Source organism: Zootoca vivipara, chromosome 15 (genome assembly GCF_963506605.1).
Source record: "Zootoca vivipara chromosome 15, rZooViv1.1, whole genome shotgun sequence".
Taxonomy (NCBI): Eukaryota; Metazoa; Chordata; class Lepidosauria; order Squamata; family Lacertidae; genus Zootoca; species Zootoca vivipara.
In genome coordinates, this window is record NC_083290.1 from 12236136 (window position 1) to 12677383 (window position 441248).

Genomic DNA, 441248 nt, shown 5'->3' on the forward strand with positions numbered 1-441248 from the left:
TGCATGGTGTTGATTGGCTAGCCCTTGTGTCAGTCATGAAGCCACCTACCCACCCCATATCATCTCAGAGCATTACGATGGTAATAAAACACAAAGCAGATATTTGAGCAAACTTGGAGGAACTTGGGGGGTGGGGGAAGACGCAGACAGCCCTATTGGCGCATGGGAAAAGTGACCAGTGGGAGCAGAGGCTCTGTGAGACTTATTACAGGAGCAAAGTCACGGGGATCAGGAGAAGTCATCGCACATAGCAGGAGCATCTCAGACCCTTGTGATGTCACAAGAGAAGCCCCTGGTGATGTCACAGGGGAGAGCCCTGGAGATGGAGGTTAATTGGGGAAATGGAGCAGAGGAGGATAAACCCCCACACCCAGGTTTCTATGCTATAATTTGCAGCCAACTCCTACAAAGCTGAAGCTTGCAAGCTGTGTGCAGTCTTAATATGTTGTTGTTGCTGCTGCTGCTGCTGCTGCTGCTGCTGCTGCTGCTGCTGTGACTCTTGCCTGCCTGGCAATTCAAGCCCTCCACCTGCCCCCTGGAGGGTGGCCGAGCAAACCTAGAGACTTCAGGTCAGACCTGGAGGTCTGGCAACCCTAATTAGCTCCTTGTTGTTGTTGTTGTTGTCGTTTAGTCGTGTCCGACTCTTCCTGACCCCATAGACCAGAGCATGCCAGGCACTCCTGTCTTCCACTGCCTCCCGCAGTTTGGTCAGACTCATGTTGGTGGCTTTGAGAACACTGTCCAACCATCTCGTCCTCTGTCGTCCCCTTCTCCTTGTGCCCTCCATCTTTCCCAACATCAGGGTCTTTTCCAGGGAGTCTTCTCTTCTCATGAGGTGGCCAAAGTATTGGAGCCTCAGCTTCACGATCTGTCCTTCCAGTGAGCACTCTGGGCTGATTTCCTTCAGAATGGATAGGTTTGATCTTCTTGCAGTCCATGGGACTCTCAAGAGTCTCCTCCAGCACCATAATTCAAAAGCATCAATTCTTCGGCGATCAGCCTTCTTTATGGTCCAGCTCTCACTTCCATACATCACTAATGGGAAAACCATAGCTTTAACTATACGCACCTTTGTCGGCAAGGTGATGTTTAAGATGCTGTCTAGGTTTGTCATTGCTTTTCTCCCAAGAAGCAGGCGTCTTTTAGCTCCTATTTGTATCAAAGGCAGATTTAGGGCTGTGTGACCGGTTGCCCCACACAGGGCTCCCAGGTGAGGGGGCGCCTTTCCTACTGTTTCCCAAAGCCTACTAAGTAATTGCTTTAAGAAGGAGGCGTGAGGGCTCTGACAGTGTCCTGGAGTCCTCCCTTCTCCTTCCCTGTAAGTACTTGGCCAGCTTTGGGAAGGGGCTGGGGTGGATATATAGGACCCTGCCAGAAGCTCATGGCTCCTTCCCAGAGCCCAGTGCCTCGCTTACCTGATTTTGGGAAGGCAGCATGAGGGCTGGGGGTGGACATCAAATTTCAGCCTTGCACAGGGCGCATAGCTGCCAAGTTTTCCCTTTTCTCGTGAGGAAGCCTATTCAGCATAAGGGAAAATCCCTTTTAAAAAGGGATAACTTGGCAGCTATGACAGGGCGCCATATGACCAAGGTCCGCCCCTGTTTGTATGAAGTGTAAAACTTCTGCCCACACACTTCCAGGCATTTCTTTGCTTAAGGACTAGGAACTTGAGTAACAGTTGTTTTCTAAAGCAGTGGTTTGAGCACAACGCCACCCGCTCAGTGCCACTGAGACTCTTGGGCTTGCCATCGGAAGGTTGGCGGTTCAAATCCAGGCAATGGAGTGAGCCAGAACTGAGCTGGATGACCCAGCGGTCTGAACTTGGTATAAAAGCCTCTTCCGACAATCTTCAAGAGCTAGTGTGGTGTAGTGGTTAAGAGCGGTAGACTCCTAATCTGGTGAACCGGGTTCGCGTCTCTGCTCCTCCACATGCAGCTGCTGGGTGACCTTGGGCTAGTCACACTTCTCTGAAGTCTCTCAGCCTCACTCACCTCACAGAGTGTTTGTTGTGGGGAAAACAAAAAATAATAATAAAAAATTCCTTCCAGTAGCACTTTAGAGACCAACTAAGTTTGTCATAGGTGTGAGCTTTCGTGTGCATGCACACTTCTTCAGATAGGAAGGGAAAGGAGATTGTGAGCCGCTTTGAGACTCCTTAGGGTAGTGATAAAGCAGGATATCAAATCCAAACTCCTCTTCTTCTGCTGCTGTGTCCCAGCTCCTGCCAACCTAGCAGTTCGAAGGCACACCAGTGCAAGTAAATAAATAGGTACCGCTACGGCGGGAAAGTAAACAGCGTTTCCGTGCGCTCTGGCACTCGTCACATTGTGCCAGAAGCAGTTTAGTCATGCTGGCCACATGACCCGGAAAGCTGTCTGTGGACAAACGCCGGCTCCCTTGGCCTGAAAAGCGAGCTGAGCGCCGCAACCCCATAGTCGTCTTTGACTGGACTTAACTGTCCGGGGGTCCTTTACCTTTTTTAAAGCAAGCAAGCCATGGTTTTCCTCATGCTGCATTCTGCACCTGATACTAGAATCAGCACATCAGAAAACACTCTTTGTGTGCTCCTCCAAAGTGCCTGGGGGACCCAGCTGGCACTGTGGGTTAAACCACAGAGTCTAGGGCTTGCTGATTAGAAGGTCGGCAGTTCAAATCCCTGCAACGGGGTGAGCTCCCGTTGCTCGGTCCCAGCTCCTGCCAACCTAGCAGTTCGAAAGCACCTCAAGTGCAAGTAGATAAATAGGGACCGCTCCGGCGGGAAGGTAAACGGCTTTTCTGTGTGCTGCTCTGGTTCGCTAGAAGCAGCTTTGTCATGCTGGCCGCATGACCCGGAAGCTGTCTGCGGACAAACGCTGGCTCCCTCGGCCTATAGAGCGAGATGAGCGCCGCAACCCCAGAGTCGGACACGGCTGGACCTGATGGTCAGGGGCCCCCTTTACCAAAGTGCCTGGAAGGGAAGGGCAATCCTGGTTGCAATTCCTTGACCATAAGCCCTGTTGAACACAGTGGGGCTTTCTTCTGAGTAAAACATGCATGCAATCGCAAAGACTGACAGTCCAAAGAAAGGCATCTTTCCGGATCCAAATAGGGCTGTGCTAAAATATTTATGCACACCCTAAATAATAGATTGGGCAGCGGCAAAAAAAGAGAGACATCTCATTTTATGTATGTCTTTGCTGTCATGTTTCATTTTTAGCACTGGTGCAGGCACAATAGTTTACTGAATGTAACAACTACACCCCCATCTGAAGCAAAACAATCATCCCCCCCCCCCGCTCCTTTTTTAGTGTCCATCTTTCCAGCTTTTGTTATTCCTCATCCTAAAGGGAAGAACCACACAGCTGGGTCCAGATGCTCAATCGGTCAACGTCAGCATTTGTCTCGCGTCTTATTTGTGGGCACCTCTGCAGTCAAACTCTCCAGATCATCTGCTCCATTTTGCATTAGGCTGACCCACTTTCCGGCTGTTCGCTAATAACGTTTGGTGTGCAGAAGGGGGTCCCCATCGCTCAGTCTTGCTAATGCAAAGCATGCACACAGAAAAAGGGGCCCAGGCCTCACACACTCCCAGGGGACTCTCACATCACCTAGAAACCTGCTTGGCAGGGGGTTGGACTGGATAGCCCTTGTGGTCTCTTCCAACTCTATGATTCTATAATAAAAAACCTCCAAATTTGGTACAGAGGAGTCCTAAGACGGAGGTGAGGCAACTCCAGGTGCCCAGGGTCAGTATTGCTCTCTGTGAGACCTCACCAACCTGGTGCAAAAAAAATCACACACTCAAGAGGTAGATCATTATGAGCCCAGGAATCTGTTTTGAGTATTAGAACTGGGTGGAACTGTCAGTCCTTCTGCACTAAAATCCACTGCTGGTTACCCCAGGCATTCTTCATTCCAGAGGCTTACCAGAATGACACCTCCACCTCCGCAAATTTGTCACTTTTGTACACAATTTTGCCTAATTTACACACTTTTGCAAAGTCATTTCCCGTAAAAGAACACATTTTTCTGTTATTTTCATGGATGTATGCATTTAAACACATGTGCATCTCCCCCCCCCCCGGGCCGTGCATTTCCTGACTGGAGAACTGCCTTGTGAAATTCAGAGAAATAAAAAATTTCAACGGGTTGCTGTATTTCAGCAAATTGGACGAGTTTGCCTTTCAACGTGAAATGAGTTCAATTTATTGCTCCCTGCCAGTTCACAATCAGCTGCCCTGCCCTGCCCTGCGGTTCTGTTGAAATCCCCCTCCCCACCCCTAGTGCCATTTAGCTGGAGAGGGAGAGGAAATGGAATGGAGTATCACAGATGGGGTCACGAAGAGTCGGACACGACTAAACAACAACAACAACATCACAGATGGGGGCAAGACTGGCTGCTGGAACCCTGAGCACTCCATGCTACGACATTTGGCTGCAGCGCCCACCCTGGTGTGAGCTTATCAAAAGGACCAGCTACCGAATTCTCCTCACTTACCCCATGCTGGGCCATAACTCCTCCTTTACATCAGTTCTCTCCCCACCCACACCTTTAAGCCTCCACAAATGTTTTTAAAATCACTTGGTCTGTGATTATGCCATTCCTGAGGGTTGCAAAAATAATCCCCCCCCCAATTCATCGCACTGAACCTCTCAGGGTTCCTTTCAAAAACTGCGCCTTAATGAAACCATGTAGGTTTGTTCCTACACAGCAGACTCCCGGTGGTTTCCTAATAGCCAAGTTGCTCCTACATTAGCTCCTTTTGTCCTCACGGTCTGATTATGCCTGCTAAGACATTACAGCAATTTTTAAAAGCAGGTTTGATGCCTCTGTGGGGAAAAGAGAGAGAAAGAGCAAAAACACTCCTGAGCGCCACCAAAATGAACAGCTCTCTGCATGACACTGAAAGGCAAAGGCATTTCAAAGGGAGGGAAAAAGAAAGTGTTCTCATCAAGCGTGTAGCAGGTTTCAGGAGCAGTGCAACCCCACAAAGTCTCTGGAAGCAAATAAAGTAAGGTGTCAGTATTTTGACATTTGAAGGGGGGGGGGGCGAGATATAGACTGGTCGGGAGACTTCCAGTAGAGTTCAGGCTTCTAAGCTCAGTTCTCTGTCTAGTTGGGGCAAACATTATTGCTTGTCTAGGGAGACTGGATATTTTCAATATGTGGGACTGAAGACATGCACATCACCAAAGAAGAGAGACAGGGAGAAAATGCATTAACCCCCCCCCAAAAAAAAATAGATGACAAAGGATGCCGTTCTATAGGCATGGAATTTGCACGAGTTGGTTTAAATAAATAGATGCACATTAAAACAAATTTCTCTCTCTTTGTGAGAACTGGACCATAAAGAAGGCTGACCGCCGAAGAATTGATGCTTTTGAATTATGGTGCTGGAGGAGACTCTTGAGAGTCCCATGGACTGCAAGAAGATCAAACCTATCCATTCTTAAGGAAATCAGCCCTGAGTGCTCACTGGAAGGACAGATCGTGAAGCTGAGGCTCCAATACTTTGGCCACCTCATGAAAAGAGAAGACTCCCTGGAAAAGACCCTGATGTTGGGAAAGATGGAGGGCACAAGGAGAAGGGGACGACAGAGGACGAGATGGTTGGACAGTGTTCTCGAAGCTACGAACATGAGTTTGACCAAACTGCGGGAGGCAGTGCAAGACAGGAGTGCCTGGCGTGCTATGGTCCATGGGGTCACAAAGAGTCGGACACGACTAAACGACTAAACAACAACAACAAAACAAATTGCCTATTGAATTGTGAATAGCCTTCCAAGGATTTTGGGGTATTTTTAACTGAAAAGCAGCCTCGGAGGCTGGATTCAGTTGAAGAAAAGCAACGTGGAAGGAAATGCTTCAACTGTTACTTTCCAACCGTTGCTAATTTTTGCATCTTTCCCCATATACAAAGAAGGGCCGTATGGAGAATGGGATTGTTATTAAAAAATAATAATTTTCCAAATGGAACAGGGAAGAACAGGTCAGCAGTGGGAGTTTAATTGCAAAAAAGGGGGCAGTGGGGAAAGGGTCAAGTGTACCATCTCTCCATGCTGCTTCTCAATTCAAACTGGCAGGTTTCAGAGGTCCCATCTTCCCCACCACCACCCCAGGTGGCATCCCTAACAGGTGGCTATCTAACCTCTGCTTAAAAACCTTTGAGGAAGGAGAGTCCACCACCTTCCAAGGGAGTCCACCCCACTGTCTAACAGCTCTTACTGATGTTTAGTCAGAATCTCCTTTCCTGTAACTTGAAGTCATTAGTTTGAGTCCTACCCTCTAGAGCAGGAGAAAACAAGCTTGCTCGATCTTCCATGTGACAGCCCTTTAGAGATTTGAAGATGGCTAGCCTATCAGAGACATCACCTTGCCGACCAAGGTCAGTATAGTTAAAGCTATGGTTTTCCCAGTAGTGATGTATGGAAGTGAGAGCTAGACCATAAAGAAGGCTGATCGCCGAAGAATTGATGCTTTTGAATTATGGTGAGCTGGAGGAGACTCTTGAGAATCCCATGAACTGCAAGAAGATCAAACCTATCCATTCTTAAGGAAATCAGCCCTGAGTGCTCACTGGAAGGACAGATCCTGAAGCTGAGGCTCCAAGGAGGGCACAAGGAGAAGGGGACGACAGAGGACGAGATGGTTGGACAGTGTTCTTGAAGCTACCAATGTGAGTCTGACCAAACTGTGGGAGGCAGTGGAAGACAGGAGTGCCTGGCATGCTCTGGTCCATGGGGTCACGAAGAGTCGGACACGAGTAAACGACTAAACAACAACAAAAGCCTATCTCCTCTCAGCCTATCTCCTCTCGGCCTCCTCTTTTCCAGGCTGAACCTACCCAGCTCCCTCAACTGTTCCTCATAAGGCTTTGTTTCCAGACCCTTAAGCATCTTGGTCTGCCCTCCATATAAATGGAAGAAACAAATGATTTGTCTACCAGGAGGTATCCTCTGAGAAGGTTAGATCTGTGCCTTTAAACAGAGCACCATGTGCCATTTTTCCATCTAAGCCCAGCTGCCAGTTCTGATCACACAGAGCATTTCTTGAAAGAGAAACACTTTCCAGTAATCTCGCTAACCGTCACACCTTTTCTGGCATATACAGGTCACTTTTAGGTAGCAGTTCAGTCTGCCAAGGTCTTTCTCATTCATGCAGTGGGATAGATAGTTGTCATTACCGCCTTCCTGGTGGCTGCCAGCATCTACTGAAAGAAGACTAACAAATGTGTATTTATTACCTGCTCCACAAGCTAATCGCAGAGAAAAGACCTAGGTGACCTTAAGCACACACACAAGGGTTGCAGAAATACCCATTTGCAGATAGCTGTGGACGGCCCATCTTGGACAGAGCAGAGAGAAGGACCCAAATTATCTCGTCAGTTGCTTTGATGTCTTCCTTTCCCTGAAGCCAAGTTCCATCACTGGAGCAGTTATTGGCAAGACTCCTGGGGATTTTAGGAAGAGGTCCAATTAAGTGGCAGCAGAGTATGTTCACCGTCACAGAGCTGAATTCATACCCTTCCTCTCTTTATCCTTGCCCACTCTGCTGCCTGCTCTGCACCACCTTTCAGACTGCAACCTCCTTGGGGCAGGGACCTGCCCTCTTGTTCTAACTCTGAATAGCGTAAAGAGGATGGCATCAATGGTACGGTCACCTCCAAGGCAGAGATGAGAAGAGCCCATCGTTTTGGGGGAGGGGTGGGAAACAACCCACCTCGTCTGTGGAGCCGAAGGCAAGCGGATTCATGCAGTTAATTAATTGCCAATTGATGTTTACATAGCGGCAGGGATAATATCGACAAAAATATTTATTGCAGTGCGAAGACCACTCCGTGCAAAGAGCAATAGATTTCAAGAACAAATATAAATATGGATTAAATAGCTGGAGATTGGGTTAAAAACAGTGGATTAACCTCAGGCACCTCAAGCTGTAGTCAGAGATAAAAGATTGACAGCACTCCTGAAAGATGTTCCGTTCTAGTTTAGCAGATCACCCAAGAGGGAGGAGGAACAGAAACTGAGCACACCACCAGAAACACTTTGCTGTCTGTCTGTCTTATTATAGAATCATAGAATTGTATGGTCATCTAGTCCAACCCCCTGCAATGTAGGAATCTCAGCTATCCAACCTCTGCTTTAAAACCTCCAAGGAAGGAGAGTCCACCACCTCTTGTGGGAGTCTGTGCCACAGCCGAACAGCTCGTACTGTCAGAAAGTTTTTTCCAAATGTTTAGTCAGAATATCCTTGCTTGTAACTTGGGATCCATTGGCATGGGTCCCAGCTTCCAGAGCAGGAGAAAACAAGCTTGCTCTGTCTTCTATGTGACAGGCCTTTTAGATATATGCAGATGGCCATCATATCTCATCTCAATCTACTCTTTTCCAGGCTAAAGATACCCAGCTCCCTCAACTGTTCCTCATCAGGCTTGGTTTCCAGACCCTTGATCATGTTGGCCTCCCTCCTCTGCACACATTCCAGCTTGTTTGTATCCTTCTTAAATTGTGGTACCCAGAACTGTTGAGATTTCCATTCCACCTTAAGGGCAGGCATGGGACTGGTGCTTGTCACACGTCTGCATGCTGGAAACGTCCGTTCCTGTATAGCTTTTGCTTTTGCTTTGGACACAAAGGGGGATCAGACATGTTTCTCTTTGCTGCTGCATCACACTGTTGACTCATGTTAAGCTTGTGGTCCGCTAAGACCCCAATATCTTTTTCACATGTACTATAGTGATACCTTGCAAGATGAAATTAATTTGTTCCACAAGTCATTTCATATTGCGAAAATTTCATCTTGCGAAGCGCGGTTTCCCATAGGAATGCATTGAAATTTAATTACAGTGGTACCTCGCAAGACGAATGCCCTGCAAGATGAATTTTTTGCAAGACGAATGCGTCTTGCGATCTGGTGGTGACTTGCAAGACAAATTCGTTTTGTGAAAAATTTGTCTTGCAAATCACAGTTTCCCATAGGAATGCATTGAAATTTAATTAATGCGTTCCTTTGGGCAAAAAAATAAATTTCAATGCATTCCTATGGGAAACCGCGATTCGCAAGACGAATTTTTCGCAAAACGAATTGACTCGCGGAACGAATTAAATTCGTCTTGCAAGGCACCACTGTAATGCGTTCCTATGGGCAAAAAAAAAAGCTCTCCTTTCAATGACATGGTGCCATAGCAAAGCAGCTTAAGGCGCAATCCAGCGCTCACAAACCCCGACTCACCCGCCGAGCCCAGGAGCAGCCACAGCAGCCACATTGCCCCCAAGTGCCACGGCCGCTCCGGAAGTTTTAAGGATCTGGGGAGGGGGAAGCAGGAGGGCCAGGGAGAGGCTCCCTCCCTCCTTCCCCAGCAGCCGGACCCTCGCGCCCAACCAGACAGACAGCCCGTTTGCACGCAGGCAGGCAGGCTGTCTGGTTGGCCTCTCCCGTTCACGCGCTCTCCCGTTCGCGCGCTCTCCCGTTCACGCTCTCCCGTGCACCCAGCCAAGAAGGAGCTCCACTCCCTTGGGGTTCTGCTGCTGCTCGGCTGCCGGTTCGAGCTGCTCGGCAGCCGTTTCGGTGCGGCATCGCCAATTGCCATGTCCCTGCGGAAGCCGGGCAATGGCGGCGGCAGAAGCATGAGGCAGGCGGGCTCCCCGGAGGAGGCTCGGTCTCCTTGATGGGCCATCCCTGGACTTTCTCCTGCTTGCGGCGCCCCTGCCCTGCTTCGTCTTGCGAAGTTTTCTATGGCGCGGCCATAGAAACTCGCACGTCTTGCGAGTCTGCAAAAAAAATCGCAAAACGTTTTCGTCTTGTGATTTTTTCATTGCGTGAGGCGTTCGTCTAGCGAGGTACCACTGTACTGGCAAGCCAGGTGCCCCCCATCTTATACTGGTGCAGCTGGTCATTCCTGCCTGTTAAGTATCATCGTTTAATTGATGCTGGAATTGGAATGGCTATGTGTATTGCTGAAAGGTTTAACACTGGAATACTGCCTAAGTGTAGAAACCTAGCCATAGGTCAGGAAGGTAGAGCAGCCTACCATAACCTGGTGCCCTGCAGATGTGCTGGACTACAACTCCCTTGTAGGAAGAGGTGCCTTTTACCCATTGGAAGGGGTTGGGCAGAAGGCAGGGAGGCCAACTGTAGGTGGCGCCAGAGTCAATGACAAGCAGGGCCAATTAGAAGACTGAGAGGTGATATGATAGCCATCTTCAAATACCTGAATGGCTGTCACATAGAAGATAGAGCAAGCTTGTTTTCTGCTGCTGCAGAGGCAAGGACCCAAACCATTGGATTCAAGAAAGGAGATTCTGACTAAACATTAGAAAGAAACGTCCTATGTTAAGAGCTGCTTAGCAGTGGAACAGGTTCCCACAGAAGGTGGTGGACTCTCTTTCAATGGAGGTTTTTGTTTTTGTTTTTAAAAATGATTTTTATTTGATTTTACAAGTGTAGAATTATGAGAAGACAAAATACATATCCATTTTTAGATACAGGTAGGTAGCCGTGTTGGTCTGGATCGAAGTAAAATAAAAAAATTCCTTCAGTAGCACCTTAAAGACCAACTAAGTTTTTATTTTGGTATGAGCTTTCGTGTGCATGCACACTTCTTCAGAAGTGTGAAGTTCTGAAGAAGTGTGCATGCACACGAAAGCTCATACCAAAATAAAAACTTAGTTGGTCTTTAAGGTGCTACTGAAGGAATTTTTTTATTTTACATCCATTTTTAGAGATTTCTCTGAATCTCCAGACTTCCCACCCTCCCATTTATGGGTCCTATTGCCAACCTTTTCAACTGCCTATGATTTCATAATCCATATTTTATAACTCCCCATATTGTCCACGATATCTGCTACATTACAAGTGTTATTAAAATCCTGCTAATGTTTTCATACCTGCTTACAGTAGTCTCTGGGGTTGTGGCGCTCATCTCGCTCTATAGGCCGAGGGAGCCGGTGTTTGTCCGCAGACAGCTTCCAGGTCATGTGGCAAGCATGACTTAAGCCGCTTCTGGCGAACCAGAGCAGCGCACGGAAACGCCGTTTACCTTCCCACCGGAGCGGTACCTATTTATCTACTTGTACTTTGACGTGCTTTCGAACTGCTAGGTTGGCAGGAGCAGGGACCAAACAACAGGAGCTCACCCCGGTGCGGGGATTCAAACCGCCAACCTTCAGATTGGCAAGCCCTAGCCTCTTACATACAAAGGCAGGAAGGTGGGAACTTGCTGGAGGCAGACTGTGGTTGGGGGGACAGTGCCCTATTTAATGGACCAACCTCCACTGTCTACAGCAGGCATTCCCAAACTGCAGCCCTCCAGATGTTTTGGCCTACAACTCCCATGATCCCTAGCTAACAGGACCAGTGGTCAGGGATTATGGGAAGTGTAGTCCAAAACATGTGGAGGGCCGAAGTTTGGGGGTGCCTGGTCTACAAGGTATCAGGTTGGGGAAGGGTTCCCTTGACATCTCCTCACCCCGCTCTAAGAAGCATGGATGGGAGATATGGTTTTTTTTAACACAGAACCTGAAGCACGCAAGGAATTAGCCCAAGTGGCAGGATGAAATACGATCTGGGCTTCATTCCTATAGATAGCCTGGCACACAAGGGGCAGAACGTGTGTGTAAGGGTTTAGTAATTGCCTGGGAAGATGGCATTCTGCCAAGCTCACTTCGGTCGGTCGTCTCCAGGCATTCTGAGTGCTGCACTGCATAGCTGAGGAATGGAATCCTGATTGGTGCTGGGAGGCCGATCTATACTAAGGTGCTGTAAACACAAGCAAATGGAGAGTGGTCCACAGGGCATTATGCTTATTTTGTAGATGTTCCCGGCCCAATTGCTGGTGGCACATTAATACGGGGGGGGGGGGGCGGTTGCAAAATGTTAATTAAAAGCAAACAAACCTCAGGGGGTTGCATCCAATTGCTTGGGGCGGGGAGCAGAGGACGATGCAACTCGAAAGGCTGCCAGGAACAACAAACGAGGGATGGGTAGAGTCAATCTGTTGCCAGCCCAAGCCAATTTCACATGTACTTCACTCCTAAGTCCATCCCATTTTTGGCATCAACATATTTAAAGCAGGGACGCAGGTGGCGCTCTAAACCACAGAGCCTAGGGCTTGCCGATCAGAAGGTCGGTGGTTCGAATCCCCACAACGGGTGAGCTCCCGTTGCTCGGTCCCAGCTTCTGCTTACCTAGCAGCTCGAAAACACGTCAAAGTGCAAGTAGATAAATAGGTACCACTCTTGCAGGAAGGTAAACGGCGTTTCCGTGCGCTGCTCTAGTTCGCCAGAAGTGGCTTAGTCATGCTGGCCACATGACCTGGAAGCTGTCTGTGGACAAACACCAGCTCCCTCGGCCTATAGAGGGAGATGAGTACGCAACCCCAGAGTCAGCCGCGACTGGACCTTATGGTCAGGGGTAAAGGTAAAGGGACTCCTGAACATAAATAAAGTGCTCATCTCACTTTATTGGCCGAGGGAGCCGGTGTACAGCTTCTGGGTCATGTGGCCAGCATGACTAAGCCGCTTCTGGCAAACCAGAGCAGCACATGGAAACGCCGTTTACCTTACGGTCAGGGGTATCTTTACCTTTATATTTAAATAGTATCTCTCAACATAGGATTTTAAAAAACAAATATGTTGGTAAAACAATGTCTGGAGGGCCACAGCTTCCTCTTTCATGGGGACAGTTTTGGCTCTGGGTAGGGAGTTCCAGTTTCAGAATTTAGGAGCCACCACTGAAAAGGCTCTCCTACGAGATACCTGGATAAATGCTTTCTCTCAAGATATTAGGGGATGGGGAGTCTCGGGAAAAGGGTGTGCTTCTAATTTAAGAAAGAACTGCTTCCTGGTTTACTGATCAAAAAGCCTTTTAGCTGATTAATCTGACTGACTAAATGAGAGCCCCCTGATAACCCAAAGGAAGGGAACCCATATGGGGAAGATGCCAGAGCCTTGTAAGCAGAAGCTCCCAGGTTCAAATCCCAGCCTCTCCAGGTAGGACTGAGAAAGATTTCCTGCCTGAAAACCCTAGAGAGCTGCTGCCAGTCAGGGTAGACAATACTGAGCCGGATGGACCAAAGGTCTGAGCTGGGATGAGGCAGCTTCCTGCACTCCTGTGCAGAGCATGTTTATCCTGGGATGGGCACCATATTGCTAAATGTGACTCTCTTGAACGCGGCTGGCAAACACTGTCTGCAAGCATTTAAGGGCCCGTGGTCGAGCTATTTGGGAAGAAGGAATGGCAAGATAATTGAAATCTTCACCTGTTCTGGCGCAGCTATTAAGCAACCCCGCAGGGAGCTCCTTTAATTAGCCTCGCCGCAGTACCTAATTCAGTGGAGACCCTCAACGAGCTTCTTAATCAGGTCTCCACAAACAACACAGAGTCACGGCACTCTTCTGGGAAAGCTCCTGCCTGACTTTATCCTTTCCAGGCACAGAAGGCAACGTGCTTTCGACCCAAATGTGGTTGCAAGCTCAGCTGTTTCCCACTGCTGTCCCGGTGGCTCTTCTCTGCCTCGGCCCAGTGAGAGGCACAGCAAGATGGGGACATGTTGTGAGTACAAGAGTTGCCTCGGCCCAGTATACCTGAAGGAGCGTCTCCACCCCCATCGTTCTGCCCGGACACTGAGGTCCAGCTCCAAGGAGGGCCTTCTGGCGGTTCCCTCACTGCGAGAAGTGAGGTTACAGGGAACTAGGCAGAGGGCCTTCTTGGTAGTGGCTCCCGCCTTGTGGAACGCCCTCCCATCAGATGTCAAGGAAATAATAATGTCAAGGAAAAAACAACTACCTGACTTTTAGAAGAAATTTGAAGGGAGCCCTGTTTAGGGAAGTTTTTGATGTGATATTGTGTTTTTAATATTCTGTTGGGAGCCGCCCAGAATGGCTGGGGAGGCCTGGCCAGATGGACGGGATATAAGTTGTTGTTGTTGTTGTTGTTGGAGGCTGGACAGCTCTTCTGGCACCTCCTCTGTGGTCCTGGGGGCACGGAGTCAGGGACACCAGCTAGAGTGGCAGAAGGGGCTTCAGCACCCTCAATATTTTTAGACACGGGGCTGAGCCCCTAGAATATTGGGAGTGGGAGGTGTGGGGGGCAATTTTCACACTCCTTGCTCCCGCCGGAGCAGCTTCCAGGAAGGTGCTCTGGAGATCCTCAAAGGGATGCCCGCACGTCCCGCCAGGCCTGGTCGGATTTGGGGGAGGCTTTGTGTGTGTGATGTCATGCATGTGTGAGGGTGCCCCCACCAATGTTGGGCTCAACTTGGCGCACCTGCAGGGAGTATAGAGTTTGCAATGAGGTGAGCATTCCTTCTACACCCACTAGCTCCATTGTCGCCCGCTCTCCTGCTCTCCGCCCCTGGGTCAGAACTGACCTGGGAGCAGAGCTGCGGCCGGGCACAAGGGCCTCGGCCCAGCGCAGCTCCTCCTTCTGCCAGAGCCAGACTCCGATGAAGGAGCTGTTCATGGGGGCGCCTGGTTGTGCCCCTCAAAAAATTGCACCCAGAGCCATGGCCCCCCAGCCCCCCCCAAACTATGCCACTAGGTAAAGGTAAAGGGGCCCCTGACCATCAGGTCCAGTCGTGTCCGACTCTGGGGTTGCGGCGCTCATCTCGCTCTATAGGCCGAGGGAGCCGGCGTTTGTCCGCAGACAGCTTCCAGGTCATGTGGCCAGCATGACAACGCCGCTTCTGGCGAACCAGAGCAGCGCACAGAAACGCCGTTTACCTTCCCACCAGAGCGGTCCCTATTTATCTACTTGCACTTTGATGTGCTTTCGAACTGCTAGGTGGGCAGGAGCTGGGACCGAGCAACGGGAGCTCACCTCGTTGCAGGTATTCGAACTGCCGACCTTCTGATCAGCAAGCCCTAGACCCTGTGGTTTAACCCACAGCACCACCTGGGTCCCTAAGTGAAGTTAATTCACTAAGTGAAGTTAATTCAGAACCCACTGAGCTGCTTCACGGTTGTACCTCCCCCTGAAGTTCCCCATTTAAAGTTTTTTTTCCATTCTTCTGCAAACCTCAGGTTTCCCTCTAGCCTCCTGACAGGCAGTGCCAAGTCAGCTGCTTAAGGAACGGCACTGGAGATGAATCAGACTGAAAGCCAGTGTGGTTTAGTAGTTGGAGTGTTGGAGTAAGGCCCCAAGGGACCCGGGTTCCAATCCCCACTCAGCCATGAAGCTCACTGAATAACCTCAGGCCAGCCACTCCCTCTCAGCCTCACCCACCTCACAGGGTTGTTGTGAGGATAGGATGGGGAGGTCTTATGTGCGCACCTTGAGCTCCTTGGAGTAAAGGTGGGCTATAAATGCAATGTTACCTTATTGAGATCTGACCCAGCTAGTTCCTTACGGAATTTGAGTAGAACAGGAATGTCCAAAGTCTGTTTCGGGGGCCTAATGTGGCCCGCCGGTCGGTTTAATCCGGCCCCTGTGGCAGTCTATCTCCTTGGGTAAAATCCCTAAAAATGCTCAACAACTTCAATCCTAAAACAGGGGGGGGGGAAGGTCAACAACTTTGGTCGGCCCTCAGGCATGTTCACTTCATCAAATCTGGCCCTCTTTGGAAAAAGTTTGGGCACCCCTGGAGTAGAGAAAAGGCAGAAGAAATGAATTTTCATGTTAATCCGCGGCAATTTTTTCGCTCTTGTTAATCTCGGATCCAATAAATGGATCTTCTAGTGTCAGATGGGCAAGGGAATAAGAATAAGAATAATACTCGGCCTCACTTTAGTTGGGCTAGCTGCCTGACAGTTTAAACCAGATGTGGGGAACTTTTGGCCCTTTAGGCTGTGCACATTTAAAGCACATCTCCTCCCAGCTTGCAAAGGATTCCTGGGAACTGTAGTTCATTCAGGGGGCTGGGAATTGTACTTCTGTGAGGGGTAAACAACAGTTCCCAGATTTTGAGGAGGCGACTGTGTTAAATGATTGGCGTGACTGAAGCTGCAGATGAATTTCCAGGCACCTTGCACCCACCTTGCTGTGATTTACCAACACCAAAAAAGAGAGAGGAGAATACAGTTTGCAGGGGGAAGGAGAGAGCTGGGCCCGTTTGCAGATATCTCATGAAACAGCTGCCCCTCTGCACTTTTGTGTCACAGCTTAGTGCAACACGCACCAATTTGGAGGATTTCCTTTTGACCGACTGATCTCCTGTCAGCCTTCCAAATGGGAGGATTTTACCTGGATCTGCCAGGGTCGCTCCAGGTCAGGGGCAGTGATTTGGGCAGAGGCAAGCAAGCAGATTAAAGGCAAAAATGAGGTGTGTGTGTGTGTGTGTGTGTTGAGGATCCCATTTTGCTCAGCTAAAGAGAGCTCTCAGGAAAAGGTGCTGCCGGATATCAAAAATACTCATGTTGTGCGTAAGTGCAATGCAGAAGGTAACGCGGGGAAACAGCCAGTCTTCTTTCACAAAGAGGGTCTCCGTGGGACAACCGCTTCACTCCTGAGCCTCAGGACAGGATGAACCAATGGTCTTACTCAGTGTAAGGCAGCTTCCTAATGAAGTGTAGGTGGGCTAACACGAGGCAAGACACAGCGATAACAGCAAGACCCTTTCTTGAACTACAGTATACCTCATGTTACGTTTGCTTCATGTTACGTTTTTTCAGGTTGCGTCCCGCGGCGACCCAGAAGTACCGGAAAGGGTTACTTCCGGATTTCACCGCTCCCGCTTGCGCAGTAGTGCTAAATTGCGCTTCCCGCATGCGCACAAGCGCCAAATCACACCAAGCACCTGCACAGATACGGCGCTTCAGGTTGCGGCCGTTTCACGTTGAGAATGGGCCTCCAAAACGGGTCCCGTTCGCAACCAGAGGTACCACTGTACATAACTGGGAAACAGGGGCAAAGCAACTGCTTATATACATTCCTGAAAGCCTGGGCTACTCCCACTCCCACCGTGATTGGCTGTCTAAACTTCCAAGCTGAGAATCACGACTCAAGAGTTCAAGGGCCAATGGCAGAGGCCCAAATCCTGACATGTTCTGTGACTGGACATCATGTATCGAATCAGAACATAGGAGCTCAGAATCCTTAGTCCAGACTCAAGCTCAGGCAAACACAGACCACTGAATACATAACACCTAATATGTAATAAATCCATTGAATCAGGCAGAAATTTGTGTATTAGGTAGGAATCAGGTAGAAGAAGAAGAAGAGTTTGGATTTGATATCCCGCTTTATCACTACCCGAAGGAGTCTCAAAGCAGCTAACATTCTCCTTTCCCTTCCTCCCCCACAACAAACACTCTGTGAGGTGAGTGGGGCTGAGAGACTTCAAAGAAGTGTGACTAGCCCAAGGTCACCCAGCAGCTGCATGTGGAGGAGCAGAGACACGAACCCGGTTCCCCAGATTACGAGTCTACCACTCTTAACCACTACACCACACTGGCTCTGGTAGAAATTCAGTTCTCATTTGAAGGGGGAAGATATAAAATTCTCACTTTTCAGAGCACTACGTGAACCAAAGCACAACTATTCTTTGACATTCACACTCACCCAATTTTTGCAATTCACTACCCAATGTTGGTTGCATATACTGTATCCAGTGGGGAGTGTACATAAAAATGAATACAGTCAAACATTGAGTTGCGTTTGCTTCACGTTGCTTTTTTTCTGGTTATGAATGTGGCACCCCCGGAATGTGTTTACTTCCGGGTTCGCCGCTTCGTGCATGCACAGGAGCAATCTACGCACTTCACGCATGCGCAGGAGCGCTCTATCACTGCACGTGCAGAAGCGGCGCTCTACTTACGGACTTTTCGGGGTGCGAACCTGACACCCTAGAATGGATAGTGTCCGTAAGTAGAGGTACCACTGTAGATCAGGCATAGGCAAACTCAGCCCTCCAGATGTTTTGGGACTACAATTCCCATCATCCCTAGCTAACAGGACCAGTGGTCATGGATGATGGGAATTGTAGTCCCAAAACATCTGGAGGGCCGAGTTTGCCTATGCCTGGCATAGATTCATGAAATTAACATGGAAAACTGTGGGGAACTTGCTTGCAAAAATGTTTAGATCAGTCAAAACTGCATGCAGGAATGTATTGGGAGAAATGCAAACTATAATGCTGGGAAAATTTCACGGGGACTTTTTAAAATTAAAAAAACCACACACACAAACTGATGCAGAAATGTGAGGAACTGGACTTAAAGGTGAAAAAACAAGAAACCGAAACTGACGCCATTCATCCCTAGTCCATACAAGATAGGACCAGGGTTCACAGAAGAGTTTTTGCCAAAGGGGCAATGAGGAAAGGTCATAGTTTTGTCACGTTGTAAATGCAGCTGAGACGCGATGTCAAATTTGGGCAGCAATGGAACGTGAGGAGTCTAAGGGAAAACCAACAAGTTGGACCGAGGATTCGTCTAGCTTGGCACTTTCTAAGCTTCTCAAGTTGGAGATTAATTCTACTGGAAGTGGCTAGAAGGGATCCTTACGGTTCTTTGCTAATCTCTCCAAGGTGTTGGGCAAATGGCTGCCCCAGGCGTTTGCACCCAAGCTCTGCTCAACTCAAAGCCCCCAGGGTTGAACCTGGAAACTTCTCTTTTTTTTTTAAAATATATTTTTATTAATTTTCCAATTAAAACCAATTATATCACATTCATTATTTCAAATTATACACATATATATCAATCAAACCGAATATTATGCCAAATCATCTAAAAAAAATTTTTGGGTTCCCATGCTTCAAGAAATTGGGGATTCCTCGCAACCGTCCACTGCCGTCTTTTTTCTAAAGTTCAAATCGTCTCTCCAAGTTCATAATAATCCGAATCTTTCCCTGAACCTGGAAACTTCTCTGCGCAATGCATGCGCTTGGCTCCTGAAACACGTCCCACCGCCCCCACCCCTAGAAGGAGCTGCCATATACCACGTAAATTTGGACGCGAGGCTGGCATGTCTTACTTCCACTGGTTATGTTTTCTGAAGGAAGTTGCCACTTGAACAGCTCAGCTATGTTCCTGGCTCCTGGAGCCACCAGATTCCTTGGCAGCTTCGGAGACAGTGATGGCGGCTGGCCATGTGATTTGCAGCCCACTTTGAATGTCACGCTCCAAAGTCAGTCCCAGAAGCTTTCCCCCGCCCCTCACCAGATGGAGGGTGCGTTGATAACTGTTCATGCCTCTTCTTTCCTGATGAGAGCGTGTTTGCGAAGGGGAGGAGGCAGCTCTAGGACACAGGAAGCTCCCCTTGGACTTCTCCTTCATCCCGGACGTAGCTGATGTTTTCTGTGCCTGCAAAACCCCAAGATCCCATGTTAGGAAAGACATCACTTTGAGAAAGGTCTAAGCTGTTGTTTCTTAAAACGGGTGGGCAGGGGTGGAGGAATGGGGGGTGTGGTGGGTGCTGTCTGCCCCGGGTATCACCACTGAGGGCGGTGACAATATGCTGGGCGGCACTCACCGCAGGGCCTGCAGTGCACCTGAGCCATGCGTGTCTCCCGGGAAAGACGCAGTGGCTTGGGTGCGTGCAGGCTCCAAGCTGCCCAAACGGTCCGCCCGCTGCCTTCCCCCCAGCTGTAGGGTGGCTGAGTGGGAGGAGGCACGCAGACTCCGGAGGCCCCACAGTGTGCCCCGCTCCATGCGCCTGAGCGGCTTCCTCTATCGCTGGGGATGGAGCACCTTCAACCCCAGAGCTGCTGCTGAACCACAACCTCCCATCCTCCTCCCTGGCCACTGGCAATCCTGACTGGGGCTTGAAAACCCTCCAAGTGTCCCTATTTTCCAGGGACGGTCCCGGATTTACAGAAGCCCAGTTTCTGATTTGATCCCAGAATGTCCCGCTTTTCCTTAAGTAAAGGTAAAGGGACCCCTCACCGTTAGGTCCAGTTGCGGACAACTCTGGGGTTGCGGCACTCATCTCGCTCTATTGGCCGAGGAAGCCGGCATACAGCTTCCAGGTCATGTGGCCACCATGACTAAGCCGCTTCTGGTGAACCGCTTCTGGTGAAACGCCGTTTACCTTCCTGCTGGAGTGGTACCTATTTATCTACTTGCACTGTGTGCTTTTGAACTGCTAGGTTGGGGGGAGCTCACCCCGTCGCGGGGATTCAAACCGCCGACCTTCTGATCAGCAAGCCCTAGATGCCACCCACATCCCCGCTTTTCCTTAGGACATCCCTATTTTCATGGGAGAAATGTTGGAGGGTATGGAGTTATGTGACCCCCCCCCCCCGAGCCAAGGAGATAAGTAACTATACAACTTTTAGAATATATCTGAAGGTAGCCCTGTATAGGGAAACTTTTTTAAAAAAATTAATTAAGTAGGAAGCCGCACAGAGTGGCTGGGGCAACCCTGTCAGATGGGTGAGGTATAAATAATAAAATTATTATTAGTATTATTATGGAATAGGATGTCCCTATTACCATCATCAGAGAACTGTTGGAGGGTATGGGCTTATGGGGTTCTGCATCTTGGAGGGCACCAGGTTCCTCATCCTTGCTTTAAAACCTATTCTCTTTGGAAGCGTTCATGAAAAGGCTGCTTTAACTCCTTTCCTGGAATGCTTTCGATATATTCCGAACACACTTTTCAACAGGCGTTTTAGAGAGGAGAATGTCCTCCTGGGGATTCCCAAAACTGCTTGATAAGGAGAGCGCCAGAAGCTGGTGGGTTTCGTTCACACTACGGTTGTCAAATTAGCATCTCCTAGCGAGAAAGCTAATATTATCTCCTGCTACTTCTGCTGCAAGGGGGCTGCTCTGCTCAGATCTTCTAGAGAAGAAATGTAAGGAGACCCCTGCTGGATCAGGCCAACGGCCCATCTAGTCCAGCATCCCATCCCTTCAGTGGCCAACCACATGCCTGTGGGAAGCCCGCAAGCAGGATTCGAACACAAGAGCACCCTCCCCTTCTGTGGTTTCCAACAACTGGTATACAGAAGCATACTGCCTCCAAAGCTGGAGGCCAGGGATGCCAACTGTTAGGGGCCGACTGGGGTTCCCCAATATATTTGGGAGGGGGCTGAGGCCCGCAATGTCAAAAAAATCAGGGAGCGGAGCTGAGCACTGATTGGCAGGCCCTGGCTGGTGGCAGTGGCAGGAGGAGGAGCCTCCAGCCATTGAAGCCATGCTGCTGCTGTGCTTGGCTCCAACCCCTGGCTCCTCTCAACATCCTGATTTTGCATGCATGACTTCACATGTAGTGCCACCGCCCCCCGCAAACACCCTTGCAATCTGGTGCCTCTGGTGGAAGTTGAACATAGCCCTCAGGTTTAGTAGGCCGTGACAGCTTTATCTTCCATGAATCTGTGTACAACAGAGGACAACAAGGGGGGGATGAAGAGGCCATGGAGCGGGGCCCTCCCGCTGAAGCCCCGCAACTCCGAGCCAGGACCCTCCGTTGAGACTCTTGCTTGGGAAGTCTGGCAGCCGCTCCCTTCCTTGGCTCAGGGTGAGGAGATGGGGCCTTCATTTGCCTGGGGAGGCCATTTTTCCACCTGAGGAGAGGAGGTGGCACAGACTCAGCTGCCAGTGAAGGAGCAGCATCAGACCTTGTCTCTGAGACAACAGCAGCGCATCAAGAGTCAGAAGTAAACCCAACCCCCACGAAGGAGCCTTTGGGAACCTTTTTCTTCTTTATATTACTGCCAGCAGGTGGAGACTCATTTGCTATAACTGCTGGAAACTCTGCGAGTAAAATATTTGCTTATTTGCAAAGCTAGGTGTCTGTGATTTATTCTAGCCTAAGTAGTTTTGTGGGGAATGCTTGTTTAAAGGTGGATGAGGGCAGATGGGAAGCCAACCAAGTTTTAATGTGCTTGGTAGCAATCACCATTGTGCTAACTATGCTATGAGACAGTAAAACTCTCTCCTCGAAACCTCTTTATTCAACACGCACAAGTTAAGGTCAGGGGTTGTCTGTAGGGCATGCATGCATTTGAGTAGCTGGACAATCTCTGTTTAAAAGCATGATGGGCCGGGAGGGCTGATTCTCGGAACAACTTCACACTCCTGTGCAGTCTCAGCTCCCAGCTTCTGATCTGTATCCCTGGCCTTGTCCCTGAACCTTGAAGCTCCTCTCCTTGTGCTTTGATCCTTGCTGCAGCTCTGGGCTTTTCCTGCTCTTCATCCTGCACTGGAATAAAGCTTGGCTACTTGACATGCAAGAAAGGGCACTTGCCATCATTCTTGGGCTGGGACAGGTGTAGCTTAAAACAGTCGTCCAAATCCTTTCCTCTACATCTTGTGCCTTAATCTGCACCATCAGACCCACAGGGGGCTTGAAACCACATAACGCTGGACTTATATTTATTAGAACGTCCCAGGCTTTCCTCCTATGAGCCGCAGGAATGGCAGTGGTGCAAAGCAGGTGGGTGACCTCAAAAGACAAGACCATTTAATAATGTTCGGCAAACTACAGTTCCCATGGTAGGAGTTGGGTATATTTAGCCTGGAAAAGAGAAGACTGAGAGAAGATACAATAGCCATCTTCAAATATCTCAAGGGGTATCGCATGGAGGATGGAGCAAGCTTGTTCTCTCCTCTGGAGGGTAGGACTCGAACCAATGGCTTCCAGCTACAAGGAAGGAAATGCTGATTTAACATCAGGAAGAACTTTCTGACAGTCAGAGCTGTTTGACAGTGGAAAGGTCTGCCCCGGGACAGAGGTGGAGGAAGCTGCTCGGGAGCCTGGGGGCGGCATACCCAGGGACGGGGCAAGCCGCCCATATGGGCAGGGCCTCCGGAGTCTGCCTGCCTCCTCCCACTCAGCCACCCTACAGCTGTGAGGGGGGAGGAGGCAGCGGGCAGACCATTTGGGCAGCGTGGAGCCTGCGTGTGCCCAAGCCACCGTGTCTTTCCCAGGAGAGATGTGTGGCTTGGGCGCACTGCAGGCCCCACGGTGAGTGCCGCCCGGCATTTTGTGACCCCCCCTCAGTTGTGACACCTGGGGCGGCCCGCACCCCCCTTCCTCCGCACCCCCCTTCCTGCCCCAAGAGGTTAGAATCCTAGAGTTGGAAGAGACCACAAGGGCCATCCAGTCCAACCCCCTGCCAAGCAGGAAACACCATCAAAGCATTCCTGACAGATGGCTGTCAAGCCTCTGCTTAAAGACCTCCAAAGGAGGAGACTCCACCACACTCCTTGGTAGCAAATTCCACTGCCCAACAGCTCTTACTGTCAGGAAGTTCTTCCTAATGTTTAGGTGGAATCTTCTTTCTTGTAGTTTGAATCCATTGCTCCGTGTCCGCTTCTCTGGAGCAGCAGAAAACAACCTTTCTCCCTCCTCTATGACATCCTTTTATATATTTGAACATGGCTATCATATCACCCCTTAACCTTCTCTTCTGCAGGCTAAACATACCCAACTCCCTAAGCTGTTCCTCATAAGGCATCGTTTCCAGGCCTTTGACCATTTTGGTTGCCCTCCTCTGGACACATTCCAGCTTGTCAGTATCCTTCTTGAACTGTGGTGCCCAGAACTGGACACAGTACTCCAGGAGAGGTCTGATCGGAGCAGAATACAGTGGTACTATTACTTCCCTTGATCTAGATGCTATACTCCTATTGATGCAACCCAGAATTGCATTGGCTTTTTTAGCTGCTGCATCACACTGTTGACTCATGTCAAGTTTGTGGCTTACCAAGACTCTTTTCACATGTACTGCTCTCAAGCCAGGTGTCTCCCATCCTGTATTTGTGCCTGTCTTTCTTTTTTGCCCAAGTGTAGTACTTTACATTTCTCCTTGTTAAAATTCATCTTGTTTGCTTTGACCCAGTTGTCTAATCTATTAAGGTCATTTTGAAGTGTGATCCTGTCCTCTGGGGTATTAGCCACCCCTCCCAATTTGGTGTCATCTGCAAACTTGCTCAGGATGCCTTCAAGCCCATCATCCACGTCATTGATAAAGATGTTGAATAAGACTGGGCTGTTAGGTTTAACATCAGGCTGTAAGGTTGTTAAGACTCTCCTTCCTTGCAGGTGTTTAAGCAGAGGTTGGGTGGCCATCGGTCATGGATGCCTTAGCTGAGCTTCCTGCATTGCAGGGGGTTGGACTGGATGGCCCTTGAGGCCCCTTCCAACTCTACTATTCTATGACTCGATGGTTCAGGTGGAAAGGTCGGACTGGCAAAGAATGATGGTCAAAGCCAGGGCGATGCTCACAGTACAGATGCGCTGAGCCCAAGAGTCAAAGTTACCTTTGACTGGCGGTGGGGGTGGGGGTTCAGCTTCCAGCCGATCTTCTTTGATGCGGAGGGCGGTCAGGAGGAAGCAGCCTCCCCCAAGAGCACCGACAAAGCAGCATAAGACAAAGCTGTACTGCAGGCTCCGGAAGGACGCGAGGAAGGAAGAAGCTCCTGCCTGTCGCTTCTGGATTTCACCGGAGATCTGGAGGGGGAACATGATTTTTTACTCTGCTTATTGCATTTATACCCGACCCTCTTCCTCTAAGGAGCTCAAGGTGGCATCCATGGTTTCCCCCCTCCCCATTTAATCCCCACAGCAACCCTGGCAGGTAAGGCTAGGTCAGGAGGCAGTGACCGCCCCCCTGCCAGCTCACTAATAATAATAATAATAATAATAATAATAATAATAATAATAATAATAATTTTTTATTTTTACTCGGCCCATCTGGCTGGGTTTCCCCAGTCACTCTGGGCGGCTTCCAACAAAGATTTAAAATACATTAAAATGTCACACATTAAAAACTTCCCTGAACAGGGCTGCCTTCAGATATCTTCTAAATGTAAGGTAGTTATTTATTTCTTTGACATCTGATGGGAGGGCGGTCCACAGGGCGGGTGCCACCACTGAGAAGGCCCTCTGCCTGGTTTCCTGCAGCTTTGCTTCTCACAGTGAGGGAACCACCAGAAGGCCCTAGGCGCTGGACCTCAGTGTCCGAGCAGAACGATGGGGGTGGAAACGCTCCTTCAGGTATACAGTGGTACCTCAGTTTACAAACACAATTGATTCCGGAAGTCTGTACTTAACCCGAACCGTACTTAACCTGAAGCGTACTTAACCTGAAGCAAACTTTCCCATTGAAAGTAATGGAAAGTGGATTAATCCGTTCCAGACGGGACCGCAGAGTACTTAAACTGAAAAAACTCAAACCGAGGTGTACTTAAACTGAGGTATGAATGTACTGGGCTGAGGCCGTTTAGGGCTTTAAAGGTCAACACCAACACTTTGAATTGTGCTCGGAAACGTACTGGGAGCCAATGTATATATGGTCCAGGACCGGTGTTATATGGTCTCAGCGGCCGCTCCCAGTCACCAGTCTAGCTGCCGCATTCTGGATTAGTTGTAGTTTCCGGGTCACCTTCAAAGGTAGCCCCACATAGAGCGTGTTGCAGTAGTCCAAGCGGGATATAACATGCACCACTCTGGCGAGACAGTCCGCGGGCAGGTAGGGTCTCAACCTGCGTAGCAGATGGAGCTGGTAGACAGCTGCCCTCAGTGAGCTTCATGACCAATTGGGGGATTTAAACCCCGTTCAGTTTGTCCGTGTTGCTTTTTCTGGTTGCTTTTGGACTTGACCTCAGCCTGCCCTAAACCTTCCTGGGCCCTAACACAGATGAAGCAAAAACTCTGGGGTGCATAAACTGATGCATTTGACGGCCTGAATGGTGCCAGCCCTCTGGTGGCCAAAGCTGGGACTTTAGTTCTTCCAAGACTAGGAAATAGGTAAATATGTCATTTTCTCTCATTTTCCCCCGCCCTAGGGTCAGTTCTCCACATTTCACTTTGCAAATTTACCGTATTTATTTTTTAAGAAAGTTCTCATGAAAATTCATTGACATTTTAGTGCAGATTTTTGCTAATATACATATGCTTCTGTGCAATTTTGCCTAAGCTGCACATTTTCTCTAATGTAATGCATATTTGTCTGCTATCTTCAAAAATATGTTCATTTTTATGCACACTCAACCTCATTATATGCCCATGAATTGGCCAGAGAACTGATTGGCAAAATTAAGTCTAGCCTAAGTATTTTTGTGGGGGATGTTTGTTTAAAGGAGAATTTCTAATTTTGAAGTATAGAAGAATTGTGTTTCCGAAAGTGCAAATTAGGGAGGTTTCCTTTAAATGCAAACAGTACTGAATTTCTCCCCGTAACCCTATTCAAGACCATTTGGTTCTTGAGGGACCAACAGGAGCCTGGCTGGCTGTGTAAAACTCACTTTGTTTTACTTTGATCTGAGTAAATTGGCTAATATATTAGCAGTGGTGCAGGTGGTCTTGGACCTCTGATGGCTTTCCTACATCTGGTCATTTGGTCTTCATCCACTTAGCTCTCTTCCTGACCAGCTGACCATCTTTCGACCGCCTATCTGCCTCTGGTCCTAGGTTGGTTCCCTTATCTGGTGCCTGATTTCCTGCCTGTCTCGGATTATGCCTTCTGCCTCTGGCCCATTTGAACATTGCCAGGATCAGGAACCAACTTCAACCTGCCATGAAATTAAGCCCCAAGCTCAACACCTATTCACTCACAGTGCAAAGAGTTTCTATGTACTTGTAAAATGAGATCACTTTGTACCGTTTCCCACCAAGAAGTCGGGGGGGGGGGGACTTCAGCCCACCCCCACCTCTAAAGCTGCCCATATAACTTACGATTCCAATGAGATAGGGGCTTCCGGCATCACCAAACAAATGACTGACAAAAATCTGTACAGACAGTGCGGTGGATTGGCATGTTGGTTTCACGACATACTGAAAAGTCAAAGGGAAAGTAGGTCAAGGTAAGTAGAAAGTAGGAAAGACCAGCTAGATGTGCTTGGACTATCAGGAGGAAGCCAGCAGTAAATCACACTGTTCAAGTCAGAGTTAACTCTTTATCAGCAAAACCACATTTGATGCAGGAGTGTCAGGCCTAATGAGCACAGCAATTCATCTCCGGCAGGTCTTGCCCCTGTGAAGCAGTTGTTGAGACTGAAGGTCCTCACCTCCACACACAGCTGCCTAGGTCCTCTCCTCTCCAGGGCTTTTCCCAAGCAATCAGAGACTGTGCCTACATGAAGCCAACCTCTCCTCCACCCTTTTCATGCCTCTTCTGGTTCTGTGAAACAGGAGGGGAGCCTGTCACAGCAGGAGGGGGAGCCACCTGTGACTCTGCGCCAACCTGACTCCTCTTGGCCTCTCTCTTCTTCTGCTTCAGCTACTGCCTCTGATTCTGGACTTCTCTCTGCCGCAGACTCTTCCTGCTCACTCAGCCCTGTTGCCTCTTCAGTGTCCAACACCTCCTCCCTCTTTCTCCCTCTGACCACCCATTGTCGCCCCACCACCAGTCCCCGAGTTCTGAGCCTTCTTCCCTTGGGGGTTCCCCAGCTGGCCCTCCAACATTTCCAGGCTGTAACACCTACATAAGGAAGCAGGGTGTGATTGCCATATTAGTGCTTCTAACGTGGGCCTTGCCTTCCTAGCAACATACGGCTGGTACCTGGATTGCTAGCAGATATGCCAGTCCTACCACAGAGACGAACAACACAATTTCCTGGGTGTGCCTGGCTTTGCACTGCAAATGCCTGAAAGGGAGAGACCCCTTCCGGATGGTGTTCAAGGAGGGTGGCCACACATCCAAGTCTACAAGGACAGTCCTCTAGCCAAAGACATCCTCTTTGGCTGCAACCCAGCACACACTTTCCTGGGAGCAAGCCCCACCCAACACAGAAGGACTTGGCAGCAGGATAATATTCATGGGATTGCATGTTAAGTCATTTCACATTAACTTGAAAAATGCCCCGCTCTCCCCCCGCCTCCCCGTGTGACTCGTCTCTGCTACGTTTCTGGCTATGGACCTGAAGGGATGTGAAGGTAGAAAATAGAGAGAGCAGAGATCTAAGAATAGGTGTATTAGGTTATCAGCAAAATCAATATGACAGAAAAAGACAACTGAACTCACCAACAGTATGTCAGTCACAATGGCCCAGTTTAAGGATAAAAGAAATTCTCCAAGGGCAATAAAAATCTGAAATAGGAAAAAAGCACAAAGAGAGAGAGGCAGAGTTGACAGGGCATTGGAAATGAGCAAATGCACACACAGAAAGACCAAATAGAGGCCAAATACTACTCTCCATCCTTTTAACGGTTCATGTTTTGGGTACCAGCAACCCTTACACGATCCCACCTTCCCACCTTCCCACCAATGAGCTGAGGGCGGTGTTACCAATGTTGGGTTTCAGCCAAGAGAAATTAGGAACATGGGAAGCTCCTTCATTTTGCCAACAAGAGCTGGCAAAGGGTATAGATTTGCTCGTAAACCGGCTTGCAGGAGCTTGTGAACAAGGAAGTGCCCAAGTGACAGTAGCAGCTACTACAGGCTCCAACAGCTGCTACAGCCAACTATGGGAAGCCTCCCTCTCAGGGTTCCAACCTGCTTTGCTGGTACAATTTGACCACTTAAAACAAAAAGCACTTAGCTTTCAGGGTGCAGATTTACCCAGTGCAATGACCAAAAATTAAATACTAAATAGGGTATATTGATGAGTATGCTAGAGGCCCCTGGCACCCTGTCCAGGTTTCCCTGGTGATATTGCCTGCCCACATATATGAAATTCAGAAAGCTTTGTCTCGGTTTCTGCAATATTTCAATCTTTAAATCTTGAGGACTAGAAACCTTTCCAAGCCAGCATCTCTGCTATGAATGCCCCAATTCCCCCATAGGCAAGGTTGTCTTTGAGGAGGGGCCACCCGCTAAGGCAAAACCCCTCTTGCCACATACTTGCCACTTACATATGTAGCTATAATGCTTTCCTGAGCCAGCATGATCGCCAGATACATGGATGGAGATGAAGCCAGCAAGCCCACAGCACAGATCAGAGGGTCAGCCATTGCGTTGGTCTTCTTGAATCGTCTGGCAGCTTCTGCTCCAACTAGGACTCCAAAGATGCCAGTTGCAATAGTTATTCCTCCAAATATCTGGCTGGTGGACAGGAAAAAATATGTGTGTGTTTTAAAGACCACAGCAGGTTATATAACCTTATAAACATTGGCTCTGTCGATTGGCTGACTATTTTATTACTGTATCATTGTTATTACATGACTGGGTCTTTGTGCTTTGACCATGCTGTGGCAGGCAGAAATTACTTATTTTTATTATTAAATATGCCTACTACCCTATACCCATAAGGACGCGGGTGGCGCTGTGGTCTAAACCACTGAGCCTAGGGCTTGCCGATCAGAAGGTTGGCAGTTTGAATCTCCGCGACGGGGTGAGCTCCTGTTGCTCAGTCCCAGCTCCTGCCCACCTAGCAGTTCTAAAACATGTCAAAGTGCAAGTAGATAAATAGGTACCACTCTGGCGGGAAGGTAAACAGTGTTTCCGTGCGCTGCTCTGGTGGCCACTTAAGTGGCTTAAGTCATGCTGGCCACATAACCTGGAAGCTGTCTGCGGACAAATGCCGGCTCCCTCGGCCTATAGAGCGAGATGAGCGCATAACTTCAGAGTCATCCGCGACTGGACCTAACGGTCAGGGGTACCTTTACCTTTACCTTTACCTTTACCCTATACCCATAGATCTCAGGGTGGTTCACAAACCAAACAGGTGTGATATTTCTGCAATGCTTCATCCGTGCCACAACCTTCTGTTGTTGTGTACACACACACACACACACACACACACACACAGAGAGAGAGAGAGAGAGAGAGAGAGAGAGAGAGAGAGAGAGAGAGAGAGAGAGAATCTCTCCTATGGAGCGTTCCCCATGCCCTCCGTTTGCTTCTCCCAAAGGAAGCTTGTCTCACCTGTTGGAGGTATCACACGACCCTTCCTTTTGGCAGGGAGGGACAGCATCATGGATAAGCTGAGCTCTGGAAAGGAACACTGGCATCCAGAACCCCAGAGCTCCGACGATGAAGGACATGGCTGTCACCCCGAGCGAGGACCACAAGAAACTCCAGCTGAAAGTGGGTGGGGGTGGAATAAGAAACCTATTTAAATAGTTTCCTTGGTGTCTTGGGTTTTGGCTTGTCATTGCTCTCCAAATCAGGGGGCAGGAAAACCTCAGGCCTGGGGGGCAAATGCAGCCCTTGAGGCCTTTCTATCAGGCCCTCAGGATTTCATTAAGCCAAACCTCCCCTCCCCAGGCCACAGCCTTAGCTTGCCGCATTCCGCAATTTCCTGGAGTGCTTCTGGCTGACTAAACTGTGATAATAGCCCTTGCTCGTCAGGGTGAATGGAGAGGTGCACAGATAGCTCGGTCGGCAGAGCATGAGACCCTTGTTCTCAGAGTCATGCGTTCTGCCCCCACATTGGGCAAAATATTCCTGCATTGCAGGGGGTTGGACTGGATGACCCATGTGGTCCCCTCTACAATTTGTGATCTATGTGTAGACACCCCTGGCCTTTACATTGTTGGAATACAGCTGACTGTAAAAAGGCAAGGGTGACACCTGTTGTTCCATTGGAGGCTGCCCCACCAACCTCCATCTGCCCTCAGTCAGCCCCCACCTGCCTGCCTTCTTCCTTATAACCTGCCCAGCAGGTGGGCCCAGGCTCCCACCTTTCTCCTCCTCCTCCTCCACCTCAGTGTTGCCCCTTTTAGAACTCAGCAGGGAGGAGGATAGGGTAAAACTAGAACTAGCTGCTTTTGCCTGTCATGGGCTCTGGCGCCACCTACTGTTGGGCTCCTTGACTTCTGTCCTACCAGCAGCTGCTGTGTTGCTCTGCTGAATTCTGGCCTTTGGCTCCACCCACTCTTGCCTTTGGCTCTGCCCACCATCAGCCTGTGGCCCCCAGAAGGCTGCTTGCAAAGTGATGTGGCCCCTAGGCTGAAAAACACCCCTCCCAGATGCCAGACAGTATACTCTATGCATCTTTTAATTAAGGAGAAGGAAGACAAGGTGATGTTCGATAGCTCTGGGGGTTAGCCAGCTTGTTCACCAGAGCATTCTGGGTAATCAGGGAATTTTTAATTCTTAGAGTGCCTTTCTACGTTGATGAAAGCCATCTGCAACCCACAGAAATGACAAAATGTTAGCATTTCACAAGCCTGAAATTTCTGTACCTACACCATAAACGAGCATTTTACATGATAGCCAAGTACGGCACACAGTAAGGTAATTAAGCATCCAGGGGTCTTTTACCTTCCAGAACAGACAATGTTCGCTACCTGACTTGGCCCTGAGCATGAAATGTTCAAAGGATGCCTAGAGAAGATTTCTCCAAGTCAACATCGCCCTCTACTGGATCCAGCTCAACTTGCAGCACCTTCAAGATGCACGGATTTGTCAAAATATACAGTACAGTGGTACCTCGCAAGACGAAAATAATTTGTTCTATGAGGCGTTTCATATTGCGAAAATTCCGTCTTGCGAAGCGCGGTTTCCCATAGGAATGCATTGAAATTTAATTAATGCATTCCTATGCGCAAAAAAAAAAAGCGCAAAAAAAGGCGGCGACTCACCCGCCACAGCGGGAAGTTTTTAAGGCTCTGGGAAGGGGGAAGCAGGCCAGGGGTCTCCTCCCGCCACAGCCTCCGCTCCTTCAGGTGCTGCCGCTGTTGCCGCCAAGGGCCACCTGGCGAGTACCGCTGCTGCTCCTGCCGGATCGCCAAGGGAGAGAAGCGGCCCGTGCTTGCCCGCCAGCCCGCCAGCCCGCCAGGGAGGAGCCGCGGAGGCCACCATGACCGCTGAGGGGGGCAAGGCCGGAGCCGTGGAGGCCTCCATGACCGCCGAGGAGGGCAAGGCCGAAGTACCGCGCCGCCGCAGGAGGCAGAAGCGGCGGCCGCGGACGTCACCCCCGGCCACAACGGCGGAGTCCTCAAGGTAAGCGGCGGCGGCTTCCTTTCCCCTCCCGTCGCTGTCACCGTCAGAATCCGAACTGAGGCCTCCCCTGGAGCGCAGGATGGCGAGGCTACTGTTCTTTGTCTTGCGAAGCACGGCCATAGACGATTTCGTTTTGCGAGTCTTCAAAAAATAATAATCGCAAAATGCTTTCGTCTTGTGATTTTTTCATTGCGCAAGGCGTTCGTCTTGCGAGGTACCACTGTATAAGGTTTGGGGGCCTTGAGCCTGGTCTTCATCAGGGGCACAGTGTTGTCCTCAGATGGCAGATAGAATTTATATATGCATATTATACTACCTAAGGTTAAAAGCTGCGCTTCCAAGCAAAGGGTTGGCATTCCATACAGGCACTGAAAATTCAAATTATAATGATTCTTACTTTTTGCAAAGCGAAGAAATGTCCTTGAGCCAAGTTGAATCCCCTCTGACTTTGTCAGCTGTGGGCTCCGCAGCTCCATGCCGGGATGATTCAGGAACCAAGAAAATGAGGAAAGCCAAGCCTACAGCTCCCATACAAGGGGTGACCTACAGAGAACGGAACAGTGGCTGATGTTGCAGGAAAAGGGCTTTCAACAAAAACCATGATTAAAGCGGCAACACTCTGATGCTCAATCGGGGGAGTTATGGGCAGTGGGTTATTGGGCTGTTGTTTTTGTTTTGATTATGCATTTTGTGATTTTATATTTCGATTTTATTCTGCGAACCGCCCTGAGACCTCCGGGTATAGGGCGGTATATAAATTCTATTAATAATAATTGAGGCAGAAAAGATGGAGTTCCTATAAGCTCTTGCCAATCATTTTTTAAAGCAGGCCCTTGGTTTTAGCATTGCAGACCTCAAGGCACTGTCTTCTGCTTCAAACAGTTTCTGCCTCTTCTTGAGACAGGATAATGGTGGGCTGAGGCTAGCAGTCAGATTTGTTCAGATGGATGAAACTCCCTTGATAAAACGCAGAGCCGAAGAACCCCACCATTTTGCCCCCCAAAAGGGGGGTCTGTCCAGAAAAGACTCACCCTGAACCCCCAGTTCCAGTGGCCAGTAGCCGACGCCATTCCAGATGTCAAGATGTAACCGAGCCCACTGCAAGAGAAAGGAAACGCACAGTTTTTATCTGACTGCTTCGAACCACTGAGCATGACGAGGGGACAGACTGAGCACCAGTTTGGTTGCCAGGTCACCAGCCTAGATAGAAGCTCTTCATGGGAGGGGCTACAGCTCAGTATTAGAGCGCACATCTCCCATGCCAGTGGTCCAGACCTCCAGCCTATTTTCCAGGGACAATCCCGGATTTACAGAAGCCACCCCGGTTTCTGATTTGACCCTGGAGTGTGACGCTTTTCCATAGGACGTCCCTATTTTCAGCGGAGAAATTTTGGAGGGTTTGGAGTTACGCACCCTTGAGCCAAGTAGATAAGTAACTATGCAACCTTTAGAAGTAGGGTTGCCAGACTCAGTAGAGGACAGGACTTCTGTGCCTTTAATTGTCCTGCTCTCTTCTGAGTCTGGAAACCTTAAAGAGAAACCAGCAGACCCTTTGCTTGGAAATTAAACCAAGGGTCTGCTGGTTTCTCTTTAAGGTTTCCAGACTCAGAAGAGAGCAGGACAATTAAAGGCACAGAAGTCCTGTCCTCTATTGAGTCTGGCAACCCTATTTAGAAGACATCTGAAGGCAGCCCTCGATAGGGAAGTTTTTTTAATGCTTCATGTTTCTTTATGTTTTAATATATGATGGAAGCTGCCCAGAGTGGCTGAGGCAACTCAGTCAGACGGGCGGGGTATAAATAATAAAATGATGATGATGATGATGATGATGATGATGATGATAGAATAGGACAGGCATCCCCAAACTTTAGTCCTCCAGATGTTTTGGACTACAATTCCCATCTTCCCCGACCACTGGTCCAGTTAGCTAGGGATCATGGGAGTTGTAGCCAAAACATCTGGAGGGCTGCAGTTTGGGGATGCCTGGAATAGGATGACCCTATTTTCATGTTGGAGCTTCGGTGGTCACTTCTTAGCCTCTCCAGTTAAAGAAGTTTAGAGTCTCTGCAGTTCCTAAATAAAACATGGCTTCCAATTGTGGCCAATGACTGATCCTCTTCAAACAACAATCAGAACCAATCAAGAGTCTAGATAGAATGTGGCCATGGATGCAGCTGTCTTGCTGAGAAGTTAAGCAGGTCCAGGTATGGCCAGTGCATGGATGAAAGGCCACCTAGATAAGCTGCATGCCTGACACATGGAGTTCCGTGAGGAAAGGAAAGAGGGATATCCATGTAGTAAGTGGGACCTGCAACAAAGTGTTGCAGTGGGGACTGCTGTTGTTCCGGATTCCCATTCCACCCAACCTGGTTTTCTGTGTCCCCTCTCAAACCGCCCCCCCCAAAAAAAACAGTCAGCATGGGGCTGTTTGAGAGGTTCTCTCCCAATGCACCTCTAGACCTTTCTTCAATGTTCGAAACTCCCATTGTTCTAGGGGCATTTTGCAACAGGGAATTTCATCAGCGCAAGACGTTTCTGAGCTCCGGGTGTAGTACTGTGCCTAAGATTTCAGATTAAAACTGCAGAGTGGAAGGAAAGGAGGACCTTTTTCTGCCTCCCCACTTCCAGCTACTCTCTTAAGACTGGATAAGAGACCCTTTTAAGAATATTGGGGGTGGGTGGGCAAGGGAAGGACTAGAGTCTCTAGACCATGTTAAAAATGAGCATAATATTTTAGCTGCAGTTCATTCATTTTCAGCTTTTTATTCTTGTTGTAAAAAAAGCGCACATAGACATTCCTTTGTTGCGTCCATAACCTGGGTTTGAGGTGCCATTTAGCTCCTCGCTTTCATATCTCTGTTTCTAACACTGCCTTTCTTCCCATAAATATTTTTTTTGCAGTTCTACATGTCTCAAATTCCCTGAATCCTGCAGGTAATTCCTCCCAGGTGGTTTTGAGTACAAAATGATTGGCACTTTCAGTTTGATCATCAGAAATGCAAGGATGGAGGGGCGGGTGGCCTATCCCCCCCTGCCAAAAGGAAAATGAAGAGGCTCCAACCAGAACGTCTTTTGCCCCTGTTTCTCCCCTTCCCCACTGCCCGCTAGCCTCCCAGCTTGTCTCGAAGAACAAAGATCTACCTTCCAACTGGTATGAAGATATAGAAGAGTGAAAGCATGCACGTCCTGCGGTCTTTCTCAAAGAGGTCAGCGATGATGGTGGGCGCGATAGTGGAGTAACTGGCGGTGCCAGCACCCACCAGTCCCCGCGAAATGAAGAACAGCCAGGGCATCTTGAGGAAGGGGAAGAGATGTGCAAGATATTGAAAAGGGCACACATTAAATAGCACCTTCTAGCACTCGGCACAGCCTTTGTTTATTTTAATTTATCCTCGTGTCCCTTCAGAAGAAGCTCATGCCGAGCAGAAGACAAGACATAAAAAGATACACAAATTTCCCTGTCTTTACCCTCTTTTCTGTCTTATAGACTGTAGCCCACCATCCTGTCCAGGCAAATTATTATAACATAAAGCCTGCACCTTTATTGCCCAGAATATCGAGTTTCTCTGGGCAGTTCCCTTCGTTCTAAATTGGGTAAAGGTAAAGGGACCCCTGACCGTTAGGTCCAGTCGCTGACAACTCTGGGGTTGCGGCGCTCATCTCGCGTTATTGGCCGAGGGAGCCAGCGTACAGCTTCCGGGTCATGTGGCCAGCATGACAAAGCCGCTTCTGGCAAACCAGAGCAGCGCACGGAAACGCCGTTTACCTTCCCACCGGAGCGGTACCTATTTATCTACTTGCACTTTGACGTGCTTTCGAACTGCTAGGTGGGCAGGAGCTGGGACCGAGCAACGGGAGCTCACCCCGTCGCGGGGATTCGAACCGCCGACCTTCTGATCGGCAAGCCCTAGGCTCTGTGGTTTAGACCACAGAGCCACAGCCTAGGTAAAATTGAGTATTGAGTTGTTCTCCTAGCCAGTGCTTTTTCCCAGCCGGAGCATGTAGGAGTGCAGTTCCAGCAGCTCTCAGGTGAGCTCCATTGCGGGCCAGCGCTCCCCCCACTGCCTTTTTGCCTTTATGTACGACTGAGAAGCCCAAAATGTACATTTCAAGTCAAAACAGAAGTTGGTCAGCTTGTGGAAGTCTACACTTTTTTTGAAAGACCTATGACTCCAGCTAACTCCTACCGGTAGCTGTGATTGGTCAAGCTACAGGGCAGAGCCAATTATTATTTCCTTCTCTTCGATCCGTCTCCAGTGTAGTGGCAGGGGGCTTTAAGCTTTCCAGCCAGGCCTCTACTGTTGCACGTGCGCGTGTTTGCACGAGGGCCCTTCCAAGCTGCCCTAGACACCTGCCAGAATCTAAGAGAATGAGGGCGGAGGGAGGAGGCACATTTATTTGACCTATACCAAAACCAGGGTTAACCCCCAAACCAGCTAGGGAGACAGCTGGCTGTAGTTTTTTGCACCTCCGCAATCAGCAAATGGGGCTGTTATCAAACTGGCATCTGTTCAGGGCTGCCCTAAGTCGTCTGGCGTCTTATTGTAACAACTTCACGGTGAATTCCGGCACCTATTTTTCTTGGGGGGTAAAGCACTGCTCCTACAGCTACAGTGGTGCCTCGCTTAACGAATGCCCTGCTTAAAGAAATTTCCGCTTAACGAAAGGATTTTTCGAGCGGAGGTTACTTCGCTAGACGAATGCGTTTTACGAAAAATTCGTCTAGCGAATCGCGGTTTCCCATAGGAATGCATTGAAATTCAATTAATGCGTTCCTATGGGCAAAAAAAAATTCCAAAAAAATTCAATGCATTCCTATGGGATTCGCTAGACGAATTTTTCGCTATAAGAAAAGACCCGTGGAACGAATTAATTTCGTCTAGCGAGGCACCACTGTAATTTTTAAAATATGTTTCCCCACCCCCACCCCTTCGCATTTGTAATAGATGAGCCTCTGCTCATTGAACCAGCTTTGGATTTGCTGAATGTTCAAACGCCACTATACCAATCCCAAAATGGAACATCTATTCACACAGACAAACCCCCACCCCCACCCCCACAAAACCAAATAATTGACACTTACCCATTCAGGGATGAATGAGCTGGCGAGGGTTACGCCTGACCAGAGGATTACCCCAGCACTCAGGATGATTTTGCGGTTGTATCTGTCACCGAGATATCCAAAAAGAGGGGCCGCCACCAAGAAACAGATAATAAAAACTGTTGTGGAAAGAAGCAAGAAGAGTGTTCAGTGTTGACAGCTGTGTGGGAATTCACCAGGGCTTCCATTTCAGTGTGTTTATCACATTATTTCAGTTTTCTTCAATTCATGGAATCTTAAGAGTTGGAAGGGACCGCAAGGGTCGAACCAGCTCCAGTGCAGGAATCTTTTGCCCAGTGTGGGACTCGAACCCATGATCCTGAGATTAAGAGTCTCATGCTCTACTAACTGAGCTATCCCAGTGTCCACCTCATCCTTCTACCAAAGATCTCAGATTTGTCATAAACACACACATTTTTGTCCTCCTAACAACCCTGTGAGGTAGGCTAGACTGAGACAGACTGGTCTAGGGTCTGCTAGTAAACCCCATGGGAACTGTGGGTTTAGATCTTGGCTATATTCAAGGTGAATTTAGAAAGACAGAAGCCTGTTTTAAGAACCTTTGCTTTGGTTAAAAGCATAAAAGCCCCCTGCCGGATCTGACCGGAGGCCAACCTAACCTAGTACCCTGTTTCCTCATGGTGGCCAGATATGAGGGCCACAGAATTCAGCATAGTGCCTGGGCCTAAACTGAACTTTTCCACAAAGAGGGGCTGAAGAAATGAGCAATCAGAGGTGAGGAATGGTAAAGTTCTAGGCTTTATTTATTAGATGGCTCAGGACCTCAAGGACGCCTCTCCCCAAAGAAACCAATCCTCAAACTTTAATCATCAACAGAGGCCCTTCTTTGTGTGCCTCCTCCGTGAGAGATCCAGAGGGTGGCAACACCAGAACGGGCCTTTTCGGTGGTGGCTCCCCATTTGTAGAGTATTTTCCCCAGGGAGGCTCACCTGGCACCGTCATTACATGTCTTTAGGCCCCAGGCAAAAACATTCCTCTTTACCCAGGCCTTTGGCCGTTAAATAATCCATGTCCTCGTTAAAGCTGTGGGAGGGAGCTGTTTTTATGATTATTTTATTATTATGCTTTTTAAAATTATTTTATGATTGTGCTCTGTAAATGTGTTCTTAATGTTGTACACCGCCCTGGGATCTCTTGATAAAGGGTGGTATAACAATAACAACAAACAACAAATAAAAAAATAAAAATAAACGAGCCAGGTTTGAATGGAATGAACTTGAGAGTTCTGAGGAACTCACACATCGATGTGCTGATCTTCTAACAAGAAACAGATAACCTGTGGCCTGTTGTCTTTGTCCATGAAGTTTTCTTGGCAAAATACTGGAGTCCCAGTAGTGATGTATGGAAGTGAGAGCTGGACCATAAAGAAGGCTGATCGCCGAAGAATTGATGCTTTTGAATTATGGTGCTGGAGGAGACACTTGAGAGTCCCATGGACTGCAAGAAGGTCAAACCTATCCATTCTGAAGGAAATCAGCCCACTGGAAGGACAGATCCTGAGGCTGAGGCTCCAATACTTTGGCCACCTCATGAGAAGAGAGAACTCCCTGGAAAAGACCCTGATGTTGGGAAAGATTGAGGGCACTAGGAGAAGGGGACGACAGAGGATGAGATGGTTGGACAGTGTTCTCGAAGCTACGAACATGAGTTTGACCAAACTGCGGGAGGCAGTGGAAGACAGGAGTGCCTGGCGTGCTCTGGTCCATGGGGTCATGAAGAGTCGGACATGACTAAACGACTAAACAACAACAACAACAAAGCGTGGCCTCTGCACCAGGGGGCTGGAAAACAGCCAGTCTAACACCAATTTTTAAAAAGAAGTCTGTGTGACCAGGCAGAATCCAGGAAATTACAGGCCGGTTCCAAGTTCCGCTCCAGATTAATTGGTGGAAGACACTGTTAGAAATAAAACAACCAAGTATATAGAATAACAAGCATAGCTGAAGTTATGTCTTACTAACCTTGAACTGGCCCAAAACAGAGGTGCGCCTGTGGTTTGAAACACAACAGGGGAACCCCCCTCTCATTTTTTAAGCCCTATGATAGAATATGGACAACCCTTGCCACCGGCAAGACCTATTCATGCAAACATAAAATCCATTTTGAAAGCAATTTTTGGCTTCGCCTTCACAAAGCTGCAGCAAAACTGTAACTTAACGTCCTCAGATACCTTATGTGATTGATTGATTGATTGATTGATTGTTGTTGTTGTTAAAGTCCCTGTACTGAAGAAAACTAGCATGTCCGGACAGTCTTGGTTTCATTCTTGGCATGCTCGTTTTCTATATACAGTGATGTGTTTATTTATTTGAATGTGAAGCAGATCTTTATTTTAGTTTTAAGAAACAGAGACCAGAAGGCAAAGGAAACATGAGAGGATTGTGTTACAACAGACGGGTCATTTGGGAAGGTTGCCTGCACAGGTCTGTCAAAATGCCACAATTTCACAGGGGGGCAGATATGAAAACACAGGATGTGGTGTTGGGTGCGAAATTTAGCTTCCTGAGAAGCGTTAACCTATAGACAAATTTTCATTTGTATGGGTTTTGCATAGCACAAAATTCCAGTATTCTCAGAACACTATTTTGAATTTCTTTCTAGAAGGCTGCCTTACACAGAGTCAGACCATTGGTCCATCTATCTCTATACTGTCTGCAATGGTTGGCAGTTGCTCCCCAGGGACTGAAACTGGAGTCTCTCCTCGCCCTTGTTACATCCTCGACATCATTACATCCATCCACCCCACCCTGTATTCATTGCTGTTTCCTTTCTGCTGCAGTTCGTCTTCTGACAAAAATGGCACTATTTGTCTCACCGTCCGCTGTGGTGAAATTATGCAACTTGCGTAATTTATATACCGTAATTAATTATGTCGATCCACTTCATTCATTTCAATGCAATGCAAATGCAGTAGTGGCCGGGGGGGGGGGAGGTGTAGATAATTGATTGTTGTCAGGGGGACTCCCTACAGGGAGCCTCCCCCCCCCCGTCATCCTGACCAGCACTTCAAGCAGCGAGTCGGGAGGAGGGAATGAGGAATGGAGCGGATTGGAGAGAGGGCTCAGTGAGGTGTCTGAGCCCTGGCAACGCTATGGGGGACAGAGTGTGCAGGAAGGACTCAGAGATGTGTCAGAGCCCTGGCACTGCTCTGGTCAAGGGTCAGGAGATGAGGGACTCAGTGAGATGTCAGGGCCCCACACGTAGGGCGAAGGGGCGGCGTTTTGGGGTGCCCAGGCTTTTATGCTGGCTGAAAAGCAGGTGGCAGCCATTGCCGGGTTCTGAATCGGACTAGGCGGTCATGTTCTCTGTTATCTCTGCACTGTAAATAGTATGCACAATAAAACTCTTAAAGACAGTGCGGACTGGAGCGTCTTTACTCGAGAGTAGCCGCAACAACCCCCTGACAGCTATGATCATACGCGAACTGAATGCAACAAAAGAGAATACCATTGCATTAACATGGTTTTACCTGTGTGTAACAAGCCTGCGCTGCTGTCTCGTAGTTTGAAGTAGGTCTGTACGTGTTGAAGCACCCCTGTAACAAAGCAAAAATCCATGGTAACCACAATGTTACAGCGGTAGGATTAATTTTGACTTCTTAAAGTTTGTTCGTTATCCCACCCTGCATTTTATCCTTTGAGTTAGGTTAGAGTAGCCTGAGTTCTCCCATGACTGGGTAAAATCCAAGTCTGCTCCTATGACATGATAGTCTCCGTCCCCTTGCCCCAGCTTGTGGGATGGAGAAGCAGAGGTTTAGCAAAGGAGTGCTGCTTTGATCTAGCCGCTCAGGTTATGCAAAGCTGCCTTTACTACTCGTTGTTTTGCTTGCAGAGAAGCAGGGATCACCCATCTCACTTTGCTTTTTACTTGAGCTCTTATGAAGCTTAAATCTGTTGATAACCTAACAAGGGAAACCCTCTGAGAATCAGTGTCCTGCTCTTCGTTGACATTTAGATCGGGCATCCCCAAACTCTGCCCTCCGGATGTTTTGGGACTACAATTCCCATCATCCCTGACCACTGGTCCTGTTAGCTAGGGATCATGGGAGTTGTAGTCCCAAAACATCGGGGGGGGGGCCCGAGTTTGGGGGTGCCTGATTTAGATGGAAGAGGCTATACAACCAAAGGGTAGAAAAGGAAAGGAGCCTGCCTTTCCATTTCGCAGAATTGGCAAGCCCAAAATAGCATTAATTCTTTGTTGGGGACATCAGAGGTTTGTGAACTTTTGGTTTAAACATACAAGCCCCTTGGATATGGGCATGGGGCAGGACTCTGGAAATCTAGGACAAAACATGGAGGGCAACAGGCATGGTCTGGCATGTCATACCGAAGGGGATCTGTGGCTGTGTACGACTATGCCTTTAATGCACATTGGAAGCACATTTCCCTCTCAAAGAATTCTGGGCTTGTAGCTCACCCCTCACAGAGCTCCAGCTCTTATCATTTTGTTGCATTTTAAGAACATAAGAAGAACCTCTGCTGGATCAGGCCAATGACCCCATCTAGTCCAGCATCCTGTTCTCACAGTGGCCAACCAGGTTCTTGTGGGAAACCCGTAAGCAGGATTCAAACACAAGAGCCCATCTCCCCTCCTGTGGTTTCCAGCAACGGGTATTCAGAAGCATTGCTGCCTCCCGGTGTGGGAGCAGAGCCATTGTGGCTCGCAGACGTCTTATCCTCCTTTAATCCTCTTTTAAAGCCACCAGGTTGGTGGTCCTCACTGCTTCCTGCAGGAGCAAGTTCCATCGTTCAATTACACACCGCATGAAGAAGTGCTTTCTTTCAACACTCAGATTCGTTGGAGGCCCACAAGTTCATAGCTGCCAAGTTATCCCTTTTTTAAAGGGATTTTCCCTTATGCTGAATAGGCTTCCTCGCGAGAAAAGGGAAAACTTGGCAGCTATGCACAAGTTCCCATATCTATGGTGTAAGGGAGAAAAACCTTCCTCTTTCCACTCTCTCCATGCCAGGCGTAATTATCTAAACTTCTATCACGTCACCTCTTGCTTGCCTTCTCTCTAGACTAAATAGTCCAAAACGCTGTCATATTTCCTTGTGGGGGGAGACTGATACCCTCCAACATTTCTCTGACGGAAATAGGAACATCCTATTCCATCAAAAGAATTGGTGCTTTTGAATTATGGTGCTGGAGGAGACTCTTGAGAGTCCCATAGACTGCAAGAAGATCAAACCTATCCATTCTGAAGGAAATCAGCCCTGAGTGCTCACTGGAAGGACAGATCCTGAAGCTGAGGCTCCAATACTTTGGCCACCTCATGAGAAGAGAATACTTCCTGGAAAAGACCCTGATGTTGGGAAAGATGGAGAGCACAAGGAGAAGGGGACGACAGAGGATGAGATGGTTGGACAGTGTTCTCGAAGGCACCAACATGAGTCTGACCAAACTGCGGGAGGCAGTGGAAGACTGGCATGCTCTGGTCCATGGGGTCACGAAGAGTCGGACACGACTAAACGATTAAACAATTCCATCATCACCACCACCATTTTCTTATTTATACCCTGCCCATCGGCTTGGGTTGCTCCAGCCACTCTGGGTGGCTTCCAAAATATATAAAAACATAATAAAACTATACAGATATTCTTCTAAAGGTTGCATAGTTGCTAATCTCCTTGGCTCTGGGGGAGTCACATAACTCCGTACCCTCCAACATTTATCCAATGAAAATAGGGACGTCCTAAGGAAAAGCAGGACATCAAATCAGAAACTGGGACGGCTTCTGTAAATCCGGGACTGTCCCTGGAAAATATGGACACTTGGAGGGTCTGGAGACTGTTTAAAAAATAGTGCTGTTAAAAATATTTATTATTATTATTATTATTATTATTAATTCAACTTATACACCACCCTATATCCGAAGGTCTCACGGCAGTTCCCAACAAGACCACAACATATAAAATCAAACCAAAAGCAGTAACCCAATAACACCCCCCCCCAAAAAAAGCCACATTCTAAAAGGGTGCTGCATGTCAATAAGACCAACCAAAGGCCTGGTTAAAAATGAACGTTTTTGCCTGGCGCCTAAAGGTGTATAATGAAGGCGCCAGGCGAACTTCCCTGGGGAGAGCTTTCCACAGATGGGGAGCCACTGCAGAGAAGGCCCTGTTCTTGTGTTGCCACTCTCCGGACACAGCTATCTCTCAGGGAATGGACCCCAGAAAAGAGGGGAGTCATCTTACCTGGGACAAGAAACCAGTCCATGTAATTCACCAGGTTAAGGTAGCACAGCACTGCAACGGCGACAATAGACCTTCTGGCCGTGGGACTCCTGGCTCCCTGGTCGTCTTCGCCGAATTCAATGAATCCATAACCCTTCAAGGCTATGGGAGACTGAGGGGGCAGTCCAGGGGCCACCAGCTCATTCATGGCCCTGGACCAACTCTGCTAATCAAAGGACGGGCAGGATGTGAAGCCGATTTCGAGCTCCTTCTTTATGAGGAACTTCACTCTGCACGGTCATTTCCTGCAAAAAAAAAAAAAAAAAAAAGCCACTTGTTAAGCCGGCCACAAAAGCTCTGAGCTTCCCCCTCTCAAGAAGGTTGCACATTTGCAGAGAAAAGCCAGGTCTCTTCTCCCACACGACAGCAGAAAACCACTTGACCTTGTAAGGCAAGAGGAGAGGGAAATGTGTGCAGGGTTAATTCAAGACAATATCCTCTCTTTCTTTCTTTCTTTTTTGGATTGGGAGTCCACCTCCGTGGTGCAACCAGAGGTGGCAGAGAAATTTGATCCGGTTTTGAAACGCTACCTAATTTGAAGTTCCCCAAACGATAAATGAGCCTGCTTTAAATGTATACTGCAGATGGGGACATAAAGCTGAAAAGGCCCTCCGATGTCATCTAGTCCACCCCCTGCCGATGCAGGGCATTTGCTGCTTCGGCATCCCTGAGAAGTGCCCACTCAGCCCCTGCTTTGAAATTTTTAACAAATGGAGAGTCCACCTCCTTCCAAGGGGGTCTGTCCCACTGCCAACAGCTTATGACAGCAGGGAGTTTTTTTCCTGATGTTTCATCAAAATTTCAATCCTTGTGTCTCTGAAAATCCATCTTTTTCTTTGACATGCGGACGAAATAACAGCAGCCTTCATCTTCACTGATGGACTCGTAATTTAGGAGGCCAAATGTCAGTTTCCTATCTACGTAAATCCACTGCCCTAACCTGGAATTCAACCCAGAATAAACTCTTATATTCCATTTGTTTCAACAGGACTTAAGCATGCATCAATGTAGTAGTAGTAGTATAAGACGATTAAAGGGGATTTTTTTAATTAAAAAAGCTACTTTTCATTCAAATATATTCATCCCACCAACTCTTCCTTGTAAGAATGCAAAAAAACAAAACAAAAAAACATAAGAAAGGTTATGCTGGATCAGGCCAGTGTCCCATCGAGTCCAGCAATCTGTTCTCACAGTGACCAACCAGATGCCTGGGAAGCTCACAAGCAGGATTCGAACACAAGAGCCCTCTCCCCTCCTGAGGTTTCCAGCAATTGGTATTCAGAATCACTGTTACCTCTGACTGAGGAGGCAAAGCATAGCCATCCTCCAGAAATTTGTCTAATCCTTTTTTAAAGCCACTCAAGTCGACTTCCTGCGGAAGTGAGTTCCATAGTTCAACTTGTGCCTCTTAGGGAAACAGCATGGGGCAGACTGCCCTGAATCAGCTTCGGCTTGTAATAATAATAATAATTTAATTATTTATTATTTATACCCTGCCCATCTGGCTGGGTTTCCCCAGCCACTCTGGGCGGCTTCCAACAGAAATATTAAAATACCCTAATTTCTTAAAGATTAAAAGCTTCCCTAAACAGGACTGCCTTCAGATGTCTTCTAAAAGTCTGGTAGTTATTTTTCTTTTTGACATCTGGTGAGAGGGCATTCCACAGGGCGGGTGCCACTACCGAGAAGGCCCTCTGCCTGGTTCCCTGTAACTTGGCTTCTTGCAGCGAGGGAACCGCCAGAAGGCCCTCGGTACTGGACCTCAGTGTCCGGGCAGAGCGATGGAGGTGGAGACGCTCCTTCAGGTATACTGGACCGAGGCCGTTGAGGGCTTTAAAGGTCAGCACCAACACTTTGAACTGTGCTCGGAAACGTACTGGGAGCCAATGCAGGTCTTTCAAGACCGGTGTTATGTGGTCTCGGCGGCTGCTCCCAGTCACCAGTCTAGCTGCCGCATTCTGGATTAGTTGTAGTTTCCAGGTCACCTTCAAAGGTAGCCCCACATAGAGCGCATTGTGGTAGTACAAGCGAGAGATAACTAGAGCATGCAGCACTCTGGCAAGACAGTCTGCGGGCAGGTAGGGTCTCAGCCTGCGTACCAGATGGAGCTGATAAGCAGCTGCCCTGGATACAGAATTAACCTGCGCCTCCATGGACAGCTGTGAGTCCAAAATGACTCCCAGGCTGCGCACCTGGTCCTTCAGGGGCACAGTTACCTCATTCAGGACCAGGGAGTCCCCCACACCTGCTGGCCTCCTGTCCCCCACAAACAGTACTTCTGTCTTGTCAGGATTCAACCTCAATCTGTTAGCCGCCATCCAACCTCCAACCGCCTCCAGGCACTCACACAGGACATTCACTGCCTTCACTGGTTCTGATTTGAAAGAGAGATAGAGCTGGGGTAGAGAGGTGTAGCTGCTTAATGCCCCAAACTGCAGGCAAGGAGGGAAGAGGAGAGTGCAGGAGGGAAGGTTTGTGAAGCAAGCTTCCTGACTCAAACCGCCAAAAAGGTTGGCTAACAGTGCTGTGCAAAGGTAGGGATGTTGCTGCTTCCCCAGTGACGTGAATGCCAAACTGGAAGTTAGAGGAGAAGATCTGAAAAGACAGAACACTCTTTATCGGTTCTGACCCCACCTGATCATGCTAAGGACTGGCACCATTTGATGGCGTCAGGTGCGCTGGATCCAGCTGATATTTCATGACTTGTCATTCAGTGGGGTGGGGTGGGGTTCACTCTGGGTGCAGCTAAGTCTGAAAGGTTCTTTGGGTCTGCTGGAATGCCACAGGGAGAGTTCTGTTGGAAGCCGGTGTTTGGATACTCCACCAATGGTTCAGAATGTAAAGAGGAAACTGAGAGGAGATAGGGTAGTGTTATAAGAATTTTGAGGTCATATCTATATATATATAATAATTGTTCATAAAACATGTACATGAATGTACAGGCACATGTCTGAAGCAGCACAGGAAGACAGGCCTTTCTGACACCATTTTGACTCTCTCTCTGACCAGGTGTTCCTCTGCAAGGAAGAAGTGGGGTGGGGGGAACCTTCTCATTGTCTCAGGAATTAAAGTGATAATCCCTGGCATCCTGATACCTGACTGCCAGACAAAAGGGTGTGATTAACTTGGCTGGGAAACAGGGAAATGTAAATATCTCTCAATTTTGTTGATTAGGTTTTGGGGGGCAGGGGGCAGGGTCCAGACTGCTCAGATTACTGCCACCAGACCTCCCCTTTCATGATGTACCTATGATGAATCTAGGGAGGGGGGTCTTGGGCTACACCCCTTCTGTGACATATGGATGATGCTTCTGGGGGGTGGGCTGAAACCAATTTCAAATTTCTTTTTAAGGGCAAGACATCTTTGTTTGGGGTTCCTTCCTTGTTCTCCTGTGTGAGAGGAAGGACCCTGTTGCAACAGCAAAAATAAAAGTGCCTTGCTTCGTACGTCCTGGTTTGGTCTCTGTTATTTGGTGGGCAGGAGACGCTTAAATTCGTCTGCTTGCCTGGATCCTTGAGCTCTCCCTGGGTCAAGATCCATTTCTCTGGGTTCATAGGAACCAGCTTAAATTTTACAACAATTTGGCGACCACTTCGGGGACCCAGTTTTGCCTTGAGCTCCGGGTTCACTGAGGAAGGGGAGCCCAGCGCGCCCTTGCCTCTTTTGCAGGGGGGTAAACCAACCTCAGGACCCGAGGCACTTGGTAGTAATTGAGAGTCCAAGCGGGACCCCCAGGACGAAGCAACGTTTAAAGGGACAAGGCTGTTTTTTTTTCAGGAACCAGTTGGAAGCTGGAGACAACGGGATTCGACTGAAAGGATCGGTCGTGAGTATTAAAAGGGGACACCTTGGGTGAGCTAAGAACCACAGCAACTAAAAATCTATTTCTCCACTTGGACTATCCTTTTCTACTCTCCTCTTTGGACCTTAGTTGCAGCAAGGCTGCCAGGCACAGTTACAAGGTAGAACTGAGGTCCAGGGCAACAGTCTTTACGTTAAACGCAGAGCTCAGAAAGACTGTCCCAGCTCCCTTCTGCCAAACTGAGCAGAAGTCTGAGCAAACTGTCGCTTTTCTACCAATCTGGGAATCTGGCTATCCCAGCTCTGTTTCCTATTCCTCTGCTCTTAATCTTCGGGTGAAGACGCCCCCCTGCCATGGCGACCTTTGTTAGGTATGACCCATGACCAGAGATTGCAAGTGCGCCCGTTCCTTTCCTACTACTCTGTATCTCTGTATTCCTCAGTTCCGACCTGACATTGCGTAGGCAAGCGTTCAGTAGGATATGAGTCTAGTGTGTAAGAGGCAGGGAAGTTGCTGTGGAACCCTCAGGCAATTGATGACCAGTGGGAGGGTTCCAATAGGGTTTTAGCTGCACCAGGCCGCCTAGTAGTTAGTGCACGCGAACGGCAGGCAGGAACACCACTAGGACGTGGGGGTGAGTCATAGACTCGGGAAGTTAAGAGTGTCCAGGAACAGGGTCGGGGACCCGAACTGCAGTATAAAAAGGCTTAAGTAAAATGGGTGCAACCCACTCTAAGGAATTCCTTTCCCAGACTCCCAACCGAGGCAAAGCACAACTGAGGCTTGGCTCCGGTAAGGACTTTGAGGATGAAAGTCCACTCCAATTCGTTCTCTTAAATTGGCACGAAATCCCCGGGGCGGACAAGCTTGAAGGGAACCAATTGCAAAAACTTTGTAAGAAAAAAACACTGGGTCCGCTTTACTATGGACCACCCAGATGAGGGGAAATGGCTACCAGGAGGTTCCTTTAACATACAGTGAATCTCCGCTTTAAAATTAACCCTGGTGAACTCTGAATGAGAAAAGTTTTGTGAGGAATCCTACAAAGTATGTTATGGTATAAAATTATATATGTTTGCATGTTACATGTTGTCTGTGTTGTCTGTGAAGTGTATGTGCGTCTGATCCTTGTGTCTGCTATAGTTCATTGTTCCCCTTAAAGTAAATGAGAGATATAATCCAGGTTTAGGAAATTAGGGGTTTGTGTAAAATTTGGCCATGACACCCACAGACTGCCTTTTTTAAAGCATGCATAGTTTAAAATAATATAATAATAAGGCAAGCTTGCTTAAATAATCTTATGTAAGGGCTTGATCAACCCAAAAACAATGGCAAATATTTAAAAGAGTGGAGGTAGTGTGTAAAGGTTTGTTTTAAAGAGGCTGTAGAAGGCCATTTTTTCCTCTCCAAAAGTAAAAAGAGGGGGCAGGATGAAGGAAAATAAGAGTAGTAAGTTTGAAAATGCTTGCTCAATGCTTTGAAAATATTTTGAAACTTGAAAATGTTCACTTCATGAGGTGTGCAAATGTTTGTTATTGAGAGAGGCTCTAAAAGGGAGTCTTCCTCCAAGTGACTAGAGGAATATTGACTAAAGGAAAATTGAACAGCTATTCCTATAAAGGTGAATTGTTTGTCAAAAGTAGAGCTTCCTTAGCCAGGAATTGTCTATCTGAGTCTAGTTTTAACTTCAATTGTGTTGGGCTCCTGATATCACCTCTTAAGGAAAAAAACTCATCTGCTAAAGGGTTCTATATAAAGTTGGTATTTTCATTCAAATCTTGTGAATCCTGTATCTTAGAGGGTTAGACTAAATGACCTCAGGGTCCCTTCTAACCCCCATTTTAGAGCTATGTGAAAGGCAATGTGTCTGATGTGGTGATGGGTTGAAATTCAGCCCAGCTCTGCTTTCTGGCAAGGAAAGATTATTGGTTTTCAGAGTTGGAACAAGAGTGTAATTGTTGTTTTTGTGGAGTGATTATATAAGTTTTTATCACTTTCTCTATTAAGGGTTAAAGTTTAAGCACATATGAAAGTCTTGAACATTTCCCAATCTTTCTCTAGAGAGTAAAAGTGGGGTGTATGTGCATACCTACCCCTTTCTGTACAGAAAGGGGGAGCGGGAAGGGAAAAGGGAGATTGTAACCTTGAAAATGTTTGTTTGTGAACTCACAATATTTAAGGTCTGTGTCACAAGGGAGCCATGTGCTCTGTATGTAATGTTTCACCATGTGACTATGGAATATGGTGTTCCTTCTAGGGAAATGTTATTAAAAGTAGAGGATCCATAGCCAGCAAATGTCTATCTGAGTCACTTTAACCTTGATTCAAATGGACAGAATGGTTTTAGTAAGGAAGTAAATTCCCTCTTAAACTGTTTATCCAATCTTAAGGTTTGCTAAAGGCTTCTATATAACGTTGGTACTTTTAATCTTCCCCTTCCTTATTTTTCCCTTAGTACACACATGTGCTTCCGTGATAGGGCATAGCCTGTGTTTCCTTCCCAGTCAGGCGTCTGTACTCAAATGTATGTGTATCCTAAGGGCAGTGATAGTGTTGAGATCCCCATATTTCAGAAGGGGTGGACTAGATTACTCAAGATCCCTTCCAACCCTTTCCAAACTTGCAAAAAGGAGGGAGAGAAAATGTGTTTGTAAGCACTGAAAAGTGAGTTTCTGTGTAAAATCTAACCCTATTTTAAAATCTACTCTTTCCCCTTCCCTTCCTTTATTCAGATGGTAATTTTGTCAAGAGGTGCAGCACTTTAAAAAATGGTACAATAGTCTGCCGAATCATGAACTCTGTACATGCACAGAGGCTATGTCAGCTTGAAGAGGAAAATAGAGGAGAAAAATGAGGTTTTAACTAAGGGGCGAAAAGGTTATAATCTGCTCATGAAATATTATTCAAATTTCTTAATGTAAAGCTTTGAACCACTGAGGGAAAACAACCTCATGTGTGTTACTGGTCCATCAAGGTTAAGTGGTTGCCAAGTTCCAAAAATCTTAACATGCCAGATTCTTTCCACAGGTATAAATAGCAGAGTACTACTATAAGTCTGTCTCTTGAGTAGTTTATAAATTAATTAAGAGGTTCAAGGTTATGCTTTGCACATGAAACTTAAATTTAAATTTCCTTATGTAAAAATAAATAGATAAAGAACCATTGAGAACCATCAACTGTTTAGAAGCTGCCAATTCCAGTTCAACATGCAAAACTCTGTACATTTTAGGAACATTTCCTGACTGATTTTCACATGAAATAATTTTCCCTTTCCAGCAGAATACTGAGATTCAGGGTGTGGAGAAATTCTTTCAGAACCTTAATGCAAAATTATCTCCCAATGGGGGGGGGGACGCCACCTAAACAAGCCCCTCCACACTTGGAAATTCATAGAAAATTGCTGTCTACCAGTTGACAGACTATGCAAACAAAAGGCTCCATTTCTTTCCTAGCAGGTACTCAGGATGGATACTTATCTCTCATTTGCATTTCACCCCGAAGCATTACCCTATGTTAATATAACCCTCCCTTTTCTAATGTAGCAATGATTGAGTGTTTTGCCAATTCTTTTCTTCCACAGCAAAAAAAAAAAAAAAAAAAAAGTGAGGAGTGAGGAGATACAAACAGTAATTTCATTTCTCTTTGGCGCTTCTCTTTAGCTTATAAATAATCTGCTTCCATTTATTATATCAGTTTTTCCATTATGTCTATGAAATTATTCTAACAATAACCAGGTAAAAATTGTTGTGTGAGTGGTAATCTAAATTTTATTTTGTTTTATTTTTGTATCTTTTTTTTTTTTGTATTTCTACTTTTTCTTTCTGTACATACAAATGTAGCATCTAAGTCATTCTTTCCTGTAAATAATAATAATAATAATCCCTTTCAAACAAGATACATGAACCTCAAAGAGAATTCAGAACCACATAAGGAAAATGTTAATAACTTATCGATTGTGTCCTAATTAACAAAATTTTTGTCCTTTGTTTCCTCCACAGCCAAACTAGGTGAAGTAAATTAAACTGACTGAGTAGACAATAACAGCAGTAATTAAATAACTATGATCTTATATTATTTGCAGCTCCCCAAGAAGAAATTTCTAGAATATTCTCCCCTTTCTTGACTATTTATCACTATTATTTTTTAACTAATTATATCTTCAGGCCCCAACCCCCTGCAGGCCTATTTTCAAAAGGATGTTTTACAGGAAACCAAATTGACATTTTATCTCTTTGATCACAACCTAAGAAGGAGGACCTAGAAAGCTATAACGTTTCAGCAAGGTTTAGAAGTGCTGTTATAGAAGTACTGTTAACTTCCTCCCAGTGACTCGAAGGCAGACAAGAAAACCCCCTTGTTGGAGATACATGCAAAAGCAGCAAGAATTATCTCAAGTTCACCTGATTGCCTCAAGATATACAAATGGCGTATAATTAATAATTTGAAGGTTTTGTGCATTATGTGTTATATAGGAATACTGAAATGTGTCAAATGACTTTGGGACAAAGGGGGAAAGTGAATTGCAAGGACATTCTCTCTCCTTGACCTCAAGACTCTGTGCCCTAGGATTTAAAAGCAGCCGGAATTGTCTCAAGATCATGATGGCCTCAAGACATACAACTGATATATAATTATTAGGTCTTATGTTGCGTGATATTCGACAGAAACATTGAACTATGTCTGACAGTATGTTATTTCCACAAGGAGGGGGAGGTGAACCAATTTTGTGTTTAATTGTTGGGTTGTTTTTTTTTAAAAAAAATGTATAGTGTCCCAATGTTTTTTTTTTGTATTATTGCCATGCATTGTATGCCTTTTAAAGGATCAGGATATTGCATAGTTCAGTATTTAGATTAGATCAACTTATGACCACATTTTCTTGTCCCACCTGGCACTCTGCAGTGTGCCAACCTTCTCTACACATTTTTTAAATTTGTTTTTACTCATTTTACCAAGAATAAGCTCCAAGATCCATGAAACACCAGATAAATGAAGGTATTTATGTCTTGATTTAACAGGAATGATCCCTTTTAGAGTTAAATTTGACTAATTTGGACATGTTTTATGGGGCTGTATAAATTTTAATTTGGCTTCAGTTCTAATTGGGCAAGTGTATCCAAGGTGCAAGTAGCTTTCTTCCTTTAAGAGCAACTGGGCAACTCCCTACAGTGCAAGGCCAGAGCCTATAATAAAGGCCCATAGAAAGCCCAAGGCAAAGGCATCTCTCTCATGACATGTCCAAACCTGTGGCAGCTATGGTGAGTGCCAGGCGACATGGTCAATATGAAAGCCCTAAGGGGATTCACCAGGGATTGTTGCTGTTGTGCCACGTTGGAGGTGTGCAACCAGAGGAGAGCTAGCTTTTGACACCTGAGAACACACAAAAGGGTAAACAAGCAAACTGCACTTTCCAGTCAATATTGGTGGACCATCCTGTTAAGTGTAATACATAGACCATTTTTGAGAAATGCTTCTCCCAAAGTACTAAAACAACACATCTGGTTATTCTTTTGTGGGGCAACAATTTTTAAGAAAAATTATAGCCCCAAATGGGGAATTGTTATAAGAATTTTGAGGTCATATCTATATATATATAATAATTGTTCATAAAACATGTACATGAATGTACAGGCACATGTCTGAAGCAGCACAGGAAGACAGGCCTTTCTGACACCATTTTGACTCTCTCTCTGACCAGGTGTTCCTCTGCAAGGAAGAAGTGGGGTGGGGGGAACCTTCTCATTGTCTCAGGAATTAAAGTGATAATCCCTGGCATCCTGATACCTGACTGCCAGACAAAAGGGTGTGATTAACTTGGCTGGGAAACAGGGAAATGTAAATATCTCTCAATTTTGTTGATTAGGTTTTGGGGGGCAGGGGGCAGGGTCCAGACTGCTCAGATTACTGCCACCAGACCTCCCCTTTCATGATGTACCTATGATGAATCTAGGGAGGGGGGGTCTTGGGCTACACCCCTTCTGTGACATATGGATGATGCTTCTGGGGGGTGGGCTGAAACCAATTTCAAATTTCTTTTTAAGGGCAAGACATCTTTGTTTGGGGTTCCTTCCTTGTTCTCCTGTGTGAGAGGAAGGACCCTGTTGCAACAGCAAAAATAAAAGTGCCTTGCTTCGTACGTCCTGGTTTGGTCTCTGTTATTTGGTGGGCAGGAGACGCTTAAATTCGTCTGCTTGCCTGGATCCTTGAGCTCTCCCTGGGTCAAGATCCATTTCTCTGGGTTCATAGGAACCAGCTTAAATTTTACAACAATTGCCATCTTCAGATATCTTAAGGGCTGTCACAGGGAGGAGGGAGCAAGCTTGTTTCTTGGAGGGCAGGATTCAAACCAACGCGTTCAAGTTACAAGAAAGGAGATTCCAACTAAATGTCAGGGAAGAACTTTCTGATAATGAGAGCTGTTCAAAGGTGGAACAGACTCCATCGGGAGGTGGTGGGTTTCTAAGCAGACGTTGGATGGCCATCTGTCATGGATGCTTCAGTTGAGATTCCTGCATTGCAGGGGGTTTGCCTATGCCTGGTCTAGAAGCTTACCCACCCAGAGTTCATGTTTCCTTTGGAAATGACAATAACTAAAGCAGTTGGAGTTCTTGATTGGAGCGCACACAGAAAATTTGTAGGAGGGCAAGAACTCTGGCCACAGAGGTAAAATGGTGCTGGATTAATAGTTCAAATGATTCAAATTTTTTTTCAAAAAGTCTCTTTGGATAGATTTATTTCTTGAGGTTTATACACCAGGTGAAGTTTATACATCAGGACAGGGCCCTGTTTCGAAAATTCTTCTTCAGCAAATAGTCTTAGAGTCAATGTGTACTGGTAGTTTCGAGTTCCATCTATCCAAAGAGACTTTTTGGAGAAAAAATTGAATCAATTGAACTATTAATCCAGCACTTTTTTACCTCTGCAGCCAGAGTTCTTGCCCTTCTACAAATTTTCTTTTTGTCTTTTGGAAATGAGGCACAGCAGAGACCATGGGGTCTTTATGATATATGGTTTATCTACACATATATACAACCTGAACCTGCAATGGGTGGGCTCACAGCATTAACACTCCAAGAGGTTCTTGCTTCTCCCGTGGCCACAGTATTGGATGCCAGCAGAAATCAGCCATGGCTCTTTCCCTCCTACCGGTATCTGCAATCGTTTTTGAGTCCATTATACAACAGGCCACTAGGTGTCACTAGATTGTTTTGAGAAGAAGAAAAGTCTCTTGTATCATTAAAAACAAACAAAAAACAAAAAACCAGTTGCAGTCTACAAATATATTTGATTTAAAACTATTTGGGCACAGTATGCATCTTTATTCTTCCACTCCCCCACTTTTCATTGCATTAACTCAGAAATTTAGGAACAAATGCATAAAAAGTTCAAAAAATACTATGACATCTTAGGGACTAGCGGAATGAGAATCCCATAAGGTATCACTGCTAAGTACTGCTTTCATCGGGCATGTGGCCCACGAAGGCAGTGGAGGTGTAGGGAATCCCCTAATAGTAACTGCCCCGCTTTCATTAACATAGCTCTAAAACTCTGAATATTCACCAGCCATGCGAAGCGCTGTCAACATTTCCATGCAACTGACAGTTTCCTCATTTTGCATACCGGGTGTTGACTGGGAGCCCACGCAGAACCACATAAAAGCCACAGTAAGTGGAAGTGCTGTGAAATTTCAGGCTCCTCAGTCGTACATGGCCAACAACCCTTGCATAAATAACCACTGAACAGGCTTAACCACATATTTCTGGAAAACCCATCTAGACTGGAGGGGTCTTGCGGGTATATTCTGCAGCACATCACTGACCCAATAATGATGCGTTAGTGGAGATTTTTTACTGCACCATCCACGTATCATTCTGAGCTTTTAGTTGCTCTGTGATTTTCCCCAAATATTAGGCCAAATTCACACTACCACTATAAACATCCATGGCTAACCCAAAAGAATTCTGGGAGCTGTCGTTTGTGATACGTTGGTGCTGAGCATTGTTAGGGGACCCCATATTCCTCTCACTGAGCTACAATTTCCAGGGTGGTTTTACAATCAATCCCCATTTGAAGGGAGCTTTGGAAAATGCAGTTCTCCAAGGGAGATTATAGGGCTTCCCCCAACAACTCTCTGCACCTTTTTAACTGTGGGATGCAAAGGATTAAGTGCAGTCAAGTCACAACAATCCCTAGAGAGTCCACTTGGAGGACTGTGGAGGAACACATGACTAGCTTGTTTTCCTGTTCCTCCACATGCAAATGAGTTGGGGAAGCGGCAGATAAATTCACTAGCGAGAAGCCATTTCCCTCTCTTGGTCCAGACCTCTTGGACTACACACATCTAAGAAGCAACATCTTAGTGAGTCTCCCTCTAGGCTTCCAGCCCAGAGAGAGATGAGATGGAGTCTCACTTCCTATAAGTGAACTTCACATGTATATATCACTTTTTACCTAAGCAAGTCTACCTCTTGAGTGTGCTGTACCTCGAGATGCTTGTAAGTAAACATCTTTGATACTTTTAAGAGCATTGTGTCGTGTCTTTTCTTTTAAGATGGAAAAAGGGGGAAATACCTGGAAGATACACTTTATTTTACAGCCTTAAATCAAGCCTGCGCAAACGCTTTTCTGCTGTGTATTTTGCAAAAGGGGAATGTTTTTACTCTGCTAAAATTTGGTGCTTGCTAGCGCAAGCGGGGATAGGATATATTAAACAATATCTCCTCATCCACATCCCTGAACATTCCCACATTAACAAGGCACAGCTCCCAACCATTTAAAGTGGTTTCATCATGCTTTAAATGTACAGTGCAAAAGTGGCATTGTTCCCATTGCGGGGGCACTCTTGCGTTATCGTGCAACAAAAGTAGGACCAAAAAATACCCCAACCCTGGGAGATTTGGGGTGTGAAAAGTTACCAGATTTCAGCAGGAAACTACATGGCAGGCACTGATTGGAATTTTGCAGGGCCAAGTAGGATTGAAAGGAGGGTCGCATATTGCACAAATTGAAAAGACACCTGTGATGGGCCAGGAACTCCACATTCCTGAAAAGCATGCCAGAGCACCATATTTGGTTTTACATGAAGGTCCCTCTACAACTTGTTTCTTGGGGTGTATTAGCTAGATGGGAATGGGTAATTACCGTGTTTCCCCTTTTTTAATACGTAGTCAGAAAGTAAGCCATGGCAGCATTTTTTAGCATTAGTGAAACATAAGACACCCCCCGAAAATAAGGCATACCTCCATGCCGTGTAGAACGAGACCGTCGAGCGCCCCAGCCAGCCAGTGGGACCCAGCCAGCCAGAGGGGCCTGGAACCGGCTGCTGCTGCAGCAGCGAACGCCTGGAGCGCCCGCGCCAGCAGCCTGGCCTCTCTTTTTTTTGCCTGCCCGAGGCAGCCTGCCGCCCCGCCACCGGAACCGGCGGCTGCAGAGCAGAGCGCTCCGCAGCGCCGGGCAGAGCGCAGTGGCTTGGCCTCTTTTTTTTCCTTTTTTGCCTGCCGCCCCGCCACCGAAACCGGCAGCTGCAGAGCGGAGCGCTCCGCAGCGCCGAGCGCTCGGAACGCCCTGCAGCGCCAGGCGGAGGGCAGCGGCCTGGCCTCTTTAATCTTTTTTTTTGCCGGCCACCCCGCCACCGGAACCGGCGGCTGCAGAGCGAAGCGCTCCGCAGCGCCGAGCACTTGGAGCACCCTGCAGCGCTGGAGGGAGCGGAGCGGCCTGGCCTCTTCTTCTTCCTTTTTTTTGCCTGCCACCTCGCCACCGGAACCGGCCTGCTGCCTTGGTGCTTGGAACCGGCTGCTGCAGCAGCACCGCACAGAGCGCCCAGCAGCACCCCGAGCCAGCTGCCTGGCCCCTCCGAGGAGGCCTTAAGGTACAAGACATCCCCTGAAAATAAGACACCGTGGGGTTTTTTGAGTAAAAAAAAGAATAAGACGGTGTCTTAAAAAGGGGGAAACACGGTACTTCCTACTAGGTTTCATAAATGTAACTTTTGCACTGTCCAAAATGGGGAAGTTTAAATTGACCAGGCTCCTTTTAAATTAAAGATAATAATACAGGCATTCGGTGGAGATGTATGCTGGACTGAATAGCTCTTTTTTAAAACAAGAAACTGTGCTATAAACATGTCTAGTTTGGTCCAGAGATACCCAACAGCATATAATATAACACAATATTGCATTTATTTATTTATTTATTTATTTATTTATTGCATTTATTTATCTAGGGGTCTTAGTGGAACACAAGCTTAAAACGAGTCAACTGTGATGCAGCAGCAAAAAAGGCTAATGTAATTCTAGGGTGAACCAACGGAAGTATAGTGTCCAGATCTTGGGTACCACTCTAACCTGCCTTGGTCAGACCCCACCTGTAGTCCTGAGCCCAGTTCTGGGCAGCCCAATTCAAGAAGGATATGGAGAAACTGGAAGGCGTACAGAGGAGGGCAACCTTGACGATCAAGGGTCAGGAAACCAAGCCTTATGAGGAACAGTTGAAGAAGCTGGGTATGTTTAGCCTGAAAAAAGAGGAGACTGGAGGGAGATATGATAGCCATCTTCAAATATCTTAAGGGCTGTCACGTGGAAGATGGAGCAAGTTTGTTTTCTCCTGCTCTGGATAGCAGGACTCAAACCAAGGTCATGGCCTCTCATTCATGCATAGCTGCCAAGTTATCCCTTTTTTAAAGGGATTTTCCCTTATGCTGAATAGGCTTCCTCGCGAGAAAAGGGAAAACTTGGCAGCTATGCATTCATGGGAGGTTTTAAAGCAGAGGTTGGATGGCCATCTGCCATGGATGCTTTAGTTGAGATTCCTGCATTGCAGGGGCTTGCACTAGATGGCCCCTGGGGTCCCTTCCAACTCTCATGAGTCTATTTATGACTATATTTATAGTCTGCTTCTCCCACAAGCAGCTCAAGATAGTTTGCATGGTCCTTCCCCCATTTTATCCTTAAAACAACCATCCTGCAAGGTAGATTGGGTCCTCCCTAACCAGAGGGCACGTGTTGTGGTGTGACCTGGCAACCAGACACTGTGTTGTGGGTGGGAACATTTGGGTGGCCACAACACCCTATTGGAGGTCCCTCGATGCTGGGTGCAATCAGACCAATGGGATGCCAGCAAATTAGTATCGAGGGACCTCTATTTAAGCCCTGTACGTGTCCCTGAGCTTCTTCTTTGGGGCCAGTGCATCGGAACACCTGCCCACCTCTCCCTATATTTAGGGCTTGCACGCATGACATTGCTATGCCGTCATGTGTCGTCTGTCGTTGGGACAGGGGCACGGCAGGAATTTTCCCCACTTGGCAGATTGGCTGGTGCCATTTGGGTTTCGCCCGCCGCGTAGCAAATCGTCACAACTTGTAAGGTTGCGGATAGGCTCTGGTTCAGGTGATGGGGGTGGCAGAGCGGTCTGGCCATCCCTATGCGATGGGTATTCTATTAAAGGAATCCAGGGACTCTTGGATGGTCTTCCCTGAGAGGGGGTGTGCCCGGAGCCAGAATCCAGTGGGGCATCTGGCTGGTGGACTGGTTTGACCCCGCCTTCCACTATGCCGGGTATTTACCCAAGGCTGACCTATGGTGTGCCCTGGGTCAGCGCTGCCTGCAAGGGTGCAGGGAGCTAGTCGAACCAGAGCCTATGCAACCACTCACTTGATTGTAATCAATAAAGTTGTGGCCTAAATTCTGCCAAAAACCAAACCTAACATTTGAGTCTTGTCTGAATTTATTTGGGGAAGGTTAAAGGGTCTACACACGCAACTTAGACAGAGATGGTGACTGGCCCAAGGTCCCCCAGCGAGCTTCTTGGCTGAGTGGGGATGTGAACTCTGGTCTCCTGGGTCCTTGTCCAACACTCAAACCACAGCACCTGGCTCTTGGGTGGGCCCCACTTGTATCTGCTATCCAAACATACAAGCTGAGTATCGACTGAGCTCATCTGCGACACCTCATCAGTATCCACAAAAGCAAGCACTGATGTTTCCGCTCCCCTTCTGCCCCCCCCCCATCCTGTTTCTTGTGAGCTGGCTGCAGAACCTCCAGTGACTTCTCTGCTACATCCCTGCTCCCAAATATTTCTCTCCAAACCTTGCCCAAGCCTGCAGGGAAAGGTCTATCATCAAGTATGGAATCACCTTCAGGCAAGCCCCCCCGATGGACAGCCAGTGCCCCATTAAAGAAACATGTTTACCTTCTAGCTACACCGAGATTTAGTTATTTACCCACATGCCACAATAGCGTTCTGTCCAAAGCCATTGTGTAACATGATGACTGATTCCATAACCTTGGAAGGGATTTCCAGATTCTGTTGCAATGTCAATATGAGAGTTTCCTCCCCGCAATGACAAAACCGCCTCTTGTTTATTCTCTCCACTCCAGGGCGAAAGGTGGGTCATAAGATAGAAATGTTCCAAGCTCCTCAAGGCTAAACTAATCATTAAGAGGAGAAGACAGAGAATGAGTGTCTAGAGGAGGAATACAGTGGTACCTTGGTTCTCAAAGGCCTTGGTTCTCAAACGCTTTGGTTCTCAAACTCCAGAAACCCAGAAGTAAGTGTTCCGGTTTTCAAACGTTTTCCGGAAGCCGAACATCTGATGCAGCTATCGGCTATTGTTTCCTGGGCACCTGCACCAACCAGAAGCTGTGCCTTGGTTTTTGATCATTTCGGAAGTCAAATGGATTTCTGGAACAGATTAAGTTTGGCACTTTTATTTTTGCTATTTATTTTGCGTTTTTGTGGTTTTTTCGGTTAATTTGTTTTTTTGTGACTGTGTGGAACCCAGTTCAGCTACTGATTGATTGATTGTGTGACTGCGAAAATGGATAAAAGCCCCCCATCCAAACAATGACTATCATCAGTGCAGGTAAGAAAATAATAATAATCTTAATTTTTATCATCTACAATACTGTCTTTTTTTTATAGTACAGTACATTGATTATCGCTTTCATTTTATGGATCAGTGGTCTTGTTAGATAGTAAAATCCATGTTAAATTGCTATTTTAGGCGTTGTTTTTAAAAGTCTGGAACGAATTAATTCATTTTGCATTACTTTCTATGGGAAAGTTACAGGTAGGTAGCCGTGTTGGTCTGACGTAGTCGAAACAAAATAAAAAAAATCATTCCAGCAGCACCTTAGAGACCAACTAAGTTTGTCATAGGTATGAGCTTTCGTGTGCAGGCACACTTCTTCATATACGTAGGTATCTGAAGAAGTGTGCATGCACACGAAAGCTCATACCTATGACAAAATTAGTTGGTCTCTAAGGTGCTGCTGGAATGAATTTTTTTATTTTGTTTTCTATGGGAAAGTGCGCCTTGATTTTGGAATGGACTTCCAGAATGGATTAAGTTTGAGAACCAAGGTACCACTGTACAGTCTTTTTCCTACCTGCCAGCTTAATCTACTCAGGCCAGAGAGCAGCACCAAAAGATGTACATTTTTTGGTCCCACGCTCTGGCGAGAGTCAGTTGGCTCCCACCAGAGCACGGGACCTAAAGGTGTGTGTTTTGGGTGCCGCGCTCTCACCTTCTGCTTGCGTACCATTCCTTCCTCTTCCTCCCCCCCGGAAGCCGCACTGGCTTCTGGAAGTACAGAAGAGATATGTGGACAAAGGGAGGCAGGCAAAGGTGCATAAGTGTCCCATCAGTGGGATGGTATGGGCAGAGTGGGGAGCCCCAAGGGAGGGAGGAGGGAGCCGAGAGCTGAAAGGGGGCGGGGCTGAGTGAGATGGGCAGGGGTTCCATCAAGGTCATGTCCCAACTTGCTTCACTGGGGCATGGGAAGATATGGCCTGCCAATAAATATATGGCACGTGTCTTCTGTTTTGAATGCCTGCTGAAAACCTTCCTACTCCATCAGGCAATTCAGAACACATCTGTCCATAATAGATACCCGATTTCAGAAAAACCAAATGTATAGGACTAGGCGGTGAAGCTTTCCTTTAATGAAGTCCAGTTGCAAAGCAAGCTGGCTCCCCCTTTCTCACCCCGCTTAACAAAGAACCAGACAACAGACTGAGAAGTAAGTTTAAAGTATTATTTACTTACAGTCATGCGTTAATTTTCAGCAGCAGCAGCAGCAGCAAAATAAATGCAGGCAAAAGACTTCTATCTACAGTATAGGCAGCCTCAGGCATATGCCTGATGCTGGAGCAGTTGGATCTGCGTGTGCTCCCATTGCTGGTGGTGGAAGAGAAAAGAGAGAGCAGGAAGGAACAGAAAAACTACTTCGATTCCTCCTGCCCAAGAGAGGAGGGGAAATGACATCACATAAAATCCGCTCTAGCAATTACATCTTTGGGTCTGCCTATCAGCAATGTGGCTCTGTAGTCTTCTCCCTTCCCATGCTAACCCGCAATAATATGCATTGTTAGATTTGACTGCAAATCCATAGCTGCCAAGTTATCCCTTTTTTACAGGGATTTTCCCTCATGCTGAATAGGCTTCCTCGCGAGAAAAGGGAAAACTTGGCAGCTATGCAAATCTCCTACATTGGTCAAAGGGGTGTGTGTTGGACCTTCCTAATTCCTAAAGGCCTTGAGGCCTTGAGTACAGTGGTACCTCAGGTTACAAACGCTTCAGGTTACAAACTCCGCTAACCCAGAAATAGTACCTCAGGTTAAGAACTTTGCTTCAGGGTGAGAACAGAAATCGCGCACTAGGCCCCATTAGCTAAAGTGGTGCTTCTCTGAAGTCTCTCAGCCCCACTCACCTCACAGAGTGTTTGTTGTGGGGGAGGAAGGGAAAGGAGAATGTTAGCCGCTTTGAGACTCCTTCGGGTAGTGATAAAGCGGGATATCAAATCCAAACTCCTCCTCCTCCTCCTCCTCCTCCTCCTCCTCCTCCTCCTCCTCCTCCTCCTCTTCTTCTTCTTCTTCAGGTTAAAAACAGTTTCAGTTAAGAACGGACCTCTGGAACGAATTAAGTTCTTAACCAGAGGTACCACTGTATATCCATACCTTCTGTGAGGTCCCTGGTTGAAGCCTCCCTAATAAGTGGATCTGAATGGGGTCTCATGATGATTACATACAGATGCCTGTGCTTTTGACACCTTATGGGATGACAGGGTTTCTTTTTCTCTCCTTTTTTTTACTAGTTTCAAGCTCTTCTCTCCCACCCACCCACCCACCCACCCACCCAAAACCAGGATCCCACAGCTGTTATCAATATGAGGGGTGCAGCGTGACCAAAAGCAGAGAGTTCGCTTGTGTGGGAAAGGAGAGAAACTGACTTGTCACTCGTAAGCTGTCTCTCTTCTTTCCATCTGCCAGACAGCAAACAATCCCAAATGTTCAACAAGATGGAAAGTACAAACGGGTAACTATGACGAGGGTGATGGTTTGCAGGTATTGGCATTCCCCGGATGCAGACCGCATGGCTAGAGCACGGGGACTTCGTATTCTTCATTCCTGATATTAGGTGTGACACTCGGATCGTGCTGGGCAGATTCTGAAGGAGCCGTTGCTTTGCGGAGAGCAGGTGCTTTGTGTACAGAAGGTTTTTGCCTCCTCAGTAGCTCCGCGGAAAAGAACAGCAGGGAGCGAGGCTTGAAAAGAGCTGTGCTTGACTTCTCGGGCAACCGCTGCCAGTCAGAACAGATACTTCGGGGTCAAGAGGTTCTGCTGCTGAAACCTTCCTGAAAGAAAGCAGGAACTGTTCAAGAGCGAGGCCATTGGAAACAAATGGCACCTTATAAGAACACAGGAAACTGCCTGGTATTGACTCGGGAGGAAGAACGCACAGCGATATGGTTCGTTGGCAACGGGGCATCAACAACAAGAAGTCAATTTTCAGAACTTGGGTCTTTTTGTTGTTTACGCAATACAATACTGCGTGATTCAGATCAGTATCGTCTACACTGACTGGCAGAACTCTCAAAGGTTTCAGGCAGCGACTCTCTCCCAGCCCTGCCTAGAGATGCCAGGGATTGAACCTGGGACCTTCTGCATGCAAAGCAGATACTCTGCCCCCTCTCCCCAGTGAATCATGTGTGTTCCATATGCCTTGTGTGAGCAAGTACTTTCTTTTGTCTCATGGAACTTTCGCCCATTTATTTCACCAGGAAGCCTTGAATTCTAATCTTGGTGGAGTTTCTAGGCCGGAGGAGACAATTGCTTTTAAAGGGGGGGGGTTTAAAACCCCGCAGTGGTTAACAAGCTCGGATCCTTTCTGGCATTAAAATGTATACGTCAGATGCACGCTCTTTCTTCAAAGTTCAGTTCCACCTAATTCTTCCTCCACGTTTTGCTGCTATGTTTAATTAAAGGTAGCTTTACCTGTTTACAGTATATGTTCACCATTCAGCTTATTTCCCCCTGCTTCTAAACCAGGCATCCCCAAACTGCGGCCCTCCAGTTGTTTTGGCCTACAACTCCCATGATCCCTAGCTAACAGGACCAGTGGTCGGGGAAGATGGGAATTGTAGTCCAAAACATCTGGAGGGCCGAAGTTTGGGGGTGCCTGTTCTAAACAAGGAAACTTGGTTTGGGGCAGGGGGAGTTGGAAAATAGCTCTAGGGGTTGCAGAGAGATTTTGATGATGAGATGGAGACTAGCCAATCAGTGCTACCCACCTCCAGTAATTGCTGCAACCTTGTACATGTCTTTATTTTCAAAGGACAGCATACAGAAAAAAATATTGAATGCAATGAGACTGCACAACCCAAGGCCAGCCCTATCATGAGTCACATTGGGGCGCTTGTTATCTTGGGCAGCAGTTTGGAAAGGCAGTGTGATAAGATATACATTCCAAGTACTGTATACAAATCAGTTCAATCTATACAATCCATTTCACCATACATTCTTACTAGAATACATAAGACTTCCCGTCACCCCCTGTGTGTTTACGATTTCTATTATCAGTTGTACTTATAATTATTACTTTGTTCTTTTTATGTTATCTTATAATTTCTTACGCCTTTTCACATCTCTTTACCTTATTTTTTTGTTGTTGTTATTTTACATAGAAGTCATTCAAACGCTACCATAGATGCCACGCCACTATTGTATTTTTCTAAATATTTCTTAAACATGTCCATAGCTGCCAAGTTATCCCTTTTTTTAAAGGGAAATTCCCTTATGCTGAATAGGCTTCCTCGTGAGAAAAGGGAAAACTTGGCAGCTATGCATGTCCCATTTTTGAATAAATCTCTGCTTTGTATTGCCCCTCATCTTGTTTGTCATTTGTGCCATTTTGGCGTAGTCTAGTAATTTATTCTGCCAATCTAATTTTGTTGGAACCCTCTCCCCGTTCCAGTTCATTGCAATCAGCATTCTTGCAGCAGCAGTTGCGTACAAGAAAATTTCTTTTCCATTCTTTTCCATTCACTGCTGCCTTCCCACAGCCCACCAGAACTAGTGTCCCCCCTTGCCAGCTGCTCCAATGTCACTCAAGCTCGTTACTGGAAGCAGACCGCCTGGGCACTTTGGCAAAGTTGCAGCTGCCAGCCATTCAGGTTGCATGGCACCCCAAAATGCACATTTTGGGGTGCTGTGCAAGAATGCTGCCCCCCAAAAGTACAGTGATCTTGTGTGCCCCCCACAAATGCATATTTTGGTCCCATGCCCGCCAAAAGTAGAGTCTGAAATCACGCAAGACTGAAGTGGCCATTTTGGCCACTGTCCCCTTGCGAGAAAAAAACGGGATGTTCCATTTTTTTCCTGGGGCAGTTGACACATATGGCAATCCACAGAGTGACTTAGCAGCCAACCAGAGAATTCTTGGAACATCTTATGTTAAATCTTAAAACGCTGGTCCAGGCAGGAAGGGGAGTGAAATATACTCGGAGTCGAGAGTGAATTTCATGCTCTTTATTCAGCTTGTAGTAGCAAAAGAAGAATGGCTCTTTCCCCAAAACGTCTGCTATATATACATTATTTACACAATGGGCCTTGCGTGATTGGCTACTTCAGGGCTGCTCCTGTAGGCCAATCAGGTTGCGGATTCAATTCCGCCAGGAGCCTGATTAGCTGCTCCTGCAGGCCAATCAGGTTGCTGACTCGCTTCATCCAGGAGCCTGATTGGCTGCTCCTGCAGGCTAATCAGGTTGCTGATTCACTTCCACCTGGAGCTGGATTGGGTGGCTCCTGCAGACCAATCAGACTGCTGCATTCTGGATCCTATTGTTCTAGGATTCAGCTCAGTACATAACAGGGAGGCAGTTTCCCATCCTCACAAGGACCAGCCAATCAGCTGCAAACAGGAAGAAGCGCTTGCTCCCAATAAGGCCGATCGTGCCCAGAAGGTTGTACAGTGCTACCTCGACTTACGAATGACTCGACTTACAAATGTTTCGACTTACGAACGGAGCTCCGTCCGCCATCTTGGATGCGGTTTAGATAGGATTTTTTCGGCTTACGAATTTTTAGATAGGGTTGCTTCGACTTACGAATTTTTTCTCCCAATGCATTCCTATGGGATTCGACTTACGAATTTTTTCGACTTACGGATGTCCGTTCGGAACGCATTAAATTCGTAAGTCGAGGTACCACTGTTCATCCAGACAATGCATTCATATCTCAATCCAGGGATGTACCACAGAGCAACCGCAGGTTCCCCCAGAAAAGGCTGGCAGGGGGAAAAAAGAGGCATGAAAATTGCTGCTTTGAACCCACTTGCAAAAATATAAGTAAATAAGCCAATAATGATTCGAGAGAACCGGTGGTGACAGTAATAGCCCTCTTTTGTTTTTTAAATGCTGCTTGTTTTCCCCAGGCTCCTCACTCATAGCAGAAGAGAGACTCACTCCCAATTACAGTCTCCAAAGGTTGCGCAGTCAGCCGCTGTTCCGAGCAAGGAGTTGATGGAATTGCTGTGAAGTTTGGCTTGGCGCTCAGAAATTAAAAGCACAGCAGCTCTTGAGGTTACGTCTCCACAGGAGAAATTTAGGGTGATATATTGCAGCAAGTTAGTACAGCCAACACTTTCGGTGGTCCCTTTCGATGTCTGTGGCCAGTTGAAATTTGCATTTTGCCCCACCGCCCTCTCTCTTTCTTACTTTATTGACTGACGGACTGGTTGCATTTATATCCCACCTTTTTCTCCGAGGAGTCCCAAGTGGCATATGTGGTTCTCGTACCCTCCAAGTGTCCCTATTTTTCAGGGACAGTCTCAGAATTACAAAAGCCATCCTGGCTTCTGATTTGGAATGTCCCTATTTCCCTTGCCATTACCACCACCACACTGAGCTTGGGGAGGAGGAAGAGCTGGCGCTTGTCCCGAGTGACGTTGGCAGCAGCGGTGGTGGCTGCGAGGGAGCACCCCATTGCCTCTTTCTGGCCTCTTCATGCCTTCATCATGGTCCCTCTGTGGCCGCCGCTGCTGCTGCTGCCACCCTCCTCCTTAGGGCAGCTCATAGTGGCTACTGGAAAGCAGGCAGCCTTACACTGCAATTCTAAGCATTTTTACTCAGAACTAAGCCCCACTGAGTTCAATAGGATTTACTCTCTGGTATGTTCCTGATCATTCTCGTTAGAGGTAGGTAGCCGTGTTGGTCTGACGCAGTCAAAATAAAAATAAAAAATCCTTCCAGTAGCACCTTAGAGACCAACTAAGTTTGTCATAGGTATGAGCTTTCGTGTGCATGCACACTTCTTCAGATACACTGAAACAGAAGTAACCAGACCCTTATGTATAGTCAGAGGGTGGTGGGGGTGATGGGAATGGGTGATGGGCTGATAGGAATGGTAAACCTGTTGATGACTGTTAAAGACTGTTAATGACTGCAATTGGTCTCGTTGTTGTTGTTGTTGTTGTTGTTGTTGTTGTTGTTGTTGTTGTTGTTGCTGCTGCTGCTGCTGCTGCTGCTACTCTCCTCCTCCTCCTCCTCCTTTTTCTTATTGTTATTTCCTGCCTTTTTTCCTGACAGCAACTCAAGGCAGCTAAAATTCAGAGGGAGAGGGTGGTGCTGTGGTCTAAACCACTGAGCCTCTTGGGCTTGCTGATCAGAAGGTTGGCAGTTTTAATCCCCTTTATGGGGTGAGCTCCCGTTGCTCTGTCCTAGCTCCTGCCAACCTAGCAGTTCGAAGGCACACCAGTGCAAATAGATAAATAGGTAGCGCTGTGGCAGGAAGGTAAATGGCATTTCCGTGTGCTCTGGTTTCCGTTGCGCCAGATTTGGTTTAGTCATGCTGGCTTCATGACCTGGAAAGCTGTCCGTGGAAAAAACGCCAGCTCCCTAGGCCTGAAAGTGAGATGAGTGCTGCAACCCCATAGTCACCTTTGACTGGACTTAACCGTCTAGGGGTCCTTTACCTTTTTTTACAGCCAAAATTTTATTTCATTCCCCTTATCTGTTGAAGGCGTTGTACATTATCCTGTCCCTCGCATATTTTTTCTTTTTTCTTTACAACGTTCCTGTGAGGTAGGTTAGGCAGAGAAGAAGAAGAAGAAGAAGAAGAAGAAGAAGAAGAAGAAGAAGAAGAAGAAGAAGAAGAAGAAGAAGAAGAGGAGGAGGAGGAGTTTGGATTTGATATCCCGCTTTATCACTACCCTAAGGAGTCTCAAAGTGGCTAACCTTCTCCTTTGCCTTCCTCCCCCACAACAAACACTCTGTGAGGTGAGTCAGGCTGAGAGACTTCAAAGATGACAGGTGTGTACATGTGTAAGATGTCTATGTGTACGACGAGATCAAACGGGGGAGAATCTTCCTGATGCAGAATAGGATGTCCCTATTTTCATCAGAGAAATGTACTAGGTCAGGGGTAAGGCATACTTTTTGCCCCACGGGCCCAGATTTTATCTCCCCCACCCAATGGGCCAATTTTGGCAGGTGGACCGGGCATCTCACCCCTCAATCCTCTGATTTCATTCTGGTGTCAGCTGGCTGGTAGGTAGTTGATCCCACCCACCTGTCAAAAGCTGAGCTGCTGGGGTGAGGTGGGGTTCTGCTTTGCCAGTGCCTTCTGCACAGGAAACCCCTGTGATCCTCTGTTGAACTACCAACATCCACCATCCCTGGACCCTGACAATTGGCGATGCTGCCCGGGGCTGGTGGCAGTCCAACAACTGATCTAGAAGCATATGATGAGCTACAGCAGCTCCATTAATGTGTGACCCCAGAATTCTGGATCCAAAACGAATGGTAAAGTTTAGTGCTAGTTTTGTGCTGTGGACCCCATGTTTTGTGCTGTCCCCCCAAACTGACACAGCAAATCGGGGTCACAAGTTAACGCCAAAAATGTGGACGGCACCACATTGAGCCGCATAAAGGTATCCGAAGAAGTGTGCATGCACACGAAAGCTCATACTAATGACAAACTTAGTTGGTCTCTAAGGTGCTGCTGGAAGGAATTTTTTTTTATTTTGTTTCGACTACGTCAGACCAACACGGCTACCTACCTGTAGTCAAAAAAATCCAACCTTGTCCAATGGAGTGCCAAAATATTGTGCTAGTTTGATGCAGCAGCCTTGGGTGAAGCTAAGCAGGTTTGGAGCTAGTCAGGGTCTGGATGGGGAACTGTGTGGGAACTTCATGCATGTGGAGATGGACAGGAGGTAGATTAAGGTCTCTGGGCGGGGGGGGGGGGGGGGATCTGCATTTGAATTGGTGGTGAAACTCAATGGTTTAACAAGAGCATCAGCAAAGAGGATGTTAAAGGGCTGCAGTTCAATTGCATGGCACCTGATTTGCAGGCAGAAGGTTTAACATCCCCCCCATCTCCAGTTAGTGCTGGGAATGTCTGAAACCCTGCCAGTCAGTGTGTAGACAAGGCTAAAGATGGATCAGTGAAGGATCTGACTCAGTGCAAGGCTGCTTCCTAGCTGATCTATTTACTAGGACAAACATTTTCCCCTGCATACAATAACAAACACACTTTCAAATTGGCAGCCTACAGAGACAGTGTGTTCCTTGAATTCCTTATAGACATCCAAGAATACTTTGCATATGATCTGGCACCTTTTACGCAATTCCCTGCATTTATCCCATTAAGTACAATTTTTTTAAGAGGCGCAGTGTTGAGCAGCAGGCGCACGCAGCCTTCCAGTGCTTGCAAAACAGTTGGCGTCGCCGAGAGAAACGGGTATGGGATGTGCATTGAAATGATATGCATGGGATTAGATGTCTTTCTTCGTCTTCCTCTGGGGAGATCTCCCCGGCAGAGATTACTGGAAAGAAAACACTGACTTGGCTGCAGTCCAGAAAGCTTGCCAATGAACTCATGCCTCTGCCTTCCAGATGATTCAGACTTCTGCATTCCACCTTGGTAACACACCAATGTCTGCAGACGCCAATAAAAGGTAATAAAAGGTTCCTGCCCATGACAAACGAACGTTTGCCAGGCCGATCCAAATCTTGAAATCCAGAGTCCATGATGAAAGCAGCCATGCATCTGCACATGGTTCACAGAATAACTGTCTGTGCTTACCAGACACAAACTCAGCTTTCTGGTAAACCCTTGTCTGTGTTTCTGCGTCTGAGGAGAAAATGCTTTGTTGAAATTTTGTGCAGTTGTTAGGGGTCTCGCTCTTGGGGGTTCAACTCCCTCCCTAGAAATCGAATCGCAGCATGATGCAAGCGCCTAGCAAGTATGTCTCAAACCCCTGATAACCTAGCATGGGGCAAAGTGGTCAAACCTGCTCACTCTCCCTCTTTCTGAAGAAGTGTGCATGCACACGAAAGCTCATACCTATGACAAACTTAGTTGGTCTCTACAGTGCTACTGGAAGGAATTTTTTTATTATTTTTTTGTTTCTCCCTCTTTCTAATAATTCATATCCTTCCCTTCCATTCTGTCAATGTTCAGGGCTTATTAATTAACAACTAACAAATTAAATATAACAAACATTTAAATATGGGATGCGGGTGGCGCTGTGGGTTAAACCACAGAGCCTAGGGCTTGCCAATCAGGCAGTTCGAATCCCCGCAATAGGGTGAGTTCCCGTTGCCCGGTCCCAGCTCCTGCCAACCTAGCAGTTCGAAAGCACGTCAAAGTGCAAGTAGATAAATAGGTACCGCTCCAGCGGGAAGGTAAACAGCGTTTCCGTGCACTGCTCTGGTTTGCCAGAAGCGGCTTAGTCGTGCTGGCCACATGACCTGGAAGCTGTACGCCGGCTCCCTCGGCCAATAACGCGAGATGAGAGCCGCAACCCCAGAGTTGTCTCCAACTGGACCTAATGATCAGGGGTCCCTTCACCTTTAACAAATTAAATACATGTATTCATTCATTCATTCATTCATTTAGCACTCTGCCTCTCTTCTTCCAAGGAGCACAGAGTGCTGCTTTAGCCTCACAACGGCCCTGTAAGGTAGGCTAGGCTCACCTGTAAATGACCTGTAAGCTTCATTTCATTGGGGACCTGAACCTTCCGTTTCCAATGTCCAAATCAGACAGGATTGGCCACAAAGGAGGGGGGCCGGGTTATCCATTTCAAAACAGTTCCTTCGCTTAAAATACTGCACGATGAAGCAGCACGATCTGGAGGTTTATCAAAGGGGCTCCTGAGAAAACAGAGGAGCAAAGCCACCAGACGAATTGCCTGGAGAAATTCAGTCACCAAATATAGCCAAGAGAAGCCATGTGTTCTCCCCCCCCCCAAAGGGTTTCTCAGATCATAACAACTACAGACGCTGGGAGGTGAAGAGAATACACATGAGCCCAACAGTGTGATCCGTTGTAGGGAGATATATCCAAAATGGAGCAAGGCGTCAGGTCAGAGGGATGTTAGATACTACACAAGCAGGGACCTGCAACAAAATTTTGCAGTGTGTGGAGTGCTCCTGTTTTGGGGTTTCAGGAAGCTAGCCACTCATGCTGCTTTCCAGAACACTGCATCCCGTTCTGTCCCCTCACTCCCCCCTCGAGTCAGCCAGTATTCTGTCCACTCAGCATGCTCAGTCCTTATGGGGCTGTTTTGATTCCGCCACAAGGGTTTCCCCTCCCATGTTTGTACAGTGGTACCTCGGGTTAAGAACTTAATTTGTTCTGGAGGTCCATTCTTAACCGGAAACTGTTCTTAACCTGAGATGCCACTTTAGCTAATGGGGCCTCCCGCTGCCGCCGCACGGTTTCTGTTCTCATCCTGAAGCAAAGTTCTTAACCCGAGGTACTATTTCTGGGTTAGCGGAGTCTGTAACCTGAAGCGTCTGTACCCTCAAGTGTCTGTAACCCGAGGTACCACTGTATATGTGGGTTTCCCCCCCCCCCCTGGAGCCAGAGTCAGGAGTAGGTTCACAAGAAAAAAAACACTGGTATCAGTGAATTTACTCTTTATAATAATAATAATTTTTTATTTATACCCCACCCTCCCCAGTTGAAACCGGGCTCAGGGCGGCTGACACCAGTAAAATTACAATAAGACATAAAGAAAGAAAACCAATTAGTTAAAATACAGGTTAAAAAAACAATTTACATTTAAAATTTTAAATGCAGCCTCATTTTTAAAAAGGCCCAAGTCAAAAACCATAAGGGAGGAAAACATAGGGGTCAGACTGAGTCCAGGCCAAAAGCCAGGCGGAACAGCTCCGTCTTGCAGGCCCTGCGGAAAGATGTCAAATCCCGCAGGGCCCTAGTCTCCTGTGAGAGAGCGTTCCACCAAGTTGGGGCCAATACTGAAAAGGCCCTATTTATTGAAAACAACAACACTAAAGCAGCAGGCCTAGTGATCCCAGCAAATCTTCCCAGTAGGTCTTGCCCCAATGAGGCGATGGTAAGGACCCTCTAAAGCTCCTCCTCCCTCAGGTCCTCCCTCAGCAGCCTAAGACTTCATCATCTTGTCTTTCATTGCTCCACCCTCTTCATTTCTCTGCATGTTCTGTGAGACCAGAGGGGAGGGGAGCGTACAGGCTTCTCCTCTCCCATTTTTATCCTCCCGACAACCCTGCGAGGGTTGTGACTGGCCCAAGGTGCTGTAAAACGGAGCGGCTGAGAAGACTGCTCTAGAGCAACTCTTGCCCATCTGGCGCCCTGCAGAGATTTTGGACTATAACTCCCATCAGCGCCAGCCATTACAATCCGAAACATGCACACAAACACCAAGGCAATGTGCAGTACACAGCCTGGCACTGAATTGCAGACAACCTATTGTTAGACAGCTGGGGCTTTGGGTATAGCCACCTCCCACAACTGGGCACCCTCCAGGTGTTTTGAACTACAGCTCCCATTGGCTGCAGCCAGCTCAAATCATCCCTGGTCTGAGCAGGCTCCCTGTTCCTTAATTGGAAGTGTATTCCTCTCCCCCTGAGCTGCTCTTTGGCACCTGGCTCTGTTTGGCAGATCTTAGGGTTTCATTATAAAGACAAAGTAGATCCAGCAAACCACCTGGTGCAATGTGTCAACGAGCTCTTAGGCTGCCGCCCACCACCTGCTGGCTGCCAGGCTAGGCTGAGGGGACAACCCCAGCAAGAGAACCTGGATCAAGTCAGCATAGACCATATCGCAAGTCAGTTTTAGTGGGGGATAAGGCCATCGTAGCCTGGTGAAATTGAGATTGGTCCCTGGAGATCCAGTTTGGTGACTGGATTGAAAGAGTGGGCTGGGTGGGGGAGCCCAGCCGTGACCCTGCTGAGACAGAGAAGTCGTGGCTGTCTGGCCACAGAATGTCCAGGATTTATTTATAAATCAGAAGGGCATGGCAAGCAGCCAGTGAGTCCTACTAGACCCTGCCGTGGGAGAGGAAGGCAGCAGGAGAGACCCCACTTTCTCCAGACCTCGAGTGGTGGCTGAAATGCAGGTGGTTTCGACACCCGCATTCAAATGGTACCTCGGGCCAGATTCCAGCTCAGATAAGGAAGGGTACATTGTTGCTGTCAACAGATGACCTTATGATATTGCACAGTATGGCTCGGATACTGGAGCATTGCATGTAACCTTCAGTACCCAGAACTGTGATCAAGCTTTCTATTAATAGCATTGTCAGAGGTGTGTGTGCTCAGGCAGATTGATGGCTGGCAAAAACATTTTTTTATTTTTTATTTTTAAGAGTGATTTAAGTGCTCGTCCTAGCATGTTCGAAGAGTTAAGGCTTCCCTTTACACTTGCCACCGGGCTACAAAACTCTTTAGAGTGGTTATGTAGCCTAGTGGCTAAATGAGCCATCGTGTACTTACCTAGAATCATAGAATCGTAGAGTTGGAAGAGACCACAAGGGCCATCCAGTCCAACCCCCTGCTGAGCAGGAAACACCATCAAAGCATTCTTGACATATGCCTGTCAAGCCTCTGCTTAAAGACCTCCAAAGAAGGAGACTCCACCACACTCCTTGGTAGCAAATTCCACTGCCGAACAGCTCTTACTGTCAGGAAGTTCTTCCTAATGTTTAGGTGGAATCTTCTTTCTTGTAGTTTGAATCCATTGCTCCGTGTCCGTTTCTCTGGTGCAGCAGAAAACAACCTTTCACCCTCCTCTATATGACATCCCTTTATATATTTGAACATGGCTATCATATCACCTCTTAACCTTCTCTTCTCCAGGCTAAACATACCCAGCTCCCTAAGCCGTTCCTCATAAGGCATCGTTTCCAGGCCTTTGACCATTTTGGTTGCCCTCTTCTGGACACGTTCCAGCTTGTCAGTATCCTTCTTGAACTGTGGTGCCCAGAACTGGACACAGTACTCCAGGTGAGGTCTTACCTCACCTTACCTGATGTAAGGTTCAGAGGATCTGGCTTCTCAGATCTGGTACCTCATCAGAGGAAGAGCAGGTCCCTCAAGCAGGTCTTCACACCATCACAGACCTGGAGGAACCACTTGATCTAGACCAGGCATAGGCAAACTCGGCCCTCCAGATTCCCATCATCCCTGACCACTGGTCCTGTTAAACTAGGGGTGATGGGAGATGTAGTCCCAAAAACATATGGAGGCCTGAGTTTGCCTAAGCCTGATCTAGACATCCCCACTTCAGCAGTGGGGCTCTCCACAGCAGTCGCCTTGGTTTCTTGCCTGCTCTTGGACACCCTCATCACTCCTAGGGCCACTGGAGCAGAAGAGATGGTGAGAGAGTCAGGAATTTCAGAGTCCAGGCAGAAGTCTCTGCCTGACAGTACATGAAGCCACTTGGGAACTTTGGACTGGGTACCCGCCATACCTTCAAATACAGTCATACCTCGGTTTAAGTACGCCTCAGTTTGAGTATTTTCAGTTTAAGTACTCCACAGACCTGTCTGGAACGGATTAATCCACTTTCCAGTACTTTCAATGGGAAAGTTCGCTTCAGGTTAAGTACACTTCAGGTTGAGTACTCCGCGGACCCGTCTGGAACGGATTAATCCACTTTCCGTTACTTTCAATGGGAAAGTTCGCTTCAGGTTAAGTACGCTTCAGGTTAAGTACGGACTTTCGGAACCAATTACACTCATACCTTGGGTTAAGTACGTTTCAGGCTGAATACTCCGTGGACCTGTCTGGAACCGATTAATCCACTTTCCGTTACTTTCAATGGGAAAGTTCGCTTCAAGTTAAGTACGTTTCAGGTTAAGTACAGACTTTCGGAACCAATTGTGTTTGTAAACCGAGGTACCACTGTAACATTACTTCCCCCAAAGAAACCTGGCGGTTTGTTAAACATGTTGGAAATTGTAGCTCTGCACACGGCAAGCGACAGTTGCCATGATTCTTTGGGGAAGCTGTGTGCTTTAAATGTATGTGTGGGGATATTGCTTTTGTTTGTTACTGCAATATGCATTTTTGGTGTGTTTTTTTATATTGTAAACCGCCATGTGTTCCACAGATGGCAAGGGTGGCGTAGAAATTAAGTACATAAAATAATCAACTGTGGTTGGCCTGCGTCCATTATTGCTAATAAATTCCTAACTCAGTCTAACCTGGCTTTCATCCAAAAATCTTAGCTAATGGATCTTCCATATTGCATTACTCACTTGCCCCAGTCGCTCCCATTTTAAACACAGTACACACCTGCCTCACCCCGACTGCCACCCTCCTCTGCCCCCACTTCATATGCTGTTATCATTCTGTTGGGGGTGGTAGGGTTTTTGTGTGGTGGGGCAGGAGAGGGAGACTAAGAAAAAAGCACATACAAAATTCTATTATCTCCGTATTTATATAAATGACATGATTTATGGAGTTTTCCTCTGAGTTAGAATTCATTAATGACGGCTCAGGTTCAGTTCAGAACATCAAAATTCTCCCAGCGCTCACTTTGCTGAATTAGTTAGGTCAGGGGCTGCCAACCTCTTTGGGCCAGGGGGCACATTTTGAATTTTGAGTGTGAGCTGTGGGCACACGTCACAAAATGGCTGCCATGAGGGTAAAGCCTGTAGTAAGGGTGTGCCATAACCACAAAATTAGAGCAAGCACTCATTGCTGCTTCCCCTTGCCCTGGACAACCTCAGACTTGCCATAGTCAGCCAGTGGTGTCCTGCCAGTCCTGATTGTGGAGATCACACAATATTGATTCTTACCCACCCCCCTGGAACACACACAATTATGCTGTTGCTGCATAATAACAACTGGGAGTATCCCCCAGTACCAGGAAAATATACAACAGGCATCCCCAAACTGCGGCCCTCCAGATGTTTTTGCCTACAACTCCCATGATCCCTAGCTAACAGGACCAGTGGTCAGGGATGATGGAGATTGTAGTCCAAAACATCTGGAGGGCCGAAGTTTGGGGATGCCTGATATACAAGGTGTCCAAACCACACTCACATGCATTCACACAGATTAGGCACACACACACTCTCTCAGTCAATCAGTCATATACGAACTCTCTCTCTCTCTCTCTCTCTCTCTCTCTCTCTCTCTCTCTCTCTCTCGCACACACACACACACACACACAGAGAGAGAGAGACCACATGTACATCTCTCTTCCCGTGGGAATGTTCAGAATTTTGGGGGCGGGACAGATTTTGTGTTTGTGCACATGAAACATTCCCGGGAGGTGGCAGAGGGTAGAGCAGGCTAATTCCTCACACAGACTTATATAAAATTTGCTTGTGTTGATTTAAACGTACCAATGCAAATGTCAAAATCATTGTTGTCATTTCAATGGAAATGACATAGAGGAGAAGCCTGGGACCAGATCCCCACTGGGCTTGCTTAGTCAGCTGCCTTAGTGCTAGCTGCTGATGTGCATTTTCAGTATGCCTCCATCCTCTCCCTACATAGGCTTCTTTGGACACATCCACACCATGCATTTATTTTTAATTATTATTTTTATTTTAAGCAGATGCTGTTTACGTGCAATCTGATGTGCACGGCACATACATAAAACAAATGACCAGGTATATACGGTAAGCACACAACTTACAATAGGGCTACATTTCAGAGATCGCGCCTAAAGCCAAAATCGCACATAGTCAAAACCCATTGGGTTCAATGGCGGGAGAGGTTGCCAAAGCTATTTTCCTGGAACCCTGACACCTTTCCAATTTTTAAAATATTATTTTGCCACATGCATAAAGCTGAATGCACACAAGTTAAATGAGTGTAAATTGCGGACTTACTGTAAATGAACGCTAAGCATCCGTTTAAACCACATGGCTTCCCTCAAAGGAGCCTGGGAGCTGCAGTTTGTTAAGGGTGGTGAGAACTACCCTTAGAGTTCATTTATGTCTTTGAATCTATTTATTAAACAGGGCAGCTCAGGCATGCCTTTCTGCTCCACAACCATGAAGATTTTACTCTTAAGTGGTGCGGACACAGCTTGGTAGGAGTTGCCAGGTTGCAACTCAGATCACACAAAGATTTGTATGTGAATGAGGTGGTGAGAGGATGGGAGTCAAGGGAAACAGCCTCCATGGTTGTAGGCTGTAGTTTAGCAACTTGACGGCCGTGAAGCTCTTGGGGAGATCATTCTCTCACTAAGTGCAACCTACCCTGCACGGCTGTTGTGAAGCTGCGAAGAATGCCGAGCAACTACAAACGGCAGGAGTCTGAGGTCCCAACTCTGGAATTTACTGAATAAAAACACATTAAGATGCCCCGTGCAGGAGCAAGAGTATGTTTCTTTCATTATGAGAGAGAATCCCCGCACTGCAGGGATTAGGGCAAAAGGTTGCTGCTGCAGACGTTGCTGTTTGAGTCCTGTTACCTCCCTTTCTAGAACCTTCTACAAAATTTAAAACTCTCCAAGGATTAGCCCCCAAATCTGCTTTCAGTTGCACATGCTTTTTAATCGTGCATTTCCCAAGTCCAAAACTGCAATACTGTTTACTCACCACTGTGCCAATAGGCAGGAGGTTTGAGGCTAGCAGTTGCTATCTTCCTTTTCTGCTGGTGCTTTTGTGCTTTTACTGGCAGCCAGGCAGGCAGAAATTCCACAGTGTAGCTCTCACCTGTGAAAATTACTGCCTGTTAAAGTCTCTCTCTCTCACACACACAAAACAGAATAAAAACCCTTTAACAATGTGTCAGGAAGGAAGGCGAGAGCTTGGTGTTTCTCAGTTATAAACAAACAAAAATCATGGGATGTTGCGAATGCTGTTTAAGACCAGTTTTTTTTTATACTATCCCACAAAGCACCATGAAAAAGGTTTTTAAAAGTGTTATGAAAAATGTACCCCAAAATGCGTTGCCTTTTAAGAAGGACAGACGCGGGTCGGAAGCTCCAAAATTTGCACTAAGTTCAGCTCCGCCGGGAAAATGACAGAGACCACACGATGCTGTCAGGAAAAACAAACTGATCCCTTTATTGCAGAATGCAAAGCTACAGCTGTAGGGTCCCTGCCTCTGGAAAGAAGGAAGGAACCCCGGGAAATGGTGAAGTCCCCCTATATACCCTCCTGTTCATGCATGGAAATCTCTGGACTAGGAGGGAGGGGGAGACAAGGGCGACGGGTGGGAGATCGGATTAGCTGGGTGCGGAGATGACTTCTCCTTTCAGATGGAGAGATGTCAATCTCTCTTCTCCTGTCGTTGATGGCACTCCCCTTTGTTTTGACAGGTGGGCAATCCTTCGAGATGGGTGCAGAGGTGGGGCAGTTCCTGGCGATTTCCATGGGGTGGAAGTCCGCCCGGCAGTGTTTTCCTCCAGGCCATGGAAGGGTGGGCTACGTTGAGGATGGCAATTTATTTGAATAAAGTTGTTCCAGCTAATCCCTCTATTGTCCGTGTGTCCTTGAATGGGTATAGGGTGGTAGTAGGGCAAGGTTCAGGTGGGTTGGGATCATACAGGGTTCATACAGAAAATATACCTGGAAAACATACCTAATGCAGGGATTTCTAATTAAAAGGTAGCAGTCCTGACATATACAGTTCTAAGATATAAAACAGCAATTCTAATACAGAGGCAGCGGATAGAGATTTCATGGTAAGAGAACATATAATAGGCTGTATTATTAACTTGAGTAGAAAAGTTTAACTTTGGATTTGGGCGGTTTCCCCCCCCCCTTCTTCTGGAAACATTGTTTTGTTCTGGGCGGAGGGGAGGTGGAGAGGGGAAATGTGTGAGTTTATGCTAACTGTTGTGCATATGCAGATCCTTAAGCCTTCCTTCAGGCAGGGTCGAGTCCTAGCTGGAGGGGTGGGGAGACAGGGAAGATGGCATTGAACAGGATTCTGGGTATTGCAGCTGTCAAATTCTGTCACCCCTCTCTGTTCATTAATAATGGTGTCCTGCAAACCCCCCCCCCCAATATGATTTTATAACAAAAGCCATCATATGAATAAATAAATTAAATAAAACAATTACAAAACAAGGAAATCTTGGGCCTTAAGCTCAGCAACGGTAGGAGTTCACTGAAATGTCTATATCGCTGGTTATTGTGAAGAAAAGACCCTTTTGTTAGATTATGAATAGATATAACGTTTATATAATTGTATTTAATCTAAGATTCTACCATTTCAATAATGTAGCCTACCACTGCCTCTGTCTTGTCTGACCTATGACCTGATTATATGAAGTATTTGCTTTCTTTTCTAATATGCTCTGCGTTGTTAATACTCGTTTATGAAATTAAAATTAATTTAAAAATTTTTTTAAAGGCAGCAATTACAGAAAACTATTAATAAAACACACAACCCGTGAGATTTGAAAGTCACAATTTGTGTATTACAATTTTGGTCCACACACGAATTTATACAACATTTAAAATACATGTTTGTTAAAATTGTGTGCGTGCTCTGTGTGGAGTTGGAGTATCAAATTCTCTCTCTCTCCCCCCCCCCCCATTTTGACAAACTTTTAGGGTTAGCAAAGTCAGTCAGGACGGCTCTTGCCCTTCCCAAGATGGCGCCGAGTTTACTGAATTACCCCCCCTCCCCGCAAATCCTCCCTACTCTCTACACAGCGCCGCTTGTCTCCCTCCCACCCTTCGACCTTCCAAACATGGCGTGCGCCTCCCTCGCTCCTTTGTAGGCGGACCATCGAGAGAGAAAGAAAAGGAGGCGAAAGAGCGAGAGAAGGCGCCTGCGCGGAAAGAAGAGCGAGTAGTGCGCCTGCGCGCCGCGGCGCCCGAGTGCAGTGAAATTCCGTGAAGAGGGGAGGGGGGCCTGGGAAAGAGAGAGAGAGAGAGAAAGGAAAGATTTTTCCTTTTTTTTAAAAAAAAGGAAGAGGGAAAGAAGAGAAAAGCGGCAGAAGCTGAGGGGAAGGTTTCAGTGAGGGAGAGAGAGAAAAACGCGGGGCTGGCCGGACCCCTCCTCTTCCGCCACGCGTCGCCCGCCACCGCCTCAGAATCTCCTCAGGAGCGGCAGCGGCTGCTCCCCTCCCCCTCGCCCCCTTCCTCCCCCCTCGCCCCCTTCTAACCCCCGGACGAGGGACGCGAGGCGGCGCCGCTGAGAGGACGGGAAGGCCCCCGGCGGCGGCGGCGGGGTCGGCTGGAGCGAGGAGGGGCGAGCGCTAGCCGGCTGGCTCTAGCCCGGCAAGAGGAGGAGGAGGAGGAGGAGCACGCCGTCGCCTCCACAGCGGCCGCCCCAGCCTCCCCTCCCCGGACACCGGCGGGGAGAATGACGGAGCTCCAGTCCGCGCTGTTACTGCGGAGACAGCTGGCAGGTCGGTCCGTCCGTCGCTCGCTCGCTCGGGGCAAAACACACCACAGCGCAGGCCCGTCTCTCCCTGCCCCCCTCGGACCTGGCCGGCCTGGGATTGCTGAGGGGAGGCGGTGGGAGGAAGTGGAGTTGGGGGAGGGGTGGTGTGAAACGTGGTCGGAGGGCGCTCGTTTGGGTAGGGGGGGAGAGCTAAAAGTAGGGGGTGAGGCAGGGGTAAGGAACGTGGGACTCGAAGGGGAGGAAAGTTCCCCGAAAAGGGGGCACTAGGTTAAAGTGGCGAGGAGGGGTGGGGGGGCTTTGGTGTTTTGGGGAAGGGGGAGAAGGTAAGAAGCGGGATGGGAGTGTTGAGGTAGGGTGGAAGTGAAGTGGGGCACCTGAATATTGGAGGGTAGGTAGGGGGCTCTAGGTGGGCTTTCCCCCACCCCTTGCTGGGTGATCTGCCATCAAGTGCTCTGGGTGAAGGTTTCTGGTGACTTCTTGTCAGCTGCCTTGGAAGGTTTTTATATTCTGAAAGGTGGGCTATATGGAATTGTAGTAAGTGGATGGTAAGTGGTGATAAATGGGTGCTAAGTAACTAGGAGGAGTGTGGGGATCACTGGGCAGGGGTGGAAAGGGCTCCATGTAGTTTAGTTAGAGGTGGGGGAAGCCTTACTTAAGCCATCTGAGTAGGGAGTGCTGAGGTGAGTAAAAAAGGTGGCTGATCTGGAACCAGGGAGGTGGGGTTAGATTGTGCGATAGAGGCCATGGGCTCTGACACAGCAAGTAGGGTGTAAAAGCAACTTAGGGAGTGCGTGGGTAAGTGGGTGAGGTTGTGGGGGGGGCAGGATAATAGGGTTGAGGTAGGTGGGGGCAATCTTTGTGCATGGAAAGAGGAGTTTGAAAGTACAAAAGAAGGATTTTACTGGGTTTCAAATATTCCTGCTCTCCAGTCTCTAGTACAGAAACTGGCAAAGAACTGGATGTGAACAGATAGCTAGGCACCATGAGGGGAAAGATAGGAGGCGTGATAAAGGGCTGGGAGATGGTAAGCCGGCTATGTAGGGCAGCTGGAGTTAAAACAAGGAGGAGTGGCTTGGAAGTGTGCTGGGAGGGAGTACAGGGGTGGGGAGACCTGAGTGAGTTGGAGAAGGGGCATGAGAAGTGCTAGAAGGATCTTGGCGATCAGTTGGAGTGGTAAGTTTGGGTAGTAAGTTGAGAGTTAATGGGAACAGGCTGGCAAACAGTAGCTAAGGAGACTTTAAGTGACGCAAACTTTGGGTAGCTGTAAAGTTTGGTGGGGATGGCCTGAGAGCTCTGAGTGAGACTTGGAAATGAAGGAAGAGTAAGCAGGCTAAGGCGGGTTAAGTAAGGGCTGAAAGTGCCTACCGTAGGTGAAGTGGGGGGAAGCTGGAAAGGAGGAACAAGCTGATGTTCGAGGATAGACAAGGTTCTTTATGTGAGTGATAGGTGAGTTATTGAACAGATGGAACTGAGAGCAAGGTGTGGCTTGTGTAGCATGGATGTTTGGGGTGCAAAATGGTGATGGAAGATGAAGAGGTGACAAACAGAAGGGGACATAAAGTGTGTGTAGAGTGCAGAAGGAAAGATTAGAATCACAACTGGAGAAACAGACCCTGGTTAGTTGTGAAGATGAGTACCATTATTTGGAGGTGGAACCTTACCGGTAGCTGTTGAGTTTAAAGCATTAATAGTTGAACTCTGGTCATGCCTGAGGAACTGAAAATGTAACCAGCCGTGTTGCTTTTTCAGTGGTACTGTACGAAAGTGACATCCCCATAACTAACAGGCACCTTGTGTGAAGGGAGGTCAACCGTACTTTTAATTTGGTTTATTAAAGAATGCTTTGGGGGGCTACATTGATTTCTTTTGTCCTCCTTTCCCTCCCTCCTGTTTCTCCATGAGTGTTGCCATGTGAAGGACTGGAAACTGGAGAGGAGGAACAGGTTGAAGTTTGAGGATTGTTTATGTGAGTGATAGAGGAGTTACTGGACTGCTGGAATTGGGAGCAAGTTGTGTCTTCTGTAACGGGTGGACAGGAATCTATAGATTCCTGCTCAGTCTATAGGATTAGATTGTACATTGCCTATTTTGAACAAAGCAGGGTAAGGTTGACATTTGTAGATTATTATATTGGGGTGGAATTTCAGGGGAATTAATGTTTTAAATCCAGTGCTTTTAAAAAAATGTTTAGGGGCACTCTCATTTTTACTCAAGAAAATCACCATTTTATAGTTCAAATCGAGGAAAATAAATACAGTAAATGGACAAAAGTACAAAGATTCACAAAACGTTTAGGGGTATGCATACCCCTGCATTCCCCCCCCCAGAAAAAAGCACTTGTTTAAATCCATAATAGAGAGCTATCATAGTCCTCAGCGCGCGCGCGCACACACACACACACACACACACACACACACACACAATATTGCTGACACTACTGCCAGAGCTGTTCCTTTATAACCCCTTCTGCATACTTAGGTGATCATTGTCTCAAAGCTGTTTTTTTCAGAAGTGGCAGAATATGGGTAGTGAACTTTTGGATCAGAAGTGACTAGATCTGAAGCTTGGGGATAAAATTTGTGAAGGATTGTAACCTAACTTTATGGGGTTTGGGGGACTGGAAAGGATGTTGTTGGAAAGACTGGCTGCTTCCTTCACTTATCTAATTTGCTTCCACAACTTGCTTCCATAACTACTCCCCTCCCCCTTCCTTTGTCCCTAGCCTTGCTTTGCTAATGCTCTAGCTACTGATTCAGAGCTTGTCCTGTCCCAGCGGCCATGCACATAGGTTTCCTGAGTGGTTAGACATGCAGTGTAGCCCCATGTGCTACTCATTGCCAGACCGAAAGAGAAATGAGGCAACAGTGGCTGCAGTCCTGGGTATAGAAAACAGCATGTGTCACTGCTCTTCCTTACCCTCCTCCTCCCAACTCCTGTTTTCATGCTTCCTTGTAGCCTCTCTGACTCCTCCTGTGAGAATGAAGTCGTTCTCCCTATACAGATTCACCAGTCCTTTGATTAAGGTGTTTGTCAAACCTAACAGCCTCCTCTTCCCTTGTGTAAAAATACTTACTGCAGATTACAATACAAAATCAGATATACGGAGTTTGATATATTAAACAGCGAGGCCCTGGATTAAGAGTATCAGAAGGGGTGTACAAAGGGAAGTAAAGAGATTGCTGCAGCAGTATAAAAAAAGCCTATTAAATGCCAATGGAAGGTTAAAGTTACTAAAAGCAATGCAGGGTGTCTTATAAAACTGCCTTTAATCTTAAATGCAAGGCAAGTAAATACCTAGGTTTGTTTGCTTTGGCTCTATCAAATAGCACCATACTGCCTCTCAAATATGCTAGTACAGCAGCTAAATACAAATGTTACATTATTTTAATTGTTGTGTAAAGTACTATGTCAACTGTCAAATGCCTTTTGTAGCAATGCGAAAGTAGGTATTTTTTATTTTGTATCTTGTATGTTATCCTGTATATCTGCATGGAAAAGCCAGAGTATCAAACTCCACAACATGAAGTAAGAACAAGAAGATACTAGTATGAAGTGCCCCTAATACGAACTCTGAGTTGTGACTGCAACACACATCATTGGTGCACTAATAACCCCAAAGGAGTGGGGGAGGATAGAAGGGACAGTTAAGGATTCAATTTTTCTGTTAACATAATATTTATATTTTGAATATTTTTTCCCTTGGAACACCAATTAGAAACTGTAGTGTTAAGCAATATATGTAAATAGTTGAAATAAATAACATAATATTAAAATGCTGGGTTGATGGCAGAAAGATGAAGAAATTAATGTAGCTTGGTATTAGGTAGAGAATTTTTTAAAGGATGGTGTAAATAGGGTTTTTATTAATATAAACAGAGCTGTAAGGCATTCCTCCCTCTGTAATCCACATCATGAGTTTCTTATGAAAATCTACATGCAAAGCTTGAAATTAGCCAGGCGCCAAGTGCATTTTGCAGCTTATAAAAATGAAAGTATTGGTAGAAGTAGCAGCAGCAGCAGCAAACTTCATGGGGCAACCGTAGCTCAGATTCAAGGTGCTATTTGGTGATTAGATTGTATACTGTATCTGGGTTTCTAATACATGCAATCAAACCACATGTCTAATTCCCTGCCCTGGATAGGATGGCTGTACTTTTAATTTGTGGAATGGCTATAACTCAGTAGCAGAGTACCTACTGTGCATGTATGTTGAATGTTCTAGTTCCAACTCCTGGCATCTCCGGTTAAAAGGATCTTTGTGAGTTGGGCTTGCCCTTCTGCCTAAGGCAGGCATGTCAAACCTGCGGCCCTCCAGATGTTTTGGACTACAATTCCCATCTTCCCCAACCACTGGTCCTGCTAGCTAGGGATCATGGGAGTTGTAGGCCAAAACATCTGGAGGGCCGCAGGTTTGACATGCCTGGCCTAAGGTCTAGGTAGGACTTTACAGAGCTAACTCTGTAAAAGGCACCTTCATATGCTCATAATCCTTTAAGGTTTTTTTTATAGTGCAGAAACAATCTCAAATGCTTACATCCTGATCCGGTTCTAATAACATGTAAAGATTGAGTGATATTGCATCGGGATGTGACTGCACAACCCATTGGAAGTAATGCAGTGTGAATAGGCAGCACAGTTTTTAGAGAGATGACCTTCTGAGGTAGTGTTAGCTAAACTTCTATTCTGTCCCATGGCCATATTATACCTGTTCTGTACTGGATGCACTATTTGCCAGTGTATTTTTGCATCCAGTTATCTTTGAAGCACTGAATTACTTGGGGTCAAGTTATTTGAAGGATCACCTGCACTTGGACCTCAAGATTGGCAGCAGAGGCTCATGGGGCCACTGGTAAGGTCCATCAGGCTGGTGGGCACAAAATACAAGGCCTTTTCAGTGGTGGCTCTAGCATTGTGAAATTTCTTATGAGAGGAGCACTGTTGACTGCTTTTAAATGGGTCAAAGGATTAGTGGTTTAACTCAGCTTTTAATTGAATAATGGTGCTAGTTTATACTGTTAAGTTGTATAGTAATTATATTGGATGCTGCTACAGGTAATGGCTGATTTGCATGGGGGTTACATTCCTGACTCCCATGCACGTCAGCAGAGCATGCATTAGCCCATTACTCCCCCTTTTCTGGCCACTTCTGGGTTGCCATGATGCATTCATGCACGGTCACTTGTCAGTTGGACACAGGTGAATCGATCGTTGCTTGTATTTTATTGATACTCTGCAGTGAAGTAGCTTACCTTTTGCTTTGTGTATTCACCTTTTAAAATTGTGTTACAATTTTATTTGTGAATGTCAGAGAGAGAGAGAGAGAGAGAGAGAGAAGGATGGCATTTACTTTTGCATGTATATCCAACTGGCACTTGCAGTTTCTACTCCAGCAAGTGATATGGTTGCAGAACCTTGTGCTTCTTACCAGGATTGGGGCACTGGTATAATGCCATGACAAACAGGATTCTACATTTTTGCTCTGCATGCTGCCCTCTGACAAGTGTAAAGATCCCAGCCTTTGATCTGGGAATCCCAGCCTTTGATCCTTGGAAATAATCCCACCTGTTGTGCAGTGATCCCTGCTCTCTTTTCAGTACCAAGGCTCCACAGAAGGCTGTTTCTTGCCAGTGCTAAACCAAACAGACACCCCCACCCGCCCCCGTTTCCGGAGCTGGAAAGGATGGTGTGGGCTTCTTTAGACACTAAGCTGCTGAGCCACCTGGGACACTTGGGCACCACTTGTTTAAACAAGCAAGTCCAGATCCAAACTCAAATGAAGGATTGTCCCATACTTTGTGCAAAAGTGTGAGGCCAGGGACCAGTGGATGGTCAGGTCCTGGTGATCCAAATATTTGATCTGGCTTCCAGGGCCAGCCAAAAGTTGTGGACCCTTGATGATATAATGCTATTCATAATGCTAAGTTAATGTGGATATGACAAAAGATAAAATTCCCAAGATAGATCTCAGGGTATGTGGATCAGAACTCCTTTGAAGTGAGTATAAGAACACATTATATGTGTCCATATCAATATGTGTTTAGTTAGGATCTGGTAGACGTAGATACATATTCCAGACAATGCTTAAAAAAAAACCTGCCAAAAACCTCACAGGGCTCTGTTCAAATTATGTTCTGTGTCAGAATCTCTGCAAAGTGGTAAAACTTCCTCTTGATGAAAGAACTCCCCTCGCAAAAGACTGATCAGGAAATTCAGACTCTGTGTTTCCTAGGTCTGGCTGCTCCAAGAGGGTTACTCCCTTGTGCTGCTTATGTTCCCACCCCTCTCCTGTTCACTGGCACTTGTGTTCCACTTTCAGCTGTTCTAATCTTTAAACAGTCAGAATGTTAGCAAGTTGTATTACTGTCCACTTCTGTCACACATATATCAGCTGTGTTATTAGGCACTTAACTTCTTGAGAGCTGGCCATTTTAGTCTGTTGCCGGGGGGGGGGGCATCTTGTGACACCTGAAAGGCTTAACAAGTTTCTTGTGGCAGCTTATGCCACAATAAATCTACTAATCATTGAGTGCCACAAGATTCAGATTTATTGTAGACAACTACTTGGGATACATGGTGTTCTCTCCCCTTGGAATGGTGTTTACTAAGGTAACCATTGCAAGAGCTGAGAAACTCAAGCATACATTTGAGGGTGCCATTGATCCCCATTAAGTAGCTATGCCTTAAGCAGTATAATTCCTACAGTTTGGACAGCCAGCCAGGTGACTTAAAAGGATGCAGAAGCTATGCATAGTTAACACCTTTTGGGTTACTGAGTCTGATGTTGCCTTGGTAGTGATGTAGTATTAAAATTAACTTCTTACTCCAGTAGCTTAGTGCTACCATTACACTGTATGAGTAAGATACCTGTAGGTTCACTAACCAGAAAGCTGCATCAATACATGCCATACTATGGATATCCTTTGCATATGGCACTTTTTTCCTCAAAAGAAAAAGAGCAGTGTGTTTCAAAAGCAAGTTCCTTGCTTTAATAGTACTTCACATGATAATTTTCTTTGAAGGAGAAAAATCTGGATCTTCTTATGTAAAGCTTACAGTTGAAAAACCCTGTCCATGGTGAAACTTCACCATGAAAGTTTCTCAGACTGTTGGACTTGGGGGAAAACAGGGCATTGAATCTCACATTAGGAAGATTTTGGGTAACTTTGAAATGAAACTGTTAGCAGACAATGTCTTGAGTGGGTTTACATTAATTTCTATGGAGAGCTGTCGCTTACAGTGGGCCAACTTCCATGCATCAGGTGAATGCTTTCTCTCCATTTCTTCTACTCTCTTTCCTGCCCCTTCCTAGCTGGCGTGTGAAGTACTTTGCAACTGTGAAATAAAGAGCTTGGACAGCACAGTTTGGAAATGCAACTGAACAGAACAGCAGATTCTAGAACAGCACAATTTTTTTTAAAGATAAATATTTGTGCACTTTATAGAACCTGTATTTCTACTGTTCTAAGTTGTGCTGCTCTACTGTGTGGTCAGATAGAATGCTTTACTTAAAGCTACATTATGCTTACCGTGTTTCTCATATTATAAGACATGTCTTATATTTCGGGGTATGGCTTATATTCCTTGAATGCTTAAAAATCCTGCTATGGCTTATTTTATGGGTATGTCTTAAAATATGAGAAACAGGGTAGTATCACCAGGTTTCTTAACAGTGGGAAAATTGATACTTAAGACATTTCTAAATTTGCAGATGTAGTTTTTTGAAAGTCTTGTTAGTCTTCTGTTAAGTAAAGTCCTTTTCAACAAAGTGAAATGTGTGAATTGAATGCAAATGGTGTATTAATGGAGATTAGGGAGGCCAAGAGAAATTATTACTGAACATGTGGCTGTAACATTCTATGATGAAATGCTGTGTTGTGTGATAAGAAGTGTGTGTGTGTGTGTCACAGATAGAATGAGAGAGACCAGGTGGTGGGCCCTATGAGCTCAGAGGGCTTACCACATCTTTTCAAAGACCTCTGGTTGGGTGGCTCATTTACTGTACTGTGTGGTAAGAACTCTGAGCGTGCATTGCCCATCTGCTGATCTCCACTCATTGTGGAGAGATAAGTGGATAAGTGGAAGGAATGCCTCAGTGAGCAGCACAGAATGCACAGTTACAGCATAAACTGAAAGGTCCCCCTATGGAGTGCACTGGCTAGTGTGGCTATTCCATACTTTGTGATCTGGCATTTGGAAAGAGACCAGGCATATTAGAAGTGGGTAGAGCACAGCTGGGAGGAGGGTAAGTGGGGGGTTTGGAATGAGAGACCAGATAGAGGCTGCATGCTGCACCTGGTCTACAGACCAGTACATATTGGTGGAATGGATATATTTGTATGAGACCTACTAGTTACAGTCACAATCTAGAGTGTTGGCTTGTTTGTCTAGCTGATTATTTTACTTAAAGCAACAAGGTATGTGAACTGTTAAAGGCTTCTTTTTTCTTAGTTATGAAGCAATGACATTGTAAACTATCAAATGTTTAAAATAGTGCAATGCGTAGAATAACTGTGTGATTGATATTCATGCAACTTGCAGTTCTTAGTTTCTTGTCCTGGAACTGCAAGAATAGACCAGCTACAGACTGGATGAAATAACATGCAGCAAACTATACAAGAGAGGCAATCTTTAAATGCTTTGTAAACTATGTTGTGGGGGGAGGGACTGGACCCTGCCCCCTACAGGGATGAGGAGCAAAGAACTGACTCTTGCCTTTATGTCAGATGACAGAATTAATGATGCAATTAAAAGAAGCAGTCTCTTAGATTGTGGTGTTCTTGGCTCTACTGAATATTTGACTAGTTAATTCTTTATTGGTTTCCCATCTTTAGTGACATCCCCTTGAAGTGTCTTTTCCACTTCATTCATTCATAACCACCCTCTGATCCATCCTAAAACATTTGTTCTTTACAGTAACTTTGAACTCCATCTTAGCAGAAGTGTGAGGTTAGCTTCTTCACAGCTGTATGGATGGTTATTCAAATACACCTGAGCTCAGTTCTTTTTCCTTGGTTCTTTTGAGTTTTGAATGCTCCAGGAGGTACAGTAGGTATCTACCTATTTTTCTGCCAGTAGGAGAATACTTTTCTTCCATTAGCCATATGATCTCTTGTGGTCTCCTAAAATTCTTTCTCCTTGGGATACATGTATTTCCAGCCCAGGTTTGACTACAAGGAAAATGTTAGTATGTTCAAGCTATGGTAATCCAAATGATAAACCAGTCTTTCCAATGAGAAGAGTTAAAGCATCAGAATATTTTGCTTTTGAGGTTCTTGGTTCAAGAGAACTGTTTGCTCTTCCAAGCATATCTTTGCACCAGTAATGTAGCCTCATGTATGGAAATCCTGTGTGGTTCATTATGTGAAGCTCTTGAGTAGCACTGTTCAGCATCAATTCCAGTTGAATATGGCACACAAACAAGAATTTGCAGATGTGATCACAATTAGGCAAGGCAACATCTCACTTGATGCCTTCAGACCTCCCATTCTTAGGCTGTAGAAATTGTAAATGCAGCTAAAGCTTTGAACAGATGCTTTAAGACCTTTAAAGCACAGTAAATCACTTCAGTGATGAGAGCAGCTTACTGTCGGGACTATTTGGCTTTTATAAATCCGCATGCGCAGAATACTGCACAAGGCAGATCTAGTCTCTGGCATCAAACCTAGATTTGTAAGAATTTCAGCCTTCATGCTTCAGAAAAACCCAAACAAACAGATTTTATTTTGGATATGTACTTTTCCTATTACAAAGGCAGTGCATGCAAAAGGCTGCAGCATTCAGAATCTGAAACTTTTACAGTATTGGACGCTGCTTTATAACATCTGATCACTGATCCTTGTTGTCCCTTCACCTTTCGTTATCATACTGTTTTTTGCTGGAACTGAATTCTGCAAAGCTATATATTTCATCTAGGGCAAAACCTAAAATCTCATTGTTTTGTGTTTTTGGTTTTGTTTTGTTTTTTGCATAGGATATGAATTGCCCTATATTAGATACAAAATTGCAATGAATTGTATCCAATGTTAGTAATATTTAGAGTAGACCCATTGAACTTAATGGACTTTATTAACATAGGTCCATTAATTTCAATGAGTCTACTTGGAGTTGAGCTTAGTTGGACACAACCTAATAAATCTCAAAAGCCTCAGGAATTGATTTTCAGCAATAATATCCATCATCAGTACCTAAAGCTAATCTTTATATAGAAGCAGCTGGGTCCAAAATACTGGGAATGAAACTAGCTACAGTTGTGAACTGTTTTACATCAATTTGAAAAGGCAAACTTTTTGACTAATCAGCATTAGAAGAATATACAGGTTCTGATTCAGAAATGTGGCCACTTTTTGTATTTTGGGGGGCGGGGGGGCAACCAAAGGTGGCTCAGTGTAAACAAACTTTGTATTTTTTTTTACATGTGCACAAATCTAAGGAAGGTGACAAGTCCAAATATGAAGTGATTAAATCAGGCATAGGCAAACTCAGCCCTCCAGATGTTTTGAGACTACAATTACCATCATTCCTTGTTAGCTAGGGATGATGGGAGTTGTAGTCCCAAAACATCTGGAGGGCTGAGTTTGCCTATGCCTGGATTAAATACTGTCAATTTGAATTTGAGTGTCAATTCCTATTGGACCATTGTGAAACAAAAGGTTGTGATAATAATCCACTTAAATTCCATTATAAATGAAAAATTATAAATATTTATGTGCCCAATTCAATATGATTGTAGTTTTTTTCTGAACATTATTACTGGGTTATCCTGCTTGAGTTTTATTGCCTTAGTAATAGTTGCCTTTTTAAAAACTATTTTAGCTAAACTGTTTTTTACTGAATTTTATTAGGCAACCTGGTAATTTTATTAAACATACAAGTTCCCGTGGCAGAATAGAAGCTACTGTTGTTCCAAAGACTCGTACTAGCAATTGTGCTGTGTAACTTTTCTTTTTGTTTAAGTTCTTGAACTTGGTGGGTATTATATGGTAGGGGACACAATAAATAGACTTGATTTCTCTATGTTCACCTTTCTTGTCATAGTTACAGGTAGGTCTGACGTAGTCGAAACAAAATAAAATTTTGTTTATTTATTTTGTTGTCATAATTCCTGCTTAAACGTTGCATGTTCTCTGAGCACTGGACAAAATAAAGTATTGTAAGGCTTTCCAAGGAAGTAAAAATGTCATGAAGAAATAAAGGTTTGCCTTAGCAGCTTTTGACACTGTTTCTGTGCATTCTTCATGTATGTCCTGACTAGAAAGCAGCAGCAAACCGTTCATGCTTGATGCAAGAAAGAGACATGTTTCATTAGTCGGTCTCAGTGACAAGTTTGCACCATTTGCATTAGTGACCATGTCTCCATAGACTTTCACAGTACATGCTCAATTCATACCTCTTTTTGAAATAGAGGGCAGTGATACAGAAGTGGAAGAAGTATTGGAGTGGCAGAAGGGTGTCCCATACTGTTAAGTTTAGCTTGTGGGAAAGATAAACAAGCAGGCCTGTGCTGAGCCAAGTGTAAAATAAAACAACTGCAATTTGTGAGAGTACAGAGTGTTGGCAAGCCTGAGCTGAGGTGTCAGAGCTGTTTTACAACTGCTGCTATTGGCATAGCTGCCAAGTTCTCCCTTTTTTTAAGGGAAATTCCCTTGTGCTGAATAGGCTTCCTCGCGAGAAAAGGGAAAACTTGGCAGCTATGGCTATTGGTGGTTAGACCATACTGAAAAAACAGGAAAGAGAAGCTAAGCTTAGTGAGTAAATGGTCTTGTTGATTTAAATAGCTGTTCCTCCACAGTGAATCCCTTTTGTTTTGGAAACTGATTGATTGATGTTCATTTAGGTTATCTTCTCAGTTTAAGAGGTCATAAGGTAATCCAGGCAGTCAGGATATTTACTCTTTGGAATTCTTGAGTTCTCTTGTCTGTAGAACCACTTACTATCTAATGAGCTTACTTCCTCCCACCAAAACTTGCAGCTAGCCTAATCACTTGTGTACTAGAGTATGATCAGTTTTGGACTTATGACAACATTTTGCTTGCTCCCTAGAGAGTTCAGCCAAAAATATATATGCATGAATGGATGCTTTCATATGTTACAGTATGGTGTCTGTGCATGCACATGCAAAATACACAAGCCACTGCATAATTCTGAAAGGACTACTGTTGTTCAAGGTGTCAACGTACAGCAGTGATTTAGAGTGGTCTCCCAGTATGCTGGCTATAAATGGATTTTGAATGACCCATGTACGTAGCCAAACTAAATTGATTCTAATATCTGTTTTGTACTTAAAAGGGCACAATGAAATATGGTGCAACTGAAAGCAGGAAAATGGCTTCTGTTTGTTCCATGAACCTGTTATAGTTCTGCTGCAAATATTGGAACCCTAAAAAAGCTCATCCAATTCCTTAAATGAGGTCTTTTTGAAACCAAGGGTCATATTCACACTTCAGGGTTGCATGGCAGATATGGGTGTGAGCAAAGTTTGTGTGGTTAGACTACACGCACAGGAACACATTCTCTCCCCATAACTTATTTGAAGGTGGGGTGACTCAGTGCCTTTACTTCACTCATCAAATAATTACCCTGATGTCCAGGGTTGGGGACAATTTCCATTCTCATCAAGGTGCTGGGTTCTGCCTGTGTCTACTTTACTTTTTTAAAAATTGCTGATGCTGCCAGAATTTATGGTGTCTTGGATGGCCAGAAAAAATGGCTTGGGGCCAGATAAGATAGCAACTACATCCTAAATTCAAGGGAAAGGCTGTAGCTCGGAAGAATAGATGCCTTAGAAGCAGAAGATCCCAGGTTTCATCCCTGGTGTTTCCAAGTATGGCTGGGAAAGACTCATGCTAAAAACTTTGGAGAGCTATTGTTCAGTCAGTGTAGACCAGGGGTCAGCAAACTTTTTCAGCAGGGGCCCGGTCCACTGTCCCTCAGACCTTGTGGGGGGCCGAACTATAAGCCATGCCCTCCCACAACTCTCCCCTCCCTTCTCCACAGCACCGGACGAGCCCTGGTGGCTGCTTACCTATGTCTTGCGAGCAGCAGGGGCTGGCGGCGTCACAATGAGCGGCGCGCAAAAGGGCTCCGGGGAGGGGCTGCTTAAAATGGCGGCTGCTCAAGCGCTGCTGCTGGCACCAACAAAGCCCAGCCCACTTCCTCCTCTAGGCGGGGCAGGGAGAAGCCAGGAGGAGGGAGGGAGGGAGGGAGGAGTTGTTGCCGCCGCTGCTGTGTGAGGGAAAGGGAAAGGACGTGTGTGCTGGCGATCCACGCGGTGATTCCCAGACCTTCCGCTGGCCGGATCCAGAAGGCTGTTGGTCCTGATCCGGCCCGCGTGCCCAGTTCTTCCTGTTTTATGCTTACTGTTTTGAAAAGCTTTACTTTTTTATTCATGCTGTTTGGTTTGAAGACTTTGCCACAGCTAGTTATGAATTTATAGACAAAACTTCTAATGTTGTAAATGGTGTATCTGGCACCAAAAAGTACTGTAGCACAAAGGGTGCAGAATGTTGAAGGGACAATCTTATTTATTTAAATTCCATTTATTTGTTGCTTCCCATAAAATATATTGAAGCAATTTCACATTCTTCAGAAACTTTAAAAGTGTTTAAGCTACTTCCACTCTATACTACAGTTTTAAAACTTTGGTTCTGTAACCGTACACTGGCATTATGCAATGGGTTCTGGCTTCCAATTTTTGTGTTACAGGTAAGAATAACTTGTATGGCCACTTGTTCTTAATGGAAAACTTAATCCTTTCTGAAACAGGTGTACAGTTGTCTAATCTCTTACAAAGCTGTAGTTCTTCATCTTCCTAAATCAGCCTACCTGGCAAGTAAGCATTACTGTAGTACAGTATGTCAAATATGGATCAGTTTAACATTGTTGCTCATGTAGATCCAAATAGCTGCACCCCAATCCAGCTTTTTTGCAGCTTGATTCCTTTACTTTTCAGTGGCCCTCATCTGATAACTGATGACTCTCATCTGATAACTGATGGTTCAGCATCACTACTGAATTTCCTCAGCTCGAACATAGCTGGCTTGCTGATGATCTCCAGCTTATCTACAGTGTATCATTAAACACAAAGTACATGTTTACTGTGATAAATGTTTTGGGATGCTTTTATGGGGAGCAATTAATTAAATGGAGGGACATGGTTACTACTTGTATAACTTAGTGCTTAAGTAATAAGGGGCTTTATTGGTAAAAAATAAATTGAAATAATACGCTAAGTTATACCCGATACTAGTAATTCTGTAGATCTTGTTTAATAGCAATTATAATATTCATTATAAAGATAAATGGAAGCAGCACTTTCAAGACAGAAGTCTGGAATTATTAATTTTTTAATGGAGCCACCTTTTTGATAGCTACAAGCTATAGTGAAAAGTGGTAAGACAGCCTTCCAATGTCATTGGACACCTTCGAAGTCTTGGAAAAAGAGGTGATGGTAGGCACTGACATTGCAATAAAGAGGAGATTTTAAACATTGGTGGAAATGTGGGAATGCAAATATTCTTGTGTCTGTAGTTGCCAGTGTCTTGAGACAGATCTATAGATATGACGTTAAAGCTGTTTGCATAGTAGAATTAGGTAACAAAATGTTCTAGATCAGTGGTTCCCAGTTGGTGGCCCACAGACACCAGGGGTCTGCGTAACCAACCCAGGGGGTCATTTGGACCATTCACATAACAAAACTACCATAGAGATATCAAAATTTGCAAAAGTAGGCAGTCTGTGCCTTGGCTTTTGAAAAACAAGGATCCACAGTACTTTCTGACCCCTGAAAAACAGGGGTCCCAATTACGGTAGCTAATTGGGAACCACTGAAGTTCTCACTAAAGCTTATCTTCTCTTCCTTGAATAGGATGTTCCTTGAGTTGTTGAGGCCTCAGTGGACAGATGGTATCAACTGCTGCTGGGTTTTGGAACTCTCTATAAAGAACGTTGTTGGAGGTGCTGAGAATATAGTGATGTAAAAAGGACCTTTCCTCAGCATTCTTGTTGCTTTATTGCCTTGCAAAGCCTACAGTGGACAGAGGGGAACAGCCCTCTTGCAACCATGTTACTGAGCACTGGGTCTGGATTAACGCAGAACGTTAGCGTCCAAAGAAATCAGAATACTGTACCAGTAGGTAGTATACGACTTTGAATGTTGCAATACCGGTAGTTTAGTTCACAGGGGACAATACAGTACTAGAATACTGATCTAAGCTTTGGTTACAAATTCAAGGAATGAGGAAGCAAAGCTGTGTACTGCTGTGTAGGAGTTTTGTTGGTTTATAATGATAAGGTGTTTAACCTGTTATGGATGGGGCTGGACTCGCCTGAAAGGTCAGGTGCACAGCTCTAAGGTTCTAACTCGGGCTTCCTCAAACTTGGCCCTCCAGATGTTTTTGGCCTACAACTCCTATGATCCCTTGCTAGCAGGACCAGTGGTCAGGGATGATGGGAATTGTAGTCTCAAAACATCTGGAGGGCCAGGTTTGAGGAAGCCTGTCCTAGCTGCATTGTTGCCATTGGAGCCCCAGTGGAGGCCTTACTGATGCTGTGCATCTTTTACAAGCCTAGGTTGGTGCAGAAGTTGTAGCCTTTCCTAAGCAGGGATAGTTTAGGCATGGTTTCTGGTAACCTCCCATTTGGATTGTTGCAGTGTGTTATGTGGGGCTTTCTTTTGAGTATTGATCCAAAACTGAAGTTAGTATAAAATAAAGCAACTGGATTGCTAACTAGGACCACATATTGCTTTCAACAGCATTAAATGAGCCTTGCTGATAGCTGCATTGTTTCCAAATCTAGTTCAGGGTGTTGGTGTCAAATTTCAAACCATTGGGGCTTAATAGGAAAGTACATTAGACCCACAACTTACATGGGGGTTACATTCCAGGTATTGAGTCTAAAGCCAAAATCACTTATAGTCAAAACTCATTGGGTTCAATGGTGGGTGGGATTGCCAAAATCATTTTTCATGGAGCCCTGCACCTTTTCCTATATTTCCTAGGTGCCTCCACTATGAAGTTGAATGCCACATTTTCAGTTGTTGGCTGATTTTAATTTAATTTAAATTATTTTTAATCATTTAAGTATTTATAACCTGCTCTTCATTGGATATTTTCAATTCCAGAGCAGGGAACAATAACAACAACAATATAGAAATATATGGATAAAATAATAAAAATTACAGAACCCATAAAAGCAAGTTCAGTAAATAACAAAACAGCAGCTCCATCATAAAGCAAACAAAGCTAAAGTCCAATAAGGACAAAAATTAAAATTTTCTATGTAAACAAAGAATACAGGCAAATCAGCAGACTGAAACAACCAAATGATCTTAGCAACAGTTTCCACCCCATCTCTCATCAGCACTGTGCTTTTCTATTGTTTTATAGGTGATGGTTTATTGGTATACTTTTCTATATAATAATAAATCTCCCTGAAATCAATAGTTGTAGGTATTGGTTTTCTCAGCTTATATTTATAGCACTTAAAAACTAGGTGCTGCATAAAACATATAGACAGGCCCTGTTGAATTGACAATTTAAGTTAGACACAGCACCAGAAAAAAAGTTGAACAGTTGATGAGATAATTGATCTAAGGTGGTGGATTCTCCTTCATTGGAGGTTTTTAAACAGAGGTTGGATGGCCATCTGTCAGGGATTATTTAGTTGCAAGTCCTGCACGGAAGAGGGTTGAACTAGATGCCCCTATGTGTCCTTCAAACTCTATTGTTGTTGTTAAATTTATTTATACCCTGCCTTTTTCCTTGATGGACTCAAGGCGGCTTACAGTTCTATGATTCTATTAGCTTCCACATTTACAAGCTAATTTACTATTCAGGAAAGCCCTGACTTCTTTGTTTCTTTGGTGTTCAGAGTGCTGTGGCAGACCGGTTCCTTTGAAATGGCAGGCTGCAACCGCCCATGGAAGTTGAAAAGTCGAGATACCATACATAGTTGCTCCTTTAGCCATAGGGCTCTTCCTGCTTAGTCATTTTTGTTGACTTGTACTGATTTGATTCACTTGGATTTTGTATAGAGGGCTCTCTCATTGTAAACCAGTGATGGAGTGCTGCTTGCTCATATCAGCTTTGAACTAAAGCCATATCCCAGCCACAGTTTTCTTTTTGGTTTATAACCCTGGACTTGGTTGTGGAAGTTATTGTAAACCCAAATTGTGCTATGAACTGGATTGCTGATCCATGGCACAGTCAAAACTGTTTACTTGGTTTTTTAAATTCTTGGCACTGCCATCTTGGTGTACAAAATTGAAGCACTGTTGGAGTAGAATGAGTCAGATTTCCATTTCAGGCCATAACCTTGTCACAAGAGGACAACACAGAAGGGAAGGTCTTGAGATGTACTTTACAGTGGCATTTCAGTACAACAGACTTTGTGCTTAGTTCAAAACACTGCATTAAAGATAGAGTAACTTCAAAAGTCCGCAACTTTACTGTAGAAAAACCAAAGGAGCCAAGGGATTAAAGCTGTTGCTAAATACAAGAGTGCTGTCTCCCTCTGTAGGTCACTCTTAACCAGTTGAAAAACAAAAAATGGAGCATAACTAGGGAAATGCTTTATGCAAACTAACATGTTTCTTCTGTTTGCTAACCTTAGTGGAGATGCACATACAGTGTACCTCTACTTACGAATTTAATGCGTTCCGAACACACATTTGTAAGTCGAAAAAAATTGTAAGTCGAATCCCATAGGAATGCATTGGGAGAAAAAATTCGTAAGTCGAAGCAACCCTATCTAAAAATTCGTAAGTAGAAAAAATCCTATCTAAACCACATCCAAGATGGCGGACGGAGCTCCATTTGTAAGTAGAAAAATTCGTAAGTAGAGTTATTTGTAAGTAGAGGTACCACTGTAGTTCTTCCTCTGTGGTTCGGACCATGTGCATTGCATCAGTTTTTGTTGTTCTTTAGTTGTCTTAGTCTTGTTAGACTCTCCGTGACCCCATGGTAGTTACTAATTTTTTTCAAACTGAAACACAGTTGTGGCATCTGGTTAAGTCCACAGCCTACTCTGCTTTTGCCCTTTACCGCAACTGTGTCAAATTATGTCATCCTGCAAACCTTGAATCAAGCTTCCTGTGCAACCTGTTTAAAAGATTTGCGATAAAACAATTGGCTGTTCCTACTATGGGTAGATTTTGTGTTCGCTACTAGGGGGCAACACTTTAAGAGAGCCAGTGTGGTGTAGTGGTTAAGAGTGGTAAACTCGTAATCTGGGGAACCGGGTTCGCGTCTCCGCTCCTCCACATGCAGCTGCTGGGTGACCTTGGGCTAGTCACACTTCTCTGAAGTCTCTCAGCCCACTCACCTCACAGGGTGTCTGTTGTGGGGGAGGAAGGGAAAGGAGAATGTTAGCCACTTTGAGACTCCTTCGGGTAATGATAAAGCGGGATATCAAATCCAAACTCCTCCTCCTCCTCCTCCTCCTCTTCTTCTTCTAAAGTGTATTGAAATGAGACAGTTGAATTTTATCAGTGTATGAAAAAGTAAGGCTTGGAAGAGTGTTGGAACATAATTCAACTCTTGCTGTGCCTTCTGCAAATCACCAGGGACAGATAGAATGTTGATCAGGATGTAAGACAAATTGGGAAGTCTCCAGTTCGGATTACTGTATATCAAGGCACTTTTTTCCAGCTTCCAACTCTCCAGTACAGTACTACTGACTTACCTTATAGGGTGGCTCCTAAGGATTCCAATGTGATACACAGGAAGTACTTTAAAGGCTCACAAGCTATATACCCTAGGTATATTAATGACATCCACAGTCATATTGACCTTTTAGATAATGTAATGTGTGCATTTCTGTTTGTTTCTAGTATCTGGGGCTTGTGACCATCTACTATAGAGCAGCCAATGTGGTGACTACTAGATATGGTTGAACTAAAACTTTGATTATCTCTTCCCATTGACTGTGATGGGAGTTCTAGTCCCATCAACATCTGGAAGATACTGCTTTGGCTGCTCCTGGCCTGTAGTCTTAATTTTTTTTTAAAAAAATTTTTTGCTCCTGTCCAAGCATATTTCGATCCTTAGCATGCCCATACTTTCAGTTAAACTTTCTTCCAAGTATTTGAATGTACCGTAAGATTGGGAAGTTAGATTGCAACAGAGTTGAGGTTTGAATTTATCAGAAGACTATGCTTACACTAACAAAACCTTAGGAATATTTCTATAAATGTTTGAAGACACTGCAGGTGCCAATTATGGGAAATAATTATTGTTGACTTCAGTTCATTGGTGATTTCTTAGCAACAACCACAAATCCACAACCATACCTCAGACTACCTGAATGAAGTTTGGGAACCCCTGATCTAGGGTATGCAGTGCAGTTGAACAGGCTTCTTAAAATTGCTTGCACTTCAAAAAAGATGTGTAAAATAAAGTAAATTCTATACCAGAGTTTTCCAAGCTGTGTGTCACATTAGTGTGTCGGCTGCAGTGTATAGGTGTGTTGTGCAAATGCTCCCCATGCTCAGTGGTAGAGCTTCATGCCCACAGGGGCGTGGTGCGCATCCTGGGGGCATGGGACGCCGGCCACTGTCCGCAGGGGCGCGGCATGAATCCTGGGGCGTGGTGCGCCGCCTGAGGGGGCGTGGCGCCCAGCACAGGCGTGGAGGCGCTGCGATGGCACCCCACCAGGACCGCGCTACTGGGGGTGGTGCGCTCCCCCGTACTCCTCTTCCTCCGCCACTGCCCACACACCTCCTGGGGCTGGAAAGGGGTTAGTTTAACCTCTGGTTTGCTAATAAAGCTGAATTACTGTGTCGCAATATGATGCGAATAAAAAGTGTGACTAAAAAGTGTGTCAACAACATTAAAAGTTTGGAAAACTTTGTTCTATACCCATTACTTGTGGGTGAATGGTAACTGGTTGTCTAGGCCTCACAAAGAGTTTAATAGCTTCTTATTTAAGAAATACATGTCCACCCTTTGACTTTTCAAAAGTCCTCAAGGGGGTTGACAGAGAAATGAATTAAAAACCCATAAAAACAGCATTAAAAATCATAAAATGAAGTGGGAAGCTGTTAATAAAAGCAACAAACTACCATAATAAAACAACAAGTACACGATAAAATAAAGGGATTTTAAATGCAAGGGAATAGGATCCAGTTTGACACTCTTGTTACCTTGGCAGATACTTGGTGAAATATTGAGGGATTAATGTGACAGTTTAGGCACTACCACAAAAAAGGCTTGCTCTCACTAGCTGGGGACATGGAGAAGGGCCTTTGAAGCTGACCTTGGTTGCCTGGCAGGTTCACGTGGTTACTAGTGCTCTTATGCAGGTCACAAGCAATTTAGGCTGCTCTCAGTCAACGCCTGGAAAGCAACTGGGATCTGGATTTCTTCTTCACACAAATGATTTAATGGATAGCCTATAACCTTGATTTATTTGTATCTTAATAAAGCAATATTTTTTTTCGTGTGTTAACACATTTTTAGACCAACTTACAGCCTAAGTAAATAATGACAAACTGAAGTTGGTCAGGTTTGGTATGAGTGTTCTGCATTATAAAAGACACCAATTTTTTGCCCATGGGAAGGAACTAGAGATGTGAAGTCCCAGAATAAGCAGAGGGGGTAATTTTTCCCTTGCCCCTAGCCTTCACGTATCATGGGGCAACTAGCTTGTACAGGTGATCATAGCAGGCTTTTTGGCTGAATAACAAGGTAAAATACTTTAAACTATGTTTTATTGGAATTTAAAGTAGGTTGTAGCATAATTAGATAGCCATTCTTTCAGGGAAGAAGAATCTAGCCACAAGTCAGCTTGGAGGCTCACAGCGGAGTAGGACCATATGGCTAGGAATGAGCAACTTGGTTTCTCTGAAATGGCTTTATGTGTTGGGCATTTGGTATATCACTGAATATAAGTTTTGTGTTTATGAGATAAAGAGCACTTGGATAAGCTCTGAAAGTTATTTGTTTGCTCGTTGCAAATGAAGCACAAGACATGTATATTACCTCTTCTATAACAGTATATATATTTTTTCTCTTTTGAACAGAGCTCAACAAAAACCCAGTGGAAGGATTTTCAGCAGGTTTAATAGATGACAATGATTTATATCGATGGGAAGTTCTTATTATTGGTCCACCAGATACACTGTAGTAAGTATCCCTAGCTGTTTAACTAAAATACCTGCTTGCTTAAGCACCTAATATTTTGATAACTACAGTAGCTTCTTCTGCCCTCTCAAGACTGATTTGATATGGGGCGGGGAATTAAATATTGGTATAAAATGTATGTATTTGAAATCTGAGTTATCCTGAGTTACAGTAATTCTATGCTAAGTCTAACGGGGATAATTTGTAATATTGTGTTTGTAAGAAGTAAAACCAGCTACCTGTTTCAGTCTCCAAGTAGATAATATTCTGTCTCCTTGCAGGGCACAAGGACAGACTTGCACTATGAATAACTGATTGAAAGCAAAACTATAACAAGACCTAGATACAAACTTCCCCTTAAGGCTTTGGAGGGAGTGAAGGATAAATGTTTTGAACAGGGCAAGCTTTTCTCTTTTTTTGGTTCATGAAGTTTGAGACCTAAATAAATTATCTTCTTTTATCACTTGAACTAAAGTGTACACATATAAAACAGACATTTTCCCAAAACAAAACACTTCAGTATCCAGCAAGTACCAATAAACAAAGCTCAGGACCAGAGCAAAGGTCTTGACAACAACAATAGCATGGCAGCTGGCTAACATAATATTATTCTAATTTTGGGTCTCGTATAGAAGACAGTTGCCATTACCATATTCCGCAGGTGGAAGTACTGTACTTAAGGCATCATAAGGTAGATTGAGCTGGCAATCTTAAACACACTTATTATGAAGTAAGCTGTGTTGAGCACAGTGAGATTTACTTCTGAGTAAACATGCCTAGGATTGCACTGTCAGTTTGCAAGTAAAAACTGGACATGCACTATGATGTATGAGGCTTGGGGACTTCCATTGCAAGATGATGATATCTGCTCATTGTTTGAGAGTATCTACTTGTCCTACACTGGAATCAAGAGTTGTTTGACAGGGCAAGTGGGTTGTGCTCCTCCTGTTGTTTGGAGGCAGGAAACACTGAAGCTTGCATCATTTACACACTACTCTATGTATAAATTGCTGGGAGACATCCCTAGGACCTTAAGGCATATAATGCAGTAACTTTGCTAGAGCTAAGCAGGTATTGGGACTGGCCAGTGCTTGATGGGAGACTGCTTGGTGGGTTACCCTTGCCATTCGCTTGAGTTCATAGAAGGAAAGTGGAACATCATAAATGCCCATTCTCCCATGCAGAGTAGGTGGTGGTACAACCAGCAAAATAGAGCCCCTCCTGAGGATCTTGGGGACCATATTGTATGCTCTGATCTGAATAATTTGGTTTGCTTAGGGTGGTTTTTGTTCCATCTTTGGCTACAAAAACAGGGCCTTAAAGCTATAAATGTAAATTCTCAAGGAAAAATTCTGAGGAATTATGTGTTTATGACCATTTGTGAAATAGAAGGTGGCAGATGAATCACTTTCTGCTTGTTGGCATATTAATTGTAATAAATGCTGAGTATACAAATGGCAAGGCCTGGAAAAATATATGGTGTCTGGTAGCATGGGCACCTAGAAAGAAGTGTGATAGTGTTGCCTAGGAAATTAAAATATTTCTCTAGTTGTGCTCTTGATGTAAAAGAGAGCCAGAAAAATAAGGCTACTTTCTTGAACAGGTGCTAGCTGCAAATGGCATTGATTATGTGAAACTGCATGTCTTGCCACTATTCCTATTTAATATGTTGAAGTTCAGGCATCTGTCCTAGTGTTAACACCTGCGTCATACAAAACGCCATTTTAGGCACAGAGCCAACAAGTTGGCTCATTCATTAAATAGATAGGGTGGTGAAACGACCATGTGGATCTGCAACACTTACTTTGGAACAAATGTTTGCCAGTCCTGTAACCACAGAAACCTGAAAGCTTTTTTAAAATTCCCCTTTAGTGAAAGTTTCAATCTGTGTATGGTATTTTCCAAGATGTTCAGATGTCTTCTCTTCTAGTGGGTGTTCAAATCCATACCCACAAGATGGTTCCATGTCCCCTTCTCTTTCTGCTTTTCCTCTTCTACCTTAGGAATATCTATCATAATTTATTGTGCTTTAGCTAAACTACAATTCCAAAGATTGGGACAGGTGGGAGGCAGGGGATAGAGTTGTACTGTAGACGTGCTCCTCCCGTCTTTCTACCCCCATCCCAATCTTTTTATTATTGTTGTTGTGCTTTGTTAATGCCAACATACCCCTAACAACAAAAGAGCAAAGTAAAGTAGAACAAATAGCTGAGGGTTGTGAGTAATCATTTTAAAAATTTGCCTTTTCAGTTGATAGGGCTCATATAAAGAAAATATTGTTACATTCAGGTAGACTTAAGAGTTCATTATAGACTTGCCATATAGCAGTGTTAGCATATAATTTCTGTAATCTATTATACATAGCTAGTTCATGTACGGCAAGTAAAGATGGGTCTTACTTCTATTGGTGCATTGGTGGACTGTGTCTACTTTTCCTCTGTCAGTGTTTCTTTAAAGAAAACATGGCACAGTACCACCCGGACCATGATTTATTTGTGGTTACAAACACATTAGTTGGACTAGTGGTTTGAGTACCACCTCATCAGTTCAGTGAAGGGCGAAAGCAGAAAAGGCAATACAGTACATAGCAATCTGTAAAATCCACCCGATGGTCATATGAAAGACTTTACTCTTGGTACATGTAGATTGGAGTGTCACTTTCTTTAAGTTATACTGTTTGCATGTAACACTGAGCAAAATGGATTGTAGGCAGATAAACTTAAGGCCTAAGCTTAAGCATGTGTAATTGTAAGCGAATTCCATTTAAAAATCAGTGAGACTTACTTCAATTGGCTTTGCCACACATGACACTTAAGTCTGATTTTTAAACTAGCAAACCCTAGGCTAAATGCATTATGGTTCTCTAGTACTTCCTCTTGAAATTGTAGACTTGACCATTGAGCCATTCACTAAAGAGAAGTAGGAAGAAGTTTAAGGAATTGATTAAATAAGTTTTCTCAAATACAGTGGTACCTCATGTTACAGACACTTCAGGTTACAGACACTTCAGGTTACAGACTCCGCTAACCCAGAAATAGTACCTCGGGTTAAGAACTTTGCTTCAGGATGAGAATAGAAATCGTGTGGCGGTGGTGCGGCAGCAGCGGGAGGCCCCATTAGCTAAAGTGGGTTAAAAACAGTTTCAGGTTAAGAACAGACCTCTGGAACGAATTAAGTTCTTAACCTGAGGTACCACTGTAGTGGGTTGGACCCCAACATTGACCTCTGGCTACTTTCAGGTGGGCCACAGCCTGCACAGTGTCTCCTTGCTTGCCTACCTTGCCCTATAGCCATGTCATAGCCTTTTGGTTGGACCAGTGCTGGCGCCAGTGATTCCTTGGATGCTGAGTAAAAGTGGCTGGACTACAGAGAAGTGGGTGTAGGAAGGTATCCCTCTTCTGAGTGAAAAGGGCCAGATGAGGTGCTCAAAGAAATTAGAAAGTGAGATAAAGGGGTATTTTTTGTTAATAATAAATAAATAAAACTGGGAATAGAAAAGAAAGTTGTTGAAGGAAATAGTGAATGTGAAATGACCATGGAGGAGAGATGTAAGAAACCTGAAGCAGGGTTTTTTTTGGGGGGGGGACAGGAGGTAGAACAAAGTACAGATTGAATGTGAAAGGAGACTGGAAGAAATAGTTACAGGACATGGGTAAAATACTTTTGAGGTTCTGCTGAAGTTTTATTCTGGAGGATGCACTGTGTGTAGATTGCTAACAAAACAAAAAAGAATTTTTATCGGGGGTAATAATTATTTGTTCTATGTTACTTGATGTATTGCATTCATCAACTTTTGCAATAACCTTTACTGACTCAAAAATGGCAAATATCTGTACTGCTGAAGACATTTTTATTATTCTGTACCTAGATATTATTCTTGAAAATAAATAAAATTATACAAAAATTACTTTTGAGTGGCAAGTGCATAGAGGTTGGGGAAAATATGAAAGAGAGTCATCTTCACAATACACTGGTTTAGCAGATTTTCCCTAAAATGAGGAGAGTGAGTCACAATACCTCCAGAGCAAATGTCCATTCTTGGCTTGAGGAAAGGGTAAGCTTTAGGACTCCTTGCCCCAAGGAAAACACTGTGGCAAAGAATTGAGAAATTTCCAGAGTTTGATTAAATATTGGTAATTGCCAACTGATAGTGCCAAATTCTGCCTTCATCTTCAACCATTTTGGCTCTGATGCACCACCACTGTTTTCTGACTGGTGAGCCTCAGAATTTTTCAGTTGTTTCAAGTGAACTCTGGGTGTAGAAAGTTTGAGAACCCCTGGAATAAATAATAATCCTGAGATATATTCTGGGAAATTGATGCTGAAGCCCCAGAATAGGCATTACTGGGGGAAATACACATCTCGCTCAATCATTTAATAAATAACCATTCCTAGTAATGCTCCAAAGTATTGTACTAGGATCTGATGACTGCTTAAATTCAAAGCAATGGTGAACTTAAATCACTTGAAACTTCTAAATGCTGTGACTGAAAATTCTCCTTTTTTTTCAGTGAAGGCGGCGTCTTCAAAGCTCACCTTACTTTCCCAAAGGACTATCCACTCAGGCCGCCAAAAATGAAGTTTATCACCGAAATATGGCATCCAAATGGTAAGACGCTGATGTCATGTGTAAAGTGTGGTGTTTTGTCTTGCATCTGGAATGAATATGAACTAAGTTGAGAGCCCCAATTTTGGATAATGGGAAATTATTAGGAAGGAATGTACATATTTGGGTTCAGGAAAAAATACTTTTGCTGGTGTCTGTGTCTTTCCTTTAACTGTAGGTATGATTTATTGGCCATGGGTGATATACAACATAAACTACCTCTCAAGATTGTTGTGAAAATACATGCACACCATCTTTAGCTCCTTGGAGGAAATGTGGGATATAAATGCAGCAATAAAATTATTAAAATATTGGTTAGGTATCATCCATGTGACAGTTGGGTACACTGCGCGCATAAAGTCTAATCTAGAAAATGAGGTATTTTAAATTTAAAGTGTGGAAACTGGAATTTTAAGCCTCATTTGACTCTGGATAACTTAAAGTTTCCTTGGATTATTTAGTTCTCATTTATTAAAATAATTCATATTTTATGCCTTTCATTTTGAAAAGAAATTCACAAACAAAACAACTAAATATCACTACAAAACAACTACAGTGGTGCCTCGCTTAACGAATGCCCTGCTTAACGAAATTTCCACTTAACGAAAGGATTTTTTGAGCGGAGCTTGCCTCGCTAGACGAATGCATTTTACGAAAAATTCATCTAGCGAATCGCGGTTTCCCATAGGAATGCATTGAAATTCAATTAATGCGTTCTATGGGCAAAAAAAATTTCAAAAAAAATTCAATGCATCCCTATGGGATTCGCTAGACGAATTTTTCGCTATAAGAAAAGACCCGTGGAACGAATTAATTTCGTCTAGCGAGGCACCACTGTAAGTAAAACCAAGTTAAAATGTCAGCCACAAAAGCCAGGAGTGCCAGGGGGCAGTATTTCTGGTCAGAGAAATGCCGTGAGTACATTTTCAATTTTCAGTGGAAACTTTGAGATCGTCCCACAAGGTAGATGCCACAATGGAAAAAACTGTTCTCCTCTCCACTATAAGACATACACCTGCACACTGTGAAACAATGAATAGGGCCTCCTTCACAGATCACTGGGACCTGTTTTAGTATTAGCCCGTTCCCCATTTTAAAAATGGAAATAATTGTGTATTGGATTACACAACAGTTGCTATAGTCAACTAATGGCATACTTCTACTGGTGTATTTTGAAGATAAAGATAATTAGCAGTGGTGAATTGCAGTTTCCAGGGTAGCTGGTGGATCCATATATTGTGAATGTAAGCAGAGCCCTACTGGATTGGACTAAAAGGCCATCTGTTTCTACTTGCCCTTCCCGAGAGCCAGACAGATGCTTCCACAAACAGGGCATGAACATCATTAATAAGTCTATCCTCCCCTATCTTAACATTCATCACCACATCTTTGGGCAGCAAATTCCATATATTAACTAGTTGTGAATCCTACTGTCAGTCTACTGAATCTTGCTCACTATTAACACTTGTACTCCATGTTTCAGGGGTGTAGTGAGGCGCCGCGACATCCGGGGCAGCAAATTGCCATGCACCCAGGGGCGCGGTGTCGCATGCGTCGTTATGTAGCGCCGAATCCAGCGTGTGCACAGTCAGCATGGGGTCACAGTGACATCACCGTGACCCCGTGCTGACTGCGCACGTGCTAGATCCGGTGCTTGCGCAGTCCGATTGGGGTGCCGCTGGCCTCCACAGAGCACCACTTGCACACGGCGACCCGTTAAGGGGTGCTGCACGAGAGTGGCACCCTGTAAGAGCCGCCAAGCGCGTGCGGAACACCGTGGAGCCGCCGCATGTCAGCGGCACCCCGAACGGACTGCGCATTTACGGGCGGAGGTGAGGGGCGGGCCAGGAAGGCCAAGTGTCTGTCACCCCCCAGGGCGTCGCTCGGGGCAGACCGCCCCCCCGCTTACTCCGCCCCTGCCATGTTTCTGACAAATATTCATATTAATGTTATCCTTAATAGTTGGCTGGAATTGATGGCCATAGCAGAGGACAAAACTCCAGCAGCCTCACCATTTTGCTTTTCACTGTTATCTGAAGACAGGACTTCTGCTACATTGTTAAGGCTCTGAAATTCTATTTTTCTTCTTCTTCTTGGTAGTTGATAAAAATGGTGATGTCTGTATTTCCATCCTTCATGAGCCTGGTGAAGACAAATATGGCTATGAGAAACCTGAAGAACGCTGGCTTCCCATCCATACTGTGGAAACCATAATGATTAGTGTAATTTCTATGCTGGCAGATCCCAACGGTGACTCTCCTGCTAACGTTGATGCAGCGGTATGACTTACAGCTTGTAAATAAATCTCTTCCCAGTGTTGTTGTTGAAATACCATGGAATGGTTTCACAGCACGCAGCTTTATCCCCTTAAGATGACTTTTTAGTAATAAAAGGGACAGGAGTTGAACAAAAGTAATGTGGTCATGGTATAATTTCAAGTGTAATAGGAGTTTCTCCCTATTTTGCTGTCCATATTCAGAGGCGACCAGCATCTCTGGATTTTTTTAATAAGAAAAAAGTATTACAAATATTTGCTTAACTGTGTGAACAAGCCCTCAATGACAGGCATGTATGTAGTAAATACACTTACAGTGGTACCTCATGTTGCATAACCTCCAGGTTACAGAATCTTCGGGTTACGGCCACAGCAAACCCAGAAGTGGGTTTGCTGCTCACACGTGCACAGAAGCACTCTGAAGCGCCACACGCGTGTGCAGAAACGGTCCTCCCGTTGCGAAATGTTTGGGATATGGCCAGGCCTCTGGAATGGATCCCGTTCGTAACCAGAGGTACCACTGTATTACATGATAGTTGTCCAATTGGTTATTTATATGTACCTACCACATGCAGGGGGGGCGCTGTGGTCTAAACCCCTGAGCCTAGGGCTTGCCGATCAGAAGGTCGGAGGTTCAAATCCCTGCAATGGGGTGAGCTCCCATTGCTCGGTCCCAGCTCCTGCCAGCCTAGCAGTTCAAAAGCTCGTCAAAGTGCAAGTAGATAAATAGGTACTGCCCCGGTGGGAAGGTAAACAGTGTTTCCATGTGCTGCTCTGGTTTCGCCAGAAGTGGCTTAGTCATGCTGGCCACATGACCCGGAAAAACTGTCTGCGGACAAACGTCAGCTCCCTCGGCCAGTAAAGCGAGATGAGCATCGCAACCCCAGAGTTGTTCGCGACTGGACTTAACTGTCAGGGGTCCTTTACCTTCACCCTTTCCTGCTTATCTTGTGTGCTCAGGTTGAGAAGAGCTCCTACTTGATTGATACACCACCACATATAGTGGAGTATCACTTCTGTTTAGGTTCTTTGTCTTAGAAAGAGCTGCATACCTTTAAACCTCTGACTGAACTTATACAAGCATGGAATATGGTATCTAATTTTCCATGACTTTGGAGTGTTTCCTGGTACTGCCAAATTGGACTTGAAAATGTAGTGTGTGGCCTTGTGAATTCCTGAAATAGAAGGAAGTGTTTCAGGAACTGTGGTTTCAATATTCTGCTTTGATCCTGGTATGTCTTGATAAGTGGAAAGAGCAGGATGATTGATTATGCAGATCTAATTAACTTACTCAAGATGCAGGATTTGATTCTTCTAGCTTAGAATACATATAACCCTGATTCAGGCTTCAGAATGGATGGCTTGTATACTTTCAAAGATCAATGGAAAAATTCTCCTTTTAAAAAACAAAACTGAATCCCACATAGCACTTGCTATGACACCACCCATCAAGCTACCAATTAAAACTCTTGTTTTAATGACGGACGTTTCATATTTAAATTACAAATGTTGGTTACTTTTATTGCCAAGTATTTTATAGCACTCTTCATGGGTTTTAGAGGAGCTGAAAAATTAATGAAGTTACTTGTGGTGGGTTGAAGAATCATTTGAAATCTGGATTTTAATTTACAGAAAGAATGGAGGGAAGATAGAAATGGAGAATTCAAAAGGAAAGTTGCCCGCTGTGTAAGAAAAAGCCAAGAGACTGCTTTTGAGTGACACTTAATTCAGCAGCTAGTAGCTTCACTTTTTTTCAGGGTAAGTAGGGTAAAAAAATGTTATGAAAAATTCCATTTTGCATTGGAAAATCCAGAAGGTGGTTGTTACATGTTGAATGCTCAAGGCAGTGAGGTAAGTATTCATGTTCTACAAGTGTGTATTTCCTCTCTCTCTCTCGCTTCTGAATTTATGCAGCAGATAAGATTTTGTTTTCCTTTATTGCTAGGAGATAGTTCTTTAATGTTCAGACCAGATTATTTTGTTATATTTATATATTGTAGTATTTTCATATTTTACACACACACACACACACACACACACACACACACACACACACACACACCCCAATTCTCCTACTCCAGTCACAAAAGGCTCCTAAAACTGAAATTAGTTTACAACATTATAAAACATTAAAACAATTTAAAACAGTTATGAAAAATAATCAAAAGATGATAAAAACCAGTTGTGGCTGAAAAGAAAACACATGTAACTTCCACATGACTTGATAGCCTTGGCTAAACAAACATGTTTTAAACATTGCATATAGCCCTGGGGTTTTGGTATACATGATAGAACACTGTCCATTGCCCCAGTCCCTGAAAAATCCAAGCAAGGGCCCAAGTGGTATAGTTTGCTGTGCGAACCCAGTCTAAATCCCTGCTCAGCAACAGAAGCTACTGGGGTAACCTGCCTCCTGTGCTGTGGAAATAATGGGTGTTGTGGGAGAGGACCATGTATTGTCACACTTCCCTTCCTTGGAGGGAAGAGTGGGATTTAAAAAAATTGCAGCTCCACAAGCTCTGGCTGGGTGTACAAGGAGCAGAACCAGACGATGCTATGGCTTAGGTATTGGATCCCAAACCTGGGGCCTCTACCTGTTTCAGAAGTTGTTTAAAAGAGAAATAAATGTCAAAGACTAGCCCAAGTACTTGGACATAGTTACAAAACCCGAGAATAGGACAGGCTTCTAGCTTTTTGTTTCCTCAAAGACAAAGTACTGGTGTTGGGGGCTCGGTGAACAGGTGGGGAACACTAAGCAGCACTGGACACTACTGATACCTCCATGCAACACCTGCTTATAAGTAAAGTTATAACTCTTATCCCGTCCCTGCCCCCAGCAAAGAAAGTAGTAGTTGTGTCTGGAAAATGTCAGCTTTTCAGCAGAAGCCTATTTGCCTAATATAAACTCCAGTAGTACACTCCAAAGCTAAGCCATCCTGCATGAGTGGAACATGTTTTGCATAATAATTTGTGCCAGAGTTGGTAAAACATTAGTCTCTGTTGCTTGTATGTGTCTCTGTAGCACTTGTGGTTACTGCTGATGGTAATCCTGCAACTGATGATTTCCAAAGAATCTTGGTGTTGCCAGCTGAAAACTAAACATGCAACTTTTAATGTATGTATATGAGAAGTAGCTGTTTTTGGTAACTAGGCTTCTGCTTGTCTGTGTTGGCACATATGCCTCTCACCCCAGTGGTTGAATTTTGCACTTGGGCTTTATTAAATGTTGAGTTAGTCCCCTTTCAAGAAACCCTCAAACACTCCATTGGGTATGGGGTGGTCATGTGGGTACAGCCTTAACAGGACACTCATATCTCTAATTTTGGGTTTGGGGGTTGCTTCTCAGTTATGCAATCAGTGAGAAACTTATTGGGCAGTAAGCCTTCCAAATGCAGGGATATCTTAGCTGAGTTGTGTGGCCTGTACAAAAAAGCAATCCCACCCATTGCACTTTGTAGAGGACTACTGCATGTGCCATATAAATGCTTGTGACTTTTGCCTGTATTGAATGTTTTACTGCAGGCAGATTTCCTCTCTGCAGCTGGCATGTTATTGCCACTGACGGTTTGAGTTGCCAAACTACCATTTTGACACAGTATATTGTACTGCTACTCCCACTATTGATACTTTTGGGATGCTTAATTTTAGTAGCTGCTGAGGGGAAAAAGAAACCCTACTAGTATTGTAGCTGAGTTGGTTTGACAACTAAGGTTATAGTGCTCTTGTTCTCAGCAAGTAAGCCCTGAAGCTCTGGTACTTCAGCTCCCATTGCTCTTGCTGTAAATAAGTAAGATGCCTTTAATTGGGCAACAACCTGCCCAAAGTATACAAACTTGTAAGTTTCACAGAAATATTTAATGAGAATAATGGGAAGTAGCACCTAAAGGACACTGACGTAAAGAACAGACTCTCCTACACACTCAGTTGGTAGATGGAGCAATCTTTTTGAGTGAGCTGTTCCTGTCAGAAGTGGCTAAAAACATGTGTGGCTGATTACAACTTTGCTGAAAACACAGGTTTTTCAGTGATGTGTGTAGGTCTTTTGTAACACTTGATGTGCCCCTCAACATGTTTGTTTTTTAAATGGGGCTTGCAGAAGATCAAACCATAGTTTTTAGTTTAGGAAATGGCAGTTAAAGTTCATCTGAATATCTGTAAAATATTTAAGTACAGAAGATGCTCAGTGTGTTAGTATTCTAGTAGTGCGCTCCCTGTAGGACTGGCCTCCAGAAAGCAACCCTAGAACAAACCGAACTGGGGCTCTGAACAGCAGTTCAGATGCTGGTACTGGGAGTTCTCATATCAGCCTATCTTGGAAGCACTTGCTACAGAGAACTTTCTTTTTCGGTCTGCTGCAGCCTGTCATTTGATGATGCCGTGAAGACTAGATCTAGTTTGGCTGATGGTTCTTTGTTCTTGCCTTTGTAGGTCTCCAATTGAGGAACATGGCACTGTTTTTCCTGCACTCTATCCACCTAATGCTGGACTTCTGTTTATACCAAGTTGGCAGACACTGGCTGGAACTGGGCTGCAATAAAACATGCCAGTTATTAATGCTGACAAAGAGCCTAACAAGTGCCAACAAGGATTTGCGCATTTTGAAAACTAATGGAACTGCTTTAACCTTCAGGAAGAATTGTAAAGATGTGTACATAGCACAACATGATCCGGATAATATATACTGTTCATGTACATCCACAAATACACATTGTACCAAATAATGCTGTCTTGTAGTTAGAATAAGAATCGTGTAAATTCTAAAGATTTTTAGCAGGTTTTCCATTTTTCTCTTCTCTCCCCCCCCCCTGGTTTTCCCTATGAGTCTTTAAAATTTCTCGTGAAGCATGTCAGTCTAAAACAAATTAGGATTTAAAAATTCCGTTTTAACCTTTTCTTTTCAGCCATTGAAGATTCATTAAAATCTCTCACTTTAATAAAGTTTAATGCCTTTGTAATGCTGTCCCTTCCCCCTCACCTTTTTTTTCAGATTACATAAATACAACACAGATCTATTACTTGATTCTAATGATGACTTGAGCACTGTCATCAGGAGGTGCAGTTCCTTCCCTTGCGTTATGACCCAGCTGTGCTCATCTCTTGGCTTGGATGTAGCAATAAGATTTTACAGCTGTGGAGCACCCTTGAGCCTGTTATCTTTCCCAAAAGGGTTGAGAGCATTTGTTTTGGAAGTGGTCAGCTAAGTATGTTAGCCCAATATAGGATGAACTGCTTTCTTTTGATTTCTTGCCTGGTTTGAAGTTGGATAAATAAAAGCATGCAGAGCTGTAGGCTTTCAAGTGAGTTCTGGTTTTGCTATCAAATGCTATTTCCCTTTCCCTCTTCTTCCTCTTTCCCCCCTTTATATTTCTTTGCCTTTTGATCTCCTGCAGGTTTTCCTCACTTAATGTATAAAGACAAATTGCGATGTATATTTTCATGTAACTTGATTTTGGAATTCTGTCACCTTCTGTAGTGAGTTCTTCCAAAATATAAATTTTTCCAATAGCTTGGTGTCAAGTTGGCTGTTATGCAGTATAAAAAATGAGAGCACATTTTTCTTTTTTTTTTAAAAAAATATTTTTATTAATTTTCCAATTAAAACCAATTATATCACATTCAATATTTCAAATTATACACATATATATATCAATCAAACCGAATGTTATGCCAAATCATCTAAATAATTTATTTTTGGGTTCCCATGCTTCAAGAAATTGGGAATTCCTCGCAACTGTCCACTGCCGTCTTATTTCTAAAGTTCAAATCGTCCTCCAAGCTCATAATATTCCAAATCTTCCCCTTACAGTCACCTAGATGTTTTCCACTTTCATCCGATTGTTCCAGCTGCTGAGATAAATGTCAAACGAAGTTTCACAGATGTTCTTTCTCCTGTGCGAGTTAATCAGTCCAGCCTCCCCATAAATCTTCTTAGTGGAGCTCCCTGTTGCGACGGAGTAGCAGCGCCATCTTAAAAGACTCAAATCACTTTCATTTTCTCTCATAGCCATGAAGATTTACGATTTATTTATCTTTATAGAATTTACAGCTTTTTCAGGCAGGAGACCCAAACATCCAACCATGAACTCTTGGTAAATTAATGGATCTCCTTGCCCTATAGCTGAACTTAGCTTCAGGTCGCTGCTCCAATTTAAAGTGCGTCACAGCTCATAAATCCTCCGAACGCGTCCAGAACTCCTTCCGTCTGACTAGGGGGGGGCTTTTCTCATCGGCAACTTCACATCTTTAAGAAATATGCTCAGTAACAACAGCTATAAAGTTCAACTCACACAGTCTTTTGCTTCTCTTTCACTCCAAACAAGCCAGGACATCGCGTCCGGGAAGATACGAGGCAACAATATGAAGAAAAAATAAAAACTTGCTTCCCTTATCGCTCCGTCCCCATCAATCCTTCTTCCAGATGCCGTACATTCTTTGACTCCTCTCGCTCAGCAGCATAAAATTCTCAGCAGTAAACAGCGCTTCTTCCCCTCCTTCTGAAGTATGTCCATAGATTTAAGCCTAATTATCTTCTTTAACCATGGAAATCCCCGCCATGCAGATTAGCGTCCGGGAGTCCTGGCCGTCGTAAGTGCTCAGCCCAAGCTCCCCCCACTCCAAAAACAGTCGGAGTGGGTCTGGGGGCATCGCGGGCCAGCGGCCCCTCTCCGTAACCCCCGGAGAGGGTAGGGGGTTGCCATTTACTCCCCTAGCAACCGCCAAATTCCTTACGAAGGTCAGAGAGATGGAAAACAGGTCCGCCATTCCTGCAGGCGGAAACCGGAACATTTTTCAGAGAGCATTAAGCATGATGATGTTGGTAGCCAATGGACAACAACTGCTTGAGACTTCATCAAAAGGTGACTCATATTCTTGGAAACTGACTTCTAAGGAGTTCAGTGAACCTCCATGGAAAGTGACTGTAACCTGATAATGCAGAAGACAGAAAAAATGCATTGAATTTTGCTTTGGTTGAAATCCTGAGTGATTGTTCCTTTGGAAATTAACTGTTCACATAAGCCAAAGTTGGACAAGTATAATATTCAACTGTAGACTCAGGGTATTTCTAGACTGGGGATTAATTCGCAAACAGGTCATAGGCAACCATGGCTCTTTTATTTACCAGGTTTTTCCTGGGGAGTGTAAATGGGGAAGGAAATGTGGCCTGGTATTTTGATGCTAACTTTGTGTGCATCAATTTACAATTTTAAAAGCATGCCTGAGGAGCACTGATTCCACAATCAACACCCATCCAGCAACACCCTTTGATATGAAGGAGAAAGAAAATGACCATACTGATGGAGGGGGTGTGTGGCACCATTGCAGAGGCCCTTCTTAATGGCAAAACTCCTTGCAACAATGGCCTTACGTTCTGGGTCAGTGTAATCTCTCCTCATTTCAGGCATTTAATCTTGCAATGTTATATTCACTGTAGGGTTTAGTTGTAGGCTTCTTTGGTTGGTCTTTTCGTTCTGCAGCAATTTGTATCTGCTGTTTACAGCAGTGCTTCAAAGGAGTGGCTGGAGGCAAATTGCTTGCTTTAATTCTGATCCACAAAGGAATAGCAGCAGCCTCCCTATGGTATAATGTGGGGGCAGGTGGCACTTAGGCTGAGTTACATGACACAAACGATAAAGTGCACACAGGTCCCTAGTAGTGCTGCATCATGCATTTGCCCCTGCAGTTCTTGACAAAACATACTAACAGCTCTCATTTTACAGTGGCAGTACAGCCTCTAATGCCATGTAAATATCCTTCTGGTAGAAGGAAACATTCGTTAACATAGCAGAGGGACTGAGTTGAATGGGTCTTCTGTGGCTTTTTTGTTGAATGCAGTTAATTGCATTGGGTTTGAATGGATGGACCCAAACTAATTCTGTGCTATGCGTTTGTAAAGCAACCTTTAAGCAGAAGCACTCTTATAAGCAATGGGCCAGACCTGCCTGCTTTCAGGGCTACCATTCCAAACAAAAGGAATTATGGGGAAGGGGGGCAACATATGGTAGGTTTCAGAGAGGAAAATAGTGTACCAGTTATGAATGCCAGGGGAATCACCATTGGTACCTGCCAATTAGAAGAAACAACAATTAAATCCTGAAATAGAGGTAGGGAGTTCTTGCCTTTGGATTTTCTTTAAAAGCAGCAATGTTTTGTCCCATTTGTTCTGGGTACATGCAGCAGGATAAAGTTACTTTAAGCCGCCATGAATTAGAAATGGTACTTAATTAAGTGCTCTCTCTTTTTAGCCAGACAGATGTATTTGCTGCTTCTGAGCTGTTTAGTACCCAGACACAATAGCTGGATTTAGACAATTGCTCAAACAAGAACCAAATTTGTTTGGCTCCTGCTGAGGTGGGGGGAGGAGACTCCTTGCCAGCCAGCTGGCTAGCATTTGTGCTCTTCTGCTTGCGTAAGACATTTGGGGGAGGGGGTTGTCTTACATTTTGGCCATCTATTCCATAATTAAAATATGAAGGGAAATATCCCAGTGTTTCTAGGGCAGCTATTGTGATCTAAAAGGCGGCCAGCTGGATGCGGAATAATAAGGTCTCCCAACTTGCGTCTACACAAAGCATTCACTTATTTGTCCCTTGAACACAAACTGCACTGCAGTGATGGCAGTTTGAGAGGGAGGAGAATTTCGCATCACCTTGGGTGAAGCAGGGCTGAGCAGAGAACCCAGCTGGATTGTGGGAAAGCTTTGACTTTTCCATTGGAAGTGAGCAGGGGAGGGGAGCTAGGAGAGAGCAGGAATCTTAACTCTTTTGTCTGTTCTAAAGGATCCAGAACAGTTTGGCAGGGGGTTTCTGGTGGATATTTCCTACTTCAAATTAAACCACAACTTTTTTAATAAGCTGTCAAAACTTTTAAGGCTAAAATCTAATTGATCATTGTGTTATATGAAGTTACAACATTATTTGTGCTTGCTTTTATAACAAGTTGTGTCCTGGCTACTGCTGGCATTAGACTTACTCTTGGGTTCTGAACACATCTGCTTAAATCTGTGTTGTGGTTGATTGCAAGTGCTTACACTATTGCACCATTTAAAGGACTACTGTGGAAGACTTCCTGTTACTGGTCGGTTGGTGACCAGGGGAAAGAAAACGGCTAATGCAGCAGTTTGACCACACACACACACACACACACACAGAGAGAGAGAGAGAGAGAGAGAGAGAGAGAGAGAGAGAGAGAGAGAGAGTCTCTTGAGACAGATGCATGCCAGCAAGCAGACAACTGCATGCTTTTTTCTTTTGTTGGAAATAAGCTTGGTTTCTCCTTCCAACTTCACCCCTAGAACAGTTATTCAGAAATGAGAATGTCTCTTCTATTCTTCCTTCGGGGCCTGATACAGATGGCTGTTAAGAGTGCAGTTCTTGGGATATTAACCAGCTTGTTTAAAAGGGTTATCTTGCCTTGTGGAGGTTTACAGGTCACTGCACAAACTGCAGGAAAGGCTGACCTGTCTCTATTAAGAAAGGTATATTGGTGGGCATACCGGTAGGAGGCAAGATGTCAACTGGATCCAAGGTTCAGTAGAAATGTCTCTTCCAGTCCTGACTTTTGTTCATTTGTATCTACATTTCCATTGCTTGTCTTACTAAAAGTATGAATAGTAAAAAAAAAAAAGCTTGAAGGGTTTTAGCTCAGTGGGAGAGCATCTGCTTTGCATGCAGAAAATGCTTCAGTGTTTCTCCAAAAATAAGCCATACCCCAAAATAAGCCACACCCCAAAATATGCCACACTCCAAAAATAAGCCATATCCTGAAAAATAAGCCAGTGATAGGCTTATTAAGTGATACTTAATAAAAAAAAAAGACATCCCCTGAAAATAAGCCACCGTGTGGGTTTGTTTTTTTTGAAAAATAAATATAAGACGGTGTCTTATTTTTGGAGAAATACGGTGGGTTCAATTCCTGGCATCGCCAGGTAAGGCTAGGAAGAAGTCCTGTCTGAAACAAAAGAACCAATCAGTGTGAACAATACTGAGAAATGGACCATTAAATCGCCTCTGTATAAGGCAGCTTCCTGAGTTCTTAGGAATGTCATGGGTAAAGGTAAAGGGACCCCTGACCGTTAGGTCCAGTCGCGGACGACTCTGGAGTTGCGGTGCTCATCTCACTTTACTGGCTGAGGGAGCCGGCGTACAGCTTCTGGGTCATGTGGTCAGCATGACTAGGCCGCTTCTGGCAACCAGAGCAGCACAAGGAAATGCCGTTTACCTTCCCGCCTATTTATCTACTTGCACTTCATGCTTTCGAACTGCTACGTTGGCAGGAGCAGGGACTGAGCAACGGGAGCTCACTCCGTCTCAGGGATTCGAACTGCCAACCTTTTGATCGGCAAGTCCTAGGCTTTGTGGTTTAACCCACAGCGCCACCCAGGAATGTCATAGATCACTTCAATTTACAATTTTAAAAGCAGTACCTAAATATGCATGCAGACCATAGGGATTATGATTTTGAGTATTGCACTACAAGAAAATGTCTTCAGCATACCTAAAGACCTGTCAAATTTCCTCAGGGAGTGTCGCCACTGAAAAGCCCTATCCCTTGTATTTGTAAATTTAATTTTGGTGTCAGATATCTGCTCCTCCACAGGCAATCATGGGGCTTTGGTAGGTGGTTGTTATTATTATTATACTTTATTAAATTTGTATACTGCCCTATACCCGCAGGTCTCAGGCCAGTTCACACCAGTGTAAAAGTGGTGGAGAATGTGTGCTTGTACAAATATTGGACTTCAGTTCCCATCATTCATGAGAATGTAAATAATTTTTTGTACTCTTGACTTAAGGGTAGTTAACACGGCACATTTCATTCTCTTTTTTGCATTGGATGTAGCTGGGGTATACAGCAAACTTCTGGGAGGAGCTTTTTCATCACTGGCTACTATGGAAGTATGCGCAGGAATTATTCTACTGTACTGAAATACTAAAATGTGAATACATGCTCTGGCGGATTGAACAAACAAGACCAATAGTGGGTCCAATGGTAAAGAAGGCTGTTTCTGCATGCGCTGTAGAAGTAAGTGAGGGGCAGATTAGGCTTGTCAACCTGGGAAGGTAACCTATCTAGGAGAAGGAAAACTGATCCTAAAACTCCACTGTCTTGCACAACATCTTCAGAAGAAGAAAAGGCTAAGGAGTGAACCCTGCAGAAATCCGGAGTGGACTTCCTAAGACGGTTGCATGGCACTTTGTATGCCTCCTTCCGGCAACTCCTGCCAAGCTGGTGCCAAAACATATTGCTCTGCTTTCCTTTGGACCACATCAGTGAGGCTGAGGGGTGGGGTTTGTCATCTGGGCAACCCAGGACCTCTGTTCACACTGCTCTGGCTTGCGTCCCAGGGAGGTTGCTTTGGTGCTGCTAATACAGCGGTTTGACCTCCAAAGGCACACTCCATCTGTCTCTTGAGTCAGACAGATGCCAACAACAACAACTACCGTGTTTCTCCTAAAATAAGACGGTCCTCAAAAATAAGCCATGTCAGGCTTTTAATTAGTAGAATAAATATAAGACATCCCCCGAAAATAAGCCGGGGGTGGGAGCCGCTTCGGGGAGCGCAGCGCAGCGCGAAGAGCCTGGTGAGAGGCAGCTGCGGCTGCAGGTGAAGCCCGGGATCTGCGTGGGCGACTGGGGGCGAACGCACTGAGCGCTGCGGCGGTAGCGAAGAGGCGCCCGATCAGCTGAGAAGCGGGCTGATCGGGCGCTTCTTCGCCACCGCCGCAGCGCTCAGTGCGTTCGCCCCCAGTTGCCCACGCAGATCCCGGGCTTCACCTGCAGCCGCAGCTGCCTCTCACCGGGCTCTTCGTGCTGCCGCTTCGGGGAGCACAGTGCAGCGCGAAGAGCACTCTTCTGGTGCTCTTGTGCGTGCGTGCGCGCGAGGGAGAAGTCCCCTTTTCCTTATGCAGGTGCAGCAGCAGGAGGTTACCCCCGCGAGGTGGGCAGTCTGTGCTCTGCACACACACACACACACCGTTTCGCCTCGCTCCGTCTCTCCCCCCTCCGCAAAGACACCAAAAAAAAAAGACATCCCCTGAAAATAAGCCGTGGTGTGTTTTTTGGGAGGAAAAATAAATATAAGACGTGTCTTATTTTAGGAGAAACACGGTAATAGAATTCAATGGGATGCTACAAAGAATGCTACTATTATTCCTTCCCAATCTGGAAAATGTTAGGATTGGATAGCATATTGGATATCTAGACAGCTCTTGGCACAATCAAACAAATTTTAGGTAGCCATGGTGTCCACTAGGAAAACTGAAAATGCAGTAGTAGCATCATACTTCCTGTGAGGACTAACAATCCTCACAGAACTTGGGTTTGCTCTTTTTCGATCTTACTTTGGTCCTAATGTAAAGTTCTACTGCAGTGTTGCTTTTGGATTTTGGTAAATGCCACAGAGGCCCAAGCCTGTAATAAGAGACATAATGAGTAGTGTAGTCTATATGCCTACACAGGAGTAAGCTCCATGGAGTTCGGTGGGACTTATTCTCGGGTACATAACAGGATTGCAGTGTTTATTATAAACCCATTTTCTTCCAGATTTTGTACTACTACAAAGGAGTGGAGATGAATGTTCTAACACTTGTTCTAATTTTTATTTTTCTCCATCACTATTACTGTTATTGACACACAACTTACAAGTTTACACAAAAGATTTTCTGCCCCACCCCCCAAGTTGTACAGGACAGGGAGAAGCTGAATTTAATTCTCTCACACACACATGACATGTGAAGACTTGGGTCTATTTATATGCAAATTTTATTCTATTTCTAAAACCAATACAAAGTTACTTTAAAAATGGAGGCCAACAGCAACATTAACTCCACCAAGGATTCAGGGCTCCCTGCATGTCAGGTCTGTGGTGGCTTGAAGACTCCTCCTTGCAGGGCTTCTCTCACATCACTCCCAAGATCTTCTGCTTTCTGTTGCTCGGGGCCTTTCTTTGGGACTATCTACCTTCTTGTGCTTCTCACACTGCATTACTCTCTGTTCTTTCGTGTCCCTGTCTCTGGCTGTCTGGAGACCTAACTCTCGCATGCTCCTACTTAGTCTCCCATTCATGTTGTGCCCAGCTTGCATGTTTGTGCCCAGATGTGCTACTCCAGGTCTGCTGACTTGCATTGGCATGTCGTTCATACATTGGGTCTTCCTTCTCCACTTTGATCCTGCTTTTAGGAGGAGAGTCTGCAAGTTGTTCCTCTTTCACCCATTTTTGGTGCTCTCTTTTCTTTTTCTTCTTCTTCTTGCATTTCTCTTTTTTGTGTTTCTTTACTACCACCTCACTGTCTTTGGGGGACTCTGGTGAACTTGGAGCACATCCTCTTTCTCGGAGAGCTTTTGTCACATCATCAATATCCTCGGAGTCTTTCGGTGGGCGGTAGTTAGCCACATGGTCCACACGAATTGTCCTTCCTTTAATCTTTATTCCATTAAAATTATCAACTGCAAGAATGGTGCTACGCTGATCTTCATAGCAAATGAAACAGAAACCTTTGGATTTCCCTGTCTTCTTATCACGCACCAGATTTATGTTCACAATTTCCCCATACTGTGAAAACACACAAAGAATGTCGCCTTCCGTCAGCTCATAGGGAAGACCACCCACAAACATCCAGGCACTGTCACTGTACTCCGCATGCCAGGAGACCTTATCTTGTACACCAAGCTGTGCCTCACGCTCATTCAGCTCATTGATCAGCTTCACTTTGGTTAGTGGATTCATGCTGGTTCTCTTCGTCTACTGTGTGTGCAAAAAGAAAAAAAAGTCTTTTTAAAACACTCATAAAAATTTACTGACCTTTCAAAAGCCCTGTTAGGTAGCAAATGCATTTACCTGCAAAATAAAAAAATACCTTCAGTAGCACCTTAAAGACCAACTAAGTTTTTATTTTGGTATGAGCTTTCGTGTGCATGCACACTTCTTCAGCTCATACCAAAATAAAAACTTAGTTGGTCTTTAAGGTGCTACTGAAGGAATTTTTTTATTTTGCTTCGACTCAGACCAACACGGCTACCTACCTGCAGTTATACACTTCTGTTATGGCAGCGGAGTGGCCATGTGTTCTAATTTACGGAAGACAGTCTTCTCTTTTCTCTTATTATTTATTGCATACCCCTCAACCCAAGGTCCCTGGGTAGGTTGCAACACAATCCTGTATTAATATTAAAGCACAATATTTAAAAGGGATTGAAGTGTCGGACTAAAGCCTGGAAGGCCACAGTTCAAATCCCAGCTAGGCTAGGAAGCTCACACTTGGGTGGCTTTGGGCCAGTCCCTGCCCCTCGACCTACCTCACAGGGTTGGTGTGTTGAGGTTAAAAATGAGGGCGCGGGAGAACCACGGACGCCACCCTAGAGTTAAATACATAAAAAATATGCTCAGAGAGGCACTTTTGCCATGGCCTCGCTTTTAAAAGCAAGACAAGACTTCCTCTCCGGGTAGAGGCGGTGGTACTCTGCACGTGCTCAGAGGCACATCGCCCTCGGGGCGGGGAAGGAAGACCTCGGGAAAGAACGCGCGGTGTAAAACTGTTCCTTCAAATCCCGAAATCGGTCCTCCTCCTGCAGCTTCTTCCCAGCGGCCATAACGTCAGCCGAAACAGGAAGGCTGCGCGGCTACTGCGCGTGCGCGCCCCGCCTCCTTTTCTCTCCTCCCTCCCCGACCCACCCCGCTCTATCTCGCCCCTCCTCCTCCCGCTCTCACTTCAGATCTCGCGAGAGCTCCGAGGCAGCGGCCCAGCGCCAACATGGCGGAAGGTATGCGCGATGCGGGCGGCGGCAATGCCTGCTGCACCTTGAGGAACGGGAGGGTTTCCCCCACCACCACCTCAGGCGGTTTTTCTGTGGGGCGGAGCGCTTAGTTAACAGTGGTTTTGGTGCTGTTGGGTTGGTGCGGGGGAGGGGAGATTGAAACCTGCTTGGAGGGCAGGGTGGGGGGAGTGTTTGGGCGTGCCTCGTTTATTTGTGTTAGTATTTTATTTACCTCTATTCCCCGCTGAGGAGATCGAGGCAGGATAGGTGGACCTTCTCCCCACCCCCGCCTTATATCCTCACAAGAACCCTGGGAGGTAGGCGAGGCCATAGTGGTGCAGCGGTTAGAGAGAACGTGGACCAGGACTTGGGAAAGACCTGGGTTCAAATTCTACCCCGCCATCCAACGCCTCCAACTCGGCCAAGTGACCTTGAGGGCAGGTCGCAGCCCCTCAGCCTGACCTACCTTGCAGGGTTTGTTTCATAGGCACCATAAAATTTATACACCATTTGATTTTAAAACACACACACACACATCAAAGCAGTGTACAAAAGATGAAATACTAAAATATAGAAAAATTCACAACCCTGCCTTCAAACATACAAAAGTTAACTGAAGCAGATTAAAATTTTCTCTGCTTTCTGGGTAGACTTTTAGCAGGTGCAAAAAAAAGAGTATGGTGAAGGCGCCTGCTTGTTCTCAATAGGCAGGGAGTTCCAAAGTGCACTAAAGGATTGAGCTCTTACAAATACGGAACGGGTATTATGTGGCATCTGTAAGTACTGCCGATTGCGCTGATCAAAGCCGGTGAGTGGGTGCACATCTGATAAAGTAAACTTGTGCTGAGTTGTTAAGGGCTTCATATGCCCATACTGTAGTAGCACCTTGAACTTGGCTCAGTAGCAAATCGGCAACTAGTGCAGAGCTCTGCTCGCCGGTGTTATGGGTTGATGATGCCTTCCTCCTGTCAGCAATCATGCTGCAGCATTCTGCACTAACTGCAACTTCTGGAGCAGGAGCACATTGCAGTAATCCAGTCTTGAAGTAATCAATGCATGGACTACTGTGGCAAGGCAAGGGTTGTGAGGAGGCCACCTGGGAGTGAGTGTTACTGGGCCCTGGGTGGGCTGTTGTATGTTTGTATGCAGTGGGGCGTGAGAGGCTCCTTTCCAACAACTCTTTCTGCTTGGTGAGTTATGTAGAAGCTTATGTGTGGAAGTAGAAGACTATCTTCCTAGATAGGAGGTGTTTCTTTGAAATGGGGGAGTCATAGTGGCACCACTCCACCCCCTGTATGCATGCTTGTACCCACCCACCCACTTAGGAATAGAGTCTGCCCTATACCACGTCACACCATTGGTCTTTCTGCACTGACTGGCGGCATTCTGATACCTAATGCTTTTAATTGAATCTAGGACTCCACTGAGTTACATGTGGGCAAATCCACACCATAGATTTAAACTGCATTCAGCAAACACTTAAAGCACAAAACCTCCACCCTCCAAACAATCATGGGAACTGTGGTTTACCCCTCACAGATTTACAGATCACAGTTCCTTATGAAACTATATTTTCCAGGATTCTTTGGGTAAATATATGTGATTTAAATGTGCTCTGGGTGTGTTTTTAATGTATGGTGCAGATCTGCCAGTCTCTCCCTCTGTAGTTGCGTATTGCCTACCAGTAGTAGCTCTCTTAAGAGTCCAGTGGAAAATGTCATGGATTGAACCTGGCACCTTCTGCATGCAAATTCTGTACTTATGACCCTTCCCATATCTCAGCTGCTTAGAACTCAGCTTGTTGCCTTGATTGTTAGTACTGTATCCCCTAACCAAGCTTCAATAAGGCATACATTGTTTCCTGCACCTATTTCTTTTCAAACCCGCAACAGCACAGCAGCTTTAAGACACTTTAGTAACTCTTCTGAACTTTTTGTAAAGGATTACAAAAATCACCTCCATAGTATTCTCTGTGTATTCATGTTGCTTTTCTGTAACGTGTCTCTGCCCCAAGGAGAGTGCAGTCATTGTTGTTATTTATACAGTACCATCAGTGTGTATGGCACTTCACAGAGAAGGCTGCCCAAGAACTGAAGTGGTACTAGATCCCACCCAAAGCTGGGATCTACTTACTTAGTAATAGTAGTCATGGTCCACAGGGTCCTCAGTGTGCATGCTATTTTACAGAGGCAAAACAAGGCAGGGGAAGGTTCCTGCTGGAAGAGATTTGTTGTGTTATGCATAGCACAGTCTGTGCATGGTGCTTTATAGAATTACAGCAAGACAACAGGTCTCTGCCTGAAGCAGCTTACAGTGTAAAAGTCTAGAGGTGGTGTGGAGGATGGAGGCGGAGGCAGGCTGAAGCCAAGGTTAACAGTGGGGAGGAATGCGCAATAGGTTTACTTGTATCTATGTGAACTTCATTTCACTAGGAGATAAGAACTAAGGAATTTTGTGAAAGCGTCCATAAAAAGATAGCCTTTGATGAGGAATATGAACAAAAGCAATTTAAAAGCAAACAGAAGTTTATTCAGTTGTTTCTTTTGCTGAAGAGGGGAAAAGGAGGGATCCTAGAATTGTAGAGTTGCACGGGACCACAAGGGTAATCTAGTCCAACCCCCCCCCAAAAAAATGCAGGAATATTTTTGCTGAACCTGTGGCTGAAACCCACAATCCATCTCAAGGATGTTTCCTTGAGCATTGGGTTTATGTGTGTGTTAGGGAGGAACCTTGAATGTATTTGTTACCAGAAAAATATAGCAGAAAATGTATGTTGAGTTTGTATTACTTTTTCTTGAAGGAGCTTGGGGTGGCATACATACTTATCCCTTCTCACCTCCTATTTTCCTCACTGCAAATCTCTGAAGCAGGTTAGGTTGAGAAACAGTGGCAGGTTCAAGTTTGTCTGGTTAATTTCATGCCTGACTTGGGATTTTGGCCCAGCTCTTTCCATTCTTGGAAGGTTTCAGTAACATCAGTGAGTCTTCATTGGTAGTAAATGCACTTATAATAGGGTGTTGAGTTGCATGAAGCAACCTAGGTTGCAGTGCTAAACAACTCCAGCCCCTAGTACTTTTTTGTAAATATGTTTAAGATTGCAGCTCATATCATATTTTCATGGGGTCCTGTTTAAGGCAGATTTACAGACATGAAGTCTGATTTAGTTCAGTGGGGCTTCTCCCTAGTTGTGTGTGTAGGATTGTGACATTAGATTTAGAAAGGACTAGCTACCAAGTAGGGACGCACAGAGCCTAGGGCTTGCTGATCAGAAGGTTGGCGGTTCGAATCCCCGCGACGGGGTGAGCTCCCATTGCTCGGTCCCAGCTCCTGCCAGCCTAGCAGTTCAAAAGCACGTCAAAGTGCAAGTAGATAAATAGGTACCGCTACAGCGGGAAGGTAAACAGTGTTTCCGTGCACTGCTCTGGTTCGCCAGAAGCGGCTTTGTCATGCTGGCCACATGACCTGGAAGCTGTACGGCGGCTCCCTCGGCCAATAAGGCAAGATGAGCACGCAACCCCAGAGTCGGTCACAACTGGACCTAATGGTCAGGGGTCCCTTTACCTTTACCTTTACCTTTAGCTACCAAGTAAGTGACCATAAGATTGCACCCATACCTAAATGCTAGTCTCACTGCAATCGAGCTGTTCAATTGCATATCCAAGAACATTATTATTTTTATTAAATTCTAAAAGAGAAAAGAGACCAATTCTTCATAAGTCCTTCCCAAGCCATTGCCCTTTCTGCTCTATTCAAGATGAAAGGGAAATTTCAGATATGTGCAAAAACAAGAGCCCACCTACATGCTTTTGTTTTTGTTGTCACTTTGAGGAATGGAGCATGCGTCACCTGCCTCTCTCCTTCCGTCAAGCGGGCGGCTCCCAGCAGGCAGTGCTTCCTCCACCCATTGCCCTTTCATCAGGGTGGGAGGCTGCAAGGAATGCAGGGTGGGGTCAAGGAGCAATGGAGCTGAAGATAATCTGGGGGTCAGATGGGAGTACACCCTGGACTGGATCTGGCCAACAGGCCAGCAGTTCTTTGCCTGTGCTCTAAAGTGGCTTTAGAGTTATTGTCTGGATCCAAGGCAGCCCTTGCCAACAGCTTTGCCGGCTGGAGTTAACGGGAGCTGCCTCCCAAAACCTCTGAAGAGTTCCAGGTTGGCTAAGGTTGATCTAAGAAAACTCACTTTTTAATCCTGCATAGGCCATGATTCCTCTGGCAACTTTAGGCAGAACCCACCTAAGTGTAAGTAAACTTTGCAGCTGAAATAATGACAGATGTGACTTGGTGACTTGGATTTTTTAAACAGTACTGAAAATTGTGAAATACCTACATGTGATGATCTGGCAGATTTTACTGACTTCCTCTCACAGCCAGAGATCCGTCGACGCAGTTTAATTTCTTAGAAAGTTTTCTTGGGAGAACAGAAGAACCCAGATCTTCATAATGAAGAGATCTGCTTTTGAGGTTTCTTTCCCCTCAGATTTCTGAAGTGTTTGTCTTTGGTTGGTTTGCCCTCTGTGCCCTAGGTGAGCAAATGGTAGTAGATAAATAATCACAACAAAGTGTGGGTGGGCAAGTTTTTCCAAAGTAAATAGGACTTGGCTTAATGGTCAAAGTTGTGAGGCACTGTTGTGCAACAATTTGGACTACTGCCCTCTTAAAGAAGTTACTTAGTTTATTGAGTAAATTGGTTGAATATGAATAACCGTGCACATGAATGAGCAGTTCTGAAGAAAAAGCATATACTTCCCTGTTTTTAGATAATAGATATGTTACAGTAGTTAAGAGACATTCTCGCTTGTGTTGGAGAAGAGATAAGTCCTCTGGTAAAAACATTAGCCATTTGCACCAGCTATATTCAAAATAAGGCTTCAGTTCTTTAGTTGATCGAGCCATTAAAACATACTTTTTAAAGTTAAACGGGTTGTTTTAACATTTCATCCTTAGTCTGTGTCACTGAAGAACTGTATGTGTCATCTTTGAATATCAACCAGGCTGGAAAAATCCCATCTGGATGTCTAGAGATCTCTTGCAAAAGCCCTCAGATAGAAGGAGATAAACTTTAGCATTGCCCTAATAGTTGCAGTCAAGCTAATGATTTAGACCTGCCTTCTCCCACTTGTTAGCTAGAATCATAGAATCGTAGAGTTGGAAGAGACCACAAGGGCCATCCAGTCCAACCCCCTGCCGAGCAGGAAGCACCATCAAAGCATTCTTGACATATGCCTGTCAAGCCTCTGCTTAAAGACCTCCAAAGAAGGAGACTCCACCACATTCCTTGGTAGCAAATTCCACTGCCGAACAGCTCTTACTGTCAGGAAGTTCTTCCTAATGTTTAGGTGGAATCTTCTTGTAGTTTGAATCCATTGCTCCGTGTCCGCTTCTCTGGAGCAGCAGAAAACAACCTTTCTCCCTCCTCTATATGACATCCTTTTATATATTTGAACATGGCTATCATATCACCCCTTAACCTTTTCTCAAGGCTAAACATACCCAGCTCCCTAAGCCGTTCCTCATAAGGCATCGTTTCCAGGCCTTTGACCATTTTTGTTGCCCTCTAATTAGCTAATTAGTTGGTTTCTATTAGAAGCAACCACAACCTGCTCTGAAGATATCCATAGACACTGAATGCTCTGCTGCAGATGAAAGCATTCCATGCAATGCCTAGCTATGCATTATTCAGTGAAAGTTCCCTGATCAATACTGCTACCCTTCACTACCTCAAAGTGATGGTGTTTGATTTTCTTGTAAAGCTTTTGGCTTTCTTAACCATGAAAGGTAAATTCTTTATAGAATCATAGAATTGTAGAGTTGGAAGGTACCCTGAGAATCAACCCCCTGCAACGCAGAAATATGCAGCTGTCCTATATAGGGATAGAAGCTGCAACCTTGGCATTATCAGCACCCCCACTCTAAGCAACTGAGCTATCCAGGTTCAGAATATCTGGATAATATAGTGGCAGTAATCAGATTGCAAGACTTCATTCTCTTTTTTTCAGTCCAAACTGAAGGACCCCTGGGAAGAGTTGCGGTCGAGTTTGCTTGGCTCATTTGGTTTGTTGCAACTATTCATATTCTGCCTTTCAGGAAATGTATCCTTTCAAGGTTGCTGAGAATTAACATTGAACTGCATTAAAACATGCACACACAATAAACAGCATGAAACTAAATGATTTGATTGTGGCCAAGTGCAGTAGTTAATATGGAAGGCAGCTGTTCCAGCATGAGCTTAAGGACCATGCATGGAGTCCCTACTTACCAGTATGTATTGAATGGGGAGTCCCTGCCCATGTGCATCCTTTGTAGAGTTCTTTTCACTGTTAAACATACCTTAGATCCTGAGATCTAAGGAGACATCATGGAGGGGCTGGTCAAACCAGGACAGGGTGCAGGGATTGCCACCCTGGGGAGTGGGTGCAGAGTCCAGAGTGGCATACTGGGAGGCAGTACTACTGGAACACCCCCTTCCTGCCCAGGATCCAACTCCTCTTCGATAACTGACTATTGGAGCATCTCCTTTCATGGCCCTGACGCAGTCTGTTCCAAAACCCTGGGCCCCTTCCCAGGGCCGTTTGCAGGCAGCTCCTCCAGCTGCGCCCCCCCCTTCCAACCAGCCCCTCCATGATGGCTCTTTGGGACTCATGACACACAGTTCTCAACTGCTCAGCAAGCCTTTCTTGCACACCTGGTTCCCTGCTCTAGGTATAAACCTGGATTCTGGTGTAACTTTTAAAATTGCAGTTGCCTTTAAAATATTGGTAATCTCCTTCCTAAGAATAAATGCTTGGTATGGATTAAGTATACTACCAGAGTCTTGGACTAGATTCGTAAGGATTGTGTTAGATGATTCAGAATTTCTTTGTTAACGCGCACCTACTTTGCGATGTCAGTTCTTTATATCTACAGCCAGTGTAAAATGTGAATGGTGATCTTAGCCAAGCCTTGATGCATGTGTTAGCAGGGTATCAAAGCACATTTAATTCCACATATCTGGCTTTTTAGCAAATCTTGCTGGCTGGTACTTAATGGAAACAATGAGTCATTCTTGGTGAATTTGACAGCATAAAGGTCAATGAAGGAAGCCTCTTTAATGCCATCAGATGCAGTGTATTGATACAATAACTTAGCATACACCTCCCCCACTATGAGGATTGTTGGGGTGCATCCTATAGCCTCAGACTTCCTTTATCATTGCTCATTCTGAAGGGTATCAAGTATAAAAGCCAGGACGTTCCTTAGGCTTCCTACCTGAGATCCCCAGAGATACCAGGGAAACTGTTTGGGTCTATTTAGGGACAAATTGTGATGGCAGCATAACTGAGCTGTATGAAGTTATGGGTGGCATAGAGAAAGTGGATAGAGAGGGGTTTCCCCTCTGTCTCCCATAATACTGGATCCCAGGCTCATCCGGTGAAGTGAACGTTGGAAGAATCGAGATAGACAAAAGGAGGTGCGTCTTTTCACTGCACACTGTTGCACTATGGAATTCGCTCTCACAAGGCGTGGCTGCCAGCTCAGATGGCTTTAAAATGGTGTTAAGTCAAATTTATGGGGAGGATCAAGACTATCAATGGCTGCTAGTCATGGTGGTTATATATTGCCTCCAGTATCATTGTTCATATACCGTACCTCTGAATACCAGTTGTTGGGGAATATTCCTGGGAGACTGCTGTTCCACACATGTCCTGCTTGTGTCTGTGAGAATGTGATGCTGAATCAGATGCATCGCTGGTCTGAGCCAGCAGGACCCCTATGTTCTTGGAGCAGCCTTCCCTATCCTTGGGTCCCCAAATGATGTTAGACCGCATTTCCCATAATCCTTAACCATTGGCCATGCTGACTGAGGATGATGCAGGCTGTAGTCCAGAAACATCTAAGGCAGGCATCCCCAAACTCGGCCCTCCAGCTGTTTTGGGACTACAATTCCCATCATCCCTGACCACTGATCCTGTTATCTAGGAATGGTGGGAGTTGTAGTCCCAAAACAGCTGGAGGGTCGAGTTTGGGGATGCCTGATCTAAGGGCTCAAAATTGGGGGATTTTGTATGCAGAGTGTGTCCTCTACCATTTAGCTTTGACCAGTTTTTAAAAATCCTTTTGCTCTTAACTTACCTGAGGCCACAACAAGCCAGAGTTCCAGTGTTTCCAAAATGTATTGAAGTTTAGACTTGGGCAAATCTCTTTGTCAAAGTATGTCTTAAGAGTGAAGCTCTTAAAATTGATTTTAGTCCAATTAGGGATTAGGATTGGTCACTCCAGGGAATGCATTTCTGGGATTTTTAGAATCTGAAAGACTGACACCAACAAAAATGTGCCTATTCTTTGCTGTGCTGGCCTTGTTCCTTTTCACCAGGGGTGGGTGGAGGTGGAGATTTGTATTGCCAGCGCAAGGTAGGAAGGAATCTTCGCACCAGACAGGAGTATCATTGGCATAGTTCTTTCTGGAGTTTCTGCTTTTGGAAATGTATTTGTTTGTGGGATGGGAGCAGCAGGTGGATCCTCTGCTGCTGCTTTAGTGCTCAATAGCTCTGTGATGTTTAGCAGCGTGACTACTGTAGAACTCTGCATCTTCAGAAATCCTTGCCTGTTATTGTCCTCACCTTTTATCTCAAGGCTTATACACACAAAACCTTTTTTTTAATAGCCCAGCATCTTTTTAAAATTGGGTGCCGCAGAGAGAATGTGCTGATGAACAATCATACAGTGAAATGACTAATGGTGCAATCGTGCATTCTTAGAAAGCTCCTCTGTGTTTGATGGAATCAAAATGAATGTTTGTCACAAACTAATTCCCAACAGAACTGCATGCAAACGGACAATCTTGAGGGCATCTCCCAGTTTGGTTACCCTCCAGTTGTTGGTGGTGTGGTACCCTCCAGTTGTTGTTGGACTACAATTCTGATCATTCCTGACCACTTGCTGTGCTGGCTAGGGCTCATGGGAGTTGGAGTCCACAACTTCTAGAGGGCACTGCATTGGCTATGCTGGCTCTGTGCCTTTGAAGCTGTCTTGTACTGAGCCAGACAATTGGTCCTTCTAGGCCAATACCGTCTGCTTGGACTGCCAAGGGTCTTCTCAGGCCTGGTACATGAGGCAGAGATTGACCATAGACCCTTTTGGTTGCAAAGCATGTGCTACACCACTCAGCTATTTATACAAATAAAGTGTTTCTACCCCACTCTTTAGCTTACAAAAAAAACCACACCAGTAGTTCCTTCCCTTCAGACTTAATATCTAGGAGACATGAACACGATTAAAAAAGGATGAGGAGGGATGAGTAAAGAGGCAGGGAGGCAAACTTAGACACCAATCTTACAGATCTTATAACAGCCAGCTGGGACTGAAGCAGTTCATGAAGCCTATTAGAATGACTGCCGCTGTGTGAGTTGAGGGAGAGCCAAAGGCAGCTGGTCTCGTCATAGAGATGATGGAAGGGGCCTGCTTCCCTCCTCTCCCTGTGTTCTGCAGCCTGATGGAGTGGCTGCTGGGAGGTGCCAGTCGGCTTTTGCTCCTTTCCGATTTACATTTTGAATTTTGTTCCGTTGTCTTTGCAGAAGAGGTGGCCAAACTGGAAAAACATTTGATGCTTCTCCGTCAGGAATACGTCAAGTTGCAGAAGAAGCTGACTGAGACGGAGAGGAAATGCACTCTCTTGGCCGCTCAGTCTAACAAGGAGAGTGCCAGCGACTCCTTCATCAGTCGGCTGCTTGCCATCGTAGCAGAGTTGTATGAGCAGGAGCAATACAGGTAAACGTGTGGTGGTGAAGACAGAACCATGGGCTGGGTTCTGCTGCTGTGTCAATCAGAACTTAAGTTATGGCCCCATCTGCCAAGTCATGGTTTGAATCCGGCCTCTGCCTTTTAAAGATTTCATCAGATTAGCCATTTGTGCCTCAGCCTTGTTTTGCAACCATAACTGCTATAAATTTGTACCCAAATCAGCTTAACTTCCTTTCCGTTTTTTGTATCCATTACCAATTCTTCACTTCCACCAACACCCTTTCAGCGTTTACCGGGTACAGTCTCTTCTGAAATGCTGTGCCTCTTTTTCCTATCTCTTAAATAGTTAAAACACCTTTAGAGGACGCTTGCCCATGCAGGCATATTGTTCACACACGTAACATGGAAGCCATTAGATTGCTTCTGAACATAGGAAAAAACAGAGTTCCAAGATCTTATACTGGGTGAAATGCAGTCTAATCTAATCTTTCAAAAGGCAGAAGCTCATCCTCCAACTTGACAGAATGGAAGCAAGGAGTTTCCTGTGTTTTCCTGCAGGGTAAAGTTAGAAACAAACTCTTTTGCTCGTGTCAAAATAATTGATTCCAGGCCAAGCATGTATTTGTGGAGGATTGAGAGTTGCAGTTAATGGCCCTTGTAAAGACAGTGTTGCTTTAAAGTATTGCTGCTCACTTAATACATAAATGCAGCATATTTTGCTGGGAAACCAAGCCAGACAAATGTACTTTGCTTTTGCTTTTTTTGCTTTTTTGCTTTTTGCTTTTTTGAAGTTTGAAGTTAAATATTTATCTTGGACAAATACACTTTTGCTTTGCTTCCTAAGCACGTCCTATTCTTCAAAACGGGAACTTAACGCTGTTTTGGTGTCCAGTGTTTTTTTGCAAAGAGAAAGGGGACACACCCTAGAACTTGTTGCTCATAACTTTTCAGCTAGTGTGCAAGACCAGATTTCTTAATTCACAAACCTCTTCCTTGGAACTAAGCTGTGTGTGTTTCATGTTTGCTGAAATGCAGAGATCATTGTTCTGCATTATGCAGTGGAGGTGGTAGTGGTAAAATCACTTAAAGACTTTAAATATAGTCTTTAAGGCCTACGGGTTGAAATTGGCCAGGCAAATACTTAAGAGGGCCTAAGCAGGGCCTAGCGAACAGTCTCAATTGCTGGACTGCCTATGAACCTTGATGCTCCATTACTCCATGGCAGAAGAAATGTGGGTTATAAATATATACCGGTATATAAATATGTTGCTGCCAATGCTGCTTGATAGACCTATCAGCCATCACCTGTGAATTGGTCTAATCCCTAATTGCCCTGTGGGATAACTCAATTGGGTGGAGCATGAGTCTCTTTAAATCTTAGGGTCATGGGTTCAAGCCCGATGTTGCGCAAAATATTTTTGCACTGCAGTGAGTTGGAATGGATGATCCTCGTGGTCCCTTCCAACTCTATGATTATATATCTATATCTATATATCATAGAATTGTAGAATGTATATGTGTGGGTGGCTGTCTATTCGGTGAGAGAAAAGATATAGAAAATGCTATGAAAGCTTGCCTCCTGTCACACTACATTATATGTATTACATAAAGACTATATAGGGTTTGGACTGGATATCAATTGAAATTCATTCAATTTATTGAGAAAAAATAATATGCAAGTTAGTATTGTTGTTGTTTTTAATTACCGTATTTACTGTAGATGTAACATAGAAGCTTGCATCAATGCCATAGAGTATTTGTTGTGTTTGTGAGGGGGTCTATTTTGCAACCTTCATCAACCTGATGCCCTCCAGATATTTTGGACTACAGCTCCCATCAGCCCCAGCAGCATACAACTGTTGACGAGGGCTCATGGATAATATATTGTTAGGATATTTGTTTAGTATGCATAGAAGCTAACCTGGAGATTATGGGTATGATTGTTTTGTTTGGCTGTATTTTGTTTTCTATTTCAGCCACTTAAACAGGAATACTTGAGTGTATAACAATGTGCAATTACCGTATTGGCCCAAATATAAGCCACACTCCCCCCCCCCCCCAATTTCAACTGTGAAAAGTTAAAGTGCAGCTTAAATTCGTGACCTTACAAAAATTGGCTTTTACGATATCGCTGCTGAAACAGACATATGGTAAAACGGAACGGGTGTGAGTGCCTGCGGAATTTTAAGGGAACAGCTTATATTTCTGTATTCTCCCCCCCCCCCCCGAATTTTAAAGGTGTGGTGCGGCTTACATTCGGACCAATATGGTATCAATGCATTCATTCTTAAAATACCATTCATGTACATGTATCAACCACTAATGCCTTTTTTAAAGCCATCTGAGCCAGTGCCCATCACTTTGACAGTGAGTTTAAATTTCCATATGATTAAAATAATAATTCCGAAGCAAAAGGCACAGCTTTTTTCTAAGATGATTCTTACATTTGTGGCAGTTATTTAAGGGGTGCCATTCCTTCCTATGTGGTGGTGTTTGCCATTTCTGGTTCTTTCTTTTCTTTTATTTTTACTTCTCCTAAATACATACATTTTTTTTAAAAAAAATGGGTGCCTGTTTAATTGGCAGCATCCTTTTAGCCTCTCAAAAATTATTTTTAAAAATCTGATTAGACACATGGTGTTAAATTACCTAATTTATCTCCCCACGTCTGCTCTACAGCATTAATAAATATATAAATTTATGTCGTATTCCCCCGTCACATTACCCATTCACCCTACCCCCAGTCTTGCTTTAAACAACCTTCAAATGGCTGTGGGCAAGCGGGCAAATCCTTTAGATATGAACCTTTTAATTGTTACCAGCACTGCCCAAACGTAAGGGGTGGATCAGAGCTGCTTCCCCGTTTGTGTGTGTGTGTGTTTTATAAATAAATAAAAAATACAAAAGGTGCAGACATGCAGCCACAGCTGGCCTGAGATGCAGCCTTGATGGTGTTAGAAAGACCAGGCCCATGGTGGGTGCAACACTGAGAGAAGAGGAGATGTCGGTCTAATTCTGCTAACATTTTTCTTCTCAGATGAGCGTTTTGCCCCTTAATCGCGTGCCTGGGAATAGCAAACAAGCCTAACTCGGTTAGCTTCCCTCCTTGTTTGTGCATAGCCAGCATTTTCCTATCCCGTTCACAAAGCGTGCAGACTGCCTGCTTCTTTCTGGAGGTTTCTTTGTGGCTGTTTGGGACCATGAGAAGCCTGCAAAAGTGCTGTGGGTAATCCACATATTGCCACTGCTCTCCCTTTCTCCTCCTGAGTTTCCTTGCTGCTGTGCAGAAGTTTGCAAAGTCATCTAAGCGCAGGTGTGTGTGTGTGTTTGTCTTGTGTTTCTCCAGTGACCTGAAGATAAAGGTTGGAGACAAGCGCATCAGCGCTCACAAATTTGTATTGGCAGCTCGCAGCGAGACTTGGAGCCTGGCCAACCTGGTGTCTACGGAGGAGCTGGATCTGTCAGGTTGGTTTCTGATTGGCTGGGGTGTGTGAGAGAGAGATGCTTTCATTGGCTTTGGACGAGCAGTGAAAAGATGAAAGGCCCCTTTGGTAGAGGAGGTTGCAGTCTTATCATTCAGGAGGTGCTCCGCCCACAGAAAGAGGCACTTGATCCATTAATTATGAAGCCTTTGTCTCCAGAACATGCTAATGGGCCTTTGAGAGCTCTGTGTTTAATGCTAGTTAAATCAGTAGCCCGTCCCACTTTCATTTTAATGATGTGGATGTTAAGTGTGGTGGCCTGTTCATCTTACAGAGCTCAGAGCTGGGAGACAAAGCTGTCTGAAACGGCCCGGTTATTCCTTTTGTTTTGAGGGTTGCTGTGTCAGAGTGGCCTGTGTAGCAATTCCATGTAAGGCAACTGTTGAGACGCCAGCCTTTTATCTTTAGTGAAATTAGCTCTTTAATCAGTTGGGCGCCTCTTTCTCTTCCTTTCTCTCCTTCCCTCCCATGCATATACCTTCCCTAAAAACCTGCGGCGATGGAGACAGAGAAAGAGAGAGGAAATTATGGGCAGAGATGTTGATTCTAAACAAGCAATTATATTGCCAAGTTAGGTTTGCATTATAGAATGAGCTGTGTTAAAAAGAGAGCCTTATAGATCACTTTATTTTTAAAGGCAGGCCCTGCCCTCGGGCTTACGATAACACAAAAGGAAAAATGGATTCAGTGGGAGGAGGAAATAAGCAAGCCCAGGCATTATTTCTTTGTAGTTGCAGGATCTTCTGATGACCCGCTGGGATAGAAAGCAGTTCAGGGGAGAGGAGGCACCCAAAGTTCCTGGTCTCTCAGCCAGGCTAATGAATTGAGTTACTTTCTTCCTCTGCTGCAGCCTGATGTAGTGGCTGCTGCCAGGTGGCAGGAGATTGTAGGAGGAACCTGGCTTCTCAGCAGAGCTGGTGGCGGTGTCTCCACATCTCTTCTCTCTCCTCCACCTCTGCCACTGTAGTGGCTCTGCTGTCAGGTGACAGACTTCCACTATGGGACACCCATGCTAGTGTATTAAGATGACTTTCACTGGTAATGTGGGGTAGAAAGAGAATAAAACAGTTGCTCTGTTTTTTCCATGGAAAGGGTTTCGATGTCTAAAAGTGCATGGTTTCATAACATGATGATTGCATGCAACACTAGTCCAGTTGAAACTGCCTGGCCTTGCATTCGGAGGGCAGAAGGTGGGTTGTGTTGTGTCCTCTTCTGGATCTTGGGGGGGGGGGGGCGCAGAATGAAATAAGTGGGAACGACATAAACTGCTCCAGTGATGGTGTAGTTTTATCATCCAGCCCAGGGTCATGCTGGCAGAATAAGAGGGTCCAGAATGCCCACTCTGGCATCAATGAGACATGGATGGAGGACCTTTCTGCAGCCTCACATAGGAGCTATAGGGATCCTGATTTCCCTCTGAGGGCAGACTTCTCTCTCTTGGAGAGGGAGATCCCGTTAATCTTAAGCCACCTGTCAGGTCTTAAAATGCTTACAAGTTTAAGTCCAAGGAAAGCTTTTTAGTACAGTCGTACCTTGGTTTTCGATCTCGAACATTTTGGCTCCCAAACGCCTCAATCATGGAAGTGACTGTTCCAGATTGGGAACTATTTTTGGAAGCTGAACATCCGATGGGGCTTCCGATTGGCTGCAGGAGCTTCCTGCAGCCAATCAGAAGCTGCACTTTGGTTGTGGAAGTCGAATGGACTTCTGGAATGGATTCCGTTCGACTTCCAAAGTACGACTGTAGTTTGAATATAACATTTAAACTGTACTAATGTGCTTCGTTGAATTCCCTCCCCGCAATCAATTGGTTCAGTTCAGCTGCTTCTGGGCATTGGGAAAAGATTGTGTCCAACATATATTGCAAACCAGATATGAAATCAGACATGCTAAACCGGATACTAATTTATATAGGGCATTGGAAATTGGGGGGTGGGTTATATATTCTGCTGAACTCTACCTTGGGCTGTTGTTTTTTAGCTGCTTTTTATTTGTATATTTTGGTTTATAAACTGCTCTAGGAGTTTTACTGCGGGGTTTATTTAACAAATTGGGCCAGGAGGAGGAATAGCTGAAAATGACCTCTTCTTCTTCCCCCCCTCCCCGAAAAGGTGCCTTTTATCTTTGGAGAGAGACCAGTTGGAGATCACCCATTTTAAAGTAATTCTCTCACCCATTTTAGATTATTTTATCTCTCCCTCTCTCCAAGAAGCTTAAAGGTGGTATTCATGGCTTTACCTAGCCCTCTTTTACCTTGCAATGAGTTTGTGAGGTAGGTTAGGCTGAGAGTGGTTGACTGGCCCAAGCTGAACTTCATGGCGGTGGACAGGATTTGAACCCTGTCTCCCTTTTGGCCCCATGCCTCACATTTTAAGCACCGTGAAAACAGGGAGTGGAGGTGAAAGTAGAATACTTTGGTGTCAAGCATTTTCCAAAGTTGAAATGTGGGGCTGGGGGAAGAAGAACGCTCGGGCTGCCACCTGCTCTTGACTATGTTTTAGTTGTGGGTTGGTGGGGCGTTGAAGCCGTCCAGGCTTCCCCACATAATTGACGTCTTGCCTCTTACAACTCTGGCTGCATCTTGGAAAACAGCTTCTAATATTAGTGCTCCCGCCAGCTCCTCTTTCTAGGGGGTGAGCAGGCAGCCAACACCCTTTTTGCAGCAGAGCTATAAATACCACCTTTACTAGTTCCTGAGATCGGGGGTGGGTGGTATGCCACCCCACCTAGCACTCACAGCAGCAGTGCGATGCTGCACTTCTTTACCACAGTGAGGGAAATGCCAGTAAACCCCCACCCCTCCCCATTGTAAGTACAGAAACAAGCTAACGTCAGGAGCATGGGTACTAGGCAAACTTAGGCCCAGGGGCCGGATCCGGCCCAATCACCTTCTCAATCCGACCCGCGGACGGTCTGGGAATCAGCATGTTTTTACATGAGTAGAATGTGTGCTTTTTAAAAAATGCATCTCTGGGTTGTTTGTGGGGCATAGGAATTTGTTTTTTTCTTTCTTTCTTCAAAATATAGTTCGGCTCCCACAAGGTCTGAGGGACAGTGGACCGGCCCCCTGCTGAAAAAGTTTGCTGACCCCTGGTCTTGAGTATAAGAAGTGTGGTTGCTGGTGCATAAGTACATAGTGTGCAGTTTCTTTGGGGGGGGGTTAGTTTTGTTTTTTAAAAAGTATTGTTAAAGTGCATGCTGGGTCTGGAGCCCGGCATGCTGATGGTCCTCTAAAGGCCAAATCATAATCCCCTTCATGCTCTTCCAACAGATGCTGACCCAGACGTGACAACGGCGATGTTGCGTTGGATCTATACAGATGAGCTGGAGCTGAGAGAAGATGACGTGTTCCTGACCGAGCTGATGAAACTGGCAAACAGGTTTCAGCTGCAGCTCCTCAGGGAAAGGCAAGCCTCTGAATGAGCTGTTGCGTCTGTTTCTTAATTAACCAGGCTATTTGTCCTAACTCAAGTGATTGGGGTTCCCCCCCCCCTGTGGATCCCTCTGGGAACCAGCTTTGAATTCAAAGATGGGCACTCTCAGAAATGCAGCTGTAGGGGTTCTTGGAAGCTCCTCAAGCCGGGACTGTTTTAGAGCTTGGCAAATCACATCCAAGCAATTAAGGAAAACCAAAAGGGGAATGATTCTCTTTAAAGGAGAACCAAACCCACATTTCTTTAAACTGTGCAGGGCAAGAAGCAAGGTTTAATCCTTCCCCAAAACTCCCCTCGCACTACAGCAGCTGTGATCAGGACCAATGATGGGATCTCTTTCCTTTGGAGAGAACTGCTGAGGATGCTTTGGGTCAGCCTTCCTGGTGACCTCCAGATGTTCTGGGCTCATTGGTGAAGGTTGGTTTAGAATAGATAAAGGTTGTCCTATTGCATGCATGGGTTAGAAGGCCCTCTTGATGCTTCCTCCAGTAAATGATGGAAATCTCGCCAGGTTCTTCATCAACCGTATACATTTGAACTGACTTTGTAGTAACGAACGTGACTGTAGTGACACGGAGAATCTCTTCTGCTCTGGGATCTTGTGTGCTCCTATTAATTTATCCCATTTGTGTGTGCAAATGAACTTGGCTTTACTATATGTATCGCATCTGCCTACTTCTGGCAGTATGGGCAAGGCAACATTCCAGGAACGTGTTAATAGATTATAATGCTAAGATATTATTTGAATCAGGTATTACACTGGCCGTGGCAAAGTTTCTTTTGGAGGTTATAAGAAACACAGATCATTATGCCCTAGATCAGGCATCCCCAAACTGCGGCCCTTCAGATGTTTTGGCCTACAATTCCCATGATCCCTAGCTAACAGGACTAGTGGTCGGGGAAGATGGGAATTGTAGTCCAAAACATCTGGAGGGCCGAAGTTTGGGGGTGCCTGCCCTAGATAAAACAAAATGACTGCCTTGGTTCTACCATCTTGTCTGTTTGGTTGTTTTAACTGTATCTAATTTTGAAAATTTTATGTTTTATGGGTCTTTGGACCACAATAAAGTATTGATGACGATACAGTGGTACCTCTACTTACTAATTTAATGCGTTCCGAACGCACATTCGCAAGTTGAAAAAATTTGTAAGTCGAATCCCATAGGAATTCATTGGGAGAAAAAAATTGCAACCCTATCTAAAAATTCGTAAGTAGAAAAAATCCTATCTAAACCGCATCCAAGATGGCGGACGGAGCTCCATTCGTAAGTAGAAACATTCGTAAGTAGAGTTATTTGTAAGTAGAGGTACCACTGTACTTGAATCAGGACATTATTTACAACAGGGTGATGGTGTTAGCAGCACAAGCAGAAGTCTTGCCTCTCTCATTCAACTGGATGCCTGGTAGCTTAATGGCAGAATGCCTCCTGTGAATGTCTTGCAGGGTGTTAGGCTTTTAGCCAAGAATATTAATCTTAACTTCAGAAGTCTTCAAGTGCAGGACAGGCAGTTTCTTGGGAGCTGAAGGCTACTCCTTGAACACTGATTTGCTCTGAATGTGGAAGAAACCATAGTTTCCTGGTTTGGATGCAGTGGGAAACTGTGGTTAAGGGACTCGGGCACCCTTCAGTTGCTGCTCAGCAAGGAGCGAAGGGATGACACACGCCACTTGTTCTGCAGTTTAATTAGCTGAGATAGTTATGTCCGATGTGGGCCAAGATCTTTCAAAGAACTTCATCAGTTTTACTAATACTTTATAAAGCAGGTCTGTGTTCATACTTTTTAGCAACTGAGATAAGTCTTTTGATGCTGACAATGAAAATTATCTCCTAGTAAATCCCCCTTTTGCTAACCCCTGGCTCTTTCCCTGTCTGTCTTGGTAGGTGTGAAAAAGGAGTCATGTCACTTGTGAACGTCAGAAACTGCATCCGCTTCTATCAAACAGCTGAGGAGCTGAACGCCAGCACTTTGATGAACTACTGTGCAGAGATAATTGCTAGTCATTGGGTAAGTGCCGAGAGAGGAGTATGGGGTGCTTCAAGAGGTCAAATGAGGATATGTGTTTTTTAATTTTAAAATGCAGCATTTACTCTGTTTCCAAGGCAAAGATTTCTGTAAAATTTGAAACTATACTGAGAATCCCTCACATTCTGTTTTGCAGCTGCTTTGGGCTGTACCAGGTACAGCAGGGGAATTGCGTGTTCGGAGGTTGGCCCCATGAAACAACAAGTGCCACCTCGCATGTAGAAAGCTAGCATGTTGGAGAGAAGAATTTTAGCCCAGCGTTCTCTCTGCCTTGTTAGCTTCCCACTTGCAAATAGGTTTTTTGTTTTCATTTGGTCTGCAGTTTGGTATATGCATCTGCTTAAAATGGGATGTCTTGGCATTGACAGCAGAACTGATGCCTGTACTGAAAACAGGTGGTTTCTGCTCTGTAATTATTGAATCATAGCTCAGTTCCAAAGAGTGTTCCCCCCCCCCCCACACACACACCCGTGGAAACATTTTGCAGCGTGGGAGAAAAAGTGCCTCATTAAAGATCATCAGCCTATGTTACATGTGTGGATAAATAATCTCACAGGTTGAGACAACAAAATGTTGGAGGATGTTCCTGGTACAATGATTCATGCCCATGGGAGAGCCTTGTGTTCAAAGCTAAGATACGGAAGGAGCATGCTTATACCACCCAGAGCAATAAAACGTGTGGGGAACTGCCACGTGTTATTGGCATCCAGCTCCCATCATCCCTGACCATTGGCCATGTTGGCTGGGGCTTATGGGAATTGTAATACAAAGCGCCAGGTTGGTGACGGCTGGTCTAAGCAGCTTGCAGTAATTCATACAGCACCCATCTTGCAGTAGTGTAGCACAGCTTCAAAGCCAGCTTTCTGCATTCCTTGTGCTGCCCACTCGTACATTTCTTTAAACACACACACACACAGAATTTGTAAAGTAAAAATAAATTATAAAACAAACAGGAACAAACATAGTACACTAATCAAAACAAAACATAGACCCACAAACTCTAGTTTGCAATGAAAACAAGAGACTTGGAAATCATTTTACAGATGCACAGAAACACATGTGCTGCTCTTGCCGCGTCATTTATAGGTTTCAAGCCAGAAACCAATAAATGCTTGGGAATTGTATCCAGCCACATAGACTTTTGAGAGGCAGGTGGGAAAATCTGACCACATACAATCAAATGTACTTTGCAGCTTGACTCCCCCCAAAAATCTGTTTTCCCCATACACTTCTAAAAGCACAGGTGCATGTAGAAATGGCTGGTAATTTTTAATGCTTGCTCTATGTTGTTTATTTATTTATTTATTTATTTGTTAAGATGTAAGCCCAAGGGTAGGGAGTGTTGTTTAAATTTCATGTAAGCTGCTCTGGGAACCTTTCTGACAAGGAAAAGGTACAAATGCTATAAATAAACAGCATTGGAGAAATGACTGAAGCTTTGGGGGTGGGGGGTGGGGCTAAGGTTGGAGCCAAGAATCATGACTTTATTGATTAATTACTCCCCCCCCCCTTCCAGGATGATTTGAGGAAAGAAGACTTTAGCAGTATGAGTGCTCAGCTATTGTATAAAATGATCAAATCCAAAACAGAGTTTCCTTTGCACAAAGCTATTAAAGTGGAGAGAGAAGACGTCGTTTTCCTGTATCTTATTGAAATGGATTCGCAGGTATGCAGAGATCTTCCCCTAAATTTGCAGTAGGATAGAATATTGGAGATATCTCTCGATATGTTCCCTCTGCATCTTAAGAAAGCAGAATATACTTTAGCATCTGAAATGAGTTTTAAAAAACAAACACCTTCACTAGTTTGCAATTACAGTTCTCCCCCCGCCCCTTAATATCACTAATAAAACCTTTCTCTTCGAGATGATGGTTGCTTCCCCCACAACCTCCACTGTCTTTTCTTTTCTTTTAACTGTCCATAAGCCTGCCTTATAAATTATTATTTATAGAATGTAAATTATTCTATTTAGTCAGGTCGGCCTTAGTTCTTGAGCCTCGGACTTGCGTCATGCTTTGTCACTGATCATGGCCTCTCCTAAGCTTCTCTGCCGGCCTGTGTGGCTCCTTAGTGAGCGGCATTAAATGTAGAATAAACACAAGAATCTTCATTTTTTTTATCTGCTGCTTTTGCTATCACGCTGTGCGGTGCCTGACTTCTAATTTCCCTGCAGCTGCCTGGGAAGCTAAATGAAGTAGATCACAACGGAGATCTTGCTTTAGATCTGGCACTTTCTCGAAGGCTGGAAAGCATTGCAACCACCCTGGTTAATCACAAGGCAGATGTGGACATGGTGGACAAGAAAGGCTGGAGCTTGTTGCATAAAGCTATTCAGAGGGGTAAGAATAAACTGTGTTTGTAAAATATATAGTTCACTTTCCAGCTAAGAATTCATTCTGCACATTCCTGGCAAAAACACCTCATAGAATCATAGAGTTGGCAGGGACCTTGAGGGTCACCTAATCCAAGCCCCTGTAACACAGGAATCTCAGATTTCATAGGTGATAGCATTTAAATGTGTAGATCAGGGGTAGGGAACCTCAGGCCCCTTGGAAACAAATACTAGTCTCCAGGCCTCACTGTCATCAGTAAACGAATGGATGGAAGATACGTACATACAAACTTGCAACACATGAACAAGTCACCTACAACCGTAGGCTTGCCATGGCAAATTTAAGGATATTTGGAATTCATTTTTATAAACAGTGTATTGAGTTAAGTTTAGGTTAACTGCAATAACAATCATGTACGGTAATGTTTATAGTTTTTTGTTCTTTACACGGGTGCTATTTTTTTCTATTCACATCTTATTTTACCTTGCACACTTGAAATTTTATACTTCCTATATTTCAGTAAAGAATGTATTATAAATAGATATATATATAAACAAATCATCATTAAAACAACCACCTTATATAAAACGCTATTAACAAAACATCTTAAAAAGTAGACTGAACAGCACAACCGCAAGAGAAGTCATAAAATTCACAAAGCATTACAGCACTTGTAACCCACAAAAACAATATTCGCAACATTAACCAAAAACAAACCAAGGACGTCTTCCCAGCAAATGCCCCCACCCACCTGTTTTGCATGTCCACAGCAAACAGTAGGTTGTGTGTAAGCATGTATCTCCAACTTGAGAGAAAGATCTCCGCAGGCTAGAAATGCCTTCTATCCTGGGCCATCTTGCATGATCAAGTTAGAGAGTCGTTGAACTGATGTTGGACATAACACAGCAGCTTAGCTTAGCTTTAGGAAAAAAAACCTCCAAAAGTCTGGGAAAGCATGTGGTGTGTTTGGTGGTTCTGAAGTTTTCAGTGCAAGAAAAGGGATCCTTTTGAGGTTTTGTACAGTCAGACAGGAATTGGTTGCCATGGCAGTGATATGCAGAGAGCAAAGGAACAGAGCAGTAGCATCTTGAATTACATCTTTCTCTGGTGAGAGAAAGTGGGGCTTGTTGCCTTGCCCTTCTTTATTAGCAATTCAAGCCGATGGCCAGCAATTTCTGTTCTTCCCTTGGGCTAAATACTTGTAGAAAATAAACTTCATCTAAATGCATAATAGGAAAATTATAGTCCTCTGCAAGGTATGAGTAACCCATGAAGATAAACCTCTTTCCAGATCACTTAATACCAGCTGTAGTCAAGATCAGAGGGTTTTTGGCTGGCTAGCCAAAAATCATGTTCACCCTTGATTGTGTCCCTCTCCCCCCCCCCCGGGATTGGCTGTGATGAGCCTGCGAGGTGTGTCAACTTTGTGTGGTGGTGGAAGCAAACCTTTCCCCTCCATTCCCAGCCCTGAGCTGAGTAGCTAGAGGGACTTTTCCATGGTGCTTTGAGCTTCAGAGTATCTCCAAAAGCAGCAGGACACCTTCCTTCATTCTGAGAATCAGTTTGAGGTTTGGGAGAACCTTTATAACTCCTCCCAGTTCAGGAGAAGGGCAAGGTATTTCACCAGAATTGTAAACCCCCTTGGTCCCTAGTTGCGAAAGTGCAGGTTTAAGGGCCTCCTACGTTGCAGGAGATTTCTTTCCAAGCTGGAATGCAACTGACAACAGTCTACCTTGTCAACAGTTGAAAATGCTGCCAGAGCAGGATTAGGGTCTTGGCCCATCTTACGGGTTCTAGGCTCCACTGTACAGATCTTGCAAGCTCTTTAAGCAATGTCACTTCATCTGGCTCAGATCCTCTTGTTAATGGCAGAAGCGTAATTACGAAATGCCAAAAACATTAAGGAAATCTTTGGATCTACCTTCACTGTGCTGGAATGGGTGCTCTGTGCTCCCCAGCACCGCTTCCAGTTACAGGCAGCTTGCTTGTGAAAAGCAGCAGAATGATTGGGGGGGGATTTTTTGGTGGCATGGCCAACCCGTTGCCATCACTTAATGCCTGTGCTGGATGTGTGCTGATGGGTGGGTGTGATGCTTTCTTAGCACGAGAGAGCAAGGGCTTCAGCTTTGGTCTCCATGATTGGAGGCGCCTGAAGATGCATCACCCTGCGACACTTAATGGCAGGCATCCCCAAACTGCAGCCCTTCAGATGTTTTGGCCTACAACTCCCATGATCCCTAGCTAACAGGACCAGTGGTCAGGGATGATGGGAATTGTAACATCTGGAGGGCCGAGGTTTTGGGGTGCCTGCTTAATGGGAAAGTTCAGGTGTACAACTGGTGCCTGCCGAGCCCTCGTGATCCACATGCACCTGCAACTCCATCTCCCTCCTTCCCTTCCTTTTTACCCCATCCCATCCTTTCTTGGCCATTCCATGGGATGTTTGTGGAACCTGTACAGGCTGCGCTTTGCATAACAGCAAAATCCAGTGAAAAGAAATAGGACTGCTACTTTCTCAGGGCAACCATTTCTGGTGTTTCACCATTTAGGACAATAAGCACTAAACTGTGTGAATTGACATGTCACGTGGATGCATCAGAAGTTTTGAGGGTTTTTAAAAATCTGTTTTTATATATAGTTCCTGGTGGTCTCCCATTTAAGAGACCGACCTGGTCCAGGCCTACTGAGTTTTAGCTGTATTGCAACTCCAGATACAGTGGTACCTCTACTTACGAATGTTTCTACTTATGAACGGAGCTCCGTCCGCCATCTTGGATGCGGTTTAGATAGGATTTTTTCTACATATGAATTTTTAGATAGGGTTGCTTCGACTTACGAATTTTTTCTCCCAATGCATTCCTATGGGATTCAAGTTACAATTTTTTTCAACTTACGAATGTGCGTTCGGAATGCATTAAATTCGTAAGTAGAGGTACCAGTGTACTCCCAAATATGCCTGCTTCTCGACTCTCTTTTAAGCAGCTTATTTTCCATTCTCCTCCCCCTCCCCCTCCCCCTTCTAAGCAGTCACTTAGAAGAGAGAGGCATCCAGCAACTTTTTTGTGTGTCATTTGTACTTTCTTCAGAACTCTCAATAAGCAGAACAAACACAGTGAACCAAACATGTAGCCCAGGCACTTGCTGAATAGATCTTGCTTTATCTTCTTACTTGAGTGTGCTGTGGTGATGAGAGTGTTGGACTAGGATTTTGGATTCCAGGCTTCAGATTCCCACTTGCCCATGAAGCTAACCTTGTGCCAGTCACTGCCTCTTAGCAGGGTTGTTGTAGAGATGAAATGGGGCAGGGAGAAGTCACCTTGAGCTCATAATGTTAATAAAGTTAACACACCTAAAATAGAGACCACTAATCCTCTTTCCACCAAAAGCCTGCATCTGGGTCTTTTTTTTATAAGCAAACCTATTCCTTTTCTACAGATACAAGGAATATTCTGCTGTTTACACTTTTTTTTACTGATGTGGCAAATGGGGAAGGAATGTTAGGGAGGGTTTGATGCAAGGCTCTCTTTGGAGCGAGCGCTTTTAAGAAATCCTGCTACCTGACTTCTGCTCTTTCCTTGTCATTCCCCAAAGGAGATAAATTTGCTGCTAGCTTCCTTGTTAAAAACGGTGCCCGGGTGAATGCTGCAACCTTGGGAGACCAAGAGACTCCCTTGCACCTCGTGGCCTCCTACAGCCCCAAGAAGCACAAGCCAGACATCATGGCAGAGATGGCGCAGATTTCAGAGTCCCTCTTGAAGGCAGGAGCCAATCCAAACATGCAGGACAGCAAAGGAAGGTGACTATTGGGTGGCGTTGTGTTTGTATGTTTCCTTGACCTATTGCTTGAAATGTTGATCTGGACATCTGAAGATGCTTTATGCAGAATTGGAAAATTGGTCCATCAAACCCTTGTGTTGCTTACTCTGGCTGGCAGAGGTACCAGTGATAAAAACTGCAACCTTTGCATGCAAAAGCATGTACAGTGGTACCTCTGGATGTGAACGGGATCCGTTCCGGAGCCCCGTACAAATCCAGAGCAGTACTTAATCTGAAGTGTCAAATCTGCGCATGCTCCCCATGTGATTCGGCGCATCTGCACATGACGTCAGTCTGTGTGAATCGCCTGTTACTTCCGGGTTTGGCGCCTACATAACCCGTGTTGTACGCAACCTGCAGCATTCGTATCTAGAGATATGACTGTATGTTATTGATGGGATTCTGGTGCCAGGGTAAAATGTATCTGTTATTCTAGGCATCCAGTGACTGAAATTTGGGCTGTTCAATGTCTTAGAAGGTGTTGAACCAGCGGGCGGGGAGAGATGCCAGGTGGCCTGCCGGTGGTAATTCAGATCCATCCATCCGTAGGAAGTGCAGCAGGGTTAAAAACACTGGGGTCCTGAGACTCAGGAACCAAGAGGACAAAAACTTTTTAAAAAGAATGGGATATTTTTTTTAATTTATCTAGGGGACTACTGCAAGCAGATGGAAACATTAGCAGGATTTGAAACTCACTTGCAATGTAACAAATACTATGGATATTATGGATTGATTTAAAATATAGAATATGGAATAATATGCAGTTGTAAATGCTGACAGTAGGACCCATGGAGGGGATGGGGTGGGAAGTCTCAGGATTCAGAGTAATCTCTGTATATGGATATGCATTTGGAATGTTATAAATTTATATTTGTAAAATCAAATATAAACAATTTCAAAAAATAAATATCTGCACCCCGTTAAGTCTGTCACTGAAAATAGGTGAAACCTGCTGACGGGTACAGAAGTAAATCTAAAACCGACTGCCTGAGTGCTCAGTAATAGCTGTTAATAATTAAAATGGATGTTGGTCTCCGGTGTAAATAAGACAAAAGCAGGTAGAGCCAGTTGAGGGAGGAGTCTAGTGTCACATGCTCCAAGAAGTTGCCAAAGTACAAAAGAGATCTTGCTCCTTGACCTTCGGAAGACCTTGTGCCCTAGTTCAACTGACCCCTTTCTCTCTCTTTTTGCACCCCTAGGACTCCACTGCATGCCTCCATCGTTGTGAGAAACGACCAAGTATTCAGCCAGCTGCTCCAGTGCAAGCAGTAAGTATGTGCAAACTGGATTAATACAATAATCTATCTGGATGGTGCTCTTAATAGGAGAAACCATGTCATTGTCAAGTTTTGGGTACCTTAGGAGACCATCTGGGAACGATGGCATTTTCCTGAATTTCAGGCAGAGTTTTCCTAAAGGCTGCTCTTCCCTTCGTACCTGGTGACTTGTCTGGCAGTTCTTGTCTGTGGAATTGTGTGTTTCTTATCACCGTTCTGTTTTGCAACAGACACTTGGGTGGGTCTTCTTGATAGGGCAGGGAGGTGGCTGGAACGGTGAGCTTGGGGAAGTGGCTCAGTGGTGGCAGAATGGAAGTGTTTCTGTAATAAAATGTCTCGGCTGATTCAAATTCAAGTTGCAAAACCTCCCAGTAAATAAAAAGCTGCCAGTGAGTGTGGGCAAATGTCAATCGGGAGAAAAAGAATGCTAGTTGATGTCAGGGCGCCTGGGTGCTTCGCACGAGTAAAAGCTCCAAAAAAGCTGGTTTTTCAGAGTTTTATTATATACATATGTACATGTCAGAGCTACCAGAGTCCATGACCGTTCAGTCCGAGTCAGAATCCGGAAGTGCCGCTCGGCAGGACTTTACTCCAGCATAGCATCCTTGGTGCCCTAAATCTCCTCTTCTGTTCCTGGCGCTTCCCCCCCCCCCTGTGTAGCTGGAGGGATGGAGGGACTACATTCCCCTCCCTTCCTGAGCTGCTCAGTTGCTTCTCCCCCAGAACCTCCCCTTCCTTGGTGTTACGCTCTGATGCCAACCCACTGTGCTCTTGTCTGTGCAGCCAGGCTCTCCACTGACCCCTGGTGGTGGTCCCCTGACATTTGACTAGGTAGGCAGAATTTTTTTAAAAAAATGGATGTTGAAGGCACAATAAACAAGACAGGTGAAATTGTGTCTCCTGAGAACAAAGTCCCGACTTGAAATTGTTTGTGGGGCATAATCGGACGTTGTTGTCATTGCCAGGCTCGATTTGGAACTGAAGGATCATGAAGGAAGCACTGCTTTGTGGCTTGCTGTTCAGTATATCACGGTGTCTTCTGACCCGTCCGTCAACCCCTTTGAGGATGTCCCGGTGGAAAACGGCACTTCATTTGATGAGAACAGCTTTGCGGCCAGGCTCATCCAGCGGGGCAGCAATACGGACGCTCCCGACACAGCGACTGGTGAGAGAGATTGTGTCGTCCCAGTGACTCAGTCCCTAAGAAAGCAATTGAGAAATCAGATAGAAGACAAGCCAAAGGAAGAAAAAGGCAACAGCAGAGCTGAAACTTTAAAGCGAGAAACCTTTTGGTTTGCTTTAGCACAGAGGGCAATGAAAAGAGGGTGCAGTGAGAGGGGTGTGTGGCCTGCATGTTTCAGATAGCTAACTTTTTTTGTGAATTGAGCAAAAAGACACTGGAGTCTCTTGAGGAAACAAAATTCCAGCTGTTGTACATCAGGGGAGGACAAATCAAAAGGGCCTTGAGTGGCACTGTCCCAGTTGTGAAACATCCTATTTCTGGAGGCATGGGTGTTTGGGGGTTCATGGTTTGATGGAAATTTACTTGGGTTTGTTTTTCTTCTTCTAGTTTTTGGTGGCGATGGTTAGGCTTAAGTGTGTTTTATGTTATAGTATGGATTTTGAGGTTTTATTGTTGGTATTGCTGATATAGTATGGTTTTTTATACTGTGGCTTTATTATTGATGTTGCTGATGTTTTCCTGTAACCTCAATTGTGTTCTGTGATTTTTAATAATGTGTGTGTGTGGGACGCGGGTGGCCCTGTGGTCTAAACCACAGAGCCCTAGGGCTTGCTGATCAGAAGGTTGGTGGTTTGAATCCCCACGACTGGGTGAGCTCCCATTGTTCAGTCCCTGCTCCTGCTAACCTACCGGTAGCAGTTCAAAAGCATGTCAAAGTGCAAGTAGATAAATAGGTACCGCTGCAGCAGGAGCGTAAACAGCGTTTCCGTGCGCTACTCTGGTTCGGCAGAAGCAGCTTAGTCATGCTGGCCACATGACCCGAAAGCTGTATGCCAGCTCCCTCGCCCAGTAAAGCGAGATGAGCACCGCAACCCCAGAGTCGTCCGCGACTGGACCTAATGGTCGGGGTCCCTTTACCTGTGTGTGTGAGAAAGAGAGAGCGAGATAGGGAGGGAATCGCTTTGAGGTCACTTGTGACAAAAAGTGGTAAATAAGCAGACTTAATAATAAGGAAGTCAGTAATAAGTCACGTCAGTTCAGTTGTGCCCTCCCCTCCAGTGTCCTGGCTTAGAATGCAAGTGACGGCTGGAATTTCAGCTCCTGTTCTAACTGCTTTTTCTTTCTCTCTCCCCTGGCTGCCCATAGGAAACTGCTTGCTGCAAAGAGCAGCAGGGGCAGAAAACGAGGCTGCCGCTCTGTTCCTGGCAACTCACGGGGCCAAAGTTAACCACCGGAATAAAGCGGTAGGTGAAGAGAAGGGAATGCCGAATGAAATAGAATTCTGCTCAGACACTCCTTATATCTCTTTGGTGCATGGAGGGAAATTAACAGCAAGCCCGTAAGTGCTTACTGTAGAGTGCAAGTATTAAAATGCGGATAGATTGGACCATTTCGTATTTTACTGTGATGAGATGGAGAAAGGGTGTGTGTGTTAGGCCTGGGCGATGTATCGATACATCGCCCAGGGCCAGTTTGAGAGCCAGCATGCAATGGCACCTTCAACTGGCAGTATATTGCGGGGGGGGGGGGGGGCTTGCCTGCACCTGACTCCCTCTGCAACCAGTGGCTGACGCACAGAAGGAGGAACAAGCAGCATTGGCCCTGGCCCCATGGGGTGTCAGGGTGAAATCGCAGCTGATCCTGCCGAGGGAGTTTCACCCCAGCGCCTTGTGAGGCCGGGGTCGATGCAGCTTGTTCCTCCCTCCGCTTTTCAACATTGCAATGTATTGCTATATCTCAATGTTTGGCTGGTGATATATCTCGATGTTGAAAAGCTGACATCACCCAGCCTTAGTCTGTGTCTTTGGATGCCCATGCTTCATCTACTGGTCCTCTTTCCGCTCTGAAAAGGTGATCCGTTCATCAGGAGAGCCTCACTTGAGTTGATTCTCCCACTGCCCATTTTCCCATGGAGAGACGGGTGGCTTGGGAGAAGAAAGGTGATGGCGGCAACTTCATGCAACTCTGGCGGTCCACCCATGATTGCAACCCACATCTAAGCATTAGATGAAGAGGCTAGTTAGATCTGTTTCTCCTTAGCGTTAATCGGGGGTGACTTTTGAAGAAACCCAAGGGTTCAGTTATTGGGCTGATTTTACTGCCAAGGTGCCCCCGTGGCTTGTATCCAGCCAAGTTCTCCTCTTGAGTAGACCCATTGAATGTTAATCATGCCCGTTTATATCAGTGGATCTACTCGGAGTAGGACAAGCATTGGAAACAACCCATTTTATATTTTATATAAAATCTGATATTGGCTTACCATTGTGTTAACTGTACATTGCTGAATTGCTCCCATTTCTCCCTTGTAACTGGAAGCCATTGGTTTGAGCTGGGAGCAGCAAACAATGCAAATCAGTCCTCATGGTTTGTTTCTCTCCGAACAAACCAACATTTTGAGGTTTGTTTAATAAACCTGTGGAATTGAAAAGAAGCACACTCTGGTCTCTGCCGCTGGGCAGCTGCATCTCCTGCCTTCCAGGGAGACAATCATGGCAAGGAGGCAGGAGAACAATATGGCCACATCTGTTGGCCAGAGAAGGAGAAGGTGCAAGCAGCTGGTTTGCCCCCTGCTTGAGAAAGCACTCTCTGCACCAGCTGTCAGTTACTTTAAACTGGAAAGCTGATCGTTAAGTCTAGGCTCACTTGGACATTTTACTGCCTGCCTCCCAGGAAGAGCATCACGGCAAGAGGCAGACCAAACCTGGCCTCATCCATCAGCCAGTGAAGGAGCAGCTGCTCCCCTGTTTGATTTCCTCTTCCCTCCCCATTCTTTTTCCTTTTATATTGTGTCTCTTAGATTGAGAACCTGCAGGCAGGCCCTGTCTTCTAGCATATATACAGTGTTTATTCTAGCATATATACAGCGTTTAGACAATTGAGGAGCCTCAAATGTGTTGACTGTCATGCACTGAGCTCTGGGGGCGCTGCTTTTAAAGTCCAGTTTCCTCTCTTTCTTGAAATCGATTGTCTTTTAAGTTTTCCAAATTCTCCTTTCCATAAAGGGGGAAACCCCGCTGCACACAGCTTGCCGGCATGGCCTAGCCAACCTCACGGCAGAGTTGCTGCAGCAAGGAGCAAATCCTAATATCCAGACGGAGAAAGCCGTGCCTGCCCAGAAGGGGACAGCGACGCCCAGCACAGCAGATAACGTCAGCCTGCAAACTCCTCTTCACATGGCAATAGCTTATAACCACCCGGATGTGGTGTCCGTCATACTGGAGCAAAAAGGTAAGCCTTCTGCGGGGAACTGCCAGTCGGGAGGGGGTGGAACTGGAGGGAACAGGAGCAGAAAAGCGGATGAATGAACCATCAAAAAGAGTCTGTTGGATCAGGCCAGTGGCCCATCTAGTCCAGCATCCTGTTCTCACAGTGGTGAACAAGATGCAGCTGTGGGAAGCCCACAAGTAGGACCCAAGCACAAGGGCACTCTCGCCGCATCCCATTGGCTTCCATCAACTGGCATTCAGAGTCATTACTGCCTCCAACTATAGAAGGGTAAACTACAGAGCTCAGAACTCTTCAAGGGGTGGGAAATGTTTTTTAAAGGTATAGTGCGTATGCAGCCTGGTATCTTCAAAGGAAACAGGATTAAGGTAACAGGAGCTGTTTATCAGCTCCATCTGGTACGCAGGCTGAGACCCTACCTGCCCGCGGACTGTCTCGCCAGAGTGGTGCATGCTCTAGTTATCTCTCGCTTGGACTACTGCAATGTGCTCTATGTGGGGCTACCTTTGAAGGTGACCCGGAAACTACAATTAATCCAGAATGCGACAGCTAGACTGGTGACTGGGAGCAGCCGCCGAGACCACATAAAACCAGTCTTGAAAGACCTACATTGGCTCCCAGTACGATTCTGAGCACAATTCAAAGTGTTGGTGCTGACCTTTAAAGCCCTAAACGGCCTCGGTCCAGTATACCTGAAGGAGCGTCTCCACCTCCATCGCTCTGCACAGACACTGAGGTCCAGTGCTGAGGGCCTTCTGGTGGTTCCCTCATTGCGAGAAGCCAAGTTACAGGGAACCATGCAGAGGGCCTTCTCGGTAGTGGCACCCGCCCTGTGGAACGCCCTCCCACCAGATGTCAAAGAGAAAAACAACTACCAGACTTTTAGAGGACACCTGAAGGCAGTCCTGTTTAGGGAAGCTTTTAATGTTTAAGAAATTAGTGTGTTCTAATATTTCTGTTGGAAGCCGCCCAGAGTGGCTGGGGAAACCCAGCCAGATGGGCAGGGTATAAATAATAATAATAATAATTATTATTATTATTATTACGTCAGGCTTAAAAGAAAATTTGTCATTTTCTCTTCTAGCAAATGCGCTACATGCTACCAACAACCTGCAGATCATTCCTGACTTCAGTCTCAAAGACTCCAGAGACCAAACAGTCCTGGGATTAGCCTTATGGACAGGTAAGCACCAAAAGATGGATGGTCTGAAATTTTAGGAGCATGTGGGCAGAGGGTGGCCTCACCTCCAATAAATAATAGAAGAAACCTTTTTTAAAAAAATCAGAAAAAAATAAGGATTGTATTCAGCCAACAGTTGACGCTTTAAAATTCCATTAACTCAGTCATGACTGATAAGTCCATTGAGTTCAGTGGGTTTTCTCAGAGTATAGTTGAACCCCAAGGGAGTAATCCAGCCAGAGATCTTGAAATCCCACTGCTTTCAAAAGGGAGAGAGATTTAAGTGTGTTCCATTTCTCCTATTGAAATCACTTGGACTTTATAAAAAGTGCTATGACTTTCCATCCACTTGTCTGTAGTGAGTATGGGGGAAATTGAAGCCTCTTTCAAATAATGCTGAGTAGCTAGTTGATCCCATGCCTCATCCTGTGCAGGCCATATATGCTCCACTTGTACATCGTAGTACAGACTATTGACTGCAAATCCCATCATTCCAATCCCCACTGGCTGGTGGGGATTGGAAGCCCAACAGCCCCTGGAAAGCCACAGGTTGGGCTTTCGTGTTTTTTTTAAAAAAAAACACCAGCAACTGCTTACGTGCTGGATTAGCAAAGATGGTGGCGTCGGCAGTGGAACCCTTCATAGTTGTTCTTGTAAACAAATCTGCTCCCATGTTTCAACATAGCGCAAACTAACAGGCCTCCGACCGCAGGCGGCTAGAAAGCCGTGTTTGTCTGACAGAAGTGCATCTGGCAGCGCAATATGTGAGCCCTTTAATCTGGCATATTTGTACCTAAACAAATGATGTGTCTAAAGCTGCTGGGAGGAGTAAAGTTCAAACTCCAACTTGCCTGCAAATCCCTGAAAACCTTAACCTCTCGCAGTATCTTGACAAGAGAAAAATGGGGAATACAGCTGAATTTACATGGCTTCATACTCTAGCTATGGGAGCACAGTCTCAGGATTGCAGGCCAGCTCCCAGGACTGCAGTTTGAAAGTTCATCTGTATAGAGTAGCCTTCCCCAGATGTTGAGCACCACTTCTAAACATATGGAAGTCACCAGGTTGGGGGAGTCCTATTGTCAAATGCCGTAACATGTGAAGTGTCCCAGAGTAAGGATTTATTTATTTTTGAGTGCTTCTGTCCCACTTTTCTAAAAGACAATGAAAGCTACGAACAATGCATTTACACCCCACCTTTTTTTCAAGGAGCTCAAGGGTTACACCTTATCATTTCCCCCCACCACCACCATTTTATCCTCATAGCAACCCAGTGAAGTAGGTTAGGCTGAGAGCAACTGGCCCCCAGGCCCCCAGCGAGCTTCATGGCTGAGTGAGGATTTGAACCCTGGTCTCTCGTGCCTTATTTGATGGTCCAAAATTGGGGGGCGGGGAGCTTCTACAGGCAGTCATGAGCTCCTTGAAGGAAAGGAAGGGTAGAAATGTAATGGATAAATTGCACTTCCCCCCCCTCCTCCCCCTGGCAGGAATGCACACTATTGCCGCTCAGCTGCTTGGCTCTGGGGCCTCCATCAATGACACGATGTCAGACGGGCAGACTCTGCTGCACATGGCAATACAGAGGCAGGACAGCAAGAGCGCCCTCTTCCTCCTGGAGCACCAAGCAGATATCAGTGTCAGGTAATAAGGCCTTGGTTGCACTTGCAAAGTTGTGCGAGAGTCTTAGCCCAGAGGCAGGCCCGGTGCCACCACAAGGCACACTCGGGCAAATGAATTGGCGCTGTCTTGGGCTGAGCAGGTTGATTCTTCTCTTCCCACACCCTCGTGCCTCAAAGGGCATCAGCGGGTTCTGCTGGTGGGTGGAGGTTGACACCACAGAGAACCAAGGATGATAACAGAAAATGCCACCTGAATTATCTTGGCACCATAAGGATGGGATCTTCGTTTATGTTCTATTATAGTTATGAGATGGCAACTTGTTTCTGTATGGTGCTTTCAAAAGAACCTCAAAGAAAATAAGGTGTACCGCAGACTCACTTGTGTCCTAGCTGATTAGTTCAGGGATGAGGAATCTTTGGCTCTTGATAAAGGTTTATCTTTCGGTACCGTTTTGAGCCTTTGTCGTCTCTTTTGTTCCTTCTGCAATTTTTAAAACGGTACTTCCCTCCCCCAATCTGTTGGTGATGCAGCGCCTATGGCTATCTGCCTGCGTATAGCACAATGTGCTTGTTTTCAGGACTCAGGATGGTGAGACGGCCCTCCAGCTGGCCATCAAAAACCAGCTTCCTCTTGTGGTCGATGCGATCTGTACTCGGGGGGCAGACATGTCTGTGCCAGACGACAGAGGGAACCCTCCGCTCTGGCTCGCTCTGGAAAACAACCTGGAAGATATTGCTTCAACTCTGGTAAGAGCGGTAACGGCTGCAGTCTCTTTCTTTTTTCTTCTTCCATCAGACGTTTGAATCCTTTTCACAGTCATCATCACTCTTCTCTAACCAATCAACTTGGAAATGTTTCTGTACAAAATGCATGCATTCATTGGGAATAATGAAACTAGGGAGAAACTGAAAAAGGTGGCTTTGCTGTGCGAGGTGAAACCTAGGGAGAAGTCTGAGACGGATCTGCATTGCAGGCTTGGTTGTGGCTGGTGTTGAGAGCCTCAGACCTTACAGGTGAAACTCGGAAAATTAGAATATCGTCGAAAAGTGCATTTATTTCAGTAACGCAACTTAAAAGGTGAAACCAATATATGAGATAGATGCATGACATGCAAAGCAAGATATGCCAAGCCTTTATTTGTTGTAATTGTAATTATTTGTCATTAGGCAGGTCAATTATAAATGACATGTAATTAATGAAATGTAATAGTGATGTTTATTTTTGTATTATTGTAACTATTTGTTTTATTACTGTAGAATTTCCAAAAGAAAGCATTTGTAAAAATTAAAAGAAAAAGAAAAAGTTGCATTACTGAAATAAATGCACTTTTCGATGATATTCTAATTTTCTGAGTTTCACCTGTATTTTCTCTCCCGCTCTCTTTAATGCATGATGTTTCATGACAGTGTTGCGAGCTGCTTCCCCCCTGCTCACAGTCACTTCACTGGTTGCAGAATCAAAAAAACGGCAATTGGATCTGGTTTGAGTATCCCTGGGGCAGACATTCCCAACCTAGAGTCCTCCAAAACATGTGGAGCGCAGCAGGTTGGGAAAGACCGGCCTAGATGTCATGAGTGGGAGAGAGGGAGGCAACGAGAGGCAGGGGTGTTGTATTCAACTATCAGCGACAACAGCTTGAGAGTAGCTTCCGCCTTCCTGGCTGAGCTTTTCCTGTAGCCTCTGTTCCACCAAAGGGGATTTTAAAAACAAGGTATCCTCAGCGAGTTCTGCCAGTTGCATGATGCAGTCTTCTTTCTCCTCATCCGAGTTCGTTCAGTGATTTTGTAACAGGTTGCACTATTTTGAGTGCATTGTTAAATTTATATATTTGAAAAGAGGGCGGGGGAGTGTAAAATGTTTTAAAGCAGGCAAGGTTCCTAAAACCAGATAGAAAAATGTGACACGGAAAATCACATCGGGACTCCAGTACAATATTGGGAAGGGCAGGTTGGTCACACACTCTGCTGAAACCCCTAATAGCTTACTGGAGAGACTGAACACACACTGTTCATTTAACAGGTTGAGCAGCCTACGCACCTTCAGTTTGCGTGCACAACTCTCCCACAGTTCTCATATTTTAGTTTCTGTGCATGCAAAGGATTTTAAAGTCTCATCACTAGTAATCTGGAGCACCGTTCCTATTGAAATCAGGGAGGCTCCTACAATTCTGATACTCCGTCCCCTGCTGAAACCATGTCTGTTGGCAGGGTGCCTTTTTGGGGGGGGGAATTCATTTGATTCATTGCTGGTTATCTTGTTCTGTATTTTGTTATTTTATAATTTCACTGTGTTTCAATGATTTTTAATGGGATAACACGGTCAGTTACCTGCTGAAACCTTTTTGGGTGTGCAGAGTGAGCAGTGTTTAAACTAGTCGATCTTAGAGAGTGGACTTCTTGCAATCACACAAAGAGAGGTAGGTTAGAAAATAATAAAAGCTGCTCATCATAGAAAATAATGTAATTTGCGATAGAAAAGTTTCTACTTCCATACGAATCTAGATAAGAACAAGGCAGCCATGCTTTCTCCTTGGTTCTCTCAGAGGATAATTAAAGATGACCTCTCACCTTGAGGTTCAAGTGAGAAAGGTATGAGGAGGAGGAAATTGTAAGCAGGATGCAACCTGAGAATATCAGTCTAACCTAAAAGCGATAGAGCTAGGGACCTCCAGATTCCCAGACTATCCATGTATCTTTAACCTTTATCTGCCTTAGCCCATGAAAACCCCATTTTTTAAGATAATTCATTTTATTCCCCTTCTGGTTGTTCTGTATTTTACGATTTTATAATTCTATGGTGTGGATATTGCTACACACCACAATGACTATTTTTTAATGACTTCCAGGTTTATAGATAGATGCTCTTATAAATTAAACTAGAATAACAAAGGCAAGCCATGTAGTTAAAAAGAGCTTTGGTAATCAGTTGTCTTTAATAGGCTCTTCAGCAACGAACAGACTGTAGAAACAGAAGCCCTCGCTGCCACTAACTGCCTGTGTAAGAAAAGCAGAAAAAGAAGTGCCAAATCATTAACTTCATCCCAGAAATGGCTTACTCCTTCTGTTTTGTTGTTAATATCATCTGCTTTATAATGTGCATTATTTTCAAGTCTGTTTTTTTCTTTAGTTCTTTTTAGTTCTAGTAAAAAATAACTGTATTTTGCTGTACAATTAGCTGTTTTCTAAAAGAGAAAAAAAAATAACCAAAGAGCTTTGATTTCTGTTGCCCTTGGGAAGCCAGTCTTTGAATTTCTCCATGTTGTTGTTGTTGTTGTTGTTGTTTATTGAATTTATATACTACCCTATACCCAGAGGTCTCGGGGCAGTTCACAGAACAAAATCAAAATCAAATGTTTTAAATTAAGAACCCAAACATTAAGCACCACTGTGCTACCTTCCCCCCCTTGAGCATCTCTTCTCTGCCTGCAGGTGAGACACGGTTGCGATGCTACGTGTTGGGGTCCAGGACCGGGAGGCTGCTCACAGACTCTGCTGCACAGGGCCATCGACGAGAACAGCGAACAGATCTCCTGCTTCCTTATCCGCAGGTCAGGAACAAATCTGTTGTCCAAACTGCTTGAGCCAACAGTTAAGGCTTTGTAAACCATTAGGCCATTGACTTGGTGGGATATTGAAAACAATGCCTTTCCTTCCCCATCAGCCAACCTGTTGGCAAGCTGCTGTGTGTGGACCCAGTGGGCCAAATATATTTTGGAAGGGGGTGCAGCTTAGGAGAGATTGCCTTATTTGCGTGCAGAATGTCCCAGACTAAATCCCTTGCATCTCCAAGGACTCCCTCCATTGGGATTTTCCAGCAGAGGTTGCATGGCCATCTGCCATGGATGCTTTAGCTGAGATTCCTGCATGGCAGGGGGTTGGATTGGATGACCCTTGGGGTCCCTTCCAACTCTACGATTCTACGAGTCTTTGATTCCAGGAAGGGCTGGGAAGGCCCCTGCCAAAAATACTGTTTGTTGGTGTAAACATGAACCAGTGGTTTGATAAGGCCATAATCTATATCCTCCTTTCCATTAATCCTTTACTCACAACCTGGAAACCTGCTCTCTTTTTAGGGAAAGGGCTTGGAATGCGTGAAATCCATGCAGAAAGCGCCACGTTCTGACTCTACATAGGACCCTTGGGAAAGGACCCATGACTGAAATCCTAGACCAGGGTTTCCCAAATGGGGGTCCCCAGCTGTTGTTGGACTACAACTCCCATCATCCTTATGTAACAGGACCAGTGGTCAGGGATGATGGGAACTGTAGTCCAAAAAAAACCAAAACAAACCACACGTTTGGGAAATCCTGCCCTCGAGAGTTGCTGCCAGTCATTGTAGGCAGCCCTGAGCTTTAGGCAGCTTATTGGTCCAACTCTGTGCAAGGCAGCTTCCAGGGAATCCTTACCGTGCTTCCAGTTGTCAAGGCTGATGGTAGCACTGCTGCTTCCTTCTCAGTGGCTGCGACGTCAACAGCCCAAGGCAGCCTGGGGCCAATGGCGAGGGGGATGAGGAAGCCCGCGATGGACAGACGCCCTTGCACTTGGCAGCTTGTTGGGGCCTTGAAGAAACTGTGCAGTGCCTTCTAGAGTTTGGAGCCAATGTAAATGCACAGGTACGAAACAGAAAAAGCCTCGTAGGCCTTTCTTGCGCCACTCATGTCCTCCCGACCTTTGCACGCGTTGCATGCTTGTTTCATGCTACTGGCTAATCCAGCCTGTGTTTGCAGGATGCGGAAGGGAGGACGCCCATCCACGTTGCCATTATCAACCAGCACGGTGTCATTATCCAGCTGATGATCTCGCACCCGGAAATCCAGCTCGGCATACGGGACCGGCAAGGCATGACCCCTTTCGCCTGCGCCATGACGTACAAGAACAACAAGGCGGCAGAGGCGATCCTGAAGCGGGAACCGGGAGCGGCCGAGCAGGTACAGGACCCCCCTCATACATGCTCTTGTGCCGTAATCAATAAATCCCCTTTGACTTCCCTCCTCCCCTTTTGTGGATCCTTATGCCAACATTTTTCTCCCGCGTATCCCCTCTAAACTTGGACGTTCATGTGTGGCATCCATAGACTGGGGGTGGTCAGCCTGTGGCCCTGAAATGTGGTTGGACTCTGACATCTCTCGGCCCCAGGCAGCATCTCCAATGGTCAGAGATGATTGGAGGTACAATTTAAGAACACCTGGAGTGCAAGTGGTTCCCAATCCCAGCTGTAAACTGCTATTGTAAGAAATAAGGAGCTGGCCATTGGTTTGAGTCCTACCCTCCTGCTCTGGAGGGTAGGAATCAAACCAATGGCTTCCAGTTACAAGAAAGGAGATTCTGACTTAACCTCAGGAAGAACTTTCTGACAGTCAGAGCTATTTGGCAGTGGAACGGTCTGACCCGGGAGGTTGTGGACTCTCCTTCCTTGGAGGTTTTTAGCAGAGGTTGGATGGCCATCTGTCATGGATGGTTTAGCTGAGATTCCTGAAGTGCAGCGGATTGGACTAAATGACCCTTGGGTACCTTCCAGCTCTCTGATTCTATGACCAATTTTCAAATCGGCCCACTGACCAATGGGCATTTTGCAGTTCTTGTTAAGAGTCGTCTCAGGGTGTGTCAGAAACCAGGGGTGGTCTTTCAAACTAGGTTTCACTCTGATCAGATGCGTTGAAATTCACAACCGTGACTAATTATGGTTTTGCCACTGCCATAGGTGGACAACAAAGGCCGGAATTTCCTCCACGTGGCTGTTCAGGGTTCCGATATCGAGAGTGTGCTCTTCTTGATCAGTGTCCAGGCAAACGTCAATTCCAGGGTGCAGGACGCCTCCAAGCTAACTCCATTGCATCTTGCCGTGCAGGCTGGTTCTGAAATCATTGTGCGTAACCTGGTACGTGTTGTGGAAAGTGGCGTCTGAAATCTGCCGTTTTCATCATGGCTGGGACAGGGGTGTAAGGAAGAATAAAATGCATCCGATTGTCCTAGGAACTTCTGTAAAAAGGTCCCAGGAGATAACGTATTTTTTCGTGTATAAGATTAGCTTTTTAAAAAAACCAAAAATTTAGGTTTAAAATTGGGGCTCATCTTATACATGGGTAGTGCTGGGGGGTGTTTTTTTTTAATTTGGAGTCCCCCCAAATATACATTGGTCCGTCGGAAAAATACAGTAACTGGCAACCGGTGTAGCAGCTGTTTGAGGACAGGAGTTATATTTTCAACCGGCCTATAGGTGGCTGCCATATATAATCCACTAGATTAGACCCTGAGAAACTCCTCCTTCCTTGTGTTCTCCTCACAACAGCTGCTTGCAGGCGCCAAAGTCAACGAGCTGAACAAGCACCGCCAGACAGCCCTCCATCTGGCTGCCCAGCAAGAGCTTCCCACCATTTGCTCGGTTCTCCTGGAGAATGGAGTGGACTTTGCAGCCGTGGATGAAAACGGGAACAATGGTAACTCTGCTTTTGATGTCCAAAGATGGGTGGATTTGATCTTTTTTGCTTGTTTCCTGGCAAAATTGTTAGCTCCAGCTTGCTCCTCCCCCTTTCTCCTAGCTGTTGTTGGGAAAGGATTTCCTGGGCCAGAGAACAGGCACCTTGGTACTGTTGCAGATCCCTTTCAGGATTCTTTTGAGGCTGGGAGAAGCGTTCGTGGTGGCACTACAGTGTTATTTCCAGCTAGGCCTCCCTCAGCAGGGCCTAGAGTAGGAATGGAGCCCTTCAGATGTTGTTGGACTGTGACTCCTGCCATCTTATTCTGGCTGGGGCTGATGGGAGTTGGAGCTGATTCCCTGTCCACGTTCTGTCTGCTGCATTTGTGTAGAAACATCTGTAGCGAATGGCATCGGCTTCAGAACCGTTTCCTTAGTATTTTAGCTTTCCTTATACTGTAAAGAGGAACTACCAAGTTTCTAGGTGCCAAGCTTTTTAAAAAAAAAAAATAATTTTTATTAAAAAAATTCAACTTAAACATTTATCATATCCTCATAACACATACAATTAACCAGAAACAGGTAAAAATGGCACGAAAAAGAAAAAGAAGAAAAAAGGGGGGGGAATCAATCTTATCCATTATTCCTTAACATAGGTTCGACCTCCCTGTCCCTCCCTTCCCGAGTCCATTTTAAACACAACTTCAGCAGTTTTCCCATTTAACAAATTCCTCTTATATCACAATCTAAATTATAACATAGTTAATTAATTTCACATCCTATAGAGTTCTCTTAAAGAAAGAAGAAGAAAAAAAAAGAAGATATTCAGTCTATAAATACCCCTTAGCCCTAGGTGCCAAGCTTATGGAGGGATGTTGGAAACGGGAAAGTGCTCTGTGCTTGCTGAAATCTGAGAAGGCGGGCAAGAGTACCCATAAGGAATAAAAGTGAGGAGAGGCCATAGAATCGTAGAAATTGTAGAGTTGGAAGGGACCCAATGGGTCACGGAGTCCTGCAGTGCAGGATTCACAGCTAAATAAATGCAAGCAGGCCACAGTGTGCAGAATAAACTATGCAATGCAAAATGAATATCATGCTAATCTGCAAAATGCATACAGGTTGCATTATTCCTGCTGGACTCTTTTTGTGTAGAGTCCTCTCTTTAAAATGATTTTTTTAAAAAATAGCAAAAAAAAAAGGACCTACGGACAGTATTAAACTAACCTGTCCTGCCACCGCAAGGATTACCACAGGAGGGATTTACACCTTTCTAACCATCTGCCCCTCAGATCTGCTCTGGAGCGTTTAGGGAACCTCTAGAACAGATTGGGGGGGCATGTGGGGGGGGCATTCCATTGCGCAAGGTGAAATTCTTGCACAGATGGAAATCTGGTTTAATGCGACCTGGTTTTTATTTTTGTTTTTGCATGATTTGAATGCAGCGTTTGGTTTTAAGTGGCATGGAAGGTGGCTACAGATCTTCCAGTGTGGTGTAGTGCAGTGTTTCCCAACCAGTGTGCCTCCAGATGTTTTGGGACTACAACTCCCATCATCCCTAGCTAGCAAGACCAGTGGTCAGGAATGATGGGAGTTGTAGTCCCAAAACATCTGGAGGCACACTGGTTGAGAAACACTGGTGTAGTGGTTAAGAGCAGTAGACTCGTAATCTGGAGAACCGGGTTCGTGTCTTCGCTCCTCCACATGCAGCTGCTGGGTGACCTTGGGCTAGTCACACTTCTCTGAAGTCTCTCAGCCCCACTCACCTCACAGAGTGTTCCTTGTGGGGAAGGAAGGGAAAGGAGAATGTTGGCCGCTTTGAGACTCCTTAGGGTAGTGATAAAGCAGGATATCAAATTCAAACTCCTCCTCCTCCTCCTCCTCTTCTTCTTCTTCCCCCCTCCTTTTCCTTTGACTCATGTATTCCATCTCTCTCTGTCTCTCCCTTCTCAGCCTTGCACCTGGCGGTGATGCAGGGACGTCTAACTAACATCCGTGCCCTCCTGACAGAGTGCACTGTGGACGCAGAAGCTTTTAACCTCAGGTAAATGTAACGGCCGCCTTTGCTGGGAAAAGGGACTTTGAGCATCTCTGTACTATTTTTCTCTCTCATTCAGTAGCCGGGGGGGGGGGGTTCTCCTCCCGCTTGCTTCATTCAGGGGAAGGGCTGTGCAAGGGATTTCTTGGTAATTTTGCAGTATTGGCAGGATGTTCCGTTCCCTCTCCTGGTCTTGTCTTAGAGCAGAACTTAGACCCAGCTTCGTAAATAGTTATTTGGTGGCAACAGCGAGCACTAGCAGTGGGCCATAGGAGCTTCAGAAAGCTCCCCTTTTGCTGCAAAAGTAACCCTGCAGTGGGGAACAGAGGACTTCTTGCCCTGCGCCATGGCTTTTGTCCTGCGTGACTTCCTCTCTTCTCCTTGTCAGGGGTCAGTCCCCGATGCACATCCTGGGGCAATACGGGAAGGACAATGCAGCAGCCATCTTTGACCTCTTCCTAGAATGTATGCCGGAGTATCCTCTCGACAAGCCAGACGCTGAAGGGAACACCGGTAAGCCTCGGCCGATGGGTTTGGCTAAAAAAGCCATGCAACTGCCACCATCAAAGTAGCCTCTCAAAGTCCTTTTGCATGTGTCTTGCTGTCCTGGACTAGCTGGATGCAGAGGAGTAGTGGAATGAGTCCCCAAGGGGAGAAGGCCCAGGGTCAGGGGTTTGGTGTTGGAACCATGATGAGTGGTCAGAGGGAGAAGATGGGAACAGACAAGGAGGAGGAGGAGGTGTCAGAAGCTGAAGAGGCAACAGGGCTTAGTGAGCAGGGAGAAGCTGTGGCAGAGCGCAGTCCAGAAGTGGAAGCTGGGGGTGGGGGAGAGAAGAGGCAGAGATGAATCAGGCTGCAGAAGAAGCCAGGAGGTCTCCGCCTCCTGCTGCGACCAGTTCCATCCCACTTGATCTCCCAGAACCAGAAGAGGGATGAAGAGGGCAGAGCAAACTCAGACAAGGCGAAGAAGTCTCAGATTTCAAAGGAAGGACCTAGGAGGGGAGGAGCCTTAGAGAGCGGTGGGAAGGTGGGGACATTGAGTCCTCACAACTGTCTCATTGGGGCAAGACCTGCTGGGAAGAGTTGCCTAGCCTCCTGAGTTAACTTCACTGACGCCACGTGATTTATTGCCGACCTGCTCCTGGCGCTTCCTGTGGAATTTTGCTTGCCTGGGTGCAGGACAATTGGCACTTCCAGGACTGGCTAAGCAGAGACACGGATAATGAAATGTCCCCCCCCCTTCTCTTCCCAGTGCTTCTCTTGGCCTACATGAAGGGAAACGCCAACTTGTGCCGGGCCATTGTGAGAGCTGGTGCTCGCCTGGGCGTCAACAACAACCAAGGCGTCAACATCTTCAACTATCAAGTTGCGACCAAACAGCTTCTCTTCCGGCTGCTGGGTAAGTGCCCTTGAGCCCTGCTGCTTCTTTGCCATGCATCAGGTGGGCTGAAAGAGGCCTTTTAGGCAAAGCTTGCAGGGAGGGAGAGGCAGGAAGCCACCTCAGTCTGAGGGCCACATTAAGTTAGACCAAATCTTTACTAGTGAGATGATCTACTAGTGGAATTATTTGAAGGAGGGCAGCCTTACTGGGGCCACATGCCAGGGGTGGGTGTGGCCAGAGGCCAAAGTGGGCAAGACAACAAATGCAAGTTTTCCCTTTGCCCTGTAAACTAGTTTCCACACACACACTTCTCTGTCTTCTCTGCCCAGGCAGGCAAGCAAATCAAATACTTTATTGCGGCCATTGAATTAATTCCATTCATGTAAATCCTATCCCTATAAATATTATAAATTACAATTACAAGGTAAGAACAACATATCACTTAGCTCATCTGGTCACCACTATAAATCAAACACTTGGACGAAATATCATTAATCATAAAGTAACCCATTTTTCCTCTTATAGGATAGAACTGCAACCAGGTATCTAGCTACAAGGAGTGATCTACTCGGATCATTATCCTGTAGCAGATATATTAGCTGGAATTCCGAAGTCTTATCCAAAGTTTCTGATATTAAGGGGGATAAAAAACTGGTCTGAGAGACCATGTGCAAGGGGCAACAGAATAATATATGATGAAGGGATTCTATGGATCTGTTGTCACATGCACACAGAACTGAACTCTGGCCTTTCGAGAACCTATTATTCACAACATTGGAAGGAAAGACATTAAATCTTGCCTTAATAAAGCCAAATCTATGGGTCGCGACTGATAGGGATGACCCAGGCAAGCAAAAGGCACGCTCAGAGCTTAAGCTCTTGAGGGGGCTGCACAAATGGGGTGAGATGTGGAGGGTGAGATGTCTAGTGTGTCTGGCAGGCAGCCGTACCCGTGTCTGAATTCAGGGCTTGGCCAGGTCACAAGCCACGGTGGCAAAGGCTGCCGAGGAGCCTCTTGCATTTAATTCTTTCTTGCGCAGACATGCTGTCCAAAGAACCCCCCTGGTGTGACGGCTCCAATTGCTACGAATGCAGCGCCAAGTTTGGGGTCACGACAAGGAAGCACCACTGGTAAGGGGCGGCCTTTTCGGATTGATCCACCACTTGGACGCAGCTTTGATTTGTTTTGTGGGTAGTTCCGCTCAGAACCTGCCGCCACCCTTGGAAGGCTGCCTGGGCTGAAGGCATAGTTCCCTCCAGAGGAGGCAAAAAGTCGCCTCTCACCTCTTTCTAGACTGGGCCAGGGGGAAGGGGAGGAGCTCCGCACGCAGTGGGAGAGTGTTTTCAATACGCACCATTTGGGGCATGTGCTACCTGGCCAGGTAGCTTAACTATAACTTTTAATCCTGGTTTGGACCACCACCAAAGTGCTTGAAGCAGGTTGGAAGACCAAGGAAGGAGAGCTCTTGGAGCTCTTACAGGCTCTTCCCTCCTTCCTGCTCCTCTTGGGATTTGGTAAGCCCAAGGGTGGGGAGCTTGTGGCCATGCCAATGCTGTTGGGCTACAACCCTCGTGGTCTCTGACTGTTGGCCATGCTGGCTGGGGCAGATGGGAGTTGGGAGTCTTACCTGGAAGTCACCAGGTTCCCCCATCCCTTTTGATAGCACTGTACTGAACTGAAGAGCTGCTTTTGATGAAGGGACTGCAAGCTTTTTAAATTCTGGGCAGCCCAGCTCCCATCCCAGGCCACAAGCTGCTTTATGAATCAGCAGGGCAGGGGGGGTCTATCTGCTAGGTGGGGCACAGGACACAATGCCAGCTTTCAGAGCAAGCACCTGATAAATGGTGGCAAAGGGGTAGGATCCTCTGAAGGCACAGCAACAACAACCCGCCCCCCTTTCTCTTTCTAAACTTCCTCAGAAACTGGGAAGCAAATGAGAGGCTGCTTGTTAAGCACAGCTAGGCAGTAAAGAGCACGGCTGAAATTTTCTTTCCTCTCTCGCAGCCGGCACTGTGGGCGCCTTCTCTGCCACAAGTGCTCAACCAAGGAGATCCCCATCATCAAATTCGACTTGAACAAGCCTGTCCGGGTCTGCAACATCTGCTTTGACGTCTTGACTCTGGGCGGAGTTTCCTAGTCCCCCTGCGCAAAGGAGAGTGACTCCCGGGCCACACCCCTCCTTCCTCCTTGCGAACCGCCTATCACAGGGATGTGGGTTGCCCGGGGGGGGGGCACCTGTTTTGTCTTCCTGTTAACGGCCGAGACTGATTGACTTAAGGGACCACACAAACACTATATTCCAGTATAAATGGGTTTTGTACGAATGTTAACGCTAGAAAACTGGATTGGGAACAACTTGGAACTCTTGCAAAGTTGGTGCGAGAACAAATGTGAACTGAGTGAGAGGGCCCTCTCCTTACTCTGGGCAGGGCAGAGAAAATGAAATTTTTTGCATTTGTGGATCATGTAACATAGCAGGCCTGTGCAAATGGCCACCGAGCTGTTTCGAAGCCCAATCACATTGTGGGGTGCGGGAGGGGTGGGTGTTTGAATATTGGGAGCACTTAACAAATTCCTGGGTAACTCTGTGTGATGACCAACCCCTCTTGTTACCTTCCTGGAGAGAAGGTTCTGGTTCCCTCACTGGCTTTTGTCCTAAAATGGGCAACTGTGCTATGCACAGTCAGTGTTCCCTTCCAGAAGAAGCTGCTGTCTTCAAAACAGGGTTTTGTCGTTTAAATGCATTTGCTGAAGAATTCCTTTGTGTGGCCTTACGACAGAAGCTTTACAGTTTCTCCTGCTTCAACAAGAGCTGCAACGGGTGCTGTCAGAACGTTGATTTCTTCCCTTCCCAATCTGCTCTCTTCCATGTTAAAAATAAAGATTAAAAAATAGGCAGGAGGAGGAGGAGGAAAGACAGAAAGAGAAAGCGAGCTTTGTTACCAAATCAAAGGCTCCTGGAAGGGAGGGAAAGCTGCCGGCTGGCCCTTTCGGCACATATCAATAACTTTGCAAATAGTCATATGTTTACAGCAGTTTTCGCCAAGCTGGTGCCCACCAGATGTTCTGGGCTCCCATCAGCCCCAGCCAACACGAGTCCAGATCATCCGAAGGGCAGCAGCTGGGCAAAGGCTGGTTTACAGCGATGTTGGAAGGAAGGTCCAGAGGTTTGGACTGGCTCGGCGTTGGGGAACACAGTGTAGGAGCTAGCACAGAGCATCTGGATTCGGCAAGTTGCTTTGATGGACGGGGTGGGACAAGGCAGGGGTGACGGTGGCACAGAGCCTGATGTGAGGGTGATGATTCAGTGGGAGCTGATCGCAAAGGCAGCCGTGTCCTAGCTGCACCTCTGCTGGCCACCCGGACTTCCCAGCTGTCGTGTTTCCCCCCCGAGGCCTTCTCCATTTAAGATGCTGTTAGTGACTTGGCCCTTTTGAGGAGCTCTGTCTCCAAGCTGCGCTCGCCGAGATCACTGCAGGTCTAATGCTAGGCCAGTATCACCTGGCCTTAACTGGGTTTTTTTTTTACACACACCCTTTTCTCCACGACAGCTAACTTTGTTCATTGGGTCCCTGCAAAAGCAGGCCCTGACGCTGAAGAGGCTGTTTGGGTGTGACTGATACAGCAAGCAAGAAGACTGAGCCTCACGTGCTCGGACATAAAGCTCTTTGCCTTCTTAGAAACACAACAAAGTTCTGGGAGGTGGACGTGGCAAAGTCTTCTGTCGCTGCTCCAGAACGAATCGGTTGGGATGTGAGTCTCTTAACCTCAGTAACCACTACTTTTTCAGTCTGTGTGTACATATATATATATATATAAGGGGGAGAGGAAAATATCATTTATAACGTCTGATCTCATTTTCTTCCCCTCTTCCCCCCCCCCTAGAATACTAATGTGTCATCCCCTACTTACATATGTTCGTGTGTAAAAAGAGCTGAAAAACCACAGTGCTACTTTTTTATAGGATATAACAGCTTTATATGTTCTGTAAAATCCTGGGCTATGTGCAGTAAAAGACAACTTGCCGGGGGGGGGGGGAATCTATGAAGATTGACGCATACATTTCAAGTGGGGTTAGCCCTTCTGACCTCTGTCAGGGGAAGAACTGGAACTGCAACCCTCTTCAATTATGTGTGGGTTTACTGTGTTTTCCACACCCATCACCTTGTGGGGAGAATTCCTGCTCGTCTCTGCTCTCCTCTTCCTGCCCCCAGCCCTCTGCTCCAAAATAATCTGTCTCAACACCTTCTTGACCTGCCTTTGTCTCTCTGCCCCCTGAGGAGTAAGTCATTTAAGAAGGGGTGCCCTTTTCACAAAAGGCTTGTTCCAGAGGACCCCCAGGGAGGAAAAAAAGCAGTGAGACAGTAGCATTTCACCTGGGAAACGGTCTCTTGACACGATGGGTGGTCTCTCCAAGGCCAGTTTAACACTGCACAGGTGCCACGGTCATGCACCGTGAATCCGATCCTCTGTTCAAAGTTCCCCTTTCTAGATTCACAGGCATTTCTCTGAACTGGCATCGTGTGTGTGACTAACCCCCCCAAAAAAGCAGAGTAGCACCCCTTCCGGGTTGTTAGCATTTGAGCAAATGATCCACTGCAAAAGCTGCACGTGCACACAGCCCCACACAGCCTGGGAATTGAGAATGGTTTTTTTTTTCCAGGATGGCGGTGCATTTTTGGGTTCTAGGTGGACTTCGTCGGGTTGCACAAAACTAATCACTGTAAAGCACTTTTAATAAAAGCTTTTAAGCCTGAGTCTGCATGACTGGCCCGAAGATTGTGTTACCAGGGGAGAAATCCACCATAGCCCATGAATTGGCTGGAAGAGGCTGCAGCAGGAATGATTTCTCCTAGCCTAAGCCTCCTTGTTTCAAACTCCCTTGCAGAGAGAGAAATGGATCTTCAGATCAGAGAGGATTCCAACGTCCACCAAATCTCATGCTGCTGTAGCTTGCACTATAATTTGATCAGTTGACTTGCTGTGAAATGGAACCCTAAAGATTTTGCTGGGGCTTCTGAGTTTGAAATTCTGATCTGTATTTCCCAGTTCGACAAGTGAGATGAACTTTTATTACCCGTTCTTGTGGAAGGCTTACTTCCTGTGGAAGGCCTGTTACGCCCTGTCTTGGGACTTAAAAACACAATCCCTGTTAGACGTCTGTTTTGTGCTCTGAAGATGCATTAACAAAAATGTGAGGATTGTATACAGCTGGGGCTGAGGAGTTCTAGGAGAGCTCCAAATCGACTCCCAGCAATGGGCTTCCTTTAGTCTATGCCTGCCCCCCAGCTAGAGCAGGTGTTTGAAACTCGAGGGCATCTGCAGGGTTTGGGGGGCTGGCACTCCAGAAACATTTCTAGAGTTCTGGTGATAGCTGCCTCTTTGTTAGACCTTCGCAGAGCAAACACGACTTGCTGGTTTTTCAGACCTACAAGGCTTCCCATCTCGAGAATGCAGGAAATCCAAACGCCTTCCAAAGCAATCCATAATGACCAAAGCAGAGTTGGGGAGTGTGTGCATTGAGGATGCAGAAGGGAGAATGCCTGTTCTTAGCGCAACCCACGGCTGTTTTCCCTGTCCTCCTTTCCCCTCCGTTCTGCATTTTAGGCAGAGGTGTTGAATGTGACTTGCACTGTGAACTCAGTAGAAGGAAAACCCTTCACTTTTGGTCAGTACCCTTCCAAGTTGTCTTTAAAAAAATTAAAAAATAAATTCTGGTGCCTGATCATGGGGAATTTGCCTTTTTGTAAAGTAACACAACTAACGTTGCTGAAAGATGACTCGTGAGATGTCACCCACACAAGATGATATTCTGTCAAAGTCCCTTGGCTGCTGTGCTCCCTGGCTTTCTATTGGGGATTGGGAGGTGGGGAAGAGGCCCAAGTTTTGGGCAACAGACTTCCATTCTTCTAAAAGGTCTCTGTGAACTCCTCTGTTTTCATCCTGCAAAGCTCATCATCCACTAAGCCAAATGCACTCTCTCTCCTCCCGGGTTTTTTGCACAAGGAAATTGAGCAACAACAGGAAGTTCACTTCGCTCCCAGGCTCATGGGGCCTTAGATGATGCCTGTATCGACATGAGTTGCCACATTCCATTGAAATGTGCTTGTCTGGCAAACCCAGCTGTGCTCAGTCATGAGGCTGGCCTCTTGACCCTTAACCAGCAGGGATCACCTGTGCAGGCCAACTCACACCTTATTTTCTTTTTTAGAAGGCAGAAAATCCAAGGGGCTGCTGCTCAGGATACCCACCCATCCAAAACACGACTTCTCTAAAACCTATCTTGGGAGTAGAGATTTGGTCTAATTTAACATTTTTGTTGTCTAGCAAGTTGCTTTATTTAGCAGGATATTAATCAAGGGCTAGTTTTTGTCTTGGAAAAAGGGGTAACGGAATGCAATAGTGTTGCCTGTACAATGGGCATGCATTTCGAACTGAATGTTGAGGAATCTTCCTCTGACCGCCATGCAAACAGCAGCTGAGGTTTTCCACCAGTCTGCTGAACTCACTTCAGAGAGCAGGCAAGGGAATGCTCCTTCATATACAAAACAAAGTGCCCTAGCAAGGCAGGGAGGTTAATTGTAGTCTAGCCTTATTCCCAACTTGCTCTGTGCAGGGATTTATTTTTCTTTCGTATATAGGTCAGCAGTCATATCATACAAGCCCAAATCTGACTGAAGTGGTACAGCACCCCCACCGCAGGTTAGCTGACCACTGCAGCTGCTGTCCTACGGTAAGAACAGAGAGCACTCAACTCTAGAATGGACACTTCTATAATCTCTTTGTCCCTCCTGGAAGCTGCCTGGAGTTACTGCAGTAAACCAACACTTTTTGCATGTGAAGATAATAGTTGAAGGTAATGGGCCTGTGTGGGCTGGCTAAGAAAGGATCTGAGTCTTTGGGAAATCACTGGTTTTTATTATTACTTTGCAGCATTTCCTCAAGTCTTTGTAAAGCAATGTATTTTTTCAATATTTATATGCCTGTGTAATTTCTTGTAATAAAGAAACCTAATTGAATTTGATGGTGTGCATGTGTTCATTAGTTGCAGAAATGCCACCCGGTGGGAGGATTTAATAGTGCTGAGGATCGCAAGATGATGCCACCTTATAATTGCTTCTTTTTGTGTGGGGTTAAAGTGATTGATCTGCACTGCCCTCCAACATGGCACAGGGCAGCAAATGATCCTTGAGCGTCAGGTTCTAAACTATGGTTAACACAAACCATAGTTTATCGTGATGTACGAATTATGCTCCCCTGCAAGGAAAGAGTGGGCTTATCGAAAGCTCTATCTGCTCGCTAGTGGTTCAGATAATTAGAGATGAGCAGTTAAATTTTGCTAAAGAGGTTGGGGGTGGGGGAAAGAAGGGGGAAATATCTGTGTGGAGTTAGAACCTGCACCACGACTTCATTGTCTCACCAAGAAGACACTGGTTTAGAGCTGCTTTCCTGCAGTTCAGCAGACAGTTTCAGCAGACACAGCAATAGCCACAGTTTCACCAAACCACAGTTTACAAAGCCATTTCGGAGTACGATACTGAATTCTGTTTTGCTGATAATTTGCAAACACCGTGCCCAACCACAAGTAAGGTATGTGTGTGTGAGAGAGAGAGAAAGAGGGAGGAGATAGAGATGGCTCAGTCTTTTAGAGCACACCAGTCAGCCAGCGGGTGACACCCTTCATATTCCCGCAGGTTAGGGTTGTCCAGGTCACCTCTGTCACTCATCTGGGTGGACTGTGACTGCTCAGAAGGCAACCCCTCTGTATTCACGCAGACGCACTGGCTGTGGCTGGAGCCGGGCTCGTACAGCTTCCTCGGGACTCCGATCCAGTCTCTGTCAACTCCACCGCTGCAAATACACGGGAGCAGCAAATTACTTATTTATTTCTGCCTTTTCCCCAGAAATGGGACTCAAGGCAGCTCGCCAAAATTAAAGCAAACACGGATAAAATACACAGAAAGGTAAATAAATTATTAAAAAATTGAAACCACGAAGAAACAAAAATGGAAGTAATAACAGGTTATACTTGACTACAGATCCACTACCATTTGGATACATTAAAGAAAATGTACTAAAAGAGGACAGGGAATTAGTACTACATCTCTTGACTGCTGCCAGAGTTATTTGTCAAAATTGGAGGGAAAATGACAACATCTATTAAAGAATGGACAACTAAAATGTGGAACTTAGTATGCATGGTTAAAGGGAACTTAGTATGCATGGTTAAAGGCTACCTATATGGTCAAAACCAGAGAAAGGTGGACAGCAAGAAATGGAGAAATGGTCTGTTTATAATGTAATGCAGCAATAAGATCCGGGATAATGTAAATCTATGATACTTGGAACGTTGTAATATTGATCTGTTATGCTTCATTTTGGTATGGAAATTTGTCTTGCTGTGTTTAGTTCTAGATATCCCCTTTTGATTTGGCTGTTATATTTTGTTACGTTACATGTATATATGAATGTATGTATTTTCTAGGTCCCAGAACTACGTCTCTGGTGAGTCACCACAGACTCAGCCAGCCGCCATTTTGCCACCCTTCCCAAACCGTACCTCTGCTTTGAACACCAGACCCGACTTCCCCCGGTCGAGCTCCATTCCGAATTGCACGGCGGAAACCGCTTTTTTCTCTCATTCTCCTGGGTCTGTAGCCGCTGCCCTTCCTCAATGAGAGCTTGCGCCTGCGCTAGAGCCTTAGTGGGTGATCCATCCTCATCATAGAACCTCCCAGCCACTTTCCCTGTTCCAGGAATGGAAAGAACACACCATCATCCCACGCTCCTCCATAAAGCAGCTCCATCAAAGGATCTCACCAGCCTCTCCCTCAACTCATAGTCCTTCCCCTTGCCAGGAGTCTTCCAATTCAAAAGATTCTTGCATTGCAGATGGCCCTTGTGGTCCCTTCCACCGCTACAATTCTATGATTATATGAAATCCAAGCGCGGAAGGTTCCACCATCTAGCCCACATCCACAACATGCCTTTAAAGTACTCTTATCCCACTTTAGCAGTCACAGCTTCCTCCCACCCCCATAGAATTCTGGGAGCTGTAGTTTGTTAAATGTGCCGAGAGGTGTTCCGAAGGCCTGTTCTTAACCTGAAACTGTTCTTAACTTGAAGCACCACTTTAGCTAATGGGGCCTCCTGCTGCCGCCGGAGCACGATTTCTGTTCTTATCCTGAAGCAAAGTTCTTAACCTGAGGTACTATTTCTGGGTTAGCGGAGTCTGTAACCTGAAGCGTTTGTAACCAGAGGTACCACTGTAACTATAGGCACCTGGTAAGGTAAAGGTAAAGGGCCCCCTGACCATCCGACTCTGGGGTTGCGGCGCTCATCTTGCTCTATAGGCTGAGGGAGCCGGCGTTTGTCCGCAGACAGCTTCCAGGTTATGTGGCCAGCATGACAAAGCTGCTTCTGGCAAACCAGAGCAGCACATGGAAACGCCATTTACCTTCCCGCCGGAGCGGTCCCTATTTATCTACTTGCACTTTGACGTGCTTTCGAACTGCTAGGTTGGCAGGAGCTGGGACCGAGCAATGGGAGTTCACCCCGTTGCAGGGATTCGAACCGCCGACCTTCTGATCAGCAAGCCCTAGACTCTGTGGTTTAACCCACAGTACCACCTGGGTCCCTAGGCACCTGGTACATAATAATAATAATAATAATAATAATAATAATAATAATAATAATAATAATATAGTAAGCAAGTTCCCCGTCCAGAAAATAAGTTGTATGGAATATTAATGTGATTAATATGATTCCCACCCCCCTATTCTATGCTATAATGCAGACGTGTTCAAAGTCCATTTCGGGGGCCTAATCCAGCCCGCTGGTCAGTTTAATCTGGCCCCTGTGGCAGTTTATTTCCTGGGTTAAAATCCTAAAAAAATACTCAACAACTTTGGTCGGCCCTCACGGCCCTTCACTTCATCAAATCTTTGAAAAAAGTTTGGACACCACTGCAATGTATTTCTGTATTTTTCTCCCCGATGCAAGTCACTTGGAGACCCTTTGTGTAGCAAGTGACTAATAAGTTTAATAACTAATAATAATACTTGAGAAACTGACACACAAGTTTCAGCTGAGCCTGGTCCAATGCAAAAATAATTCTTTTTTGGCTGTATTACATGGTTTCATTATTTTTACAGGCATGGAGGAACCTCCACTTGATGCATTTATTTGCCTGTGCATTTTATAGGGAAGGGGAAAGATTAAAAAATAACGATAATGGTCTTAATCCACCTCACACACACACTGCCGTTCACTCTGACACACATGTTGCTGCTATTGCTAGAACGGTTAGAGAGGAGAGGAACCAAAATGGGGCTGGTGATTCCCTCAACGCTGCCAATTGATCACATACCAATAAGCACATAATTCTTGCTGTAGAAGGAGAGCCAGTTATGGATGGCCAGCATTTGTAACGGCGATAGTCCCGAAATGTCATCCACCAGTCCTGCTGGGGTGAAGTCGCCTGATGCAAAAGCTCTAGAGGCATCCTTTCCTGGCAAAAGAACATTGCAAATGTTTTAATCATAATTATTCTAACAGTGAACAGGTAAAACAAGGAAATTATTACAGGACAAGCCCACAAGATGTGGCAGGAATTTGGGAGAGATGTCTCTGGAATGCCCTCCCTTGTGAGGTCCACCTGTCTCCATCATCATCATCATTATGTGTGTATGTAAAAAAAAATTTCCAACTGTTTCCACAATAACCTTCAAATCTAATACATTTTTTCATAAATAGACTTTCCACCTTCATCTCCACAGTGTTCTTATTCAAACTCTTTCTTCTATCATAAAAAAAATCTCTATTACAATTGTTTTACCTCCCCCCCGTTTTATCTCAAATCCTGCCCGTGATTTCATTTGACTGTAATATATATACTTTTTTAATAGTCCACAAAAGGCCTGCATTCTCAGTCTCTGTCATTATTTAAACTTTCAAGGGGAATCAGAAAATATGCCTGTTTGCCCAGGCATTTGATGACCAAAGAATACAGTACTGTTCCTGGCAAACCCATGATCATAGGATGGAAAAATGGCTTTAACTGTACAGGTAATTGGTTTTTAACTGGTTTTGCTTTGCTATTATTATTTTTTTAATTGCAGGTCTGTTTGCCGCCCTGGGCTCCTTGGGGAGGAAGGGTGAGGGACATAAATCATACAATTGTGAAGTCGGAAGGGACCCTGTGGATCATCTATAGTCCAACCCCCTGCAATGCAGGAATATGCAGTTATCCATATGGGGATCGATCCTGTGACCTTGGCATTCTCAGCACCGCACTCTAACCAACTGAGCTATGCTGGTGAGTAACAAAGTCCAGTCTAACTGTGCACACCTATTTGCATGTCCAGCACCCAACACACCTTCCAGTATGCAAAAGAAGCAGAGATGACTACAGCTGTTTTGGGACTACAACTCCCATCATCCCTAGCTAACAGGACCAGTGGTCAGGGATGATGGGAATTGTGGTCCCAAAACACCTGGAGGGCCAAGTTTGGCCATGCCTGACTATGCTCAATATACCAACCTGTAAAAGATTTTGGGGTGGTTTTTTTTTTGGGGGGGGGTGTTCAGAGGGGGCTTAAACAGGTACCTGAAAAGAAGCTGTAAGCGCCCCCTGGCCCATAATGCTTGCGCCCTCGTTGCACATCAAAGACCTGCCCCAGCACAGCCAGGTAAAGCCCAGCGCTCTCCTCCGTCCCGGTGTAGCGGCTCAGATCGTCGGCGCTCAGGACCAGCTCAGCATCACGGTTCGGCCACAGCCACGAGCGGGGATCGAACCCGCGACCCAAAAGCCAGGCGGCTGCCCAGCCCAGAACCAAGGCAGCGAGCGCCCCTCGCAGCATGAGGGAGGCGTGGATTGGAAAGCTTCAAGTGGGAGGAGCTGAGGCTTGCCAGAGCTCAAGATGACGCGAGTGGAGCAACGGAGGGGATCACGTGGGCTCCCTGGAAGCTCATTCATTGGCTGTTGCTTTCAGGGTTTATAGACAAGCTTTTTTTTATGACAACGCGACCCCGTGTCTGTTCGGCCATAGAGACAAAAATAGTAGAGTAACACAGAAATCCAAAACGTCAAATCGTCGTCGTCCCCTTCATTCTGAGGCACAAAGACAGGTTGCCTCTAGAAAGCAATGGAGAAATTCAAAGTTTCTGCTGTTGCTGCGATTGGGCATCACCTCTTGGGGAACAGGGAAAACGAAAACAAAAGGTGGCTCTTTCCAATCTGAGTGTGCGTGTCTCTGTGTATGAAAAGTTGATTTTCTTGGGAGTTCAATTTTGAAAAGTGATGCAAAAAATGATATGCAGCCTCACAACTTTGAAAATCTTAGCAAATCTGGGCGTGCATGACCGCGTTTGTGGTTTTCTCCTTGCCCTCGTGTTCTTCCAATCTTGGCTTTAAGGAAGTTGGGAGATCTGCCCTTGAAATGTGCAATATTTTGGTTTGGCAAAGTAGAAATTCATTGGAGGGCAGTTGGTTCCACCCCACCCCCAGGAAGCTGCGGAGCTCAGTAGGCCCACCTTCTATCCACTGGGTTTTTGGGTTTATATCTTATGTATGATATACAGATATGACTGAAACAGGAGGGGGAGCTATGATGGACTCTCCTCCATAGTGAGAATGCATGGCCCTTATACAGTTCTTCACAGAAGAGGGCTTCCCAGTTAACACTGGGAGAGGTTATTTTTAACTGTGGCAATGCCACAAGTTTGCAGAATTCCCCACCCTCATGACAGCTGCTTTTTTGCTGAACTGTCAAAGCCTTTTTTTCTGCAGTAGCTTGATCTGAGAAATCAATGTTTCAACAAAGGAAAAGATCCCTGAGGAGATTCTGAAATCCTTTGCTTGTTTACTGGGGTCCACCTGTGAGGGAAATGATTTTGCTGGTGGTCCAAATGTGTCCAAATGTGCACAAATATTCAGAGCCTGTTGGGAGAAGTTGTGTGCTAGTTAATGGTTTGTTGAGCTTACTGATCACAAGTATTTCTTATAGGTTTCACAGTATCAGAACTGTGGAGTTGGAAGAGACCCCAAAAACCCATCTTTCAAAGCCTTCTGCCATGTAGGAATTGCAGCCGAAGAATTCCTGACCTCCGTTTAAAAACCTCCAATGAAGAGGAGTCCACCACTTTCCAAGGTAGGCCATTCCTCTGTCGAACAGCTCCTACCATCAGAAAGTTGTTCCTAACGTTTAGTCGAGAATCTCCTTCCTTGTAAATTGAATCCACTGGTTTAGGACATACTCTCTGGAGCAGTAGAAAACAAGCTTGCTCCTTTGTCCATGGGACAGCCCTTCCTATATTTTGAATATAATTACTATGTCACCTCTGAGTCTTCTTTTCTCCACGCTAAACATACCCAACTCCCTCAACCATTCCTCATGAAGTTTATTAACTCTCTCTTCCCGCCCCTCTTTTTTTTTCCTTGTTACACCAAAATCTTAGGCTGCTCTGAAGCTTCAGCCACTCAGTCTGAGGCAAAAACCTCCTTTAACAGGGCAGTCTAGGCTCCTGGGACTAGGGTGAACCCCCCCACCCCAATTTCCCAGTCCCCATTTGCATAGGTTATAAGTTTGGGAGTGCATTTTAAAGAACATGACAAACATGAAGCATCCATCCATTATTTAAAATGTCTGACATTTTATTATATTTTACATTCTGCTTGAAGCTGCCCAGAGTAGCTTATTATTATTACTATCTGGGGTACATTTATTTTTGACAGGTGAGCCAGAATGGCCCAAATCATAGCATTTTAGTGAGTGTGTACTTTCTGGACAGTGAAGGAAACATGTGGCCGGGTATCTAGAAGGAAAAGATTGCAGTTGAATTTACCATCTGTGCCTTTGGGTCTTCATTCCTTCCTCTCCCTTTTCCTGAAAAAGAAACCATTCTCTCCCCTCATTTTGCTTATACTGTATCTCTTTGCCATTTTAAATTCATTCTCTTCCCTCCTCTTTGTCGCCTTGCCTGCACTCCTAATTTGAAATCCACATCTCTTGCCTTCAAGTCCTGCCTCTGGGGTGACCAGAAGTATCTGCTTTGTTTTTGTGGGGAAACAGGATTCTGGGCTAAAGGGGTATTAGTTCCCATAGTGTTTACAAAGCTATTGTACTACCAACCTTACTAAATGCTTATGAAACATGGACCACTTATAAACGCCATCTCCAACTCCTCGAAAGAGTCCATCAACGGTGTCTCCGAAAACTTTTACACATCACTTGGGAAGACAGGCGAACTAATATCAGTGTACCGGAAGAAGCAAAGATTACCAGTGTTGAGGCAATGATTCTTCAACATCAACTTCGTTGGACTGGTCATGTTGTGCGGATGCCTGATGATCGTCTTCCAAAGCAACTACTCTATTCTGAACATTAAAATGGAAAGCATGACGCTCATGGTCAACAAAAGAGGTTTAAAGACTGTCTCAAGGCAAATCTAAAAGAATGTAGTATAAACACTGACAACTGGTAAACACTGGCCTGCGAGCGCTCCAGCTAGAGAACAGCCTTTACCAAAGGTCTCATGGGCTTTGAAGACACTCGATTTCAGGACGCAAGGGAGAAACGTGCTAAGAGGAAGGCACGCTTGGCAAATCCACACACACCATGATCAACTCCCGCCCGGAACCCAATGTCCCCACTGTTGAAGGACATGTGGATCCAGAATTGGCCTCCACAGTCACTTATGGACCCATTGTTGTTTACGGAAGACAACCTTACTCGGCTACGAGTGATCGCCAAAGAGAGAAGAGAAGAGTTCTCATAGTAAGGGGCTTGTGAGTCCTCTGCTCAAGCTGCTGTTGGGCTCCCACTCCCATTAGCCCCAGCCAGCACTGCAGGGTTGATGGGAGCTGGAGGCCAAAAACATCTAGAGCAAATTCTTAGCTCAAGGTCACCCAGTGAACACCACAGATTTAAACCTGTGACTTGGCCAATACTCTTCCCATTGCTATACTGTACATCCAAATTTTCTCTTCCATTAAAAAGTAATAAATTTACATTGCTGCTGCTGAGTGCATTTGACACCCTTTCCCCCACTCCTCTTGCGATTAAATGAGACATTTGTTTTTATTGGAGAATTTTCGAGAGTGCCCTGGCATTCAGGAGGGTCATTCGTTAACTAGATCTAAGTCACTTATAACCCAGGACACAAACGTGCCGAGTGCAGAGCTCCAGCTTGGTCTCTCGAGACGAAACTCCCATTGTCTCCAGGATCCTGGAAAGGGAAGTTTAGAGAAGAAGCAATCAGGGGTCAGCTGGAAGCACAATCCAAAATCACAAACAAACTTATTTTACCAGTTTATAACCCGCTTCAGCACCTGAGGCCATCATGTACAATAAGAGAAAAAGGAGCTAAAATACAACTTCTGACAACAATGAAAACATTTCTACTGATGCACAGTTGTCTCCAAGCGTAACCACTCAGGTGCCTGTGTTACCTAATATATTCCTACTCTGAATATGTAAGCTGCATTTTTCTCTATCATTAGGGATGCTGCAGTATCACGGAGGTAGGAGCTTTGTGATTAGTTATTGATAAAAGGGTAAAAGCAGCCAAACTGCTTTAAAGTGGCTGACACCAGATCATGTGGCAATGAGTTCCAACGGTTCCAAAGACACCACTGGGGGGGGGTAGATATTATTAAGGGCATGCATGGACAAAGTTTCCAAAAAAAAAAAGGTGCCGGGGGGGGGGGAGGTCAACCTCATCTGGATGACACAGTCTCTTTCTTATGCCGCTCAGATGCCTTAGCTGTGATATAGAGATAGAATTAATACCTGAAATTTGGAAAGCTTTTTTAAAAAAACGACAGGTCCTTGGCCAAGAACAACCTGTAAATTTGAATATGAGTAAATATATACAAATAGAAAACAGGCGTTACTCGGTGGAAAACACTTTTTTTCCTTTACCTTTGTTCAGTGTTTTGGATGAGAGATTTTGCTGCCTCAGGCTGGGCTTTTAGAAAAGTCTGGTATGAAGAGAATGACTGGATGTATCCCATCAGGTCAGCGACACTCATTGGAAGTTTATCAAGAATATCCGTGATCCTGAAAGAAACAGACACATTAGAGAAGAGAGTGGCTGTGTAGGAAATTCTGTTGACCGTATTCAGCATCCAGAACTACAGAAGAATGATCCTATCCCTGCTGAATCCAACAATTTTTAGAGTTTTAATTTCTATTTCTTCTTCTGTAGTTCAAGTGTAGAAGTAGTTTTAAACTACTTAGAATACACTCTGGCACAAAAACAGTATATAAATTGATGCTGTTAACCATCATAACAATAGTAATATATTGCATTGTTATGTTTTCTCTACATATCTAACTATAAAATATTCCAGCTATGCTACATCACATTTCTGCTTTATCATTATTATTATTTTAACAATAATCACATTTTGTATTTATCGAATTCAATTTTTTCAGATTAAACCCCTTACGGGTTTTCGATTGAATAAGTAGTCTGTATCTGTATCTGTATCAAGAAAGAGACAGTGCTTTTTTCTTTTAAAAAATGTTTAGGGGTGCTCTCATTTTGACTCAAGAAAATCACCATTTTATAGTTCAAATCAGGAAAAATAAATACAGTAAATGGACAAAAGTAAAAAGATTTACAAAATGTTTAGGGGTATGCGTACCCCTGTGTCATCTATCTATCTATCTATCTACCTACCTACCTACCTACCTACCTACACACATATGTTTAAGATAATAGTAAGATAAGAAATGGGAAACTACGCAGAGAACTTGCATTATTGGCCAACATCTAGATAGGATAAATAAATATATCAGCATTGAGAAACCTCCCATCATATCAACCTATAGCACAAGGTCTGTGTTGGAGGGGATGTATGTGTGTGTATTGATGCATGTTTGCATGTGAGAAGGGATGTAATGTAGGTGTTTCTTGCTTGGCAGGGGGTTGGACCGGATGGCCTTTGTGGTCTCTTTCAACTCTGATTCTAGGTGCAAAAGGGGAGGTGTAGGGGTGTGGGTGTGCTTTGGGTCACCCAGATTTGGCATTAAGCCCCCCAACCACTTCCCCCTCAAAGAACTCAGCCCATGGGGGAAATTACACTTGTCCCACTCTTGAATTAAAGAAATCAAACTGTCAGTTTTTCTCTCTGCTAAAGATCTGCAAACATGCTTCAGCCTTTCTTCCAACCACCCCTTGATCATTTCAGGTGCCCCTTTTCTGCACTAAAGTTCTCAGCAGCTGGACTCGGGTCGGCTGAGGTCGCAAGCAGCAATCCTATAGATCCATTTACCTGGGAGGAAGGCCCGCTGAATGGCAACAGGACTTACTCCTGCGTAAACATGCATAGGATTGCTGTTTCACAACAGCCAATAGCTGGGTTACTTCAGACAATCTGGTATAGTCAACTCACCTCTCCTTGTCCTGAAACGGCAGGGAATCAAATATTGCTTTGTAGTCGTCCGTAACAAATTTGATCTTTTCGTTTGAATATGGAGAAATCTGGCCTAGAACCTGTGAAGCCAAAAAGGAAAGCTGAAAGGTCCTGGAACAATTGCACACTAGTTATCGACCAGTGAGCAACAACCCTTTCTTCTCTCTCCTTTAATGTGGCATCTCCCCAGGTGTAAATAACTTTCACGCTAAACTTAATAACACAAAGAGCCCCCCTGGAGCTGAGCAATGGTCCATCTAGCCTCCCGACAATGTCCAATCAGATGCTTCTGGGAAGTCCACAAGGAGGGCTTGAAGTGAATAGTCCCTGCCCCATTGATGCTGGTATTTGGTGGCATAAGTTCACCTGCTAAGACCAACATATCCTCCTCTGTGTAGTCGTTCAGTTTCATTACACATTCAGCCCCTACTTTTGTCTGTCCTGAACCAACTTCCTATCCATTTTACTGCATAATTCCAAATTCTAGTATTCCAAGAGTGGGGGGGATGGACTCTTTCCTCTCCCCTCTCTCCGTCTCTTTCCCCACACTTTTAAGACCTCTACCACTTGGGTGTTCTATCCATCAAAGTCTTCAAACACCTTTGCTCACTAAAGTGTGGAATAGTCCTAGTGATTCAGCCAGCCAGCCATGCATTATACTCCATTTCAATGCCCCTCCCACCCAGTTTTCCACACAGCTCTTTGTAAGTTCCCTCCCTCCTCACATAGTTCCCCCCCCCACACACACACACAATTTTAAAAATACTTCTGCAAAACTTGAGGTTTTCTACAAGCTTGCTGATAACTTCCCTCTTGTGTGTGGGTTCCGGCTGTTCCGGCTACATAGACATTGCCATGCATCCCCTGAAGGCTGGAAATAGAAGGCATGATAATGTCCAGAGCGCAAAACTCAACAAACTTTCTCCCAATCCCTGCTCAGGCTTCCATCCCTCCCACAACGATGGCTCCCTTAGGAAGACTGTGCCATTGGTCTCACCTCCCGGAAGATTTCTGTGAGCTTTTCCGAACAGTCCTTGTAGTGCAACCGCATGTCGAGGGTGTTGGTACTCAAGGCCACACAGCCGGACGGCTTGAGAAGCCGGTCCACTTCCTTCATGAAGCGGGGAATGTCAAACCAGTGGGCAGCAGTGAAGGCCGTGAGGAGGTCCACGGAGCAGTCCTCAAAGGGGAGCTCTTCCGCAGGGCACACGCTGGGCAGGCGAAGGGCAAAGTGGCTGTTAACTGCTATGTCTCGCTCACTCAGGTCATCAAAATGGCTGTGGAGGTTTGCGGCGTCTGCCTGCTAAACCACCTCGTCATGAATCCACAACTTATTAGGAAGAAGTTTTTAGAAAACAGTGTTCTCTCCATTCTTGAAGTTGCTGAGTACAGTATTTGCTCTCCCCTTTTTTTAAACCTCCCTTTATGCAGAGATTTTGAGAAAGGATATATTACAAATCTTAAGAATCACGAATCCTGTAGATTGTTTATATTAGCGAGATTTAATATGTTTCCCTCTATGATGGTAAAAGGAAGGTTTTTAGGTCTTCCAAAATCTGAACTTTTCTGTAAATGTAGTAAGAACGAACTTGATACATTGATAGGACCATATCTTCTTCTCCTGCAATCACGGCATTAATGCTAGAAGGCGATTGTTAAATGCTTTACAAATGGATACATCAACCTCTACATTACCAACTATTCAAATATTTTTATCGGACAGTAACGACAAAATCACTTTAATAGTGGCTGAGTTTTTATGCTCAGTCCATGCAGAAAGACTAAGCCACTATAAAGAGGATATGGGGATCTTAATCAAATAGTAATGTGGAACTGATATGTTGTTTCAATTAACATATATTTTACCTCGTTGAGTTTATAATTTAAATATTTTATTTACAATGTCTGTTCTGAAATTGTCGGGTCTGTTATGCCTAATAAAGGTTATTGAATTGGAATCCACAACAAAAGCTCTGCTCTCTATGGCGGCTGTTCTGCCAGAGCCAAATTTGTGCTCACCACCAAGGTTCGAAATTAGCCAGGCATATATTGCACCTGGCTATTAGCCATTTGCCACCAAGTTTCGATGCCTTGGCACCAGGAGGGTGGCTGGAACCTCGTACCATCTGGAGGTGTGTGCCTGGGGATCCTAGGACCTTGATTGTTTTCACACACTAATATCCTGTCCTGTGGAATTCTATCCGTTATATTCTATCTGCACAATCAGAATGAATTTCAAGAACTGAAATGCTTTCTCTGTGCAGACTGAGCAGGAGCAGTGAACAACATTATAGTTCATTGTTGTTGCTGGTCTTCACTTACCCCACTCCTCTGCCCTGGTCATAGTTGTGAAGAATATTCTTACGTTTAGGGAAGTTTTTAATGTTTGATTCTATTTTTAATATTCTGTTGGGAGCAGCCCAGAATGGCTGGGGAAACCCAGTCAGATGGGCGGGATATAAATAATAATAAATTATTATTATTATTATTATTATTATTATTATTATTATTAGTTATGCACGGTGCGTGTCACCATTAAGAAAAAGAAGTCGGAATATATATAGGCATTTCAGAGGATTCTAACACTGCTGCTTCATTCGTTCTGTGCTCACTTAACAAAAGCATAAAGCGACATGAGGCAATAGAAGCATATTTTCCGAGCCAGAGAAAAAATAGAGCCATTTGGTTCTCATATCTAGAGTCCAGAGTCCACTTCTGGGTGCTTTGAAGAGGAGGACTTACACAGTAAGGTGTGACCTTGCAAGAAATATTTAAAATTGCGGATAAAAACAGTGAAAAGCAATTAATAACATTGCGTGCCGCAGAGACCCAGAAATTGCTTTTCACTGTTTTTATCAGCAATTTAAAATATTTCTTGCAAACTGCTTGGAGATGTTGCTGCAGTCAAGTGGTATATACATCTTGTTAAATATACACATCTGCCAAGTCTACCCTTACTTACAGGTAGGAGACATTTGGAGGGTGGGCAGTTCGCTTGGCCTCCTCGATCTGAGCTTCGCTTACGTCTGTCCCGACGACCTTCTCAAAGCGCTTCGCCAGCAGGTGACTGCTCTGGCCTGTGCCACATCCCACGTCCACTGCCATATGAAGGGAGGTCACCTTCTGAGGGAAGGCAGCAGCACATCTTGAGAAGTACAGCATCAATTCACTTACAAGGCCACATCCTTCTCTATTCTAAACCAGCCATGACCTGGTACACACACCCGTCTCTGCCATTGGCTGGGCTACTGTGATGTCACAGAACATTCAAGGGCATTCCAATTGTTCTGGGTAAAGTCCCCTGCCCCTAGCAGCTCACAATCTGTGCATTTAGGTAAAGGATGGGGTTGTAAACCTCTTCGGTGGAAGAAAATGACAGGAGCCGGTGAGGATTACACAGTAGGAGGCAATGTGGGATAAGATTCAAGCCCAGCTCTTCCTCTTGCAGGCAAACAAGGCAAGCATCTTAGCTAGCAAATCTCCAGAAGTATGGTATTTTCACAACACTAGCAAGCTTAATCTTTGCCTGAAAAAATGGTTGGAACACTTTGGCCTTTCATCTTGCCAAATGCTTTTGGCCACTATTTTTCTTTTCCAGTGACTAATATGCCTTAAACTTTGCAATGGAAATGTATCCATCTTTTACCCACCACAGCGTCTTCTTACTTTCAAGAAAGCGTGAAACCTTACAAAGGGAGGGAATTATTTGGAGCTTGGCTTTTTATTTACTTAATGCTAAGAGCTCGGAGGCTCCGCCTAAGGTAAGAAAAATAATGTTTTGTTCTGGAATTAGAAACCTCTGCCCTTGCTCAGGATCATGGAGAGGCTTTTTTCATACATAGAATTGTAAGACTGGAAGGGACAGCAAATGGTCATCTAGTCCAACCCCCTGCAATGCAGGAATCACAGCTCATTTAAAAACAACAACAACTTAGCTCAGTTTTAAAAATGGTTTTAATAATACGAACCAAGAGAGCAAGAGACACCCTTTGAAAGGGTGTTTTGATATTTCATGTCTCACTGTGTTTTAATTTATAGAATAGAATAATTTATTGGCCAAGTATCAACCATACTTGGAATTTTGCTTTGACTACATTGTGATGTAAATAAAAAACATACCTCAGGCGAACAGTATTCCCCTCACAATACAACAGCACAGCAAAAAGACCCCATACCACCAACTGGCCTCCCTTCCGCTCACAACTACAGAGTCAACATTTTGATGGCTCAAGGAAAAAAAGCTATTCCTGTGCCTAGACGTTTTTGTATATAGAGCCCTGTACCGACCTCCAGATGGGAGTAAATCAAACAAGTGATGACCAGGATGCGAAGGGTCTACTCTACAGAAATTCTCTCTGCTCTTTCTGACTCGAGCGACGTAAAGTATCTCTATTGGAAGCAAACTTATAGGAAGCCACCCAGAGTGGCTGGGGTAACCTAGTCAGATGGGCAGAATATAAATTTGTTGTTGTTGTTATTAATAATTATTATTATTATTATTAGTTCCTTCCCTCCTGAAGACAACTCATATACAACTTTTATCGGTTAACAGCTTCAAGGCATGGACTCTTTGATTTTCAAGATGTGTCTGTTTGGAGAGAAGGATCCTTAGTGTTTTCAGTTTCACAAAAAGGTACCCGATACCAAGTCTTTCCCAGCCCCACCTGCCAACACTGGGGACTGAAGCTGGGACCTTTCCTCAACCTCAGCCCTCCAGATGTTTTTGGCCTACAACTCCCATGATCCCTAGCTAGCAGGACCAGTGGTCAGGGATGCTGGGAATTGTAGTCTCGAAACATCAGGAGGGCCGAGGTTGAGGAAGCCTGTCCTATGCTAAGCAAGTACCCTCTCACTTAGCCACCATCCTACCTCGTGGCCCATCGAGCTCTCCTGCCAACACTGACCGGCAGCAGCTCTGCAGCCTCTCGGGCAGGAGGTGCTGCTTGCTTGCTTGCTTGCTTGCTTGCATGCATGCCCGCTCTCTCCCGAGCCCCCCCTCACTTTTTTACCTTTTTCTCCAGGTAGGAGAGGATCACACCTTGGAGGTTCTCCGGGGGTGGGAACCTGTATTTCTGGTAGACAGAAGCATGATCTTTGCCCGCAAATAAATGAGCGGCCATCTCGCCCGGAGAGAAGCAGCTTTCCCCGTCCGCTCTCTGGTTTTTTAATCCGCGAAGGGTTAGCTTCGCTCTTGCAAACTTTGGAACAGAAATCAGGAAAAAGGCTGCTCCCCGCCCCCGCCCGCTTTGCAGGACGTTGTAAAAACCCGGAACTGAGCTAACCGGAACGGACCCTTTACCAATAAATGCGATTTAAAGGTAAAGGGACCCCTGACCATTAGGTCCAGTCGTGACCGACTCTGGGGTTGCGCGCTCATCTCGCATTATTGGCCGAGGGAGCCGGCGTACAGCTTCCAGGTCATGTGGCCAGCATGACAAAGCCGCTTCTGGCAAACCAGAGCAGCACATGGAAATGCCGTTTACCTTCCCACTATAGCGGTTCCTATTTATCTACTTGCATTTGGGTCACCCTAAATGAAAGGCTTTGCAGGAAAAGGCACCTGGGGAAGAGTACTTTAGAAAACGACCTTCCAGCACGCCATGTTGGATGACGAAACGCGCGTGAGAGAGAGAGAAACAGAGAAATAAAAGGAAGGAAATGAATGAATGAATGGGAGGCAGGGATGAAGAGATCGACCTGTGGCATTGCAGACAGCTGGAAAGATGTGCAGCTGCTGGACTTATTTATTGCACTTTATTCACCAAGGAACTCAAGGTGATGTACATGGTTCTCCCTCTCTTCATTTTATCCTCACAACAACCCTGTGAGGTAGGGTTAGGTTTATGCTCCATCATTTAGTAAGAAACAAGCCAGCTCCCTCTCCAATGACCTCCACAGGGGTGGCGGAGCGGGGAGAGGATTAAAGTTGCTCCCCCTTGAATGCAGCTCCCCGTTGAATACAACAGAAAATACTGTTTATTTTTTAACAGTAAGTTTCTAGCATTTAATAGACGCGAGGCAAAAATGTGCAGCAGCGGGCTATCCTGATCATTTGTTTCAGTGAAAAACTTGCCTGCTCCCTCTTTTCAGATATGTACGATTGTTTGTTTGGAATATTTACTTTGCGGCGAGGGGGATGGAATCTTGCTCGGGCTCCCGCATCCTTCCATTCCTGGAGTTGCACAGCGATGATTGACAGGTAATTCCCATAGAGATGGAAAAAGAGTAGAGTCACACAATCCAGCTCTTTGCAGGCAGAAGTTCCTGGTTCCTTTTCCATTTATTTTTGTGCCCTTCAGAACCCAACACAACACATTTCAACATTCTCAAATTCCCACACTTTCCTTCCAGCTACACAGTGAATAGCAACGAAGCAATCGGTTTTTCCACCATCAGCTTGTATGCCTTTTCTATGCCGGAGCGGTGCTTGATCAGCCAGCCTAACCCCGCCCTGGTCTTGTGTGTGATTGCTACAAGGTTTAACCAATCAGCGTTAGCCTGCATGGAAAACGGGGGTGGGTGGGCTTTGCAGTTGCCCAGGAGAACTAGCCAGTCAGTGCTGAGCACAGCTGGCTGGTACTTGAAGATGGAGTTCACTTTGCAAATCTGCGCATCTGTTCCAAATACAGAACCACATCCGCACCACACCTTTAAAGCACTGTGAAGCCCCTTTAAATCCCCCCAAGGAATTTTGGGAGCTGCAGTTTGTTAAGGCTGCTGAGAATCGCAAGGAGAACTATAGTTTCCGAATGGCTTAAACAATAAGTCCCTATTTACAGGGAACTCCGAGAATTGTAGTTTTCCTTCTGAGGGAAGGGCCCAGAGCATGTGCTTTGCATGCAGAAGGTCCCAGATTCAATCCACAACATCTCCAGACAGGGCTGAGAGAGACCCCACTGCCTGAAACTCGCTGCCAGTCAGAGTAGACAATACTGAGCTAAATGGCCTGATGGTCTGAGTTGGCATAAAACAGCTTCAAACCATGGGCGTAGGCAGGGGGGGCAGGAGGGGGCAGCTGCCCCCCCCTAGAACCAAAAAATTATTGTATTTTACAGACCATAACCAACACTTTTCCCCTCCAAAAACTGAAGTGGAAAGGGCTTTGCTTTAGCGAGAGCAGCTCTCCACTTGCTGGGGGGGGGAACACAGCTGTAACAAAAACACATCAAATAAATAAAGCAAAGTGGCTACCGGTACTTAAGCAGTTAAGACAATGGAGCAGAAAATCCCTTCAGGCAAGGTTTGATAGCTGACCAATTCACCCTATTGTTCTTCAGTGGTAGAGGTTAATGAGCATTCAGGGATCGCATTAAGAGTTCTATTGGCGATTTAATGAGGGTGCATTGACTAAGGTGGCTCTGCAAGGCTAAAAGGAAATGAATAAGAAAAGGGGGGGCTGTAGCTTTTGATAGACACAGTGATGTTTATAAAAAGCAGAGGTGTTCCAGTCTGCCCCTCCTCCTGCATCTGTATACTGTAAATCAGGGGTGGCCACCTCCCAATAGACTCTGATCTACTCACAGAGTTAAAAACTGGGAGTGATCTACCCCCTTTTGGGGGGTTCAGGTCAAAGCTGTTGAGTTTTTTTAAGGAAGGGAAGCCCTGTTTTTTTGAGTTTAGGTCAAACTTGTTGAGCTTCTTTTAGGAGGAAGGGAGGCCCATTTTTGTTTAGGGCTTCAGGTCATAGTTCAGCTTTTTTTAGGGAGGAGGAAAATTTTGGGTGAGCTTTTTTTAGGGGTGCCAGTGATCTAGCAGTGATCTACCACAGACATCCAGTGATCTACTGGTAGATCACAGTCTACCTGTTGGACGTGCCTGCTGTAAATCAAGCAGAGAGAAAGCTGCTTGCAAGGCTCCTGTACAGGCGTACCAGTATCTTCCTCTTGCTGCAGAGTTCCAGCATCACAGCGTCACCCAGAGGCACCCACAAATGTGAGTTATCCCTCTCTCTATTTCTTCCTTCCTTCCCTCCCTCTTCCGTCCTTAATAAAATACAGGGGGGGGGGCCAGATAAGCCCCACATAGAAAGCCCATCAACATGGGGGGGGTGACTCTTTAAAATACAGTATTTACCAGTAATTGGGGGGGGGCACCTAGGCCTCTAGGAGTTGGCTGCTATGCCTAGGACAATTGAAGAAAGCAGATTGATGCATATGCTATGGTAATATATCAATAGAATCATGGAATTGTAGTCGGAAGGGACCACAAGGGTCATCTAGTCCAACCCCCTGCAATGCAGGATCTTTTTCCCAAGGTGGGGCTTGAACCCACGACATGGTTGAAATATTATGCTGATATGCAGCAACACCTCAGAGCTGTCGTGACTGCGGCCGTGCCTTACCTCGCCCTCGTCCGCCCTGCCACCCCCTCTCGCCTGCCCGACCCTCCCGTCCTCTTACTGCAGAGTTCCAGCATCACAGCATCACCCAGAGGCACCCACAAATATGAGTTATCCCTCTCTCTATTTCTTCCTTCCTTCCCTCCCTCTTCCATCCTTAATAAAATACGGGGGGTGGGGCAGAAAAGCCCCACATAGAAAGCCCATCAACATGGGGGGGGTGACTCTTTAAAATACAGTACAGTCGTACCTCGGGTTGCGAACACCTCGGGTTACGAACAACCCGGGTTACGAACTTCGCAAACCCGGAAGTATTTTCGCCGTGCGCACGTGCGCAGAAGCGCCACACGCCTTTGCGCAAAGCGCAAAAATAGCGGAAATAGCGCTTTGCGCATGCGCAAAGCGGCGGTTCGGGCCCTTGTCGGGTTACAAACTTTTCGGGTTACGAACTGCGACCCGGAACGGATCGCGTTCGTAACCCGAGGTACCACTGTATTTACCAGTAATGGGGGGGGGGAGATGCACCTAGGCCTCCAGGAGTTGGCTGCTATGCCTAGGAGTAGGACAATTCAAGGAAGCAGAATGATGCATATGCTATGGCTATATATCAATAGAATCATAGAATTGTAGTCGGAAGGGACCACAACGGTCATCTAGTCCAACCCCCTGCAATGCAGGAATTTTTTCCTAAGGTGGGGCTTGAACCCACAACATGGTTGAAATATTATGCTGATATGCAGCAACGCCTTGGAGCCGTCGTGTCTGCGGCCGTGCCTCGCCCTCGCCCTCGCCCGCCCTGTCACCCCCTCTCGCCTGCCCAACCCTCCCGTCCTCTCCAGCCAAGCAGGGTAGCCGCCGATGCTGCCAGCCCCAGAAGCACAAGGTGGCCGCCGCCGCCGCCACGATATCATCAGGCCAGCTGGCCCTGTAGCCCCGCCCACATTCCCACTTCGGGGCCCCGCCCCTTAACGACCATGGCTTGCGCCCACCCCCCACCCCTAGTTTTGATCCTGGCTACGCCCCTGCTTCAAACCACAAAAAATGGCTTTAAATAAAAGAAAATCCACAAGTATAGCTTAACAGGTTCCATTTTATTTTCCCAAGAGGCATGCTGCTTTTGTTGAGTATTGCTGCATTTTCAGGAAATTTAGTCCGCCACCAGCCATGCTCATGAAGGGACTGCCAGACATTGCTGGACTTCAACTCCCATTATTCCTGACAATGGGCCAGGCTGGCTGGGGCTGATGGGAGCTGTAGTCCAGCAACACCTGGAGGGCCACAGGGTTGCACGCTCAATCTAATAATGATCATTACAGTATTAAGCTTTACAGTCCGTCCCATTTTAGCTGCTATTTTAAATTAATATTTGGGAAAAGGGGTTGCCTTTGTGCATTAATGGAAAGGTATATCTGTGCAGTCTTCAGTTCGTGTACTGTATATGCATTTCTCTTACAACTGAAATTCAATTCCACTCTATAGTTTTATTCATGATTGACTGATTGATTCATGTAGAAATTTACGGGCTGGTTTTGGCCAAACGGACCTCACCAAAACAACGAACAACCATTTTTATTTTATTTTTAAACAATTAAAATAATGTAGTTGAAAATGAGCAGCACAAGAACACAGTCAATTTAAAACCAGCAGCTGTGGGCACACAAATTAAGCAATACTGAGGGCCTGTTCTCATCGACCTCCAAAGGGAAGGAAATGACTCGCTGGACCTTCGGAGAGAAGGAGTTCCAGATTCTGGGCTCCACCACAGAGAAGGCCCTGAGTTGTGTGCATTTGCTAGATGAGTAGCAGTCAAATCTTCAGGCCAGTGACCTGGATTTTTAAAAAATATATCAAAAATTGGGACCTAGCTTTCTGAATTTCAGATAATAATTTAATCTATATACCACAGCTAAGGCACCTGAGCTATATAAGAAAGTGTGTGTGGTGTCATCCAGACAAGGTCGATCTCCCTGGCACCTTTCTTTTGAGAATGAGCATGCTTACATACACACACCATTGAGTTTTGGTGTAGTTTTATTGATCATTTGGCTTTGTGCTGGCTTTACACTATTTTTTGTGCCTCTGCAGCTTCTGTATTGATTGATTTAAGGATATACCATATTTTTCCATGTACAAGACTGTATTTTTTCCCTATTTTTTCAAGTTTTGAATTGGGGGGGGGGAGGTTCCGTCTTATACATGGATAATGCATATGGGGGATTTCTTTATTTGGAGTCCCAAAAAATAGAGGTTGTGTTATACACAGAAAAATACAGTCTGTGTTTGTGTGTGTGTGTACTTTCCAAATTAAAAAAAAAATTCCAAAAAGATTTGCCTATTAAAATAAAGTGTACCTCAACTGTAACAGAATAAATTAGCGTGCACACACAAAGACACACACAAACACACACACAAACACACCTCACAGCTTCTAAAGAACAATTGGTGCTGATAATGCCAAGGTTCAATCCCCATATGGCCCAGCTGCATATTCCTGCATTGCAGGGGTTGGGCTAGAATAGATGATCCTCAGGATCCCTTCCAACGCTATGATTCTATTATTCTAATTCATGTATGAAACATAGCTCATTTAAAACTTGTAGAAAACATCTGAAGGCAGCACTGTTCAGGGAAGGTTCTTAATATCTGACATTTTATTATTTTGTATCTTTTGCTGGAAGCCGCCCAGAGTGATTGGGAAAACCCAGCCAGATGGACGGGGCATAAACATTATTATTATTGTTATTATTATTATTATTATTATTATTATTATTATTATTATTATTATTATTATTAAAAATGAACGATCTCCACAGCTGAATGACAAAGCCTCTTCAAAAGCTACCTGTCACAGAGAGTTGTGTAATTGTATCTTGGTGCTCTTAATTTGTGAACAACCCCAGGAGACATAGTTAATGGGGTGGGTGGGTTATATAAATGCCATAAATAAATTTGTTATGTTTATGGTGTGTGTTTGTGTGTGAAATCCCTGGAGCAGGAGGAAAGAGCTCCTCCCCCCCCCCCCCGCAGATGGAAATCTCTCCCCCATAAAGAGACCGCATTGCAAAGTGATGTTGGTGCCCTTGCATTGCAAAGTGCAAAGTGACCGCATTGCAAAGTGATGTTCCTTAGGCACCCTTGCAGTTTAACACGTGGTTTGCCCTTAAGCGCCAGAATTCCCAAAAAGTGTATTCTGCACATGCTCAGATGCAGCCCCCCCCTCTCTTCTTACCCCAGGGGCAGAGAGAAGACTCTTCATGGCAAAGAATTCTGGGGCTCATCCATTCTCAAGTTCAACCTCAAACTGGGAGAAGAAATGATAAGATAGTTGTGGGAAGGAACTTGTGGGATGAAAGCATCCTTTTTCTGTTCTTTTTTAAACTTCCCAAATATAGCCTTGTTAGCTGCCCTCTGTTCATCCTGCTGTTGATCATTCTCCTCCTGCTTTTAGGGATTTAAACTGCAGAGATTAAGCCATCATCCCTCTGATGTTCCTGTGCTGATATTCTCTCTCTCTCTCTCTCTCTCTCTCTCTCTCTCTCTCTCTCTCTCTCTCTCTCTCTCTCTCTCTCTCTGCAAGGGCACATCTAATAAAAAGATGAGAGGCTGTTCAAAAATTCTCTTTAATAAGCAGCGCAGTGGGTCTCTGACAGTCGTCTCCCGCCGGATGCGTGTTTTACCAGGTACATGAAATTGGTGTTCATCACCACAGTGGCAGAGGTCTGGGACATGATGTCCGCAGGTTTTATGCAGGCTGCATGGACTAAGGCGGTTACAGCGCTGATTCCACAAAATGCTCTTTGCTTGTTCATGTACTCATTTTAAATCTTTTGTGGGGTCCACTTTGACAAATGCTCTCAGAAGAGTTACGTTAAAAATGCTCTTTGAACAATTAAAGACCATAAGAAAAAGCATCCAGGATTTGCCAGCCTCCGCACACACCTTGAGCTGGAATAGCAAGAGGCATTGTCTGGGGAGATTCTCAAGGGCCACATAGAGAGGGCTGGAGGGCCAAGTTCAGTCAGAGAATCAGAGAATTGTAAAGTTGGAAGGGACCCCAAGGAACATCTAGTCCAACCCCCTGCAATGCAGGAATGTGCAGCTGTCCCATACGGGATCGAACCTGCAACATGCTCTAACCAGCTGAGGACTCAGCTACACTCGTCAATTACTGCATTGACACAAATATAAGCCGCACCTTTAAAACTGGAGGGGGGGAGGGAAAAAACCCCAAATATAAACCACTCCATTCCTCACTGCTCCTGGCTGCATACTGTAAGGTCACGAATATAATTTTTCACTGTCAGAATTTTGGGGGGAAGTGAGGCTTATATTCAGGCCAAGATGTATATTTTTATAACTGCGTTATAAAAATGCAGCACCAGATGGCACTGTGATCCATCGCCAAGGGGATTTTGCATTGAGAGCTTTTCTTCTATAACATGGTTTTTTTTATCAGTGTAGAATAGATTCAACCTGAGTCCTTGGGCCTGAGGCTCCACATTCCTAGCCTAGATGGTAAACCACCCTTATAACACCATGAGCCATGTATCGGGAAGGGGTTCATGCCATAGAGTAAGCTGTCCTGTCAGGCTTAGCAAGGTCAGCTCTTGTTTCTCCAGCCTACCTGAGAAGTTCAACATGTGAGGGGGGATTGCTGAAGCTCAGACCGCATGGCTCTCACAAGCCAATATTGAGCTCCTATGACAATAACTTATGAACTTTCACCCCTGTAACAAAGCCACGTTTTACTGCCAGTGCAACTTTTTCTGAATGCTGTATGGAGAAGCACATTACTCTGACCTTTGGTGAGTTTGTAAGTAAACCATTTTTAACTTACCAAATGTGAGTTCTTTTCCTATGCTGGAGGACGAGGCAAAATTTGGAACTTGCTTTGAAGGGCATAGTTTAAAGCTCTAACAACTTATATTTCCACGCTTTACTTTGCTGAATGTTTCATGACTTTAAATATCTGCTGGGGGTCCTCTCACCAAAGAGTACTTGCTCCAAACTTGGATCTTGGCATTCAGGAATTTTCCTTTTTATATACCTATTTTTTTCTTCCTTGAGCCGACTCTCTGTATGTTTAGCTTCACTGGTATATGCCTTTCCATTTGCAATTCACCCCATATTTGGAACGCGTTAGGTGGCTCCAGAGCTGCTTTGCAAGAAGTGCGGATTTTGGGGGGCTGTGTGCATTTGGTGGGCTTGCCTTTAAATGCTGACTTAATCCCTTTTCTTCCCCCCTGCCTGCTTGCTTCTAACGCTAGTATATTATTTAAGGTGGTGGGGGGGGGCACACACTCTCGCTTTTTCTGCTAAGGCCCTGAGTGCTACTGATGTGAGTCACAGATGACAGCAGGTGAGCAGAAGCGTATGTGAAAATACTCACCCTGCCCTGAATCAAATCCCTCAACAAATGGTGGAAGGGTCCTCCCTCCCTCTTCCTCTTTCTGCTTCATTCTCCAGGCTCCGCTCCGTTCCGTTTCGTGACCTCCTCTTTCGTAGGAAGCGAGCAATTTAAACCAGCCTTTGAGGCTGGCAGGGGGACCTTTTGTTGAGAAGCAGCAGACAAAAGCAACCTCCCCCTGGTTACCTTAATTCCAGGCTGCCATTACCAGGCATTCCTGCTTTTCGGTGGCAGTCAAAAGGAGTTTGCCACAGGAGTCAGGATGTGGGACAGCTACAGGCTGAATGGTTGCAGAAGCAGGGAAGGATACGCACCCTTGCCTGCCGCTGCTGCCAGAGTCCTTTAAACACAGACCCAGAGTGGGTGGATGACACTCGCAATTATGTGTAATGGATTCTTAGCGGATGAGCTGGCACTCCTCGGACAGGGTGCACAGGCTCCTAGCTTTCCCCTTTCACCAGGGAGAGTGTCTGGATTTTTTGGCTCCTGACGGTGGGGAATCGCTGCCTCTTGATTTTGGATGGAGTCTGAAAGCTCAAAGCACATGGGCAGTTAGAAGGCAGATGAGTTTCTGGATAAGATCTGCAGAGCCCTCCTGCCTACCACGAAACCATGCAAAAATGGAGCCAAGTGCTTTATGCCCATTTAGAGGGGGGAAAACTGCACGTTTTTGTATTGCTGGCTCTTAATTTATTTTGGTGCAGCCCAAACCCAGCCTGAACCATTGGAGACTAAGCTGTAACGGAATCGCAGGCAGATGGGTGGGTGTCCCCGGATGTGCATGGCATATGGAAAGCGTGGAAACATAGGTTGTTAAACCTTTAAAATACTCCCCTTCAAAGTTGTTTCCATACTTCCCCTTTTCTCTTAACATGGGAAGACAGCACATGTTTGGTAAGTTAAAAAATGGTTTACTTACAAACTCTTCAAAGGTAAGATTCATGTGCTTTTCCATGTAGCAGTCAGAAAACACAGGCAGTAAAACGTAGGTTGCTAAAATGTTGAAGGCTTCTAAATTATTTGTATAGAAACATAATGATGGCTTGTGTAAGGAGGAGGTCTGAGCTTGGAGCAACCAGCTCAGAACGCCTTACTCACAGGAGTTCCCATGGTGGAATGGGAGAACAAAGAGCTCCAAATTTATTGGAAATGAAGGAGAACATTGCTCAAATGGACCAAAAGTTCATTTAGACCAGTAATCTACTTCCACAGAAGCCAAACCAGAGAAGCCACAGAAGATGAACAAGAGGGCACCTGAAAACCTTGATCTGCTTTTAGGTCACCTCTGATTTTAATTATTATTTGAAATAGCTGTTTAAACTGATAATCTTTTTTTTAAACTGCTTTGAGGGTTGTTGTTGTTTTTAAAGTCCAGCAACATACAAATTTTATGAAATAAAATTTAAAGTGTGTGCGTGCGATGGAATTCCATCGGCTGGAGCGAAGATGGAATTTGGGGTGAATGCCAAAAGCCTTGCAGATGACAAGTGTCGTATTGAGAGAAATCCCCTTGTGTCGCTGTTTCCATCTGGGGCACAAAAGTCCATTGACTTCCACGTCATCTGATGACCAGAATTTTAAAAATAGAAAGAAAAACAGCTAAAAATAGTGCTGGGAGGATCTTGGCAGCAGAGTAGTGCTCGGAAAGAAAAACACCCTGCGATGTGCCCACTTTCAGCTGAAACATTCAGACCCACGAAAGCTTTCGTGGTGCTGGCACAGAAAGATGGAGGCTTATTTCCCGTGACCCTTCCTCTCTGCTCTTCCTGGCCCTCCTGGATTAGTTCCTTGCAGTGCCAAAAACACAGGGCGAGGTGGGAATCATCACTTTCTAGGTTTGCCTTTCCCTCCATCTTAATCCTCTAAAAGCCATTCCTTTGCCCGGCATCTGCAGCAGGGCTTAGCTAAGGCTGCTTCCCCACAGCCTTACGCTGGTTCCTCGCAAGCAGGATCCGAGCACAAGAGCCCTCTCCCCTCCTGCGGTTTCCAGCAACTGGTATTCAGAAGTATGGCTGCCTCCAACTGCAGACACAGAGCAGAGCCATCCTGGCTAGTAGCCATCAACAGCCGTCTCTTCTATAATTCTGTCTAATCCTCTTCTAAAGCCATCTAGGTTGGGGACCATCACTGCTTCCTGCAGCAGGGAGTTCCATAGTTGGGCTGCCTGAATAAGTACTTTCTTTTCTCTGTCCTGAATCTCCCAACATGCAGCTTCACTAGATGTCTGCGAGTTCTAGTGTTAGGAGGGAAGAAAAACTTCTCTCTCTCCGCTTTCTCCATGCCATGTATCCTATATAATAAAGTCCCTGTGTCCCTGTGTCCCTGTGTCCGCACTAATGCGCATGTGCCCCACGGACACAGGGACTGGACGGAGAGGCGGGACGTACACACGCGTGCACTCTCTCCCCCCTCTCAACCGTCTGCCTCCCATTCCCCTGCGGCGGCGGACCAAGATGGCAGCATCGGGCTCCGGGGCCGCCGCAGCGGGAGCCCGGTCCGGCTCCCGCCACCGTGGGCCCAGAGCCCGATGCCGCCATCTTGGTCCGCCTCCTCCTCCTCCTGACAACCCTACCTGGCCCGTGGGAGGAGCGGCAGGGCCGCGGCCTTCCCTCCCTCTCTGCGCTCGGCCACGGGACACGACAGGAGAGCGCTTTGTTTAATTGCGTTCCCGGCGTGCCCCGCGGCCGAGCACAGAAAGGGAGGGAAGGCCGCGGCCCCGTCGCACCTCTAGCGCCCGTTTTCTTAACGGGCTGAATGAGACTAGTGATTTTATAAACTTCTATCCCGTCTATTTTTTATTTTTTATTTATTAAATTTGCATACTGCCCCTCAGACGTCGATCTCAGGGCAGTTCACAGCCCCTCACTTGCTTTTTAAACTAAGACATCCCCAAACGCTGCCGTCTTTCTTCATAAGGGAGTGGCTCGATCCATCTGATCATTTGGGTGGCACTTTCCTGACTCTGCAATATCCTTTTTGGGCTGAGGTGACCAGAACTGCGCACGGTGTTCCAATTGCAGTCGTACCATAGGTTTGCTTTATTTGCCAATTCCTTTCCTAATGATCCCTGGCATGGAATTTGCCTTTTTCAGGGCCGCTGCAACCTGGGTTGACATCTTCACCAAGGCAGGCGAAAGAACTAGGAAATGTTTTCTGGCCTTCCCGCCCCCTCTCCAACACAACAACACAACACAACACACACTTCCAATGCAAGGCACTAATAGGCCAGAGGCAGTAACAGGAGAAGGGGAGGGAAAACCAAAAGCTTGTGTGAGGGAAGAGGCAAGTGGGATGGATCTGAAAATAGGCAGTGAGTCTAAACAAAGCAGCATGCCATATTCCTTGGGGGCTCTCACTTAATCCTGCTGGCATTCAATCAGTGCCCTGAGCTGCTGATGGGCTCTGAGGAAAGAAGAGGAGCTGCTGATTTTACATTACCTGCTGCCTTGTAGAACTGCAATAACTTAAGTGGGACTGCGGCGCTGGTGAAGATGACGCGAAAAAGACAGGGTGGTTTTGCGGAAGGCGACCCTGGGCAAGCCCGAGCGCTTCCTTTTATTGACAGGCATTTTGACAGTTAATGATTATGCTGATAGCGTAACTTTCCACCAATGACAGCAATCTGACTCCATACAAGGCAATGCTTTCCTGTGCACGTCACTTTCGGCAGCACCCCAAAACTTTCCCGCATGGTCTCCATTGCATATGTGCTGTTTCTCATGCACTCTGTCCGTGCTCCTGTCACATGCCTACTCTCCAAATGCCCTCCTTGACCAACTCACGACCCTCTCAGTAGTTTTCCAGGACCCCATAGTTCTCTTCTGACTTGCCTCTCCTTGTCCGGTCCCGATCTGTCAAATCCTGCTGCCCTGTAATGTCCCATTGATCCCTCCTGTTGATACGTGTTTCCTATCTTGACATTTAGCGTGGCTTGCCAGCACTACACTGTTATGGTTTATTCCTGCGCTTCGACAGGTTGACGCGGCATGCCGACATCACCCTGATATTGCTGCTACATGGGACCTTGCTAGCTTATACTAAAGGTCCACCTGGCCCAGCATTTATATTTCTGGGAAGCCCACCAAAATGGTGTGTCTCAGAGGTGGGGAACCTCTAGTCCAGGGTTTCCCAAACTTGGGCCTCCAGCTGTTTTGGGGCTACAACTCCCATCCTCCCTAGCTAGCAGGACCAGTGCTCAGGAATGATGGGAATCGTAGTCTGAGAACAGGTGGAGGCCCAAGTTTGGGAAACCCTGCTCTAGTCCATGAACCAAATTTGGCCTGCTAGGGGTTCAAATTGGGCCTGGGAGGCTGTTTTCCCCAAACCGTGCCCAATTGCCTCACACACGGTGAGGGGCAGGTAGTGATGCAGATACACAACCAGAAGCCTGAAAGACAGCTCCGCGTTCAATGATTAGGTAAAGGTAAAAGGACCCCTGACCATTGGGTCCAGTCATGGACGACTCTGGGGTTGCAGCGCTCATCTCGCGTTTTTGGCCGAGGGAGTCGGCGTACAGCTTCCAGGTCATGTGGCCAGCATGACAAAACCGCTTCTGGAGAACCAGAGCAGCACACGGAAACACCGTTTACCTTCCCGCTGGAGTGGTACCTATTTATCTACTTGCACTTTGACGTGCTTTCGAACTGCTAGGTTGGCAGGAGCTGGGACCAAGTAACGGGGATTCGAACTGCCGACCTTCTGATCAGCAAGCCCTAGGCTCAGTGGTTTAACCCACAGCACCATCCTTGTCCCTTTTGTTTAATGATTAATTGAGTGTAATTAATTGGGTGTAGCTAAAGGGCACTGAAATGCATTACGCGGTTATTTTTTTTAGCTACCAGCAGGTGGAGCTGTTGCTCCTCATGACTCAGTTTTAAGGAATGTTCTATGGAAAGGAACAGTGGTCCTGCCCTGGGTGGGCCAAAAGGATTAAGACATTTGATGCTGGATTGCTTGCCTTGATCATGGATCTAAAGGTCCCTGTCATGTACCGTAATAAATTCACATGTACTACAATATTTCCAATCTTTGTTATTCGAAAATGCTGATTGTGTAAATAGGGAGCCTGAGTAGCGTTGCTGCTGGACAGGATTATGCTAATAAATGAATGTTAACACTAGGCAGATGCAGTTTTTAGCAGTGGGTTGACATGTGTTTTGACAGCTGGAAATGCCAATTTTAGCATATTACAGTCCAGGCGCAACACTTTGGTAACAGACTCTAGACAGGGAGGCTCTAACTGTCCCGGGTGACCAGATGTAGAAGGGAGGCGCTGTGGCTCAGTAGCAGAGACGCAGCAGCTTCCCGGCTTGGTATCTCTAGAAGCTAAAAGGATCAGGAAGCAGGGCTGGGGAAGACCTGTCTTAGCATGAGAACGGATGCTAGTCCCAGGAACAGGCAGATCAGGATCTGTTATTTTGGGCAGAGACGCTTGTGCCACGGTAGTCCATCCTCTCGTAACTTCCAGATTTGATTACTGCAACATGCGCTATGTGGGGGGGCTGCCCTTGTAGACACCTTGGAAACTTCAACTGTTTTCCTTTTTGTAAATCGACCTAAGAATAAAATTAGATGTAATCAGGATTAAGGGGTTTTTCTCAGGACAGCAGAGAGCATGTGTTGTGTGTCCCATTGTTGTGGTGGTTTTGGTACTCATCCTTCTTCTGGTGGGAAATGGTGGATCGGGGAGGAGGGCAAGTTGGTGAGGGGGGGAGAAATGTCCCTATTTTCATCTGAGGATTGTTGGAGGGTAGGGCATTCTCTCTGGCAGCCCACAAGTTGCAGAATTCCACCCCATACAGGCGCGTTTGGCTTCTTCGCTATACAGGTTTGGGCGAATGCTGAAATCACATCTTTTTATCCTGATGTTTGAGCCTTGCGCTGTGTGTTTTCAGGACCTACTCCATTATCTGTGATTGTGATCTGTTTTAACTTTTTATGTTAAGTTGTTGTAACCAGTGCTTTTTTTTCCTGGGGGGTGCGCAGGGGTACGCATACCCCTAAACATTTTGTGAATCTAATTTTGGCCTTATTGAGGCGCAGTATTTCAATTTGAGTAGGAAAATGAGAGTACCCCTAAACATTTTTTTTAAAGCACTGGTTGTAACCCACCCTGACACCTGCTGGTGAAGGGCAATTTAATCTAATAAAATAATAATAATAATAATAATAATAATAATAATAATAATAATAATACAGTGGAACCTCGGTTTACGAACACCTCGGTTTACGAATTTTCGGTTTACGAACGCCGCGGACCCATCTGGAACGCATTAATTCACTTTCAATTACTTTCAATGGGAAAGTTCGCTTCAGTTTATGAGCGCTTCAGTTTATGAACAGACTTCTGGAACCAATTACACCCATGCTTCGGGTTAAGTACGCTTCAGGTTGAGTACTCCGTGGACCCATCTGGAACGGAATCCACTTTCCATTACTTTCAATGGGAAAGTTCGCTTCAGTTTATGAACGCTTCAGTTTATGAACAGACTTCCGGAACCAATTGTGTTCATAAACCAAGGTACCACTGTAATACTAATAATACTTCCTGTCTGCTGGATGATGGAAGAGGACATGCTTCTGAATGCAAGTTCCTTCCTCAGCATCTCCAGGTAGGAGTTAGGTTCCTGTCTGAAACTGGAGAAATTACTGTACTTTAATTGTTGGACTTTAGTTCCCATCAACCCTAGTCAGCACATCTGATAGTCAGGGCATCATGTTGTCTGGTGTAAGTAATTAGCTCCACCCTTTGAGAAACTATTTTGCCCCCTTGCTTCCATTGGCGGCAGATCTTAGGAGTTCTAGTAAAACCGCGATGGAGATTTTGCAACCCAGAGGTGTGGACAGACTTGGAACATATGATACTGACTTGGGCCAGACAGTGGTTCAACTTGGCTAAGGGAGCTTCTCGAAAGCAGACAGGTGGTGTTCTATTTACTGACCACAACGGGGAAATTTCAACTGCAAGCTGGTGAGGAAAAAAATGCTGCGAAGGACTGAAAGTCCCCTTTTCTATGCACCTCTTTGAAGAAACAGGAAGTGTCTTCCTTTCTTGGCATGTTGGCACCCTTAAGTAAAGAGCTGGGCCACAATCCAGAGAACCGGATCAGGACTTTCCCATGCAGCCACAGCAGGAAACCCACATGACCATGTTTCAAAAAGCAGTTTGCTGGATGGCGCATTTCATTGAAATTTATTTTGTTTGTTTGTTTTCATAAAATTTATGCGCCTGTTGATTGTAAAGAACCTCAAACAGGTTTACAAACGGTAAAATTACTGTCAAAAACAATTATTTGAAACATTTTAAAAACCTGCGATGAACTTAAAAACAGATTAAAACACATGTCAAGTTTCCACATTTCTGGGTAGGCTTGCCTAAGCAAAGATGCTTTTAGCAGGGGCAAAAAGAGTAAGGGGAAGAGGTCTGCCTGCTGTGAATAGGCAGGGAGTTCCACAGTGTACTAAAAGATTGATTTCTTACAAACTCAGAATATTATGTGGCACATGTAATTCTGCCAGTTTCACAGATTGAAGCAGTCAGGTGGGCATATATGAGGTAAGGTGATCTTGAGAGTAAACTCATGCGCTTGCTTTCTCTCCAGTTGGGTACATATTGTCACCTGTATGCTCTTAAATTAGGAATGAGAAACCTCTGGCCCTACAAGTGTTGGCAGACTTGCTTTGAAGTAAACAGCCTGTGCAGGTGCTGATTTTAAACTCCCAAGTATGTTTGTTTTAATTTATAAAAGTAGTGGGTTGTATCCAACTAAGTTCAACCCAGAGTGGTTTCACTGAAACTGATAGATCTAAGTTAGTTATGCCCATTAACTTCAATGGGTTAATTTGAGTAGAAACGCCATGGGATACAACCTTTTGTTTTTTATTCGTGATTCAAGGGTATCCAAATGAGGAAGTGTTCTATTGTAAACATGCCTGGCACAATTTGGCACAATTGCCTTGATCAAGGGCTTATTCGCATATTTCTCTCTGCAAACTTGATCAAGAAATCTCTGTTGCAAAGAAATAGGTGAATTAGCCTTTGGTAAAGGCCATTGTGCCATCTTTGAGACGCGTTGCTCTTTCTTGCACTATGCCTTTCTGTGTTGCCTGGTTTTTTTGTTTTTTTTTGTGTGTGTGTTACCTTTTTAATTCATGAACATTTCCAAGGAGGTAGCCTCTAATGAGTGGTCTATGAAAAATAATGCCGCATTTGCACTAACCAGGCAGTGAGTGAATGGGTACTAAATGTTAGAAAATCTAAACTGTTTGGCTTCGTGATGATTTGACCTTCTATTGCACTGTTTAATTGAATATGTTGTTGTTGTTGTTGTTGTTGTTGTTGTTGTTGTTGTTGTTGTTGTCTGCTTGAAAACTTCCCTGGAATGGAAATGTGAGCAAGTTATGAAAAACACAATGCCTGCTGCTGCTGATCAAGCTGCTGTGAAATAAGTTTGTAATCCTCCTTACCCTGGTTCCCCAGCAGTTCTCTGAGCCTTCCGTCTTTTCCAAAAGTGTCTGCTCTTTGCTAAGGAAACAGCTCTACAAGGAGAATCCTTCCTTCCTGAGGCTAAGTTGTTAATAATTAAATGACAGGTGACTTTTATCTATAAGGGACATTCCTTCTGTTGTTGTTGTTGTTGTTGTTGTTTAGTCATTTAGTTGTGTCCGACTCTTCGTGACCCCATGGACCATAGCACGCCAGGCACTCCTGTCTTCCACTGCCTCCCACAGTTTGGTCAGACTTATGTTGGTGGCTTCGAGAACACTGTCCAACCATCTCGTCTTCTGTCGTCCCCTTCTCCTTGTGCCCTCCATCTTTCCCAACATCAGGGTCTTTTCCAAGGAGTCATCTCTTCTCATGAGGTGGCCAAAGTATTGGAGCCTCAGCTTCACGATCTGTCCTTCCAGTGAGCCCTCAGGGCTGATTTCCTTCAGAATGGATAGGTTTGATCTTCTTGCAGTCCATGGGATTCTCAAGAGTCTCCTCCAGCACCATAATTCAAAAACATAAATTCTTCGGCGATCAGCCTTCTTTATGGTCCAGCTCTCACTTCCATACATCACTACTGGGAAAACCATAGTTTTAACTATACAGACCTTTGTCAGCAAGGTGATGTCTTCTTTTTAAGATGCTGTCTAGGTGTGCCATTGCTTTTCTCCCAAGAAGCAGGCATCTTTTAATTTAGTGACTGCTGTCACCATCTGCAGTGATCATGGAACCCAAGAAGGTAAAATCTCTCACTGCCTCCATTTCTTCCCCTTCTATTTGCCAGGAGGTGATGGGACCAGTGGCCATGATCTTAGTTTGTTTGATGTTGAGCTTCAGACCATATTTTGTGCTCTCCTCTTTCACCCTCATTAAAAGGTTCTTTAATTCCTCCTCACTTTCTGCCATCAAGGTTGTGTCATCGGCATATCTGAGGTTGTTGATATTTCTTCCGGCAATCTTAATTCCGGCTTGGGATTCATCCAGTCCAGCCATTCCTTCTCCCCTGCTCTTAATCCTGGGATTCTCTTTGTGGGCAGCTGAATGGTTCAAGTCCCTGCATTGTAAAAATATCAATTAAGCATTGTATGTGAAGCCCAAATCCACCGAGGGCTACTCTGCACCTGACTGAATGTGTACTAAATGTTAGCAAATCCATTTAAATAATGCAGATAGCGTCAAGAATTTTTATTTTTCAAATACTCAGCTCCCAGTTTGAACGGCTGGGTGCGGTGGGGAACATAAGAGAGCGCCTGCTGGATCAGGCCAACCGTATTCTGTTCTCAGAGATGCCTATGGAAAGCCTGTAAACAGAACCTGGATGTATCAGCAATCTCCTCTCCCCACCTGTGATTCCCAGCAACTGGTATTCAGAAGCACAGAACATAATAATCATGGTTGGTTCTTGGTTGCTGCTGATAAACCTTCCATAATCCTCTTTTAAAGCTGTCCACTTTGGCGGCCGTCACTGCCTCCTGCCGCAGAGCGTTCCATAGTTGTAACAATGTCCTGCTTGAAGAAGACTTTTATTTTACCTTTGGCTTCCTTGGATGTCCCCGCGCTCTAGTGTTATGAGAGTAAGGAAAAACAAAACACTTCTCATCTTTTTTGCACGTTGTGAATAATTTGGCTGCTTTTATTTTTTATTTTTTTTTATTTTATTAAATATTTCCTTGATTTACTCGCGCTTTCTGCAAACGAAAAATCCCCCAAATGCAGCGACCTTTTCTCAAAGGGCTGTTGCTCTTTCCCCGTGATCATGTTTTGATCCTTTTCCTCCAGCTCTACACTGTTCCCCCCTTTTTTTTTCCTTGAAAAAGATGCGTAACCGGGATTCATTGCGAGCCCCCGCAGGTTGCACTGAAAATCCAATCTCGGAGCTAATTTTCAAAAGCTGAATTGGGAGAGTTAAAGAGGTCCTGTTGACAGCTGGCAAGCCGGCCGGCCAGTCCTAGCTGAAGCTGCTTTGCTGGCCACGCCCCCGTCCTTTCCCTTGCGCTCGCCGATTGGTGGAAGGATGGAAACCCGGGCAGGCGCGCGCCCTTCCTATGCTCCATATATAGAGAGAAGCGTAGGGTTCAATAGAAATGTGAGCCTTTTTTTCTGGTTTATTTTCTCCTTCTTTCGGTCGGATTTGCAGTCTGGATTTGCGATTTTTCTCTACTGCTGTGCTAAACGCAGGACGTCAGCCAGCATCGGTTGGCTGTGAAAAGCCCGAACTGATTTCTTTCCCCCCGCTTCCCATGATTTTGGCTTAATAATGGCCAAAAGGAGCTCTTTGTTCATTCGAATAGTGGAAGGCAAAAATCTACCAGCCAAAGACATGTGAGTAAAACAAACAAGCAAGCCAAGCTTTCCTTCCTCATTAACCACCGCTTGTAGTTGTAGTTGTTTGTTATTTGATCTGTTATTTATCAAACCCCAGTTCTTTGTTGCTGACGAAGCTAGTGGCGGTGTGTTTGTGATCCTCTGTGTGCTTTTTTACTTAGAGAAGTTCTACTGATCGCAATGTTTCTTGGTAAGTGTGTGCAAGATTGCAGGCGTCCAGTTGCATCCAACTGAAACCTACTCGGAGTAGACCCACTGAAATTAATAGACCTATGTATGTCCATTAATTCCAGTGTGCTGTGAGTGTGACTAATGCTGGATACAGCCCCTTCCCTCTTGCAGATCAACACCATACATTTAAAGCACATCTGTTGCACATTCAAAGCACATAACATTCCCCAATGGATTTTGGGAACTGTAATTTGTTAAGGGCGCTGCTGGGAATTGTAGCTCTGGGAGGGGGCAGCTACAGTTCTCCGGATTCTTAGGAGGAATCCATGTGTTTTAAATGTGTGTTGATTTTGCTGCAAATGTATGGTGTAGGTCTGCCCTTTGCCTCTCTATTGTATGTTAGCGTCTGTAGCTTATTTTTCAAAAATTGTGAAATAAGTTTCTCTTTCTCAGTTGGTCAGCTGGTGTTTAAAAATATATTGTAGGAGCTTTCCTGCTTCCTCTTTTGGGGCTGAAAAACAAAATCTGTACACTCTGATTCTAGGGACAAGGTTTGTGCCCCCCACCCCACCCCACCCGAAAATCTAGCTTTGCCTTCCCCAGTCTGGTGCCTTCCTTATGTTGTGCCACCCAAAACATCTGGAAGGCACCTGGTATGTGACAGCAGATCTAGCCTGAAGAGGCTTACTTATTACCATTTAATTAAAACACAAGCTTGATTGTCAGCCCCCAGCCAACACCTTGTCCTCATTTCAAGGACGTTAATTTCTTTCTGTGAGACCACAAAAACGCCACTAACTGCATGTTTTCCTATTCTGTAACAATAATAAATCAATTTTGATGAAGAGGCACATCCTATCTCCCACAAACACAGTTGCGTTCCCACACCCACTCCACCCCGTCTGCCAAGCCAGCCTCATCTACATGGCCAAATATGTTCATAACATTCTTGTTTATTTTTTATTTGCTGTCAGACTCTGAATTGTTATAGATTCCGGAGGGGTAGTTGTATCAGTCAGCGGCAGCAAAGCCGGCAATGAGTCCGTGGCTCTTTTGAATGGCTCATAATGGCATAAGCTGCTTCTCTGCCTGATGATGCCACAGACAAGAGTTATTACAGGGACGTTTCTGAAGCAATTCCCAGTCTCTGCATGGAAGTTGGGTTTAAGACGTAAACTCCATTGGCATGACAAAAGGACAGCACAACATTCAATGCACCTAAAAATAGAAAAATGGCCTGATCGCTGTTAAAACGTATTTCCCTCCCTCGCTCTCTCTTTCTCAAATCGGGGCTTAAATTGTGCCAGATTTCATGCCAAAGCTTAGGCTCTGGAATCTGTTTCGACACCGGAGCTAAGAGCCGCTGTCACCTCTCTTTAGAAATCCTTAATCCAGCACTGTGCAGGATAAACATGATTCTGATGAAATAAGAGTGGAGAAGAAATAGGAAGCAGATAAAAAAATCTGCCTGGCCATAGGGGGTCAAACACTGCAAACTCTTAATTGATTTGTATTACAGCAAGATCCACATTTGCCTATCACTTTGAAATCCACCCTGAAATGTTTTCTTTCTGTCCTTTCCCAGGCATTTTTCTAAGATATTCCTCTGAAGGAAAAATATTGCATTGGGACTGACCTGCCAGGATGTTGTAGAAAAGATGGGCATTCTGTTAAATGACAGGAGTAGAAATTTTTTTAATGAAAATGCGGTTTTTAATACCAAGGGCAGAATGCATGGACTTGTTTCACTTTATTCCTGCAACAATCCTGTGAAGTATGTTAGTAGATAAAAGGTAAAGGACCCCTGACAGTTAAGTCCAGTTGCAGATGACTCTGGGGTTGCGGCGCTCATCTCGCTTTACTGGCCGAGAGAGCTGACGTTTGTCCGCAGACAGTTTTTCCGGGTCATGGGGCCAGCATGACTAAGCCGCTTCTGGCGAACCAGAGCAGCGCACAGAAACGCCGTTTGCCTTCCCGCTGGAGCGGTACCTATTTATCTACTTGCCCTTTATGTGCTTTCGAACTGCTAGGTTGGCAGGAGCTGGGACAGAGCAACGGGAGCTCACCCGCAAGGATTCGAACTGCCGACCTTCTGATCGGCAAGCCCTAGGCTCTGTGGTTTAGACCACAGCGCCACCCACGTCCCGTTAGTAGGACCAGTTAACTAAATATCTTTGCAGGGGTCTTATTGAAAGTGTCCTGGGTCCCATAACTACTATGGTTTCTCTTGCCCTTCTGAGATGCTTGCCTCACTTGGAATGACTGACTGCCAATGGTTTAAAAGAACCCCTTAAAAGAATCAAAATGGAAATGGGCTTCACAAATACCGTAAATCAACCTCGCTGACCACTGTTGAACTAGTAAAGAACTTGGCAAGAGTGCTTCTGAGAGTACAAAGGACTTCATCCAGGCATCCCCAGACTTCGGCCCTCCAGATGTTTTGGACTACAATTCCCATCTTCTCCGACCACTGGTCCTGTTAGCTAGGGATCATGGGAGTTGTAGGCCAAAACATCTGGAGGGCCGCAGTTTGGGGATTCCTGACTTAATCTATCTCTTTCAATCATTTCTCAGTTCTCTTTAGAGCAGTCCTGTAAGATGGCCATGGATTACCCCCAAAGTTCAGGTTTTGGCAACTAGGGGGGCAGAAAGAAGAAGGGTTGCCTAAGACCTGCTATTCCTTGCATGGTTATTCAGCAGAGAGCTTGCTGTTCAACAAGGCGAGCCTATTTTTAGGTTTTCAGTGATTTACGGCCAAGTTCTGAAGTAAGGTCTTGAATGTGAAGGCTTCTAAAAACTCCCAGAAAGCAGGTTCCTGATGTGTATAGTCAATGCTTTTTTCCCCTGGGGGGTACGCAGAGGCACACATACCCCTAAACATTTTGTGAATCTATGTTTGGCCTCATTGAGGGACAGTAATTCAATATGAGTAGGAAAATGAGAGTACCCCTAAACATTTTTTTAGGGAAAAAAGCACTGCATATAGTAACTTGTACATAAACTGTATGTGCGTAAGATCTGCATGTATAACCATGCACAAGTAATGCGCAAGAGAACCTTGCTTTTTGAAGTGTGTCCAGTCACACACAGAATTTGTTTGCACAAAGGCTTCATGCTTTACGTGTAAAGGGGGGGCAGTTTGCACTAGGTCTCTGCTCTCTCTGTGTGCTATATGTATACATCATGCACATACAACTCTCAATGTGTACCCCATCATTTGATGATATTTTTGCCACATACATTTAAAGCACTGGCTCACCACTTTAAGCTGTCATGTCTTCCCCCAAAGAATTATGGGAGCTGTAGTTTATTAACGGTACTGAGAGCTGTTAGGAGACCCATATATTCCCCTCCCATAGCTACAATGCCAGAGTGGTTTAGCAGCCATTTCTTCTTTGCAGGAACCTCCAAAACTTGTTGCTCTGTCAGAGTGAATAGAGTCCTCCTCCTAGACATGAATTGTGTGAATGTGGCCTTGGTCCTTTATGGAAGGCATTGATATCTAGAAGCTAAATCTTCTAAAGAAAGCATTGCAATACAATTTAAAAAAAACCTCTATGCAGATATTTGCAAGGACAGTATGGAGAGGAACAAGAAAACTCATTTATCGTTGCCCCCCTCCAGGCAAAATATCCTTTGATGCAAACTTTCTGAAATCTCTGAACTTAAGCTCCCTTCTGACAAAGTTTTGTAGTTTCCTTTGCTTGCGGGCTTGGCTTGCAATTATAATGTGTTTTTGATCCAAAACAAAATGGGTTACTTCCTATACCTTAAGAGGCAGGTGGTTGGTGCAGAACGTTCCTTTCCCCCCTTCACAATTGCAGCCAGCTCTTAAGTGTGCTTGCCTCCGAGGTGGCCTAGATTTGCTGACCACATTGTGTTGTTCAAACCTTTCCTTATCATACTGATCTTCACCCAAGTGAAGGGAAACATTGTGGGGGAAATGGCTTTGCCCCCCCCCCTAGAGAGACTTGGGCCACATTCACACTATATATTTAAACCATTATCAAACCAGTCATGGCTTTCCCAAAGAATCTGGGGAGGGTTCCGAGAGCTGTTAGGAGACCCCAATCCCACATTTAAAGGGGCAGGGGAAGGCCAGACAAAACAGGAGATGGGGAGGATGCTGTGTGGGTCCGCCGACATTAATGGGAGGGAGACAGGCAGGTGCAAAACGACATTTTGTTCTTTGTGTGTGGACAAGCCCAGATTTCTCATGTGCAAGGTCTCTGGTTCCGGCGCATAGTGTTGGCAATCATTTATTTAGATCCTTCTGTTTGCTGATGAAATAAGAAACAAGTCGAAAGGGTAGAAGGCCTTCCTTCTCTCCTCTCTTGGCTTCTCCCGCCCGCCCGCCCGCCCCTTTGCCCCCCAGTTCATGAATGCCCCAGGTCAACTCCCTGCATTGTAGTCTTCTGTGACAGCTGAAAAGGCTAGCCCCGCTAATATATTAAAATGAGAACTTTTCTCTGGAAATGTCATGGTGCCCTGTGAACTGGACGAGAGCCCGGGCAACCCCCAGCTATTATTGGGGCCCCTCCCAGATCCACTAAGCCTTTTCATCTTCTTCTCTGCCCTCTATCACTGAGGCCTACAGAGCTGAGGTGGGGAAGCCGTAAGGAGCCAGTGTTTATATTCAAGCAGGGCAGAGCGGTACAGCCTTTCCAGGAGGGTACCACTTCAGACTGTAGGGGTGTGTGGTTGATAAATTGCATTTATACCCCACCCTTTCCTCCAAGGCGGCTTAGAATCGTAGAGTTGGAAGGGACCCCGAGGGTCATTTAGTCCAACCCACTGCAATGCAGCTAAAGCATCCGTAACAGATGGCCATCCAACCTCTGCTGAAAAACCTCCAAGGAAGGAGAGTCCACCACCTTCCGAGGGAGTCTGTTCCACTGTCGGACACCTCTTACCGCCAGAAAGTTCTTCCTGGTTCGTGTAATTTGAATCCATTAGATCGAGCAGGGGAAAAACAAGCTTGCTCCACATTCCATGTGGCAGCCCTTTGAGATATTTGAAGATGGTGTACACCAGGCATCCCCAAACTACGGCCCTCCAGATGTTTTGGCCTACAACTCCCATGATCCCTAGCTAACAGGACCAGTGGTCAGGGATGATGGGAATTGTAGTCCAAAACATCTGGAGGGCCGAAGTTTGGGGATGCCTGGTGTACACGGTTCTCCTCCTGCTCCTTTAATCCCCACAACAACCCTGTGTGGTAGGTGAAGCTGAGAGGCAGCGACTAGCCTCCAAGGTCACCCAGTGAGCGAGCTCCCAGGTGCTATTCTGACATGCTAGCTCAGGCAGAGGCAAGCTCTGGCCCTCCAGCTGTTTTGGGACTACAATTCCCATCATCCCTGACCACTGGTCCTGTTAGCTAGGGATGATGGGAGTTGTAGTCCAACAACAGCTGGAGGGCCGAGTTTGCCTATGCCTGTGCTAACTACTATACCACGCTGGCTCCCTTGGGCCAGGGCGGTGGGGGAAATCCATTTTGGAGGTTAGGAAGTTCGTCTCTGGTACCAGAAAGGGGGCAACTTCCCTCCGCAAACCAAATAGATGGATTTCCTTTGGGATCACAACAGGAGAAGGGAAAGGTTCGATTCTGCCCCACCCATCTGCACTTGCTCTGACCCTATTACTTATGTGGGTTAAACCACAGAGCCTAGGGCTTGCTGATCAGAAGGTTGGCGGTTCAAATCCCCACGATGGGGTGAGCTCCCGTTGCTTGGTCCCAGCTCCTGCCAACCTAGCAGTTCGAAAGCACGTCAAAAATGCAAGTAGATAAATAGGAACCGCTACAGCGGGAAGGTAAACGGCGTTTCCATGTGCTGCTCTGGTTTGCCAGAAGCGGCTTTGTCATGCTGACCACATGACCTGGAAGCTATATGCCGGCTCCCTCAGCCAATAATGCGAGATGAGCGCGCAACCCCAGAGTTGGTCACGACGGGCCTAATGGTCAGGGGTCCCTTTACTGCAGTTATGCTTTAAAAACAATCTCCCCCCGCTCCAACCCTGCACTCAGTGGTGGCTGGTCTCTAAGTAGGACAGAAGGCAGAGTCAACTCCAACTGGTTGTAAGCAAGAAGTCAGACAGGTGGGGGCAGGTTGAGGGCAGGCCAAGGTTGGTGGGACACTGGCTTATTTGCCCTCACGGACCAGCCTTCGCTACCTGTGCCGTTAGATGCATCTTGTGTGGAAAACCACTCTATGCTCAGTCAGTGGGTTTGAGCCCCACATTGGGCAAACGATTCCTGCATTGCAGGGGGTTGGACTAGATGATGCCCGTGGTCCCTTCCAACTCTGATTCTATGAGGCTAGAATAGGGTTTTGCAGCAACTGTGGGCCCCATTTGGAAGGTGAGAGGAGATAAGGAAACAAGGAGGGGGTTGCTGAGGTAGGGGAACGGCCCAGGGAGCAGTGGAAGGTTGGAAATCACAGTGACGTATCACCCTTGGTGTATTTATGTGACCATCTAACTTATTTTAAAAAAATTAAACTGCAGTTATGCACCTAATCCTCTTGAAATGTTATAGTCGGCTTACAGCTAGTCCTAATAGAAATAGATTGCAGCCTCAGGAGAGATGCACTTTGACAGCCCTTAATTTGCATACGTAACTCAAGACAACAAATACATGCATGCAAAACTATTGCATGCAGGCCTGGTCTGCGGGCTTCGTTCTTTCATGACTGCCATGTTTACAAAACAAAACCTCAGCAGGTTGAAGTGTGATGGTGATGATGATTGATTGATTACCTGCCCTTCACCCTAAGATCCCAGGGTGAGTTACAACAATTTAAACTTCCCTATTAAAGGCAGTTTACAAGAAGTTGCAATCACAGGAATGGGGTGGGACCAGAAAAATATATATTGTGTGTCAAAGGCCAGGGCAAAAAGGTCTATCTTCCTGGACTGTACCACCTTTTGACCAGAACATCCTTGACAGTGAAACCTTTATTTCCTCGCCTGCTGTCTTAATTGCATTGGTTGGTTTTATTGTGGGATTGTTTTTAGCTAATAATAATAATAATGGATGCTACAGACTAACCTCCTTCCTGTCATGGTGATATTTTATGTTCAGGAAGTACTGTGTTTTGAAAAGGATTTCTGCCACTTCATGTAATGTTGGGGTTTTTTGTTTCTTTTTTAAAGGTTAACTGTAATCTGTCAAAAAGTTGGCATGAGTTTGCAAAGCTTGTTAAAAAAAGTACTGTACTGTGTTTTGAGTGGGAGGGGATTATCATTCTTCCTTTCAGGATTAGGCACACTGAAAGCTCTCTTTCAATGTCCAACTCTTGGTCCACCTAGCTCAATACTGTCCATCCCAGTGGTGGGAAGCCTGTGTCCCTCCAGATCTTGTTAGGCTCGCCAAGTCCCATCATAGGATTGTAGAGCTGGAAGGAATCACAGCTAAAGCATTCATGGCAGATGGCCATCGAACCTCTCCTTACAAATCTTCAACGAAGGAGAGTCCATCACCTTCCGAGGGAGTCTGTTCCACTGCCGAACAGCTTGTACCATCAGAAAGCTCTTCCTAATGTTTAGCTGGAATCTCCTTTCTTGTCATTTGATTCCATTGGCTCGGGTCCTGTCTTCTAGAGCTTCAGAACAAGCTTGCTCCATCTTCTACGTGACAGTCCTTTGTAGGTATTTGAAGATGGCCCTCATACCACCTCTCAGTCTTCTCTTCTCCAGGCTAAACATCCCCAACTCCTTCTACTGTTCCTCATCAGGCTTGGTTTCCAGACCCTTGATCATCTTGGCTGCCCTCCTTGGCGCATGTTCCAGCATCCTTCTTAAATTGTGGTGCCCAGAATTGGATACAGTATTCCAGGTGTGGTCTGACCAAGGCAGAATACAGCAGGACTATTATTACTTCCCTTGATCTGGACACTATGCTTCTGTTGATGCAGCCTAGAATTGCATTAGCTTCCCCCTCCTGCTACATAACATTGCTGACTCAGGGCTTTTCCACACTTTGCCCTGCTCTTTCCAGGCACAGGTCCACACTTAAAAGCTCCAGGTCCATGCAGCTTGCTTGTTTTCTGTCCTGAGCTTTCCCCAAGAAAATCCGCTCTTTAGTGCTCAATCACAGCAAACATCAGTTCAGGTTTTCTGCGGACTGCTGCTTGCTCTCACTGAGCTTTAAAGAGTGAGGTTTTGCGGGGAAAGCTCTGGAGCTAAAAAGGGGGGTGGTATTCGGTTGGCTACAGAGCTTTAAAGTCTGGTAAAGGTAAACGCGGGTGGCGCTGTGGGTCAAACGACAGAGCCTAGGGCTTGCCAATCAGAAGGTTGGCGGTTTGAATCCCCGTGACGGGGTGAGCTCCCATTGCTCGGTCCCAGCTCCTGCCCACCTAGCAGTTCGAAAGCATGTCAAAGTGCAAGTAGATAAATAGGTACCGCTACAGCGGGAAGGTAAACAGCGTTTCAGTGTGCTGCTCTGGTTCGCCAGAAGCTGCTTTGTCATGCTGGCCACATGGCCTGAAAGCTGAACGCCGGCTCCCTCGGCCAATAATGGGAAATGAGTGCCACAACCCCAAAGTCGGTCACGACTGGACCTAATGGTCAGGGGTCCCTTTACCTTTAAAGGGACCTCTGACCATTAGGTCCAGTTGCGGATGCTCATCTTGCTTTACTGGCCAAGGGAGCCGGCATACAGCTTCCAGGTCATGTGGCCAGCATGACTAAGCCACCCGCGTCCATTAAAAGTCTGGTAAGGTGAAGGTAAAGTCTGGACTGTGCTTAGAAAGGGTGGAGGGAAAAGCAAGTGTGGATAAGCCCTCAGTCCCAGTTAGCATGACCTTTAAGGATGAGAGATGCCAAACCTGGAACCTTTTGCATGCAAGGCTGGGGTACATCAGGCTAAGTTCCAAAACAGTTGCAAACAATGGAGCGCTGCATACCTTCGACATTATGGAAGGACTGATGAAGCCCCAAACCCACAACACATTTTCTAGTGCTGAGCCTGCTAAAGCTAGGATGAGAAATTGGCTCGGAGCCCTGGTCTCCACTATAAAGCCATCCCTGTGAAAATCCTGCTCTAGAGCAGGCAGCCCAAACTGTGGTCCTCTCATGGGGTCTGGTGGGAAGTCTGGGAAGGACAGGCTGTGAATGGTGGAGCTCAGTGGCTGCTCTGTCCTTCTGAGAATTTGTGATTCACCTGCAAGGTGAGCACGAGAGAGGAGGCACTTGAAAAGACTAGGAAGGATTAGGAGCATGAAAGATTGAGAAGGAGGAAGTGGATAAATAACATGGATGAAGGAAGCAATAAAAGTAAAATTGAAAATCTGGCATGCAGTGCATTGTAACCACTGCAACAGGAAGAAAAATCATGATGTGGTCTGTAATTTTTAAGCAGTCGATGGGTGGGTTGCGGGAAGCTTGAGTAATATACGTACCAAGACAGTTCCCTGCCCCAAGCGGTTTACAATCTGTGCAGTTAGGTATTGAGTAGGGTGCCAGCAACTTGACTTCAGTGAAACAAGACGAGATTCAATCCCAGCTTGCTATGCTGCAGTCAGACCAAGAGGACTCGAATCATAGCTAGCATACGTATGTATTTTGCGGCATTTCTAAACTTTATTTTGTGCCTTTACGGGAAAATATGGTTGAAACATTTTGGCCTGTTCTCTTTCTACTCCACACATTGTGTACTTTTTACATACCCACTAAAGTTTCCTTGTTCTGGTGACTAATATTCCCCTTTGAAAAACAAAACAAAGAGCTTAACAGCAACATATTATAGAGGGTCTCTCACCCCTCCCCACTTCCCCCTGCCAGTGTACCTTTTACTGGAAGGCTCTCTGGGTAATTGGAAACCTTGCGGATCTGTCAACAAAGCATAAAACCTTACAGAGGGAGGAAATGATTTTTGAGTGTGACCTTTTAAAGCTGTTTATTCAATGCTAACAACCCGGAGACCTCCAGAAGAAAAACATGTTTTGTTATGGGCTGAGGAAGTTCTTAGTCTGTACTCGGGATTGGGGAGAAGGAAAAAGGTGTACTGTATTAAATATATCTTTCTGATGAACAAATTACATAGAGATCCTCTGTTGCAAGCTTCTTTCCCTCTGAAGGCTCATAGCTGCTTTCATTTTTTAATCTTTTTCTAATAGCATTTAAGACCGTCATCACATTCCTTCCCTGACTCAATTTTCTTCAAATGTTTTGTAAGATACCCTCATGCTCTATACAGCACCATGCTCAGAAATCTTTAAGAAGGACATTGCCTTAAGCGAAGTTCTTCGAAGGGTTGTATAATCAAAGCATCCATACTATTAAACCCTTAATTATGTTTATTTGGAATGAAAGTCCCTTTGAATGCAGTAGAACTTACCATTGGGGGGGCAGGTGTCGTATTTGCAGATTGCAGCCAGCATATGGACTAGAATCTTGGATATCTTTCAAAATGAAAATTGGGAGCTTCAAGATATTCTGCTAAGCTGGGGATGGAACTATGGTTTGTTCCATATTTAAGTAAGTAGGTCCTACCGGTACATCAGTTGACTTGATGAAACTGGCAAAGATTAGGGTTGGTACTAACTGGGGGACAGTTTGGTTGGTGGGAGATCGAATGTCTGTAGCAAGTTTTCTCACAAAGCTTTCTGAGTCCTCACTTTCTCTGTGTATGGAAGTGCTCTGTGAGAGAATGTTCTTGGGTAGAGGCCAATCTTCTTTGTGGTCCATTGGAGGAAAATCTTGAACCAGGAGCAGACCAGTTAAAAGCCTCAGCCAAAAATAGTTTTTGTGTGTATATATTTTATGGTAAAAGAATGCATGCAACAGAAATAAGATTTAAAACAAGGGCCCATCAAAACATAAATGTGAGCACACTCAAATAGTACAAAGGGCAGATTTGTTTTGACATCAAATCTTCACTGGTGGCCAAAATTATGACCAGATAGTAGGTGGGGGTGGAAAGTTTAAAATAGTACCTCAGGAGAATCTTATTGTGGCTAAATCTTTATTCTGACACTCACCCTTAGGCTTAAAAACAAAACAAAACACCCTTCATTTCTATAATGGGATCAAACTTCATCAGGATACAGGATGTTTGAACCCTACCTTAAAAAATGGTAACACAAAAATGCAAAGGAGAACGTTAAATGCAAACCTTTTAAAATAAATATATGCAGGTTTGGCCTTTAGTCTCACTCCTGAGTAGGAATGAGGGAGAAAATCGATTTATTTCACATCTAAAGTTAAATATATCAAATTTGCACTTCCCAAAGCAACATGAGAACCAAAATACAGCCATCCATCAAAATTAGCACACATCCAAATTTTGTAATGCAGTTGCTGAACAAAAGAACGTTTACAAAAACCCACATATTAGGGGAGGGGCATGGGCATAAAAATCAATATATTGGTGAAAATAATGTCTGAAACTGCATTTCATTAGAAGGAACTGCAGGCCAAAATGTGTTAATTAGGATGTATTCACGCTAAAACACTGAAGGAGTTTACATTCTGCCACCTACAGAGCCAATGGGAGCGTTGCTAAGTGTTTTAAAGTGGCATTCAGGCCCTATGAAAGAATCCTCCTGTCTTTTGCAGCCCTCTCCCCACCATGCTCTTAAAATTTCATAGAATCATAGAATTTTAGAGTTGGAAGGGACCCCAAAGCTCATCTAGTCCAACCCGCTACAACCCTCTTTTTGTCCAATGTGGGTCTCGAACCCACGACCCTGATATTAAAAGTCTCATACCGGTGGAACTGTTTATCCCACTGACTTGGCAATAACAGCCAGCAGCCAAATGGTTAAATGCAGAACTCAGTACAGTAGTTGTAAATGCAGCTCCTGAGATATCTCTATTTCCCCCATCTCACAGGGCACCCTTTTTTCATATTTAATGGCTGTTTATTTTTCGGCCTTTAGCTTGCAAATGATTAACGAAGGCCAAGGCTGGGAGCTGAAAATAGGATAATTCAGGTGTGCATTCCATTATTTGGTCTCCTGCTGTACAGTGCCTCAAGCTGCGCTGATTAATGAAGAGTAGAGGAAGGAATCCATTTATGGCACCATCTTGGGCTCTAGCTCGGCCAGGTGTGGTCTCCCAATGTCATATGCTCTGCCTAAATGCACGTTGCAAGGAAACAAAGCAAAAAGCAAAAAACACCCAGCATGAGGGCTAGCACCCTGCGGCATTCAAGGCTACTGATCACCCAAACTGAACGTACGATCAAATGTTGCACCCCCTGGGCTCACCTGCCCATCTGACTCTTATCTAGGCATGGCAGGGTGCAATAAATTTTGCATGCAGCACCCTTGAGACATGAAGGCCACATTCTTTTGCAATCAAGCGGTGTATACATTTTTATGAAATATAATACATATTTGTGGCCTCACTCCCTCGCTGCTTTCCTGGGGGGAGAGGCAAGGGCCTGTTCTAAAAGCTGTAGAATGGAGAGCTATTCTGCAGGCTTTGCATATCTCCCACTATCTTCGAGTCGGCCAGTATCCCATGGCCACAGAGCATGGTTTAGTCTTTATTGGTCTGGTTTTGAGATTCCCCCCCCCATTCCTCCTCCCCTTTAAAATTGCATTTGTGCAAGCTTTGAGGTTTCGCCAGTCCTGCCAATATCTCCACATTGTGCATGGTTTCTGTTTTGGCTACATGGCACTCAGACTGTGAGCACTGGAAATGGAAGGATTGGGTTGTTATGCAGAGTGGCTGTAGCCTGTGACTCTCCCTTGCAAGAAAGAAGGCAGGCAGATAGATAGATAGGGGTTGGCTGAAATTGGCATGTCAGTGCCCCCTTGCCCCTAATGGACCAGCTTACATTGCTCTATCTTCTGCATGAAAAGATGTTTGAAGATGGCTATCATTCCTCCCCTTAATTTATTCTAAAACAGGCATCCCCAAACTTCGGCCCTCCAGATGTTTTGGACTACAATTCCCATCTTCCCCGATCACTGGTCCTGTTGGCTAGGGATCATGGGAGTTGTAGGTCAAAACATCTGGAGGGCCTGTTCTAAAACATGCTCAGCTCTTTCAACCATTCTTTATAGTGGAGAGCTTTCAGATGCACATAAGAAGCTGTTGTTGTTGTTGTTGTCATCCTCATCATCATGTCTCTAGTCAGACCATTGTCCATTGAGCCAAGCATTGTCCCCGTTACCTGCCTAATCATTATTCTTTCTGTCCCCTACTGCAATTTTTTTGGGGGTGTGGAGAAGAAAAGCTGATGTAAAAAGCTATTTGGAAAGAGAAGGGTTAAAATGCCAGTAGATTCCTAGAGAGGAAACACGACCCATAGAGAAAGAGATGGCTAGAGAAGCCCTTCCCTAACCTTGTATACAGTATTTGATATTTTTTTTTGGACTCAACTCCCATCAAGGCTCTGGTGATCAGAGTCGATGGGAACTGTAGTCCAAAAATCTAAATCTACACGCAATAGCAGCACAACAGGCCATCTAGACCTGAGGAAATTGCACAGCTATTCCATTTGAGCTTTTAAAAAGTTGGTGTTTCTAAGCTTGGGGGTAGGAGAAGAGTTTAAACTGGAGAAGGAAAAAAAAATTACCGGTGGGATGTTTCATTCACAGTATGAGATGCCTCATTTTAGAAAGTGAGCAACACATGGTTTTTCCACAGGGAATACTAATCACGGAAGCAGGCTGTTTCTAGATCTCTCACTGACTGTCATGGTTGCTCTCTGCACACAGTCCAGTTTGCCACATGTTAAAAATGTGACCTTCAGAATTGAACAGATCTGGCCCAACCATTGTGGAATAAAGTGGAACTACAGTATTACAGTCATACCTCGGTTTAAGTATGCTTCAGTTTGAGTACTTTCAGTTTAAGTACTCCACAGATCTGTCTGGAACGGATTAATCCACTTTCCATTACTTTCAATGGGAAAATTCGCTTCAGGTTAAGTATGTTTCAGGTTAAGTGCAGACTTCCGGAACCAACTGTGTACTTAAACAGAGGTACCACTGTACTACTAGCCACGATCTGGACCAGGCACCCCCAAACTTTGGCCCCCAGATGTTTTGGACTACAATTCCCATCTTCCCCAACCACTGGTCCTGTTAGCTGGGGATCATGGGAGTTGTAGGCCAAAACATCTGGAGGGCCGCAGTTTGGGGGTGCCTGATTTGGACCCTGCTCTTTTTTTGTGACTGCTACTGAAGATTGCATTAGATCTGTCAGCAGTTGCATCACGGTGCCTGCTCATCTTCTGATTGACTTAAAGCATCTTACTTTGGGTGGCAGGAAGGAAGTGACAAGGCAAGATGACCTCCTCTACACTGGGAGAAACTTCTAGAAGCCAAGCGGAGGAGCCTGAAATAGGCAACACACCCACCCACACTCTGAGCAAACTGACACTTGCCATTTCTTTTAACAGAACCATAGATTTGTGGCTGCCCAGGCTCTTGTCGAGGTCTTCCTCATGGCCATATGTCCTGTTGTGCCTTAGCTGCAGAAATGGCCCTCATGGAGCCTTGTTCCCATGGAGGCTGTTTGCTTGCCTCGCAGAGGAAATGAAGTCCCGCCAGCCTCAGCCACTTAATGAACCTTTCCCGTATCTAGCGAGTGCCCAGCAGATGGCCAAGCGAATAACTCGGGAGAGGCAATTCCAAAGTCTCTAATTTGATGGCACCTTTCTTATTGACTTACTCTCTGCTTCTGCGCTCAAAGCCTTTGCTCTTTTTAACAGTGTGCATGTTAAGATCTCAGCCACTGTTGTGCTTGATCTCCTGCAGAAGGCTGCCACTGCTTTGAAACAGGTGTCTGCAAGGAAGAAGGAGCAGAAGCTCACATTTCCCCAGTAAGTCAGGGGTGAGGAATTTCAGGCCCGAATGCAGGACTTCAAGGCCTTCCCAGATTTGTTGTTGTTTAGTCGTTTAGTTGTGTCCGACTCTTCGTGACCCCATGGACCAGAGCACGCCAGGCACTCCTGTCTTCCACTGCCTCCCGCAGTTTGGTCAGACTCATGTTGGTGGCTTCGAGAACACTGTCCAACCATCTCGTCCTCTGTCGTCCCCTTCTCCTTGTGCCCTCCATCTTTCCCAACATCAGGGTCTTTTCCAGGAAGTCTTCTCTTCTCATGAGGGGGCCAAAGTATTGGAGCCTCAGCTTCAGGATCTGTCCTTCCAGTGAGCACTCAGGGCTGATTTCCCAGATTAGTCCCAGGGAATTGTAGCTCCGTGAAGGGAATAGTCTCCTACGAACTCTGCACTGTTAACAAACCACAGCTCCCATCATTGTTTGAGGGGAAGACATGATTATTCAAAGTAGTGTTTGTTAGGAGAAATTTTCCTGAAACTGCTGAAGAATTTTCATCAGGATTCTTAGAAAGAAAATCCGCAAGTTGGCTGCAGAAATGTGGAGAATTGAATTAAAGTGAGAAACGGAGAAAACTGAAATTAACAGATCTTCCCATCCTTAATCCACGATAACTTCATAAAATGTGTAAACGAAAGGACTGCACACCCACTGGTACTTTGCAAACAAAGCTGTTTGTTTGCTATTCAGCCTTGCAGCCTGCAATGTGATTGCAGGATGACTTGAGGCACGTGCAGAATGCTGTCTCTCTTACCTTGTGCACCCAAGGCAGCGACTATCCAAGCAGGCTTGAGACCTGGGCATCTCCCTCTCGTTTTAGAAATCTGATGGTGAGAAACACTATCGGAGCAAGAGGCTCATTTGACCTTCAGTTGAGACCTGGCAGATTGAGCAGGAAGGGCCCAAGGGGGCAGTCAGTGAAGCGACTGGAAGGAGGTTAGGTCACAGGTCCCCAAACATCCATTCTCTCAGTTCTATAAATACATGGTTTGGTCACTCACTGCATAAGCCTTGGAAAAGGCCTCTTTCTCGACACTTCGGCATTCTCTGAAATCTCTTGTTCAGAAGCCTTTCAACTGGAATGTCTCCAAAGAAAAACAGAGGGTTGGAAGGTCTGGGAACCCACGCCCTGTGAGGAGCATTTGAAAAAGAAAAGCTGAGTGTGTTTAGCGGTATTGTTGAAGGAGGTTTTGTTATTTGCATTTATATCGCACCTTTCCTCCAAAGGGGCATTGTGGTTCTCCCCCCCCCCCTCCGTTTTGTCCTTCCAACAACCCTGCGAGGTAGATTAGGCTGAGAGACTGTGACAGGCCCAAGGTCACCTAGCGAGTTTTACAGCGTGGATGGTAAGAACATCTGCGTCTGGCTCTTAGCATCCAGAAGAATGGCAGGGTCCAGCTGCACCCGACAATTTGGCAGGGTGGCATGTCCATTGCAGGGGAAGCTCTGTGCTTTCTGATAGGAAAGGGGTTTGGTCTTTTGCTGCCCGTGTCTCCTAAGTCACTTTGGGGTTAATTTGGGAGAGACAAAATAGCTTCAGGATTGCTCTCCTGTACTATTTCAGGCGGTGTACTATTTCAACGTGGGTGGCGCTGTGGGTTAAACCACAGAGCCTAGAGGGCTTGCCAATCAGAAGGTCGGCAGTTCATCAAAGTGCAAGTAGATAAATAGATACTGCTACAGCGGGAAGATACTGCTACTGCTACATCCCAATTCCAAAGAAGGGCAGTGCCAAAGAATGCTCCAACTACCGCACAATTGCGCTCATTTCACACGCTAGCAAGGTTATGCTTAAAATTCTACAAGGCAGGCTTAGGCAGTATGTGGACCGAGAACTCCCAGAAGTGCAAGCTGGATTTCGAAAGGGCAGAGGAACCAGAGACCAAATAGCAAACATGCGCTGGATTATGGAGAAAGCTAGAGAGTTCCAGAAAAACGTCTACTTCTGCTTCATTGACTATGCAAAAGCCTTTGACTGTGTCGACCACAGCAAACTATGGCAAGTTCTTAAAGAAATGGGAGTGCCTGATCACCTCATCTGTCTCCTGAGAAATCTCTATGTGGGACAAGAAGCTACAGTTAGAACTGGATATGGAACAACTGATTGGTTCAAAATTGGGAAAGGAGTACGACAAGGTTGTATATTGTCTCCCTGCTTATTTAACTTATATGCAGAATTCATCATGCGAAAGGCTGGACTAGATGAATCCCAAGCCGGAATTAAGATTGCCGGAAGAAATATCAACAACCTCAGATATGCTGATGACACAACCTTGATGGCAGAAAGCGAGGAGGAATTAAAGAACCTTTTAATGAGGGTGAAAGAGGAGAGCGCAAAATATGGTCTGAAGCTCAACATCAAAAAAACCAAGATCATGGCCACCGGTCCCATCACCTCCTGGCAAATAGAAGGGGAAGAAATGGAGGCAGTGAGAGATTTTACTTTCTTGGGCTCCTTGATCACTGCAGATGGTGACAGCAGTCACGAAATTAAAAGACGCCTGCTTCTTGGGAGAAAAGCAATGACAAACCTAGACAGCATCTTAAAAAGCAGAGACATCACCTTGCCGTCAAAGGTCCGTATAGTTAAAGCTATGGTTTTCCCAGTAGTGATGTATGGAAGTGAGAGCTGGACCATAAAGAAGGCTGATCGCTTTTGAATTATGGTGCTGGAGGAGACTCTTGAGAGTCCCATGGACTGCAAGAAGATCAAACCTATCAATTCTTAAGGAAATCAGCCCTGAGTGCACCCTGGAAGGACAGATCGTGAAGCTGAGGCTCCAATACTTTGGCCACCTCATGAGAAGAGAAGAATCCTTGGAAAAGACCCTGATGTTGGGAAAGATTGAGGGCACTAGGAGAAGGGGATGACAGAGGACAAGATGGTTGGACAGTGTTCTCGAAGCTACGAACATGAGTTTGACTAAACTGCGGGAGGCAGTGCAAGACAGGAGTGCCTGGCGTGCTATGGTCCATGGGGTCACGAAGAGTCGGACACGACTAAACGACTAAACAACAACAACACAGCGGGAAGGTAAACGGCGTTTCCGTGTGCTGCTCTGGTTCGCCAGAAGCGGCTTAGTCATGCTGGCCACATGACCTGGAATCTGTATGCCGGCTCCCTTGGCCAATAACGCGAGATGAGCGCCGCAACCCCAGAGTCGGTCACAACTGGACCTAATGGTCAGGGGTCCCTTGACCTTGACCTTTACTATTTCAGGCACATGGTTTATATACTTATGTGTTTGCCTTGTACATTTTATGAACATTTATTCGATATTTGAGACCTTAGAATTCTTTATAACAGCTATTAGCCCACTTGCAGCCAGGGAATTGTGGGAAAGGCGCTGGGCTCTGAATCTCCGCACTGGTTTTAAACAGCTAGTTGTGTTTCCGAAGAGCAGTGCTAGTGAGAAACCCAGCCGCCTGCCATGTTAATTTGATCAGGGGCAAGTTAAGCCCTGCCAGCGAGAGCCAGAGTTTGTCTCACACACAGCCTTCACACACACACAGCCCATGGAAGTCTTCCATCTTTGCAAGCCTATATCGACACCCTGCCTTTGCAGCAGCGCATCCCTCAAAGAACCCAGAGAGAACTGTTCTTAAGGGTGCTGGGAACTATACTTCTGTAAGGAGCAAACTACAGTTCCCATTATTCTTGGGGGGGGGGGTAGGGGAGGAATGTTATTTAAATATATGGGGGGGGGTGTGCAGCCGTAGTTGGGATATTTCATGCACATTTCTGTGCTGTCCCACATAGTTAGCAAGCGGCCTCAGCCTGTACACAGAGAACAGTGTTTGCAGGCGCCTTTGGTGGTTTTAATATCTCTCAGCAGCCCATCAAAACAATCTGAGAATTACTGCCTTGGGCATTGCCACTGTTCCAAAATAAGGGTGGCACCTTATCTACCCTTCCTAGTACTTGTCACCCAAAAGGAAAACAAGCGCATGCTAATTCAGCCTTCAGTTTGTTGCTTTTTTAATATCCATTTGGTTTCTTTTCCCTTCCTCTTCCTTTGTGCACATGCTTTTCCTGGAAGCCAAGTGTCTTGTTTGCCTCTGTGGTCTTTTTTTCACAGCCAGGATTCCTTTCTGGTTTTTACGTTTGAGCCAAGACGTTTAGAAGGGTCAGAGTTGCACTTAGGCTGTGTACATACTACTGTTTCCTCTGGCTCCAGTGAGCTCCCACTGCTGGTATGTGAAACTGAGGACACATAGATTTAACCGCAATCTATATGTATTGTCTAGCTTCTTAAGAAATGTATAGAATATTTGGGAAAACCCGGACGTATGTCGACCCATCACAAGCCCTGCTGCCATTCTGCCTCACGTTAAATTCCTAAAGCTTTCAGATCCCATCCCATGCAACCAGTAAGCTCACTTTTCACCTTCCCAACTCCATTTCTTCATTCACATCCAGTATTGTGATCTGGCACTACAAATCCTCCAATGGGAGCTGCGTGATGACAGCCTTCCATTTTTATGTATATAGGAAGATATGCAAAATATATTTAAGATCACTACTTAAACATAACTTACACACACAGTGCAATGCGAACAATTGTTTTATTTATTGCCCTCCACAAATAGGATCGTTATGCTTAAACAGCAACAGTGCTTTTTGCCTGGCATCTAAAGGTGTATAATGAAGGCACCAGGTGAACCTTCCTGGGCAGAGGATTCAAAAAACGGGGAGCCGCTGCAGAAAAAGCCTTTTTCTTGTGTTGCTGCCATCCAGACCTCTCATGGAGGAGGCACACGAAGGAAGGCCTCAGATGATGATCTCAGTGTTTGGTTAGGTTCATATGGATTTACAAGCTTTAATGCTTCCAAATTTAATACCTATTTCGCGATAATTTTTTTAAACTCAAGCTTTCCAGTGCTGTGTGGTAGCTATTATCCTACTTTAATTAAGCTCACTTGGGTCAACATCTTATAGTTCATTTCCTGCAGCCTGATCACAGTAATAACTTGGGGATGATATTTATTTAAGGTGAAAATGAGTCAACAGAGAGAAACTTCGCTAAGCCTAGAAAATCCACAGTAAACCTTTCGGATTTAGCTGCAACCTGCTATGTAATGGAAAGCAATGTTCCAAGTGTCCTTGCAACCACTGGGCAGGTGAGCAACCAGGTCATGGGTGTATCCGGGGGGGGGCAGGGAGGGGCGGTTGCCCCCCCCCAAATCAATAAAAAATACATGGCAAACTGAGGTTCGCCCCCAACAAATTGCCTGGCCCCCCACCCCCGCCCTAACAAAAATCCTGGCTACATCCTTGGGCTCTCAAATTAACTTGCATAGTTTTTCTTTTTTGGGGGGGGATGCATAAAAATGGAGGGTGGCCCATAAGGGTGAATTGAGGTCTGCTCTACCAACTTAAGCATGCCCCCACCTGCCTGCCTTATTTATATCTGGTCCAAGACTTGGGACCGGACATTGGATTCCTTTCTTGGTGTTGCCTCTGTAGAACACAACTACCGGTAGGAGGAGGATGGGAACAAACTAGATATAGTGGCCTCTGGGCCTGTCCATACCTCTGCTTAACGTAGATTGCCTCCTGACTCCTTTAATTCTCCTGTGTCCATGTGTTGTCGTGGAATAAATGAATGAAAATGAGTTTTATTCTTAGGGAAGGTATGGTGAGGGTCACCTTGACTGCGTTAAGACCGATTCTGTGAACAAAGAGGTTTAAAGGAGGCCCAAGGAGGACCCCTTTGCAGAACTGTTTCTGCATGTTTTACATCCCGAGACAAAGCAAATGTTGGACTCAGAAGCTTGACTCCCAAAGAGGCTCTTTTCCTGGCTAATGTTACAATTAAATACTGTAATGCGTTAGAAATAGATTGTTAAGCCTTGAATTTAGAGGTGACCCGAGATAACAAGAAGGAATAGCAGGTGATAGTTTAAGAACTAGTACTCTTGCTCAAATGCTTCATGAATATTATAAAACACACACCCCTCTTGTAAAAACTGCTAATTTGAATGGACATGGGATGTATGTTATTGTTGGGGTACTTGTTTTACATGTTTAGGAGCAAACAGGGGAAGCCTGTAAACTGCAATTTCTTAACCAATAGGAATAGTAGTAGGGGTATTCGAACGGTCTTAGGGTATAAATTATCTGTGATGTGAGCTGGAATGTGCAATCCCCTCTTTCCAGCATGAGCTGGGGGGGGGGGTTCTTTGCCCACAGTACTGTGTTGACCAACAATTAATCTGCTTATGCTTTGAAAGACTCCTCCTTTCAAAGAGAAAATTGAATCCCTCTGGGAGAGATCCCTGGGACAAATTTGTCCAACTATCGTTCACCTCCGTCTGCTGCTGTTCCACAGTTTTTTCCTGCCTTAAATCCAGAGATGTCAACACTGACAACTGGGAAACCCTGGCCTGCGAGCGCTCCAGTTGGAGAACAGCCTTTACCAAAGGTGTCATGGGCTTTGAAGAAACTCTTATCTCGGGACGCAAGGGAGAAACGTGCTAAGAGGAAGGCACGCTTGGCAAATCCACAGCGTGATCACCTCCCGCCTGGAAACCAATGGCCCCACTGTGGAAGGACCTGTGGATCCAGAATTGGCCTCCACAGTCACGTACGGACCCATTGTTAAAACCGTGTTTATAGAAGACAATCTTAACTTGGCTACGAGTGATCGCCAAAGAAGAAGAAGATGCTTTGACAATCCAAATAGGAGAAAAGCGACATTGATCGCATAGGGAATGTCCGGATAATAGGGAAGAGAAATCTGGAGGCTGGGGGACTTTGTGTTGGGAGGAAAACAGAGCTTTGGACATTTCTTTTCCACCAAATTTAATACAGGGAGAAAGAGGTCTGCAATGGCACCTCCTTAGTCCACAACTTCATGCCAGAGTGTCGTCCCTCCTAAATGACCAGAAGCGTGTGTGCTTGCGTGGGCGCCTGTGTAATGATATGGGATTAAAGCATTAGTTGGCTAATTGCACCGATTAAAGCCTACAACTGCTTCCCGCCCCTGGCAGAATGTTGTGAGGCAGGATGTGGTGGTGGAGGTGCTGGAAATCTCTCTAATGTAGAAGGAGGCCGTAACTCAGTGACAGAACGTCCCCTGTTCCATCCTCTGCGTCTCCAGGTAGGGCTGAGACCCAGGCAAGCCGCTGCCAGTCAGGGCAAACAAAACTGAGCAAGATGAAACCTTTTCCAGATCTGTGAGGACTAGAATCTTGCAAAAGGTCTTAGGGCTGAATCCCTGGCGTTTCCCAGGTAAGGTTGGGAGAGACCCATGCGGGAGACAGTGCCAGTGGTCTGACTCTGCATTAGGCACCATCTTGTGGTGTGTTCTGGGGGTAATTTGTATCATGCTACAGCCGTGGAGACTCTTTATTTGTAATTTTCTCTCTCTCCTTTTGTCCAGTACAGGCAGCAGCGACCCTTACTGCATTGTGAAAATTGACAATGAAGCCATTATCAGGTAAGAGGTGAACATTAGAATACCCACTTCTCTCCCCCCCCCCCCCGCAAATCAGAGGAAACAGGCCAAAATCTGGAATTAATCCAAACATACTTCTCATGAGTTACCCCTTGCATTTCAGATTGTGTACGATAACACCACCCTTTTCCTTTTAAGCACCGGGTCCTCTCCCCTTCCTCCCACCAGGACAGCCACTGTGTGGAAAACTTTGTTTCCTTTCTGGGGCGAAGAATACGAAGTCCACCTCCCCCCCACCTTCCACTGCGTGTCGTTCTATGTCATGGACGAAGATGCACTCAGGTATGACGTCAATTCCTGTGGGGATGGGGCTCTCCCTCCTGGCGCTGCATTTACGCAGCAGGTGATTGTGGACTGCATCCTTCTCGTGCACGCAAGCTTTGTGGAGTGTCCTCACAGCACCCATCCTCATAAAAATGCCATCTGTATCCCCTCCCCCAATTTAACGTGCATTTACCCTTTCGGCAGAAATTTCAATAAGTTCAAAATAAATAAATATATGTGGAAGTGATCTGGAAATCACAGTGGAAATCTGGAAAACACAGTGCCCTCACACCTTAAAAGCTGCAGTGGTAAACCTTTCTTAAGTTTTCTTTTCTGTAAATAAATAAATGAATGAATGAAGAAATGTGCTACTGCTAAGTTTGGGTCTGCTGACACCTCCCTGTTGTGTGTGGCTGGTGCCATTTCTGAGATTTTTTTTTATTTATTCATAAAAATATTTATCACTGTTTATTTAAAATAATATTTTATTAAATAATACTTTTATTAGTTTTCAATTACAATACAATAATTGCAATAATCAAACAATAGCCTCATTATACCAATGCCAAATTATAATGCAATTACTAATCCCAATCATTCAGATGCCAAATTATATAATTTAGGTGGCCTCCCGCGTGCTAGAATTGATGGTTTGATGATTTACTTTATTTAAAATAATAATAATCAGAGCGGTTTACACCATTTGTACATAAAACCATGCAATAAAGACCATATATTAAAAAAAACCTTAAAAGTAACTATTGTGGAAAGATGTATTCTTAATGGCCTGCATAAGCCTGATGGAATAGAAAAGCTTTCAGCAGGTATTTGAAAGTCGAAACAGAAAGCGCCTGCTGAATCTCTATTGGCAGAGGGTTCTACATTACTGAGCGGGTGACAGTACAGCATCCCTGACAGATGGGCCAGCTGGCCAAGCCTGGATATGTACCTTTTGCTACCTGAGGTGAAGGACAAGATTGTAGCCCTGCCCCCATAACATAAGATGGTATCCCCACCCAACCTCAACAGAATCTGAACTGGTTGCCCATTGAAACATGAATATCACAAGATCTCCCACTTTATTTGCGGAGTTCAGGGGAATGCCACTCCCATCATCTGAAGCAGGCACATCACTCTGCCTAGGGCAGGGACCGGCCCCACACTCTTATGAATTATGTGCAGGGAAGTAGAACCCAAGGCAGCCTCTTCCACTGCCAAGCAGTTCTTTCTTTTATCATTTGGAGATAACATTCTGGGGAAATTTGTTAAAATGTGTCTGTTCCTAGTGCTAAAAGGAAAAGGAGTAGCATTGGGAGAGGGTTTCTCAGGTGGGTCGCCAGGAAAGGTTGTTGCATCAAATGTCCTCAGGTGATACTGTGGGTTTCAATGTGAGAAAATCTCCCTCTCTCACCTCCAATCCAGATCAATAAAACCTGAAATGCCCCAGGCTTATACTCTCTGGTTTCTTGGACATCCCGTTTACCTTAGATTTTTTTTGTTTTCCTTTCTTGTGCCAGCCGAGACGACGTCATCGGGAAGGTCTGCATCACCCAAAGCCTGTTGGCTGAGCACCCAAAAGGTGAGGTTAGTTCCTCTGTTGGGAGAGGTAAATAATTTTGAATGAGTAAATTGAACAAATTTGGTGCACCAAAAAGTTGATACCTGGAGATTGAGTCCTTCCCAAGAAACTAAAGTAGGTGAACCTCCCATTTCTTTACCATTTTCTTTGCCTTTCCCCCTTATTCTTAGTAAACAGATAACAAATTTGGCAACGAATTGTAATAATATCACATTCATTTTTTTAAACAGTGCTTCTGGCCATACAAGTAGTCCCTTTAAACACATGCGACGGTTACCTGAGCCTTGAGATGCATGTGATCTCTGCACAACCCAGTCTTGACTGTGCTGTGCAAACTCTCATCCTGTCACTGCTGCTCATGATCAGCTATAGAGCGAGGGGAGGGGAATGTGCAAATTAAATTAAATGTAGATATTCCTGTTTTGCACAATTTATTCCAAACACAGACTATAGGAGTGAGGGGGTCCCCTAGCAGAATCCTCTGCTATTTATCCATGTAGATTCCAGATTCAGCTGCTTCTCTTTCCAATCCACATAGAGTCCCATTTTTTGTGTTATCCTTGTGGGTCTGAACCCAGAACAGGTTTGAGGGCAGCAGTCAAGAACTGGATCCTATCTGGATCTCCTGCTTACACCCACTCCCATCTCCTTATCTGCTTTCCTAAAGGTAAAGGGACCCCTGACCATTAGGTCCAGTCGTGACCGACTCTGGGGTTGTGGTGCTCATCTCGCATTATTGGCCGAGGGAGCCGGTGCACAGCTTCCAGGTCATGTGGCCAGCATGACTAAGCCGCTTCTGGCCAACCAGAGCAGCACACGGAAACTCCATTTACCTTCCTGCTTGGAGCGGTACCTATTTATCTACTTGCACTTTGATGTGCTTTCGAACTGCTAGGTTGGCAGGAGCTGGGACCAAGCAACGGGAGCTCACCCCATCGTGGGGATTCAAACCGCCGACCACCTGATCGGCAAGCCCTAGGCTCTGTGGTTTAACCCACAGCACCACCCGCTCCTTTTGCTCCTTCCTAGACAGGAGCAAAAGAGAGGATGTGATCTGCTTGGTCAAGGATCAAGGGATGTCTTGGGAGGCCCAGTGACTCATCTTTAGGATGGAGGCGGACAGAGAGATTGCGTCTGAGAAAAGAATCCCCCTCTCTTGACCTTTGGGGTGGTTTATACCCAGTAACTTAGATCAGCGTTTCTCAACCGCTGTTCCGCGGCACACTAGTTCCGCGGCACACTAGAGACGCTGGCTGGTGTGCCGCGACGTGCGGCGACGAGAAGGGTGATTTGCATTGTCACGTGCCTGGCGGCCGCCAATACCAACCACTGACCCGCCGGAAAGCAATATTTGGCAAGTGTTTCTTACAGTCATAATTATAATATAGGGCGGCACAGAGTTAATTTTTTAAACTTTTTTAATGGTGGTGTGCCTCGTGATTTTTTTCACGGAACAAGTGTGCCGTGGCCCAAAAAAGGTTGAGAAACACTGACTTAGATGCTTTCCCAAGATTCAGGGGTGATGTTTGCTTTCTTGGCTTTAGGCCTGGGTTCAGGAGTCTCCTGTAGAACAAATCCCTGAGCTGGCTGTGTGAATATTACAATGTTTTCATGTGGTTTTGTGGGTCAGCTATGGAGGTTATTCATCTCTCAAGAAGACAGCAGACCCGCCAACATCTCACAGAGCACACTTGGAATGCCACAGTTCTTTGTGAGTTGCTCCACTATAGTTTTTATTATTATTATTTGTTGCAGGTATTCATATACCGTTTTTCATCAAACGAGATTGCAAATCCATTTATGAGGAAATCAGACAACAGAATTAAACAGTGGAGTATATCAGCCTTTGACAGCCTAGTTTCCTCTAGAGTCTAGAGGTTTTAGACTACTGGTCCCATTTTTTATTTTGTTTTTCTCTCATGGCATTTAGGTTAAAAAAGAAGAAGCAGATATTCTATACATTGCGTTGCAGGCTGGCAATGAAGAATTGAATCCAATGCTTCTTTGATGAAAATAGGAATGTCTTATTCCATAATCACCATCCTTTTATTAATTAAACCCAAGCCATCTGATTGGGTTGCCCCAGCCAATCTGGGTGGCTTCCAACATATATAAAAACATAATTAAAAAATTCCTTCCAGTAGCACCTTAGAGACCAACTAAGTTTGTCATTGGTACGAGCTTTTGTGTGTATGCACACTTCTTCAGATTTCATGCATGCGCACGAAAGCTCATACCAATGACAAACTCAGTTGGTCTCTAAGGTGCTACAGGAAGGAATTTTTTTAATATGTTTTAATATATGTTGGAATTTTTTTATTTTGTTTAGACTACGGCAGACCAACACGGCTACCTACCTGTAACCAGAAATATAAAAACATAATAAAGCATATACAGGGCTGCCTTCATAGGTCTTCCAAAGGTTGTATAGTGCTGGATTTACATGTAAGCTAAACAAGCTATAGATTAGGGGGAAAGAAACTGGATGTACATTTCCAAAATATAAGATGAAAAAATAAAATAAAACCTATATATAGCAACAGTGTTTTGTGTTGTGCAGGCTCCTATGCTGTAAGCAATGGGCCCCGCCTGCTCCCTAAAATATCACTGGTTTGCTCATTTCTATATATAGGGTGCCTACATTCTGCATGGACTGGTTGCATGACAAAGTAGCTTTAGATACCTATTAGGTCCATAGATTATTACCATACAGTGGTACCTTGGGTTAATAACTTAATTCGTTCTGGAGGTCTGTTCTTAACCTGAGGTACCACTTTAGCTAATGGGGCCTCCCACTGCCGCCGCACAATTTCTGTACTCATCCTGAAGCAAAGTTCTTAACCCGAGGTACTATTTCTGGGTTAGCGGAGTCTGTAACCCGAAGCATCTGTAACCTGAAGCGTCTGTAACCCGAGGTACCACTGTATAGCATATATTCAACACAAAAAACAGTGACAAATTGTTGTTGACAAAGGACAGCTGGACATATAAAGGGCCCTGTTACCTTCAGTAGCTTAGGGCCTCATCAAACCTAAATCCGGCCCTGGGTGGCAAGAGGACTAAGAGCTAAGGAAGACTCAAGAGTCAGAACAAAATGTCAAGAAAGTGTTTAACAGTCTCCAGCTGTGTACACACTCCTGTTTAATCTGCATCCAGTGTGCTCCCACTGCTGGTTTGGGAAGCGGTGAACACATAATGTTAGCCAATATCCATATCTCTCCTGTTGCTTCTTAGGAAATATATATATATTTATTTTGGTCAATAGCTAGTAGAGTTCGTAGGAAATATTTTACATTCTATTTTTGTGTTGTGAACTAACCTGAGATCTATGGATGAAGGGCGGTATACAGCAATTTTTAAATAAAAAAAGGAGTATAAACACCGACAACTGGGAAACACTGGCCTGCGAGCGTTACAATTGGAGAACAGCCTTTACCAAAGGCGTCGTGGACTTTGAAGATGCTTGAACGCAGGACAGAAGGGAGAAACGTGCTAAGAGGAAGGCACGCTTGGCAAACCCTCACCGTGACCAACTCCCACCCGGAAACCTATGTCCCCACTGTGGAAGGATGTGTGGATCCAGAATTGGCCCCCACAGTCACTTACGGACTCACTGTTAAAACCATGTTCATGGAAGACAATCTTGCTTGGCTACGAGTGATTGCCAGAGAAGAAGACAGATTTTTAAAAGTAAAAAATAAAATATTGTTTTATGGTGCGGTTTTCAACGGAACTGAGAAAAATAACAAGCTATCTGTGCTTCCAGCTGGTAATGTGCACTCAGCCTTCATGACATTTGTGGTCCTTTCCAGCCCTAGGATTCTGTGATCTTGTTTGACCCTGTGCCATCCCTGTGAGGGCAGGGCACGGTTGCCCCTGGGTTGAAAATCCTGTGCTTCCTTCTCCCTGTCTCTGTTCCCAGGCTACAATGGCTGGCTGAACCTCACTGAAATTGACCCAGATGAGGAAGTTCAGGGGGAAATCCATCTCCAGATTGAGATCGTTGACAGCGGTGCCGTGAGAAAGCTGCGCTGCACTGTGTTCGATGCCAGGTAAGGCTGCGCTTAGCCAGAGATAAGGTCGCAGGGCAAGGGTATGCAACCTCCCCTCCCCTATGACCTTATGCCATTGTTGTAAAAATTTTGCAGAGCTACACGGCCCTAGAATTAAGTGGATCCTCGACCCAGGAAGAGTCCAGGTATCCTGGCAAGCAGACAAAGTTTAAGCGTCTCCTGCCCACCAAATAACAGAGACCAAACCAGGACGTGCGAAGCAAGGCACTTTTATTTTTGCTGTTGCAACAGGGTCCTTCCTCTCACACAGGAGAACAAGGAAGGAACCCCAAACAAAGATGTCTTGTCCTTAAAAAGAGATTTGAAATTGGTTTCAGCCCACCCCCCAGAAGCATCATCCATATGTCACAGAAGGGGTGTAGCCCAAGACCCCTCTCCCTAGATTCATCATAGGTACATCATGAAAGGGGAGGTCTGGTGGCAGTAATCTGAGCATCCTGGACCCTGCCCCCTGCCCCCAAAACCTAATCAACAAAATTGAGAGATATTTACATTTCCCTGTTTCCCAGCCAAGTTAATCACACCCTTTTGTCTGGCAGTCAGGTATCAGGATGCCAGGGATTATCACTTTAATTCCTGAGACAATGAGAAGGTTCCCCCCCACCCCACTTCTTCCTTGCAGAGGAACACCTGGTCAGAGAGAGTCAAAATGGTGTCAGTCAGGCCTGTTTTCCTGTGCTGCTTCAGACATGTTTCTGTACATTCATGTACATGTTTTATGAACAATTATTATATATATATATATGACCTCAAAATTCTTATAACACCATCCAGCCCTCCGTCTGATTTTAAAATGCTTCCACAAGCTGTAAAGCCCAGACCCTCTGGCTGGAGCAATCTGTTCCTCTTCCGCCACAAAGACTCCTCGGAACTAATCCAGGGTGTAATAAATCTTCCATCCTGGGGCTAATCTGTTACACACCACATATGAGAAAAAGAACCTTCTTTCTCTTTACATCCCAGGGTTCATTGCTGGAGCTCATTTGCTTTGAATGTGTGGTGTTTGCACAGTCTGAGTCAGGCCACCAGCCCTTGCAACTCAGTCTTGCCTACAGCAGTCGTCTTGGGTTTCTGTCCTGGCTCCCAGGTCTATTCAGAGATGCTGCAGATTGGACCTGGGGCCTTCTAGATGCAGAGCATGCACTCTGCCACTGAGCTACTCTGCGTGGAGACTGTCCCTCCCCCCTCGTCTTCTCAGCGGGCCATGGAGGATCAAGCCAAGCCCTTTGTCAGGGAACGTTCTGAGCCCTCTCTAATTGCAAGAACCCTTAATCATGGGGGATTGGCTGACTGAAGGAATGAGCTGTTTTGTTCCTTTAAGAAGAACAGAGGGAACACAGGGCAGCGATGCTGGGTCAGATAGGCAGCCCTTCCAGCTAATAATAATAATAATAATAATTTATTATTTATTATTTATACTCTGCCCATCTGGCTGGGTTTCCCCAGCCACTCTGGGCGGCTTCCAACAGAATATTAAAATACAATAATCTATTAAACATTAAAAACTTCCCTAAACGGGGCTGCCTTCAGATGTCTTCTAAAAGTCTGGTAGTTGTTTTTCTCTACCAGACATCTGGTGGGAGGGCGTTCCACAGGGCGGGTGCCACTACCGAGAAGGCCCTCTGCCTGGTTCCCTGTAACTTGGCTTCTCGCAGCGAGGGAACCGCCAGGAGGACCTCGGCGCTGGACCTCAGTGTCCGGGCAGAATGATGGGGGTGGAGACGCTTCCTTCAGGTATACTGGGCCGAGGCCGTTTAGGGCTTTAAAGGTCAGCACCAACACTTTGAATTGTGCTCATAAATGTACTGGGAGCCAATGTAGGTCTTTCAAGACCGGTGTTACGTGGTCTCGGCAGTTGCTCCTACTCACCAGTCCAGCTGCCGCATTCTGGATTGGTTGTAGTTTCCAGGTCACCTTCAAAGGTAGCCCCACATAAAGCATTGCGGTAGTCCAAGCGAGAGATAACCAGAGCATGCTCCACTCTGGCGAGACAGTTTGCGGGCAGGTAGGGTCTCAGCCTGCATACCAGATGGATAATAAATAATAAAATAATAATAAATCGTTAATAACAAAAATGATGAATGATTTCGGTTCATAGCACTTGTGAAAGTGCTTCCCATAAATTTTCTTGCTCTAGAGCTGGCGCAGTACAGCAGCTAAGAGACTGAGCCCCCACAGGGATTTTAATTTAGTCAATTTTTTGACTGCATTTTATTTTAGTCAATTTTATGTTGGCAGTATATTTTATATTACAGATTTCCCATAGAATACATAATCATTTTTTTTATCGACTTCCCATCCCATTTTCTTTGGTGGTTTTCCTCCCTCATTCTTCCCCTTTGCTGCACCCTATCTTTCTTCTTTTATATCATAACCACAATACAATAATCTCTCATTCTTTCTGTTGCTCATAGTTTGAATTGTGCTCGCGAATTCATCATACTATAATATTTCTTCAAACAGTCTGAAAAAGGCTTCCATTCCTCTTTAAAGCAATCATCGTTCTCTAATTTTAGCTGTTAAATTTTGTAGATTCAGCCTAATCCATTGCTTATCCATTCTTCTTTAGTGGGAAGTTCTTCTTTTCATTTCTGTGCATAAAGAATCATAGCTGCTGTAGTTGCATACATAAACAACCTAATCATCTTTTATGAGGACTTCTGTCCTTATAATCCCTAGATACGTTAGTCGATTTTTAAAAAGTCTATATCCCACCTTTGCTCAAAGGGGCTCAAGGCATCGTGCGTGGCTCTCCCTCTCTCCCTGTTGCCCTCACAACAACCCTGTAGGGTAGGCTAGGCTGAGAGACTGTGACTAAACCAAGGTTTACCCGGTGAGCATCATTACTGAGTAGGGATTTGAATTCTTCCAGGCAGCTTTTGGCAAATGAGCCTCTCTCTCCTGGCCTCAGTCCCCTTCCCTGTTTGCAAAATGGGGAATAATGCTGATGTACCTTACAGGGTTGTTTTTGCTTTTATTTAAATCTGCCTTCTGACAAGTCAGACCTATGGGTCTAACAGACCCATCCAGCCCAGATTGTCCATTCATTGACTGCTAGCGGCTGTCCGGGATCCCCAACTGGGGAATGAATCGGGGATCTTCTGCATGCAAAGCTCTGTTGTAATAGAAATGTAGAATCCACTTTCGCCAGGGTGCTCACTTGCATTAAAAATCAGAGGGGGCGGGCAGGGAAACCAACCAACATATTTGCATAGCTGGTATGAAACAGCGCAGTAGGATTTATGGGTTTGTGGTGGCACAGCAAAGATGAGACAGGAGGCAAAGTTCAGGCTTGCGAGGGTGTAGCTGGGAATGCCTGATCATTGCTGCTGTGCAAGCAACAGGATCTGGCGATGTGAGTCAGAGATGCATTATTATAAAGCAATAAACTCTCCCAATTTTCCTTCCTTTACTGCCTCACGGTATCCACCAGTTCTCTGCTGGAAATAATCCTTTCATTAAAATGAAACCCTCAAACTCGGTGGGAGAAAAACATTGGACGTTCAAAAGGAAGCCTGTGCAGAGTGATGCTGTGTTTGAATACTGGGCCCCTGGAAGAGAGTGCAAAGCCATATGCTGAGGGCTAGTGGGGGTGTTGTTGTTTGGTCGTGTCGGACTCTTCGTGACCCCATGGACCAGAGCACGCCAGCCATTCCTGTCTTCCACTGCCTCCTGCAGTTTGGTCAGACTCATGTTGGTAGCTTCGAGAACACTGTCCAACCATCTTGTCCTCTGTCGTCCCCTTCTCCTTGTGCCCTCCATCTTTCCCAACATCAGGGTCTTTTCCAGGGAGTCTTCTCTTTTCATGAGGTGGCCAAAGTATTGCAGCCTCAGCTTCAGGATTTGTCCTTCCAGTGAGCACTCAGGGCTGAATTCCTTAAGAATGGATAGGTTTGATCTACTTGCAGTCCATGGGACTCTCAAGAGTCTCCTCCAGCACCATAATTCAGAAGCATCAATTCTTTGGCAATCAGCCTTCTTTATGGTCCAGCTCTCGCTTCCATACATCACTGCTGGGAAAGTGGGGGTTTTAAGGGATGATAATACTACAGAAGGATGTTAGAAAACAGCAACACAAGCCATTTGACGGAAAGAGAAAACGTGGGGAGAAATTTACGGGAGCCATGACAGTGTGACGGAGATTGTGACGCCATGTGCCATCGAAGAGACTCTTACTTTTTTGTTCGTTCTTTGTTTACGTGCTTTCTTCTGAGCCTCAGATCTAAAAGTGCCCAAATTTGCTCATTCTTCAGCTTGCTGTATAGCCTTCTCTGTTTCTCTTATGTAAATTAAGTAACCGAGGTTGTGAATAAGGTTACAAGTAATAGGCCAAGCCAAGGCATTTTGCAGAAGGAAATCGCAACCCCACCCTCAAATAAAGGCAGGCTGTGTACATACACACCATATATTTAAAGCACATACACACCCTTGCAAAAAATTATCGGAATGGTAGTTTGCTGGGAATTTCAGGGGTAAACTACAGTTCCCAGAGTTCTATTCTTCGGGGTGGGAGATGTTCTTTAAATGCTCCTGTCAGTTTGGGTTTCTCTGTTCCTCAGTTTTTCAGTCTTAACTTCAGTTTGCAACATTTCCACGTCAGTCTGTGGAATGTTTTTCCCCAGTCCTCACAAAAAATCATAAGCATTTTAATGCACATTCCTCCTAATATACACATGTATGGATTTTGCCTAATACACCCATATTTTTTGCAAGCAGTGTCCAATAAACAGTCCAGGATGTGTGCCTGGGTTAATTATCCCTTCACATATGCTGATTCCAGGGGATGAACAGTGGTTATCCCCCATCTTGAACACACATGAGTTTAGCTGTTAACCTAACGGAGGGTTTCAAAAAGTGAAAATTCACACACATTTGTTGAGCTTTTTGTGGGAGGGCAAAGTCGTTCAACTTTTTTTTTGTAGGGGGCAAAGTTGTTCAGCTTTTTTTCCTGCAAAATCTCCCAAAACAATCTGAAATTTTTGATCTCTATTTTTAAGGAATTTTGCCAAAAAAACCTACCACTTCTGACATGGGTTGCCCCGGACATTTTAACCGATTTTTGGAAATTCCGCCTTGGAGCTACCGTGTTTCTCCTAAAATAAGACACGTCTTATATTTATTTTTCCTCCAAAAAAACACACCACGGCTTATTTTCTGGTGATGTCTTATTTTTTTGAGCGGGAGCTGGCAACAGCATGCTGCGCCGAGCCCCGACCTGTTGAGAGCCGGCAGCAGCGCACCGCGCGGGACCCGTTGAGAGCCGGGGAGCAGAAAATAAAAATGGCAAGGCTGCCCTTGTAACAAAGCACAATAATACCGTAATTCTGCGGAGCTCAGCGGGGTTCCGGCCCTCCCATTTGCGTGCTGCTGGGGAGCAGAAGAAACGCCGTGATCCAAGGATCCAAATGCGTCGGCGGAGCAGGAAGCAGCCGCATAGGCGGCTGTGAGAGAAGCGGCAGCGGAGGAACCGGCAAGAGGCAGCTGCACGGGAGCCGCTTCGGGGAGCGCAGCGCAGCGCGAAGAGCCTGGTGAGAGGCAGCTGTGGATGAAGCCCGGGATCTGCGTGGGCGACTGGGGGCGAGCGCCCTGAGCGCTGCGGCGGTGGCGAAGAGGCGCCCGATCAGCTGAGAAGCGGGCTGATCGGGCGCCTCTTCGCTACCGCCACAGCGCTCAGGGCGCTCGTCCCCAGTCGCCCACGCAGATCCCGGGCTTCACCTGCAGCCGCAGCTGCCTCTCACCAGGCTCTTCGCGCTGCGCTGCACTCCCCGAAGCGGTTCCCACCCCCGCAAAACACAGTGAGGCGGCCGCGGGGGAAGTGCCGAGAGCGCCCAGGAGCGCGGCTGCAGCGACGGTAATCCCAGGGGCTGCGGAGGTGGCTGTGGGCGCGCGCCAAGCCCCAAAGCACGGCGGCGGCGCTGGAGACAGCCACTGCGAGTGGCATGAAAAGAAGAAGATCGCCAGCAAGCGCGCTGTTGCCTCTTGCCGGCTCTTCCGAACGCGCTTAAATGCCTTCCTTTCCTTGCCAGACCTGCTCCCCCCCGGCTTATTTTCGGGGGATGTCTTATATTTATTCTACTAATGAAAAGCATGACATGGCTTATTTTTGAGGACCGTCTTATTTTAGGAGAAACACTGTATTTCCGACAGATGAATCCCAGATGTGTCCGTGAAAATCCCAGCCCTGCTTAACATACCAGTTCTAATCAAATCCTTACATTTATTAAACCCCAAGCAATTTAGCACCCACAGATCTATAACAATATCCTCCTTCCTTCACAGAGATTTGGCTCGGAAAGACAGAAACGGAGCGTCTGATCCGTTCGTCAGAGTCCGCTATAATGGCAAGACGCAGGAAACTTTGGTGAGCTCCAGCTGTAAGGAAAACAAAACAAGGTGCCGGTGTTGGGGGGGGGTTAGGGGAAGGGCTACATAAAGCATTTAAGGGCAGATCCATGCCAGGCACAGAAAGTATGTTGCTCTCCCCTAGAAAGTACCACGGGAACTGTAGTTTAAGGTTGTTGGGAATGACGCTCTGTAAGGCTGAAACTGCCCTTAGAGCTTATCCCTTATCCTGGGATCGTTTAGGGTGGGGAGCTGTGAGCTTTAAATGTGTGGTCTGGATCTGTGCTCTGGAAAAGTAGCCAGTGCATCTGCCAACTATATCCCACTTTCGTATTTGTTTCCCTAGCCTTAAGTCCAGATGGGCAGGGTACAAATACAGTGGTACCTCTGGGTAAGAATTTAATCGTTCTGGAGGTCTGTTCTTAACCTGAAACTGTTCTTAACCTGAGGTACCATTTTAGTTAATGGGGCCTCCCATTGCCACTGTGCCACTGGCACACAATTTCTGTTCTCATCCTGAGGTAAAGTTCTTAACCTGAGGTACTACTTCTGGGTTAAATAAAAAAATTCCTTCAGTAGCACCTTAAAGACCAACTAAGTTTTTATTTTGGTATGAGCTTTTGTGTGCATGCACACTTCTTCAGATACACAGATACACTGAAACAGAAGTAACCAGACCCTTATGTATATTCAGAGGGTGGTGGGGGTGGGTGGGAATGGGTGATGGGCTGATAGGAGTGGTAAACCTGTTGATGGCTGTTAACGACTGCTGATGACTGCAATAGGTCCTGCGGGGAAAAAGCAAGGGCTGAGGCGCTAAAGAAAGCTTGATCATGCATAATGAGATAAGAATCCTATGTCTTTGTTCATCCCAGGTGGCTCCATGGTTTTAAGCTTGGTAATGAGTTCCAATTCAGCAACTTCCCTTTGCTGAATTGAAGTTGCTGAATTGGAACTCATTACCAAGCTTAAAATGAGTCGTGACTGCGGCCGTGCCTTGCCTCGCCCTCGCCCGCCCTGCCACCCCCTCTCGCCTGCCCGACCCTCCCGTCCTCTCCAGCCAAGCAGGGTAGCCGCCAACGCTGCCAGCCCCAGAAGCACAAGGTGGCCGCTGCCGCGGCGGCGCTGGCCCTGTAGCCCTGGCCATGTTCCCACTTCTTGGCCCCTCCCCTTCCCTCCCGTGCCTTGGCCCCTCCCCTGAACGACCATGGCTTCCCCCCCTAGTTTTGATCCTGGCTACGCCCCTGCCTCCTCCTGTTCTCACCAGCATCTTTTAAAGAATTTGCTTTCGGGAGGAAGAATTTGCTTCCTTTATTGGCTTTGCCTGTTGTCCAGGTGATCAAAAAATCTTGCTACCCAAGGTGGAACGAGACCTTTGAGTTCGACCTGGACGAGTCGGCCGTGGAGAAGCTCTGCGTCATCGAAGTATGGGATTGGGATCTCGTCAGCAGGAATGATTTTCTGGGGAAGGTGAGCAGCGGGGAAAGAGGGCTTGGAAGAAGACAGACATTTAAATGTTCTCCCAGCAAGGGGAATGTCCTGTTCAAAGGCCAATCTCTTCGTTTTTCTGCCTTTGCATTCTGTGTACTTTTTTTTTTTTTAGGAACCCCCGCTTTGAGGAGGGTGGGGGAATAAGCATTTTAAAATCAAATACGATTGCAGCAAGCATGTGGAAAAGGCTGGAGTGACGGGCAGATGGAAAAAATGGTCCTACATTTGGTGTGCCTCTTGTACACTGCCCCGTGCAATTGGAGGGCGGGTTTTAAATGCTTCTCATATATAAAAATAAATGGAAAAAGCTGCCGCTCAGGGAATGCAGCTCTCGACAGACAAGGGCATTGTCTTCTTACAATACTGAATTTATGGGGGTGCTCAGAAGTGTGGCTGAGTGCCCAGTTTTTGGTATACATTGCTAACCAATAGGTCTTTCCTGTTCCCTGCTCCCAGGCCTGTATAGTGTTGGGGGCAGCCAGGTACACTTACCCCAGGCCTCAGAGGGCTAAGCCGGCTGGTGGGCCCTGCCCTGCCAGTTTATAACTTTATTCTAACAACATTCCTGCCCTGAGCCTCAGACTAGCTGTGCATGGGCGTACCTGCTCCTATCTGGTTATGTTTTTTTTGAAATGGGATGTGCTGGGGGGACATGGAAGATCATGAAGCCTTGCTTCAGATGGGAGAAAGCACAGCTCTCTCTTTTCCTTTCCTTTTGCAGGTAGTATTCAATGTCCAAGGGCTGGATGCAGTCCAACAAGAGGAAGGGTGGTTTATGCTCCGACCGGACAAATCAAAGCCAAGGCGGGACGAGTGAGTCTCTGTTTTCCAAAGGGGAGCTTGTTTGCCCCTAAGTCACCCGGTATGGGATTTTGCTGTTGCCACAGTCCTGCTAGAGTGTTTAAGGAATGCGGGGGGCACTGTGGTCTAGACCACTGAGCCCCTTGGGCTTGCCGATCAGAAGGTCGGCAGTTCGAATCCCCGTGAGGGGGTGAGCTCCCATTGCTCTGTCCCAGTTCCTGCCAACCTAGCAGTTAGAAAGCATGTCAAGTGCAAGTAGATAAATAGGTACCGCTGCAGCAGGAAGGTAAACGGTGTTTCCGTGCACTCTGGTTTCCGTCACGGTGTTCCGTTGCGCCAGAAGCGGTTTAGTCATGCTGGCCACATGACCTGGAAAGCTGTCTGTGGACAAACTTCGGCTCCCTCGGCTTGAAAGCGAGATGAGCGCCACAACCCCATAGTCGCCTTTGACTGGACTTAACCGTCCAGGGGTCCTTTACCTTTTACCTTTACCTTTAGAGTGTTTGCCTTACTTACCTTACTGGACTTGTCCCTGATGAAATAGTTTCTCCTTGGAGCCAGGGGCATAAAAATCTCTTCTGCCCAGGGGTGGCGGCAGAGGTCATTTATTGATTCCTTTCGTAAAATTTACGTCCCACTTGACGGTATAGAAAAGCCTCAAAGCAGTTTCATAAATGCAGCCCTGCATCCTAGCATTACCCAGTCATTGCTGTTCCGCTATAAAGCTGTAGAAGGAGAAGGAATTGTCTCCAGCGTTTTATTCCACGCGGTTTTCTACGCGCCCCGGTTTAAGTTCAAATATCAGCAAAGGAACTTTACCGTCAGGGTCGCTCCATGCAACAGGCTTCTCGCTGGGTAAGTCGCTCACTTTGCCTCAGTGCCCAGGGTCCTTCCTCTCCTCAGCTTTTTTTGCGAGGGATACCAAGGAAACCATGCAGGCACCACCGGCTTTTCGGGCGGGGAGCGCTTCCCCGACCTTTTAACTATGTTTGGGGGACGTTTAGCCGTCCGTCACCCCCTTTAACCCAGCGAAATTCCCCAAAAGCTAGAGAGCTCCGGGGGCGCGTTGGTTTGCGATCCGCGGCAAAACCGGAAGTCCCCTTCAAAACAGAACCTAAAGACTGCTACAAAACCACAAGGGCCTGTAGCTCATGTCCTAACTGAGACCTGTGGCTCTCTAGGCATCCTTGCTGGCTGTGAGTGATGGAAGTTGCATTTGAGTAGCATCTCTCCTGAAGGATTCTGTGGTCCACGGTGGGACCACGTAGCTAGTTTGCATCTACCGCATGACACCCTTTCCCCTTCCTTTCCAGGGGCAACCTGGGCTCCCTACACCTCCAGCTGCAGCTTCGGGACGAGACGGTGCTTCCGTCCATCCACTACCAGCCTCTTGTCCAGCTTCTGTGCCAGGAAGTTAAAGCAGGTGCCCAGGTGAGATCCATTGCTTTTGGCGGGCAGGCCCTTGGAACTGGGGTGACCCAGGTCCTTCCCTTCGCTCAGCTGTAAGGCTCGCTGGCTCACCAGTCGTTCTCTCTTAGTTTAACCTACTTCGCAGGGTTGTTGTGAGTATAGAAATGCATTTGGAACCAGTGCATGCTGCCTTTAGCTTTTTGGGAGAAAGGTAGGACAGCGATCTTAGAGGTGCGCCCCTGTTTAGACATGCATTCCCCTGATCTCCAGGCCTGAACCTCCTGATCTAATCGCTTTAATTGTTAATGCTGTTTTTAATGGGCTTGTTTTATTGCACTTCTTAATTATAGACACTTGGAATGCCTTGACGAAATTGACTTATTGTGCACTTTGATTGCACATGGATATGTTTTGTAATTTGGTTTTACACTTGTAAGCTGCTTAGAAGCCATGTTGGCAAGCGAGCAGAATGTTATATAAATAAATAACGCCGTTAAAGAAATATTTGACGATGTTGAGAATACACCCCCCCCCTAATTTTGTGCATGCAAGTGCGGTGGGGGAACTCTCCGTCATGCTTTAATTGAATTTTTTTTCTCCTCCTCCTGAGGTTCATGTGCGTTACAGCCTCCCTGGGGGGGGGTCTATCTCCTCAGCCACTCCCCTACTTTTTTCCCCCTCCTGGCAGGACGGGAAAGTCCATTTAATAACCCTGATTGACGACACAACGACCGCTGAGTGCAGGCAGGAAGTTGCCATTAACCTTGTCAAGCTCTTCGTGGGCCAAGGGTTGGCCAAAGAGTTCTTGGACCTCCTCTTCAAGCTGGAACTGGATAAAACCGGTAAGGATCCTGGGCGCATCACTGGGACATGGGAGGGTACCATGCTCTGTACAGCTGGGGTACCATTTTATGTCACTAGAATGGAGGAGAGAGTACAATGCATAGGGGGGAGGAATGATGAGAAGAAGAGGAAGAGGAAGAGGAAGAGGAAGTAGTTTATTATTACCCCGCCCATCTGGCTGGGTTTCCCCGGCCACTCTGGGCAGCTTCCAACAAAATATTAAAATACAATGGTCTGTTAAACATTAAAAGCTTCCCTAAACAGGGCTGCCTTCAGATGTCCTCTAAAAGTCTGGTAGTTGTTTTCCTCTTTGACATCTGGTGGGAGGGCGTTCCACAGGGCGGGTGCCACTACTGAGAAGGCCCTCTGCCTGGTTCCCTGTAACTTGGCTTCTCGCAGCAAGGGAACCGCCAGAAGGCCCTCGGCACCGGACGATGTTCAGTCCTGCTCCCAAAAACTGATCGGTTGGACCTGGGCATGGGCAATTCCTTACCACATATGGCATTTCCAGACTGCTACTGTAATTTGGGTGGGATTCAGTCGCATGCTGGCAAATTCAGATTCCTAGAATCATAGATGGGGCAGCTCAGTAGAAGGGAGCTTCCTATGTTCCTGTGTTCTGTTTCAGATGAGCCAAACACTCTGTTTCGGAGCAACTCTCTAGCCTCTAAGTCAGTGGAGTCATTTCTGAAGGTACTTGATGGGTTTGTGGTTCACTTGTGTGAATCTTGATTATGTTTATACCTTTCTGTTTTTCCATCCATCTATATATCTCCCGGGGTAGCTCAGTCAGAGCACGAGCCTCTCAGTCTCGGGGTCGTGGGTTCAAGCCCCATGTTGGGCAAAAGATTCCTGCATTTCAGGGGGGGCTGGACTAGAGGGGAGCCTCGTGGTCCCTTCGCACTCTACGATTTTATGATTCTCTACCACCGTCTGATCATTCAACCCTCTCTCTCCGGTTCTGCCCCCAAATCTTCCCACCTGCAGGTGGCAGGGATGCAGTACCTCCACAGAGTCCTTGGGCCGACAATCAACCGAGTGTTTGAAGAGAAGAGATGCGTTGAGCTGGATCCCAGCAAAGTGGAGAGCAAGGATATTGGGTAAGAGAGCCGGGACCAGGGAACTTTCTCAGGCTGTGCATATTGCTGTGAGTTTTGGGAGCGAGGGTTAGTACGCAGGACGCCAGGGTGGGTCTCTACTCATTTCTGGGGGTCCTGGATTCAGCAGGGGTTAAAACTGAATAGGTTGGTGAAGTAGGCAGGAAGGCCAGCTTCTTGCTGGATGAGTTGATGGCCCTAAATACTGTTGGTAGTAGAACAGAGGAAGCTGTGCTGTGCCAGAAAGCAAATGGGTGGGCCCCTGTTATGTACTAAGCTTGGATCCTAGAACAATAGGCAAGTAGGATCCTAGAATGCAACAACTGATTGGCTTGCAGGAGAAGACCAATCAGGCTCTAGGAAGAAGTTAATCAGCCTATTAGGCTGGTAGGATCGTAGAATGCAACAACTGATTGGCCTGCAGAAAAAGACCAATCAGGCCCCAGGAGGGAAGCAGAATCAGCCAATCAAACGGGACTCGTGTAAATAATATATAAAAGCCTGGGGTTTGGGGGGGCATTTCATCCACTGTTTTACAAGCTGCAATAAAGACCATGAAGTCACTACAGGACTCCGAGTATATATCAGCCCCTCTCCCTCACCTGGATGCTAGTGAGTGGGAAGAACTATAGCCAAGAATGGCTGAGCTGGGCTAGAAGCAGGCAGAAGCAGAGAGTGAGAGTTGTGCTTGATTTCTGCTTCAATCCAAGCCTGTGAGCAAGACTTTCTGGGGTGTTTGATGTGATCCCCTCTATCATAGGCCCAGGTTTTGTGTGTGTGTGTGTGTGTGTGTGTGTGTGTGTGTGTGTGTGTGTATATATATATATATATATATATATATATATATATATATATATATATAATATGTGTGTGTGTGTGTGTGTGTGTGTGTGTGTGTGTGTGTGTGTATAAACGCTTTATCTTAAAGACTCCCCTGTCCCTCATTCCAAGGAAACCAAACCCTGGGTAAGCACCCGGAACCACCGAAATCTTGCACCACTCTGAAATTTTTGTGGTGTGCAATAATATGGGCAGACACACACATGATATAGTATCACAACACTCCACTATGACTAGGAAAATACAGCAATGACATTGTTCCACTTCCATTGAGCACAGTTAAATTATTAAAACGTGGTCACGTGTGTGGAGGCCCAAACTGCGGTCCCTTGCGATTTACTCCTGTTTGCGATTTGCGCAAGAAACACCAGATTCTATTTGTAAAACCAGTTCATACATTTATATCCTGTCTTTCCTCCTGGAGCTCGAGGCAACGCACGTGCTCCCCTTGCCTTCCGTTTAATCCTCACAACAGCCCTGTGGTGTAGGTTAGGCTGAGCGAGACAGCGGCTGACCCAAGGGTCACACCCAGCGAGCTTCACGGCAGAGGGAGGGGATTTGAAAGCCTGGTCCCTGCAAGGGCCTGGACTAAACCACGTTGGCTTATGCAGATGGCAGCAATGATGCCAGAAAGGTGGCACAATCTCGGGGGCGGGAAATCCATTTATTTCTTTTTGTTCCTCTTCCTGCGGCAGCTGCTCCAGCCTCCATCGGATCCAGAGCGAAAGCGACGTCATCCAGCAGAGTGCTCAGCACCTTCGGTCCTATCTCGGCGACCTGCTTGGCACCATCGCCAAGTCCGCCAAGGCGTGTCCCGCCGTCATCCGTGCCACTTTCCAGCTGCTCTTCAAGAGGGTTGGGGAACAGTTCCCCGAAGAGAAGGATCAGGTCAGCACAGTGGGACCCTCCTCCTCATCGCCTCTGTCCTGGCCTGCTCTAACCACTGAACTGCACCGCTTCACCCACTACGGACATTCTGGTCAAACATGGGAGGGTTTTTCATCATATTTGCTTGGCAGGTGCTTGAGCAGTGTGGTTGCCAAGAATTGTCCCTTGAGGACTAGGAGCTTGGGCCAGCAGATGCTGACTAGTGGCTAGCACAGGCTCTCTCTCTCCCTTCCCCCATCCCTTTTGGATGTTGACATCTGTGTTATCACTCCTTTTTCACTTGCAGAATGTGAAGTTCATCGCCATCACCAGTTTCCTCTGCCTTCGCTTCTTCTCTCCGGCCATCATGTCCCCCAAATTGTTCCACCTGCAGGAGAAGCACGCAGACGCCCGCACCAGCCGCACCCTCCTGCTCCTGGCCAAGGTAAGAGCCTGGCTGGGCTTCACCTCCTGGACAAGAAGGAGAGCACCTGCTTTTAAATCCAACCCCAGCATCTGCACACAGAAAATGCTGGCCCTGTGATCAGAGCTGGCTGCCATTTTAATTCCCCACAATGCCCCTGATGTTAGCATCACTGAGGAATTATGGGAAATGGGAACGGCAGCTCCTGGAGCCAGCCACCATTTTAATTTCACACATGGCTCCCATTTTTATTTCACACAATTCCCCTGGTCTTAGCTGCCAAGTATCCCGTTTTTCGCGGGAAACCCCCAGATTTTAATCTGTTTCCCGCTGTTCTCCCGAATGGAGAAAAATCCCGGAAATCCCCCAGATTTCCTACCTGCCAGGGAGCCTCCATTTTGGGTGCTGCTCTGCCCATGTGTGGGCACCGGAAATCGGGCAGAGTGGCACCGGAAGTCGCTTCTCCGCTCTGCCCGATTTCCGATGCCCACACATGGGCAGAGCGGCCCCGGAAGTTGCTTCTACGCATTTTTCAGCGGGAGACTTGGCAGGTATGCCCCTGGTGTTAGTATCACTCTGGGGAATTGTGGGAAATTAGAACAGCAACTCCTAGAGCCAGCCCCCATTTTAATTTCTCAAATGGCTGCCATTTTAATTTCCCACAGTGCCCCTGGAGTTAGCATCACTCCGGGGAATTGTGGGGAATGGCAGCTCCTAGAGCCAGCCACCTGGTGCTATTTGAACACTACTTCTGCTTCCCACATGGACTGTGTCCAAGGTCTCCCAGAGAGCTTCCTAGAATTTTCGAATTGAAAGGGCCATCAAGGGTCATCTAGTCCAACCCCATGCAACACAGGAATCTCAACTAAAATACTGGTAACAGATGGCCATCCAACCTCTGCTTAAAAAGCTGCAAGAAAGGGGAGTCCACAACCTCCCAAGGGAGACCGTTCCACTGTCAAACAGCTCTTACCGTCAGAAAAGTTTTCCTGATGTTTAGTTCGAATCTCCTTTCTTGTAACTTGAAGCCATTGGGTTCAGGTCCTACCTTCCAGAGCAGGAGAAAACAAGCTTGCTCCATCTTCCATGTGACAGCCCTTTAGATATTTGAAGGTGGCCATCGTAGCACCTCTCAGTCTCCGTTCCCCCCCCCCCAAACTAAACATACCCAGCTCCCTTGACTGTTTCTCATAAGACTTGGATTCCAGGCCCATCATCATCTTGGTTGCCCTCCTCTGCACACCTTCCAGCTTGTCAATATTCTTCTTAAATGGTGGAGCCCAGACCTAGCTGTCCAGGACCTGAAGCACAGGTCTCCTCTGCCTCTTAGGCCCCCTGTGTCCTCTCTGCCATGCACCACACCAGCTTTTCACTTGATTTGTGGAGGCCTGTCCTTGACCTGTGGTCACCTCTCTGAATTCTCGCTTGCCAGGCTGTTCAGAATGTGGGGAACATGGACGCCGGTATCAGCCGTACCAAGGAACCCTGGATGGCTCCACTGCAGCCCACCATCCAACAGGGCGTCGCACAGATGAAGCGGTTCCTCCTCCAGTTGATTGACATTGAGGAGAAAGAAGGTTGGTGACTGAGGGCAGCCCCAAGCGCCTGGATCTGGTTCCCTCTGCTTGTGGATTGGAGGGAAAGAAGGTGCTTTGCAGGGCTACCAAATAATCATTTTCTTACTGGTGTGACCAATGAACAGCGTTTTATTTGGGGTGGCGGTTGTGGGGTGAGCTTGAAAACCAGGAGTCAGGCACCCACGCCGTATATATAACGCACATTTAAAGCATGCTCCTTCCCACAAAGAATCTTGGGAACTGTATTTTTTTTAAAAAAAAAAATTTTTAATTGATTTTACAAAATTGATTGCGAAAACAAACACAACAATACCCAACACAATAATACATTACAATACAATACAAACAAACAAACAAAAAATACCAATTTAATATAAATTCAGGGACCCAGGTGGCGCTGTGGGTTAAACCACTGAGCCAGGCCCTACGGCTTGCTGATCAGAAGGTTGGTGGTTCGAATCCCTGTGACGGGGTGAGCTCCCGATGCTTGGTCCCAGCTCCTGCCAACCTAGCAGTTCGAAAGCATGTGAAAATGCAAGTAGATAAATAGGAACCGCTACAGCGGGAAGGTAAATGGCGTTTCCATGTGCTGCTCTGGTTTGCCAGAAGCGGCTTTGTCATGCTGGCCACATGACCTGGAAGCTATACGCCGGCTCTCTCGGCCAATAATGCGAGATGAGCGTGCAACCCCAGAGTCGGTCACGACTGGACCTAATGGTCAGGGGTCCCTTTACCTTTACCTTTACCTTTACCTAATATAAATTCAATTTTTATCATTGTTATATGGGCTTCCCCATGTCCCCACTATCTGATTTCCATTTCCAATCCAATTTAGCAATTTATTATATCATATTTATATACATTTTATATCGCTTAACCCTATTTATGAATTCTTCACATTCCTGCCTTTCTCCCCCCCCACGACCTCCCCCTGCCACCAGAAGACCCCAGAGTGAGGAAAAGAGAAGGGCAGTTCTTTATATCCAGCCTCTCCCCACTCCCACCCATGAATCTTGGGAACTATAGTTCACCCCTCGCAAGGCTGCAGTTCCCAGCAACCCTAAACAAACTACATTGCCCAGAATTCTTTGAGGTGGGCATAGTATGTACACAGGCAAAGCGACTGGGATATGAACTTTCGCCCTCACCCCCCACCAGATCCTAGGTGGCAAACCGTTCTCTCTTTTTCTCAGGGTGGATCTACACTATAACTAAGTCAGAAATTAAATCGTTATAACCACACACAAAAAACCCTGTGTAAAAAAATCGCGCAGAAAATTTGTTTGCTCTCTGGAGCCATCTGCTGTTGTATGTTTGGAACACATTCAAAGTGTGGCTTTTTAACTAATGTAGCTGAGTCCTCAGTCTTTCTCGCTGCAATATGGGGCTAGATAATAATGACTTACCTTACAGAGTAAGCTGTATGTGACACACTTTGATTGCTAGGTGGGTTGATTTAAAAAATAAAATCCAGTCAGTTTTGTTCTGGTTTTGTACTATCTTTGCAGAATTAGGCCCGCAGAGGTCCCCCTCCCTGCAGACCCAGGTTGTGAAAGAAGGGCCTCTGTTTATCTATAAGGCCAGAAGCAAAGGCCCTCTCCTCTCGTCCTCCTTTAAGAAGCTCTACTTCTCCCTAACCAGCGAAGCCCTCACCTGTGCCAAGACACCAAGCTGCAAGGTAAGGAGGCAGCAGGGAGGGCTGCTGCTGTCATGGCCGCCTGGTGGACTTTCCAGAAGGTTCTAGAAAGCCACTGCCACGGGCACAGGGTATCGGATTACACGGGCTTTCGCCTGATCCAACAGGGCTCCTCCACCTGTGACGTACTTACGGGACTTGTCTTTTCAGAAAAGCTCCTTCATCACACCAGCCAGCATCCGGGCAGCCGAAAAGGTGGAGGAGAAGAGCTTTGGCAACTCTCACGTCATGCAGATCATCTACGCCAACGAGGCTGGCCAGACAGACACCGCTTACCTGCAGTGCAAGGTTGCCGTAGTTGGGGATCCATTTTAGGTGGGGAGGGAGAGCCTACAGCAGGCATCCCCAAACTGTGGCCCTCCAGATGTTGTGGCCTACAACTCGCATGATCCCTAGCTAACAGGACCAGTGGTCGGGGAAGATGGGAATTGTAGTCCAAAACATCTGGAGAGCCGAAGTTTGGGGATGCCTGGCCTACAGTCATAGCTGTCAACCCTCCCTTTTTTGCGGGAAAGTCCCTTATTCCAAGCCACAGCTGTCAACCTTCCCTTTTTTTGCTGGAAATTCCCTTATTCCAGCGCCGTTTCCCGCTGCTATCCTGGATTGTTAGATATACCGTAGACCAGGGGTCAGCAACCTTTTTCAGCCGTGGTCCGGTCCACCATCCCTCAGACCATGTGGTGGGCCAGACTATATTTTGGGGGGAAATGAACGAATTCCTATGCCCCACAAATAACCGAGAGATGCATTTTAAATAAAAGGACACATTCTACTCATGTAAAAACACGCTGATTCCTGAACTGTCCGCGGGCTGGATTTAGAAGGCGATTGGGCTGCATCCGGCCCACGGGCCTTAGGTTGCCTACCCCTGCCGTAGACTGTCCCCGGGACAGGTGAGGCTCCTGATCCCTTATTTTCAAATCCGAAAGTTGACAGCTATGCTACAGTGGGTGATGACAGTGGTTCCAGCAGCACGCCATTTGCAAGCCTGTTGTTTTCTCGAGAGGCTTGGAAAGTGGCACATGGCTTGCTCCTTTTGTCCCGCTGCTTTTTCATTGGTCCAGCATGTTTTGCAGCACTAACAAAAACGAACAGACAGACAGACAGAAAAACAAACAAACAAAAAAGCATTTCTTGGAAACAGGACCTGCAATGCCTGCTTGACCCGAGGGCAGAACACATGAGCACCCAACAAACAATTTTACTTGTGCCATTTCAGCATTCAGTATGTGGCTGAAGGCCAGCCAGTTGAAATCACACAAATTAAATTAAAGGGGAGCATCCCATCTATGCTCCCCTTTACTTATATCTCTTTATCTCCTCCTCCCCTGTTTGACTTCCACTTATCTCTCTCTCGGGTTCGTCAGATGCTATATTACAGTACTGCTTCCCCAGATTTCTTCTAATATATAACCTAGGATATCCTATATATACAAATTCATCTTTCATCCATTCAATCAACTTAAAACAAATCATAGCTGTTCATTACGAGATCTTAAAAATAAACCCAGGATTTTATGGTGGGGCACTGTCTTTTCATGTATTCTCCAAACTTATCCCAATTGCCGTCTCTGTCTCTGTGACTTTTCAGTGTGTGAACGAACTCAACCAGTGGCTGTCGGCCTTGCGGAAGGTTTGTGTGAACAACGCAGGGATGCTGTGCTCCTACCACCCCGGCGTATTCCGAGGAGACAAATGGAGCTGCTGCCACCAAAAGGACAAAGGCGGTACTGTGCCCTTTATTGGCCAACGCTATCCCAGTGACATAGAATCATAGAATTGTGGAGTGGGAAGGGATCCCCGAGGATCATCTAGTCTAACCCCCTCCAACGCTAAAGCATCCATGACAGGCGGCCATCCAGCCTCTACTTAAAAACCTCCCATGAAAGGAGAGTCCACAATCTCCTGAGGGTGTCTGTTCCACTGTTGAACGGCTCTTACTGTCAGAAAGTTCAGTAGGGTGGCAGTTGCCTTCAACCTTACTTTTAAATAATAAAATAAAGCCTTTATTTAGCAAAATATAAGCTGTGAAGGAGCGGGCAGAATTACACCAAGAAAAGAAAAGAAAAAAGAAAATGATTTCTATGTATTAGCCCTTGCTAACATTTTCTGTGATAACATGGAACTCCCTCCCACAAGAAATCTATGTGTCGCTTTTTGTGGCCCTCTAGATATTCTTAGGGATGCGGGTGGCACTGTGGTCTAAACCACAGAGCCTAGAGCCTAGGTGAGCTCCCGTTGCTCGGTCCCAGCTCCTGCCCACCTAGCAGTTCGAAAGCACATCAAAGTGCAAGTACATAAATCCGTACCACTCCGGCGGGAAGGTAAACGGTGTTTCCGTGTGCTGCTCTGGTTCACCAGAAGTGGCTTAGTCATGCTGGCCACATGACCTGGAAGCTGTCTGCGGACAAACACCGGCTCCCTTGGCCTATAGAGCGAGATGAGCACGCAACCCCAGAGTTGTCCACGACTGGACCTAACGGTCAGGGGTACCTTTACCTTTAGATGTTCTTAGACTACAACTCCCATTAGCTTTGTCTGCTGACTGGGGCTGATGGGATTTGGAGCCCAATAATTTTTGAAGGACCACAAATGATCATGATGTTGTTGTTGTTGTTCCATTATATGCCACCTTTTTCCACCAAGGAGTATCCATGGTTCTCCCCCTCCTCAATTCAGTCCCTACAACAACCCTGTGAGGTAGGCTAGGCTGAGAGACTGACTGGCCCAAGGTCACCCAGTGAGCTTCATGGCTGAGTCGGGATTTGAACCCTGGTCTCTCCCAGGTACTAGTCCAGTACTCTAACCACTGTACGACACTGACACTCACTCACCCCTGGCTTAGCTCTTACAGCAGCCTTCCTTTGACATGAGTATGCTCCCTCAAAACCTTGTTGAATACACATGGCAGGAACAAAAACCCTTCAGCCTTTCATTAAAACTGGGCCTCCTTAAATAAACCTCACTTTAAAACAACACTCCTTTGCCTGCTAGGACTGGGCTGTGACAAAACCCGGCATGGAGTTACTCTGCGGGAATGGAATGACCCTTTGGATCCCGACTTAGAGGCTCAGTTGATTTTCCGACACTTGCTTGGGGTGCGAGAAGCAATGAGGTAAGTTGACTGGCCCTCCCTCCCGCCCTCCCTTCCTGAATTACAAGGTATGCTTGTGGGTGGGTCTCACTTTTAATTGTTTTATGGGTTTTTTTAAAAATGGTGTACTATAAACAACCAAGCCATAGAACTCTCTGCTCATTCCGTTGCGGAGGTAATTCTAGGGTGCACTAACCCCCACCCTTTCATTTCTTACTGTTCAAAGGGAAAAATATTTGGAACTGTCAACTCTGGAGAAAAATGAAAATCTTCATTTGACCCAGAATGAAGGTATGACTCAACAGTACCGTTTTAACTGTGGAGAGCGAAGTGGACTGAAGCTGGATTGGTCATAAAGCCATGGAGTTGGAAGGGGACCCCGTGGGATCGGTTATCTAGTCGAACCCCCTGTAATGCAGGAATCACAGTTGAATAATCTGACAGGTGGCCATTGAACCTCTTTTTAACACCCTCCAATGGAGGAGAGACCACCTTGCAAGGTTGTCCATTCTACCGTCAAGCAGCTCCTACTGTCAGAAAGTTGTCTCTAATGTTTAGTTAGAATCTCCTTCCTTATCATTTGAAGCCATTGGTTTCCTCTCCACTGGAGCAGCAGAAAACAAGTTTTCTCCATCTTCCCTGTCACAGCCCTTCAGATAGTTGAAGAGGGCTCTCGTATCACCTCTCAGCCTTCTCTTCTCCAAGCTAAACAACACCCCCCCAACTGTTCCCCATAAGGCTTGGTTTCCAGATCCTTCAAGCTTTATCAGTTCACTTTCTCAGGGGGAACAAAAGACTTTTCAGGCCAGCTTCTGTAAGGGAGGGAGAGTTGTCAGTTTGGCTGGGATTATGACACTGCAGAGCAGCAGACTAGAAAAGAGATCCCAGGGTATAGGGAAGCTCAGAGGCAAGCAGGCTGAAGAAAGCAGAAATATTCTTTTAGCATGAAGGCTTGACCCAAAAGTAATGAAGTAGTATGGAAAACGGGATTCTTTGGTTGAAAAATTTCAATTTAAACATGGGAACCTCTTTCGATTTAAAGATGTTCAATAGAAAATTCAGCAGTGGGAAAGCCTTGGTTGCCTCTGCTCTTTTTAAAGAATACTTAACACTTTGGGTTGAATACTCAAACATGGATGGCTCTCTCCAGCCATCATCATCATCATCATCATCATTATTAAAAGGTACTTCTTGCAGCAGAGGGACACGGGTGGCGCTGGGGGTTAAACCACTGAGCCTCTTGGGCTTGCTGATCAGAAGGTCGGTGGTTCGAATCCCTGCGACGGGGTGAGCTCCCGTTGCTCGGTCCCAGCTCCTGCCAACCTAGCAGTTCGAAAGCACGTCAAAGTGCAAGTAGGTAAATGGGTACCGCTCTGGCGGGAAGGTAAATGCGTTTCCATGCGCTGCTCTGGTTTTGCCAGAAGCGGCTCAGTCATGCTGGCCACATGACCCGGAAAGCTGTCTGCGGACAAATGCTGGCTCCCATGGCCTATAGAGCGAGATGAGCGCGCAACCCCAGAGTCATCTGTGACTGGACTGGTCCATTTACCTTTATCTTTACTTCTTACAGCATGACTAAAGAAAGGGAGATTCATGCATCCTTACTGATATATTGACAAACTACTGTGAATGGACTACCTGCACATAATCCTGTTCTCTCTCTCTCTCTCTCTCTCTCTCTCTCTCTCTCTCCTGCTACAGACCCTGAAAATGCCGAGGGACCTAGCCGGCTTTTCCAGGTGTTGCAAGATCTTGAAGAAATTCACAGTAAGGAGCTTTCCCGGTTGAGCGACTTGGCTAACCAGGACCGAAATCATCTTGTGGAGCTGCAGACGTGACTGTTCGCACAGGCTAGGCCCACTTCTGCCTCCTTCGGGCAGTTCTGCTGCCAAACATCTGGAATAGAGGGTGTTTCTCCTCTTTCTGTCTCTCTTTCTCTCTCTCTCTCTGGACTTGTGATCACCTGATGGGATGGAAATGGGATAGAGTGGGGCCCTGATTCTCATAACCTGCATCACCTTTCCTTTTGGGAACGACTCTCCCTGCCAAGTCCTCTGAACTCTGAAGACAAAACTGAGATCAATTTAGGAGACGCGACACAAAAGCATTAATCTTCAACAGTCTAATAAAACAGCAACTATAGGGTTGCCGTATTTCAAAAATTCTGGAGTTTTTAAAAAAAGGAAAACCAGCAAGGTTTTTTCCCCCCTGCCCTAAACAACTACTGTAAAAAAAGTTCAGCCCCTAGCCTTAATGGAACATCAAAGCTGGTTGTTTTATCGCCTGTGATTGTCATCCAGAACTCAGCGTTCTTGAGAACTGCAGATTTAACTGTTTGAAAAGAATAAGAAAAAGTAGGTTTCTAGACCTCATGACAGGTGCTTTTGAAAATACATAGAGTGGTCTACTGTGTTCGAGGGTGAAGAAGTGAGTGACCAGGAGCGAGGCCTTGGGGTTGCAGTGGGTAGCTCAGTCAAGATGTTAGCCTTGTATGTGGCGGGGGGAAAAGGTAAATTCCATGCTAGGAAAGAAACTGAAAATAAAACTGCCAGTTATCCTATTGCTGTTATACAAATCTATGGTGCAGCCACATTTTGAGTGCTGTGTCGCCTCACCCAAAAAGGATATTGTAGGGTCCGAAAACATTCAGGAAACAGAAAGCAAAATGATCAAGGGGATTCCCTTTTTCGTTTCAAGAAAAGGCAAGCAAGAAGGGTCGCTTGATGGAAGCCTATAAAATTCTGCATGTCATGCAGAAAGTGTTAGTTACAGGTAGGTAGCCGTGTTGGTCTGAGTCGAAGCAAAATAAAAAAATTCCTTCAGTAGCACCTTAAAGACCAACTAAGTTTATATTTTGGTATGAGCTTTCGTGTGCATGCACACTTCTTCAGATACACTTCTTCAGATCTGAAGAAGTGTGCATGCACACGAAAGCTCATACCAAAATATAAACTTAGTTGGTCTTTAAGGTGCTACTGAAGGAATTTTTTTATTATGCAGAAAGTGGATAGAGAAAAGTTTTTCTCCCTCTCTCATTAGGCTAGAACTTGTAGCCATTCTGTGAAGCTGAATGTTGGAAGGTTCAGGATAAAAAAGGAGGGGCGAGAGCTCTTGCGCTCAGATCCTGCTTCTGAGTTTCCCACAGGGATCTAGTTGGTTGCTGCGAGAACAGGATGCTGGGCTCTTTATTTCTTCCTATTGTGGCCTTTCCACATGTACCCCTAGGCAGCTAGCTAGCAGTCTGAATACTGGGAAATGGGAGAGACCGCCCTCTCAACTCCATGGGAGTTCTTGCTGATATGATGAGCAATGGTTCCCCCAGAAAGGCCACATTATCTGGGGGAAAGGGTCCCCAGCTGGGATTAAGGCCGGCCCTACCGTTGTCCAGGCCACTGCAGATAACAGATTGGAATGAAAAGACAGAGCTGTTGAGAAAGAGAAAGAACTGCAGCCTTGCCTTACAAGCTTAGATGGCTTTAAAAGAGGCTTTGAGAAGTCCATGGAGGAGAGATCTACTAGCCTTGCCATGCTAAAAAGCAGTGTACCTCCCAATGCCAGATGTTGGTGACCTTGGACCATGGAAGAGGGTTGTTAGCCTCATGTCCTGTTTGTGGACTTCCTTGTTGGCCACGGTAGGTGGACCTGGTCTGATCTAGCAGGGCTTTCATGACTTGATTTGTAGTCTATGGTTACTATAATAGGAGCAGAGGGGGAAACGGTGCCATTTGAGTCTTCTGTCTCAACCCTGCAAATACCTCTGAGCTAGACCAGGTGGGACATATATATTTCCAAGCTCTAGGCACGGGAGGAATTTTAAAATTATATAATTTGCATGCAATCAAACAAATGAGTACAGTATATGCCATTGCATGGGAAAGAATAGTTGAATGGAGGGTGTTGTCGGACTCCAACTCCCATCATCCTTGACCATCATCTGGGCCTGATGGGAGCTGGAGTCCAACAACATCTAGAGGGCCACTTATTTTCTATCCCTGGAATGGCTGTTTGATCTGTCTGGACAGCTGTCCCTCCAAGCCAGCAGCCACTCTTGATGTAGAATAAAGTCTCTTTTATCACACCCTCCTATCTCGTTTGTGACTATCTGGCTAGCTGCAACATGGTTAGCCCTTTGTTGCTTTTCAGCATCAACGCTCACCTTTTGGAACTTATGGGGTAACAAGAGTGCCTCTGATCGTATATGGATTTTTCTTTACCGCTCACTTAGTGAGTAGCCACAGGAAAAGCGGCAACCACCAGGGGTGGAAAAGGAGCTTCCTGAAACATTTAGCGTGGGCCATTGCAGCAATATAGAAGGTAGCAGCACATGGAATGGTTTTTATTCCTTCTCCAGGAGGCTTTCGCTGGGTTTAGGATTGTATTTCTTCACAGCAGTTTATTTTGGACTCGTACAGCATCCATCAGACTTCCCCACACACACACCGTGCTGTATCATCTCCCTCCTCTGCCCAGTTTAATCCGGATTTAATGTTTTCATGGAAAATCCTATAAATTTAAACACACACATGGAGAGATTAAAAGATACCATTAATAATAAACTGTCACAGGGAGACACACACACACACACACACACACACACACAGAGCAGGCCCCTGTAAGAGGCTGCGATTTCCAAGTCGGCTCCAAGGTCCATCAGCACTTCCATATTTAGGAGTTTGGGCCGTGCCCACACTCTCGTTTACCATTTCCCATCCTGGTTTTTTAATCTGCATTCATGCGACATTGGCCAAAACGCATATGCATCCTGTACTTTGTTATGAAATATAAATTATTACTGTCTGGTGTGTTGCTTCTCCAACTATCTTGAGAGTCCTTCAGCCATTTCTAACTGTGCTTGATTATTTATTGATCATCTATTTGTTTATCTATCTATCTATCTATCTATCTACTCTTCGTCAGAAGAGGCCACGTGGTGGTTTTGCAACATGCAGTGCAACAGAAATGTTGCAGCATAAAAATCAAAACAATTCTATAAACGCAACAGGGGTCATCTAGTCCAACCCGCTGCAATGCAGGAACCGCAGCTAAAGAATCCCTGACAGATGGACATCCAACCTCTTGTTAAACACAACAAAGGAGAGTCTGCCACTTTCTGAGGTCTTCCGTTCCACTGTTGAGCAGCTCTTGGTGTCAGAACGTTCCTCCTAATGTTTAGTTGGAATCTTATTTCTCAACATTCGAATCCATTGGTTTGGGTGTGTACCGATTACCGAACAAGCAAATCTGACACCCGTGAAGCTGTGCTGATGTGAACAACTGGGGGGTGAGGGGAGCTGTGAAGCACACCGGGCTGCGGAGTGGGGGACAAATGGACGGACGGACACACAACTTCCCTGGTCCCTAAGGTGGACACACCTTTCAGCTTCACTTGGATTCAGTTTAGGTTGATAAAGACTACTTGGCAGAAAACAGTCCTCTGTTTGAAGGACTGTAGCCTATGGTCCAACGCTAGTTTAAGGACAAAGATCAGTTGTGAGAAATGCCTGGGTAGCTCAGTTGGTTAGAGTGTGGTACTGATAATGCCAAGGTGGCAGGTTTGATCCCCATATGGGACAGCTGCATATTCCTGCATTGCAGGGGGTTGGACTAGATGAGCCTCAGGGTCCCTTGCAACTCTACAATTGTATGATTCTATGATTCATAAGAAGGGAGGGCAGGAGAGCCTTGGAACTGAGAGTCAACAGTGAGGACCAGGTCAGCAGGCAAACAGCTGATCTGCTCCAAAGTGAATGTACTTGGGTATTAATTTACTGTATTATGATTTTGCATAGGGCTTCAATTTCCATCCCCACCCCTTGATGTCGAAAGCACTTGGCAAAATTGAAACTCACATAACATTAGAAGGGGGGTCTTTAAAAAAAAAAGACAAAAATAAATAGCAGCCAGCCCAGCTGAAAGCTTTTTTAAAAAGGACTGCTGCCTTCAACAAACGATTCATCTGGTTTTTGAAGCCTCCCACATTTAAATAAAATTTTTCCATTTAAAGCGAGGGAGCGCGCGCGTGTGTGGGGCAGGAGCTTGCGCTTCCTCCTCTGTCCACGAGGGGGAGGTAAATACATCTTGGGAAAGGGGATACTGTACTGTAAGCCCGGCAGGGTGCGTTTCCTCCCCCTGGCCGCCAGAGGGAGGAGCCATAGGTACGAAAGCGGTCGCCCTTCTCGCCGAACGGACTGGGGAGCGTGTAAAAATCACCCGGAACCGGAAGCGTGACTTGAACCCGGAAGCGGTTTTCCTTGTTGCGCCGGGAGCCGAAACAAGCGATCTGTGAGCGATGAACGCGCCTCCGGCCTTCGAGTCCTTCCTGCTTTTCGAAGGAGAAAAGAAGTGAGTGAGGGGAGGAAAGCAAAAATGGCTTGGGCAGCGGTGAGGCCTGTGACCATCTTGGGGTCGGGGGTGGAAATGAAGGGGGTCCACATATCAGAATCCCGCTTCGCTAAGTTTCTAGCTTGTGTGGAAGTCGATATTATTTATTTATCTATTTTTGCAGTTTTCACTTTTTCTTCCAAGGAGCTCAAGGTGGCGTACATAGCCCCCCCCCTTCCCACTTAGTCCCCACAACAACCCTGGGAGATAGGTTAGGCTGAGAGGCCGTGACCTTCCCAAGAGTCAACCAGTGGGCTTCAGGACTTGCACAGTTAAGGGGCCTGATGAAATTGGGCTTTCGGCAAAGCTGATGCAACGAGCCTTGCCTCCTATCAAGGAAAGTCTTGTATCAGCTGGCATTGAAATTAGCCTTGCATTTTCAAAACAGTTTTAAAAAGTCTCTTCCCTGCTCCACCTTTTCCTTCCAGGATTACAATAAATAAGGATACCAAAGTGCCGAATGCCTGCCTGTTTACCATCAACAAGGAAGATCACACGCTGGGGAATATCATTAAGTCGTGAGTAACAAAGACTTGTTTTACAGCAAGGTTTGGGTGGGGTTGTTTGAAAGCAGCACCTGTCTCAAACTGGGATGATGGTCAAGGACAGGCATAAGCAAACTCCGGCCCTCCAGGAGTTCCCATCATCCCTAGCTAACAGGACCAGTGCTCAGAGATGATGGGAATTGTAGTACCAAACATCTGGAGGGCCGGAGTTTGCCTATGCCTGGTCAAGGAGACAATGAGGTTGTTGAGGTTGTTGCTTTTCCGTACACCTAGTAGGCTCTGGGTGTTCTTCCCCAGATAATAATAATAATAATAATAATAATAATAATAATAATAATAATTTATTTATACCCCGCCCATCTGGCTGGGTTTCCCCAGCCACTCTGGGCGGCTTCCAACAGAAATATTAAAATACAATAATTTATTAAACATTAAAAGCTTCCCCAAACAGGGCTGCCTTGAGATGCCTTCTAAAGGTCTGGTAATTGTTGTTCTCTTTGACCTCTGGTGGGAGGGCATTCCACAGGGTGGGTGCCACTACCGAGAAGGCCCTCTTCCTGGTTCCCTGTAATTTGGCTTCTCGCAGCAAGGGAACTGCCAGAAGGCCTTCGGCACTGGACCTCAGTGTCCGGGCAGAACGATGGAGGTGGAGATGCTCCTTCAGGTATACTGGACTGAGGCCGTTTAGGGCTTTAAAAGTCAGCACCAACACTTTGAATTGTGCTTGGAAACGTACTGGGAGCCAATGTAGGTCTTTCAAGACCAGTGTTATGTGGTCTCGGCAGCTGCTCCCAGTCACCAGTCTAGCTGCCGCATTCTGGATTAATTGTAGTTTCCGGGTCACCTTCAAAGGTAGCCCAACATAGAGCACATTGCAATAGTCCAAGCGAGAGATAACTAGAGCATGCACCACTCTGGTGAGACAGTCCGTGGACAGGTAGGGTCTCAGCCTGCATACCAGATGGAGCTGATAAACAGCTGCCCTGGACACAGAATTAACCTGCGCCTCCCAGGCTTCACCCCTGGTCCTTCAGGGGCACAGTCACCTCATTCAGGACCAGGGAGTCCCCCACACCTGCTGGCCTCCTGTCCCCCACAAACAATACTTCTGTCTTGTCAGGATTGAACCCCAATCTGTTAGCCGCCATCCAACCTCCAACCGCCTCCAGACACTCACACAGGACCTTCACTGCCTTCACTGGTTCTGATTTGAAAGAGAGGTAGAGCTGGGTATCATCCGCATACTGATGAACAGCCAGCCCAAACCCCCTGATGATCTCTCCCATTGGCTGCATGTAGATGTTAAAAAGCATGGGGGAGATGACAGAATCCTGAGGCACCCCACGGAGCCCAGGGGTCTGAGCACTCCTCCCCCACCACCACTTTCTGAACACGGACCAGGAGGAAGCAGCGGAACCACTGTATGACAGTGCCCCCAGCTCCCAACCCCTCTAGACGGTCCAGAAGGATATTATGGTCAATGGTGTCAAAAGCCACTGAGAGATCCAGCAGAACTAGGAAACAGCTCTCACCTTTGTCCCTAGCCCTCTGGAGATCATCGACCAGTGCGACCAAGGCACTTTCAGTCCCATGATGAGGCCTGAATCCCGAATGGAAGGGATCCAAATGGTCCGCTTCTTCCAGGCGTGCCTGGAGTTGTTCAGCAACCACTCGCTCAATCACCTTGACCAAGAATGGAAGATTTGAGACTGGGCGATGGTTGGCCATATTGGCCATATCTAAAGATGGTTTTTTAAGAAGCGGTTTAATAACCACCTCTTTCAGCGGGTGTGGGGAGGCTCCCTCACAGAGAAGCATTCACCACCCCGCAAAGCCCTTCCCGGCTAGCTTTTATAAGCCAGGATGGGCAAGTATCAAGGAGACAGGTGGTTGGTTTCACTCGTCCAAGCAGCCGGTCCACATCCTTGGAGGTAACAGATTGAAATTGATCCCACACAATTTGACTAGACAGGACTCTAGCACTCCCTCATCCCGGCCGTGCTCCCATGGTGGAGTCTACCTCTTCCCGAATCTGAGTGACTTTATCTGCACTGCTGGGCCCCAATGGAGCAGGTGGTTTCGCTAAATTGCGAACCACCTGAAAGAGTCTCCTGCTGCTGTTTTCTGCAGATGCAATAGAGGCGGTGAAGAAAGTCTCCTTTGCCGTCGCTACCGCCACTTGGTAGGCTCGACACTGAGCTCTAACCTTCGGTACACCAGAAGGAATCCTGCCCAACTTCCAGAACATGCACTCAGAGAACTGGGTCTTCCCAATAGGACGCCTAGTGCAAACTAGTGACTTCCTAAAAATCACTGCAACCCCCCCTCCCTGCCCACAAGGTCTGGGTTGCGGTGTGTAAGAGCAGCAGCTAAAACAGGCCCACCTGCTTCATCCAACCAAGTCTCTGTTACACATGCCAGGTCAAGTCCTCCATCCACAATCAAGTCATGGATGGCAGTGGTCTTATGAATCATTGACCTGGCATTGCACAGCAGCACCTTCAGGTCGTGTGGGTATCCCTTGCTGATTCCAGTATCCATCTGGTCAGGACCAGACCCCAAGGCAGGGATAGTCCTCAGACAACGACTAAACCTGCCTCCTCGGTAATGACATGGTCTGGTCTTAGCATAACTCCTCCTCCTACCCATGATCACTGAGATCGGTTGTCCCAGTGCATCCCCCCCCCCCCTGTGGAACCTGCCCCAGCCATTTTGTTGACTGGGACCCACTCCCAGGCAGCCCTGACCCCTCCCCTTAAGAACAAAATAAAACCTATATAAGCACACACAAAAAACACAGTAAAACAATAAAAACCAAACACAATAAAAATTACAAATGTGCCAAAATTAAACAAATTCCCAAACCCAACTAAACATCCTTCCCACCCACCCCACCACAAAGTATTTAAAAATGTAAAAAAAGAATTTTTTAAAAAATAATAATTTAAAAACATTTTAAAAAGAACTCTGCTGCAGCAGTCCTTTTGAGGCCCTGGGCCAGATGGTGATAGGCAAGGGGCAGGACCTGCAGGCACTCAGGCAGGGGAGTCCTCCTGGACAGCACATATGGGAGCCCTTGGTATGTAAATTGATACAAATATGCCTATGAAAAAGGGAGTTTGTTGGACACTGTCAAGCGTTTTTGACTGGCTAAATTACTGAAAGCAAGGATGTTACATAGGCTGCTGGGAAAGTAAAATGTGGCATTTTCATTAGAAGTTTTAGTAGTAATGTTCTGCCACTTCCTTCCAGCCCCAAGGAAAGAAGTCAAGCTTCCTCTGGAGACCTCAGTTCCTTGGATCTTATGCCCAAAGTAGAGAGTAGCACCAGATATAGTGAACCTGTGGTCTTTAAATGTTGTTGGATTGCAACTCCCATCATCATGGACCCTTGACTATGCTGGCTAGGGCTGATGGGAATTGACGTCTGAAGAGCGATCTCTGCAGTAGACTCTGCTCGTAATTGACATTTAAGATCATAAGATCCTGCATAAGATCCTGGCATTTAGAATTACTAAAGAGCCTGCTTAAGCCAATCTAGTTTAATATCCTGTTGAACCTCCCTGGTTCATTCCACAAACGGAACCATTGCAGAAAAGGCCCAATTATCCACTGAGGCCCTTCTTCGTGTGCCCCTTCACAAGAGGTCTGGAGAGCAGCAACATGAGAATGTTTGGCCCGATATCCAATGCCCTTTTAAATGTGTTGTGGGAGGGCGATTATTAGTTCGTTTTTGTTCATATTTTTATTATCTACTAGCGGGACCAGGCCACATGTTGCTGTGGCCCATTCAGGGCCCCCGTACCCCAGTGGAGGACGGTAAGATACCCTTCCCTCTGTTGTCCCCGGGGAGTGTTGGCCCCTCACCCCTGTATCTCCATACCTTGGCCCCCACCCTTGGAAAAGGAACTGTCAGCTTCTGGGTTCTATTTCCCAGCATGCACTTTTGTCTGAGTGGTGAGTTCTGGAACACGGGGTTTTGGGGTTTTTACCTGGCACAGGTGTGACATCTGTCTTAGCAAACTTCATAAGATCCTTCGCATATTCGCATGTGATGTGTCAGAATTTCAACGCAATCGGTCAAGTGGTTTCGGTGAAAAGTGGAGACACACCCACATGGCCAGTTTACATTTATATATATATATATATTGTGGTTTTTTTACATTCTAATTTTATGTTGTGAACCGCCCTGAGATCTACTGATGAAAAGCGGTGTACAAATTTAATTATTAATAATAATAATAATAATAATAATAATAATAGTGCTGCCAGTATAGAAGTCTGATCTGTGTTTTGCACAGTAGCCACCAGATATTTCAAGATAGCTTTCACATCTCCACTTGATCTTTCCCTCTGCAGGCTACACGTTCTCATCTTTTAACCATGCTTTATAGGCCTTCTCGGGCTCCATCTGCCTGCACCTTTGAGGACGCTCATCTGAGCTGCACGCGGTATGGAGGCTTGCTCAGCTGTAAAGCTGGGTGATGTATCTCAGCTGCTTCTTCCTCCCCTAAGGTGACGAGGAAGGAACAGCCAAGATGCATTTCAGACATTGTGGTATATCAGTCTATCACAGTATTTAGCTGCTGGTATATCATGAAGTTGAAAACCAGTTATCACCCAGCCCCCGTTTCCAGGCTTTTAACCATCTTAGCTGCCTTCCTCTGGCCTAAGGTAGCTGGTCCTTGGTCTGATCTAGCAAGGCAGACCACACTTTTCACAGTATACTCTCTTGTGTGTCCCTTTTCTTCCTCCCCTCTCCAGGCAGTTATTGAAAGACCCTCAGGTGCTGTTTGCAGGGTACAAGGTCCCTCATCCATTAGAGCATAAGATCATCATTCGTGTCCAGACCACCCCTGATTACAGTCCCCAAGAAGCCTTCACCAACGCCATCACAGATCTCATCAGCGAGCTCTCCCTCCTTGAGGAGAGGTTCCGGGTAAGTTGGCACATTTGAAGTTGCCTTGGCATTGCTTTTATGGCGATGACCTGTCAGTGGGAGGTGTCTCCTCTGTGCCTCAAGATATATAGCTGTGAACTGGGTAAGAAGCTGTGCTTGGGTGGTGACTGCTTGGCATGCCGCCAGATGGGTCAATCCACCATCACCCAGGTGAAGCAGGGGCATTATCTGTCCTTTCAGACCCCAGGGATAGGAGATGTTTTGAGAGCCATCCAGGGTGGACTGACCCAGGAGTTCACACATTGTTTAAAGGCAAAAATGAGCCATTTTCTCTTGATAGGGAGACACATTCAACTAGGGGTAGCTCCCCCTAGAAAGGGGGGTCTTGTGGGAGCATCCCTAATTAGACCTCTGCTGGCTCCTCACTTTTCAACGTGGGGCAGGCGTGTGGCACTTGAAGCACCAATGAGATATTGGGAGACTCCGGGCCATTTCCTTAGGACTCCTTTCTCTCAAAAATGCTGAGACTTTATCCTTCTTCCTTTCTTAAATTCAGTACTGTACACTTTTTCACAGACCTTAAGAGCTCCCCTCCACCTGTTATTTCTGTCCTCATCCCTGCTACATGTTTGAATGGGTGTGACCCAAAATGGAATCCACCAATTCAGAAAAAACAAATCTGCAGGGATGAGCTAGTCCCTGGGCAGCAGTAGCATTCATAAGGAGTGAATTTCATCTGATTCAGTTTGCCATGGAGGATGAGAGAAACCATCTCTGCAACACAAAGGTTTGGGGCTCTGTGTGGTTCTGTTTTCCTTTGGTAATTCTGCTGTGGCTAAGGATGGGATACAACCCATATGAAGTCCAGGCTCTTTTGTCTTCTGTAGTAAGGACAGGTGATTAACTGCAGTAAAGGAAGGTGTCTTAAACTGGCTTTATGTAACCCCTACTTTCTGTTTGAGCCTTAATTGAAATTGTTTTTTCCCTTTTTTTCCTGCTCTACCACAAAATAGTTGATTTCTGTGAGAAACTGAGACTTCTTGTCTGCCTCTCTTTCAGGTTGCTATCAAAGACAAACAAGAAGGAATTGAATAAGTACATGACATTTTTGCCTATCTGTTGTAAATGCATAATTTCGTTTTTTCCTTATATAGCAGGCTAATAGCAAGTGTTTAATAATGCCTATACATTGCTTTGCATCCTCCAAGAAATGTGTGTACATGTGTAGAAGTTGGACATGAGATCCCATTGATTTATTTTATTTTTTCACTAATAAATTATACTTAAGTTTTTCATCCAAGTTGCTTTCTTTGAAAAGATTGGTAAAGACCTGAAGGAGACAAAGCTAATATCATTTGTGTGCCATGTTTTGAGAGCGTGAGGGGAAAAGGTTCTGCTCTAAGGTTAAGGACCTGAACCCTACCTGCAAAGAGACTACTGGAAGGCGAGAAGTACAAAACTTCGTTAAATTCTAAATAATCAAACCACTACTTAAAACACACCATCTACTCACACATATTTAACATTTTCCCAATTTTGAGGGGTGTTTGATATATGCAGGATATTTGTGCTCAGCAAAGTGGTCTCTGTCAACTCTCCTGCCTGCCATAATTTTTAAAAAAAATTTAGCTAGCTTTTATCAAGTTTTATTAAATACTGTCTTTCTATAAAACAAATACACTTTAAAACACCAATAAAAGTAAAAGTCACAGTTAAAAGATGTGGTTATTGGCCAGCACAAGCTTCCAGCCAACCTTTCAGTTGATTTTCCTTGCATTAATTCACATGAAGTTTAAATCCCCACCCCCACCCCAACCTTGGTTATTTCCAGAACGGTCACAAATACTGCACTACTGAAATGTGGGCGAAAAATGTGGCTCCTCTTGTGGGGCCACGCCTGAACAGCTAGGCTTTCTTCCATATTGCGGCAATGTTTACGTCGGTGAGAGCAACCAGGTAAGTGAAGGTAGGGTCCGTGACTACATTGTTCACCAGGACATCTGTCAGCAGCTCACCATTTGCTTTCAATTCTGGCCACTTCAGGACCTAAGCAGAAAAGATTGAGAGGGAAGAGCTTACTGTCTCACTTTATATACAATTCAACCTTGTTGCAGTACACTTTCTTCTAGAATGCAGTATAAAAACATTTTTATTAAATATTCTAAACCATTTTTCATCCTACACAAAATTCTAGAGTTAAGAAAACTCAAATGTGATTTACTATATCTTTTAAAATGTCTTTAACCTCTAAATAGCCAGTAACACATTTGAAATCAAATATATATTTTTAACCTGCTGTTCCATAATTGAACATCAGGAGACAAACCCCAGAAAGATAAATTGCCCCTGTACCTGTGAAGGCCCTATTCTCTTAACGGACGACTCTTCCTTTGTGGCACTCAGAGTGGACAAGTGGTTGCTGAGGTCATACATCCAGACACTTCCTTTCTCATCACCACAGAACACGTACTCTTCTGCTGCAGGAGCAAAAGGGTCCAAATCAAATCATTCAAAGACGCATAACTGCACATGTAAGGTGGAAAAGTCAAAGCAGGCCAGATCTTGCCCAGCTATGTCCCACTGGACACCCATTGAAGCACAAACTCAGGCTAGAGGGTTTTGGGGGGGGGGAGGCTGCTGTGGTTTGCCAGAGTTTGTTTTCCCTGACTGGCAACTAGGGGAAGAATTATAAGGCCTGCGTCCAAGACTTAAAGATGCTGTTTGTGTACTGCCCAACACACTCTCTGACTAATGTATTTTTGACTGTGGTGTTAAAGGAATCCCAGATGATAATTATAGACTTCAACATTGCTGCTGTTGGACCAGCTCAGGATTTCCTGGCTCCTACAACCACCACAGGGCTGTCTCAGGTTGCCATCAGCCCAATGCCGAGAGCAGGACAGGGCTTATCTGGTGCTGTCGTGCTTTTTGAGATGGAAGCCAGGTGGCCAGCATGTCATACTTCATGAAATACAATGCCTGAGAGACACGAGAGGGCAAAGCCTGCCACCCAGCACCTCTAGATGCTCAGAGCTGCCGGGGAGCTAAGTGGCAGAAGGCACCAGCAGGGCAGGTGAAAAGGGCAGGGTCAGCAGTATGGGAGACACTTACTCGGACACGTGCTGAGGGTGAGGTAAGGCAGATCTGTTGAGGACCACTCCAGTTCGGCCAGGATGACGGCTTGCACTGTTCTGCGACCCCCCTTCCCTTGCTTGAAAGAGCGGCTCCAGCTCCAGAGGTTTATGGACCCTGTCTTAGAACTCTTGGTAACTGCAGAGGAGAGAAAAGAAACAGGCCTTGCTAGGTAGTGTGCCTGCTGCCAGAAGACTGCATGTTCCTATGAAATTAGCTTTTATCAGTTAAGATACTAATTTTCACATAATCTGTTCTGGAAGGGCTGTAGCTCGGTGATAGTGCACTTGCTTTGTATGCAGACGGCATCTCTTCCCTGGCATCTCTAAGTAGGGCTGGGAGACACCCCATGAAATCCTGGAGAGCTGCTACTGCCAGTTACTGTAGATGGACCAGTGGTCTGACTCAGTACAAGGCAGCTTCCTATGTTCCTATAGCCTGACAGAAGGTGACGGTTAATAATGGCAACACAAAATTTCCTTTCTGGTATCGTGCCAAAGAAAGCCAAATGAATACTGCACCAGATTCAATCATACATTTTTCCCCACAGTAACTTGCAGTGCAGTTGCATACCAACATCTCTACCCAGAAGTAGGTTCCACAGAATTAAATAGGACTTACTCCACCTACGTGTGCACATTTAGGACTGGTTTCATATGACTTAAGAGAGGAGCTTGCCATACACGGAGTGCAGAATACTTGCTGTTCTATAAGAATCACCAAGGAGGGGGAGCTATGTGGAAGACTTGGGGGCTTTCAATAAAGGATAACAGGTTCACAAAGCATAAACCCTGGAATGAGGAACGAAAGAGATGTCCCATTCTCTGTAGAGAAGTCTTCAAAGTGCAACATTCTCTTTATCTCTTATGACTTGGCAAGCATGGAAATCGGAGGGGGTCAGTGCTGTACCCTGGCATGGAAGGTCATCAGCTTTGAACAAATAGTTTGTAAACTTTTCTAACCCATCTTCTCTGGCCTTTAGTCTACTTTTATCCCTTTCTCTAAAAGTGTGCATTAGCCCAAAGGGATTTTTGCCAATTTGTTTACTTATTGCCAATTTACTTATTGCCAATTTGTCTTGAATTTTTTTTAAAAAAACCTGTTTTATTAAAGATGTTTCTAAGTGCAAAAGAAGAAAGAAAGCTGGGGAAGTACGCCAAAGGCTTGTATCGTGTGTGACTAAAACATCTCAACAAAAATTATCCCACTTCACACAACACTATGCAAGACCCTGCCTAAGTGTGAACGAGGGAGTGTGCGAGTAGATGGAGAAATTTAAGAGCGGTTTCTACGGTAGATTGAAGGTATTCCTCCCAGACACCCAGAAAAAAAGGATGCAGGCTTCAGGTGAAAAGATAGGCCTTTATTGAAATACAAATGTGCATTGGGCAACCTCAAAAATAAAGAGGCTGCGAAGAATCACATCCACAGCAATCTTTCAGGTTATACACATGATTTCAGTTCACCAATCAAAGGATCACAGCAATCTTAGCAGTTGCAACCCAATGTTATCATCACTCAAAATCACTTAACCCTTCAGATCAGCTCTCATCATAATATCAAGTGATTACATATGATCATTTAAAAATGTCTCTTATAATCAAGACTCACTAATTTTTCTATGCATTAAATGCCTCCCAATATGCTTTATCATCTTTCTACAAAACAATTCAAGATTGATGGGCACGATAGATTTTAACAGCTTATTCTTTTCAGTATTCCGGAAAGGACATTCACTACATACAGTACCTAAAAGCAACTGGTTCTGTACTGTAAAAAGTAGGCAGGCACAGCCTTTCTTCAGTTTAGCTAGGCTCAAAAGAAAATGGAATCATCAAAATGATACAGTTCTTTGAAAGTATTATGTTCTCCATCATAATCAAAATAAAAATTGCAGCTGCTTTCCTTCCCCCTCTGGCCTTGCTGCTGCTGCACTATCCAAAACTAAGCCACAGTTTGACTTACTGTTACATGGTTTGCTTCCTCCAGGCAAACAAAAATAATGAGCCAAGAACAAACCTTGGCTACAGTTCATAGTTTGTATGGACAGAGACAAACAACAAGTCTGGGTTCAAACATGTGGCTTAGTTCAAGGTTGTGCAGCAGCTGGCAAAGCAGCCACAATTTTTCCTCTTGAGTACCCACACACTTGCTCATTCACACATAGCCAGGTTTGGCTTAGTGTTACATGTGAACCAGGCCACTGAAACGATGTCACCTTACGCATGCAATCACAGGAGGTGCTAAACTATCTGAATGCAAATTTCTTACCCACAATGTCTTCATTCAAAAAGGCCAGGCCATCCACTCGATGGGAAGCTGTTTCATTCCCCTCATCATCTGGGAACTGGAATTCTACTTCATAAGGTCTGGAACATTGGGAAGAGCAAGATCGCATTTATTTTTTTTAAGTATTGTGCAACACTATTGTGCAAGCACCATAACTATACAATTAAAGAGTAACATATGTCTTCAGTTTTCAGCATAAATAAAAGTAAGTTTGTGGTTCTTATAGCAGAGGAGCAAGTTTTGAAAAACTATAGCAATTATATTGCAAGCATCTATGGGGGTGTGACCTCAGAATGCCAGAACATGTGCTTTGCATGCAGAACAACCCTGATGCCATACATGGTACAGTCAAACCTCAGTTTAGGCCTACCTCGGCGAGCGACCGCCACAGACCTGGAAGTGTTTACATCCAGGTTCCGCGGCGTGTGCGTGTGCAGAAGCGTGCCTTCGGTGAGCGACCGCCTCTGCAGAACGGATTGCGGTCGCAAACCGAGGTACCACTGTATTGCTATTTTTAAGGATGAGGTAGGTAGGCAGATGATGGAAAAGCCATCTGTCTTAGACCCTGGAAAGTACAACCTGTCAGAATAGCCCAGTCCTAAAGCAACGTGGACAAACAGGCATCTTTCTATGTTTTGATGAACTTACGGTCTCTAGTTGGATCTAATACTAGGAGACCTTGGTTCAAAATCCCTCATCAGTCATCAATCTCAGTGCTCAATGTAATGACAGGGCAGAGAAAAAGGTGTGAATCGTTAGAAGTTATAGAAGAAATCAATAATTATTTACAGTACTTTCTCCGGTTTCTAAGGAACAAATTGGAACTCCTAGCCTGGAGGATACATGTTACCTGTTCTTTATTTTCTCTCACTATATAGGTATAATTATGCAAGTGTGCCACCCCTATTTTCTGATTGGGTGCAGTTAAGTAAGTTGCCTGTTATGGAATTATGCCAGTGCTATACTCAATTTTCTAGATTATCACTATCTATTGAAGATGTCATGAGAATCAACTGAGGCCCTAGAGAACCCCTGCCCAGCAAGGAAAGCTAAACAGAATATATAATTGTCAGAGGGCCTGGTATGGCTACTCTAGAGTAACGACTCCAGCATGGTCTTTTAAGGTTTTTATTAAGTGCTGATTATTTACAGTGTTCAGAGCAGTAAAAATGCATCCTTAAGGTGAGGTGTCTGAACTCCCGAATGGCGATTGGCGCGTTTTCTTCCAGCACCACAGCTTTGGCAGACCCAACCTCTTCCCCCTACGTTTGCGTCGCAATTCGGGAGTTGGGGGAATTGGCCTCCCCCCTGTGCGTCCTACTTCCTGTCCCACCTGCGGCCTGGGCTCCACAACCTTGCCTGAGCCTCGGACACCACTTCCTGACTCTCCGCTGGAGGCAGAGCTCTCCTTACTCTCTCCCGCGCTTGGGGATGGGCTGGAACTTAAGATGGGAGGGACTTCCCTGTATCCCTCGTCCCTCACATCCATCCCCCTCCCAGGCTCCTCTCCCCCCCTTCCTAGTGGCTCTCCGCTTGCTGGGGACGAGTGAAACCCCAAGAAGTCTGTGGCATCCGAGCCTGTGGGTGTAAAAATTTCCCCCCAATCCTGCGATCTTTCTCCTTCCCCCTGAGAAGACGGGAATCCCAAGAAGTCAGTGGCGTCAGAGCTGGTGGGAGTAAAAATGTTCTGCCAGTCCTCTCCTGCCTCTGACGTCGTTGACCTCGGTGAAACCCACACCTCTTCTTCCGTGTCCTCAAATTCCGCTTCCCATCTCCATGGAGAGCTGCTGCCTGCTATCCCTTCCTCCTGCCCCTCCCCCTCTCCCTCCCTTTCCATGTGCCAGGGCTTGGGCCTGTGGGGGAACAGGGCGTGGAACTCTTCCACTAAAAATTCCTCAGGTACTTCTGTGGCCGGTATCCACTCATTGTGGGACGGCGGAGTGTCCTCCCATGCTATCAGGTACTCCAGTCCTCTCACCCCTCTCCTTGAGTCTAAAATCTCAGTTGCCTCATTGAGCTGTCGGGCGTCTCCCGTCTCCCCCCCTCCCTCTGGAGGCTGATCGCTGTCCCTGAACCTGGTACTTTCCCTGTACGGCGACAGCAGCGATCTATGAAACACTGGGTGCACTCTCATGTCCTCCGGCAGTGCTAGCCTGAAGGCTACCGGGTTGACCTGTTGCGTGACCGTGAAGGGGCCCAGCCTCCTGGGTGCTAACTTCTTGCATCGCCCCCTGGTGGGAAGACCTTCCGAGGATAACCAAACCTTGTCCCCCACCCTGATGACCTCTCCCGGTCGCCTGTGGCGATCTGCCCCCTTCTTGTACGCTTCCTTGGCCCTCTCCAAGTGTTCTCTGAGCTGCTGGTGCACCGTCTCCAGGTCCTCTGCCCAATCCTCTGCCTGTGGGCCCTCTTCCTCCTCCTCCCCCTCCCTCTCCGGGAAAGATCTGAGGTCGCGCCCGTAGTTGGCCTTAAAGGGCGACACCCCTGTGGAGACGTGCACCGCATTGTTGTAGGCAAATTCTGCCAGTGGCAGGCGATCCACCCAGTCCGTTTGCCTCTGGCTGACGTAACATCTCAGGTACTGCTGCAGAATGGCGTTGACCCGCTCCGCCTGTCCATTGGTTTGCGGGTGCCTAGCCGTCGACAAGCTGACCTCCACCTGCAGGAGGTTCATGAGCCGCCTCCAGAACCTGGAAACAAATTGGCGGCCACGATCCGAAATAACCCTTAAAGGCAATCCATGCAGTCTGAATACGTGGTCAACAAACAGTTTGGCCGTCTCTTCTGCCGAGACCGCCCTGGCACACGGTATAAAATGGCACATTTTGGACATGAGGTCCACCACCACCAACACTGCGGTCTTGCCCCTGGACGACGGCAGGTCTGTGATGAAGTCCATGGACACTACTTCCCACGGCCTGTGCGGTGTGGCTAAGGGCTCCAGCAAACCAGCTGGTGGCGCTCTGACCACCTTTGCTCGCTGGCAGGTGTCACATCCCCTTACATAATCCCGAACATCCTCCCGCACCCCTGGCCACCAGAAGTGTCTCATGACTAGGTGAGTGGTTTTGTCCCTTCCAAAATGACCCGCCGTTGGGTTGTCGTGCATCTGCTTGAGGGCCTTACCTCTCAGCTGTTTGGTTGGCAGGTACAGGGCTCCCTTGTAAAAAAGCAAACCCCTCCTTTCCTCAAAGTCTTTGGCCTGCTCCCCCCCCCCTCTCAGTTCTCTGAAGATGCGGGTGGCAAATTCATCAGCTGCTGTCAGTGCTGTGAGTTCTGCCTCGCTCACCACTGTTGCTCCGCAGGACCATGCTGATGGGGGGAAAATATGCCTGGGTGCCGGTGGCAACTCCTCCTCCATGTACTCTGGCTTGCGGGAGAGGGCATCCGCCCTGACATTCTGCTCTCCCGGGATGTAGTGGATGGAGAAGTTGAAGTTCGAGAAGAACTCTGCCCACCGTATCTGCCGCTGGTTGAGCACCCTGGCAGTTCTCCAGAACTCCAGGTTCTTGTGGTCTGTGCACACCTGGATGGGGTGCTTGGCGCCCACCAGGAAGTGTCGCCAGTGCTGGAACGCAGCGTGGGTCGCGAGAAGTTCCCTGTCAAACACTGTGTAGTTGCGTTCCGGCTGGGTCAGCTTCCTGGAGAAGAAGGCACAGGGTCTCCACTCTCTGTTGGCGTCCAGTTGCAACAGAATCGCTCCCAGAGCCTTGTCCGAAGCATCTGTCTCCAGGCGTAGGGGCGCATCCTGCACCACGTGGAACAGGTGCTGGTCTGAAGCGAATACCCTCTTGAGGCTTTCGAACGCTGCTTGCGCCTCTGGTGTCCACCGGAACTTCTGCTTGCCTCTCAGGCAGTCGGTGATAGGAGCCGTGACGCGAGAGAAGTTCTTGATGAACTTCCTGTAGAAGTTCGCGAAGCCTAGTAGGCGTTGGGCATCTTTGCGCGTCCTGGGGCTGTGCCAGTCCAGGATGGCCTGCACCTTGTCCTTGTCCATCGCCAGCCCCTTGTCTGACAGCTTGTAGCCTAGGAAGTCCACTTCTTTGGTGTGAAACTTGCACTTCTCCAGCTTCACATACAGGTGGTTGTCCTTCAGGCGCTGCAACACCTCCCTGACATCCTTCACATGCTGCACTGGGTCATTGGAGTAGATAAGGATGTCATCCAGAAAGACCAAGCAGTTCTTGAAGAGGAGGGACCCCAGGACGTGGTGCATGAAGGCCTGGAAGCATGCTGAGCCCCCTTGCAACCCGAAGGGCATCACCAGATATTCAAAAGAGCCCAGAGGCGTGAACATCGTGGTTTTCCATTCATCACCCTCCCGGATCCTAATCAAGTTGTACGCCCCTCTTAGGTCGAGCTTGGTGAAGATCTTGCCCCTGCGTGCCGCTGTCAGGAGATCATCCACTCTGGGCATGGGGAAAGCCATTGGCTCTGTCACCGAATTCAGCCGTCTAAAATCCACCACCAGACGGCGCTGTTGCGTGTCTTTCTTGTCCACCCAGAAGACCGGGCTGCCCCCTGCTGCCTTGCTTTCTCTGATGAACCCCCGCTTGAGGTTCTTGTCGATGAAAGCGCGCAGATCCTCCAGTTCCTGATCTGACATGGCGTACAGCTTGGCTGGGGGTATAGTTGCCCCTGGCACCAGGTTGATCTGGCAGTCAAAAGGCCTGTGTGGGGGTAGGTGGTCGGACTCCGCTTCGCTGAAGACCTCCTGCAGGTCCCAGTACGGCTTGGGTATTGCCTCACCCCCCTTGACGTGCATGGTGGCCACCGTGGCTATCGGAGGCCCCTCCCCTGGTTGGTGCTGCATGCAATGTTCCAGACAAAAGTCCGATCCAAAAGTGATGCATCTCTGGTGCCAACTTATGGAGGGGTCGTGGCGCGTCAGCCAGCTCATGCCCAAGACGATGGGGGGGTCTGAGATGGTTGTGACGTTGAAAGCCAGTGTCTCTGAGTGCCTTCCCACCGTCATTCTCATGGGGGGGGTTTGATGCGTGATGGCCCCTCCCAGCAGCTCTCTGCCGTCAATGGTGGCCACGTGCAGGGGAAAATCCAGCTGCAGAAGTTGGATCTGGTGCTCTTCCGCAAAGTTTCTCGAGAAGAAGTTGGCTGAGGCACCACTGTCAATTAAGGCGAGGACTGTCAGGGGATAGCCATTTGGGAGCGTGAGCGTGACTTCTAGAACCACTCCTGCTCTGGGAGGGGTGGGCTGGCTGTGCTCCTCTCTGTGCGGGTGGGCGGGCGGGGGCTGTTGTCTGCTGACTGTGCCTGGCCGCTCCCCCTTGTCTCCTGCAGCCAGGCTGTCTCGTTTCCCTGCTGTGGTGCTGCGTCAGCTGGGGAAGGTACAACCGTTCCCGCCTTTCCTTGCCACTCTCTGCGATGAGGGCAGTCTCTGACGCGATGCCTGGGGGAGTTGCAGAGAAAGCAATTCCCGCCTCTTCCCTCCTTGCGTCTTGGCGCCGCCGGGGTTTGAAAAGCCCGCGCGCGCGCTCCTCCGATCTCCATCGGTTCCGGCTCTGGGCTTGGCCTGGGCGGGTGTGGGGGCGGGCCCTGGGGTGGGGTTTGGTGATGTGGTCTGTCCTGGGAGCGTGGGAACCAAGGTTTTGCTGCGCGCGTCGCTTGTTTGTCATTCCATCTGGATTCCTGTCTCACCCCCACCGCTAGCGCCGCTTTGCTTAACTCATCCATAGTTCGCGGTTTGGGACCTCTTGCCAGCTCATCCTTAACGTCTGCGTGCAAACCCATGTAGAAGGCTGATTTCACTGGCTCACTTTGCAGATCCCATCCCAGTTTGTGCACCAGCATGGTGAATCTCGCCCAGTAGTCCCTAACTGTCGATTTTCCTTGTGTTAAGTTATGAAGCTCCTCTTTAGTGGCCTCCATTTCACTGTCACTAGCGTACATTATTTTTAAAGCTTCTAGAAATAATTTTGCGTTCTTCATGCAAGGATTTTTTTGCGCGATGAGCGGTCTTACCCATTCTCGGGCGGCCCCCGTCAAATGCTCTATGATAAAGGAGACTCTGTGCGCGTCATCTGGGAATTCTGCTGCATGCAATTCCAGCGCATAATTTATTTCTGTCTCGAATCCTAGGTACTCCCTAGGGTCGCCGCTAAACTTGGTGACTAGGCTCTGTCCCCTTCTCACTTGGACTAGCTGCGGCTGGGGCACCCCCCCACCTCTAGCGGCTTTCTCCTCTTCCAACTTCTTCTGTAGGTCCAAAACCATCACCCTTAGCTGTTTCTCAGTCTCCTCTTTTGTCCTCACCTGGTCCACCAGCTTGTTCAGCTCCTCCTGCGCCCCTCGCGCTTCCTCCTGAGCGGCATGCAATTGCTGCTGTGCGTGCGCTGTGAGGTTCTGCAGCTCCTGCTTCGCTGCTTCGGCCTCCAGCCTCCAATGCTCAGCCTCTTGAGCGCTCATCGCTGCACTCCAAAGTAGCCAAAAAAAAGATTCGGGAGTTGCTGTCAGAGGGCCTGGTATGGCTACTCTAGAGTAACGACTCCAGCATGGTCTTTTAAGGTTTTTATTAAGTGCTGATTATTTACAGTGTTCAGAGCAGTAAAAATGCATCCTTAAGGTGAGGTGTCTGAACTCCCGAATGGCGATTGGCGCGTTTTCTTCCAGCACCACAGCTTTGGCAGACCCAACCTCTTCCCCCTACGTTTGCGTCGCAATTCGGGAGTTGGGGGAATTGGCCTCCCCCCTGTGCGTCCTACTTCCTGTCCCACCTGCGGCCTGGGCTCCACAACCTTGCCTGAGCCTCGGACACCACTTCCTGACTCTCCGCTGGAGGCAGAGCTCTCCTTACTCTCTCCTGCGCTTGGGGATGGGCTGGAACTTAAGATGGGAGGGACTTCCCTGTATCCCTCGTCCCTCACAATAATCTTCATAAAATTATCATAATTGGTCCAGCAGTATGAAATGTGCTTACAGTACATGGTATATTTACCACTCTCCTCCACCTTCTCTGCCCTGGTAACACCATGCATGATTTACTCACCTGTTTTTCTGTTGCTTTTCATCCAGTCTAATGTCCCATGCAAAGCAACCTTGCTCACAGCCAGCCACCAAGTATCGGTCTGGGCACGAGGGCACGAGGGCGATGCGCAGGGGTGTGGCAATGGTCTCTAGCACCATCAGATGTCTGGCAAATGAAGCACATTTTAGTTCCCACCTTCCATTCACAGTTCACCACTTTTTGCTAACTATGATTATGGTGTCATTACCTTTCTTTGAAATTATAATCAGAATCTGGAACTCCAATGTCCCACATGCATATTTTCTTGTCATAGGATGCAGCTAGGAGAAAGAAGAGAGAATATGCATCCTGGTGAGGATAGAGGCAGTCTTCAAAATAATCAACTACCCAAAACATGACCTTCATCCCAAAGGAACCCAGGGTAACAATGTGAATACAACCACACTGAGCAGAGGAATGAAAGTCCTGGGAGGGGTATGGACCCAAGGTGGCTTTGAGGCAGAAGGAGGGAGAAAGAAAAAACACATCAGTGGTTAAAAATTAGAATATTGCTGACTTCCCCTCTTAGAGTTAAGAAATTAAGAAATGTAACATCCTGCATCTTAAAAGTGTATATCATAAACAGGGCATGAGAAGGCATATTAAGCCTTGCTGAAGTTAGTGCCTACAGGAAGTTTCATATGGAAGTTTCCCTTTTCCTTTTGCATTGGACTTCCAACAAGAGAAGGTAGACATCACCTTTTACTATTCACATGGATCGGACTTCCTGCACTGTGCCCACTCCAACCCTCATCTGGTGACAGTGCTTCAGCTGGGCAGCAAAAGAGTTTCCATCCCACTGCAAGTAATTGACTTAAACAGCCATTCAAGATTGCAAATGTAGATGGTGCAGAGATAAATGATTACCGCATGTTCAGCACCTGCTAATTGCATGTCTAATTGAATTCAAATTAATTAGATCAAGCAGACACCTATGGAATCTGCATAATTTTATCAGCCATAGGTGAACTTGAAAGATACTGCTTTCATGCCTGCAAAATTCTGGCTTTAGATTTGTAATAAATTAACGGTCCTACCTATGGAACAGATAAAGACAGCATTATTTTGCATTGCCTCAGGGAAAAAAGACTTTTTGGCAAGGGCTGACTGAGTGAACCTAGAGGGAGACTTACTGAAAAGATGCGTCTCAGAAGTTGGACTGAAGCAGGCAGTAGCAATGGGTTTCTTGTGCGCCTTGATCTCTCCATAGCAGTAATCAGCGGTCACATGAATTAACTTCACAATTCCTCGTCTCCCAGCAGCAGCCAGAACATTGTGCTTTTTCTTTCGCCCATCACTAGTGACCATAGTCAGAGTTGTCCATGCAACAGTGAAAAACTCCTGGAGGGGGGAAATGTATCATCAGTAAAGCAAGCTGTGAGGCAGAGGCAGTACAAAAGGTGTATAAACACTTTGGTCCCACACAGTCACATACACACAAAATGTCCTACTTTAGGTACAAATTTGCTCAAAGCTCCTCTTTGCCTTTGCAATGAAAAGTAGGGTATAACATTTTATTTATTTTTAATAAATCTTGATTGTCATTTTATTATGAGAGGAGAAGCACAAGTTACATAGAGACTTTTCACACAAAAAGGGGCAACAATGAAACAAAGTAAATCAGGAAAGGGGGAGGGGAAAACTAGGACATAGCAAAAATATGCAAAGCAATACATAGCTATCATAAATAGAACGCACAGGGAGAGGAATAAGAAAGTTAATCTTCTACAAAGCCTGTCCACACAGGAACCTGGGAAATTGGAGGTTTGGTGGGTTTTGCTCAGTTCGGAAAGGCCTAGCAAACCAGCAACCTGGAAAACCAGTTCAGCAACAAAGAAAAAAAGGCTAGACCCTATCTCTTAGTCAGGGGAGACCTTTTATAGCTATTGAGCAGAGCAAAAGGGCAGTTAGCCCTGCAGATGTGGGGGAGTTTATCATCAATCCACAACTGCCAACTCTATTCTTCAAAAACTGATAGATAGATAAAAGACCATCCATCTAACTACTGTACAAAGCTGTAATACTCCCCTTTCTAGGCATCAGAGCGTATCTATTTGTGCTTGGCAAGCCTTATTTAACAAACTAAAGTCACAGCTGTGGTTCCATCACCAGAGATCCCTGAACCACAAAAATAAGGATGCTGAGCAGATGAGAAACAAAAAGGAGAGAAGCGGCCCTAAACCACGGTTTGCTTGTGCATTTGGAAGGCCAAACCTGGTTTTGTTCACAGTTTGGTGCTGTGACTGAATGTTGTCAGTGAAAGAAAAATTAAACAACAGTAAGAAAGAGATTGCAGCATCTCATAATTTTAAGAAATGAGTCTTGGAATTGGTGCTGCTGCTGCTACAGCAAAAGCTAATGCATGCTAAAACATCTAATTATATATTTAGTAGCATTGCAGAATTCTCAACTTCCATTCCCACCCCTTGTTATAGAAGTCCTTCTGGTCACATAGATGAAAATGAGTTGGCAAGACATTCTTGTTTCCCTACCTCCCCAGTCACTTTGTACTTTTTCAAGACAATGCCTGTCTCACAGTCCACTAAACAGACAGAGTCTCCACCGCAGGTAGCTGCTGTTCTGGATGAACTCACCACAGGATCTGAAAAAAAGAAAGAAAAGGGAATTGTAAGCCCCGTGTTCCCATTTGACCTGACATTTAGCTCCTGGGGGTGTGGGGAAGCTGTGGGAATACTTTTTGTGTGAGTATAGCCCCTTATACAGTACTTCTAATGTGCCAAGTGCTGTACTATCTCTGCTTTGATCTCACTGACAGCCAATTACAAATGGGCAACTGAGGCCAATGGTAACTATACGCCATCTACTGTGGACCAGTGTCCACACTTACATACCAACTTAAAACTTCTCAGGGAAAGCACCATCTTCTATTTATATAAAGCATAGCATCATTTTCCTTGGCCAATGATTTTAGGCGCTCTACATAACTAGAAACTTAAAACACTATCTAGAACAATACAGCAAAATCTCAGCGCTTTTTTCAGACAAAACTGTCCTGCTCCCTGGAGGACAGCGCCTACACTCACTTATCCCTAATGCACAGATCTTCCTCCCTGAGCATGTCGGAGGTGCCAGCTTTCTCCTTTCCTTCAAGTCCTTCATCAAAACTCATACTGGCCTTGATTTCACTCCTTATTCCACAAGGCAACCAAGCTTTAACCATGTGTTAACTGATTTTGTGGCATGTCCTCTGAACACCCTTTCAGAGGTTTGTTTTTTCTGCACCCCTGAAGCAAGGCACGGCTTTCATTGTTTCACTCTGACACCGTACAAGGCAGATGTTTTATGTTGTAAGCTGCCCCGAGAGCTCCATATTACAGGATGGCTAACTTATTAAGTAAGAAATAGATCTTACCCTCTTAAGGCGCCTTCAAGCAATGTGTACACAATGTGAAAATGGCGAAGTGACTTTAGCAAATCAAATAGCAGTGTGTAAACTGGGCCTTAAGAAATTACAAGGCTAGATCTAACCAATAAATTATCCCTCTTAAAATGCAATCGCATTGTGAACAGCAGCTTCTGCCTATATCAAATTGGTATAACTAGCCTGCACACTTGAAATAGAAATACACGATCCGCTGGAATGATAAAATGAGTAAAACATGAGGACAGGGCCTGCTAAAAGAATCAGAACCAGAGAGGGGGAACTTCTGTCATTAGCGATGGGGGCGCATCTCTCACCATTACAATACAAATCACAATACACTGTGGGAGTCTCCTATAGACCACCAAGCCAGACTAAAGACTTGCGTGATGCTTTCGTAGAACATTTACCAAACATTCAAAAAGGAAAGACATAATAGTCATGGGAATATTCCTCAATTGCCTTGCTGACAATTTCAACTATCTTGGACCTGATCCTGATCCTTACTAACAGGGGGAAAACTGGTGAATGAGGTAGAAAGTAGTGGGAACCTTGGGAGGAAGTGTTCATGGCCTCTTGGGATTCATTATACAGAAAATTGAGTGTAGTCAGGCATGCACTTTGAACTTTAAGAAAGCCATTTTCAAAAGGCTTAAGAACTACTAGGTGCAGACTCTCCTTCATTGGAAGTTCTTAGATAGAGGTTGGGTGGCCATGTGTCAGCAATTCTTTAGCTGTGATTCCTATATTGGAGTGGGCTGGGGCTAGATGATCTCAGGGGTCCTTTCCAACTCTACAACCCTATGAAATCCTTGAAACTATTAACACAATTCCTTCTCTGGTATTTTAATTCCTTCTCTCATATTTAAGCCATGCTTACCTTTCCTCGTCCCACAATCCAGTGGTGGCTCAAAGACACAGGCCCATAACTGGGTCTTAAAGTCATCCCTGTTGTTGCCTTTACTGTGACACTGTAGAAAATGGACAGGCTCCAGGCTGATTGTCTCCTATAAGAAAGCAGGCCACTGTAAACATAAGCTCAATGTCAATGGCACAAAAGGCATAGCCTTCGTTTTACAAAGGAGAGAACTTGAATTTTCTGAGCAGAAATTGAATGTTGTGGTCAGGCACAGAGACCCACATTCAAAACCCCATTTTGTGTTGAAGCTCTTTGTGGGTGGTCCTAGGACAAGGAACAAGAACAGTTTCTTCTCTAGAGCGATTTTGGCCTTAAATGGAAAGCCTGGACGTTGAAGTCATATTAGTTTACTTGTTATTTTGTATTATATTTACTGTTTTAAATTAGGTTTTTGTAATTTTGGATTATGCGGAATGCTTTATCGGAGTGGATGTAGCAACCAAGTAATTTCGTTGTTCCCGCAAGAGGACAATGACAATAAAGATATCTTATCTATCTTATCTTAAGCTACTATTCTCACAGCCTAACCTGTCTGGGGAATGTATGCATATGCATTAAATCTGATGCCCTTCCAGAACCAGACAAAGACAGTTTTATTTGTCCAGACTATTTTAAGCTGTCTGTAGTGCTGTTTTAGGGACGCGGGTGGCACTGTGGTCTAAACCACAGAGCCTAGGGCTTGCCGATTAGAAGGTTGGCGGTTCGAATCCCCGGGACGGGGTGAGCTCCCGTTGCTCGGTCCCTGCTCCTGCCACCCTAGCAGTTTGAAAGCACGTCAAAGTGCAAGTAGATAAATAGGTTCTGCTCTGGCGGGAAGGTAAACCAGTGTTTCTCAACCAGTGTGCCTCCAGATGTTTTGGGACTACAACTCCCATCATCCCTAGCTAGCAAGACCAGTGGTCAAGAATGATGGGAGTTGTACTCCCAAAACATCTGGAGGCACACTGGTTGAGAAACACTGAGGTAAACAGCATTTCCGTGCGGTGCTCTGGTTCGCCAGAAGTGGCTTAGTCAAGCTGGCCACATGACCTGGAAGCTGCATGCCGGCTCCCTCGGCCAGTAAAGCGAGATGAGCACCGCAACCCCAGAGTCATCCGCGACTGGACCTAGCGGTCAGGGGTCCCTTTACCTTTAGTGCTGTTTTAAACTGGCTGGCGGCTGCTCCATTTCCAAATTGCATAGTATATATATGAGCTGTTCTGAGGGGCTTTTGCCTGAAGTGTAACAAAAAGCTTCTAAGAAGAAACAGTAGGCACACTGTTGCCTGCTCTTAGTCCATCAAATAGGAAAGTTATCAAACTAGTAAGGTGGCAGAACACTGGGATGTTAAAATAGTTGTGACGCAGACCCTCACTGTAGAGCTTCCATGCTTCCAATGCACGTACAGGATACCATGTTCTTCAGAGCACACCAACTGTGTCTCATCAATAACCAACTGAGGGAGATGGAGAGGGGTGACGTAGATTTAGCAGCACCCCCTACCCTTCCCACCCCTTCAATCAAGTGACTGGCAATGGAAGAGCTGATCATGTCCATCATGTTTCCTGCTTGGCAGGGGGTTGGACTGGATGGCCCTTGTAGTCTCTTCCAACTCTATGATTCTATCTTTTGTTGGATGCACAGTCTGCTGAGACTAGAAGTCACAGTCTTCTAATCTGTGGAAGGTTTGAGATCTATAAAAGGGCATGGAGGAAACCAGGGGTAGGCAGACTTCAGGCTTAGCAGACCTACTTTGTTTTTGTTTTTACTAGAACCCCAAGATCTACAAGCCTGAGCTAGGTACCTCCAAAAATGGAATTAAAACTCAGGCTGCCTCTGAGCACATTCTGAATCTAAGAATTTGCTTTCACTACAAAACTACGGTAACTGAACCCACAGTCCTTTTGCACAAAAGGAAACTGCTGGTTAACTTTCATCATTTAAACAGCCTAACCTAGGTGGAAAAAGTAGTTTTGCTGCTATTGTTAAACAATTGGGAGTCACAAACATTTTTACATGCCACAAGCAAAACGTGATTTATCCAGCCCTGTAACTAACAGTATAGCATTTTCACTGCATTTTTCCAGGAAATTCCTATTAACTTATAGAGATATGCGCATGAACCTTAGAATTCCCTGCACACAATAAACTAGCATGCCAGAAAGAACAGTATTGAACCCTTCTCCCAAACATGTAGTTTACTAGATGCATGGAATTTTTTTGTACAGTGAAACACTCAGTTCTGTGTGTTCTCACTTGCAATTTGAAGTTGTACAGCTCACCCCAGCAAAAACGAGCCTGAGAGGATAGATACATTAGGAAATGACATAACATAACATAAACTTGATAATTTTGTACTTTTGAGCAACTATATATGCACTGGATGTCACATATCAGTTATTTTTCAACATTTGAAAAGTGTGCTTGTTTTACCATGGGGAAAACATTGTTTATCCTGATTCAAGTCTGCTTTGTAACTCAAAACATGTCAGGATATTGATAATCTCCTCCAATAAATCAAAATCATGTTTTGATGTTTCTCTATATATTTTTGTTGGTACAGGGCTCCTTGTTTTCTTGCATTCATTGATTTTTGCAAGCCTACAAACTCATTGTAAAATTTCCAATTTTAGGAAGGTTGCCCTCTTGCCCCAGCAAGCCGTACATTGGAAGACTCTCCTGATACCTCGCCTTCCAAGTCTTTGATTGGAGTGCTACAAACATCTCTTGCATCCTCCTCTCTGTGCTCCTCTTTCTGCTGACTGGACCTTTTGTGGCTGTGTGCTTTTGGAAGACGCCCTCCATTCCGATGGGCCCCTTCAGAATCCTGAGCGTCCTGGGATTCCTTGGTCTGTGGGCGAGATGCTTTTGCCCTCTCAGGGCTGCGCTTGTCCTGCAAGCGGCTGGGCTTCTTGGGGCTGGGAGAGGCTTCCTCGTTGGAACTGCTGCGAGAATGGGATCTCTTGCTTGCTCCTCCTTTGGAATGAGCCCCTTTTCTTTTGCTGGGGGTTACTGTGCCCTATTAAAACAAAGCACAGAAGCAACTCCTGGCTCGCTCATTCATTCTCACAACAAAACTCAAAAGCTGTGCTATCATTTCACAGTGGCTTACTCAGCATAGTGACAACTTTCACTTCAATCTACGATGTCCCACAATCCAATAACATTTCTGTTGTTTTTCTGAAACACAGGGCAAAATCCACTGGGGATCGATCTTCCTATTTAAATTAATGAGATGTATTGACAGCATTTCAGATTTTCCCATCTCCAAAAGGCTTGTCCTACCTACTGGGGTGGGAGGGTGGCGCTGAGATACACAATGACAAAAGAAAGTGGCACCCCACAACCTCTCACCAACAGCTGCACTCCCTACAGCCCTTTCCCCGCTTCAGGCATAGAAAGAGCAATGCTGCCTAAAGTGGCCAGTCACTGCTGGAATGTGGCATGCTTTCTGAATTAGGGAAAGTGATAATAGGAGGGATGCATAAAAAAGGGAGGAAAAAGTATGCCACCACGCCATTTGTATTGAGTTAATATGTATTATGGTGGACAAGGTCAAAGACTAATTTCTGTGGCTGAAATTCCCAACTTCCTCCCTCTATATGCTAATGAATGCGGACCCCAGGTGTTAAGGAGGAAGCTAGGTTCTTATTACAGAAGGCTGACCATCTTATTAAGTTCATCACAGTCAAACTTTAATGCTTCAGTTTATGAAATGTATGACAAAATATCAGGCTGCTAGTCCATCTAGTCCAGTTCTGTTAACTCTTTTGCAGCTGTTCAAGGTCTCAGGCAGACCTCTCATTCTTGCTTTCTGATGAGCCTTTTAGTCACTGATGCCAGGGATTGCCCCAGAGTCCTCCTGCATGCAAAGCATATGCTCTGCCATTAGGAAGCCATGTTATACTTGTGGGATACCTCTGGTTAAGAACTTAATTCATTCCAGAGGTCCGTTCTTAACCTGAAACTGTTCTTAACCTGAAGCACCACTTTAGCTAATGGGGCCTCCTGCTGCTGCTGCGCCGCCGGAACACAATTTCTGTTCTCATCCTGAAGCAAAGTTCTTAACCCGAGGTACTATTTCTGGGTTAGCAGAGTCTGTAACCTGAAGCATTTGTAACCTGAAGTGTCTGTAACCCGAGGTACCACTGTATAGAGTAAACTGTCCTGTGAGACTTAGCTAGGTTACTCCTACTCACTTTGGGAGGAAGGTAATTGTTGTATCTCAGTCTACCTGAGAAGCTCAGCATGTAAAGAGGTCTGAGCTGGTTGTTCCAAGCTCAAACCATGTGGCTCTAACAAGCCTCTCTTTCTACCAATAATTTAGGTAATTTCCCCACTGTAACTAAACCAAGTTTTACTGCCTGTGTAAGTTTTCTACATGCTACATGGAAAAGCACATGACCCTGACCTTTGGAGAGTTTGTAAGTAAACCATTTTTAACTTGCAAACATGTGGTCTCTTGGAAGTTTTGAAAGGAACTCACAAGAGCATATTTCAAAGGTCTAACAGCCTATATCTCCATGGCTTGGCTTGGCTGAATATTTTGTGATTTTAAATCTCTGCTGGGGTCCTCTCACCAGAGTACTTGCCCCAAACTTGGATTTGGCATCCAGGAATTCTCCTTTTTATATACCCATTTTTTCCTTGTCAGCAACAATACTGAATCAGGCTATAGGTCATCTAAGTTAGTCTTGTCTACACTATCAGTGGCCCTCCAGGATTGCAAGCGGCCCTACCTGAAGATGCCTAGAACTAAACCTGCATGCAAAGCCAATGCTCTGACTGATCAATGTCCTTTTTCTGCATTGAACTATTGCCTTTCCCCAACTGGCTTGTGAGAGTAGCCAATAACTTCCAAAGACAAGAGCTAGAAAGATGTTAACTGACACCTACTGGGGGAAGCATATTAATTTGACTGAGGTGGTCAGGGTATTTACTTGCCAAATTCTGACCTTAGTAGCAACCTTATCTTCAGTATCTGAAGCATTTCCCATAATTTCTTCTTCTGTTTCTTCTTCTTCCTCCTCCTCCTTCTCTTCGTCTTTTTCCTCCTCTTTTTCCTCCTCCTCTTCCTCTTCCCCCTCCTCCTTAGCCGATTCTCCCACTTTAGAAGTAGCCTTGTCTTCCTGATTTAACAGTGAAGTCAAGAATTCCTCTGCAATCATTTTCACCTAATAAAAAAAGATAATGGAGAATGGTCAAATTTTAATAACAAGATAGATGCAGAAAGGAAGCAGTTTATAATACTGTACCTGTAAGAGGGATCAACAACTCTGCATTTCTCCAGAGGACTTAAAAGACAGAATAGTTTTCTCTTTAAACTGTTTAACAAGGGTAATCAACTTGTTCATTCTAGGCTTAAAGGAACCATTTCTTAAGGAAGATCTTAGATTTTCACTGTCAAATTATTTGTGATATAGCCATGGTTAAGACATCTCAGGCAACTTTCAAGTGCATTGATTTTTTTACCTCCTAGTTTCAAAATCTTTTAAGGAGAATTCAAATGCAAAGTGGCAAAGAACTTTTCAAGAAGACTTCCAATCATTTGGGGAAACAGGAAGGGTCAGACAGGGTAGAAATACTCAACACAGAAAAATAATGAGGAGTCATTCACTTTGTTGGTAGCATTTTGAAATCCCCAGCTTCTGCATGCAAAGCTATTCAAACATGGTAGCTGTAAGACTGTAAAGGAACTATAAAGACTAAAAAAAAATATCAATATTTAATTTTACTGTTTACTATCATATTCTAATGGATAATTGAATATTGCTTTATTTGATATAAGTTGTTTATTTTAAAGTTTTTATGACTTTTTTGTATTGGATCCGATTGCTATTACGTGCGTGATCTTTGTTGTCTATTCTGTTGTTTCTCCAGCTTGTAAACTGCCTTGTGTTTAGTAATATAGAAAGGTGGTATACAAATTAAAAGTGAAATGAAATGAAATGAAAAAAGCTCAATTCCCCCCCTTCAAGAATGCCAATCATGCTTAAGAAGATACCAGTGTGTGCTTGCTGGTATAAGCACTGGCCATCAAAGTGAAAGCGAGGCAAGCTGCATGATCTTTCTTTTAAGAGGTTAAGAGCATAAGGCCCTTGCTGGAGAAGACCAAAAGCCTGTCTAGTTCAGCATCCTCTTCCCATTGTGGCCAACCAGATCCTTATAGGAAACCCACAAGTAAGACTAGACCACAAGAGTGCTCTCCTCATTTCTGCTCCCTAGCAACTGGTATTCAGGGGCATGCAACCTCCAACACTGGAAATAACACACAGTCATCATGGCTAGTAAGAAAATGATAGCTTGTTTTGGAGGTTCTAGCAGGGGAGCGCAGCTATCGTATACCCTTGACCGAAGAACGGTACACTCCTTCTATCTGGGAAGGTCGTCCTCTTCCACCGAGCGCGCAGCTTCGGGAGGGACGCACATGGAGCGGTGAGGGAGGAAGGGGACACCCGCCTAGCCAGCCAGATCAGCCGAATCAACCCTGGCGATCAATGGGGTGACAGATGTCGCAGCCAGATCGCCCTCACATCCAATCATCGCACAAATGCCATAAAACAGGCAAAGTGCACCTCATCAGCAGTTGCCCGTTTTTATTATCAGAAAGGTAATCAATTTATTCCTGCGGCCAATCAGATATTTCAAACAAAAGTGCAATCCCAGATATTCTATGGAATCCCGCTATGGGTCCAAGCATATAACAGTGATTTAAAAAAGATTCACTCCAGCTTTCTGAGACGTATTCTTGGACTCCCAACTGTGATCAAATATGAAACAATGTGTGCAGAAATAGGCATACACACAATGGAATATTGGGCCTGGACCACCTCAATAAAATACTGGTTACGCTGCCATTTTCGCTGCCCCCCATCAAGTCTGCTCGCTGATTTGCTCAAAGACTCCTATAAATCAAGATGGTATCAGTACCTTGAAAAAAAGATTGAATCTTTAGGCATCGAGCTGGAGCCCCTGTACAATTCTAACGAGCAATACATTTTCCATAATATCCTAACTAGACTAAAGGATGTCGAGAGACAAAATATTATGGCAGCTGTAAACAAAATTTGCTCCCCCATATTCTATGATTTAAGTATCTTAGATAGCAGAGCCAATTACGTCACTAAGTTAATAATCCCAGCCCAACGTAGGGCTTTTATGCTGGCCCGTTTGAATGTTTTTCCCTCGGCATTTGTCAGGGGAAGATACCAAAACATTCCTAGAAACAAAAGATTCTGCAGATGTTCTATGAATGTCCCGGACACTGTAGAGCATATTCTCTTTCATTGCCCATTGTACAGTACGCTCCGTCAACGTGTGCTGTCCCCTCTTTTGGGTGGTCTGGAACCCCAGCAAGGTGAAAGTGTGGGATTCTGCCTATCTGACATTGACCAAAGGGTAACGGCGGGGGTAGCCGAGTTTTTGGTAGCAGTCCTCCAAGGAGCAGGTTAACTAGGAAAACCACTGATTCTGTATGTATATATATATATATATATATATATATGTATGTAGCCAACTGCTGCCTTTTTATATATATTTCAAGGCTTTTATATGTTATTTTCTCTTTTATGGTTTTATTTGCATAATGCCTAATAAAGGTTTGATAAGTAAGTAAGTAAGAAAATGATAGCCTCATCCTCCATGAATTTTTCTAACCCCCTTTTAGAGCCATCCAAGTACTGTAGGTGACCATTACTAATAATTGTGATAGTAAATTCCAGAGTTTAACTATACATCATGTGAGGAAGTGCTTCCTTCTGTCTGTCCTGAACCTTTCAAGTTCAGTGGGCAACCCCAGGGTCTAGCATTATAAAAGAGGGAGGAAAATTTCTCTTTATTCACTTTCTTCACGCTATGCACCTCTATCATGTCTACTCTTGCTTGCTTTTTGGAAAAAACCCAAAAGGCGGCAAAGGCTAAAAATCTCTTTGGATGAAACTGTGTGCAGGCACATTTTCAAGTCACATGGAACTCTTATCTAAGATAGACTGTGAATGCTCCATATGTAAAAAGACTTTATCTTGCTGTGGTAGGCATAATATAAACAATAAAAACAGCTATTTCTCAACTGTAGAGAATGCACGGCTTTATGCCTCAAATCCCAAATCAATTTACTTGAAAGTCATTAGTTTCCATTTCTGTCAGTAGAACATTATTTGAAAATAACAAGATCATAAGGCATGCACATGCCTCCTTTATTTCAATAAGTTTAGGCATACCTAACACCACCAGAAAGGATATTGCAGCTGAAACCTAATACCCTTTATCAATACCACTCAGTACTATTGCATTTTTAGCAATCTAACAGACCAGCAATGTCAACTTTTAAATAAGGAATTTTACAGGGAAGCCCTATTGCCATGATCAGGAAGGCAAAATGTAGGGAAGTCGGTCTGAAGTTTTGGATTTTCTGTTAATTTCACAATCAATCCTTGGTTGAAAGGCCTCTTGGCAAAGCATGCAGATTTTTACCCTCTTGCCTAGGCAAATTTCAGAGTCACTGAGCTGTTGTTTTGGGCCAACTGATTCCGCCCCCCTGCCCCCGATTTATATTTTGACAATTTGTCTGCATAGCTGCAGCTGCCATCAAGATTCTATGTTAGGTATCAGATGCTGCATGAAGACCTAATATACAAAGGTCAGCAGAGAATGAATGGGGGTGAATTTACCCGCCATCGGGTGAAGTCGCTGAGTGAGCTGGGTCCATATGATACGTGGGCTTGTGCAGACTTGATAAACTTTTTCCTGACTGATTTCAACTGCTCTGGGGACGGAGTTTTGGGCAGCTGCTTCCGGAAGTTTTTCCCCCAGTGAGAAGAGACCTAGACAAAGAGAGAAGCGCATTAAACTTACATATAAAATAATAATATACAGAATATCCTAGGTTTCCTTTGAATGTATTGACCTGCCCAGGTGTTGAGATTTTTAGGCTCAGACCTTGCTCCAGGTGCTCCATCAGGTGAGATGGACAGCAACTGAAAACTCATACCAAGTAAAATGGGGAAGTTTGGTGATGATTTTCAATCTGTAAATTACTTTCTGTTTTACGGGCAGATTTCTCCTGTTCTGTTATTATTTTTATTCTAATACATGGCATTTTAAACTACTTGTCTGTTCTTCACAAACATGAGAGCTGGTGATACAAACTGTTGTCCACCCAATGGTCAAATTGGGTCAAATTGACAGGTAAATGAAAGCTGAGATGGGCGCTTGCTAAAAGCAGGTGCTCAAGTGTCTCCTTCACTATTAGTCCAGTTTGGCTGCAGGTCTAGAACATGCCAAAGTGAACTTAAGGCTATGCGAATAAACCAGAGGTTAATAGAAAAGGCAACACTAAACAATAAAGATAGTTATTTATAGTCAAGATGGAGTCAGTAAAAAAAATTACTTAATCTTCTTGTAAGAAGAGAAATTATTTGATTATAGTGATGTTAGAATGTTGAAACACATCTACTGATAGAAAAACATATTAAATTATAAAATGTAAGCATTACTTCATGTCAATAGCAGTTAGTGAAAGTTAAGTGAAGAAGATATATAAGGCTGTGCACCCAGAAAAGGGATGCAGCAGAACAAAAGAGGTAAAGACAATGGTCCTCACCTGACTGGACTCTAGAGCAGCTGAGGTAAAGACCTGAGACTAAAACTAAACTCATTTAATTTTTTTTATTTGCTTGCTGTGCCATTATCCTCATGCTAAGTTTTAATCATACCTGTCCTATGTTTAAAGGGGGGGGGGGGGAATAGATGCCACACAAAACCTCTGTTGAACCCATGGGTTGGTGTATCCACCCCCTCAAAGATAACGCACTTTTAAGAGTACAATACTAAACATGTCTGCTCACTATGTAAACCTACTTATTGAAGGCATCTGTAACAGTCAGCAGTCAAAGCTGTAGAAGTTACTACATTTATATCCAAATGCCTGCAGACAGACAGATCATGTATGCACAGCAGTGACCAGATGAGAAATGCCTGCTGGGAGGAGCGCAGAGAGAAGAAACACTATGCTGCATCTGTAAAAGCAAAACTGGGTGCCTTCATCTGCCCCGGCTGCAATAAAACATGTTTCTCCCACATTGGTTTCTACAGCCACAACAGGCACTGTAACTCTCCAGCGGTTTGACTTTACCCTTGATGGCACACTCTTCCATTGTCTCTAGAGACAGGTGGATGCCAACAATTCATAGAATCATAGAATCGTAGAGTTGGAATAGACCACAAGGGCCATCCAGTCCAACCCCCTGCCGAGCAGGAAACACCATCAAAGCATTCTTGACATATGCCTGTCAAGCCTCTGCTTAAAGACCTCCAAAGAAGGAGACTCCGCCACACTCCTTGGTAGCAAATTCCACTGCCGAACAGCTCTTACTGTCAGGAAGTTCTTTCTAATGTTTAGGTGGAATCTTCTTTCTTGTAGTTTGAATCCATTGCTCCGTGTCCGCTTCTCTGGAGCAGCAGAAAACAACCTTTCTCCCTCCTCTATATGACATCCTTTTATATATTTGAACATGGCTATCATATCACCCCTTAACCTTCTCTTCTCCAGGCTAAACATACCCAGCTCCCTAAGCCGCTCCTCATAAGGCATCGTTTCCAGGCCTTTGACCATTTTGGTTGCCCTCTTCTGGACACGATCCAGCTTGTCAGTATCCTTCTTGAACTGTGGTGCCCAGAACTGGACACAGTACTCCAGGTGAGGCCTGACCAGAGCAGAATACAGTGGCACTATTACTTCCCTTGATCTAGATGCTATACTCCTATTGATGCAGCCCAGAATTGCATTGGCTTTTTTAGCTGCTGCATCACACTGTTGACTCATGTCAAGTTTGTGGTCTACCAAGACTCCTAGATCCTTTTCACATGTACTGCTCTCAAGCCAGGTGTCACCCATCCTGTATTTGTGCCTTTCATTTTTTTTGCCCAAGTGTAGTACTTTACATTTCTCCTTGTTAAAATTCATCTTGTTTGCTTTGGCCCAGTTGTCTAATCTGTTAAGGTCATTTTGCAGTGTGATCCTGTCCTCTGGGGTATTAATTATATCCAACCTTTCTTTTCCAAGGCGCACAGGATGGCTGCCTTCCACCCACTGTATCATCACAACCCTGTGAGGTAGGTAAGGCTGAGAGAGTATGCCTGGCTCAAGTTGCAAGGGGGGGGTGTTCATGCCTGAGTGATTAGAAGCTGGGTCTCCCAGTCCTAGGCTAACCCCACTATGAAGGCAGCATCCCCTTTGTTTGGATCAGTTCCTCTTACATTTATGAAGATCCCCAAAATGTGCCTATTTCAGACCTTATCTATTTGGTTAAGATCTCATTGCCATTGTCTTTTCTTACCCATTTTTTCCTTCCTTTATTACATGCAGTGTTTTTTTTCTTGGGGGACGGGACATACCCCTAAACATCTTGTGAATCTAAGTTTGGCCTCATTGAGGGGCGGTATTTCAATATGAGTAGGAAAATGAGAGTACCCCTAAACATTTTTTTAGGGGGGGAAAGCACTGATTACATGTATTTTTCATTTAAGGTTGTAATTCCATCAATGCCAATTCTATTATTTATACCATACAGCTTTTTAAAAATATATATAATGTGCAGTTTTCTTTTATGCTCTCAAAAATATAACCATCACATGGCTTACCCTACTGGTCAGCTCTCGACTATTGACAACTCTCACATGGCTGGCCAGCTTGGTGATATCCTTGCCATTCAGTTGTCGGAGATTTTGCAGAAGAAACATGACCTTATAGTCATCACTGGGCTGGGGGATAGGCAAGAAAAGAAAGCAGCCTTACAAGATATCCTTTAAGTAAATCTCGCCAACTGTATTCCAAACCAAGCATTTAATATACACTATGTATGGCCCAGGGCTGGCCCACTGAGGAGGCAACCACACTGGATGGCAGGATCCACGGGGGCAGCAGATTCGGCCTCCAAGGAATGCATTGCCCATTCCTGCTGTAGCTGCCGTGGTGGCACCAATGGCTGTGGAGAATTCCTTGGAAGCCAAATCTGCCTCCTCCTTGGCAGCCCCCACCCCTCTACATCGGCTCTCAGAGAATAGGAGGCACTGCTTGCCTCCTCCCACCCCTAGGGAATAAATGGTGGGTGTTGCCCTCTGGGTTTTAGTGGGCTCTGCACCTGACTGGCTTGATTCAGAGTGGGCCTCTTCCCCGCCCCCACCCCCACCCCCCGGCATGGAAGCCTTTGTTTCCCACTTCAGTTGTTGAGTAAGGTTGATTTGATTATTCCCCTTGTTACTGATGTAGATCTTTTTTCCATCCTTGTTCCCCATTTAGATCTTCACTCACCCCTGCTTCCCTGATGGTGGGAGGGCTGTGCCATTTTTGTGGTTGGCCTCAGGTGCCAAAATGTCTTGGGTCGGCCCTGGTATGGCCCGCCTACTGTGACAACTAACAGAGTTAGCCAGCAATTGAGATTTTAGGTTTTAAAGCATTCCTTTAAAAAAATTGAAAACATTAAGTAACATTTGGCTGTTAAGTGTCAAAGAAACAAACGTTTAAAGAACAGAAAAATGCCTGTAATTCCTGTGAATCCATAAAAGGTAATTAACTGGTCAAGTCAACATATTTCAGTTTCTCTAAAGTCCATGCAACAGTAATAGCTAACTTACAACAGTAACAAAAATGAATTTTTATCTTGCAGGGTCTAGCACAGGCTGATCCAATGCGTGGCCCAAAGGCCACTTGAGGCCCTCGTGAACATTTGAGCCACATGTCTCCCAGCTGCCTTTCCAAAGCTGGAAAAGCACTAATTAGGCTTTGGGTGTGGTCTGCGGGTTCCGTGTCATAGTACTTTTGTGGCCCACTTGGTATGAAAAATTGGGTCACCCTTTCCCAGCAGATCTTGCATTCAGGATAAACGTGGACCATGTTACGGATCCACCTCTTATCTTTCATAACCCCAAGGGACAATGAAATGCCTGAACAGGTGTGGGAGTTGATTGACACATTGGCAGTCCCACTCACACACACACACACACCCCAATGAGGCATGTAAAAAATGGCTTACATTTCATCTCTATTGCTCAAAGAGCTAGAAACTTGACTTTTTAAAGGGGGGGGGAGGAAAAGAACACAGCTTCTCACAGGTGCATTGCATCCCCATTCACCACCTGAGACAAGACGGGAATATTCTCATCACTATCAGAGCTCTTCAGGTTTAAGCTGGAAGCCCAGCAAGCCTTAGAAACCCTGTTAATTGTCAAACACTGTACTTACTGTCAGGTATACATTGTTCACATAGGTTAACTCCTCCAGCTGTGGAAACTGCTTCAGGGATGTAACGTCTTCCAGGCTGTTGTTGTCACAGTTTAGGATACGGAGGTTTGGCAAACTGAGATTGTCAGGGAGCCTCTCTAGCAAGTTGTCAGAGAGGTCGAGTTCTTGGAGGTGGCGGAGATGAGAAAATAACTGTGGTTCCAGGTCTTCTGTTGTTATCTGCAACTTGGACAAGCTGAAGAAGAAAAAAGGTTCTGCACACTACTGACCCCCATGCCATCAAACATTTTGCAATGCTTTATGGTAAGTATAAAGTTGGATGCTGAGATAATTATATATTTATTCACAGCAGCAAAAATGTCAACAGCCACTTACTGGGGGAAAAAGAAAGTACTTCCATTTCTGTTACGATTGGTTTTATAGGCCAGATAGATGTAGTTATAATACTTAAACTTACATATTATATCTGGGGAAGTACAAATGAAATGAAAACCTACTTGTAAAGAAACTGATTTTTGGAATGATAAATTTAGTGAGAACATCCATACCTGTACATTGTTTATGATGGTGTAATGAATGAATCTCTTTCACATTAGCTTTCATATTAATAAATTTATTAATGACTGAAGCAGGGAGGAATAAATCCCAACAGTATAGACTGTTGGAAAAATCTCTGCTCTCCAGCAGAGGTTAATTTGTTAATTAGTGGTTAGCACAGTTCCCCTGCCCCACAATTTTCAGCACCAAGATTCAACCCAGAAGATCTGAAATAGTATGTGGAGTTTTCAAAACAATACAAGCAAAAACTATATTTCAGCAATGGTAGCTAATGAACAGTAAAGGCCAGAAATAGTTTGTGAAGTAATCAAGATTTTAGGGGGCAAACCCTATCCTACAACCTAAAAAGGATAAAGTAGCAATCTGGGAACTTGACAGTCTGTAAGTATGATTACAGGTAGGTAGCCGTGTTGGTCTGAGTCGAAGCAAAATAAAAAAAATTCCTTCAGTAGCACCTTAAAGACCAACTAAGTTTATATTTTGGTATGAGCTTTTGTGTGCATGCACACTTCTTCAGATACACTAGAAACAGAAGTGTCAGACCCTATATATATATACAGAGGGTGGTGGGGGTGGGTGGGAATGGGTGATGGGCTGATGGGAGTTGCTGAATTGGAAATCATTACCAAGCTTAAAACCATGGAAGCACCTGGGATGAATAGAGACATCGGATTCTTATCTCATTATGCATGATCAAGCTTTCTTTAGCACCTCAGCCCTTGCTTCCCCCCCCCCCCAGGACTAATTGCTGCCATCAGCCATCCCACCCACCCCCACCACCCTCTGTATATATATAGGGTCTGACACTTCTGTTTCTAGTGTATCTGAAGAAGTGTGCATGCACACAAAAGCTCATACCAAAATATAAACTTAGTTGGTCTTTAAGGTGCTACTGAAGGAATTTTTTTATTTTGTAAGTATGATAGTTAAGGAGAACCTCTCATATTTGGGGGTGGGGAAAACAGCATGGGGGGTAGCTACCTTAATGCCCTATTTGTGAGCTTCTTGGTGCCATCAAACTGGCTAATGTTGGAAACAGAATGCTGGACTAGATGGGAGGGCAGGGCTCTTGTTCAGGAACTCTTACAGATCACAGCACCAGTCTTAATTGGAAACTTTGGGGGTTTTTTATTATAAAATGCTTCCTGGATTGTACCTGCCCCATTTGAAAATGCATCTTAAGGACTGTAACCAAGCAGAAAAAGGGCTCCATCTTCATTGGTAAATAAATATATTTATTGGCAGAATGCATTGCTTGGAAACACATGCTCAGTTTTACGTTTCTGTGATTTGGGGCATTTAATTTAATGCCCTGATTTTTCTGTGAAAGTAATATTACAATCGCTTAAGCAACTCAAATTACTAAGATCTACCTGCACCAATTATCTTTCTTATTTTATAAACATATGACTGCACTTACTTCAGAATTTTGATTTTTCGCAGCCTTGTAGATTTAGGCACTGCCCTTTCCAACAGAAGTTCTGTGGTAATTTTGGACATTTTTAATCTTCTCTGGTTTTCTGCAAACCCAAAAATGTCTTCCTGAAAACTTCCTGGTGGAAAAAAGAGAGAAAGAATGAGAGCAAAATCCTAATCCAGTAGCAATAAACTGTGCTGCCAAACAGAAACAAAGTAATCTGCAGTTGGAGCCAAAGGCTGGGGGTTTTAGACAACCATCTGTCTGTGAGAATATAGAAAGAAAAGTAGAATTCTGTATTACCAAATCTCTTGCATTCAGTTGCAAGCTGGGGACATCAACTCCACAGAAGCCTACAAGTGGGTTCTGTTGTGTACATATACTGTAATACATTATTACAGCCACTTTGTGTTCAAAACAAAAACTATGTAACTTTAATTATACTAAGCAGGAAACTTAATCTTTGTATAAAGATTAACATACAGCCAAGTTAATGACTGCTTTTGTATCTATCCGCAGCTTTATCTCTAAGAACTTTCATCCTGTACCGTACCTGGAAACTGTCCTTCAGAGACTTAGAAACCGTTTGCTAATTTTTGGGGTTCTTTAATTGTGAAAGGTTGAGATTTACAGAGAATAAAGGTACCTATTTAAATGTATTCATAACTGTAATGGACCCTGAAGAATCCCAGAACTGGACATCTATTCCTTGAAAGGGATAGCCCCATCCAGGGCAAGTATACAGACTAATTCATGAACCTGGGACTGACCCATTCATAGGATTTCCATCTTACTAGGAGTCACAGTTTATTAGCACTTATCGAACCTATAATTACATGCAGGCACTGGTTTAGGACGTGCAAATGGCAATTCCTGATTCAGAAGCTGCAGAGAAATACAACTGGGTGTCATCAGCACCCTAGCTACACTTTGTTCCAAAACTCCTAATGACAATCTCCAGCTGCTTCAGATATATACCAGTATATAGTCAACAGCATCACCGGGGGGGGGGGGAATCCTACCCTATAGCGGCTGCCAAGGGGCAGAGGCACATTTGCCCAGTACTAGTCTCTGGAACCAAACCAGTATTGAGGAGAGAAACCACTGTAAAACATTGTCCCCAACTAACAGGGAACCATGGTCAAGCATAGCAAAAGATGATGAGGAACACAGGGATCCTACAATGCTGTACTCCCCTTGTCCTTCTCCCAAAAAAGTCATCTATCGGCGAAACCAAATGAGATAATATCCTAATACTGGATCTCAAGTCAGGCTAGAATGAGCCAATACAATCAGTGTCATCGAAGGGTGTCTGCAGCTGATTTGCCACCACCTGCTTTAAGCAAAACAAACCAGAATTCCTGGTTTGGACTGAACACTAAACCAAGGGTTGTTGCTTGTTGGCATGCAGCAGAGACTTAACTACAATTTGCCATGATGTGCAAACTGGGCCATGGGGTTGCAGGGCAAACCTCCTGTCTCACTTGTACCATTTACAACTTGTGAGTCGGATTGAAGGATCCTGCTTTTTTATATTTTGTGAATTGCTGCATATATGATACCTTGTCTTGCAAAGCAGCCTCGGATTTGTTTCTGAATGAAGGCGGGGGCCCCCCAAAAAACAACAACACCAAAGCCATATGCATTACTGTTACTGCCTATCAATATTCTGGGAGCAGGGAGGCTGAGGTTGACATGGAAAGCACAGTTAATGGCTGTGCACTCTGAATGAACGCTCTCTACGCTTAAACGCGGGTTGCCGCCACGCATACTTAGGCAGGACTGCTGCTTTGATTTCATTTTTAAAACCCGTGTCGTCGTCCCCGCCGTACCACCCAGCACCCACGATAAGCCGAGGGTTTTCTTTGAGGGGAGTGGGAAATGTCCTAAACGGGAAAGGGCGGTGTGGCGGGAAAGCCGGTGGGGGGGGGGGACCTCCGAGGAGGGAGTTAGCGAGGAGGATCCTGCGACCTCTCCCTGAGGTAAACCACCTCGCGCTGGCATCCGAGGTGCGGGGGGCGGAAGAGCCGCGCGGCCCGTTTCTGAGGGGCGGCATTGTCTCAAAAACCTAGGAGAGGGGCAGTGAGAAGCCGGCAGCTGCTCCCCTTGTCTAAGAACAGAAAGATGGTGGCGGGGGGGGGGAGGAGAAATTTCCTCTTCCCACCCCACTCATCTTGAGGTGGGGAGGCGACCAATGCGACCCCCGTCCCGTCCCCCCATGGCTACATAGGTGGCAACGGGAGAAACGGCCCCGGGTTTTTTTCCCCTTCCCCTTCTAAAACACACAACGCCCGGCACTAACTACAACTCCCGCCATGCCCCGGGAGGGCCCGAGAATGCTTTTCTTGCAGGCGCGCCGCGCAAGGCGCTGCTGGGAAATCGAGTCCGCCCTCCTCCCCGCCGCTAAAGCCACTACCAGTCCGGCGGGGCCTTGGCAGAGGAACGCTGGGCGACGTGCCGCTTCACCTCAGCCTCCTCATCGCGTGCGCGCCTGAGGCGCCTCGAGCGCAGCCATCCCCTCCCCGCAGCCCCGCTCTCCTCCTCGGCCCCGGGGCCCTCTTTTTTTTTTTTACCTCAGGCGGGCGAAGGGGCTCCTGCTCCTGCCGCCGCCGCCGCCAGGGCTCGGCGTACCGGAAGCTCCGAGGGAGGCCCTCTTGACAAGGTCGGTGGCGGCGGCAAGAGCTACCGGGGTCGGGATGGAGGAGGAGGCGGTGGCGGCCGCCGCTGCTGCTGCTGTTGCCGCCTCCGGAGGACGGGGAGCGGGAGGCGAGCCCGGGGGCTGCTGCGGGTGCAAAGGGGTCCGCGGCTGCCTGTTCTGCGAGGCCGCTCCGCCCCCGCAGGTACCACGCGCGGCATCGGAGGAGGAGGAGTGATGGTGGGGGAAGTGGGTGGGCATTCAGGGGCGAGGGGGAAGGTTTGGAGGAAGCGGGGAGGTGTGTGTGGAAAAAGGGAGGGAGGGAGGGGGAAGGAGCCTTCGCCCCGGAACTCTTGAGGGGGTGCAGAGTGCAGGCGCCCACCACGCGGGCGGTGAGAAATCGCTGCCATAATAGTACAGTAGTGGATAGGAGGAAAGGGGCAACGAGGAGCCACTTCGCTGCGAGGAAAGGTTTTGGGGGGCTCTTTTAGTTTGGGGGGAAAGGCGCGGGAGAAGTGACACGATCATGGCAGTCATGGAGAAAGTGGGTAGAGGAAAGTGTTTTCCTCTCTCTCTCTCTCTCTCTCACCTAACACTCGAACTCGCGGACATCCCGCGAAGCTGAATATTGGGAGATTCAAGACAGTGATAAGTGGAAAAGGCCCTTCTTCACGCAGCACATCGCTAAAACTGGGGGACTCGCTTCCGTTCATTAATGTCCATGAAATGAAATACTGTACTAAGCGAGGATTCTTTCGAAGCGTTGATTCTGTCATGCAAAATAGACCGCTCGGGCGGCTTTGGAACACATTTTTAAAAGGAAAGCCCGACTAGGTTTTCAGATACCTTTCAGTTGAATAACTTGTTAAAGAAATGCCTCCAAGTAACTGATGTGGTAGTTTGAAAGCCTTGTTTATTCTGTTATATTTTACTCCCAAGAAGACCCATTTATCCTAAATAGAACCTAATAGGGCAGACATGTATGTGCAATTTTTAAAAATGTGTTCCCAGTGAGATCCCAAGATTAAAATTTGGGTAGCTCTTAGAATTTTTTTTTGGAAGTTTTCAATTGTAACTTTTTTGCAATTTTAAAGTACAGTGGTACCTCGGGTTACGAACTCTTAGAATTTTGAAGTGTCAGGCATAGCTCTAGTGGCTTTAGCCCAAACGTAGCAGAGTTTTCCTGCACAGCACAGAAGCTAGTTGAGGTGGAAGTGACTAGTCGGCTAGACGCAGAATAACTATTTACAGGATTTATTAAAAGAAAATAAAAGCAGCAGAGTTTCTGCATACAAAGCAAAGCAAAACAAATCCTTACTCTTTCTCTCTCCAACCATATACACAGCACTTCTACTCCTAACACCTAACAAAAACCAACTGTGCTAGCATTCCTTGATAACAGAGTTCAGTGCTGGTCGTTAACCAATCAGAAGAGAGTAGTTTCTAGGTCAGGCAGACCTTGGCTTTCTGTCAAGAGTAAATTGACACTGCCTTGAGTTAATTGTGTGAAGCCAGAATCTGTAAGTTTCCCATGAGAACCAATTAACCAATTAACAGAAACTGAACACCCCCTCACAGATTCTGTTGGACAATTAACATCTATTAACACCTGTGTAGGAACTTTTACTGTTCACTCATTTTTCCAGCAAACCTAAACCCTTGCACATTTGCTTGTTCTTTATCTTTGCCAATGGTTTAGTTAACACATCTGCCACATTTTCTTCACTTGATACATAAGTACATGTGATTACATTGTCTTGTACACTGCAACGTACATTTTGGTATTTTACAGCGATATGTTTGGAACGTGACTTGAAACCCTCTGTTTTACTTAAGGTTATACAAGCCTGATTATCAATGTAAACTTGTACTGGTTCTCCACAATTTACATTTAAATCTGCTAACAAACGCTTGAAATAAACCACCTCGTTGCACAATTCACTCAATGCGGCGTACTCAGATTCCGTTGATGACACACTTACGACGTTCTGCTTGCGCGATCGCCAGCTGATTAAAGCTCCACCAAACATTATGACTAATCCTGTGACAGATTTTCTATCTGGCAAATTTCCCCAGTCACTATCACAGTAGCAACTCAACATTTCATCCTCTGAAGAATTTAGTTGTAACATATAGCCAATTGTCTGTTTGAGGTATCTCAGAACTTGCTTTAGCCCTTTCCAGGCATTTAGTGTAGGTTTTGAGACCAATCTACTTAGTATGCCTACTGCATAGCTAATATCAGGTCTGGACCATTGTGCTAGATACAATAGACTTCCAATTACAGAATGATATACATCAGGATGTTCAAATACAGGACTCTCATCTGTATGAAGTGTTTTTATGAAACCTGGATCCATAGGTACTGCTGCCCCTTTGCAATCCTGCATCCTGTACGTAGTCAGTAGCTGTTTAATTTTGTTCTGCTGACTAATTAGGCAGCTGCCATCTTGGGCCCAGCACACTTCCAACCCTAGATATGCCCGAACAGGGCCTAAGTCCTTCACTTTGAACTTACCTCACAATTGCTTGGCAAACCTTTTAGTTTGTTTGTCTGTCTTGCAAGCATACAATACGTCATCTACATAGAGCAGACAAAACTCTTGATTACTGCCTGTACCACGTACATAAACACAATTGTCAGCTGTACTCTGCTTGAAACCAAATGACACTAAGGCCTCATGAAAACATTTGTTCCAAGATCTTGCAGCCTGTTTGAGCCCATATAGAGATTTGTTTAATTTCAGCACTCTATTGGAACCTGTCTCATAACCAGGCGGTTCAGCTAGATACAGGTCTTCTGATAATGATGCATGTAAATATGCAGGCTGTATGTCAAAATGATTTAACTGGAGTTTTCTCTTTGCTCCAAGCGTTAGAATCAGCCTTACACTGTCCCCCTTAGCGGTAGGGGAAAAAGTCTCGTCATAATCTTTTCCAGGCCTCTGAGAGTATCCCTGAGCCACTAAACGAGCTTTATATTTGTACCCTCCTGTCACCAGTGCTTTAAGTTTGTACACCCACCTGCAGCCTACAATCTTTGCCCCCTCAGGTGCTGCTACTGGTGTAAAAACCTTGTGCTCATTCAAAGAAGACATCTCTTCCTCCATTGCCTGTTTCCAAAGCTCTGCCTCCTCTTTTGGTAACTTTAACACCTCCTGAAAACTCTTGGGCTCTGCAATTACACTAAACACATTTGCAGTATCTGGAGAAAACCGCTCTGGAGGCACTCCTTTGTTTTGTCTTTTAGATCTTCTGGGAGAAAATTTTTCTTCTGACCCACTTTCCTCCTCAGAACTATGACCTCTCTTCTGTTGCTTAGCAACTGGTCTCTGGCTAATTGCACTTTCTTGAGAGCTCTTATCTGAACTTTCCTCCCCCTCAGACTCTGATTCTCTATGTTTACCTTCAGAGTCACGAAGCCCCTGGGAAGGTTCAAACCAAACCTCAGTATTGGCATGTAGTCTCTCCCAGCCACTATGTTCACAAAAACTGGCATTCCTGGAGATCACAATGCCATTTGTCCCTTCAGCAAAGCGGAAACCTTTTCCTAGCTCCTGGTAGCCCACAAACACTAACTGTTTGGTCTTAGGATCTCCCTTCTTTCTCATTTGTTTTGGAATTAATACCCAGGCTTTTGACCCAAACACATGCAAGTGGTCAATTTTGGTTTTTTTGCCAAACAATTTAAAGTACGGAGTTGTCCCTATTGTTTGATGAAAGAGCCTATTTTGGAAATAACACGCGGTGAGCATGCTCTCCCCCCAATAAGACATGGGCAAATCAGCATCATCAAGCATGGCAAACATCATTTCTTGAAGAGGTCTGTGTTTTCGCTCCGCAATGCCGTTCTCTTCCGGGGAAAAAACGTTCGTTTTTCTATGCCCAATGCCACGCTTCTGTAACCAATCTCTAAAAGCATTAGACATAAATTCCCCACCTCTGTCCGTCTGAATCCTTCTGAGTTTAAGGGACAGAAACCTTTCCACAGATGCCACCCAGCCTTTAAATTTAGTGAACACGTCACCCTTATGCTTCATTGGATAACACCAAGTGTAACGTGTCGCGTCATCAACAATTGTTAGCGAAAAACGTGATCCACCCCTGCTTACAGCAAATGGACCAACCACGTCCATGTGGACTAGCTGTAGCGGTGACTCACTAACTCTATCACTCCTGGGGTAAGAGACTCTGTGGGTTTTAACCTTTTTACAAATATTGCAGTCAAGGTACAGGTTACAACTCTTTAAATTGCACCCATCAGCCAATTCAGACATTTTCAGTACACTTTTCCAGCCAGCATGCCCCATTTTCCTGTGCAATAAGTGCACACAGTTGTCATGTATAGCTTTGTTGCTCACTGCAGGCTGAGATTTACTGACCACTGCTGCAACTTGAGATCCTGCTTTAAGCCAAAACAAGCCTCCTTCTGACTTAGCAGTGCCTAAAATCTCACCAGCCTTCTTAATCATGCAACTGTCTCCTTCAAAATGCACTTTAAACCCAGCTTTTAGCAAACAATCTACAGACATCAGATTGCTCCTTAATGAAGGCACACACAGTACATTTTGCAGGCATTCACGCAGACAAGGAACAAAAACTGCACCCCCCGAAATCACTTCAGAAGTACTTCCGTCTGCTAGAGCCACCTGGCTGCGCTGTGCCGAGTTCTTGGAAACAAACAATTCATCTGAATTTACAATGTGCCGAGACGCTCCCGAATCGACCACCCAGACAGCTTGTTTCTCCTCAGCAATCTTGACCTCGGCGGTCACCAGCTGACCCAATTGTTTTCGTTTGAAGAATTTCTTTTTATGCTGCTGCTGCTGCTGCTGATCTCGTCTCTGCTCCTGCACCGGCCGCTGAGACTTGACCAACTCCGGACATTGATGTTTTAGATGCGCTGAAGACCCACATCGGAAACAACGCCTAACGGCAAATGCTGACTCCTCACCGGCACGCTGCTGCTGCTTCATCTCTGGTACGGTATGAGAACTCCTTTCAAACCGCCCGCTTGTAGAAGCCTCTGCAGCCAACGACCTTTCTTGCTTCTTCTGCCATTCTTCAATCAAACGCCCAGTAACATAACTGACTGTTAAATCATCCTCTTTCATTGCTTCTAGAGACATAACAAGATTATCCCAGCTTTCAGGGAGAGAGCTCAGAATGATAGCCACCTTCTCCTGCTGGTCTAACGCACAGTCTCTTTCCTGAAGCGCAACAAACTTTAACTGCAGACTGTGTAGGTGTTCCTGCATTGTAACCCCAGGCTGTAACATTGCCTTGTACAATGCCTTGCGAATAAACAGCTTGGAAACCGCTGTCTCACACACATGGAGTTCTTTAAGTGCTTGCCACACACCTCTAGCTGTCTTGATTCCCCTCACATACGGCAACTGGGAATCTTCCAGCCCCAAGACAATTGTGGCCCTTGCTCTTTGGTCTTTATCAAGGTCTTCATCATCAGGCTTCGCAGGAAACTTACTCACCACTTGCCAGAGATGATCCCTCTGCAGCACTGCCTGCATGCGTTCCGACCACAGCAAGTAATTGGAGTCATTCAGACGCTCAAAAGCCATCTGAACTGGTTGTGAGGCCATCTTGAGAGCGATGTCCCTGGAACCTGGAACCAGCTACTCACGGCCACTGAGAGAGAACAGGAACCACAGCACCCAGCACTCACACGCTGCAGCTGTCGTCCTTGAGTCCACTGCGTCTCCAGCTCACGACAGTCAGGAACCAGCCAGTGTCCTTCCGCTGCACCAACGCCACAGGAACAACGACTTCTGGAACTACTGGAACCTCTCCGCTTACGCTGACACCACCACAACTCAGGCTGGCAGCACTGGGCCCATAACCTCTTAGAATTTTGAAGTGTCAGGCATAGCTCTAGTGGCTTTAGCCCAAACGTAGCAGAGTTTTCCTGCACAGCACAGAAGCTAGTTGAGGTGGAAGTGACTAGTCGGCTAGACGCAGAATAACTATTTACAGGATTTATTAAAAGAAAATAAAAGCAGCAGAGTTTCTGCATACAAAGCAAAGCAAAACAAATCCTTACTCTTTCTCTCTCCAACCATATACACAGCACTTCTACTCCTAACACCTAACAAAAACCAACTGTGCTAGCATTCCTTGATAACAGAGTTCAGTGCTGGTCGTTAACCAATCAGAAGAAAGTAGTTTCTAGGTCAGGCAGACCTTGGCTTTCTGTCAAGAGTAAATTGACACTGCCTTGAGTTAATTGTGTGAAGCCAGAATCTGTAAGTTTCCCATGAGAACCAATTAACCAATTAACAGAAACTGAACTCCCATCATAACTCAGATGGGATGAGACATTAAATTTTTAGATTTAAACTTTTTAGTCCCAGCCTCCCTCCCTGGCTCACTGTAAGCGGCTCCCACTTTACAGCGAGCTGGGGAGGGAGGGAGGGGGACGGACATGAGCCATGGCTCGAGAGAGGACAAGATGACTCGGGGTACTTGGAAATCACGGGATGGGGGCACAGAGGTGTAGGAAAGGGGGCGGACCACCCCAGGTTTCATCACTGAGGGGGTGACATTCAGTGCCCGCCCGTGACTCCCAAGCCTACCCCGAGCTGTCGATGTGGGGGAGGGGGTGACAAAAATCCACACCGGGTACCACCTGGGCTTGCTACGCCTCTGCCCCTTCTGTGATGTATGTATGATGTTTCTGGGAGTGGTCTGGAGTTCGAGGGTACGCAGTTTCAAAAGTCTACATAAGGGCGGGTACACCTTTGTTCTGGGTTCTCCTCTCTCCTGCGTGTGGGGGGAGCACCCTGTTGCAACAAGTTTAATAAAGATCAGGCTTACTAGCTGCTTTGCTTCTCAATATTCTCTGGTTGGCCTCTGCTATTTTCTCCTACCGATAGGGAACCCACTTAAGGACTCTATATGGGCTCTTGGATACCCCATAAGGGAAAAAGGGCATATTTTGTTTACAACAATTTTTACACAGGATGATGACAAAACTATCGACAAATCAGATAACACATCTGTGGGTATACAGAAGTGACCTGTGGTTTGAGGGGAGATCCCTTGTTTAAATTATGAGGAGTATCTGTGCCTGAGATCTATGTTTTGCACCAGGGCAGCACATCTCCCTGATATTTTAAGTCATTTCTCCTGTGGTAACATGTTGGCAACTCCAGTATGCAGAGTGCATTATCCTGTAATGAAAAGTACTAATAATTACAATAACCACAATAACCATATTCACACCTCAAGATGCAAAGCTACCACTTAAAATAACAATAATGTTCACAACCCATGGAGTATGGGGACAACCCAGGTCACTTCATGCTCAGCCCCAGGAGAAAATGCACAGTGCCTTCCCCTCATCAATAATCAGTAGTGTCATAGGCTGTACTGCTTGCATTCTTTAACCTTTATTAAAAAATTCCTTCAGTAGCACCTTAAAGACCAACTAAGTTTATATTTTGGTATGAGCTTTCGTGTGCATGCACACTTCTTCAGATATCTGAAGAACCAACACGGAACCAACAGACCAACACGGCTACCTACCTGTAACTTTAACCTTTATTGTTTGCCTTTCTTTTACAATGGAAAAGACCAAGGAGGGCTTCCACCAGAAGTTATAAAACAATCAACCTATAAAACATCAAAGACAGACATGAACCACCACCAAGGGTGGTGCATTCAATCATGTCAACACACAAAAGCCGAAGCTACTGTCCAATATGTACACCAGTTAGCCCTAAGTAAGGCACAAGTGAGGAACTATTAAGAATAAATCTAAGTGCTGGAGGTGCAACGCGGAAAAAAGGGTCTCTAATACAGTACATATGTGGTGGAAGTGTCCGGAAATATGTAGGTATTGGAATAACATCTATGAAGAACTTTTAAAAATGTCAAAATGTACACTTAAAAAAAGACCGGAAATGTTTTTACTAAATATAATACCAGAGGATATTAAAACCACAAAAAGAAGATTGTTAATGTATGGAATTGAAGCAGCAAGAGTCCTGGTCGCGAGAAATTGGAAAAATGAAAACACACCCAGCATAATGGACTGGCAAACTTTAATGATAGAATATTTACAGTTAGCAAAAACCACTGAAAGAATAAGAGGACAGATGAAACAAAAAACACAGAAGGAATGGAGGATGTTTGATGAGTATTTAAAAAGTAATGGTATACCAAGAATCCTAATGGCAGACTAAAGCTGAACCTAACTTTAACTCAAAAATAAATGTAAACAGAAATCCAGAACTGTGCGATAAGGTTAATATATAGATTATACTTTAGAGAGAATAATTGGAAGTCACCACAAAGGAGGTGTGGATTGTACATATAGAGAGATGTAATGGTTTTCCCCCCTTGTTTTTTTGTATATTAAATGTATGTATGTGTGTGTCTATGTTTTTAAAGAAAGAAATTTTTTAAAAATATTTTTTTTTAAAGGGCACAAGTGAGGAACTTGTGATTAGGTTCCAACTTCTATCATTCCACAAGTTTTTTCTTTTTCTTTTAGTTTCTTCAAACTAACAAGGGCCCCTTCTGAAATAACGTTTTCCACATGCTCAAGTGGCATACATGGGCAGATCTACTATGAAACTAATGAAGCTTAAGCTTCAGGGGCCCCAATTCTGGAGGAGCCCCAGAAGTAATTTTAGTCTGTATTGCTTAAAATTTTGGGGTCTAGTAGACCAGTTTGAGTCACATTACTCAAATGGATTGATTTTTTGTTGTATATACTTAAACAATCCCAAAGATTTGAGAGTCAGTAGCACAAATGTTATAAAGGTATTATGATCTGTTGTGGACCAACCCCATTGAAGAAGCTTACAGTAGCTACCCAGACCTTGCCACTGGTTGCAAAGGGGCCCACATGACAGTCCAAGCTTCAGGGCCCCCAAAATGTAGGTCCACCACTGGTGGCATAACACCTTTGGGCTGTAATCCTATGTGGACTTTTCTGGGTTGTAAGCCCTATTTGTCACAGGAGAAGTGCCAATTAAGGTGCATATTATGAACTCTTTTTGCAGCAGAGGTTTGGGGCCAGAACTTACTTGATCAAAAATATTTAGAAGGGCTGTCACAACTAAAGGAAATTTAGGCTGCAATTCTGTACATGCTTCCTTGGGAGAAAGTACCATTGAATTCAATGGGATAGCATTGTCAAACCTATTTCTTTAAGAATTATTACGTCTCAATTGAAGGGAAGTATTTTGCTTTCTATTAAACCTCTTTCACCATCTACTTGACAACAAAATAACTTTACAAACCAAGCATGGTGCATATGAAAATTATTTGTCATACCACTCCTTTGTATAATCCCATTTATCTATATTACAATTATGTTCACCTGTGATAAGGACCCCAAATGCAGAAAGCTTTGAAACCAATTATTTCGATCATTATTTTAACTATGTGGTCAGAAATGACTAATACAGTAACAGAATCAGAAGTAAAACAAATGCTTACTCACTTTGCCTATCAAAAATCTTTTTAAAAAGAATCTTTTCTTTTATCTTGCCACTTTTTAACTTCCTTTTAGTCCCTACAAATGGATAATACGTATCATATGCTATTTCAGGTGTTACCGGTAAGAAGCTCCTTCATCAGAAAAAGTACAGTACGGTATTAAAATAACACTCTGTGATTCGGTAGAGAATTTTAGTATCTCAAAGGCTTCCCTTAAATCATCCTTAAACCTCAAGGAAGATAATGAAATCGTAACAACAATTGTTTTTGTGGAGCAACTTTTAATTCTACAAAAGCACATTGTAGCTGTCACGGAACAACAAAAATTACAGATTTGATCATGCAAATGGGACTACTGCTACCTGTTTCTGTACTTGAGTATCCATACTGAAAATGCAAAAGTCTAATTTGCTGTCTCTCCTTTTCTCAGATAAGTGCAAACTTTGTGTACTGTCCACTGACTGGCTTTGCTGTAGGAGAAAAGGAATCAGAATTTGCAGGCTGGGCCTTTCCGTTTCCAGGAGTCTTTTTACTGGAAGGGTTCATAAGTGCAGATGAAGAATGCAGGATGGTTGAGCTGATGGACTGCAGTGCTTGGAAGCCATCACAGTCTGGCCGAAGAAAACAGGTCTTGTTTTCGAATTGAAATTCCTTCAACCCCAACTTGATTTTTTAAAAGAAATGTGCATGGCTTTCCCCTCTTCCTCATCTCCCTCTTTCTGCTTCAAATGGTGCAGTGGTTAGTGTGTTGGACCAGCATTGGGGCAACGTGAGTTCCAATATCCACATATACAGCATTTCCAATATGACACATGCATACACAGCCTAATTTATTTCTTTTAAAATATTTTGCATGTACCGTATGTATGTATGGCCATCTAGAAGTAGATCTGTGCAATGAATCACCATATTGTTGAAATAACATTGTGATAAGTTACAGGTAGGTAGTCGTGTTGGTATGAGTCGAAACAAAAATAAAAAAACATTCCTTCAGTAGCACCTTAAAGACCAACTAAGTTTTTATTTTGGTATCTTTTCATATAAAGGTAAAGGGACCCCTGACCATTAGGTCCAGTCGGGAACGACTCTGGGGTTGCAGCGCTCATCTCACTTTACTGGCTGAGGGAGCTGGCGTACAGCTTCCAGGTCATGTGGCCAGCATGACTAAGCCGCTTCTGGCCAACCAGAGCAGCACATGGAAATGCCGTTTACCTTCCCACCAGAGCTGTACCTATTTATCTACTTGCGCTTTGACGTGCTTTCGAACTGCTAGGTTGGCAGGAGCAGGGACCGAGCAATGGGAGCTCACCCCATCACCAGGATTCGAACCACCAACCTTCTGATCGGCAAGTTCTAGGCTCTGTGGTTTAGACCACAGCACCACCCACGTCCCCTTATCTTTTCATTTAGGTAAAGATAAAGGTACCCCTGACCATTAGGTCCAGTCACAGATGACTCTGGGGTTGTGGCACTCATCTCGCTCTATAGGCCGAGGGAGTAGGCGTCTGTCCACAGACAGCTTCTGGGTCATGTGGCCAGCATGACTAAGCCGCTTCTGGTTAACCAGAGCAGCGCACGGAAACGCCGTTTACCTTCCTGCCAGAGTGGTACCTATTTATCTACTTGCACTTTGACGTGCTTTCGAACTGCTAGGTTGGCAGGAGCAGGGACCGAGCAACGGGAGCTCACCCCTTCCTGGGGATTCGAACTGCCGACCTTTTGATTGGCAAGCCCTAGGCTCTATGGTTTAGACCACAGCGCCACCAGCACCCCTAATTATGAGGTCTACTAGGAGGAACCCCCCCCAGCTACCCTGTTTCCCCGAAAATAAGACATACCCATAAAATAAGCAGTCGCAGGATTTCTAAGCATTTGCGCAATATAAGCCATACCCCGAAAATGAGACATGGTGATAGGCACAGTTCTGGATGGCGCCAAGGAAGAGGCGAGGCTGGATGTGTAATAAAAATAAGACATCCCCTGAAAATAAGCCGTAGTGTGTCTTCTAGAAGAAAAATATAAGACGGTGTCTTATTTTTGGGGAAATATGGTAAAGTAAACAAAGAACTGGAAAGCACTTATTTCTTCCCTCTCCAGTGAAAAAAAGAGGAAGAGTTTTCATTTTCTGGTGGTGTTTATGTTGTTGGTTCCCCTTAAATAGCTTTCCTCCATATTAAAAAGGGTGTTTTTAAAAAATTAAAGGAGACTAACTTTTTGCTTGCTGGCCCTCCCTCCCTCTGATAAAAAAGGAAAGATTGGTATGATCAGGGCTTGGGGGGGGGCTTCTGTGGGGGGGGAGAAGATTTAGCTGGCTGCCTTATACTGAATGGGAGGTTGGGTACTGTGAGAATGATGGTGAGGGTGTTTTTCGAAAGCAAATGTGTGTCTACTCACAAGCAAGCCCTACTGAATTCAATGGGGCTTACTCAAAGTAAAGTAGAAGCAAGTTTAGTTCATAAATAAGTTGAAAATGTATTAAATAGAATATATGGAAGTTTATTTAATATTTTTATTAAATCTACTACTTCCTTACATTTTAAGGCCCTCCACCACGCCAGGGAGCCTTGTCAAGGCCCTTGGCTGCTGCAGGGAAGTGTAGCACACCCTCCGCCGCTGTGGGGGAGGTATGGCAGGAGCCTCTGCCTCCGCAGGGAGGCCCAGCAAGCCCCTCCGCCACTGCAGATATATATCATGATACAGTATATCGAGATATTGTGATATTTAGCTGGGGATATATATTGCGATGTTGAAATCCAGATATCACCCAGGCCTATCCCGAAGTACTCTGGGCAGCTTACAGTCATAAAGTGAAATATAGTATGATTAAGTGACAATATGATAAAAACAGCATGCAGTCTTAAATTTCCAGGAATGAGAGAGAACAAAAGCTACTAATTAAAATCAGAAAAGCGGTGGTTTTGGTTTAAATCAGTAAAATCACTTTGTGACCATAAGTAAGGTGCCAGGCCCATCCACTTCCGGGAATGGCATTCCACGCCCAAAGTGTCACTGTTGAAAACACCGCCTCCCTGATGGTTACCTGCCACATGCCAAGAGCCACATGTCACAAGAGCCCCAGAGCACAGCTTCTGAAGAGGATCTTAAGGCTCCGATGGGGATTAGATGGGGGAAACATGATGTTCAAAGCTATTGCTTTAGTTATATGCAGGTTCTATCAAGGGACAGCTGTACTTAATAAACCGCACTGGTAGTGCTTGTAAGGTGGGTCAGTATTATTATTCTCATACTACCAATTTGTGGACTAAGGAGCAGCTTGTCTGAGGCTTCCTAGAGGCTTCATGGCCAAGGCAAGATTTGAACCAGGAAAAAGTGAAGCAGTGCTTTGTTACCAGCTCAAGTAACTGATTCTCTTCCTCCTCCTCCTTCCAATAGGACTATGGCCCCAAAGTGAATTTCAAGAAGCGCAAGTTGAAAGCAGGCGGTTTTGCTGGCTTGCCCAGCTTCAGCCAGGAGATTGTGACTCGAATGAGAAGCCATTCTGTGCTCAAGGACTTCTCTCCAGTCGAGCAGTGCAACTTGGATTATGGCCCTGAGAGAGGGTCTGCTATTGACCCCCACTGGGATGATTGGTGGGTTTGGGGGGAACGCCTGGTTAGCTTAAACTTGCTTTCAGCAACTGTGCTCTCCATGTCTTGTGACTCAGAGGATCATATCCAGTTATTTCCAGCCTTTCTTCAAGACAGCAAGCAGGTAGACAGCTCTTTGACCCATGCTGTTTCTCAGGAGCATTTGCCTAAAGAGTCTACTTCTTTAGGATTCAGAAGCACCACCAAGTGGGGAACTGATCCTTCTTCCCCCACAAGGTCAGTTTCGTCTAAAGAGGTCGTTGTCGCCATTCACTTACCTCAGAGATCCCTAGTGGTTTTGTATGGACCCGCTCGCTATAGATGGAAACATGCCATTTATCGCAATCATATTAAAAGCCGCCGTATCTGCATCACCTTCAGAGAATTGTCTGCGGAGTTCAGTCTTGGAGGAGAACAGGAAGAATTGGGTCAAAAGCTCCTAAAAACGGCTCTGACATACCAGGGAATACCTGTATAGACATCCATGTGGAGGAACTGAAACTCTTTAACTTGTTTGGGTCCCTGGAAATTAAACTTCAAGGCCTTTCATAAACTTGTGTCGTTTTCTGAGAAGCTGATAATTCTACTAAAGCTGTGGTTTTCAGTGATCTTTCAAGGAACCTTTTGCTCCTCTTCCACCAGCTCTTAGGCATGCACACTGATCTTTCAAGGGACACTGGCAAGACTTCTTGGGTTTTATCGTTCTCTGTGAAAGAGCAGTGTACCCCAGATGTAGATTAACTAAACGTCCATGAAACTTGCACATATATAATAGCTGTAGGGCAAACATCACATGAGATGTTGTCCCATACCAAGTTAAACCATTGCACCGTTTATTTTTAAATGTTGCTGAATTTCTTACAAAACACTCAAGGAAATTAACAATCACCAAAGTTAATGGTTAATTAAGACAAATTGAGAAAGCACGTAAGAAGTTGATGAGGTCAGCAAAGGTGAAGGAACCAGAAATTGGAACAACAGACATGCCTCCTGAAATGAAGTTTTCAGCCTGCACCAGAATACCAATGGAGGCAAGAGAGATTTCCCAAGGTTGTGGGCTCCACAGCCTGGGTCCTGCAGCGGAGAAGGCCCTTGCCTGTGTTTCCACCAACCCTGGGAGGTGGGTAGTAAGGTTTTTCTTAGTAAGCAATTGGATGGAATGCTACCTGCATCCTTTTTCTTGTATCTCCATAAGTAAGAGGCGTAGATTTTCTCGGGCAGTGACACCCCTTGGGTACGCCTTGCTCCACTGTGCCTTGACTCACAGCTCCTGGGACTGAGCACTTTCACTGCTCTGCTTTTAAGATCAATTAACTGGAAACTGAATGTGCTTTACTGTAGATTCTCCCTCAGTAGTCCACGTTCTGCCTGCACACATGGATTGGCAGTTTATATAAAAATAATACAATAAAATCACACTATGTTTTCCCCAAACATAATTTTAGAAAGCTGAGAAAATATATCTTAAAGAAATCCAGCACAGGATCCCAGCTACCTGATAAATAAAAAGGGTGTAAGGCATTTGACAACATGGGACATACTTCCTACCTTGAGGTAGGTGCTACCTTGCTTACTAAATTGTAATAGGAAGATCCCCAGACAGCAGGTAGCACCTGTGATTTGACAGTCACCACAACAAGATTCTAGGGGTTGGCCTCAAACAGATGATGAAATCGTGTGCTCTATTGCACCAGTATTTCCCCCCCTGTATGCAGACACGAAACGCAGCTTAACATTCACCATGTAATTATATTTGAAAGTGTGAAGAATACCTACCATATATCTCCCCAAACAGTATGGATATTTTGTTTTTCTCATGATGACTCAGCTGGCAGCTATGAGAGAGACTGCTGCGGAATGAATAAATAAAGTAGGCATTGAAAGAACAGTGTTTAAAAGTATCTGCTGGTGAAGAGAGGCTGAGAGAACCTATAGAAAGCCCCCCCGCCTGCAGGATCACCTGCCTGGCGAAGGACACAGGTGGTACAACTAACAGTTCCATTATTGATTCAGTTAACTATTAAGGAAACAAGAAGAGCCCATCTAGTCCAGTATCCCAGCATAATTCAGGGTCCTGTGGGAAATTATGCTAGCAGCTCAGATCTAGTTGACTGACAGTGCTGGGGGCACCAGGCTGGGTTTTTGAGCAGAACAGGCAGTAGTGGGCCCTGCTAGAGTGTTGGGACCTTGAATGTGAGGTGATGGTGCAAGTCCTATAATTCAGACACCTAATGCAGCTAAAAATAGCACCAGATAGGTAGGTGCCTGCTTGAATATATTTAAAAATCTTTTGATCAAGTGGCACCAACGGGGTGTGTGCATAATGTGTGGAATCTCTCAGGTTGGGAGTTTCACAGTTAAAGCATCCTCATGCCCAGCTCCCACTGGGGTTGCCACCAAATACATTATTAAGAAAGAAAAAAATGAATTGCTAAAAGAGAGGGCAAATATATTGGTGACATTTGAACATGCTCATTTGTGTGCCTACACTGACCAGGTGCTAACTCTCTATGGGGAAACATCAGGACCTCTGCTAGTCTCCCTTTTGACGGACCAAGCAGCCCTTCACACACAGAACTGTCCTCTTAAAAATAGGACACATGGCCCCTCTGTCTCTTCTCACAGATCACTTTACAAAGGGAGAATCCTTTCTTCCCCCAAACTGCAATTCTTCCTCTCAAATCTAGGGTTGGGAACAAGAAATGAGCAACCCCAACAGAAGGAACAAAATAAAACAACATAAAACAGCAACCATGCTTTGCAATTCCTAGATACGCTAACAGAGGTTTGTGAACTTGCAAAAATGGTTTTTAAATCTACAATTAATAATTTAAGAATGGTTTTTGGCGCCTTTGCTACTGCAGTTGTAATAGCCTTAAAAGTACTTAAGAGTTTGACGGAACGTAAGCTGTGACTCTCAGCAATTTATTTTCCAAAAGATCAAGGGTAGAAAGTGAGTTCGATGTGCTTCAGGAATTCAGTGCCTTCGACAGCAGTCTGTACAGCTTTGTTAAGGGGAAGGAGAATTGTTCTATCTATCATGTTGGGAACCAGAATCCAGTAATCAAAGGCGCAAATGAGCAAACAAAAGAACATCCTTGATGAGCCACAATTTATGACAACAGTACAAAAAGGTTTAGCTTGGTCTGCAGAGCAGCTGTGGTTCCATACCACTTTTCATAAGACAGAGAAGTGGTGGGTGTGAGACCTTGGAAACTGGACTGATAGGGATGAGAAGGGCCTCATTAGCTGATTGCAAGGATGAGAGAGGCCTGGTTACCTGAGAAGCGGTTAAGGGAGGGACATCACAGCAGATGGTGATGCCGCAACGAGGCTGGCAGCAGTGGCCTTTATGAGATAATGCTGAAAGGAAGTGCACTTAAAAGACAACAGGGAAGCTTGCAGAGATGCTGCTGGCATTTTGCCCTTACAAAATTTGGGTAAAGAAGGAAATGGGAGAATTCCCACTACTTAGCAATGCAGAAAGTTCTGGCACCACCTCTGAGCAATATAAAAAGTTGAGGATGGGATCGTACTTGCTCTTCCACTCCCACTTCTCCCCATCCCTTCCCCTATGTTCTTCTGTTCACCCCATTTTCTTGTAGCAATGTAGCTGTGTGTGTGCATGACTTATACTGCTTTATGACTTTGAACACGTCTAGAAAGGTTTAGATATAAATGCTAAAAAGAAGAGGGAAAAGGGCAGCAGATCTAGGTCCTGCTATCAAAAAAACCCCAAAACTTTGGGTCCTGGGTCACCGCCTAATAATCCCCATTTCCAGATTTAGGGGATTATTCTGAAAGTCATTAGCCTGCAGCTGCTCGCTCACAAGACTCAGCAGAATTAGGCAGAATGATTTATTCCTCCAAAGGTCAACTGTTTTCATTATGGCCAAGAATATGGCCTTTCAAGAAAGACCGCTCTGGATTTTGCACACTTCGGATGGTTCACTGCTTCCACTAATTAGCAGCAAAAGAATTTTGCTCATGCTTCTAGGTCACCCAGCTCATTGTGCTCTCTCTCGCACACCCATTTTTATTGTGAACTGACACCTATCGCAATGTACAAAAATATTTTTCTTCCTAACTGTCCACCCCTTGGTAGCTACTAGTTTTGTTTTTTCGATTTCTCCATTAATGACCCCCCTGCCAGCGCCACTCCCATCTGTGCAGCCATTATCTCCAGTACTGTTGGGTAGCAGCCGCTTGCAAACAAAAGCCTTGAACAAAGTCAAGCCATCGTTTTGCCTCATCCGGCACATTCTGCTCAAACCAGCAGTGGGTCTTCATGGAAAGCATGAGTTCTGCCACTGAGTTTTAGCCCTTTTGCTAGGAACTCAAATATGAAAACAAGGTTGGGAGCATGTCCACACACATCTTGGGGTGGGGTGCCTGTTTTTTGAAGTCCAGTCCTTGAAATATAGTGACTGGATTGTGTCCAAAGGAGGGTGAGGAAGACAGCAAGGGGTAGAGATGTTTTTTTTATGCGTTTTCACTAATACATGCATTTTTAAGCACAATTCCCTCTAGTTTGTACATATTCCTTGGCCAGAGAACTGCACTGCAAATTTCTGAGAACTGCAAATTTCAAAGTGTGTTTCTGTTCGTGTAGTGCAGGCATCCCCAAACTGCGGCCCTCCAGATGTTTTGGCCTACAACTCCCATGATCCCTAGCTAACAGCGCCAGTGGTCGGGGAAGATGGGAATTGTAGTCCAAAACATCTGGAGGGCCAAAGTTTGGGGATGCCTGGCGTAGTATTTCAGAAAGTATGCATTAGGTAGGTTCGCCTATATATGTGAATGGAATCAATTTTTCTACCCTTCCTCTGCTCCAAAGAGTAGGGCACAAACCCACTTCTCAATTATTATTCTGCCCTTTATCACCAGGTGATTCTAGGGTGGGCTATATTAATAAAACAAGAACATACACTATTGCACAGTAAAAGAAATGTGCAATATGACATTAACAAGCATAACAAGATGGCAGAAATAATTTCATCAACTCACTTAATACGTATGCTCCTCCGTATTAAACGTGCAACTTCATCGTATCAGGTGGATGTGTTGTTGAAGGCCTGGTAGAAAAGGAAAGTCTTTAGCTTGTGCTGAAAGCTAAGCGGTGACAGCACCAGCCATACCGCTGAGCCATACCGGGAATTCTGCACCGCTGAGAAGGTCCTCACTCAGATCAAAACACTGCAGGCTTCACCCAGAGCTGGAATAATGAGGGCTTGCTTTGCTTAAAAGCCTAGGCAGGACAATACAGGGAGAGACTGTCTAGAAAACTAGAGGCTAGGGATTTGTACGCAAGCTCTGAGACCATGAATTGGCAGCATAATTTAACCAGGTCCACGTTGCAAGGAAAAGGATTCCGACTAAACATTAAGGAAGAACTTCCCAGCAGTATGAGCGTTGGAAAGTGGGGAAGAATAACCTTGGAAATTGATGGACTTGGCATCTCTGCTAAGTGGCCCTCCAGTCTGATTTAAAGTGACCGGAGGGCCACTTAGCAGGGATGCTTGAGCAGATTTCCTGCATAGGGAAAGGGTTGGGCTTCATGACCTTTCAGGTCCCTTCCAACTCCATGATTCTTTGATTTCCCCCACCCCACTGTGCTACAGGTTTATTGACAGCATTTATACACCACCTTTGTAATATTTATCCCACGGTGGTATACAATGAAAATGAAGAGAGTCAGTATGTGCTACCTGCAGCCCTCCAGCTCCTGGAGGCCTTGTTCTCAAGGAAGCTTGCGACTCCAGACTTTGCATGCTGTTATGCTGCCACGGGAGTCCCACACACTTGCATCACGGCGGCTTTCGGAAGAACTCGCAGATCAAATACATATCAGGCTTGTGATTTGGGCCAAGTGCAGAAATGAGCTCAGGTACCCCACAATCGCACAAGCCTTTCCCTGACTCTAAAGGACTTCAAAGAGGTGACAGGTTTTTTTTTATTTAAAAAAGCATCTCAAAGATTGCTTAGAAGTATTATTTAATAACTGGCAGTTTAGGCATATTTCACAATTTACACGTGGTGGGGGAGGAGTGAGGAGATGTAAATACGATATACTTATTAGTTATAATATGATTAGCGTGTCCCGCAGGCAGCCAAGCATGAAAAAGGAGGAATGAGGTATAGCCGTTAAGGACATACTACCAATATACAGATTAATTCAGACATTTCGGCAACAGTGTTTGTACAGCAAATAAGGTCCAAGGTGCTGTATTTTCTTTCAGAACAAGACTGTTACGCATACAAAAGAGCACTTTTTCCCGTTTTGAAGGTGCAGTTCCCAGGGACCGCAAACTTCTCACGTACCATACAGTTATCCTGTTGTTGCAATACAGAAACTCCAGGTACTGTACGTTGTAAGCCTCTGTGGAACAGGACACAACGGCTCAAGCAGCTGGCAGATGCTATGCGGGTTTGCTTAAAAGTTAATCCCAGCTCAACAGGGCTACTTCGTCACAAATCATTTGTTGATCATGTTGTTGCACGAGAAAGAAGCTTGGATGGTCCCTCAATTTTTGAGTTCAGTTAGCCAAACACACTCTGAACATTGGTGGCAAGGGGTGGTGGTGGGTGGCATCCTGTATAAATGTTTAAGTGTCAAAGCAGTCAGCTTTTCAGGGAACAGAATTCTTCCAGGAAGAAGAGGCCCCAGTCCCTCCCTATGTCCCACCCCCATGATGTTTCTACGTCACCGATACAGCTTTGTGCACACACAAACTCGGATAAAAACTGCTCGAGCAGCAGCTGATGACGGCTGTTTGGGCTTAGGGGTGCCGGCCGACCAGCTCTGCTCTGTGTCAGCTTTCAAAACTTGTGCAATGTTCAAGTGGACACTGTGCTCATTCTAAACAGGCGGTGGGGGTTGTGCTAGGAGAGAGATTTTCAGGCTACAGCCTTTTATATACACACAACAACAAACTTTGGTTACGCATTCACACCTGCATTTCTACTTGTGTAAAATACTACATGGTGCTCTTTAAAGCCCTTCTGTTCTTTGCTACCTGGCTTTTGTGTTGAAAGGCAGACAATGGAGCCCTCGCTACCGTAGCCGCTTTCTCAATGGGAACACTCTCCACCCTATAGAAGCTACTTGAACTGGACAGAGGAAAAACAACTCATCTCTAAAAGCATCCACTCCCCCTCCCCCGTTTCTGGTCTTGTCACAGTTCCAGAAATAGCCCCCCCCCCATGTAAAAAAAAAAGTCACTATGGACACATTTCAGAGATTTCCATGGATGTTCACATACTGCGATTTACGAACTCCTCTCCAGAAGTGAAGTTTGTAAATCAATTGCCGGTGAGAACATCGCACCCCTTTCCTCACTCTGCATATAAGCTCCTGCAGAAAAACACAACCCCACTTTGCTAAAACTGATGCATATTTTTTTAATTGCTTAATCTGTCTCCCTTCCCACCCACCTAAAAATGTGGAAGTCTAAAGGACAAGCCCATCTTCAAACAACTGCATAGATGTAGGTAAAGGGTTCAGTTTTAACAACACAGTAACATCATCCACAGATTCGAAGAGCTGGTCGCCCAGACCTGCATCCACCGGGGAACGTTTTGGCATCTGAGAACGTTAGGCACCTGGGGGTTAATTCCTGTTCTGAAAATCCTCAGAGCTGCAAACAGAAAAGGCACCCACTGGCCATCACACAACCTGCAGCCCCCGGTCGTGGCCATCCAGCTGCACTTTCAGTTTGTGGAGCTCTTCAATCTCCCGGTTGTGGCGCTCGGTTTTGTGGCGGACGAGGGAGCGGTAGAAATGGATGGTGAAGACGACAAAGATGATCCCCACCGGGACCATGATGATGGTGGAGATGAGGGCTGCCTGCCACCCTGTGTGCTGGCTGGTCTTCTGGACGACGGCGGTGCCGTTTCTCAGCACGGAGTCCACGGGCAGGAACTTGATCCAACACAGGAGGACGACCTCGGCGAGGAAGAGGAGGATGCCCAGGACAGTGGAAAAGCCCCAGGCCAGCTCAATGTAGGGGTGCATGCGCTCGTGGGGGGACTCGCTGATGGAGTTCAGGTTGTGGATGTTACTCACGGCTTCCACATTGGGCAGGATGCAAGTGCTGATGAGCAGGGCGAAGAGGTGGACAGCCACAAGGATGGTAGTGCAGGCACTGAAGGCAATCAGCAACATTGGCGGGTACTGGTATTGCATCTCCAGCTGGACCTCCACCATCGCCACCTGAAAAGCAACATCTGTGAGTGTTTGCTTGCCTCTACAAAACCCTGCTGCAGACAGGAGCGAGTCGGCAGTAAATCACATCAGTCAGGTTGTTCTTTAATAGCAAGAACACAATTAGCACAGACTGGGCGGCGCTTTAGGCCTAATGAGCATGGCAGCTCATCCCTGGTAGGTCTTGCTGAGATTGAAAGTCCCTGCCTCTCCACAGCGCTTTTTCCAAGCAATTGGAGACTGTGCCTGCGTGCAGCCGACCTCTCCTCCGCCCTTTTCATGCCTCTTCTGGTTCTGGGATACAAGGGGGGAGGGGAGCTTGTCACAGCAGGAGAGGGAGAAACCTGTGATTCGTCACCAGCCTGACTCATCTCTGCCTCTTGGCCTCCCTCCTCTCCTGTTTCAACTTCTGCCTCTGATTCTGGACATCTCTTTGCCATGGACTCTCCCAGCTCACTAGGCCCTGTTACCCCTTCAGCTTCCGACACCTCCTCTTCCCAGTCTTCTTCCTCTGACCACACATTGTCGTCCCACCACCAATCCCCGGGCTCTGAATCTTCTTCCCTTGGAGGTTCCCCAGCTGGTTCCTCCCACTATTCCTCTGCATCCAACCAGTCTGTGACAACTGCGAACCCGCAAGAACAATCCACACAAGCGATTGTCATTCACACAATGCATGAACTAACACGGAATTCACTGTCATGGGATGTGGGGATGCCTCAGATGGTTTTTAAAAGGGGACAAATTAACAGGGAATAAATCTATAAACAGTTACTATTTAGAATGCCTATGTCCAGAGGAAGGGTATTTATTTATTATTATTTGTTATAAGTGGGACTTGATCATTATAAAAGTTGACAGGTGGTTTTTTCCCCCATATGTGGTAGCTACACTCTTGAGGGCATTTCCTTTTTAGGGAAAGTGTTTTATGAAGCTGTTTTAATCACTAAGCAAAACACACCTCTAGATTCCAAGATCACCCTCTTTTCATTCCATGCAGAAGCTGCTCGGGATCTTTCAAATAATAATAAAAAGTGTATAGCTCATTTAATGAATGCAGCAAGCCTTATAATTATGAAATTCTGGAAGACTTTAAATATAGACCTTTTGGAAGCTTAGCTGTCACAACTTCGGGATCGAGTTTTGATGGATAAGCTAACTTCACACATGTAGTGTGTGTGTGTGTGTGTGCGCGCGCACACGCACAGACATAATAAAATCCAAGACTTTATCTTCAATCTGGTGCAGATTTATTATGTACGCAACGCTGAAAGGACGTGGCTACCGACCACCTGCAATGCGTGGTAATTTATGGAATGACGCCTTTATTCCATAAGTCAAATGACTCTTTGCACATTCAATTCCCCCTTGTTTCCCCCCGCTGCCCAAAAGACAGCCAATGCTTTTTTTTTCCATTTAAGGGGGCAAGGTTGCTAGCAAGCACAGATTTTGACAGGTTACCAAGACCAGCCAAATGTGGTACAACTCTGTGCTAGAGTGCACTTTCAGTTCACACAATGTTACAAGGAAGCCCAAGACATACAGAAAGGCTTCCTGAAGCGGCTGTGTGTGTGTGTGTGAACTACTCCATAATCGTGCCAGACCAAGAAACCTTCTGGGTCAGGTCTCTCTGGGAAAACATTTTCTAAGTAGGTTAATTCAATATACGTACAAATTAGCAGTAGTCTGTGTGACGCTTCTACAGTGCCTTTTTGCATGAAAATACCTCCTCCCCCACCCCTACCCTGCTCCAAAGAACATAGGAAACTGCCTTATACTGAGTCAGACTCCTGATCTATCTACCTCAATAGTGCCTGCACTGACTGGCAGCAGCTCTCCAGGTCTTTTCCAACTCTGCCTGGAGATGTCAGGGATTGAACCTAGGACATTTGCATGCAAATCAAGTAACACCCACGGGTTTCCAGTGCATAGACGTTTCCAATGCATCTTGCACAGTGCAGATAGGCAGGCCTCAAGTTGCTCTACCTTCTCTACCGGCAAGGCTTGCACTTGCTGCAGCATCTCTCTTGCCATCCGTCTCTTTTGGTCCTACCTGCACTCGGGGCCTCCCCCTCAAAATGCCCACGGGGGCAGGATCACAAAAGGCATACTATATTCTTAGATAACATGACAAGTGATGTCTGTTCCATGCTCTTATGGCTGGACAGAAGCCTCCTACAGTGCTTACGTTTCATTTTCTCTTCCCTTCCCTTCAGGACTGTGGCAGGGGAAAGAGGCCATGCCCTGCTCAGTTATCTCTTAGTGCCAGATGGAAGGGGCAGATCAGAGCTGTTTCGACAGAACCACCCCACCTTCTTAAATTTGTAAACTGTCCTCTACCCATAGATCTCAGGGCGCTTCACGACATAAGGTCACAAAATTAAAAAAATAAAATACATAATGAAAACAAAAAACCCCACACATTTTAGAAGGGTGTTGGATGCCAGTCGCCAAAGGCAACTAAGGTCTAAACCAGGGATCAGCAAACTTTTTCAGCAGGGGGGCAGTCCACTGTCCCTCAGACCTTGTGGGGGGCCAGACTATATTTTGAAAAAAAAAAATATGAACGAATTTCTGTACCCCACAAATAACCCAGAGATGCATTTTAAATAAAAGCACACGTATTCTACTCATGTAAAAACACCAGACAGGCCCCACAAATAACCCAAAGATGCATGTTAAATAAAAGCACACATTCTACTCGTGTAAAAACACCAGGCAGGCCCCACAAATAACCCAGAGATGCATTTTAAATAAAAGGACACAATCTACTCATGTAAAAACATGCTGATTCCCAGACCGTCCGCGGGCCGGATTTAGAAGACAATTGGGCCACATCCGGCCCCTGGCCCCTAGTTTGGGGACCCCTGGTCTAAACCCCTTTCAAAGTCCTCTCACTTGGTGTTCATAATGTGAACGGAAGCTATCCAAAAGGTACATGGAGCTGTATCTGACAAGCTGCTTTTATTTCTACATTCAGGGGAGATGTATACAAGGAATCAGAGCCAGCCCTACCATTAGGTAGAGCAAGACTCAGGGTAGCTGATTTGGGGTGATACTAAAGGGCAGCAAAGGATTAGTTCTTTACCATTGTTGTATTTTTATTTTTACTGCCAGGACAGGGAATGGGAGAGGCGTTGGTGGGATTTTCTAGCACAGGTGTTAAAAAACTTGACTAGCCTTAGGCACTACTCACCTTGACTGGGGTACAATCTGATGCTCTGTTTCAAGCATCGAAATGCCCTGGACTGTTCCTGGGGGGAGGACCACACTCTTCCAACAAATTACCACTTGGAATCATAGAATTCTAGAGTCGCAAGGGACCATGATGGTCAACCAGTCCAACCCACTGCAATGCAGGAATCTCCTGCCCAACGTGGAGCTCGAACCCAAGACCCTGGAATTCAGAGTCTCATGCTCAGCTATTTGCATGGTGTGATCGCAGATGCATGGGGTTTTTTTGTGTACGCTGTAGGTTTTGTTTCTGCCTCAGGTTGCTTCTGATCCTGGGCCAGGCATTAGTACATTTGCATTAGCTATTAACTGCAAGTTACAGACCAAATGGTTCAAAGATCAGAGCAGATTTTGCAGACAAGCTGCTATGAAAACATACCATAGCAAATCCAGAGAGTAACGCAGAAGTCCGGCTGGAAGCTTTCAACTTGGCTCGGCTCAGGTACAATTTCCGCCATGAAAGGGCCTGGACAGAATGATGGTTGGATGTGACCAGCTCGAGGTAACTGCGACGCACCCAGTCTCGGTAGTCCATGCCCTTAGTGGCCGGCTCGGTGCAACAAGTGGACGCGGGAGGATCCAAGGGGACATTTAATTCGGAACTCATGATGAAAGGCAAGCTGTGGGAAGGTTGAGGGGGAAAATCAGCATTGCAAACACCAGATACACGCCAGGTGCTGTACGGAAGTCAAAGCAAAACAAGCCCTGGCTTGCAATCTAAAAGCACGGGAGATTAGAGGAGAGGGTAGCGGGAGCAAAATGAGAAACTCCCCACAAGTTCGGAGAGTGTAGGAAAAGGGGGGAAGAGAAAGGATGCAAAATATTCAACTGTCAGCCCAGGAACAGGAAAGAGATTTAAAAAGCGAAACAGTGCAAGGATAGGTAAAATACAAGAAGGAAAAGATGAGTTTCCCATAACTTATGAGACAAAGAAGTCTGCAGAGTATTTTAAGGAAGACAGCACAGGACAGGAAGCAGGGAGATAAGAAACAGCTTGACCAAGGGTGCATTTAATAACTACAAAGGCAGATAAAAAAGAGCAAGATCGTGAAGGGATTTAGAGGTTCAAGAGAATAAGTTTAAATTCTATCCGAAGCAAGAGAGAAAGCCAGTGAAGGGGAACACATAGGCCACCTTCGCATGTAATGTTAAGCCAGATTTTCTGGCTTATAGTGGGTTTTTTGAGAATAAACAGTGCTACACTCTGCACCGGTTGCTCCCATTTCCCTTCTCCTCAGTCTGAGCAGAATAAACAAATCAAGAAGCTTCCCGTTACATTTGAACCAAGGATCGCGAGTCCGCTGTTTCCTAACAAGCCACGCTTGCTAGCCAAGCCAACCTGGAGTCCACAGCTCGCTGCTGCCTTGCTGGTCCTGGCAGGAGGAACAAAGAGTAAAGGGTGATGTTTCTTACCTTTTAGGCAGCTCCCTCTTGCTCCCTCTCACCCATACACCTCCTTTTCCTTTTATTGTTCCTTAACCACTCATCCCTGTCCAAACACTCTCATTCTGCAAAAAAAAAAACTACTGCCAGGAGATATGCAAACGTAGCTTGTGTGTGGAGCAGCACTGTTTGCATAATGAGAGCAGAATGTGGGGGTGGGAGGTTCTGCAAGAGAGAGGAAGCGTGTTTGCTCAATCCCCAGTTTCTCTGAGCAGGTTCTCTAGAATCCCTCTTCCTTGCCATTCTACTCCAGAGTTTAAAAATCCCAAGTTGCTAAGCGATATGTTGGAAGCAAAGGCATTTAGTCTTGTGCAAGGATTGGTTATTTAAAATTCAATGCTCGCACCTCAAAACATTAGCATTTGCTCCAAGTATTCCAAGCCTCCTCCCCCTTTCCATCTACTTATATGGTGGAAATGGAGAAAGCTTTCATTCATGAGCCACAATTTTAGAAAAAGAACTGTGTGTGTGTGTGTGTGTGTGTGTGTGTGAGAGAGAGAGAGAGAGAGAGAGAGAGAGAGAGAGAGAGAGAGAGAGAGAGAGAGAACTCAGACAGAAAAGAATTTAAGCTCAAGGTAATAAAGACTACTGTATAGTGAGATGGACCTCACTAACTTATAAAACACCATTCAAACAGAAAATCAGAGGTTGGGCATTCTATAGTAGTTCCACGGGCATAATCAAATAATATTCCCAGCTTCCTTACCCCCAAATTATATTTGCCCCAGAGATGCAACATGAAGATACAGTAGCCACAATACTGTATAGGAAGAATCATGTACTCTGTTACTTTTATGAAGTATTGGTGCATTCATTTTCCCTGAAGCACACTAATTTCATTTATAGAACTGATCTTCCACTTTTCAGCTTGGAAGCTCTCAAGAGGCTCACCGAAGGAAAAACGTATTTAACATGAAATATTTTAAAGATATAAAAAAAATTAAGCAGTTTGGAGTACAGTACAGTATTAGAAATACCAAGGGCTTTTTGCCGGGGTGGGGTGGGGGTGGGGACCACTAGGAAGGTGTTTGCTTGGTGCCTAAATGAAGAAAACAACGCTGATGCTAGCCAAGTGTTCCCACGGAGGGAATTTCGAAAAGAGGAAGCGTTGCTGAAATTGCTCTGTCCATATTTGCCACTAGCCTCACCTCAGCAGGCAATGAGGGGGATAACTAGGGTAGGGACCCAGGTTCATGTAGGGGAAGAGATTCAAGAGCTGGTAAATTTAGGCTTGTGTAATTAAAACAGATTAAGCTTTGTGCAAGCAAATCAGAATAAATGCTCAATAAACAGGTCACTTGGGTGAGCTCAGAGAAATCAAGGTGGTGTGTGAGGGGCTGGAAGTTGCCCTGCAGGTATGCTGGGTACAATAAATATTTGCCACATCTTTCCCTGCAGCCTCTTAGATGTTGCTCATCCTGTCAGCTCGGCACAATCCCATCCCTGCACCACAACAGCTACCATTATTTGGAAGATATGACTTGAGTGATATCAATAAAAAGGAATGTTTTATAGATAAGAACATCTACTTCAGCATCCTGTTCTCACAGAGGCCAACCAGATGTTTCTGGAAAGCCAGCAAGGAGGACCTGAGTGCAACAGCCCTCTCCAGAGGCATAGCGGTTGGCAATGGGTACCACACTGCACTTAGAAAGCACTGCTAATAACAAGGCCAGTGGAAGTGATGATATTCCAGCTGAACTATTTAAAATTTTAAAAGATGATGCTGTTAAGGTGCTACACCCAATATGCCAGCAAGTTTGGAAAACTCAGCAATGGCCAGAGGATTGGAGAAGATCAGTCTACATCCCAATTCCAAAGAAGGGCAGTGCCAAAGAATGCTCCAACTACCGCACAATTGCACTCATTTCACACGCTAGCAAGGTTATGCTTAAAATTCTACAAGGCAGGCTTAGGCAGTATGTGGACCGAGAACTCCCAGAAGTGCAAGCTGGATTTCGAAGGGGCAGAGGAACCAGAGACCAAATAGCAAACATGTGCTGGATTATGGAGAAAGCTAGAGAGTTCCAGAAAAACGTCTACTTCTGCTTCATTGACTATGCAAAAGCCTTTGACTGTGTCAACCACAGCAAACTATGGCAAGTTCTTAAAGAAATGGGAGTGCCTGATCACCTCATCTGTCTCCTGAGAATTCTCTATATGGGACAAGAAGCTACAGTTAGAACTGGATATGGAACAACTGATTGGTTCAAAATTGGGAAAGGAGTATGACAAGGTTGTATATTGTCTCCCTGCTTATTTAACTTATATGCAGAATTCATCATGCGAAAGGCTGAACTAGATGAATCCCAAACCGGAATTAAGATTGCCGGAAGAAATATCAACAACCTCAGATATGCAGATGACACAGCCTTGATGGCAGAAAGCGAGGAGGAATTAAAGAACCTTTTAATGAGGGTGAAAGAGAGCGCAAAATATAGTCTGAACCTCAACATTAAAAAAACCAAGATCATGGCCACTGGTCCCATCACCTCCTGGCAAATAGAAGGGGAAGAAATGGAGGCAGTGAGAGATTTTACTTTCTTGGGCTCCTTGATCACTGCAGATGGTGACAGCAGTCACGAAATTAAAAGACGCCTGCTTCTTGGGAGAAAAGCAATGACAAACCTAGACAGCATCTTAAAAAGCAGAGACATCACCTTGCCTACAAAGGTCCATATAGTTAAAGCTATGGTTTCCCCAGTAGTGATGTATGGAAGTGAGAGCTGGACCATAAAAAAGGCTGATCACCGAAGAATTGATGCTTTTGAATTCTGGTGCTGGAGGAGACTCTTGAGAGTCCCATGGACCTCAAGAAGATCAAACCTATCCATTCTTATGGAAATCAGCCCTGAGTGCTCACTGGAAGGACAGATCCTGAAGCTGAGGCTCCAATACTTTGGCCACCTCATGAGAAGAGAAGAATCCTTAGAAAAGACCCTGATGTTGGGAAAGATTGAGGGCACTAGGAGAAGGGGACGACAGAGGACGAGATGGTTGGACAGTGTTCTCGAAGCTACAAACATGAGTTTGACCAAACAGCGGGAGGCAATGCAAGACAGGAGTGCCTGGCGTGCTATGGTCCATGGGGTCACGAAGAGTCAGACACAACTAAACGACTAAACAACAACAACAACAACCACACCGCGGGGGGGGGGCAGCACTTACTGTGGAGCCTGTAGTGCACCCAAGCCATGCATCTCTCCTGGGAGTGATGCAGCTATTCGGGTGCCTGGCCAAAAAGGCAGCGTGGGGCTTGCTTCTTCCCAATCCTTCCCTCACAGCTGCCCTACAGCTGAGGGCAAGGCTCCACACAACAAGCCCTGGCCAGTGGTTAGCTTGCCCCGCCCCCATGGGCGATTCACCCCGCCCCCGGGCACCCATGCGACTAGCTACGCCGCTGGCCCTCTCCCCACTTGTAAATCTCAGCAACTGATGTTGGGAGGCATACCGCCTCCGAAAGTGGAGACAGAACTCAGCTATAAATTCTACCCTGCTCTTTTCAATGACCGCACCTAACAAAAGCTCACTGTTCTCTTCTGGGAATAATTCAATGAACTGCTGACAACCTATTATGCCCTAATGGCTTCAACCCAACATACCTTAAATAAGAGATTGTGAACCTGTGCCTGTAAGATGTTTTGGACTAGTCAGGTCAGAGCTCCGACTGGTCCAGCATCCTGTACTCACAGTAGCCAACAAGATGCCCCCAAGGGAACCCCACAAGCAGGGCAGGAGTGTAACAGCACACTCCTCAACCAATATGGCCAATGGTCAAGGAGGAGGAGTTCTATAATCCAGCAACATCTAGAGGGCTGCAAGTTCCCCAACTCTGTCTTCTCCAATAGCCCCGTCCTCATCTTCAAGTTCTGCAAAAGGTGACCTCTTAATGATCCTACCGGTGTATCAGGTTTGCAAAGGGTAGACGAGAAATATGATCAGTAGCTTCCTCCAGGTTTCCTTCCCCCTGGAGACTCACTGAAGTCCAAGCCTGGTCACCACCCAGAAGTGTTACTAGACCGCCCTTTGAGGATCACAAAGACCAAGATCTAGGATCACATTTGCAGTAAAGGATCACAATCAAGGGTGACCTTTCAGGAGGATCACAGCCAAGTTAGAAAAGAGCATAGAAATTTCAGAGTTTTGTTGTGTTTTATTGTGTTCTAATGCACAGCCCACTCCTTCGCTTTTTAAAGGCTATAAACTGAAATAGTGTAGGGAAACTGCTACAGCAGGGACTGGCAATCGTTTTAGCCTCAAGGAGTGGGTGCCCTACATCAGTGGACATGGCTGGCAGTAGGTGTGGCAGTGGCTGGAGCCAACGTTGTCATTTACACACACACACACATTCACACATAACTCCCAATACAGTGATTACAGACTGTGGCATTCCCAGGCAGGCTCACATGATACAAATATGCATTAAAAATGTGTTTGCCTGATCATCACACATCATGACTACCAAAAGGGCGCCTTCTCCCGCATGGATTTAATTTAATTACATTTTTGGCCTACATTTTCTCCAATAAGCTCAACGCTCTCCTCAACTCATCTTATGATCAAAGTACATACTCCTAGTTACAGGTAGGTAGCCGTGTTGGTCTGACGCAGTCAAAACAAAATAAAAAAATCCTTTCAGTAGCACCTTAGAGACCAACTAAGTTTGTCATAGGTATGAGCTGTCGTGTGCATGCACACTTCTTCGAAGAAGTGTGCATGCACACGAAAGCTCATACCAATGACAAACTTAGTTGGTCTCTAAGGTGCTACTGGAAGGATTTTTTTATTTTGTTTTGAATACGTACTCCTGTTAAGTTGCATGAGGGTGAGAGTTAGTAACTGGCCTGATGTTACCCAGGGAGCTTCATGGCTGAGGCTGGACTCGAACCTGGGTTTCCTAGGTGCTAGCCCAACATTTTAACCACAATCCTAATTTACATTCAATACAAGAACCTTTAAGACACCCCCTCCTCTTGCAATCTCAACTTACTCCACCAACCCCTGCAAAATGAAGCGGCAATACCAACTCACAGACTATATACTTTACAAAGCCAGATGCTGGAAGAGCACCAGATTATCACAAATTATTCATTGTCTTGGAATAAAAAACCTACCCTGATGTTGAGAATGCAGCCTCTGCTAAGTCTGGGCCCCCGCTGTAATTCCACGGGCTTCGGTGGGCGTTGCCTTGGCGAGAGCATTTGGTCTCGCCACAAGTCATGTCAGCAAAGCGCTCCGAAGAGGGGAAGTGCTTTAGGAGTGCTGGCTGGTGCTGGGTTTGATCTTGTTTGTCATCTCTGCTTCAAAGACAGCAGGAGGAAAACCTTACATCTCTTTTCTTTCCCCCAAGAGCAGAGAACAATGTAAGCAAGGGGAGAGGGAGGGGGAAAATATCCTCATATGCACCAGACTCTATCTTCTTTTTCCTTGGATTAGTTTTTCAATGCATAGTCTCTCTCTCTCTCTCTCTCTCTCTCTCTCTCTCTCTCTCTCTCTCTCACACACACACACACACACACACACACAGCGCTATAGAGGGGGAAATGGGGGAGGAAAAGCCCACAAATGAAGGAGGTACAATCTGTAATATTTCCATGCAAAACTTGAATTTGTCTTCTTTACATGCTTCCCGTAAATTTCACTCCATCTCTTTTCTCATCAAATCAGAGGTCCTTTCTTAGTACCCCTCTCTTGGGACCCATTCTTCATCACCCCATGGACATTTGCAGGACATTGGTGAATCTCTGTTCTCTCCCTTCCCCCTTGCCCCTAATCGCCACTACTCCAGAGTTTTCAAATAATCTATTTTTTTCCTTCCCATTTGTGCTGCCAATATGAGCCCAGCTTCCTATCTGTCTAAGAGCAAGTGTTCCCTAAAAGATCACCGTTCCAGATTCCTCTGTTCTTCCTCCCTCCACCCCTAGAAGTGGGTTCATTTCTTCCTCCCAACCAAATAGCCTTGCAGGGCAGCAAACCGCATCATATTTGGCTGAATCAGATATACATGCCCCTTCTTCCATGTCTCCCGCAGATCTCCCTGCCCCCAGCCTTGTTCTTATGCATTCAGAGGCTGCCCTGTGGCACAATCAAGAGTGACATCTTTTGTTCTAAGCAGATCGATGGATGCAGAGCCAGTGCTAAGAGGACGGTTAGCTCTAGCACTGTTTAGCTGGTCACGGAGGGTACATGATGAGTCATTGGAATGAGGCCATTATCTATTACTCACGTAGAAAAATGCAGGTTCATCGTAATGTCTGAAATGCAGCACATTTTGTTTCCTGCCACACAAATTGGGAGGCAGTAATGCTTCTGAATATGGGACGCGGGTTGCGCTGTGGGTTAAACCACAGAGCCTAGGGCTTGCCAATCAGAAGGTTGGCGGTTCGAATCCCCGCGACAGGGTGAGCTCCCGTTGCTCGGTCCCAGCTCCTGCCAACCTAGCAGTTCGGAAGCACATCAAAGCGGGGAGGTAAACGGCGTTTCCGTGCGCTGCTCTGGTTCGCCAGAAGTGGCTTTGTCATGCTGGCCACATGACCTGGAAGCTGTATGCCGGCTCCCTCGGCCAATTAACGCGAGATGAGCGCCGCAACCCCAGAGTCGGTCACGACTGGACCTAATGGTCAGGGGTCCCTTTACCTGCTGCTTCTGAATACCCATTGCTGGAAACCACAAGAAAGGAAGGAGTGCTCTTGTGCTCAAATCCTGCTGGTGGGTTTCTCAGAAGCATCTGGTTGACCACTGTGACAACACGAAGCTGGGCTACATAAGCCACTGGCCTGATCCAGCAGCCTATGCTCTTAAACTGAGCAAGCAAAATGCACATAGCCGTGGAAGCCGCTCCACTGTACAAAAAGAAAAAAGGGGAAAGTTGATGTCCAGCAGGCATCTCTCCCCTGTCTCTCCTTCAGTGCCTGGAATCTAGGGTGGTACCTTTTCATTGATGAAGTGAGAGAGTTAAGGATGCACTGAATACTCTTCCATGGAAATCCATAGGAATTAAAAGCATCTCGTATGTGGAGTATGCTGTGTTTACACTTTGAACTCTCCTCCCTCTCTCATTTGACACACATGAACACCTACTAGGCCAAATGAAGCTCTTCTCTTTGTCAAACTTTAAATGGCACCACCTGTGCTCTCTTACGGGTGGCTAAAACTCCATCCCTGAATGAATGAATGTATGTTTATTATTACAGCTAAACAGCCCACATAGTAAAACCTGAATCTCAGCATATTTTTTTACATGAACATTATGTCCCTGAAGATGTGCTCTCGGCTGTGCCAATGCCCGCTTTTCCCACCTTTCAAATCCATCATCAAAAAACCACCATTACCCATATGGCTTTTGGCTTGACCCTTCAATACCCACCCCCATCTGTTACTGAGCTTTGATCATGCATAACTGCACTGACTCACCTTCATATGTCTCCTCATATCTCTCAATACTTCCCCTATTGTCTATTTTAAACAACAAGCTCCTTCAAGGCAACAACCTGCCTATTTTTGCCTACAAAATTCCATAAGGCAACCTGTGGCCCTCAAGATGTGGTTGTACTCCAACTCCCATCAGCCCCTGCCCAAAGTCAAGGCTGGAGCGAGCTGCACACTCATGATGAAGTCCTGAAGCCCTGGGGAAGAGCACTATCAACATAATGAAGACTTACAAAATCATATAGGAAGAAACAATCAGGTCTCTGCCCCCAAGGAGTTTACAATCTGAGGGTGGTACTCAGTGCTAGATCTTCCTCAGAGTAGACTTACTGAAGTCATCATGGACATGACTAAGTCAGGACCATTACTTTCTATAGGTCTACTCTGAGGAGGACTTAGTTGAATACAACACTTGTATTACTCAGAGGTCAGTCCCCACAGTGTCTGGGGGGGGGGGGGCTTGGCATACAAGCACCTGCATCACATACAGAAGGTCTCGGGTTCGAAAACTGACATCTCCAGATAGTTCTGGGAGACTCCTGCCTAAAAACTGCCCCCAATAGGCAATACATTATATCCACATTATTTACTATGCATCCTTTCACACTGCATTGCACTGTATAGATATGCCGCACATAGAATACACACATGCTGTTAAGATTTGGTTGGTGAGGTTTGTCACTAGTCCAATCCCTGCCCTGACTCTCCTCTCCTGACTCTTCTGTCAACAAACAAGATCTTAGGTGTTGAGAGCCCTTTTAAAAACGCCACTGAGTCGGGGAGAAGTCACACACACCTCCCACGCCATGACGGATGATCCTATTCCACAAAGGTGCAATATGGTGGAGCCTATTATTATTATTATTATTATTATTATTATACCTCTTTATGTGCCTGTTGTTATTATTATTATTATTATTATTATTAGATAATTTTGGTTTGTTTTAAGCCGTTTTCAATATTGTGCTCTCCTAGGAATGTTGTGCTTTAATTGTTGTAACCCGCCCTCGGACCTTTGAGGGGGTGAGGGGAGGGAAATAAAATAATAATAATAATAATAATAATAATAATAATAGCAATCAATCAATCAATCAATCAATAATAATAGCAATTTGCAAATAGCAGCTCCCCATCGCAAGGCGTCTCCCCGAAGTCCAGCCCTCCTGCCGACTTACCCCACAGGCAGCAGCACCGCCGCCCCAGACCCACCAACGCCGCCTTCGCCGCTGCCAAGGCAACGCCAGGGTCCCGCCACGTGACCGCTCTGGAGTAGTGAGCACGTGACCAAGCCTCTTCTCTCCCCGCCGCCCCCCAAACAGGTCTCGATCGATGCCCGGCAGGCGAGCAGAGTCAGGAATGAGCGCGTGTTGCAAGAAGGGGTTTCATGTTTTTCATTAATATACACACACATTAAAGAGATAAACATATATACTCTGTGTGTGTATAGATATATACATATAGAGTACATATACATATACATCGATACACACGCGCGCGCACACATATGAGGGATTCCCTATATCTATCTAACTTGCTAGAGGGATTTCACACACGCCTCTCTAAATGTGCTTGGAAACAAGCCTAAGTCTTCTGGTGGGAGCTCTTTCGCATAAAGAGCCATGTGGTCTCCCCTCCTGCCAGCTTCCCGGACGACAGGCGGTGCCTCTGAGCATACGGAGAGGGCTCCTCCGGCTCCCCGCGATTGTTAAAATCAGCGTTCAGAGCAGCTGGAGCCTCAGACCAATAGCTCTCAAGATGATGGCGGCGGCCGTTATGTATTGATCGATTTATTTCCGAAAGGAATATGCATAGCTGTCAACCCTCACTTTTTTGCGGGAAACTCTCCCTTATTCCAAGCCACAGATGTCAGCCTTCCCTTTCTTTGCTGGAAATTCCCTTATTCCAGCGCCGTTTCCCGCTGCTATCCTGGATTGTTAGATATACCGCAGACTGTCCCCGGGACGGGTGAGGCTGCTGATCCCTTATTTTCAAATCCGAAAGTTGACAGCTACCGGTATGTAGCTCAGTCGATAGAGCATGAGACTCTCTTGGTGTTAGGGTCGTAGGTTCCAGCCCCGTGTTAGGTGAAAGATTACTTCGTGGCAGGGATTGAACTAGAATGACGCTGGTGATTCCTTCCAACTCTGTGATTCTATGATAGAAATGAAAAAAACCGCTTCCCCGTAGGAAAAAAGCTCAAAGCTGTTTACAAAGAAAAGAACAATAAAGTTATCTAAAAATTTACAACCATAATTTGAAACATGTGGAAAGTTAAAACCACAGTAGAACAAATACAAACTTTTGAAACATCTGGATAGACTTGCCCATTATTATTATTATTATTATTATTATTATTATTATTATTATTATTATTATTGCATTTGTTCCTCCTCACACTAAAGCCAAAAAGGGTCCCAAAGTGGCTTACCGTACATACAATCCATTAAAGCTAGATTGTAAACCTGCAGGGAGGGACTAAGAAGCAGGACGCAGAAGGAAAACGGGACAGGGAGGGAAGAGGAAAAAAGCAAATTGCAGCACTTGTTCTAATTACATTCTTATAGTGCCCTCCTGCTTCTGAGGATGGGTGTCTCCCTGCTTATTTAACTTATATGCAGAATTCATCATGCGAAAGGTTGGACTGGATGAATCCCAAGCCGGAATTAAGATTGCCGGAAGAAATATCAACAACCTCAGATATGCTGATGACACAAACTTGATGGCAGAAAGTGAGGAGGAATTAAAGAATCTTTTAATGAGGGTGAAAGAGGAGAGCGCAAAATATGGTCTGAAGATCAACATAAAAAACAAAAACAAAGATCATGGCCACTGGTCCCATCACCTCCTGGCAAATAGAAGGGGAAGAAATGGAGGCAGTGAGAGAGTTTACTTTCTTGGGTTCCATGATCAATGCAGATGGTGACAGCAGTCACAAAATTAAAAGACGCCTGCTTCTTGGGAGAAAAGCAATGACAAACCTAGACAGCATATTAAAAAGCAGAGACATCACCTTGCCAACAAAGGTCCGTATAGTTAAAGCTATGGTTTTCCCAGTAGTGATGTATGGAAGTGAGAGCTGGACCATAAAGAAGGCTGATCGCCAAAGAATTGATGCTTTTGAATTCTGGTGCTGGAGGAGACTCTTGAGAGTCCCATGGACTGCAAGAAGATCAAACCTATCCATTCTTATGGAAATCAGCCCTGAGTGCTCACTGGAAGGACAGATCCTGAAGCTGAGGCTCCAATACTTTGGCCACCTCATGAGAAGAGAAGACTCTGATGCTGGGAAAGATTGAGGGCACAAGGAGAAGGGGACGACAGAGGATGAGATGGTTGGACAGTGTTCTCGAAGCCACCAATATGAGTCTGACCAAACTGCGGGAGGCAGTGGAAGACAGGAGTGCCTGGTGTGCTCTGGTCCATGGGGTCACGAAGAGTCGGACACAACTAAATGACTAAACAACAACAACAACAACAGTGTCCTCCTGCTTCTGGGGGTGGGTGTGTCAGAGCATATGATGAGTGCCTCTCTTTAACCTCTGGGTGTTTGTTTGTTTGTTGTTATTGTTATTCTATACTATTTATGGACAGGGCATTTACAAAGAGGAAGCCTGAAAGTGCTTAGTGTCTAAAAGTAAAGCACAGACTCCCCCCCTCAACTCTAAAATTAGACCTGATACAATAGAGCACGGGTGTCAAACACAAGGCCCGGGGGCCAAATCCGGCCCGCCAGACCTCGTCATGTGGCCCGCCGAGCGCCCCAGCCAGCTGGACCCAGCCGACGAAGTGCCGACAAACAGCTGGGGCCTGAGGGGGGGGTAGAAAGGCGGCCGGAGCAGTGCTGCGTGGAGCGCCCCGAGCCACAGCAGGAGGAGGAGGCAGCTTGCCAGGTCAGCGCCCAGCAGTGCCGCACGGAGAGTCCCGAGCCTCTGCGACGCAGCAGTGCTCTGTAGCACTTTGAATCCTCCTCCTCCTGCCACGGCTCGGCGCCTGGAAACGGCTGCTGCTGCTGCTGCTGCTGCTGCTGAAGCACAGACAAAGCACCCAGCAGCGCCGCATGGAGGAGGAGGAGGATTCAAAGTGCTACAGAGCACTGCTGCGTCCCAGAGGCTCGGGACTCTCCGTACGGCGCTGCCGGGCACCAACCCGGCAAGCCTCCTCCTCCTCTTGCCTCACCTCCACCTCCTCCTCCTCCTGCCACGGCTCAGCCTCATGAACGTGAGCTCAGCAGTGGCTCAGCCTCATGAACGTGCAACTCTGAGGCTTTACGCACGTCTCCTAAAACGGACACACGCTGCCTCACGCTGCACGGGAAATGCTTTTTGCCCCTGGGTCCCTTCGCGCTCTTTTCTGGCGCTGAATCAAGGTGGTGACCCCCCCTTCCCTTTCTTCCTTCCTCTCTCTCATTCTTATTCTTTCTTTCCCTCTCTACTTCCTTCCTTCTTTCTCCCTTTCCGTCTTCTCTCCCTCTTTCTTTTTCTTTCCTTCTTTATTCCCTTCCTTCTTTCCTACTCTTCTTTCTCTCCCCTCTTTCCTTCCTCTCTCCCTCCTGCTCCCTCTTTTCTTTCTTCCTCCTTTCTTCCTTCCGTCCTTCCCATCTTTCTTCCTCTCCCTCATTCTTATTCTTTCTTCCCTCTCTACTTCCTTCCTTCTTTCTCCCTTTCCGTCTTCTCTCCCTCTTTCTTTTTCTTTCCTTCTTTATTCCCTTCCTTCTTTCCTACTCTTCTTTCTCTCCCCTCTTCCCTTCCTCTCTCCCTCCTGCTCCCTCTTTTCTTTCTTCCTTCCTTTCTTCCTTCCGTCCTTCCCATCTTTCTTCCTCTCCCTCATTCTTATTCTTTCTTCCCTCTCTACTTCCTTCCTTCTTTCTCCCTTTCCGTCTTCTCTCCCTCTTTATTTTTCCTTCCTTCTTTATTCCCTTCCTTCTTTCCTACTCTTCTTTCTCTCCCCTCTTTCCTTCCTTCCTCTCTCCCTCCCACTCCCTCTTTTCTTTCTTTCTTTCTTCCTTCCTTCCTTCCTTCCGTCCTTCCTTCCTTCCTTCCCATCTTTCTTCCTCTCCCTCATTCTTATTCTTTCTTTCCCTCTCTACTTCCTTCCTTCTTTCTCCCTTTCTGTCTTCTCTCCCTCTTTCTTTTTCTTTCCTTCTTTCTTCCCTTCCTTCTTTCCTACTCTTCTTTCTCTCCCCTCTTTCCTTCCTTCCTTCCTTCCTTCCTTCCTTCCTTCCTTCCTTCCTTCCTTCCTCTCTCCCTCCTACTCCCTCTTTTCTTCCTCCCTCCCTCCCTCCCCTCCCCCTCTCTCTCCTCAGAAACATAGGATGCTGCTTTATACTTCTGGCCCTTAAACCCTGGAACCAGGAGAGCAGCTCCAGTGAGTCAACCTCACCCAGTCCCTTTGGTGAAGGGTGGTGGCTCACTGGCAGAACATCTGTCCTGCATGCAGAAGGAACCCAGCATCTCCAGGTACCAGTAGCTCTGCAAAGGTCCTGCATGAAACCCTAGCGAGCCTCCACCACCCACTGCAGTTACCAAAAAACATTTTTCAATAAATTGTACAATAATTGTACATTTGAATATCTACTTGCCATTATTCTATGTTTCTGCTTTCAGAGCTAGTTATTACGTACATTATTACAAAAAAAGTAATAATTGAATGCAGTGACAATAATTTATGATAATAAAGAGTGGACACATAGTCCTACAGATACAACCGGCCCTTTGAGGGTGACCAAACTGCTGATGCGGCCCCCGATGAATTTGAGTTTGACACCCCTGCAATAGAGCATTTCATCTTCATTTTCTATACCTTTGTTATAAGAATTTTAAGGATATATATATATATATATATATATATATATATATATGAAGTTCATAAACATACCAAGCAAACACATACCAATAAGTAAACCACATGTCTGACACCCACAGAAAAGTCCTGAAACCATTTTCTCTCTCCCAAAATGACCTCAAATATTTCTCTGCAAGGTTGAAGGAAATGGGAAATCTCCCCATTGCCTCTTGCACAAATCCTGTCTTAAGGGCACATTTAAGATATGAATAGGGCGAGCCTGTGACCTTGATTCAAGAACTGAGTATCTACCATTACAAAGGAATCGCCAGACCACCCAAATAATGTAATCAGTTAGTTATCATTCTCAGGTAACCTGGCAGACAGGTTTTCTGCTGTAGACCGCCTCTTCTGTGAAGTAGGTATGATGTTTCTGGGGGGTGGTCTTGAGCTACAGGGCGGGCAATTTAAAATGTCTATATAAGGGCTTGCTTGCGTGCATGGCTTGGGGTTCTCCTCCTCTCTCCTGTGTGTGTGGGGAGCACCCTGTTGCAACAGCTTTAAAAAAGATCAGGCTTATAGCCGCTTTGCTTTTGTATACCCTGGTTTGGTCTCTGTTCATTTCCCGACCAGTTTGAGCCTTAAAAGGTACGCTCTCTCCGAAGGTCCAGTCTTCCTTAAGAAGCTGAACCCCTTGAAGGGACCCCATTTTTATTTCTATTTCACCCTGAAGCAGCTCAAAGGTGTTTTGGCAGGGAGAGAACAGAGATACTGTTAGTTGAATAAGTCCAAGAAGACTTGCTGTCTTTGTAACCCCTGAAGAACTGCCAGTTCTAAAACTGGCCCTGGATTGAAAAGCCAGCCTTCTCTGTTCTCAAGTTCTGCCATTTATTTTGATTTCCCACAGATTCTGTCCCTAAAGGACTCAGGACTCCAGAGGTGGTAACATTCTTAAGAGCACCAAAATACATGAGAAGTTGGCTGGAGCGGAATTATTTATTTAATGTGAACTATGTTCTACACGAGAGCTTGGATGTACTCTACAAATAGGTTGAAGGCTGTACTGTGGCATTCGGTTTCTTCTATTAATAATGCAGAAATGAGGATGATTTTCAAATTGCATGCTGTGAATTCTAGGAAAAGGTAAATGTGTTTTCTGCCACTAAATTAGTCACAGCAAGTCTTTGTTGAGGCATAAAATGGTGGAAATAGCAGCAGAGGAAACTAAGGCGAGATTAACACAACACTCCTATCAAAACCTATATTGAGAGCAGCACTCACTCACTCACTAGAAAGTCCTGTCTTGAACCCAGCAGGACTTTCTAGTGAGTGAATATGCCAGACTGGTCTGCAAGAGAATACAACAAAATTAAATGTTTAATGAAGAGATGTGAGGAGGGGAGAACTGAACCAGGAGGCGGCATTTCAGCAGAATAGGTGAAGTTAAAATCATTACTCAGTCTTTCCTTGTGACAGTTTTCCCTATAATTTTGCACTTGAATCAATAAAACCACTGAGAATTAGACAGAAGCCCCCCATTTCAGTCTGCTGTTGAACATGCTCCTCTTCCTCATGGAGGATATGGCTAGCAATGGCTACTTGCCATGATGGCTAAACTCCAGCTCCACAGTTAAGAGGCAGTAATGCTTTTAAGTATCAGTTGCTGGAAGCCACAGAAGCTTGTTTGTTTTCCCCAGGCATCTGGTTGGCCAACAGGTTGCTGGTCTAGATGGGCCATTGGCCTGATCCAGCAGCCCCTTCCTCTGTTCTTACAAGCACAAGACTACCATCTCCAAATGTAGGACCATACGATTCCCTTTTCCTTAGATACACCTGATTGTAGCCCACTCCCAGATCTTGCCCAAGCTCCTTGTTCTTTGTCTTCACACACACCTGGCCTTGTCCAATATTTCTGCCCTAATACATCCCTTCCTGTGACCTTTGTTTTGCTGCCTTCAGCTGTCCAAAGGCTTCTCCCTGTCCTTCCTTATATAATAATAATAATAATAATAATAATTTATTATTTATACCCCGCCCATCTGGCCGGGTTCCCCCAGCCACTCTGGGCGGCTTCCAACAAAACAGAAATTCTAAAATACAGAGATCCATGTGCCTTGAACTGCCTCCTGAAACACCTCAGTCTGGCCACCTTCCTTCTTTCCTTTGTGGAAGAACCAGCCTCATATAACCAACATACTCAAATCTAATTAATGCACAAAGGGGTTAAAACCAGGCTTAGTTTACCTGGGGGGAGGGACTAGGTGATCAAGCCTTTGTTCGGCTTCCTAGTCTACCTGAGCTCAGTGTGTAAAGACGTCTAAACTGGTTGCTCCAGCTTAGCTGCATGACTCTGTAACAAGCCTCTCAAGTTCCTTTACCAATAATTTAGGAATTTCACCACTTTGCAACTAAACCAAGTTTTACGGCCTTTGCGATTTTCTGAAGCACATGAATCTGACCTTTGGAACTTGCCAAACGTGTAGTCTTCTTCTATGCTGGGGGGAAAAGGGAACTTTGGAAGGAACTCAAAAAGGCGTATTTTAAAGGTAGGGTAAAGGTAAAGGGACCCCTGACCATTAGGTCCAGTCGTGACCGACTCTGGGGTTGCGCGCTCATCTCGCATTATTGGCCGAGGGAGCCGGCGTATAGCTTCCAGGTCATGTGGCCATCATGGCAAAGCCGCTTCTGGCCAACCAGAGCAGCACATGGAAACGCCATTTACCTTCCCGCTGTAGCGGTTCCTATTTATCTACTTGCATTCTGACGTGCTTTTGAACTGCTAGGTTGGCAGGAGCTGGGACCAAGGAACGGGAGCTCACCCCGTCACAGGGATTCGAACCACCGACCTTCTGATCAGCAAGCCCTAGGCTCAGTGGTTTAACCACAGCACCACCTGGGTTTTTAAAGGACTAACAGCCTATATTTCCATGCTTTACTTTGTTGCATATTTTGTGATTTTACATCTCTGCTGATGTTCTCTCGCCAAAGAGCTCTTGCCCCAAACTTGGATCTTGGCATCCAGGAATTCTCCTTTTATACCTATTTTATCTTTACACCTACATCCTTGAAGTCCCTTCTCAAAACTCAGCTTTTCTGGGAGGTCTCTGCACCATCCTGGGAGCCTCCATACCACACTGCAGTGGTCGCCAACCTTTTTAGGCTCAGTGGGTGTATTTAGATTTTTGAGTGACAGGCGCAACCCCCCCTCTGCTCACTTCTCTCTCTTTCACCATTAATTTGTCCAATATAAACAGCAATCATGAAAAGGCAAGAAAACACTCAGGTGTCCCCCTTTTATTAACAAACTTTTAGGGCAGAAGTTTTACATCACATTTTTGAAACAAAGAGAGCGAGCTCCTCGCAGTGTTGGCAAACCAACTCTTGCAGCAGCAATGTGAAGACAACCCCAACCCAAATTCCTGAATAAGTTTGTGTCAAGTTCCATTATAGAAAAAGCCAGATCACTCTCTGCCTGAGAGCAAAGGCCACGAAAACCCATTTGTGTACTTGGGTCTCTCAGGGGGAAAGGGTCTGCCTGAAAACACAGATGGATAAAGCATTAGCTTTCAGAGAGAGAGAGAGACACCACTTTGGAGCAATGCTAGGAAGAACAAGACGGCCCACAGGGGCAGGATGCTGGCATCTTTCCCCAGAAACCCTGTAAGCAGACTGCACAGCAGCTACAGAAACAAGCTTGGAAGAGGTTCTCGTTTCACATGGCTCCGATGTCGAAACCCCTGTGGGGTCCTTATGGCACACCTCTGCAGCGATGTAGGTCTGAAACAGCTCAGAAGAGCCTGCTCAACTGAGACGCCAGGCTCTTCAACAGCACCTGGATACCAGCCTCAGAGTCAGCACCATCATCTTCTCATCCTGAAGCTGGGCTTTTCAGCATCATCCTCATCCTCAGAAGTACCTTCCTCTTCCTCTTCCTCTTCACTGGTCTGCTGCTTTGGGGAATGGTCGGAATCTGTAGCCGGTAAAAGACATGATGATCAGGCTACTTGCTTGAGGGGAGAAAGAACTGAATAATATCATGGACTGATAGATAAATGGAACCATCATATTCAGAGGCAGGATAGCTCTGTGGATCAGATGGTGGAGATAAAATGCATTTCTGGCCTGCTTGTGAGCTTCCAGAGGTATGGCTGGCCGCTTACAGTTGAGGGTTTTTTTTGGTCTCCCCCAGCAAAGGCAAGGCAGTTATTTTCTCCCTGCCTCCCCCAAAATGGCGAGGCACATTTTAGGCCAGGAATGTGGAACCTGTGACCCTCCAGATGCCAAAGTACAACTCCCATCTCTGGGTAGGGGTGATAGGAGTTGGTGTCCAACAAATTCTGGCAGGCCTGTTTTAGGGAGGAACAATCCTCCTAATTCTCCAACTCTCTCAGACTGGTAGAGACAACAACATTGGGCAACTCTTCCCCATTTCAAGAATCAAAAGTCATGTTCCCCACTGGGCTGCGAACTCTACAGCCTCCCCTTCCTACAGACTTAGGTGAACCCCAACAAAAACTTGAAGCAACAGTCCTCCCATTGCCTCAGCCATCCAGAATTAGGATTACTACACGGAACAGCTCCTCCTTCCCTGGCTTTGCAGATATTTGAGAGTTATTTGACCCTGCAGTGGGGGCAGCTGCTTTGCCTCAACTCATCCGAGTCCATGGAGCTTCTGATCCTCCAACACTGCCTTGGTGCCCTCCAGATGTTCTGGACTACAATTCCCATCAATGCTGGTTGGGGCTGATAGGAATTGTTGTCCAAAAGGGGATTGGGTTGGGGAAGGCTGCTCTATGCAACCTCTTTCTCTCTCATCAGGAGCTGTGCTGTCTTTCGGTCTTACTGCCCTAAAAAAATCCCAAAGGACTTCCCTGGAAGATACCCAGATCTTGATGCAAGCACAAGCTGCAGAAGCTCAACTCATTTCAGTGGGGACCTGAGAACAGAAGGAGTTTCCTGGTGGACTGAACTCCAGAAGATGTGTTTTCACATTACCTGCATGTTCGCTCTTTTGTTCAAGCTTACTCTTCTTCGCCAGCATTTTCTTCTCTTTCAACTTCTGCCTGTAAATCAAGAATTAAATGCTCCAAATGAACAAGCTGCCCTTTGCCCCAACATTCCTGATGCTAGCAAAAGGAGAACTGAGCTGTGCAGTTGCTCAAACACAATTCTTAATGCTCTGGAAACCAACCTATTTCATTGCTGATGGAAGAGCATGTGAACAGCTTTGAAACATGTTTGCCTTGTTTACCAGGAGGGAACTGCTGTCTGTTCCCAAATTATCCTAGAGGTAGGATGAAATTTGCCTCTCTAGGGAACTGTTTCCAGGAACTGCAGAGAGGTGGACATGCAGCCACCTAGAGGTAAAAACTGGAATTATTCCTTCATAGGACTGGCAGCTACGTATCCTGTTTTTCTGTCAATGGAGATTTCCCCCACTAAGGCTCCTAGCCACATGGAAAATCAGACCTCTATGCCAATCACAGCAGGACAGTGCTGAGATCAAACCTGCTGTCTACACATGCTGCCTTCGCATGGCAAGAACTGCTCCTCACCCTGCGCCTGCAATTATTTAAGGGGAAACAAGATAGGTAGCTCCATGCTACATATTAAGGAAGAACCTCTAGTCTGGTCATTTTGGACTGTAAACACATATTGAACTATTGCCCTTGACCCTTCCTGCCTCCCCTCATTCTGGATCCTGTTTCCCTAGGCTTCCTGTACAACTTTGACCTCACCGTTTCCTTCTGCGCTTGGCTGTCTGTTCTTCCGCAACAATCTTGTTCTTTTCTAGCCTCTTCTGATATTCCTCATCCAGCTTTTGCTGCAAAAAAATCACAGGGAACATGTCATTACAATGCCAGGGCGGGTTGCAACAGTTTAATATTTAAAAAGCTGAAACAAATTAGTCACGGGAATAGGGTGGGTTTTGAAAACACCTTTCTCAGGTGCAAAGGTCAGAGTGAAGAGGTGCATCTTCAGCATTCCATGAAAACTGTAGAGTGGAAGTGGCAGACACACACCTCTTTGGGGAAGCAATTCAACAACCTAGGAGCTGCTGCAGAGAATGCCCTTTCCCAGGCTGCCACTCCCAAACTTCAGAGGATGGCACAACTAACAAGAGGTAATTTTCTACTGATTTTAACACCCGATAGGGTCTGTAGGGAAGGAGGCAGTACCAACAACTCAGAAACGGTCAGCCAAAGGAATCACCCAACCTTTTCAGCCATGGCATCCATAAAATCTTGCCTCTGGTATTCTCGCCGGCGAAGATGTCGGTAGACGTGGAATTCCCCACTGCCAGCCCCAGCACTGGAACCTGCCAAGGAAGGGGGTCACAGCTTATTGACAGAGCATGTGCATGTGGGAACCCTGGTGCCTCCAAGGATCTCAGGTAGCAGGCGATGGGAAAGCTGCTGCCAGTCAGAGGAGACAATAGTTGGTTAGATGAACAAGGGCAGGCTTGACTCTATGCAAGGCAGCTCCCCTAGTGGCTTGATCGCATTTCATACAAGTAGGAAATTAGTCTGAGCCCGAAAAGAAATTCTCCTTTTCATATATGGGGGGGGGGGGGGTTACCAAATGTACACAGAAAGCTTGCTGGGAAACCAGCAGCCACAATAGGGACCTTGCTTCTGGGGACTCCTAGAAACCTTGTTCGCTCCATTTTCTCCTTGCCCTTCCTTTGGCTGGAACATAGCAAGTGCTACCACCACTTTCCCCTTTGGTTTGTTGTAACAATTATAGGAAGGCAAATATTCGTTGTCTAGATACAGGCTCGTAATGCTCCCTAGCACAGTGGGAAAGCTTATGATTTACACATGGGCATGGGATTGTGTATAAACCATGCTATAAAGACAAAGCACAAATTTGCATCTTTATTAATTGCTGGACGTTGCGGTGCAGCTCAGTTTGCTTAGAAGGGTCTGCATATGGTTAAACAAAATTAAACAAAATTGAACAAAATTTCTAAATGTTAGTATTTTGCATATTTATTCTAGCTTTATTAGTCACAGTGAGGGTTAAGAAGCTATGATGGACACAAAGACCTTGGCTACAGGCATCTGAAAATTCATCCAGCAACTCCTCTGGTTTCTTAGATCTCAATAGACCATTTTGAAGGATAATCTTTTCAGCCATGCGGGCTAGAAACCTGCTTTTCTTCTAGAGTGAAGACCAGAGTTCTCAGAAAGCAACACTCCTGTAGGATCATGACAGATACACAGAGCTCTGGCTACAGAAGACCCAGATTTGGAACCCCATTTGTCTATGATGCTTCTCGTCATCTCTTAGTGCCAGTGTGAACATTACTTTTTAAAATGTGCACACATCTCAGAGCCTGATTCATTCTCTCTTCTGATTCTCTGTTTATAGTCACAAACATCACACATGATTTCAAACTGTGCAGATTCAGAAGTGTGATTCATATCACTAATCACCCAAAGGCCAGTGAAAAATAGTTGCTAATATGGCAAGGGCAAGATGACTTCAAGAACACCCCCTCACCCCCTTCAAAGTTTCAAGCCCCATATCTTATGACTACTCAATCCTCATCTATTTCCCTTCCCTATTAAGCACATTCCTCTAGAAGCACAGTGCTTAAGCTAAGAAGCCACCTAAAAATAGCTACTTACCCATAACATCTCTGACAAATTCTGGAGGCGGACGGGGCGCCCATTCATTGAGCTTTTCAGGAATTGGAACTGTCTTATCCTGCAACAAGAAATGAGCAATACTATGACACTTTTTCTCTAGGAGGAGAGAGCAATTCTTCAAAGCATGGATCTAAACAGAAGTGGGAACATTAAGGAAAACAGAACTGATCTTTTTACCCAAGAATTTATTGGGCATTTGGCTGCAGACAATAAAGTGTCACACTAGCTATATCATGGGTGATAAACCCTTTTGATCTGAGGGCTATATTCAGTCTTGGCCACCCTCTGGGGATCACATGCCAGGGTGGCTGTGGCCTTCTCACACACATATACACAAAGAACACAGACATGTACATATAGGTCACACACAGACCTCCCCTCTCCTCAACTGATCTATCTACTCTTATTACCCCATGTAGCAAATGATTGATCTGATGACTGGGGACCCATCAGGGTGCTGGATTGGGGCGTTTGCACTTCTCTGCCTGCCCTAGTGTTGCATCTTATCCAATTTTTTCTTTCTTCTCCTCCTGCCAGCAAAACCAGTCAAGTGTTGGCTCAGGCGCTCAGAATGGGTATTAACCACCCTAACCTATTTTCTATGTGTGTGAGTGTGAATATAATGAAGTAACATGTTTTCTTGTTGAATACAATTCCATGCTACGTACATACATACAAGCATGGATGCGCGCGCACACACACACACAGCAGCTCAGAGTAATGGACAGAATTGGTGAGATCTCTGCTGAACGTGCTTAGGAGAGTAAGGTCAGGTAGCTGTCCCCACATATACAGATGTGTGTTCCCTCAAAGGACTTCAGATGGGAACTGCAGGATTAAAGTTACTTATGAGTAAAGGCACTAGAATGAGATAGGATGTGAAGAATAGGAGACTAAGCTCTTCCCTGCCCTTCTCCACAAGCACTCACTGCAATAACTACACAAGTGGAATTTATGCATTTAATTCCATTTATGAATCTACACGCGCAAAGTGTTCAGGGCAATGCACATTTAAAAGCATGTTCTACACAGGACTTTATGGTGAGAGCTGGACCATCAAGAAGGCTGATCGTCGAAGAATTGATGCTTTTGAATTATGGTGCTGGAGGAGACTCTTGAGAGTCCCATGGACTGCAAGAAGATCAAACCTATCCATTCTTATGGAAATCAGCCCTGAGTGCTCACTGGAAGGACAGATCCTGAAGCTGAGGCTCCAATACTTTGGCCACCTCATGAGAAGAGAAGACTCCCTGGAAAAGACCCTGATGTTGGGAAAGATTGAGGGCACTAGGAGAAGGGGACGACAGAGGACGAGATGGTTGGACAGTGTTCTCAAAGCTACGAACATGAGTTTGAGCAAACTGCGGGAGGCAGTGCAAGACAGGAGTGCCTGGTGTGCTCTGGTCCATGGGGTCACGAAGAGTCGGACACGACTAAACGATTAAACAACAACAACAACAACACAGGACTGCAGTTCCCTTCTGGGAGTAAGCCTCATTAAGTGTATACTCAAGTCACCTCCAGATGTTGGCGTGGGGGATTAGACCACATTGCATCAAAGCAAGTGTTATCACACACTTTTCAATGCATCTTCCCGTCACTTTCTGTAGCAGTTAATTCTGATCTTTCACGGAAGCAGTTTTGTTGCACAAAAGCTTCACATCAGCTTTCTTTCTGCAGCCTGAGCTTGCCAGGATGTGGCTGAATCCCACCTGAAAACAATGACAGCCTGGAAGTGCCTTTACTTCAGAGTCAACATGCACTATGTTGTAAGTGCCCACACTTTTAAAGATCTGCCTGGAGAGGCTCTCCAAGTTCCCAACTCCCTGATAAGGTGGGTGGCCATGTGGGAGAGGCCCTTCTTTATGGTAGCCTCACAGCTATGGAAATTCCTTCCATCGGATATTTCCAAATTGCAGGCTTTTTGAAATGACCTATAATCTTCAATTGGCCTTTGAGGCATGCTGTTTATTAGCTGAGAGATGGCCTGGGTGAATAAGTTTGTATCTGGCTCTGTTAAAAAGAAATTTATTGCTGAGTTGTAGTTTTAAAACTTTGCATTGCTGTTCTTTGTATCTTTTCGATGGTTTTGATTGCACACCAGTTTGGAAAGGCATCTGCACAGAAAAGCGACCATATATAATATTATATATACCGTATATATATATGGATGACCATTTAAATATATGCCTTCTCTTTTTATGCTGCCATAGTGGCATAAACGCTAGAGAGCTCTGTTCAGTCCTGCAGAGTAGGCAAAAGCGCAACAGGAGTCTGTCGGAGTGTTCTAGGCTGTAAGCTCTATAGGATGATGCCCACTCCCACCAAGTACAAAACCAATGAGATTCAAACTACATTTGTAATTTGCCTCAAAGACCTACTGTAAATAGGCGAAAGGCAACATATAAATTTGTTCAATACAGTGGTACCTCTAGTTGCAGACACGATCAATTTAGGGGTGCTGTTCGCACCCTGAAAAGTCCGCAACTAGAGCGGCGCTTCTGCATGTGCAAAGAGCGCAGAACATGTCTGCGCATGCGCGAAGTGTGCATAACACTTCTGCACATGCGCACACGGCGAAACCCGGAAGTATACACTTCCGGGTTTGCCATTTTCGCAACCTGAAAAGCCGCAACGTGAAGCAAACGCAACAAGAGGTATACTGTAAATGCATGTATGTACATGCAAGCCAAGAAAGACAAAGGCAGAAGGAGGAGACAAAGGCAGAAGGAGGAGACACTCACTGCCAAAGGGCCTGGTTATACAGGATGGGATGAGGGCACCAACACCTTCAACTTTGTATGATAAACCTACCCAGGTATTAAGCTAATCTGCAGATGGACACTCTCAGAGTATAGACTCATATTGTGTTGTGCCATCCGATCTAACAAACTCCCACCCTACTTGTTTCACTTTTGGGGCATCAGGCAAACTCTGTTCTATTTTCCCAGACCTCTAAAGTTCTCATTCCTTCATTTTTGTTTTTGCCATCATTTTTGATGAGTAGTCTAGCATTTTGATGAGTGGTCTAGCATTAATGCAAATGCATAGGGTAAGGATAGGGATCAACAGGATTGTGGCATAGGAACATAAGGAGAGCCTTGCTGAATAAGACTAGAAGCCAAGAATCCTCTTTCCCTGCAGTGGCTAACAAAATACCCCTGGGACACCCATGATCACAGCATGAGCGTGATAGCACTTTTCTGCTGTTGTTCCCTAGCAACTGATCTTCCGAGACACTCTGCCTTTCTTTCACGCTAGAAGTAGAATATAGCCATGATGCAGCCTTTATCCTCCATCAGCTTCCCCATTTCCTTTTAAAGCCTTCCAAGTTGGTGCCCACTGCCACGTCTTGTGACAGTGAGTTCCACAGATTCCATACTGTGTGAAGAAGTACTTCCTTTCGTCTGTCCTGAATCTACCACCAACCAGCTTCATCACATAAACCCAGGTTCCAGTATTATGAGAGAGGAGCGGGGAGGGTGTGTGTGTGGAATTTCCCCCTTACCTGCACTTGATTCCCCTTGTGGGTAAGCAAATACAAGTTAACTAGGAATCGGGGGCGGGAAAAATATTTTAGCGGGCAAGCCTGGTGACAGCAGATCAGGACCGCCAAATATAAAAGAAAAGAGGAAATAAAAGGGAGGCGGTCTACCTCTTCATTGAAGTAAACTGAGTAAGAGGGTAGTTACTTAGGAAAGAAAGGGGGGGGGGTTCCCCACCTCACCTATCCGCCCTAGTGCCTACACTGCAGGGGTGGGAGCAGGGATAAGTAGCCACGCCCACCAACACTTATGCCCCGCCCCCTCACCGGATTCCTCATGAGCCTCTCCAGCTTCAGACGCTGCTCGTCCGCTGCGCTCCGGGGAATGACCAGCGGCTGCGGTTCCTTGCGGGGCCGGGAGGGCCGCGTCGGCCCCGCCGCCATCCTGCCCCCCCTTTTGGTTTCCCCTCCGCCTTCTCCTGCGCAAAAGGCCGCGGCCCCGACCGATGACGTCACGGAGGGCGACGGTCATATAGGCATCTTTCGAAAAGGGCGGGCCGGGGCTCCGCCCCTTCCCTCCGCCTCCTTTCCGGCAATATTCATGAGGTCTGGTACATATTAATGAGGGCGCGAAAAACAGGCCAGAAACGGCGGTTGGGTTTTTCTTTCTAAATGCGGGTTAGCGTCGCTTCTGAGGCGATGCGAGGAGGGGGGAGTTCCCAGAATCCTTCGCAGTCTTGTTTTGCATTCTGTTTTTCTTTATATGCCAAATTTAATTATCCTTCACACAACATAAGGCTTAGTTTTGCTTCTTTTATCCTCAGGAGAGCTCAGGGCTTGGCACCACAGCATTGAGATATACAAATGGTGTCACAGAGACCTATTGCACTTTTAAGTGGTAACCTTGCCCTCCATCGAAGCAGTCAAAATGGCGGAAGCTGCAGCAGCAGCAGCACTGGCCCCGGCGACATCTGTGGAAGTGCGGCTCCCGGTTCCCCGCCCTCGCCTGTCTCAGAGCTTCTCCCGCGGGGCGGGCGAGTGGGACAAGGACCTGGTGGCCCCGGGGGACACCATCACCACCAACCCAGGATACATGAGAGGCCACGGGACATACCTGGGAGACGAGAAGCTCGTTGCCTCTGTGGCTGGTGTTGTGGACAGGGTGAACAAGCTGGTCTGTGTGAAAGCTTTGAAAACGAGATACAATGGTGAAGTTGGTGATATTGTGGTTGGACGAATTACAGAGGTTCAGCAGAAACGGTGGAAAGTCGAGACCAATTCCAGGCTGGATTCTGTCTTGCTCCTTTCATCCATCAATCTCCCAGGAGGGGAGCTGAGGCGGCGTTCAGCAGAGGATGAACTGGCAATGCGAGATTACCTGCAGGAAGGGGACCTTATCAGTGCAGAAGTCCAGACGGTGTTCTCTGATGGGGCTATATCGCTGCACACACGGAGTCTGAAATACGGAAAGCTTGGCCAAGGTGTGCTCGTCCAGGTGTCCCCTTCCCTCGTGAAGCGGCAGAAGACCCATTTCCATGACTTGACTTGTGGGGCTTCCGTTATCCTTGGCAACAATGGGTTCATCTGGACCTACCCAACGCCCAAACAGAAGAATGAGGAGCCTGGGGGATTCATCACCAACCTGGAGCCGGTGCCCTTGCCTGACCGTGAAGTGATTTCCCGACTCCAGAACTGCGTTGTGGCTCTGGCAGCGCAGAAACAGATGCTCTATGACACCAGCATCCTCTACTGCTATGAGGCCTCCCTTTCTCATAAGATCAAGGACCTTCTCAAGCCAGAGGTGATGGACAAGATTGTGCTGGAGACGCGTCAGAGACTGCTGGAACTGGAGGGGTGATTGGAGAGAGAATGTGGCGAGGCAGTGATGGTCCTTTCCTTTCAGGGATCTAGCCTCCCTGATGTTTTTTCCCCCCAGTGTGAGATTTCATTACAAATCCCATACCAAATAGAAAAAGGGGGACTGTGGAAACTATGAGAACTTTTGCTTAAGAATCTTGGTATCCTTTGTTATCCTGTGGCCCTCCCAATGAGGCTGGACTACAGTTCCCACACACACCCCAACCACCAGCTGTACTGCCTGCAGGGGCTGGATACATTGGGCTCCAGCAGGATAGGAGGCCAACAGCTTCTCAATAGCTACTGCTTCCTCAGCCCCTGACCTAGTCGAAATGCAGCATCACATTTCTCTACATCAGGTATCCTCAAACTTCGGCCCTCCAGATATTTTGGACTACAATTCCCATCATCCCTGACTACTGGTCCTCTTAGCTAGGGATCATGGGAGTTGTAGGCCAAAACATCTGGAGGGCTGCAGTTTGGGGATGCCTGCTCTACATGTAGCCAGCATCGTAAAAAGTACCTGTGATACTGTGGATGCTTCAAGCTATGTGTGTGTGCAGGGGGGTGGGGTGTTCTTTCTTTTTTACTGGAGATATTTCAATAAACTTTAGTTGTTGTTTTTTTAAAAAAAACTTGCACTCCATCTTAGATACACTAGCACAGATTTTAGCCGGTTTTAATCTGCGCTACCAGCAGGAGTTTTCAGCCGAGTCCCTTCGCTTTCAGCAACAACCTAACCTTTATAACCTAGGAAAGCAGAGCTTGTGGTGTGTGTATTTTTTTTTTAAGGAGGCTGAGTTAAATGATATTTTAAATAGATTAATTCATGATCTCTCTCTCCTGAACCAACCAACCAACCAACCAACCACTTTATAGCCCTTGGCAGGGCTCTCAACATCTAAAGTACAAATGTCCATGTGGGCACAAAGCAGTTGAAAAATCCACCCTAAAGGCAACAAAATTTGCTGAAATCACAGCAAGATATGGCAACTACAACAGTACGCAGCCACCACTTGTCCAAAAAAACCGAACTTGTCCAAAAACCCTGAACAAACCCCGGGGCGGGGGTATTTATTTGTAGCATTTAGATCCCACATTTTTCTCCAAAGACCTCAAGGTGACATCCATAGTTCATGGCCAAGTGGGAATTTGAACCCTGGTCTCCCGTGTTTCCTAGTCCTACACACTAACCGCTATAACAACGCTGGATGAAATCTTAACTTTCTAAAAACCAGAATAGGACCAATGGTTTTCCAATAAGAGAATTATTCTGCACAGTGATACATACTGTTGCTGTACATACACAAAATTCACACAATTTGGGCAGCAATACCCTATTTTGAATGGAAAATATTGTGTTGGTTGTATTTTTTTGTTTAAAAATTATATGGGAAATTATCTGGAAGAAGGAAATGATGTGTGTGAAACATTGTGAGAATGATTGCTCTTTTTGCACTTGGGTTAGCAAAATGAGCAATGCAACAGCCTCCAAGGGGCTCCACTTACAAATTGCTCCATGCAGGGCAAGCGAAACCCCTGGGGATATAGCAGCAGATGGAGGAAGTCGTGCTTGGCCTGCCATGAGCAGCACAGCAGCAACCGCTGCTTCCTGGCAGCTGAAAGGTGCAACACGATCTGCATGCAAACCTCTACCAGGAAGTGGCAAAAGTGCCCATGGACCAGACAGTGTTCAGGACAGATGTTACTTCCTCCACATAACAGCCTTTGACCTTTTCACAGCTTTGGGTCGAACCCATCAATTAAATGTTTTGACTCAGCCCTGCGAAATTGAATGTTGAGGTCTATTCTCACATTGACTAATATTTTGCATAGAGTGGCCACTTACGTCTCACCAAAAGAAAAGAGAGGGGGAGATACCAGTTTGCATACACTAATATTTGCATTTGCTTATGCACACCAATAGGTGCAAAAAAAAAAAAGATTGTTGGGGGCGGAATACAATAGGTTAAGTAGAAGTACAATTTATCTCAGCATTGTGACCCTTGATGGGTAACCTCTAGGCCCTTCATCTCCCTTATTGGGGTTCTTTATCGTGAAACAGGAATTAGATGCTTTCAAACAGAACTGTCCTCTGCAAAGCAGGACTCATTTGTGCAGACCTGTCCTTTTGTTCCTTCGTTGTTCTTTACAAGAGTCGCTATTTCATTGATAGCCTGCAAGCTGTTACTATTATAATTTTTTTCTTCATGGGATATTGCGATACCTGTGGTGGGGTTTTCATTATTCCTAAGGTGCATTAAGTGAGAGGCCCACTGTTGTCATCTGGTGTTATTTCCTGGCCACCCACAATGCAAGGAGCAAACTATAAAGATTGGGAGGAAGGTCGTTTGGTGTGGCTTTATCTGGCCAAAATGGATTAGGACTTGAACCAATGGCTTCGAGTTACAAGAAAGGAGATTTTGACTATACATATGGAAAAAGTTTCTGACAGTAAGAGCTGTTTGGTTGTGGAACAGTCCCCCTCAGGAGGTTGTAGACCCTCCTTCCTTGGAGGTTTTAAAGCAGAGGTTGGGTGGCCATCAATCATGGATTATTTGATTTGAGATTCCTGCATTGCAGGGGGTTGGACTGGATGACCCTTGGGGTCCCCTTTTAACTCTACGATTCTATGATTAGGACCTGGGAGACAAAGGTTCAAATCCCTACTCTGTCATGAAGTTCACAGGGTGACATTGCACCAGTCATTCTTTCTCAGGGTTGTAGTGAAGATAAAACGGAGAGAGGCAAAACTGTGCATGCCACTTTGAGCTCATGGTGGTAAATAGACTGTAAGTATTGGCAGGTGTACTTCAATCACACACCACCAAATTCAGGCTACAGAATTAAAGTGGATTTCGTGCTGTTGCACAACAGACCTGCTTCCCTCCCAAAACTGAACCATTTGCAATTAGGATAGTGATGGGAAAATGCATTCGAAAGTATGAGATCACAATGGCTTGATCCCATTGTGCCTTCCTACAAACAAATGTTTAGAATGAATGCTCTATATAATAAACATTCTGTCCTCTCTCTGGTCAGAAATTATTGCATCTATGACTCAGTCATCTAAAGATCTCACTGCCTTGTCTGTGTTTCAATGCATGGCTTATAATCACCAGTCTCATTTAGATACCTATTTGGACATACAGACTGCCTATATTAAGCTACGTATCTGTTTAAGTTAGGACAGATGGAACAGCCTCATGTCCAACATCAGCTGGCAATGTTTTTTTTCTTTTCTGTTATGTTCACAAATAAGAAATAAAATAAATGCTCTATAGACAGTTGGCACCATCTAACCTCCCTGTAAACCTTGTGCAAACAAATAAAAATGAATGCTCATTAAGTCAGGTTTTCTGGAAGAAACCTCAGAATGGAACATCTATGCACTCTGGAATGTGCTTCAGAATCTTTTGGAGATAATACACTGGGAATAGCAGACAAGCTGATGTGCAAAGAGCTTGCACAAGGCAAAAAGTCTGAACACGTGTGCAGTTACAGTCCCAGGAACGCACGAAGCACGGTTATGCCTGAGCTTGCCATGTTCTTGCAAAGGGCCTCATTCTTAACTAATAGCTGCAATTTTAAGAAAGGAAGGGTATATTGGGTGTACAACCTCGTGCCTCCAGGGCAATGCCAATTTTGTGTCCTAAAATTATGTCGATTAAATACATTTGCCTTGGCTGTGCTTTAATTTATTTTGCTTTCATGGTTTCGTAATCCAGACATGATCTGGGAAGTCAGCCTCCAAAAATATCTGAATTTTTTGAATAGTTGGGAAATGAAAACCCCCATATTTTCTGCCAAAAGTGATGCAAAAATGATAATGACACGTTCTATATGGTAAAATGACTAGCAATTGCTAAAGCAATCATAATTTTGGCCATCAGAGGGCACTAGCACACTCTTTAAAACGATTGTTAAAAAATATTTATTAGGATGAACAGCTTAAAAAAAAATTCTCATACAGTATTTGCCTTTATTTTAGACCCGTGGAACATGATGGCTGGCCATTTTTTCAAGCATAATACTAGACTGAAAACCATACTTTTTCAAAGGCAACAAGCTTCTTTTAATCAGTATTAAAGTGTAAGACAGGGGTGGCCAACTCCCAAGAGACTGCGATCTACTCCCAGAGTTAAAAACTGGCAGTGATCTACCCTCCGTTTTGGGGTTCAGGTCAAAGTTGTTGAACTTTTTTTAGGAAGGAGGAAGACCAATTTGGGGGGGGATTAAGGTCAAAGTTGTTGAGTTTTTTCAGGGAGGAGGTAAAATGTTGAGCTTTTCTTAGGGGAGCCACAGTTGTTCAGCTTCTTTGGGGGGAGCCAATGATCTACCAGTGATCTACTGCAGACATCCAGTGATCTACCGGTAGATCACGATATACCTGTTGGACATGCCTGGTGTAAGAGATTGCTACTATATTCTCAGCATGGGGATGAAACAGAGGAACACTTAGAAGTTTAATCCCCACTGAAGTCTTTATGTGTCATGGCCACTCTTGTTAAGGGTCTGAATGTATGTAGTTTCTCAGCCTGATCTTTAAATCTTGCCTGAAAGCAAGTAACATATTGACTCTTTCCTTTCCTAACCTAGGAGAGAGAATTGTTGCAAAACCAAGTACTGTATCTTTTGGTAAGACAGTCCTCTTATCAAAATCCTCCAGATATATCTGCTCCTCTCCCTGTATGAACCGACCCAGACCCTGCACTTGTCATCTGAGGCCTTTCTCTATGTCCCCCATCCCAGAGAGGTTCAGAGAGTGGCAATAAGAGAATAGGCCTTCTCTGGGGCGGCTTCCCAGTTGTGCAATGCTCTCTCCAAAGAGGCTCATCTGGCGCTATCAACATGTCTTTAGGTGTGTTATAAGAATTCTGAGGTCTCAAATATAGAATATTCACAAATGCTCACATATCTAGATATATAGGGCACGTGTCTAAAATAGTACAGGAATCCTGAAGCCATTTTGACCCTCCCAATGACCTCAAATATTCCTCTGCAGTAAGGGAGGCAAATGGGGAAAGCCTTCCCAATGTCTTTTCGCTTACAAATCCTGTCTTAAGGGCGTGTTTGTGTATGAACAGGGTGAGCCTGTGACCTGGATTCAGGAACTGAAGTATTAACCATCACAAGAGAATGGCCAGACTGCCCAGGTTAAATGCAATCAGAAACCATTATCAGGTATCCTGGCGATGTATGTATGATGATTGGGGGTGGTCTTTGGCTAAGGGGGTTGGGCAATGTCAAGTCTTTAAAGGTTCCTGCACACTTTTGTTCAGTGTCTCTCCCTCCTTGGAAGGAAGGAACTCTGTTGCGACAGAAAAATTATTATCTGTTTTGCATTCCACTGGATCCTGCCTCCATCCATTCTTCTCTGACCGATCATGGACTTAGGGGACTCAAGAGTCCCATGGGGAGTTGGGCAGCCAAAGCCCAATTTTTACATCAGTTACCAGCCAAAAACATTCATCTTCACCCAGGCCTATGGCTATTAAATAATCTATGGCCTGTGAAAGTGTGGGGAAAGCAGACTGTCATTACGATGGTTATTTTATTATTAGGCTGTCTACTACTATGTTTTTATCATCGATGTTCTGTAATGTAGTTTTAATGTTGTACACAGCCCTGGAAACTTCTGATAAAGGGCAGCGTATTAATGGAATAAATCAATAATATTTAGCCACACCAATAAAATCTTATAGTACTTCCAATGTTCTAGCTTGTTCAAAGCTTATTTTATTCCCTGCACCCCTCAAAGAAAGATCAGAACACCATTATTTTTTCCAGTTCTTTTACAAGTGTTTTTTTTGTAAATAAATTAATTTATTCTACAGCACATTAAAACTTTTTTTTCACATTTTAAAAAAATCGTATTTACAAATTAACATTTCATTTTGTAATTGCGGCTCCTCCGGTCCTCATTTTCTTCCTACGTTCTGATTGGCACAGAAGAAATCAATATGGACAAGGGTGCAATTCCAGCCTGATTGTTCTCCATGGAGAAGGGCCCAGCAGTGGACTATAGCTCTTCTGAACAACGACAATCCATTTCTTGAGGGGTGGTGGTGGAGCAGATATGAGGTTATCTACAAAGGTTCCCTCCTTGCTTTTGCATCGCATTGTACCATGTATCCCTGTTGCAAAAAAAATTCCCAGTATATTACATCCCCGCACAATAAGGCTGCAATGCCTTCATTTATAGACATAAAGACAGGTCCTTGCTTTTAAAGTCAAGAGGAATTTATCTCATAGGATGGCAGTTTGTGTCCGTGGCTTGCTGCTCTAAAAGGTACTAATGATCAAATGCCACGATTCAGAACTTTATTTAAAGGAAGAGGTGCAATCAGCAGCTGCCCATGACAACTGTTCCTGGTGTGAAGAATGGAAAGGCACCACTTCCGTCAAGTTTCCCAGAAATCTTAAAGAAAAACCTGGAAACGGGTAGGTGGTATGGCTACCAACTGAGAACCGGTCCCAAGAAAACAAATAGGCAAGGTGGTTTTGCATTCTGCATTCTTAGCTCTCATAGTTGTGGTGTTTGCCTAAAAACACTGATGGGACAAATAGTTGTTCTTCAGCGTGGGACAAATGTAAGATCACCTACAAATTAAGGACAACTTTGGCCAATTTAACACAAATTACTCATTTGGAAACTCCCTTTGGTGCAACATCTTTATTGCACGTGCTCATGTAATATTGATAGGAATTATTTTGGTTTATATTTAAACTAATATTAATATTTGAAGTCAGTCTTCTAATTTGATCCTATTATAACTATGTATTTTCCTTCCTTTCTTCCTTCTAACAGGAACTTTTTTTTAGTCAAAGGAATGAATATCTCACATCTGGAATTACTGCCTTCGTACACAATTATCACTTGGGCATGTTTTGAAACCACAGTACTGCTGTTACATTGCCAAGCTGATCTGATAGGTGAGTGACAATGTGACAGGCTAGTAAGAGCAAACATTTCTCTAAGAGTGGCTGCTAAGTGACACATCTCTCCAATCTCCCTGGTTTAGACTGCAATCCTAAACAGACTCAGTGGAAGCAAGGGTCAAATGAACATAGCAAGGCTTCTTTTCAAGTAAACATAAACAGGATTGCACTAGCCGTGTTGCAAACCCAACACAGTAGTTTCATCAGTTTCGGTATTTACACACAGGTGCTGGAACAGTGAGAGACTACCACCCCTCCCTTATCTCCAACATCCCACTTGATTTTGATTCTGGGTTGATGTGTAGCTTAGCTAGTAGTTTGGGGGGGGGGAGCAAGGGAGGGGAGAGATGAGAGAGGTGTATAAAATTATATATGGCATGGAGAAAGTGGATAGAGGAAGGTTTTTGTTGCTCTTGCCTAACCACCAGGGCCATCCATGAAACTGAAGGGTGGCAGATTGAGGACAGAGAAAAGGAAGGAGTTCTTTACACTGTGCAGTTAAGCTACAGAATTTGCTGCTGCAAGATGCAGTAATGACCACCAATTTGAATGGCTTTGAAATACGTATTTGCGGAGGATAAGGCTATTAAGCAGGAATCTTTGGCCCAACGTGAGGCTCAAACCCACGACCCTGAGATTAAGATTCTCATGCTCTGCCAACGGAGCTATCCCAGCTTTTATGGAACCTTTCCCTAGCAAATAAGTCCAGCCTATCTTTGTTGGTTTTTGAGAGAGCTCTAAAGAGGTGTGTGTGTCTGCATATGATCGATTGTTGGGCTTTGAGCAATTGTCCATGCTCGTTTTTACAGGGGTGTACAGTGATTTATACCTTGTTGTTTTTATATATTGTTATGTTGTGTTATGGAATTTATTTATTTATTTATTTGTATACCATCTTTTGAGGGCAATGTATTCCGAAAGGTAGTTTAAAATTAAACATTTTGTGGGGAAGGGGTTAAATACTGCTTTCCCCACCCTCACTGCACTCCCAATTCTCCTCTATTTTTTAATTACATTTTTTTGGAGCGGGGCGGGGTGGGCAGGGAGAGAAAAGAAACAGAAATAAATAAATGAACACTGTTTGGAATGGGAAGAGGTACAAGTAACAGAGTTCATTCCTAGAGAAGAGAGATGGACTATATAGAGAAATAAAAGTCTGCAGCAATCAATAGAGGCCATATCCAGCCAAGGAAGCTACTAAATAGCAGCACAATAGGCCAGCTGGTCCTGGGGAAACTAGATAACTGTTCCATTGTGGGGTTTTCTGTGGGTTTTCTTTTAAGAGTTGGATTATCTGCACATACAAAAATGGAAGCTGAACAGGGGGAAAAACACATGGGAGGAGCATGTCATCATGCAGATACACCATAAAAGTAGGTGAACACTGTGTGGCCATTCCTCCACAGTGATTGCTCAGAGTAGAAGCCCTTATGACGTCAGATTTCTGGGTGCATCTAGTCCACACCAAAAGAAAGCAACTGGTACCTGTCCTTGGGCAACCTCTGCCTCTGGTTTGCATCTATGTCAGGCAGCACCATACATCCTTTGCACACAACTGTACTCCAGCACCAAATGTGGAGTTCTTCAGGAGGAGGAGAAGATGAAGAGTATCATGAGCCCAAACTTTTTACAGTGAAGATGAAGAGGACCACAGAACCCACACCGCACAAGACAGCAGCAATCCAAGAAATAGTTCCTTTGTTAGCTTTCCCTCTAAAACCCTTGGGTCTTGGTGATGAGTTAGCTACTAGGGGGCTCAGTCCCAATGCAGTTAAAAGTTTTACAAACACTTCCTGTTTCCATCTGAACAAATAACAGGTAAACAAATGTGGGAACAAACAGGTGGGAACAAATAACAGGTAAAGAGGCCTGGCTCCATAGAGATGCAGGAAAGAGCATCCCTATTTCTGGATCATGCTCCCGATATCCAGGTGGCAACCATCAGGAGGGTGGGTGTATTTTTCACTCCTCTGTCCTTTAGCTTCAAGAGCTTGCTATAATTGGCCATCCTTCTGGCCCAGACAGGAATAGGAAGGGCCAACTTCAGTTCGTAGTATGGGAACAAGACAGGGAAGGAAACGCTTTGAAGGCCAAAGAGATGGAGGTGACACACACACACACACACACACACACACAGGCCAGGAGAATGCCAAAACTGTTGTGATAAGCAGTAAACCAGCGAAGAGGCAGTAACCTCAACAGGCTTATTAGATCTCCCCACCCAGGAGGGAGGGAAAAGAGAGACACCAGGCCACGCTGAAAACCAACCATTCCCCATCAGAAGGATTAGTAGAATGAATATTGGTTCTCCACGGCTCTGGTTCTGTTGCGTGAGCCCTCGCTTTCGTGGTAATCCTCTGCCCCAATGGCGGCAGAATCGAATAGGCGCCCGGTGCTGTTGCTCCGGCTTCGGGCGCTCAGGGTCCCCTCCATCCGATGGTACAGCGAGTGGCTGGCCGAGGAGGAGGAAGAGGAAGTGGTGCCCTCAGAAGGGGAGGCCGGCTGGAAGGTGACAGGGACAAAGCTGGAGAAGTAGTGTTGCGACTGCAGGTCGTTTCTGCAAGTGGGCTGTTGAGAGGCCACAGCGGGGGACGGGCTGACCTCTGAAACAGGAAAAGGAAGGCAGTTGTCACAGACACCAGCAGCCACACAGCGGTGGACCTGACCTATGCAGGTCCCTGGTTTTACAATCACATATCCAACATACATCATAAAAACAAGATTCTAAAGAGTATCCTAGACTTCCCTCCTCACCTTTGTGGGTCCTACTGTTAATTTCCTCATGCATCTTTTGTAATAATCCAAATCTTTTACTTCTCCATTATATCCAAAATTCACCTTTAAATAAAATAATAATAATAATAATAATAATAATAATAATTTATTATTTGTACCCCGCCCATCTGGCTGTGTCTCCCCAGCCACTCTGGGTGGCTCCCGATCAAGTATTAAAACAGTACAGCATTAGTTACTCCAATCCTACTAATGATTTTAAATGTTTACAATGATTTTTAAGATAAATTATAAATTTTCCCCATTCCTTATTAAAATTTTGGTCTCCCTGATTTCCGATTCTTCCGGTCATTTTTGCCATTTTTGGCATAATCCATCAACTTGATCTGCCATTGTTCTCTGGTTGGGACTTTATCGTCTTTCCATCTCTGGGCCAATAGCATCCATGCAGCCTTGGCCACATACATAAATAATCATTTCTGCTACATTGGGTCATCTAATGCAGGCATCCCCAAACTCGGCCCTCCAGATGTTTTGGGACTACAATTCCCATCATCCCTGACCACTGGGGTCCTGTTAGCTAGGGATGATGGGAGTTGTAGTCCCAAAACATCTGGAGGGCTGAGTTTGGGGGTGCCTGATCTAATGCATTTTGATTATGGGTTATTAATTTTTTTAAAACATTGAGGACTGGCCTAGTTCACTTCATCAGATGGGATAAAGTGTTATCCCCACTTCCAGGGATACGCACAGTGTGTGTTTGCATGTGTGGCAGGATAACATTTCATACATTTGATGAAGTGAACTGTAGGCCCACAAAGGTCTAAGCCATAACAACACTGGTTAAAGCCTTCTAAGTGCCATGAGACAGCTGACCACAGACGAATTCACTGTGGCCTCAGCTGGGGTTGAGACAGCAAGAATAGGGATTTAATGTACCCGGCAAGGGACTCTGGGCCACCACGTAGCTGCGGAGTGTTATATCAGCGGAACCGCCTGACTCCAGGGGTATGGGGTGCATGTGAAAATGCCTCAGCATATCAAAGATAGTCTGGAACCAGAGATGTTGGACGTGGCACTGGCCGTTTTCATTCAAGGACAGGCGCAGGTGCTGTAAGAGATTAGAAGGTGAATGAATGAATGATTTTTAACCAGCTACCATAGAATCATAAAATAATATTGCAGGAAGGGAGACCAATGGTCATCTAGTCCAACCCCCTGCAATGCAGGAATCACAGCTAAAGGATCCTGACAGGTGGCCATCCAACCTCTGTTTAAAAACCTCCAGCGAAGGAGAGCCTGCCACTTTCCAAGGCAGTCTGTTCCACCATCTAACAACTCTTACCATCAGATAGTTCTTCCTAATATTTAGTCAGCATCTGCTTTCTTGCAATTTGAATCCATTGGGTTCAGGTCCTAATCAACAGAGCAGCAGAAAACAAGCTTGTTCTGTGTGGCAGCTCTTCAAATACTTAAAGACGGTCTACACCACTTGCATCGTCTAGTTGTGTTTTGATCTGTGTTTCCAACGTCTTTTTTTAATCTGCTTATTTGTGCCTTTTTCAGAAAGAGCTGTTATTTCCAAGAAAGCTCTGGGCCGGAACTTTAATGATTTAGAATACTTATATCCCAATTTTATATTCCCCCCCCCCAAAGTTCTTAAATCGGCTTTTGAAAGGTTGACACAATACAGACACATTCGAGCGTAGCATCAGGAACGGAAGTAAGATGGTGCCAATGCCAAATAGACCAAACCTGAGCGGATCGCTGCCGCCTTGGAACTTCTCACGTCACTGTTCAGGGAAGTGGGGGTGAGCATACTAACAATTCATTTTAATTTCAGTAAGCTAAATTTCAGGTGGCGCCAACAGAAGAGGATGGGAGAACATGGGGCTTCCATTGATCTGCCAGCTTTGTATCGGCTTGATGCATGCAAATGAACACATAGCCATCACCCAACTACCCCAAGTAGTGGCAAAGAATCAAGGGCTGTTGTGCCTGCAAGACATGTTGCAGCATTCCCACTGCCCCCCCCTCTGTTATTGGGAGCAGGCAAGGCAGCCGTGTCTTTAGATTTTGGCTGCTTTCCTCTACCTGGCACTCATGAAGCTCTCCATGCCAGACACCAGGCAATTAACAAGCCAAAGCAGTCATCGTGGTTTGGGTTGGTGGTTTCTAAGCCTCTGGCTGTTTTACTATTTTATGCCTATGCACAGGCATGTTGCCAAGTTCCAGCGACTCCTTCCAACCGGAAGGTTTATTCCCCACCACTGAAACTACATTTGCAACCAAAACCCTTCAGCGGCAATGCAGATCAGTTTGGAGCTGGTGAGGTGCTGCCAATCAGGGTAGACAATACTGAGCTAGACGGGCCAGCAGTATAAAGGCAGGTTCCTGTGAACCAAGAAGTCATCGAATCTTAAATTTAAACGCTCAAGGCAGGCTAACAGCTCAGGGAAACACAACTGTTGTAGCTCTAGGATAAAACCAAAATGGTCCCTTGACAACTTGGGACCGATTTCCTTGGGACCAATGCCCCTTATTTGCCCACCATTTCAGGTGCCACATAATATTAATTCTGCACTTGTAAGAAACTGGACCTTTAGCTTGGCAGCATCTACACTTTGGAATTCCCCCCCGTAGACCCCAGACAGGCACCTTCATTGTTCTCTTTTCGGAGCCAGCTAAAAGCATTTTTGTTCAGACAAGCCTTTCCTGACATGCGGGTGTGTTATAGTCTGCTTTGGGCTATTGCCAATTTTAATTCTGTTTCAAACAATAATAATAATTACTGATTTTAACTCTTGTCTTTTGTTGACAATTTTAATGTTTGTTTTATTTTTATGTCTGTAAACTGCTTAGACGTTTTTGCATACAATCAAGCAGCTTTATTTATTAAATGTATTGATCACTTTTTTTTACTAAGGTAACAAAGTGACTTAGAATATATTTAAAAAATGCATACATTAAAACCGCATTAAAATCTAAAAGACAATCCAGATGATTAAAAGCCAAACAAATCCATGCCTAGTGGGAAATGCATGTTATTGCCTGGTACCTAAAGCTATGTAATGATGGTGCCAGGTGAGCCTTCCTGGGGAGAGCATTCCACAAGCAGGGAGCTGCCACAGAAAGTCTCTTCTCATGCTGCCACCCTCCAGACCTCCCATGGAAGAAGGGCCACAAGATCCATCCATTCATGAATAATGGTCACCTGCCTTGGCTTTCCCTTGGAAGTTAAAGGTCAGCACGTATTCGCCTGGCCGTGTTTCACTCTGTCGAATGACAAACAGCCCATGGCTTCTGGCTCCACCGAACAGGACCAGCTGAGCAGCTTTGACCCGTGATAGCGTCCCATGGAACCAAGGGAAGTCCAGAAGGTTGAGCTCCGCTTCCGTCTCGCTTTCCTCCCCTGTCCCAGTTGAGAGAAGAAAGAGGAGGAAGTCAAATGCTGGAATATTTTGCTCCAAATTCTACTGCAAGGAAGTGAGATACGGGACCCTGCAGGTGGGTGTTTCATTGAAGGTGGGTTCTGCAGCATGTTCTTGACATAGTAGCAAGGTACCAGTGCTGGATTTATTCTGCTTGTAGTTTGTTTTGCAATGCTCCCCAAATGCTAACACATTCTTGCTGTTTGGAGGGGCTATAGCCTAAGTAAAAAGGTAAAGGTAAAGGGACCCCTGACCATTAGGGTCCAGTCATGACCGACTCTGGGGTTGCACGCTCATCTCGCATTATTGGCCAAGGGAGCCGGCGTACAGCTTCCAGGTCATGTGGCCAGCATGACAAAGCCGCTTCTGGCAAACCAGAGCAGCACATGGAAACGCCGTTTACCTTCCCGCTATAGCGGTTCCTATTTATCTACGGTACTTGCATTTTGATGTGCTTTCGAACTGCTAGGTTGGCAGGAGCTGGGACCGAGCAACGGGAGCTCACCCCGTCACAGGGATTCGAACCGCCGACCTTCTGATGAGCAAGCCCTAGGCTCAGTGGTTTAGCCCACAGCGCCGCCTGGGTCCTAAGTACAGTAAACTAAAACCAGAACCTTTGAGCTACTGTATAAAAAGTTAAGGGATTTCATTTGATTGGAAATGAAGCAGTGACCCCCACCCCAAATCATCTGCAGGAGGGTGTACTTTCACAATGCAGGCTTCTCCAGTGAGGAAAGTTGTATTTGTATGGCAGATGTGTTTTGCCAAATTCAGATATCACATTTTTAAGTGAATGCTTTCAAAACATGTAACCTATGAATCAGAACCATGTGATCTTGCTTTGGGAGTACCTTCAGTTTTGAAAATTGGCATAAGTGTGGAATATAAATAATATAATATAATATAAATAATTAGGAACATTGGCCAGCACACAAACACCTGCACCCACCCACACCAGCAAACCATCTGAACTGTTTGAAGGATGCATGCTATTCCCGTTTAATTGCAAACCTTGTGATCTGGGCACAGCACATACATGCACGCACACAGAACTCTGATTTGACATAGCAAACTGCCTGATACCAGGTCAGACTGTTCATTTGTCCAGCCCAGTATAAAGACCTGCCCACTAGACCTTCCCTGTTCAACAAAACTGGAAGCCACACCAAACTTGCCATAGGGGAGGGAGAGCTCCAGAAATGAAGTTAGGACTTTGTCTGGAAAATTAGCAAAACTGAACCACCTGTATCAACAGTGGGCCAACAGATTGCAAAGTACACAATTCCAAATAACAGGGGGGGGAAGTGTTATGGGGAGCAGGGGAGAGCTGTCCGCATTTCTTCCAGGAAACACGGTACCTGCAGTTTGGCTACTGGCAGCTGATGACTCCAATGTCTGTAGGAAATTATCCAATGGCACATGAGCTCTGTATTCTCCTGCAGAGTCCCTGATCCGACCATGCGGTGCTGTGACAACAGTGGCAGGATTTGGCATAGTGTCTGGGGCAGCAGAGCCTGCACATCTGTCCTGAAACCGGGAGGTATCTGGAAAAAGAATTCCGCTGTTAAAAAAAACCCCAAAATCCATCCTCAAGGCTTCAAACAGCTTCTCTCTTTTTCTGCAAAGTAATTCCTGCATTGGACCAGATGACCCTTCGGGTGCCTCCCAACTCTACAATGCTATGATTCCAATTCACATGTTGTCATTAGCATTTTTATCCCACTCTTCAATCAGAAAAGGTTCCCAGAGCAACTTACAAATATCATTGATAATATAGTCCCTGCCTTCAGCCTTACATTGTAAGAGACACAATACAAAAGGAAAAGGAAGTAGGAGGAAGCAGGAAAACATCAAGCTCAGGCTCAGATTCTTAGTTACAAGTGTTATCATGTCACCAATGGGTATGCATTCTGCATTTATTGATTTTTTTTGGAGGGGGGGTAAAGCTTCATTAAATCCTGAGATATCTGTTTGAGCGGAGATTATAGCAGGACTTAAGAAATTAGCATGTGTACCCCAAGCAACATAGACTCTATCAAACTACCAGGAAAAGGGAGTTAAATAAAATTGCGGTAGGTTGTTTTGGTGATTTGGAGGTTTAATCCAAAATCAAGTAAGATTTAAACTTGTTTGGTCTCTGGTATCCTCTCTCCTATATTATGGATGGATGTTCAGTACTATTTTATTAATAGTATTGCTGCAAGTTTGTCATGGCCTTTGGCTAGGACAATAAACTTACAAACTTGAACTTGTAACTTGTACTACCTTTAGCTAAAAAACGCACACCCAAATGTGCCTCTCCTATCATAGAAAAGCCTCTTTTTTTTGAATTCATGGGTTATTTGGGCTAAAGTGTACACATTAAAAAGTAAATAAATGTGATTTAAAAATCTGATTTAAAAGTCTTGTTACCACCAGCCAGGAACTCGCAGCTACAAGAGGACACTCTGCTTGGCAGGCAGGCCCCCTGGGTGCAGGAGGAGAGTTCGATGTCGTCCCCACTGTCTCTGGAAGAAACGAGCAAGCAGTTGGATACAAGATATTGCACCAGTGACTCTCTGCAAGTATATGCATACTGTAGATCTTATTTTTTAAGTGTCAGTGTTCTGGATTCACTGATCTCTCAAATGAAAGAACAGCTGTTTTAGAGGAATAGACGCACCAGACCATGTACCATAAACAAACCCCATATTGCTAACATCTCTCCTTCTGTATCAGGTGAGTGGATACTCCAGCAGAAGCCTCCATGGCTTCAAGAGGGGCCGTAGCTGGAATTAAGGGCCTAGGTTATGTGGTTCCTCTTCATCCGGTAACATTTCTACTGAATTATGTAGAAGGATCAATATGGAAAGTACATAAGGAAATGATCTCTCAATCTGTTAGCAGTTGCCAGAATTTGATACGGTGGCAAATGGAGAATGGCAACAGTCCCAATGGTCAAAGAACGGCACAATAAAATGTGGGGCTATACAATAATGGCAAAATTAACTTATTATATAAGGTTTAAGGAATACAATTATAGACAAAATATTTGCAGGTTAAGATAGAAGAAATTTGTGGATTATTGTAGGCTATACTGAGTATTTCTAAGTGTTACTGATTCTCAATGTTCTGAGGAGGAGGAGGACAATTGCAGATTTTTTTTGTTTAATCTGCCTTTTTGTGTGTTAATATGTATGGAAGATTAAATATTGAATAAAATACTTAAAACTGGAAAAAAATGCCTATATGTTTACCACTAATGGGGGGGGGTACAATTTGGAGGCTAATGATAATCAGGATCTTGAAAAATATCCTGAATAAAATCCCTGTGGAGCAGAATGAGCGCCGTACTGCCATATGCCTATCGCCATTTACACAACAAGCTTTCCTGAACTTCAAGGGCACTCATTCAGCAAACCCATTCTCAGCGCCCCCTGCCATCTTACCCAGGATCTATGCAGTCTTGTATATCTGCCACCCAGGAGTGTTTCTGCAACGAATCAATCGTTTCCAAGATATACTCAGCACCGTTTTCTACCTGGATGAAAAAAAAATACAAGGGGGGGGGGGGAAGGCCATTCTTTGTGGTAGCTTAAAACAAAAAGACATCCTTCATCTCTCCACATTCCCACACACATGTGCAAAGACTCAACGGGATCCAGGATTCACCCTTAGAAAAGTGCGAAGTAATAAAATGATTCCTCAGATCAAGAAAATAGTGCCTTTCTCCCACCAGCTAGCACCTGGAGTCTCACACGTCCTTTATTATTGGAGGTGCATGTCTGCATCATGCAATTCTAACACACAGTTTCATTGTGTGCATTTCTCTCTCTACTATACGGCTGAGAAAAGGGCAGATGTTCAGGTGTGTGGCCCAGAGGGGAGGCTTTGCTTTGAGCAGAGCAGCATGTCCCTGAAGAGAAAGACATGTGGGTGAGGGAAGGGACGGCATCCCCCCCCCCAAAAAAAATGAAGGGCTGAAACCTGGGTAGGAGAGGGAAGGGGTCGGGGGTCTGCCTAAAGTGTGGTGAAGCAAACTTGGTTTGACTCCCCAACTTCCTCCATCCTAGCCTAGAAGGTGCAGAGATAAATGGCTTCCCTACAGATGCACAAAAGAACAGTGAGAGACAAAACTGGAGGAGCGAAAGGAACATGGGAGCATTGTATAGAGAGGCATTTTACAGATTAATAGGACCCTTAGCATGAGCTACACGGCAAAGCAGGCAGAGGACAGAGACAGCTCCCTGCCACCTTAGAATGGGGTACAGGTGGATAGTTAGAGATGAACCTGGGGTAAAGTGGAAGGGTTTAGTGATGTAGAGACAAGTTACTCAGGCCGTCTTGAATCTCCAGCACTCGCAGTTGAAACAGAGAGAGGGAAACTGAAGCAGAGAGAGCAGGGATGGCAAGTGAGCAGGAGGACACCCCTTAATTTTTAAAAATTGCTGCTTTTGCCCATATTTTGACAATCTTCTTTGTATATACAGTGGTACCTTGGTTGTCAAACAGCTTGGCTCCCAAATAATTGTCTCCCCAACGCCGGAAACCCGGAAGTGAGTGTTCCAGTTTGCAAACATTTTTTGGAAGCCGAACGTCAGATGTGGCTTCTGATTGAGTGCAGGAAGCTCCTGCAGCCAATCAGAAGCTGCGCCTTAATTTTCAAACGGTTCCACGAGTCGAACGGACTCCTGGAACGGATTAGGTTCAACAACCAAGGTACCAATCTCTCTCTCTCTCTCTCTCTCTCTCTCTCTCTCTCTCTCTCTCTCTGTGTGTGTGTGTGTGTGTGTGTGTGTGTGTATAAAAGGTTTGGTGTTACTGGTATTTTTAATGCATTTTTAATTAATTTTCAATATTAATATAATACTAACCATAAAAAGAAATAAACAATGGAAGAGACAATAGACATTTTAAGCACAGTATGTGCAAGCAGGTGGCACTGCGGCTTAAACCACAGAGCCTAGGGCTTGCTGATCAGAAGGTCGGCGGTTCGAATCCCTGCAATGGGGTGAGCTCCCGTTGTTCGGTCCTTGCTCCTGCCAACCTAGCAGTTCGAAAGCATGTCAAGTGCAAGTAGATAAACAGTGGGAAGGTAAACGGCGTTTCCGTGTGCTGCTCTGGTTCGCCACAAGTGGCATTGCCATGCTGGCCACATGACCTGGAAGCTGTACGCCAGCTCCCTCGGCCAACAATGCGAGATGAGCGCCACAACCCCAGAGTCGGTCACGACTGGACATAGTGGTCCCTTTACCTTTACCTTTTTATGTGCAAGCATAGGTGTAAGGATCGTGTGGTGGCTGCTCACGAGTAACGACACCGGACTCCAACCTGGCTTTTTACAGGTTTATTGTGCATACTATATACAGTGCAGAGCTAAAAGTTCATGTCTGTCTCAGTCACTAGCAGAATCTGGGAGTGGCCCCTTTCGGTTCACCCCAGCATAAGAACTTGGGCACCCCCAGCCTCCGCCTCCCCTTTTGCGTTTCACTCCCCTGCACAATTGGGGCGACAGAAGTAGCATCTCAATCTCTGAGCCCTCCGTGTGAAGGTGGTGTGAGGGCTCCAAGCCAGCATCCTCAAGCCCTCTCCCCTTCGCGCTGACCAACACCCTCTCTTCCCCACTGGAGGTGTTGCTGCTTTCCCTGCTGGAAGAGGAGGGGCTGTGGATCCCTGTATCCTGATCTCCCTTCCACCTCCTCCCGTGGACCCTGAGGGAGCCCCCTGACAATAGGGATTATATCTGACAGCAAAAGCAAAACGGAAAGAAAAAAACCCACTAGACAAGAGTACAGTGGTAGGATGAGATTTATGAGGATAATAAAATCTTAATATCTGGAAATATGGTCTGACCCCCAAAGGAAGATGGTCATTTAGTGGATGGCTAGTACAGGTTGGGTTGTTGTTGTTGTTTAGTCGTTTAGTCGTGTCCGACTCTTCGTGACCCCATGGACCATAGCACGCCAGGCACTCCTGTCTTGCACTGCCTCCCGCAGTTTGGTCAAACTCATGTTCGTAGCTTCGAGAACACTGTCCATCCATCTTGTCCTCTGTCGTCCCCTTCTCCTAGTGCCCTCAATCTTTCCCAACATCAGGGTCTTTTCCAAGGATTCTTCTCGTCTCATGAGGTGGCCAAAGTATTGGAGCCTCAGCTTCACGATCTGTCCTTCCAGGGAGCACTCAGGGCTGATTTCCTTAAGAATGGATAGGTTTGATCTTCTTGCAGTCCATGGGACTCTCAAGAGTCTCCTCCAGCACCATAATTCAAAAGCATCAATTCTTCGGCGATCAGCCTTCTTTATGGTCCAGCTCTCACTTCCATACATCACTACTGGGAAAACCATAGCTTTAACTATACGGACCTTTGTCGGCAAGGTGATGTCTCTGCTTTTTAAGATGCTGTCTAGGTTTGTCATTGCTTTTCTCCCAAGAAGCAGGCGTCTTTTAATTTCATGACTGCTGTCACCATCTGCAGTGATCAAGGAGCCCAAGAAAGTAAAATCTCTCACTGCCTCCATTTCTTCCCCTTCTATTTGCCAGGAGGTGATGGGACCAGTGGCCATGATCTTGGTTTTTTTGATGTTGAGCTTCAGACCATATTTTGCGCTCTCCTCTTTCACCCTCATTAAAAGGTTCTTTAATTCCTCCTCGCGAAAGGAAAGTCCGATGCTGTAAAGAAAAATATTGCATAGGAACCTGGAATGTAAGAACCATGAGTGGAGGTGAGCTGGATGTGGTCAAAAATGAGATGACAGGTTGGGTTAGAAAGGTTAAAAGAGACCAAGTTTCCTCAAATCTATCCTTTTTCTTTTGCTCCGGCTAAGCTTGTTCTTTTGGGTCAATTTCTCTCACACAGCCAATTTCCAAACTTTACACCACCAACAATCTTCTAATGTAAAAATAGAGGAGTGGTTCCAATGATGAGCAATTTCTATTTTGGCTGCTGCTAAAAGCAACAAAATTACTTGATTCATGTCCTCAGGAAAAAAAGAAAGCAGAGTTGAGACTGGGGTTCTAAGGAATAACCTGAGAGGCAACAGAAGAATGGGGGGCGGGCAACAGAAGAATGGGGGGCGGGGAACCCTCATCCAAAAAGTGTGTACCATGGAGCAAGTCCACCACATGTGAAAAGAAGTACCCAACCTTAGACGACCTCTCCAACACTTGCTGGAAGACCCTGGGTCCATGTGAGCCAATTTCACATGAGTAAAATAGCACCCCAGCAACACTTTTATCATAGATCCCTTAACTTAAAATAACCTTGATAGGGGTTTCTGCCACAGCACTTTGCAAAGACTTATCACTGATAGTCCCAAGTCACCTTCCCAAAAAGCTTTTAAACTCACATTAGATTTCATGACCGCAAACCTTTATAAATGATACGATTCCACCCATGAGATTTCCCCCAGAAATATCTAAGTTTTCAAAGAATGCCAACTATCTCAATGAATCCCCTGTATGAACTATATGTCTAGTAGACAAGCGAATTTGAACTAGCTGGAACCATGAAGGTGTCACACCCTCCGGTTTTTCAAAAAGCTGGGGTGCGCTCGACGGAGCTCCTTCAATAAACAGATCACCAAGTCTAAAAATACCCTTGGATTCCCAGCCCCTAAATTGTGCACATTTATCAGAATCTTTAAAACATAAATGCTGTGTTAAGGGAATTGAAGGTGTTTACTGGTATTTTTAATGAATATTTTATACTGTTCTCTGTAAACTGCTTTGAGGTTTTTGCCCATTTCGTGGTATATAAATCTTTTCATAAACCGTTAAAAATAATAACAATGCAAAGACCAACCACGTCACGTCTTGTTTTGGCTTTGAATTTTAACTGATGCAAAGGCAATAATTCACCAATGATTGTTGCTGGGCAGGGGCAGGAAGAGAGAAGAGTAAATTTAGCCAGTAAGATGCCCCACCTTATCTCCAGGCCTCTCTACGTCCCATCCTCATCCCATGAATGCTCTCTATATATTCCGGAAGCTGGAAAATTAATTTGGATTGGGGTGGGGGGTGGGAGGACCTCCAATAAAAACCAGGAAAAAAAACAAACTCCATTCCCCCAAATCCATTTGTGCAAACACAAAGCAAATGTCAACGTTTTTGTTCATCACAAAAGTGCCTTTTGTCCCCCCTGACAGAGAGCTTGGATGGAAGTTTGCATAAGTTCGATTTGCCAAGGAACTGCTCATGCAGCAGCTAGGCCGGTCTCCATGACAACCCGGCCTGCCCGTAGGGCATCGTTTCATCCCTGAGTTGGCTCTTCAAAAAAGAGAGCCCAGCGCTTACAGGGAGGCAGGCAGTGCAATTTTAATGAAAGGGTAAAAAAAAAAAAAGGAGCGCTCATCACACAAGGAAGGTAGAAGGGTGAAAACTGCAAAATGCTTTGAAATAGTGTGCATCCGCCTCTCATTTTTGCAACAGGCTTTCAAAAATGGAGGAGGAGTGTGAGACAGGCTTGGAGATTCTGGATTTGAATCATGTTCAATGGACTGCTGACTGCAAATAAAGAAAGTAGGCACCAGTGGCTGATGTGACAAACAGGAGGCTACCACAGGGGCTTCTCTACCTAAGGTGCCTTACCTTCAGCACAAAGGTGTTGTCCTTGTCTGGCATCTCCAAGGGCATAGTCGTGCGCACCTCGATAATGGCCGACAGAGGGATGCTGACCTTCGCTTTGGAAGCCTGGAAGTCAAAAGAGAAAGGGAGTTTTTTAAAAAAGAAGAAGTGTATGACAATTGTTTTAGAAATAATAGTTTTCCTCAGGAGATAGCAGAGGGTTGTTCACAGGAAGGAAGGCTGTTCACATGAAGGCAACGTTATTAAAAATGCGGTTTCCCTAATCTTCTCCAGCGACGCCAGAATCTTTTAATTAAAAGTACAGCACCCACTGGGAAATAGAAGGAGGAATAGGGAACGTTTCATTTACATATTTTCACACACTGCTGTGTTCCAACATCAGCAATAATTTTACATTTCTAAACTTCATCTTCTTCTTTTTTTAAAAAAGTCATTGAACAGATAAACAGAATTTAACTATTGAAAAACTCCCATTAATGAAAAAAAAGGTAAAAGAAGCCACAAAGAGCTAAGGAAGGGCAAAAGATTGTAAGAGGAAAGATAAAAGGCTTTACACACACACACACACACAGAGAGAGAGAGAGAGAGAGAGAGAGAGAGAGAGAGAGAGAGGCTGGTACAGGTAAGCTAAGATGCACTTCACCCCCCAGGAAGGTGTTCTCCTGAGTTAATCTAATCAGAATGAGTGATCTGCTTCAGTCAGCTATTTTTCTCCAATCCCATTCATTTGATGGGGCTTACGCCCAGTAAACTGTATTCACAGAAAACTGAGCTCTGTTGTTGATGATGGACAGTGATAATATAATAGATTGTGATAATAAATAAATAATAATACAAGGTCCACATCCAGGACACACATTTTCAGCCCTGAAATCGTATCCTCCATGGTACCATAAATGAAATGAGTGGGTTGGTGGTTTTTGTTTTTTTGTATATCTTATTTCCAAATGCCCAACAGCAGTACTATCTTTAATTTCTTTTATAGCAGCTGCTAGCTGAAGAGGGCAACGTCTCTGAGCATGTATAAACTGCCCACACAGCAATGTTCAGTGGGCCGGCCCTACGGCCAGGCTGGGTGGCGCAGGGCACCACGGCGCCGGTCCGCCAGGGGAGTGCCACGAGCTGTGCCCGCCCGCTGGCCGGCCGGTCCGCTGTGCAGCTGCGCCCATGGCAACCGCGCTGTGCCTGCCTGCCCGCCGCGCAGCAGCAGTGCCTGTGGCAGCCATGCTGCGCCCGCCCGCCCACCACGCTGGGAAATGGGGCAGGGGGGCGCAGGAGGGATCCGTCGCACCACAGCGCCAGGGGCGTTTAAGACGGCCCTGCCCACAAGACATACAGCGCTGCTACTGTGCTACTGAAAGCAGCAACCAGACATGTCACTCCTTTTCTTTTTGCAATGTCAAGTAGAACGTTTTGTAACGCCAGGACATTTTGCATCTCCCCTGGCCAAACTGGTTCACAGTCAATTATATGCAACAGCAGTCAGGAAATAGAGAACCTAGAACCCTGGACAATATGAAATAGATATCTTCGAACTCTACAATTTTGGGATTCTGTGATTCCTCTTAATCAGGGGCACATCAATCTCATCGGCAAGTACTGTGACAAGAGCCCCCATGTGACACTTTGGCCAAGTTGCCAGAGGAAAGCTTTTGCCACCTAGAACAGAAAAATGTTTTACACCGATGCCACTGAACAATCCACTACATCTTCACCTGCTAGGTCAGAGGAAGTCACTCATTTAGTATGAAAATATTGTGAAAACTGTTTTGAAATGTCTTTCACAGGGAGATAGTATGTCTTTCTATATACATAGAAGTGTAAGGTTGTCATCGCACAGTCTTCATAGGAGCCGCATCACAATCCTGGATCTGCAAGAAGCCAGGACGCAGTGGAGGGTGGAGAGGTTGGTAGGGTTAGGCAGAGCCGACGAGTACCGCAAGGAGCTCCTAGTAGAAAACACTTTGCTCAATGTATTTATACTTTCAGTTGTTTCCCGCCCCCATGCTTTCTTGTGAACTGCTTGAGTGTAGCAGCAGCAGCAGCAGCAGCAGCAGCAACAACAACAACAACAACAACAACTTATTATTTACACCCTGCCCATCTGGCAGGGTTTCCCCAGCCACTTTGGGCAGCTCCCAACAGAATATTAAAAACACGATAAAGCATCAAACATTAAAAACTTCCTTAAACAGGGTTGCCTTCAGATGTCTTCTAAAAGTCAGGTAATGGTGTATTTCCTTGACATCTGATGGGAGGGTGTTCCACAGGGAGGGCACCACTACCGAGAAGGCCGTCTGCCTGGTTCCCTGTAACCTCACTTCTCGCAGGGAGGGAACCGCCAGAAGGCCCTCCTTGGATCTGGAACTCAGTGTACTGGGCCGATGCCATTTAGGGCTTTAAAGGTCAGCACCAACACTTTGAATTGTACTCAGAAACGTACTGGGAGCCAGTGTAGGTCTTTCAGGACTGGTGTTATGTGGTCTCGACGGCCACTCCCAGTCAGCAGTCTAGCTGCCGCATTCTGCATTACAGTAGTTGTAGTTTCCAGGTCACCTTCAAAGGTAGCCTCACATAGAGTGCATTGCAGTAGTCCAAGTGGGAGATAACCAAAGCATGCACCACTCTGGTGGGTAGGTAGGTTTCAGCATAAGCATCAAAGTAGTAGGAAAACAAAAGTAACAGAGTTTTTAGGGGAAAGGGCTCCCAGTTTAGCAAAGTGTGTGTGTGAGGAGGGGTGCGTGCGTGCATGCACGTGAAAGAGGGAATGGGGCTTCAGTCCAAACTTCTCTTTTCTTAGGGATAAATTAAGCACTGGCCCAGAGAGCTGCTTTAAGCAACCTGTCCACGACCTCCTCCTTGGGGATGGGAGAAAGTTTAGAAGGGAATGAATGGAAACAAGATCTCTTGCTTGTTTGGCAACACCCGGAGAGCAGGCACCATAAAAGGGTTTCACCGAAATGGGATTTTCCATGCGCCCTTGTCCGGTCCCCCCTGGAGAGTGACAAATTCCCTCCGGCTCAATTTACAGAGACCGCCGTGGTGAGCGAGGGAAGGTTTCGTGCAAGGCTATGCTTGAACCCAGAGCAGGCACACAGGCTGCAAGCATGAAACAGCGTACGGCTGCTGTCTGTTTCACACCCAGCTGTCACAACAGCTGGTCTAGCAAGAAATCCAGAGAATGGCCAAAAAGGAAACACGCTCCACAAATCAGCAGCAAATAAGCCGCTGCGGTCACAGAGCGGTTTCTCTATACCAAGAGAAACTGCAGGGTGTGTGGAAAGGCACCGGAAGGCTATAGGGGCATAGGAAGCTTCCTTATACAGAATTAGATCAAGGGTCTGTCTAGCTCTGCATTGCATAGCCCTGGTCTACTCCAACGGTCAGCAGCTCCCCAGAGTTTCCAGACAGGGATCTCTCACACAGCAGCTCTCTCCACTTGGGAGATGCCATCGGGGATCGAACTTGGGTCCTTTCTGCATGCAAAGCATCGCTCCATTACTGAGCTGTAACCCTTCTCCAACAACAACAGAATTCAGCTCCCCTGAAAATCCTAACTTTTGTTTTCCTTTTTTTAAAAAAGCAAGCTGCTAGCCCCTATTGTTTCTGTTATTTTTATCATTGCTTAGATTTGCCTCCCACATGTTTAAGGCCACACTGGAATTCCCTGGGCAGCTCTCTGGCTAAAAATATATACAGTACTTGAACATGTGGGCAACAGATGCCTACTGAAATCACAGAAGCCAGAGGGATTGGCCAAACAACATTTGCACAGGGTCCAAGGCCTCCTGCCTGGGGACACCCAAGGAAGGCATCCTTACGCACCATGGTGCCCAGACTAGAGTGTGCCAGACTAGATTCAGACCTGCTTAGCTTGTAGTGCTACAAGAAACTGGACCTCCTTTCGCAAGTCACATAGCATGACTGTGCTGACTGAGACTCTTGGGAGTTGTAGTCCAAAACTGGAAGGCACCAGGTTATTGTGTAGGCGGAAGGGGAAACTTTTAGGCATATATAACTGAGCAATTGTGAGAGAAAATGACATCTGGAAACAAGCTACAAAGGGGGGGGGAGGCATGAACAAGCTTCTTATCTACTGCCGCTTCCCAGACTTTTAAAGAGAGACAATCAATTAAGGATAATAAAGTGTGTGTGTGTGTGTGTGTGCGCGCACACACACACACACAAGATGTGGAAAAAATAAGACAGGAAAGGATTCAACAAAAGACAAAGCACCAGCCTGGCTGGCAGTAATTCCTTTTGCTTTTACATGCAGCCTTTTAGGAAGGAAATGTGCCCCGGATACTCAAGGGAGCAACCGGCTCAATACTCCAGTAAAAGGATCTCCAGCCCTGGAAGAGACTGTGGCCTGGGACCTTGCAGAACCACGGCCTTCTGAGCCAACAACACTGGCCAAGGGCCTGACTCAGTATACAGGATTATGTATTATTTATCGATTTCATTAGGGTTCTTCTGTTCCATCCTTCATCCCAAAAGGAGCCCAGAGTGGCAAAGAGCATCAACAAAACAATAGAATGTGAACGAAAAATAATACAAAGCTATGCAGCGCTTAGTTAAACTATGGAAATCAGTCCCACAGCAGGCAGTGATGGCCACCAACCTGGATGGATTTTTAAAAAGGATTGGACAAATTCATGGAGGAGAAGGCTGTCAATGGCCTGCTAGCCACAATGGCTATGCTCTGCCTCCATGGTCAGTCATTCCATCGGGCTGTGGGAGAGATGACAAAAGGGGCTTGTTCCATGAGCTCAGCTGAAAAGCCAGCTCTATCAGGCACTTCCTTCCCCCAAGCTGTTTCTATGCCAGCTGGTCATTGTAAGAACTACTATTTAAAATTGGCACCCAAGTAACCTTACTGTATGCTTGTGAAACATGGACCACTTATAAGTGCCATCTCCAACTCCTCGAAAGATTCCATCAACAGTGTCTTCGAAAATTTTTACACATCACTTGGGAAGACAGGTGATCTAATGTCAAGTGTACTGGAAGAAACAAAGATCACCAATGTTGAAGTAATGATTCTTCGACATCAACTTCGTTGGACTGGTCATATTGTTCGGATGCCTAATTATCGTCTTCCAAAGCAACTACTCTATTCCAAACTTAAAAATGGAAAGCATAATGCTGGTGGTCAACAAAAGAGGTTTAAAGACTCTCTCAAGGCAAATCTAAAGAAATGTTGTATAAACACTGACGATTGGGAAACACTGGCCTGTGAGCGCTCCAAGTGGAGAACAGCCTTTAGCAAAGGTGTCATGGGCTTTGAAGAAACTCGATCTCAGGACGCAAGGGAGAAACATGCTAAGAGGAAGGCATGCTTGGCAAACCCTCACCATGATCAACTCCCACCCAGAAACCTATGTCCCCAATGTGGAAGGGTGTGTGGATCCAGAATTGGCCTCCGCAGTCACTTATGGACTCACTGTTAAAAGCATGTTCATGGAAGTCAATCTTACTCGACTATGAGTGATTGCCACAGAAGAAGACTCAGATACACTACAATCCATTTCACTGGAAGTGGACTACAGAATGACGATTCCTGAAGTGGCCTTCTTAGGGGGAAAAGTTCACTTTGAGTGCAGAGGAAACATTCAGCTTTCCCTTCCCAATCTCTGTCCTCTGGTTAGCTGGCTTCTCTGCACCCGCAACCTAACGCTCACCCCATTGAAATAAAAGCAAACAAACCAACCCAACACATGCATATGAAAGACAGGTTTTAGCTACGGAAGTCCTTACCTTGGGAGGAACGAAAAACTCGAGAAGGAACTTTTCTCCCTCCAGCTTCACAGCTTTCCTTAGCAACAACCGGCACTTTTGCCACTGAGAGCTCCCCACACAGTTCGTATCGTCAGCGACCATGTAGCGGAGGGTCCCTTCCCTCTGAATGTCCAGCAGATCCACCTTGGAAGACTGCCCCTTCGAAAGGCGCAGCTTGTGGGTCCATTTCTCCCTGGAATCGCCATGCTCCTTGTTCCCGGGAGGGCAGTGTTCCCTGTCGGACCGCCTGCTTTGCGTGGCTTCTGCACCGGGCTCCGGAGAAGACCTCCTGTGCCACATCTCCTTCATGCCATCCACCACGCACAAGCTCATATTCCTCAGGGAAAAGCCTTTCTTGAACTTCGGCTTGGAGGTGGAGTGGACGGAGACATCCTCCGAACTCCGGGATTGGCCGTAGGAGGAGACCTTGCGGGCCTGGACCTGCTGCGATTGGCTCAGGTACCTGCCGGAGGAGACGGGGTTGTCCATGCTGTCGAGGGACTCCGTAGAGGCCTGCTCCTTCCTTGGCAGGAGGTCCTGTCCGTAAGGCATGTGGCAGTTTTGAAGCCCGACAAATGGCACGATGTTGTATTTGGTGGGGGAATTGGAAACGAACACCCTGTTGACTTCCAAGCTGAAGATGTCCAAGAAGTTGGCGGCAAAGTGGTGGGAGAAGGAGGTCTCTGCCCCGGGGGTGTCGTAGTGTGGATTCTCCTTCAGGAACTGGCAGAACTTTTGAGCAAAGTCCACTGCAGCAGCCTGGGCGTGCAGCTCACAGAATTCCCTCCAGTCGGGAAGCTGGGAGGGAGGATCTTGACAAAAGGCATCACCATTCATGACTGGTCCATTCCACCTGCTGGCAAACTGCCCAAAGGCAAGAAAGAGACAGTAAGAGATGGGCAGTCCTGTTCCAACACCCACACAGCCACCCGCTTAGAGCTATAGCAGGGAGGCAGAACTTTTTTTTTAGCCCGAGGGCCACATTCTGGACTGCCTTCTAAGGGCCATATGGCATTCATGTGGCAAAAACTGGAAGAAGAATGATTATGAATGCTATCTTTTGTGCAGTAGGCTAGCTTTGTCACAGTGATGCATCCCTCTTTATCCCCCACACCCAGGCATGCAAAGAGTATTGTCATTATTCACTGTTACCTGCATTTATTAGTCGCTTTATACAGTAAAAATTCTCAAAGCAACTTGACAAGGTAAAAATGCAACACATAAAAAGCTATTTAAAACCGGTAGGTGGGTGTGTGGGGAATCAGAGCGAGGAACAATATAGAACCTATAAAATGCTCATACAGCAACTTATTAATATGAACAAGTGTGGCCCACTCCACCAAGAGGTGAGAATCACCGTAAGAGACAACATTATTTAGCTAGGCGCCTAAAGATGGACAAGGATGGCACCAGGCATGTCTCCCTTGGGAGAGCCTTCTACAGATGAGGGGGCCACCACTGAAAAGGCCCATTCCCTTCACACTCCCTCAGGTAGAACACACAGAGAAGGACATCTGATGAAGATCACAGGGGCTGGTTCATATGGGGAAAGGCAGTCTTTGACGTAATGCAGTCCTGAGCTGTATAGAACTCTAAACATAAATATAAGCACTTTTAAATTGAGACCTACCCTGACCTCTGGCTTCATCTTCCAAAAGAAAGTAGGAGCCGGTGCCCAACTCTCCTTTCTGGGTGGTGTAGAATTGACCCCCTTTTCCAGCTGTATATTTAAGAGACTTCTTTGGGATTGGATCCAGGGCACAGTGAGTGGTCCCTAGGTTGGCCCAAGGCAGGGCAAGCTGATTCAGGACCCCTGGAATTGAGGCCATGGGTTGGTTGGGTGGGTGGTGTCCCCACCCCTAGTATTGTCTCTAGTCCACAAAAAGTTATGCCATAATAAATTTGCTAAGATACTGTATGATTTACTTTGTGCTACTTTATTTCATGTGTTACTTTGGGGAAGAAGTGGGGCCCTATTTTGGGAATGATACCCACAGAAATCCGGCCTTGACTCATGGGCACCCTAGATGAGTACAACGCGGTTACACAGTGAGCAGGCCACTCTACTCAGATGGGGAGACTCTGCCGTCACCTGTCCTTTGCTGTATAATGGTCAGAACAGACACTCGGAATTTCAAGAGAGTTTCCAGGTCACGTTAACTTTTGATGTAGCTCTCCCAAGATCAGAAATAGATCAGCAACACCTGTAAGGGTGACTCCCTACAGGGAGCCAGCCCCCATCATCCTAACGTCCACTTCGCCAAGCACAGGGAGCAGCAGTGGGTCTGAAGCAGCCAGGGGGGAAGAGAGAGACCCGGAGGGAGAGAGAAGCCAGCGTGCGGAACAATGGGAAAGCTCAGGGGAGGAGAGATATAGGCAAGGGCTCAAGGATGTTGGAGAGCCTTTACACCGCTTTGACCAGGAGAAGGCTGAGAGGGCATCGCTCCTTCCGGCGCAAGAGTTGAGGAGAGCACCACGACGCAGGTCAAGGGGGAGGCGTTTTGGGGTGCCCAGACTACTTTGCTGGCGTAGGAACAGACATACACCATTGCCGGATTCTGGTTCGGACTGAGAGGTCATGTTTTAAGCTATCTCTGCACTGTAAATACTATGCACAATAGAAGTCTTTAAAGACAAACTGGGCCCAAGCGGAGTTACTCTAGAGTAGCCACGACGACCCTCTGACACTACCCTTCCTTGGGAAGTGGTTAACTCAGTTTGGCTGAAGAGACTCTGGAAAGGAAGGTTTGTGGACAGCTTTGCTAATGGGCCATGGGGCGGACAGAATCTCCTGCTCAGTGGGAAGCTCTTGGCAGTGATCTGGAAAGCCACTGGTTGGCATCGGTTTGAGGTTGATCCGCCGTAAAGCAACAGAGAAACCCCAAACATTTTATTATGGCTTGGAGTGCCTTGGAATAACCAGTAAGTGCCAGAAATAAATCATTGGGAGTAACTAGTCGGCAATGAGAAGGACTCTGAGCAAAAGATGTCCAGAAACATCAGTTGTATGCTGGAACAGACAGCGGAGACCTCTTGGTTCAATGCTGAGGCTTCAGACACACATTCACCTCTCCACAATGCTGGAAGGGGAAGGCAGGCAAGTGTGAGTCACACAGGCTCCCCAACTGTCACTGTTTACCAGGAACAGCCCTCTATTTTGCGCAATCTGTTCCTGTTTTCTGCAACAACACCCCTGTTCTTGCCTTTTGGAAATGCCTTATTAATCGATTTGGTTGGCCAGGCTTGCTACATCCGATTTCCTTCAGGGGTTCTGGCCGCCTCTCCCCCCCCCCCCCGCCTCTGCATCTCTGTTTCGCTCACTTGAAATATTTACAGGATGCTCTTCAGCAAATGTTCTTGGAGCAGCTCATGACAAAACAATAAAAGTCACAGTTTAAAAACAAGTCAACGGATTTACAATAAAACAAGACAAAGCAGAGCAATAAAGTAAGATCAGAGTGCCAGCATGAACCCTCAAGCACATAAAACAGCCTGAAATGAAATGAAAGAAAATGTTTTCACCTGGCACCTAAACCAAAGATAGAACTAGTAGATGTTTCGGGGGAGAAGGTATTCCCAAGATAGAGGGGAACAGCAGAAGAGGGTTAAACTCTGGTGCCACCCACCTCACATACACTGGCAGAACCAAGAGCTGGATTACAGAGACTTATTATTATTATTATTATTATTATTATTATTATTATTATTATTATTATTAACATTTGCATACCACCCTTCCTTCATAGATCTCAGGGCAGTTCACAATATAAAAAGCATGATTGAGGAAGATATACACTGAATCAAATAAACACTATAAGGCCATGTTAAAAGATATTGTTCAAATTGAAGAACGGTGCTGAATTTGGGGGTCACTTTCCTCTCGCAAATGCTAATTCGCTAAGCCAGAAAACAACTCTTAGGTGAGCGGAAGAGGCTATCCACTGGGGCAGAGGTGGGTAGCAACTGGACAGGTTCATACAAGGAAAGCCAACCCCTCAGGTAACCTTCGGTTGCAAAAGCTCTAAGAGAGGTGAGGGGGAATACATCCCTTGTGTAAATGCACAAAAAATGAGCATTAAGCCAGTGTAACAGTTATAGAGTGTTGGACTAGGACCTTGAAGATCAGGGTTCAAATCCCACCTGCCCAACTCAGCCATGAAGTTCACTGGGCGACCCTTAGGCAGTCACCAACTCTCAGCTTAACATACCTCAAAGGGTTGTTGTAAGGATAATACGGTGAGCGAGAGAGTCATGTACACCGCCATCACCCTTAGCTCTTTGGAGGAAAGGCACACTATCAAAGCAATAAACAAAAACTTTATTGGTGCATTATGTGTGTGAAGAGGGCAATAGCAGCGAAGGTGCTGGAGAACTTCAGGCACCGGCGCTGTGGCTTTTCAAGTCTCTCTCTGTCCCCGGGGACTCTCCCCAAGCCACCCTCCCCCAGCATGGCTTTGAGAAGCGTCTCCACCCCCATCGCTCAGCCCAGACACTGAGGTCCAGCTCCAAGGGTCTTCTGGAGGCTCCCCCACTGCAAGAAGTGAAGTTACAGGGAACCAGGCAGAGGGCCTTCTTGGTGGCGGCGCCCTCCCTGTGGAATGCCCTCCCATTAGATGTCAAGGAAATGAACAACTATCTGGTTTTTAGAAGACATCTGAAGGCAGGGAGATTTTTAATGCTTGAAGTTTCATTATGTTTTATATGTGCTGTAAGCTGCCCAGAGTGGCTGGGGAAACCCAGCCAGATAGGTGGGGTATAAATAATAAAATTATTATTATTATGCCTGGAATATGCCTCTAGCTTTCCAAATCTGGTGTGGGGAACCTAAGGCCCTCCAGATATTGCTGAACTACAACTCCCATTCTCCCTGGCTACTTACCACGCTTGCTTGCTTGCTTGCTTGCTTGCTTGCTTGCTTGCTTGCTTGCTTGCTATTTAAGGTTTTAACTGAGGTTAAAGCCTTTGCCTGTCAGCTTATTCCTGTTGGCAAATCAAGGCAGCTATTTTTTAAGAAACCCAACAAAAGTATTATGTTGGAGAATCTCATGTGATGCATGCCCCCACTGGTGAAAAGGTGTGCATCTCCTCATAATTGTCAGACAACTCATACAGTGGTACCTCTGGTTATGAACTTAATTCGTTCCGGAAGTCCGTTCTTAACCCGAGGTACCACTTTAGCTAATGGGGCCTCCTGTTGCCGCCACATGATTTCTGTTCTCATCCTGAGGTAAAATTCTTAACCTGAGGTACTACTTCCAGGTTAGCGTAGTCTGTTTTAAACCCAAGGTGTTTGTAACCTGAGGTACCACTGTAATGTTGTCAGAAGTGCGGGTTGTTTTTTTCAAAAGCCTTTTCAAGTTCCACGGGTTTAATAAAAAGGAGTCAGGCTGTTTCAAATGCCCAGCTGTCCTTGCCATAAACTATTTTTAATAAAGAGACGCTTGAGTATTCCAAGATGTGGCAAACGATAAATAATGCAGAGCGCGCAAATTCAAGCCCTGGCTATGTCAGTGACTCCAGAGAGGAGAGTCCTCAGAAAGGCAGAAGTTGCGAGAGGCATCAAAGGGCAGGTCTGATTGGGCCCAACCACACGCAGTTGCATGGATCTTTCAGGGGCAACCTTGCAAACTTCGTTTATGTAGCACCACCGAAGTGCATGGTCCTTGACCACATAAGAAGACCCTGTTGGATAACACCAACAACCCATCTAGTCCAGCCTCCTGTTCTTACAGTGGCCAACCAGGTGCCTGTAGGAAGCTTGCAGGCAGAGCATGTTCCTGTCCTGCAGTTTCTAGCAGCTGGTGTTGCTTGGAAGGCTTATTTTTGCTGCTTCTAACTTCGGAGACAGTGCACAAGCACAGTGGCTAGTCAGTACTGATAGCCTCCTCCTCCTCCTCCTCCTCCTCCTCCTCCTCCTCCTCCTCCTCCTCCTCCTCCTCCTCCTCCTCCTCCTCCTCCATTAATTCATCTAATCTAATCCTCTTTTAAAGGCATCTAAGTTGGGGGCCATCTGTGCTTCCTGTGGGAGGGAGTTCCACAATTTAACTCTGTGGTGCGGGAAGAAGTCTTTTATCTGTCCTGAACCTTCCAGCGTTCAGCTGCATTGAATGTCCATGGGTTCTAGCGTTAGGAGAGAAGAAGAAAAAGCTTTCCTCTATTCACTCTCTCTGTGCCATGAATAATTTCATACACCTCTACAATGTCACCATTTCCTCCAAACTAAGAAGTCCAAAATGATGCCACCCTTCCTCATAGAGGAGTCCGCATTAACCCCCTGGGTCATTTTGGTTGCTTTTGTTTTAAACCTTTCCAGAACAGCACACAGTATTCCAAGTAGTCGGGCCATAGATTTGTATACTGTAATGGCATTTTCTCTGTATCAGCAGTTTTCAATTCCTTTCCGAATGATCTGTAGCATGGAATTTGCCTTTTTCACAGCTGCCGTGCACTGGGTCGACCATGTCTCATGCACAATCTCCCTGCCTGCAATGAGCATCCATGAACAATTTAGATTTACCGTAATTGAGGGAGGAGACAATTTGCCTGTACACATGACATTAGAGTTGTACGCAAACATGCACGTTCCTTTTTCCAGGGGTCAATGCTAACTTGAGTGCTGGAACAGAAAATGCTTTCAAATGCCATCATCATTAATGCACAGAGCTCTCCAGAAAGCTTTTTTTTTTAAATGCAAAGATTGAAGCATCAGCAATTGGGGGGGGGGGGACATGAACTCTCTCTCTCCCTCTTTGACCGGGGATAACCTTTCGAGCTGACCAGGCAAAAAAACAGGCACTGAAATCCACGAGACAAAAATCTAGGTAAAAGCGTGTAGTGAGGGGAGGAAGGAGGAGGTCCATTCAAGGTTCGGTTAACAAATTTACAAAGAGCCTGGTGAGGAAGGGAATTCAGAGTGGCATTGACATTTTGCTGATGCAAAGCAGAAGCAACCTCCAGGGCTCCTTCACTGCCTTTTCTACCTGCCTCCACCATCATACAGATATGGATGTGTTTTGACAAGTTACCCAATACGACTGTGAATGCTGCTAAATTGCAACTCTCGTCAACCCCAGCAAGAACAGCCAATGGCCAGGGATGATGGGAGTTGTAGCTCGGCTGACTCAAATGCATTTTGGGGGGAAGGGGGGTCAGTCTGGATGAAACCTTAGGGACCTTCCACACACCTGCTGCCATGAATTGCTGGAAGGAAGACTTCTCCCTGCTGCAAGGCCCATTTCCACCTGGCCTAGGGGGCAGAGCCCAGACTCACCTTGAACAGCTAAAAGAGGCTCCTGGGAGACCGCAGGGACATTGCTGGAACAACTCTTGGGTTGGGGCAACTGGCTAAAATGTTTTACAATGTTTTAAATTGTTATAATTTTGGTTCCTCTGTTATGTTTTTGTCGGGTTGGTGTTGGTTAAATGTTTAGTTGGGGTTGGTGGTCATTTTAATTTGGGTATAACTGTAAACTGTTTATTGTTGTTGTTATTATTGTTATTATTGGTTTTCATTGACTTACTGGTAAATACCCAACCTCCCCCATTTATCTTTAAAAAAATGAAATCATTTAAAAATAGTAACTGACCACTCCCATAGGTCCCTGCTATGATGTGAAAAGATATTTGTTGACCACTCCAAAACAACCCCCAACTATAATTAAATAATAATAGTAATCATAATAATAAAGTTGGCCACACCCACTCTGACACATGGCCCTCAGAGAGTCAACTGTGGGTCAATGCAGCCCTCACCCGGAAAAAAGCAAGCCACCCTTTTCCTAGGAGACCCCTTGGTAAATTAACAGCAGGTTTCAGCTCGGCATACTCCCACCCACCACCCAATTGCTGTTCCACACCTCTTTCTACTCCTGGAACTAAGCGAGAGTGACAGCTGAACTCTTCCTTGTCAGGCAGATTTTCCATCAGACAAGACACAGCTAGCCAACCAGTTCACAAGGCGTTGAGAGATCAGCTCTTCCTTCTGCATTAATACACAGAAGGTCTTCCCATCCTTCCCCGATTCCTCTCCTTCAGATAACCGCGTTGTACTCAGATATTGCTGACGTGATGGATGGGATTCACTCATCCATTAGAAGCTCAGCTGGTTGACCCCAGGGTCAACCAGCTGAAAACACCCAACAGATAACACATACCCTTTCCTTACGGATGTTTTTCAGCGAACTAAGAAACTTCAGGTGTACCTTGGAAGTCGAACGGAATCCATTCGACTTCCAAAACCAAAGCATGGCTTGTGATTGGCTACAGGAAGCTCCTGCAGCCAACCGGTAGCCCCGTCGGACATTCGGCTTCCAAAAATAGTTCACAAACCAAAACAGTCACTTCCGGGTTTGCTGTGTACGGTCGAGAACTAAGCTGTTCGAAAACCAAGGTATGACTGTATTTTAACCAAAGGTGAGCCGTTCGGGTCAAGAAAATAAATAGAGCAAATGTTAGCACCTTTGTAACCTCAAAGCTGGACTACTGTTGTATGCCTCACACAGGGCAGCCCTGGTGACTATTTGCTAGAGATCAAGGGTGCTGCCCCAGTTCCAACATGGATTGGTTGACTCATATAGGGGGGCCATGCACCCTACTTTGCAGAGTAAACCTGCCCTGTTTGGAGAGCTACCCGGTCCAAGTCTGGTTTAAAGGTACAGAACCCTAGGAAGGGAGAGCAGGTGAAGCCTTTAAGATCGACAGCCATTTGCACCTAGACCAGGCATCCCCAAACTCGGCCCTCCAGATGTTTTGGGACTACAGTTCCTATCATCCCTGACCACTGGTCCTGTTAGGGATGATGGGAGTTGTAGTCCCAAAACATCTGGAGGGCCAAGTTTGGGGATGCCTGACCTAGACAGCAGACCGCAAACCAGCCACAGCAAGCACATTGGGCTTATATCCACACAAATAATATATCCTGTATCTCCAATTAAGTTACAAGAATTATTTCTAAATTCGCACCTATACATAAAATTAACCTAGCACAAATTATATGCAAACTTGTTCCCTTTTGCCTATTTTAATCGAAGCCTAAGTGGCTGGAAATGACTAAAAAAAACCAGCCTCATACGTACAGCAACAACCACAGATGTCACAGTGATATTTCCTGCATCAAGCATGCATTGTTTTATTCAGTACTTTTATTTTTAAAAGGACACTCAAGGCGATGTATGAAGCTTTTAAAAAAAGACTTAAAAGACTGACCCAAAGAAGCCAACCATAATCTGTAAAATATGCTTTTACCTTCAATACAGTGCATCCGGTTTATGGGGGCCAAGGGAGGTGGGAAGATTTGGCCACCCCAGTAGTCTAGCTATATCTAAGTCTGGAGTAAATTACGGGAAGTGACACCTCTCTCTCAAACCACTTCCTCAAATCCTTTGTTTGCTCCCTTCCCTCCAAGTAACCAAAACTTTCCCCCATGAAGCCTTTGGAAAAACTGCTTAGTCCTCTATTCCTCCTGAAACTAAGCCCTGGTACTGTATGTGTAACTGAACAAAACGCATCTCCCCCCTCCCACCTGGTTCACTCTTGCCTTCATCTTCTTCTTCCCCTCTTCTCTATGCCAAATTTTAGATTGTAAGCACCTTGGAGCAGAGAACTAGCATTCTGGTTGTTACTCTAAAGCACCACGCACATTGATCGCACTATATAAAAAATAAAGCCATAGGCTTTATTATCATCATTTATTAAACTTATACCCTGCCCTCCCCCCCCCCCAAAAAATGGAGCCCAGGGTGGCAAATAAGTTACATGCAATAAGACAACAAAGACATCTTTAAAATAACCCCAGTACAGATGGAGACTGGGAAATATCTTTACTTAAAAGGAACATCTTCAGTTGGCGGCCAAAATACAACAAAGGACAGCGCCTGTCTTATATTCAAGGGGAGGGAATTCCCAAGGGGAAGTGGTGCAGAACTATAGGCCCAATTCCTACATTGTATGGAACAGGCTTCCAGAAAAATTGCTATACACAGGAGGCCCTCACCTGCTGAATGCAGTGATCGACTGGGTGTAGTGGTGAGATGATCTTTCAGGTAAGGTAAAGGGACCCCTGATCATTAGGTCCAGTCATGACCGAGTCTGGGGTTGCGGCGCTCATCTTGCGTTATTGGCCGAGGGAGCCGGCGTACAGCTTCCAGGTCATATGGCCAGCATCACAAAGCTGCTTCTGGCGAACCAGAGAAGCACACAAAAATGCTGTTTATCTTCCCGTCGGAGTGGTACCTATTTATCTACTTGCACTTTGATGTGCTTTCGAACTGCTAGGTTGGCAGGAGCTGGGACCGAGCAACGGGATTTGAACCGCTGACCTTCTGATCGGCAAGTCCTAGGCTTCTGTGGTTTAACCCACAGCGCCACCTGCGTCCCAGCGCTATCCTGATCCTAAGCTGCATAGGGCTTTATACCCCAAAACCAGACCTTAGGGGACTGCTTGCTCTTTACCAATGCCACAAATTCCACCAGTTTTTTAGGAACCTGTCTGTACGGTGACTCATTAAGAGAGCTAGAAACACACACACACACACACACACACACACACACACACCTCATCTCATCTCACCTCTCCAATGTACAGAAGGAGAGAGGTTGCATTCACATAGCAGTTTGCTCCATTTCCCCAATCGTTGATTTCTACATTATATTTGAGCTTTCCCGTGACGTAAGAGCCCTTTGAGAAAGCTAATGTAATATGGCACCAGTTTAGCGCTCATTTTCAGGGCTTTCCCCTCACACCTCTCAGGTGGGCGCCATTGCCATTATAAGAGAACAAGGGAGGTGTTCACAGTGAGTTCTGGCACCTCTTTTTCTATAAAAATAGCACTGGTCATTTCCATGTTGTTTGATTCCAGGGAAAAAAATATCTGTTTGCAGCCCACTTAATTCAGAAAGTCATGTGACTAAAGTGATGAAATCTGGAGTGGCAGACCCACATACAGTTCTCTCCTGCTGTTTTCAGGGGGGAGCAGGGAAACACACATGTGCATTAAGGGGGGGGGAGAGAAGTACAGTGGACCCTCGGTTTATGAACACCTTGGTTTACGAATTTTCAGTTTACGAATGCTGCGGACCCATCTGGAACGGATTAATCCACTTTCCATTACTTTCAATGGGAAAGTTTGCTTCAGTTTATGAACAGACTTCCAGAACCAATTGTGTTCATAAACCGAGGTACCACTGTACTGACATTGTACAGTGATGTTCATTGTAGTGTCACGCCACACCCACAGATGTGATCAAACGTTAGCATGATATACCGATATGTATCAGTCAACAAGCCAGGGTTTCACAATTCAACAGGTACTGCAGTATGAAAAGTGCATTAGAAGCAGCAGCACTATAATTAGGGAAACTATTGCAATATCCCCCCAAGTCTGAGTGCACCCAGAAAGAGTGCTCAAATGACAATCATTATACGGCAAGCCTGCAGAAAGCAGAGATGAGAGGCCAAGATACAATCAACAACCTAGGGGAAGGAACACAGGGTTCCTTCAGACAACCGGTTTACTGAACGTTCACCCCGATTTGCTTGCACAAAATGTTATAAGAAAAACTGCTCCTTTTCCCTTATGGGATATTCCGGAGCCTGTAAAAGTGGGTTCTCTATTGATAGGAGAAAATAACAGAGGCCAGCCAGAGTATATTGAGAAGCAAAGTGGCTAGTAAGCCTGGTCTTTATTCAAGGAACTGTTGCAACAGGGTCCCCACTCACCACAAGCAGGAAGGAGGAGAACCCTGAACAAAGGTGTGCAAGCCCTTATACCTGTACAGACTTTTGGAATTGCCCGCCCTGTAGCCCAAGATCCCCAAACATCACACATAAATCACAGAAGGAGGCGGTCTACAGCAGACATCCTGTTTGCCAGGATACCTGATAATGGTTACTGATTGCATTACCTGTGCAGTCTGGCCTTTCTTTTGTGACGGTTAATAATACTCTAGTTCCTGAATCCAGGTCACAGGCTCACCCTATTCATGCACAAATAAGCCCTTAAGACAGGATTTGTATGTCAAAATTCAATATGAAGGCTTTCCCCATTTGCCTACCTGTCATTGGGAGGTCATTGAGGTCATTGGGAGAGTCAAAATGGCTTCAGGATTGTTCTCCCATACTATTTCAGACACATGGTTCATATATTTAGATAGGTGTGCATTTATGAATATTTATTCTATATCTGAGTTCTTAAAATTCTTATAACGAAGGATAGCGTGCACCTAGTCTTTATTGAGCATTTGTTCCAATTTGCTTGTGAGGAGGTCAGATGGCAACGAGCATCCGTCCTAGTTTGTTTGTGGGGTGTTTCTTCCCATTCACTGTTAAGTTTATTCCACGTTTTTCAGTACATTTCCCCACTGGGAAAAGTCATTTTGAAGGGGGGGAAGTGGGTTCATTCCGCGGGGGCAAACAACGCGCTTTTAATCCACTTTAACCCCACAAACCTACATTTCCAGAATTTCCAGAATGCGGCTGAGCTGCATCTCACAAAATGCTGACAGCCTGGAAATACCCACAGATAAGGGAGGATGATAACCCACCCTTGTCATGTAGATAGAGAGGAGAAAAACTCCTGCTATGGCATCACACATACATCCCTTTCATCGTTATGAGGCCAACAACTGTTCAAAGGCCCTCACCGGAATCAAACTGGAAAGAGACACTTGGAGAAGCAGATCTTGATCATTAGTGAAAATGCGCTTTCTTTCATCAGCCTCTGGCATGAAAGCATCAAGGGGGGAGGCAGCCCTTTTGGGAGAGAAGGGTTTGGGGGAGAGAAAGAGAAGCTGTGACCGCCTGCAGAAAAAGGGGGCTGTTGATGCCCCAGAGGGCTTTTAAATCCAGACAACGGCAATTAGGATTGCACCATTTAATGGCAAGGGGGTGTTGTTGTTGAAAGCACCTCTTTCCTCGATGAAATAAGATGCAAGCTTTACACAGAGATGGTTAACGAACCAGAAGAAGAGATAACCATGGGTTGTGATTTAAAGCCCCTCCCTCCTGAGTTGCTGCAAAGAAGGGCTGTTTGTAAGTTTCCATCATAGGGCCAGGGAAGGGAAGCCTGTGTTCTCCCCACAGATGCTGAACCCCAACTTCCATCAGCCATAGAAGTCAGCGCAGTCAAAGGTCAGGGATGACCCCTCTTGTAAATTGTAAGGGATGCAGTTTCTGCCAGGCTAAAGCTTGCAAGTTGCATGCATACTCTACTCTCTCTCTCTCTCTCTCTCTCTCTCTCTCTCTCTCTCTCTCTCTCTCTCTCTCTCTTTCTCTCTCTCTCTCACTATATATATATATCTTTAGCGGTTACTCATGCTCACCTGGAGATTCAACCCCTCTCCCTGCAACCAGAAGGGGGCAAAGCATATCTGGAGTCTTCAGGCCAGCTTAGAGGTCTGGCAACCCTAGATTGTGTCGGGAATCTTCTTGCTACCCGTTCACCATCCCTCATTTGCCAAGCCAAATAAGAATGGCATGAGGAGTAAAATCCAGATTTTAGACGTGCAAAGAGGGGAGGACAAACAGAGAGAGAGAGAGGAAGAGAACGGAAGCCAAAAGGGTCTTTCTGAGAAGCCCCTTCTGCTGAAGCAAGGCCCCGGGCAAAATGACCCCGTTGCTATAGCTCTTGAGGCCTTTGGCTGAAACTTGCAAGGCTGCCTTTTCACACTGCCATCTGCAATCTGTCTCCAGTCAAGCAAACAGTCATCTCTCTGTTTTGTACCAAGCTGGCTAGGCAAGCGCCACCCCCACCCCCACCCCCCGGGGCTGGGTGTCCCAAGCTCTGATTGATAATAACTTTGCTGTGCAAGCCTCCCTTTCACGGAACAACTTTCTAAAGTTGGGGGATTTTTTGAAACCACCACCACCTCCACCCACCTGCATAACAAGGCACAGAAACTGTCATTTTGTTTTTCAGAAAATTTCAACTCACAAAGAGCTGTCTCTCTACAGTAGGGCTGAGGAAACTTTTCTCAGCTAGAGGGCCACATACCCTGTTGGGCGACCTTCTGAGGGCCACATACTAGGGGTGGAGCAACTTGTGCAAATTTTACCTTTGTACACAAACACACCTCTCAGAGCTGGAGGACACTTTCCAGGCAGGTAAAAACACGCAAGGCAGGTTCAAGGCAGGCTTCAGTGATGGGTGCCGCCTAGGAAGAGTTCTGAGGGCCATTTGGGGAGAACTGGAGGTCCGCATTTGCCCCCTTGACCTGAGATTTCCCAACTTTGTTGCAAAGCAACAGAGCAGCAAACATCCCCCCTTGGGGAGGAAATTGGACGACACACAACTGAAGTGTTATTAGCAACCAGAGATGTGGTGCAGTTGATGTGTTTTTAGCTCAGCGAATTATGGATTGTCCAGCCAGTTGGGGGAGGGGAAGAAATGAGCCGTTCATGTCAACCACTTACTGGGCTAATGCAACAACAGTATATAATCCCAGCCATCGACTGACATTTTCATTAGCGAGCATGGAGGCGGAGTGGTGGGAGAAAAGAGGAAGAAGACCCCCAATGGCTAAATGCCCATGATTCCCTGAAGAGATACAGAAAAAGGTGGCCGGCAATTGGGTTGTGAGCTGGCTCCCTCACAGGGCAATTTTATCATCGCCAGTTTTGTTCAAGGTATGGGTAGAGGTACCCCCACAGACTCACTCCTAAGAAAAATTGTGCTTTAGCACTCATGATTCTACACTTACTGCTAGAAATTGTAGCTCTGTGAGGGGAGGGGTCTCCTAATAACTTTCACAGCCCTTAACAAACTAGAGTTCCCATGTTGAAGCAGTATAAGAATATTTTAAATGTATGGTGTGAATATGACCTAGCTCAGCTTCCCTCACCCTGGAAATTGCCTTTGGATTAAGACAGAGGCAGTCACCCTGGGCTACATTGACACCTGGGGATGGGGGTGGCACTGTGGTCTAAACCACTGAGCCTCTTGGGCTTGCCGATCAGAAGGTCGGCGGTTCGAATCCCCATGACGGGGTGAGCTCCCGCTGCTCTGTCCCAGCTTCTGCCAACTTAGCAGTTCGAAAGCACACCAGTGCAAGTAGATAAATAGGTACTGCTGCGGTGGGAGAGTAAACGGCGTTTCTGTGAGCTCTGGTTTCCGCCAGAGTGTCCCGTTGCACCAGAAGCGGCTGAGTCATGCTCACATGACCTGGAAAGCTGTCTGTGGACAAACGCCGGCTTCCTTGGCCTGAAGCGAGATGAGCGCCACAACCCCATAGTCGCCTTTACATTGACACCATGCATTTGAAGAACTATGACACCATGTTTGCTCTGAGAGCTACTACCCTCCAACATCACACACCCCCGGAATTGTGAATGAAATGACCCAAATTTGTATGGGGGGGTAATTTTCATACAGTTGCATGGTTCCCCCCTTTACTTTTGTAAATGTCAATAAATTATATGTTCTTGATCGTATCTGGTGTCCAGTGCCGAGGGCTTTCTGGCGGTTCCCTCAATATAAGAAGCCATGTTACAGGGAACCAGGCAGAGGGCCTTCTCGGTAGTGGCACCCGCCCTGTGGAACGCCCTCCCACCAGATGTCAAAGAGAAAAACAACTACCAGACTTTTAGAAGACATCTGAAGGCAGCCCTGTTTAGGGAAGCTTTTAATGTTTAATAGATTATTGCATTTTAATGTTGCATTGGAAGCCACCCAGAGTGGCTGGGGAAACTCAGCCAGATGGGTGGGGTATAAATAAATAAATAAATAATAATTATATGAATAAAAATATATTTTTTAAAACTTTTATTTTCAAATAATAACCTCAAAAGGCCAGCTGCAGCAAGTTTCAGTCATGCAACCAAAGTTCAGAAAGGAGGTTGCTTGTCTAATCTCAGGTGGGAGGGAGTTCCACAGGCTTGGGCCCACTAAACTAAATGGATGGCATCTAGCAGTTACGAGATGTGCTTCCAAATGGGAGGAAAATTCTACCGATGCCTACTAGCCATAATGGCTGTTTAGAACCTCTGTGTTTAGGAATAGTCAAGCAATGAATACCTGCCTGCTGGAAGCATCAATGGAAACAAACATGTCAGCTTTATACCCTGCTTGTGGGCTTCCCAGAGAAAGCCAGCTAGCCACCGGATGCTGGTTTAGTGGACTGGCTGCCTGATCTAGCAGGGTTAAATAACTAAACAAATCAGGCCTGCCTACTTTTTCCTAACACTGGTGGTGCACACAAACAAGCCTGAGGAATGAGCGAATCCAGGTCAGGAATAAATTTCCTTATTTAACATACTGTATTTTCTACCCCAACTTGCATCTCAACATTCCCCAGCAGGAAACAAGAAAAAACGACATCTGTTTGCAACACATTAAAATCAATAATATCATACATTGGGGGTTGTTTCCAATGCTAGTCCTACTCAAAGAAGACCCACTGAAGTTAATGGAGATGATTAACATGGGTTCATTCATTTCAGTGGGTCTATGCCAGGCACCCCCAAACTGCAGCCCTCCAGATGTTTTGGCCTACAACTCCCATGATCCCTAGCTAACAGGAGCAGTGGTCAGGGATGATGGGAATTGTAGTTCAAAACATCTGGAGGGCCGAAGTTTGGGGGGGCCTGGTCTATGCCACATTGAACTTAGGGAGATCAACCAAAGATTACATCTGAACATTAAAAATCGCCAAATTTAAGAACCTAAGAAGAGCTGGCTGGTTCAGGCCAATGGTCCATCTAGCCCAGCACCCAGACCAACCACATGCCTGTGGACACGCAGGATTTAAGCACAAGAGCCCTCTCCCCTCCTGTGGCTTCCAGCAACTAATATTCAGAAGCATTGCTGCCTCTGACCGTGGAGCCAGATAGCCTTGTTCTCTCTGTGCATTGGTGCAGTCCTCTTTTAAAGTCGTCCAAGCTGATGGCCATCATCACTGCCTCCTGTGGGAGGGAGTTCCATAGTTTAACTATCCACTGAGTGACGAAGTCCCTGCTTTTCTCTGCCCTGAATCTTCCAACATTCAGCTTCATTGGACATCCACAAGTTCTAGCGTTATGGGGAGACGAACGTTTCTCCATCTGCTTTCTCCATGCAATGCGTAATTTTACAACTTCGATGATGTTGCCTCTTGCTCACCTTTTCTCTAAACCAGAAAGTCCCAAATGCGGCAAAATTTCCTCGTAGGGGAAAGACTGCACGTTGCTTTTGGGTTGCCATGGGCAAGATAAAGCGACTTTTTTTAAAAAAAAGGGGGGGAGTCGCTCCGTCCCCGTGATCATTTTGGGTGACATTTTCTGAATTTATTATAAACGTTACCCCTCTTCCATCACCTCCTGAACAGGATTCACGACAGGATATTGCAGCATTGGGAGAGTTTCCACTCACTTCAGCTCTACCTCATTGATAGTAGCGGGAGCACAACTTGGAAAACGGTGCCTTTTCACCTCTAATAACACCACCACACTAGTGTGGCAAGAGACCTCACTTCCTCCCAGACCGGCAAAAGAGACGCCAGGTGGTATCCTTTAAAAATAGGAGTAGGCAGTGTTTCTTCCCCTCTCCAGGGCCACACACTCCTTCAGGGGCAATTTGTTGGGAGCCACATTCTGACTGTGGGTATGATTGCCCCTTTTCCATCTGCCTGCCGCCCTCTTCTTCTTCTGTCTCTTTTTTCTTTCTGACCAGCTGTTCTCACAGCCAACAACCAGGTACCTCCAGAAAGCCCAAAACAGGAAAGGACAGGACAATTGCCATGCCTACTCGTGATTCCCACAGTAACTGGGATTCAAAGGCATATCGCCTCCAATACAGGAGGTAACCTAGCTATGCTGACAAGCAGTCATTGATAGAACTGCCCACCCCCCCGCAAATGCCGAACACCTATTAAAAGCCAGCCAAGTTGGTGGCCAAGGGATTTTGCTTGCAAAGTGCTTTTGAAATTCGCCACATTGGTTGGTGGAAACTCAGGTATATAAGCTAGGCGCAAAACAGCTCATTAAACTAAGGTTACAGCAGCCAAAACAGAATGCCTACTCGCCATTTGGGAGCCAGGCAGCTAGAAAGCTGTATTTTTCAATACGTTTTGGTTCCAGAAATTCATTCTGATTGTGCAGATACGGATAGAATTCTACAGGGTGTGTTGCAGTCAAAATCCAAGGATCTTCCAAGCGTGCCTCCAGATGGTGGTGACATCAGGCGCCATCTTGGCACCCAGGCATCTTCACTTAGTTGCAGGTGGCTCGTAGCCGGGTGCAAAATATGCCTGGCAAATTCCTAATGCTTGCACAGTGGATAGTGAGATGAAGGCCTGGATCTTGGGGAAGGGCTGAGCAGGTTGTCAAGAGAATGGCTCACCTCCAAGTCATCAGGTCCCCCAACACCTCCCCACCTGTTGAATTGTCTCAGTTGCCTTCTAGTGAAGAACCATCCCCTTCTGGAAAGGTGCTTGGGGATAAGTCCAAGGGCAAGATGGCTCCAGAAACTCCTCCAAGGACATGGAGACAACAGGACCCAATCAGAACAAATTTTGCATGCCAAGCCTCTACGGGACACCAGCTATGCAAATAACTATGCCTGCCCTGCTTTTCAAAAGGAGAGAGCAGCTTACACCTGGTGACATATTGCAAATCTCTGCTGTGCCTTATGAATTTGCAGCCCCGTAAACCCATACTGGAATGTTGCACTGAGTTCTTATATAAAACCTTAAAAACTTCCCACCATGCTAAGAGTTCAAGTTCTGATTTTGACAAGAGACAGGCAGGACTACTGGAATCTTCTGCATGCAAAGCATATGCATTTCCACTTGAGCTTCTCAAAGAGCCAGGTTGTAGGAGACCAAGGTTAAAAAAAACCCCTCCCCACTCTGCCATGAAGCCTATCTTGGGCTGCTCACTACCTCTCGGCCTGACCTACCTCACAGGGTTGTTGTGGGGATAAACGAGGGGTTGAATAATGTCAGCCGCCTTGAGCTCCTTGCAGAAAAAGGTGAGATACAAATGCAACAAATAAATTGCAGCCTACAGTGGTTGCAATATAAGAACAATCTTACACTAAGTCCATCTGGTGCAGTACTGTCTGCCCTGACAGGCTGCAGCTTTCCATGGTCTCAGGTGACAAAAACTGAAGCTGGGGGCTTCTGTGTGGAAAGGATGTGCTAAACCAGTGTGCTATAGCCTCTTCCCATAAGCTTCTGCTTCCCCTAGCTATCAGTACTAGTTTACTTGGATGACAGCCTTACCAATGACTTTTATTTCCAAGCATGACTTTTATTTCCAAGCATGGACACTCAAGATGCAGCTTGAGGAGGATGAAATACCAGCAATGTTTTGTCTCTGGGTGAGCAGCATTCCTTCCCCACCTCCCTGAGATGGGAACAAACTTTTTTTAAAAGAAGAAGAAGAAGCATAATGGGGATCTATAGGATATAATATAAATAGCACATGAGACTGGCTGTCTCTGTCGACTCCTGTTTGAGCCAGTCAGGAAGCTCCTGGTTCGGTTTTCTTTCTTTTCTTTCTTAATGCCAACTAAATAGTGGCGTTTCACCCCTCCCTGCTGAACAGTCAACGCCGCCTTCCCTTAAATACAAGCTTTGACTTCCTGCCCAGACTGGCTGAAGGCTCCGTCTGTCACTCAAGGCTTAGGAAACATTTGTCCGAGGAGGCAATAAAACCACCTCGGATTCTTTATCCGCTGCCCTATTAGGAATTCGGCCAGCGACAGAGTAAGCAAGCGTAGCCCTTGGCTCGACAATCCACTCCGTTTCCTTCTCCTGATAAAAGCAAGGAAACAGAACAGAAATTTGCATTTTGTGCATACCACAGAGTCGGCATCACCCGATGTTTGCACGAGTGTGTGCAAATTACCTAGACATGCCAAGTGGCCTAAATCAGGGGCAGGCAGACTCGGGATTGCGGGATTTACTTTCTGGGATGTGTCCTTGAATTTTGACAAAGGCACCTGCTTGCCTGAATGGAGGATAAGAGAGGTGTGTGTGTGTGTGTGTGTGTGTGTGTGTGTGTGCGTGTGTGTGCATACTAGCCTAAGTTTTCTCTATTTCCATTGCTCCACCCACCTTTGCCCCTGGCCCCACCCACTAGTGGCATGGAGCGCTCGGAAGATCCAGCCCCCATTTGGCCCCTGGGGGCAAAGGTTCCCCATCCCTGTTTTGCAACAACAGCCAAGTGTCCTAAATTGGCTGAGGAATTATGGGAAATGCAAATCTATACCATTATTAACACTGCTGCCGTCTAACACAAATCCGAGCTGGGAAATTCAATTACATACAGCATGTGAGCTGCAGTATTGCTACACTTGCCGCTAATTACTTTCAACGGTGCAAACTAAAGACACCTTGCAGGAATCCCGGCGATCCCTGGCAGCCTGCACAGAAATGCCTTCCCACGAGAAGCGGCCCTCTCTGCCACGGGTTTCAGCTTCACCATCCAATCCTTCCGATATAATCTCAAACACTCCCCCGCTGGGTGTCACTAAACACTCCGAGTTGTGTCCAGTTATAGGTTCTACACTCAGAGTAGACCTACTGAAATAGATGGGACACGAGCAACTTGCTCGTTTGTTTCATTTCTTGATTGCATGCCAGAAAAGTTCTTCCTGATGTTTAGTCGGAGTCTGCTTGTAACTTGAATAATACATTGGTTCAGGTCCCAGCCTCTGGAGAGAGGAGAAAACAAACTTGTTCCATCCTTCATTTTCGCAGCTCAGTAACAGCATCATCTGCCTTGCACACAGATTTCCAGGTCGAATTTCTGACATTTCCAGGTAGGGCTGGAGAGGACTCCCCCGTGAAATCCTGGAGAGCTGCTGCCAGTCAGTGCAGACAGTACTGAGCTAGATGGAATAACGGTCTGACTCAAGCCTGAGGCAGCTTACTGGTCCTTTCCACAAAGCTTAAAAAACTCATCAAAGGTATCATGGCAAAAGGAGAGGTGGGGGGGGGGGCCCTCCTGTGCTGCTCAAGACATGGTTGAACTCCAAATCCCATCATTCCTAAAAGCCGTATTGGCAGAGGCTGATGGGACTTGGAGTCCAACAACATCTGGAGGCCATGAAAGAGCCGCATCCCTGGAACAAGGTTTCATGGATGGTGGTCCACTTTTTGAGATGCATATAGGCTATATTTTAATAGCAGCCAGAGTTAACAGCTATAATTAACATTTGCAAAACAGTTGTTAGCGATAAGCACAGGCATCCTGGCATTTGGTGATCTAATTAACACATGTATTGTGGTGAGAGAGAAAAGAGAGCTCTGGTTGTTAAGTTTTACTCAGCGTAGATCCACTGAAATTAAAGGGCCTAGCTTAGTCCTGTTCATTCTTTCCAACTGATGTGCTCCAAGTACAGCTGACTGCCACCCTTAATCCCTATTTAAGTAGGGTTGCCATATTTCAAAAAATAAAAACCAGGACACCCCAAAACTGTTGAGCGTCCCAGACGTCGATTCCACCTTTGAAATCCCAGTAATGTCTGGGAAAATCCAGATGTATGGCAGCTCTATATTAAAGCCAACAGTAACAGAACTGAACATTTTCATGAATTGATTTCAGCCAAGTGGAATCGTTGCCCTGATAACAAGTAACATTACTTGGCAGTAACAGCAGCTACATTTAAACCGGTGATATCTACTCTCTGGACAATATCCCTGGCAATCCTTGTCCTAGAATTTGCCTGGATTGGGTAATACATTCTTAAAACTTCCACCCTTCTTCGGGATTTAGCCTCCCCTCCCAAGGTATCCTGGGACACTTGAGCCTCAGAGCAAGAGGTACACACATATTTACCGGTACTTATATGTCATATTTATATTTCACCTCTCCTCCAAAGGAGCACATGGTAGCACACATGGTTCTCCCTGTATTGCAGGGATTGGACTAGATGGCCCTAAGGGGTCCCTTCCAATTATACAATTGTTAATTCCCTTTATCCTCACAACAACCCTGGCCCAAGGTCACCCAGGAAGCTCCATGGCTAAGTGGGGGTTTGAACCCTGGTCTCTCCCAGGCATTAGTCCAACGTATGTGCTAGAGACAAGATGCATCTAGAACCCACAAACCCTAAACCTGCAAACACACTGCAATTGCTGAGGTATAGTTTGAACCATTGATAACATGCATTTTTCAGTTTCTTTTAATTTTATTATTTTTTATCATGCCTTTCCCCAGAGCTCAAGCATGGGCTGCCTGCATTTTATCCGTGCAACGAACCCCCTCCGAGGCAAGTTAGGTTCAGAGAATGACTGACTAGATTACTACTGTGAGCTCCATGGCCCAGTGGGGGAAGCTATGGCTATTTAAAGTGGTTTTGTAGTGCTTTTAAATGTACGCTGAAAATGTGGCCTGCTGCATTCACAAAAATGTGTACACTGATCTTGTGCTGATGAGAGCCCATGTCCACAATACCTGGCAGGCACTAGCTCGGAGAAGCCTGGCTTAGAGTGCTGGATTAGGCCCATGGCACCCAGGTTCAAATCCCCACATGGCCACAAAGAAGAAGAAGAGTAGTTTAGATTTGATATCTCGCTTTATCACTACCCGAAGGAGTCTCAAAACGGCTAACATTCTCCTTTCCCTTCCTCCCCCACAACAAACACTCTGTGAGGTGAGTGAGGCTGAGAGACTTCAAAGAAGTGTGACTAGCCCAAGGTCACCCAGCAGCTGCATGTGGAGGAGCAGGGACGCGAAACCCGGTTCACCAGATTAGAGTCTACTGCTCTTAACCACTACACCACAAAGCCCAACTCAGGTAACTCAGAGCCAGTCGCTATTCCTGCCAACCTCACAGGGTTGTTGTTAGGTTAGAGGTTGGGGGGAGGATTGAGAGAAATACTTGCACCCACCCACCCCTAAGCTCCTTGGAAAAAGGAATTGCAAATGCATCCATATAGATTGTAATGCGCCTGGGAGGAGAGCAAATCCTTCAGCTGCCTACCCAACCTTCCCAAATCTTGGTCCCATTGCCTAAATTATTACAAGAAGCTAGGAAGGGACTTATCTGCTAGAATGGCTGGGCTGCCACTCAGGAATTCATTTCTGAGATCAACCAACACATGTCCAAGCTCCTTTTGACAGGAGCAATACATTCCCAACTGGTGGCGGTTTGTGGGGGGGGGGCAAGAGACACAAGGAGAATTAAGCACCCCTCCACAACCAGCAGCCAGTCAAGATCATTATTGAACTAGTTTTCTTGTTGCTAATGTCCTGTCAATGGTAGGAACCACCCATCAGGACGCAGCACTGGGTTTTGTCCAATTATATGTGGCCATCTGTCACAGATGCTTCCTGCATTGCAGGGGGTTGGACTAGATGGCACTTGGGGGTCCCTTCCAATTCTACAGTTGTAGGATTCCTTTTCACTAGGCAACCGCTACCCTTAATGTTTAGAAAGACAAGGGCAAGCCCTTCCTCAATTCACTGCCTCCTCACACTTGAGGGATGTTTTCAAGAGCATATACAACACACATAACCCAAAAAAACCCCACCAGGGCCCAACCCCATTTGGTTTGGGCCAGAAACACATTATTGAACGAAACCAAAAGCTCACTCCATATAGAAGCCCACTTCCAACTAGTGTAACTGACAAATGGAAGCCAGAGAATGAGAGATGCAGTGATAGAAATGATCAAGGGGCAAATTCAGTCTCCTCACAACATTCCCCATCCTTCCCAAACCAAGCTTTTCCCCCTTAGGCGAAGGGCTGCCATTAGCCATAAGCCCTAAATTCTTCGGTGGGGTTTTCGCCTTGTCAGCAAAGACAGAAGCTTCCTCCACCTTTGACACAGATGAAATGTTTTGCATGCAGAGCACACACAGACACACACACACACACACACACACACACGAGCCTTGCGATTGCACCTTCTGCACATCCAGCCCACCATAATGGCAAGCATTCATGCACGGAGCTGTAGACTGGGAAGCAAAGAAGTGCACAGGGGGCAAAGGGAAGGGTCAGTGGGTTGCTCAAGGAGCCTCCCTGCCCCATATCTGGGGCACACATCCACCCCACAGAGAATAATCTCCTTGCTCTCCTGTCTCACACTACATGTGGGCAGTCAGTGGGCAGACTGGGCATTCCCAGATACGGATTTCTGCAGCCGAACCTGTGGTTATCTGGTTAAGAGCACCTGATGTCTGCCCACGCAGGTGGAAAGAGAGGAAAGCAGGCAGGCAACCCACCGGCCCCCTCCCCTGCAAAAAGGCCTCCTTACAAAATAATTGCAAGTCGGGGTGGAGGGGGGCAGCCGACTCCCAGATCTCATTAAGGGAAGGAAGGAAGGATTGGCAGGTTCATAGAATATGGATTATTCCCAGGAGATCGCCGTCCTTGCTTCACGCAACACCACTCAGGATGCAAAAAAAAAACAAAACAAAAAAAACAAAAAACACCACGTCGATCTAGCCGTGTGTGTGTGTGTGTGTGTGCGCGCGGCATTGTAATATGCAAGAGAAAAGAGGGAGTGGGAGGGAATCTCTTTCTCTCGCACACACGATCACCACCCGAGAGAGAAAAGCACCGATAAATTGCAAACAAAACAGGCATAGCGAAAAGGAGGGAGGAGGAGGAAACATTTCTCCCTAAATATTTCGCCTTGCGCGCCCGCGCGCGCGCACACACAAGCAACACCTCGCGATTCTCCAAGAGGCTTTGCAAATTTACAAGCGGGGTTTGTGTGGATCTTTTTGCCCCCCTAAATAGCTGTCACGCGCACACGTGCAAAACACACAGAAGGGCCAAATTCTTCAGGACCAATTTGCACCCCAGAAGGTGGTGGCGCGTGTGTGTGCATGCGTGTGTAAGTGGCGCGCGGGGGGGAACCCCAAATAGCTGCACAATCAAAATGTGCACCTCCTGTCATTTTAAGGTGGCAGCGCTTGCAGCACACCCAGCAGGAAGCAAATCCCGCAGGGGGCGCCCCAGGGGGGCTGCTTTACTTCCCCAGCAGACCACCCATTTGCGCTTGCGTTTTTACAAACCCCCCACAACGTTACAAACCAAACTGATCGGGAGGGTGGTGGAGAGAGATCAGCGTCCCCGCACAGCCCATAAAAAAGCACACATACAAAACAAGTGATTCTTAGTGAGAAAGCCATAATTAAAATAAAATTTAAAAAAACTGCAGGAGGAGACGATCGGGGGAAAGCACCATTCCTTGAAATCGCGGCCCTCCTTCGAGCCACCCCCAGCAAACCTTCCCGCTCGTGCAAAAAGCAAAATCTTGGGATTAAGAGCAGGAGGAAGGGACCGCGGAAAAGCAGCAGCAGGAGGAGGCGGCGGATTTCGCTGCTTCTTTTCCTTGGAGGAGGAGGAGAGGGCGAAGGGGGAGGGGGCGAGGGCGCAGCGCTTACCGGGCTTGGAGAGGCATGGAAGGGGCGTCGGGTCCGCCAGGGCTCGGTCCTCGCCCGGCGGCGTCGGTACCAGGGTGCAGGGACGGAAGGGAAGCGCTGGAGCGGGCAGGCGAGCCGCTACCGGCGCGCAGCAGCTCCCGCTGCGAGGAAGAGGCGCCCCCGCCGGTGTCTCCGAGCCGGCCCCGGTCTCCTCCCACTCGCTCGGCGGAGAAGGGTTTAAAGGGCCCGGCAGGCGGAGAAGGAGAGGTCATGTGACAAGCCGGCTCTCGCTACCCCCCCCCCCCCCGTCATACACCCGCGGTAGGCAGGGGTTGTCTTCAAAACAAAGAGCATGTGCAGAGCGCGTACCTAACTAGGCAGGGACAGCTCTGCTCCGTGTGAAGACATGGTTATTATTTTTTTCACATTGTCAAGCACGTACAGGGGGCGTGTCCCCACCCCAATGAATGGCCAGGTCTGGTATGGAATCACAGAATTGGAAGGGATCCCAAGGGGCATCTAGTCCAACCCCCTGCAATGCAGGAATCTTTTGCTCAACATGGACCTCGAACCTGCGGCCCTGAGTCTCATGCTCCACCGACTGAGCTATCCAGCTATCGTACACGAAGTTATGCTTTCTGAAACATACAGGCAGCCAGGCAACTGGGGCTTGAGCATGAACAGAGCGCTTTTTCCTTGTTTAAGTATAACCAGAAACAGCTCCGATACACGGGGGGGGGGCTACTTTTAAGAAACAGAGTTGATTCCAGCATGTTGAACAAATCCTTCAGAGGTGATATTCAGGGAGTTTTAAAATATAAAAAGTGGATTCAGTGAACTTGAGCATGTGCAGAGTGCATTCTTGCCGCAGTGAATGAGCATAGCAGCAGCCAGCAACACTTAAGTAGCCATAATTTAAAGGAAGGGAAAAAATTGAGTTGGGGCAGCATATTCTTTCCTCAGCTGAGAGCCACCCATATGCTGTAATATATTATACATTAAGTGATTTTTAAAAGGTCTTTGTGTACACAGAGGATGCCTTCCCATCCCACCAAGTAAGTGCAGCAAATGCCGCCCTTCGTGGATGAACAGTCCTCCTTTAAAGAAAGGATAAGCAAGGTGCCATTGAGAATGTGCAGAGTGCCTGCCTGCCTCAAGCATAGCCTGTGCTAAGACATGGTAATAAAAAAAGCAAGGGAGGGGGAGATGGGAGAAAAGACATTTTGCTGCCTGGGGCACAGAGGGGACTGACCACTAGGGCAAGGTGGTTCACCTCAAAATCCAAGGCTGTCGTATTCCATCCACCCACCACATTCATAACTTTCCAATCATTCAGAGACTGCCTAGAGCAGGCATCCCCAAACTGCGGCCCTCCAGATGTTTCCGCCTACAACTCCCATGATCCCTAGCTAACAGAACCAGTGGTTGGGGAAGATGGGAATTGTAGTCCAAAACATCTGGAGGGCCGAAGTTTGGGGATGCCTGGCCTAGAGTCTTTTCTGTACATCTCCTCTGCTGGCCAATCACAGGTGTGAACAGCACAGCCAATCACAAATATTGTTATGGGCACCTGGTCTCACCCTTCAACTTTCTCTGATGGTGGGAGAGACGGGGCTGGATAAAGGGGCCTCTCAGCCTAGCCTACCTCGCAGGGTTGAGTTCAGATAGATAGATGCTAAGCAATTGTACTACTGGCTTTTAAGTGCCCACAGCATCTGAACTGCTTGACCCCATATATGCACCCTTTCCTTCTGTGGAATTAGCACCGTTCCAAGTGCCACATAATACTCGTTCCGCATTTGTAGGAAATTGATATTCACTGTAATATTTCTGGCGACTGCTAAAAAGGTGTTTGTTTAGGCTAGCTTGTCCAGATTTGTAGAACATTCACGTGTTTTAATCTGTGTTTTGCTTATTGCTGGTTTCCATTATTTGAATGATTTAAATACAGTAGCTGGTTTTAACTGCTTTTGGATCATTTTATTGTTTTAATCTGTTTGAGGTTTGTGTGTGTGTGTGTGTGGTTGTTGTTTTTTTTTTTAACAATCAAGCGGTATGGAAATTATATGGAAATAAATAAATAAATATTTGCGAGTGGGGAGGACAAGGAGAAAACCAGAACAAACTGACCACCTCCACTGTTGGGGTGAAGTCTGAAATGGCATCTGCATGTCCCATTCTATGGTTGACAGCCAACACAGAAGTGCCAACTTGGCCCCCCATGACTGTGGGTGCCTGAGGCCGTGGGTGCCATGCATCATGCATGGCCCTGGCACAGAAATTTGTGGGTGCCCGGCCCCTTTCTGGGGTATTTTGTGGGTGCTCGGGCACCCAGGGAGTTGGCGCCTATATGCCCGGCCACATGGCACAAACAGTTCTGCTTTCCAAAACCTCACAGTCAGTCCAAAACCTTACAGTAACTTCTGCCTGAGGCGGCTAGCATCTCCCTTTGCCTGATGGAAGGGCTGGACGCTGAACCTGAGCTTGCTTTATTTATTTATTTAGAGCACCATCCAATAAATTAAAACCGCCCACACAGGTTTACAATCTAAGAAATCCAACAGACAAGTGGAAGGGGGCAGGGTGGGAAGAGGGAGGTGGGGAAGCAAACTCAGGTGCCAATTCTCAAATAGTCATTCTTATACTGACCAGTTGGCATAGTAATAATCCCAGGGTAGGTGTCTAGTGAGGCTGGTCTTTCTTCAAATCATATGGAGGGAGTCCTTCTTGCCATCTCTTCCACTGAGGCAGCCTGATGGAACAGAATGTCAGTTTAGTATCCACTCCAGACTTTTCTTGTTGTAAGTGTCAGAGAATGCATAGCTGCCAAGTCTCCCGCTGAAAAATGAGGGATCAGCAGCGGCGTGGCACTGGAAGTCGCTTCTACGCATGTCCGGACATGCGTAGAAGCAACTTCCGGTGCCAGCGCTGCCCGATTTCCGGTGCCCAGACATGTGTTACCTCAGGCCAGCCATAGAGTGGCACCTGAAATGGAGCTTCCCTGGCAGGTAGGAAATCCGGGGGATTTCCGGGATTTTTTTCTATTCGGGATAACAGCGGGAAACGGATTAAAATCCGGGGTTTGCCCGCGAAAAACGGGAGACTTGGCAGCTATGAGAGAATGACATATCCTACACACCTATACTTGGTAAATTATCAGTACATCAGCCTTTTCCAACCTGGTGTTTTGGACAACAACTCCCAGAAAACCAAGTTGTCTTCCAGGACATCTGGAGGGCACTAGGTTGGCGAAGCCTGACTTGCAGCAGGGGTACGGGAACATGTGGCTCTCTGGAAGTGGCTAGTCTCCAGCTCCCAATATCCTGGCCCAACTGGCTGGAGTCCAGCCACATCTGGAGGGCCGCAGGTTCCCAGCCCTGCCCCACAGGATGGCACAGATGATGGAAATATTAAGAACCTCAAAGGTTTCGCAACAGAAAAGAGGCATGCGCTTGGAAAACCCCACTCTCATGCCAGGCTTCATTGGCCAAACCACAGACCTCCTGCTACACTCACAAAAGGGTAGCTACTTACACATCACCCAGAAAGGAAATGCGTCATCAAAAGAGCAGTCAGGAGAGGACACAGATTTGCATAGCATTTGGGCTTGCTGATTTATAGGCACAGTGCACATTTAGAAATAATTGCTGTTGTTTAAATAGAGATGCAGAACACCTCGCCCCAGTGGGGACGACTGTGATCTGGAGACCCTTATGCCCCCTCAGTCTCCTATCTAGGTGCTCAAGTCTCCCTTTTTGTGGGGAAGGGCTGTAACTCAGTGGACAAACACCTTCTTTGCACAGAGAAGGTCGCTGGTTGGGTCCTCAGCATCTCCCAAGTAGGTCTGCTAGAGTCTCCACTGAGTCCACTCTGAAACTGTGGAGCAGCGTTTCCCAAACTTGGGTTTCCAGCAGTTTTGGACTATGATTCCCATCACTCCTGACCACTGGTCCTGCTAGCTAGGGATGATGGGAGTTGTAGTCCAAAAACAGCTGGAGACACTGCTAGTACAGACGAAGGATAGCCAATATGGTGTCTTCCAGGTGTTGCTGGACAACAGCTCCCATCATTCCTTACCGTTGGCTATGCTGGCTGGGTCTGATGGGAGTTGTAGTTCAACAACAGCTAGATGGCACCTTCTACTGAGATAGATGAGCCAGTGATGTGATTTGGTATGAGGCAGCTTCTTATGTTCCTATGTCTTTTGTTATTTTGCTCCCTAGAGCATCCATTGCCAGACTCTCCAGATGTTTGGGGGCTGCAGCATCTCCCTCCCCCAAATAAATGTAGGATTCAGAACACCTCCTTTTGAAGCCGTCAATCCATTCATTAGACTTCTATCACACTTTCCCTCTAAGGAACTGAAGGCGGTGGACATTTCACCCTGACTAAAACTCAGCAATGGCTGAGAGGTTCTTTGGCTGGCCTGAGGTAACACAGTGAGCTTCATGGCCTAGTGGCCATGGTTTGAACCCTAGCCTCCCCAGTCCCATGCTGGCCAAGAAGCGACAATTTGACGTAGGCCACCATACATCAGTCCTTTTGCAAAGAGGGGTTGATTTTTTTTTAAAAAAAAAATATTTTTATTAATTTTCCAATTAAAACCAATTATATCACATTCAATATTTCAAATTATACACATATATATATCAATCAAACCGAATGTTATGCCAAATCATCTAAAGAATTTTTTATTTGGGTTCCCATGCTTCAAGAAATTGGGAATTCCTCGCAACTGTCCACTGCCGTCTTTTTTCTAAAGTTCAAATCGTCCTCCAAGTTCATAATAATCCAGATCTTCCCCTTACAGTCACATAGATGTTTTCACTTTCATCCGATTGTTTCCCAGCCGCTGAGATAAATATCAAACAAGGTTTCACAGATGTTCTTTCTCCTGTGTGAGTTAATCAGTCCAGCCTCCCCATAAATCTTCTTAATGGAGCTCCTTGTTGCGTCGAAGCAGCCCGAAGCAGCGCCATCTCAAAAAGCTCAAATCACTTTCGCTTTCTCTCATAGCCATGAAGATTCACGATCATTATAGAATTTACAGCTTTTTCAGGCAGGAGACCCAAACATCAAACCATAAACTCTTGGTAAATTAATGGATCTCCTTGCCCTATAGCTGAACTTAGCTTCAGGTCGCTGCTCCAATTTAAAGTGCGTCACAACTCATAAATCCTCCGAGCGCGTCCAGAACTCCTTCCGCCCGACTAGGGGGAGGCTTTTCTCATCGACAACTCCACATCTTTAAAAAAATATGCTCAGTAACAACAGTTATAAAGTTCAACTCACACAGTCTTTTGCTTCTCTTTCACTCCAAACAAGCCAGGACATCGCGTCCGGGAAGGTACGAGGCAACAATATGAAGGAAAAAAAAAATAAAAACTCCCTTCCCTTATCGCTCCGTCCCCATCAATCCTTCTTCCAGATGCAGTACAATCTTTGACTCCTCTCCTTTCAGCAGCATAAATTTCTCAGCAGTAAACAGCGCTTCTTCCCCTCCTTCTGAAGTATGTCCATAGATTTAAGCCTAATTATCTTCTTTAACCATGGAAATCCCCGCCATGCAGATTAGCGTCCGGGAGTCCTGGCCCTCGTAAGTGCTCAGCCCAAGCTCCCCCCACTCCAAAAACAGTCGGAGTGGGTCTGGGGGCATCGCGGGCCAGCGGCCCCTCTCCGTAACCCCCGGAGAGGGTAGGGGGTTGCCATTTACTCCCCTAGCAACCGCCAAATTCCTTACGAAGGTCAGAGAGATGGAAAACAGGTCCGCCATTCCTGCAGGCGGAAACCACCCCGAGAATTGCAATAGGTGTCTCCTAACACCCCTCACCCACCCTTGACAAACGACGGCTCCCAGAATTCTTTGTGAGAAGCCATGATTGTTCAAAGCCGTTGCTGTAAATGTACGGTGCAAATTTGACTCTAGTGGCTGGGTGCCTCACGGTGGGCTACTTTCTTCTTGAGTTACAATTTCTACCCACCCTGCTTGGACTTGTGACTGTTTATCCACTTTATTCATTGCAGTGCTGAGGCTGAGGGGAAAGAGGTCAAGAGAAGCCTCTTGTGCCATTGACTCAGAGAAGGCTCCAACTTTCGCTCACTCTTCCCGCCAATGTTTCCATTTCATATCGATTGTCGTTTCTGATGGGTCCACGCCGCATCCTTGCTGACAAATCAAGGAAACTCGATCCACCGTCCTTGCCTATGAAGAGGAAGTAAAATCTTACACAGCAGACAATTTATCTCTCCCCGCCATGCAGCTGTTCTCTCCCAGCAAGGCTCGGTGACACTCTGAGGCTGGCGCTTCTTTTCCCAACACAAAGTTAAACTCAGGTTGTATAACCTTACACAATATTCAAATACACATACCCTTCAGGAAATGGGGGTAACACTGGTTTGAGGGGGGTGGGGTGGGATGTGTTGTAGATTTTCCTCACATGATCAAGAGAGCTGCTGACAGGAATGTGTCTGAGGAACTCCCAGGTCAAGCCAGAAGGATATCAACTCCCTACACCTTTGCAGTCTGACCTTAAGACTGCAAAGGAAAAAAATTTAATGTGCCTTAAAACCTCTGATTTCAATTGCGCGATTTTAATTGAAACTGAGCTGCAAATGGAGAAGAGACAAACAAGCTTTCCAAAATATAGATAAACCTGCATAATTAAAACACTCAACAAAACAACCCTTTTAAAACAAGATGGCAATTTAAACCGGGAAGCTGGTTTAATTGTATTCAGTTTATTAAAAAAATCTGTCCTTTAGCTCTGTGTGCGCATTTATTTATCTACCATTAACTGCATTTATATCCCACTTCTCCTCCATGGTGCTCAAAGTGGCATACATGGTTTGTCTCCTCCCCATTTTAATCTCACAACAACCCTGTGAGGTAGGTTAGGCTGACAGACAGTGACAGGCCCAAGGTCACCCAGTGAGCTTCAGGCCTGTGGGGGTTTGAATCCTTGTCTCCCAGGCCCTACTCTGACGTACGGACCATTCCTCCACACACGCTCATACGCATAGGATTGGGTTGTAAGATTGCAGTCCTGGAAGGCATTACTAAGGAAATGTGTTATCAACTGCCTCATGGGATTACTTGGAATCCTTATGAGAGGATCCTTTCATTCCTCAGAGAGATGGTCACTAGTGGTGCACCACATTTATCTTTATATAACTCGCCCGGGAACAGATTCATTTCTTCTTTTCAGAATGTTCCAGAACAGGGGTGAGGAACCTGCATCTCTCCATGGGTTGTTGAACTCCAACTCTCATCTGCTGGGAGCTGTGGTTTCAACCTTATCTGGAGGGCCGCCAGATCCTCACCCGTGTTCTAGAACATTCTGAAATCAAGAACTGACCAGTCGGGTTTAAAATTAAGGTGGTTGTTAGCCAGTAGTGAGACGTTTACTACCTATAGCCGTGGTTGTTAACCAGTGTGCCGTGGCACCCTGGGGTGCCTTGAATGGTGGTCAGGGGTGCCGTGGGCGACAGTGGCCTCTGTCCCTCTTTCCTTCCCTCCCTCCTTGGATGCCCTCTCGCATCTCTGCCTCCCAAAGGCTTGCACGGCTGTTTGTTGCAGCAGCCCTGGCTACAAGCCCCCCAGGCAAATGGTGCCTCTGGGGTTGGCCAGGGGGTGCTGGTTGCCAGGAGCTAAGGCAGCCTCGGAGTAAGCATGCAAGTGGGTGAGGAAGCCCAGCCAGCCAGTCTGCCAGCCCTTGCTGTTGGGAATGGACAGACAAGTCCCAGCCCCCCGTAGGGCAGTGTGAGGAGGCAGCTCTCTTTGGGGCAGGGGCAGCTCAGAGACCAGAGGCGGCAGCAGTGGCTGCCCAAAGGACTCCGAAGGAGAGGGGAGAAGAGAGGAGGCTGAGTGAAAACTCTACAAGGAAGGGTATTCAAAAAAGGGTGACAGGCTGCCAGCTCTGCAGGCAAGGGGTGGCACAACTGGGCTCCTGAGCCCTGCAGAAAGAATGTAGTTTCTCAAGGGAGTCTTGGACTCAGAAAGGTTGAAAACCTCTTACCTATAGGGCGGCTTTATTCATGCTGGCAGCCATAAAGTTGTGGGCTACTTTTCTGACCCAAAACAGCGCGGACTTCCACCCCACCCCACACCTGAGGGGCACCCTCTGGAGTACGGTGACAGGAGAAAGGGTGGGATATAAATCAAATAAATAATGAAAAATAATAACTTGCAAATTAGGCCTGGTGAGATCAGTTGACTGAAATGGGCAAATTACAGAGCCTTGCCTATCTAGGAGATTGCCTGCATTCCTCAGCAGTCAACCATGGTAGCAAGTAACAGATAGCAGAGAGATCTGAGCACAGCAAATCACCTGAGGCCAGGTGCAATGATGTGTGTGGCGTTCTGTTCTCCTGGAGCTCAGCCTGGGCATCCTCAATCTTACATGGCAACATAATCACGTTGCACTGCACTGATTCGAACCAGGAATTGGGGGGGCACTTAGAATCATAGAGTTGGAAGAGACCACAAGGGCCATCCAGTCCAACCCCCTGCCAAGCAGGAAACACCATCAAAGCATTCCTGACAGATGGCTGTCAAGCCTCTGCTTAAAGACCTCCAAAGAAGGAGACTCCACTACACTCCTTGGCAGCAAGTTCCACTGCCGAACAGCTCTTACTGTCAGGAAGTTCTTCCTAATGTTTAGGTGGAATCTTCTTTATTGTAGTTTGAATCCATTGCTCTGTGTCCGCTTCTCTGGAGCAGCAGAAATCAACCTTTCTCCCTCCTCTATATGACATCCTTTTATATATTTGAACATGGCTATCATATCACCCCTTAACCTTCTCTTCTCCAGGCTAAACATACCCAGCTCCCTAAGCCGTTCCTCATAAGGCATCGTTTCCAGGCCTTTGACCATTTTGGTTGCCCTCTTCTGGACACGTTCCAGCTTGTCGGTATCCTTCTTGAACTGTGGTGCCCAGAACTGGACACAGTACTCCAGGTGAGGTCTGACCAGAGCAGAATACAGTGGCACTATTACTTCCCTTGATCTAGATGCAGCCCAGAATTTCATTGGCTTGAGGCTGAAGACTTGGAATTGAGGGAGGGGGCGGTGAGACTGCAGCAGTTCCCACTCGGTGACCTCCACTCCCTTGCTCTGCCCCTGAGGAGGCGGAAGACCAAAGGGCTGCTCCTCGCCAGCCTGTGAAAGAGTGGGAGAGCTCAGAGGAGGTGGAGGCGCTCCTGATGAGGTCTCACGTGGAAGAAGGAAGAAGCCAATTCCCCGCCAATTCCCAGAGAGACAAGGGCTCCCACAAGTAGCAAAGTTTTCTCTGCACCTGCTTAAAATCTTGGTGGGTAGGCAGGGAACAACTTCACAGCTCCTGTGAAGTCCTGGAACTCTTGCAGCTAATCTTGGACTCCTGGACTGGAACACTCCGCGCTGCAACATTTTGTTGCAGGTCTCACTGGGCTAGCCTGGTACTGCCTGCTCTGAGACATGGCAGCTCTCCAGAGTCTCCCGCAAAGCTATTTCCCATCACTCGCTACCTGATCCATTTAATAGGAAATGTCAGGGATTGGATCTGGAACCTTTTGTATGTACAGCAGGAGCTCTGCAGCTGAGCTATGAAGTCCGACTCAGGAAACAAAATCGCAGCATCCTGCTCACCCTGAGCACCACGGACACCTTGAAAGTGCCAGGATGGGCCATTAGTCAGCAGCCACACAGCAGCTCTCAGGGATTTTGGTATGTTACAAGAAGTGCCAATGTTAAACACGGGCAACCATTTTGGATGGGACAGATAGGCAAGAACAAGAGATGGCTTGTAATTAGAGAGCAGACAAGTTGTCTGGGTTCAACAGACTGGGTTCAAGTTTTAATATGCAATATAAGTCCATGTGGATGGGATAAAGGGATCTATAGATGGTCTGCAGGAATGGGTGAATCTGTCAGTTTGAGGTTTTCTGTTTCTCATTTTGCCATTCTTCAGTTCTGTATATTTCAACATCAGTTGGTGTTCTCTCCCCCCCCCTCTTAAAGAGAAAAAAGCCCCCATGAATGTTCATCAGCATTTGGGTACAATATTCTTCTAACATGCACGTTAGCATGCAATTAGGGATGCAATTTTTGCAGAGCAATTTCCCCTATTACAATGCCTCTTTAATGTTACTTTTACTAAAATAAGGACATTTTATATGCATTTTTGTACACGTTACTTGGCTTGAGAACAGCGAAAAAGTGGAGAATGGTGATTTTGTTTTTGTTTTTTAATCTAGCCTACCATCCCACCTTCGTCACCAGTGAAATGTAGGTGGGTTCCCATGAGGCAAGACACATTGATAACAGCAAGAACCTTTATCGAACTACATAACTCGAGAATAGTGACTTCTGAAGGATGGCTGTGTTTAGATTAATCTATTGCGTTGTTTCAGAAAGTGTGAAATAGGTACGTTCAACTTTAAATGCGAAATGAATCAAATCGCTTCCACATCACTGCTGCTCTGCCTCTTGTGCAAGAACCCATAGATCAGCGGATCTATACCCACCTGTCCAGACAGCAAGCAAACAACAGATCTAAAAGTATTCACTTCCTGCATTTATAGGAACTCTGTGCTCCTCTCCACAGCAAAGCTGCCTTTGGCATCGCTTGGGCAGGCGATCAATGCCTGAGTTGCAGAGAAACCCTTAATGAAATCTCAAGCTAAGAGCCTATTGATCCGTTCAGCTCTTTTCTTTAAAAATGTATATGAATGGGAAAGGAACTTTGGTGTGTGGGTGGCTGAGCGGGTGAGGAGGGGAAGATCTGATCAATGGCCAAGCAGCAAAGCAAAGGCAGGTGATGCTTGGTCCAAAATAAGTGCTCAGAGGTGCCCTTCAAGACAAGCAAAATCAAACTTGGGGGTATCATTAATTGATGCCACCCTGTTCAAGAAATCTCAGCTCCCATGAATTTTAGTTAATTCATTGATTAAAAGTGCATTTGGGGGAAACAACACAGGGGACCCGTAATAAAATGTTGCAGCGTATACTCCTTCCTGTTCAGGGTTCTATCCATTCATCCATCCACCACCCGGTTTTCTGTTTTTCTTTTTCAACCACCACTCAACTTTCTGTGCCTACTGGCATTTTTTTGAGGAGGGACAGAATCGGAGCCAACTCCTCGGGGTTGAGGTCCCTTCGCCACTCCCCAATAGAATAATTGAGGGGCGGGGCACCCCAAAATTGATGGGCATTTCCATTCAAATGGTGTGTGTGCACAGCATTGTGATCAGTTACGCAGAGCGTGGCTTACTCCCCCCAATATTTTATTTAAGTTGGCACACCCCTACAGAACACAGTGTTTCTTTTTTTGGCATTTTTGCAACTCTTAGTTATAATATTATTTTATTTGTTTTTATTGCTCACTTGTATCCCACTTTTTTTTCTCCAAGGAGCTCAAGATTGTGTACCTGTCTCTCTCCTTTCATCCTCAGAACAACCCTGTGAGGTAGGTTAGGCTGAGAGACAGCGATTGGCCCAAGGTCATTCAGTGAGCTTTGTGGCCAAGTGGGGATTTGAACCCTGATCTCCCAAGTCCTAGTCGACACTCTAACCACTACACCACACTGGCTCTCACACTCTGAGAGTGTATCTCTGAGCATGCTGATAGGCCCCTCTTGTTCCTTCCCAGTGGCTGATTTTCTGTTGTGTCACACCACCTGAACTCGATATTAGAGGGAGTGATAGTTCTAAAAAGAATAATATAATTCCTTTGTAGTTAGAAACACATATGCCAAGCATAATCTCAAAGAGACATTCCCTCTGTTGAGAGAAAGAAGAGGGGGACACCTCTTCTAATTAAGCACCTGCTACCCACAGTTTCTATAAGCACCAACATTTTCTAAAACAAAAATTAAAAATCTGCTTCCTTAAGAGAACCTTCTTCAGCTTGATGAAAATGTTTTCCAGTTTGATCAGTTATATATGCTCATTGTGATCACATTAGTAGCTGAAACCATACCCCCCCAAAATATCTAGTGACAAAAAACATTGGGGGCAAGGATCCCCTCCAAAAAACAGCCCAGCGAGGGCTGAGAAGAACATGTTGGCTTACTATTGGGAAATTGTAACTGCAAAATCAGGGAGGAAGAGGAGGAATGGCATGGCTGGAACCCTGAACTAGGGCACGCTGCAACATTTTTCTGTCACTTGTCAGCGAAGGTTGGTCCATTAGGGAGAATGGAGAGCAGCTCCACCTAGGGAAGGAACCAAATTCTGAATAATTACAAGCACTAGCAACTCATTTGTAACAAGGAATTCCTAAAAGGCCCCCCCCCCGAGGGACAGTCATTCAGCAAAGACCACAAAATCAGGGCCTTATAACTAGGCCCTGCATATAGTTATGAAAGGTTCCCATGAAAATCTGGGCGAAACTGAAGAGGGCAGTTGCAGTTTTGTTTATTACAAATGAAAGCAGCTGACTCGATGCTTAACAATCAATGGCAAAACATCTACGGCCAGAGCCTGGTACATTACCAGACTGGGGAAAATTAGCTGCTGTCAGCGTTCCAGGGTTCCGGGCTGCTTCCAAACCACGGACTTGCCCACAGGCTCAAGGCAAGCCACCGAACTGCACGAGAAAGAGGAGAACATGTTTTGTATTATCCATTTCCGTTTGCAACATAAACAATTCAGTGCCCTTGCCCTCTTGCCCCATAAATTCTGGAGCACATCATTAGGGTTGCCAGACTCAATAGTGGACAGGGCTTCTGTGCCTTTAATTGCCCTGCTCTCTTTTGAGTCTGGAAACCTTAAAGAGAAACCAGCAGACCCTTTGTTTAATTTCCAAGCAAAGGGTCTGCTGGTTTCTCTTTAAGGTTTCCAGACTCAAGAGAGAGCAGGGCAATTAAAGGCACAGAAGTCCTGTCCACTATTGAGTCTGGCAACCCTACACATCGTTGGGATAATTATTTCAAAAGGTGGGCACTCTGAAAAGAGCTTCTGAAATAAGGGAGCCTCGTCAACTGATCAGGAGGGGGGGGGGGATACAACTTGGCTGGCTCTTGTGTTTTGAACAGCATGTTCAAATGCCATAATTAGCTGGCGGAGCCTTTCATTCATTTGAGATAAGCATCACCACCTGACCACCCCTGGACATCACTGTTGTCAAAGTTGGGGAGTGTTTAATTTAGCAGGACTTTGACAGGCCAGTCACTGACTTTTGACTGGAGGTACGGTATTAGTTAGGGATAACCAGCCTCATATAACCAACATGCTTAAGTGTAATTAATGCATGAAGGGGTTATAAACCGTAGAGTAAGCTGTCTTGCTAGGTTAAGCTTACCTTGGGAGGGAGGAGGCAATCAAGCTTTGTCCCCCCCCCTGTCTACATGAGAAGCTCAGCATGTGAGGAGGGCTGAGCTGGTTGCTCCAAGTTCAGAACGTATGGCTTTTACAAGGTGCTCTTGCGTTTCTATACCAATAAGTTAGGAACTTTCGTCACTTTGGAACTAAACAAACTTTTACTGCCTGTGCAACTTTTTCTGAATGCTGTATGAAAAAAGCACATGAACCTGACCTTTGGAAAGTTTGTAAGTAAGCCCAGTGCTTTTTTCTTTCTGGGGGGATGGAGGGGGGCGCATACCGCTAAACATTTTGTGAATCTTTGTACTTTTGTCCATTTACTGTATTTATTTTTCCCAATTTGAACTATAAAATGGAGATTTTCATGAGTCAAAATGAGAGTATCCCTCAACATTTTTAAAGAAAAAAAGCACTGAGTAATCCAACCATGAATTGTGACTGGCCGTGGACGCAGAACATAGCCATTGTGGCTAGTAGGCTGTTGATAGCCTTCTTCTCCAACCCTTTGTTAAAGCCATCCAAGTTGTGGCCACCACAGCCTCCTGTGGGAACAATTTTAATAACCTACCTCGTAGGACTGTTGTGCAGGAAAACTAAACACTTATTAGTTTTGTGCAAGGTTAATTGTTGTCATGGCTTCCCCCAATGAATTATGGGAATCGTAGTTATTCTCTCTCAATCAATTCCTAGGCCCTTTCTCTCACATAATGACTGTTATTTTCACTTTGATGGGAGAAGATTATGAAAATGTGGCATCTGTGTGTACAATTCACCTCCATATAAACAGAAATGTTTCATGCAAATATAATGCCCTTCCTTTTCAAACTTGCGGCACTGTAAGCCATGTCTCCGTGCATTTTTAACAGCCTTTCAATATTAAATGCAAAATAAAAGAAGTTTGCAATTAGCTTTTAAACAAAAACCATGCTGGTTACATCAAAAGCCAAGTCTTGTGGCACCTTCAAGATTTATCGATGGTGTAATAAGTTTTTGTGGACCAGAACAGTGCTTTTCAAACTATGTGATGTGGTGGGTTGGCAGTATACCCTTCAAAATGTGCCAGGAACTGACACTATGGTTGGCCTCTGAAGGGTCCTACCCAACCTGGGCTGCATGTGTAAGATTGTCATGGACAGACAGCTGATGCCTTGCAGACCAGCACCCATCTGTGGACCACGACTTCCAGTAGCCGCGGACTAGAGTCCACTTCATCAGATGTGTGGGGAATTATCTTCATTGGGTAGATATACTGTACAGTGAAATTGGAGGGAAGTGAAATGCAAGATAATAATAAATAAAAATGCATATAACTTCACTAAAACTTAAATGGATGCAAAACATACAGCCCATTGCTGACACTGCTGTAACTCATTATCTTCCACAGCAGGATAAAAATCTGTTATCTTGATTCAGGCCAGACCGGTGATAGAACTGACATTCTCGATAAGCTGTAATTCTCTTTGAAGTCTCTTTCGCTCAACACAGCCCTCTCAGGTGAGACCAGGGGAAGTGGGTATTATTATTATTATTATTATTATTATTATTAATTACAGTACTGTAGTTTTCTTTTAAGAGGGAGCTAGCAGAAATGTTATTTGCTTGACAGCTGAATAATTGGAAAAAGTGGTATCATCCCTAAAATGAGAGCTTGCTATGGGGGCAAGTTCTGTAACACCCACCCAAAAGGTGGGAATGCTTTGTATGAATGTTTTGATTTGGGTGTGTGCGCTTGTGCATAATTGCTTGCTTCGTGTCGGCTGGTTCAAACATTACACACTAAACAGAGGCATAAGCTGTATCTACATAGGTACAAGCCCCATGTTGGGCAATAGATTACCGCATTGCAGGGGGTTGGATTGGATGACCCTTGGGGGGGTCCATTTCAACCATTCTATGATTCTAATTGTTTGTGTGAAAGGGTATGAAGAAGAGTGTGAACAGCTCACCTGTTGCGCACACGGGATGTACAGTGGTACCTCGACTTATGAATGCTTCAACCTCCGAAGGTTTCAACTTCCGAAGTCGACAACCCCGGAAGTCCTGTACTGTACACTCGTTGAATGTTACATATGAATAACTGTACAAGTGTACAGATCAACTATTTGTGTATGGAGGTACTGTATGCAGATTAGACATCCATTCAAATGGTAACGTGTAAACACCCCAGCATCTATCCAGGTTTGTCTGGGTCCTGTTTATGAATTGTTTATCTATCTATCTATCTATCTATCTATCTATCTATCTATCTATCTATTGTATCATCATATATTATTGTTTTAAGAGACTATAAGTAAAGAAGGTGGGTAACAGGAACCTATAGAGAAAACATTTTATATAATATTACAATAATTTAGAAATTTACTTACAATCAGGTGTAGCAAAATGACTAAATTCAATACATTTCCAGTATCATGTGAAGACTGTTGATTGAGGAGGTGAGACTGAATTAGGGGAATGCTGGGAGGGTGAAGTTTGAATATATTGGGGTTATTGCCAACGTTATTCCTACTCAGGGTATACCTATTGAAACTAATGGACAGGACTAAGCATTATTTTCAGTGGGTCTACTCTGAGTAAAACTCAGGTGGCTAGAGCATTGTTTTGCAGCATTTACATGTTTGGCGGTTGTGAGTGTCACACAACTGAGTGTAGAGCACATTTTTTAGTTGGGGTTTAAGTTGTGTTTTAGGGGATGTTTTGTCTCACTGTCAATTGTGCTACTTTAAAATGTAGAATTTTCATTGTATTTTGCTTCAAAGCTCTGTGTGGCTTGGCGTTTATGAACAGGTTTCTCACACTACACAATTGTCATAGACAAATATGCACCAATGTGCTGCAGAGCATATGGAGACTGGGCTTCTGGGCAGATATCATGTCGGCCACCCTCCATTTCAGACCTTAATGGTGTGTAATGCTTTTGGCTTCAACTGAGAGGTAGGATGCTTTTCTTGTAGATGTTGGTTGCTGTCTCTAAAGTGAGGCGCATGGGTAAATAAGCATAACACAAGGTCTGCCGCTCTCAGCAAGCGGTTCCCATAACAACAGGAGTCAGCTGAAAGAACTAGGATGATCTTGCGGTTGTTTTGTTCACAAAATGTATTATTTCCCAATGCTATATGATTTGGAAGCACAAATGCATTCCCTGTTCTATTGCAATTTTTGCATCTCAGCATTTTTAAGCGTCCCTTTCTAGTAACCCGCCTCATCAGTTGTGTGATAATAAGAGTAATCCCACATCTTCTATGCATTTGGCTTGTACAATTTCAGCCAAGTCAAATCGCAAGTGAGACGGAGAACTTAAAAGCTCTTTTCGAAGGGGAAAACCCCAAGCTTTTAAATTGCTTGGGGGGGGGGGGCAAGGCCCGCTCAGAGTGCCAGCTCTGGGATGCTCTTGCGAGAGCTTACTGAATTCCCGCAACATTCTTGTGTGAACATCCCTAGGCTTCCAGAGCTGGCATGCTGAGAGGGCCATGCTTGGCAAACAAGGCTGTGAGCTTAAAAGCTCTTTACGCAGCTGGTAGCCCAAGACCCAGGGCAAAACGAGCTTTTAAGCTCTCCGCCTTGCTTGGATGTGGAGGGTGGGAGTCTAGGCTGGTTCTGGGATGCTCTCACAAGGAAATCTGACTTCTCACCAGATCTCACGTGAACATCCCTAGCCTTCCAGGTGCAGCAGGCCTTGCTCCACCAAGGCAGAGAGCTTGAAAGCTATTTCCGTGCTGGGTCCACTTGCGTTAAGGTAAAGGTAAAGGGACCCTTGACCGTTAGGTCCAGTCGCAGATGACTCTGGGGTTGTGGCGCTCATCTCGCTTTATTGGCCGAGGGAGCCGGCGTACAGCTTCCGGGTCATGTGGCCAGCATGACTAAGCTGCTTATGGCGAACCAGAGCATCGCACAGAAATGGCATTTACCTTCCCGCCAGAGCGGTACCTATTTATCTACTTGCACTTTAATGTGTTTTTGAACTGCTAGGTTGGCAGGAGCGGGGACTGAGCAACGGGAGCTCACCCCGTCCCGGGGATTTGAACTACCGACCTTCTGATCGGCAAGCCCTAGGCTCTGTGGTTTAGACCACAGCGCCACTTGGGTTACATGGCACAAAAAGAGCTTTTAAACTTGCCTGGCTAGGCAAGGGCTCTCTTGGCACACCAACTCTTGGGGATTCTGTCTCCCCCTCACCTGCTAGCTGTGGGGTGGCTCCAAGGAGTTGAGTATGCACAATTTTTGTGGAAACCTTGGAACCAAACCACCATGTAAGATGCAAGATCCTTGTACTGGGCAAAACCATACTATCTCACAGCCAAATCAGTCTGTAAACACACAGAGAAATATGCTTCTTTAGCGTTGTGTGTGCATATACCTAGTGTTATTTTGTGCAAGATCTGCATGGTGGGGCTGGGCGGGCTGGGCAATACATCATCCAAAACCAGTTTGAATTCCATATTTTGATATCCATTTCATAATCTTTGATCTGGCAATATATTGCGAATAATGGTGTGTGTTTCTGTGTGTGCTGTGCAAAAATAAGGATGCGGGAAAATGTTGAAAACTAGATATCGCCCAGCTCTAGTTGGGGGTAACCCAAGGATCAGCAATTACAATTAGCTCTGCTCTTTATTAACTTAATAATAATAATAATAATAATAATAATAATAATAATAATAATATTTTTGTACCATGGACATCTGACTGGGCTGTCTAACATAATAAGGTTCCGAGGTTGGACAGTGAGAGGTTTGGACACATGGGCTCACTATGGTCGCTATGGGTTAAATCATCATTGCTGCAACTTTGACAGCGGACATGCGCTGGCCCAGCCGTCCCTAGTTGTTTTGCTGCCTGAGGCAAATAACAAGATGCCCTTCTCCCTCCCTGTACAGAGGCTGACAATGGAGTCTTACTTCAACATCCAGGGCAGCCAAGGTCAGGAGGGTAATTTAGGGGCCCACTGTGGCACACATAGCTTTGATCACCACCGCAGAGTAATGGGCAGGGGACTCAGGAGGAACAGATGGAAGGTGGGGTGTGTGTGCCTACTTCAGACCCCGGCACACCTCCCTTGTCAGAGCAATTGCCTCTGTCTATCTAATGTTAGGGCTGGACCACCTGACTGCAGGTGATTATGCTCCTTTCCACCCTATGAAAAGTGCCACCTGCTGATGGCTGCCGTGCGCTTTTATGCACTGCCTTTCAACTGTATCCCCAGGGTGGAATTATGAGAAGAGTAAAGCAGATTCAAAAGGAATAAAACAGCTCCTCTTGCGTGCACGGCCTGTCGTGGCACCGAAGCAGGAGGTGTAAAACCCCGTAGAGAGCTGTTCTCTGGGCAGACTTGGATGTGTTCCCTTAATTAAATGGGTCGCTCGCAAGCACCCGTCGCAGAATCACCTAGCAGTGCTAATGGAGCACTGGGGAGCTAGCTACGTAGACAAAGCGAGAGAATTAGAGGGTGGGGGGACAGCAGGGAAACCTTAGCTGCTGCAAGATTCTACAAATCTATAGTTGTGCAGTCTTCTTCCCCTTACCTTTATTTCACTGTTGTTGTTTAGTCGTTTAGTCATGCCCGACTCTTCGTGACCCCATGGACCAGAGCACACCAGGCACTCCTGTCTTCCACTGCCTCCCGCAGTTTGGTCAAACTCATGTTGGTAGCTTCGATAACACTGACCAACCATCTCGTCCTCTGTCGTCCCCTTCTCCTTGTGCCCTCCATCTTTCCCAACATCAGGGTCTTTTCCAGGGAGTCTTCTCTTCTCGTGAGGTGGCCAAAGCATTGGAGCCTCAGCTTCAGGATCTGTTCTTTCCATTTCACTACATAATTTTTAATTTTTTTGTGGGTGGGGAGTGCGCAAAACCCTTTTTAAAAAGTTGAGTTGCCAGAGCAGTTTCCTGATGATGGTGATCATGAGTTGAGGAGAGCACACGACACCTTGCTGAAGTGGGCACTTATTCATTGCCAGTAATGTTGAGACCCCTGGCTAGGACCAGGGTTCAAATCCCTACTCAGCCATGACGCCCACTGGGTGGTCTGGGGCCAATCACTCACTCTCAGCCTAGCCTCCCTCACAGGGTTGTTGTGAGTATAAAATGGGGGGGAGGAGGACTATAGGGAGGAGAAGGGCAACCCAGCCAGATGGGCAGAGTATAAATAAGAAAATGATGATGATGATGATGATGATGACGTGCACCACTTTGGGCTCTTTGGAGGAAATGTGGGGTATAAATGCAACAAACAAACAAACAAACCCTCCAGGGTCTTGGAGCAGGGGAGGCATACAGTGACCATGTGCCCTGTTTTTCAGAGGATGTTCCTCTACTAGAAGGGCTGCCCAAGCCACAGGATGTAGCCAACTAAGGCCAAATTCACACCATGCATTTAAAGTGCTCTGTTACCGGTAGCACTTTAAGCAGCCATGGCTTCCCCAAAGGATTATGGGAGCTGTAGTTTGTTAAGTGTTATAGGAATCCTAAGGTCTCAAATATAGAATAAATGTTGATAATTGCACGAGGTAAACACACATACATAAGTCTATAAACCACATGTCTAAAATAGTATAGGAGAGCAATCCAAAAGCCATCTTGGCTTTCCTAAAGACTCTAAATATTTCCTCTGCCTCCTTAAGCCTGAGAACACGTAGGCAGATAGCAATCAGGGGAAGCTCCTGAAGGGATTCCTCTCCTATATCTATGAACCTCCTTGGTATTAATTGCCATTGTTTGCCCAGATGCTCTGCATTGAGGGATGTCTGACGGGCATCCTGATTGTCTTATCAAATACATATGTTTTGTGTAAACTGTGTCTGGAACTTTGTAAAACTTGCTAAATCCTCAGGAATATCACACCTTGGCCTGCCTGAGCCACAGTAACCCCATTTTATGTGTGATGTAATTTCTGACGGTTTGTAAAGGGGATGTCCTCCTTCCATGCCAAAATGCAAACTCTTAAAAGAGGCGTTGCTTCTTGGTTCTGGGTTTCTCGTTCCTCCTTGCTAGGAGGGGAGGGAACTCTGTTGCAACAGAAAAATAAAGATCTGCCTTGCTTCCACTGCATCCTGACTCCATCCATTCATCTCTGACTGATCATGGACTTAGGGGACTCAGAACCTTGGGGAGTTGGGCAGCAAAAGCCAGGCACCCCAATTTTGTCTATATCAGTTTGGACTTGAAAGATGTTAGGCCACCCCCTATTAGCCTCACAGTGCTACAATTCCCAGAGTTGTTTTAACAATCTGTTCCTTTTCCCAGGGAACTCTGGAGAACATTGCTGTGTGAAGGGAACAGGGGTCTCCTAAGACCCTCAGCACGCTTTGCAAACTGCACTCCCTACATTATTATTATTATTATTATTATTATTACAGTGGTACCTCGGTTTAAGTACACAATTGGTTCCGGAAGTCTGTACTTAACCTGAAGCGTACTTAACCTGAAGCGAACTTTCCCATTGAAAGTAATGGAAAGTGGATTAATCCGTTCCAGACGGGTCCGCGGAGTACTTAAAATGAAAGTACTCAAACCGAAGCGTACTTAAAACTGAGGTATGACTGTATTATTAAAAAGTGGTCTTAGAATGTTTTAAATGTCCGGTGGCCTAAGTCAAACTCAAGAGGAGACCCACCTAAATTAATGGCCATGGGTACCTTTAAGCCACCAATGGGCCTAGGATTTAATGGACAGCAAACCAAGTCCAATTTGAAGATACATGACCCTAGGAAGAGAGAGTGATTTCTGCAAAAAGAGATCTGGCCCTTCTGCACTGATCACAGCACTGCCTCTGGCTCTCGGGGGCCACAGGGCTCAGCCATCAAGAGCTGCTTTGCCCCATGGCTACACAGGCCTCCCCATCTCCCTGTGGCCTGTTGACGGTTTCACTGAGGAGAGTGTTTATGGGAACTACAAGGACTCCAGTTTCCACATTATGTGGTTCGTTTACTCTTAATCGCCTTAATGAGAACAGATTTATTTCTCTCTCTCTTTCTTTTTTTTTGCTGGGGAGGAGTAAATATTTCAGTGTTGAGCGGAAGAAAAGCCCGTGAGGCCCGTCTCCCAGGAAACGCCATAAACAGCAAAGGCGCAGACAAGTCTTTCCATATGGCCTTGGCAGCTTTTGTTGTTGTCTGCCCATAGTCCAACGATGAATCCAACAGGGAAGGAATTGTTTTTTAAGGCAGGGAAGCTGCCAACTGGTCCCTTCCAAGACAGTAGCTCTCTAAACCCTTCTTGTAGGCCCCAAATCCTTGGCCAACTACCATTTGTGGTAAGGGAACGGTTCCAGGCGTATTTCCCTGCCTCACAGTTCACTGAGAAGCCAGTCAGAGGGAGCTGAGAGGTGAAGCAACTGCTTCAGGAAACGGATTCCAGAAGGGAATTTCCCTGCCTCTTCTCCGCTGTGCCTGCATAGCTCATCCTATTCAGAGCAACTGGGTGCCATTTTGAACTCTACTTTCAGGTGCAAAAATGCCTGAGGTCGGAACAGGCTAACTGAGCTGGAAAATATGTCATACTGTATAAGCACACACATCTCAAAATTCAGCAAACTTCGTAAGCCGCCTCGCATGAGCGATGAATAACGGGAGTGTTGAGTTGCTTCCACACGTATCCTTTACCCTGGAATTGCCACATTTTGTTCACTCATTGTTTACAGAGTCGACACATGGCGTGGCGGCATGAGGAGGATCCGCTGCCTGAGGCAATTGGCTCATCCTGCCTCATAGGTGGAGACGCAGTTAGGAATCACGAGTCTCATAAATAAATAGCATGAGCCTGCACAGAGTGCCCCTGTCTCACCAATGAGACGATGTTTGTATTGTAATAAGATGATTCCACAAAAGCAACTTCAGCCTGAAATGTAAAACGTTATTATCATCCAAGTATGGGGTGATACAACTTTTACCAGGGAAGGGAAAATGCCAAGTGGGGGGGGGGGCTAACCAAAAGCAAGTGAGTCTAGCAGCAAGAGTAATCACTTTAATGTTTAGGAGGTCAATGAATTATGTGTTCCAGTTCACCAGTACTTCCAGGGAAGATTTTATTAAAAGCTCATAAAATAGAGGGCTGACTCATACTCAGAGACATCCAGGGCTGCCTCAACTTGATCTGGACGACAAATTCTGGGTTTCACCCAAATTGGTCTGATTTGGTTCTAAATCTGGGAGTTTGTCTGATATCCCATTGATATCCCACCTTTTTCTCCAAGCAACTCAGGGTGGTTTGCAAGGTTTTCCTGCTCCTTGTTCAAGCCCCACAACAACCCTGTGAGGTAGGTTAGGTTGGGAGGCAATCAACTACCAAGGATACCTAGTGAACTTCATGGCTGATTGGGGATTTGAACCCTGGTTTCTCCCAAGTCCTAGTTCGACACTCTAACCGCTGCACCACATGGACTCACAGATCTGGTGCACAGCCCTCCTGTAAAGCTACTGGACTCTGAACAATCCTGCATTGCAGGGGTTAGACTAGAAGACCCTTGAGACCCTTCCCACTCTACAAATATTGGAAATTAACACATTTATCAGGCACTGTCAGAGCCTCCACTTCCTTCAGAAGTGCATAATATACACATCATTCTGGACAGGGGAATCATGTTAGCTCCTGCATGGAATTCCTTCTATATAGAAAGCCCATAATTTGTTAATTGATTCTCGGTATGAAAACAAACAAACAAGTGTCACTAATGTATTATTCTTGCTAATGCTGGAAGATTTCCAGGCTGAGTCTGGAGCCACTTGATAAGAAGGGAAACTGGCGGTGGCAGGGAGTCGACTGGAAAAAAACACATCTTTCTCCTCCCTGCCCCCTGCCACATAATTTGTCAATACTAATTACAAATGAACAATAATCAAATTGGGAAATGCTGACATGCAGGAGGACACCACTCCCCCCCTTTGAGGCACAATCTGGAGATTACCGCTTTCCCCCAAACACATTCAGCAAAATTAATTCCCTCCAAGCTTTTGGATTCCCTCAGAAGGTGGTGGCCTCTCTCTTTCACTGGAGGTTTTTCAGCAGAAGTAGGATGACCACCTGTCAGGGATGCTTTAGCTGAGATTCCTGCATTGCAGAGAGTTGGGCTAGAGGACAGTCGGGGTCCCTTCCAACTCTACAACTCTAGGATTCTATGAAAACCAGGAAGAGGGATTAGGGGTAATGCCAAAATGCCACCAAAATGAGCATGGAGAGCATCTTAACCCCTGTTGACCAGGCATAGGCAAACTGGCCCTCCAGATGTTTTGGGACTACAACCCCCATCATCCCTGACCACTGGTCCTGTTAGATAGGGATGATGGGAGTTGCAGTCCCAAAACATATGGAGGGCAGAGTTTGCCTATGCCTCTTGCTCCTAAGCTTTCCAGCCCACGGCAACAGAGACACAGAACAGGACGCTGGTCTTCCCTTCAGGAGTCCCTGCCCACCTGGACCCTCTGCATGAGCAGGCCAGAGGAGTCACTGCGTTTCTTCGGTGCAAATAAATGATTAGATTTTGCGTGCAAATGCAAAATCTGCTCTTTGTCACGGATGGAAAAGGGGGGAAGGAGAAAAAAATGGTGAGGTGTACAACTCTGAGCTACTCAAGGCAAGAAGGACTCAGGGGGGAGACCCGCTTTCTGCGTGTGGCCCAGAGAGGCCTGTAATGTACGATGGGCAACTGACTCAAATGGCACTCTCTTGGCTGCCTGTCAGTATGAGAGGATGTGAAGTTATCAATAGTGCGGATGTGCGCACTGATGTACCCTGCATGGGTGGGTGGTTTTTATTTTTTTCTAAGAGTTGTATTCCACATAGCACTGAGGAGAATGTTCTGCCAGCGCAAGTATTTCTACCTCCTTCTTTCACTGGAGGTTTTTAAACAGAAGTTGGATGCCCACCTGGCAGGGATCGTGATTCCTGGTTTGCTAGGATCAGACTAGATGACTCGTGGGAGTCCCTTCCAACCCTACAAGTCTATGATTTCTTGAGCAACAACACACTCCGCCCTTCTCTTGCTCCACCCCAATCTGTTTTGGGCTTCCCTCGACTCGCCAGAGCAGATTTGGGGACTGTGAAGATTTGGGGAATCTCCAATAATATCCAGCAGGGGACATTCCCAGGCTTATTTGGGTACAAACCATTTGTATGGAAAGCCTGTGTTTAACCATTTTTTGGGCAGAGATGGCCCTTAAATCCCTGCACGGCCACAAAGCTTCCTCCGAGTGACCTTGGACCTGCCACTCTTTTAGCTTAGGGTTGTTGTATCATCTCATGCTTGCTGTCCCCAGGATAAATCCCAGTTCTTGGTTTTGCCTGCTTGTTTCAGTTAGCAGGCTAATCCCTAATTCTGGCCCCGGGATTTTAAAATTCCAGTGTGAAAAGCAGCGCATGTTTTGAGCTGCACAAACATCCTTCACTGCCGGGAAATACTTGTCTTAAGTCATGGAAAGCAAGAAGCCCACAGCTGCTTCAGGCAAAGGCGGGAGAGTGTGATGCTCATTCACCCAAGGCTGCTTTCATAAAAGAGGCTCCCTTTCCCCACTGACTGTGTGTGTGTGTGTGTGTGTGCGCGCGCCGCGATTAAAATAAACTGGCTGTGCAAGCAAGGTGTCTGCCCCCCCCCCCCGCACAGCCAGTTCATGGTTTCAAATGGGTTCCCATAGCCACAAATGGATGCATCCGCCGGGCCCAGGGAACTGAACCGATCGATGGCCGAGTTCAAATATAGCTGAATGAAACCAGCACAGCACTTACGAGAGGAGGGCAAAGTCACTTCCAGAACAACGGCAGACCAGGGAGAGCACTTTCCTTGCACATCAACAGAGGCAGCAGCGCTGAGGCTTCAGGGAAGCAGGGTCCCCCACCCAGTTAAGGGCGTGTTTTGTGCTGGGTAAACCAAGGAAATGAAGAGAGAGAAAAAAGACTGACTGTGCATGTTGGGCGAAATGTGTGCAACTGTGTGTGTGGAACTGTAGCATTTGAGAAGCTGTTTTTGACCTGCTTTCTTGGGCCGAGAAGCCAGGCTTCGATTCCTGAGCAAGAAATGGGGGTGCGATAGGAAGCTTGTAGCTCAGATGGTTTGAGGCAGATGTTTTGGACTACAACTCCCACCTGCCAGGTAGTCCAAGTAGGTGCTAGGTTGGCAAAGACTGTTGTAAGGAAAGATTCGGCCCAGGAAGCAGACCCAACCGTGTGTGTCTGTGCGTTTTGCAGTATGTTGACTGCGATGGAGCCAATGTTTCCCTTTGCAGCATTTCAGTGGACACATGGCTCCTGTGACAGAACTTGGCATCGCCCCACCGAGGAGTTGGGTCTTGGTCAGGGCTCCAGCCAGCCTGGATCAGGAGCCTTGCCCTCCGGAGAAGTGTGGAGAGGAGGAGGAAATATGACTCCTTGCTCAAGGCCCTGCTGGAGGAACACCTGCTGAGATCTCTTCTGTAGAACTCCTTAAAGGTGCAGGAGCCCAAGGTCTCCAACACCTGGCCACTCTACTTGCAGGTGGTGAGAGGGGTGGCCACAAGTGCCCGTGGCCCACAGTGGCATCAACTCATATTTTGACTGTGGACTGCTTCCCATAAAGGCTGGTTAGTGGATGGGGGGGGCAGGGCTGAACTTCAGTGGTGGAATAAATGATGCTTCGTATGCAGGTAGTTCTAGGCAGGTTCCTATCTGATTAAGAGAAACTCAGGTAGCTGAACTACAGATAAACCTCCACCTGCTCCTAATCGGAGCAGGTCGCAACCTGGGGCTCAGTGGATGGACTCTGCCTAAGCCAATTCTATAGGGAAGGCCCATGACCCCTGCCTGAAACCCTAGGGAGCCATGGCCAGACAGCATGGACAATAATGAGCTAGATAGACCCTAAGGCAGCTTCATATGTCCCTATATTGCTTGTGGACATCAGAGCCCCCCCCCTGCAGATGAGCTTCCCCCCTGCAGATTTATCCTTGCACTGTCAGTCTGCTTCCCTTTGTGTGGGTGGTGAGGGTTAACTTCTGACAACAGCTCTTGGGTTTCCTACTGTTACATTACATGTTGGCCCGTAGAAAGGATGGCTAAAATTAGCTTCCCAGCTCGTCCTCTCGTAACAGCCATGACTTCCGGATAGTCTCAAAACGAATCCCCTGCAAAGGCAACAGATTCCTTCTGCTATTTTTATGACCATGCGTCAGTTTAAGAGACAGAGAGCAATCTATTAATGTGAGATCGTGATGAAGACTGATGTTGCAATGCTGACTTCTCCAAATAGTTTGTGGACACAGCATATTGTCGATGGCTTCCCCAGGGAAAGTTTTACCCAGCTGTTCACTCTGGTGTTCCTGCAAAATAATCACATTTAGTTTGATATGGGATGGGAGGACCCTCTCCCTCTTCCCTCTCCAAATGGTACAATTTTGCCAGCCTTGGGTTGCTTCTAGGCTCGTCTTTTTCTTGGAATTGCCATCTTGCCTTCACACATTTTTATGGGTTGCCATCAAAAAAACCGAGATCATGGCCACTGGTCCCATCACCTCCTGGCAAATAGAAGGGGAAGAAATGGAGGCAGTGAGAGATTTTACTTTCTTGGGCTCCTTGATCACTGCAGATGGTGACAGCAGTCATGAAATTAAAAGACGTCTGCTTCTTGGGAGAAAAGCAATGACAAACCTAGACAGCATCTTAAAAAGCAGAGACATCACCTTGCCGACAAAGGTCTGTATAGTTAAAGCTATGGTTTCCCCAGTAGTGATGTATGGAAGTGAGAGCTGGACCATAAAGAAGGCTGATCGCCGAAGAATTGATGCTTTTGAATTATGGTGCTGGAGGAGACTCTTGAGAGTCCCATGGACTGCAAGGAAATCAAACCTATCCATTCTGAAGGAAATCAGCCTTGAGTGTTCCCTGGAAGGACAGATCCTGAAGCTGAGGTTCCAATACTTTGGCCACCTCATGAGAAGAGAAGACTCCCTGGAAAAGACCCTGATGTTGGGAAAGATGGAGGGCACAAGGATAAAGGGACGACAGAGGATGAGATGGTTGGACAGTGTTCTTGAAGCTACGAACATGGGTTTGACCAAACTGCGGGAGGCAGTGGAGGACAGGAGTGCCTGGCGTGCTATGGTCCATGGGGTCACGAAGAGTCCTAAACGACTAAACAACAACAACATAAAAATGTTTCAGTGCACTGTAACAAAATCCACAGCAGTTTTCTGGAGTAAAATATATTTGCCACACCAATCCATCCAGTGGAAACCTACCAAAAACTATCAAAACTCATCAGCCTTCTTGTACTTTAATTAAAAGTTTCTTGTTTGCAGGCGCTACCTGCTTTTATTGCTTCCTGTTGCTGTCTCGAGAAGCAACAGAGTGAGCCTCCGGGGGTGAAGTCAAACAGCACTGAAGTGACCTTTCTGGGGCGCAAGCCTGGGCAGTGGGTATGGAGGTCCTGCGTTGCCCAAACCACAAGACGCTACTCAGCCTTGCTGATGTAGTCCAAATGAAAGCAGAGCATTATGTTTGGCACCAGTTTGGCTGCAGGAGTTGCCAGAAAGAGGCGTATGAGATTCCATCCAACCGTCTTAGGGGCTCCACTCCAGATTTGGGTAGGGTTTATTCCTTAGCCTTTTCTTCTCCCGTTTAGGAACAGCGTTTCCCTTCTCCTAGATGGGCTACCTTCCCAGGTTGACGAGCCCCATCTGCCCCTCACTTCCCTCTATGGCATGTGCAGGAATGGCCTTCTTGACCGTGGGACCCACTCCTGGTCTCGTCCATTCAATCTGCCAGAGGAAGTGGCCCTTCTTTGGAAGTGCAGGTTGCGCCTGTGGGTAGGAGTGCCAAGGTTGGTCCACCAGCTGCAACTCTAACTCTGTCATCCAGATAATCCATAATTCAGAGAGATTATCCATGCACTTAGTCAAATCTAGGTTTGACAACTGTAATTCATCTGCATGGAACCTTTCAGGACAGTTTGGAAACTTCCACTGGCTCAAAATACTGCTGCCCAGATATAGGTAAAGGTAAAGGTGCTCCTGACCATCAGGTCCAGTCGTGTCTGACTCTGGGGTTGCGGCGCTCATCTCGCTCTATAGGCCGAGGGAGCCGGCATTTGTCCACAGACAGCTTCCGGGTCATGTGGCCAGCATGACAAAGCTGCTTCTGGCAAACCAGAGCAGCACACGGAACTGCCATTTACCTTCCCGCTGGAGCAGTCCCTATTTATCTACTTGCACTGTGATGTGCTTTCGAACTGCTAGGTTGGCAGGAGCTGGGACCGATCAACAGGAGCTCACCCCTTTGCAGGGATTCAAACCGCCGACCTTCTGATCAGCAAGCCCTAGACTCTGTGGTTTAACCCACAGCTCCACCTGGGTCCCTAGGTCCCAGATATAGGTGGCCTATAAAAGATTTATAAAACAAGTAGTGGAATAGTAATTATTTTGCTTTCGTTTCTTTTTTAAGCAAAACAGAGCCTTTCCTTCACCTAGCAGGAGCAATTAAGTGGGGCAATTAACCAACAGTGGGGCAATTAAGAGAGGTTGCATGTGTGAAATCTCACAGCTGCAATCAACAAAAAGAAATTTCTAAAAATAAGGATCCGCAAACAGGAATCGTTTAACGAACATTGGAAATGATTTTTGCTGAATGGGACTTGCTTGTGAGCAAGCATTATAGCAGGATCTTGGCCATGGAGAAGAACACTCTTGGAAAATGTAGAACTATATGAACTGCTATGTGGGAACTCTGCTTTAATTTTGCTTCCAGCCTGTTGTGGAAAAACAGTGACTCGATTGCATTGTGGTCAGATTCCCCCCCCCCCAAAAGTGGTGGCATCTAATGGAATTTTACCAGGAGGAGGAGGAGAAATTCTCCAACAGTTTCTTGGGAGTGGGGTCAGCATGAGTAGCCTCCTTCCCCCTTTCCTTTCCCTTTTTTGAATGCTGCTGCTGCGGTCTAGCCACCATTCCCATTCTCTCCAATGCTCCAGACTTAGAAGTAGACCACTATCATACCATTTTAAACAGTTATGGTCTCCTTCAAAGAATACAAATTTCCAAAGCTACAGTTCCCAGAGTTCCCTGGGAAGAGGAACTGAGTGTTCAGCTGCTCTGGGAATTTTAGCTCTGAGAGAGGACTAGGGGTTTCCTAACAACTTTCAGCAGCCTTAACAAACTATAGTTCCCAGAGTTCATTGGGGAAGCTGCGCCTGTTTAAAGTAGTATCATCGTGCTTCAAAAATATGGCGTGAATGTGCATTCCAGGGCATTGTGGGTGCATGGAGAATTGTGGCTGTGCACATTTAAAAATGAAAATGGTGGAGAGGAGACTATCTGGAGAACATTTTGCAAAGTGGTCTAATTTTGCTAGGGGTGGGTGAGAAATTTGGGGGGGGGGGCGAAATCTCAGAAATATATTCTAAGAAATTTGAGCTCAGCTCTAGGTTATAGTGTGGAAACAACCTTGGAGATTTCTCACCTGTTTTTCGAAAACTAATTTTACAAAGTACCTTGAACATCCCCCCCCCCCCATCTGACAGTCCCTTGCTAGGCAACTGATCTCCCTGCTCTGCAGGTCTAAGGATGGTGAAGGTTTGACAAGGATAGCAGACGCTGTTGATGTCAGACATCTCGGAGCAGAGTCACTTGTTGCAAAGTTATTTAGAAAGAGGAAATGGGATGATAAGGCGGTGCAGCTAAGAGGAAGGGAGATCTTGCCCAGTAAATAGACACATGGTGCTTCCAGTTTCCATTCCTCGCTTTCCTCTGAGGCTGTTTTGCAACAATCCCGTTTACAAGACGCAAGTCCTTCCTTAGAGCAGATTTCCTTTTTTAAAAAAAATCATTTTTTTTATTTTCCAATAAAAACAGCCAATTAACATATCCATCAAATCATAATCATAATCCAATTAAAAACAATAAACTAAAATAAAAACCCAAATTACAATCCAAATTATTAATTTTCCCCCCCTGGGCTCCCCATAGCCTGGACCTCTTGAGGTATATCTCAAATATCTTCGTTTCTGCCTTCTTCTTGTTGTTCTCATATTTTCCACATTCCGATCTTAACGCTTTGAAGTTCTCTGTCCCTGGCTATGCGATTCTTAATCATGTCAGAAATCATATATCCTTTCATCCACCAAGTGCAGCTTTATGTGTGTATGTGTGTGTGTGTGTGTGTGTATTTGCCAGCGCAGCTTTTCCTGACTTCATTCCAATCTTCCAATCTGGGGCTGTTGTCCAAGTCTATCGTATGAAGTTTAATGATGCAGCAACTCCCAAGTTGTTAAATTATTCCAATCTGGGCTGTTGTCAAAGCCTGCCGTTTGAAATATAATGACACAGTAACTTCCACATTGTTAAGTTGTTACTGATTTCCCATCGTTAAATTGTTGAGCATACTGTTTGCAATATTGCAATGTAAATGAACTGTATTCTACAGATATAAGTCATTTGGCGATCGATCAGCCAAATTCCCCCTCTGGGCCCTAGAAGAGGGGTAGTTAGATATCCATTTAGCCTTCTCTCTCGCTCATAATGAAGAAATTCTGCAAACACTTGCACTGTATGTTACCCCAAATTGTTGTCTCAAATCATTATAAAGTCAGCTAGCAAGTATTTCCCACTTCTCTTGAAAAAGGGAGGAATTCTCATTTTCCCATGCTGCGCCTTATTAACAAGCGCCATCTCGTTTCTTCTTTTATCTTTATCAAGTCTTTCAAGTCTAAGTAAAGCTGCGCAATTGAATACTTAATTATAAATAGAAATCCATCTGTACTTTTTTTTTATTTAAAAAAATAGGTTTCTTAATGAGGCTTGGCATAGAAAAACAATTGTAGGCATTGAGAAAAAAAAAAAAGAACGTACCAATCACCTCCGTAATCCAAACACCATGGTGAGAATCTCTTTGAAGTCCGAGCTCAAACACCAGGGGCTGTGCAGTTCTGCAGATCTTCTTTGGTCCAGACTATGTCTGTTTATTGTCCAAATCTAATTATTTTATCAAATAGATATTTCCGGCTATGAGAGTGGCTTCGGAGAGTGCCAGCCGTGTCGTGCTCTGGGACCCAGCGTCCCGCCGCTTGCACCTTGATGCAAGCTGGGAATCTCGGACAATCTGCGGGTCTACGAGACAATCCTCCCCCACCCTGGGGAGTCTGCCAGGGCTAATTACCCCCATATCAACCCTGAATTACCGGCACAGCTGAGGTCCGATTGTGTGGGAGTCAGCCATTTCTCACCGCCGGAAACAGGAAGCCTAGAGCAGATTTATTGAACTGTATTAAGCTTGGGTTTGTAGCAGCAAGTCGCATAAGGAAGACAGATGAAAGTAATAAAATGCTCTCCATCCCATTCATGGGGGAAAGGACTAGAACAGGGGTAGGCAACCTAAGGCCCAGGGGCCAGATGTGGCCCAATCGCTTTCTCAATCTGGCCCGCGGATGGTCTGGGAATCAACGTGTTTTTACATGAGTAGAATGTGCCCTTTTATTTAAGATGCATCTCTGGGTTATTTGTGGGGCCTGCCTGGTGTTTTTACATGAGAAGAATGTGTGCTTCGATTTAAAATGCATCTCTGGGTTATTTGTGGGGCATAGGTGTTCGTTCATTTTTTCTCTTCAAAATATAGCCCGTCCCCCCACAAGGTCTGAGTGGGGGGTGGACTGGCTCACAACTGAAAAAGGTTGCTGACCCCTGGACTAGAAGATAACCCTCTGTGTCCCTAACAACTCTGCAATGCCACGATCTGTTGGGTTCCCATTCCTTTCAGTTTCATGCCATCTGGGGTTGGTCTCTCGGCTCCCAAGTCAATTGGCTCAACTGCCTGCCCTTTTTTCCCCAGGCCTCTAACACTGACACCCAACAGAATACACAGGGAGTCCAATTCATCTTCCAAGCATTTATTTCTACTGGAAAGCATCTTGCTTTGCAGGCGGGGGAGGGAGGGAAAAAAAAAAGACCAATTTACGCACACCAGAAGCAGTTTAAATAATCATAGGAAGAGGAAAGTATGTGGTGGTGGTGGTGGTGGTGGGGTAATCGGTTTCCCAATCTGCATCACCCACCTTCAACTACAAAATCAAACCTTTACTACGAAAACTCAATTTGGGGGATTTTGGGAGGCAGTTGAGAACGCTGGTACATTAGAAAGCGAAGAAACCGCTCTGAGAGGCTTTCAAAAGCCACAATCCATTTGACCACCAATTATCCCCTCAACTGCATTACTTGATTAAACAACAGGATTGAACAACCTCTTAATTCAGTAACAAGAAAAAAACAGGAAGGGAATTCTGCAACAGAAAGTTCCTGCTTACTACGCAAAAGGAAGAATGTTTACTGCAGCAGCTCCAAAGCAGATAAGCCACCTTTCTCCCGTGTTTGTTTCCCCAAGTTTGCTAAAGCCTCCACCAAAACTATCCTTAAATCCCTTTGTAACATTATTTGGGCCCCTTTCCTTTTTTTTTTTGCAGCAGGATTAACTGCTGCTTCACAAACAATTCCGTGTGGAAACCTGCCCTGCAGATGGATTGTAGCAAGGAGCTGTGGCTTCCCACTGTGGGCCCATTTCGGGACTATGTAAAACAAACACAAAACTGCCCTTGTGGTTTGCAGCACACTCTGCCAAGGGGGAAGCTTTTGTTGCATGAGAAGCATTTCCAGTACTTCCAGGTGCGTACTGGTTCCTTCTCTTGCTCAACCAATGCAGCTTTTTCCATGTCCCAGAGTTGTTAAATTTCTTTTGTCAAAAAGCGCAGGAGGAACCTCTGGCATCGAAGGAGCTGGCCAGTCTGTTGACGTGCATTAAGACTCGCTTGCTGCATTCAGACTTACATGGGTGCTCCAGGCCTTCAAACCTCACCCCGCCCCATGTGCCCGGCTTAATATGTGCCCTGCTTTGTCAAAAACCACAGTTTGCCATGGCATAAGGACCAGGCACTATGGTTTCTGCAATCCCATAAACGAGGATGCAAACCAGGATTAGACTGTGGTTTGCAAGCCTGGCTTGGAGGTCTGGTGTGGAGAAACCAGGAAGTTTTCTAACAAGCCAGGCACACACATTCCCAAACTATGGTTTGCAGAATTGGGTAGGGTTGCCAGACTCAATAGAGGACAGGACTTCTGCGCCTTTAATTGCCCTGCTCTCTTTTGAGTCTGGAAACCTTAAAGAGAAACCAGCAGACCCTTTGCTTGGAAATTAAACAAAGGGTCTGCTGGTTTCTCTTTAAGGTTTCCAGACTCAAGAGAGAGCAGGGCAATTAAAGGCACAGAAGTCCTGTCCTCTATTGAGTCTGGCAACCCTAGAATTGGGGAGTGTTGCATCTGAATGAAACCACTAGCTTGCTGCTGGCTTAAAAGGTTCA

The 441248-nt window shown here is 45.8% G+C and overlaps 14 protein-coding genes and 1 long non-coding RNA gene across 29 annotated transcripts; 7 read left to right on the forward strand and 8 right to left on the reverse strand.

Annotated features, from left to right (window-relative positions):
• Positions 1 to 17883: 17883 nt before the first annotated feature.
• LOC118097247 (protein spinster homolog 3-like) lies at positions 17884 to 61022 on the reverse strand. 2 transcript variants are annotated; one of them, XM_060283115.1, is made up of 14 exons: positions 60897 to 61022; positions 43011 to 43294; positions 40283 to 40348; positions 36775 to 36911; positions 34833 to 34984; positions 32723 to 32789; positions 32089 to 32234; positions 29670 to 29825; positions 28658 to 28847; positions 27828 to 27893; positions 26540 to 26638; positions 24124 to 24313; positions 18771 to 19218; positions 17884 to 18514 (listed from the first exon to the last, which is right to left on the reverse strand). In XM_060283115.1, the coding sequence occupies exons 2-13, from the start codon at positions 43195 to 43197 to the stop codon at positions 19154 to 19156; spliced, it is 1521 nt and encodes a 506-aa protein (XP_060139098.1). In that variant the 5' UTR covers positions 43198 to 43294; positions 60897 to 61022; the 3' UTR covers positions 17884 to 18514; positions 18771 to 19153. The 2 variants fall into 2 exon arrangements, with proteins under 2 accessions (XP_060139098.1, XP_060139097.1); XM_060283114.1 differs by lacking the exons at positions 17884 to 18514; positions 18771 to 19218 and adding an exon at positions 21461 to 22501.
• LOC132593245 (uncharacterized) lies at positions 57178 to 68339 on the forward strand. The gene is made up of 3 exons (XR_009558606.1): positions 57178 to 57350; positions 59227 to 59711; positions 61945 to 68339. It is a non-coding gene; the product is annotated as an uncharacterized LOC132593245 (long non-coding RNA).
• Positions 68340 to 79189: 10850 nt separating this feature from the next.
• Positions 79190 to 113233, forward strand: UBE2G1 (ubiquitin conjugating enzyme E2 G1). 3 transcript variants are annotated; one of them, XR_004693986.2, is made up of 7 exons: positions 79190 to 79732; positions 100748 to 100850; positions 105359 to 105456; positions 107554 to 107732; positions 109361 to 109486; positions 110751 to 110843; positions 112157 to 113233. XR_004693986.2 is itself a non-coding variant. In XM_035139298.2 (6 exons), the coding sequence occupies exons 1-5, from the start codon at positions 79687 to 79689 to the stop codon at positions 109445 to 109447; spliced, it is 513 nt and encodes a 170-aa protein (XP_034995189.1). In that variant the 5' UTR covers positions 79192 to 79686; the 3' UTR covers positions 109448 to 109486; positions 112157 to 113233. The 3 variants fall into 3 exon arrangements, 2 of the variants coding, with proteins under 2 accessions (XP_034995189.1, XP_034995191.1); XM_035139298.2 differs by lacking the exon at positions 110751 to 110843 and having other exon boundaries at positions 79192 to 79732; XM_035139300.2 differs by lacking the exons at positions 79190 to 79732; positions 110751 to 110843 and adding an exon at positions 80826 to 80901.
• A 6516-nt stretch (positions 113234 to 119749) lies between these two features.
• Positions 119750 to 122334, reverse strand: LOC118097399 (RNA-binding motif protein, X-linked 2). Its single transcript, XM_035140207.2, has 2 exons — positions 121751 to 122334; positions 119750 to 121472 (listed from the first exon to the last, which is right to left on the reverse strand). The coding sequence occupies exon 2, from the start codon at positions 121452 to 121454 to the stop codon at positions 120774 to 120776; it is 681 nt and encodes a 226-aa protein (XP_034996098.1). The 5' UTR covers positions 121455 to 121472; positions 121751 to 122334; the 3' UTR covers positions 119750 to 120773.
• Positions 122335 to 122428: 94 nt separating this feature from the next.
• On the forward strand, positions 122429 to 171323 carry ANKFY1 (ankyrin repeat and FYVE domain containing 1). Of its 2 annotated transcripts, none has more exons than XM_035139009.2 (25): positions 122429 to 122488; positions 132037 to 132229; positions 135549 to 135667; positions 138956 to 139091; positions 141002 to 141125; positions 142660 to 142809; positions 143317 to 143482; positions 147068 to 147272; positions 148492 to 148560; positions 149535 to 149734; positions 150899 to 150996; positions 152755 to 152980; positions 154062 to 154160; positions 155645 to 155798; positions 156355 to 156523; positions 159206 to 159324; positions 160233 to 160389; positions 160504 to 160704; positions 161478 to 161654; positions 162066 to 162213; positions 164142 to 164232; positions 164615 to 164739; positions 165479 to 165625; positions 166648 to 166738; positions 167613 to 171323. In XM_035139009.2, the coding sequence occupies exons 1-25, from the start codon at positions 122479 to 122481 to the stop codon at positions 167743 to 167745; spliced, it is 3507 nt and encodes a 1168-aa protein (XP_034994900.1). In that variant the 5' UTR covers positions 122429 to 122478; the 3' UTR covers positions 167746 to 171323. The 2 variants fall into 2 exon arrangements, with proteins under 2 accessions (XP_034994900.1, XP_034994901.1); XM_035139010.2 differs by lacking the exon at positions 122429 to 122488 and adding an exon at positions 122655 to 126724.
• A 31-nt stretch (positions 171324 to 171354) lies between these two features.
• On the reverse strand, positions 171355 to 177665 carry LOC118096809 (neuferricin). The gene is made up of 4 exons (XM_035139011.2): positions 177217 to 177665; positions 175978 to 176118; positions 174169 to 174355; positions 171355 to 173459 (listed from the first exon to the last, which is right to left on the reverse strand). The coding sequence occupies exons 1-4, from the start codon at positions 177467 to 177469 to the stop codon at positions 173246 to 173248; spliced, it is 795 nt and encodes a 264-aa protein (XP_034994902.1). The 5' UTR covers positions 177470 to 177665; the 3' UTR covers positions 171355 to 173245.
• A 2006-nt stretch (positions 177666 to 179671) lies between these two features.
• On the reverse strand, positions 179672 to 189325 carry LOC118097380 (putative methyltransferase DDB_G0268948). 4 transcript variants are annotated; one of them, XM_060268415.1, is made up of 6 exons: positions 189152 to 189325; positions 185993 to 186153; positions 184028 to 184241; positions 183010 to 183110; positions 181532 to 181669; positions 179672 to 180836 (listed from the first exon to the last, which is right to left on the reverse strand). In XM_060268415.1, the coding sequence occupies exons 1-6, from the start codon at positions 189308 to 189310 to the stop codon at positions 180752 to 180754; spliced, it is 858 nt and encodes a 285-aa protein (XP_060124398.1). In that variant the 5' UTR covers positions 189311 to 189325; the 3' UTR covers positions 179672 to 180751. The 4 variants fall into 4 exon arrangements, with proteins under 4 accessions (XP_060124398.1, XP_034996058.1, XP_060124397.1 ...); XM_035140167.2 differs by lacking the exon at positions 189152 to 189325 and adding an exon at positions 188591 to 188638; XM_060268414.1 differs by lacking the exon at positions 189152 to 189325 and adding an exon at positions 188560 to 188612.
• An 18013-nt stretch (positions 189326 to 207338) lies between these two features.
• On the forward strand, positions 207339 to 259270 carry LOC118097070 (ras GTPase-activating protein 4B). Of its 3 annotated transcripts, none has more exons than XM_035139656.2 (21): positions 207339 to 207585; positions 229941 to 229997; positions 230184 to 230297; positions 231797 to 231858; positions 235781 to 235910; positions 242211 to 242292; positions 243609 to 243743; positions 244486 to 244577; positions 245879 to 245996; positions 246664 to 246817; positions 247447 to 247511; positions 247806 to 247918; positions 249451 to 249643; positions 249930 to 250067; positions 251479 to 251623; positions 253132 to 253301; positions 253470 to 253607; positions 254911 to 255046; positions 256314 to 256434; positions 256640 to 256704; positions 258115 to 259270. In XM_035139656.2, the coding sequence occupies exons 1-21, from the start codon at positions 207521 to 207523 to the stop codon at positions 258249 to 258251; spliced, it is 2430 nt and encodes an 809-aa protein (XP_034995547.1). In that variant the 5' UTR covers positions 207339 to 207520; the 3' UTR covers positions 258252 to 259270. The 3 variants fall into 3 exon arrangements, with proteins under 3 accessions (XP_034995547.1, XP_034995549.1, XP_034995550.1); XM_035139658.2 differs by having other exon boundaries at positions 229946 to 229997; positions 258115 to 259269; XM_035139659.2 differs by lacking the exons at positions 207339 to 207585; positions 229941 to 229997; positions 230184 to 230297; positions 231797 to 231858 and having other exon boundaries at positions 235779 to 235910; positions 243635 to 243743.
• A 3066-nt stretch (positions 259271 to 262336) lies between these two features.
• POLR2J (RNA polymerase II subunit J) lies at positions 262337 to 269494 on the forward strand. Its single transcript, XM_035139123.2, has 4 exons — positions 262337 to 262755; positions 263223 to 263312; positions 268064 to 268238; positions 269259 to 269494. Exons 1-4 carry the CDS (start codon positions 262703 to 262705, stop codon positions 269292 to 269294), a joined length of 354 nt encoding a protein of 117 aa, XP_034995014.1. The 5' UTR covers positions 262337 to 262702; the 3' UTR covers positions 269295 to 269494.
• Positions 269495 to 269829: 335 nt separating this feature from the next.
• Positions 269830 to 302847, reverse strand: LRWD1 (leucine rich repeats and WD repeat domain containing 1). Of its 3 annotated transcripts, none has more exons than XM_035139119.2 (16): positions 302710 to 302847; positions 300140 to 300272; positions 298162 to 298396; positions 296562 to 296681; positions 293591 to 293743; positions 289877 to 290095; positions 287608 to 287940; positions 284904 to 285030; positions 283134 to 283243; positions 281775 to 281982; positions 280850 to 280922; positions 280624 to 280767; positions 273603 to 273700; positions 271311 to 271469; positions 270552 to 270676; positions 269830 to 270245 (listed from the first exon to the last, which is right to left on the reverse strand). In XM_035139119.2, the coding sequence occupies exons 2-16, from the start codon at positions 300217 to 300219 to the stop codon at positions 270105 to 270107; spliced, it is 2325 nt and encodes a 774-aa protein (XP_034995010.2). In that variant the 5' UTR covers positions 300220 to 300272; positions 302710 to 302847; the 3' UTR covers positions 269830 to 270104. The 3 variants fall into 3 exon arrangements, with proteins under 3 accessions (XP_034995010.2, XP_034995009.2, XP_034995008.2); XM_035139118.2 differs by having other exon boundaries at positions 270552 to 270673; positions 287587 to 287940; XM_035139117.2 differs by having other exon boundaries at positions 287587 to 287940.
• On the forward strand, positions 302833 to 319494 carry ALKBH4 (alkB homolog 4, lysine demethylase). The gene is made up of 3 exons (XM_035139122.2): positions 302833 to 302976; positions 312667 to 312864; positions 315630 to 319494. The coding sequence occupies exons 1-3, from the start codon at positions 302833 to 302835 to the stop codon at positions 316299 to 316301; spliced, it is 1014 nt and encodes a 337-aa protein (XP_034995013.1). The 3' UTR covers positions 316302 to 319494.
• Positions 317612 to 334148, reverse strand: ORAI2 (ORAI calcium release-activated calcium modulator 2). Of its 4 annotated transcripts, XM_060268411.1 has the most exons (5): positions 333818 to 334148; positions 327640 to 327880; positions 321532 to 324035; positions 320831 to 320898; positions 317612 to 317670 (listed from the first exon to the last, which is right to left on the reverse strand). In XM_060268411.1, the coding sequence occupies exons 1-3, from the start codon at positions 333922 to 333924 to the stop codon at positions 323490 to 323492; spliced, it is 894 nt and encodes a 297-aa protein (XP_060124394.1). In that variant the 5' UTR covers positions 333925 to 334148; the 3' UTR covers positions 317612 to 317670; positions 320831 to 320898; positions 321532 to 323489. The 4 variants fall into 4 exon arrangements, with proteins under 4 accessions (XP_060124394.1, XP_060124393.1, XP_034996029.1 ...); XM_060268410.1 differs by lacking the exon at positions 317612 to 317670 and having other exon boundaries at positions 319974 to 320898; XM_035140138.2 differs by lacking the exons at positions 317612 to 317670; positions 333818 to 334148 and adding an exon at positions 328674 to 329154 and having other exon boundaries at positions 319974 to 320898.
• Positions 334149 to 345186: 11038 nt separating this feature from the next.
• PRKRIP1 (PRKR interacting protein 1) lies at positions 345187 to 353550 on the reverse strand. Its single transcript, XM_035140128.2, has 6 exons — positions 353379 to 353550; positions 349547 to 349625; positions 348131 to 348231; positions 347651 to 347736; positions 346908 to 346975; positions 345187 to 345882 (listed from the first exon to the last, which is right to left on the reverse strand). Exons 1-6 carry the CDS (start codon positions 353493 to 353495, stop codon positions 345773 to 345775), a joined length of 561 nt encoding a protein of 186 aa, XP_034996019.1. The 5' UTR covers positions 353496 to 353550; the 3' UTR covers positions 345187 to 345772.
• A 128-nt stretch (positions 353551 to 353678) lies between these two features.
• On the forward strand, positions 353679 to 355552 carry LOC118097109 (exosome complex component RRP4-like). Its single transcript, XM_035139720.2, has one exon. The coding sequence runs from the start codon at positions 353980 to 353982 to the stop codon at positions 354907 to 354909; it is 930 nt and encodes a 309-aa protein (XP_034995611.2). The 5' UTR covers positions 353679 to 353979; the 3' UTR covers positions 354910 to 355552.
• Positions 355553 to 360269: 4717 nt separating this feature from the next.
• On the reverse strand, positions 360270 to 407863 carry SH2B2 (SH2B adaptor protein 2). Its single transcript, XM_035139936.2, has 9 exons — positions 407673 to 407863; positions 382334 to 383218; positions 376580 to 376681; positions 371443 to 371534; positions 370427 to 370521; positions 369373 to 369558; positions 367802 to 367995; positions 365523 to 365694; positions 360270 to 364453 (listed from the first exon to the last, which is right to left on the reverse strand). Exons 2-9 carry the CDS (start codon positions 383189 to 383191, stop codon positions 364137 to 364139), a joined length of 2016 nt encoding a protein of 671 aa, XP_034995827.2. The 5' UTR covers positions 383192 to 383218; positions 407673 to 407863; the 3' UTR covers positions 360270 to 364136.
• Positions 407864 to 441248: the final 33385 nt, after the last annotated feature.

Excerpts from the sequence above, each read along its gene's own strand:
- LOC118097247 (XM_060283114.1), bottom strand. The coding sequence starts at position 43,197 with ATGAATGAGCTGGTGGCCCCTGGACTGCCCCCTCAGTCTCCCATAGCC. Across the intron at positions 32,235-32,722 it reads ACTGGAACTGGGGGTTCAGG|GTCACCCCTTGTATGGGAGC; the intron begins GTGAGTCTTTTC and ends CGTTCTCTGTAG. Across the intron at positions 29,826-32,088 it reads ATTTCTTCGCTTTGCAAAAA|CTGGAGTTTCTTGTGGTCCT; the intron begins GTAAGAATCATT and ends ACCCACTTTCAG.
- UBE2G1 (XM_035139298.2), top strand. The coding sequence starts at position 79,687 with ATGACGGAGCTCCAGTCCGCGCTGTTACTGCGGAGACAGCTGGCAG. Across the intron at positions 100,851-105,358 it reads GGTCCACCAGATACACTGTA|TGAAGGCGGCGTCTTCAAAG; the intron begins GTAAGTATCCCT and ends CTTTTTTTTCAG. Across the intron at positions 107,733-109,360 it reads CTGCTAACGTTGATGCAGCG|AAAGAATGGAGGGAAGATAG; the intron begins GTATGACTTACA and ends TTTAATTTACAG.
- LOC118097399 (XM_035140207.2), bottom strand. The coding sequence starts at position 121,454 with ATGAATCCACTAACCAAAGTGAAGCTGATCAATGAGCTGAATGAGCGT.
- ANKFY1 (XM_035139009.2), top strand. Across the intron at positions 152,981-154,061 it reads CGTCATACTGGAGCAAAAAG|CAAATGCGCTACATGCTACC; the intron begins GTAAGCCTTCTG and ends TTTCTCTTCTAG. Across the intron at positions 165,626-166,647 it reads GCTTCTCTTCCGGCTGCTGG|ACATGCTGTCCAAAGAACCC; the intron begins GTAAGTGCCCTT and ends TTTCTTGCGCAG.
- LOC118096809 (XM_035139011.2), bottom strand. The coding sequence starts at position 177,469 with ATGCTGCGAGGGGCGCTCGCTGCCTTGGTTCTGGGCTGGGCAGCCGCC. Across the intron at positions 176,119-177,216 it reads CGCTTACAGCTTCTTTTCAG|GAAAGGATGCCTCTAGAGCT; the intron begins GTACCTGTTTAA and ends TTCTTTTGCCAG. Across the intron at positions 174,356-175,977 it reads CAAGAATTATGTGCTTATTG|GGAAAGTGGCTGGGAGGTTC; the intron begins GTATGTGATCAA and ends TTCCTGGAACAG.
- LOC118097380 (XM_060268415.1), bottom strand. The coding sequence starts at position 189,310 with ATGGAAAAGGAACCAGGAACTTCTGCCTGCAAAGAGCTGGATTGTGTG. Across the intron at positions 186,154-189,151 it reads TCCATCCCCCTCGCCGCAAA|AAGGTGACCTCCCTTCATAT; the intron begins GTAAATATTCCA and ends GCCTTCCCTCAG. Across the intron at positions 180,837-181,531 it reads ATCCAAAACACTGAACAAAG|GATCCTGGAGACAATGGGAG; the intron begins GTAAAGGAAAAA and ends TTCCCTTTCCAG.
- LOC118097070 (XM_035139656.2), top strand. The coding sequence starts at position 207,521 with ATGGCCAAAAGGAGCTCTTTGTTCATTCGAATAGTGGAAGGCAAAAAT. Across the intron at positions 231,859-235,780 it reads GTTGGCTGAGCACCCAAAAG|GCTACAATGGCTGGCTGAAC; the intron begins GTGAGGTTAGTT and ends CTCTGTTCCCAG. Across the intron at positions 256,705-258,114 it reads TCATTTGACCCAGAATGAAG|ACCCTGAAAATGCCGAGGGA; the intron begins GTATGACTCAAC and ends CTCCTGCTACAG.
- POLR2J (XM_035139123.2), top strand. The coding sequence starts at position 262,703 with ATGAACGCGCCTCCGGCCTTCGAGTCCTTCCTGCTTTTCGAAGGAGAA. Across the intron at positions 262,756-263,222 it reads CTTTTCGAAGGAGAAAAGAA|GATTACAATAAATAAGGATA; the intron begins GTGAGTGAGGGG and ends TTTTCCTTCCAG. Across the intron at positions 263,313-268,063 it reads CTGGGGAATATCATTAAGTC|GCAGTTATTGAAAGACCCTC; the intron begins GTGAGTAACAAA and ends TCCCCTCTCCAG.
- LRWD1 (XM_035139117.2), bottom strand. The coding sequence starts at position 300,219 with ATGTCCAAAATTACCACAGAACTTCTGTTGGAAAGGGCAGTGCCTAAA. Across the intron at positions 283,244-284,903 it reads GGATTGTGGGACGAGGAAAG|ATCCTGTGGTGAGTTCATCC; the intron begins GTAAGCATGGCT and ends TCTTTTTTTCAG. Across the intron at positions 280,923-281,774 it reads TTCTGAGACGCATCTTTTCA|CTGCATCCTATGACAAGAAA; the intron begins GTAAGTCTCCCT and ends TCTTTCTCCTAG.
- ALKBH4 (XM_035139122.2), top strand. The coding sequence starts at position 302,833 with ATGGAGGAGGAGGCGGTGGCGGCCGCCGCTGCTGCTGCTGTTGCCGCC. Across the intron at positions 302,977-312,666 it reads AGGCCGCTCCGCCCCCGCAG|ATAAGTGCAAACTTTGTGTA; the intron begins GTACCACGCGCG and ends TCCTTTTCTCAG. Across the intron at positions 312,865-315,629 it reads AGTCTGGCCGAAGAAAACAG|GACTATGGCCCCAAAGTGAA; the intron begins GTCTTGTTTTCG and ends TCCTTCCAATAG.
- ORAI2 (XM_060268411.1), bottom strand. The coding sequence starts at position 333,924 with ATGACTTGTGGCGAGACCAAATGCTCTCGCCAAGGCAACGCCCACCGA. Across the intron at positions 327,881-333,817 it reads GCTGCATTCTCAACATCAGG|CTTGCCTTTCATCATGAGTT; the intron begins GTAGGTTTTTTA and ends ACCTTCCCACAG. Across the intron at positions 324,036-327,639 it reads TACTCTCTGGATTTGCTATG|GTGGCGATGGTGGAGGTCCA; the intron begins GTATGTTTTCAT and ends GTTGCTTTTCAG.
- PRKRIP1 (XM_035140128.2), bottom strand. The coding sequence starts at position 353,495 with ATGGCGGCGGGGCCGACGCGGCCCTCCCGGCCCCGCAAGGAACCGCAG. Across the intron at positions 349,626-353,378 it reads AGAGGCTCATGAGGAATCCG|GATAAGACAGTTCCAATTCC; the intron begins GTGAGGGGGCGG and ends TTCTTGTTGCAG. Across the intron at positions 345,883-346,907 it reads ACAAAAGAGCGAACATGCAG|ATTCCGACCATTCCCCAAAG; the intron begins GTAATGTGAAAA and ends TACCGGCTACAG.
- LOC118097109 (XM_035139720.2), top strand. The coding sequence starts at position 353,980 with ATGGCGGAAGCTGCAGCAGCAGCAGCACTGGCCCCGGCGACATCTGTG.
- SH2B2 (XM_035139936.2), bottom strand. The coding sequence starts at position 383,191 with ATGAATGGTGATGCCTTTTGTCAAGATCCTCCCTCCCAGCTTCCCGAC. Across the intron at positions 365,695-367,801 it reads ACTTCCAAGGGAAAGCCAAG|CACCTGCGCCTGTCCTTGAA; the intron begins GCAGGTGACCAT and ends AATCTCTTACAG. Across the intron at positions 364,454-365,522 it reads GGCCCAGAGTCCCTTGCCGG|AGGTCAGCCCGTCCCCCGCT; the intron begins GTACATTAAATC and ends TTCCTGTTTCAG.